The 576716-nt window shown below is 30.7% G+C and overlaps 29 protein-coding genes, 5 long non-coding RNA genes and 13 pseudogenes across 131 annotated transcripts; 23 read left to right on the top strand and 24 right to left on the bottom strand.

Annotated features, from left to right (window-relative positions):
- Nucleotides 1-7760: 7760 nt before the first annotated feature.
- LOC149891011 (zinc finger MYM-type protein 1-like) lies at nt 7761-9366 on the top strand. Its single transcript, XM_090082019.1, has 2 exons — nt 7761-7937; nt 8911-9366. Exons 1-2 carry the CDS (start codon nt 7761-7763, stop codon nt 9364-9366), a joined length of 633 nt encoding a protein of 210 aa, XP_089938145.1.
- Nucleotides 9367-13732: 4366 nt separating this feature from the next.
- Nucleotides 13733-28724, top strand: LOC145202413 (neuropilin-1-like). Of its 6 annotated transcripts, none has more exons than XR_016450730.1 (16): nt 13733-13795; nt 13892-13978; nt 14266-14294; nt 14498-14547; nt 14749-14890; nt 16761-16959; nt 17120-17271; nt 18016-18159; nt 18290-18443; nt 24792-24967; nt 25079-25201; nt 25471-25645; nt 25719-25806; nt 27535-27584; nt 27820-28284; nt 28394-28724. XR_016450730.1 is itself a non-coding variant. In XM_090081815.1 (16 exons), the coding sequence occupies exons 2-16, from the start codon at nt 13948-13950 to the stop codon at nt 28474-28476; spliced, it is 1848 nt and encodes a 615-aa protein (XP_089937941.1). In that variant the 5' UTR covers nt 13733-13795; nt 13892-13947; the 3' UTR covers nt 28477-28724. The 6 variants fall into 6 exon arrangements, 3 of the variants coding, with proteins under 3 accessions (XP_089937941.1, XP_089937943.1, XP_089937942.1); XM_090081815.1 differs by having other exon boundaries at nt 27523-27584; nt 28045-28284; XM_090081817.1 differs by lacking the exon at nt 13733-13795 and having other exon boundaries at nt 13798-13978; nt 28045-28284.
- On the bottom strand, nt 28584-42309 carry LOC145202414 (dehydrodolichyl diphosphate synthase complex subunit nus1-like). Its single transcript, XM_090081819.1, has 5 exons — nt 41756-42309; nt 40065-40199; nt 39289-39441; nt 29048-29147; nt 28584-28906 (listed from the first exon to the last, which is right to left on the bottom strand). The coding sequence occupies exons 1-5, from the start codon at nt 42120-42122 to the stop codon at nt 28816-28818; spliced, it is 846 nt and encodes a 281-aa protein (XP_089937945.1). The 5' UTR covers nt 42123-42309; the 3' UTR covers nt 28584-28815.
- On the bottom strand, nt 30649-31751 carry LOC149891010 (uncharacterized; annotated as a pseudogene). Its single transcript, XR_016450731.1, has 3 exons — nt 31515-31751; nt 31014-31321; nt 30649-30975 (listed from the first exon to the last, which is right to left on the bottom strand). The product of XR_016450731.1 is annotated as an uncharacterized LOC149891010 (transcript).
- LOC149891008 (uncharacterized) lies at nt 31717-36361 on the bottom strand (annotated as a pseudogene).
- Nucleotides 33526-36033, top strand: LOC149891009 (uncharacterized). The gene has a single exon (XM_090081818.1). It carries the CDS (start codon nt 33639-33641, stop codon nt 34758-34760), a length of 1122 nt encoding a protein of 373 aa, XP_089937944.1. The 5' UTR covers nt 33526-33638; the 3' UTR covers nt 34761-36033.
- Nucleotides 42310-42904: 595 nt separating the features above from the next.
- Nucleotides 42905-47944, bottom strand: LOC149891007 (uncharacterized). 4 transcript variants are annotated; one of them, XR_016450386.1, is made up of 3 exons: nt 47675-47920; nt 43825-44837; nt 42905-43226 (listed from the first exon to the last, which is right to left on the bottom strand). XR_016450386.1 is itself a non-coding variant. In XM_090080747.1 (3 exons), exons 1-3 carry the CDS (start codon nt 47826-47828, stop codon nt 44393-44395), a joined length of 396 nt encoding a protein of 131 aa, XP_089936873.1. In that variant the 5' UTR covers nt 47829-47944; the 3' UTR covers nt 42905-44392. The 4 variants fall into 4 exon arrangements, 3 of the variants coding, with proteins under 3 accessions (XP_089936873.1, XP_089936874.1, XP_089936872.1); XM_090080747.1 differs by having other exon boundaries at nt 42905-44418; nt 44622-44837; nt 47675-47944; XM_090080748.1 differs by having other exon boundaries at nt 44622-44837.
- An 8725-nt stretch (nt 47945-56669) lies between these two features.
- LOC145199212 (SR-related and CTD-associated factor 8-like) lies at nt 56670-97673 on the bottom strand. The gene is made up of 18 exons (XM_090083383.1): nt 97530-97673; nt 96735-96857; nt 94275-94358; nt 89603-89647; nt 82405-82473; nt 82223-82315; nt 81754-82020; nt 78729-78914; nt 78121-78420; nt 77783-77862; nt 77043-77209; nt 76177-76359; nt 75664-75764; nt 75437-75544; nt 74489-74660; nt 72983-74247; nt 72458-72569; nt 56670-57049 (listed from the first exon to the last, which is right to left on the bottom strand). The coding sequence occupies exons 2-18, from the start codon at nt 96774-96776 to the stop codon at nt 56742-56744; spliced, it is 3582 nt and encodes a 1193-aa protein (XP_089939509.1). The 5' UTR covers nt 96777-96857; nt 97530-97673; the 3' UTR covers nt 56670-56741.
- On the top strand, nt 66475-69250 carry LOC149891006 (uncharacterized; annotated as a pseudogene). Its single transcript, XR_016450496.1, has 2 exons — nt 66475-66485; nt 66768-69250. The product of XR_016450496.1 is annotated as an uncharacterized LOC149891006 (transcript).
- On the top strand, nt 83069-84390 carry LOC149891005 (uncharacterized; annotated as a pseudogene).
- LOC145187020 (uncharacterized) lies at nt 85981-86992 on the top strand (annotated as a pseudogene).
- A 2834-nt stretch (nt 97674-100507) lies between the features above and the next one.
- On the bottom strand, nt 100508-103406 carry LOC145184462 (uncharacterized; annotated as a pseudogene).
- A 2755-nt stretch (nt 103407-106161) lies between these two features.
- On the bottom strand, nt 106162-108257 carry LOC149891004 (uncharacterized). The gene is made up of 4 exons (XM_090082222.1): nt 108013-108257; nt 106945-107811; nt 106695-106814; nt 106162-106554 (listed from the first exon to the last, which is right to left on the bottom strand). The coding sequence occupies exons 1-4, from the start codon at nt 108098-108100 to the stop codon at nt 106238-106240; spliced, it is 1392 nt and encodes a 463-aa protein (XP_089938348.1). The 5' UTR covers nt 108101-108257; the 3' UTR covers nt 106162-106237.
- A 4488-nt stretch (nt 108258-112745) lies between these two features.
- On the top strand, nt 112746-122174 carry LOC149891003 (uncharacterized). Of its 4 annotated transcripts, XR_016450847.1 has the most exons (5): nt 113810-113949; nt 114569-114691; nt 115759-116169; nt 118989-119064; nt 119367-120746. It is a non-coding gene; the product is annotated as an uncharacterized LOC149891003 (long non-coding RNA). The 4 variants fall into 4 exon arrangements; XR_016450845.1 differs by lacking the exons at nt 113810-113949; nt 115759-116169; nt 119367-120746 and adding exons at nt 112746-113229; nt 121626-122174; XR_016450846.1 differs by lacking the exons at nt 113810-113949; nt 115759-116169; nt 119367-120746 and adding exons at nt 113236-113789; nt 121626-122174.
- On the bottom strand, nt 113794-122540 carry LOC145196736 (uncharacterized). 3 transcript variants are annotated; one of them, XM_090082311.1, is made up of 21 exons: nt 121612-122540; nt 121356-121442; nt 120918-121190; nt 120270-120411; nt 120056-120115; nt 119776-119881; nt 119295-119481; nt 119139-119183; nt 118882-118917; nt 118529-118576; nt 118257-118298; nt 118107-118163; nt 117949-117984; nt 117754-117810; nt 117288-117612; nt 116605-117038; nt 115558-116289; nt 114900-115458; nt 114558-114655; nt 114178-114377; nt 113794-113938 (listed from the first exon to the last, which is right to left on the bottom strand). In XM_090082311.1, exons 1-21 carry the CDS (start codon nt 122497-122499, stop codon nt 113899-113901), a joined length of 4452 nt encoding a protein of 1483 aa, XP_089938437.1. In that variant the 5' UTR covers nt 122500-122540; the 3' UTR covers nt 113794-113898. The 3 variants fall into 3 exon arrangements, with proteins under 3 accessions (XP_089938437.1, XP_089938439.1, XP_089938440.1); XM_090082313.1 differs by lacking the exons at nt 120918-121190; nt 121356-121442; nt 121612-122540 and having other exon boundaries at nt 120086-120115; nt 120270-120398; XM_090082314.1 differs by lacking the exons at nt 118529-118576; nt 120918-121190; nt 121356-121442; nt 121612-122540 and having other exon boundaries at nt 120086-120115; nt 120270-120475.
- A 16929-nt stretch (nt 122541-139469) lies between these two features.
- LOC149891002 (uncharacterized) lies at nt 139470-140286 on the bottom strand. Its single transcript, XR_016450387.1, has 2 exons — nt 139882-140286; nt 139470-139726 (listed from the first exon to the last, which is right to left on the bottom strand). It is a non-coding gene; the product is annotated as an uncharacterized LOC149891002 (long non-coding RNA).
- A 10358-nt stretch (nt 140287-150644) lies between these two features.
- LOC149891001 (uncharacterized) lies at nt 150645-153249 on the top strand. Of its 4 annotated transcripts, none has more exons than XR_016451309.1 (4): nt 150645-150842; nt 151138-151258; nt 151680-153054; nt 153154-153249. It is a non-coding gene; the product is annotated as an uncharacterized LOC149891001 (long non-coding RNA). The 4 variants fall into 4 exon arrangements; XR_016451310.1 differs by having other exon boundaries at nt 150690-150842; nt 151680-151784; XR_016451311.1 differs by having other exon boundaries at nt 150689-150842; nt 151631-153249.
- A 20256-nt stretch (nt 153250-173505) lies between these two features.
- Nucleotides 173506-178914, top strand: LOC145180457 (large ribosomal subunit protein uL24-like). Its single transcript, XM_080055355.2, has 3 exons — nt 173506-173900; nt 178067-178200; nt 178798-178914. The coding sequence occupies exons 1-2, from the start codon at nt 173592-173594 to the stop codon at nt 178196-178198; spliced, it is 441 nt and encodes a 146-aa protein (XP_079911481.2). The 5' UTR covers nt 173506-173591; the 3' UTR covers nt 178199-178200; nt 178798-178914.
- Nucleotides 178915-179828: 914 nt separating this feature from the next.
- LOC149891000 (uncharacterized) lies at nt 179829-181466 on the bottom strand (annotated as a pseudogene). The gene is made up of 3 exons (XR_016451065.1): nt 180584-181466; nt 180231-180469; nt 179829-180071 (listed from the first exon to the last, which is right to left on the bottom strand). The product of XR_016451065.1 is annotated as an uncharacterized LOC149891000 (transcript).
- Nucleotides 181467-186306: 4840 nt separating this feature from the next.
- On the bottom strand, nt 186307-187248 carry LOC149890999 (uncharacterized). Its single transcript, XM_090082018.1, has one exon. It carries the CDS (start codon nt 187246-187248, stop codon nt 186307-186309), a length of 942 nt encoding a protein of 313 aa, XP_089938144.1.
- Nucleotides 187249-188576: 1328 nt separating this feature from the next.
- Nucleotides 188577-189518, top strand: LOC145186448 (uncharacterized). Its single transcript, XM_080062558.2, has one exon. It carries the CDS (start codon nt 188577-188579, stop codon nt 189516-189518), a length of 942 nt encoding a protein of 313 aa, XP_079918684.2.
- A 52850-nt stretch (nt 189519-242368) lies between these two features.
- LOC149890990 (uncharacterized) lies at nt 242369-440996 on the bottom strand. Of its 2 annotated transcripts, none has more exons than XM_090082894.1 (3): nt 436997-440996; nt 244707-245137; nt 242369-244597 (listed from the first exon to the last, which is right to left on the bottom strand). In XM_090082894.1, exons 1-2 carry the CDS (start codon nt 438384-438386, stop codon nt 245097-245099), a joined length of 1431 nt encoding a protein of 476 aa, XP_089939020.1. In that variant the 5' UTR covers nt 438387-440996; the 3' UTR covers nt 242369-244597; nt 244707-245096. The 2 variants fall into 2 exon arrangements, with proteins under 2 accessions (XP_089939020.1, XP_089939021.1); XM_090082895.1 differs by having other exon boundaries at nt 245059-245137; nt 436997-438191.
- Nucleotides 250734-252061, bottom strand: LOC149890998 (uncharacterized; annotated as a pseudogene).
- On the top strand, nt 262225-265016 carry LOC145190514 (uncharacterized; annotated as a pseudogene). Its single transcript, XR_016450932.1, has 4 exons — nt 262225-262568; nt 262663-263872; nt 264031-264314; nt 264430-265016. The product of XR_016450932.1 is annotated as an uncharacterized LOC145190514 (transcript).
- LOC149890997 (solute carrier family 28 member 3-like) lies at nt 281791-292057 on the top strand. 2 transcript variants are annotated; one of them, XR_016450700.1, is made up of 10 exons: nt 281791-281941; nt 282137-282555; nt 282833-282974; nt 283469-283663; nt 283978-284139; nt 285020-285276; nt 287650-287818; nt 290349-290528; nt 291269-291664; nt 291797-292057. XR_016450700.1 is itself a non-coding variant. In XM_090081700.1 (10 exons), exons 1-10 carry the CDS (start codon nt 281936-281938, stop codon nt 291820-291822), a joined length of 1737 nt encoding a protein of 578 aa, XP_089937826.1. In that variant the 5' UTR covers nt 281791-281935; the 3' UTR covers nt 291823-292057. The 2 variants fall into 2 exon arrangements, 1 of the variants encoding a protein (XP_089937826.1); XM_090081700.1 differs by having other exon boundaries at nt 291484-291664.
- On the top strand, nt 300821-304658 carry LOC149890996 (uncharacterized). 4 transcript variants are annotated; one of them, XM_090082145.1, is made up of 4 exons: nt 300821-301019; nt 301185-301420; nt 301823-303367; nt 304233-304658. In XM_090082145.1, exons 3-4 carry the CDS (start codon nt 302993-302995, stop codon nt 304278-304280), a joined length of 423 nt encoding a protein of 140 aa, XP_089938271.1. In that variant the 5' UTR covers nt 300821-301019; nt 301185-301420; nt 301823-302992; the 3' UTR covers nt 304281-304658. The 4 variants fall into 4 exon arrangements, with proteins under 4 accessions (XP_089938271.1, XP_089938272.1, XP_089938270.1 ...); XM_090082146.1 differs by having other exon boundaries at nt 303771-304658; XM_090082144.1 differs by having other exon boundaries at nt 301300-301420; nt 301823-304658.
- On the top strand, nt 305341-353699 carry LOC149890992 (uncharacterized). 7 transcript variants are annotated; one of them, XM_090082138.1, is made up of 4 exons: nt 305341-305967; nt 306204-306348; nt 352865-352895; nt 353419-353699. In XM_090082138.1, exons 1-4 carry the CDS (start codon nt 305776-305778, stop codon nt 353486-353488), a joined length of 438 nt encoding a protein of 145 aa, XP_089938264.1. In that variant the 5' UTR covers nt 305341-305775; the 3' UTR covers nt 353489-353699. The 7 variants fall into 7 exon arrangements, 5 of the variants coding, with proteins under 5 accessions (XP_089938264.1, XP_089938267.1, XP_089938265.1 ...); XM_090082141.1 differs by having other exon boundaries at nt 305345-305967; nt 353390-353699; XM_090082139.1 differs by having other exon boundaries at nt 305347-305967; nt 353458-353699.
- On the top strand, nt 312145-324464 carry LOC149890995 (putative isocitrate dehydrogenase [NAD] subunit beta, mitochondrial). Of its 2 annotated transcripts, XM_090082398.1 has the most exons (13): nt 312145-312512; nt 314143-314205; nt 314310-314398; nt 316785-316826; nt 316934-317013; nt 317119-317182; nt 317303-317365; nt 320143-320212; nt 322892-323025; nt 323172-323421; nt 323500-323594; nt 324151-324211; nt 324322-324464. In XM_090082398.1, exons 1-13 carry the CDS (start codon nt 312456-312458, stop codon nt 324403-324405), a joined length of 1152 nt encoding a protein of 383 aa, XP_089938524.1. In that variant the 5' UTR covers nt 312145-312455; the 3' UTR covers nt 324406-324464. The 2 variants fall into 2 exon arrangements, with proteins under 2 accessions (XP_089938524.1, XP_089938525.1); XM_090082399.1 differs by lacking the exon at nt 316785-316826 and having other exon boundaries at nt 312357-312512.
- LOC149890994 (uncharacterized) lies at nt 341929-344040 on the bottom strand (annotated as a pseudogene).
- On the top strand, nt 346077-350128 carry LOC149890993 (myb/SANT-like DNA-binding domain-containing protein 3). Its single transcript, XM_090082136.1, has 3 exons — nt 346077-346865; nt 347173-347318; nt 347731-350128. Exons 1-3 carry the CDS (start codon nt 346723-346725, stop codon nt 348072-348074), a joined length of 633 nt encoding a protein of 210 aa, XP_089938262.1. The 5' UTR covers nt 346077-346722; the 3' UTR covers nt 348075-350128.
- On the bottom strand, nt 382163-424313 carry LOC145202148 (tyrosine-protein phosphatase non-receptor type 13-like). Of its 14 annotated transcripts, none has more exons than XM_090080781.1 (41): nt 419750-419985; nt 415785-415883; nt 409734-409810; nt 409476-409541; nt 409199-409291; nt 409013-409099; nt 408285-408807; nt 407944-408070; nt 407738-407846; nt 407592-407660; nt 406154-406237; nt 405209-405299; nt 404909-404979; nt 404362-404435; nt 404036-404222; nt 403768-403923; nt 403367-403432; nt 403143-403211; nt 402972-403048; nt 402789-402859; nt 402488-402685; nt 400818-400985; nt 400235-400665; nt 399806-399955; nt 399397-399607; nt 391922-392194; nt 390941-391821; nt 390488-390652; nt 388835-388926; nt 387829-388675; nt 387623-387713; nt 387331-387398; nt 387205-387246; nt 386789-386887; nt 386638-386696; nt 386475-386550; nt 386146-386211; nt 385967-386043; nt 385806-385878; nt 382816-382878; nt 382163-382721 (listed from the first exon to the last, which is right to left on the bottom strand). In XM_090080781.1, exons 1-41 carry the CDS (start codon nt 419880-419882, stop codon nt 382653-382655), a joined length of 6528 nt encoding a protein of 2175 aa, XP_089936907.1. In that variant the 5' UTR covers nt 419883-419985; the 3' UTR covers nt 382163-382652. The 14 variants fall into 14 exon arrangements, with proteins under 14 accessions (XP_089936907.1, XP_089936908.1, XP_089936913.1 ...); XM_090080782.1 differs by having other exon boundaries at nt 408285-408804; XM_090080787.1 differs by lacking the exons at nt 415785-415883; nt 419750-419985 and adding exons at nt 411692-411830; nt 414358-414376 and having other exon boundaries at nt 408285-408804.
- LOC149890991 (uncharacterized) lies at nt 425274-428788 on the top strand (annotated as a pseudogene). Its single transcript, XR_016451068.1, has 5 exons — nt 425274-425373; nt 425754-425986; nt 426058-426263; nt 426340-427890; nt 428115-428788. The product of XR_016451068.1 is annotated as an uncharacterized LOC149890991 (transcript).
- A 3250-nt stretch (nt 440997-444246) lies between the features above and the next one.
- On the bottom strand, nt 444247-444882 carry LOC149890989 (uncharacterized). Its single transcript, XM_090082016.1, has one exon. It carries the CDS (start codon nt 444880-444882, stop codon nt 444247-444249), a length of 636 nt encoding a protein of 211 aa, XP_089938142.1.
- A 7002-nt stretch (nt 444883-451884) lies between these two features.
- On the bottom strand, nt 451885-456844 carry LOC149890988 (uncharacterized). 6 transcript variants are annotated; one of them, XR_016451093.1, is made up of 5 exons: nt 456506-456844; nt 453968-454043; nt 453281-453464; nt 452856-453045; nt 451885-452516 (listed from the first exon to the last, which is right to left on the bottom strand). It is a non-coding gene; the product is annotated as an uncharacterized LOC149890988 (long non-coding RNA). The 6 variants fall into 6 exon arrangements; XR_016451094.1 differs by having other exon boundaries at nt 453968-454029; XR_016451089.1 differs by having other exon boundaries at nt 453973-454043; nt 456506-456842.
- A 4959-nt stretch (nt 456845-461803) lies between these two features.
- On the bottom strand, nt 461804-476144 carry LOC145180456 (adhesion G protein-coupled receptor L1-like). Of its 2 annotated transcripts, none has more exons than XM_090080922.1 (14): nt 476090-476144; nt 475174-475204; nt 466168-466370; nt 465948-466036; nt 465664-465781; nt 465007-465166; nt 464859-464925; nt 464313-464412; nt 464071-464162; nt 463417-463534; nt 463231-463272; nt 463002-463073; nt 462555-462690; nt 461804-462406 (listed from the first exon to the last, which is right to left on the bottom strand). In XM_090080922.1, the coding sequence occupies exons 3-14, from the start codon at nt 466255-466257 to the stop codon at nt 462048-462050; spliced, it is 1443 nt and encodes a 480-aa protein (XP_089937048.1). In that variant the 5' UTR covers nt 466258-466370; nt 475174-475204; nt 476090-476144; the 3' UTR covers nt 461804-462047. The 2 variants fall into 2 exon arrangements, with proteins under 2 accessions (XP_089937048.1, XP_089937047.1); XM_090080921.1 differs by lacking the exon at nt 476090-476144 and adding an exon at nt 475792-475895.
- LOC149890987 (uncharacterized) lies at nt 468092-471032 on the top strand. The gene is made up of 2 exons (XM_090080923.1): nt 468092-469021; nt 469544-471032. The coding sequence occupies exon 2, from the start codon at nt 469606-469608 to the stop codon at nt 470122-470124; it is 519 nt and encodes a 172-aa protein (XP_089937049.1). The 5' UTR covers nt 468092-469021; nt 469544-469605; the 3' UTR covers nt 470125-471032.
- A 1409-nt stretch (nt 476145-477553) lies between the features above and the next one.
- On the top strand, nt 477554-487686 carry LOC145202541 (macoilin-1-like). Its single transcript, XM_080075516.2, has 9 exons — nt 477554-477803; nt 478212-478353; nt 478845-478971; nt 484031-484160; nt 484267-484333; nt 484440-484518; nt 484879-485338; nt 485426-485611; nt 485905-487686. The coding sequence occupies exons 1-9, from the start codon at nt 477724-477726 to the stop codon at nt 486596-486598; spliced, it is 1965 nt and encodes a 654-aa protein (XP_079931642.2). The 5' UTR covers nt 477554-477723; the 3' UTR covers nt 486599-487686.
- LOC145180434 (uncharacterized) lies at nt 487409-489024 on the top strand. The gene has a single exon (XM_090080913.1). The coding sequence runs from the start codon at nt 487409-487411 to the stop codon at nt 488711-488713; it is 1305 nt and encodes a 434-aa protein (XP_089937039.1). The 3' UTR covers nt 488714-489024.
- A 145-nt stretch (nt 489025-489169) lies between these two features.
- On the top strand, nt 489170-495900 carry LOC145202299 (uncharacterized). Its single transcript, XM_090080914.1, has 5 exons — nt 489170-489368; nt 492398-492580; nt 492729-492867; nt 493860-494068; nt 495522-495900. The coding sequence occupies exons 1-5, from the start codon at nt 489225-489227 to the stop codon at nt 495660-495662; spliced, it is 816 nt and encodes a 271-aa protein (XP_089937040.1). The 5' UTR covers nt 489170-489224; the 3' UTR covers nt 495663-495900.
- Nucleotides 495901-498129: 2229 nt separating this feature from the next.
- LOC149890986 (uncharacterized) lies at nt 498130-500524 on the top strand. Its single transcript, XM_090080920.1, has 2 exons — nt 498130-498301; nt 498478-500524. The coding sequence occupies exon 2, from the start codon at nt 500011-500013 to the stop codon at nt 500368-500370; it is 360 nt and encodes a 119-aa protein (XP_089937046.1). The 5' UTR covers nt 498130-498301; nt 498478-500010; the 3' UTR covers nt 500371-500524.
- Nucleotides 500525-505407: 4883 nt separating this feature from the next.
- LOC149890985 (uncharacterized) lies at nt 505408-506349 on the bottom strand. Its single transcript, XM_090082015.1, has one exon. It carries the CDS (start codon nt 506347-506349, stop codon nt 505408-505410), a length of 942 nt encoding a protein of 313 aa, XP_089938141.1.
- A 172-nt stretch (nt 506350-506521) lies between these two features.
- On the top strand, nt 506522-509816 carry LOC149890984 (uncharacterized). Of its 5 annotated transcripts, XM_090080919.1 has the most exons (4): nt 506522-506624; nt 506727-506846; nt 507209-507364; nt 507497-509705. In XM_090080919.1, exons 3-4 carry the CDS (start codon nt 507276-507278, stop codon nt 507585-507587), a joined length of 180 nt encoding a protein of 59 aa, XP_089937045.1. In that variant the 5' UTR covers nt 506522-506624; nt 506727-506846; nt 507209-507275; the 3' UTR covers nt 507588-509705. The 5 variants fall into 5 exon arrangements, 3 of the variants coding, with proteins under 3 accessions (XP_089937045.1, XP_089937042.1, XP_089937044.1); XM_090080916.1 differs by having other exon boundaries at nt 507260-509705; XR_016450482.1 differs by lacking the exon at nt 506522-506624 and adding an exon at nt 509718-509816 and having other exon boundaries at nt 506685-506846; nt 507260-508808.
- Nucleotides 509817-512049: 2233 nt separating this feature from the next.
- LOC149890983 (uncharacterized) lies at nt 512050-512864 on the bottom strand (annotated as a pseudogene).
- A 4694-nt stretch (nt 512865-517558) lies between these two features.
- LOC149890982 (uncharacterized) lies at nt 517559-520323 on the bottom strand (annotated as a pseudogene).
- A 2761-nt stretch (nt 520324-523084) lies between these two features.
- Nucleotides 523085-524026, bottom strand: LOC149890981 (male abnormal protein mab-31-like). The gene has a single exon (XM_090082013.1). The coding sequence runs from the start codon at nt 524024-524026 to the stop codon at nt 523085-523087; it is 942 nt and encodes a 313-aa protein (XP_089938139.1).
- An 11012-nt stretch (nt 524027-535038) lies between these two features.
- Nucleotides 535039-568213, bottom strand: LOC145199581 (uncharacterized). 42 transcript variants are annotated; one of them, XR_016450472.1, is made up of 28 exons: nt 567351-568212; nt 561457-561518; nt 560769-561302; nt 560116-560157; nt 555658-556135; nt 554955-555044; nt 554217-554260; nt 553962-553996; nt 553702-553743; nt 552936-553069; nt 551743-551849; nt 551428-551544; nt 551103-551153; nt 550353-550411; nt 547841-547925; nt 547627-547682; nt 547320-547506; nt 546989-547099; nt 546538-546753; nt 546299-546382; nt 546014-546210; nt 545300-545769; nt 544321-544657; nt 537625-537698; nt 537443-537516; nt 536006-537109; nt 535506-535805; nt 535039-535348 (listed from the first exon to the last, which is right to left on the bottom strand). XR_016450472.1 is itself a non-coding variant. In XM_090080903.1 (26 exons), the coding sequence occupies exons 4-26, from the start codon at nt 561308-561310 to the stop codon at nt 535211-535213; spliced, it is 4308 nt and encodes a 1435-aa protein (XP_089937029.1). In that variant the 5' UTR covers nt 561311-561316; nt 561457-561518; nt 563906-564008; nt 567351-568208; the 3' UTR covers nt 535039-535210. The 42 variants fall into 42 exon arrangements, 9 of the variants coding, with proteins under 9 accessions (XP_089937029.1, XP_089937026.1, XP_089937027.1 ...); XR_016450474.1 differs by lacking the exons at nt 544321-544657; nt 545300-545769 and adding an exon at nt 563906-564008; XR_016450471.1 differs by lacking the exons at nt 544321-544657; nt 545300-545769.
- On the bottom strand, nt 548682-549057 carry LOC149890980 (uncharacterized). The gene is made up of 2 exons (XR_016450484.1): nt 548837-549057; nt 548682-548789 (listed from the first exon to the last, which is right to left on the bottom strand). It is a non-coding gene; the product is annotated as an uncharacterized LOC149890980 (long non-coding RNA).
- Nucleotides 568214-576716: the final 8503 nt, after the last annotated feature.

Below are 576716 nucleotides of genomic sequence, written 5' to 3'. Positions count from 1 at the left end.
TAAGGAAGAAAAGAGGTTGTTTCAAAAAAATTTAATGACAAAGTTAATTATTAATATTCTAATCAGTGTTCGTAGCTCTATTTTTATTGATAACAGAGAACATATGTTTGATAATGATGTTCAATCTAATCATTTGGTTAATTTAGTCAAAATGATTAGCTTTTATTATTGTAACGTTAGATTATACCACCAAGTAGAGAATTTTAATAAAGATTGGAAAAAACTTCGAAGTAAATTAACTAAAAGTATTTTATTTTGTGGTCAATAAATATATGAAACTATATTTTTACTGTTTATTCAAATCGAGTGTTTTTAATTGAGTAAAAAATTTAAAAAAAAACAAAGTAATAAATGTTTTTATTCTTTAAAAGAAAGTATTCAAAATATTTTTAATATTTTTATTTCAATGGAAAAAAATTTCCTAATTATTTTAAACTAAAATCCTACATAAACAAAATCCTATTTTATACTAAAACCCTACATTATTTGCGTTTTTGCCACAAAGTGACGTATATGCGCAAAAAGTTTGGCTTCAATCAATTTCAAAAAGCCGCGTCTATAGTTTTTAATGGTCTAAGGTAAAAACAAATGTTTTGAACGAAAAAAGCTCGATCAGCTTAATTGTTTTATTGTACTAATTCAAGCTTATTCGAGCTTTTGTTGAACAAATTAGTAAGCGGAAATATTCAAAATCTGTAGATGTTAGGCTATCCTCATTGTTGTCATCATCCTATTAACGTCTATATGTTGCATAAGTTCCTACCTTCACATGAAACTATTTGTTAAACAAAGACTTTTTGATGTTTGGCAAAGTGTTATATACCATTAGAAAGTCCGCGCTATGCTCTATAAGATTAAAGTAATGGTTTTGTAGAACCGTCAAATGGATTGTCAAGTCGACAAAATATCGCATTTTTGACACCTCCTTCTTATCGTCTTTAATCGAGGTCAAAAAGCTAGTGAAGATACCAGAGATATTAGTGCCGTGTATGTAAGAGGACGCTACAACTGAAAGAACTGCTCGAGATTGGTTTGCTAGGTTCAAACACGATAATTTCAATCTCAATGACCAGTCAAGATAGTCGAGGACCAACTGGGGGATCTTTTGAAAGAAGATGGCAAAAAAATTAATTGTGATTTTGCGACAATTTCAGGCTACCTTCAGTTGATGGGTTTAACTCAAAAGCTTAGTGCTTGGGTTCCGCACGATTTCACCCAAAAACAGAAGGAAAAGCGGCTTTCAATCGCTGCTCAAAATCTTGCTCGACACCAAGGAACCCATGGCCACAGGCAACGTTTCTTATACAGAATTGTCACTGGAGACGAGAAATGGTGTCTATGTAAATATGAAGCAAAGGAAAGAGTTGGTGAGTTCTGAAGAAAAGCCTAAGCCCAGGATCAAGAAAGGTCTGCACCCAAAGACAATGATTGGCGCATGATGGGATTGGGAATGTCTAATTCACTAGGAATTCACTGGGAATTCACTTGCAAAGAACATGATAGCAGAGAAGAAACTTTCTAAAGCCCAATTGCATTGAGTCAATAAGACAATTCAACAAAAGAGAGTTGATCTAGAAGGCCAGGTGATCCTCCTTCACGACAATGCTCAACCACACACCGCAAAAACTGTCAAGATGGCATTCTAAGAGCTCAGTTGGGAGATCCTTCAACATCCTCTATATTCCCTAGACATCGCCCCGACAGAATATCATCTCTTCCACTGCCTTTCAAATGAAGTGAGGGTTCTTAGCTTCTAAAATCTAGATCATCTTGAGAATTGGCTTAACAACTTCTTCGAGACTCGACCTAAGGATTTCTGACGAAATTGAATCAATTAGCTGGTGGAAAGATAGAAAGAAGTAGTGAACAATGAAGGAGAGTACATAATTGATAGAAGTGTTATTATTTTTGCTGTTAAAATTCAACCTAGCCTGAACTGAAGAATGCTCTTTCTGATGAGGCATAGATTGGCGGGATTTAAATTACGGTGCTCTAAATTCTATCATTTGTATACTGGTTTGCTCAAAAAATTGCTTTTTAATTTGCAGAAAAAAAAGTGATTTTATGCAAAATTTTTCTTAAAGTAAACAACTGCGACGTTTAGGACAGCAAGTGTTATGAAGAAAAAATAGATAAATAACAATAATAAAAATGTAAAAGATTTTTTTACTAGAAGCAGTGGTTCCGGGAGGTTGACAGACGTGAGATTACGTAAACATTGGAAGCTCGTGACAAACTTATTTAAACTTTAAGTCTCAGGGTGCTTGTTAACCAAACTTTCGTAACTTTTGCGCAGCTCAACTAAGGTTACGGGAATCGTAAGTTCATGTTGCTATTTGGTATTCACCATGTTTCGCAGCATTTCCGTAAAGTTAGGGTTGCGCATAAGTTGCGCTGAACTTACGCAAAAACTTATGAAAAAAAAAAAAAACAACCGAGTTGATTTTTTTTTTAATAAACCAAGTTTTCGTAATTACAAATCTTTATCAAAGCATATTTTTCTGAAGATGAATTCATATAACTTCTGTAACAAAAAAAGTAAAATTATTCGGTAAAGAAACGTAAACTGATAAAATAACAAGCCGTTATCAAGTTATAAAATAACTGAATTTATGAGTTATTATTGACATAAAATAAATTTGTTCATAATTAGATAAAACAAGTTACCTACACTCTTTTTTGCTTAAAAATTTAGCACATTATTAAAGGCATTTAACTACCAAAACAGTATATGCAATAATATTAAGCAATTTTGCAAACCTTACATTCAATTTCATATAAAAAAGAGGAAAATAGGGGTTCAGATTGGAGAATGGTGCTCCTTTTCAAGCCAAGAAATTTCAAAATTTAAAGTTTTGCGAATCCAGCAATTATCAATTTCTGACACAACATATTGTATTTCTGCGTTACAATCTATTCTCTGGATAAAGCAGTCGAATAATAATGATTCACTAATCAAAACTGACATTTGAATCAACATTTGGTTTCTTGAATGGAAAGATCATCATTATCCAACCAGATGAATGAAAACATATTGCCAACCATCCTGCTTGCCATAAATCTTGAATTAATCTGCTGAAACAGACTATCCAAACCAATATTAAAAATGTTCTATTCGATTCTTTCTTTTGGTTGTCATGGAAATGGGCTGTGTTTGATGTAATTATAATTAATTATGAAGTCAATTATCAATGGACCTAAGGATATAATGAAATAACATTGCTAGAAATCTTAATGTTTGTCAATCATATTCTTCAATTTCATATTATGGCTCAATTTGTTTAGGTACACAGCTGCAATCCACTGACTCCTTAAGATACCAAATCAAGCAAGAAACGATGAGCAGAACAGAAAGTGTGTTTGTATGCTCTGCCTCCAAAAATATGGCCGATTATAAAATGATAGTTTTTATAATTTTTGTTTGTTGGAGGTAATAAATATAAATTTACTATAGGGTCAAGTGCAGCAAGATCAAATTCTGCCACATCAACATTGACAACCCAAAACCTTATCAATGTACAAATTAACACTGGCCTCTCCAACAATGGGATCAAAAGATTAGTGAAAACTGTTTATCAGTCATCAGACAATATGATTGAGCTCAACTTTTATACCAATTTTCAAATGGCTGGTCAACAACTGAAGGAGTTTTTTACTTTTACAGACTTAAAAATCACAGATTCCAAAGGTTGTGACACAACCCTTGTTGTTGTTCATTGCAAAGATTTGTCTGTTCTGGTTTGTCAAGCCATTCAATCTAGAGAAACTTCAGGTGGCTACTTTGTCAAATTAAGTGTTGATGGAGGCAAAGGTTTCCTCAAGTTTTGTGTCAATGTTATTGAAAGTTCCACAGAACAAGATAAATCGAACTCACCACATCAAAAGCGACTTTTGAGTTCCAGAGCAGCAAAAGTACTAAGTGTGAAAAGACGATTTCTTGTAGCAGTCTCTGAAGATTTGCTAGAAACTCATTCTAGTATTCAAAAGCTTTGATCACTAATCAATGCAGATGCTCTGAGGTTGATTGTTGCATGTGACATGAAAGTTGCTAACATTATTTGTGGACTTTAAACACACTCAAGCATGCACCCTTGTTGTTGGTGTGATGTTGATTCAAAGAACCTTGCTTGCAGAGGCAGTTTAAGAACACTTGGCTCAGTCAAAAGAAATTTAAAGTCTTTTGAACAATCAGGTGGAGTGTTGGCTAAGGCCAAAATGTTTGGCAATCTTGTTCACAAGTCAATTATCAATGGACCTAAGGATATACTGATTCTAGACATCATTCCACCAATGGAGTTTCACCTTCTTTTGGACACAGTCAATCATCTCTTCAAAATTCTCAAAACTGTGTAGTCTGATGCTGAAAAGTGGCCAGCCATGCTTCACATTCACCAAAGCCCATATCATGGCGGACACTTTGAAGGCAGTTAATGCAGGAATTTATTAAAAAATGTTGATGTTTTAAATGTCTTACTGAAGAAACTTCCAATACCTTCTTGCTGTCATTGAAGCTTTCAAAAATTTTAATTTGGTTGTGAATTCATGCTTTGGAAATTTACTAGAAAAGAGTTTTTCTTTCAAGATTTATCAATTTAAAGCTCATATTTGGCAATCTAACTTGGAAGCATCACGCCCAAAATCCACACAGTATTCCACCACATCAAGGATTTTGTAAACATAAAACAATTGCCCTTAGGACAATTCAGTGAACAGGTTGTTAAGACAGCACATCAAGATTTTCTCCAGCATTGGTCACGATACAAAAGAGATAAAACCCACCCTGAATACAAAAGAAGGCTATTAGTTGTCTTGTAGATTTGAATAGCAAACACCTTTAGAAAATAATCAAGAATTTTCATCCATACAGCTTCATTTTAATGGATTAGTATTACTTGTTAGAAGAGAATTTAAGCTCACAAGTAACCCATCATAACGAATTATAGTCAATTTCAAAAAAAAAAATTAATACTTGTGCCAATCTTATGTCAAAGTTTAGTGCCATTTGAGAATAGTAAGCTGACCAGTGCTTTAAATGTCATGTCAAATAAGTTAAAGAGTGTGAAGATATCACAAGAAAAGAATAGAACTGAATAAATTTTAGAAATTAATTCACTATTTGTGTAAATTTATTGAACTTTACAATTTGTACATTTGATAATGATTTTAAAAACAAAGCACTAAGGAAATTCTAGGCACTTTTAGCTGATTTTATATATGAAATGGGTTTTTCAACACACAATACATGTTAACCAGTTAAAAATCACATGCAAAAGGTTTTCAACACATTTCTTTGCTTTGCTCACAAATTCTCAGGGCTAAATCCATGTGTAGAATCCCAGTAAACATTGGACGTCTGCTTAGGGCTGTCCAGAAATTATTACACAACCCAGAACATAGCCTAGTGAAGTTTTTCCCATTATCCTATCAATGCTTTATTGAAAAACATTTTTTACAGATTTATTTAAAGTCTTCTTGGGGTTGCTCAAAGCTCTTGAACATTTTAAGTAAATTTTAACAGAAAATGTACAAAAACGCTATGTTATTTTTAGTATAACTGTCGAAAAATGTTGAAATTGATCAATTTAAGTTATTGATTAATTAAGTTATGGATGCCAATTGATAAGTTGATGATTATTTAAGTTATTGTGAGTATTTTTTTTTAAATTTTACACAATTTTGACACAATTTTGACCCAAATTTGACCCAAATCAAACAAATTGTATGTCATTTTCTAAAACACAATAATGTTTCTAAAACACAATAATAGAAATAATGTTTTTGTTATAATAGTTATTTATTTTACCTGCATGCTATGATTGGGTACATACAATTTTGCATTTTTGTTTAGAAAAAATAGAAAATGTTGACTAGGAGTGGAAAAGAATTAAAAGTGACAAACCCAATTATACCGTCTTCGCCATTACCTTCGAGTGTTCCCGCAACTCCGTCATCTTCAAAACCTACCACTAGAACTAGTACAAATTTTTGGTTGATTGGTCAGCCATGTTCATCAATTACAGGAGCAAAGTTACCTACACGCAGACAGGTGATGAAGTATGTTTTATATCTGAGACATGATCCTGATAGCGTTGGTAACAGTGTTAAGAATGAAGAAATTTCTTACATCGTTGCAGACAGTGTTGCAGATTTTTGGCACATGGCTCGCATCAAAACCAAAGTAAGACAAAACTGTATGTTTGATGTTCTTGGATTATGGAATGAATGGACCAGTTTAAAAAAAAAAAAGAAGTTGTGCCACCGACCCTGGTAACAAACGAGAAAACTTCATCTCAGAGCTTGATATGCTTTTCGACATTGGTGCTCCAGATGCAATTGATGACATAAGAAAATCTAGACTTCTATCTCAGAAACACAAAGATGATGACATTGCGTTTTATCTTGATCAGAAACATGAAAGAAATTCTAGTATGAATGGCCAGGATAAAATTTTTGAAGCAAAGGCTTTACAGTTTCTGACCAGAATTGAACAGCAGCAACAACGACAAGAAAAAGAAACAGAAAGACTAGAGAAAAGAGCAGCTGCAGAGCTAGAAGGAAATGAATTTTTTGAAGAGTCGGACGATGATGCACAAGTTGGTTGTACGGAAATTGATCCGGATTTTGAGCCAGATCACATTATTGAAAAAATAGAGTTTCAAGAATTTGTTACACTTCAAGTTCCCAGAAAAATTGCAGAAAACATAATGGAGAAAATAAAGGAAAAACCACCTCAATTTGGTGCCATGCACTGGGATGGAAAGTTACTGCAGGACTCTCTTGGTGATAAGTTTGAACGTCTAGCAATTCTTCTGTCAGGTTCACCAGAATTTTCATCGGGAAAATTGCTGGGTGTGCCACAACTAGGAGATTCTAAAGGACAAACTCAAGCTGATGCCTCATATGATCTCTTAGAAGCATGGGGATTAAAAGAATCAGTTGTCGCTTTGGTATTTGATACTACAGCAAGCAACAGTGGGGTCCATAAGGGTGCAGCTAAACTTATCGAAGAACTTGTTGATAAAAAGCTATTTTATCTTGCTTGTCGTCACCATATACTTGAACTTGTAGCTAGCGCTGTTTGGAAATCACTGTTTGGTGAAATCAGAGGAACAGAAAACAAAATGTTTGCTGCCTTCAAAAAGGCATGGTCAGGTCTCGATAAGCAATCACCTATCCAGTTGCTGAAAATTGAAAATCCATGGTTGTTGGAAGTTAAAGAACGAGTAATTGAAAATTTAAAAATGCTGCTCAATAGCAAGGAATCATCTGTGTTTCCTCGGGATGACTACCGAGAGTGCGCAGAAAATAATCTTATTGTTCTGGGTGAAACACCACCTCGTGGTACCCATTTCCTCAAAACTGGAGCCATACATCAGGCTCGTTGGATGGCTTGCAACATATATGCTGGGAAGATGTTCATGTTTTCAAAAGCAATGAAATACGACAAGGAAACTGTGATTAAACTGGAACGTATAAACAGATTCTTGGCTCTTTTTTACACCTCAGCATGGATGCAAGCCAGTATTGGAGCCTATGCTCCCGTAAACGATCTAGAACTCATTCATGACATGATGGATTTCCGCAATGTAGATGGAGAAATTGCAGATGTTGTGGTAGCCAAACTAAACAACCATCGATGGTACCTCACTGAAGAAGTTGTTTCTTTTGCTTTATTTAGTCATCATCCTAAAATGAGTGACCATGTTAAGCAAGAAATAGCAAACAAATTGTAGACAATAGCAGTGCCTGAAAACTTCCGAATGGGTAAACCAATCTTCAGACAAATCAAACGCAACACAACATTGAAGAGTCTGTTAGGACCGGAGTCACATCTGTTGTTCCAGAATCTCAACATCAGAAGAGATTGGCTTGCTAAACCAGTGAATCAATGGGCAGCAGATGAAGACTTCCAAGTTGCTGAAAAGTTTGTTCGAACAGTAAAAGATTTGCAACAATAATAACAACAGATGAACAACAGAGAGCATGGCTATTGCATGGTGTGGAACAACATCGGAAGCTGTTTCCATGTTTTGACAAAAAAACACTAAACATTTGAAAGTAATAACTTGAACTTACTAACTTGAAGTGACAATTTCGACATTTTTCCTCATTTTGGACCTTAAAAACTATGAAAATATTGAATTATTTTCCAGAAATATATGTAGAACGTAAACAAACATGCACAAGTTGTGCATCATATTACTACTATATAAAAAATAACAATTTCCATAATTACTTTAATAAATTTAATTGAGTAAGACCAAGTAAGAACAAAAGTAAGATAGCGTTTTAATACATTTTCTGTTATATTTTAGTTAAAATGTTCAAGAGCTTTGAGCAACCCCTAGAAGACTTAAAATAAATCTGTAAAAAACGTTTTTCAATAAAGAATTGATAGTATAATGGGAAAAACTTCACTAGGCTATGTTCTGGGTTGTGTAATAATTTCTGGACAGCCCTAACGTCTGCTAGACGTTCTATGGACGTTCAAAACTGGTCTACTCGTCCGTGGCGTGCTTAGACGTCCAAGGACGTCCAACTATGTCTAAATTCGACTTGATCCATTGCGTTGTCGTAATTAGACATCCACGGACGTCTAATTTTATCAGATTGCACATGCGCATTAAAACCTTTTGGTTTTTATGCGCATGCGCAACCCGATGCTATATTTTTGACGTGCTAGCAACTCGTCTTAATCTACTTGATCTTTATCTAAATTATTTTAAAATGGAATCAAAAAGTTATGAAAAACGAATTAAAAAAAACCCCGAGAAAAGATGTCACAGGTTTGTAAACATCTATTTATAAGGCTCAAAGCTAGCTAGATTTATTAATGTAGCCAGATAATAAACCTTAATTTCGCATACTATGAGAAATTAAGTCATTATTTCAAAATCTACTATTAACCAGGTAATTTTGGCCGTTGGAAAATTAATTCAAGATAGCATTTTGTTAGATATACAGGAAGCAGGTATTTTTTCTTTGCAAATTGACACCACACAGGACATAACACAAAAGGATCAGTGCTCAATTGTTGTCCGATATGTAAAGGGAAATATTTATGAACGTGTAGTAGCTGTTTTAAATTGCAAATCGTCTACAGGGAAAGACATGCGCAATTTAATTAGTACTTTTATTAAAAACAGTGGATTACATATTAAAAATTGTATCGGTAATTCGACAGACGGAGCAGCAAACATGCGTGGACAGTATAATGGCTTCACCAGTTGGTTAAGTAAAGAATCGCCTGGTCAAATTCACGTTTGGTGTTATGCCCACGTATTGAATTTAGTTGTCACAGATGCTACTAGTTCGATAATTGAAGGTACTTCTCTCTTTTACTCAACTCGTGTGCCGTATTTCTAAGAGAATCTTATCAACGTATGGATGTTTGGGAAAACACCAGTGTAAAAATAAGGTATCAGAGACTTAACGTTATAGGTGAAACAAGATGGTCAGCTAAATAAACAGCACTTAAAAATTTTTTTGGGCAATATGATAACAAAGAAACCTCATTATATGTAGACTTATTGATAACTTTGAACTATTTTGTGTCTAATGTATCTTTCAATGCTCAAATTAGACACACTGCATCAACACTAATGGAGTCTATTGAAATTTAAAGTTATACTTACAGCGCATATTTATTTAAAAATTTTTCAATATATTGGACCGTTATCTAAATATTTACAAACCAGCAATTTAAATTATTTAACAGCTTATAACATGGTAACTTCCACATTAAATTCGTTAAAAAAAATTTCACGTGATTTTAGTAATGTAAAAGAAAAGTCAAATTCATTTGCTAAACATGCGAATACACTACTTGAAGAGGAATTATTTAATAATTGTGAAATAATTGTCGAACAAGATATACCAGAACAGAGATTTAGACGACGAAAGAGAATGCCCGACGAAATAACCGAAGATCATGAATTTCAAAACCCAATCGAAAAATATAAAATAACCACGTTTAACGTAATTATGGATACCACAATAAATACTATAGAAAACCGTTTTAAAAATCATGGAAAATTATATGCAGACATGGCAATATTAGACCCTAAAAATTTTACCGACAATTAATGTTCAGAAAACAGTTTAGAAGAGCTCAGTAAATTACTAGTAAAATATCGTAAAACAGCTACAGCGTCAAATTTAAGGGAGGAATTAACTGATTTAATGACAAAATGGGACGACTTTAAAATATCTATGCAAGATATAACACCGATAAATGAACTGATTCAGATTCAGAAATAATAAGTGAAGTATGCCTCAAAAACAAAAAGAGTTGCAAAAATTGTATTTATTGCTGTTTTAATTTCTTGGCTAAATATAATTTATATAGCAAGGTATACAGCAATGTTTATTTTGCAAATAAATTTATTTTAACATTATCTTCGACGCAAGTAGCTTGTGAACGTAGTTTTTCCAAATTAAAAATTATAAAAAATAGACTCAGATCTTCCTTGTCACAAGATAATTTGCAGTTTTTGATGCTTATGGCGATAGAGAAGGATATTTTGGTTAACTTAAATAATTATACAATAATAGATAAAATAAGAGAAAATGCTCCTGGTTTTAGTAAATATTTAAATGGTTAAGAATCTTTTGTTTATTTATTTTTTATTAAGCATGTATTTATATGTAATATTATGTTAAAATGTTATATTATATTGTTTTTTTTTTTGAGGCCGGTCCACTTGGGGTTTCCCGGGCCGCTCAAATTTGCCAGTCCGCTACTGTCTGTAAATAAAGGTTTATAAAGCTATGAGTCATAGCTTTTAGTCAAAAGCTAGTAATATGCTTTAAATAATTTTATAATTTTTCACTTGAATAATAGTAAATGATGTAAATAGTGTATGGTTGATAATAAATATCTTAGAATTTTGTTTTTTAAGCAAGATTCTGGACAATGCCTTTTTGCCTTGTAAAAAGGACAACTATATTTATTTTTAAGAAAGTCTCTTTTATACGTACTATTTTACAATGCACATACAACTTTTAGTTTATTTTTTTCTGTAGTTATTTCTATATATGTTATATTTCCTTGCATTTTTCTTTATATGTTTACGTATACCCTTTCACTTACCATACCATAAGTAAAAGTGTATACATATGACATGAATGTAAGTGTATTCATATGGCATATGAAGATAGTACATATGTATTATAATATGCTATTCATATGGTGAGTGAAAGGGTATACCAGGGTTACCACTCCTCAAACTTTGATTAAAGTTAATATAGGGTATACTCTATGTTCCTTCTATATTTTTATAATCAAATAGTTATGATTTTGTGTTAGTGACCGGACTACTGATTGGCGGAACATCAGAAAACATGTTTGTGCAATCTCACAATCTGTTGATGAAGATGAATGGGTTGAGGAGCACTTAAATGATAAAAACCAAGAGTTAAACAAAAATTACTCTTTAAAAAACTCACAGTTTTTTTCCTGAGCATCAATCAGAAAGTGATTCTAGTCATGACTCGTTTTCAGAAAATAGCTCTGCTGAATCTTATGATAACAATTGCTTGTCTGAGATAAAAGATTTTCCTTTAAGTAATGATAATGGTGATTATGATACTTCTACTGAATGCCAGATCTCTACTTCTACTGATATTAGTTCTGACCAATTGTTGTCTGAACACATTCGTATTTGGGCTCTGCAACACCAATGCACTCAAGCTTGTGTCAATGATTTGTGAAAGATTTTAAGATCTTCTGGAGAATATTACTACCACGGTATAAAAAAAGGTCTTGAAGATATATTAAAGAATAATATTTATGTTAATAAAGAAATTAAACTTCTGTTTAATGTAGATGGTCTTCCAATTTTCAAGTCATCTGGATACTAGTTATGGATAATAACATCCCAATTTTCTACATTCAATCCATTTACAATTGCATTGTATGGTGGGCATGAAAAGCCAAAAGTTAATTTAGTCCAATTCCAATAAATGTGTAATAAAATGAAAGAGGATGAAAAATGCTTTCCAACAACACCAAATTTATGATGCTGGCATTATTGGTTCAAAAGTTTAAGGATTTTTAGTTTGTCCGAAGTGCCTTGACATCCTATGAACTTTATATAGAGAAATAGAAAAAAAGTGAAGCAATTTTCTTTCAAATGTAAATATTTCAGAAAGTATTATGAATACATTAACAAAAGTATATACCAAAATGAGCAGTTTTAAAAGAGGAATTTATTTGTACTAGTTGCAATGAAAAATGAAATGAAATAAAGAAATTATTATCCATAAATTATGCAAATTACAAAAAAACGTTTGATGATTTTTTTTCTTCGATCTCATTATCGATAATTGGTAATCGGCCGACAATGGCAACGTAGATTTGTGCTTAAAAATTTTATATTGTTGACTAAACTGATTGTAATACAATTTTAAACTGGCATAGAAAAACGAATTTGCTAGGTGTATGGTTAAAAATTAGATATGTACGGTCAATAGATAAATTTTATTTAAAAAAACAAAATTTACCTTATTTCAAAGGGAAAAAACTCCAAAATGGCTACAGATACACAACAATAAAAATTTACTGATGCTTACAGATCCTCTTGTTGGTAAAATGAAACAAACAATGTGACTGAAAGTGGCTGATTTATCAAACAGTGCTTGAAGCACTGACGTGCCAAAAAAGCATTTTGTAAAAACGAAACAGAAAATGGATACGGATGTCGACGGTACTTCAGGATCCAATATAGCGGATTATACGAGTCACTATATTAGAGGTTTTTTGTAAAGTATAAATTGAACGCGAAACTTGTAGAATTGCAACACTGTGTTCGCTGCGAGAAAGCTCGATATAATTTAGACGATTAGAGCCGCGACATTCAAAAGGTCATAAATTAAGAACAAAAAATAACCTATGAACCTCTTTTTATGAACGTTCCTCTTTTCTTTGTGTAATTAGCAATTGTTACAAATTTGGTGGATAATCTAAAATTGGTTGTCAAGGCTCGTCTGTTTTTGTCGTCGTCTATTTTTGTCGTAGTTTTACAAATAACAGTTAGATCCCTTTTAAATGTCTTTTTTAGCAAATTGACATTTTTAAAGTAAAATAAGATTACTTTCTTGATTTGAAGAAAACCTTTTTAATAGAATGTTTTTGAGTTGAACACGTGAAATCATCGTCGGAAAAGTGTGGCATACGTTTTGTGTACAAGTTTACATTTATGGTTTCTTGTTTTTATATGCTGTTATATTGTCTTATTAAAATAGAAAAAAAACTCTTGGTGAGAGCAAAATAAATAAATAAATGAGCTTAATCAAATTTTAATCAAAGGTAAAAATTAAATGCAACATAAAACACAGTAGATATACTCTCCGGAAAGAGAAATTTTTTTAGCACAAACAATAATAAAGGAAAAAAATTTTCGTGCATTTTACATGCGATAATTGTTTTATTTGTGTCTTGTATTTTTCCTTTTTTTTGAATCAGGTAAAAAAAGTTGGATCGACCTTTGACAGTTATTGGTTTAAAACCTCGGCACGTATCGTTAGTAATTCAAAAAAAAAAAAAAAAAAAAAAAACAAGATTAATGTCGTTGTAAATATTTAGGTTTATTTAAATTTGTTCGAAAACAACGTTTCCCGCTGAAATTCTTTTTGGTTAAAAAGAAAATCTTGGCTTTTAATTGTAAACTTATGTAAAAAGGTTTATGCTAAAGAAATGTTTGTTTAAAAGTTTTTTAAAAGGGTCGGCTTCAGTTTCTCTTAAGCAAAAGGCAACTCGCATCTGCTCCTTAAAAGTTGGACTCAGAATAAATAAGTAATACAGTTTAAAAAAATATTTAAAAGTGAACTCAACTATATAATAATATCTCATCATTCGTAAATCAATATTTTTAAATATTTTTATTTGAAGGATTCTTTATTCGATTACTTAAAAATATACATTTGTTGCTGTTTACCTTGGTGACCATGCAATTTCTTCTGATGATGATCGCATTTTGTGAGTTTTCGTTCGAGTTTTAAATAAAAAAAAATCTTTTGCTAAGTTAAACATAGAATAATATTTTAAACTTGTTTTTGATTTCTTTTCACTTTCTTTTCAAATTTGATAATTTTGAACGTTAAACGTTAATTTTATTCATTTTTTGATTGATCAGTTTTTTTCCCCATTTTTTCTCTTCTACTAAAAATTAACTAAGAGTGTAAACGTTTGAATGGGAAAAAAAGTTCTCATAAAATATGACAAATAAAAATTTTTTTTTAACTTAAAAATAAATCTTTCTTTAGATAAAGCTTCAGCGATAAATGCTGACATGGTATGCTATTTTCATTTTATAAAAGTTTCAATAAAATTTTTAGTTCCTAAAGAAAAGCTCCATTTTTCTGATTTCATTCATTGGAGCCAAGAGAAATAAATAAATTCTGAATGTACAAATTATTTTTAGAATGATAATTTCTTATTTGAAATTTTAGAGTGACAATGTCTTTTAGAGTTACGGTTCTTGTTTGAAATTTTTAGAATGACAATATCTTGTTTGAAATCGAGCGATCAATATTGCGACCAATAGAGTAAAGTTTTTTTTTAAAATATTTTAGTGAAGGTAAAAATAAGCTATGAACCTGGAAAAAAGTTAAAAAATCAACACTTTAAAATGTTTCAATATTTATATAGTGATAATAGTTGCTAATAAATTTGTATACAAATAAAATGGTACATAATTAAAATGGTGCATTAAATTTGTTTGATCATCTTGGAAATTTAATTTATAGCCAACCGTTTGTATTCGAAATTAAGCTCACCAATAATCTCTCCCGTGATTTAAATGACGTGGCGTTTCAATTTCTGAAGTCGAACCGTATCAAAGTGACATACTTTAAAATTGAGCAGAAAGTATACACAATAAATGACCAGGTTTTTATGTTTCTTTGTTTTTAATTATTACGATAAATCCTCGAATAAGTGTCGCGCTTGAATAAACGCGCACCATTTGGATAAAATTGGCTTCAAAGTACACGACTCACCGAGTTCTACAACTTAACTCTTGGTAGTTTATAAAGTTTTAGATTAAAACGGATAGAGAAATGCGAAAAATAGGCCATCATTTGCGGTAGCAAGCACTTCGTTAGGATCAAAAATCGAAGAAGCACGCGGGCGCTTATTCGAAGATTCACGATAATTCTGGGAGGCTGCAAAAAAAACTTTTTTTTTTGTCGAATATTAATCAAAGCTTAACTAATTTTTTTAATATAAACATAATAACTTAAAGAAAAAATAGTAGAGTAATCTCGGATTAAGTCAATAATATTCGAAGTTCTGGACGCAAAAAAAGTGCTCACACAACACGAAGTTCACTTACCTATTAAGTTTATTAAATTTTATTAAATTCACTTGCCTATTAAGTGACTAAAAATCACTCAAAAGTAACTGCAGTACTTTTTTAAGGAATGACTTTTGAAACAACAATTTACTTTGAAACACTGGTTTTTCCCCAAATTCTGGGGTGTAATGAGACAGCATCTTCCCCCTTTTGATAAAATCTCAATGATATACAGGCGGGTTTTACTTTATGACTTAATTTAGCAAAAACAATCACTATTTTTGTCACGTTTTTATTTTTATCTTAAGCAAGTTAAGCTTATTAAACAAAAACTTTTTAAAAAAAAGATTCATTGAAAAAATTTATTTAGAAAATTTATTAAAAAAAATCCTAATTACGTTTTACAGAAGGTAGAGAACAAACAGAAAATTTTGCAGGCCAACAGTCTATCTGAACAGTCTATCTGAACTTTTGGTAATGTCACCAGCTTCCTATGACTATGATTATAAATTCTTTTTTTTTAAGATACTGATAAAGCAAAAATAATTAATAAAACCTTTTTATTGAAATATTAATATTATTAATTTAAACATTGAACAATCGATTTCATCACAAAAAGTTGAGAAGGACTTTACATTCGTAACATATTTTGACAAAAAAAACTGTTTTATAAAAATATCTTATATTAAATATTTAATATATAATCAATAAATATGTAAAACATAATGTAAAGTATTTTCTACAAATAACAAAACATTTTATACTTTACCAAAAACAAACAAAAAACCGGCTTTGTTTGTTTTTTTTAATTTAATGATTCGACTTCAACATATAACAAATAAGCCTACCCATATGTACTATGTTTATATGACGTAAAATATATGACGTACTCGCAGGAAGAAACATTTTTATTAGTTTTTAAACTCTCAAAAGTATTTAATTGTTAAATTTGCTTTACATAATAATCTATAAAAGTTTAAATCTAATTTTTGTATACGCATATTAATGTCAACAGGTGCTAGTAACATTATTGGCACCTGCATGATATTTTTGTTAGGTGCCAGACAACCCTTAACCTTCCAATACTCTATCATATCTTTAAACATTTAGTTATGCTAGACTTGCGTTGTTCTTCCGTAATACAATCTCAACTTCAGTTGTTCTATTTTTGGTAAATGATTCCTTTTAAAAAAAAGTGCAAATATAAAACAAATATATACTTATTTATTTTGGAATCTTCGTTTGTCTTACTGTATGTTTATGACCATAATTTTTTTAAAAAGAAATTTGAAAAAGTTCGTTGAGAAAGTTATAATCATTTAGATTACAAGCTCTTCAAATAGAATATAAATTGTTTAGTACTTTTTGAGGATCAACGAATTTCATAAGAATTATTTCTCGTAATACTCGTTTTCTTTCTTATCATATTTAGTAATACAACATGAAATTGAGTTTCTTTAACAGGAAAGTTACGAGTATCAGCTCGTACCACAATTGGCTGGCAAAGCCGTTCTATTGTTAATTGGAGAAGCGATCATCGCTAGTGACTATGTAACCAGCGGTTATCATGTTGAGAACGTGTTGTTCAACATCATTTGGTTTGATAATGGAACAAAAAATTATTCTGGTCACAAGATGGCTGATTTTCATTATTTTAAAACTGGTATTAAACTGGTATCTTGCATATTCTCTTATAACCGTTAAAATATTTTACATCCAAATTGTTTGTTGCAACGTGTCTTTTTTTTTTTAAGTTCGAGATTTTTATATTTCAATTTTGAATAGAACCTAAATGCTGTAGCAATTGAACATTAATTGAATAGGCTGCGATACATTATTTGATGTTGCTAACAATGAACTGCGTGCTGATCAAGTCACTGCTTCAACGTTCTATGATAACTCACCCCCTGAAAAATTTGGTCCGAACAGCGAAGGGTGGTGTGCTAAAGATCAAGATAACGAGCAATACATCGAGGTGCATTTTTTCTCATATTAACTAAAACTAAAAAAAAAAAAAAAAAAAATTATACGTATTTTTGAAATGCTTTCAGACAATTTTACAAAAACCATTTGATTTCCAGTTAAACATTTTAAAAAATTGTTGAGATGGCAATAAAAATGAATGAGCATCGTTTTGGTTGCGTGGTGTACATACTTAAATGTCGTTCGATATTTTTGGTATTTTTGGAAGTTCTTCCTTTGGTATCTATAGGAATAAACTGTGTTTTTTGACACCTGTTCCCCTTTCCTAACGTTATTTGCAAATACACAAAAAAAACTAAAAACAAAAAAACAGCTTATTTTCCATCAAAGCACTTAAAAATTTCATTATTTTTTTCTATTTTTTGCCACCATTTAGTGATCTCTCTATTTAAAATTTTTATTTTGTTCCGACGAAAAAGTTTTTTTTGAATTGAAGTATAAATTTTAACTTAATGCCCAGTGATAAACGCAGCACCCTTAAACTACTCATTTTAAAATGTAAATGATTTCCTTTACTTTACCCGAAGAAAAAAGAAAGAAAGAAGAAAAATTGAAGAGACAGAAAAGGGCGACCGTATTTTAATGGCTCACTTGTTTTGAGTGGATATAAATTTTGCTCGATTTTTTAAATTTATTTATTAGGTAAGACACTAGCATTTGTTTATTGAAAAAAGAAAAATCATAATGATAAAAATTATCATTAAAATCATGAAAGCTGACTTTGATTCCAATTTAGATATTATTCACCAGAAAAGCACGTATTGTGTCTTTATCCGCAGGACCCAGAACAGTCAAAAGAAAAGATCAAATAACGCAATTTTATGTGATGTTTTTAAATAATGGTGAATGGAAATATTACGAAGAAAACGAAGCAAGAAAGGTAAAATTAAAACAAGTTAAAATCAGTGTAGAATGTGTTTATTCATTATTGAGTTATTATTCTAATAAGCCAGATATTTTAAATATTTAAATACAAGCATGTCGTTCAAATTTTCGTTCATTGTTTTTAGAAATTCCAATATGGTGCGGGATTAATAAACAAGACACTAAATTGGTTTATAAATCCAATTGAAGGTGACGGGATCCGAGTTCAGCCAATAGACTGGATAAGTCCTATAATATGTGCAAGGTTGACTGTTATGGGATGCTATGTTAGTAACGAAGGTAATAATTTATATAAAATTTTACAAATAAGTTTATAATAATGCGAGGGCGGTGATTTGATCTTTGGGGAATGTGTTTGTTTTGTTTGGTAATGTTAAGGTGTATGGGTATTTATGATGGAACTGTTGGATTGCTCTAAGTGTTTTGTGGGTGTGCGGTTCGTGCATGGTCTTTGTAACGGCAGACTCCTCGACTTTTAACACTTTAGACCTACGTAAAACTGAACAACAAAATCTTAATGCAATCAATAACAATAATATGATTGTTTAGTCGAAATATAAATGATGTTTACTAATGGTCTTTGTCGTCTTATGTAAAAAATACTCTTAAATATCAAACAAAGCAAATAACAAAAAAGTATGTTTTTTTAATATTTACAAATACAGGTAAAAATATGCAATCAAAAGTTACTCAGAAATATTTTCTTACCACCTTTAACCAAAATGTTTATCTATCATAGAACAATTCTCACTTTTAAAATTCTATGATAGAACAATTCTCACTTTAAAATATTCTCTTTCTCTTTGAAAATATCCCTTTACTTTTTTTATTTTACCTCTTCTTTCAAAATTTCTTTTCTCACATTCCCATTCTCTTTTTAAAAATCTCCCAAAGATTCTCCTATAAATTCACCCATAAAAAAGTTTTGCTAAATTTCGTCAACCGTTCTTTTTATATACAGTATTGGACAAAACATTTGCAACCAACATCGAACAATGCTAAAAAGTGTTCCTAATTTTACATGTCTTAAAAACGAAACGAACTATACTACCACAACAAACAGTTCAAGAGTCTGGAGTCATAGCATGCCATGACATGAGCAATTAGCTGACAGGTGACAGCACACAGGCAGAATTTCGTTGACAAGTGCCAATTTGCAGCGGACAAAACAAGTGCAACTTTTTTGGTTTGTTTCATTTTCTTAAGTCTGGTCCGTGTCAACGTCACGGAAGTTTTTTAATAGTTAAAGGAAGTTTCCAGAAGTTTCCAGAAGTTTCCAGAAGCATGCAGAAGCTTCCAGAAGTTTCCAGAAGAAGCATCTGGAAGCATCCAGTAGCATCCAGAAATATCCAGAAACATTCAGAAGCATCCAGACGTATCCAGAAGCTTCCAGAAGGATCGAAAAGAAGCATCTAGAATCTTCCAGAACAGGTTCACACAGGTTCATTTTACTATATAAGAGACATGTAAATCGACATGTAATTCAGTCAGTATATGGAAGTCAATCAGTCAGTATTATCAAGACAGTTTATCGAAGTGAGTTTTATCAAAGTGTGTTATCGAAGAACATCAATACAAGAAGTGAAATACAACAAGTGTTTCATTACATCAATACAGTCCACATCCAACCAAGACGTTGTGTTCCACAGAGCATTATTGTATCATCACAAGGTAAATGTAACACGGTAAGCCTTGAGAAGCGTGATTATTTATTTTTACTATTTTTATGACTTCAAGTGCAAAAATGGCTCCCGACAGTCTTGGATTGGAACTAAGAAAGAAAGTTATAGGCGATTACGTAAGTGGAATGTCACAAAAAAGTATTTGTGATTAATATCGCGTGAAAAAATGAACCGTATCAAGACTATGTTCCAAATATCGTTCTACAGGGAAGTTGGCAGCAGATAATAAAGGTGGAAGACCGCGTTCCACCACTTCTAGAGAGGATTCTGTAATCGTCAGATCCGTCAAGAAGAATCCCTGGATATCACCAGTCGAGATACAAAAGCAATTAGAGCTGCCTGTATCGGACCGAATAATCACGATGTGCTGTTGAACCGGATTGTTTTCTCGACGCCCTGCAAATAAACCGCTGATTTCACTAAAAAACCAGAAGAAAAGACTCCCGTTTGCTACATCTCATATTGACTGGAATGTGCAGAAATGGCGAACTGTCCTGTTCAGTGATGAATCGAAGTTCAGCATCATTGGGAACGATGGCATTTGCCGTGTACGTCGACCGGCCGGAAAACGCCTCGATTTACGTTATTGCCATAAGACCGTGAAGCATGGTGGAGGCAATGTAATGGTCTGGGGGTGTTCTTCTGCTAACGGTCTAGGTCCAATACATCGAAATGATGGAATAATGGACCGTTTCATGTATAAAAATGTCCTTAAAGATGTTATGTTACCTCATGCTGAATGGAATATGCCGATAAAATGGGTTTTTCAGCAAGACAACGATCCGAAACACACTGCAAAAGTAGTCAAGCAGTGGTTTCAAGACAACCACCTATCGGTGATGGATTGGCCGCCTCAATCTCCGGATCTCAACCCTATCAAGAACCTGTGGGAGATCGTCAACCGCAGAATTAATCGTGAAGGTGTTCGTAATAAGGATCAGCTGTTTGAACAAATCCAAAAGGCCTGGGCAGCGATTCCACAAAGTATCATTGATCACCTGATCGAATCAATGCCTCGAAGATGCAAGGCTGTGATCGACAACAAAGGATTTACGACGAAAAATTTATAGCGAAATACAGCTTGGTCAACATTTTGTCGAGTTGCACTTGTTTTGTCCAGAAGGAAATCAACTTTTTTTTAATACTTTCGATTAATTTATTAATTTTCGTGTACAAATAATGAACTTTATGATGAATGAAACTTGAAGAACTTTGTCTCTAAACAGCTACATAGTTATTTCTCTAAATTGAAAAAATGCAGCACTTTTATATAAAGAAACTAATTTAGTATTATTTGGTTGCAAATGTTTTGTCCAATACTGTATGTCTGCAAATGTTTCTTAAAGATTTAAAGGGAAAAATGGAGTTGATCGCGAAGTAAGTCCCGAAAAAATATTCGATATTGGGCATCGGAAAGACTGCGTCCCATGCTACGCAGAACACATCTATGAAATATAAAAACGAATAATAGATAACAATTGTTGATCTATTTAAGTGTAATATTTTTTCCCCGCATTTCAGCTTCAATTACATAGCAGTTTTAACTTAGAACCACATTTCAAAAAACCGAATGAAACATGAAACATCAGGCTTTACTTCTCACAGAATTCACACCTAAAAAATAACAGCAGGATTGATAGCTTGATCAAAACGTTCAATTTGTGCATCGGATATTGACAAATAAACAGGATCAAACATAAAAAAATTGAATTAAAAGGAATAACATTTGTCCTGTAAGAAACTCTTAAAGTTGTCTTCAAGAGCATATTTGTTATAAGATTCTCTTTCTCTAAACAATGCAAGGGCTTCATTGACACTCACTGGATTGACACTGCACTTTTTGAAAACCGTCTGCAAACTGGCAGCTGAATTAGCAACTGATTTAAAAGTTCTGGAAAATGTTGTTGGTCAAGAGACGTCTATATGCTGTAAGCAGATGAATATTGTAAATATTTTGCATCTGGCGGTTTTAAAGAAAGTCACTTCAAAATTATTATACGTGTGCGATTTTAAAGAAAAACAAATCGAGGATTATACATGACAAACTTTATTTCTTTACAAGCTCAGTTCCTTTTGGAGAGAATAAGTTATCGTCCTACATCTAACTTTCTTAAAGAATTAAAACTAAAGAGAAAAACCTTCAAAAAATGCTTCATCAAACCATCCACTTTGAGTGTTGAAGTATGTCTTCCATAAATAAACATTTTATTTACTTTGAAAATTATATTAAAACAACCGAAGCCACAATTTAAAAAAAATTTTAGAAGAGATTCAAACATGATTAAAATTGTTTTTTTAAAAATTCGGATTTTGTCAGAAGCCCTACATAGAATGAGATTCATTTAAAAGAACACCCTACACGCGTATTTCTTTCGATATTACACGCGTACTTCTTTCGATATTACACGCGTACTTCTTTCGTAAAGTAAAGCAAGTCTTTTAAGACAAAAAAGATATAGTACTGGGAAGTGTATTGCTGAAGTGTTTAATATAGTCCTCGCTTAGGTGTTTGTACAGTTGGTATCAATATGAAAAAGTTGTATGACATATGCATTATCAAAATATTTGGTTATTTTTATGTGGACCCATTAAGCATAATGGGACCAACCCACACTTAAGTCAAACTGAAATTTAGCTTTAGAGCTTTGCCACGCACTGAAAACTGGAAAACCACTGCATATAATTAGAAGCTCCAAAAATATATTTAGAAATGACTCATTTAAAACTATATATCAATTAGACTTCTATATTACTAGGAACCCTTTTTTTAATGTTGCCCACCTATAAGTTTGCTCCAAAAAACGGCTACGCCATCGTATACAACAACGTTTCTGTGTTAGAGATCTTTTGAACTTTTGTTCAAAAATAATGCGAAATAGAGAACAAATTTTTTTTTAAAAAATTTTCTATTTGAGCAAATAAAGTTACATAAATGAAAAAAGTTACATAAATTAAAAAAGTTACATAAATTAAAAAAGTTACATAAATTAAAAAAGTTACATAAATTAAAAAAGTTACATAAATTAAAAAAGTTACATAAATTACATAAAAAATAATGAACAACAGTTAACATAATTTCTTCAATAATGTTCTATTTATTATTTTAATCATTATTTATCTATTGTAGTCATTATTTACGATTTTTTATTAAAAATTTTTCTCGTTTTTAAAAAAAAAAACAAGTTTAACGTTCAAAAAGAATTTAATCATAAAAATCCTAAAAATGAGCGCTACAATATAAATATCTGAAATATAAATATCTGAAATATAAATATCTGAAATATAAATGTCTGAAATATAAATATCTAAAATATAAATATCTGAAATATAAATATCTGAAATATAAATATCTGAAATATAAATATCTGAAATATAAATATCTGAAATATAGTTTATCATTTCGTCAAACTTGTTTTAGTCAACTTTTAGTCGCCATAGAAATTTGGGGAAAGAGGAAATCACGTATATAAATACCATTCAAAATTTGTGGGATATCCGCACAAAATGTCTAAAAATAAGAGATCATTCAACTAACAGGTAATGGGTAACAGTATTTCTCGATGTCTACCAAGCACTAAAAGACAACAGCTACCGGAACATCACTCTATAGCCCCAGAAATGTCCCTTTATAGCCCCAATGACCCTGTTGCTAGTGACCACGATGATATTTCCTATCAAAATATTTCGACTCGTCAATCTAGACATTTATTGGACCGTCATTCAAATCTGAGCCTCCAAGTTTGTTGTGGGTTTTCTTCTAAATGTTGCACACAAATTCCTCTCGTAAAGTAGCACCAGTCTATAACTGTTTTTGTGGATAGACGAGTGATTTATATCTGTATAAAATCAAAGCACCTCATAAAAAATAGCAAAATTAGAGTTTTCAGAGGCAGATGGTTTCTTTCAAAAAATGAACGACAGCACACAACTTGACTAAAATTGTCTGCATTACAGCGCCACCTCCATCCATCTTGGCTTTGACTATATTTGTTCAATAAGGATAGGTTGCAGAATGAACAATTGTTTGCCACTAATCGGTACCTAACTGCATATTGAAAAACAGAGAAATCATCATCGAACTCTGCAAATAACGATAATATTATGGTATTTTCAAAAAGATTTTCTGTTGCAGGTAAACTTATAAACAATTGTGAAACATGCCATTGGTCTAACGGTCATTTATCAAAGTAAAGTAATTAGCGTAAAAAACAAGATTAAAAAAAACAAGTTTTGGCAGGACTTATAAAGTAGAACGGGTTATATAACCATCGTTATGAAAGTAAAAAAAAAAGACGAAAGACGCTAAGTTCAAACAAAACTATTATTGAAACAAATAGTTATTTAAGCAACTTTTACTTTAAATAACAACTTTGCTTAACAACGTAAATGTATCATCAATGTAACAATTCCTTCCAAAATTTTTTCCGGATGTTAATGGTTATATTTGGATGATACTTGCGTTGTAATTGTTACTACTTTTTTTTCTTTCAACATTTACGACGCTAAAGTTAACCCTTACTAAAGATACTTTCTAAAAGTATCTAAAAGAATTTCTCTTCTCTCTAATTTGAGATAAATATTGTGGATACCATTTACCAGAACCATATATGAGAAAAAATATGAGAAAAAATATGAGAAATTCTTCTCTGTAACAAGGAAATTTGTCACTAATAAAGATCACTGCTGAAATAGAAATATAAAAAAAATATTTCTTTTGGATGGCCAATCTGGAGAAAATAAAAAGTATAAAAGAAAAAAAAAGAAAAAATCAAAAGAAACAAGAGGTAAAAAAAGACCAGTTCGAAATATATTAAAATCCCTAAACAAAAATAAATCTAACACGAGTAACTTAAGTCTGCATTTTTAATTGATATGTTAAATTGTCCTTTTTTGACGTAAAATGTAGTTTTCTCAATAAATAATTTGCAGTACCCTTAAATTACAGATAATTGTATAAATCCAATTGGCATGAAAAATGGGCTTATACCTAAATATTCGTTTTCTGATGATACTGGAAATGTAATAAATGCAAATAACGCACGTTTGGATGGGAATGTTACTGAGAAGCCTTATGGATGGCAAGGAAAGTGGCTTCAAATTGATTTGAGTTCTTTATTTAAGGTAACAAACCAAAAATGACAAGTTGTTTTGATTTTTGTAAAAGAGTTCCATTTTCTTGATTATATTTAAAGTTTTTTAAATATTCTCAAACAAAATCTGATTTTTTACAAGGTGACTCGAATAGGTATACAGTCTGGTTATGGAGAAAAAGGCGTGGTAACTAAATTCAAAATTCTTCAAAGTAACAATACAGTAGATTGGCATACTGTCAAAGATCCTCGAACGAAGAGCGAGGTATGTCAAAATTCTCATCTAAAGTAGTTTATATCTCTCCATCATAATGAACACAACAACAACAATAACCAAAACTATGATAGAAGTTACAGCAATAACCAAAAATAAAGCATTAACATCATCATAGCTAAAATCAGTTCTATAAAATTAAAAATGGTAGTTAAAGTATATGTGACAAACTCAAATGCAGCCTAAAACGAGATACTAAATCTTCTTAGAGGCCTTTAAAGTTCATTTTTTGATTTTATATCTTGAGTTATCATTAATAGGTATTTGAAAATTTGGGAAGAGAAGATAGCAAAATTAGGAAAGTTGTATCAATAAAAACACTCGCAGGAATTTTAAGTGCGCGAAGTTTTCGAATAGAAGTAGTTGAATTTGTTGGTATTAACAGCCTTCGAATGGAATTGTATGGTTGTCATATACACGCGAGAAAGGGTTTAAGTAAGCTCTTAAATATTTCCTATTTGTCTCTCTTCGATAAATTTTGTATTTGTAAAAATTTTTAAATTCGCAGGCTTGTCCAACTCATCAAATAAAAGATCTGCATTAGTGGACTCGATTTTGGGTATTGTACATATATGTCACTATGACCATCAAGAAAGGTAAGTGCATATTAAATCAAGATTGCATACATTAATGAACTAGCAATAAAGTTGATTCAAATCACTAAGTTCAGAAGTTAGTTGTAAAGACAAGTATTCGTCATATATGACAGAAATGCACACATTTGCAAAAGTCACAAGAGAGGATTAATGTTATTAAGGGTTAAAATTCTGATTTTAACATACCGTTAATTACTCTACCTTCGACAGGAGACCTTGTTCCAACTCGATTGGCCAACAGTCCCCCGTCGATACATGATGATGTAGAGAAACGTCCTGCGTGAGTCACTCTCGAAAGACGATTCTTCGCAACTAATATAAGGGATTAAAACTAATCATCTTTTTATTACGTAAATATGATTAAAGGATCAACAATTCAATAATACTTTTGTTATATTTAGTGGTGGATCTAAAGAGAAAATCATATTAAAATCGTCAAATTTTCCTTGATAAATGTACTTTTTGTTACTTTACATTTAAGTTAGCATTACAACTAAATTAAATAAAATTTTATTTATTTTGGATGCAGTTGAAAAGACTCTGGGTCTAAACGTCATCCGAAAAAATGTCACCAGACAAAACTTTGCTCTTAATATGTGGTAGAGAAAACCAATAGCGGAGCCAACAGATCAAAGGTGGAGATAGAGGAAATTATTAGGATATGTGGAGACGGGATACAATTGTTAAATACTAAATATACAATTCATAACATAAATAAATAATAAAGGACTCCCAATATAAATCGAACACCTCAATATATATATATATATATATATATATATATATATATATATATATATATATATATATATATATATATATATATATATATATATATACTCTTTACGTAAAATACTCAATATATTACTTAGCTTTTGGCCCCACCATGGTTCTAGTAAAGTCTGATACTGATGACCAGACTTTGGGGTTCAGTGAAAAAGTTTATTTCATTTAACACTTTTTGACTATTTCTTTATTGTCTCCATTTCTTGAACCTTCACTCGTTTCCTACAAATGTGTAATTTGCAAGCTCAAAAAAACTCAAAAGGAGCTTTATACCCATTATCTATAGAACCAAGAACACATGGTCGTTCAAGCAGGCCAAACTCAGCCGAATTGTCTTTTATAAATATACCTCAAGCTCAGAAGCAGTATCCTTGTTGTTCCTCTCTGGTTAAAAGTGGAAAGCTTCATGTTTATGTAAAGATTTTAAAAAAAACCTCAAATTGGTTGAGAAAAAAGTTCCAAACTCATGAGGTAACTGGCAGTGTTTCAAAACTCAACTTTGTTTTTAAAAGTTTGATAACTTTAAAACTATTTTAAAGAGTTATAACTGAAAAAAAAGATTTTTTACTAAAATAACATCATTTTCAAGCGTATTTTAATGGATAAAATTGAGGTACATTTTAAATTATCGTAATTTAAAAACCCTCTAGCAAAATTTTTAATTTTTTGGTTTTTAATACACTTAATATTAATAATACACTTTCAAATTCCGAAAGTTTTTTACTTGAAAATTTTTTGTCCATTAACAATGCCATTTTCAGGGTGTCGTTTTTACATAAAATTGTAAGATTTGTATAGTGACGATATGTAATAGAAAATTTGTTTAAAATTTGATAAGTATTAGTTTCTCGAATATTTAATTTGATACGCAGTAAGTTTTTCGAATATTTAATAACTATTAATCCACTTCTTTAAGAATATTGTTTTAAGAATTTCTTTCAGATCAACATGTTATACTAGCGAGGAGAAAGATAACTTTAATAAATGGTTCGGTGAGTACTTTATCTCTTTTATCTGAAAATAAAATTTTGCCTGATTTTTTAAGTAAAATCAAAAAAGTATTCCTCAACATGAATTAGTTATTTTTATATATATTCTCAAAGGGGAATTTTCACGTAAGTTTATTGCAATAGGTCTTTTATCAAATACGATTTTCATTATGCATTTAGTTATTTTGTGCTTAAAAATCAAACCACACCAAAAATATTTATCGCTTTGGTTGTGCAGGTGAAAGACGTTTGAAAGTTAAACGGCTGGAGTTTATTTACGAGTTTGATCAGAATAAGAGCAGAAAATCAAAATAATTGGAAGTTAGGAGCGTTCGACTTTCAAATAGCTGCCCCTCACAACCATGGCATTTATTACATATACAGAACTCCCTTTAGTAAAAATTAGTTCATCTTACAATTTGGAAACCGCATTTTGATAGGTCAACCGCATTTTGATATATAGGTCAAGCACCTGAGATTGATCGTATAATTGGTATTGATCACTCAAACAAAACATATGCCCGCACTAAAAGAAATGGTTATGCTGTAAAGTTACACAACTATAAAGATTGGAAAGTGATATCGCAGTTGGAATTAAGAAGTCAAACAATGCGATCAACAGGTGTTCTTATTCCAACGATAGTAGAAAGCACTCCTTCGGAAAATTTGCAATGGACAATCAAAGGAAACAGTAAATTAGCGGGTAAGCAAGTATTCAGTTCCAGATTCGACTTTAAACTTCATAAAATAACATCCACATTTTCATTTAGAAGTTAAACGCACATCATTACATTCTGTTTTGCAATATTTAGTTTCAGGTTATGGACTTCATATAAAAGTTCACGGTGATTCCAAATGGAAGCGCATCGCATCATGGACTTGTTGTGGTTTATAAAACTTCATTAAAATTGTATCTAACTGCAAGTGTAAGGTGATGTTCATTAAACACCAGAGCTTTAAAACGTGTATGAACTTTGAAACGCGATAAATTAAGCTCAGAGGTCAGCAGGATAAAAATAGACGTCAAACGTTTTCAATCAAGTACAAACGTATAAAATTTGTTTACAAAAAATAAGATGACAAAGCATTACGCTTCGTTTAATAAACTATTTCAAATTGAAAAAATAAATATCTAAGATAACAGAAGTTTTCCTTATTCTTTTTCAAGCAATCTTATTTTTTTTACATGCCAAATATTTTAAATGCTAATAGTATACAGCTATTAATAGTCTTTTTACTTTCCTAATCTTTGGTCACATTTGCTATACTTGACAAGACATTGAAGAAACATGTCGTATGATATATTTTTATAGGTTCGTACATGACTAAAAAAAAAAATATTCGATGTTAAAAAATCAGCTGACAATAAATCCAACATTACGTAATTAAAAAAGTTTTCGCGATCTTTTTTTTTTGTTCAACAATAACGCATCTCACTTCTAAGAAACGATTTAAAGAGAACTTACATGATTTCTGTGAGTCGAGTTTGCCAAGGCAAAAATCCCATTAACGAATAAACGGGACCAAATTGCACTGCCAAATCAGGATCTGGAATGTTTTTAATTGCTGAAATATAAATTGGAATTTTAAACACTACTGAGAGAACTCAGGAATTATCAAAAGACGATAAATAATAAGATCTCATGACAGACATCTTTTGTTTTCAGTAATTAAAAAAAAACGAACTAAATAAACGTTTTAGTAAGAAAATTTCATTTAAAAAAGTTAAAAATGCTTCATTTTAAAAACTTCTCAAAGCTGGTAGGTCAACTGAGCTTGTGAACCTTAGAAAATTGCAAAAATGTTTTTAAAAAATTTTAAAACTGAGTAATCTGAGATGATGCTTTTTCTTGGACATTTTTTGATAATATCGGTAAAAAGTCAGTAAAAAGATAATTTTGATAAAAAGTCAATAAATAAAAGCCCATAAAATGCAGTATGATGTACATATAATAAGTTTAGTTCTGAAATTTATTTTTTGATATATATTGAGCTTTGAGGAAACAAAGTGTATCGCTCAGACTCGACACTTAATGAAGGGATGGTCTCAAGTGTATTGAACAAGAGTTCAATATACGCAGTTCTCTTTCTGGTTGCCTCATAGACCAACATTTCTTTGAAATGGTCTTGAATAAGTGGTGCTATTTTTGACTGAATGCAGAATTGTTTCCTCAAGTTCGTTTTCAAGTGAATAAAGATTCTCGTCGATATTTTTGAGCTACGCATTTCTTAAATAAATCTGCATTCGTAGGGAAATGCCTAGACAGCATGTTTTGAGAGCCTATTGAAGTAGAGAATTCGAGGGGATACACAGTGGGCCAGAATGGCCAATTTTGATACAAAATTAATAACTAATTTAATATTAGTGCTACATTCACTAAAATTGGTATGAGTACCAACGTAAGGTTTGAGCTTCTTATGAAGGCGTTATTTTTTATTTAGTTGCTATGGATACCTATTTTTTTTGCATAGCAACAACCTAGTTTTTGTAGTTATAGATTTTTTATGAGTGCTATACATACTAAGTTTGCCACGAGCACCAGCGCAAGGTCTGCGCTTCTTATGAAGGTTTTATTTTTTTATTTGGTTGCTATGGATACCTATTTTGGCGTAGCATTAGCCTACTTGTGTCATATACACTAAACTTGGTAAGAGTACTAATACGAGGTATGCATTTTATATTATGATATCAAGTTTGGTTGCTATGGATACCTTATTACGCATAGCAACAAGCCTTTTATAGTGACAATCAATTTTATACAAATTTTTGACTTATTTACTGCAAATTATTAAAAAATTAGGATTTTTAATGCTATGGTGTTCCAAATAAATGTACGTGGGAACTTTTTAATTTATCTTAATTATAGAATACTGACAATTTTAATTTGCAATGCATAAATTTGAATTTTAATAATAATCAAAGCAAGAAACCAAAATTTGGCATGTAAAAATCTGTAATAAGAACATCTAAACACTGTTTTTTAACATTTGCAGGACACCTTCTGGCAAAACCTTCTTCTTAGTACTAACTATTGTTCTTAGTGAAGAAATGACTGGATCACTAGAACAAAATAATCGCTTAAATAAATCTTTATTACATTTGATACGGTCACACTTGCGTGTAAAATGCTCACGATACTTTTTAAAATCTTTATTCCGGGCCTCTATAGTTTCTTCACTTAAGAGCCCAATTGGTAATGTCATGTAATCAACAACACTGGGAGCATGAATTAACATTTTGTGAATGCTCTGCGGCATATAGTAGCATGGATAGCATTCCACGTAAAACCTAGCTGTATGTGTACAGTATTCCCTGAATAAATCTGTATCAAGCTCAAAACCACATGAAATACAAGTCAAAACAACATGGAACATTTTTATAAGTTCAAAATCGTCCTGTGATTTCAGAAAACAATTGTTCATTCATTCAAAAGTCCTGTGATTTCAGAAAACAATTGTTCATTCTGAAAAGCTCTTCTGGAGGTGTTGCCATTATTAGATGTTCCTGAGCTGCTAGCCTTAGGCCTATCAACAATCAGTCCCATCTTCTCTTGAAAAGCAAGTTGAATTTTTTTCTTTTGCATTTCAATTTGTTGCTTGTCAGCTGGTAATCTTGATGACCATTTCTTGACTGGTAATTTGTAAGCAATATGAATTAAGCATTCGAATGTTCGTATCCATGCATGTAGAATTGAAATCCCATATTGTAACCCATTTTGAGTGTACAACTTCAGTAAAACCTATAATAAATAAAAAACTGCATTTTAAACTAATAAAATATAAAAAGGTGTGCATATATATATATATATATATATATATATATATATATATATATATATATATATATATATATATATATATATATATATATATATATACATATATACACACACACATTAGGGTGTACTTGTGTACAAAATATTTTCTATATACCTTATCAATATCATTCATTTCTTTTGGACTAACACCACATAGAGAGCAGCACTGTGATGAGTCAGCTACATCTGATAATGCAGTATGGGCTTTGCCATCAATCATAGTAATTTCAATTTTATGGTCAACATCAATAGACTTACCATTAAGTAGGATATAGCTTGTTTTAGTAAGCTGTTTAATCTCATTTTCTAATGTCAATTCCTCACTACGAAGAAGATCTGCAGTTTCCTCTACAAATTTAAATCGCAAAGGCCGACAGTACAAAGTAGATGATGGTTTAGAATTTCTCCAAAAAATAATCTTTTTATCATTGACAATAGATGAGAGCTCTAAAGGCACAAAGCATGTAATAAACAGAGACTCCTCACTCTTCAGATTCCTAGTACACTCATCATTACTACATATTTGTTTATAAATACTATGCCCACTTGAGCCATCAAAACCAGCTTGTATACTAGAGTAACTCCATTACACTCATTTGCATTTAAAACACCAGTCTGTGTCTCTAAAAGCCTTGTTGTAGTGTGATCCAGTAGATCTTGAAGTGGAACACTAGCAAAATACAGGGTGTATACTTAATTTCTGACCCCCCACATGTTACAAACACAAGATTTTGAGTTGCTCTCTTAAATGCTACTTTAGCCCGAAAAATACTTTAGTATGTATTTTGGTGTAACTATACTTTCTGCACGTAAAACGCTCACTTCAGATAGGATATGACCTCAGAAAATGTTTATGGGAGCCATTTTGTCAACATACATAAAAATGATATTTTCATTCTCCTTGTCTTCCACGGCCTTTGGCATTATGACTATAGTTTTAGCACGATTTTTAAGTAAATTGTCCTTATTACTCCTTAATATGTGATCTTAGTTTGCCAATTAATAACACATTTTTTCTTTATGACGAATTGCTACTCTTCGAAACCGGGGTCAGAAATTAAGTTTACACTTTTTTAATGTTTAGCATTTTGGCTACAAGAAATAATCAGCATTATTTTTATTTGCCTTATTTATATCAGTGATACTTGGTGTCTGTTTATGATTTACATTAAGGTGGTAGACTGCTAAAAAACATTGAAAAAAGTAGTTTTTCAAAAGTTGATTAGTTAAAAACTTTAACTATTGCTGTTTTTAAAAACATACATATTATTTTACAAAAAAACATAAAAAGGCCTAAAAAAACAGTTTAAACTTAGTAGGGTGATTTTGCTTCCCCTAGCAATGCTCATAGCAACGTCAAAATAAGGCAATTTTAACTAAATTTTACAAAATCTAAGCACTCAAACCAATAGCTACTTCTTTGTTTTTTGTTTTTCTATGTTTAAATGACATGGTGTGAAAGAACAACGTTGTTGAATTGGTTTATTACTATATATTAACTCAATAAAAGTGCATACTATCAAAATGGGTTCTGCAGAAAGAAGAAATAAGTCTAAAAGCAAAAAACGTAAATGTTATAGATTACTTGCGAATAAAATTCACTTGACTTCTGAATATACTACTTCAAGTTCAAATAATACATCAAATAATACATCTCTAACAAATACTTCTTCAAGCAAATCAGCATCTGCTGAAAAGTTAAATTTACCCACTTCTGATACTCCAAGTATTAGTCAAGATAGTAATCCTGAATGTTACATTATATTTAATTCTGATGTCTTGAGTTCAATTTTAAATCTTGTTGGTTCTTGTCCAAAATGCCAATCTTTATTAAAATTGAATAATGATTTATCAAGAAAGAAAGGATTTTCACATCAACTTGTTTTGTCTTGCACTGCAAAAAAATGTCAATGGCAAAATGAGTTTTTTACCTCAAAAAAAATTGAAAAAAACAGTGATAATGAAACACAAGGCATGAAATCGTTTGACATTAATATCAGAATGTGTGTAGCTTTCAGAGAAATTGGAAAAGGTTATGCTGCAATGGAAAGTTTTTGTAACATAATAAACAGTCCACCACCAATGCAAAAAAAAACATACAATAACATTGTCTATAAATTGCATTCGTCTTATATCAAAGTTGCCCAAGATTCAATGAAGCGAGCAGCTGCACAAGCACAACGTACAAGTGAGTCTACTATTGGTGACCCTGATATAAAAAATGTTACTGTAAGTGTTGATGGAACGTGGTTTTTCCTCGCTGAACGGTGTTGTTACAGCTATTAGTAATGGGAAGTGTGTTGACACTCAAACTCTCATAAAGGATTGTAAAAGTTGCCAATATTGGCAGAGAAACAAAGATATACCGGGATACAATGACTGGGTAGAATCACATATTTGCCCAATTAATCACAAAGGTAGTGCAGGTGCAATGGAAGCTATTGGGGCATTGCAAATATTTAAACGATCAACTGTTTTTAACAAACTGCGTTATACAAAATACTGTGGTGATGGTGACAGTAAGTCTTACCAAAATATAGAAAGTAATAATGTTTACCCAGGGTATAAAATTGAAAAAAGTGAATGTGTCAGTCATGTTCAAAAAAGAGTTGGGTCTTGTTTACGCTCTCTTAAAGTATTGTACAAGGGAAAAGTTTTAAAAGATGGTAAAAGACTTACTGGAAAAGGAAGGATGACAGATAAAGTCATTAATACATTGCAAAACTATTATGGAATGAGTATACGACAAAACAAAGGGAATTTGTATGGCATGAAAAAATCCATAGCAGGACTAATTCATCACTGTTCTGAAAGCAGCAGCGATGAAGAACGCCATAAGTATTGTCCTCGTACTAGCGATTCGTGGTGTAAATATCAAAGGGACAAGATTAATCAAACTTTGACTTATAAAAACAGTATAAACATTCCAGAAGCTGTTTTTGAAATTATAAAACCTATTTTTTTACACAAAGATCTTGGTGCAAACAAGTTATTAAAAAGATGTCTTGATGGAGAAACACAGAATGCAAATGAATCGCTCAATAATGTAATTTGGACAAAATGCCCAAAAAATGTGTACGTGGGTAGGTCAACACTTGAAATTAGTGTTGCATCTGCTGTCATACAGTTTAATGATGGTAAAACTGGTATGATAGATGTTCTTCACAGTTTAGGAATTTTACCAGGACATTTTACTAAAAACGGTTTTCAAAATAGTGATGTGCTACGTGAAAAGCTTATGGACATAAAATCATCTGAAAAGTTTAAAAAACAAAGAAAAAAGCTTAGAGCAACAAGGAAGGGGTTTAATGATAAGAACAATGATGAAGAAGGAACATTATATGAAAAGGGGGGGTTTTAACCTGTTTTCAAGTGTTAATATATTTGTATTTTCAAAATATAAAGTTTTATTTGCATTTTTCTCTGTTGTAAAGTTTTTCATATTCTGGATAAGATTGCGGGAGCTGTATTTGTCCAATTGATTTGAAATTTTGTACAGATGTTCATTTTTATGAGCTTTATGTCCTGAGATAAAGAAATTTTGGATAAAAATTAAAATTAAATTTTTTGGGCTGTTTTGGGGTCAGGAATTTGGCCTAAATTTAGACGCATAGAAAAAGCTTATGGTGCATCGAAATTGAAAAAGATTCAAATTTTTTGTTTATCTCAGGACATTTATCTACTTAAAAGGTACACAACTGTAAAATTTTGAGACTTGATATATTTTACTTTTTGAGATATCTTTTCCAAGAACTTTGCACTTTTTAGGCCTAAAAACACTTAAATTTGCCCAAAAATTAGAAAGAGGAAAAAAAAAAAAATTTTTTTGTATTTTGTGTATTTATATGTATTATATGTATATGTTACTAACATGTATTATATAACATGTGTTTTTTAGCAATTTACTCTGAAAATGAGTTCTGATAATTAGTTACTTCGTCACCGAATTCAAGTTTTATGTAGTCAAGGATTAAGCATTAAAGAAATCACTAGACAGTGTAAAGTTTCTCGAAATACTGTAAGGAAGTGGGCAAGAAAACAAGAGGGTGACATCACAGATGCTCAGCGACCTGGAAAGCCTGTGAGAAATAAAGTTATTCTGATGCAAGATGGAGCAACTTGCCACACGGCAAGAGCAACAATGAATGTGATCAACAGAGACTTTCCAGCAGTGTGGACCGACTGGCCTGGCAACTCGCCCGACTTTGTCTAATTAAATTGATATGACAGTAATAAAATGGTATGTGTTGAAATACCGTATTCTTAAACCAAGATATAGGGGGTCAGAAATTAAGTATACACCCTGTAGTCAGTTACGCTAATGTTTTTAGGATAGCATCGATCTTTTGCCACACTAACATTATTATATGCTGGGTAGAGATTGCATTCCTTTTCATCAGCTTTGTTTTTCATCAGTTGATATGATGCCTTTGTCAAATTACAATCTAAAATAAGGGCCAAAGCTTCATCAGTAGACATATAAGATGGGGATATAGTATCCACTAACAATTTTTCTGCTAATTTGGCTTTTTTAGGCTCATTATTTTTCCCAAATTTGACTTTAGTTGCAAATAATAGTTGGTTAGCTTAGTATTGATCCATTTCAGCAACTTTTCTATACTTAGATCTCAAAGAGGACTCATCAAAATTTAAGGTAGGCCTACCAATAGGAGTGGTAACAATTGTTGGAGTAGCAGGTGGAACATATGCAAAAGGTATAAAGTCAGAATCCAACCAGTTTGCATATTTTTTCTCAAATGCTGCAGCTTTGCGGTTAACATCATTCCAACGAGACTTCAAGTTCTTTAAGAATGCAATTAATTTGTTTCTTATAATTTCAGAACCATCTAAGTCTAACTTGACAACTAATTGATCATAAATTGTTGGATCTTGTATAGACATATTATTGGATCTAATGCAGTTGTATATATAATGGTACTTCATTCTTATATTATTATTTATTCTAAAAATAGAATATATATATATATATATATATATATATATATATATATATATATATATATATATATATATATATATATATATATATATATATATATATATATATATATATATATATATATATATATCATAATCTAATATTATATAAGTTAAATATAGTTGGCGATTAATTTACTAACAATACCTAAGCAACCTATTTATATAGGGTTTTTGTATAATCAATAATATATAGTAATATAAAAAAAATGTTTTATTGACAGTTGTCACGGTATAAAATCATGTGTAATGTTTTAATTACATAGTCTATATCTGCAAGTATCTGCAACCAAAACTGTTTTTAACTCATTAAATATATTTTTTTCAGTGAATATCAGCCATAAAAATCCTGGCCAAACATGGCCGAAAAAATATAAGCATAGTATAAGCAAAAAAAAACGCAATTATTTCAACAATTAAACACACAATCTTCGATTGATCATAAAATGAGTCAGATACGTTCAAGAAGATAAACAAAAATGTCAATTGATAGCCAATATATGTATTAAAACTACAATTCAAATTCGTAGTAATATAAATTACCTAACATTAAATGGCAAAGCATATAAAAAAAATATTTTTCTAAACTTTTTAAGAAAAATGCTTGACCGCCTAAAATATTGTTCAGGGTGACAACTTAAAATTAAAAAATTTTAGTGAAGACGCATTTTTTGATAAACAATCCTTATGTTTTTATGTAAATCAATATGTTACGTTCATTGAATAGTAATGTTTTATACAAAAATTGAATAAAAATAATTTTGACTTTTGGCACACCATGGCCCACTGTGGGATATTGAAAACTTCATGTTCTTTAATGTCGAACAAGCATTCTGGAATGGAAAGATACGAGCTTACAAGATTGCTCTGCCTTCTCTCCAAAACGTCTCAAAATCGCACTTTATATTGCAATGCAAAGAGTTTAATTTTGTTGTTAAAGTTCAAAAATTTTCAAAAATTTTCTGGTTGAACCTTTGAATTTGAAAAAATATTGAATCACCATCATGTTCTGCAGTGAAAGATAATGAAAATCTCTTTTCCTTGACAATTGCTGATCATTTTCAACCCAATTCAATTGAAAACCTTTTTTGCGATTATCACCAAAAAGTATGAAAGTGTTTTCTCAAGCGTCCAACACTTTGCCCGAAGACAAATCAAATTGATTTAGAATGACACAAAAAAAGTCACAAAAAAGTGAGAATATCTTTCTTTAAATTGTTCAAAAAAAACTAAATCAACAGAACTAGCTTCCAAGCAAAGCAAACAACAGATTAAATGACAGGAAAGTGATGATTACATTTTTGATTTATAGGTTTCTAAAACTTTGATTAATAGATTTCTAGCATTCTAAAACATTTTCAATCACTTTTGAGCATTATTTTAAAAAATCAACATTTTCTGAAATTTACATAATTTTACCGGTAAATCGTTAAAAATATTTTACCGATTAAAAATTTCATAAGTATTTCATAAATAACTGTTTTTAAAGGAAGTTTATACAAGTTATATAGGCTTCTTCCATAAAGCATATGAAAAATGCTCCCTAACAAGCTTTTACTTATATCAGAGTAGGACAGGTTACATCAATTATTTTTAGAGGAGTTGATATTACCATTGCAAATTGTGTCAAAACTGCTGAAACATGCATTCCCCCATCACTGATATTTCTGAGTGTTGACTAAAATGTTAAATCATCATGAGACAAAAAATGCACTATCTGTCATGATTTTTTGTAAATCTAGCTTTTTGTCATATTTACAAAAAAGCATGTCAGCTATCACAAATAAATCTTCTTAATGAGAAAGTGTTTCAGGATCCTGAATTTCCTCTAGTAGAAATGATCCAGAAAAAGGTTATACAGATAAAAGGTTATAAGACACTTCTTCAACATAGAGGTTAATAACTATCTATTCAGACTCAAGTTCTCCAACTTAAGCTTGCTCTTTTCCAAAGGTTTTCCTAAGAAATCTTTATATTCAATACTAAAATCCTGAGATATTTACATATCAAATATTCATCATTTACAATAGGACATTTTTTTCCTCCTATTTTAAACAAAAAATCTTTTAAATATTTAAACCTAAATTTCCAGAAAACTTAATAAAATTGCACCCCTATTGTTTTAAATTCATTGTTTTTTCTTTGGTTATAAATGTTTTTTAGCTTTTCTAATTTTCTGTCTATTTTAATTTTCAAGTCTTAAACTAAATGAGACTTTTATCATTAAATACTTTTATACTGCATTACGAGATTACAATACCATTTAGACAGGTAAAGTAAAAATATTTTTGTGGGCATAACAGCTATTAGCTATATACATATAAAAAGCAGAGCTCATCTAATCTATATTCATCAGATGATTACTGTAAATTAGTATAAAAGTCAAAGCAAAATGGCAACTTTGAAATGAATTACAAATATAATAAACTATGCAAATAAAAAAACATTTTTTTGTTTTGTTAAAAAAATGCATACAAATTTCTTAATTATCATTCAAGTAAATTGCTGTTTCTTTTTTAAACAAAAAAATTAAAAAACTAATTGACATAAAAAAAACAGCAGAAGGAATGGTGTCAAGTCCAATTTACAGCTTTTTACATTTAGCAACAGAACTTTTAACTCAAATGAAATAAAGTATTGAACCATTTTTTAACAGAAAATTCATAGTTTTTCAATTAATCAATTTTTTTTCGGGCTCACTTTCTTGTTCAGAGAAACTTAACATTACTTAATATCTAAAAATAAAGACATCACTTCCAGGTTATACCCTATTTTGCTTGAACTTCTCACCGGCTCTTAAGCACTTTATATTTACTAAGAAAATACACATAAAAATATTTAGCAAGTAAAAAATATTACACAAAAATAAAGCTATACAGATAAATTTTTACCATTTAAGGATTTATCAATGTAGTTTAAATTTATGTCTGAAAGAGCCAATTTTCTTTCAGCATGCATCACTGCTATTGATTTTGCTGTAATAGCTATATCTGTTCTACCATCTTTTTCACAAAGGAGTTGAACGCAAAACCGTCTTGGGAAAGCTATAAAAAGTGCATAACTTTTATCTTAACACAAATATACTTCTTCTTGCCAAATAAAACTTCTCTCATGTTTTCAATTGCAGAAGTTATGTTATAATACACTAATCAAAAAAATCCATTTTTGAGTGAAATTTAATTATTTTTCCAGCATCAAATCTTCAAATATTTACTTTTAAATTTATAAATTAAGTATTAGTTTTTCAGACAAAGAAGGCAATAAGAGGCCTTTAAACATTTACTAGAATATCCTATCAATATCTTTACGCCAAATTATATTAAACATCTTAATTTTATTTCTGTTAATTTATTTCTGTTCTTGTGAAATTTTGCCAAATTTAATGTTAATTTTTAATGTTACATCAAAAATTAATACAAAAAATTTGAGTACTTTTTAATGCAGTGTTAAAGACAAACTTTCAAAACATTCAAATCAAAATGGGTATAATGTAGCCTCAAAAGTCAAATTTTTAAACTTTAATTCATGTAAGATGTGGTAAGGCATTATGGTAAATATGAGTAGGTCTACCAAAGTTTATTTGAGTATATTTTTCTCAATATGTAAAATATTTCTAGTGGCAAAAAAAAAACAACAACATATATATTAAAGAAACTTAGTTACTCACTGATTCCATTTTTATAAGTATTAGAGCTATCTTTGAGAACTATTATAAATTCTTTAGATCTTTCTTGTCCAAAAAAATCTGTAACTTTTTTATTGATAAGCTTCCCTAACTGTTTCTCACCAGCTTTGAAAATTCCTGAAAACAAAATCAAATAAACAAGAGAGATTAGAAAAGCCTCTACAGCCTAACATATTACAAATCAATAGTACTTTAAAGTACAGAAACATTGTTCTTTTTTTTTTCTTTCTTTTTTTCTTTGTCTTTTGTTAATAATAAGATAAATAATGAAGAGCATGCTATATTTTAATATCTGGCCAGAAGAGTAATGGGTATATTAGTTCATAACTACCATTTTTTAAAAAACACATTTATTTAGGAAAATATGTAAATAATTTTTTATTGAATGTAATAACCATCCCAATTTTATTGGTAATTTATGAAAATTATCAAAATAAAAATTCTCATAGAATCAAACCATTTTCAACATCTTCATAGTTGTGGAAGCGCTGTTCAGCCCATGTGCCATTAACCAGTAATTTGATGAAGCAACAACTGGTGGAGTAGCACATTTCATCAAGTGCCTTTAATGGTTCTTTGACAGGTCTTGCTACATGAGGACAAAGATTGATGTGCAGAAGATTCACCTTTCCATGAACATCAAATCATTGTAGTTTTTTTTGCTTTCAATGCACAATTCAATTAAATCAACTGTTGTTTGTAGCATTCACCAGTGATAGTTTGATCTGGTTTCAATAATTCATACAGACTGCTCTTCTGGTCCCATCAAATAGACAATAAAACCTTTCTGGATATTGCAATGGATCAGTCCAATATTTAGTTTGTTTAGAATTACCAAAAGGTGTCTACACATTTAGTGTATAATACATACTGAATGATAAAGATTTCAAACTATACTTTCATATGAAATATTTGTGAGCTGATACCACTTCCACTATGTGCAGTTAGAGAAACAATTGGACATTACATAATACATACATACATACATACATACATACATACATACATACATACATACATACATACATACATACATACATACATACATACATACATGTATATATGTATGCATGTATACATCTATTTTGCAATTTATGTACCTTATTTTTCAAGGGTATTTAACTAATTAAAATTAAAACCAAAAAACCATTTTTAAAGACAATTTAGTAAGTAAGAAAAAGCACTGTTTTGAAGTACTACATTTGGGTTTTGGATTCTATACCCTAAAAAATGTCATGCACCAATTTTTAACATTCAAGCAATATCCTGGCATACATTGAAATTATACATATTTTGCAGATCAGTAGGAAATGTGCAAGTCAGTTAAATGGTAAATTACTGAAATTTTAAAAAGGTGTTGAACCGTTTCACCTTAGTAGCCTAAACTTTCAGAGTTTACAGAAAATAAAATGTATTGACTAATAAAAAAACAAAGTAAAAATATTTATCAGATTATGGGTTACACATTTGAAAAAATCTGATAATTTAAAGCAGAGTACATTTTTTACCTATTTAACTACCTACTTAGTAGTTGTTTTTTTTACCAACGAAGTAGTTTTTTTTTTTAATCAAAAGCATAGTAATATTTATCCAAACCAAATTTCAATTATGTCATTATTAAGACAGAATTTTAACACAGATTTTTTTGATAGTAGTAAATAAAAACTGTTTACCATGTCTGTCATACAAAGTTATATAAGGAATTCCCATTGCAATAGTCCAACAAATTAAATTAGCTATGTCACAAGAGTCTGAATCAATATCTTCATTTACAACAAAACTCATATGTTGTGGAAGCTTGCTAAGATTTCCCATATCATATTGCAAGTATTCGTAAGACAGCCCACCAGATAATCGCCTTGTAGAAGCTGCATATATCCTTCTAATTTCTTCGAGAAATGTATAAACAAGAACACAATAACGGAATATGTATTGAGCTCCTATTAAAGCGTACTTGAAGACAGCTTTTGAGCAATATTTCAATATTTTTTGAGACTCACATTCATTGAACTCCTTACTTTCCCATTTTAAATGTTGCATTCTTCAACCTTACAGTCATTTACATATTAACATTTGTGAGTTTTGAGTATGTGTTAGTCATGCTAGTCCAACGTGTTGTTGGATTTTCAAAGTGGATAATTGTACGGTACTGTTGGACTAGCTTAATTTGGTAATCTAACGGTAATCAAACTAATCTCCAACTCTTTTTGTAAGTTAACTTTGTATTGGTTAACGACCGCTATTAAATTTTTGAAACCTTCGATCTATTAGTCATGGTCCAGCAAACAATCATTTTCCCGAACTTTTTTTTTTTCTAATATGTGATCTTCAAAGAACTTCTTTTTTTTTTCTAATGTGATCTTCAAAGAACTTCTTTTTTTTTTCTAATATGTGATCTTCAAAGTATTTTTGAAGTGCACAAATAGTGGACGAGTAGGTGGACAAAATGAGGAAAATTTTAGTTGTCTAACCTCTATAACTTGCTTATTTTTAGTTTCTAAATATATTAAGCGATGTTTATTGTTAGTTAATTTACGTTAAATCCGTTAGTAATGTTGATTCGGAGCATTTAAATATTGCAATTTAAAAAAGTTATCATTATATATAAGTAATTTCAGTGCTCAGGTGATTTAAGGCCAGTCCAAATTCTTATGGTAGTTCGTCCTACCTTCTACAACTCCTTTTTAAAAAAAAACTGTTTTTGAAAAATTGTTGTCTAAGCTGAATAATAATTAGCAAAAGTTGGGCTAAGTTAAAAAAAATATTATTGACAAAAATATGGTGGATGACGCATTTTGTCCTTAAACTTAAAGATGAATGTTTAAAGAAATAAGGGTTTAAATTGTTAAGCACAACGTTTCTAGTTATCTACAAGCTAAAAGACATCGATATTGAATTATATTGTTTTTTCATACTTTGATTCAGAAGGTAGGGTAGAAAATCCGACATTTAATAATTTCTTTCAACGACGTACAATGAAGTGTCGAGAACTCGGCAATACTTAGCGATTTTGATTTGAAAGGCTTTTTGATGACCGCATAAACAGAATGGTTTCTGGAGTAGGTACAAACGGCGGGGCGGAGCGGATCAGCGGGGCGGATCATTTAAACGGTACAAACGGCGGGGCGGATCATTTAAACGGTACTAAAGCGAGTTATATTTCATTAAAAAAAACAAATCAGATATAGTTTAAATTCACTAACGATATAATATTTAGAAGGAATTTGCATATTACAATTTTATTAAACGACAAAAAAAAAGTATATAAGTTTATAATATCTTATAAATTTTATGAACTCAAAAAACAACGTGATCCGCCAATTTGTATCAAGTGATCCGCCAATTTATATCAAGTGTTCCGCCAATTTATATCAAGTGATCCGCCTAATATTATGATTATTTGAATCAAACTCCTTTAATTTTAACGATTGTTTTACAAAAAAACAACGTGATCCGCCAAATTATATCAAGAGATCCGCCAAACTTTATGAAGTGATACGCCTAATATTTTGATTGCTTAAGTCTAACTCTATAAGCTTTAATGATAGTTCTACCAAAAAACAAAGTGATCCTCCAATTTATATTAAGTGATTCGCCTAACATTTTTATTGTTTAAATGAAACTCTGTAAAGTTTAATGATTGTTCTACAAAAAAAACGTGATCCGCCGATTTATATCAGGTGATCCGCCTACTGTTGTCATCGGCCAGAGTGAATGTTTATGCTTAAAAACAAAATCTTACTTGAAATTCTTTTATTCAATTGCTTATTAAACTGCTTACTCATCAAAATACTCTTCTTATCATAAAATTCTTTCTCTTCTTAAAAATCCTCTTTAATTCTCTTAAAAATTCTTTTCTCTTAAAATCCTCTTTAAATCTCTTCTTCTAACAAAAACTCCAACTTCCTAGATTCTTTCTTTTTTTTGAGCTTTTATAGTTTTTGCTTGTTTTCCAGTTGCGATATCTTTTCATTTATTTATATGGCAGGTTGATAAGTCTTCATGTTTACGTCTTTTCTCAGTTGTTGTTTTTAACTTAATTCTTTTTGCTTTATCATTTATTGATGTGAAGAGTGGACGAGTCATCTTGTATGTGTCTTTTCTGATCGTTGTTTTTAACTTTTCTTATTATCGCTTTATCATTTACGAGTCTTCGCGTTTACATCTTTTCTCAGTTGTATTTAACTTTTCTTCTAACGTTTTATCACATATTTATGTGAAGAGTTTATGAAACTCTGTAAAGTTTAATGATTGTTCTACAAAAAAAAACGTGATCCGCCGATTTATATCAGTTGATCCGCCTACTGTTGTCATCGGCCAGAGTAAATGTTTATTGCTTAAAAACAAAATGTTACTTGACAGTGTAAAAAAAACTCAAAGCAAAGTTTGGAATGAAAAAGAGAGGGGGCTACACAACATGAATTTTAATTAAATATTATTAAAAGATTTTATTTAAAGTAGGTTTTATTTAGTAGTAAACTTACGTAAAACTTTTAAAAGAAAAACAAAAACCATTATCAAAATGCAAGATATATTTACCATGAGGAACTAAAACTGCAAGGTTGTGGTTACCAATGTAATGGGTAACAACAAGATCTGTCCGACTCAGATCACAGTACACAAACTTCTGGAAATCATTTGAAATTCCTGTTGGTGTAACTGCGGCAAAACGGATCTTTGTGTAAAGTGGCAAAGCCCGAGGAATTTTACTGGACCCATTTTGCTTCCACCTATACCCATCTGCCCGCCAATCATCTAAAAAAAAGTAATAATAATAATAATATATATATATTTATATATACACACACATTTACATTGCATATACAATAAACAACCACAATATTTACATGCAACATCACTTGGCAACAAATAAGGAGAATTTAAACTTTTGCGTGAACTAAAAAGAGCATGATTTAACAACTCATCAATTGTATAGTTAGTAGGTTCCACAGTATAAAATAAAAATAGATATGGCAGGCAAAAAGGTGGATATTGCTGGAATTATTGGAATTGCTTTATACATGGAGAACAACTTCACATCATATAAATTAAGTGAAAGTAATCAGGACAACCAAAATTGTTGAGTAAAAAGAGCAAAAATATAAGCAAACAAACAAAGTTCAAAACATGCAGAGGTAATAATAAAAAATACAGCTGAGAACAAACCAAGTTTATACCAAGGTATGAATTCCTTATAAACAAAACAGAAAATTTATGGAACATATTCAGGGTGTTAGCTAGCCTAATCATTAGCCAAATGCCACCGAGTATACTGTAGAATTCCCAATGGGTTTAAAGTTTCCAAAATTCAATACCTCTTTTTTTTTTTTTTTTAGTAGTAGTAGTGGTAGTGGTAGTGGTAGTGGTAGTGGTAGTGGTAGTAGTAGTAGTAGTATAGTAGTAGTAGTAATCTTAGTTGGCCTCATTTTACGATTTGCCTAGCTCTGGCGCTACAAATTTTGCCCTCATGTTACAATATTTTGCCTGCGTAACAATATTAAGTTACACAGAATGTTCTCATCTTACGAATCTGCCCTTATGCCACAAAATGTGCATAGCATGAGAGCAAAAACTGCACTCATGTTAAGCTACATAGTAACATCAGGGCATTTGTCATAAAACTTATTTATTTTAAGATAAACGATTAAGCAAGCAAATTGGTCAATTTAAACATGGCAAAGTTTGATGTATTAGTGGAATGATTAAGATTGATATAGTAATAAATTTAGATTGATAATATAGTTAGAACAATAACATATTAATAAATAATATTCATGTTGAACATTTATGTAATAATATCTAAAATAAATTGAATAATGATATTGACAATATATTAATTAATTAAGATTGATAATAAAGTTAACTAATACCTTAATCTAACTTTATTATCAGCAATAAACACAAATTTATTGCTACCTAGGTAGTAATTAATCTGTGTTTATTGTTAAACCAACAATGTTATTGAACTTTTTGTTGACTAATCATACTAATTAATAATACCTTTGAGGTCCTCATTGATGTAAGTTCTATGTTTTTTTGGTACTATAACTAATAAAGATTTACAGAGATAAAGAATAGAATCAGGAGTAATAAAGTAGCAAGCATGGTAAAGAGATACAACCTTAGCAGATGGTTAAGATCAGAAGTAAGATTTGATCCTAGAAGTCAAAGGGTAGATGACTCATTCAGTGCATTACTGTTCATAAATATAGGAAGACTAGATTTTTGTGATAAGGATTCCCCAAAAAAAATTTAGTCTTATCTGAGTTAGAGATAATTCTCTATCAAAGAAAGAAAAAATATTATAATTTTATTTTCATTGCAAAATTATAAGTTTAATTTTATAAAAGTTTTGAAAAGTTATAACTTTGAAAATATGTCTCACCCATTTTAGGGCTAGAAGTTTGGGTTACATGAGGGCTTCGAACCGGAATTATAGATATATTCCTGTTTATCATAAAATATATTCCTGGCTAACACCTCAACATTGCCACAAGTCAACAAATGTAAACAGTTTCAAGAACAAATTAGACAAATATTTAGCATTAAAAAAATTAACTTAATGAGTTTTACTAGTAATAAAAATTTTTAATACTAATAAAAAGTATAAAAAACTTAAACAAAAATTACTTTTGGTCTTAAGTCTTCTAAGTAGTTTTTGTTTTTATTAATATATACCTATATTATCAAAAGTGAGTTGTCAAAGTGAGTTTCTAATTCACTCACTGTTAACACATAGCTATGTGTTAACAGCAAGTGAATTAGAAACTCACTTTATATACTACTACTAAATTATATTTTATATACTACTACTAAGTTATATATACTACTAATAAATTATAATTATAATTATAATAATAATACACATTTTATATACTACTACTAAATTATAATAATATTTTTAATAATATAGCAGTTACTATATTGTTATAATTTATGATTGTTTTTAGGCAAGTACAATGAAAGCACATTGGTGCTCACATTTTAAAATCATAACACAGATACTTTTAAACAGCATGTATAAAAAAGGTCATTTAAAAATCTGCAGATTATTTTCTATAGCATGTCTTACACTGACATAATATAAAATAGACACAAGCATGTAAGTTTGTTATGGAGCCATTTTACAATAATAAATAAATCTTCAAATAAATTATAATAGGAAAGACAATTTTTAGCTTCAAAAAAATGTTGCATATTAAATGACATCTTGAAAATATTCAATATAATGTTAAATGACATTTAGAAGTCCTTTCATATTTATTAATAAGATATCTTGCTTTACTATAGCATAGCCTTAAGCAAAGGATAAACTATGCCTAAGTAATGTTAGATTTTACTTTAAACATATTAAAAGAAACAAAGCTATATACAGTCTTGTAGACTACATGTAGGCTACAGTCTACATTGTAGATTGCAGGTATAACTTCTTTAAATGTGTTTAAAGTATAACTTTACTTTAGGCATCGTAATTGATTTTTACTAGCATAATCCAAAAACTATGCTATTTACTACATTATACTATTTTAGTATACAAATATATTTAAAAAATACAAATACTATACAAATGCACTGAAATATTGCTGCCTAACCTTTTTCATGATTCACTTGAATGGCATAAACTTCGCCTGCTTTAGGATTGTTGAGTGTAGTTGTTCTATCTTCATTATTGCTCTTGGCGATAAGATTTGCAATAACCTCTATTTTAAGGTGCTTTATGCAACCTATCAAAACAGGCACAGCCATTTGCTAAAAAGTCATCATAAAAATATTTAGCAATATGTTTGTTCAGGTTGAATTCGTTTGCAGAAATTTAACTATTAAAAGTGCCGTGTCACTTGAATGATCCGCTCCGCTGATCCGCCCCGCCCCGCCGTTTGTACCTACTCTGGTTTCTGTCGGTGGAAGTTATTCGTAATAAACAAAATAGAGCGTGTGGTCACCATATATACATATAAATACACATATTTATATGTATATATAGTGTTAATACAATTTATTATTTTTAATTGGTATTTAGAATTAAATAAATTTGGTTAATAAGTTTGCTCATTTGTTTTTATAATTTTTTAAAAGGTACTTATTTTTATGTCTGCATTTAGAAATAAGTTCAGTTTTTTTTATTTAGTAAATTTTCTTGATCTAAATAAGTAATAATTTCAAACTTTTTTGTTGACAAAACATACATTTTTGAGATATGTTATTATAGGTAGGCGCAGTTTTTAGGATAGACCAGTTTAATTTAAAGTTAATATTTTTTTCTTTTAGTTGCCAAATATATTTTGACAGCATAGTCTCTTTTGAGTACTTTTCATGATTTTTTTTATTTTTTAATGTAGTTGATGAAACTTCCTGGTCAAACAAATCAATTACTATTTTACAATGCTTACTGTATAACTAAAAAAAAATTATTTACAAGTATATTTTATAATTATATAGAAATGTGATTTATTTTACTATAGGAGGATGGATCCTGCTTAAATACAACACATTGAAATTTGACTGATAGCATGTTTAATTTGTATAGTAAAGATAAATAAAACTGGAGAAAATAAAGAAAAAGAAAATGTTTATTTAACAAGAATGAAAATATTGCGAGAAAGAAAAAGATCTAGATTTAAAATAAATAAATTAATAAAATCAGCAGTAGTGTTTAGTAGACTGTTGACACAACGAATTTAACCGATTTGTTTGGAAGAAATAGAAATCGATTTATTAAATTCTTTTGTAGTAAAATTATTATTATTCGAAATACATTATAAATCAATGACAACAAATGCATGGTCATTAGTTGAATTAACAAGTAATTTACATAAATTTATTAAAAGCAGCTAAATAAGTTTAAAGATTATGGCAATTGTTGAATGTTTATATACATCAAAATGAATTGGAAAAACCTTTGAGATTGGTTTTAAAAACATCCTTTGTGATATTATTGGAGTAATAGTTTATATTCTAGTAATAAAGTTTTGTTAAATAGGATATGATTTGTATTGATTATCATTATTTAATTTATAATTTTTTATTCATTTTATTTTAACAATAAACATCCAGTCAATTGATTTATTAATTTTTTGTTTGTTTAGATATTATCTAGATTATCTATCTATCTATCTATCTATATATATATATATATATGTATATATATATATATATATATATATATATATATATATATATATATATATATATATATATATATATATACACATACATATATATACTTGCTGCCAGTTTCTCTTTTTTCAGAATCGTCAAGAAGTTTTTCTATTTTCTTGTTCTTTAAGAACATTGAGCACTTTCTATTTTCTATGTTATGTTTTGAACATTGAGCACTAATTTAGTAAAATACACTAACATAATTTACATCCAACTTAAAAAATCTATTGCAAATAATAAGTATTCAAGATTTGAATAATAAATAATGTGGTTTGTTATAAATCATTATATTATATACTAATTCATAACATGTTATGAACTCATGGTATATACTTAAAAAATTAGAAAACTTTCTTGTCGGACTTTTTTAGTTACCGCTTTATTATAAGCGTTTAGAAAAATCCCGCGGGATCTGAACGGCACAATTTTACGTCACCCTCAGATAAACGAAACAAACCCGAAATTTACGGCCTTAAACTACATGAGTGAGATGAACGTTCTGTGATATTTTATTTGCATCTTTGTAGTCAAAAAAGCAAATTGCTACAAGGTTATTTTAGTGTATTAAGAGGTAAGACAAAGCATATTGTTTTATGAATTTGTCATTTTTTGTTATCTTGGTAAAGCTTTGAAAATCACGTATTAGAAAAAAAAAATTATGGGAAAATAATTGTTTGCTGGACTATAATTGATGATTGACCTGGATTGACATGTGCTTTTTAAAATGTATTTGGGCTTTAGGGTATTTAAATCGAGTTTCCATTGATTGCTTGTCCTCATAAATCCTCATTCTTATTTTATATATGCTTTAATTTAATAAATCCGTTGTTCGCGCGGAATATATATTATAATATCAACCTCCCAGTGGGCACGGCGATGTTGGTTTAACGTTTAGGCGACGTCGAGTGCGACATCGCATTAACGTTGGAAATGGAAAGTTAGATCGACGTTAATATGCGATGTTATCGCGATGTTTTACGCCGTTTTGGCGTTTATTTAACATCGCAACTCGATGTTAATTTTCGACGTCATTCTCACATTGGTGCGATGTTGACTTTACGTTGGCGACGTCGCTAACCTAAAACTAACATCGAACCGACGTAAGAATGACGTCGATGCCCACTGGGCTGTAAATAAAATGTATATACCACTAAGATAACTTTTTTATTTTAGGTTTAGTTTTATTAAACCTAGACATTCAAAATTTTTCACAAAGAAAACAATTTTGGCATTTACAAAAAAATTTTTACTGAAGATATATTCGAAATTATTTAGCCTAAAATTTCTGAATTTAAAGATGTTGATACTAAGCATGCTGTTAAGCAATTTTACCTGTATCAAGGAAAATGGAAATCTGTTGACTATACTGTCTAAAGTTTTGAAAAGAAGTTTGTAAATTGGCTTAATTAATAATTCATTTTTAGAAAAACAGATGAATAAATCTTTGTCAGAAGTACAAATAAATATGGTTAAAAACCAGTGAATTTTGATAATTCTTTTAATAAAACTAAGCTTTTGTGAATCTCATTCATCTAATAAATTGCTTTTTGCTATCAAGAAGTTTTCTAGTGTTTCAAATACAGGTAAAGTAAGGAAACAGTCAGCAAATGAAGCTCTGGCTTTAATAATTGATGCCCGTTTGACAAAATCTTCCAATCAATTGATAAGAAATGGAATCTTGGAGAAAGAATATAATACTTATCCCACTTACAATGATCCAAGGGATGCAAAGTTGAAATGTTATCCTGCAAGTATAACATTTGAGGACTATTCAGCTTCAGTTCATTTGAAAGATTTAATGATTCATAGTTTACAAAGAATCTGTGCAGTTCAAGAACCTGTGCTTAACGACTTGATTATGAAAGACAAAGCAATAACAATAATGAATCTCACGTGTAAGGCTGGATTTGATAGTCCTAATAGCCAAATCATTTATAAGGTTTAAAATGTGAAGTATTATTATTTATTACCTACTTAATCCAACTGAACTTGACTGGATTTCACAACAGCAATGAAAAATTGCCTATTTGAAGAAATTAGAAGTCATTATCTACAGTCTACTGCTGACCCTTAAGATTTGCATACAAGAAGGAGTCTTAGGAATCTTTAGTCAAAGAAAATCAGTACATTAAAAGTGAGATTGAAGGCTCGAGTATGATTGTACTAGATATTTGTGGATCTCCATGTGAAATGAAGTGCATCAATCTGACAATTATTGATAGGAAGATTCAAACTATATTATTTGGAACAATTAGCTCATCCCAATGTTATTCAGTGTGTGGTGTCTTTCCAAAAAGTATGAATAGTTTTGATATCCTCAATAAAGAATATACTCAAAGAGCGTTCAAACAAGATGTCTACAGTCTCCATGCAATGGTTTGATTTTTTGAGATGATTTCGCAAATTACATATAAAAAAGAAACAGAAAAGTGGCAAGCAAAGGAAAGGTATCTGTGACTAAGAAGAAGATTTAGACTAACTTTACTAACAAAATTGGACTTTTTTGTTGATTTTCCCAAGAGTGGTGGTTCTGGAACTACTACCATTGAGTAACAATTCAAGGCATGCTTTTGCAGAATATGAACAAACAGCTGAAATTCTTCTTAATGATCAAAAACTTATGTTCAGATTAATTAATGTATATTTTGATAACACTATCTTCAAGATATGTTTTGACACTGTTAGACTGTATGTATCACTTTTCCATGGTATTACATGGCTCAATCTGTGTATATAGTACATGAAAATGACATAATTCAGCAAAAGATATTATCCATACGACTTAAATCTGAAGAAACTCAAGAAGCAAGAAGTAAAGGCTTTAAAAGTTGTAAGCGAAAATTTCAGCCGAAAAACATTCAGATGAGCAACAGATACTGATTATACTTAAATTATTGTAATTACATTAAAGAAGAAGAGTAATTCATTTTTGTACTTGTTGAATTCTTAAAGCAGAATTCAAAAAATATCAATAAATACACGCAAAATAACGAGAAATATTTATTCTAGTTGAAAACTATCGCATTTTTAGTGACCTATTTCTACCCTCTGATTACTATATAATAGTATCTGTTTTGAGAAGCATACTGCAGTCAGTAAATGAATGCTTAAAGTCGCCGAACAAAGATTTTCCTATTCCAAGTTGCTGTCAGTGTCACACTGAATTTTTTGGCGGATTATTCGGTTTATGCTAAAAACCAGTCTTATACCAAATGGTCATGACCAAAGATTTGGAAGCCGAAGGTTCAATTACTCCAATGATAAAAACTTTAAACATACTTTAAATGAATTGCACCTTTACGAAAATGATAAACTCAGTTTTACTCTTATGAAGCAACGCTAGTTAAATTGAATGACATTATTTAGCAACAACTATTTTAAAAATTCATCTGTTATAAGTTAAACTATTAACTAGATATTTTGAGAAAAACTTTTCTCTTTAAAAAGTGTATTTGTTTTTTAAAAAAAATAATTGGTTTTTCTTGAAGATTTGTTTGAGAAATATCAAATATATCTTTAAAGGATTTTTGAAATTTCCTATTATTTTTTTCAAAAGCGGTATGAATGTATGTGTTCAGTCAAGATTTCATGTTCCAAACCTATTTCTTTCAAATCATTTAAAACGGAGATACAAATCAATTTCTAAAAGTATTGAAACAAGACTACGAGAGCCGTAAAACCAGTAATACTCATGGTTATTTGTCTTTTAAACAATCCATGACAAGGTTATTTTTTATAACTTTTTTTTTTTTTCAGAATTGAATGAATAAAATTTGGGAAATTTAAATTATTAAACTTTATTTTTAAACAATAGTGCTGTTAATTTTCAGTGAAAACATAATTTTAAAAAGGACTATTTTAAATTGTTTCTTTAGTTTTATTCGTGTGTACGTGAATTACCCAGAGTGTACGTAAATTAGCCAGAGGCCATAGCTGAACTAAAAGCTAATATTCAAGTAGAAATTCGAGCATTAACTCTAGAAATCTTTCGCAAAATGATTATCTTAGAAAAAGCTCAGAGAAGCAGCGAACAGACACCACTTACTAGACGTTGTTTTTCATGTTTAAAGCTAAATCCCCATCAATGTAGTGTAATTTATTAAAAATTTTTTTTTTTGAGGGAGGGGGGGTGAGGGGTGAGGAGGAGCTGGAGGGAGAATTTACTTATAGAATAACAAAGTTTAAAATAACAATATATGAAACCACTTTTAAAATGTTTATTTCAGGTAGTTTATTAATGAAACCCTTTTTAAAATGTTTATTTCAGGTAGTATTATATGCAGTGGATAAAATTTTTACGCGTTTAGTAACCTCATTTTATTTTTCTATGATTTTCTATGATCGCTATGATTTTCGTTTTTTAAAGGAAATTTATGAAAAAGATTTAAAGCTACTTTTCACAGATCTATTCTTACGTGAACCGAGCAAGAAATAGCGATCATTAAGTTTTCATTAGAAGTAATGAAGCACTTTTAGCTAATAAATATTAAACAGCATTTTTAGAGCACTTTTCAATGAATTCAATGCCTCAGTCCAAAAAATAGAGATTTATTTTCAAATTGAATTAAAAGGAAAATTTTACTAAAACTTTAAACAAAAAAATCTTGTTTGTGACTTGTTAACATGACGTTTTTGCCTGGAAATAATTTTGAAAATACAAAATACTTTTGCACACCATTATCAAACAAAGTATCACACACAGCTGGTATCTTTCCTTGCTTATTAAATAATTTTTAACAATTCCGCAAGTTTTAAGCTTTTAAATTAGTATTCCCAGTTAAACTGACACAAGTACCTGTTTATGCTGTGTCCGCCATTTTTATGATGGAAAACGAATTATGATAAGAAAATTTCTATTTGAGCTTGGTAGACACAAAAATAGTCAATGTTCGAACAAGTTCCATTAAGCACTTTATGAAACTTGTTCGAACCTTGACTATATTTGTCAAGGTTCGAACAAGTTCCATAAAGTGCTTAATGAAACTTGTTCGAACCTTGACTAGTTCCATAAAGTCCAACAAGAACTAGATATCATTTGGAGAACAGTAGCAACAGAAAAATATGCAGCATTATCGTTAAATTTATGTAAAAATATACATAGCTTGGAAAAAACACGTGATCCATATTTTAAATACAGGTTTTGACGGTTATTATTGTTTTCCCAATCTAGATTTATCGCTTTTTTTTTTTTTTTTTTAATTGCAAGTTTTTGATAGCATTTTTAAAGACTACAAGTTTTCGAGTAACAACCTGATGCAAAATTTGTTTAAGAAAAAGTTTTCTTGAAAATTTTTGTTAAACAAAACCTCAAACCTTTTTTTTTGAAATTGTCCGGGTAAATTCAGTTTAGAATATACAGTAGCGAGCAAAATAATAGGTGTGAATAATAAATTTCACTTAAATTAACATTTTACAGTATATTTTATAAAATGACATCTAGGAACTGATTGCTACACAAACTATGCTTATTTTATTATAACAGAGAGCAGTATATTTCCAATTTCTTACAAATTTATGAGGGGAATACCTTATTTGTATATTTAACCTACAAATTTGGTTGAGCAAAATAATAGGTGTGTGTTTATTTTAACCTGTTTGCTGCAGGATTAAAAACATTTTATTATTTTTATTTGTTGTTGATATAAAGATAAGGTCAATATTTATGCAACTTATACAAAATAATAACATCATATTTGTATTGAATTAGAATTAGATATAAAATGGGACGAGGAAAACATTGCACAGCGATAGAAAGAAAACTTATTAGAAATTTAAGAAAACAAGGAAAAACTTACAAGGAAATTTCAGTTACGATGGGATGTTCTCAAAATAAAGTTACAAATGCCTTAAAACCAGAAAAATCACGTAAGAATAAAGGAAGACCACGCAAAACGTGTCAGCGTACGGATGATCACATTACAATTATTTCAAAAAAAGACCCATTCAAGCCAGCAACAAAAAATTTAAATGAAATTAATGAAAATATTAGTGTTTGGACAGTTAGAAGAAGGCTTTTAGAAAGTAAGTTGCCAGCTCGAACTCCGAGGAAAGTACCATTACTTGGTAGAAAGAACATTATGAAAAGAAAAATTTCTGCAAAAAATCATATTGCTTGGCGGGGACCAGATATGACCAAAAAATGGCGTAATATTTTGTGGAGTGATGAAACTAAGATTAATTTATTTAATTCTGATGGAAAACAGTATGTAAGAAGACCATCAAAGCAAGAACTTTCACCTCGCTTCACTGCGAAAACAGTGAAATATAATGGTGTGGGGTTGTTTTTCCTGGTACGGTGTGAGGCCACTTTTTTGGATCAAAGATATTATGACCCAATATACATACGTAGACATACTAAATAATGTCATATTGCCATTTGCCGAAGAAAATATGCCGATAATTTGGCATTTCCAACAGGACTGCGACCCAAAACATACATCCAAAGCTGCGAAAGAGTGGTTTACGACCAATAATGTAAGTTTTAGAATGGCCACCTCAGTCACCGGATCTAAATCCTATTGAAAATTTATGGAGGCAGTTAAAACTTAAAATTTCTGGACAAAATTCAAAAAATAGAAATGAACTGTGGATGATGCTCCAGGAGGCTTGGTACAGCATTCCTGTAGAAGTTTGCAGAAAACTAGTGGATTCAATGCCGTCAAGATGCACGGAAGTATTAAAAAATAAAGGGTATGCAACAAAATATTAATAATTTGCAACCCTATTGGCTTCCATCTTCATTTTTTATTTTACACCTATTATTTTGCTCGGTGTGGAATTTATTTTTTCAAAATTAAAATATATTATATATATTTAATAACTTAATTTTTATTAATTTCTGTTTATTTATGTAATAAAATAAAAGTTCTAATAAAAATTCAAATTTTTATTTTATTTGTTATTCTCGTATTTGTTAATTTTTTGGTTCGCACCTATTATTTTGCTCGCCACTGTATACTCGTGATATAACTTTAGAAACCCCAATTCTAAGTGTTATTAAAAGAAATATGAACCAAAGTCGATCACTTCGATCGCAGACTGGGTTTCAATAACTGGGTTTAATAATAATGTGAAAAAACAACAACAGTTAAACCCATCATAAAAACATCTCACAAAGCATCCCCAAGAATCAATCAAGGATTAAAAAGAAGGCTCAAAGTTTTGTAACTTTACGCTACTTTCGCTGGATTTGCTCTAACAAAATTTTATTTAGTTTTCTTCTTTTAGAAAGTTATTCTTTTTTAAATATTGCTTTTTATTACTTAAAAAATTATAAAAATTTCAGAGCATAAGATTTTGTCTGAGGCCAATAAAACATCTTTAAGGTAAAAATAAAACGTTCGTTTTGTGTTTTTAGTCTGGCTGAAAGAAGAAAATTTTTGTTTCTAAATTGAACGTTCAAATTACCCGATATTAATAACATACACGATAAAGATCTTACTTTAATTCAATGAGAATTACACAACATTTATAAGGAGTGTCCACAAAAAATTCCTATCATTACGGAAAGCATTTAGCTATTGTCGTTTCTTCGATCGATCTTTTTTTCTCGACTAAGTCTTCACTAAAGTTTTCGCTGGTAAAACCTTCATTTTTAAAAATACTAACTATGTGTTTATCTGCAACATCCAAAATAGTTTTTCCTTCAAAAATATCATTTCCCACCTTTTGTTTGATGCGATCTTCTGTAAAGGTATCTTCTCTGGTTAAATTATTGACTTTCTGATCAACAAACACGTCTCTTTGAGGAGAAGGTGTAGATGTTTCACAAACAGCAAGCGGATCATAAAGATCATCACCATCGTTATCTAAGTTTGAAGAACACTTTTTCAACAAGACATGTAACTATTTATTTTATTTTTTGCAATTTCAGAGTTTTAATCATATCAAATAACAATAAGGAACTTAAACTGAAATAAAATTTAATCTTATATTGTTAAAAGGTGAAAATATTTCGAGACCTGAGAGTAACAGCCACAGAAAATATCCACAAATTGTAAATTCTCATGTTAAATCTCTATCTAGTCTTACTTTTACAAGGCCATTTGTCCTGAGAACTTCCGTACTCTTTCTGTAGTACAGCGTTGGCCATACTTTTTAACACGAAAACCACATTCAAATACTTACGTGAGCCAAAGAGCCGCATTGTATAATTAGCCAAGAAAATTTTTATTTAATAGTTTTGAAACTTTGAAACTTACAGGTGGTATCAACTGGTAGTGAAATAAGTGTTACATTTTTCTAAAAAAACTTTTTATAAAAAAACTTTTGTGCACTATCATCTACTGAATTGAAGAATGATGAAATAATTCCTTTAATCATTTTCCTCAAATGATCTTATTCATTTGAGGAAAATGATTAAAGGTTTATAAAGTAAGATCTCTAAAAAAAAAAAGGTAATTTTTTTAGAAAACTAAAAAAAGGCTGAGCAAGAGATATATATATATTTCTCTTTTCCCTGAATAGACAAATTCAGACTTTGTAAATATTGCACAACATCAGTCAAAAACAAAACATCTAACAAAGAATTCATATCATCAAGGACTTCAATTGTCACTTTCTTTCAATCAAAAAAGATTTAATTATTTAAATTTTAACCATTCTACAAAACTATAAAAAAATATTACTACTTAAAAGCCACCTTACAGCACAGCAAAACCACTGGTCACTGCTAAATGTTCTTGATGAATCACACAATAAACTAAAATAAACTCTTATTACTTTGGAGCACTTTTTAATAAGCTAATAAGTCTAACATGTCTGAGTATAATTGCTGGTGCACCATCTGTAGCAACAAGCTTGCTGATAGGTGCATTAGCATTAAACAGAAATATTTGAAGGGCTTCTTTTATATCAACTTCATGTATCTTTTAACTCAACCAAATCAAGTAATTCTTCTTTTACAATTTTATCTGATGTTATATATCCATAGCCACTGAGAGAAATTTCGGGCCCTGGGGAAGTTTTCTTAAGGGGCCCTCATTATGATCAATTATATACACAGGACCAATAGAAGCGTGCTCTGATTATTGAAATTTAAAAATGAAAGTTAATTAAATCTTTTAAAAGTTAAAATTATTTAAATCTTTTAAAAATTATTTTAAAAAATTATTTGTACACACACGGGGCCCCGGGAATCTTCCCCCTCCACCCCCTTCCCCACTCTTGATGGCCATGTATATATCTAACAAACCCATGTTGTAACAAAACTTGCTTCTGTAATGATAATTGATTCTTTGCTTAAAAATGAAAAATTTATTTGATTGTTATTCTTTTGAGCAATTCAATTTTATTTTTTCTATGATTTGAATTTAACGAATATTCCTTAGAAAAATTTATGTTTAGCATCAAAGTGGCATTTAAATTACTTGTCTTGTTATGAGTAAGTTCTGTATTGCAAATTAAACAAATTGATTTATTTTCTTTTTCAATAAATGCATATTTTTTTGCATAATATTCATGAAATATTCTTTTCTTGTCATCAACTTTTGTTTTCTTATTTTTGTTGCAAAGTGAATTGTTAGTATTTGCTTCATCTATTTTGAAATAATAAGTTTTGCGATAAAGTTAATACAAAGTAATAAAACTTTCAAAAAGAGCTGCAATGACAATTCCAATAGCCTCAATTTGCTGTAGGAGCCTCAACTTGGCCATATCTGCTGTAGTAGATTTTGTGACTAATCCTTAAATAATATGGCTAAATTCCAATCACAATGAGGCCCTGAATCACCTGAGTGCACATACAGCTTTGTTATTGTGGAAAGTTTTAATACTGACCAAAAGACCACATGATTTTATAAAATTTTTAAGCTTAGAGGAGATAAAAATAATGCTGGCAGGTGAAGAAAAGTTAAGAATTTATAAGCAAGATATTTTTAATCTTCAGTTCAATGTGGATTTTCAGAAGCATAAAGAATATAGATGTAGCATATGCAAAGCATTTAAGATGAACCTAAATCGATTGGCAAAGTAAAAAGAAAAAAATTGAACACGCATGCAAAACAAGGGAGAGACTTGGGGTGAAAGAGCTTTAAGACTGATTTAACCTGAATACTTGTGTCATTTACTTTGACATACAAAATTTCTTTGCACTTCCACAAACTGATGCATTAATTTTTTTCTACAAAAGTAAACTCAATGTATACCATTTAACTGCTCATTGCTCACTTAATAAACAATCTTATGAATGTGTTTTGCCTGAGACTCTAAATGGCATTTTAGATAATGACATTATCAATTGACTTGAGGTTATCCTCAAAAAGGTACTCTTGAACAATCCCGGAATAGTAAATAAAAAAAGAGAAACAAAATTATGACAACTGCAATCAAGATATTTATACAAAACCACAGATCAGTGAAAATTATTTATAGAAATTTTGAGAGCCAGGGTATAATGAAGTTCAAGAAATTGAGAATTTGCACAGCCAGTTGCAGAAGCAGATGGCTCAGGTAGAAGTCTACTGTCCAGTTGATTTTGAATATATTTTGAGCAAATGCCTGAGAAAAAAACTACTTGAACTGGTCTTGTATTAAATAACCACTTACATTCTATTAAAGATAGAACCAGTCTAGTTGGTCCAAAAAGACAAAGAAAAGTTAAAACTAAAACAAATAAAAACTGTTTAATTCAATCATAATCTATCATTGTTCAATCCTACTTTACCAAAATCATATTCCAAGCAGCAGGTAAAAAATGAAGAAAAAGTAAAGATAATTTGGTCAAAGCTGCCTTTTATGCTTAAACAGTAAGCGTCTGCGTCTCGCTATTTTTAACGACTTTACGAAATCGAAACGCTAACTGCGACGAGAATGTAAAAGTTATGATTTTATAAGTTGTCGTCTTCGTCGTAGCTGTTTTTAGTAGAATATCGTTACGAAAATTACTATGAAAACGTCACGGTATGAAAATGTATGAAAACTAGGAAAAATGTTAACGTTTTTAACACAACGCCAAAACTTTAATTTTCACGTCCGGCCTAGAACTTTAAAACGCGTGTTAGGATTAACCCTGAGCACACGCATAACCAATATTTTGTGCATAGACGTTGCAGTTGCAGTTGGTGTTTTGATTTCGTAAAGTCGGTTTTTTATTCCAGACGAGACGATCCTAAAAGCTTTGTCCCGATTAGCGATAAAAATCGAGACAATTTTCAACTTTCTTTGCACTCATATTTAAAGGAAAGGTTTTATCCAAAGTATCTATAACTTTTTTGATCTACAGTATTGTGAAAAATTTAAGAACCACCAAAAAAATAAATCATAATTTATTTTTATTTAACTGCATATACTTTTCTGGTAAAAAAGTAATATTAATAAATTTTAGAAAATAGACAAACAAAATAAAAGATGATAATAATGATAAAAACTTTTAAACAAATGAAAAAAATGTATATAAAGTTTTATAGGTAATTTTTATTTAAAAAAAAAATTGTGAAAAAGTTAAGAACCACAGAACAAAAAATGGTAATTTTTACCTAATACCGCTTAATTCTACCATGAATTTTTAAGCACTCATTTATACGATTTGGCATTGAGTCTATTAAATTCTCTAAAATATGTTTGGGAATATTTCCAAGTATTGCTGGTAAAATATTGCGCAACTCTTATAGGCTCCTTGGTGCTTTCTTGGCAATCTCTTTATCAAGCCAACTCCAAATATTTTCAATGAATTTAGATCTGAGCTATTTGGTGGCCAAGTTAGACGCTCAATACTTTTGCTTTCGAACCATTCAGAGACAATTTTAGTCCTGTGACATGGTGGATTGTCTTGCTTGAAAATGAACGGAACACTTTGCTCAAGTGCATCGATTGACGGATAACAAGTTGTTATTTAAAATATCGACGTAATAAATAGAGTTGAGTCGACCATCAAATAATTTAAACATACCGAGACCATAATATGTCATCCAGCACCATATTCCAACCAACCCGCTACCTTGTTTTTTTCTTTGAACAATACAATCGAGATTATATTTTTCTGAAGACTGCCTGCGAATCATAATATGGTTTGTTCGGTTATCAACCTCGATATTCATTTCATCACTGAACATTACTGTCCTCCATTTTTGTTTAGACCATTCTTTGACGCTTTGGCAAAATTCTTTTCGCTTTTTTATATGTCGTTTGGTAAGCCGCGGTTTTAGAACAGATTTTTTCCATAAGGTATTGTTAGCTAATAGTTTCCTACGCACAAGTGATGCCGATGCTTGACGTCCATTTGAAAGCTTCCATTCCCTTCTTAATTCATGCGACGGCATCGTTCGATTTTTCTTCGCCAACCTGATTAAAAGGCGATCATCATTGGGTGTCGTTAAATGCGATCTTCCAGAACGATGGTGATCAACGTAAGATTTTGTCACTTTAAATATTTTGATGATTGTTAGCACCGAACTATGTGATCGCTTTATTATTTTTCCAATTTCACAAGCGGATTTACCTTCCTGGCGAAAATGCACCACTTTTACACAATCTTCATAGGTAATAGCTTTTCTACTCATTTTGTCAAAACAAAAGTATTTTTTTTTTGTTTGAAATTAAATACTTTTATTGGTTTTTTGATAATGACTCAGGTCTTTGATAGAATATTTAAACAAAAAAAGTAAAAATAAATTTAAAAAGATGTTTCCGCCGCATTTAGCACAAAAAATTCTTTGTGGTTCTTAACTTTTTCACAAAAAAATATTAAAAAAATTTAACATAATTTTCAATCCTTATTTTTACAGGTTCTATTAATTAATTTTCAAAAAAAAAAAATCTTCTTTTTTCTCATGTTCTATTTAATATGTTTGAAAATAAAGACTATTTTATTATCTTTAGAATAAAAATTAATTAAATTTATTTGAAAAAAAAATTTTTTTTATTTAATGGTTCTAAACTTTTTACGATACTGTATAAAACATTTGACTTTTTTTTAAAAAGTGTAACTTCTTGCAGAGACTAAAAATAGAGCATGATGTTTAACATCTAGTACATTTATTTTTTTCTCTTTTCCTTTGCTCTCCAAGGACCACCTATTGTTTATGGGGTTTTCCAGAACCAAAATGGCCACTTTTATTGGTCATAAGATTTTCTTGAAGCCATTGGTATTCTTTTTCTATAAAAGAATCATAATTTCTACCGCATTGTTTTAGCTTTTTTCTTTACTTTTGAAATAAATCTATCTAAAGTAGCATTAATTTATGTTCTCTTTACAAGTTTATCCACTCCTAATTTATCCACTCCTAATTCACGTATTTATCCACTCCTAATTCACGTATTTATCCACTCCTAATTCACGTATATTCGGGATAAGATCTAATCTTTATTTTATCAATATATATCAGAAATATTTTTGAGTACTTTATATCATTTTTCACTTTACACTGTTTAACATTTTATGTAATAACTTCTTTGACAATTATCACCTTAAGCTTCCTATAATGTTTAAGTAAATAATATTACTTGTATATTACAGGAAATACTGAAGTTGTTAAGTAATGCTATTTCAAATATGTAGTACTTCTCGAATAATAAATCATAATTTAAAAAAAAAACATTTTAACAAATTTCTAAGTAGTATGATGACAAAAATATTTTTCTTGAAACTATATTTGATATGTTGAAATGAGTCATACAAGTAAAAAACTAAAATTCAAGAAATACAAATGTCAATGAGTCCATAAAGACCTTGTTTTCCGCCATTTCATTTGTTTTGATGTAATAAACTACTGTTTAAAAATGGCGGAAAACAGGTTTTTTATGGGTTTACTGACATTTGTATTTTTTCAATAACTCCCTATACCGCAGGTGACCGCAGCAATCCCTTTATATTCTAAAAATGAAAGTGTTAATTGAACTGAAAAAAATATATATCTCCTTGGAACTCGGTAGAACATTTTTTTTTAGCTGATATTTAAAACAAAAAATTATGTATGTATTCTATGTTATTTTAGAAAATTCTTCTGATTTGAACAATAAAAATCAGGATGCAATTTTTTTATCCAATATATTTGAAATATATAAAGTTTATCTTAAAAGTAAATATAGACTTTAATTCATATTAAAAGTTTTCCATTTTTACTAAGTAAAAATCTATCATTTTTTAGACTTCTTTAAAAATAATATTAAAGTTTAAATTCTTTCAACCATAAAACACAAAATATAAGATTTATTAAAAAACTATTTTTACTTTTTAAATAATCATTTTAATTTAATATTATTAAAATAAGTGCACTATATTTACAAAAAAGTTGTGAGGGGTTTATTTTTTTTTATTGTTTTGAGTCACTGTGCGTCATTTTCTGGCTGGCAAAACAAATTTGGTTGGCAAAAAATTTTCTTCACTGCGAAAGCGTGAGTTAGTTGATATAATTGATCTGTCTCGTAACGTTTCATAATTATCCGGGACACAATTTTTAAATTCCGAGACAATATTTATGTCCCGGTTTACAACTTTATTCCGTGGAAAACTTTTCCTTTGTCTCGTTATTTTTTTTCCGGGAAATTTCTCGTCTCGTTACGCTTGTTCCGGTTGATTTCGAGAAAACGATTCTGAGACGCAGACGCTTATTAAACAGGATTGCAATTATATACGATAGATAGTATTTTTAAAAAATAGGTAGAGAATCATTATATTTAATACATTGACAGAATTATCCATTCAGTTCTCTAACAAGAATTTTAAAAAATCATATTGGCAATATTTTTGTAAGAAGTAGACTCTATTTTTTCCACAAATTTTTAAAAATTACTTAAGTCTCAAGTTAATAAATATCTTCTATGATTTTATGAATAGATGTATTTATCTCTTTGTTAAGCTGAGTTACTAAAGGAATCAAAATTTTGATACTATACTATCAATAAACATGCTCTGAACTCACATAGCATTTCATTCATTTATAAAATGATTATAAAAATAATTATACGAAAAGTTACTGTCTTTAAATGAGCTTTTAAGAAATGTTTTAATCCCGATTGGAGTTTTTTTAAACTTGAAGTAGATTATACTTTTAAATGTGACATACATATGGCAATCTCTACTAAATATTTTGGTATTTTTACAGTTTTTTAATCCATTATCGCTGCGCTAGTTGAAATAGTATATAGTAAGAGAAAATATATCAAGCTAACATTGTTTAGTGGCCTTGAGAATATAGAATCAAGAAATATAAATCCTACTTAAATATTTAAATGATTTTCTTTAAAGGTGCTCTAAATCCTCATTAAGTATCAGAAGTTGGGGTGTTAGCAACAATTTTTGTACTTCTCGTCTGTTAGAAAAAAAGTGTTATTATTACTTGACTATTTGCAATTATTTTTAAAAGTAATTGGTAATAAAAACTATTTAAAAAAGCTTGTGGTTCACTTGCTCACCAGTTAAATTGGGATACTATAGTAACCATTTACGTCTCCTCTGTTATCTTAGATTATTAAAGTTTAAGCTACTCAGCGTAGTTAAGGTGCTTTTCAAAAAACTGCCGTCAGTCGGTTATTAGTTTGAACAATCGAGATATTTCCGGTCAATATCTGGTCTGCAATAAACCATTAGATATTTTATTGCAAAAACACGTTTATTTGCGCATAGCTATAATTTCCAGACCTGTGAAATCTCATGTTCTTGGATTCTATTTTTTAATTTAAACCTTGCTTGGTGCTGGAAATATCTTAATTATTGCAAAGACATTTAAACAATAGAAATTTCATTGAGGAAATAGAAGAAAAAGAGCTACAACTCCTAGCATCTCATTTTTTTGAGTACTTTTACTTAATAAGTGGGTAACAGTAATTTTGAGTAAAAATAACATGTTTTTTATAAAATTATCAGCTTTAAACACTTTATAAATGTTCTAGCTCTTTTGATCTATAATCATGTTCAAATTAAGGATATTTTGTAATTTCATTTACGTCAATTTGATGCAAACCGACAGAGCAAAATTGCAAAATACCTCAAATATACACTTTACAAAAACCCAAAATACTGTCACACATTCTTTTTTTTTTTTTTTTTTTTTTTTTTTTTTTTTTTTTTTTTTTTAAACACAAGCAGATATAGTTTTCATAAAAAATATTGAATTCAAATTTATTTCATCTCATTCAAAACTTAAGTTATAGGTTGTCAAAGTTAGGAATTTTGTTGGAATTCTCGGATAAAATTTTACTGACTCGCCTTAACTACGCTGAGTATGTAAGCATCTGCGTCTTGTTATTTTTTTATTCGAGACGAGACGAGACAATGATATCCGGAATGCAATTTTTAAATTCCGAAAGAAAATTTATTGCCCCGGTTTTTAAATTTATTCCGGGACAGTTTATTCGTCAATTTTTTCCGGGACATTTCTCGTCTCGTTTAAAGGTCTGCGTATCGCTGTCGGTATATTGGTATGAACCGATATTTTGATCCGACAACGATATAAAATGATAACGATATCAAACGATATGAGTTTGTCTATGAAACGATAACCAAACGATAACTTATCGTTTGAAACGATATTATCGGCTTTTTTTTATCGGTTTATCGGAATACATAAAAATAACGAGAATACCGATATTTATCGGTATAATAACTATATTTTCTACAATATTCCAATTTTTTTTTTTTTTTTTTTTAAATGCCAAATTTTAGTTCAAATATATAATAAATCTTCAAATCGAGTCAAGATGTCGTTTTGCCTATCTTTACCGGTTTTACAAGTTAATCCTTCCCAATTGTATATATTATCTAGATGTCTAACTTCACAAAAATTCTGTAAAGAAAAAGTGAAGCAACACTGTTCTCCAAATTGACCCCCTAGTTGAAAATCTCCCCACTCCTGATTTTTTTACATTTAATCAATCAAATGGATTAGTAAACACAATATATGTTGTCAAAAAAAATCTGAACTAAGTGCTAAATATATATATTTCCAAAATTAAAACGCATAATTTTTGGCTTTTTTTCTTCCAAAGTTTTAATAAAGTCAGCCATTATTGTAGTCAAAATAACTATATATATAGATTAAAGTACCTTTGATATACTCTCGAGCCAGTGTGTGTGTGTGTGTGTGTAAATATGTATATATATATATATACATATATATATATATACATATACATATACATATACATATATATATATATATATATATATATATATATATATATATATATATATATATATATATATATATATATATATATATATATATAACACACACACACATACATATTGATATTATATAATATACTTCAGGTAGAATAAAGTATTTGATAGAAAGTAATGTATTTCAGGTAAATAGGAGTACTATTAGGCGAACCTCTGATATGTATCCAGACAAATAATTAGCCAGGGTCAAATACTTTAAATGTAGCTGAAAAAATCTGTGGACTCTGCTATTTAAATCTTAGTATAGATTATTTATATTTATGATTTTATAATTTAAAAATAAGGTTAAAATAAGATCAGTTAAAACATTTTTTCTCTTTATGCTAATTTATAGTTTGATTTAATATATTTTTTATTGTTTTTACTTATTTAAAAAACTGTTATAAAATTTTTACTATTAATTTTAGAGGAGTTTCTTATGATTGTTGCAAAAGTAAAGCTGTAACCAATATAGTAGATATTAGTGAATCACTTGGAGATAAACATCCAGAACAAGTAGCATCTGGATTGTTAAAGCATAAAATGGAGAGTGAAAGCATAGTAAGTGTTGAGCAGTTCAAGATGTCTACAGGTGGAAATCTTTTCTCTGTTACAGTTGGAGTAAATGAAATTAAGTCAAAAAGAAAGAAAGTAAATCATATCATGTTCCAAAATATTATGGAGCTATCAAATGCATTAAAATTCTCTAAAAATAAAACCAAAAAATCATGTTCTACTTTACACAGGAATCTAACAAGTGCTGTAGAATCGATTATTAATGTTAAAATGACTTAACTGGAGGAAACTCTGAATATCTTTAAATGGTGGTCAAAACTTCTTAAAAGTTATTATTGTTTTCAATCCAAAAAACCATTATTCTTCCTTTGAAATATATGAAGATTCTGGTGTCAAGCAATGCTATATTCTTGCCATTGTGAAGATGGTCTTAGAGGATAATGTCAATCTCCAAAAATTATTGGCACTTCTTCAACTTGAAGAAGTAAACTTCAGTATGGCATTTAACCTAAAGTGTGCAAATAGTGTTTTTAGAACTTTCAAGTCACTCTGGTAAATATGCCTGCCTGTATTGTGAAGAAGAATGCTCCCTTGAAGCAGGGAAACTAAGAACGTTGGGCTCTATAGACTTATGTTATGATCAACATGTATATGGTGGAAAAAAAAGATTGAAAATGCAGGAATACAAAAAGGTAATAAATCCTCATTTCATTTACTTAAAAGAAGATCAAGAAACTTTTCTTGAATACATTGTTCCTCCACCTGAGCTTCACATTATGATGGGAGTTGTGGATAAACTTTGTACTTTGCTTTAATACGTTTGGCCAGCTTTTCAAAGCTGGTTGAAAACACATTACATATTAATGAGAGGGTATCATGGTGTAGGTTTAGATGGAAACAATGATAATTGATTTACGCCCCTGTTAGATATTTTGAAGAAGGATGTGACCTTAACTGCAGCAATCAATATTTTACCAATAATGAATTGCTTGCATAAGTTTTCATTAGTGAAATCAGCTGTGTTTAGAAATGGGTACAGATATTTCTGTTAAAATTCAAGATTTCAAAAGTTCATTTTCTAGTCTTCAACTATATACAAAAGATGTATTTAGCTATGACTTGACAGTTTCATGGAAAATACATATTTTAGTGTGTCACATTCTCACCTTTGTAGATTGCAATAATATTAGCTTCGGTAGCTATGAAAAGACTTGGATGAACTATAAAAGAAACAGGACAAAAAGTTATGGAGAGCTAAAATCTGCTGTGGTAAATTTTAATTTAAACAAGCATTAACTTAAATATCATTTGTGATACAAATATATTTATATTATGGTTTTTTTGTAAATGAAATAAATAAATATTAATGGGTTATTTTAATTACAATAATGGCTGACTTAATTAAAACTTTGGAAGAAAAAAAGCCAAAAATTATGCGTTTTAATTTTGGAAGTATATATATTTAGCACTTAGTTCAGATATTTTTGACAACATATATTGTGTTTACTAATGCATATGATTGATTATATGTAAAAAAATTAGGAGTGGGGAGATTTTCAACTTGGGGGTCAATTTGGAGAACAGTGTTGCTTCACTTTTTCTTTACAGAATTTTTGTGAAGTTAGACATCTAGATAATATATACAATTGGGAAGGATTAACTTGTAAAACCGGTAAAGATAGGCAAAACGACATCTTGACTCGATTTGAAGATTTATTATATATTTGAACTAAAATTTGGCATTTAAAAAAAAAAATAAATTGGAATATTGTAAAAAAATATAGTTATTATACCAATAAATATTGGTATTCTCGTTATTTTTATGTATTCCGATAAACCGATAAAAAAAGCCGATAATATCGTTTCAAACGATAAGTTATCGTTTGGTTATCGTTTCAAACGATAACTAAACCGATATTATCGTTTCATAGACAAACTCATATCGTTTGATATCGTTATCGTGTCATATCGTTTGATATCGTTATCGTGTCATATCGTTTGATATCGTTATCGTGTCATATTTTCGTTATCGGTTCAAAATAATAACGATACGCAGACCCTTAGTCTCGTTATGCTTGTTCCGGTTCATTTCGAGAAAACGATTCCGAGACGCAGACCCTTAAAGCTATAGCTTTATAATAAATAATTAAAACAACAACAACAAAAAAACACTAACAATTGGTATAATATTGCATTTTCTATTTTAATAAATAAAATACTTGTAAAAGCTTAGAATAGTATTGTTACAAGATTTTGGTATATTTATTTTCTCTTTTAAATTATAATTTAGATGATTGTGCAACAAAGATTTTTTTTTTTTGTTGTTTAAATAGTTTATTTTGTTAAAAATAATTGAGCTGCTTGTATACAGTTTCTATTGAGTAAAAATTGCATTTCCAATAATTTAGACTTGCATTCCCAATAATTTAGACCTTAAAACATTTTTTAAACATTACACATAGTTCTATTTTAACAAGCAGTTACGCATAGTGATTCCACAAATATTTTTATTTGATTTTTTGTAGGCAAGGATGTAAAGCAATTATTTTGTTGTTATCTGTAGTTCCTTAATGTATTCCTAATTATTTTTAAATTAGTAATGAAAATTCAGTTTAAATTTTATAAATACTTAAAAATATGAAAGGGTCTAAAAATCTATATATATCTGAAGTGTATAAAACTTTAAAATTTTTTGCTCTTTGACTTTTTAGTATGATCATGGTAGAACACAAAGTGATGGAGATAAAACAGGGTATTTTATTCTTTTTCTGATCACAAACCTGCGCTTTCAGAAAAAGAAACTACTTTTATTGCTTGCTTTAAAGTGCTGTGCAACTGGGAATAAGTCCATTACCAAATGAAGTAAAAAACCTTATTCAAGAATTATACAGTGTAAATGGAAAACAATTTAAATGCAGTGGACTAAGAAAAGCAGCTATAAACAATCTATTTATAACAAGAGGGAGAATATGTTAAAAGAGCAAGTTTAGAGTTGTGACAAATCAAGGTTTCTCACAGATCCAAGTAAATGTAATGTCATATGCTCTATGGGGAAGTACAAAGTGTGGCACTTGCCATGAAAATATAATTGTTTTAACAACTTGTAAGCATCAGGAAAAGTACTGGACCCATTAATTTTGTTTGTGAAGAAAAATTTCAAACCTATTCAAAAGGTACTAAATTCTCTACCTAAAATTATGTACAGAATTACCAATAAAAACCGTATGAAGACAAACAAGATGTTTTTTCTGCATGGTTTCAAGAGTTTACAAACCAGAATAAGGCTCATTATCACTTGTTTAAGATTGGCACTTATCTCATGTTTCAGTACAAGTGTTTGTAAGTCTATATCAGAAAAATAAAAATAGAGTTTCCACTGCATGTTGACCTACTATAACTATTGGATGACTCTTGTATGCAAATGTCTTAAGACTGAAAGAAACTTTATCTAAAAGCATATTTACTTGGTTCAATATTATACCAAGGAATTCTGTCAGAAATATTAGTATTTAGATCAGCAGGAATTATATTACTTATGGGACAAAACCAAGATCTGAAAAATTTGATCCCACAGTGAAGTTCTCACTATTGATATCAAGAGAACTTCACTTTCCAATAGCTCAAAAAAACAACTCCGATAATATTGTGCAGCTATCAAAAAATAATATTGTGCAGCTATCAAAAAATTTTATAAGATTGTTTAATTAGATTGAATAGATTCTATTGTAAATTACTGTGAAAAAAATTTCTGTTGGATTACATACTTAAGCAAGCTTTGTTGTATGCAATGTTCCTCAAAACTACATATAAAGTGTAGTAAAAGTCATGATGGTTATATTACTTGTGAAAGATGCTTAGTGATTATTATATAGCATTTTAACATATATATTTAATATTATATTTCACGCAAATTAAAGCTAATTTATCAACCTTTTTTGTAAACGTAAATTTTTAATTTTTCAATGTAATTGTATTTAATTTTCAGTTACATTGAAAAAAAAAAATTACTTAATTTTTTTTTTTTAATGTAACTGAATAAATTCATTAACACTTTATTTTTTAGAGTGTCATGTAAACAATCAAAAAATTTAATAAGAATTTAGAAAAAATTGATTTCAAAATGTTATTAGAAAACATAAAGACAGTATTGACAATTTGAACAGTTTGAAAAGAATGACATCTAAAGCTACACTGATTAAGAGATTCAAATCAATTGTGTGTTTAGAAAGTCAAAGTTTAATCGAATCAAATTAATTTTATTTCCAACTTTATCAAAGCAATCTGTTCATTGTAAAATTGGAAATCTTATAACAGATTATGGTATTAAAACTTCTTTTTCTTAATTGTTTGATATTACTAATTTGAAGGGTATGTGCCTAACAAGTGAAGTGAACAAGTGAAGATAAAAGACTTTATAATATGCAGATACACAAGGAAGAGCAGGTTGTCAATTTAGCAGGTTATATAAAAAAAAAATAAAAGAATGAAAATTGGTGTTCATAATGGTTAGAATATTTTCAATTTTGATGGAAAATATTTTAACCATAGTAATTTACACCAAGTAGTAATTCTGAGAAATACTACAAAAGAAATAAAATTAGCTGTTCTTGTCTTAAAAAATGGTAAAGCTGAAACTATTTTTAATGGATTAGTGGAAATTGACCTTTTTGGTTTATTGAACTGTATAAAAATGGTTATAACAAATACAACTGTTGTTAATACTGTTAAAAAAATGGTGTAGTAGTTAGACTACAAAAAAAACTTGGTGACTTTAGGTTTGATAATTCACAGTATGTTTCATGTCAACATCATGTTCTGGACAGAGTTTCAAAGTTGGTCATTGATTCTGTATATCCAAAAGAGCCTACCTCACCTGACTTACATTACTCTTTTGTTCCATTCATACTTGAAAATTTACAAAAATCTCAAAACAGCATTTGACAACAATGGTCCAAAATGACAAAATATGGTTTGGGAAACTTATTCTTAACAAAAATGATTTTGGTGATCTTGAAAAAGATTTCAAGAAAGTTGGTAACCACCAGAAAGCCCTTACTTGTCTGAGGACACATTGGACTAAAGAACCACTAATTATCGCAAACATCCAGTGAAGCAATATATATGTGCTGAAAGAGCAGTAAAAGTTGCTGAAAACTTGCCTTGATGTATAAACTCTGAGAAACTTAATTTAAAATTTATTTTGTCTAATATTAAGATTTAAAAAAATTAATTACAAACTGCAATTACAAATACAAATTTGTTTTTATGACTATCAATATTTTTGTTTTTTATTAGTGGGTGACCTTTTTGTAAATTAATGCAAATGAATATAACTTTCAGTTATTATACATAAATTTTCATTAAAAAATAATGTAGAAATAATGTAGTTAAAAAAGTCAACGCCCACAACACAACAGTGTAGGAACTTATTTTACTATATAAAATCTTCGATAGTTAAAAAAATTATCTTTGAGCTTTTAAAACACCTTGGTAGCTTTAAAAAAGGTAATTTGAAAAAGAAATAAGAAAAAAAGTAAAATGCAAAGTTCAACTAAAATATAAATTTAAGTTAAAATAAATTTGAAAAGATATATTAAACTACCTTTTTTAACTGTTTCTGAAACTTCTTGCTCATTTACAAATGTTTTACTATCAATACCTTGGTGAATAGCAAATTTATCATATTTCTTCTCAGGCAAGATATTATTGATCAGCTAAAGTAAATTTTAAATAAAAGGTTTACACCAATGAACTTGAAATTTCTAAAAATGCTTATCATAACTAGGCAGATACCTTACTTTACTCAACAAATAAGAAGTAAAGAGAATTTCAAACCCAATAATAAAGGTTAAAAATTTGTATATGAAATTTTTTTAAAATAGCAAATACTTAGCACACTATTTAAATGCAAGCAAGAAGAGAAATAATTATGAGTACTAAGAAAAATTCTTGTTACCATCAGAAATTTTATTTATCAATCAATTGAATAGATTAAATTTAAAACTTGTTAAAACTTACTGATTTGTAAAAGATATGAAAATCTTTGATTTTTAATTACCTATGATTAAATATTTAATGAATACATTAGTATCTATAAACAAGCAATTTATATAAATTTAAAGCCTACCTCAACTTGCGAGTGAAGCGACTCAAATGCCAATGGTTGTGAGTTTTCAGAGATTTCAAAGTTATTATTACAATTCTCTAACAGCCCCTTTTCTTGAATTAAGAGTTTTGAAGGTGACTTTCCACGCAATATAGTTTCGCATGGTCTGTTTAAACTGCTATCTTGAGAATGATTTCTTCTTTCTCGAGAATGATCTCTTCTTCGTACTCGATCTTCTCTCCCAAAATCATCTCTTCCACTTCGATCATGTCTGTCATTGCGATTTTCATCAATTCTGTTTTGATGATCTTCTTTACGACCTCTATCCTCCTTGCGTGCATCACGTTCATTTCTTTCATCTCTTCTTCCATTGCGATCATTTCGATCCTCTCGACAATCTTTCTCTTTTCGTTCATTTTTGTGCATGTCTTGCTCACGGTAATTACGAATAGCCTCTCGACTTCTTTGATCACGGTCATCTCTTGATCTACCTGGACTATTAGGTTTTCTTTCATTATGATCTGCTTTATCATTTTTAGAAAGGATTGTGTCATTAACAAATTGTTCTTTGAAATGCAACTGATTAATACCTTGCTCTTTCCTTGGTTCCCAAGATGCTGGACCATTAAAACTTAGGCGTTGCAAGGGTCCTTGCACAGACATTGGAGGTCCCTGCATAGATATTGGTACAACTGTATGACTGTTATTTTGATCAGAAAAATGCATGTTAAAACTATGGGGATTAGATGATTGTAGATCCTGTGGCAAACGAGGATTATTGAAACGATTTTCTTGCAAAAACCAATTATGTCTTTCAAATGTTGGTCGCTCTCCATGCAACTGAGGAGACCCAAAGCGCTCACTGGCCATTATAATATGCCGTGGTGGCTCTCCAGGTAAGACAGGAGGTCTTCCTAGAAAAGGAGGCCTGTTGCCAAATTCACAATGTGGTAATGAACCAATTGAAGACATTCCAGTTTGAAACTGAGGATGCAATTGCTTGAGAAGATCCCTGGGGTCTCGAGGCAAATCATCAGGAACTTGAAGATGTGAATTATTATTATTTAGGAGTGGTCCACTTCCTTGCATAGGAATCATGTTTGGGGGTGGAGGTCGAAAAGACATAGGCAGAATCTGATGTAATGGAGGAAACTGCCCTCTAAATCCTGGAATTCCTATTCCAGGCGGTGGTAAAGAACCAGGAGGCATAATAAAAGGATGAGGAATCAGCACATCTGAAACAGTTGATACTTCTGTTGAAGTGGCTGGAGATACATCAGAGTTACCTAAATAGAGTTGAGATTAAGCATTACAATCAGAATAATTGTGAAGGACAATAGCAGCTAAAAAATGAGACCACCTCTTCTTTTTTATAATTCATATTATAAAATATTTAAAAAAATTTTACATAGTTCTTTGAATAAATTTACAACTTATTTGATAGTTTTAACTCAATATTTAAATTATAAATTATCTAACTGCAGAATTAAAAGATAAAAAAAAAAGAAAAAAAAGTATTGTTTTTACAATTGGGGAGAGTAATTCCTCCTGGAAGTGTACTTTCATCAATGATGGAACCTTCCAATAAAGCTGGTAAATCTTGCTCTTTAACAAGTTCACACGGAATATATGCGCATCCAAAATTTTCGTCCCAAAACTTTGAGTAAAGCTGCAAGCCTTTTGCTTGACCCCATGCCATCTTTTTTTAAAAAAAGAGACAATTAACACACAAACACTTGAAGAAGATTTGATGTCAAAAAGAAGATTTGATGTTAAATCTCCTCCAATAATTATTATTAAGTTGTATGATGAAAATTACTCTATAAAATTACTTTTTAACCAATAAGTTACAAAACAATTTACTTATTTTTTAAAAAAAAAAAAAAACCCTATCTATAAAAGAAGTTTTCCTGAAAGGTTTTATACATTCACTGATGATTATCAAGGTAACTTAACTAAAGTATGTACACATTTTTTTTTACACTTCTGGTTCAAAACTATAACTTCCTTACTAGGTTATCTTTACTATGAAATTTCATTTGCTTTTATTTATCCTTTTATGTATACCGTTTTTAGCTTTGTAATATTTTTAATAAAATTTGTTAAAAATCTTGCCATTTTAAAAAAATAAAAATATTAAAAAAAAAAAGTTGAAATTAAGAGTTGAAGCATGAAAATGCATAACTACTACAATAAATTACTGTTAGTAGAGAAAGAATTAGCTATAATTATTTAATATTAGAATTACACATCCTATCTCTTGTATAATTAATAAAAAATTTTTCTATATTAATATAGCATGTTCTTTAAAATGTTGAGAGACATAACTCATAATTTTGCTGCATTATTATATCACTGCTAAATTTTGATATAAATATAAATATAAATCAAACCAAATATTTAGAGAATGATTTTAATAATTAACTTAAAATAAATGTGTACAACAAAGTGCCACAAGTATTACATAGGACTAACCTTTACATCATAACCATCAATTCTCTTGTGTTTTAAATGACGTAATGCTCGCTCAGCTTCAACCCTGGTTTTCATAGTAACAAAAGCACAACCTCGAGCTTCAATTAACTAAAAATATGAATCGGTGAAACTATTCCAGAATTTATACTTATTCATCACCAACAACCCTAAGATAATAATTTTCAAAATATTAATTAATTGCTATAAGCTCAAATATCCTGACTTACATCAATTGACTTTATTTCACCATATTGTAAAAATGTGTCATGAATAACATCTGCAGAGCAATTCTTTGGTAGGCGACCAACCCAAAGAGTAACACTAGCAACTAGATATAATTAAAAGAAAAAAACTAAACTCAAAAAACTAAGGAAGCATCTACATCAAAGTTCTAAAACATTAAAAAAAACTTTCTAAATACTTAAAAAACCCAACACTACCTCACCATTCTACTTGTGGGAATCTTTATACTATCAGGCTTTAGAACCTCTCTTTAAAGCCAGTTTATGTAAAGATTCCACCACATCCCACATATAGTGAACAGTTCATGTTAACCATATAACACCTTTTAATTTTTTCAGTGAATAATTCAATTTTTTAATATTGAAAATAATGTATATGTTACGTAGAGGGTCTAAGAGCAATTTTTAATTTTCTTTGCTTTGCTTATGCTTTAAGGATATTAAAAAAAAATAATTTATATACAATTATTTTCATGTTTGAAAGTCAAATTAAAATACCAGTTACTCTGTTTTTCATAGGTGGGGGCATAATGTTTCTTTGCTCCCTTCTTTGCTCTCCCTGAAGTCTTGAATCACTTTCTAATCTACTGTCTGTTCTGCTGCGGAGCCTAGGAGAGTCCTGATTATGTTCAGCTTGTTCAGGAAAAGGTTGCCATCTTGACGCATGCTGCTGGTTTTCAACTACATTATGCAGATTTTTAAAAAATTTAAAAACTAAACAACAAAAAAAACAAATCCCTGAGGGATCAACTAGAATTATGAAAAGAAAATACAGCTTTAAATACCTCTGAGATTAACCCTTTATGGGCCCTTGTTGCCATATGGCAACAAAAGAAAAAAGAAAATGTATCTCAAAACCTGGTCTTTAACAATTCCCCATGTAAGACCGATGCTGCCAATTGACAATTATTTTTAGGAAATAATTGATTTCAGGGGAAAAAAAAATTGAATTTTTTTTCCTAGACCCTTAAGTTTTCTGAAAATGTTAACAAATTTTTTTTAAAAAATATATATTTTAATTTGACCAATAAAAGGGTTAACTAAAGAGATAATAAGAATTACCGTTACAATACTAGAAAATCATTACTAATGAGAAAAGTAAAATCTTGACATTAAAAAAATTCATTAATAAACTAAAGAGATAATTCATGGGTATAACTTCAACATTGTGGTCATAATCTAAGGTATATGTAACTTAGCTACAAAACAACTTTATACATAAACACATTTGCAAGTAATAAAGTTTATGTTATATAATTAATATTAGGTTTAAATCAGTACTTTTAAAAGCTTTAAAGAAATAAGATAGATGACAAATAATTCATTATAAATAATGTAAAAAAAAATAACATAAAAAATATTACTCAAGTGTATCTCATCATCATTGTCTATCTGCATAGCATCGTCATCTTCTTCATAGTTAGTTTTCTGCAACTGATTTTCATATAGGTCAATTAATGGTTTTTTCTGTGGTGGACCTTCATTTACACTATACTCTTCATCTCGCAACATTAATTGTGATGTTGTGATACTAAATAATGTATTTTACATATACAACAACCAAATTTAAAAAACAAATAAAGTTCGAAAAAAAATAATTCCAATGGGGACATTTTAGCCTTTAAAAGTAACAGGTTTTTTAGAATTTTTGCTACTGCTCTTAAAATAATTTGGTTCCTAAGGATACACTTTTAATAATAATCTTAATTTTATTTCATATCTCTTTTTTTTTCCAGAGACCTTTATTACCTGATTAAGGGTATCTTATGCAATTATTAGAGACAAGTTGTAGTGAGTTCAGAGTTTTGACTTTTTAAGAAAATTAATTTGATCTTATCAGTGATTAAAAATATTAGTAATAAATTATATGTGAATAAAAGATAGTAGAAATAAAATATATTAGTAATAAAATATTTTTAACAATAAAATAATAATAGTAAGTAATAAAAGTAGTAACAAAATATTTTTAACAAAAAAATAGTTCCACATTGAATTTCAGGTGGTCAAAGATGGCAAAAAGATTGTGTTTAAATACAATATCATAACTTTTTAAGATTACAAGTAGTACAAAAATAATTATTGTGAAAGTGACATAAAGTAAAACCTTGAAGGATGCTCTTCTACATGATACTTTCTTGAATTTCCTCTTTTATTCTCATCATCTTTGTAGTCAAACATCAATGCCTATTACAGTTAATTAAATAGAAGATGCAAATAAAATACTGAAGAGCAAATAATGAGTTTCACACTATTGGCTTTATTTATTTCCTTTTAAATGTTTTTTCTGCAGAATGTAAAATTAAGTCAAGCATTTAAAACTATTCTCTTTATTGTTAAATAACTTTAGGTTTACTCCACTTTGTTGCAGCATAATTCTGTTACCTAACCACAAATTCATTGCTATAATCTGATATCAAGATAACTTACCTATAGATAAATTACCTGTTTGTTGGTTGTATTGTCTTCAACTGATTTAGGGACAATTAAGTTGTCATTATTACAATGTTGACGTGGATCCTTTTGAATAAAACCTTTTGCCGTTTGAATTAATTGCTGGAAATTTTCTAAAAATTGAGATTCTGCTGCCTGTTTGCTATTGGGTTGTACATTGTCTTCAGAACTCGCTAGTAATGCTAATGTGGCCTTATCTTTTTCAAGTTGAACAGTGAGATCATGTATGTGAGAAAGAATGCTCAATTGAGGATTCAAGGTTTGGTTAAGCAATGGATTTAGTTGTGCAACCTAAGTAAAAATGCATATCAATTTATTGCAATAAAATGATAAAGGAATAAAAACTATTTTTCAGTAGAAAATACTTAAAGTGAGCAATCAAACCAATAAATTCGAGTGAGCTATCAAAACAATACTCTGAGTGAGCTATCAAAACAATACTCTGAGCGAGTTATCAAAGCATTAATTCAAGTTTAACATGCTTAATCTTGTTACTTGACGTTGATAGTAGAAAGTTTCTTTTTATCCTTTTTCAAGTTTTTGTTGTAAATTTAAAATTACAGATTAGTATGAATTTTATGTCATAAAAAGTAAATTACTTGTTGTGAAAGGCTAAGAGCTGTAGAAAATTGTTGAGTTGTATTTCCAATATTTGACAAAGGATTTTGCTGGACTTGTGATTGCTGCAATTGAAACTGAAGATTTTGCTGTCTAGTAGCCAAAACTTGCATTTGTAGCTGTTGTTGCAATAATTCTTGATGCTTTTTCTGCTGTTCCAACTGAGCCTGGTGATTTACAATGCAAAAATAAACAAAATTAACTATATAAGCACATAAGGTATTTATATCAAATAAAAAGTAAACTTGTGTGTTTATATTCTTAGTTTTTACACACACACGCACACACACACACACACACAGATATATATATATATATATATATATATATATACAGTAGCGTCCAAAAGTAATTGGACAAACACTTTATTGGTTATATTTTTTCATCGAGTTTACATTTTTAAATGAAATTTTGCATAAGCATGTCAAATTATACTACAATTATGAAAAAGAAAACAAAAATCCTAATTTGGGAGTAATTACTCAAATTTTTAATAAAAGAATGGAAATGATTGGCTCAAAAGTAATTGGACAAACTAAATATGTCGTTTAAAAAAAAGCTCTTTCTCAACAAAGGATAAATTTTCAGCATTTTTTATGAAGATTTCTGTTAAATAATATACATAATGTTACATAGTGTTATATTCTGTTACATAATATATATAATCTGTGCATAATCCTAGTATTTCGTTGGAAAACCTTTTGCCACAACGACAGCATTACATCAACGTGGCATTGAATGAACCAAATTAAATAAAACATCAATTTGTATTTCCTCCCAAGTGCGCTTAATCAACTCAAACAAATCATGCTGATTAGATGGTTTCCGAACACTAATTTTTCTCTCAATATGTTCCCAAAGATGTTCGATTGGGTTCAGGTCCGGAGATTGTGATGGCCATTCCAAGATACAAACTCTCTTTTGAGCTAAAAATTCCATGACTAGCTTGGAGGTGTGTTTTGGATCGTTGTCGTGTTGGAAAGTCCAACCACGCAACATTTTGTCTTTTGCATGTGGCAGCATTATATCTTTGATTATTCTTTTATACATGTTTTGGTCCATAATGCCTTGAAATCGATAGATTGGACCTACTCCATCACAGCCAAAACATGACCAAACCATTATTGAACCACTACCATGCTTTACTGTAGGAACTTGGTACTTAACATCATTTCGAACACCTATTGGACGTTGAACATATTTAATACCATCAGGAACAAACATATTAAACTTTGACTCATCACTCGATAGTATTTTCAACCATTGGTTTGCTGTTCAATTTAGATGTTCTTTAGCGAATTTTAACCGTTCTCTACGATTTTTTGCAGAAACAAAAGGTTTTTTAACAGGTTGATGGCCAAAAAGGTTATTTTGTCTCAAGCGACGCCTTACTGTTGCATAAGAGCAAGAATTTTGATGTGACTGAGTAAATTCTCTATGAATTTCTTTAGCACTCTTGCGCGGATCTGCCTTTGACGATCTTACTACAACATTATCTCGGCGAAAAGTTGTTGATTTCGGGCGTCCTGACTTCGTTGAAACTTGGAAGTGACTCCGTTGTTGAAAAACTTTTAATGTATAACCAACTGTTGATCGCCGAATGTTCATATCTATTAACATTTGCCGCACAGTCTTACCATTATTAGATGTATGTACAATCAACTTTTTCAGTGCCTCGCTTAAATATTTATTATGTCCCATTGCAAATTATTGATAATTGAATGTTTTTATAAAAATCTGCCTTCAGAAAAAGAAGTTAAAATAGTCTAAATTATATCAACATTGTTAGAATTTAGTTTGTCCAATTACTTTTGAGCCAATCATTTACATTCTTTTAGCAAAATTTTGAGTAATTACTTTCAAAAGGGAATTTTTGTTTTGTTTTTCATAATTGTAGTATAATTTGACACACTTACGCGAAATTTCATTTTAAAATGTTAACTTAATGAGAAAATATTAAAAAAAAGGTGTTTGTCCAATTACTTTTGGACGCTACTGTGTATATATATATATATATATATATATATATATATATATATATATATATATATATATATATATATATATATATATGTCTGTGTGTGTGTGTGTGTGTGTGTGTGTGTGTGTGTGTGTGTGTGTGTGTGTGTGTGTGTGTGTGTGTGTGTGTGTGTGTGTGTGTGTGTGTGTGTGTGTGTGTGTGTGTGTGTGTGTGTGTGTGTGTGTGTGTGTGTGTGTGTGTTATTAAGAATATGTGTTAAAAAGTTACCAATAGCAAACCTGATTTTTATTAATTATAACTTGATTATATGGACATTTTCCAAAAAATTTAGTTTGACAGTTAAAAAATTTTATTTTATAAAAGTTAAAGAGCTTACAAACTCTAGTAGTTCAAACTGTTCAATATTCTATAAAAGTTAAAGAGCTTACAAACTCTAGTAGTTCAAACTGTTCAATATTTTAATTCCTTTGTGGAGCTTTTATAGTTGAGCTCATATTTTAGGGTTTTAACAGTTTTTATGATTTTACTATTTTTTTAATATGTTAATGCTAAACATTAATGCCATATAGCTAGCTAACTAATATTTAGTTGAGACTTATCACAATCAGCTCAAAACTGAAAAAAACTATTTAGCCAAATAAATAAACCTATACATCATTTAGCATGAAATAGTTATTCAGTACCAGATAGTAATTTAAAAAAAAAAAGGATTTAAAACATTTCAGTATTTAAATTAGCCACTAAATTTAAATTTGTGACTTTGTGATACTTTGTTGGTTTTATTTATATATTTTTTTCATATCATGGCTAATGAGCCATGGAAATGTGCTCTATTTTTTGTATTTTAAAGCAAAAATAAAATTAACATTTGTTAACATCTTGTAAAAAATATAAAATAGAAAACTTAAAAATGTTATTAAAAATTTTCAAAAGCCTTTCAAAGTTTTTTCAAAGTTTCTTTAAAAACATTTTAAAGAATCTAAAATCTTTAAGAGCAAAAGCAAAAAAAAAACAACAAACAATACCTTAAGCACTTTGATCTCATCTTCTTGAGACATCTGTACACCTGCCTTGCATACATCATTATCATCTTCAACTTCAAAAGGATCATTAAAGTGTACACTTTCATCAATGAGGGATTGATTATGAGCAGCTTTTGCATTTTTATGCCTCTGAACAGCAGCAGCTAATACTTTAGATGGTGTAGAAGCCATGTCAATAAGTGGTGATATGACCTCTGGGGAGTATATAGTATTTTTTTGCCAAAGGTTTAATACTCGTACAACTTTAGGCTAAATAACAAACAAACATATAATAGTATATTTATACTGCACTTTTTCACTATAGTTGTTCTTTTTTCCTCATATTTTGCTTTAGCTTTATCTGTTATTTACTTGTTGTTTTTATTTAGCTTTTGAATAATTCTTAATCATAGGTTAAACATGAAATTAAATTAGGTCAAAATGAAACTTTGAAAAATTAACCACAAAATACCTTATCCTCCTGAGGGCATTGAAATATGTTTTGGAACAAAAATTTAAGGTTCTTTTGAAACCGTGGACCAAATAAATCTTTATCAGGACCAAACTAAATCAAACAGATCAATTTTGTTAATCAGCCAATGATTCCTTATAAATAGGAAAGGAAGTAAGATGGTGATAAAATATGGAAAGTACCTGGTGTCTTGATTGTCGAATGATTGAATCAAGGACATAAAGTGCTGCAACTTTATATTCTGATCGACACTAAAACAAATGAAAACAAAATTGTGATAAAACTAGAAGTTAACTTTGTTAAAAAGATAACAAACTGATAAAGATGTTACAAATTATGAATTTAACTTCAATTTAGTAAGAAATCACTCATCAAAACCTCTTTTGTTAAACTTAATTTTATTAAACCATTTTTTATTAATTCTTTTTCACCTAATATTATCCAACAATTTACTGTGGGATATGAAATAAAATCTATTGTAATTGCAGAACTTTTCATTAATTGCTTTATGGCATTACAAGACACCTTCCTGAAACTTTATTTTTTCTATTAAATTTTTTTGAGATATTTTGACTCTTATTGATTTTAAAACCACTTAAAGATTTTAGTAAATTAAGGACATCATGAAAGTTTTATCATCTAATTTCAATCGATTCCTAAGATATAGCTATTTTAAGTTTGCCTCCAACCAACAAAAATCCGCCATTATTAAAAATTGTTTTGGTTCTAGTTTCTGTTATATGTGTGTTGGAAAGCTGAAAATTTTTACCCTTACATATGTTGAGCCTGCAAATCCAATGAAACAACTTGAAATATTTAAAAATGAACATATCACCTAAAATTTAAATGTTTACCACAATTTTACTGGGGCGAGACCAACCACAAAAATACTGCTGTAGCTTGATTTTTTTATTTTTTTAAAGAATTTTTCCTGAATAGTTAAGTTATAGTTATTACAAAGAATTGGAGAGTGGTCTTTTCTAAAACAGAAATAAAAACATGATCAAATCTACTTAAATTTAGGGCTTAAAACAGGTAATTTGATAAATTAAACGAGAAAAAAAAGGTGTAATTATTGTTTCTCACATTAATCACCTAACTTCACATTTATATATTGCTAAATACCTCGCTATTTGAAGGAACTAAAAAATAATTTAGGTCACAATGAATGTATTATACAGGCAGATTTTGCAGAGAACTATCAATTTTTTATGCAGGATGAAATACAAAGTTATCATTGGAATAAATAACAATGTACACTACATCCTGTTGTTATATATTTAAAGGAAATTTCTAAAACAAATATTCAGCATAAGTCAATCTATTTTTTAAATGATGACAATGATCATGATACATACATTGTGTATGAATTTCAAAAGAAAATTGTCGAGTACATTAAAGAATATTTACTTGGTATCAATAAAATTTATTATTTTTCTGATGGATGTTCTGCTCATTATAAAAACTATAAAAACTTTACAAATCTATGTAACCATAAGGAAGATTTCAAGATTACAGTTGAATGGGTGTTTTTTGCAACCAGCCATGGAAAATCCACTTGTGATGGCATAGGTGGTACTGTTAAAAGAATAACAGCAAAAGCAAGTTCGCAAAGATCATTAGAAAACCAAATATTGACAGTTGATGATATGCTTGAGTTATGCATCACCAATATAAACATAGTCATTTTTTATAAAATTACCAAAGAAACAGTTAATTCAAGGAGACAGCAACTAAAGGAGCAATTTGAAACAGGAAAAACTGTTCCAGGTACCAGAAGTTATCATCATTACATACCCATTTCCAAATTTGAAATAAGTTTTAAAAGAACAAGCGAACATCAATGTATTGACAGATTTATACTGTCAAAAGCAGTAATGTCTGATGTTGCAATTGTACTAAATCTAAATGATTTTGTTGCATGCAAGTACGATTCCTTTTGGTGGATAGGCATGGTTACAGAGATAGATATTACTACAAATGATATTCAAATTAAGTTTATACACCCTCACAGTCCTTCTCAAAACTTCATATGGCCACAGATGGATGATATCTGTTGGGTACCATTGTCAAGTTTAATTGCAGTAATCAAAGTCCCAACAACAAAATTAGGGCGAACATATAACATTGATGTGAATGATTATAACACTCTAATTAATAAATTTTAATTTTTTTGAGTTTTTAATTTTTAAATTTTGTATATTACTTGTTTCTTGAACTTCTTTCCAAGTGCTCTATTTGTTTTGGAGCCTTTTTTTTTTTAAGTTTATTTGTATTAGTTTGATAAATACGAAACTAATGTTTTATTTCTGTTTTAAGTCTGCAATCTGGTTCTTTGTAATAACTCCAACTAAACTATTTAACACAACCTCTGAAAAAAACAACTAAATTTGCGATATACATTTGCATTTATATAATCTCCCCCTTTGAAACAGTAATTTTTAGGATCAGATTCTATAAAATTACAAAGAAAACAGAAATAGCTTGTCAACAACTAAAAGAACAGTTTGATGTTACCAAAACAGTTTCAATTACAAAACTGTCAAATTACACCTTTTTTTTCTTGTTTAATTTATCAAAATACCTGTTTTTAAGCACTAAATTTAAGTAGATTTGATCATGTTTTTATTTCTGTTTTAGAAAAGACCACTCTCCAATTCTTTGTAATAACTATAACTTAACTATTCAGGAAAAATTCTTTAAAAAAAAAAAAAATCAAGCTACAGCAGCATTTTTGTGATTGGACTCGCCCCAGTAAAATTGTGGTAAATATTTAAATTTTAGGTGTTATGTTCATTTTTAAATATTTCAAGTTGTTTCATTGGATTTGTGGGCCCAAAATATGTAAAGGTAAAAATTTTCAGCTTTCCAACACACATATAACAGAAACTAGAACCAAAACCATTTTTAAAAATGGCGGATTTTTGTTGGTTGGAGGCAAACTTAAAATAGCTATATCTTAGGAACGATTGAAATTAGATGATAAAATTTTCAGGATGTTCATAATTTACTAAAATCTTTAAGTGGTTTAAAAATCAGCAAAATCTGAGACTTAGGATTGCATTTTCAAAAAAAATTGGATGTTTTCACATGGAATTACCCAAATATATGTATATATGTAAATGTATGCATGTGTATATACATATACATATATATACATATATATATACATATATATACATATATATATACATATATATATATATATATATATATATATATATATATATATATATATATATATATATATATATATATATATATATATATATATATATATATAGTAAGGGTGTGTCAATTTTTAAGGTAAAATGAACTTTTCAAATTTCAAAAAAAGAGTACTGAAAAAATATAACTTAGCCATTTTTTAAATAAAGTGATATTTTCAAAAATGAAATCATTTTAGTGCAAGCTTGGTAAATTTAGCTTCTAAATTCACATATTTTGGTTATTAACAATAATTTGTAAGCTCTCATTTTTTTCTTTGAAAAGTACTTAATACATCATAATCAGACCAAAAGGAAAGTTCCGGAAACATTTTGACATTAAAAATATCAGAAAGACCAAGGAATGCATTATCTATTAAAAGGAGCATTCTTGTAGGAAAGTGGAAAAGAACTTTAAGTATCTGAGCTTCCAACAGCTAGAGATTTGCTAAGATAAGGTAGATCATCTAGTAACTGATATATTACCCACTTTACTTGGCCAATGGTTGAAAGCAAATGCACTTTTTAAATACCATGTTGTTATTTGTGAAAATGAATCTTTATCTCTTGCCACATATTGAGCAAGTTTAAAACTCTTAGTTCTATACATTTTAGTTTAAATACAGATTAAAAATTCAAAGAATTTATTTTATTTTTCAGGATTATGTGTATAATGAAAATGTTCAAACAATTTATATAAACAGCTGCTCTTCATCATTTAAAGATGACAGTGGTCAGAAAAAAGTCCAAGTTGATAATCAAACTCAATGCAAACCTTCTCTGAATCAAACATGTTCAATTTATAATACTATGAGTATTAAAAATATTGCTAGGATGAGACACCAAACAAGTTTAAATGAAGCTGCTGAAATAGCTACAGCAGTTATGATAGATGCAAAGATTATAAGCAAGAGTGATTGTTATCTTATTATAGATCATAACAAGGTAAAAAGGGCTGAGGAAAAATTGGAAAAAGAATTAGACAATCAGTTTGAGGTAGACCTAGAAAAAAACATGTCTTTTTTGACAGGAGAGTAGATGCCACAAAAATGTATAAGGTAAATAAAAGAAATTTTCCTAGTCTGTTTAAAGAAGAACATTACTCTGTTGTGAAAGACCCTGGTTGTAATTATCTTTTTCATTTTGTTCCAGATATGACCAATAATAAAAAAAAGCTGAGGTTACTGCAGATCACTTAGATGACTGGTTAAACAGTAAAAATCAAAATCAAAATCTTATGGCTATTGGAGGAGATAGCACAAGTGTCAATGCTGGTTGGGCAGGCAAACTCATACAATGGGTAGAAAAAAAATTAAATAGAAGATTAGTCTGGATTGTTTGTGATCTACAAACTGGTGAATTAGGGTTAAGACATTTAATTGAGTGTTTAGATGGTATAATGCTTTCTCATTATAAATGGTCTGGACCACTTGGAAAAATGCTTGACACAGCAACTGAGATTGAAATCAATACCAACTTTGTTAAAATAAATTTTGCTCTTCCTTTGATTTATCTCACTCAGAAGATTGTTAAGGATTTAAGCACTGACCAAACTTACCCTTAACAGGTTAGCAATGCTGGAATTCGGACCAGTCTGTCACAGTAGATGGCTAACAACAGCTCTTCAATTTTGTAGATTTTGGGGTCTAATCAATCTTACTGGTACAAATCTAGAGAATTTTTAAATAATTGTGAATTTTATTCTTAGTTTTTATATACCTAACTATCCTATTGATCGTCCTATTGTTAAGCCAACAATTAGACGATCAGCATGGTATGCATGTTCTGAAGCAATTTTACAACTCATGCTTTGCAGCAAAAATGCAGTAGAAAGAAAAGAAGCTGTAAACAGAATGCTTAACATACCAGGAGTAGGAGATGAGGTAACTCAAGTTGTAGATAGTAGTCTTAGAGTACTATCTACAAGAAGAACACCAGAAATAAATCCTAATGCTAAACTGCTATCAGACCTTATAACATGGAATTTTAGTGTAACTGAGCTTCCACTTACCTGCATTCTTATCTCTGCCACAATCAAAGAGTTTGTGAACGATCCTATAAAAGTTCCTCACTGGACTTCTCATACACAGTCAGTTGAAAGATGTGTCAAATAGGTAACTGAAGCTGCAAGCCATGTTTACACATATGAGCAAAGGGAATCATACATATGTGCTCAGCTTGTAAGCAAAATAGAAGCAAAAAAGATATGGCAACCCTCATAAAACTGTAAAGGGAAGTAGATAAAGACTTGGATAAATGTTTAAGTAGCTGAAAAACTTCCACCTTTATTGTTTTACATATTTTTTAATTTTTTTACTCTTTTCTTACGCCTAAGCTACTCTATTAACAAATTTAAATATGACTAACATCTAAAACAACCAAAAATGTGAAATATTGAAATCAAAATATTTACTTATTGGAATTTAGTTTTGAAATTTAACTAATCATAAAACTACATTTTTTTTCACTACTCTTTTGTAATATTTGAAAAAAAAAATTTGATACACCCTGATATATATATATATATATATATATATATATATATATATATTATATATATATATATATATATATATATGTGTGTGTGTGTGTGTGTGTGTGTGTGTGTGTGTGTGTGTGTGTGTATGTGTGTGTGTGTGTGTATGTATATATGTTTATGTATATGTATATATGTACTGTGAATAACTTTTAGCCCACTAGGAATTGATTCATACAAATTTGTAATGAAATTTTGTGCCCACTCTTTTCTTAACAGAAACATTCTTCAACATTTCTGGGGTTACATTTGTTATCATATATTCTTATTCCAAATGGTATTGCATGATGTCTTAAATTTTTACATATGTTCTTCTGTCAGTTTGCCATCAATTCTGATTAAATCACCTACTCCAGATGTTGAAATACAACCCATAATAGAACAGAACCTCCCTCATGCTTGATTGTTGGATTTAGGCAATCAGGGCAATAAGCCTCTCTAAGCCTTCTTCTTACATACTGCTGTCCTCTGGTACCAAACAATTCAAGCTTTGATTCATCTGTGTATAGTACACAGTTTAACATTTCTTTCGTCTGATGATTATGCTGTGTTGCATATTTAAGTTTTTTCTTTATTTCCATAACATAAAAAATACTTTCAAACTGCAACACACCCTCTTAACCCTACTTTTAGCAAATGTTGTTGAATGCAAGATGAGGAAATGTTGGTACCAGTTGCAGCTTGAATGTCTTGGGCCAGTTCACTGGAGGTTTTTTTTCCAATTTCGCAGAGACACATTTTTTAAATACTTAGTTATACTTTGAAAGCTTTGGAAGTCTTCCACATCAAGTTTTTATAAAATTCTCTAATGGATGTCCTTGAATATTTTGTTTTTTGGACAATTAGTCCTTGATAGCCTTCTTCATGAAAGACGTTAATTTTTTTTTGTTCCAGAAAACGCTCTGTTCTTAGAAAAATGAAAAATAATATCAAGCACACAATATCTGTGAAATGTCTTCTTAAATTGTACTATCATCTTATATGAAATCTTCACAACAATTAATAAACAAAAATGAAAGAGCAAACTAAAAACAAACGAGCTGATACAAATTGGTTCAGATCAACATATAAAGAAAATCAGCATGTTAGATATCTAAATACAACAAAGTATTTAAAATTTTGATAAAGATTGCTTTTGTTTGTTAAAATAGTGTTTTGTATTATTTGAAACATTACATTGTTATATATATATATATATATATATATATATATATATATATATATATATATATATATATATATATATATATATATATATATATATATATATATATATATATATATATATATATATATATATATATATATAATTGCAGTGTGATTAGTTGTTTTACTTTTAAACTGATTTGCTCAAATAGAAAATATCTTAAAAAAGTTTGTGTTTAAAGTAATAAAATGTATTTGAAAAAAGTTCTTTGCATTATTAAACATTTTTTTAATGTGTACAAAAAAATCATTTCTTTTTATCTTGATAAAATACATGAATATGTTATCTTTATTGAAGAAATAAAATGATATTGAATTAATATAAACTATGATTGATTTCTTTTACAAACAGTTTTATGGACATGAAAGTTTGATTTGATTGCATATGAAGTTTATAATTGCATGTCAAAGCATAAAATCTAATAACTGTACCTTCTGAAGAAACTTTTCCACACTATGTACTATATGCTTGTAGTGCTAGAAAAAAATTGAACATACATTTAATTGAATGCTTCTATGACTATGAAAGTGAAATTTAATTTAAAAAATTTTTTCAACCACTTATTTAACAATTGAAGTGCTCAACATTTTAAGCTGAGTATTTTAATGATAACATAATTGGTTAAAAGGGAGAATATTTTGAGGAGTGAGATATTTTTCTTTACTTTACCAGTAGAGAAATTAAGTTCTGTATGTTTGAGCTTGGTAATTTAAAAATGATTAGATTTTTTAATCCTGCATTACTTAAGTGCCAACTTTAATTTTATAGTTTATAGCATTTCCTTTACTAAATTTAACATTTTTTTCCTACAATAGTCTCATTAAAACAAGAAAAAAGATTGCTGTGGAAAGCAATCAACAAAACAGAATTACAAACTTTTATGCCTTTAAAATTGGTCTTAAAAATCTGAAAACTACTATGATGACTTTATTGGTATAAATAGAAACAATAAATAGATATATATAAATAAACACTTATCAATATCATCCAAGTAAGCACTAGAGCTTCACTGCTCATATTACCCAGTGAGTATATGAAGTATTGGATTGTTTAGATCAATTTACCATTCTGAAAAATACACTCCTCATTAGGGTGATGCAAAATTTTTAGGTTCAAAACTTTAGTTGTCCTCAAGCTTGCCCTTGTTCTATATGTTAATAGTAATTATTTTCCAAAATTTGAATCAAATCGGATAATATTTAGGGGTTGCCATGTTTTGTCACATTTTGGAATGAGGTTAAAAAAGTAAAAAAAATTTATTTTATTAACTATTTATTATCAATTACTTATTATTATGTGGTGGATTGTGGATGTTTAATGTTAAACAAATAATAATATAGTACTGTACTACTATATAATTACACTGGGCAATAATAGATCAATCATTTTCATCATCCAACAGTCATCTTCATCAGGGTAGACTATGATACAACTGGAAATTTCTTCCAGTGAAGATCAACCAATCGAAGAAGAAACTGCTTTTGGTTTTCATCTTTCGTAACGCTTTTGTTGAGGGATGTTATAAGTGCTATGCCTCGTTCCGCGCAATTGTTACCTTCATTTGACAAACCTTTGCTTCATTTCAAGATATGTTGAATCCATTTCCCACTCTGAAGATTCTTTCATTAAAAATGATTCAGCTTTCTCTTTGCCATTCTTCAAAATTAGATAGAAAAGTTCTGTGGTGCGTTGTGTAAAGAAGGAAGACAATGTAGTGTGACAATTGAATGTAGCAGCATCAAGCCTTTTGAGAGATATCTGTTTTGGCTGTTGTTTCAAGTTGTTTGCCATATCTCTCTTGGTGTTGTTGTCAACACAAGAATCAAAGAAAGCCAGTCCTATAAGATATTCAGAAAAGTACCACAGATGGCGATGAAAAGCTTTTGCTGCATTAATTTCAATTGTACGATTTGGATATTTTTGAATTTGTTGAAGAAGCTTGGCATCATTGAATGGTGCTCATTCAGCTAACGGAGCTTCATTCCAAAACTGTCCGTATATAAATGCCACAAAGAGACTTGTCTGTTATTCCTTTCTTATCCTTTGCAGTAATAACAAATTGATCCTGAAACAAATATATCTTCGTACAATATATAGATTTTGCCATCCAACGTGCATTGTGTGTTGCACCTGGTGCCCGAAACTTTACATTCAACTCCGATGTTGCAGTTGATCCTCCAAGAAAAATAAAGCACAAATTCAAGAGTTCTAAGTAATCATCCCTGGGTTGTTGATCTTTAATTGCTTCACTATAATACACAACCATTTCTTCATGGAGTTTGAGAAAAAAAAATCAAAGTTATACAATTCTTAATTCCCTATAGTGAACACCTCCTTGTTGATTGCTGGCCATTGCTTCTGGAAATGGTTAAAAATTCCAACTTCAGGTCCTCCACTGCTTCCAAATGCAGTCATGAAAATGGTGGAAAGCATGACTTCAAAGACATGGTGTCTGCATGCTATCCATATAAGATTAGGTCAAGATTCTGCTCTATTATTGTGCAGGCACCAATGTTAAACCCAGTGTTGGATGAAGTAGTGTCAAAAACCAGTCCCTGAACAAGATCCCATGCAAGCATCAGCCTGTTACTCACCTGTACCTCGATCAATCTTTGGAACCCTCAGCAATTTTTCCACCCCACCACCAGTCACAAGGATGGCAATTCTATTAACTTTTTTTTGGCCACCAGTGATATCAGGTAAGAGCTTTCCATCCCAATGCAGATGCAGAAGTGGATCATCAGGAAAAAAATCAACCTTGTCAGCTGTAGTCAGCGCTTCACGAACAGATCGCCTTTCTCTGCGGATTGCGCTGTACGACGATGATAAATCTTTTAGAGAGTGACCAAGAGCCTGAGCAACTGTTCCAACCACAAAGAGTGCACGGTGATCAGAAATATTAACACAATCAAGAGACGATACAACATTATTTGTTAGAACTTTCATCTTCTTTTTCGTTGAACCACTTGTGCTCAGTGTGCTGGAAGCGGAAGGAGTCTGATATTCATCATCATCCGAGGAACTTGAGCTACTTTCACTCACAATGTCAACTGCTGATGAAGAAGAAATGAGTTCTGTTTTTTCTATCAGTTTCGCTTTACTTCTTTGACGCCTCAATTCCATTTTAGTTTCTTGGACTCATTTCTGTGCCTCCCTAGTTGTTAAATTCCAATCAATTCCTGCCATGCTACAACTTAATGGATCTTCTTGCTGCTGATGTAAAAATGCTTTATCTTCATTTTTCATAATTTCTGATGCATTTTTGGTTGATATATCAAAAAGTTCTTCAAGGTCAGCATGGAAAAGTCCTTTTTTCATTTGACAGCTGTCCAATTTTGATGGTCTGTGTTTTTTCAGCAGCAGATATTAATCATAAAGTTTTTTTCACTTTCTTTCTGAATTGTCAATTCTTTGAGTTGGAATTCTTCCTCTCTCCCATATAACAAGAACTGCTTCCATTGTTTTCTCTTCTATATGATGGAAGAGCAACCTCCGAAGAACATTCCCTCTTGAAGGAAGTCTGGCAGTTGACAGAGTTTGTGTAGTTTTACCAACAAGCCACACCACAGCAGAAAATCTAGTGGTTACCATGTTATTTTCTATTCAAAGTATATTGTTATATATATATATATATATATATATATATATATATATATATATATATATATATATATATATATATATATATATATATATATATATATATATATATATATAATTAAAAAACAAATTTGCAAAATTTGAGAGAATCACAAAATTTTACCAATGGTTAATTCATCTTATAAAACATGGCAACCCCTAAAATTGATTCTTTTAGTCTAATTTTTGGTACACATGATCCTAGGTGATAAAGGAGCACAAGCAACCTTGAGGAGAATGCTTTTTGGGGACCTTTTTTTTTCTATTACAATCTGAATCACCCTACTCCTCATGTATTATCATATGCTATTTTCATTTCCTCTACCTTTATTTTCTTCAAGTATTTTTCATTCAGTAAGTTAAAATATGTACAGCTATTTTACTCAAAATTTCAAACTACAATTTTTTTTTTCATGTTTTATTCAGATTTTGGGATTTACATCTCATCGACTAGTCTAATGATAATAATAAACTAGTCTAATCACGGCTAGCAAAACAACAAGGTTAGAATCTTTTCTCTTTTTTTGTAACCATGCCATTTTATAGACCTGAATTTTATAATTGGATTACCTTTATTTTGAAATTAACTAAACTCTTTGTATATCAAACTTTGTTTAGAAAACGTTGTTCAGTCATAAGTAGGGAATCACAAGGTTATTAAACAAGTATAAAATTTGAATGGAATAAAGTACAGCAGACCTAATTGTGGCATCATTTTTGGAATAATAACTTTTTACTTATTAAACTAAATGTTAGTAAATTTGCAGCAATGCTCATATTGCAATTGAATTTAGTTCACCAGAAACTATATTAAAATAATTTTAGTATTGAAACTACACAGATGAAAGTTAAAAAAACTTGGGCTGATGGAAATTTCACAAAACTAATAAAAAGAGTGAGTGCTTAACTGCTGCTGTTAACTATTATCTGGTTAAATTATTATGCAAAAAGTTTACTGTTTTGTTAGCTTAAATAGGTGACATTTAAGAAAAGTTCAGATTAAAAGAAAAGCATTTTTGAATCTAATAAACATTCAGACAATAATAAAATGTTAATTTATTGTATAGCTAACTATTATTACCTTTACTCTTGCAACTACTAAACATGTAAACTTCCAGTATTTTTTAATTATTACTTATTGCTAGCTGATTGACTTAAGTATGCAAATGACTTCAAAACACAATGAATAAAGTTCTGACCTAAGCTGTAATTCTTCTTAGAAGAAAAAAAATTCTCCTTAGAAGGACAAAACCAAAAAAAATAGACATTATATATTTTTATATTTCTGCAACAATATATTTGATTCAAAAATATATTTCCTGTCTTTTTTTCTCTTTTTATGTTTAATTAAACTTTACTATGTTATATTTAAACACTGCTATAAAGAAGTTATAAGGGCTCGAACACTAATTAAGAATAAAATAAGTAAACTGTTTTTTCAAAACATAAACAACCACAACATACCTTTAAAGCTTTAACAGCTAATCTAGTTATTGAAGCCATCTTGGCTTTTGAAACCGGAGGTTTGCTTTCACAAATTGATGAAAGCTAAAATATAAGTTCTGTTGTAAATAAAATCAATTTTAACAGAATTCTTAAAAAGATGTAGCACTTTAAAGGTGCTATCAATAATAAATAAGAGATGAAATGATCACAAATTATAGATTTTAACTAACTTAATGGAGATGGATGTTTTTCTCTCTCCAGATATTTTTGCTTATATTTTTTTAAAAAGTACTTCTTCCAAAGTAATTTTAAACTATAAAAGTTTCCTTAAATAGGTATGAAGTCATTGCAACTTTAAACAATATAGCATAAAACATTTGATGGTGATATGATACATATTATTATTATTATTATTATTATCATTATTATTATTATTATTATTATTATTATTATTATTATTATTATTATTATTATTATTGTTATTGTTATTGTTATTGTTATTGTTATTGTTATTGTTATTGTTATTGTTATTGTATTATTATTTTTATTACTATTATTATTATTATTATTATTATTATTATTATTATTATTATTATTATTATTATTATTATTGTTATTGTTATTGTTATTGTTATTGTTATTGTTATTGTTATTGTTATTGTTATTGTTATTGTTATTGTTATTGTTATTGTTATTGTTATTACTATTATTATTATTATTATTATTATTATTATTATTATTATTATTATTATTATTATTATTATTATTATTATTATTATTATTATTATTATTATTATTATTATTATTATTATTATTATTATTATTATTATTATTATTATTATTATTATTATTATTATTATTATTATTATTATTATTATTATTATTATTATTATTATTATTATTATTATTATTATTATTATTATTATTATTATTATTATTATTATTATTATTATTATTATTATTATTATTATTATTATTATTATTATTATTATTATTATTATTATTATTATTATTATTATTATTATTATTATTATTATTATTATTATTATTATTATTATTATTATTATTATTATTATTATTATTATTATTATTATTATTATTATTATTATTATTATTATTATTATTATTATTATTATTATTATTATTATTATTATTATTATTATTATTATTATTATTATTATTATTATTATTATTATTATTATTATTATTATTATTATTATTATATTTTTGATTAACTAAACTGAATAAAATGTAGTTCGATTTGGATAATTTGTTAACACCATACAAATGTACATTTGCATAATGTATATAACAGAACATGTAGAAAAATTGACAATACTAAAACTAAAACTAAATTAGAATTAAAAATAAAAATAAAATCATTTAAGGTTGAGTAGGAACTAAGGAGCTATTGCCTGTCCAAAAAAGCCATGCATTTGAAATTACAAAAACTTTTACTTTCAAAAAGTATTTCACAACTAAGATTATTTTGTTAAACTGATTGATTGTTATCTTTAACCTCCCTTATCAATCAGAGTGATACAAAGTGTTTGATGGTAATAAATTCCAATTGTTAATTTCCTAAAAATAACTCTATTTGCAAATCACATGTCTTTGTTTTCAGTTTCATTATCTGCCATTAAACTTCATTTACTTAAAACTCTGTTTTTTACCATTTTGTAATTGTAGTTAAACATTGGAATAATTAACCTGTCGGGTTCTAGTATTTGGTAAAGTACTGAATTCTTTTGAGACTGTTATACAAAAGAATTCTCAAAAGAATTCAGTTATTTATTAAATACAAGTGGGAACATATATGCACAGTCATAGTACTTTTTATAAGGTATGGTCCAACAGTACATGTACAGTTGTAGTACCAGACAGGTTAAACAGGATTTGTTTTATACTTTTACAAAAGTAAACTATGAAAATAAAAATCAAAAAAAATTTTTGTTTATTGCAAATTTAATTATTGTAAAAACATTAAGATTTATAAGTCTGTAAGTCAATCAATATGCTAGATAATCGATATTTAGCATAAATTTAATCAAGCACTTTATTATATTTAAGTAATTATTTTAGTTTCAAAAGTAAAATATTATATTACTATGTATAAAACTCTTTTGTTGTTAAGATAACAAAAATTTTATTATGCCAAACAAGATGCTATTGATTCTTTAAGCTGTTCTAAATATTATCTATTTTATAAACTACTTCAAACAAGTGTTATATAGACTTTAAAAAATAAACATTAGAGATTATCATATCTAAGTCAGTTATTACATAAAAGACAAATTACAATATTTCAAAAAGACAAAATATAGTTTGTGCTATTTTGCTATTAAGGGTATGATATGAACTGAACCATTGCATGTAGTTAATTGTTTATGAAGAAGTAAAAAAATTATTTGTCCAGTCGAGCTGTTTAGATATATAAATAATACAACACTATTGATACAATAAAAGTAGTTTGCTTACCTCATTATTAAACTGACGAACTAATTCCATATCTCCACCCATTTTTTTGTTTTGTTTTTTTTGTTTTTGTTTTTTTTGTTGTTGTTCCTTATTATGACTAACTTAATTTGTGTAAACCATTTCCTATAATAGAGAAATGTGTTTTACAAATCAACCTGAAACTACAAATTAACATAAAAGTATGTGTGTGTGTGTGTGTGTGTGTGTTTGTGTGTGTGTATATATATATATATATATATATATATATATATATATATATATATATATATATATATATATATATATATATATATATATATATATATATATATATATATAATCACCTATGTCATCATATATATATATATATATATATATATATATATATATATATATATATATATATATATATATATATATATATATATATATATATATATATATAATCACCTATGTTACCAGTAAAGAGCAGTTAAAAATAAAAATAAAATAAAAATCCACTGGAATAATGACACTTTCAAACTTTAAAACCCATATTTCTCAAATTTTGCAAAATGTGACATGTTCTTTCCCTTGCGGTCTTCACATACACACACATTATGCGTGTGTTTTGTAAGTTGTTGTCTGTTATTCGTTAATCAGTACTCTACCATGACTATTCTAACAGTTGTTTCACTTTGTACATATAGTTGAAGTAGGTTTAAAGTAAGTTTGCTTTTTTCCCTAAGCTAATTAAACTAAATAACTTTGACAGACTGTATTCTTATCATGAAGAAAATTGTATCTAATTGAAACTTCTTTTATCTAGTTGCTTACCTGCTGTTAAACAGAATTAATATTATATGTTTAACTGCCTTTTAAAGTTTAGAATTGATCAAAATACCGTGTCAAGCTTGTGCAATATAAAAACACATTCGCGCAAAGTTGCACTGTTTCATTCTTTATACGGTTGTCGATTATAATTTAACCACCTGAGTTCTGTTTAGATTTGTAGTGATGCAATTTTTCAAAATGTCGAAAACGTTTGGTTTTGTGAAAATGTAATTTATTATCCTACCAATATGTTTTTAATTATCTAATCTTACAGTTTTCCAGGATGAAGAAACATTGAATTATTTGAGTTAATGCAAATACTGCATTCAATACTTTAGAAGTAGTAATACAAGAAATTACAACTTCTTGTATTAGCAAAATAGGGGTTTCAGCTAATACTTGACAATAATAATCTATACGGCTGGGAGATTGTCAATTACTATCAATAAATAGTAGCTATTTATTGGTAGCAATTGACAATCTCCCAGCCGTATAGATTATTATTGTCAAGATATTGGATCCGCGTATTTGGTGCTCTAGGGTTATTAAAAGAGGAAAAAACTGAAGAACTTTTAAAAATGTTTTTTTGTCACTAATCTAAAAGTAAAAACATTAAGAAATTAAATGAAACCTTATTCAAAAATCATAATTTTTTTTGTAAAGTTAATTTGTATGGCCACCTATTTTTCATTCTAATCAATCAACGCCCCTGATTTCAGGGATATTGCCAATAAAATTCATTCTAGTCGATCTCTTTCTAACCTTTTTTTTTTTTTCTTTTTTTTAAATTTTACTAGAATTTCTTTCTACTATCTCTAAAACCATGTTTCATAGTAAATTATCATGAAACTTAACAATTCGAAACATGTAATAAATTTGTTAATGTTTTGCTTTAGAAAATAATTTTTTAAAGGACTTTTCCCCTTAAAATTAAAGTCTTTTTTCCATAAATAAATCAATATCTGTTAACAGCTCAAGTAAATTACTAGTGCATCTCAGCTGAGCCCCGGCACATGCGGTGTGTTGGATCTAGTTGCAGGGATGAACTGCCGTTTTACAATATGTCTAAAAGATATCTGTAAGTAGTAGAACCTATGTGCGTAATCAGAGGTTACGATAGTCATCGAACATTTTATACATGTCCGTGGTCTTTTTTACTGATCCCCACACGTGTAAGCTTAATGTAGAAAACCTCCTCTGGCAAATGTGTTTTTGAAAATCAGTTTTATGCTCAGTTTATCTAATATATAAGATAAATGAAAAAAATAATTTTTAAGTGACAAATTTCCACAACCACGCTGAACCCTGTCGAACGAGGAATTGAATATTATGACCTGCACATAACCTCTTCACCTCTGCATATAACCTACTTCCTCTGCATATTCTTTAAATATTATCACCAGTACCACGGCAGTTTCGTAATGGAACTTTATTGTGGGCATGCGCAGTAACACAATTTTTTCGGTTAGATTTTTAATAAAGCGTGCAAAACGCAAAAAAAACTTTGAAAAGCCTTGCTCAAAATTAATTAAATTATTTTTTATAGCAATGACATATTAAACTTTTTTTTAATAAATGTTTATTATTACTAGCTTTCAAGAGAGAAAAATATGGTGAATATTAGGGTTTTAGTGGGATTTTTTAAAACTTTGACTTGGAATTAGAGCACTTTCGGTTGATTTTCAAGTCTATGTTTTTATATTTTTCTGAATCAGCATGAAATCATAATCAATTATAAAAAAAAAAAAGGGGGGGGGGGTGCGAAAGTACAGTAGCGCCGAAAAATATTAAACAAAAGAATTTGTCAAACTTTTATAAGATCTTGAACTGTGCCTATTTTTTTGGTATGAAGTTTAAGGAAGTCAGTAATTCTTCATAAGTACTTTAACAAGTTTTTGAGAAGATCTAGAATGATTAAGAGAAAGAAATAAGGTGTTTAAAGAGTTTGTCAAGTTTTGAAGAACCAGTCGTTTTTTTTTTTCTACGTATTTTTAGAATTTTTTTCGTTAAAAAAAAATTCTAAAAATACGTAGAAAAAAAAAAAAACGACGTAGAAAAAAAAAAATTTTTTCCTAAAGTTTCCATTTTTTTATAGGTACTGAACAAGATGCAAAACGTAAAGAATAAAAACTAAATTAAGTTGAATTAATAAAATAAAATATTCTTTACTGTTCTAATACCCACAATTGAAATTCAAAATATAAACTATTTTTGTTTATTTTATTTGGAAATATACAATATATAATATATATAAAATTTCTTACAAAAAACATTGAAATAAAGTTGTAATGTTATATTTTGTTTATACAATTCATCTGAAAAACTTCACAAAGCTTTTCTTTTTTTAATGGTTGGTCTGATTTTCAAAACTTCTGGGGGGTTTTTTGATGTAATATTCAGAAAGAATACTTTTTAGTTGCTGTGCTCCTTTCATATGGCAAAAGGTGCTGTTTATACTATTAAATTCAGCATGCATGCTTTCTAAACCTTGCTCTCCATAAATATCAAGACCCAAGACCTTATAAAATTAATACAATCACTTTCCAACAAATACTTTTTTGGTGTAAAGGACTAATTAGGCCATGTTTTACAAAAGTAACTCATTAATTCTTCAATGGATCTTTCTAATGCCAAAAAAAGTAAATAAAAGAACATAGAAAACAAAGAAGAGAATAACTACAATAACCCTTATAAGAGTAATTTAAATGAGAGTGCTATAATACAAGACAATATATTTTTAAAAAATGTAATTTCACCTAATTCTGATAATGGATTCTTATTAATGATTTCACTTGAATTCATAAATTATAGCATGTTGCATATCTGCAGAACAAAACAACAAATTTCTCACTTGAGACCTTTGCCTCATTATGAACATCTGTATCAATAAATCCTAGATCGACAACCTTAGGTATTGAATTGCAAAGATCTGTTTAGCTAATGAATAGAGATAATTTTAGAGTACATTTACAACATTAGTATTTAAAAACCTTTATGTATTTCATAAAAACTTATGTATTTCAGATGATATTTATACAACTCATGTTTGCAGAAATATAGATGCAAAAACCTGTAACATTTTATGAATATGGTTCCTCATAAAGCATTTTCCATAATAAACTTGCCTTGGAACATTAGGACCACCTACCCTTGGTTTTCTGGAAGGAAAGGCAAAAGAGTTTGATTCAGAGTTAACTAGCTTTTGCTTTATAACATGCAATGCAGCATCTTCTACAATCCATGGTAAAGCATCATTTTCTTTTAATAAAAATACATCAGCAAGAGTTGTATCAAGTTCATTTGTAGTTTTTTTGAGTCTGCAATAACTTATCACCAATAAAATTTTCTTCATGTAATTTTTTAAGCTCTTTTTTTTTAATTTTGTATATTTTAATTTGCATTCCTTATTGCAACCTAAAAGAATGTGCTCTATCATTTGTATCACATTAACAGAATTTAAAACTGTATTTAACAGAATATGTTGTTCACAAATAAAGCATTTTGCTTCTGTTTCCAACTTTCCTTCAATCTCCTTAAACAAACACTGAACAAAACGAATGCTGACATTCCTTTAGTATTAGTGGCTTGTACATGATCTTGTTGCATAACTTGCATATAGATAATTTTAAATATGAATTTTATACAGGATCAATATCAATTGCATTTAAACACAACATTGGTTTTGGTATATTACCAATTAAGCTATTTATGATAAGCCTGGTCCATCTCTTTTGATTTTGTTCCATGACACATGGTCGAACAGGTTTTAATTTTTTAACTTTCCTCCCAGAAATTTGGGGAAACAAAAAACATTTGTCTTTGCATGGTAATGACCAGTTGATTGCTTTAATACTGGTGCTAGAACCTTTTTCAATGTTCCTCAAAATGTTATAGCATCTACACATTTTTGTGGGTGAACTTTTTTATTGTCAATACTGGTGTTTACATAAAATAAATTCTCAATTCTTTCAGAATACTTATTCACATCAACTGAGTCTTTCATTATATCTTCTCCACATATTCGACAAATAAGATTTAACTTGGTTAAATGGTCCGTGTTTACAAAATATCTAAATATAGCAGTTATGGAAGATGAACAAAAAAAGTGCGAAAAAAAACAAAAAACAACCGGTCTTTAGAATTAATTTTAAAAAAAGGACAATAAAATGAAGAAAACTAAAAAATTTACTTCTAGTTAAAGAAAATTTGTTTCGTTATAATGTAGCTGATTAAAAAACTGAACATATTAAGAAAAATATTTTACCTTTTGATTTAAAAACTTTTGTTGAAAATCTTGATTACAACAATAAAACTTATAATACAAGGTTGTATCTGTCAACTCTGAAACAAATCGCTACGTTTAGAAGAAATTTGAAATATCAAACATAAAAAAATCCAAGTTAGAATGGTTGAGCTTCAGAAGAAAGTAATGGAAGAAACTCGACATTTTTTCATGTTTTGCAGCTGATGACTGCGCATGCTCAGATTAAAGTTCCAAAAGTATCAATTTGAAACTGCCGTGGTAAATGACCTACTTCCTATGCAAATACTGGTAAGGGAAATATGATATCGGTTAACAAAAGTTAAGTGATTCTTATGTGAGTTTAAAGTTAGGAGAGATTCTTAGCCTGTTAAAAAAACCTTAACCGTTAAAAAAAAGAGTGGTAAGAAATATATAAAATAAAAAAATAAAAAGAATTAGGTATCTAGAGATTGCCTTTAAAATATCACAAATATACTTAGAGACATATGTAGCAAAGCTCGGGAAATATTTTTACTGAAAAGTCAAAAATTCACAGCATGCCAGTCAGGGGCGTGTACAGGAATTTTCTTGGGTAAGTCGCAATTTTAACCCCTCCCCATTGACAAACACATATATGAGGTAAGACGGCTTAGCAATCGCCCAATATTTTATCACACATGATGCTAACCATTATCAAGCATCATCGCTTCGCACACTATCTATTTTAGAAGAAAATGATGATAACCATAGTCAGCACCAATGCTTAACAATTACACACGACCTATTCTTATATCAAAAAAATATTACTTGTTTTATAGACAAACATCCAAATATTATATTTGGATGTTTGACTTTAAAACAAGTAATATTTTTTTCCAATCTTTCTTTCCAATGGACTAACTCCGATTAACATTTTGTTTGGAGAGTTATTTGAACTTGAGAGTTGGTCGACATTTTAAGCGAATAATTAAACTGTCTAAAATTTATGTTTAAGAAGTGTTTAATAAATACATACCAAACAGGGTGTATGTATTGAGGGAAGTCCGAATTTAATTTTTAATGTTTAAAACCCTTTCTTTCTTTTTATATTGTTCAAAATGCAAATAATTAAAAAGATACACAGCTTTGTATAAAATAATTGGGGATGTCCATTAATATATTTTAATATATGATTGTTGTTAATTATAGTCTTCTCCTCCTGATGATAAATATCAATAGAATTTGACTAAAACTTTACCCAGGGTGTAATTAGAAAGGGAAGTCCGGAATTTGTTCTCTAAGAAATAATTACTTTTATTTTTTTTTAATAAATAAAAGAAAATATTTAAAAAATGAAGTACTCTATAACTTAATAAAAAAAGGTATGTCCATTCGAGTTTCTTATTAATTTGTTTAAGTCAAAAATTAAAACAACCTCCGTTTAAGTATATAAATCTTTTTTTTTTTTAATAAACTTTAGACCGTTCTCGATTTGACAAGCACTATAATAAAATACTGAACTGTAAATCTAATTGTTAGCCCGGATTAATAACTTCTTACCATCCGTTCGAACAATTAACCTTGTATACTTTGCTTAATTATTGCTTTAGTTTGCTATAATCATTCGCTCTGTTTGCTTCTATTTACCGACGCATCATATTTATTCAGCAAAATATTGAAGTTGTGAATATATATATATATATATATATATATATATATATATATATATATATATATATATATATATATATATATATATATATACATATATATACATATTTTGGGTATGTCCAGCGACGTAGCAGACATCCCCTAGACACGCCCCGGTCAGTGAAACCCTTTATCGGACAAAGATCTTTTTAAAAAATATTTAAATAAACTTTCCTTAAAAACAAGTTTTAAGATTTGCGACTTACTTTTTTTTTTTTTTTGCAACTGGTTCTAGTTTAAAAACGTTTTAGACATCCAGCTCTACTTTTTTAAAAACAGACGCAAAAAAACTTTCTAAAAAGATTTCATTTAAAATCTTAAAACTAAAGCCAGAAACATAACTTGTTTATGGTACCATGATCGTAATTGACGTCGTCATGTTGGAAATATCCTATCTCTTTTCTATTATTATAATAGAAAAGAGATAGGATATGTCCGCATATTTAAAGCTATAAAAATGACCTGTAATTGCAGGCTTAAGTTTAAAAAAATTGATTTTAGTTAACTTTTATTGCAAACTTTAGTATTATTTAATTATTTGTTTTTAATGATTAATTTAAATTTAAATTTTTAACCACAAAAAATTTTTTGTGAAAGTTAAATTGTGCTACGAGAATTGTGCTTTGAATATAAAAAAACAGTAAGAAGAATATTTTGTTGCAAACGATTAAGTAATAGTTGTAGTTTTGAGATAACACGTAGTTTTGAGGTACCTGTAATTGTTACCGCGGTAAAACTGCAATAATTCCCGCTGTAATAATTCTCTTTTTTTGAATAACCGCTGTAACGATCTGTGCTACAGTAGCACTCTTTAAGATATAAGCTTTGATTTATTTTTTCTCGTAAAAAATTATTTTTACACGAAACAATAGGACCGAGGGATGGTTTGTCAAACCAGAGTTTATTTTAATTGATTACGCTTAAAGTAACAGTAGAGAGTAAAGTAACAGTAGAGATTATCTTTTTGATTATCTTACAAAAATCTAGCTCCCACCAAACTAAAATTCTCAAATTAGTGTTATAAGTTACAAAACCCTACAATTTCATTACGGTTTTTTCTTCCAATAAAATATATTCTTTTTAGAATACAAACTGACACACACTAAACACTGATTTTTAACATCTTCATGAAGTAAGAATAATTTTCTCAGGCGCAGTGGACTTGTAGTCTTCTTGTACTCTTATTGTTAACATGTCGCAGAACCTGATTGATTAGAAAATTACTGCTTCACAGTCAAATATATTTAAAAAAATCACGTAGGTTAGAGCGTTTTCAGAAACACCAAATGTATCTGATGAGATGTTAGTTTAGTCAACTCCGCGACCACACAAGAACACTTTATGCTGAGGTTTTAGTGATGTTTTTTAAGCTGGTTTAGGGACACTGATATTAGAAATGCCATTTTTACCTATCAACTCATGTTTTTAGTTTATAATACACCCGCTATTTATGACGAGTAAAGTGAGTCAAATTTGTTAAACTTCTCATGATCCTCAATGACAATCAAGTCACTGAGAAGTATAACAATACAATAAAAAATATACAAATAAATTAGGATAAACTTATTTATGAAACAACTTTTTCACGGAACAACTTTTTGTTTGCGGATATAGTTAGTATCTAGATAATCTCTGAAAACGCCAAAAGTAGTCTGCAAACACTTGCCTCATCGACCTTGATAAATCTCCATAAACTTAATATCTTGATGAAAGCGCTCACCATGTTAATTACATACGCTACCAAGGGTCATTTTTAAAGGAAAAATCAAAAATTTTATAGTGAAATTTACGCAGTTTTAGTCTCATAGGAGAAATCCTGGTTTGTTTCCATAGTATGTTATAAATTTTAAAGAGAAAATTTTAAACAGAAAGTTTTGTTTATAATTTTTAGAACAGAAAGTTTTGTTTAAAATTTTTAGAACAGAAAGTTTTGTTTATAATTTTTAGAATAGAAAGTTTTGTTTGTAATTTTTAGAACAGAAAGTTTTGTTTGTAATTTTATTTCCAGGATTAAGAACATTTTAGTTTTTTTATGATTCGTGTTGTTTAATTTTTCATCTGTTTTATACTGTTGTTAATATAAAATATTGCCATGTTGAAATTTCCGTTATTCTTGCGTTTAAAATACAATAATTTCAAAAATATGGACCAGGAACACACACACATACACACACACACACACACACACACACACACACACACATATATAAAAGCATGATGAATGTGACTAATGATATGCAATATATGACTAAAAATGTTTTAAAAATAATTTTCCTAATATTACAACTTATAAATAATATTTAACTTGAGAAGTTCTTAAATATCCCTTATACCATTAGATCGACGTCGAAAGCAATTGAAATATACTGAAATTGATTGGTATATTGATGTAAGGAAAGCACGAATTTACTGTTTTAAACTTTTTTTTTCATTATAAATAAATTATCAATTGCTGAAATGTAAAAACTCATCACTATAAAAAGAAAAGCGTGCGATGGTTTATTTCGTTTTATTTAAATTTGCTTAATGCTGTATTAAATTCAGCTGTTCCAACACATAAAAATGAAATTTTAATGCATCTTTTAGAAATGTTTACATTGATGTTAGCAAAAATGATAAGCATGACACGATTTAGTGCACTCTAAGCAAACACCCCCCTTATCTGCATGACTTATAAAGGATATTCGCACCGAGAATATTAAATTAGTATAAAATTTTCTTCATAAAATGCTAAGTTATAAAATACCGTAATAAATTGTTTATAACGAGATGTTTGAAGTTAGCCTGACTTTACGACAGACGGTAAATATACTCTCTCCTCTTGAGCTAGAGGAGTTGGTGCGCCTAGATTTTCAGGTACCATTTGATTATCTTCGTTGCAGTGATGCGTACGAATATGAGTGCGTAAGTTTGAACTGCTTATAAATTTCCATTTGCAAATTGTACAACTATATGGTTTGACGCCTGTATGAGTGAGCACGTGGCTTTGTAAATTGCCGCTCGTGGTAAAAGCTTTAGAACAGGCTTGACATTGGTACGGCTTTTCTCCTGTGTGAATGCGAATGTGTCTTCTTAGGTCGCTCGAAGATACAAATCCTGAAACAAAAAACAGTATGACAAACATAACATATGTTTGAGTAACACAACAAAGAACTTTAAATAGTAAGCGTTTTTGTAACCCCGGCGACTACACGATAACAGTTAAGTTGAAGGAAGGAAGAAAAAAGTTTTTTTACCTTTGTTACAATGCTGACACCTGTGAGGTTTTTGTCCAGTATGAGTAAGCACGTGCCTTTGAAGATTTGTCAATTGCGCAAAACCGCGACCGCAAACTGTACACTTGTATGGTTTTTCTCCTTTAAATGATGATGAAAACAAATTTTAAAATTATCAAAATATAAAAACATATTTGATGATGAAATAATTTTAATACATATTAAAAGAAAATTTTAAAAAACGTACAAATCGCTTTTTTAAATAGAATACCTGTATGTATTCGCATGTGTATTTTTAAATGAGCTGCTAAAACAAAAGCTTTCGGGCAGATTTCGCACTTATGTGGCTTCCTTCCTGAATGAATCAAAACGTGACGTTGATAGTTCCACGATCTTGTAAAGTTTTTATTACAAAATTCGCATTGGTAAATTTTATCACCTCCATCTTCATTCTTTGGAGATAAATCGTTTAGATTTTTAGGAGGAAAGTTTTTCATTTGCTCATTTTTCACCATTGTTGGAGAAATCGCGCTGTTAATAATATTGTCAACAACTGCATTCGAACTACTTTCGCTGCAGGCGTTTGAGGAATCTGTAGACAAGACGTCATCATTATCTATTATTTCTTGTTTAATATTTCCCAATGCAGCTGCCATCGCATTTGGTAATAACATATGCTGAGATTTTTTGGTTGCATTACTGTCTAGATCGAAAATTTCGTTGTATAAATCTCGCTTTCCTTTATCTTGCTCATTCACATACTGATCTTGTTGTTGAACAAAATTTTGATGTTGCTGCTGATGGAGAAATTGGGAAATTTGAAAAGTTTGGTCAGATTGAACTTGATGGTTTTGAAATAAGTTAGGGACATTTGTTTGTTGTTGATTCGAAAGACTAAACGGGTTGTGTGTAAAAGGAGCAGGAATTTGTGGTGCAAGATTCAAAGGTTGAGGAAGATTTAAGCCAGGTATGGCTGCACTATTTGCAAAATTATTTGGCTTTTCGTTGTAATTGCTCCATGAGTTTACATCTTGATAATGCCTTGGCCATAACGAAGGAATGTAAGTGTTACAGTAATCGGTAGACGGATAATAAAAAGGATGATAAAAGTATGGAACTTGCTGATCAAGCACCGGTTCTGAAAAAAAAAAAGAAATTCACTTTCTGTTTCGGTATTTCTGAGTAATACATTCTTTTTGGGTTGGTTATGTCTTATTTGCAATAAATACTTGTCGCATTATTTGCATAAGTGTGTGTAATTATGCATAAAAAAAAAAGTAAAAAGTATGCTTGAGAACCGAAGTTCATTATTTAAACATCTAAGAATATATAAAGCTACCTTCGACTTCAGATTTTGTCGGGGCTCCACCTTTTCTGTTGTTTTTCACTAGAAATGCTTTGGGCATGGTAGTATCTCGCTCTGACATTGGTTAACTTTCGGTATACTCCTTCAAGTGAGCAGTCTCAAATGATAGAAGGCTTGAAAACTCTCAATATGACGACTTTTTTTCAACAAAAGAAATACCTGTTTCTTTGTTCGGAAAGTAAACCTGTTTTATGTATAAAGATCAAAAACGTGGGTTAATTGCGCGTTCTATAATCTTGCTTCGTTAGAGGGATTTTCTTTTCTCACTGAAGTGACTGGATGAGCGAAGAGATATAATTCTAATAATTACTGTTAATTATTTATAATAAGTTATAATATTACGCTAAACGCATTCATTTCAAAATGAACACCTGAGTTGTTGCGCAAATTTTATGAACGTTCTTGAAAAAAATTTTTGAAGAAAAAAAACCCGCAAATAATAAATCAAAACATTCCATTAAAAATAAGTATGGTTTGTAATTATAAATCTTTTATTTGTATATAAATGTTGTATACAAAAAATTTGGTGCATAATTTAATGTAAATATATATACTTATATGTCATGTAAAATTAGTCTTGCATGAAAATTCAATCTTATGAGCCTTTAAAGGGATACTGGTTAATATTAATCGATATTGATTGATATTAAACGATATTGAATGATATTAAACGATATTGAAGGATATTGAAGGATATAAATTTTTTTTTTTTTTTTTCTTTTAACACTCTTGAAATTTTTGCGATTATTTTTACTGCGTTCCGCCGCGATAAACCTTTACGCGCCGATGCACAAGGTCACATCTTTTTGTTATTGTTGGTAACTTGCTGATTGCTTTCTAATAACAAAATGTTAAGATATGTGCAACGTTAAGTTAAACCTCTCTATTGTTACAAAAAGATCTTACCAGGGCGTAGTTTGTTACTTAGGGTCAGTGGTTACACAAAGAAGGAGAAATTTTATTTTTATTTTGAAAACAATAAGAATAATAAAGACTTTCTTGATATATATGATTTTAAAATGAACTTTCTTTTAAATGTACATTGCATTATGGTCATCATGATTGTCTTCACATCACAACATCATGATCATCTTTATCATCACGATCATAATGATCATCACTGTTATTATGTCGTCATCGTCGTTGAAATATTTAGAAACATTGAAAGGTTTAAAAAAAAAAAGGAGATTTTTAAATTTGAAAACTTAAACTTCGGAAACAAACATCGGACTAAATGTGTTTTTTTTTTTTTTTTTTTTTTTTTTTTTTTTTATTCTTAAAGCAGTTTAGTTTTTATGACCATACCTATGCTCGTACGTGAGTTTTATACTCGTACATGGAGTTTTAAGACCATACGTATGTTAGTAAGCGGAGTTTTAAAGACAATTCCTTTAACTCGCTTTTGTTTTATTCGTACGACCTTAGCGCACTAACGATCATGCGAAAATACTTTCCACAAGTTGTTTGTAAAAATCATGTAACCGCACCCGTCCATCGTTTTATCAGGTTTCGGTGGTTATTTACTCGCTAGAGTGACTTCGTCTATTTAAATTGGTCATGCGGCATTTTTCTTATCTTAACAAAAACACAGTGCAGCGAGCAAAAACACGCTGCACTTTTTCTCATTATTTAAAGTTTTAAGAAAACGTTTTCAATTTTTTTCAAATTATTCCATCAGCTTTTTTTTCTGAGCATTTTAAGAAAATGTTTTCAAATTTTTAAAACTATTTCATCAGTTTTTATTTCTGAGCTTTTTATATTTGTCTCAAGTGTTCAAATCATTTGAACATTTAACAAAAAAATTTTAAAATTTTAGCATGGTATCGACAGCTTTAAAAATTTAATTTAAAGTTTTCTGTTATAGTACAAAAAACAAAATTTTGATTTGCTGCTTAGGATAATCAAAAAGGTTTTTAAATTTATCTTCTTGAAAACGATTTTTTGTATTAAATTTGTGTAGAACTAAAATTTGATTATCGCTTAGACACAATTTCAAAAACCTAAATAAGATTAATAAAGTAGTTGGATACATTAGAGATCTATAAACTTGCAAAAAAAGTACTAATCTATACTTTATACATAGCCGGAAAATAGCCGGAAAGTTAGGGTAATATTTCTTTAAGATAATGAATTTAAGATTAAAAATTAAGAAAAAACTGGAAAAATTTTCCATTAAATGATCTTCGTAATCCTCTCAACTTACATTTTAAATTTGTCCAAGTTCAGTTAGTACCTGTACTCGAGTTCCAGATAGGAAAACATTATTTTGAGCTAAAAGTGCCAAAAACTGAGAAAGAAGGGACCTGTTTATTTTAAGGTTCTCAAAACTCTTGCAAATGCACAGTTTGTTTAATGGATTTTATAAACTTTGATTGCGCAGAAGAAAAAAAAAACTTGTCAAACAAAGTTTAACTTAACATTTAACACCAAAAAATCTACCACATCTCAATGGATTTGCTTGATACCACATCTCAATGCATTTGTTTGATACCACATCTCAATGCATTTGTTTGATACCACATCTCAATGCATTTGTTTGAGTACCACATCTCAATGCATTTGTTTGATACCACATCTCAATGCATTTGTTTGATACCACATCTCAATGCATTTGTTTGATACCACATCTCAATGCATTTGTTTGAGTACCAAGCACAAGAATTACATTTCAAACGAAAATTTAAAACGAATTCTGCTATAAAAGTTTATCTACTGATCTGCAGTTATATATATCACTTTACGCGATCTCTAATTAGCATAAGTGTTTACATGCATGGTGTAATTAACCATTTTTGCTTCATTTTATTTTCAAATAATTGAAGATAAACTCCAAAAATTTTAACATGGATAAATACACCTTCAACAATGTGCCGCAATAGTACTGATGTATGCACTAAATAATAGTTCAAATATTGTAACACAATATGAATTTCGACGACAATTTCAGGGACGAAATCCTCCTTAACCACTAACAATTTGGTGATTGATGGATCAATTTAAAGAAGCAGGGACAACGTTCAAAAACTTACGAACAGGAGGACTACGGGTAATGCGTTCAAATGTAGAGCATGTAGCCCAAAGTGTGCAAGATCCAGAAACATAAATAAGGAAAATAGCACAACAGTTAGGGAATTTTACATCGTCACTGCATCGAATCTTGCGGTCAGACCTACACTTTTTTCCGCAAAGTTGTAGTTAACTCAAGAATTGATGTTAAAAAAAACGTCTGGGACAAACCCCAAGTGGTACTAGTGGTACGGTAATCAGCGGTACTCTACATAATGGAATTTTAGATTTTCCTTCAAAATTGTCCGAAGAAGCTCATTTATAATGCCATACTAGTTTAAATAAATTTCACATGGACCACGGCCTAATCATCTCCAACAGACGGCTCTTGAATCTAACTTTGATGATATGTCAGAAGTTGTTGTAACAGCCAAATTTGCGCTAAGCTGCTTTAGTTAATTTCTTCAAGCAGAATAAAGAACTGCCGATTGTTAGTTACGAAATTTAGCTACAGCAAGGTTAAATATGCAAACAAGCATTTTTTTGTTATTAGAAAAGTTTATATTAATTTATTCCATTTAACATTGATTTATTCCATTTATACAAAGCAGTATAAATATAAACAGTTAAAGAGACTATAATGAACACTTGCTCACCGTGAGCTTACAATAGAAGACTTCGAAGAAAAAAGTCGAATATCAAAATGTTTGGTTTAAAAGAAGAATTTACGTTCACCAAAGCAATAAAGAGAATATTTTTATTAGAGTGCATGAAGCAAGTTGGGAGTTTCGTCAAAGCTTTGGGTTGTTTCAATTAAATAGTGAAAAAAAAAAAAAAAAAATTATGAATTTCTTAAATAATATACAGTTCCATCTAGGTTGCGATTAAATACTAGATACTAGATTCATTTCCCAACACGACAACGATCTCAAACATAGCTCCAAACTATACAGAGGTTATTTAGAATGAAATACAGGTGAGATGTTATGCAGAACATGATTTGTCCTCCACGAAGCCCAGATATCAACCCAATTGAGTTTCTACGGAACGAGTTGGACAGTAAGGCCCGTGACTAGTGTCCGTTATCAAAGGGTTTCATATGGGGTTCATATTAAAACATATCTTGCAAGATAGTTGGAACAATATATATCACTTGAAATCATTAATCATTTTTGAATGAGATATTTAGGATTCATTCATCTATGTATAAATTAGTTTATGAACTAGAACGTAATTAGTTTTTTAAAGTATTTAAGGAATTCTGAGATAATCTTTTTTGAGTTTTACCTTTTTTTTAAGTTCCCTAAATGTGTATAGCTGCCATTTTGGACCTAAAAGTAACTAAGTTTTTACTAGTTCACATACTAATTTATATGCAGGCTGCATGTTTAACAAAGTTCAAAAAGCAATACAAATGTAGAGATGTAAATATATGTAAATATGTAACCCAACTGTTTGTTTTAAGAAAGTGATCTTTTAAGCTTAAGAAAGTTTTTTTAGAAAGCGATTTTTTATTTTTGCAGGTCAGCGTAAAAAAAAAGCAAAAAAAAAAAAAATTTTTTTGATTTTTTTTATTAAAAATATAAGACTTCTTTCTAATTGAAATTTTTTAACCTTTTTTCTGGAAAATAAAAAAAAACTTTACAACAGGTTTTTTCTTCAAAACTTTACACCAATACATACATACATACATACATACATACATACATACATACATACATAGGAACATATATCGTTAAGCGCGACCACCTCTATATTCATTACAAACGGATCCAATTTAAAATTTTTTTTTTGTTCACTAAAAGAGTTTTAATTTCCCTAATCTTGAATTAAAATGTATAATTATACTTAAATACACTCGAATGAGGGATTTCTAAGGACTTTATTTGAAATTTGCCCGGAAGCGTTTAAACAGTGAAATCAAATATTTGTATATATCGAAAAGTTAGTATAAGCGGATCCAACTTTACACGATACTGATTCGAAAGCTTCTGTTATATTATATACTGAATACTGAGAAAACCATATCCACATCTTCATCATTGTTGTTGATTTATGCCGCGGTTTGTAGTTTTACTGCTAAGCGCGTCTGGATGCGATTAGTGGAGGTTTTTAAAAGCAAACATTTTTTTTACTTATAAAAGAAGAGAGAAAAACTGTATATAAACGGAAAGAACGAGGAAAGTGCGAAAATTATTATTTACAAATTAGTATTTCATTTTCTTGTTTAATTGACCTTAAAAAAAATTGTGACTTTAAAATATTGAAAAACATAAAAGAAACATCTTGGAGTTATAATTGATAATGCGAAATACATCACAGCATACAACTAAATTAAAACGAAATGAAGACTTGTTGCCTTCATCATAATCCGTAAGAATAAAGCTCAAAGTCGTTAAATGGGAATTACTCTACTATTATTTTTTTTTTGTTCTCTCGAGAACTTTTATACCTTTTTTTGAAAGTTTAACCCCACTTTTTCTTTCTTGTTTCTGTGTAAAACATCATTTTGCGTTGCAAACTTTGTTTCAAGTCAAAGAACTAATTCCAATAAAAAATTGGCGAGTATAATCATTTTGATTGGATTTTTAAATTTTTCAACTTTAAATAAGACTATTTTATGTTGGTCAAAAATTAATATTGATTGTCTTTCATTTTCAACAACGATCTTTCTTATCTTGCAATAAAGGGAAAAAAGACGGGAGGGGGTGTGAATATGCAGTAGCGCGTCATCAAATAGAAAGGTTAGCTAAGGATGGCGAAAGAAAAGTTTTTAAAATAAAATTTTTACAGCAATAGTAAATGTAAACGTTAAAATATATAAAAAATAAATCTAGTAAATATTTAAAAGAATTATGCTCCAGCTTCTTCATAATCTGTAATTTTACTTTTTCTAAAGGAAAAGTATGTCTTATTTTTAACATAAATATATATATATATATATATATATATATATATATATATATATATATATATATATATATATATATATATATATATATATATATATATATATATATATATATATATATATATATATATATATATATATATATATGATTATCATATAATCATTCAAATCACATATGCAGGTTATATGAATTAAATTTTGTTGAGGAAACAGAATTTTACCTAGAATTCTTTATCTTCTTAAATTCACTGTTGAACTTATCCCTAACTTTTTCTAATCCTCTCAACTTAAGATGAGGAAATTTGCTTAAAACATTCAAGAAATCGTGATGCTGGGGTCTTTTATTAGAAATAAAGTATGCTTTGAATGCTAATTTCAATTCTTTCATTTCTTCTGTTGACCACTTACTCCATGTTTTTTTCTAAATAAAATTTAGTAAATAATTTTCTTTTCTTTTTTGAAAAATGTGTGTATGTGTGTGTGTGTGTGTGTTTGTGTGTGTGCACATATATATTTTTATATTGATATATACTATAAAGAAAAATAAACAAAAATTAATATTTTAGTTTGTAATTTTCTCTGTAATTTAATATTTTGTTACCCTTTTACTAGAAACAGCATTTTCATCATCTGCAATGGCAATATCTGAATTTTCTTTCTGTTTACGTTTGATTTCTTTGGTTTGCTTTGTTCTTTCATCTGAAATAAAGTTTGCAATCACAGCTACAGATACAGGTACTGAGTTTATTTATTTTCAAAATTAGTTAATCTGGTTAAGTATTAGTGTTTGCCATATAAGATTTTAGTATAAATTCTGTGTTGTAATTCTTAAAATGATTAATGCATTGATTATAGTTTGATTTCAATGTTACTCGTTAAATCCTAGTGTAGTTATAATCTCAGTTTTTTTGTTTAAAAACTTCATTCGTTATAAATTACTAACCTTCAGTTGGTTTATCTACTGTTACAGAATTGATACCTTCAACTTCATAATCACTTTTGTCATCATCTAAAACATTGTCTATTTTTTTGTTTTTTAATTTCTTTCCCTTATCTACTGCTGTTAAAATTTTTGCCACTTTTGTCAATTCTATATGACTATCTTCTTTGCGGTACCATGCAAAATGAACATTATGAGTATGCCCCATATGGTTTGTAAGCCATGTTAGTTCAGCCTGTGACATGTCTAGGAGCTGCAGCATAGTTGCAAGGAGCTTACGAGTTCTTGTAGGTGTGATTAGTTTTGGTTGATTTAATAATGGTATCTTCTTTGTTAAAGCTTGTAAGGTGTCCCATCCCCGGTAATAAAGATCGCTTAAGCCACTTGCAAATACATATAAGTTGTCGCTCAATATGTTTGCAGCTGTGCGATATTTAACTAACAGTCTTATCGCTGAAACTGACTCATCTGTAAATAGAATTGGTACTAAAGCAGATTTGCCCTTTTTTTTCTTTCCTTCAACGTAGCATAATTTAAGGCGACATGCTAGTTTCCGCTCTACCTAGATTATCAGATTATACTAGTTTAAACCAAAATTAAATAATTTCACATCAGTTAGCCCATACAGTTTTAAAATAAAAAGTAATTTAAAAAAAACTACCTCATCTTCAATTTGGTCAATATCATTTCGACGTTTCCATCTGTCATCTTCTACTCCTTCCCAATCTGAAAGTTTTAGTTTAGAAACCTCCCCTCCTCGTCGTGCATTGAAACTCAGCAAGCGTGCAAGTGTGAGTTTTTGTAAATATCTATATTTTTTAACAACAAATTTTTCACAAATTTTTTCTATTTCATTGACTAGAAAGGATCTAAAGATAACAACATCATCTTCAAGAGGAAGTTTCTCAGGTGCTTTAGCCTTTTTACACTCATAGGTTGCCCTTGCATTATTTGCAAGTATGAGCCACTCTGATTCATATAGTTCTAAAAAATTTCTACACTTTTCTGTCCTGATGCTATTATTTTCTTTTAGCGACACAGCACGGACAATTAAAACTAGGTTGTGAAGTGAAAAACCAAACTTGCAAAAAGTATTAGGATTGTCAATATCTCTTGGGCCTCTGTACCCTGTTAAAAATTTTGCTGAACTTACTATTTTGTCAAAGTTTTCACTCAACACCATATCTTCAGCTCTAGCATTGGAATTATTTGATTGTTTTCTAAATTCAATCAAAAGTTTTGCCAAGCAACGAAGGGAACCTCGAATATCATGGTATCTGTTTTTTTCTTTCTTTTGAAGCTCAACAGCACCATATAAAAGTAAATTTGTGTCATTCCTTATAATAAGGTGTAATTCATCACGTTTCATAGATGACAGAAGGTTTTCATGGACCTAACAATAAAACAAGTTTCTATAATGACTTGACCACAATCAGTGTTAGGAACATTTTTTTTTTCTATAGAGGTTTGTGAAAGTTATTTAATATTGAAACATTTTGCTTATTCATTCTGAATGAAATAAGCAAAAATAATAAAATATTGTGTCAAATTTCTATATTGGTATTTAATATTTGGTGTGAGATTTTTTTAAAAATGTAATAACTTTGCAATAAGCAATAAAAGAAATAAAATTGCAGAAATTTCAAAAAAATTTTTATCATTAAAAGAAAACCTAATATTTATTAATGCTAGTGACTAATAGGTTTACCTCTTGAAATTGCCCTTCACTAGATGTAGTACTTAACAGAACTCGCCCTGCTTTCAGAGAGTTTTTAATTTTGTTATATGTCCCTCCCAAGTAGCACGTTTTTACATGCTTACTTATACTTGCTGGCTTCATAAAGAGAAAACAATGAGGGCATGGAATGTGATTTGACAAGTCTTCAGATATTCTTTTTCGAGCAACAATGATGTTACTCGAATGGTTTTTCAGAGCTTTGATGTTAGCATTGTAATCTCCTTTTCTCATTATGCCTGATAATAGGTTTCTCCTTTCTTTACTTTTGGTGGGGTATTGAAGAAATTCTTTGACTTCTGTTTCATCTTGATGTTTTCTTTTTAAGTGACGAGGTAGCATCCAGTGCAATTTTTCACAAAACAGACAGTAATGTTGGCGATGCCCACCTGATTCCCTTTTCTTACCTGTAATATATAAATAGATTTACTTCTGACTAGAAATAAATTACCAATCATGGTATTTGAATAATAGCGAGTGCATTTTATGTGTAAAAATAGTATATAATTGAATTTTTTAGTATAAGTAATGAAGCAGTATATATTTATATTTTAATTATTTAAAAAATTTTAATATTAATTGTTTTTAGTATTTTATTTAATGTTTTTATACATTTGCTGAATTTGATACATACTACTTCAATGATGTTTTCTTACCTGAATCATCAATAACTTTATTATTCTCTGCACCATTATCTAATTCACTTTCAAGTAAATCCTCCTCAACATTCGGTAATCCAATAGTTTCACTTTTTTTATGTTCTAGTTCATCAGTTGTATCGTTATCTGATTTGTGTTGATCAAAAGATATATTATCAGGCAATACTAGCCCTAAACGTTTTTTGTTTTCGTTTAAAGTTTTTTCTATTACAAAATCAATAGTATTCAAATCTAAATCATCATCATTTTCTTTTTCTTCAACATTTTCACTTTCATCATCATCATTTTCACTTTCATCGTTGAAGCTTGAACCGCATATCTCCTGAACAAAGTAAAGTTATTTTGTGTAAAGAAAAATATTTGTTGGATATTGGTTAGATCTACAAACCAGTTATGATTGTAGACTCTTAAAAGTATAGCACATGCAAACATTCCCACAGAAAGTTGTTTTTGTGACAAATACCTCTTCATCTTCTTCATTGCAAGAAAAAGGCTCAAAATCTTCATCATCATCATCATCCTAAACAGGGATAAATGAGATCTCTTAGTAACTTGTTGAAATATTCTCAAAACATTGTACACTTAAAAAAATTAGACACTTATATTGGAAAGAGAGCTAGAGCACTCTAACTATAGAAAGTTTTAAAATAATCTGTACCTCTTCTGATATCTCTGATGATAAATCTGTTATGATCTGTGAAAAGGTTATTACATCTTTAAAGTGGAATAAAAGCACTAATAAATATTTAAAACAGAATAAAAAGTAATTTTTACAGTTTTTACCTACAAAAAAACTAGAATAATAATAGTATTTACTTCAGATGTTTTTTCAAAACCACTGTCATTAGCATGATCATCATCCCCATCCATGATCTATTTAAAATATAAGTTTATATTGGTAAAATTTTGACAATAATTTAATGTTATGATTTTTTCAAATTTAGAATTCTTGAATGTAAGACTTACTTCATTTCTGATTTCATCTTCCTCAGGCAAAGGGCTTTTATTCTAAAGTAATATATGTATAAGTGAGGATGCATGTAATTTTTGTTAACTTTTTTTTTAAGTATTTTTGGTTATTATATTTAAGAAAAGACTAATAAAATAAACAAGTATTTTTAAACAATGTGTGATTTTAGCCAGTTTAATTATGGAAGTAGCTTCCCTTTGTTGTAACTGAAAAGTCATTCACATTTTATGTATAAAATAAATTTTAAAAGAAAAACTATTAAATTTACATTGCTTTCATCTTCATTTTCAAAATCAAAAAGGTTTGTTGAATCAATCTAAAAAAATAATGATTTTTTAGAGTTCAAAGTGAATTCTTTGAATGAAGTATCAAAAAACTGCATTAAACTTTAGTTTTATTCAAATGCAGATTGAAGATAATCTTAAAGATATCTTATTTAAAAGATTTTGAGTTTTTGCTGATTTAGATTGAAAGTAAAATATTTTATGACATCACAATATTTTCAGTAAAAAAGAGTTAGTTTTAATTCCTCATAAATTGTAGATTTTCATTAAAACTTTATTTACATTCAATTATTAGAAGTCATTAAATTAATGATTACTTGTGAACTAAAAAATCAACCTCTTTTTTTTCCCTTCCATTGTCTTCAGAGATTTTCTAGAATTGAAATCAAAATTTTTTTACAATTTGGAATAATACTATTAGCGAATCATTTATTTATTTATTAGGTAAATTAAATACTTTAAAAGAGCTATGAAATATTCATATTGGATGATGTAAAGAAAAAAAAAGAAGTCATGCTAGGTAACTAATTTGCTTTATATAAAATATCAACCAACTAAGTTTCTATGTAATGATAAATAAACAAATAACTGAACCTTTTTTAAAACTGTTTCAATGTCCAGGGGTATTTTGTATTCTTTCTAAAAATAATTATAACTCATCAAATCTTAATCAGCTTTATCCAAATGTTTTGCTGTGTGTGCTTCCCAGTCAGAGAAAAAAGCTATCTATTTTTTAAGTATCAAATATACCTTTCCTCTCCACCATAATCCTGTGACTCCATAGTTGTATCTGAGCTCTTTCCCTTTTTCTATATTATGCAGAGCCTGAAGGCACAAATGAGGAACACCGTTAATTTCAATTATCTTCATTGCACAGTTTGGTGTTGACGAATCGTTTATTAGTTTCCCTAATCGGTTGTTAAATGTAGCATCGATGCTATGAATAATAATTAAAATTTTTAGATGTTAACAAAAGAGTTCTAAAAACACACTAATAAATTATTAGATGAAATTATTAGTGTGTTTTTACAACTCCAGATGAACTTATCAGAAATAAGCACTTGAAATTATCCCCTCATAAACTCTGTTGTGAGTTTATGAGTGAATAATTTCTAGTTCTTGTTTCAATTACTTTTTAGTGAGTTTCTAAACAGTTAAACAATTTTTTGTTAACTTTTCATTATGCATGTTTCACTAAAAGTTTTTTTTTTTAAATATGTGAACTAATTACCAGAGTTCTTTTCCTTGGTACTTAAAAAAATACAAGTAAGAGCCTTCTTTTTCTTCATCATACTTTTCCTCTCTGTTACAACCTTCTTCTTTTTCTGTCAGATCACCTATTTTATTAGAATTATTTGAATAATGTAAAAGTTATAAAATCATTATTTTAAATTAAACAATTCATTAGAAAACTAATTTATTTTTTATTTAAAAAATGTTATTTAAAAAATATTTAAAAGAATTATTGAACTAAATATATCCAAATCTGTTGAAAATATTTTTAAATTCACCATCATATTCCACAATAAATTCTCCTTTACTGATAGGCACAGTTGTGAAAACTCCCCATCCTATGAAGGAAAACACAAGAAAATAAGATTAGCAATAACAAATTGTTTTTTTATTAGATTTATTTGAGTTTGATGTTTTAAGCAAGTTTTAAAATATTGTGAAATTTGAATGTTTTCTTTTGAAAGAAAAATTGTAAAGTATTAAGAGAATTACCAATATCATTGTTAATAAACAATTTTGTCAAATTTGGTTTGTCTGATTTTTTGGCAATCCAAATCTTAGCTTCCTCCTCAAAAGATATCCCTCTTTGAACATTAGAGCGCGTTCGTTTCTCAGCTGTTGCACTCAGTTTAATCTATAAAGATTTTGATAAAAATTGCAATAAAAATTTTTTTAAGTTGATTATTGTCAGATAAATAGTTTGGTAAAAGTATGTGAGTAAAAAGAAAAATTTCACAACAAATGTAAAGAAAAACTATTAGTATATACCTTGTTGTTCAAATTTAACCTTAAAACCTGGGCATTCTCTTGATTTTCTGTGTTATTGGGATAACATTGTCCCATAACCAGACTTTCAAGGAGAAGGCCCTGGGAATTAGGTTCATTTAACCATTGTGAGTTTTCTTTAAACCCTATACTATTTTCTTCAGGTTGGGTTTCTTTGATTTTACAAGAAAACTTATTAACTGTGAAGTCCATAAATTCAATATTCTAGCAAGATATAAGCAATATACCATTAAAAACTGTATAAAATGTGAAAACTTTACAAATCATAAATAAATAAAAATGCAAATTTGATAGTTTAATAATTTTAAAAAGTTTAAGAAAATTTAAAAAGCTGTTAGTTTTTTTTTTCTTTACCTTCTTGAGCTCACTACATGATTGCAAACTAGTCCCTAGAACATTGTCCTTGTTAAAGTTATCAATTAAATTATCTTTAAAAAAAACACTTTCAAGGAGCTTGTCCTGGGAACTAGTTGCTAGGTCAAGTTTCTTATTATGTGTTTCTGATTCTTCAAATGAGGTTATTTTGTTTTTCTCAGCCTCTTCACTTGTAAAAGAATTCTTGCAATTTAATGCCATCTTGGATACTCCATCATTGGATACTCCATCATACATTAACAATTCTTGGTTCTAATAAGAACGAAATTTTTAAAAAGGTTTTTTGGAGTCTCACTATTGTCTTAGTAAATAGTTACACGTTTTTCAAATGTATGACAGTAATTCAAAATTTTGAAAACACAAAATTGTTTTTAGTAATAAGAAAAGTTTTGAAATTTTGGATTTAACTTATTTTACCTGAGAATTTGGTTGCAGTTTTTCAATTTCCAATATCACAGCTTCCTTTTGCTTGGATGACAAGGTGTTCTCCATGGATTCAATAAACTGCAAATAAAATATTGCTTAGGAGTTAAAACCGAAAAAATTTGTACAAAAAAACTTTTTTTTTAACTTTATTAAGAATAAATTTAAAAAATGTATTTTCATTTTATTCGGAATGAATTTACTTTTACGGACATATGTTACGTTAATAATTAGTATATTGTTCAGTTACCCTTTCTAATTCAGGTCGTTCCGATGGTTCTCCGCTCCATGCAGAATGAATAAATGAAATTATAATTGTTGCATCTATTGAGTTTGTTTGGTAGAGATTTTTTACATCATCCAATATTGGTCTGATGCCTTTGCATAAAGCTTCAGTTAGTAAGTGATCCTTTAAAGATGGAAGTACGTTTTGCCAAGGTGAAGACAGATCTGATAAAATTTCGTAAGCAGAAATAGCCCAAGAAAATATATCGGTTTTCTTCGATGGAGTTTTTACGTAACCAGAACAGATTTCTGGTGCAGTATACGATAAAGTCATTCCTTTTGTCGGAAAAGAAGTTGCGGTTGCAGTTATAGTTTCTTTTAGGAGCAACATTCCATCAAAATCAGCTACCTTAACTGATATTTCATTTAAACTTCCGGATACAAGTAAGTTGCTCGGTTTAAAGTCACGATGGACAACTCCATTGTTGTGTAAATAAATCAATCCTTTGGTGGCTTGGAATATATAGTTTAATCTCTCTTTAAAGTTGAAATAAGTATTGTCATTAAATATTGATAAAAGTGATGACAGGTTGTGTACTTTGTCCCCGTCGACATTAACGCGGCAATATTCAAAGAGTAGCGCTGACGGTTTTGTACTAAAACCGCAGAACTTTACTACGTTATCATTTTCCAGTTTTCTTAATACATGAGCGATATCCATGATCTTTTTTTTCGAAACTTGCCTCTTAAACGCTTTCACAGCAACTGTATTTTTTCTTAAATTGTGAATGTATACGATTGCGGATGCGCCTTCGCCTACTATCATTGATGGATTTAATGGCAAATCGTATACATTAAGATGAGCTATTTCTTCTTCCAGTTTTTTTATTGACAAGGGTAAAAATGATGCCATGTTTAGCTGTAAATTAAAGTAAAGTGATATTATAAGTTCTAAAAAATCTTAAATTTTTTTAAAATCTCGAAAATATGTTCAGAAACTATTATCGTTTAGTAAATATGGTTATTTTTAAAAACGAGTTTCGTACAGAAATTATTAATACATAATAAATTAAAATATCTAAAAACTCCTCAACTCTATCTTTTTACTATTTTTACGAATCTGTATAAAATGAATGTGGGCAACTATTTATTTATGCTCTATGACGATTTATTTTATTTTGTAAAGTTCGTTTTAAAAAACCACCGCTAAAATGACATGTTTCTGCTTCTTTATTGGTTCGCCCAAAAATAACTAAATCAAGAATACGGTTGTGATTAAGTCGATAATTACTTCGATGAGTGGCAAAGCCAAAAAGCATAATTATCAAATTTCGCTAAAACTTCACTCGTTGTTAACTAACTTAAAAATAACAAAACTGTACTGTAATGAATTCGTGAAATATATTAAGAACTGTAATATTTGTAACAAAATGAGCTTACAGAAATTCTAAAGTTTCCTTATTTTTGTGAAACATCTTTCAATTAATGCCTGTAATCAATAATGGTATAATATCTTACCTGGGTAATATTTTCGTCTTTGATTTAAAAATAAGGGAGATTCAATTTCATAGGGTTACAAACCGATTAAAGAAGAAAAAAAAATTTTTTTTTTTTATATATATTCTTGTTTTTCGTTTTGAAACGGTTTTAAAACGCTTAGTATGTCACGTTTCGAATTTTCTAATCTTAAGAATAAAATAGCTTGCATTGCGTTTTTAAACCCGTTTGCAACGCGTTGGAAACCCATTTTATATAATTCGTAAATTTAGATTATAACAATAATGATAAATAGATAATATATTATAATAATAAAATAGATAATATATAATAGTAAGATAGCAACGATAAAGATGGCAATAAATCGTAATTAAGATAATAACGGATAATTTGGATAAAACAAAATAAAAATTCTTATAAAGAATAATGTTACAATACTCAGTTCACAGCAAATAATGATTTACTAATAAAATACAAGAATATCATTAGAAATAAATTAATCACAATATAAAATTAGAGTTTCACAAAATTTATATTGTAACAGTTAAATCAGAATTTTTATTTTAAAAATTTTTAGGTAAAATAAATAATATATTCACAAAGAAAAATATATAGAGGTTAAAGAATGATATTAACCAGAACTATTCAGAAAGAAATGGTGATGTCCCTTAAAAACAGATTTTTGGACTTACGGATAAAACCTGTTGTTAGGACGTTCTGGAGGGTATTTCAAAAAATATAGTTATAAGTGACTGACCTTAGGTTATCTCGACACGTTGTCATATTATTAAAACAGTTCTGAAAAAAGGTTGGAAGGATATCGTGTATTTGTTTCCAGATAAATGGACAATTTAAAAACTGAATTAAGTTAAAAAGGGAAAAACTTAGGATGTCATTACGAAAATTATTGTGCATAAATTCGTACTGCCCTATTTTGAAATGCAACGGTTTTAGAAAAGCATGCGGTTTTAGAATTTCCCAAACTTGACAAACATATTGTAAATGGGATGAGTGTTATATGAATTGTAACGTTTTATATTTAACTTTAAGTCGATCTTATGCTAACATTCCGTTGGCTTAATTTGAGAATAAGATCATTTAAGTGTGTTTTGAATGAAAATTTCTCACCTATCACAACACCGAGTTATATCACTAGATAAAGTTTTTTAAGCCATTTATTCTAAAGTTCATGTTTTTAGGAGAAATAAAATATAGTTTTTGTAATAAAGTTGGTATGTTACATTTTAAATATTAAATTTCCGTAAAAAAAGATCAGTAATACAGTTAGTTAATCTTTGGTATTAAGAGAAAAAAATCCTATAAAGAACAGCTAGTATAGGCCAAGGACGGGCACACATGAGAGCTCCATTCCTTTTTTTCATGTTACAATTAGTCGCACCATAATTACAGTTAATTGCATCAAGTCACTCATATTTAAGAAAATATAGTTAAGAAAAAGAAACTACAAAATAGTTGTTTTAAAAATGTTACTATAAAATTTAGAAAATTGTATTTGATAAAAAATATAACATTTATTTGCTGATGGTGCCCAGCAGTGTAAATGCGCGCGGACTTTTTATTTTATTTAAATATTTTTTTGTTTTAACCTAAATTAAAATAACAAAATATCTAGCAGCCAGAAGAGGATCCACATATCCCCATCGTTAGTATCGGCGAAAGATAATAAACAATCAAAATCAGTCCTAAAAATGAAAAAATTAGTAAAATTCAGTATACGTATTTTCTCCTTTTTTTCTAGTTTATTCTCTGTTATCAAAAAACATGAAAAAATGAACAATTGTAAATTAAAAACAAAATATCATCAAGTTAGCGCAAAATTCAAAAATCGAGTTTTCATGTTTTTCTATGGCCGATGATATTGACACCCTAGACATAAATTCCAAAATGGAGTTAATTTTCTTGGGATAGAGGGGGAAATTATCCTGGAGAAAATTAACCCTCTTTGGACATTGAGGCCAGGAATTAATTCATTCCTCAAAAATAGGGGATGATTGTCCAGGGGATAATGATATAAATTCCTCGATTTACGGAGGAGAAGCAACAAAAAAACATTTAAAATAAAAAAATTCATCACAAAATTTGCACAATTTTCAAATTCAATACAGAGTAAAAGAGATCTCTAAATATATAAGTATCGATTTTATATAAATTATGCAGGCATTAGGTGACTTCTGCATTGGAACTTTTAATGAAGTAACATTTTGTGGGAATAAACTCGCAAGCAAAAAAAAAAGTTGTTTTTTTAAGAGCCTGTTTATAACTACATATGAACAAAAAGTAGTTACAAAGTTTGATCATAACTGAGTAAAACCATCATAAATTTGTTTCTAGATTTAAGAAACTTAAAGAAAATAGAAATTTGTGACTTAAAAACAAAGAACTTTCAGCTAATTCTAAATCTTTTATTGTCCCGAGTTTTGCTTGCAGTAAGATTGAACAATATCTTACTTAAGAAAGTTTTACATAATATGATTACTCCATTTCTTTTAAACTTATTTCACTTAAAAAGTGAAATAAGTTTAAAATCACAAGGTTACACACCACTAGATTGTAAAGAAAACTTTATACAATAAAGTTACACGTTGTTTTTTTTTTAATAAGAAATCAAGCAAATGGGCTAGTACTAGCAAGTTTCTTATTTTAAGGGTACTTTTTTTCAATTCTATTGCTAAAAGTTTTATAAGAGTTTCTTAAGGGTTTCAAAACTTTTTCTTTTTTCTTTAATTTCGAATTTTTCGATTGCGAGTAAAAATTAATTACTTATTGAATTGTTGTTCTCCATTGTAGATAATATTTGTTTTAATTTCGTGTTATGTTGATATTTGGGTGAAAAATTATGAAAATTCCTCTTAACAAAATAAAGTTATTATCGAAAAGTAACTCAGTACTAATAAGTTTCTTAAGATTTTTGGATTTCTAGTACTAGTTTCTTATAAACATGTTTCTTATAAAAAAAACGTGTAAACTAAGTAAATTAATGCAGCTGTAACTAATAAAATGCGCTTTCTACTTTACTTTAAATTTAAAAAGACTTAGAAAACTTGTAGATATTTTCAGTTTGAAATTTAGTTGATAATAAGTTGGGGATTTATGGACTCTACTTATATATTGTCTACTTTTAACAACTCTCGATTAACTTTATCAATATATATTTCGTGTTAATATGAATGTTACAAAAACACATTTTAGACAAAACTATTTTCTCTCCAATAAAAGGTTTGGTGTGACAAAACACGTTTGGTGTTTCATTTATCAATCAACCAGTTTCATATCTAAAAAAATTTATTTTTCTGTGATACTTATGAATTGCTCAAAAATATATTTTTTACTTTAACAGTGGAATGTTTTCACTGCGAGCCGTTGTGAAACGGATTTGAAACGCGTTGCAAACCAGTTTCAAGCGATTAGCAAATATTATTACGTTTTTAAATTTAGCAAAATTCGAAATTCGATTGAGCGTTTCAAAACCGTTTCAAAACCGTTTCAAAACGAAAAATAGGAATATAAAAGTTATTTTCGCTCAAACTTTTTTAAATCAACTTTACCAAGTATTTCATTTACTATCCCGACTGAAATGAATAACGAATTTAAACAATTTTCTTTGAAAATGACTTAGGAATAATTATGTTACGAACATGAATCATTTCACATCAAAACGACTAAACTTTTATAATAAAGAAACTATATGTCACACTATTTTTAATATTGGTACTAGTCGCTCAAACATTTGAGTTAGAACTACTCAAAAAATTTCTCTCAACTCCCAATACCTTCGGAAATATCTTTTGTCAAAGATTAAACTTCTTTAGGATCATTCTTAAAATTGGTATCATGGACTCTCAATATTGTTAATAAAATGGGTTCTATTGAAAAACAAATACTCTAAGAATGTAAGTAAAGGTTTTGTGATACAAGGAAATCCTTAAAAATCTTTTCAAATGAAATTCTCTGCAAAGTTACCAAGAATAATGCATTCATTATTCTCAAGCGCGTTCTTTAAATCTTTCAAATAACTTGCATGACTTTTGGCTATGTAGAAATGAGAAGTTAATCCATAGATAGCTGTTATGAGACTTTTATATTCATCTTTTTTATTTAATTTATTTTTCCATCATTCTAAATTGTAGGATATGGGAAGGCGGAGGGGGATGTTACCACCTTCAAAATGCAGTGTTATTATTTTTTTAAATGAATATAGTCATTTAAGTGAGATGAAAGGTTAGTTGCTATATCAGTTGCCATCCACTCACTGATTAGTCTTTTTATGAGTAAGTGTGTGGCAACTGCTTTAAGTTAGTTAATTGGGCTTCTACACAGTTCTCTAATTCCTTAATACCTGTGCCTATTTAAAATATCAGATAGAAAAAGTTAAAAGATTTTTTTAAAATAATATTCATGAACAACTACAAAATTTTTATAAAAGGGCGGATGCATAACGTAACAGTTGAAAAAATTAAAAATGCAAAGGAGTTTTCTCAATGGGGGAAGGGAAGTTCCCCATCCATATCACTCTCATTTTGACCTAATGCAAATGTTTTTTGTAAAAATACATCTCGAATAGGAAAGTGCTCCATCTTCCCATGGACTACTTTAAAATTTGATTAGTGGTGATAAGTACAGATGCACACTCAATATGTCCCCCCAGTATCAAAGTTAACTAGCCACTTAGAACTAAGGTCCCAAAAGTAATATCCTAAGAATAGCAGTGATCAGCTGAAAAATTATTTCTTTTCAAGTGTTTCTTTTAATGAATATTTTCTGATTCTTTTTACAAAAAAATAGCTAAAACCATTTTCTTGACAAACTTTGATTCTTTACGACAATCTTTTCATCTTACTTTCTTTTTATGACTAAATAAGGAGAAGCGTGTTTTATTAAGGATGGAAAATGGGATGGAAAGTAAATAACATTTCACTTTAATTGTTCATAAACAGAATGTCCATACATTGCAGTAGTACAGCACATTTAAAAAAAGTACTAAAACATGAAAATACTTGAGCAGTGATATGGGACGTATTGATGATTCTTCGCTTCAGCATGTATTGATGAAGCAAGTTTTTAATGTCTGAAACGTTTCAATACTTAAAAAATACCTTAAGTGCATGTTACATGCATGGAAAAATTTAAAGATAGCATGGGTGCCTATTCGGAAAAATGGTGTTTGTTGCATTATTTATTAATGCAACGAACTGTTTGTAGAAGCTTCTTGTTTTATAGGATGCGTTTCTCGCAACAGCTTCTTGTTTTTAAAGTATGCGATTTTTGTAACTTTTTCCCTTAATAAATATTCACTTCTTGATTTAAAGCAAACTGTTTTACTTGTATTACTTTAGTTAACTATTTGAGATTAAAAAGTAGTTAAACAGTAGTAAACATTTTTATCAAGATGTATTGAACGTCATTATCAGGTATAATACACTGAGAGCAAGGTGGGAGACTATACTTGGAGGATAATACTTGAAAGACCATACAATTACAGGGAAAATAAAAAAAAAAACATAAATTTCTGAACTTTTTTACATATATTTATTTTTTTTACAACAATTGATTGTGTTAAATAGTACTCTTGTAAAAAAAACTTCAAGTTTATAATCAAGAAATAAAAGTTTCAGTATTACATTCTTTGGAGGGTATAAAAAAAACTTGGGTGTGAACTTTCTTTTTTAAGTTTGTAATGTGGAAGAAATAACAATCAGATATGCTAAACTTTGACTCAAAATTCCTGTTGACCAGCGTAATAGGCAATTTAGAACTGTCAAGTAGGTCAATTTACTTTAAATAGTTAGGAAAACTTTAAAAACTTAAGAAGCAGGACATATCGAAAACCGAAAGTCAATAAGTGACAATACCTGTAATCTTCAAAAATGGTTAACTTATTTGTAGACTTTTTGAGTCGTGTGCTCAATACTTTCTACATAACAGTTCTGCGATTGACTAGTAAACATTTTTAGAAATTAAGCTGCGATTTCACAGCTTAAAACTTTAGTCGTGAACAGTTAGGTACAGAGTGACAAGGCACAAAATGTTTACTATATCAGAGCTTAATCACACGGATAGGCACAGTCCTGAAGAAACCTTAGCGATTCTGGGTTTTTTAATACTTCAATGTCTTTTTTAGAATTTTCACCAAAACTCAATGATTTAACAATAGTATTTTATTTGAAATAGTTGAAGTCCACTTGGGCGGTTTTCAACAGCTTTCCAAAACGCCCAAGCTTTGACAAGGAATATTTACGGAATATATACAATTTTCAACAGTTTTCCAAAACGCCCAAGTTTTGAAAAGGAATATTTTAGGAAATGTGTAAAGTTGCGAGCTGAAAGTTAAACCCAATTTAATTAGGAAAAAAATAATCTGATACAGGGTCGATTTTAAAAATATTAAACCACTTGCTGTTTCGTAATTAAAGAAAACAAAATTATTAGGCACAATTTTTTTGAAGCAGGGTATAGAGAATAGGGGGTTTACCACGGCGATCTTTACTTTAGGCCTAGGCACCGTGCAAACAATATCTGATTAAATTCGTTTTAAAACTCTTATACGCAGCTATATAATTTCGATATTTTGGATTATTTTCACGTATTAAACGTACACTTTAAAATTATAAGATGAGATTACAATGGCATTAACTTGCTACATAAGTTTTATTGCTATGTAAATTTTATAGTTCGAATCTTCGAATTTGGCCACACCGCAAAAATTACATGCAACTTGATGTGGTTTCTATTTTTTCAAGATTTTGGATTATATATAACGCTATATAAAACAATTGAAGTAGTACTTCAAAAAAATGTATTTAAATAATATACAATATAAACTAATGATTTTTTAAAAAAAGCTACGAACAATTAGCAAACAACTGAGAGATTTTTTTCTTTTACATTTGTATTAAACTTGTATGTGGAAACCACCGTAAGAAACAAATTCACGTGAAGTTTCGAGTTTGTCATTTGATTTTTACATTTTTTCAATTTTTCAAACAAAAAAATTTTGGCTTGAAAAATTACTAGATTTAAAAATCAAAAAACCTAGATTTCATTTTTTAAAAAACAAAAACTTAAAAAAAATAATTTGCATTAACTTTAAGAGAGAGAGACAGAGAGAGAGAGAGAGAAACTTACCTTATTACAGCTTTACTTCACAGATTTTTTTGTTTGTTTAGATTAATTTCACAGTTGACGAAAACTAGTGAAAATGTAGCTGCAAGCAGTTTGCTTGATGAGTATATAAAAGATTACCCAGAAAAAATAAAAGATGAGATTTTAAGGGAAAGCTGCAAAAGCAGCTTCAAGACATGTACTTGCACTGGCATTGCTAAATATATTTTTTACAAATGAAGAAATGTCACAGACTTGTTATAACAAAAAAAGTGCTGCATTTAAACCTTTAGACGACAATAAAATTAATCAACTCAAAGAGGTTGTTTTCATCATCAAACCGCCAATTGAAAATGAAAATAAAACAAAACTTTGGAAAGAAATTTTTCAAAAAATCATAACTAAGTGCAGGTTTGTTCGGTTTAAGAACGCAACAGCCTGCACTTAGTTTGGTGTATTTTTAATTTTATTTAAATATTTTACATTTAAAGAAATCTTTCTTTCCGAAGTTCTGTAAACCTTTTTGAATTAATTCTAGTATTTCGTCTTAGTTTTTAAATGCAGCAGACTGTTAATAAACACTTAATTAAATAAAGACAAGTCTTTGAATTGTCTTCATTTAAAAAAGTATATTTTGCAATGCCTAATGATTTATTTATTTACTTTAATAAAATGTTGCATAAACTTAGTTTCTTTCTCTTTTTTGAATCCCAATACTTCGGGAATATGCAGGAAACTTATTTAGTAGATTTAAATAAACGTTCAATAAATGTCGGCAAGTCATTAGGATACAACTTATTTTGCTTAAACATTACAATTTTAATGTAAAAGTAACTAGACGATTACTTTTTAAATATTAAAAAAAAATTCATCTTTACCCTACCGTTCTTTTACTTGGTGATAAGAACTAAGAAACATAAAACTTGTTATTAAATATTCAAATACAGAAAAAACAAAAAATGATCGTTAGGTTCCAAATGTTCTTCGCTATCCCAACGTTTTAGAAGTAATGTAAGTAATTGCAACTTAAAACAGAAAATGTGATTTTGTTTTATTAACTTGAACATTTATAAAAGCATTATTAATATTGAAAAGGAGCAACAAAACTACGTATTCATTAAGCTTGCGATAATGTTACAGTTATATGGCAATGGTGTCATAAACAAATTACAGACCAAAAGTCAAGTCAGTAAAAAATTTATACCAATATATTATAGCTAGCATTTCGCACAGCATAAAACTGATAACGTTTTGCACCGTAAGGAGATTTTCAAAATAAAATCTTTCAGAGATTTTCTAAATTTTTTTTTATGATGGCTAAATGGTATAAATTTTTATATTGAACGTTTCTAAGTTTCTTAAAATTGAATAGTACGATGTTGAATTACAGGAGTTCGGCCACGAGAAAAGAAATGGTACACTATATTCGATGCTTATTTTATTAGCTTAAAAAAACAACTACCATATCAATAAAAGTGCGTCACATTTGTCTGATTTACGATATAAAAGTGCCTCACATTTGTCTGATTAGTTGTTCACTTACTTCTGTGAGCAAATTACGAGGAAAATTTTTCTTAAATTATAAAGATTTAAACTATAGAATATTAGAAATTAACAAAAATTTCGTGCTTGATTAACATACTTCAACCGTCTTGAGTTTCTTTGGAACAAACTCGCATGGTTTACCATTTAAGCTTTTACGTTGCGTAATGACGTAACTTACACAGCTGCAACTTCTGTAATTAAAGTAAGTTGTAAATCTGGAGTAAATCTATCAAAATACAAATCAGAATTGAAAAAAAACTATAACAAGATAAAAAAGAAAAATTAGAGAAAAAAAAAAAAAAAAAAAAAACCCGGATCCGGATAAGACAAATTTCCGAACAACATAATGTAAGTAAAATAGCTGTGTAAACAGTTAACCGGATCCACCCTCAGCAGTTGTTATATCATCATTAAAATGCGTTATTTGCATTTTAAAAGGTATAAGTTTATACGGATCCACTTCTGGATGCGCTTAAATTTTTGGACGCGCTTAGCTGCTGTGTAAGTATAAAATGGTTGCGCTTATCGTAAAATGTGAATCCATACATACATACATACATACATACATACATACATACATACATACATACATACATACATACATACATACATACATACATACATACATACATACATAGGGGAGAACCTTAATGAATGGGACAATTATTGAATGGGACAAAACCAAATTTGCATAGAAGCATCTACGGTTGGCTATCCAGACTTCTGTGGTGAGAAGTGTTTGACACAACCATTCAACAGACCAAATCTTTATTTCTATTATGGTCTAAACATAATGGCATTGGATGTTATTGTGTTTTGAAGAACAATAAGTAATTTTTAACAATTTTCTGTGTCTGATTTTGCAGCGATTACTAAAGTTATGGAAAATGAAACTCCATTTTTAAACACCCAAATGTCTCTACTTTTTAAATTTGTAAAACATTTGCGGTTAGGTATTACTGTTTTTAGCCTGTCCTGTCATTTGTGAATATAGTGGGAAGCCTATTGAATGGGACAAAGTATTGATTATTGAATGGGACTTTTCCAAACGGCCTGATGTGAAAAAAGCAGAAAAATATATTTCGGCAACTTAGTTATGGTCACACATAATTTTATTTTTAAATACGTTTTGATTTGATGTTAGAATATGGTTCTAAACAAGTGTGACCAATGCTTTAGCTAAAATTCAATATTATGTTCAGAGTTGAGAGAACTAAATCTCTATTAAAATCTTTTCTTTAGTATTCTTTAAAGTTGAGTCGATCAATAGTTTATTAAATGAAATTAATTTTAAATATTTAATTAGATATGTTGATGTATGATATTTATAATATGTATAAATATGTATAAATGTTTAATTAGATATGTTGTTGATAACAGAGTATTAAAAAGATAGCGAATATTAGATATGCGTGTTGCTAAAGTGGCGGTAAATACCGCCGCACTAAACTTCAAAATTTGCTACAGTAGCGGTAAAATTTATGACGTAAAATACCGCCACCTAAAGTTGATGTTTTGCTAAAGTGGCGGTAAAATCTAAGTAAAAATTTACCGCCAACTAAAGTTGATATTTTACTAGTGGTAAATACCACCAGTAATTTATTTATTTTGCTAACAGAACCGTTATACTGAACTTAAAATATTGAGTGTCAGTAAAATCCAAGTATAAAAATGACGGAAATAAAAATCATAATTCAATTTAATCTATTTATAAAATTTTTTGACTTAATGAAATGTAAGATAACAAAAGTTGATTTTAATTCTTTGTTAAATTAAACTTTAAAATTTTAAAAATATATTTAATAAATATCTGCGATATCTAGATCGCATATAGGTGACCAACGTGAGTCGTCCAGTCATGTAGACCTGGGACATGTGATAATAAGAACATATTGTAGATCAGGGGTGGCCATAACTTTTTTGATAAGGGCCAAAGTTAGCTTTTCAACTGTTAAATGGGGCTGAAGATTTTTGATAATATAGTTTTTTTAAAATATTTTACTTAAAAATATTGATTTGCAAAGGAATAACACTTAAACACACATATTTACTAGCTAACAACATATGCTGGTCACAAGGCTGTGAGGTATAACACAAATTATAGTTTATTGGTAATCACGAACCTGCCTTTTTATTCACAATATTTTTAATGTCGATAGGCAGCTGACTGGTTGCGATTCTTAATGTATTCTGCAAGTTGGTATCTGTCAGTACAGATCTTGTTTTGGATTTTGCAAATTTCATACGAGAAAAAACACTTTCACACAAATAAGTGCTACCAAACAAGACATCCATCATTTTTGCATAGTTGACTCAGTTGGTGTACTTATTCTGGTTAAAATGTTTGTAAAATAACAATAAATTTTGTTTATTATATGCTTCTCTCAAAACATCGCTGCATTGAAGATCAATTACTCCATTTGGAATTTTTCTGGTACAGTTTCAATATCAGCAGAGAATGGCTCTGTGAACAATTGGATTTTGTCTGCATGATTCTTAACATCTGCAAACATTTTTGAAAATCTCGTTTTCAATTCAGCAATACAGATAACATATATTGCTGTGTTTCTAGGATTCAGCTCACCTAAAGTTGGAAAATGACTGAAATTTCCAGTTCTTAACTGCTGCTCCCACAAAGTTAATTTCAACTGAAAAGCTAGAATAAGGTTGAACATTTTTCCAATTAATTGATCTTTTCCTTGGAGTTCTTTGTTAAGTATATTGTAATGTTGGGTCATGTCTACTAGAAATGCATATTTTTCAATAAACTCTATTTCTTCTAGCTCTGGTGGATAATCTTTGTTGATAATTTTGAAAAAATCCAACATATTTTGTCTCAAATCATAAGTTCTTTTCAGCATATTACCTCTAGAAAGCCATCTCACCTTAGTATAATAAAGCAGAACACCATATTCAGAGTCATTTTCAGTAAGAAAAGCCTCAAATTGCCTACTTTGTAATGCACCGGACTTAATGCTGTTTATTGCTTTAACTACTACAGACATTACATTTTCCACATCCATAGTCTTTGCTGTTAAATTTTGCTGATGAATAATACAATGCAGCTTAATTAATGACACATTGTTTTCTGCCATTTCATTTTCCAGTCTGGAAACAAACCCATTATTTTTCCAATCATTGAGCTGTCACCATCTGATGTAATTGAAATTAATCTGTTGTAATTCAAGTTGAACTTTTTAAAAACTTTCTTCATGGCAAGAAAAATGTCTTCTCCTGTTGTTTTGCCTTGCATAGGACAGATGTCAAGTAGCTCTTCAGTAATAAGAAAATCATTATCAATATCACGAATAAAAATAGCTAATTGAGCAGTTAGTGATATATCAGTTGATTCATCTATAGCTATTGAATAATACTGAAATGCTTTTATTTTTTCAGCCAATGACACTCAAATCATCAGCAATATCACATGTTCTTCTTGTAATTGTTTGTCTTGAGAGGGAGATATTATTTAAAATTTTCATTTTTTCAGGACAAATGTTTTTGAACACAATTTCAAGAGATTCCTTAATTATTTCCCCACTGAATGGTTTACAATTTTTAGCTAAAAGAAGACTCACTTCATAACTTGCAATAGCAGCATTTTCTGTTTCAGTGTTGCCCCTTTTTAACAAATCTTGTTGTTCAAATAACTTATTTTTCAATTTAATTGATTTTTCTTTCCGCACCTCGTTGACAAACTGATTACAAGCTTTTGAATGTTTTGTATCATAGTGCCTCCTTAAATTATATTCTTTGCACACTGCAACCGATTCATTACATATTAAACATACTAGCACTGAATTACATTCAACAAAAAAGTATTTAGTTTGTCATTCATCATTAAATAAACGACATTCCTCGTCGATTTTTCGTTGTTTTGATTTTGAAGATGCCATTTACAATTAAAAAACGCAAATCGATGGCTCCGCGCAAAATCGGACTATCTGCAATCTCCGCGGAAAACAAATTTGGCATATTTGCCAATCTCCGCCAAAAACAAAATTGGCATATCTGCAATCTCCGCGTAAAACAAAATTGGACTATCTGCATTTTTGCCAGATACATTTTTGGACTATCTGCGTTTTTCGGGTGCATAAATTTTTGGTGGTGTTTCTTTAAATATTTGAAGTTTTTTTATAAAATTTTACAATTTTTTAAATAGCGATTATTTAAACATTTATTAATAGCGACAAAACCTTGATCATAACTTGATTAAGTTTGTGAGTAATCAAGTAGTTTTAGTTAAGATAAATATGATAAAAATAACTTATGTTATTGTTAATAATAATATAGCATATGTAACAAAACATTGTTATGTTACATACTAATTGCTAAATTCATCATACATACTTTGTCAATTTTATTTAGCCTTGTTGTTGTGACTAATAAGTTTAGATCAAATTAAATTCTTGTTATGTTATGTTGCAATGTTGCTAAGTGGTCTTTATACACAAGATCTGCATATAAATATATACAGGATGTCTGCGAAATCAGGGAAATGCCAGGGAATTCGGATATCTTCAAAAAAATCAGGGGATTATCAGAGAAATTAGGTTAAATTTTAAAAAAATCAGGAAAGATGAGTCTTTATCAAACTTATATAACTTAAATAAGTTGTATATAGTTCACGTAATCTAAAAGTTTATTTGGCAGATAGTTTTATGAACTTCTCTTGATATATTTAATGTGGGTTGTATTATTGTTTATATTTTTGCAGTTGAAGAGCATTTTTTTAAACGAGAAATAGGTAAATATCAGGGAAAAGCTAGGGAAATCCAACTTATAATATTGGCAGACACCCTGTGTATATATATATATATATATACACATATCACAATAATTTTGTGTATATATAAATATATGTATGTATATATATATATATATATATATATATATATATATATATATATATATATATATATATATATATATATATATATATATATATATATATATATACTATACGTGTATATATAAATATATGTATGTATATATATATGTATATATATATATACATACATATATTTATATATTCACATATATATACACACACGCATTTATAAATATGTATATATACATATATATATATATATATATATTGTAACCTTGATCGCAACTAACAAAATTATTGTTATTAAGCTATTTTTGTTCATTAAGCAATCAAACTATGTGGAGTTTTCTTTGTTGTCTACTTAAAACCATTCTTTTTTGGAGATGCCACTTAACTGAACACAAACTAGTTAAAAACTCATGCCTGAGTATTAAACATTATGGTTTCCACCTTTTCTTAAACTTGGTTTATCAATAATTAGGATCAAAATCAAACTGAACCTAAGGTTCAGTTGGATTTGAGCTCTAAACCATTAAACATTGGTTTAATCAGATGTCACCTCAACTGCAGTGATGATCAAACAATTTTGGTCAAATTATATTTGATAATTTTTACATATCCAAGACTTTGGGATGTAATGATATATAAAAAAGGGTTGTAATTTTTTTACTATGATAGTAATAACTATGATACAATCAAAAATAGCTGTATTTTTTCTATAAAAGAATAATTACAAAATAACAAAAAACTGCTGTTTTAAATAAACATATCCTTAACTTGCACATTGATCTGAATATCAGGCTTTTATTACTTTTACAGTATACCCAATATAATAAATTATCACAATTGTAATAGACAATATTAATTACTTGAATTTAAATTATAGTCACATTTAGGTAACTTTTAACTTTAGAAATTATAATTTAACATACAAACACAACTTATCTAAAAACATCTATAATTTTGTAGTCCTAACATATTTTTAAGATCTAACACATTTTATTTGACGATAGCAATAATACACTTGAATTAATTAATTTTGTAAGCTAAACAAACCAACAGTGCTGGGCAAAATAATTTTTAAAAGTATTTGAAATAAAAATAAAATAGTCTACCTAAAAAGTATTTGAAATGAAAATAAAAATAAAATACAAGGAAAGTATTTCAAATAAAAATACATTATAAAACTATTTTAAATACAAAATACAAAATACTGGAATTGTAGCGACTCGAATCGTACATCACAACTTTATTGACATAATTTAACCTTTAAATCAATATTTATTGGCCTTTAAAAGTAACAGTTTTTCGAGTGTTGCATCACTAAGACAGTTCCTTCGTGGCGTCTGAATTTGTCCAGCGGTGCTAAATAACCGCTCAACAGGGGCGGATGAAGGTAAGGTCGTATTGTACCTCACAAATACGTGTTTTATAACTTCATATTTTGCCAAGATTTTAAAGTCCGTACCAGAGTCGCTTAAGTACGATAAACATTCGTTGTTGACTGTTGTTTGTTCTGCAATGTTAATTTCGCTAAACGAGAAAAAATCATCACTCATGCCAATGCCACTAGCTGATTGAGTACCTGGAAGTGGGTCAGGGTCAGAAATAGTATTAGCTCTGTCCAACAACTGTTGTTGCTGAGACTTAGCTGCACGAACGAAGAGATCACGACAGAAATCTTTTTTATCACCCGGAACCCATCTCATTTTGAAGTAGGGATGCGATACTGCTGCAACTATCCTGCTGGCATTATGTTCAGAAAATGACAGATGAACCTCAAGTCTTGTTTTCAAGCTTGTAAGCATAGATTCTGCAAATTTCTTAGCATGCTTCAGTGATTTCTGCTGCAGGTCCTGCAACTTCTGCTGTACAGTGTGCAGCGTCGGAAATACATCGCCAAAGTACACATTGTCACTTTGTAACCTGTCAATGGCAACAGCAATAGGAGCCATTATCATTACATACTCTTCTAGACATTCTAACTCCTTCTTTTTGAACTTTGGCAACTTCAAAACGTCGCATATTTCTCCAAGCTTATCTTGCAACTGGAGAATGCATTTCAATGCATCATGCCGGGAGTTCCATCGTGTAGGGACTGGTATCAGTATTGCCCTTGCGATAATTTTTTTCACAGCATCCGATGCCTTGGAACTTCTATGAAGCAAATTCCAAATGCTGGTACACTTGGCCAATGCAGCTCGATAAAGACGTTTGAAATTAGCATCAGAATCACATGCTTTATCTGCATCAGTAGTTGATGTGAGGCTGAGAGAGTGACTATTGCAAGCTTCATGGTGAGGCAGAACAACTTCAGTATCATCATCCGTGTCTTCGCTAACTGGTAAATTTAGGACTGCAGTCATGTCTGCTTTTTCAACATCATTGTCGGAATTTTCTGCTTCATCATCATCACCAGTTCCTGTTTCCTGAATTTGTTCTTCAGCAGTTGCGGAGATCCCTGAACCAGATGCAGTACTGCTAGTATCTACAAAATATTCTCGGAAGGCTTTGCTGAAGTTAGAGGCATTATCTGTTACTGTTGCTGTAATTTTTTCCACGTGTAACCCATAATCATTATGAATTTTTGAGATCATTGCAGCCACTGAGTCGTAAGTATGACTTCCAAAAAAACATTGACAGGAAAGAGCAACAGATATGCGTGATACTGAGCATTCAGTACTAATATCAATATAGTGAGCTGTCATTCCTAAGTAGCTCTTTTGGTTCACTGACCAAATGTCAGCTGTTGTACAAACAAATGGTACTTTACTGAAGACTGTTCTTTTATCATCACGCATTTTTTGCAAACGGGCGTTTAATCGCTTGCCTAATGTTTTGCGATACTGACATTGCGATTGAGTCCGTGGATCAAATTTTAAAACGCCGGCTTTTCCACTGTGATCAAGGGGCGCATTTCCTTCACAACGTAGTCAGCAATAAGCTTGTCAACTTCATCCTGTGAAATGGATGTTTGATTTCGAGGCATAATATGTATTTGTTTCAACTTCTTAGAAGCAGGACCAGATTCGACAGAAGGTCCACCTCCAACTCCAGATTCCATCTCAGCTACCGAGCGCTTACGCTGTTTTGCAACTTAAACCTTGTGCTGCTTGTATTCCTCGATTCGCTTTTTGCCATGAGCATTCTGCAACAACAACAACAACAGTCAATCAACCGAGATTATTGCATTTATTTGTGTTATGTTATAGCATTAGCGTTTGTCTGTGTTGCTTTATGTGTTTATCGTTTTTACTGTTTAGTGCGCAATATAATATAGTGTTTTTGTAGTTATATACATACCTGAAGATGTTGAGTAAAATTAGAAGTTGCTTTCAGTGAACCACTGTAGGTTTTTTTGCCAACACATAACATACACTGTGCAATAGTTTTAACATCCCCTGTAGTTTTACTTTTAGATATAATTTTGAAAAATTTTCCATCAAGTATGGCAGGGACGGCTTGTTCACTCTCAGCATTTTCATTTTCTACAATTTCAGTCGTTTCCCTCTCTTCCGCCATTTTGAATTTTTGGTAGATTGGTTCCCTCTAATATAGTAATTAAATAACAAATTACCATTACCAAGGGTGGTCCGAGGCAGCTCAATCCAGCCAAAGAACTTTTTGTAGTTGCGTCATTGTGTAATTCATTGTGCACAATGAATATGTAGTTCAATGACTATATATGGCTCTTTGTGCATAATTCATTGCGCACAATGAATTAAGAAATGATATTTAAATTGTAAAAGCGAATGAACATCAGGATGAAATACATAACATATAGAATGTAGTCGTCTTAATATTACACTTATGGAAACCAAGTTTTTAATTAATTTGCTGTTGGTGGAAAAGTATTTTGTATTTTGTGTTTTAAACAAAATAAAAAATAGCCTTGAAAAGTATTTGAAATAAAATTGAAAATACTAATGAATAAAAGCATTTCAAATAAAAATAAAAATAATACAAAAGTATTTTAAATAGTATTTTAAATACTTTCATTTAAAATACTTTTTAAAATACTCAATACTGCAAACCAACTTGTTATTTTCACATTTAACCAAAATATGACTGACTGCTATATGCTATATATAGTATACCTATATAATATAGATAACACAGTAACACTACTTTCTTTTTTTTCTGTTGAAAATAGACAAACTTGAAAAACACCAAACAATGTTTCGAATAAGCCTCGTAAAACTGTAAAACGTTTTCTTAATCCAGCAGCATTTTAATTTCAAATTAAATTTGAATACATAAAATTGGTTTTGCGATCAGCTACACTTTGATCAATTCATGATGTGTATACGCTTACTAAGTTCAGACTTGAGATTAAAGTAGATGCAGACTGTTCTTATTTTAGCTGCTAAAATGATGTTCTAAAAATATTGTAAATTTTTCATTTGCATTAACATACCATATGCCATAACTATTTAAAATAATTACTTCTAAACAAAATCAAATGTGGCAAGTGAAACTTTGTGTTAAAACTTAAACAGATTTATATCTCAGGAATAGATGGAAAATAATGCAATTACTGTCTTCTTATTAACAACTTATTTCATGAGATCTGCCATTTGTAGTGAAATCACATTTTGACAAGGCGCATAATTTCATGCAATAAAAACTTTGAACGCCCGGAGAATGCAGATAGTTCAAAAATAAAGCTGGCGGAAAATGCAGATAGTCCAATTTTGTTTTACGCGGAGATTGCAGATAGTCCGATTTTGCGCGGAGCCATCGAAATGGTAATTGCCAGAAGTGCCGGAAATTAATCCTGCGATTAATTGCCGGCAGGATTTTTTAAATATATTTTTAATTATTTAAAGCGATTGTTTTTTTTACAAATTTATTAGTTTATAAATTTAAATATTATATAATTTATTAATATTATATGTTTATAGTTTTTTTTATTATCTTTACAATTAACTGACGGGCCGGATAAAAGGTTGCTGAGGGCCGGAGTTGGCCCGCGGGCCTTATTGTGGCCACCCCTGTTGTAGATGATGTCCCCAGCTAGCACACATACGTAAATAAAACGTTAAAACAATGTTGCGAGTTTACGTTGGCAAAATGTCGGTTGCCAACGTTGTTTTTATATCATTTTGGTTACATAAGTGACGTCGCCAACAACAACAAACCAACGTTGGTGCAACGTTGAATTTTTGTTGGCGAAGTGTAATATTTTACGTTGGTGCAATGTTATATTTTACGTTGATTCAACGTTATATTTTATGTTAACACAACGTTTTATCAACATAAAAAAAAAGGGCCAAATTTTGTCTTTTAAATAGATTCTTAATTCTTAAATAGATACTTATAAAACATTTGTAGAACTTAAAGACCTTCGAACAATGGCAAATTTTCTAACAAGAATACAAAAAGAACCCAGAATTTAACATGGTAAAGATTCTATTATTCAAAAGAAGAATACAAATTAAATATCACTCCTCTCATAAAATTCATCGTTTTGATGTTCATCATGGATTATTTTCCTTTGTTTATTTATGTTTCCCCCCTTCCTACCGCCATCACGATCGCATGGATACCTTAACCATTGTTTTATAATGTCTTCAATGTCAGTATTAGTCGATTTTATGGCTTTGTTGAGGTGCACAGCAGTTTAAAGTAAAGAAAATACACAATAAAGACGCACAATTAAGTTCTACAAAAAATGTGTGTATATATATATATATATATATATATATATATATATATATATATATATATATATATATATATATATATATATGTAATGAATAATTGTATAACTTTTATAGCTTCTGTAATTTACAAGCTCTTAATCCTGTCCTGGAAACTCAAATTCAACTAAAAACAATATTACAATCATAATTAAAACTAATATGGTTTTAACTAAAGACAATATTAAAATCTTTGTCAGTAGTCTCACTTTTCAACAACTCATTGACTTAGGAGGGTAAAATAATCAAACTTGCTCTATCTGCATTGCGTCTGTAAAATGAATCGGCAATAAACAAAAAAAAAAAGGGTTGGTTAACATGAATACTAATCGAGTGTTGCCCGCAAAAAATAGGCTTGACTTTGAACTAACAGTTGAGTGAGAAAAATCAACCTTTTTGGTTTTTATTCTTGGTGAGTAAGAAAGGTAGATTTAGCTCACTTCAGGTTTAATCTCGAACTAGCAAATACGGAGGCTTCCAATTGGCTAAAGTATTGTAAAATGAACTTGTTAATATGCTAATGCATATGGTAATACTAAATTAGGTAAAAAAATATGGTAATACTAGATTAGGAGCCCATTTGCAAAACGCCTCAAATCTGAGTAAACTGACTTTGAGAAACTAACGAAAAACTGACTTTCATATAGTTGCGCACCAACTGAAATCGATATTTTCTCTATCTATTTTCTAGGACTAAGAGTCTTTTAATAGGTCTAATAGATTTCAATATATGTAATGTGGAAATGGAAATAACTCCAATTGAATTGATGTGGAAATGGAAATTTAAAATACTTTTATTCATAGTTTTGTGTTATGCAGATGGGCTCCTCAAATGTATTTATCAATTGAAAGAACTAATTAAAATTAAGTAACAATAGTACATTAAATTTATTATGGAGAAGTAATCAAAAAAGAAAAATTAGCAAATTTGTAAAGAGTTCATAATTACCCAATTATCATTAAAATTTAGCATGATTTTGTTGTCTTGAATAGCCAAACTGAATCAGATTTAAACACAACTGTAATCGCTTTGAAGTAACTAATGATCAAAACTTCCATTCCAAATTTCAGAATGACATGTCAAGGGATAAAAAATTAATAGACAATTAATGTTGATTAGCTTTTAGCTCCCTGACATGTATACTGTATGATAACTCGTTAAACAATGCTTTATTAGCATCACATGATCTTTCCAGCAATATCTAAATTTATAAAACATACATTAAAATATTAAATAAAAAACTTTTTAAATATTAAAATAACTTTTTATTAATTTTTGCAGTGAGAAAATTATATACATTACATTTAGATTAAAATACTGGTTCAGCTTAAAGAAATTTTAAAAACAACGTACAAAGTATCTCTTTAGAACTTGTTCTTTTACAGTGAAATGCATCACAGCTGATAAATAATTTAAAACATAAAATTACAAAAACTTGTATTACTGATGTGGCAATGACAGCGAGTTGTTAGCATCAGATTAATAGCTGGTCACAGACTAGCAACTCTATTGCTTTAAAATATTAGTATTATGTGCTATGTAAAGAAAACAATAGAAACAAGTTAGTATTTTAACCACTGATATCTATATTAATGCTATACTTTATATAAAATATTTTACAAATACTATATAAATATATGTAACTAAGTCTCTCTCTATAGATATATGCTAAACATATAAATATATATTAACATATAAACAGAAAAATTTCATTTTTATAACAACAGTTTATGTAACAACAATATGCTGAGAAGTATTCAATCTATTAAGCACATTGTTTGCACATAAACTGCATGTTGCTCAAACGCTAAGAAGTTATGCTCAATAATAATCAGTAGGCACCCCATAAAAGGGGTCATTGTTGAATAGGATATCAAGAAATACATAACATAATAAAAAGGGTCCCATTAACCATACACAATAACCATAACATGCACCTGTATGTACTACAATCAAATTACTTTTTTTTAAATAGGTAAGTTTCATATTGTGGGGCATCATAGAAATAGTATAATACCTCTAAAGAAGGGTAAAAAAGTTAAATGGTTAAAACCTGTTTTAAAATGTTACCAGAAAATAAAGCTGTTCATGCCTTTTTGTATTGAATTAAATTTCACTGTCTGTTAGCTAATGGTTAATTATGGAAGGTTTCAAATACTGAAATTTACTAAATTAAAACCATATTTTAACAGTAGCAACTAAAACAAAATAATGGTTGATGTAAAAAAAGAGAATTTAATAAAAAGTACACACAACATATATTGAAATTATTATATCATTGAAGTCTTTTCACAAAAACAAACTTTGTAACATAAGCTCTTAACATAACTAGATAAAATAAAAGATGAAACAATTATAAATGAGATTAAAAAAAGATTAAGAATAATATTTAAAAAAACATCTTACTTATTAGCTCTTTTTAGCATGAAAAACTACCATTATGAACATTTTGAATACAAATCTTCATAAGGGTAAATCTTCTTTGTTTTGATGTTTTTACACTCTGATCTAAATAAAAAAGTTATATAACATTTTCCACCTACCATACAACTTGTTAAATGTTTATTTAAGCAAACTAAAAAATAATCTTGTTCTTAAACATGTTTTAAGATAAACATTTTACCTTGATTCTTATCTATCGTCATTGAATATGCTAATCAACAAAGTTTTAGTACAAAAGGTTAACTGGACTCTCTTAGAGCCTACTAAATTTGAGAAAGATATAACTGTTTACAAAAAGAAACAAACTCTTAAAACCTTTGCATTAATGTCATTGCTTTAAAGAGCACAAACCTTTATTAGAGTGCCATTAAATAGCCAAGCTTTAAGATCTAAATTTGGTGGCCTCAGTTGATGCATGTACAATTCCTTGAATGTTCCCCTTAATAATCAGAGTTTATATATATGAGAATAAATATTTAACTATAAATACATTACAGAGTTATTAGTCTAGAGACATTAAATTTTGCATGCTATTAGAATTTTTTTGTTGGAATTCAAGGAAAATTTGTTTGTTATACATAACTAGAGCATAAAAACCATTTTGTTGATGAAATTTCACTTAAGAATGACCCTTTTAAAGTTTTCCTAGTAGTATTAAATAATCTTCATTAATAAAAATATTAGTACCTTTAAGCTTTGATGCATTATCTGTGATCATTTTTTCCTCCTTGTTGTCACACAGTTGGAAAACAATTGTTTAATTATTGTTTAAAACTGCAGCCATGTGTGCTTGTTCAATTTTGATTACGCTTAATTACGCTCCTTTTTCTTTGAATTTTTCCTATACTTTTTTGTTTCTTCTCGCAGTTAAAGCAAACTTTGGATCATTATTGTCTGTAGAAATTTTAAAACAGGTTTTACCTGTTTACTTAGCTGTTTTTACTCTTCTTTATAGAGGATGTTATACTACTTTAATGACACCACAATATAAACTTTACCTATTTAAAACAAAAAATTTGACTGTAATATGTACAGGTGCATGTATGGTTATTGTGCATGGTTAATGGAACCCTTTTATTACATTATCATTTATTTCTAGATACCCTAATCAACAATGACTCGTTTTATGGAGACGGGGCCTACTGCTAAGTTTTAATTCTAGCCAGCCAAGTGGTGTTACTATAACCCAAATAACAAAATTAATTATCCATCAATAGTATTAGTTAACTAACTACATTCTTAATCAGTATCATGGCGGCAATATCATCGGGAAACACGTAGAAATATTGCATACCAAATTTAGTTAGTCACAGTAAAATAACAAAATTATTTTCTAAAGATTCGTCAACAGTACCCCACTTCGCCTTACATAAAATGTGACACACTCACTTTCTTGTTATATGACGAAACTGTCACATTATTCCTTTGGCGCAAAGGATGCCAATGATCTTTTGAAAATTGGGTAATGAATGCTTGAGCTTCAGTTGCTGTTTGAAACGATTGGCCTTTATATGAGTCCATTTTTTAAAAAAGGTTGAGTTGAGTTTCACTGAGCCTTGTCTCGTTTAAAGTCGCTTGCCTCATCTTAGAAAATTACCGCCACTCTAGCAAATTTCCCAGCTTAAGGTGGCGGTATATACCGCCGCACAGTGGAAAATAAAGGTGTGTTTCGGACCAAAAATCGATAACTTTTTTGTTACTAAAAATAGAGATTTGAAATTTTGCACAAATGTAAAGTAGTATATGACGCTTCTTGTGAAATACTCTTTATAAGAATTTTTTGTAATACAATATTAAAAATAAATAAATAAAAATCAAAAACTTCAAAATTGGCAGTTAGTTAATTTACACTTTAACACAATGCTTTACAAATATATGAAAATACCTTAAAATTATTAAAAACTACGAAAAATACATAAAGTGCTTACCTACTAATTATAGAAATATTTAAGACAGTTTCTTAATAACAATTTTTAAATAGTTGTTTTTATGAAATAATGTATAGGTATATTAAGGTGGTACCAGGGTAAAGGTAACTTTTTAACAAGAAATTGAAAACTATTAATAGACTTTAGCTCTTTTCTATTAATGAACAAAAAAAATATATAAAACAGTAGCCAAATAAAAATTTTTTAGTGATAACGTCATTAATTATGCGCATAATTAGTGTTATTTTACCCCCAAACCTTCTTATTCTTTCATCTAATATAACTAACTCAAAAAGAGTCAAAACTGCTTGAAAATTTGAACATGAATTCTTTAATGTATTTAGAATGTTGTCTATGAAACAGAATTTTTTAAAACATTTTTAATTTTACCAGGTTGACATTCGAACTTTAAGATATAAAATTAAGTGAAGTTTGAGACAAAAGCATGATAAAAATGAGTTTTAAATAAAAAATAACAAAAATTTGCTTCATAGACAACATTCGTAATATGTTCATCTTTAAATCTGCAAAATTTCAGCCCATTATCTATTTTCTATGAAAAGTTATTTTTTCTGAAAAATTGAGATTTAGCGAAATAAAAAGCGTTTCTAAGGTCGTTGTTATGAAGCAAGAACCAAACTGCTCTTTAAAAAAAGGCCAAATTTGATTAAAATTAAGAAGATTTTTGACTTTTTGCAAAACGCATATTGAAATAGGTAGATTTAAGAATTCAAAACATTAATTTTGGTATTTTTCAAAATTTTATCAAAAATAGCCGTTTTTTACCCTGGTACCACCTTAAAGGTACTATATCATAACTACATAGGGACTTTCAGTTCCTGAAATCAGTTCGTTGACTTTCAAAAGCTGCAGAGTATCTTCATCAAGTTCTTGCACATTTCACGCAAAGAGTTTATTTGGCTCTTTACTTCATCTACAATGGCTTTAGTTTTCTTGGAAGTCTCTTTGCAAAATTCAATGCATATAGGTCGACAAAAACGAACATATGAAGGTGCCGGATTTTGCCAAACAACTGCGCCAGTTACTTTATCAATTAGTTTGATAGGCACCAAAGAACTAGTAAACAAATTTGCATAAGAAATAAGTTCAGATTCCTCTGGAAGTTTCTGCTTGTAACGGCTTTGGCCAGAGGAACCATCACAGCCCCATTTACTATATGAAAGTAAATGCTTGAATTCAATACTGTACAGAGAATCTATGGTCAAAATTCTAGCTACAGTGTGATCCAATAAATCTTGCAGTTCCAGAATTCTCGCATGTGTGTTTGTAATTTCTATTGCAGAAGATGGTGGATAGCAGGTCTGTTTTATTTCTTGAATTTTACAATATGGTGGGAATATGGAACAGTTTCGTTCATTTGTCACCTTCCTCATATACAAATATTGTGCTTTTGTTAAATCTAAATCAATAAACACGCTGAGTGCTTCTTCATCAGTTAGCATATTTTTCTGGCTTGCGTTTTCCATAAAACTCGATGTTAATTTTTTTTTGTCTTTATCAGCAATCCTTAATGATTCCACAAGTTTTGCTTCTGCTTCTTCTCCTATTAAATGCAACGCCTGAAGATATGTATTAAAGATATGCTCCATCGTTTATTAAAAGACGGAATAATGTGCCTTTAAATACCACTAATGATGAAACACAAGTTGTCCTCAGAAAGTTGATAATTTTCTTTTAAAATTGTTGACAGTGCCTCAACTGTCATTCCTCCATCAATATAGGAAAGCAATAATTTACATTTCAAACACTTAAAAGTTGTCATTTTAACAAGTCACAAAAGTAACTTAAGTAATATTCAATAGTCAAACGAGTCGGTTTAATTTCCACTGTGAGTTTCTTATACTGATATAAATGTTTCAACTCTTTATATATTGGCAGTGTACATTCACCACAAAATGAGTGCAAAAATAAAAGAATGCCATGGTATCAATAAAAAATTGATAATAAATTAAAAAACATATACCAAGCTATTGTTATAAATGAACAAAATTTGAAACCACGATAAAAAACGCGGTTTTCTGTTTTTTTACTTTTATAACTCTTTTCTCGATAATTTCGGAAACCGCACGTTTCTGCAACTCATTCTTATACATGTTTTTAATAAACACCTAGGCTACAATACTACATTAAATGTAAAGCGTGGGGAAGCGTGGGTAACTACCAAAAGTCTCAGTGAACTTGAAGAATATTATTTTTTTTTTCATTTATTTTATTGTTCAAATAATTACTCCTAAACTGAACCATATAAGTAAAAATGTATAATTTTCTTAAAATCTCCATAACATGAGCCTTTCAAAAATGTATAATACTTTATACTTATTCCTAGAAAGTTTTATAGAAAATTCACTTTTAAAGTGATGAAGCGAACAGGTTTGAAATGAACATCCGCAAAAGTAATAAACAATAGGGCTTCAAATCTTTTATTTTTACATAAAATTTTGTGAAATTCCTGCATTATAGTAATGATTGACTATTAAACTATTAAATAAAATTGAAATATAATGACAGTAGCGACATTAGTAAAAAACATTTATGATATGCTGTTGCTCTACAATTTTCCACTGTGCGCCGCAATAGATTTACTCATTAGATATATATATATTATATATATTATATATATATATACATATATATATATATATATATATATATATATATATATATATATATATATATATATATATATATATATATATATATACACACTTACTTATAATTCCTGCTTTGTAGTTATTTATTGTATTTATATGCATTTATGTATATCTACTCACACACACACATATGTATGTATATCATATACTATATGTATGTATATGTATTATACATATACATACTTATATATGTGTGTGTATATCTGTGTGTATTTTAATTATATATTTAATGTTTGTATTTAAATATTTGCATATTGCATATATTTGGTTTTTGGGCCTGCTTGGATTCAGTGTTTTACTTGTCAATGGTGGATATGTGGTAATCATAATATAATTCCTACAGAAATGCTTAATGTTTAACCAGTGCTCGAAGTGGGAAAAAAAAGGTAGCGGGATGGTTTTTAATATTTTCTAATCACCATCCCACCTATCCTAAAATTATAGATTTCGTATTTTGTGTAGATTAAATAAAGGAATTATAAATCCCTAGAGTATCCCTATAGTAAAAAACCTATATTAAAAAAACAACTTGAGGTCCGTTATATTCTTAAGAGACTGTCACCGTAAAATATTGAGTTGAGTTTCACATCAAACGTCATTAAGCAATCAAAAAACAATGATATATTTAAACATTTTATTTTTAAACAAGTCTTATTTTTTTGTATTTACCAATTTTTAAATAATTGAAAAAAAATACCATCACATTGAGGAAAGGATTAGCAAGTTTCAATACTCGAAAAATCTGTCACTTCTTTATTTATTTCAGTGTCATTTTCCAAATTACTTTTAGAACTATCACTGCTTAACTTTCTTTTCCTTCCGCTTGCTAGCCATTTACCCATATTTAAAATAAGTAAATTTTTTTTAAATCATAACATTTAATGTTGAGTAAATCTACTGTGTACTATATTTTATTTCACCAAAAAAAACTCTAATGATACTTTATCGAAAAAAAAAAACCAATGTCGCTTTTTGTTGCTTGGTAACTTTTTATTTAAAATACAAAAGAAAAGACACAATGTTTTATAATTATCGATTTAGTTTTTGAAATTTCTACCGCAAATTTTTAAATAAGAGCTGAGACTTTAGTTCATTTAAATTCTTTAAAATTGTTTTTACAAGTTTATTTATAGGAGGAAAATAAAATAAAATTTCCATTAATTTATTATGTACCGGGATGGCATCCCACCCCAAAATATGCATAAAAAAAAGAGTTGGGATGGTCTTCAAAATTTAAAAAGGTAACGGGATGGCATCCCGCCCCATCCCGCCTCACTTCGAGCACTGTGTTTAACGTTTAACGTTTAATGTTTAATGTTCAACGTCGTTTCGTCATTAGTTCCTAGGCTTTGAATTAGTTACTAGGCTTTGGTAGAGCGCGTTCTTCAAATGCACGCGGCCATTGGAGAAAGATCTTTTGAGCGAGTTAAAACTTTTTTCCTTTTGGAATTTAATTATTAGTTTAGATATATTACATAAAGAATCATCTTAATCAATTATATATCATATTATAATTGAAGTAAGTATATGAAATAGTTATATATACATTTTTATCAGTAAAGTAGAAAGGATTAAAACTTTTATTAGATAAAGTAGAAAGGACTTAAAGTAGAAAGGATTTTAATTTTTTAAATCGTTTAGATTTTGTTTGTTTTAGTTTTTCTTTTAGCAGTTTTATTTTTATTATTTTATATATTAGAAGGAAAATAGGGGTATGGATGTTATTTAAAGTTATACTATTGCTGTTTCCATAAAATTGTTATTTTTACTTTGAAATTTCTGTGATGCTATCAACTATTTTTGTTCTTTTTTAGAAAATTAAGAAAAAAAAAATTAAAATTTTGTGCCAACACTGACAATGCATGTGACATGTTATTGTATGTAAAGGTTAAATGTTGTTATGAAGATTACAGTTCTTATGAGAAAAAAAAGAAGGTAAAGTGAATTGTTTGTAAATATATATTTTGTATCTTTTTAAATTTTCTTGCATCATTTTTAGAATTTTTGTTTGCACACGTTTATTGTTTGCATATATGCTTTTTTGATATGTATGTGTATTTGGTAATAAGTGCTTTATAGTTGTTTTATCAATGTGTTTTTATAATAATGTAAAGTGTTTTTTTACTGTTTGTGTATGTGTTAATATGTGTTACATAATTGTTTTAAAAATGTGTTTAAATATGTATATAAGGTATTTATTTATTTTAGTATTAGTATATATTTAACCTTATATACATATTTAAACACATTTATTGTGCTTATAGTTTGTACATATGTTTATATTATGTTCTTTCTGTGTTTTTAAAGTGCTGTGACTTGGTAAACATCTACCTGAAAATCAATTAATGTATTTTAGAGAAGGAGCAGAACATATGGCTTTAGATCGTGCAGCTTAGCGTGATATGCACCTAATGGCATGGTTTAAGTTAAATACTGAAAATGAAAGAGCATATTGCTATTCGTATGTAGACATTCCTTATCACTTTATATTTGATGATAAACATTGTAAATGGAAGGTTAGATAAAGGGGTGGTAATAAGGTGATAGTAAGAATGTATAAAGTTAATCCAACTGGAGAATAGTTTTTTCTTAGACTGTTACTTTTGCAAGCAAAAGGAGCAACATCTTGGGAGGATGTGCATACTGTTAATGGTATTGTCCTTAAAACGTTTTGTGTAGCATGTGATTTGAAAGGTCTGTTGCAAGATGATACTGAATGGCAGAATACTCTTTCTGAGGCGGTTTTAAGACATGCCAAAGAAAATTAGACAGTTGTTTTCAATTATTTTGACTTTTTGTGAACCTGACAATCCTTTACATCTCTGGAATACATACAAATTTTTTATGATGGAAGATTTCATTCACCACTCAGTCCCACTTCTAATAGCTGAACAAGCTACTCTTCATCAAATTGAAAAGATTATTAATCAAATGTGTTATATAAAACTATATTTGTTTATAGCTGTATATATGTTTAAATTATGTTGTTTCCATGTTTTCAAAGTGGTGTGATTTGGCATTATGTTGAGCAAGATTGATAACCTTGCCAGCCAAGCGATGTACTTATAGCAGAGTTGTGACTTGGCAGCATTTAGTGCCAGGCGGAGTTACTGCTTTGGAGCTAGGTTGTGTTGTGTAGCCTTTTTTAATTATTCTCAAAACACATAATAATGTCTCTTAATGTTTAGCGTAATGTGTATGAGAGTATGCAACCTTGATCTTTAAATCCAGGGTGTTTTCATGTCCTAAATTTGAAGTAATTGAATAACTAATATTGAACATAAAAACAAATATACTTTTATGTATTTATATGTTTAGTAAAAAGATAAATATAGTTAACTTTAAATTGGTTTTCTAATTTTGCCTTTCATATTTTAATTTGGTTTGTTATCTTCACTGGATTTTAGGATCAAGGATGTATATATTCTATTGTTATGTGTTATTGTTGTGATGTTTTGTGTTGGTATTCATTTTTAATAGACACCTTCATGTTGGTGACTATTGTAAAAAATGAATAATAGGTTGTTTCATTATTGGAACTTACTGCTTTTATTTATTTACTGAAAGCCAAGACAACATTTTAAAAATGCAATTTATATCTTAAATTGGTTTTTTTTTTATATACATATATAGTATTGTTAATCCTTTTGTACTTCAAAACAGATTTTATTGTTACATTTTCGATAAATGTTTATATTAACTGCCATGTCAAAATGGGTTACTATAAATAGGTACATCGATTTTCAGTTTTTATGCGGTGTTTTATTTTTGTTTTTTTTTTGTTGTTGTTGTAATTACAGTATCATAATTCCATTTTTATTTTTCTTTAGGATTTACGATTGACGCATTTATACGATTTATAAAAAGAAACCTGATTACCTTTTATTGTAAATTTTGGTCAGTTAAAATGATATAAATGTATGCAATTAGTTCAATTTTTTTTAAAGTTTTCTCTATTTTAAGCCTAATAATTTGCTGTATGTAATTTGGTGGTTAATATTGTAGTTTAGCGCATTTTTCAAATATCGAGTTACTTAAATTTTATAAGGTTTTTAACTAATTAATTAGCTTAGTTTGCATTTGCAACACTTTTGAGGAAAGAAAAAATTCTTATATATGTTAAATTCTTATAAATATTAAAAAGAAAAAATTCTTATACACATAAATCATTGTTTTACATTTCGGTATTCTGGTAAAAGGTCTTCATCAAAAACTTGACTACTCTTAATAAAAATATTCTCCTGACCACCATTAAGGTAAAACGGCAAAAACGGGGAAGGGAGGTCCTTTATTAGTGTCAAAATATTGAAGAGAACTTAACGTTTTAAAGACAGTTTCCTTTTTTAAAGAAACATGTATCAAGGGGATACCAAAAAGTTAATAATTCATGTATAATTAACGTTCGCTTTATATTAATCTTATAAATTAAAGTTCATGTTATAAAAAATATCACAAGAATTTAGCTTCACTTTTTCGTCAATTTAAAGCATTATGAAGTGTTATTATTTTGAGTCAGTAACTAAAAACGTATTGCGTTGAACTTAGTAATATCGAGGAAAATGGTTCTGCCTAACACTGATATGACCTATGTCAATGGTAAATTACTCAATATTAAATAATTGGTAAATTATTTTACCTCCGCATACTTTTTATTTTAACTTTACAGATGGTTTAATTTTTTAAATTTGAAGGCGTTTTTCTAAAAGGGTATTAGTTATGGTTTCGCAACTTTAAATAGTGGAATACAGCCACTATAAATTAACAGACCGACCATAACCCGTTTTACGGGTTGCTTATTGCTAGTTGTAATAATAACAGCAAGAAGCGTTATTATGAATGCGAACTATGTGAATTTGACTGTTAATATCTTCTACACTTTCTTTGATCTATTGGTTTTTATTTCATGTACTTTGCAACAAACAATAATTGTTGATTTTTGTATTTTGGTTAAACATAAATAAAATGAATTTTTTAGATATCTAATAAGATACTTTGTTATTGAGTTTTTTGAAAGTAAACTAGATACTTTATATGGTATAAAGTTGTTTATTTATTTCTAATTTATAATTTAGCATAGGGATGCTGTGTCATTACTGGGTATTATATCCAAGCATTTAAACAACGCTTTTTGTTTTACTAAAAACAATTATTCGTGTTTTTAATTTATTTTTAATATACATATTTTTTAATAAAATTATTTTAGATTTGTCAATATTTGCAGACATTCTGCTATATTTATAGCTTTTTCGGGTTCCCTAATTGTAGAAACTACTCTTACTGCTTGACTGCCTTGAAACTTACTTAAGACCTCTCTTCTTTTATTAATTTTTTAGATTTGTCCCATTCAATAATTTTTTTTGTCCCATTCAATGAGTAGTTCTTAATGAATGGGACAAATGCCATGGTCCAATAAAACTCTCTTTTTACCAATACCCATATGCGGAATCAATTTCTTTGTTTTTGTTTATCATAGTACGAGAGTTAATAGTTATCAAACTATTTTCAAAGTAATTTTTTAACAAATTTATCAACCTCAAAAAATGCATTTGACGAAAACTGTCCCATTCATTAAGGTTCTCCCCTACATACATTCATACATACATACATACATACATACATACATACATACATACATACATACATACATACATACATACATACATACATACATACATACATACATACATACATACATACATACATACATACAACAATGGTGTCATCATAAAAATAAATTCACTTAGACCATGCGACTAATTATTAAAATACGTTTATAAAACTTACGGGAAACTTTTACGATTCAAATACACGCGGTACACAGTCGGTTAATGGTTGGCAAGAAATGCCAACTATAGCCAATACTGGCCCGTCAGTTGGACCAACTAAAGCGTGTTTACTGGGTAGACCGGGATGGCTCGATTACAACCGATTGCAAGTGTTTGGAAAATCTCTTTCAACCTGAATACAAAATACTCAAAAGGTCCTTCGAAAAAAAATTACCTAAAGAAATCATCCTCGAACTTTTCAACATTCAAAACAAAATTGAAGAGTTAAACTCCAGTCCTGAATGCATCATTGAAGAAATTTCTAAAAATTGGAAAGGAAAAACAGACATTGATGTCAATTCTTTGAAACTGAAGAAGACGTTCCTGAACCCGAATCCTTAGACTCTACCAAAAACAATTTAATGATCTTTGACGACTTGCAACTCACCAAGCAAAACAAATGCGAAAAATATTACATCCGAGGAAGACACTCAAACGTGGACTACTTTTATCTCGCTCAAAACTATTTCATGCTCCCTAGACAAACCATCAGAGAAAATGCTAATTTTATTTGTCTCTTTCCTCAAGACCAAAAAACGTCGATCACCTCTACATAAACCATGCTGCTGTTGACATGAATAAAGAAGAATTTAAAATGTTCTGCAAGTACTGCTGGTCTCAACCTCATGGGTTTGCTGTCATTGATTTGTTTTCTAAAAAGAACTAGGGAAAATACCGAAGCGGGTTTAGCGATTTTTATTTTCCAAACGTATAAAAAACATGTCCGGATTTTATTTCATTGTTAAATCTAAAAAAGAAGCTTCTACCGGAGACAGTAGCGTTATTAGAACCTATTTTGACGTTCCTATCGAACTTGGAACCGAAAAAAAGTATGAAATGGCCTTAGTTGGGCTCGAGCGTATCGCAGCTATCCTAACATCACCTCGAAAAATAACGTCTTCAGATATAGCCCTAACCTAGGATCAACCAGTTACACCATCTACATCGAAGAAGGCGCTTACAAAATTAACGAAATCAACGATTACTTGCAAAAAGAAATAAAAAAGCAAACTGGAACTTTATACAGAGCAGATGGAGTCATTCTTGGAACAAGTGATACTACTTCAAGGTCTACTCTCACTTTTTGAAAATCTGGAACAAACACTCATTATTGGGTCGACTTTAACGTAAACAACAGGTTAGCCTCACTTCTCGGTTTTGATAAAAAAGAATACACTTATGTTGAGAAAAAAGAAGATCCTGTTGACCCTAATAAAGTCACCAGCGTTATTGACTACTACGAATCTGAAAGCATTGTAAGAATTGAAGAACCGTCATTAGAGTTACCAACGATATTATAGGTTCATCCTATTAAGATGGAAAATCAACCAATGATATTTATTCCTTCTACCCTGATGCTCCTACTGGATACAAAGTTAGTGAAAAACTTTTTCATCTCATCTATCTACCCATTGTTGTTAGCAAAATTTCAAAAATGGAAACGCAACTTACTGATCAACATGGAGATTTAATCGACTTTAAAGGAGAAGACATCATTATTTGATTTCATGTTAGAAAACGAATTTCTTCTGTGCTGCAAGATTTATATATAGTGCTGTTGATCGATAAAAAATTTTTTTCTTTTCTTTAAAAAATGAGCAATTATCAAAACATCAAACTCAGCATCTCACAGGGACAAGCTGATAAAATTAAAAAAGCAATGCATGATAAAACTGATGCTAGCATTAAACTCACTCATCAAGACTTAAATGGTGAGCATGTTCTCGCTGTCACAAACTCGCAATTGAACAAAATTAAAAAAGTATACAGCAATTGATAAGGTGTCACTCTTAAACTTAGCAAAAGACAAATTGTATACAACTCTAAAGTGGAAGGAGGTTTCATTGGAGCTCTTTTACCTTTATTAGGAATGATTGGATGCACTCTCGCCACACGAGTTGTTCCTGCTCTTGCTACTGGGCTGCTTGCAGGTGTTGGATCTTCTGCAGGTTCAGCTATGGTTGATAAAATCACAGGACGAGGAATTGTTTACATGAGCAAAAATGGAAAAGAAGTAAAACTCGCTGCTGCAGGTTCTGGTTTATACTTAAGACCTTGGACTAAAAACAAACCCATTTACGGAGATGGGCTCTTTATTAAAAAAGGAAAAGGTTATGAACCCATTGGCTCTGGTTTGCTGCTTGGACCTAATTCACCCTTCTCAAGCATCCCCTTCTTAGGAGCTATTCTATAAACTTCTTTTAAAACGTTTTGAAATGTTTTTAAAGAAAATAGATTTTTATTACTCCAATTTTTCCAGTAGACATAAACATAAGCGGATTATCCTTCTCCACAAAAACGTCCAACACGTCAGAAAATAAAACAATCTTTGATATTCGATACAATTGTTCCAACTTATACACGCTATGAACTTTCATCTCATCTAACAAATCCTCTACTCCAAATTTAAAACTCTTTGAAAAAATAGTGTTCATCAAAAAAATAAACAACCCTTTATCTCTTGTTACGCTAAATTCAGAAGAAGGCTTAATCATCCTACACATGTCGCTAAACCTCGAAACTGAAATTCTTCTTTTAGACTCTCATACGAAAAATAATCAAGAAAAAACACATTTTGAACATTCTCTGTTGCCACCTTAATGCTGTAATCGAAATTATCTTCAGACTTTACATCAATAATCAAACTTCCAGGGTTGAAAATCGAAAAAGTCACTCTTACTCTTCATCGTTTTAAATGTCTTACTAATATAGCTCTCAATACCAATATACAAAGGCTCGTCAAAATTAAACACGTACTCGTCAAACTGGTCTGCTAAAAGATTAATTTCAAACATTAAATTAATGATTGTTTTTGATTTTAAATGAATCCCTTTCTTACTAATGTTTAAGCTCACCATCTTCATATTATAAAACAAAAGATCAAACATGGCTTTCAAGTCACCTGCATACTTTGTTCTCGCAATAAACATTTTTTTTTTTTAATATTTAAATTGATTTTATTTAACTCAATTTTTCTAATTTCAAAAACTTGCATGGACTTTTACTCCAACTTTTTAATTATTATTTAATTTTTATTTAATTATTGAAAAAGGTATAATTTACTTAGAGAGTTTTTAACTAAATTATTACAAAAATGTTTATTTATTTTTAACTTACCACGACTTTTTTACGCCGTGGCGCAGAACCCGCATTTCTCTACTACTATCAGACGTTAATTTAAAATTTGAATCAAAAGTTAAAGTTGAAGAAAGGATGACGAGTATTAATGTGACGTTAAATTCAGAATGTTTACTTTGTTGCTCTCTTGTAACCATCTCATCGCTTAAATCTAATACCTTCTATATATTGAGAGAATTATTAAGGAATTGGAAAAAAAAACTTATATATATTGAGAGAATTGTGAAGGAATTTGTAACTTCCTTAATTCTTTCAATATGTAGACATTTTTTTAGTAAATATGCCAGAAAAGGTTCAATTATAGCCAATGTAGGATGTGTATTAATCCCTAAATCGAGCTGTTTTTAGTCTGCAAAGAAAAACAATTTTGATGCACAGTATTCTTACCAAGGAGGTTTGATAAACAGGAAACGGCATCACGTGACTCTTGTGAAGCCAGTTTTGAAATTTGGCCGCCATCTTGGTTAACCCAAAACAATTTTTACGGAACCTAGAATTTTACTTCAAACTTTATTAAACCAAATCAAAGTATTGCAATGACTGCAATTAAATTATTGAATAATTGGTCAGTTTATGTTTGGCAACTTATACTATCATGCAAAGAATTATTTGCTAACTGATAGTCTTCTTCAGTTCATTCCAATAACGTTCGGAATACTGAAATAGACATTCAGATAGCTATATTTCAGCATTCTACTAGCAGATACTGTATTTCAGATAGTATGAAAGATTCTTGTGAAAATAAAATTAAATGTTTGTGAGTTTAAACAAATATACTTACATGTATACAAAATAATAAGCTATAACTTAAGTGTATAAATATAAATCGTAATGTATATATACATATTTATATATTCATTAAGTTATAACGTTTTACTTTATTTAATTTTATATATGATTTTTACTGATCAATAATAAACTGATAAATATTGTTAGGCAGATATAAATTGACGTGCCATCCAAGGTGTTCTAAGCTTGTTACTTAATTGTGAGCATGCGCACGTCTTATTTTTGAAGTTACGGGAAAAAAATGCCGAAGTGAATTTCTTGCAAATAACTAAAAGTCGTTGATTTATTTTGTCACTAAACCTATACTTATTTCTCATTAAAAAACTTTCACTATACATTTTTGAAATCTTACATCCTAGAATGTTTATAGTAAAACATAAGAATAAGATCGTTTGTAAACAATTCTGTAAATATTACTAAAACATCTATAATCCACCAATCTTGCATGCAATATGCAAAAGTTTCATCGTCTCCAATACATGGACAGAGCTGAAAAAGCTACTCATGATGTGGGTTTGAGAATAAAGGACATTTTGCTTCACTTTCTTGCTAACCTATAGTAATTGATATAATACAATGACTGCAAAACGAGTGCTGAGAATCATTGTTCATGAATGTTTTGACGCATTATTCTCCCACAAAATAAGTATTTAATGCAATATGTAGATTTAGCTGAAGATTCAATTCATAAACTTATTCTTTGTCTAAAGGTTAGGGCAAGAATTCAAGAAACTAGTTTATATTTAGTTGTATCCATCTTTTAAAAGTTCCTGGTCTTCCAACATTGGGACTTGGTTTTTAAACAACCTTTACCAAAAATACACTTACACTCTTTTGTCGGACATTTTAACCAAGTTTTAGGTTTATTTCTCATAGTTGTATGACATTTTAAGCACATTTTTGGTGGGTGAACCTCTAAACAATCTTCATCTGTATTTGTTTTAAAAATATCAAACATTCTTTCAGTCTTACTGGCAGTTGTTAAAGAGTCTTTTCCTGTCAAATTTCCACTAATTCTGCAAACTCTCAATAATTTTTGTTGATGTTTTCCAGCCATCTATTAAACAAAATTTTGAAATGCTCTTAACTAAATATTGAAATTTCATTTCATAAAAAATGACAGGTTATAGAAATCAATATTTTTGGAGAGACAACCAATAATGCTTTCATTAAAAACTAACCCAAACGTCATAAAATTTTTGCTTCGTTCATAATAGAAATGTATATAAAGTGTTTTTTTAAACAATATTACACTTTTCCGTTCCAATTAGTGTAGTAGATGTTAAAACAAAAAAAACAAGTTGTGCATTCTTAAAAATCTATTGTTTTAAACAGTAGAAATTCAATTCTCTTAAAGTCTGTCGGATTCGTCGAAAATTTTTGGGCTCGCCCAACCAGTCATATCAACTTGCTTTTACTTATTAAAAATAACAGCAATAGAACCCAGTTTTAAGCTTAACTTAATATAGCAAGGCATTCTTAATATTTTAAGAAATAACGCGGATGATGAAAAGAAATTGAGATCATTTACTTGAATACTTTAGTACATGCAGCGGCGGCGTTAGGGTAGGGCCTGGTTGGGCGATGGTTCAGGGCGCCAAATATAAAGGGGCGAAATTTAGCCTTTTTTTGTATGGGGTTCAATTGAGCTAGGGGCGCCGTAGAAATCTCGCCCAGGGCGCTGGTAGTGCTAAAACCGGTGTCATGTTAATATTTTACTCCGTTGAAATTTTACTGCGCAGTAAATTTTTAACGCTATAATTTTACTGCGCAGTAAAATTTTAACGTTAAAAATTTACTGCGCAGTAAATTTTTAACGTTAAAAATTTACTGCGCTCGTTATTTTTTTACTGTCATCAAGAAAAGAAGAGATGTTAAAGTTTTTGGGAGGGGCGGGTAAAAATATACATGTTTTATAAAACTAAGGGTACTTCAATTTTTCTTTTAATGAAACTTTTATTATTTAATGCATACATTAAATGATAGTTTACTTTCCAGGCTAGATTTTGATTCACTTTTTTATGTAAAGTTATGCATTTTCCCTTATTCTTAGCATTAGAAGATTTTACATTTAGGAACATATCAAATAAGTTTACCAATAACTGAAGGCCATAAATTATTGACGTATATATCTGACGAATGGGTTCAGATATACTTCCAATAGGACTGTATATACTTCTAAAATAACATGAAAAACAAGTGGAACCAACTACATTTTATTTCAGTATAAATTTTTCTCACTTTAAAGTCTTTAGTGACAAAACAATATATAAATGATTATTGTTTTTATTTTCTAAAAGAATAGTATGAGATGTTAGTTGATCAAGTTTAGTGGAAGCTGGATATTTTAGCCATGTTAGTTTTTTTCCTGTGAATGACCACACCGCTATATCAATTCCAATAAGATTTGCAGTGACAAGAATCTCTACATCTGTAGCCCATATACCATCTGCGGCCATGTCACTTTTGGCGAGATAACTTTCCACGTCATCACCTAAATATCCTGATAAGAGACTGGAGCAGGGTTCTGTTGTCATGTGTTTCACAACCAGATCGCGAACACATACATGTTGACATTCAGAACCTGACAGCAAAAACGAAATTGCTCGAAAAAAACAATTTCCATCAGCTTTGAATGCATGCATTTTCAAAGGTACACCATTTTCTTTTCCATCAATGAGATCTGGCATAACAAGTATTTTGAAAGCAAGTTTTTCAGCAATTTTCTGGCGAATATCTTTGGAGGGATGTTTCATTAGGTTGAGGTGGCGTTGAAATTTATCTTTATCACCACATTCTGAAGATAATTCAGACATTTTTGAATTACTTTCCTTTTCAATAAATGGTTTAAGATGATGTAGAGAATATTTTTTTCGCAATGTGTTATCCCCTTTACTGTTCCTTAATAAGCATGTAGAATTTGATAAAATATCAAGAATCTCATACGGACCCAGCCACGAGAAAGTCATTTTTGCACCTTTACTATCATCTCTTTTAAGATTTCTTAAAAGTACTTTCTGACCAACACAATACTTTGGTGCTGTTGCATGCTTTCTGTCATAGTCAATTTTTTGTTTCTTTTGTGAACAAACAATATTTTTCATGGCTTTTTCTTCAATTCCTCTTTTCATTTCTATAGCTTTTTGTAAAACCTCTTTATCATATACAGGATTATATTCATCATCATTGAGTCTATCTATGTATTTTACGTTGATTGGAAGGCAGGGTTGTCGGTTATACATAAGGAAAAATGGTGAGTACCCCATTGAATCATGCACTTTAACACGTAGAGCAAAAAGGATTCCATCTAAAACTGACACCCAATTTTGAACATTTTCATTTAAGACCTTAATGATTGCTTTCTTAATTGTTTGGTTCTGTCTCTCTACAAGGCCATTGGCTTGTGGATGGTATGCCGAGGTAACATGCTGCTGAGTACCTGTCATGTCATGTAATGCAATTGATACAGAGTTTACAAACTCCCGACCTTGGTCATTGATTTGTATTTTAAAACAACCATGTCTGCATATAACCTTATAGAGAAAGGATGCTACTGATACTGCTGTTTTGTTTCTTAGAGGTTCGGCTTCAGTCCATTTAGAAAAATAATCAATAAGAACAATCACAAATTTGAATCCATTCGATTCAAGTAATTGAATTAAATCCACACCAACTTGCTTCATTACTTGTTGTTCCACTTTAACAGGTTTTAAAGCAGGAGATACTTTAAGATTTCTGTTGGAGGTTTTCTGGCATCGCTCACATTGATTTATATGCTTTGTGATATCCTCCACTATTGAATGCCAAAAAAATCTTGAAGATATTTGCTTTCTAACAGCATTAATACCAAGGTGACCGGGATATGCAACAGCTTTCTCTGAAGTTCCAAGACCCTCATGAACTTCTTTAACTATGTTTAGTTGCTCTTCTCGATCTATTACCACAATCAACTTCAAGAAACAAAAGTTTGTTTTTAGACATTTAAATAAAAACAATAATTAGAACTAAAAAATGTTTTAAATGTTAAAATACTTTTTGAAATTTTGAATTAGTCAAAAAGTTTTTCTTACCATGCAAATATTTTTTTTGCAATACATCAATTTGTTGTCTATAATTGCAAAGTTTTTACATTACCTTTTAAAGTTTGCCTTTTTTCCTCTCTCATTTACACCTTCAGGAAACTTTTTGTCATTCAAGTATTTCCTGATATCATGAAAGTTAATATTTTTGTACATCTTGAAAACGCCAAAAAAATAAACGCCAGAAACTGTATATTAAAAAAGTCAGTAAAAAAATAACGATAGCAGTAAAATTCCAATGCTGAAAGTTTACTGCGCAGTAAAATTTTTACGTTGGAATTTTGCTGCGCAGTAAAATTTTAATGGCAGTAAATTAAAAACGCTACACCGATGCACAGTGACTCAAAATAGCAAAAAAATGGCACTAAACCCCTCACAACTTTTCTATAAATCAAGTGCCCTTTTTTAAATACTATTAAATTGCAATAATTTTTTATTTCAAAAGTATAAATAATTGCTTCATAAAACTTTTATTTCGTATTTTATAGTTAAAAGAAGTAAAAAAAATTGATATTATTTTCAAAGAAAACTGAAAAATGTGAGATTTTTATTTAACTAAAATAGAGTATTTTTAATTTAAATAAAAGTGTATATTTATTTTGAAGATAATCTTTTGGCTCTATATATTTCAAATTTACTCAAAAGAAAAAAAAAGTCTGATTTTTTTGTTTAAATTTAAAGACTTTTCTAATAAAAAGGTCGCAAGTAATTGTATTTTTTTGGTTTATATATCAGCTAAAAAAATGTTCCACCGAGTTCCAAAAATATATACATTTTTTCTAGTTAATTTACATTTCTACTTTTAAATTATAAAGGGATTACTGCGGTCTCCTGCGGTATAGGAAGTTATTAAAGAAATACAAATGCTGATAAACACTTAAAAACCTTGTTTTCCGCCATTTTTGAAAGTATTTATTATTTGATAAGTACAACATGTTTGAAAAAGCTTAACTGAACAACTTTAGTAGTTCCTGTAATATAAAGTTAACTTAGTAATATAGTGTTATTACAGGATGTAGTAATGTGACAATTGTTAAAGCCAGTTTATGATCATTATATTTATCCTACCTTGCACAATATTTTCGTGGAAAAATTGAAATGCTATCCTGAGAATATACATTTTTCTGAAATTTCTGCAAAGTGTACTCTTCAAAGCATGTTAGATCACACTGTGAGTAGAAAAACTAAAATGATTGGTATGCCTAATTGTGGTCAAGGTAACGAAATATTTGGAGTTTTATATGGAAAGATTGGTTTTGATGGAGCATCAAGCCAAAGTATTTATAAACAGAAATATTTTAAGACAAGCATCACAAGTATAGAACTTAAGAGTGAAGAAAATCTTTTTAGTACAGCTTTTGTGCCTTTATTGTTCAAAGTAGAAGATAGCGAAATTTGGAAAAATGGAAATTTTATCCAGAGAAAAAGAATCAGATCTAAAAAATCAAATAAATACCTCAAACACGTTTTGCAAAGTTTTTGATATTGCAGGAAGAAAGGTGACCTTTAATATCAGCTGTAGAGTTGATCTTACAATATTTGATAATAAAGTAGTTAACGCACTTACAGAGAAAAAATCCACTCAATCCTGAAATATTTGCAATGTTAAACCCAACGAAATGAACAATATTGATTTATTAAAAGCAAAAACTGAGAATGAGTCAGATACAAAAAGAATAGTATTAGATATGCTGGCATTAATAATTTCTTGATCTGCATGCTGAGACTTGTGGAAAATTTAAGTCTACTAGATGTTATGTATTAGTCTATCACCTACTAAAAAGAATAAGTAAATTGAATCTGACAAAAAAAAAAAAAAAAAAAGAAACAAAGAATTGCTTGACAATTGAATTAAAGGTTAAATTTTACAATTGGCATAAGTTTGTTACATGGCCTACTTAAATACACGGCCTTCTTTCCTGCTTAAATAGGAAAAAAATAGAAGGCCAGTTTTAAAAACGTATATTCTGTTGGATGGACAAACTTTTCTTAACATATTTTAATTATTGCGCTATAAATTTTAAATAAGTATATCCGGCAGAGGATAAAAACTTCAGCGTTTTCTAAATCTTCACCTCAACTAAACCTCATATACTTGATTATAGCTTCTTTTTATAAATAGATAGTAATTATGGTTAATAAATGCTGTGTTGTTGGTTGTACCTCCAATTATCTAGGTGGTGAAGCAGTTCCAGTTTTTAGTTTTCCAAAAGATGATGATTTAAGAAAGTTATGGATTAGATTTGTAAATAAAAATTTCTGGACTGTCACAAAATCATCTGTGATCTGTTTAAAACACTTTGAGAAAAAATTAGTACATAAAGGAGCATCAGAAAAACGATTTCGTTTGCTTTATAACCTAAAGCCTGTCCCTAAAATATACCCTGCTAACATAGCAACTGCTTCTCTTCCAGTTATATCTGGACCAAGAAAATTACCAGCTAAAAGAATATTTCAAGAAAATGAATATCGGAAATTTTTATCAAAGGATATTATTAAAGATGTTGATTCCCTTTCAGCTGCTGATTCACCAGCAGCATATTTATTTTCAAAATTTGATGATTGTGTTGTGTTCCATAGAATTATTCAAAATGAACTACACATACCTGAAGTTGCTGAGTCTATTCATATCGACAAAAATTTACATGTCCAACTTTTTTATAAAAATCTTCCAGTTTCCTTACCATCATGGTTCAGAGTAACCCACCAATATATGTTAAAAAGAAGGAGTATGCTAGAAAATCTCAATTCACATTTTAGCACAGAAAAAGAAAAGTTGTCTTCTATTCTTGAAGAACTCAAAAGTCACCAAATAAAAAAAAACGAATTTATTCTTCAAATGTTCTTCATTTTGCATTGATATTGCGGTACATTTCACTGCAAATTTATCATTTACTGCTGAAGGAATTCCCACTCCCATCTATATCACTTTTAGGCAAGCTTAAATCAGGTGAAATAGATTCTATGAAAGTTTTGAAGTTGCTACATGAAAATGGGTGCTTATCGAAAGATCTTATAGTAATTTTTTATGAAATGTATTTGTAACAATGTGCTGAATATTCTGGTGGCAATGTTATTGAGATTAGTGAGGAAAATGAATGTTACAGAAGCATTGTCTCTTTCATGGTAGTTGGTTTGAAAGAAAATATCTCCTGTGTTGTCAAAGCAATTCCAATTGTAAAATTGAACAGTGACTGGTTAAAGTCTGAAATTCTTAACCTGATTTAATTTTTAATAAAAAATAATTTTAATGTTCGAGGTGTTGTTTGTGACAATCATGCTTCAAATGTTTCTTCTTTACAAATTTACTTGATACACATGGTGAAAAAAAAGTTTGTTTATTAATGTACTATCACAAGAAGTTTACTTATTCTTTGACACAGTGCATCTGATTAAAAATATTCGAAACAACTTACTTAATAAAAAAATATTAATTTTTCCAGAATTTAACTTTTCAGCTTTCAAAGATGAAATTCATGTTCAATCAGGAGAAATATCATGGAAAATATTTCATGATTTATTAGAAAAGGACAGTCTGTTGGATGCAAGTTTAAAAGCACCAAATATAAATAATAAAGTTGTCCATCCTAGAAAATTGAAGCAAAATGTCAGTGTTGCCTTAGCTATCTTACATGAAACTACAGCAGCAGCAATAATTTCATATTTTCCTGACCATTTAGATATTGCATCGTTCCTAACTCTATTCAATAAATGATGGACAATTACAAATTCAAAAAATCAGTTTTCTAATAATTGTCTTGGTAATGCTGCTATTATAAATGATAAAAAAACCTGAGTTTTTTCAAGCTTTTGCTGACTGGTTAAACAAATGGAAAAACACAAAAATCCCAAATTTTGAGAAATATACATTATCTCCTCAAACATCATCAGCACTGCAAAGAACTTTATTATGTCATGCTTCATTAATTGAAGATCTGCTGGAAGATAAGTAAACATTTATATTGACTGCTTGTTTTCAAAGTGATCCTTTAGAAAGAAGATATGGACAATACCGTCAAATGAGCAGTGGCAGATTCCTTGTCAGTTTGAAAGATGTCATTTATAGTAAGAGTATAATCCAAATAAAAAGTTTGACAAAAGTTATTGACATTTTTGAAAATGTTGTCAATGCTGATAAAGATATAGAACATGTTAGATCCTTGATGGAGCAGATTAAAGAAAGAGATTTTGATTGTGTGACTTTATCGGATGATTCTCGTGAAGTTGCCAGTTATATTGCTGGTTTTATTGCCAAAAAATTGATTAAGAAGTTTGGAGTATGTTGCAAATTGCTTTGTACTCAAAATTGTCAACAGGAGTTAAATGATTATAATTATTTAAATATATTATCCAGAGGTGGGCTAACAACTCCATCAGTACTGCTTTTAGAATATGTCTGTGACAGTTTTGCTATGCTAGATCACATTTTTGATGTTATTTATCAGTCTCAAATGCAACACCGTAAAGCAGCAAAGTTGGTTCTTAGCAGTAGAGAAGGGTATCAACCATTTTTATGTTCAAACCATCAAAGTCATAGAAAAGAAATTATACACACTGTTATTTCAAACATTTATTTTAATAACACCAGAAAGATAGGATTCGATTGTTGCAGATAACATTGTTGCATTTAAAAAAAGACAGAGAGAAAAATGAAAATATTTTGTTTCACTTTTAATTAGTTTGTGTTAGAGTTTTTTTATATTTTTGAAGCTTATTTTTGAGAATTTGTGTATTTTTATTTCTTGCACAGAACTTGACAGTCCCAAAATTTCTATTGCCAAATATAAGCCATATCTTTCTCAAATCATTGTAGTTTGGAAAACAAAAAACTGGGACTACTTTACAACAGAAATAATTAGAGGTGCAACCATAATTAAAAGCATTTATTGACCATAATTATTATCTTATATTAAAAAGAAGCCACAATTAAGTATTCAAAGTTTATTAAATTTTAGCAGTTTTGATTTAGCTAGCTAACGTAAAATTTTTTATCCTGTGCCAGATATACTTACTAAACATTTATAGCGCAATAATTAAAATTAATTTGAGAAAGTTTGTCCATCCGGCCGATCATACGATTTTTAAACTGGCCTTCTATTTTTTTTCGATTTAAGCAGTAAAGAAGGCCGTGTATTTAAGTTAAGGCCATGGTTTTAAATTAAGGCCATGGTTTGTTATGTATCTAAATACTTTTGCATACAATGTAATTAATTTAAAAAAAAGTTAAACATATTCTAGAAGAGATATAGGCCTAACCCCTACACTATTCACTACAAATCTGTTATTTCACTTTAAGAGTGCTTTAAGCCTGATAAATTTTGAAAGTATCACACACAACTTCTTTTTAATGATAGTAAATGGATAACACAATGCAAATCATATTTCAGTTTAAGCTAACAACCTAATATCAACTTTATAAAAAGCCTAGTTTGAGTTGCTTTAACATTAAATATAAATCTTGCAGTCATTTGATGATAAATCAATCAATTGAATCAACCAATTGAATTGATGATAAATCAACCAACTGATTTTACACTCTTGATACTTTCATCTGTTACATTTTTTTGTGTAATAACATACTCAAACACGCTTTTTCTGGATAAACATTTAAGATATTTAAAATTGGCGGCGCTACTCAACTTTCTCTCCCCCCCCCCCTAATTTTATGATCGATTCTGATAGAGAATTTTATGCTGATTAAAAATCGTATAAAAACATGGGTCTCAAAATTTAAAATTAAAAATTTATTTTTTATTATGTCTGTCATACAAAAACGAATGTTTTAATATAATTATGCTGTTTCTTTATTTATCAACATGTCATAGCTCTTCAAAAACCAACAAACAAGCGCAATTGCCCTACTGCCTAAGATCTTCCTTATCAAAAACGGCTATTTTCATAGGGAAAGTCGAGTAGCGCCAAATTGGCACCATGTTTTTTTATTGAAATATAAATAAAAACTCGTTTGAAAAATTGTTTGCTGTCATTTCAACATTTAAGGCAAATAACCTTTAAATAATTAGTTCTTTTATTGAAAAATTATGCATACCTCAAAAATATCATTTTTTATTAAGGTAAATATTAAGGCAAATATTGAGGCAAATACTTCAAAAAAAAGTCCATATGTGATCCGATTCGTTTTTGCAGATTTTAAATTCGATAAATAAACCGAAATATTAGTCCAATCCTATCTTGCAAATATAATCCGAAAAACAATGGATTTGTTTCATTTTTATGTAATTTCATTTTTTTTTCTTTTCAGATGCCGCAGCTGTTTAATATAAATGGGAAATCTTCAAGAAGGTGGAGGAAAACAAAGCAAAATGCAATGCCTGTGGCAAACAAACTTGGTCATTGAAATCACCACAAGTCCTTTAAGGTACCATTTGAAAAGAGTCCATTTGAATTTATATAAACAATTAGAAAGGAAACACATTTTTGATGAGATTGCTTCTAAAGACTCAGATTTTGAACAAACACGAGAAAGAGGAAAGAAGAGGAGATGCTCACAGACAGATACACCAGCATCTCCACAGATTAGATCAAGAAGAACTTGTGGCACTTCCAACACTCAGCCCGGCAAGGAAGAAAATAGACTATCAAACCGGAATGGAAAGTTACTGACATCAATCATAAAAGAACTGTTGTTGGCATTACTAGATGGGTGACAGTGGAAAGTCAACCATTTTCTATAGTAGAAACTGAGGCATTCACCCGGTTGATAAAAATTTCAATAAACGGTTAATTCAGATAATAAAACAAAGATGTCTACAAAATACATATACTCTTTTTTAAATTCATCAAGTAACAAGTAAAAACATTTTAAATATAGACAAATCTTGATGGAGTGGGCTTCACATCCGATGTATGGACCACTGATCACACCAATTTGTTTTTCATGAGCCTCACACTCCACTTTATACATTCAAAGTTTCAGTTAAAGCGCTTCTTAGTAAAAATGTCCTACTTCCCCGAACAAAATACTGGGGAAAATATTGCCTAGAAGGTCATTTAATCTATCAACAAAATTGAAATTGATTTTGGACTCAAGACCTGAATAACAGTCGACTTTGCAGCTAATGTCCAAGCAGGTGTTAGAAAATCAATTGGTGCACAAAGTGCAATTTGGTGTATCAACCACTGTCTAAATCTAGCTTTCAGTGGTGCTGTTGATAATAAAAGATATTCGAAGTGGTCAATTCTAAGCTAAAAAACAAATTAGTAGGTCATTTCAACCAGTCCTTTTAGAAAACTATGACTTTAGTTGATGCTCCCAAAGTCTTGGATAACTCCAGAACGAAGTTAGTGTAGAGATGCCCCATAAGATGGAACTCCTACCTCCATTAAATGGAGTCCTTGGTGGATTATTTTCCAACAATCCATTCTTTAAAGAAACCGAACCCCACTGTTTCTGGAGGTTGTAATTTGACAGATCTTTTAACAACAGAAGATAAAGTGGAATTTATTCAATCTGCTATCCGACTTCTGAAAGGCTTCTCAGTATTCTCCGAGAAATACAACAGCGAAAAGAATGTTAGTACCTGTACTGTTATTAATTGCCTACACAACATCAGAGGAAGATTAGCAAGAGAGATGATCAAGCCAAAAATGAAGTCATCAGAGCTTGTTCACTACTTCAATGAAGAGCAAGATAAAAGGGGAACTGATAAATATTGAATTCTCCAATATTCATTTTTTGGATCCTAACAGCAATGGCTTTGCAGTAAAAAAAGCTGTCGAAGAACTGTCAGAAAAAGAAAGTTTAGATGTTCAAAGCACTCCTTCCCCCTCAATGTTAGATTATAAGGATGATGAAAACTTTGATTTTACTGAACAGCTGAGGAAAAGCTAAGCTAGAGGTGAAATAAGCACCAAGAAAATTGTTTAAGCTGAAGTTAAGGGGTATTTTAATACAAAAACAGTTGCAGAAAATACAAATGTACAGTAATTCTGGAAACAAAACAAGTATATTTACCAAATAATGTTACAGCTGGATACCAACTGCATCATCAACATCTGAAAGAGTTTTCTCATTAACAGGAATACGACTCTAGGAGAATCAATCTTTCAATCTCGAAGTTTGAGATGGTGGATATATAAAAGAAAACACTAAACAACTCAGCAAATTTCAAGACATTGTGTGGCCAGGAAATGAATTTGGAAAATGATAAACTTTAGTGTGAATATTTGGTAAATATAAATAGTTGGTAAATATTTAGTGTGATTTTGACAATTTTTTTTTTTTTATTTCTTAACATGCAAATCATTTCATTTCATTGAATATTTGAATATTAGAAAGAAATAAAATTAAATACTTTTTTAAAAGCATTCCTTATTCTTAATCAGCATAAATCCGAAAAAATAATATCGGTCCGGATTCCAATCCGGAAAATAAAATTTCAAGTTATCAAATTATAATCCAAAAAAATGTTAACGAACTATTTTCCGATACATTATTTCCGGATCAAATCAATCCGTAAATAATTTGAACCAATCTTCAATTTCTACCAGCCCTCATTGAATTTTTAAAAACAAATTCCAAATTTGCATCTGTGTCCGCCCCCGCAAAATGCTAAAATCTGCTTTCACTTCTGCTTGTGTTATAACAATTCCGTTACACCACATTTTAAAAAATTTCAATCTTTAAAACCAAATAAAAGATCCAAAATAAATTACACAATAAAAACCTTAAAAAAGGTAGCGCTGCAAAACATAAAAATATCTGAAATTCAGTTTATCATTTCACCAAAGTTGTTTTCGCCAACTTTAGTGACTTTTTTTGAAGTAAGTTTTTTGACTACCATCATAACAATTACATCAAAAAAAATTATTTCAGAACCATTGTCGATAATTAACTATATGATCAAAATTTTAATAAGGAAGGTCAGGCAGTCCGTCAAAGGTGAATGGACTTTCTTCAAAAAGCCACGGTTTGAGAAGTTAAAGTAACACTAAAGAGTTTAGCTGCGAAAATTGCAGCAAAATGAAAGGAAAACCTAATGCAATTTCAGAACATCATCCAAACGTCACCGTACAGTATTTTCTTAAATATCGAGTTCCAATTTGCGAATTGTATCTCTAGCACTAGAAAATGGATTCTTTTTAACGAACCTAATAATTTTAAAATCAGTATAAGAATTACTTTTCTTTGATCGTCCGCCTAAATGCTCAGTTTCAACAGTTTCTTTGGTTTTGTATTTATTAAATAATAGCCTTATAACCGCTCTTGACATTTTATACTTTTTAAACTGTTTTTTATGCTTTTTTCATACTATTGTCTTTCATCTACACTTTTACTCTAAGTTTCTACAACATTTTTAGTGTTTTATGTAACATAAAAATTAGTCATAAAACTATGAAGCCTTCCTTAATTAAAATCCAGATTCGAAACGAACATTTTTTGATCAAAATGCAGTGCTGCTCCACAATTTAACGGTGTAAAGTTCCCTTCCTTTTGAAATGTTACTACTTTTATACTTTTTTGTATTCATACAAAAAAAAAAAAAAACAGTTAAAAGAGAATCATACAAGTGAGAACAATACAAGAATATATTTCACATTTATTAGTATATCTAAGATAGATTTTTAAGTTTTGAGGTTGGACACGGGGTGTACAGTGCGCAGTATTTTAACCTTTTTAGTTTCGGAGGATAGATAAATAAATCTCCCACCTTAATTTTCCAGAAGTCAAAGATGGCAACTGTTTTCCTTGAACCCTTTTCAAAGTCTTGTTATAACTTACCTACAACATTCTCAGCACCTTAATTTATGTCTTATTACAAAACTTAAAATTGCCAATAAATGGAGTTAATATTTAAGCATTAACGTTTGGTTTTTCGGTTTAAATTTGCTTTAATTGAATTAAATCGGTTTTAACCGTCTGGTAAATAATCAAACTTTCACCATTTATTCAATAACCGGATAATCGGGTACCCACCTACTGTGTAGTGAAAAAACAGTTGTAATGTACAAAACTTATTGTTAAAGTGAAAAACTATTTTTCTTTTCTTATAACAAGTTCTAATAAATTAAAAAATTCTACCTTAGAAACTGAAATGGATACCCGGGTACCTGGTTACTGACCAGAAGGTCAATTGAATAACAACTCTCAACAATGTCTGGAAGGAGTGAAACAAAACATCATAAGGCCTGTGAGGTGTCACTTTTTTTTTTCTGAAAACCGGTAACTTTTACATCTAATAATGCAAATCCTTTTAAATTAGATTTATTTTAAATAACTTATACAGAAATTTTTATTTTATTCGTTATTATTCGTTAAAAAACGGAAAACCAAACGCCGATGCTTATTAAAATCTCAAAAGTATGTACGAATATGTGTAGATTCCAGTCTTCTGCCGGCCGTACATTTCGTGATGTCTTACAATCATTTCTTTTTAAACTTCGTGCCAGAGACTAAGCTGTGGCCTAAACAACGAAATGAAGAAAAATAGTCAGGTATCTTCGTCAAGACGTAAATGCCGAAAGGCTCACTTTTCTGCTCCAAGCAGTGTGCGACGAAAGCTTATGAGTGCTCCTCTCTCCAAAGATCTTAGAACTAAATATGCAGTTCGTTCACTGCCAGTAAGAAAAGACGACGAAGTTATTGTTACACGTGGGCCATTTAAAAGTGCTCAAGCAGGAAAAGTTATTAGTGTTTACAGAAAAAAGTGGGTTCTTCATATTGAAAGAGTTCAAAGAGAAAAGGCTAATGGAGCAACAGTTAGTGTTGGCATACATCCAAGCAAGGTAATTATGATTTAAATTCTATCTAGATTATTATTATGACTGTAAGTTTTGTTACTAAAACAACAATAATCTTGAAACATATAGCTATAGTTTACTAGTTATTCTGGATAGACTTAAACTGATGCCCACCAAACTCCAATTCCATCAACACTAATTCTTAATTTTTTACTTAATTCAATACAAATTGCAATAAAAGCATCTTTATACTGTCACTATTAATTGTACCTAAGCAAAGAAGGAGATTAATATAAGAAAGATGTATTCATGGTTTGTACTGTACCTGGAAAACCTGGAAAATTAGCCAATTTTGGCTAAAGTCATGGAAAATCAGGGAATTTTTTTTTTTTCTTCAGATAGTCAGGGAAACGTCAGGGAATTGTTCAATTAGCAAAGGTACAGCTACAATTAGTGATAACAAACGACTAACCCAAAGTAGTCTCTGTTATAGACATATCGTCAGCTCGGAATACAAGTGTCGTATACGACACTGTGTTTAAACTGAGAATTTTGCATTTAAAGTTTAAAGTACAAAATCTCTTTATGTAAATTTAACTACAAGTTGAAATTTAACAAAGTTGACTAAAATCAATATAAGTTTTTGTTTAAATTGTCAAAAAAACAAACAAAAAAAACTTCCCCTGTAATTTTGAGCACGATTTTTCAAATACGACAAATGTATTTCAAAATCAGAACATTTGGTCAGAATACAATTGTCATAAATGCAATTAATTTGATAGTAGGTGAATTAAGGTTAAATTTACTTATGTTGTAACTAACAATGACTTATAGCATTAATATAATTTTAGTTTGATTGTCTCTCGCATTTTTTTTCTTTAATTCATTCCCGGTAACCAATTTATCGGCATTATATTCAGAAATATACAGTTTTCAATCTTCAAGCTTATATAAAAATTAATAAGCTTCTTATACAAATATACTTATTGACAAATTGAGTATGATGTAAGGTTTCACTTACTCAATTTATGAATAACTAAATATTCACAATTTTTTCTTTTTTTACATTAAGCAATTTTTATTAACATTATTTATTTTTGAATAATTGAAAATAAAATAACTAATTTATCACACATATCTTTTAATTTGTCTGTGAAAAATGATATAAGTAAGTTAAACCTTAAATATAAAAAACAACCATTTTTCATTATTGTACCTTTTTTTTTATAATAAAGAAATAAATATATAGAATGTTTATTAAAACATTTTATAAAGTGATATATTTAATTGTTCAGGCTTTGTGACTTAAAAAGAGTATTACAAAATTCAAGATCATCAGCAACAAAATATTTTACTATTGACTCAAGGTCATTAATTTTTTTATCTGAGAGCAAAAACGTGTTGAATCATTTTTTAATGGAGGAAATTCTTTCAGAACTTTAACTTTCTGCTTATTTTTTCTCTGAGGGGTACCTTCTACCAATCTTTCTTCAATTAACTGACCAAAGAACGATTTTTTGAATTTAATATGAAAAGGTAGATGTTTTTCATGACACATTAGTTTTACCTTTGCAAAAGGCACTTTATGGAAATATAAAGACTTTGAAGCAAGTTTGAAGTTTTTGAAGTCATCTTTGTACATTTGTATGACTTTCAATTCTACTCCAGAAGTTTTTTCAATAGATGACAGTAACTTGAATAAAGTAGGAGGGCTGTAAATCTATTGTATTGGAAAGTATTTATCAAACTGCTTATTAAAAATAGAAAAATTGTTGTTATTAAAATAGTAACTTAGAGTATTATTAAAAAACAATGCATAAATACAGTTGATGTAAAAATAAATAAAAGGTAATAATGAAAGAAATTTCAAGAGCTTATTTAGAATGTAAAAATAATGATCTCTTTAAAATTATTTGAACACAAGACGTATTGTAATGAAATCTTTGTACACAAGTATTTTATATTTGCTTTTCATTGCTAGGAGAAACTATAGTAGAAGAAAAAGATGAATAAGTAGGACTTTCCACTACATATCCAGGAGTTTCTTCCTCCATTTGTTGGTTTAGCTCCAATACTATTGGTATTGGATTATCAGCATCAGAAGCCATAAAATACTCCAAATTTGTTATGAAATATTCCATATTCGTTACTTATCTTTACAAACAAACAATATATTTATAAATACTGTTTAGTTCTTTTAATTACAAGTAATAATTTTTATTTACTGAAATTTCGATTCAATTCAAAGAAAAAAAAAAACAATTCAATATTAAAAAACAAATGGGGTGTATCACTTTTTATTTACAAAAAAACACATGTTAAAAGTAAACAAATGAACGGATTATACGTAGTTAAATCTAGAGTCACGTGAGCAAATAGAACGCTACTATTGGTCTACGCTAAGTACAACAAATGTACCTCGAGCGTCTCGTATAAAAAGTTCATTTACGACAAATGATCTACTGAACTAAAAATTTAATTGAGCTATCGAAAAAAATTTAATTGAGCTATCTGATAATTTTTTTTAAAATAAGTCCACAAAAAATAGATAGTTCGCTTATGTAAGTCATTTTTTTCAGAAATGTTGAATATGACACTTGTATTCCGAGCTGACGATATATTGCACAAGATGTTGAAAGATATTTCAGTTTATTTTTGTGTTAGTGAAAGATGACTTATAAAATATTTTATGTGCATAATATTTAGGTTTTCTTGAAGATTATCTGAAACTAAATTTTGTGTGCATAATATTTAGATTTTTCTTGAAGATCATCTGAAACTTCTTAGTGTTCATTCTTAGTCATCCTTAATAATAAGATCCATACTAATATGTATAATAAAATCCATACTAACATCCAAATTAATTAATAGCTAAGTTTTATAAGTTTTGTCATTCAAAGCATGTATAATTTTAGCATTTCATTACAGTAGTAATTTTAAACATTTTATAAAAACCATTGCAAATTTTGAAAATGGTCAGGGAAATTCATTTGATTTTTCAAAAAGTCAGGGAATTTTATATAAACATTTGGCTACAAACCCTGTGTATTGTTTATGGTTTTCATAATCATCTTAAGCATGTTTGTCTTGAAAAGTTTGCATAATTTGCAGGAACATTTTAATTTCAGAAGAAAGTGGGTAGCCACGCTAAAATGATGTTATAAATATCATTTTTAAGTATAAATATCCCTAGAAAAACATTTTGAATTACACTTAACTCATAAGTATGTTGCATTTTAGTCCAGTAAAGGTATATTTAAAAATAACTGTTATTAACAATGTTATTTGTGTAACCAATACCTTAGTAAGTTGTTACAAATCTAGACCATTGCTTTAAATGTTGCTAAGAAAGTCACTGAAGAATAATGCATATAAATATATAGTAAAAGAGTATTTTAATAATAGTTGTAAAGCAAACCCTTTTCAGTAATAAATATGTTTTGAAATTTTACTTCAGTTCAGTTTAAAAAAGTTTAAATCTTTCAGTTAGTTATTGGGAATACCACTGATTAAAATAATTCAATCTAAAGTTAGTTAACTTATTCTAAAAATGTTACATAGCCACACCATAGCACTTCATACCAAAAACTGCAAATGTACTTTCCACAAAACTTTTTTCTTAACTTCCATCTAAAATGATGCATACCTGTCAGAGGATAGCAGCAAGTTTAATAAGTAACATTCTTGTATGTGCACAAGATTAGTTTTCAGTTATTTTATAAAAACAGGTTAACACTAAAAGTCAGATGAAGAGCTACTGCATCTTGGCTCTGTTTATATATTAAGTAAAAAAACTTGGGTTGGCCACAGACATGCATTTAACTAAAAGTTTTGTTTAGAGTAACTCCTGGTTACTCTAAACAAAACTTTCAGTTGGTGCATTTTGATATTTTTTACAGAATCATTTTCAGTCATTGATCAAAGGATTCAAAACATAGAATATTAAAATCTTCTTCCTTTAATAAAAGATAAATTTTTATTCGGATGTGTGTACTGAAATGCAATCTTTATAGATAAGAATACTTGTTAAAAAGTATCTTTCAAATTAAGTTTAAAAAACATGGAAGTGTTTAGCCCAAACATTGTATATACTTTAGTTAACTGTCTTTCTGATTCATCTCTTATTTTTAAAGTATTTTGGTAGTTAAATATTTTACAAAAAAAAAAGCTGGTTTGGTTTAAAAATGTTACTATAAGTTTTATTCTGTTAGGTCGAATTAGTTCGCCTTAAAATTGATCATGATCGTAAGAAAATTCTTGACAGAAAAAATCGAACTAAACTTCAAGAAAAAGCCAAAGGCAAGCACAAAGAAGAAGATGTTGTTATGGCTGCTTCAGAATAAAAGTAAGAAATCAGAATAGTTTTTTCTATGTATTAGTTTTTTTTTATATAGTTTTAATGTATGGTCTTCAAGTTTGTCTTCCATTTTAATTCTCATTTAAACAAAATTGTATTCAAATCCTCTTTTATCTGCTAATAGCTATCATGATGAATAGCCATTGCAGGGTGTTTACTAAACTGGGAATCAAAAGTCATGCAAGCATTTTTAGGTCAGGAAAAAACCAGGGTATTTATTTGAAATTATAACAAGAGAAAGGTTAAAGAATTTTTTGAAAGGCAAACATATTTTTTGAATATATGGAGAAAAAGATAGACATAAGGAAGATATTATTATGATTTACTTGTGATTATCTTATCCATGTTTGTCTATCTAAAAATTTTGCAAAAAATGCAGATTGTTTTAATTTCAGGGGAAAGTGAGTGGCCACCCTGAATTGATATATTATAAGTGATATTTGTTCAATCTTCTAATGTGCAATAAATTCACTTTAGTTAAAACTTAAAATAGAATAACATTTGTATTGAAAATTTCAAATCTTTGTGAATTTCTCCATTTGTAGATAATACTGCATTATTTTAAACTGGCTTTTTTTTTTTTAGTGTCCTAAAGATAAAGACAAGCTTTTATCATTCCAGACTGGCATTTTTGAAAGAAATAAATCTTCGAATTTTCCAATTATTATCGTTTAAGGTTTAAGAAATTATATTTAAAACCTATCTGCATATTTATATCAATTGCGCTGTTTGAATAAAATGCGTTAGTTAAAATAACCTTTTCTGCTGATTCACTCTAATTCTGATATTCACTCGGTTTCTTTTATTCTGAAGTCTTTCGTCTTAAGCGTAACTTGTAGAAGATGGCAACGGGACGGGTTTAGAAAGATATTCTCCATGCATGCCTGATCCACCCTAAATTGATTTAAATCTTTTGATCTAAAATAATTCGGCATTTAAATTCCCGTATCGTCTTAATTTTTTCAAAAAATAGTTTTTTAAGACATACGGTCCCTCAACGAAATTTCCAGTATCTTGAAAGAGCAAAAATAGTCTAGTCAAATTAGGGTCCAACCTCGACAAAATTTGGATAAAGATGAATTTGGAATCATTCGAAGCGTAATTTTATCTACTTTAACATATCCAAAATCCATATTGGGCAAAAAAAGTTATGATTATTTTAGCTCACCTCACTTTATTTAAATTTATTGAAAATACAAAAAAAAACCCGTCATGTCTACTGTCAATAAGTTGTAATAACTTATTATAAAGTTGCTTAGTCTTTATGAAATTTTGCGCAGATATAGCCTAATGTGTAAAAGTTTAAAAAAATTAAATGTACTTCAGAAATCTTTTAAATGCTGATGTCAGCAGTTTTTTTACAATATTTTTTACATAGGCTAATACTTATAGTATATTAAAATACCTTTACTTAAAAATTTATTAGATATATAGTTGATATTGAGACTGAAATAAAAAAAAAAACTTGTTTATTAGTATAACTATTTAAAAAAACAAGCATTTTTGAAATATTTTCTTTCATAATAAATATATTTTTAACTACTTTTGATTAACTTTTCATTTATGGTTTAAATATAAGTGCTTTTCACACTCGACTAATATAATTAGAAATAATATCAAAAGTCAAACATTTTTTCAAAAATGTTTCCATCTTCACTACTTTCATATTCATTTTCGCTGTCATCGATATTGACGTAATTTTTTGGTGCATTTGTGCACTACAATCCTTGGAATTGTCCGCAGGCTGTCATGCAATTTATTCCATGACGTCGACATTGGCATTTTTTTCCACATAGTGTTTTAGTATTAGTGCCGCAGTTACATCTTATGATATTAAGAATGTGAGTTGGTGCAGGATCCTGAATAAAAAAATACTTAAGTTGAAAAGTTAATTAAAACTATTTTTGGGAGCTGGTTTAAACTTAGATTGTTTATTGAAAAATAAGTATTTTCAAGAAATCCGTTTTGAAAGTAAAATCGGCATTTGTGGTTTATTTTTGCTGCTCCAGTATACGTACCTTGTCTGTCTTTATAGGTACTAAAACGTCATTTTCCCTTCTCCATCCCCACTTTGTTTCATCTATATTGACTCCCAACCATTGCTGAATTTGTGAATACACTCGAAACGGATGGTACTTGATCGCGTTTTCAGTTGGTGGTAGTCATTCTGGCTGAATTCTTTTTTTGGAAGTTGCCTCCATTCTCATATATTTTTGTTTCCTAAGTTGTGCTAGCGAGACTTGTTTATTTTTTTCACCTATAGTAATAGCTGAGCTAAATTAAACCTCTGCAAAACAATATGGACGTATAATTATAAAATAAACAATATTATAAATCAATAAAAAAAAAATATGCTCATTGTCTTGCGTACCATACATGTTCAAAACCACTTGTATTCCAAAATTCGCTACCTGATCTTGAGTTGCAAAGGGATCTTGGAATACTGTACATAAAGATTGAGCGAATTCACTATTCGATTCAATAAACTTCAGTACAGCTATCTTTCCTTGACCAAAACGCGCAGAGGTAGTATCACATCCACTCCATGCATGGCACGGTCGTTCAGAAGCGACAAGCTATTTTACGCAAGCGCAGTAGTAACTTTAAAAAAGTCAAATTTAATAACGGCTACGGTCCGTAGCAACCATAGATATATAAAACACTGGATACGGCATAGCCGTATCTGGCCTTATAAAAAAATTGAAGCCGAGCTTTTTTTGAAAATGTGACGTAGAGTGAGGCAAAATGTTCTTACGCGAATTCGTAAACAGTTTAAAGATGCATGTAAAAAGATATAGCATTTTACTTTTGTAAATAGGTTTAATAAAAGTAATTATGTAATAATAAATTTAGATAAAATTTATCTAATTAGATTATATAATCTTTGTCAATAAGTTATTTGGCTCAAGACTTGAGGCTATTAAGAATTTATCAGTATAGCGTGAGTCAAGAGACCTAAGGAATCGATAATAAACGGTTAACCTACAGTGAAGTTATACTGGCAAACAAAATATACAGTCTAAATGTTGAAATTATGTTCTTGTTGAATATTAATTTGGCTTTCAAAATATGGTATTTTCAAAAGACTTAAAACAACTATATATATACATCTATATGTGTGTACATTATATTCACTATAATATATACCTATATTTATGTATATTATACATGTTTAGTTTATTGTATATTGACAAAGACTTTAATCTGTTGGATTAAGGTAATTTTTTTACAATAAAAGGAAAAGAACTGGTAATATTAAGGACTGAAAATAGTTAATATGTATGTACCAGTTTGTGTGTGTGATATATATATATATATATATATATATATATATATATATATATATATATATATATATATATATATATATATATATATATATATATATATATATATATATATATATATATATATATATATTCAGAAATAATTTACATTATTTGCAAATGTTTTGTAATGTATTAATAGCAGGAACATAAACACTTTTTTATTGATTTTTAAACAACACTAGTTTGGTCAGTTTATTTCGAACTCGTACTCCTTGTATATAACTTGTTGCACAGGATGAGACATGGTATAAACGCACATCTAAATAAGCATCAATAATCAAATTGATCAATTTAACCAAATGATTATCTTCAAATGGAAGTTCCTGGATGTGTTTTATCAGTCCTTGAAAAATTACTTTTGAAATTAGTTGACGACGGATATTTAATTTTAAATATGGAATAGATTTTGTAAAAAGTTGTAATTCTTTGATTTTCGATATGTCTGGAATGCTATGTCTTAAAAATTTTTCAACAATAGTACAAATTACAATGACATCTTTTGATGGATGAACAAGACCACCTCTACTTTTCTGTTCAACAAGTAAACATTGTGAATTATCATCAGTTAGAGAGGCAGTACAGGCCTTACATTTAATAGATCTTTTTAATTTTTTACAAACAAACCCACTTATGTATTTCACCACTTCTTCAGAATATTCAGACAACTGTGGTGGTTCCATAATATTTACTTGTGTAATATCATTAGCTATAAAAACAGTTGGATCATCATCATTGAATTTACATTCCTGATGATTCACAATTCCTCCTGTTACAGAAAGTATTTGTGTTGCATCCTGAGCTAAACAATTCCCAGTTTTTATGTTTTTTAATGAGTGGTGTATCAGCAAACGTCGGTATGTTGCCATAAATTGCTTTGCAGATGGATTATTGTTAAAACCACCTTGACTTCTAACAGCACTGAAGAACATTTCAATGTGGTCTTGACTCAGTTTATATGTCAACAAGAATTTGAACTGACTCTCTGAAGATAAAATCAAGTATTTGCTAAGTTGAATAACTGATTGAAGGCTAAACATAAATCCAATAAAACCAGTTTTGCAATTTGTTTTACAAATTAATTTACCAGCACTGTCTGTCAAACTGGACAAGTACTGACATACAAAATTGACAAAATTTGCATAGTCTTCCAAATTTCTTGAAGAGATAGGAGCTTTATAATTTTTACCAAGAAAATTTCGACTGTTTAGTAAATCAAAACTTTTGTCTATAAACTGAATAAAATTGATGGTTGGCCCACAACCTTGAAATTCTTTTAATTTTAATTTATTTTCAAAAAAATCAAGAGCATCTGCAACACTTTGACTTAAGGTTTGTGCTGCCAACTTCACCTTCATCTTTTGTTGTTTCCATTCTATATGATGTTTTTTCAGTTTATTAGCAGCATGAATTCCTTCTTTTGAATGAAGGTCGTACAACCGTTCAATGAATGCATAATTGATAACTCCATTATTACTGTCTTTTAGCAATTTCTTTTCACCAAAGTAATTTCTAACCAATTTTAACATATGGCAGGCATCAAGAATTAAAAATACTGGTTCTGCACTTACTGGATGTTGGAAGTATGGTTTCAGATTTCTTACATCACTAAAGTCAGCACCAAGAATCTTCATCATAGATAAATTTGCAGCTGTGCCATCAAAAGTTAAAGAAATAACTTGAACTCCAGTTTCGTGAACTTTAATGAGACATTCAGAAATAATATTTGCTTTTTCTTTTGAATTAAGTCCATCTGTTAAAAAATAGGCTACTGGGATCTTCCAATGTCCATTAACAGCAACTAACAGTAAAACAAAAGCTTCCTTAGCAACACCAACACTGTCATCATTAAATTCTGTTCCATAATCAATAAAACCATATGATTTATGTCCATCCCAATCAATTTGCTTTCGAATTGACATTTCATCCATCATCAAACTGCATATAATTTTTTTATTGGATTCATCATTTTTTGACTTTAAAATTTGGAATGCTTCATGAGTAAAGCCTGGTTGTCCATTAACACTTCTATACCACCGTCTCAGAGTATCTGGATGAGGAAGACAAGTATCAAAGAATTGTCTAACATAATCATATGCTTTTGCTGAATAAAAATGTAATGTTAATGCAAAAGTTTGCAATGATGGAGGATATTTTAAGTTCGTTTTGGATTTCAGTTTTCTTTGAATTAAATCTTTAATACCAGGATTAAGACTACTTAAAGTTGCTGTGGGTTCATCACTAACTGTAATTGAATTGCGTGAAGAAACTATTTACGGCGGATTTGATTGACGTAGTTTATTTGATATGTTGTAAATATAGTTTAAGCGGTTTATTTTATGAGCATATTTGAGGTTCTTTGTATAGTATAAATTGAAGGAAAACTTTTTGTAAGGGGAATTTTAAGGAGAAGAGAAAATGTAGAACTGAAACGTTGTGTTCGCTGCGAGAAAACAACAATCTAACCGGGCACATGATGGAGCCATCTTCGAATAATTAGAACATCTTTGAAAAATACGATGGTATATCCGATCCCGCAATTTAGTCGCAGCGAACAAAAGTTGTTGCAGAGAAGCAACGCGTTGAGTTGACAGTGCTCTTTCCAGTTTTGTTGCGAAGTAATACTTAGTCTTCGATTGTTTGTGAGTAGAAGATAAGAAGGATGTGAAGAGAATCGAAGATGTCTATTTATCGAGTTTTTCCTTTGGATGCCTACGTGGCATGAGTTGTGTACGAAGCAGAAGATGAGAGATGAGGAACAAATGGATGTCTCTTTTGCTGATCTAAAACGTTTCTCGTGTTTGGCAGAGTAGCCTGACGAGAGGGTGCGACTGGCGTTGTAGTTGGATTGCCAGAAGCAGTATTTGAGATTTGGATCCGCAAAAGAAACAATTGTTGTGATGTTCCGCAAAGCAAGAGTTGCTTTGAATTAAATGTGATCCCGAAGGATCAAGGAGGAGTGTAATTGAATTGCGTGAAGAAACTATTTACGGCGGATTTGATTGACGTAGTTTATTTGATATGTTGTAAATATAGTTTAAGCGGTTTATTTTATGAGCATATTTGAGGTTCTTTGTATAGTATAAATTGAAGGAAAACTTTTTGTAAGGGGAATTTTAAGGAGAAGAGAAAATGTAGAACTGAAACGTTGTGTTCGCTGCGAGAAAACAACACTAACCAAACATTTACCTTATAATTCATTGATCACATTTTGAAGTTTTGCAATTTTTTTGTTGAGTCTGCGCTTTTGTTGCATTACACATCTGATACGTTTTTTCTGTAACTTATATGCATCTAAGACAAAAGACAACTTCTTTTTGACAGTTTGCAGATTGTCTGAATCAAATTTGATGCAATCTCCTAAACACAATATTTTATCAGTACTAATCATCTTTTCCTTAAAGGTATTTTCCATATTTATCTCAATTTTTTCTTCTTTATTCAGTTTTTTTTTAATTCTTTCAGTGGGTGCTTTCTGAACATTATCTGCAGCTGGTTTTAAATGTTCTGGAAAATCAAAAATTGTTGGTACTGCATCAAATTTAAGATATTTTCTCAAGCAGAAACCAGATGTTTTGCTTATATCAAAACAATCTTTAGAAAAATGATCTGAGCAAATATAACTTGCTGAAGAGGGAAAAAATTCTTTCTTTTTGTTGCAAGAACCCATGCTGCTCTTTTTTCTGTATTTACAGGAAATCTATTTAAGAATGCATAGCTAAGATTCATTATACATACTGTGCCTGTCTTTTAAAATCTACATAAAATTATATTGAATCTTTATAAGTAAAATGTTTAAAATGTATATGAACTACTTTCGGCGCTACTCGACTTTCTCCCCCCCCCCTATTTTTATGATTGATTCTGATAGAGAATTTTATGCTGATTAAGAATCGTATAAAAACATGGGTCTCAAAATCAATGGAAAGTGCTCTAACCTGAAGTTGAAAGTACAAAAATATACGACAAATCTCTAATATTCGCCATCTTGAAAAAACTAATTCTACGGTTGGTTTTATTTTCAAAAGCAAAAAATGCCAGCCCGGTTTTTACAACAAAAAAAAATTTTTTTAGGTTTAATATGAACGGCTAAGTTCCCTCGAGTATACACTTTTTTTTTTTTTTTTTAAATAAGAAAGTAGTACTTAAATCTTAAGAAACTATTAGTATTTAGTTACTTTTCGATAAGAAACTTATTTTATTAAGGTTTGAGGAACATCTCCTAATTTGTGTTCTGTTCAGGGACAAACCTTAGGATTATATGACAGTGATGGAATTCAAGCTATTTTAGCTGACAATAAAACGTGATAACATGTTTTCAAAGTTCATTTTATTTACTTTTTCTCACTTTCGATAATTAAGCAACTTTTACTACTTTTTAGTATTAGAGTTGAAAAAATGTACTCTTAAAATAAGAAACTTTATAGTACAAGCTCATTTGCTTCGTTTCTTATGTGTAATCGGACAGAAAAACTAGCTATAAAGCGTGTTACTCTTGCGAAACATGATTCCTTTTTATGAATTTTAAATTTATAAGAGATTTTATGACAATTCTCAGATAATATTAAATCTTTAATAATAAAGAAAGAGTAATTGAAAAGACAAACTTCCTTCGAATAATAAAAATAGAATTCCTTATGTTCTTTGCAAAAATGTTTTTAGTGAATGTAAGTGGCTATGAAAATAGCCGTTTTTTTGATTTACCCAGTCCTCGGCATGAATTATAATGCTGGTAACGTTTAATGCACACAGTAAGCTTTCGAGGAAGTCAAACAGGATACGCTGCCACAACCTGATCCCAAAAATGAAAAAACCGATGTTCGGGGAATCTCTGCATCCACATAAATTCAGACAAATAGTCAGCTATCATTTCACGGTTAGTTGGTCCCATCATTGATTTGATTTTTGCTTTCGCTCGACACCACATAGCTTCTACATGATTTGTTGTCACGCCAGTCAGAGGTTCTACAAAGTTTCGAGTGTGGTTGACAGTGCCATGTAAATATGCAGGAGCTTGCAAATCATTATAAGCTGCCCACATATCACTCCAGACAATAGAGCCAGGAAGTATCCATTGATTTATGATTGGAATCAATGTTGCAGAGTCGCGATTTTGGACGGGAATTAAAAAGCCTTTTTTAGTAGCAGGTTCATATCCGCCAAATATCCACTGCTGTGGGATTACTCTACCAACGTGATACTTCCTTCGACAGAAAACAGATTCATCTATTTCAACAATGCACCCTGGACCACCTATTGGATCAGGGTTCTTGATGAAATATGAGACACAAATATCTCTGCAAAATTGATTCCAATCAACAATGGTGTCATCGCTTCCTATGTTAAGCTCTTGCCTTATATCGCTAATTGATAATCCCCGACTCTTACCTGCACTTCTACCCCAAACGTAAGTTAATCCTAATATTTGCCAAAGTTGTAGGTGGGATTTCTCAAAAAAGCTGCCTTTTCTTATGCTGAAGGTTCTTTTGCACCGCTTAACTTGACATCTCCAAATGAACTGATCGATTGATCCATTCTTCACTTGCTGTGTGCAGGCCACGTTACATACACTACAACGCATACTTTCGGCGAGTAAACCATAAGTTCTGCACCAGTGGATTGTAGCTTCAATGTTGTATTTGAATTTTGCTCCTATTTCTGTTAAGGAAAGAGAGTCAAATTCGTTTATTGTTGGTCTTCGAAGGGCCATGATATTAAGATAAATAAACTTACTAGACAGTTAGTACTGAAACATTCCTTTTTATATGACAGTTACAATGAAAATAATTTTTCACGGGGGGTTAACTTAAAGTATTAGAAAAAAAATCAACAGTTTGAAATATGTACATTTTTAATGCAAAAAGTTTAGTAATGCTAAATTTATTTTAGTATATAACCAATAAAAGATTTTTCAACTTATTTGATAAAAATTTTAAAAGATATTCTAGACAACAAAGTAATGATCCCAGCTAAACCAAATTTGCGTGATAAATTTAAATGTCAACGAATTCTCAAAACGTTCCATAATTAGAAGTTTTTGTTATGAATATAAAAACCAGGTTGTTAGTACTTTTAAAAGATAACTTTTAAAACAAAAAAAATCATTTTTCAAGATGGCGAATATTAGAGATTTGTCGTATATTTTTGTACTTTCAACTTCAGATTAGAGAACTTTCCATTGATTTTGAGACCCATGTTTTTATACGATTCTTAATCAGCATAAAATTCTCTATCAGAATCAATCATAAAAATAGGGGGGGGGGGGAGAAAGTCGAGTAGCGCCCTACTTTCTTACCTATGAAAACTTCTTGAGACCCCTTTAGCAGATCTAGCTGTACATCCAAAAGCACTGCACGAGTTAACCATTTTAAAACTAATACAAAATCATGAAATATAAAGTACATAAACATATATGTATATTATAGATAAATATATTATACATAAATGTAGATGTATAATTTTGTAGGCGCTACTCGACTTTCTCCCCCCCCCCCCTATTTTTATGATTGATTCTGATAGAGAATTTTATGCTGATTAAGAATCGTATAAAAACATGGGTCTCAAAATCAATGGAAAGTTCTCTAATCTGAAGTTGAAAGTACAAAAATATACGACAAATCTCTAATATTCGCCATCTTGAAAAATGATTTTTTTTGTTTTAAAAGTTATCTTTTAAAAGTACTAACAACCTGGTTTTTATATTCATAACAAAAACTTCTAATTATGGAACGTTTTGAGAATTCGTTGACATTTAAATTTATCACGCAAATTTGGTTTAGCTGGGATCATTACTTTGTTGTCTAGAATATCTTTTAAAATTTTTATCAAATAAGTTGAAAAATCTTTTATTGGTTATATACTAAAATAAATTTAGCATTACTAAACTTTTTGCATTAAAAATGTACATATTTCAAACTGTTGATTTTTTTTCTAATACTTTAAGTTAACCCCCCGTGAAAAATTATTTTCATTGTAACTGTCATATAAAAAGGAATGTTTCAGTACTAACTGTCTAGTAAGTTTATTTATCTTAATATCATGGCCCTTCGAAGACCAACAATAAACGAATTTGACTCTCTTTCCTTAACAGAAATAGGAGCAAAATTCAAATACAACATTGAAGCTACAATCCACTGGTGCAGAACTTATGGTTTACTCGCCGAAAGTATGCGTTGTAGTGTATGTAACGTGGCCTGCACACAGCAAGTGAAGAATGGATCAATCGATCAGTTCATTTGGAGATGTCAAGTTAAGCGGTGCAAAAGAACCTTCAGCATAAGAAAAGGCAGCTTTTTTGAGAAATCCCACCTACAACTTTGGCAAATATTAGGATTAACTTACGTTTGGGGTAGAAGTGCAGGTAAGAGTCGGGGATTATCAATTAGCGATATAAGGCAAGAGCTTAACATAGGAAGCGATGACACCATTGTTGATTGGAATCAATTTTGCAGAGATATTTGTGTCTCATATTTCATCAAGAACCCTGATCCAATAGGTGGTCCAGGGTGCATTGTTGAAATAGATGAATCTGTTTTCTGTCGAAGGAAGTATCACGTTGGTAGAGTAATCCCACAGCAGTGGATATTTGGCGGATATGAACCTGCTACTAAAAAAGGCTTTTTAATTCCCGTCCAAAATCGCGACTCTGCAACATTGATTCCAATCATAAATCAATGGATACTTCCTGGCTCTATTGTCTGGAGTGATATGTGGGCAGCTTATAATGATTTGCAAGCTCCTGCATATTTACATGGCACTGTCAACCACACTCGAAACTTTGTAGAACCTCTGACTGGCGTGACAACAAATCATGTAGAAGCTATGTGGTGTCGAGCGAAAGCAAAAATCAAATCAATGATGGGACCAACTAACCGTGAAATGATAGCTGACTATTTGTCTGAATTTATGTGGATGCAGAGATTCCCCGAACATCGGTTTTTTCATTTTTGGGATCAGGTTGTGGCAGCGTATCCTGTTTGACTTCCTCGAAAGCTTACTGTGTGCATTAAACGTTACCAGCATTATAATTCATGCCGAGGACTGGGTAAATCAAAAAAACGGCTATTTTCATAGCCACTTACATTCACTAAAAACATTTTTGCAAAGAACATAAGGAATTCTATTTTTATTATTCGAAGGAAGTTTGTCTTTTCAATTACTCTTTCTTTATTATTAAAGATTTAATATTATCTGAGAATTGTCATAAAATCTCTTATAAATTTAAAATTCATAAAAAGGAATCATGTTTCGCAAGAGTAACACGCTTTATAGCTAGTTTTTCTGTCCGATTACACATAAGAAACGAAGCAAATGAGCTTGTACTATAAAGTTTCTTATTTTAAGAGTACATTTTTTCAACTCTAATACTAAAAAGTAGTAAAAGTTGCTTAATTATCGAAAGTGAGAAAAAGTAAAACTACTATAAAAAGCGGGTTCTGGCTCATTTCCATTTTCTATAGAAAAAATGTCATATCAGGTTCTGGCTCATTGGCATTTTTGCGCAGACTCATTGACATTTTTGTGTATTTTCATAATGAGATGACATTATGAAAAAAGGATGTGAATGACATAATTTATTCTTTGTAGTGGTTCAAGTATGGAAAAAGATGTTTATATTTTTCTCTTCGCGTTTCTCTAATTCTTTGTGCATGTTGTTTTTGTCGTTGTTCTTCAAATCCATGTTTTAGTAAGAGTTTAGTATTGGTATGAATGGGTAAGGTATTTAATTTTTTAATTTTATTAATATAATTTTCATCAATTCTTTTTTTGTGATTATCATCGTGGAATTGTATGGCCATTCTGTGTAATTCTGGGTCAAAAGTGTTTATTTCCTGTAGTTCGCTGTAAAGGAATTCCTCAAATTCTTCTTGTTCTGTAATACTCATTTTTATAACAAGAAAAAATTTATTTAAGTCATTTTAAAAAAAGTTTTTTTTCACTGTATAATTTACAAAATTAAATTTAAAAAAGGGATGCTTGAGAATGGAGAGTTTGGTCCGAGAAGCAAACCAGCTCCGATAGATTCATATCCTCTTCCGCTTTTAACGTAAACTCCGTCTTTGAATGATCCTCCTTTAGGCCAGGGTGTTAAAAATAATCCGTTTCCTCTGTGCGTTCCCATTTTCATTCCATTTCCATTCTTTTTCAAATAAACGATACCTCTTCCTGCAATTTTATCAACCATAGCAGAACCTGCAGAAGATCCTACACCTGCTAACAATCCGGTAGCAAGAGCTGGAACTACTCTTGTTGCAAGTGTACTACCCAACATACCCAATAAAGGTAGAAGAGCTCCAATAAATCCTCCTTTCACATTTGCGTTATGTTCCAATTGGGTTTTGCTCATTTTAATGGTGACTCCAACTCCTCGATGGAGAGCGTCCAAAAGTTTTCGATGTTGATTTTGTGTTACAAGTAAAACGTCGTTTCCGTTAAAATCATCTTTTGAAATACGGATGCTCACAGGTTTACCTGCTATCATTGATTTTTTTATTTTTTCAATCTGTCCCTGAGACACATTTAATTTAACACTAACATATTTGCTCATTTTTAAATGTGAGAAAAAATATTTATTTCACTTCTCGAATGTGATAACGGATCGTAATCTCCTCTCCACGAAAATCAACCAAATTTCCATTTTGATCAACAACGCGAGTGATCATTGTAGAAATTTCTGGGACTTTGATAGGGAGGTAAGTCAAATGAGTTGGTCTTTCGATGATTTTAAAACCAGGACCAACAGCTGGATAAAAAGAGTAGATGCAATTGAGTTGGGATCCGTTGACGTAAGCAGACCCGATGACGTTGTTGAGGATTCTGATCGTGTTGATGCTTGAAATTCTAACAATATCGTCAGACTCATATTCGGAATTAGGATCCAATTGTCTTTTTGTAAATCCTAAAACTGAGGCGATGCTGTTTTCCACATTCAAATCCATCAAATAATTCATTCCAAGTGTGATGGTTGATTTTAAAGTGTTTAAATTGGATCCGATTTTTATGTTATCGGGAGAGTAGCTGATTTTATTTGCTGTGACGTAGCTAGCGCTTTGAGACGCATAATTTTTTATTGTGTTTGAGACGACCTTTTGTAAATAATTGTTGATGTCTTTAATGTCGTAGCTCCCGTCTGGAATGGTGACATTTTCCCAATGGGTTCCGTTGTTCATGCTATACCGGAAAGAATTGTTTTTGCTGATGATGTTTGGAAAGCTGTTGTACGTCTCAAGCCCTAGAAAAGCCATTTCATAAGTTTTTCCTTTGTCAAAAACGATTTTGTCTAAAAATTCTGTTATGATTACGTTGGAATTTCCGTCCACGTCGATGGTTATGCCTGACATTTTTTTATTATGCAACATTTTTTAAATCCGTTTGCGGATCAATGGAATTTCACTTGTGAAATTTTAAATCCTTCGGATTCAGACATATTTAAATGGCTTCTTTTGGAAAATAAAAAGTGTCAAATCCGCTTCGATATTTTCCATTGTCCTTTTTTGAAGACAAATCAATCACCGCAAATCCGTGAGGTTCAGACCAACAATGCCTACAAAACTTTTCAAACTCTTTTTTTTCCATATCACTCGAAACGTGGTCTTGATAAATGTGGTTAATGTTTTTTAAGTCTTGAGGAAAGAGACAGATAAAATTGGTGTTTTCTCTGATCGTTTGTCTTGGGAGCATGAAATAATTTTGAGCGAGGTAAAAGCAGTCGACGTTAGAGTGTCTTCCTCGGATGTAATATTTTTCACATTTGTTTTGTTTGGTAAGTTGCAAATCGTCAAAGATCATTAAATTGTTTTTGGATGAATCAAGATCTTCAGGATTAGGCACATCGTCAGCCGTTTCAAAAAATTCACACTCCATACCCTCGGTTTCGGAAAAATTTTTTGAAAGATCGTTGATAACACATTCAGGGTCTAGTTTCAATTTTTCAATTTCGGTTTGCACCTTGAACAAGTCGAGAATTATTTTTTTTGGTAATTTTTTTTCGAACGAACTTTTTAGTATTTTGTACTCGGGTTGGAAAAGAGATTTTCCAAAAACTTGCAAATGGTTATAATCCAACCATCCAGGTCTGAACAATAAATTGAGAAGCAACGTTGTTTTTCCACATCCGGATTTTCCAACGATGATTCCTCGAATGCTTCTCGGTAAAAGCTTGTTGTTGTTTCTTTTGATTTTTCCAATATTCCATGACAAATCAGACACTTCCATTTTTAGTTTAAAAATATTTTTTTTAAATAAAATGTACTGTGTTAAATGTAAAAGGAAAACAGAAACGAATCATTTGAGAAACGAAATCACAAAAAACAACCGGCATATGGTTAAAGGGGCTTGCAACGTTTGCGGAACAACCAAATGTAAGTTTGTTTCTTCGCATGCGCTCAAAGGATCATCTTCGCATACGGCAAAAGGAGGAGACTTGGTGGAAACGATTAACAATTTTTCAAAAAAAATAAAGCTTCCATGGGCAAAATTTCCAGGAGAAATGCACATTCCAGGAATGAATTTTGCAGGACCTGGCACAAACTTGGACAAAAGACTTACATCCACAGACATGTATCAAGAGTGGAGCAAACCGGTAGATCGAGTGGACAATGCAGCATACCATCATGATTTAGCTTATAAATATTTAAACGACATTCAAAGCAGAAATTTAGCAGATCAAATGATGCTTGAAGAAATGAACTCTATACAAAATCCCACTCAGAGAGAAATAAACGAAAGAAAACTGATCACTCCCATCATCAAAGCCAAAGCTAAATTCGGATTAGGTGTATCTGCAAAAAAAAAAGCACCGGAGAACCTGAAATGGACGGATCAACTTGCAAACGAGCTTCATAAACCAGTCATTCATCATTTTAAAAGAAGAAAAGTGTTTGTGAACGGCATGGATGAAATATGGGCTGCAGATTTGGTTGACATGCAATCGTTTTCAAAATTCAACAACGGGGTAAAATATTTGCTCATGATGATCGACGTGTTTTCAAAGTATGGATGGATCGTTCCGTTAAAGAGTAAAACTGGAGTTGATGTAGCTAACGCTCTAAGCAAAATATTTGAGGAGAGAAGGTGTACAAAGATGTGGGTGGACAAAGGTAAAGAGTTTTATAACAAGCATGTACAAGCGTTGGGAGTGCAATTGTATTCCACTGAAAACGAGGAAAAAAGTTCTGTTGTTGAACGATGGAACAGAACGATGAAAGAGAGAATGTTTAAATATTTTTCAGCCAACAACACTCATAAATACATTGACGTATTAGATGAAATGGTGAAAAATTACAACCACACCAAACACTCTTCTATCAAAATGACTCCAGTGGAAGCTAGCGATAAAAAGAATAAATATAGGGTTTGGATGAACCTGAATGGAAAGACGCAAACAGAAAGAGCAGAACCAAAATTTTCAATGGGTGATCAAGTGAGGATTGTAAAAAAGAAGTCTCATTTTGAAAAGGGGTATACACCGAGATGGACTGAAGAGGTTTTTACCGTGTTAAATGTTCAGCATACGAATCCACCCACGTATAAAATCGCTGATGCTAACGGTGAAGAAATTAAAGGTACATTTTATGAACAAGAAATGCAAAAGACCAATCAAGACATATTTAGAATTGAAAAAGTCATTCGAAAGCAAAAGAACAGATCTTTAGTCAAATGGTTGGGATATCCAGACTCGTTCAACTCATGGGTAGATAATAATGAATTGTTAAGTTTGCAAAAATAGACGCGTCGTTTTGTATGGCAAGAAAAAAAATTTTTGAGTTAAATAAAAATCTTGTATATAGAAAAGAAATGAATTTTATTACAATGGAAAATTTTGATGAGAGCAAATTATCAGTTGGAGAAATTTACGCAGCAACAAAACCAGTAGTCTATCAAAAAGTGCCAGTAAAATATTCTTATCCAACTGGAGATGGTCCTCTTGTATTACGAACACCTACATTATTTTCGTATGGTGTGTGTGAAAATAAAGATCCGGTAACACAAAAATTGACTGGATATTCCATGTCCTTTGTTTGCTTTGATGCTAAAAAGGGTAAAACTGAAGAAGAAGCAAAGTTTATTAGCACAATGGAAAAGATTACTTTGTTTATTAGAGGTGAAGTAGATAAATTGTCATCCAAACTTAAAAAAGGAGGAAGAAGAAAGCAAATTAATTCAGACGAATTGAGTATTTTAAAATATAAAGCTAACCATGCTGATGCAGCGCCAGTGTTTTATGCTAAAATGTATATAACTAAAGGATCTAAAAATGAAGACGAAATATTCATTACTTCTACATTTCATAGAAAGAAAACAGCTCTTGATATAAAAAATGGAGTCAAAGGAGAACATCATAATAAAAATTTGGTCTTATCTTCTGGACATGATTTTATCAACCAAAGATGTTATGCTATTGGAGGACTTAGAATTGAGGGGGTGTATATTGGTCCTTCGATTGTGTCTATTCAAGTTAAACTGTCCGAAGCCATCATCGTAAAAAATGCGTCTTTACCTCATAGCATCATGATGTGTGAAAACTTGGATTTGGGAGAAATGGATTCTGACGAGGAAATGTAAAAGCACAAAAAACTGAAAATAAAACGACTTAAAACATTTTATTTTCATATTAAAAAATGCATGCCCCACACAAGTTGCTTAAAAACAGCGCCTCAGCAGAGATTTACAATTTTAATTTCCAACTGAGTCATTTAGAGGATAGAATCAAAGAGTTGGAACGAAAAAATATGAAAAACATTATTGTAACAAAGAAAAAGTTGGATTATCCCACCTATTTCAACACCTACAGACAGCACGAGATTTTTGCTCAACAAGACATTAAATTTCCTCCTGTATCTCACAAGCAGATATCGTTGTCTGTAGGTTTACAATTAGACAAAGGAATTGCTGTCATCACTTTGATGGATAAAATAAGCAACCAATTGAATTATTTCAAAAACGATGCTATTTTTTCCGAGTCTGTGGATGACATAGTTATGACCATACACAATTATAACAACCAGGAAGTCATAGTTAAAAAAGGTGAAAAGCTTTGTAAAATAAACTACATCGATTCGAATTAAAAAAAATGTGTCTTTGTTAAAAAGATGGAGATAATCAAAAACACTGAAAAAATTTATCCAGTTCTTCCAACGGCACCATCAGATGGAGGGCATATTTACCGGCTTCAAAAAATAAGCGAGATCCAAAAAGAAATAGAGGATGAAAAAGTGAAACGAATGGCTTTGAGTAAAAAATACCATCGAGCGGCAAAAATAATTCGTTTCACCGACGACGGATTACAAACGGTATGCATTGGTTTAGGGGTTACAGGGATTGCACTTTTATCAACCGTTGTTGCCACTCCAGTTTCGATTGCGTGTGAAGGGATTGCTGTTGTATTGGGAGCTTTATCCATTTTCGGAAATCATCAGAACAAAAAAATGTTGCTAAAGGCTGAAAAGCACGAAAAATTGAAAGTTCTTTCCGAGTCAAAATTGAATACGATTAGTGACCACATTTCAAAATCTCTTATGGATGGATTTGTGAGTGATTCCGAGTACGAACTCATTCTCAGCGAGCTTCAAAAATTCAAAGCCATGAGTGAAGAAATCCGAACCAAGACAAAAAGCGTCATTGACGAATTGACTAAAGAGTCGTTGATCCAAAAAGGAAGAGAAGACGCGATAAAAGCATTCAACAACTTGTTTCAGAAATCGTAGATTTCCATGGGATTCAAAGAATCTAAGAAAAACTAAAGAATCAAAAAAGAAATAGTAAACGCAATCGAGTTTTTGTTTTAAGTTTTTTTCTCCGTATTCTAAAAATGTCTTTTTTTAGAATACAAGATCCTGAAAAGCGAGATGAGATTTTGAGAGAATATAGAGCTAATAGAGAAAAGCTTTATAATGAGAGTCTCAACACCAACATTTCAGATGCAAATTATCAGACTGATTTGAGCAAGTTTTTTAAACCTCTGATTGAGAGCAATGAAAATATAAAAAACGAACTAAAAAGCATCGCATACAAAGAGGTTGAAAACACTCCACTGGCTTTGACTTATCCAGAAAGCGAGTCGTCTTTTGAAAGTCTAAAAAGCGATGATAAAACTTTTGTAAAAACTTTTGGAAAAATGAATGTTGGAAATACTGCTTTGAAATATTTATACACTTACGCAACAGTTAAAAATAGTGCAGACAAAGTGTTTGGAATTCACTCAAAAAAAGAAGAACCCGGAAAAATGTTTATTGGAGACAAAGAAATTTTTATCGATAATAACGACGTTATTATCGACGGAGAAAAGTATGAGGGGACAATAGGTCTTTGGGAATTGATCACAAAATCTGTACCTGATATAAAAAATGTAACAGACGAGGACATGAAAAATTATGAAAAAATACTCGTTGAAACGCATGCAATGGAGAAGGAAGGGAGACCAACCATACCAAAAGCTTCGGGAGGTCATAAGTGGAAAACGATTGTTTCACCCATTTGGAAAAAAAATTACACACTAACGAGTGGAAGAAAAGGTCGAGGAGTGATCATTCTTCCGAGCGATCCGAATGTGCTTATGCAAAGGCTTAACTTGAGCATCGCTGCAGGACATGCTGGAAATATAGCATCGAGAAACGAAGCCGTTGCCATTTGTGACGAGCTTTTGAGACAGGGGGAAATTAACAAAGAGGAATACAGAGCGATTCAAAAATACATCGAGTCGTGAGAACGGATTTAAGAAATCGTAGATTTCAATGAATCCAAAGGATTTAAAAAAATATTTTCTCATTTTAAAAAATGCTCATTGTGAACAACAGAAGATATTTTAAAAAGAACGTCGTTGGAGGTGGAGGAATCATGGACGCGATTAAAAATTTTTTGAGGAGAATGGCAGCCACAAATGCTTCACGATCGTCTCTTCATTTATTGAGAAAAGCAGCAGCAAGCGAAATTGGAAGAGAAGCAATCACAGCCGCCAAATCAGCTGGAAAAGAATTAGCCTCTTCAGCCATATCCACTGCTAAAGACGTTGCCATCGACAAAGGAAAAAAAGCGCTTGAAAAAGTTTACGCCAAGACAGGTACGGCGAATCCAAACCAAATACTCACCACGATTGTAAACGAAGCGGCAAAGACTGATCCGTATATTAATCCAATGGAAGAGCTGCATAAAAAAATGTTTGGTTCTTCCATTCAAGTGAAAAAGAAAATGACGAAAAAGAATGCGGCTAGAATCCAAGATCTCGTTAAAATGGGGAGCGGGCTTTTGATTGCTTGATTATTTTAACAAATCAAAAATGACATAAATTTTTTTTTCTCATTTTAAAAATGATAAACACCGATAGATTAAGAGTTGATGAAATGCCAGAGTATGACACTGGAATTGAAAAAGTTGATTTTTTCGAGTACCACCCAACAAACCTCGATTTAAATTCTTCAGCAGAGATCATTTTTGAAATTGATTGTCAATCTGTGCAAACAGTTCCGTCTGAGGCTTACATCCTCGTTGAAGGGGTTCTCAAAAAAGCGGATGGGACTGCATACACAGCAGCAGACAACATTGCTCTGATAAACAACGCCATCATGTATTTGTTCAGCGATGTCACCTATGATTTAGGAGGACAACAAGTGGAAAGGGTTATGTATCCAGGTCAAGGAACAACCATGCTTGGATTGTTGAAATACCCTTTTGGTTTTCAGCTTGCAGATGGTTTGAAGCAAATGTGGTATAAAGACACTTCAAACGCCACCGGAAATTCAGGGTTTGTTGTAAGGCGAGACCACTTGTTTGCAGACACGACATCCATTGGTGCGTTTTCGTTCAAGATACCATTAAAACACATTTTTGGTTTTTGCGAAACTTACGACAAAGTTGTCTATGGATTCAGACACAAAATTACCTTTTCAAAAAAAGAATACGACGACGCCATTTACAGAGCCGAGACTGTTGCCGCAGGAATGATCGACCTTAAAAAATTCAGACTTTTTATGCCTAGAATTGAGTTGGATGTTTCGAAGAAATCCGAATTCTTGAAATTAATGGCGAGTAAAATTCGCGTCCCAGTAGCTTATAAGTCAAACAGAGTCGAAAGACAGGTTATTCCTGCTGGTCTAACAGAATTCACTTGGACCTTAGGAAGAATCACAGACAAAAGCGTTCCGAGATATATCGTGCTTGGACTTCAGACAAACAAGAATTCCAGTCAAATTATAAATCCAGCCATTTTCAACCATTGTGATGTCAGCAATTTTTTCGTAACCGTCAATGGAATAAAATATCCAAATTACAATTACGATTTGAATTTTGGAGAAAAGAAAATTACCATGGCTCATTCTGATGCGTTCTCTTTTGACGATAAATATTATGGTACAAACGAACTTGTTTGTCAATCTGGTTTGTCTCTGCTTGAATATAAAAATTTGTATCCGTTATTTTTTGTAGACATTAGCAAGCAAAAAGAAAGAGTTGTTTCTGAAACGGCAGAATTGGTGGTCAACCTCAAATTTCGAACAGCAGTAGCAGAAAACACCGTTATTTTTGCAGTGATCATTTCAGACAGATTGATCAAATTCGATTCCGACGGAACCAACATGAACGTTGTTTATTAGGTTTGAAAGTTCGTCATGAGATTCTTAACAAAAATGATTTAAATAAATTTTTTTCTTTTTAAAAATAAAACATGAGATATACAAAAAATTATCTGAAAAATTTGCTTATGGAAAATGGAATCACATTAACCTCAAACAAATTGTTGCCTTTGATGATGATTGCGATTGATAATAATCTAATAAGTAAAGATTCGCTTTTGAAAGGTGTAAAAGAACACAGGTCAGTGGGTCGACCAAAAAAAGAAATAAAAATGAAAAATGAGAAAACGGAAAAAAAACCGATCGATCCAAAATATGAGAGGCTTGCTTCAATTCGAAATAAACCTGTGTCTGTGAAAACAACCAATATGGAAACCGGGGAAGTGGTTGAATACAAATCCCTTTACAAAGCAATGAAAAAGACAGGACATGGATGGAGATATTTAGAACGTCGAAATGGAAAAGTGGAAGATGGAATAAAGATTGAAATTTTAAATTCGGAAAAGCTTGAAAGAAAAAGTCCGTGAGAAATGTAAAAAATTTTTCAATTCTTTTTTTAAGAGAATTGAAAAGAAATAAAAATATTAGAAAAATGATTTTGGGTTAAATAAATTTCTTGCTATAATAAAAATGGAAAACAAAACGTTGAAAGAATTAAAAGAAATTGCTAAAAGGCAAAAAATAAGAGGGTATTCTAAAATGAGAAAGGGGGAACTTATAATGGCTTTGCAGCCTCCTAGAGTTGTCTCTGCTCCTGCTTCTTTTCGTAGGCGAACGACTGAGGCAAGACCTTTGCCTGTTAATGCTACCGTGGTGAGGTTTGTTAGACCAGCTGTAAAAGTTTCAATAAAGCCAACAAAAGTAAGGATTGTTCCTTCTGCAGTGATAAAACCTCCTATTGCTCCGAAACCAGCAATCATTCCACCAAGACCTGTGGTAAAACCTCCTATTGCTCCAAAACCAATTCATTTGCAAAAACACATCCTTGATGAACCGGTTTTAGATTTAACACCTGTCATAACACCAAAACCAGTCATTCCACCGAGACCTTCATTTTTTTCAAGTCTGAAGGCAGCTGCAAAAAGTGTGGCGTCGTATGTTAAAACTAAGTTTGATGATGTTAAAGATTGGATAGAACCCTACGTTCCTGAAGTAGTCAAGGAGAAGGTAAACGAATCAGCGGAACAAATCGATAAAAAGATACAGTCTATCAAATCACTTGTATTAAAAACAGTGTATAAACAACCCTTGCCAAAGCCTTATAAAATAAAATTCAAGTTGACTGAACACGCGTTGGGTAGTACTGTTAGGTTATATTCTTACGAGCCTTCTTCTCAATATCAAGACATTGCATCCTTTTTTAATTTGGTAAGAGAGTCTGCCATTCAAACCATGGAAGGAGAAAGGAATACAAAAGTAAGAATTATTTTAACGTGCGAAATGAAATCTGTAAGCATCATGACTGGTGAAGAAGTGACTCGGGAAGCAAGCTTTTCATCCAGCTCGGAAATTATTCGAGCAGCTACAGATGTAAGAGAACTCATGGGTGAGATGGAAGAAAAAGTCTTGGAAAGTAGTGTCAAATACAATGCTTTAGGTTCTAATAGCATCCTATCTAAGATTTTAAGAATGGATATAAACTTTATCGATTACACACCTCTCAGCGGTGGATCCTACATTGAGCTGACTGACGATCTAAAAGATAAAAAGGCAATCATCAACATGAAAAACAACGACAATCAATGCTTTAAATGGTCAGTTAGCAGAGCGTTGAATCTGAAAAATAAAAACAACGAAAGAATTGATGAAGACTTGATTGAAAAGTCAAAAGAGCTGAATTGGGAAGGAATGGAGTTTCCTGTGATTTACCATAATATTAGCAAGTTTGAAAAAAATAATCCAGACATTAGCATCAACGTTTTTGAGTATGAAAATAAAAAACCCAACCCTTTGAAAGTATCTGACTTTCTCGATCGAAAGCATAATGTTGATTTGCTGTATATTAAAAACGAAGACACAGAACATTACTGTCTCATTAATAGTTTCAGTCGATTTGCCGGCTCCTCAGCATCAAAAGGTAAAAGAAAACAACATTTTTGCAGAAGGTGTCTTCAATGTTATGATCAAGAAGAAAAGCTTCAAAAACATCGAGAAGATTGTTATAAAAACGCGCCAATGAGAATTGAACTTCCTAAAAAGGGTGCAACTCTTCAGTTTAAAGGCATCGGAAAGTCAATGAGGGTTCCATTTATCGTATATGCTGACTTTGAAAGCTTTATCAAGCCGATAGGCTCGTGCGCTCCCAACTCAAACCAGTCTTACACAAAAAAGTTTCAAAGACACATTCCAAGTTCCTTTTCCTATTACATCAAATGTTTTGATGAAACCGTTTATGATGCTGAACCATCCATTTCCGAATCGTCAAACGAGAACCAAGACGTGGCTCAATTTTTTGTCGAAAGTTTGGAAAAAGAAATAAAAGAAATTTTCGGAAAAATCGAGAAAAAAAAGATGGTTTTGACAAAAGAGGACGAAAATAATTTCAAATCCGCAACAGTTTGCCACATTTGCAATAAAAATCTCAAAGACGACAAAGTACGCGATCACTGTCATTTTACTGGAAAATATCGAGGAGCGGCTCACGATGATTGCAATAAAAAATTTCAAGTTCCAAAATTCATCCCGGTCGTTTTTCATAATTTGTCTGGTTACGACACTCATTTGTTTATCAAAAAATTAGGTGGAAAGATCACTTGTATACCCAACAATGAAGAAAAATATATCAGCTTCTCGAAAAAAATCAAAGTGGGAGAGTACATTGGAAAAGATGGAAAACCAAAAAACAAAAAAATTGAATTGAGGTTCATCGACAGCTTTAAATTCCTTTCCTCCAGTTTGGATACTTTGTCTAAAAATTTAAAGCCAGAGCAGTTTAAAAGCCTTGCATTACATTTTGAAGGTGAAAAATTTAATTTGCTTTGTAAAAAAGGCGTGTACCCTTACGATTGGGTGGACGGATTCGATAAATTTCAAGAAACGCAATTACCACCAAAAGAAGCGTTTTTCTCAAAACTTAGACACGAGGGGATAAGCGACGAAGAATACGCGCATGCGCAAAAGGTTTGGAATACGTTTCAATGCAAAACGTTCAGAGATTATCACGATTTGTACAACGTGTCGGATGTGCTGATACTGGCAGATGTCTTTGAAACTTTTAGAGACACTTGTATGAAACATTACAGTCTTGATCCTGCTTGGTATTACACCTCCCCTGGTTTGGCTTGGGATGCTATGCTAAAGAAAACTGAAGTTGTAATAGAGCTTATAACCGATATTGATATGCTCAACATGATTCGAAAAGGAATACGCGGTGGAATCTGCATGATCTCCAATCGACATGGAACTGCTAACAACAAATACATGAGTGATGATTATAAACCTTCAGAACCTTCGAAATTCCTTCAATATTTAGACGCCAATAATCTTTATGGATATGCTATGAGCAAACCTCTTCCAGTTAGAGGATTTAGATGGATGACTGAGGATGAACTTTTAAATTGGAAATCCATGCCTTGCATTCTCGAAGTTGATTTAGATTATCCTGAAAGTCTTCACGATTTACACAATGATTACCCTTTAGCTCCTGAAAGAATGCTTGTTGGAAAAGTGGAAAAGTTAGTTCCCAATTTAAACAACAAAGAAAAATATGTCATTCACCATGAAAACCTAAAACTCTATGAACGAATGGGGTTGATCACTACAAAAATTCATCGAGGTATCACCTTTGAAGAAGAACCTTTCATGAAAAAGTACATTGATCTCAACACCGATAAGAGAAAAGAAGCTACAAACGAATCTGATAAAGAATTTTTCAAACTCATGAACAACTCTGTCTTTGGGAAAACCATGGAGAATATTCTAAAACGCGTTGATGTTAGACTCATTACCACGAGAAAAGAAGCTATAAAATTATCTAAAAAAATTAAATATAAACGAAACACCATTTTTGATGAAAACTTAATCGCGGTTCACATGGAAAAGACATTTGTTTTTTACGACAAACCTGTTTTCTTGGGAATGAGCATCCTAGACATCAGCAAAACCCTCATGTATGAACATCACTACGACTACATGAAACCTAAATACGGGGATAAGCTGAAATTACTCATGACTGATACTGATTCGCTCTTTTATGAAATAGAAACGGAAGACTTTTACAAAGACATTGCTGATGACGTTGAAAGCAAGTTTGACACGAGCGACTTTCCTAAAGATCATCCTGCCATTCAAAACTTTGGATTTGACGTTGGGTTTAAAAATAAAAAGGTTATCGGCAAGTTTAAGGATGAAACAGGTGGTAAGCAAATTAAAGAGTTTGTTGGGCTTCGTCCTAAGCTCTACTCTTATGAGGTCTTTAATGAAGAAAAAGAACACAAAAAATGCAAAGGAATTCAGAAATGTGTTGTTGAAAAGCACATCACTCATCAAGATTATAAAGAATGCTTAATGACTAAAGAAGAACAGCTCAGAAAAATGAACGTCTTACGATCTCATCATCACAATATTTTCACTGAAGAAATCAACAAAGTCGCACTCAGCGCTAACGATGACAAAAGAGTCATTTTGGAAGATGGAATACACACGTTGGCTTATGGTCACTACAAATTAAAAAAATCGACAGAGACAGAGGAAGAACACGGTGTAGAGGAAGAACCAGAACCAAAGACAGAGGCAAAAAGGTTGATCGCAGAGTGCAGAAAGATAATCGAGGAAAACAAAGAAATTTCAGGTAAGTCAAAAAGGTTGATCGAAGAGTGCAGAGGGATAATCGCGGATACAAAAAGGTAAGTGATAAAGACGAGTAACAAAAATGAAAGATTTAAAAAAATAACAAAATAAAAAAATGAGAAACAAAAAAATAAATGTGGAGGGAATTGTTTTACCAAACGAGGCTTTATCCACTATTCAGTTGATGGAAGCAGCAAAAAAACTAAAAATAAAAAACTTTAGAGGAGTTTTTGTCAGAGACGCGTTGCCAAAAAAGCCAAGAAAAAAAGAATGTGGAATTGTTAACATAGGGGATTCGAGCACAGATGGGTTTCATTGGGTGTGTTGGTTCAAAGACGGTGATAAAAAATTCAGCTTTGACTCTTACGCTCAGCCACCTCTCGTCGAGCTCGTTGACTATTTGAAAAGTCCTGTCTTTTACAACAGTGAAAGGGTACAATTTGGAAACACGTCTTATTGTGGACACTTGTGTCTTTACGTCTTGAAAAAATGCGAAGAGGGAGACAGCTTTCAAGACGTTGTCAACACCCTTTGGTGATTTTTAAAAGTTTTACTCATTTAAAAAATTTTTACCCCATTAAAAAATGATTGACAAATTCAACAGAAGCGAATTCAGTGCTTATTTTGATAATCTTGCATCAGACTCAGCCAGCAACGTTTATATTAAAACGGACGGATCGAGCACCATCACTGCAGATTTGGATTACAACTCTCATAAAATCATCAACCTGGGTGAACCCACCAACGCACACGATGCCGCTACGAAAAATTACGTAGACAATCACGTGACAGGTGGTACTGGAACTGTAGTGGGAACTGCAGATTTGGATTTAAATTTTCACAAAGCCATCAATTTGAACGAACCGACCAATCTTCATGACGCTGCCACTAAAAATTATGTCGATGTGAGTTCGAGTCTATGTGTTAAAACAGATGGATCCAGCACGATCACAGGGATCATCGACATGAACTCACACAAGTTGATCAACGTTTCCGACCCCACCGCTTTAAAAGACGCAGCGACAAAAGGGTATGTAGACACCAAAGTCTCTTACAACACTATTTCATACACCGACATTAACATGACGTTGCACAAATTAACTAATTTAGCTGAACCTACATCAGCTTCAGATTCGGCTACGAAAAATTACGTAGACACGCATGCTTCAGGTGGAACAACTGTAGGTGTAGCAGATTTGGATTTGAATTCACACAAATTGATCAACGTGACTGATCCAACCAACTCACAGGATGGATCAACAAAGAATTATGTAGACTTGTTGTTGCAAAAATCGAGTTTGACCAGTGTCGTTCCAGGATCCAGTTTTACCAGTTTAGGGTTTAAGTCTCAGACGGTTGCGGCGCTAACCACTTCTCCTGTGTTTGCGTTTTCTGGAAAATCCGGAGTGCTGAGAAGATTGTGGTTGGCTTTATACAGCTCCTCTGGTACGAATATTCCAAGTCAAGTTTTTATTCGAATCTTTACTGACGGAGAAATCAATGTAGGGAATTATGCAGAAACAACGGAAGGAATTGGAGTGGATCAAACAGGACTTGCCACTGATTTGCTTTTTTCACCATTGGGAGGAGCTTTTTACGCCAATTCTTTGCAGGGATGCAACATGTTTAACACCACTTCCTTGGGAGGATATTTCACATTGGACATGCCTTTCAGAAACGACGTCTCCATTCAACTCGTCAACAGAAATGCTACTGCCATCACGTATTGGATTCAACCGTTCATTTCCACACTTGCTTCTATTCCTGCAACCATCCCTCTTTACAAGCTGTACTGCAGAACGTTTCGATATTTGAATACCACTTACGGCAGTGAATACGTTTTGATGAACACCAACGGAAAAGGAAATGGTGTGTCGTTGAAATACATAAAGATGCACATCATTGGCGCCTCTGGAAACTGGTGGGAATCTAGAGTCAGAATGTACGATGGGAATTTACCACCAGGTAACGGCGCTGTTCTCACTCCTTGGACACCGTACAACACCAACAATTACACGTATTTTCCAGGATATGACGGTGACAGCACATGCTTCTTTTCCTCTTCTGGATTAGAAGATTTTTATTTGTCCTCATGGAACGGCTCAAATTTAACTTCCTTCAACAACAAATCGACTGGACTTTTGTATCAATCCACATCCTCCATCGGTTCCACCACCACCATCTCTTTTTACAGAAATTTTGGAGAAGCAGATTCTATGCCTACTGTCGCAGCTGGTAGAAGACTCGTTGTCACGCTCAACTCTGGTGATGCTCAAGTTGGTCAATCCGGAAGCTTTTACCTTCTTCTAGGACAAGTCTATTATTACGCTTAAAAAATCATCATGATTTCCCATGAATCCTTTGGATCTAATGTACAGATGAAAAAAAATTGAAAATGACTTAAATAAATTCTTTCTTGTTATAAAATAATGAATTCTCGACGAGAAACAATAATTGCAAGATCCCGTGTAACTGAAGATTTACGTTATTTTTTTTATTACGATGAAATGATAGAACGAGAAAATTATGAAACGAGAGCAAACAGAATACGCGATGAGAGAGAAAGAAACCAAGAACATGATATTATTGAACGACGTCGAAGAATTGAAAGACCTCCGTCTGAAATAATTATAACAGAACCCACTGAACCTGGTGGAAAAATTAAAGTTAAACTTATTATAAGAAGACCCTCTGTACTTGAAATTACATTAGAAGAAAAATTAACTCTTAAAAAACAAAAACGATATGAAATAATTGAAAGAGGACCAACAGTAATACTTAATGGACGTAGACAATAGTTTGAAGAACTACTACAAAGAATAAATTATGTCATTCACATCCTTTTTTCATAATGTCATCTCATTATGAAAATACACAAAAATGTCAATGAGTCTGCGCAAAAATGCCAATGAGCCAGAACCTGATATGACATTTTTTCTATAGAAAATGGAAATGAGCCAGAACCCGCTTTTTATAGTAGTAGTAAATAAAATGAACTTTGAAAACATGTTATCACGTTTTATTGTCAGCTAAAATAGCTTGAATTCCATCACTGTCATATAATCCTAAGGTTTGTCCCTGAACAGAACACAAATTAGGAGATGTTCCTCAAACCTTAATAAAATAAGTTTCTTATCGAAAAGTAACTAAATACTAATAGTTTCTTAAGATTTAAGTACTACTTTCTTATTTAAAAAAAAAAAAAAAAAAGTGTATACTCGAGGGAACTTAGCCGTTCATATTAAACCTAAAAAAATTTTTTTTTGTTGTAAAAACCGGGCTGGCATTTTTTGCTTTTGAAAATAAAACCAACCGTAGAATTAGTTTTTTCAAGATGGCGAATATTAGAGATTTGTCGTATATTTTTGTACTTTCAACTTCAGATTAGAGCACTTTCCATTGATTTTGAGACCCATGTTTTTATACGATTCTTAATCAGCATAAAATTCTCTATCAGAATCAATCATAAAAATAGGGGGGGGGGGGGGGGGGAGAAAGTCGAGTAGCGCCAATTTTGTATTCATTGTTAGTCTTCTAAAAACTCCATATAAATTTTACATCATACAACCATATGAAAGATATTGTGTTAATTCACAGCATAACATTTTAATAATATTATACGCTTTTTTAACAACATTTTTCTGCCTCACTCTACGTCATCATGGTAAACTTTTTTCGGCTTCAATTATTTCTGTCTATGCCGTATCCAGTGTTTTATATATCTATGGTAGCAACGAACTTTTTTATTTAGTTGACTGATTATTTATATATGTTTCCATATAAACCAACATTTTAAACCAAAGCCTATTGACAAGATTTTGGCATTGCGACTTCTATTTCATAGCCCTCAAACTTTTAATGTCTTACGAACAATATTCTGTTTACCAAGTAAAACTTGTTTACAACTGTTTTTGTCTCGTGTATTTGCAGATCTTCAAACAGGGTTTTCTCCTCAACTATTTTCTCTTTTAAAGTTACGGGCTGAGGCAATCAAACCATATGATCGTAATGTCAGTCTTGTTATGGATGAGATGTCTTTAAAGCAGCATTTAGAATATGATAGAAATTCTGACAGTTTATGGAATGAGAAATGGAAAACTTTTATATCAGGCTCTTGTTATTATGGTTAGGAGCTTGTCAAACAAATGGAAACAACGAATAGCTTTTTTTTATAATAATTCAACAGTATCAACAGCTGACTTGGCTTTTTTACTACGTGATACCATTACCAAAGTTCAAGAAACTGGTTTACACATTAGATGTATAGTTTGTGATCAAGGAGCTACTAATATAGCTGCCTTACGTTTGCTTTAGTTTTCCAAAAATTCACCATACTTTCTAAATCCTTCTCTATTGATAGAAAAATTCATGTTATTTTTGATCCTCCACATTTAATAAAAAGCATTAGAAACAATTTACAGAGATATAACATTGATATTAATGGTGAAATTATTTCTTGGCAACACATCCAGTCTCTATACAATTTAGACAAAATAACTTCTGTGCGTCTAGTACCAAAACTAACAGACAGGCACTTAGACCCTGGGCCTCTTTTATCTATGAAGGTAAAACTTGCAACTCAAGTTTTCAGTTATCAGATTATATTGCTGTTCTAATACAAATTTACTGCATTATATTGCTGTTCTAATACAAATTTACTGCCTTTGAGTGTCATACCAACAGCAAGATTTGTTGAACGTATGGATACTTTATTTGACATATTGAATTCATATAAGTTGTATGCTGACAAACCAGCTCGTTGAGCTCTAACTTTAAAAGAAGATAGTATTTCTTAACTGGAAGAGTTAAAGTATTGGATTGAGAAATGGAATTTTTGTGGTGTTAAAAATCAAGCAAGTATATCATGTCACTGGGGTTTAAGTGCCACAATAAATAGTGTGCTAACCTTAACTAGAGAGCTGTTTTCTGAAGGTTTTGAGTTTGTTTGTACTTCTCGATTCAATCAGGATTGCATTGAGAATTTTTTTTCCATTATTCGAAGCAAAGATGGATGGAATGACCGTCCTAATGTACGACAATTTCAGGCTGCCTACCGAAATGCCTTACTTCTTTTATCTGTGGAGAAAAGCAAATCCAATAGCAACTGTATAAAGGAGACAGATTTTGCCACAGCTTTCAATCTAGATGAATTTATGAAGTGTTGAAATCAAAAAATCACAGATTGTGGGATTTATAAAGTAGAAAGACCTAAGGAAATCTCTTATTTTCTATCAGGATCAGTTTATAGGTTTACTGGAGAAATTTCAATGAAACCAATCAAATGAGCTCTTTTGTGGCTTGTTCAAAAAGTTAAGTTGTGTGATAAGTGTGAAGATACACTCTTTCTCAGTTCAACTGACAATCCATCATCTTTTATGTCACTAGTTTGTGAAATGAAAACAACTTTTATGAAATTCATAAACAAATATCTTGAAAGAAAGGAACTGGCCATGATTCTCATCAATAAAGTTAAAGAATCCTGTCACTTTCAGTTTTTGTATGATCTGCATGAAGAACATGCACATAATTTAGAAAAAAACATTGTTCGGCATTTTGTTATTACAAGAATTTTTTATTTCATAAAATTTTTGAACAGGGATTTAAACCCAACTAATAAGTCAAATTCAAAAAAACTTGCACGTATTGTTCATAATTGATATACATGTTAATATTTTTTCAATATATTTCTATGTAATTAAATGTATATTAAAAAGTTTGTTTTACGAATGTATGTTATACAAAAAATAATTTTAAAAATTTTAAACTTGTTCTCTTTTCCCCATCATTTCATTCTTACTGAAACATCTTAAACTACAATAAATTTAAATATCTAACAACAGAGTTATTCTATAGAAAATTTAAATATCTAACAACAGAGTTAATCCATAAAAAAAAAACAATTTTTGCAAGTTGCGGAAAAGGTCCGGCAGAACATCCCAGAATGCAATTTTCGTCAATTAACAGGAGTTTCGCTAAGTGGATAGGCTTTGTTTTAAACTCTTTCTAAAACTGAAATCATAATAAGCATATCTCAGTTGCATAAGAAAATGATTCAAATAAAATAAAGATTATATCAAAAAGTTTCAAGTTGCGCTTTTCTAAGTAAATTAACATTTTTGAATATGCTGATTTGTTTACACTTTTAAAATCACATAATCTAATTTTCTGAGCGTAGAAATTAAATTATTATTTTTTTAAAATTCAGATGGGTTTTTATAGTATTTAACACTTTTATCAGATCTTAGCACTCAATTTTTTAAAAAGACCGTACTGTTTGACAAAAACTTAAATTTTTTGCTGAAAAAGGTAATTTAGGTCATTGTTCTTCAAAAAAAGCAAAGTCGAGCTAGTTCATATAAATTATAGTTGTTTTTTTTTCTTAAAATCGAAGCTACCAAATGTCCAAAACTACTTCACAAGAGGGGGTAGTTTAGGACAATGTTGGGGCAGTTTAGGAAATGTAATAAGAAGAAAAGAAATGTTTCTTAAAATCTAATTTTTTCGTTTAGCAGTAATTATTAACTTTAACAGAATCAACAGAATTATTAGGAGTAACATAATTATGAAGATCTCAAACCATTAATGAGTTTTTTTGTATATTCAAATAAGCAAAAATGAAAATGCTATTCAATCACATATCACTCTTATTAATAAAAAGAATTAATAAAAAAAAACAAAGAGTGTGAATATAAAATGGATGTAGATAAACATGAAATTTTTCTTTTTGTTCGAATTGAGAGAATTCATAACATTCAACCAAGTTTAAATGTAGAAAAATCAAATTTGAATATTATACCAGAACCTCTTAAAATGCTTCCTGCATTGTTTGACATAGGAAGTTTAGCTAAGACTTCTGCAATTGGCCCCAACCACTTATTTTGTATATCAGGAAAGTAAAATATTAAATCCTACTTTTTTATTCAACAAATTAACAACCAAAATGTTTCCATTTATTTCTTCAATTCTGCAAACAAAAGCTAACGTTGCATTGTTATCTGTTGAAGCACATTGGACTAAACAAGAAGAGAAAGCTTTTTGTGTCTTATCATAAATCCTTTCATCAATTGAATGCCAGCAATTTTATTTTAGCTCCTTAGTTCAGGACATTTTTTCAAAGTATTACTATATTCATATGCTAAAATTCTAGCTTGGTAATAAGTTAAACCATAATTTATTTTTGATGATTTCAACATATAATTTTCTAATTAGCTTCTTCTGCATTAGTAAATACTTGATTCACAGAATATTTGGTTGAAAAGCTATCACTTTTCGATTTCCGATTATTTCTGAGCATTTTTGTTCTGTAAGCTAACGTACTTTTAGAGAACCCAAATACACCTGCAGCTTCTCTTAAATTGTTTTATCAAAAACATGTTTAACTGCATTTTTTAAATTTTCCTCGTTTATAAATCTTTTACATTTCTTTTTATAACTGCGCACCATTTTTAAACTTAGCATAATTTTATTTGAAGATAAGTTTGTTATGGTCCGCGCAACACGTCCTTATGTGCCCCGTGAAAATTGTCCAATGCTGCCTCAACCCTGATCTCAGGAAACATTCCACAACTTTTTTGTGAAGAATTTGTTTTATCGTTGAATTTTTTATTTATGTCGCAGAACATATCCCTTTCACTAAAAATGCAAAAAATAATTCCTTGGGTAGAGTAAATTTCTTTGTAAATCCCTACACTTAAGAATTAAAAAAATTAGAAAAAATATCAAAAACCACAAAACATTTGTAGAAAAGCTACCTGACTGCCTTTGTGAAAGAAATCCTATGACGCTTACGTGTGAAAGTATTTTCAGTCGACGAATATATTTAACTTTGTTGAAGAGTTAGTATTTTTTGGATTATTCGCATTGTCCTAAACTACCCCTGTCCTAAACTGCCCTCCTCTCCCCTAGATTTAGAATTTACATAAAAGTTCGTGCGCTTTTCCTAAATGATATAATTATGATATTTAAAAGTTATAATATGCAATATTATAACTTTTAAATATCATAATTATATCATTTAGGAAAAAAAAAATTTATATATCCCTTTTAAATATCCCTTAAGGCCTCTAACGCATGTATATGAATTCATTGTTGCAAAGTAAACGTCTAATTACTCTCTAGTGGTTATTTAGATGAGATTTACAACGATTTCAAACAATTACATTTATACCTTCGCAATCTTTTTGTTACATACAGTGGGTGCAAAAAGTATCCGACACAAAGGAAAAACTTTATTTAATTAAAGCCTATTAAACAAAATAACATAAACAAACACTATTCTAATGTAATTTTACATGGGAAATACAAATATCATATCAAAACAACAATATCATTAAATGTTGACTTGATAATTGCAATTTTGTAAAAGCTAAGGTTAAAAAAGTATCCAACACATCTTAAAAAAAGAATTTGATTCGCCAATAATTTGTCATCCGTTATGTTAAAGGGAATATTCTAGAAAAAGAAAACGTTGGAACATTCTAGAATGCAAATGAACGTCATAGAATCTTTCTAACTGCAGTCATTCATTACCTGACATCTTCATTGGAAGGTGGCCTAAATTTTACGCTCTTTAACAAAGCCTAAAACTGCAGAATTGTCTGAATCAACTAGAAAATCAATTACTCAGCTGCACAGATATGGTTTGGGATGTAGAAAAATTTCATCTGTGTTAAATATCCCAACTTCGACAGTTGGTGATACTGTTCGGAGGTAGTAATCCTTACATCTTTCAACTAGTCTGCCTCGTTCAGGGCGTCCTACCAAAATGTCTGTCCGTACAGCTAGGAATTTAGCTCGAAAAGTACAGAATAATCCTCGGTTGACTCGCTCTGAACTGCAAAAGGACTTGCAATCATCTGGGACAAATATTTGCAAGAATACAATTTGGACAGTTCTTCGAAAGAGAGGATTCCACTCTCGGTCACCAAGAAAAAACCCTCTCTTGGAAGAATTTCACGTAAAGAAACGCAGAACTTTGCTGAAGAACACTTGAGTAAACCTTCAAGCTTTTGGGATAAAATATTATGGTCAGATGAGACTAAAATAGAGTTATTTTGTCGGAACTGTCTGTCGTGTTTGGAGAAGAACTCTGCGTTTCACCCGAAGAATACCATCCCAACAGTGAAGTTTGGAGGTGACTGCATAATTTTTTGGGGTTGTATCTCTTCTGCACGCCCTGGGGAATTGGAAATCGTAGAAGGAAGGATGAACTCCGAAATGTATCGAGGAATTCTTGAGAGATGTCTCGTGAAGTCTGCCGAAAAATTGAACCATCCTTGAGGTTGGATATTTCTACAAGACAATGACCCTAAACACACGACTAGGGCAACTCGTGCATGGTTTCATGAGAGGGAAATTGACTTATTGGAATGGACAAGCCAATCACCTGACCTCAATCCAATTGAAAATCTGTTGCGGGAATTGAAATTGAGGGTACAGAAGAGAGATCCAAGAAATCTTATCCAATTGAAAGAAATATGCAAGGAAGAGTGGGCTAAAATTCCTATTAGCATATGTGCTAATCTTGTGAACAAGCATTCCAATTCCTTAGAAGCAGTTTTAGCTGCTAAAGGTCACATGACGAAGCATTGAGTAAATTTTTTACGATGTGTTGGATACTTTTTGAACCTTAACTTTTACAAAATTGCAATTATAAAGTCAACATTTAGGGTGGAATGCAAGAACCGAACTTAAATCAAGTTCGACTCGAAATCTCAAGTTCGACTTTGTCAAGTCAGATTTGAAAATTTGTCTTGAGCGAATGCGTAAACGAGACTTGAAAATTTCAAGTTCGTGCTTGAGAAAGTCGAACTTGAAAAATAATCAAGGCGTTAAATTCAGGGCGTTTATCAGAAAATGCACTTAGCAACCAATAGCGGCAATGCATTTTTTTAACGGAAAAAACCTTTTGCTGAAACAAATGCGCATAATGAAATTTGTGTAATATACGATCAATATATAAATTATATGACAATATAAATTACAATTTAGCTACAGGTAATAATTTAGTTAATTATGACACTTTTACAATTTTAAAGCTGTAAAAAGGAAAATATAACAAATAAATGTGTTATTAAAAGCGTGGAACAATAGGGTATATGGTCATGAATATTTTTTGATGAAATTTGGCAGGGACATAGAAAATAGATCTATACAGTTGCCTGTAAAATTTTAAATATGTACCAATATGCCTTCAATATTAATGCACCTCCGGAACAGAAACGAAATTTTAAAACAGAATGAAAATCACTGGTAACTGTAAAAAAAACAAGCAGAATTTATAACAAAAAGTAACAGTAACAATACCAGAAACAGTTTTATAAAGTGTAACAGTCACAGTAACGCTAAAAGAGGTGGAAATGGAACCTCCACTGGGTCGAAAAATACGGTATGTGGTCATGAATATTTTTTAATGAAATTTGACAGGCACATGGAAAATAGGAACACAATTTAAAATATCAATAAAATAAACTGAAAAATTTATTACACGTAAAAAAAACCCATAATTTATTCAACATAAAACATTCTACTTTTTTAATAAAGTCTAAGCTGATATAAAATTCTAAAAAAAAAGACAAATAAATACATCATTACCACACCGACTTCGAGCACGCTGTGAAAAAAAAGGTCACAGTTTTTGTCTTTAAAATCGGTGCCGTAAAAACCCAGATACACACGTACCTACTCAAGTCAGACTTGAAAACCTCTAAAAATAGACCGTTTTCAAGTCTGACTTAAAACCAGGGGCCAATGCTATAAACAATTCGAATTTTTTTTCGAGAAAAAAAATCTTTCGTAAAAACTAGGGTTGTTCGCCGCAAACAAAAACTTACGAAAATTTCGCATTTTTATCTTCCGTATTTCAAGTTGCTTTTGCGAAAGTTGTTCTTGCGCAAATTCACCTTCCGTAATGCGTTATACGAAAAAAATAAATAATAATTATTCCGTAATAACTCTTTACGAAAAGAAACTTGCGAAACAAATCATTTCGAAAGAATACTTGCGAAACAGTTCCTTACGAAAGGAGCATTTCGGAATGTGCGCTTACGGAATAGACTCGAAAGAATTCATTAAACTGTTATACACAAAAATATTATTATTTATTATTTAAGTAATGTTGTTAAATAATTCTTTAATGGTTTTTACATATATATCTGTGTGTGTGTGTGTGTGTGTGTGTGTGTGTGTGTGTGTGTGTATATATATATATATATATATATATATATATATATATATATATATATATATATATATATATATATATATATATATATATATATATATATATACACACAACTCTCGTAAAAACGCAATTTTTCACGTACGAAAAAAAGTTCGTAATCTCGAAGAATTTATCGCTGTTTGTATTTTTTTCGGCCATTGCTATAAAGCATAAAACGAAACTCTTTCGCACCGCAACTTACGAAACGGTTCTTAACAGAAAAACACTTACGAAACGCGGCTAATTTTAAATATTTAATTACCTTTTATGAATCAAATACGTATAATTAACTAGGTAACTAAAACACTAATTATTTTAATATATTTAATATATTTAATTATAGAATATAACGGGGCCTAACTCAACTAAAATTTAAAAATTTTAGCTGCGTTAGGCCCCCTTATATTCTGTTTCAGCACCCCCACCCCGTCCTAACTTTCTTAATGTTTCTAGGTCACTGTATGTATATATATGTATATATATTACATACAGTGAAGAAGAAGAAGAAGAAGAAGAAGAAGAAGAAGAAGAAGAAGAAGAAGAAGAAGAAGAAGAAGAAGAAGAAGAAGAAGAAGAAGAAGAAGAAGAAGAAGAAGAAGAAGAAGAAGAAGAAGAAGAAGAAGAAGAAGAAGAAGAAGAAGAAGAAGAAGAAGAAGAAGAAGAAGAAGAAGAAGAAGAAGAAGAAGAAGAAGAAGAAGAAGAAGAAGAAGAAGAAGAAGAAGAAGAAGAAGAAGAAGAAGAAGAAGAAGAAGAAGAAGAAGAAGAAGAAGAAGAAGAAGAAGAAGAAGAAGAAGAAGAAGAAGAAGAAGAAGAAGAAGAAGAAGAAGAAGAAGAAGAAGAAGAAGAAGAAGAAGAAGAAGAAGAAGAAGAAGAAGAAGAAGAAGAAGAAGAAGAAGAAGAAGAAGAAGAAGAAGAAGAAGAAGAAGAAGAAGAAGAAGAAGAAGAAGAAGAAGAAGAAGAAGAAGAAGAAGAAGAAGAAGAAGAAGAAGAAGAAGAAGAAGAAGAAGAAGAAGAAGAAGAAGAAGAAGAAGTATTCCATATCACATATGGGATATTTCTCACAAGGTTTATTATTGACAGAGCCAATCCTTTAGAAGTTTACAATGATATAGAATTTAAAAGGTGCTACAGATTTTCCAAAGAAACTTTTTTAGTATTAGTTAATGACATTATTAACAATAATGTTATCAATCGAGGGTGCCTACTTTCATCTGTACAACAACTGGCTATTGCATTTTGCTTTTATGCTACTGGTTCATTCCAAGTGAGTAGATATTCAAGAAATGGTATTAGACAATAGTACCTTTTTATTGTATTGTATTCTTATTGTGGATTTTTTATTATGTTTTTAAATAACACTATTTTATATCAACAAATTAAATAATTATATAGTCAAGTAGCAATAAATAAAGTACTTTACATTTAAGTTTGTATGATCTACTCTAATTAAGTAAACTCTTTTAGAGAGTAATAGGAGATTTGGAGGAGCTGAAAGTTAATCAGTCAACTGTTTGTCGAGTAGTTAAAAACATTTCAATTCCAATTGCCAACAAAAGATATCAGTACATAAAGTTTCCGACAGAAGCTGATTCTTTGATAATTCAGCAAAGGTGATTATAAGTTTTCATGGATATTTGCATTTTGCTATTTCATACAAACTTTAAAATTTTCTTTGATAACAAAAATATTTATATTTGTCAACCATTGTTTAGATTTTACCAAATTCAAAGATTCCCAGGATGTATAGGAGCAATTGATGGAACACATATTCCTATAATAAACCCTGGTGGAGAAAACCCAGAAATATATCGAAACAGAAAGGGATTTTTTTATTTGAATTGCCAGGTCATTGCAGGTCCTTCAAAAGAAATTTTATCTGCTTGTGTTCAATGGCCTGGAAGTGTTCATGATTCATGAGTTTTTGCCAACTCAGCTATTAAAGAAGTTTTAGAAGCTCGCCAACATTTTCATGTTATAGGTGATTCTGGCTATCCTTGTAAACAATATTTGATGATACCTTTTTCTAACCCAAAAAATGAAAGTGAAATCCAATACAATTACAGTTTGAGAAGTACATGCATGGCAGTTGAATGTTGTTTTGGCATATTAAAAAAACGATTTCCTTGTCTTAACATTCCCTTACGAACAAAACTACAAAATTCCATAGCCATAATAATATCTTGTTTTTTGCTTCACAACATTGCCCTTCTAGAAAATGATCATTGGGAAGACAATGAAATACAAAATAGCAATCAAGAAGATGGCACTGAAGCATTCACAAGAGTTTTTTTTTGAGAAACAAAAAGAAATCAAATTGTGGAGCAATTTTTTAAAAAAAATCTTTTTTGTGTATCTGATTATAGATAAAAGTCTTATGACAAAAACAATATTTGCAAAATGTTTATACTGCATATTATTTTAAAAAAAAATACATTTTACATTTCAAATTAGTATTATATATATAAAAAAAAAAAACAATTTCACTAATTTATTAATTCTTTTGTGTTTTTTTTGAATACTTATAACTGTGACAATTTTTTTTGGTAAATCTCCATTTTAATTTCATGTTCTTTTGTTTGTATTGTTGCTTTTGCTGGAGTGAGTTTATTTTTATGCTAGCTATTTCTATTTGTTTTTGCATTAGTTCTTTATCAAGATCATAAATTTCATTATATTGCTTTTTTTCATTTTTTTTAGTAAGAGATATCTTTTTTAATGTTGAACATTGTTCTTTTTCATGTGTTAATGAACCAGATGATATCAATGATTCAGTAAAAGTTTTCTTTTCTGTTTCTATGAGTGGCCCAATAATATCAGAATTTCTGTCTCCATATGTGATCTCCATTGACTTGTTCGGAATACCTATATATATAAATGATATATATATTTAAATGATGTATATATGTGTATATATATGTATATATATGTGTGTGTATATATATATATATATATATATATATATATATATATATATATATATATATATTTATATATATATATAAAGTTTTATTTATAAAGTATATATATATATATATATATATATATATATATATATATATATATATATATATATATATATATATTTATATAAAGTTTTAGCATTGAAAAAACCATGTTTGTTTAAAATAATTAGTTTTGTCAGTATTTGTAAAAAGCTTTAATTTTCATTAAAATATAGGAAAAAAGATAAATAAAATTACATTGCGGTGTAGCATCATCCCCGAAAGGTTTCAAAATAGGATTCAATGACTTTGGTGGTAATATATGCAGAACGCTTTCAGTTTCTTGTGACGGAACAGGAGTTTGACTTGGACCTCCGCCAGTTTTGATTAGCTCTTTTTAGGTACGTGCGTATCCAATGATATATATTAACTAGATATCTAACTTCATAAAAATTCCGTTAGAAAATGTGAAGCAAGTTTTTGACGGTTGTTAAGCCGGTAGCCGCAGCAAAGATGAAAAATTTCTGGCGATGTTGATTAACTTTAAACATTGGACATATTAATATTTAACATATTTACAAACTGTTATTTAAACACAGCTACTTAAAAGCGTTAGTAGATAAAGAAAGTTAGAAGTTATTATATAATACAAAGATATTACATTTTTACTTCGCAAATACAGATATATGTTGGCAAAAAATATGTTTTTGACTTTTACAACTGTAACTTAAAAGTACCCTGTTGAAGATCTTTGAGTTATTGTTATAAAAGTACACATATTCCATTATGAAAGAAATCAAAAGTGTTGCTGATATAAATAGGTATATATTTTTAATGTAGGTTTTCAATAAAAAAATTTTAACTAGTTAAAAAAACTGTAACTTACAGTTTACAGTTACAATTAAGGAATTTTCAGTAATCATATATTTTTTTAAAGAAGTAATTTTCTTTTTTGGCATAAATAGCATACAAATAATATTAAATATTACTATTGTTATTTTTCATAAACCTTTGAACAAAACAAGCTTATTGGACTGTTGACGTAATCCAATCTTTCCTTTATGCAATTTATTCCTAGTGTACAACTGACCATATGAGTAAAGACGCAATGTTAAATATTTCTCTATAATTTTTTTTAAAAGCTGTGAAGAATGCATGTCTTCAGTCAAAATCTCATGTTCTAAATCATGCATATTTAGTTCAGTAAACAGTGAGTCATTTGCAAGTTTTTGATTTATGAAGTGAACTAGAATGGTTTTAAGATTTTTTCTAGAAGATATTTTCAAATTATGAGGGTCTGTCCCACACACCAAAACTTTAAAAACATGCTCACATTTTTCGACAATCTTTAAAACACTACAGGATGGAAAGATTAAACCACCTCGATTTTTAAAAGTTATAAAGCTTTTCCATGATGAACTGCAAAATAAAGAATAATCGTGATCAGTGGACAAAGTCTTCTGAGAAATTAAACTATTGGCACAAGTCAGACATGTAATTTTACTATAAAGTTTTCTAACAATAAACCCTGCAATATATCCAAGTATAGCTTCTTTATAAATTGAAGTAGAGACTGATGAAAGACAACCAGCAAGGTCTTTAAAATAGTTAGAATCCTCACTAGATATTGTATTATATTCAACAAGAGGAGATCTCCTTTTACTCTACTTTAATAAAAAGATTGAGCCAGAAGATCTTTGGTCAAAAGTAAGGCAGTTGCTAAATTTTGATCCTATGATAGAGTTTCTTAATAAAATTCTTTTCAAAGCAGATTTTAACTGGCGTGCATCTGGATTGTTATTGAAACCATTTTTGCCGCAAATACAAGCAAATAATAATTCAACATGATCTTGTGACATTTTATATGTTAAAATAAATTTAAAAGGATTCTCATGTCTAGATAAAAGGTTAAGGGATAAATCTCTAACACTTGTGGCTGCTACAATGAAACCAAGTACAAATGTCTTTCTTCTGTGTTTAATTAAAGGAATTTTAGATAGGTCTGATAAGTTAACTAGGTAATTTACAGATTTTTCTATGGTTTCAACCCATTTTGGAGCTTCATTCAAAAACAAAGGTTTCTTTGATCCTTTTTCAAAAAGGTTTTTAGAGTTTAACAAGTCGAATAATTTGTCTAAAGTTCTAATAAAATTAATTGTGCCTTGGGCATCAATAAAAGATGGATGACCTGAAACCATCAAAAACTCTATAGCATCAGCAACTGAACCACTTAGCGTTTGAGCTGCAATTTTAACATTCATTTTATGTCTGTGAAAGTCAATGTGGTAATTGCCAAGTTTATTTGCAAACTTAAATCCTTCTTCTTCTTGCAGTTTATGCAATGCTTTAATATGATCCCACTTAATATATCGATTTTGTTCATCAACAATGATACCGATACTACACAAAGTGTTTCGAGCTAATTTAAGCATATGACAAGGATCAGGGATATAATATATAGGATGATCATATTCAGGATGGGGAAAACTACTATGTATCTCTATAATTTTACTTCCAAATGAACACCCAAGATTCTTCATAGCATTAAAGTTGGAAATAAGTCCATCACATGTTATACTCCAAACATTCAGGTTATGAGTAGCGCATAAATCTAAAGCATTTTTAATTAAGCAACTTAAATCTGTTGAGGAAATTTTATCACACAATATGTAGCCTATAGGACATTTCCAATGGCCTTTCAATCCGACAACCATAAAAACAAGTGCTTCTGTTGCTAATTTATCTTGGTCATATGCTAGAATATTTTTTCCAAAACTAGCAAAACCTTCATATGATCCAGTAACATTATCATACCGCAGAGCAGCCCTGATATGCATAGAATCAAATATTAATGCGCATTCTTTGTATGATGAGTCCTCAAAGGTCTTATTTTGTAAAAATTTGAAAACAACTCCAAAAAACCCAGGCGAACAATCTACAGAAGATGTCCAGTTTGAAAGTGAGCTTACGGCAGGTAATGAGAATGTAGATTTAACAAATTCATATGCTCTTGGGGAATAAAAGTGCAATGTTAAGGCAAATTTTTTAACTTCTTCAGAGTATCTATACCCCCTTTTTTTTTTGCCTCTATTTTTTAATTCAGATTTCAAAAGTTCTCTAGTCAACCCAGAGAAGTTGTTCTCAAGTAATTCTGCAACATCAATGGAAATAATTTTTTTCTTCTCTAATTTTTGAATAACTTTGCTAATTGAAGCAATTTTGTTATCTTTTCGTTTAAGCTTTTGTTTTAATATTTTAATCTTTTTTTTAAGTAATAGTTTTTTTGGAGAATTTTGTTCAAGTATTTTTTTTTTAATAGTATTTGTAATTTCAGGGTTAGGGTCAGGCTCTGTTACCTCTTTATTCGAGATAGAACAATATGTTTTTTTAATGTGTGATGTATCATCATTATATAGCTGATTTTGCTTGTTATTTTTGTTCAATAATAAATGGAAGTCAAATACTGAAGGCACAATATTTTTTTTCAGATTTTTTTTCAGAACACGTTTCCCATTCTCTTGGCACTCAAAATCTTCTAACCTAAAATATTTACTGCAGATTCCACTATATTTACTAGGTGTAATTTGTAAACATTTAGCTGCCGTTGCCCATTTTTTACAAAGAATTTCATCATTTAAAGGGAATCTGTGAAAAGAAATTAAACTACTTTTATCAAATCTGCTTTTACAGTTGTAGACTGAGCAATTATTAACCATATTTATTATTCTAAATAAAAAAAGAGTATTATTTTTAAAAATATATCTTTTTTGTTTTATAAATTCATACACACACGCACACACATTATCCCAAACTTTATCATACAAAATATCATTTGAATATATATATATATATATATATATATATATATATATATATATATATATATATATATATATATAATATATATATAAATATATATATATATATTTATATATATATATATATATATATATATATATATATATATATATATATATATATATATATATATATATATACGTATATATATATATGTATGTATGCATATATATATATATATATATATATATATATATATATATATATATATATATATATATATATATATATATATATATTCACATTATATTATATATGATATAATCTGGAACAACTCTAAATAAATTTTATGTCTCGGCATTCATATATAAATATTTAAAATAAATATACTTCTGATATTTTCCGAAGGTTCAAAATCTTTTTCCTTTAACCTAAAATTACCAGCTTAGCAGTTGTTTTTTATAATAGAAAATTAAAAGTAACTGACGTTACTTTTAACCTACATTTATAAAATTATCCAATACTAAAGCATTTCACAAAATCATTCCAATTTGACTAACTTTTTAAACATTTTCTAATTTAACTGACACAAATATTTTTTTGTTTTGTTTTATTTTTGCTATTCGTTTTTCCGTAAAAAATCTGTTAACCAATCAGATGCTGGTGGCAAAACGAGTTATTATCCAATCATATGCTGGTGGCAAAAAAAATTTGCTTCACTTTTTTTCGGAAGTTAGACATCTAGTTAATATATATCATTGTGCGTATCTGGGTTTTTTTTACGGCACCGATTTTAAAGACAAAAACTGTGACCTTTTTTTTCACAGCGTGCTCGAAGTCGGTGTGGTAATGATGTATTTATTTGTCTTTTTTTTTAGAATTTTATATCAGCTTAGACTTTATTAAAAAAGTAGAATGTTTTATGTTGAATAAATTATGGGTTTTTTTTACGTGTAATAAATTTTTCAGTTTTTTTTATTGCTATTTAAAATTGTGTTCCTGTTTTGGCACTGCATTGATATTGAAGGCATGTTGGTACATATTTGAAATTTTCCAGTCAACTGTATAGATCTATTTTCCATGTGCCTGTCAAATTTCATTAAAAAATATTCATGACCACATACCCTATTGTATATATATATAGCATAATATAGATATAGATACGCATAATTTAGCATAAATTAAAACTTCACTCGGAACACAGAATTTAAGTTTTTACATGAAGCATTCAAGTGTGACGATTGTGATTATTGTCATTCATAATTATCTAACGATGACAAATATCAAAAGTTCGTGGTTGTGCCTGCTGTGCGTCTATGCGGTTCTGCCCCAGAGGACAGTTTTTAGAAAGAATGCAATTTCATAGGTTGCTCATTAAGTTATGTCGATGTAAATAACGGTTTTTACTTGATGAAATAATGCTGATAACAAGTATGTTTAACACTAAAATCAAATATTGCTTAATCCTCAAAAAAAAGGTTTGGAGAAATATAATCTAAATATAATATTTTTATCAAAACAGACATTATTATGTACAACTTCCCAGAAACGCAACAGGCGTTCTTTTTGACATAATCGAAATGAAGGAAACTGATTTACCGACGCATGGTATGCTTTTTGCCATATTAGATAACATTTTTCAAAGGGAAATATTGAGAAACAGTTATGACTCTATATAATGTTTTGCCCCCACTTCCCCTACACAAAATATATTATTTGAAAAGAAAAATTAGTGCATTTTGAGCATGCTATGCTGGTATTAAAGTAAAAAATGATGATGTCAGTATTTTAAAAATTAATTTTTATAATTTTATAATTTGTAAACTTTAAACTATATTTTTACAAAATATTATATGAATCGCGTCATTTTTCGCTAAATTATCACAACTTATTGACAGCAAGTCGTACGGGTTTAGTTTTTTTAAAAAAAAAATCTACAAAGTGAGGTCAACAATAATATTTATAATTTTTTTGCCCAAAATGAATTTTCGTGGATTTTGGATATGAATGATACCAAATTCATTTATATCCAAATTTTGTCCAGGTTAGCCCTTTTTTAGACTTATTTTGACTAGGCTAAAAGTTCAAGGTTTGACCGTCTTCTAATTTTACGCTAATAATTAAAAATGTTAAAATAGTTGTCTATAAAGCCAAAAAGTAACTCATACCTAAATAGCTATAAAAATTTGTGCCCGAATTTTTTCTGAAAAATTTATTAAATGGCATAAAACACCTACTTTAAATTGTAAATTTTTCTCATAAAATTTACAAATTAACTTTAAATCTAGGGATATTTACTGTTCTATATAATTTTAAAATAGCATGCAATTCTCAGTGGTGTAGAAATGCTATAACCATCACAAATGGTTTTTAAACTATTAAAAATTGAGGGACCTACAACACCTATACCTATAAGTTCAAAATAAATGTCTTTAAGGAAATCCTACAACGACATCAGAATTGAAATTCGTTCCTAAAAACAAAACTTGTTTTGGTACTACTCTCCCGTTAGTGAATAAATACAAAGTTGTTCTTCTCTTTGTTTCTATTAAAACAACGGAGACTTTTTTAGAAACGAACTGTCGAGAAGAAGTTTGTTCGCAAACAAAGGAAAACTAAATTTATCTTTTTTTATTAATGGATTATCATCAGCGGTACTAATATCCGGACAACGTCTCTTATGATAACCCATATTTAGCCTCAGCCTCGAGGTAAATTTTTGATGGTCTTACTTTAATCTCAAAAGCGCTGGTGTTGGTTATGAAAATTTCCATTTGTAATCCCAAATCTACATAATTATAATTGTATTTATCTGAACAAGGAAAACCATTATTTTTTCTGTCTTAGTTAAACGAAAGGAGCCACTTGATGTTTTATTTTTATGTTCATTACTTGTAATAGACTAAAAATAAAACTTCAAGCGGTTGGACACAGGGTACACAGTGTGCAGGAAAACAAAATAGTACAACGCCATTTTCTTTTGCATACTCTTACTCTGCCAAGTTTTTATGAATTTTAAGTCTATTAGGTGTGCGCGAAACTTGAAATTTCGAGTTCGAGTTTATTTATTACTAGAACTCAAATATTTAGTTAATCGAATATATTTCGATTTTCGAACCTTAGTTCGATATTTAGAAAATTGCTGTAAAATGCTATTAAAATATTATTAAAATACTTTAAAAGAGCCTGCCATCCTATTGTTTTTCTGTAGACATATTGTCTTTTCGCGCACTGGATTCCTATATATCTCTTTGTTTGATATATTTAGCTGTTGATTTTCATATGCGATCATTGGAGAATAAACCGTTTGCGGTTGTCACATACGGGCGAAGCAATATTAGAATCTCTAGAGAAGTCAATTGAAGATTGATGGTTACCTAGAACAGTAGTAATATATGTTCTTCGAGACAATCGTAGTAACATGAGAGCAGCCGTGAACATGTGCCAAAACTTTATGGAATTACCTTGCCTTGCTTATATGCTTCAATTATCAGTTAACTATACAGTATCCAAAATTGAAGACATGAATAATATGATAACGAAAGGTAAAAAAATCATCTCACACTAACATCATAATATTCAATCATCTCAATTGTTGTATGCACAACAAAGACAATTAAAAAGAGATGTACGTGGGCTTTTAATGAGTGTATGAAAGCGTTGGAATCTCAACTATTACATGATTTAACACCTTATAGAAGAGAAAGTGCCTTTATCAGCCAAAATCGCATTAACTAGCAAGGTGGAGAATCTCACTGAGAGTTATGTAATGATTTTAGCTCTTTTTGAACAGGCTAGAAAAGAGCTATGTGATGAAAGCTGCCCAACGTTATCCATGAAAATACCAGCTCAGCATGGATTACACAAGAAATTACAATTTTTCATCAGTGACATTGCAAATAGAAGCTCTAGAACTTTACTGGTGCGAAAACTTGCAGAGTCTTTAGAACAAAAATAATCGTTTGATCCGAAATGATCGTTTTATTAACAAAAAAAAAATATCAAGAAAGTCCCAGATGGCATCAGATTAGTCCAGAAGTCTAAGTATCCTGCACAGGTGATGGCTTTATGACAATTTTCTCTTCAGAATTAAGCATTGGCATTACCACACTGGCGATAAAAATGCGTAAAAATGCGTAAATCTGCGTAAATTTGCGTAAAATGCATAAAAATGCGTAATTACCGCGGTAATTTTGCGTAAGTTCATCTTTTTGATGAAGTACAAGTGTATCCAAGTAACTTCTAGCCAGACCAGCTAGCAAAGGTAACTCATATTTATTTTGCTTCCACCATTCCAAAGCATCCACATTCCTTTCAGGTAAGGCTATTGTCTGATACTTTTCACATTTAAGCATCAAGGTTGGCTTGAGCTTTGATTGACTTGCCTGTGAAGTCCCAGGATGCTGCGCTGAAACCTGCCTCCTGTCTTTCAAAAACTCAAAGTCCACTGGATCCATAGCTTTGTCAAGGTCTGATATTTCTTGCGAAGTATGATCATCAGCCAATGATTCATAGAACTAGATAGTGGTTGGATGATTGTCAACTAATTTCTTGAAGGCAGCTTCCCTCCCTTCCTTACTGTTTGTTACATTTTTGAGTTTATATCCTCTATAATATCGGTATAGAAGTGAACCCACTTTATAATATTTGACTCCAAAAAACCAGCAAACTGAATTCTTCAGAAGCCTTGGTTAAAGTAATTAGTCCAGAAATCATTTTTCCCTACACCAAAGCACCTTTCAGAAAATCTTCTGGGAGAGGAAGAGAGCTGGGTAAAAGTACCATATTAACTAATACTCGAGAAAAGACAGTAATTGAGCACAAAAATATTGATATGGGTATAAAAAGTGAATTGGAAGATAAAATTTTAGAGGACGACAGTAATTTTTTAAGCAGGCTGTAAAGTTTATTTCTGAAGTTATTAAAAAAGTCTATTATTTGCAGAGTTGGTATGGTTAAGCAATAAGAAAGCAAAAAAGTTAAATGTCAAGACAACTCAAAAGATTTTTTGTCTAAAAAGAATAGTGGTATGTAAATATTTGTGTTTATATTGGCGTCATGTTTATATATGTTTATATTTATTTAGCTTTGGTATCAATCAAATTTATATGAATAATATTTTAATACCTTAATCAGAATTTTATAGAGAGCATATCAGAGATGATTTTTCCTCTTCAAACATCCTGCATAAACTTAAAATAAAATAAATTTTTTTTACGCATCCTATTTTAATTATAATGTATATTATAAAAGTTAGTAATTAAAAAAAGTTATTAATTATAAAGATATTCAATTATAACGATTATTAATTATAAAAATCATTAATTATAAAGATCTTTAATTATAAAGATATTCAAATTAACAATGACTTACGATATGTATTCTGTTTTGGAGAAAAGAGAATACCTATTACAAGTCATTTTTAATTTTGATGGGAAATAAAAATAACAACAACAATACAATACCCAAACAAGCTCTCTACTAAAATGATGCAGTGTTTATATTGGTAATAAATACGTTTACATACTATCAACATTTATATGCTATCAACTTCTTTAATGGTGATTTTTTCGCTTTCAAGTAAAGCCATAAAAAATCCACTAAAAATATCATTATGTTATTTTGACTTTTTTTTCAAATTTCGTTGATTCGAGTCAACGGAGGCTTGTGTGACAAAAAGGCAAATCATCTTCTATGCTGTTTAAACTGTTCAATGGGTCTTAATTCTTTTTTTTTTTTAGTACTTTGCATACGATTCTTTTAAACTTTAGGTCCAATATAGTTAGAATTTTATACATTTAATTTATTGGAAAATGCTGCTGCATTTTATTAATTAAATGTGCCTTAATGCCTTTTTTGATCATTATCTATACCAATGTATAAAGAGCATTCTTTGTCTGAAAAGAATGCTCTATATACATTGGTAATAGATAATGAAAGATGTTTTAGTAAAAAAAAATCACATGGTGTGAACTAGAAAGATGTCATTAGACACCTTCAAAAATGTCTCGTTTCATCAAACAATTTGCTCTAAAGTATCTTAATCCCTTGATCACAAAATTATATGTATGTATGTATGTATGTATGTATGTATGTATGTATGTATGTATGTATGTATGTATGTATGTATGTATGTATGTATGTATGTATGTATGTATGTATGTATGTATGTATGTATGTATGTATGTATGTATGTATGTATGTATGTATGTATGTATGTATGTATGTATGTATGTATGTATGTATGTATGTATGTATGTATGTATGTATGTATGTATGTATGTATGTATGTATGTATGTATGTATGTATGTATGTATGTATGTATGTATGTATGTATGTATGTATGTACATCATTGCTTGCGTTGATAGAGCTAACGATTTTCCATGCTCTAAGATTTTCTAATCAGATTTAAAATTTCCTCAGCTATAGTAAATTAAAAATCTTAAAGTACACTGTGTCAAAAAAGTTTTCATCCACCTGTCCTGTTCATTTTTCAGACGCGATAACTTTTTATTGAACAAAGATATAAGTAGGCCTGTAAATCGAGCCGAACGAGCCAAGCTTGCCATGGCTCGGCTTGGCTCGTTTACATGTTAAGAGTGTTCAGGCTCGGCTCGAGCTCGTTTTGAACATGAGATTCTTTGTTCGAGCTCGGCTCGTTAAGCATTAGTATTGTTTGGGCTCAGCTCGTTTTACATTTTGCTTGAGCTCGACTGGTTTAAAACTTGAAATAATTATTGTAACCTGTTAGTTTAAAGCTCGTTTAGTAAAAAAAATTGTTCGTTAAAGGCTCGTCTGTAAATAATGCAAGTCTAAATCAACAAACGACATAAACAATCCTACAGTCTATTAAACATGCAAATAAACAACATAATGAAATAAGATCCCACAAATCTAATAGTTCAAAATAAAAGTTAAGTCTAATAGTTCAATGTTCAAACTTAATGTTCAAAGTTCAAACATAATGTAAACTCTCACAAACATAATAATTCCTATTAAACACTGCACTCTAATAGTTCAAATTACATTTTCACAAATATAAGTATTGCTCTCATTGCATTGGATGAAACAAGATAAAAAGCCTTCCTCTAATTCTCTTGAAGTTGAACCTCAAAAGTGCGCTGAAAATCGGAAATTTTACAACAAACTTGCATGAGAATGAATCTAGATAATTAAATATAAAAAATAATTGGAATTTGAAAGGAGATATCGTGCTACATAAAAACATAATTAGAACCTTATTTGTTTACTTTTTCATATAGTAGAATTAAGAACCGTTGGAATAACAACATTCAAATTTCCTTCTTCAAGATCAACCTACAAAATTAGTTGATATTAAAACTTGAATTAAAAAAGATATCATAAAAATGACTAAGAGAATAACATTACCTTTTCTCTTGACTATCATTTTTCAACCAACTTGCACAACAAACCAAAGCTTCCACTGTTTCAGGTGATAATGAACTTCTCAATGAATAAAGGACTCGACCTCCTGCGCTAAATGCAGATTCTGAAGCAACTGATGTTTGGAATTGAAAGTATTTCTCGTGCCATCATTGACAGGATTGGTTTATTAATGCTATGCACCTTCCACCAACCTAGTACATCAAAAGTAAAGTGGGTTGACGGTTCACATTTGAAACGCTTTTCCTCAAGATAAAGTTCCAACTTAGTCTTTTCAGCTACTGAATTTGTGTCGCAAAACTGCTCAAAGTCAATAACTTGCTGCAACTACTACAGAAAGCGTGTTCTGGCGCATTGATACTTTTCCCATACTTAAGGATGCACAAATTGATGTGTGTTCAAAGACATGGATATGAAGCATGTTAAGAATTAATAAAACTTCTTGCCGTCTTTTTAATTCAGAAATGTATATTTTTCTTACCTTTTTATTCAATTTTCTTACCTTGTTTTGTAGTGGCCAATGGCGAAGGTGTGAATTCCGTCATCTAAGATAATTCTTTTGTCGTCGTTAGCGCTGAGTGCGACTTTGTTAATTTCTTCAGTGTAGATATCGTGAAGATGAGATCGGAAAACGTTCATGGTTGCATGTTTTTCATTTCCACTCATTAAGCAGTCGTAGAAATCTTTGTGATTGATCTTATTTTTAACCACGTTCTTTTTCATCCCTTTGCATTTTTTATGTTCTTCTTTAGAGATCTTGTAAGAGTAAAGCTTAGGTCGAAGGCCGACAAATTGTATGATTTGCTTGCCACCGACTTCGTCTTTGAACATGCCGATGGTTTTGTTATTTAAGCCTACTTCAAACCTAGCGTTTTCAATAGCAGGATGGTTATTAGGAAAGTTGCTTGTGTCAAACATGTTTTTAAGATCGTTAGCAATGTTTTTGAAAAAATCTTCCGTTTGAATTTCATAAAAGAGCGAGTCAGTGTCAGTCATGAGCAGCTTGGCTTTATCGTCGTATTTAGGTTTAATGTATCCGTAATGGAACTCAAACATTAAAATTTTGCTGATGTCGAGGATGCTCATCCCTAAGTAAACAGGTTTATCGTAAAGGCATTTTGTTTTTTCCATGTGAACCGCGATTAAGTTTTCATCAAAAATGGTGTTTCGTTTATAGCGAGGAACTTTGGACAATTTTAAGGCTTCTTTTTTTGTGGTGATCAGTCTGACATCAACGCTTTAGGATATTTTCCATGGTTTTTCCAAAGACGGAGTTGTTCATGAGTTTGAAAAATTCTTTATCAGATTCGTTTTGAGCGTCTTTTCTCTCATTGGTGTTGAGATCGATGTATTCTTTCATGAAAGGTTCTTCTCTAAAGGTGATTCCTTGATGAATTTTGGTGATGACCAAGCCTAATCGTTCATAGAGTTTAAGGTTTTCATGATGAACGACGTATTTTACTTTATTGTTTAAATTAGGAACGAGTTTGTCTACTTTTCCAATGGTTAATCTTTCAGGAGCCAAAGGGTAATCGTTGTGTTTGTCGTGAAGGTGATCAGGGTAATCTAAATCGACTTCAAGAATGCATGGCATACGACGCCAATTTTGAAGATCAGTCATCCATTTGAATCCTCCAACGGGAAGAGGTTTGCTCATAGCCCATCCGTACAAATTGTTGGCGTCTAAATACTGGAGGAATTTTGAGGGCTGTGAAGGGTCATAGTCTTGCATGTATTTGTTATTGGCATTTCCAAGTCGGTTCGAGATCATGCTAATCCCACCGCGTATTCCTTTTCGGATCATGTTGAGCATGTCAATATCGGTTAACAATTCCAATTTAATTTTAGTTTTCTTTAACATGGCATCCCAAGCTAATCCAGGAGAGGTGTAATACCAGGCGGGATCAAGACCGTAACATTTCATGCACACGTCTCTAAAATTTTCAAAGGCATCAGCTAGAATCAGCAAATCAGACTTGTTGTATAGCTTGTGGTAATCTTTAAACGTTTTGCATCCAAATTCTTTATAAACGTTTTGCGCATGCGCGTAGTCTTCCTCTTTTGCTGGCTCATCGTCCAGTTTTGAATAAAAGGCTTCTTTGGACGGCAATTGCGTTTTGGAAAACTTTTTAACCGAGTCGACCCATTCATAAGGGTAAATGCCTTTTTTTCTTATCAAGTTGAACTGTTTCTCTTCAGGAAAATATTTTCTAACGTTTTTGCATTGGTCGTCGTTTAGATTTTTAGCCAGTTTTTCTAATTTGTCAGGCATGAACCTGGTGGTGTCAATAAACCTTATTTCTTTCCAAACTCCTTGAAGTTTACCTTTCTTATTAATAAAGTCTCTCACTTTGATTTTTTTTGAGAAGCTGATGTAATTTTCTTCGTTGTTGGGTATGCAATTGAGCTTTCCTCCTAATCTCTTGATGAATAAATGACAGTCATAACCAGACAAGTTATGAAAGGTAACGGGAATAAATTTTGGAATTTTATAATCCAAGTTGCATTTGTTATGAGCAGCACCACGGTTCTTTCCAGTCAAATGACAGTGGTCCCATACTTTGTCACCGTTAAGATCTTTATTGCAAATGTGGCATTTTGTTGCAGCTTTAAACTTCTTCTTGTCCTCATCAGTCCCTGGTTTCTTTTCCTTCCATTGTTCTTGTAGTAAATCGCTATCGCTCCAAATCTTTTTAAGGTTTTCTTCAAGCATAGTGATAAACTTTTTAGCCACGTCATCATCATCGCTTTCAGCTGTGTACGTTTTAAGCTTTCCCTTGTAAATGGTTTCGTCGAAGCATTTGATATAATAGACGATGGAACATGCTTTTGGTATTGTTTGGTGTACGACTCTTTATTATTATATTCAGTGTTGTCATCGATGGGTTTGATGAAACTTTCAAAGTCGGCGTAGACCATAAACGGATGTCTCATGGTCTTATTAAAGTTTTTAAACTCAAGGATTGTTCCTTCTTTAGGAAGATCGATTCTCATTGGAGCGTTATCATAGCAGTCTTCTCGATGAATTTGGAGCTTTTCTTCTTGGTCGAAACCTTGCATGCACCTTCTGCAAAAATGTAGTTTTCTTTTACCTTTTGATGCTGAAGAACCGGCAAACCGACTGAAATTTTTAATGAGACAATAATGGTTGTTTTCTTCGTTTGAAATATACAACAAATCAACACAGTGCTTTCAATCCATAAAATCAGATACTCGCAAAGGTTGAGGTGCTTTTTCTTCATACTCATAGACGTTGATGCTTATGGTTGGATTATTCACTTCAAACTTGTCGATTTTATGGTAATCAACAGGAAATTTTATTCCATTCCAATCGATCTCTTCTGATTTTATAATCAAGTCATCATCAATTCTTTCGTTGTCTCTATTTTTCAGATTCAACGCTCTGGTGACGCACCACTTGAAACATTCATTGTCGTTGTTTTCCATGTTGATGATTGCCTTTTTGTTTTTCAACTTGGGAGGTAGCTCCATGTAGGAAGAACCGCTGAGAGGTCTGTAGTCGATAAAATTTATATCCATTTTTAAAATTTTAGACATGAAGGCATTGGATCCCAACTTGTTGTATTTGACACTATTTTCCAAGATTTTTTCTTCCATTTGTCTTATCAACTCTCTTACGTCTGTAGCTGCTAGAATAATTTCCGAGTTGGATGAAAAGCTAGCCGTTCGAGTAACTTCCTCACCAGTCAAGATGCTTACAGATTTCATTTCACAGGTTAAAATAATCCTTACCTTTGTGTTCCTTTCTCCTTCCATGGTTTGAATGGCAGACTCTCTCACCCTATTAAAAAAGGATTCAAGGTCTTGGTATTGTGAAGACGGAGTGTAAGAAAATTGTCTAACAGAGCGCTCTGCTGAATGCTCAGTCATATTAAACTTTATTGTAAAAGGTCTTGGAGCATCAAATACAACACCTTTGAGAGACTTGATCGTTTTTTCCACTCCGCTTTTTACGCTGCTTACTGTTTTCTTCACCGTAGTTGGAACGTAGGGATCAATGGCAGTGAGCACTTGGTTAAAATCGTTGGAGACAAATGTCACAATTCTTGAAAGCCATCTTGGTGCAGGAACAGGTTTTGGAGCAATGACGTTTGTTGAATCAACAACAGGTGTGTCAAGGATAGATGGTTCAGTTCTTGTCACTCGATTTTGCAATAGAGCAGGCCCGAATGAAATCAAGTCATTGGAAACTGGACGAGGCAACGGTCTTGCCTCAGTCGTCCGTCTACGAGCTACATGTTGAGGAGCAGGACCATACCCAATGATGGGCTTTGTATTTTGTAGATTCTCCGAATCATTGGAAAATCTATGATTTTGTATAGCTTTAATGAGCTCGGCTTTTCTCATTTCTGAGATGCCTTTGACACCTCGGTCATTAGCCATCTCTTTTAACGCTTTCATATTTAGTTTGTCCATTTTATATAGGAGAAAAAAAATCTTTAACCCATTTCAATTTCTGCCGTGATCAAAAATTTTAATTCAGCAAATTAAAATTTCATTGCGACTTAATCACTTTTATTTGATAACCATGTTTATTGTCAAAGTATTTCCAGTAGTGACCCGTTTCTTTTCTTAATTGGTAATGAGACTTGTATTCAGTCACCTCACCTGTCTCCACATGGGTAATTTTATAAGTGAAGGGATGGTTTCTAATTTCAACAAGCCTTGCCCATTTAGGATCGACAGGCTTTTTCTCCTTTTTTTCATGCTTTCTTGGCCTTCCCACAGGTTTTCTTTCTTTCACCTTTTTCATAAATTCTTCTTTATCGAGCAAATTGTTTTCATACGCGATCAGTGTCAAAGCCAACAAATTGTTTGATGTTTTGTTAACACCATTTTCCCTCAACAACTCTTTCAATTCCTTTTTTTTGTAATGCATTTTTATTACTGAAAGATTTTATTCTTCTTAATTCAATTTTTTTCGATTCTTTGAAAAGAATTACCATTGACATGGACAGTTAGAATTGCAAAACATATGTTCGCAATCTATATATGAAGATCTACGTTTTGGAGTATCTTTCTTAACAACAGGTGGTTCTTCAGATGATGCTTTCAAAACAACAAGTGGTTCTTCAACATATTCAATAATTAGCTTGTCGCCCAATTCATCAAATACAATTGTTTCGTCAATAACCTCCATCTTTTTTAAATGCTGTAAATTATTTTACTCGAATTCAATTTTTTTTCAATTCTTTAAAAAGAATCAAAAAAGGATCTTAAAAAGGATAATTGGCAAAAATTTCGCTTATTGAGTCGTATACATGCGCTTGACCCATTTCATCAAATCTAATTGTATACTTTCTTCCCCACTCGTCATGTGCAGTAAATTCGCATCCAGCAGCATGATTTTCTTTGTCTTCATCAAACAGATGTGCACGACCCATTTCATCAAATTCAATCACATACTTTCTTTCCATCTTTTTTAATCGTTGTCATTGATATTAATCGAGTTCAATTTTTTAGGATCTTTTAGATCCATGGAAATCTGCGATTTTTAGATTCTTTAAAAAGAATCAAAAAAAGGATCTCAAAAAGGGTGATTTTAAGGTCTTAGTTCATCCATTTCGAATAATAAAGTGGTGAAGTCGATTTGATTTTTCATCTCTTCTAGACGCTCAAAGTCACTCGTCAGCAGTTCCTCTTCACCAAAGAGTTGGATCATTCGGTAATGTTCTCCATCAAGGGCATGGACTATATCTCCTTCATAAACCTCATCATTAAACATTTCACTTTGTTTACCTAAGATATATTTTAGTTCATAAATATCGTGTTCAAAAAGCCTTTTAATTTTGCATATGTCTTTTTTACTCAAATGACTTTTCCCGATTTCCATAAGCAGCTGATTTCGGAGAGGGCTGAGGTCTTGAATCATTTCATGAATTGGCATGTAGTTCTTTTCAAACGCATCTTTCATCAACGGTCTTTTCAGTTTATTAAAAACTTTAAGTTCAAGCTTGTAAATTTTTTTAAGCATTTTTCCAGACTGTCTTAGCATGTCAATTGTGCTTTGCATTTTATCCATCTTTTTTAATCGCTGTCAATGATTTTACTCGAATTCAATTTTTTTTTCAGCAAATTTTTCACTTGAAAAAGATCTTAAAAAATCGCAGATTTTCCATGGTTTCAAAGAAACTAAGCAGCAGGAGCGCAATCAGATTCTTCCCACTCTTCTGCAATTAACTTTCTTTCCAGCAATCTTCCCATTTCTTCTGCCTCATCATCTGACGAATCATCTTCTTCAAACATCTTTTTTTAATCGCTGCAAATCTCGAGTTCAATTTTCAATTCTTCAAAAAGAATTAAAAATCACTTGTGATTTCCAATGATCATGAAATGATCTTAAAAATCTCAACAAACGTTTTAGGAATACTGACTTTCATACTCAAGAAAATCTTTTAATAGGTGTTTTTCTTTAACAGTGCTAATCACAATACCTTAGTGATTCAGAAGTGTCTTCATATAGTCATTTATACGCAGAGATATTCTCATAATGCGATTCGAATCTTCAGTTGACCTGTCCTTAATTAATTCTTTTAAATGAAGTTGGTCCGACTTTGGAAGCTTTCGAACGCTTCTTTGAAATTTACAAAAAACCGGATTTGAAGAGTTTTCATCAAGAGCTGTTAAAATTTCTTCTTTTGTAAAGCGATTCTCAACAACAACACATTTGCTTTGATTATTACCCATCTTTTTTAATCGCTGTCAATGATCTTACTCGAATTCAATTTTTTTCAGCAAATGGAAAATATTCGTATTTTTGAAGCATCGTGTCCATTTTCAGTTTTGCCGACATTTTTTTCTTTTCTTCCCAATCGCAGTCCAATTCAAGAATGCATTTGTCGATCGCTCTCAGCTTTTCTTGCTTGTTCAAATGAACCCACTCTCTGTTGCGCTCTTTGATTTTTTTCTCCATCCTCGAAAAACCATCCTCTTTTTCTTCCCACAACATTGCGTAAAGCTCGTCTCTTTTTTCGTCGCTGTACATTTCAGGAATTTTGAACGGGACATCCTTGAACGCAAGAGCCTCGAGCTGTCTTTTCTTTTTTGCATCAGGCTCTCTTTGGCTACACTCCAGAAAAAACGGGTGAAACGTCATTTTATTTAATGATCTCAATCTTAATTCCTTTTTCATCTATTTTTCCGTTTCGCTTCTCAAAATAATTGTTGCCGTGTCCAGTCTTTTTCATCGCTTTGTAAAGAGAGCAATATTCAATCACTTCTCCCGTTTCAGCATGAGTTATTTTTACAGTCACGGGATTCTTTCGGATCGAACGGAGCCTTTCATATTTGGAATCTATTGGCTTGACATCCTCCACCATCGCATTTTTGTCGATCAGATGGTTCTCCAGCGCAATCATCGCCAAACCCATTTTGCTTTTCGACGTTTTGGAAATGCCTTTTTCGATAAGTAAATTTTTCAAATCCTTTTTCGTATACATCCTTTTATTAAGGAATTATTTTTAGTAAATGACGTTCATTTTGTTGCCATCGGATTTGATGGTGAGCAGTTTGTCTGAAATGACAATCGCAAAGGCTTGAGTGTCTGCAGGAACGTTGGCGTTAAAGATGGCCTTAATTTGCACGTCCAACACGGTTGATTTTAACCTCTCAGCCTGCTTGCTCACGTCAAAACAGAAAAGAGGACAAATGTACCTGTAATTTTGAGATGTCAAATTGGGTTGAGCGAGTATTTCGGGTGCTCCAAAAATCTTGTGGAAAATCTTGCACGAGTCCCTGTAGATCCTTGAAAATTTGTTGTTGTTAAAGTCAACATCGTAATCCACAGCAGGATACCTTTCGCTGTTTAAGGTCACATACATGTTTTTCAAATTGCAGTGGTCAAAAACGGATGGATTTAAATCTTGACTACCGTCTTTATTGGTTTGGAATCCAACAATGATGTATCTCGGTCGTTCGCTAGCCGATCTTGCGCTCAGCCTCCAACTGAACGTATTAGACACTGGACTTTTTTCTAACTTTTTTCTTAATCTTTCTCTTCTCTCTTTTGCGATATCCTCCTCTTCTTTTTTACATTCATGAAAATACTCTTTCATTTCTGCTATTTGCAAAAGCTTATCACAGGTTCTTAAGATCCTTTGGATCTGTGGAAAATTCTCTGAATTTTTTAAGATCGCTTCGATTTTTAGATTCTTTGAATCCGTGGAAATTCTATGAATTTTTAGATCCTCAGACATTTTCATTTGTGCAGAAATTTATTTAGATCCATTTTGCATAATATTTTTTCATGGTTCAACTTAGGCGTAATAATAGGCTTGTCCGAGAAGAAGGTAAAAGCTTCCGGATTGTCCGACTTGCGCGTCGCCAGAGTTGAGCGTGACGACGAGTCTTCTACCGGCTGCGACACTGGGCATGGAGTCTGCTTCTCCGAAATTTCTGTAAAAGGAAATGGTGGTAGTGGACACGATGGAAGCATTGGATTGGTACAACAGCCCAGTCGATTTGTTGTTAAACGAGGTGATGTTTGATCCGTTCCACGACGACAAGTAAAAATCTTCTAATCCAGACGAGGAAAAGAAGCATATGCTGTGTCCGTCGTATCCAGGAAAGTAGGTGTAATTGTTGGTGTTGTAAGGAGTCCAAGGAGTGAGAACGGTCCCGTTTCCAGGAGGCAAATTCCCATCATACATTCTGACTCTGGATTCCCACCAGTTTCCAGAAGAGCCGATGATGTGAACTCTGATGTATTTGAGAAAGACTCCGTTTCCTTTTCCGTTGGTGTTCATCAAAACATATTCGCTGCCATACGTCGTGTTTAAATATCGAAACGATTTGCAGTACAGCTTGAAAAGAGGGATGGAGGCAGGAATGGAAGCAAGAGTGGAAATGAACGGTTGAATCCAATACGTGATGGCTGAGGCATTTTTGTTGACCAGTTGAATGGAGACGTCGTTTCTGAAAGGCATGTCCAACGTGAAATATCCTCCCAAAGAATTGGAGTTAAAAGCGTTGCATCCTTGCAAAGAGTTGACGTAAAACGATCCTCCGAGAGGGGAAAAAAGCAAATCAGTGGCAAGACCGGTAGCGTCCACTCCGATTCCGTCAGTCACTTCTATATAGTTCCCCACATTGATTTCTCCGTCTGTAAAGATTCGAATAAAAACTTGACCAGGAACATTTGTGCCAGAGGCGCTGTATAAAGCCAGCCACAGCCTTCTCAACACTCCAGATTTTCCGGAAAACGCAAACACAGGAGAATTGGTTAACACAGCGACCGTTTGAGACTTAAACCCCAAACTGGTAAAACTGGATCCTGGGACGACACTGGTCAAACTCGATTTTTGCAACAACAAGTCGACGTAACTTTTTGTCGTCCCATCTTGCGCGTTTGAAGGATCGAGCACATTGATCAGTTTGTGAGAATTCAAATCCAAGTCCGCGGTTCCCACAGTAGTTCCACCGGCGTGCGTGTCTACGTAATTTTTGGTGGCTGAATCTGAGGATAAAGTGGGCACGGCTAAATTGGTCAATTTGTGTGATGTCATGTTGACGACTGTGTACAAAATATTGTTGTATGCCACTTTTGTGTCCACATACGCTTTTGTCGCAGCATCGTGAGAAGTGGTCGGATCTTTCACATTGAGTAATTTGTGGTTGTTTAAATCCATGTCAGCGGTGATGGTGCTCGTTCCATCTGTTTTAACGCACATGCTTGAGCTGACGTCGACGTAATTTTTTGTGGCGGCGTCGTGAAGATTGGTCGGCTCGTTCAAGTTGATCGCTTTGTGAAAATTTAAATCCAAGTTCGCGGTTCCCACAGTAGTTCCTCCACCATGCGTGTCCACATAATTTTTGGTGGCAGCATCGTGCGAAGTGGTTGGTTCTGCCAGGTTTATGATTTTGTGAGAGTTAAAATCCAAATCTGCAATGATGGTGCTGTTTCCATCTGTCCTGACATACAGTTCGCTTGAAAGAGAGGTTGAATAAGGGTTGTATAAATAACGACCCAATTCTGATCTACCAAATTTGTCAATCATTTTTATATGTCTCGGATTTTATTTTTGGCTTCAGATCCAAAGGATCACCACAAGGTGTTAATAATGCTTTGAAAGTCAAGGCCTTCATCCCATTTTTTCAAGATGTTAAGACACAAGTGACCGCAATAAGAGGTATGACCAAACTGCACTTTTTCGCTGTTGTAATAAACAGGACTCTTCAGATAGTCAACCAGTTCAACAAGAGGAGGTTGAGCATATGAGTCAAAGCTATATTTTTTATCGCCGTCTTTGTACCAGCACACCCAATGAAATCCTCCAGTGCTTGAATCACCAGTGTTTGCAATGCCACATTCTTTTCTTCTCGGTTTTTTCGGCAATATGTCTCTTTCAAAAACACCTCGAAAGTTTTTTAATTTTAACTGTTTGGCAGCTTTTTCCAATTGAAAGTTGGTCAAAGCCTCATTTGGCAATTTTATTCCTTCGACGTTGATCATTTTTAAATTCGTGCAAAATTTAAAAATTTCCAGTGATCCAAAAGATCTTAAAAATTAGAAGCGTCGGCTCCGTTTTGCAACAGCAGTTTGACCACTTCATCATGGTTGCGATTAGATACCATGTCTAGCGGTGTTACTCGATGATCATTTTGCGCGTTCACATCAGCCCCGTGTTGCAACAACAATTTAACCACTTCAATGTGACCATTTAAACATGCCAAATGCAGCGACGTGCATTTTTCGAAAGTTTGCGCGTTCACATCGGCCCCGTTTTCCAACAACAATTTGGAGACTGCAAGATGACCTTTTTGAGCTGCTATGGTCAGTGGTTTCCACTTGCTGTTGCACTTTGTGTTAACGTCGGCTCCGTTTTGCAACAGCAATTTGACGACGGCAAGATGACCTTCGCGAGATGCAAAGTGTAACGGAGTCCATTTTTTGTCATCGAGCGCGTTCACATCGGCACCGTTTTCAATTAAAACTTTTACAGCCCCGGCACTACCGTTTTTAGATGCCAAATGAAGAGGCGTGCGTCGATTTTTGTCTCGCGCGTTGACGTCGGCTCCGTTTTGCAGGAGGAATTGGACAATTTCGACACAACCGTTTTGATTCTCCATCATTTTATATGAAAAAAGAATTTCTTTAAATCATTTTATTTTTCTTCATCAGACTCCATTTCACCTAAATCCAAATCACCCATAATGCTTTGAACCAAAACAGGAGCATTTTTAGTGATGAAGACTTCTGGAAGCTTGACTTGAATCGACTCTACCTGTGATCCAATGAAAACGCCTTCAATTTTTAAAGACGCAATGGCAAAACACCTTTGACGAATATACTCCAATGGATCTGCCTTTACCATCTTTTTGTTCTCCCTTTTACTAAACAAGGAAGTGATGTTCTTTTCTTTTCTATACAGCTCTCCGAAAAAAATGGAAGATGAACTTTCTGACTTTTTCTTAAAAATGGATAAATCCTCAGCCATTATTTTTTTTGTTCTTCCTCCTTTTTTCAACAAGGCTGTCTTAAGAATGACTTGCTCGCGAAGAAATTTTGTTAATTTTTCAGTCACCTCCATAAACTTTTCTTCTTCTGAACTCTTTTTATCGTCATGAGCAACAAAAGACATAGAATATCCCGTCAGCTCTTTTGTCTTTGGATCAAAACTCTCAAACACACCCAAAGAATACAAAATGGGGGTTCGTAAAATAAGTGGACCCTTTCCATTGTCATACTCGTAATACAAAGGAATCTTTTGATACTGAATAGGTCTTGTGGCTGCGTAAATCTCCCCAACTATTAATTTACTCTCGTCAAAATTCTCAATCGTCACGAAATTCTACTTTTTTAATGGAAAAGAAATTTTTTTAGATCCTTTTTGGATCCGACACTTTGACTTGCTTCTTGACTTTATTTATTTTTCTTCGAGCATATTCAAACATATCCTCCAACCGCATGCCACTTTTTTCAAAACGAATCCCTCCACACTTTATTTTCAACTCAAGTTCTTCACATCGACGAATAATGGTAAAATCTAAATCATTTTCAAAGCTGTAAATCTTGTAATGGTACTTTTCTTCATAAGGCGAATAATAATACGACTCCTCGTAATCCTCCGTCTTAAGGTACTCTTCTATAAAGGGCTCAAACAAAACCATCATCTTGCTCATTTTTTAATGGGCCTGAAATTTTTTTTCGGTAAGGAAATGACCAATGTCGCTCGAAAGCAAACTGATCAATTCTTTATTGTTTACCCACGAATTAAACGAGTCTGGATATCCCAACCATTTCACCAATGATCTGCTCTTGGTTTTGCGAACGATTTTTTCAATCCTGAATATATTCTGATGCGTCTTTTGCATCTCCTGCTCATAAAAAGTGCCTTGAATTTCTTCACCGTTAGCATCAGCGATTTTATACGTGGGAGGATCCGTATACTGAACTTTTGACACGTTAAAAACCTCCTCAGTCCATCTCGGTGTATACCCCTTTTCAAAATGAGACTTCTTTTTTGTAATCCGCACTTTGTCACCCATAGAAAATTTCGGTTTTGCTCTTTCTCTCTGTTTACCATTCAGGTTCATCCAGACCTTATTTTAATCTTTTCATCACTGGCTTCCGCTGGAGTCATTTTAATGGAAGAGTGCCTTGTGGAGTTGTAATTTTTCACCATCTTATCTAATACGTCAATATATTTATTGGTATTGTTGGCTGAAAAATATTTAAACATTCTCTCTTTCATCGTTCTGTTCCATCGCTCAACGACACAGCTTTTTTCCTCGTTTGCAGTGGAATACAATTGTACATCCAACGCTTTCACATGCTTGTTGTAAAATTCTTTTCCTTTATCCACCCACAATTTGACGCATTTTCTTTTTTCAAAAATCTTTTTTAGCGCTTCAGCTACTTCAAAGCCTGTTTTGCTTTTTAACAGAACGATCCATCCATACTTTGAAAACACATCAATCACCATGAGCAAATATTTTACGCCGTTGTTGAATTTTGAAAACGATTGCATGTCCACCAAATCTGCAGCCCATATCTCATCCATGTCGTTCACAATCACCCTTCTTCTTTTAAAATGACGAATAACCGGTTTATGAAGCTCCTCTGCAAGCTGATCCGTCCATTTCAGAGGCATTTTTTTTTTAGATTTTTCAGATCTTACACCCAATCCAAATTTAGCTTTGGCTTTAATCACCGGCGTAAAAAGCTTTCTCCCGTTAATCTCTCTTTGAGTGAGGTTTGGAATGGAGTTCATCTCCTCAAGCATCATTTGATCTGCCACATTCCTGTTTTGTCGGTCATTGAAATATTTATAAGCCAAATCATGGTGATACGCTGCATTGTCCACTCTGTCTACTGGCTTGCTCCAATCTTGATACATGTCCGTAGAAGTCAACCCCTTATCCAGGTTTGTGCCAGGCCCTGCAAAGTTCATCCCAGGAATGTGCATTTCCCCTGGAAATTTTGCCCATGGAAGCTTGATTTTGTTAGACAGCTTATTGATTGATTCCACCAAATCACCTCCTTTTGTTTCTTTAGCAATAAACTTACATTTGGTCGTTCCGCAAGAGTCACAAGTTCCTTTCAACATAGGTCTGTTGTTTTTTGTCATCTCCTTTTTCAAGTGAATGGTTTCAGTTTTCCTTTTGCATTTAACGCAGTACATTTTAAATACAAGAAAAATATTTTTTTAACTGTAAAAAATGGAAGTCATTGATTTGTCATGGAATATCGGAAAAACCAAAAGATACAACAACAAGCTTTTGCCAAAAAGCATTCGAGGAATCATCGTCGGAAAGTCCGGTTGCGGAAAAACAACCTTGCTGCTCAATTTACTGCTTAGACCTGGATGGCTGGATTATAACCACTTGCAAGTCTTTGGCAAATCCCTTTTCCAACCCGAATACAAAATACTCAAAAAAGCCTTTGAGAAGAAACTACCAAAAGAACTCATTCTCCAATTATTCAACATTCAAAGCCAAATTGAAAAGCTAAACTCCAGTCCTGAAGCCGTCATTGAAGAAATATCCAAGGAATGGAACGGAGAAACAGACATGGAATGCCAATTTTTCGAAAATGAAGAAGACGTGCCTGAACCGAATTCCTTAGACTCAACCAAAAACAATTTGATGATCTTTGACGACTTGCAACTCACCAAACAAAACAAATGCGAAAAATATTACATTCGAGGAAGACACTCCAAGGTGGACTGCTTTTACCTCGCTCAAAATTATTTCCTGCTCCCCAGACAAACCATCCGAGAAAATGCCAACTTTATTTGCCTCTTTCCTCAAGACGATAAAAACATCAACCACATTTATCAAGATCACGTTTCAAGCGACATGAAAAAAGAAGAATTTAAAAAGTTTTGCAAGTACTGCTGGTCTCAGCCCCATGGATTTGCCGTCATTGATCTATCCTCCAAAAAAGACCATGGAAAATACAGAAACGAGTTGGACGATTTTTATTTTCCAAACGTATAAAAAACATGTCTGGATTCTATTTGCTTACCAAATCTAAAAAAGATCTTCCCACCGTATCAAACAGCTCCATCAAAACATACTTTGAAAGAACTATCGAGCTGGATTTAAACAAGCAGTATGAAATGGCACTTGTAGGACTCGAAACCTATCGAAGCTACCCCAACATCACCTCTAAAAGTAACGTTTTTAGATACAGTCCAAACGCTGGATCGAACAGTTACACCATCTACATTCAAGAAGGATCCTACGAAATTAACCAGCTCAACGATTACCTTCAAAATGAAATGCAAAAACAAACAGGAAACTTGTATAGAGTAGACGGAGTCGTCATTACAGCAAAAGAGTCTTCGCTAAAAGCCGTATTGACTTTTGGAAAGCCTACAGCAACGACAAGATACTGGGTTGATTTTAACGTTAATAACAGCATAGGCTCTCTCCTCGGATTCGACAAAAACGAATACACCTACGTTGAAAAAAAGGAAGACCCTGTTGACCCTAATAAAGTCACAAGCGTCATCAGCACTTACGAGTCTGAAAACATCGTAAGAATTGAAGAAACTGCAGTGATCCGAGTCACTAACGACATTATCGCCTCGTCTTATTTAGACGGAAAATCAACAAACGACATTTACTCCTTTTACCCACAAGTTGAACCCGGAACCAAAATTGTTGAAAAACCTTTTCACCTCATCTACCTTCCCATCGTTGTCAGCAAAATTTCAAGAATGGAAACACAAATCGTTGATCAAGATGATCATTTGATCGATTTTAGAGGAGAAGACATCATTGTCAGATACCACATAAGAGAAAGAATCTCATCCACTCTACACGATCTTTTCTCCGGAAGCGCTTTCAGTCGATAACACGAAAAAAAATTTTCCTTTTCTATTAAAAATGTATCAAAAGATCAGTCTCAACATTTCGAAAGGACAAGCTGACAAAATTAAAAAAGCGTTACATGATAAAACTGCAACCAGCATAAAACTCACTCATCAAGACTTAAACGGTGAACATGTTCTTGCTGTCACTCAAACCCAACTCAACAAAATTGCAAAAGCATATAAAGCTGGAAAAGGTGTCACCCTCAAACTCAGCAAAAAACAACTCATGCACAACGCAAAAGTAGAAGGCCGATTCATCGGTGCCCTTTTACCTTTACTAGGGATGATCGGAAGCACCATCGCTACAAAAGTCGTTCCTGCTCTTGCCACTGGACTACTCTCTGGTGTTGGAACCTCTGCCGGTTCTGCCATGGTAGACAAAATCGCTGGACGCGGTATCGTTTACTTAAGAAAAGACGGAAAAGGACTAAAAATATCCAGATTAGGATCCGGCATATACCTAAACCATTGGGATGGAAACACTCAAGGCGATGGGCTCTACATTAAAAATTTGAAGAACTTCCAGGATTCTAAAGAATCTAAAAATAAAAAAGCATACGATCGTAATGGCTCTGGAGAAGAAGAACAATTCTCCGGCCTTGGTTTACTTCTCGGTCCCAATTCACCCTTCAATAGCATACCCATTTTAGGCTCCATTTTGTAAAAGATTTTCCACGGTTTCGAAGAAACTAAGCGGTTTCAAAGAAAATACACTTTTATCATTCCTATTTCTCCTTCAGACGAAATCATTAACGTCTCTCCCACATACACATCCAACACGCTCGAAAAAGAAACGATTTTTGAAACCCGATACAACTGATCAGACTTACGCACCAGATCCAATTTCTTATCATCACTCTCTTCTCTAAACTTAAAACTCACTAAAAACACCGCTTGTCTCCATTGAAAATATCAACACACCTTTCTCTAAACACACTCTAAATTCCGATGTCGGCTTTACCATCTTACACATTTCGCTAAACCTACTAGCCGAAACTCTTCTCTTTGAACAAAAAGAATAGCGCTCACTCAAACTCACGTTTTGAACGCTTTCCGTCGCCACCTTAATATTATACGCAAACTGGTCTAAAGTTCTCACGGCAATTTCTAAACTTCCCGCACTCAAAATCGACAAAGTCAACTCGCTTCCATTTTTCACCGTTTTAAACACCTTGCTCACATAACTCTCAACACCTACATGCAACGATTCCTCAAATTCAAACACGTACTCATCAAAACGATCCGCAAAAAGATCCACTTCAAACATTAAATTTATCGTTGTTTTTGTTCTCACACTTATCCCTTCTTTACTTATTCGCAAACACACCATCCTCATATTTTTGAACAAAAGATCAAACAACGCTTTCACTTCACCTACATTCTTTGTTCGCGCTATAAACATTTTTTTAAGAAGATATTATTTTTAAATCATTGCACATGTTAAGAAAATTGAATAAAAAGGTAAGAAAAATATACATTTCTGAATTAAAAAGACGGCAAGAAGTTTTATTAATTCTTAACATGCTTCATATCCATGTCTCAGAACACACATCAATTTGTGCATCCTTAAGTATGGGAAAAGTATCAATGCGCCAGAACCCGCTTTCTGTAGTAGTGCTGCAAATTTGAGGAAAATTGTTTTTTATCCTTAATGGTTGTATCTTTTGATCCCGTTGTCTCACTTTCACTAACATACGTTTGGTACAACTCTTTGAGCACTTCCATAACCTTCTTGAGATGATCTTGACTATCTACAACATTATACAGTTGAGGAAAAATGAACTTCAAAAACTCCATTTTGTAACGAGGATCCAAGACAGAAGTAATTGACATCGACATGTTGCAATCACTCTAATATTTGTCAAATTTAATAGACATAGTTGCTGCCATTTTCCTCATGTACTCATCATCACTTGCAAGATGTGTGTTCAACATGTGTTTCACACTCCAAACTTGAATAAGATATAAATTTGCTGTTGGATATTAGGTTCTTGAAAATAGCTTAGATGTTGTATTAAACACCGAAAAAAACTTGCATATTTTTTCAGCTTTAATCCAATCAGAAGGCATCCATTCGTAGGTAGCATCCCTTGCAGCATATTCTTTCAAAACAAGTTTAAATGGCAGAATATGCATCGTATAAGTGGAGTTCCAACGTGTTGCGACAGTCGCAACCCCTTGTTCGTTGGAACATCCATTTGCTTTGCAATTTGTCCAAATTTATATAAACAAGCAGGAGATTTCTTTAAATACTTCACTGTTTCTCTAATACTTTCAATAGCAAAAGCAATCTCTTTTATCCCATCTTGCACCAAAAGATTTAATATATGTGCAACACAACGAACATGAAATATATGAGATTTGAAATGGAGCTTATTTCGTGAAATTAAATTGTTTTTCAAGCAAGTAGCAGCTACATCATTTGAACTTGCATTGTCAACAGTTATTGATTGAACCTTTTCTTCTATTTCCCATTATTCCATACATTTGGCAATACAATCAGCAATAAGAACTCCAGTATGAGGGGGCTCTAATTCACAAAAGTTTAGGATAAAACTTTTTAATATCCAATCTTTATCAACAAATTGAATAGTGACACAAATATACCCAACTGTTTGATTTGAAGTCCAGTTATCTGAAGTTAAACACACCCTACTAACATTTTTCAACATGTTCTTTAACTTGTCCTTTTCAGTTTGATACACCTTGACACAATCAGATTTGAGGGTAACTCTTGACACCTTTTGGTACTTGTAATTCAAAGTCTTTGCAAAGATGTTAAACCACTTGCGTTCAATCATATTAAAGGGATATTTGTGTGCAATAAATATCTTAGCTTGTATCTCTCGAATTTTTTTTTGATCATAATTTAAAGAGAGTTCTTTAAGATTAACATCCAATCCAGTATTACCTTCTGGCAGAAAAGGTAATACCTTATTCTTCCCTCTAGTCCTCAGTGGTATGCATAAGCCTATGTGTCTTTTTAGTTGTGTTGTAGCTCCAGATTTTTGTTTTTGCCAAGACTGAAGACATCCTTTTCTCTCACCTTATAAGTTATTGTACCATTCTCATCAGTTTCAGACACCTCTTCAAAAGATTTCCAAACATCAGAAGTTTTTTTCATCTTTCTTCCATTAACAGTACTACTTGTATTCTCATCTTCCACGTCAATTAAATTGTTACCATATTCACTGATATTTTCACCATTCAAATCCTCAACATTATCTCCAGTTTGAACATTATCAACAACATCCATAATATTGAGCTTTTATCTACATTAATGAAAAATATGAAGTTAATTTCAATAAACTAAACATATAATGGAAGAACAGTAAAAAATATAAATAGCTAGCATCTATAACAAAAGAAAGGAGAGGTACCTGTTTCTGTTTGAACTTTCAATAGACAGTAGAAAAATCGTGAATAGTAAACTTCTGCAATACGAAGAATTCACTTTGAAAAACTTCGAAAAATTTTTCGAACCTCGAATTTCGCAGTTTAAAGATATGGACTTAAAGGCGAAAAATAGGGTCGAACCCGGACAAAAATGGTATAAATCTGAAACTTTGCACAGAGGAAGTAGACAGTCTCTGGATGAGCGTAAAAAAAAGCCCCGTTGATTGCGCTACGGGAACATCCCTTTTGGGGCAATTTGGGGTACAAAAAAGGGGCAATTTTGACAGCACCAAAATATCATAAACTTTATATCGTTGGATCGAAAATTTTATGCTGATCAATATTTATATAAGAACTATTACTTGAAAACAATTATTTTTTAAAAAGTGTAAAATCGTTAAAATGTTATATTTTTTGTTTTCAAAACATTATATAACTTTTGTCTGTGCGCAATTTTAAATGGAAAAAAATTAGTAAATAATATATTCTTTTAAAATAACTTTAAGACTTGAATGCAAATTTATTTAAAATTAGATGTCCGATATCTTACTTTTCTCAAAACAAATCATCAAATAAATTTCTCTCGTTTTCAATTTCATCACTTGAATCTTCTTCAATTTCAAAATCCTAAAAATGCAAAATATTTGTATTCCAAAAAAGAACAAAAATATTTAAAGAAGATTATGTGTATATTTAAAAAATAAAATTTACCGTTTTATTACTGCAGTCTTGCCCATGACAGCCACCGCAGTCATGCATTTTAATCCGTTTTTCCTGCAAGAACACATATTAGTTCCGCACATATTTCTTGACGAAGTTTTACAATCGCAGCGAATCACTTTTAATATATTGGGTGGTGCCACATCTTTGTCTGTTGGTATTGGAAGAAGACAACCATTATCTAACTTCCATCCCCATTCTTTAGGATCCAAGTTGAAAGATTCATCTAGCATTTTCCATTCAACAACTTGTAGGTGAACTCTAAGACCATGGAAATAAGCAGCACGGTCTGTGGGTGGTAACATTTCTGGCTTAATAATTCCTTCACAAACCACTGGTTTATATTTTAAATACCTAAGAAAAATACTATGAAAATATGACACTTAAAATCTAAATGAGTGACTTAAATCCACAAAATTATAACTAAACCTTCAAATACCAACCGCATTTTCCTTAACGAAGATTCTGCATTTCCACCATTCTCCAACTTCTTTTTTTGTTGCCCAGTAATCCAAAATAGTTTCAGATACTGATTGTATATTATTGGATTTTTGCAGTAATTTTAAAAAACTAGGTTTTCCTTTTCCCAGTATTGAAGATGTCGAGTCACATCCTGACCATGCGTGAACAAATAACAGATGTTCTTTAAAATCCGTTACTCGAGATTGAGCGTCTTTAATACTCCAGAGTTTTTTTTTTCTTTCTTGATAAAAAAAAATCTCATTTAATTCATCTTTCCAATGATACATTAGCATAACTGCTATATCAGTATCATCAGCAACAACAATGCATGGTGAAATTTCCTTTTCAACTTCCAACGATTTAGAGACAATTTTCGTGTCAGCATCCCCTTTGCAAATATATACTTCATATCCATCTCGTTTAAGGTAATCTGACAAAAGTAAAATTAATTGTGCCTTGTTGTGTGAATTCGATAGAAAACGCTCTTGTGAGTACGGAACCTGATTATTTTCTCTTATAACAAGATTTTGGGAAGAACCTTTGCATTTTCTTCTGATGTGTTCATTAGATTTAATTGAAGATTTTTTATCATAACCATCAAATATAGTATAAGTGGTGGCATAATTTTTTCTTATATAGCTGATGTAGGTCTCAACAATTTCTACAAACCTCATACCTTTGTTCCAAAGAACTCTGTGGAGTAAGGAACCTCCATCAAGGACATATTTGCACCAACTGACATTTGTACTTGCTTTAATTTCGTCGTCAGGAAGAATCACTTTGTACAAAGATGATTTGTTTGCTTTCAGCATTAGGTTACTTTTAAATAATGATTGTGGGAGATGAGTAAGCTCATAATCAAAATATAGTTCAACGTCATCCTCTCTTTCTGCAATTGCTGCAAGTCTATTAAAAAGGAGTGTTGGATCGACACAACAATCAGTTTGTTTGTCTAGTTTTACGCTATTGGTCAAAACATCTAAAGAAAAAAATGTATTTTTCTTTTTAAACTTTGCTTCATTGAACTTAAGGCCGTTGAGAAATGTTTGTAGACGAACACCTATGCTCTCAGCCTCGTCACAATTGACAAGATCTTCACTATTGACTGACACAAGACCCATAGATAATGAATATAGATTTCTATCAACAGTATTGAATGGATTTCTTACAGAAAACCAGTCATAAAACAACTCACAATGTTCATAATCACATACTAATCTTTTAATACACATTTCTTTATTGCTTTCCGTAACTCCGATGTCAAATCCAGATAATTTATGCATTGCTTCATGAACACTTGCAGAATAACAGATGCTCATTGTCCATAGGTTGCGTACATTTTCATCAAATCCTCTACCTCTAGTTAAACCACCATTGCATTTTTGTAATAGAACAGACCCTGATGCAAGACTGCATCAGGGTCTGTTCTATTACAAAAATGCAATGGTGGTTTAACTAGAGATTAGTTTAACAAATAAGTTTAGCATTTTTGAGATTGTTTGAAGATGCAAGTACCAGTTACAAATTCTCTCTGCAACTAAAAATTCCTTTATGATCCTAATATAATATATGTACAAGATCCAAAGTTTTTGCAGTGCGTGATTCATATGTCTTCTTTTCCGTATAGGTTAATATGGCATATTCAATATTTTTGAAAGCATCTGTATTACCAAGTCTGATTAACTCTTCCTCATTCATACCATTTTGCATTGCGATTTTATAAGTGCATTCAAGTCCGGATATATCTAGTTTTGATTCGTCAACTAAAATATCTATAATATGACTCATCAATGCACTCTGGACCAACATGTGACCTCTTAAAGCTCTTGCAACAGCTCTTCCTTTAAGCATATGTTTTACTGTATCTTCAGAGTAAACTTGTTCTAAAACTTCTTCCAGGCCAGTCCCTGCCATTAGTTTTCCAATGCTTCCGAGAAAGCTCATCATTGTGTTAAACCCTCCGAGTCGACATACTTTATTGAGGTTCTGATCTTTTACAACACCAAACGCTTTCTGCCATAATGGCTGATCAAACGTAATGCAGGGAGTAACTATTTTATATTTATTGGCTTCATCAATAATGAACAATAGTGTAGAATATATGCATGTTTCATCTGAAGAACTTAAGTCAATAATAGGTAAAAATTTTATGGATGCTTTTTCATAAACTGTTTTTGATTGTGATGTAGTATGCATCATATAACCTGACCAGTTTGGGCGAGGATTATTTCTTGAACTAAAAAACCATGCTACATGCCAAAGATCAAGATTCATTTCGGGCGCACGGAATACTTCAGATCCAATATCTTTTATTGGTTTAAAACTTACATTTAATAAATCCTGATAGCTTGATCCGTGATAAGGCGTTATTTTTAAAGACATATCAGATAAATTTTTAATAGACTTGTGTTTCAAACGTGTTATGCTTTCATAATTGCATTTAGAAGACGAACATATTGATATTAAACCCATTCCGTGAAACTTTCCCGTTCCGGTCAATGTTCGAATGTTGTGATCTACATTATCAGCGACCCAATGTAGGAATTTCGGCTCTTGTTCTTGCGCGGCATTTACTCTACTAACTGCAGCAGATAACTTGAACAACTTAACTTCATCGGAGGAAATTGAAAATCCAAACTTTTAAAGGTGATCCACAAGCCATTTTGTTCCAAAAGATTTATCGATATCTACTCCAATTCCAAATGGAATTGGTGCTATCTTGGTCGCGAAGCTTGAGCAATGCATTGTCCTAAACTAATTTGTCGAAGCTTAACTGAAATTAAATGGCTTAGAAATAGCTGTAAACTCTTTGGAACCCATTTGAGTCCATATTCAATATCACCCATATCCTTTAGTGACGGATATACAGATTTATCGACATTCATTTCTCTGATTTCGCTTTTAATTATACTTGCAGCAGCAGAAATAATATCATTTTTAGTGTGATCTTTCTTCTTTTAAAATTTTGATATAACAAAAGAAGCCATATCTCTGAAACAAACTAAATTAGATTGAGCAGAGAGTTCTCCAAAAAAAATATGATCACGATAATGTTCAAGTAATTTTCGTTTTAAAGATTTCTTCGAGTAACACGGATAACCATTACTAAGTTCTTTCATTTTAATGTGCACATCTGAAAGAGTATAAAGTTCGCAGTCAGTTTCTTCTTCTAACCAGAAACAGAGTTTCTCAAAATTTTCAAACATAATGAGATCTAATGGGCGTCCACGTTGGTTGTCGCTTTTAGTTTTAAGCCTGAAGTTGTTCATACACGAAATATGATAAATAGCTTTTTCCGCTACAAGATCATAACAAGATATCAAACGAGAATGTACAGCATTTCCCCAATCATCCTCTCGATTCAATGAACGTTCAATCATTTTTTTAATCAATGGTATCGTCTCAACTTTAGAAATCAGGGAATGTTTGTGATCTACCTTTTTAGTACAAAGAAAACATTTTGATTTCCAATCAAATGCCTCTTCAAATGAGGATCGTAGTTTCTTTCTTGGAACAGATAATGATTGATCTTTACGACTATCCACAAACTTTCTTCTGCAGCTATGATGGATTAGTACTGTTGTACTATTATGCGTGTTCTGTCGGAACTCGTCTCTAAGAAAACTAAAAATATGCTAAAATCTTTCTCAAATTATAGCTACGTTACAATTGAGTTTAGAATTAAAACTTAACCTAATTTTATGTTGTTTGAGTAATAAAATTGAAAAAAACAAAACAAAACATTGTTGATGTCAACTTTACTTGACCTCCCCCTCCCCAGTGTCACAATTGTCAAAAAAGTTCAGACCCAATTCCTCCCTATTTTGTTGACGTAAATAATGGGCAGCCCCTAATTTGAAATGATTCGAAAAATTAATGAACTATTAATTTAACTTAATTAGTTTAAGAAACTGCGCGAAAAATCTTTTTTATAAGATTGTATATTTAAACAAATTTTAACCTGCATAGTTCATTCATACTCCGTTCTTCGCTTAATCGAATCAATGTTTTGAGACCTTTTCCATATACTTTGACATAACTTTCTTTGTCAAACCCAAGCTTGCACAATACACAAACAGCATTCTTTTTTTTTTCAAGTGTAAAAACTTTTACTACACATAACGTTTAACTTGCAAGTTTTACTTTTCCATATAATAGTTTCAATATAATAAGATGCAACCTTTTTTCGGAGTAAAACTTAATTATCCACTCATACAAAATGTTTCATTGAAAACTTTTGTTATGAAAACAAAAGAAATGATTAAGTTTTTCCCAGTAAAAATTTTCTTTTGAAAACAAAAAATCGAATGAAGTTTTGCGCGGCATTCACTTTTAACACTTTTCAAATGTAAATAACTTAAAAAATAATTGTTTTCAAGTCATAGTTCTTATATAAATACTGATCAGCATAAAATTCTCGATTCAACGATATATAATTAATCATATTTTGGTGTTGTCAAAATTAGCCTACTTTTTGCCCCAAATGGGATGTTCCCGTAGCGCAATCAACGGGGCTTTTTTTTACGCTCATCCAGAGACTGTCTACTTCCTCTGTGCAAAGTTTCAGCTTTATACTATTTTTGTCCGGGTCAACTCGCAATTCTCTCCTACTACAAAATGGTCCTTATAATTGCGTATACAATCAAAGTATATCGAAGTAATGAAATTCGAATTTCAAATTTTCAAAGTTCAATTTTTCTTCAAAGTTTTTTTAATTAAAAGTTTGCTAATTTTTGCTTATCGCAAATTATCTTTTTAAACTGTTTGACGCTCTCCAACTTGTAGTTCTATTAATTATATTAAAAGTTTTATAATCAACATTTTTATTCACAAAGAGGAAGAGAAATGAATTAACTTTTATAATAACAGACAGAGTTGTTATCTGTCCAATATGTCCAAGACAAATTTTCTGCCGACATAAAATATGTACGAATTTTATGTCTAAAACATTTTCTGCCGACATAAAATATGTCAGAAACATTTTTCTGTCTTTTAACTGGATGTTGATGTAAATCAGTTAATTAGAGAAATGATTAAGTTAATGATGAATCGTAACTTGCCTTTCGCCTCAGCTGATGAAATCGGACAATTGTCTTTAGTGAAAAATGCACTCAAAGAATTCAAAATTGTTATAAATCGTCATAGCATGAAACGCTACATTCAACTTGCGTGTGAAAATATTTTTTCGCTCATAAGAGAAGAAACTGAAAATGTTCTTGTCTCGTTGATGTTTGATAGTGCGTCGCGATATGGAAGAAACGTGTTTGGAGTTAGCTGTAGATATGTGAAGGACGGGCAAATAGCTGACAGAACCTTAGGCATACTTACTCAAGAAGGTCGACAGTTTGGCGAAATTTTAGCTGCTCAGTTAGAAAATGTAATTGGAAAAATAGGAAATTGTGCTAATGATATCTACGCAACTTGCACAGATCAAGGAAAGAACATGACGAAGGCTTCAAAAATTCTTCAAAATGCACAAGTTCAAATGAAAGTGATCCTTGAAATTTATGATGACGAATTTATAGATTTCGAAGACGAGGAAATTGATATTGGCGCTTTAGAGAATGAAGAAGGAAATAATAGTGAAGCCCACACTGTTTGTGTTGAAAAATCAGTTGGATCATTCTGTTCAGTCATGTTTTGTGGCGCACATGTGTGTCAGCTAGCTGCTAAGGACGTAACATCAATGTTTGAAGATGCATTAAATAACATCAGAAAAGTTGCTGTCGAATCCAAAAAAGTAGCATATATTCAATCATTTAAAAATCTAAAAAAACCTCGTGTAGACATTGAACCACGCTGGGATTCCACGTTTTTGATGATAGAAGATTTCCATACCAATGCAGAAGCATATCAAAGGCTAAGACACGACCAATTAAAATTAAATGATGCTTCATGGAGTTTAACAGATGAATATTTCAATGCATTTTTACCAATACATTCGGCTATGATGGATTTTCAATCCGCAAAATTATCAATTAGTGAATTCTACGTTCGATGGATTCAAATGAAAATAGAAATTGAGGACGTTCCAGCAGGTAATTTGGGATTAAAAATGCTACTGACCAACGCAATCAATACACGAGAACAAGTTTTTTTTAAATGTGAAGCATTTATTGCTGCTTTAGTTCTGGATCCTAGATTTTGCTTTACATCGGGTCATCAACTGTTTAATACAGAAATGTTGAATAGAGGAATTATACAGCTAATCAAAATCCATCAAAAACTTTGTACTCAACGAGAACAATCAAGTTCTTCATCAACAGAAGAATCCATGCAATTAAATGCGTCATATTCCTCAAATACTTCTGAAGTGATGATTCCGATGAACTCAGAAGAAATTGATGCTGAAAAAGTACACCGTTTCATTGAATATACTGGAGGAGGAACCAGACAAGGTGTTGCTAATGCAGCTTTAGAATCAGATCAAGATATTCGTCAATTAATTTTAAAACGGACTCTTAATGAACCACGAGTGTCATTAGACGTTGAATTCAGCATTCTTGCGTACTGGAAGAAAAACCAGAAAACGAAATGGAATCGGCTCTATGAAATCTCGCAAGTAGTTTATGGTGCAGCGTTCTCCAGCGTAAAAGTTGAACGTGATTTCTCTAGATTCGCTTTGTTTATAGCCATCTTCGTACTCGCATTTCAAATGAATTCTTAGACTCTATTATGGTGGTAAAAAATAATCTAGATTTAATTGATAAAATAAAATTTGTTTAAAAAGCTGAACATTTCACATTTTCTATTAGTCAATTTTTTATGGCGCCCCAGTGCAAGAATCGAGTTCTGAAAACCTTTTTAGAGTCGAAACATAAAAAAAATAATTTTTATAACGTAATAAAATTCTTTTAGCTTTTGAGTTAGCAAAGTATTTGACAGAATTCTAGCACAAAAAGTCAAAGTTAATTTTGAGAATAGAATTATGATTAAAACGGCCGTGATATAAAATGCTACAACTGAATAGCATTTGGATCAAAAGGCTCCAGCATCAAGAGTTTTTTTAATGCGGCTAGGAAAATCGTTTTAATGTCTCAAACGTGGAAGCGAGCATTCCAAGTCGTCATATTTTAGTCGTTTTAATTGACAATTAAATTCAGTGTTGCCAACATTTTTTACATGTGAAATGCCAAAAGCGTGAATGTAAAATGCCATAATAATGCCCTTTTTCATATCGCGGCTGTTTCAAAATGATTCCGTCACTTTATTTTGAACAAATTTCATCAATGAAATCAACTAGTTAATCTTCGGATCGGAAGTCAAAAGGTGTTTTTTATTATCCTTAAAAATTCTTGAGGGGCAAAAATTAATTTCAACTTTTTTTCCAAAATAAATACTTTTTCAAGAACTTAAATTTTTCTGTGTCAAAATGCCAAAATAAAGGTAGAAGGCCATAAAATACCATTGGATAAAAAAAAAAATGCCAATTTTCCAAAGTTTAGCAACCTATAATGCCATGTGGTTTGATTGAGGAGAGCAGACATAAATATTTGATTCTAAGGCATTTAATTGCCAGTTAATTTGTTTGAGTTGTATCATTTACAATCTGAAAAGGGATATTTTCTCTTTAAAAAACGTGTAAGAGAAAAAAAAATTTTAACAACCAAACATTATCATTGATATTTGTTTTGTTTGAAATAATTTTCGTTTAAGATCACTACTCTTCAAAAAACGATTCTGACGGTTCGGTTAAATTAAAAGATAAATTTTGGCCAGAGATTTTCTTACGGCTAAAAATTGCATTCTAACTGCTGCTTGAAATTGTCGGTTGTCCTATGGTTACTCTATTTTAGCCTGAAACGCCGCGCTGGTGAAAAATGAAATTTTTAATAAGGTTTGCTTCGACCATAAATTATTCGACCTATCCTGGAACGGAATTAAATATTCTGACAAAGAGTTATTTTTTATTTTTATTATGTTTTAGACGATTAGATCGTCGAATTTATGCTGTAAATGGTTCGACCCTTTAAAAGTTCTACTTTTCTTTCTACTTAACATAATTTCTAATGTGGCACAAGACGCCATATAATAAAAACCACATTCAGTAATAAAAACTAAGTTTGAGACTAAGTTTTTACATTCTAATAAGGGGAAAATCGAAACTTTTGTTTTACTCGTCAAATTAATCTGAAATGAGCAATAAAGTTGTACGATTTTTTCTTCTAAAATAAGAAACAGCAAATGTCTCAGACATGAAATTATGTCAAAATATGTGGATAGAAAATATTTCTGACATAATTTATGTCGGCAGAAAATGTCTCAGATATAAAGTTATGTCAAAATATGTGGACAGAAAAATGTTTCTGACATAATTTATGTCGGCAGAAAATGTCTCAGATATAAAGTTATGTCAAAATATGTGGACAGAAAAATGTTTCTGACATAATTTATGTCGACAGAAAATGTCTCAGACATAAAATTATGTCAAAGTAAGTGGACAGAAAAATGTTTCTGACATATTTTATGTCGGCAGATAATATCTCAGACATAAAGTTATGTCAAAGTAAGTTGGCAGAATAATATTTCTGACATATTTTATGTCGGCAGAAAATGTTTTAGACATAAAATTATGTCAAAGTTGGTAGGCAGAAAAATATTTCGGACATATTTTATGTCGATGTAAAATATGTCTGAAAATATGTCGACAGATCTGCCAGACATATTATGCCGTAACAACTCTGATAACAGAAAGCAAGAAAAAATGTTATCGATGGCTCCGCGCAAAATCGAACTATCTGCAATCTCCGCCAAAAACAAAATTGGCATATCTGCAATCTCCGCGTAAAACAAAATTGGACTATCTGCATTTTCCGCCAGCTTTATTTTTGTACTATCTGCATTCTCCGGGCGTTCAAAGTTTTTATTGCATGAAATCATGCGCCTTGTCAAATGTGATTTCACTACAAATGGCAGATCTCATGAAATAAGTTGTTAATAAGAAGACAGTAATTGCATTATTTTCCATCTATTCCTGAGATATTCCTGAGATAGTTGTGTTTGTATGTTAAATTATAATTTCTAAAGTTAAAAGTTACCTAAATGTGACTATAATTTAAATTCAAGTAATTAATATTGTCTATTACAATTGTGATAATTTATTATATTGGGTATACTGTAAAAGTAATAAAAGCCTGATATTCAGATCAATGTGCAAGTTAAGGATATGTTTATTTAAAACAGCAGTTTTTTGTTATTTTGTAATTATTCTTTTATAGAAAAAATACAGCTATTTTTGATTGTATCATAGTTATTACTATCATAGTAAAAAAATTACAACCCTTTTTTATATATCATTACATCCCAAAGTCTTGGATATGTAAAAATTATCAAATATAATTTGACCAAAATTGTTTGATCATCACTGCAGTTGAGGTGACATCTGATTAAACCAATGTTTAATGGTTTAGAGCTCAAATCCAACTGAACCTTAGGTTCAGTTTGATTTTGATCCTAATTATTGATAAACCAAGTTTAAGAAAAGGTGGAAACCATAATGTTTAATACTCAGGCATGAGTTTTTAACTAGTTTGTGTTCAGTTAAGTGGCATCTCCAAAAAAGAATGGTTTTAAGTAGACAACAAAGAAAACTCCACATAGTTTGATTGCTTAATGAACAAAAATAGCTTAATAACAATAATTTTGTTAGTTACGATCAAGGTTACAATATATATATATATATATGTGTGTGTGTGTGTATATACGTGTATATATAAATATATGTATACATATATATATATATATATATATATATATATATATATATATATATATATATATATATATATATATATATATATATATATATTTATATATATATATATATATTTATATATATATATATATATGTATATATAAATATATGTATGTATATATATATATATACATATATATACATACATATATTTATATATACACGTATAGTATATATATATACATACATATATTTATATATACACAAAATTATTGTGATATGTGTATATATATATATATATATATATATATATATATATATATATATATATACACACACAGGGTGTCTGCCAATATTATAAGTTGGATTTCCCTAGCTTTTCCCTGATATTTACCTATTTCTCGTTTAGAAAAATGCTCTTCAACTGCAAAAATATAAACAATAATACAACCCACATTAAATATATCAAGAGAAGTTCATAAAACTATCTGCCAAATAAACTTTTAGATTACGTGAACTATATACAACTTATTTAAGTTATATAAGTTTGATAAAGACTCATCTTTCCTGATTTTTTTAAAATTTAACCTAATTTCTCTGATAATCCCCTGATTTTTTTTGAAGATATCCGAATTCCCTGGCATTTCCCTGATTTCGCAGACATCCTGTATATATTTATATGCAGATCTTGTGTATAAAGACCACTTAGCAACATTGCAACATAACATAACAAGAATTTAATTTGATCTAAACTTATTAGTCACAACAACAAGGCTAAATAAAATTGACAAAGTATGTATGATGAATTTAGCAATTAGTATGTAACATAACAATGTTTTGTTACATATGCTATATTATTATTACCAATAACATAAGTTATTTTTATCATATTTATCTTAACTAAAACTACTTGATTACTCACAAACTTAATCAAGTTATGATCAAGGTTTTGTCGCTATTAATAAATGTTTAAATAATCGCTATTTAAAAAATTGTAAAATTTTATAAAAAAACTTCAAATATTTAAAGAAACACCACCAAAAATTTATGCACCCGAAAAACGCAGATAGTCCAAAAATGTATCTGGCAAAAATGCAGATAGTCCAATTTTGTTTTACGCGGAGATTGCAGATATGCCAATTTTGTTTTTGGCGGAGATTGCAGATATGCCAAATTTGTTTTCCGCGGAGATTGCAGATAGTCCGATTTTGCGCGGAGCCATCGTTATAATGCATTTAATCGTTTTGATATAACGCGAATTGTATATTAAAGTAAGAAAGTTAGTAGTTCGAAGTAGTAACCAGACTAGTCTATGGATAGACTTACAACACAGACATAGACAATTCTGTATGTTGTAATGGACACAACAAATGTTTAATTTTTTGTCCTTGTTGTGTCTATCAAATTTTTGATGGTGTCCTAAGATTGCTCAGTTAAAAAATAATTTTCACTTCATAAGTCTACAAAGCATAACTTTTTGTCTATTTGGTGTCTATGATTTTGTCTAAATTTACTTGATTTCATAAAACCAGAAATATTGATTTTTGCCAATAAAATCTAAATTACCCAAAAAATCCCTTAGAAACAAAAAAGAAAATATACGATACATTATATTTGAATTTTATTTCATGGTAAAAATGACTTTTATGGTGACAAATTTAAAGTGGTGACAAATTTTAGGACGGAATTTTTAAAATAATTTTATTGAAGGTGATAAAGATTTTAGTGACTAAGGAAAATTTTTTAAATGATAAACTTACCTTCAACTTTTTTGAAGTAATCCCAAACTGGAGAGGGCATTTTAAAAATAAATTTTCACGCACATTCACTGAGAATTGAAAAACAACTGAACTGAGTAATTAATGAACTTCAATTGAGCACAAAATAGTCCATTTTGAGGTTTTTAAATAGACATTAACTTTTTAATCAACAGCACACGCTGGACAAAAAATTAAAAAATGAACTTCTGTTAGAAAAATTGTATTTTTAATTTTGTGCTCGTTTTCAGTTTTTGAAACGATGCTGCAGTGAAAATTTAATTACTCGTTATAAGTCCAAATTATATATGAAATAGATCTTCTATACCTCATTAAAAAATCGAGATTGTTCATTTAGTGTCCGTTTTTAAAATGATTGTCTAGAAAGACAAACATTTTTTATAGACAATTTATTTTTGATAGTTGTAATTAAAATTGTTGCAATTAGTGCTTTGTCGAAGTCTATTTTTGTCCTTTTATAATAAGGCCATTAGAGATTGTCTGGTTGCTAGTTCGAAGTAATGAAATTCGAATTTTAAAATTTCGAAGTTTATATTTTCAAAGTTAAAAAAAAGTCTGTTGAGCACTAATTTATAGTTCTAGATTTAGTAAATACAAGTTTTTAACAAAAACAATAATTCACGACTTTACCTGATTAAATAGCAGAGTAAATAAACAAACATTCAATATATTATCACGAAACATTTAGTTGTGCAACTTGAAAAAACACCTCTCTACAAGTTAAAAAACGGCTCCTTCAACAAAATCATTGTGAAAAGAGTTTGAAAAAAAAGTTTTCTATATTTACTTTTCTGTTTTGCATAATTTGTACACTCTTAAATCCATTAAGAATGGTATAAACATATTGGGTCTGTTGGCAAATGACAATAGTCAATAGCAGCCTCACGTAATTAAATTGTTTATATTAATCAATTATTTAGTGTAATAAGAGTTATATGGGTCATATCTCATATGGTTACACTAACACTATATTTTTATTATATACTAATATATATAATATCACAATTTTATTTATTACATAAATATTATTATAATATATATATATATATACATATATATATTTATATTAGGGTGGTTCAAAAATAGGTCATGTCAAAAATTTGAAAAGAGCCCTAGCTTATGATCTGCCTTGACCCCAAAATAGTGCTTATAATTTTTTCCAAAAATTTTTTTGATTATTGGAAAGGTTGGCCACAGAGGACAAAAGGGTCAATTTTTGCCCCGTTTTAAGGAAAACTTTACCCCGCCTGTGGGACCCTTAAACTTCAACCATTAAAAAAAAAAAAAACTATCCAATAACATGGTAATGAGTTATACAACTTATGTTCAAGGGGTTCTTTTCAAAAATAAACATTCAAAGAATTTCATTTTTTCAGCAAAAAGCGGGTTTTTAGTGGGTATTTTCAAAATATCTTACATTTCAATTTTTTTGTATAATTTAATATTTGAAAACATAACTTTTTGCTGAACAATTATTGTTTTGAATAAAGAATAAAAAAGATTTTAAATAAAATAAAAAATAAATATTTCATTTTAAAAATTAAAATATAATCTTATTATTTCATCTAACATACTTATATGTAAACATTTAATTTTAGACTAACATAAAATATTAATAATTTATATGATGCCACCCAAAAAGAAAATTGAAAGAGTTGATGATACTTTTTTAGTGGGAAAAATAAATTGTACTATTCCTAACAACAAATTTGCTACTACACAAGAAATTCTTCAATACTACAACTTTCTGAGAAAATCTAAACCTGAAGTTAAACTGAGTTTTATTGTAGGATGTCCAAACAAAAGTGGATCATTCTCACCAAATTGTCCTACCAGTCAGTTACATTGCTGCATAATATCTAAACTTGTAGTTCCATGGACACGTGGTGGATTTGAAGTAATTACAACTCAGAAGCTAAGGTAATGATAGACCAAACTGTATAACTTTATCAAAACACTAAAATATATTTTTAAGTTTTTATAAGCATTTAATGATAATAATTTCATTTTATAGGATCAAGGTCACAAAAATGGTGCAAGGCTGGATGAAGCTGAAAAGCCTAAGCAAAAGAAACAACGCTGCTGAAGTTAAAAAAAGAAAGAACTTTAAAGAAAATATGAAAAAGGTTTTCTGGATCGGAGAAAACCCACTAAATATGATTGAAAAAATAAGAAAAGATAGGTTGAGAAACCAAAATGACAAAGAGGAAGACATAGCTTTTCTTAAAGATCAATTAGAGGAAAGGAAAGGAAAGTTAGGGGGATTGGATAAGAGATTTCAATATTCATTAAAAAGAAAGTATAAATCTAAATGTAGTTATAATAAATTAAACAATGTATCAGATACTGATTCTGAAAATTCATTAAGTTCTTTTAATACCAATAAAAGCAATTCAAGTGATAGTGAATTTGAAATTGAGTCATATATTGATCCTACAAATTCTGTCAACCTACCAAAGGATATCTTGCACCGTACTGCTCACACAGCAGTTGGAGAGGGTTTAACTCCACATCAACATACAGCAATTCTTAGCAGTATTATTGTCAATTCTGGAGGATGCATGTCTGAGTTTGTATGCTCTAAATCTTCATCATACAGAGCAGCAGAGAATGCTGTGGTAATGGGTGCAAATGAAATCAGAGACCATATAAAAAGCATTTCTAAATCTTCAAATTCTCTGATAACAATTCATTTTGATGGAAAAATTGTGAAAGAACTTAGTGAAGGAAAACAGTTTTCAAAAGATAGGTTAGCTGTTCTTTCTAGGATTAAAGGACAAACCGAGTTAGTTGGAATTCCAGTAATTGACTCAGGTTCTGGAGAACACCAAAAAGAAGCTATAGAAGAACTTATTTCTAACTTTGGATTAGAGGATAAAGTTCAGTGTCTTTGCTTTGATACCACTAGCACCAACACAGGTAAAGCAAAAGGAGCTTGTAGCAGGATCATTGTGCACTTACAGCGCCCTATGTTATTAACTGCATGTCAACACCATATTTTTGAGCGTCATGTTACCCATTTTTGGGAGCTTTATCCAAGTAGTCATACTCCAGGACCAGAAAATAATTTATTTAAACTTCTTAAGAACAATTGGAATGATCTAGATACTGAAAATCAAGATTTAAAAAGATTATCAACTCCTGTTGATTCCTGGATTAATGAACAAAGGCTGAGTGCTATTCAATTTTGCAGATATATAATTAGCACTAAAGTTTTTAAGAAGGTGAGTAATAATAGCTTTATAAATTAATTTAAAATCTAATTATCTCTTCTTATTTCCAAAAAATAGTATAGTAAAGTAGTACTTCACATATAATTTTCCAGTTTTACAAATTTGTAGTAATTTAAGTTATTATAACTTAGGAAAAAAAATTTGTTTAGGATGGAAAGTTTCGTAAAGATTATCAAGAAGAGGCTGAACTTACATTGATGGTACTGTCACAAACTGACAGGTTTAAACTTCACAATCCTGGAGCTGTTCATCATGCCAGATTCATGGGTAAAAGTTTATTTTACCTAAAACTGTTTCTACTTATGGAAAAAATCCCTGAAATGAAATCAATGAAGAGAGCAAGGATGAAATCACTAAAATGACAAAGTTTCTTTCCATTTTTTACACTGAATGGTTTCTTAGAGTGGAGCTAAGTTCAGCTGCTCCAATGCAGGTACACGGTCTGAATAATTGTTTTAAAATAAAGATATAATTTTGAAAAATACAAAAAGCAGGTATATTATTTATTTTTAAATTAAACATTGAAAAATCTAACCCTTAACTATTAGGATATGAAAGCATACTGGCAGATGAAAAGGTTTGAGGAATTAAATAAAGCTGGAGCTCAAGCTGTTTCTGAATCCATTATGCGACATACTTGGTACCTTGACCCATATTTAGTCATTATAGCAATTGCAGATCAGAAATGTAAAGAACATAGCAACATGGCTAAGAGACTATTTGGTCTAAAACGACCCTCTATAGAGGAGTATTTCTTAGAAAGACAGGTGTTGGATAAAGACATTCTGAAGAACTTAAACTTTTCACAGGATGAGCCTCCCAGTTTAGTTCCACTAGTTACAGAGAAGTCCTGGCTTATATTTGACATGCTTGGTCATGGAAAAGCTGAGGTTCAATGGATGAAGCTTCCTGCAGATATTGGATTTTAAATGATTTCTATCAAGAATTTGAAACAGCCATCATGAATCTTGATGTTGTGAATGATTGTTCAGAAAGAACAGTCAAATTAGTTCAACAACTTGTTAATAAAGCACATTCAGAAGAGATATTTCTTTTTACTCATGTGTACAAGCGAAATTGAAATAGTAGAAAAAAGTTGGATCATGCCAAAGCTGCACTCAATAGTATTATTTAATATCTACTTTTTGATCCATTTTATTTTTGAAACACTTGTAAATGTTTGGTTTTTGTTTTGTATTGGTAAAGTTTTTTTTTTATTGTATTCAAACAAATACTTATTTTTTTTAAAAAAATATTTTATGTTTGTTATGTTTCTTAACAGATCCAAAGAAAAGTTCGATTTCAGTAAAGCTTTTATTTTTGATTCAAGAATACCAATACAAATACAATAATATCACAAACTTAATATTTATAGTAAAATAGAAAGTTCCTAGAAAGATACAGAACATTCTGGAACGTTATTATATATCTAGAGGGTTCTATGGAAGATTCTCGAATGTTCTGTTGTATCTAGAAAGTTCTAGAATGGACCGTTACATCTCCTCGCCAGCTTGGTTTTACGGAGAGCAAGCGTTTTGATTATTCTTTGATAGGCATCTACTAGATCGTCTTGTTTCGACTTGTTTTTTTTTTTTTTTTTTTTTTTTTTTTTATTTTGACCAGTCGGCTCACACGACAACAAATCGGGCTGTACTATTATTGACTCCTCCACCTCCCCGGAGTTGTAGCGATGCCTGAGTTGTTCAATATGACGATGCCAGACTAGACCATCAGGCTCTGTCTTCACTATGACAGATCGAGGACCGCATACTTCAGTGACAATAGCCGTAATCCATTTTGAGTTGTAATCATTACTTGAGCTAAAATATCTGGCATAAACCAAGTCTCCCACTGAATATTTTACAACTTTGGAAGAGTCCATAGATTGCTTTGATTGTTGTAAATGAACAGGGGATGGCAAAAGCAGATCGATTTGCGCCCGAATTTGTCTGCCATTGAGTAATTCGCTAGGGGACGATCCATTTGCTAAAGGAGTTCGGCGGTAGACCATGAGAAATTCCTGAAGAGCATTCTTAGGAGGTAGGTTTGATTTCTTCATGGCTTTTTTGAAAGTTTGAACTAGTCTTTCGGCAGCACCATTTGTGGCGGGGTGATATGGAGCACCTTTGAGCAGGACAATACCTCGACTATTACACCATTCTAGAAATTCCTGAGAAGTGAATGAGGAATAGTTATCGGTAACTAGAGCATGTGGATAACCGAAGTGTGCAAAATCTTCTTCCAGTAAATCAATGGTAGATTTGGCACTAATAGAAGACGTAGGATGAATACATGGATATTTAGATAGAGCATCAATCATGATAAGCCAATTAGTACCCATGAAATTGATTGCATGATCAAGATGTAGACGACTCCAAGGGCGTTCTGGTAGCATCCATGGATGGACTGCTGGTTTTGATGGAAGGTTCTGATTTTCCGCACAGGTAGTACACTGGTGTGCTAGATTAGTGATAGCTGAATCAATGCCTGGCCAATATACGGCAGATCGTGCGAGTTGTTTCATTCGTTGAATGCCGAAATGACCTAGGTGCAGTATCTTCAAGACTTGATCTTGAAGAGTTTTGGGGACGACAACACGTTGACCATAGAACAAGCGTTTGCCTGAAACTGAGAGAGCTTCGGAAAGTTTTTGGAATTCCCGTATCTCGTCATTATTGTCGGATTCGACCCAACCATCTCGAACATTGCGAATAACTGCAGCGATGACAGGATCTTTGCTCGACTCGCGGACCAAGATATTCGGATCATGCATATTGATTTGACGACTAACGGTTTTCACCGCACAAATCATTAAATTTTCTTCACTACTTTCCTCCCCATCGAAAATGCGATCATGGTCAACCGGTAATCGACTGAGCGCGTCAGCGTTGCCGTGTTCAGCTGTCTTACGAAACTCGATTTCATAATTGTATTGGCTAAGAATTAAAGCCCATCGAGCCAGTCTATTTGCTGCCATAGCTGGAGTAGCCTTTGTTGGACCAAATAGAGCCAGTAGTGGTTTATGATCAGTGACGATGGTAAAACGACGACCAAAAAGAAATTGATGAAACTTTTTTAAGCCAAAAATTATTGCCAATGCTTCTTTGTGAATTTGACTGTAGCGACGTTGACAATCAGTCAAAATCTTCGATACATTTGCAATTGGACGTTCATAGCCATCTGCTAATCGATGAAACAATATGGCACCAATACCAACTTCTGAAGCGTCTGTTGCCATTCCTAACGGTTTCGAAGGATCGAAGTGAGTAAGAACTGAATCAGATGATAACAACTGTTTCACAGCTTCAAAAGCTGACTGTTGTTCGGATGTCCTCTGCCATGGCAAATCTTTCTTAATTAGACGATAGAGCGGGTCTAATGTCATAGACAAATTTGGAGGAAGAAATTTGCCGTAAAACTGTACTTGACCAAGAAAAGATCGCAGCGTATTAACGTCCTTAGGAACTGGCATAGCCAAAACAGCATCAACTTTGTTACCTTTAGCAATACCTTCCAAAGATAACATATGATCAAGATATTCGATCGAAGAACTAGCGAAAATACATTTTTCTAGACGACAGCGTAGTCCGTTTTTGCTTAGTCGTTGTAGAAGACCACGCAAGTTGGAAATGTGATCGGCTGCGTTGTTGCCACTGACGAGAATATCATCGAGATAGACAGCTACACCAGGTAGATCACTTGTTAATTTATCCATTGTCTCTTGAAAGTACCCCGGTGCTGAAGTGATTCCAAATGGAAGACGTAGCTGAAGAAGTACACCAGTATGTGTACTGAGAGCCAGTCGTCTCTGAGAAATTGGACCCAAACGAATTTGATTATAAGCGTCAGCCAGGTCAATTTTTGTGTATCTATAACCGCCACGCAGTTTACGCAACAGGTCTTCTGGCAACGGCATTGGGTAGCGATGAGGTTCTAGCTGAGTATTAATGGAGACTGAATAGTCGCCACAAATTCGAATCTTTCGTTTTGCTTGTCCCGAAGCGCGGTCTTTTGAATAGGAACCACAGGTGTACCTTCGTCGTTGAATTGAGTACGTTTCCAAACACCATGCTTGATACCAGCTTCGTAAGCGTCAACCAGATCTTCTTGAATAGCGAAAGGTACAGGTCTTGGACGGCAGAAGATAGGCTTGTAGTCAGGCTTGAATTTTATTTCAAGTTCAAAGTCTTTCAAACAACCCAATTCTGGTTTAAACAGGTCTGGAAACTCAGAACATAGAATTCTGAACCTTTGTTGGAGATCTGTGTCAGGTTTGAGATGCTCAAAGACCTTAGCAACAGTACTCTTGGATGATTTCTTAATCTTTTCATCAACTGAAAGATCAAGTAGTCGAATACCCGATCGGCCAATAAGATTTAGTCCAGGAACAGAAGTTACGTGGAACCAGATCTTGCAACAGGTTGTTGGAGCTTTAACTGATAATTCAACTTTCCCTAGTATCGGAAGTTGATGCTTGCTTGCTGACTCGAATTGTAAATGTGGTTTACCCAAACTTTGCCATAAAGTATGGGTGATGAAATTGGCCGGAGCTCCAGTATCGAGCTCGAATCTTATCGAATGTCTATTGATTTGGAGATTTTTTGTAATTTCATCATCAACGTTGATTTGGTTGACTTGGCGAAGTGCTTTAGTCTGTCCATAAATGAATATAGGCTTGACCGTCTTTCGGGATTCAGCTTTTTTCTTGAAACAAACTGCTTCAATGTGACCATTTTTACCACAAAAATTACATTCGGCGTCCTTGAAACGGCAATTTTTGCGTTCATGGGTCGATTTGCCACAACTTCTACAAGCGGTTGACTCAGTCTGAGATTTGTTTTGTCGAGGAGCTGAGGATTTGGATTCCGATTTATGTTGCCCCAACTTATTGATTGGGAGAGACATCGGAGACTTTGAGGGACCAACGGCAGTTTCCTTGGCTACCTTGGCGGCCTCCTCGGTTTCGGTTGCTATTTCTACCACCTTGGCGAAAGTTAGATCTTCATTTTTGCACTTGAAAAGAGCTTTGAGCACTGCTTCATTTTTAATAGAGCAGATAAAATGTGTTCGAAGAGCTTCATCCAGTGGATTTGTGATGTTAGCAAAGTCGCATGTTGCAGCCAATTGTCGAATTCGAGCAACCAGTTGTGGAATAGATTCACCTTGATTTCGACCAATGCTTGACCAAAATTTGAATCTTTCACGAACAAGGAATTTGGTTGGATTGTATTGTTCTTTCATGAATTGAGCAATTTGATCATACGAAAGATGGTTGACTGTCAAAGGAGTCTCTTGTTGGCTTGCAAGATTGCACAACTGTTTGTAGATGACTGGAGTTTGACAACTGAGAAAATAAGCAGCTTTGTTATTTCTTGTTATACCCCGAGCTTTAGCGAATGTTTCGAATCTTTCCTGATAGTCGACCCATAATTCAGCTGTTGAATCAAAAGCAGCAAAATCTTGAGTGACCTTTGATTCATTGGCTTCAAGCAGTTTGACAATGGCGTCTTGTTGCTCTTTGATTTGTCGCTGTTGTTCGGCTAGTTGTCGTTGACTAGCTTCCTGCAGCTTCTGCATTTCTGCCAATATCGCTACCAGAGTAGCACCGTGTTTTTCTTCCATGAGTAGTTTTTAGAAAATAGAGAGATCTTCGTCGCCAAAAATCTGTTATGTTTCTTAACAGATCCAAAGAAAAGTTCGATTTCAGTAAAGCTTTTATTTTTGATTCAAGAATACCAATACAAATACAATAATATCACAAACTTAATATTTATAGTAAAATAGAAAGTTCCTAGAAAGATACAGAACATTCTGGAACGTTATTATATATCTAGAGGGTTCTATGGAAGATTCTCGAATGTTCTGTTGTATCTAGAAAGTTCTAGAATGGACCGTAACAATGTTTTGATGATTTTCAATTTTTTATCATTCTTCTGAAAGTTACTTAAAAAAATATTTATGAAAAGAGCCCCTTAAACATAAGTTGTATAACTCATTACCATGTTATTGGATAATTTTTTTTTTAAATTGGTTAAAATTTAAGGGTCCCACAAGCGGGGTAAAGTTTTTCTTAAAACGTGGCAAAAATTGGCCCTTTTGCCCTTTTGCCCTTTGTGGGAACCTTTCCGATGATCAAAAAAATTTTTGTAAAAAATTTTAAGTACTACTTTGGGGTCAAGGCAGATCATAAGCTAGGGCTCTTTTGAACCACCCTAATATATATATATATATATATATATATATTCGAGCTTTAATCGAGCCTATATGAACGAGCCTACTCAGGTGATTTAAGGCCAGTCCAAATTCTTATGGTAGTTCGTCCTACTCAGGTGATTTAAGGCCAGCCCAAATTCTTATGGTAGTTCGTCCTACCTTCTACAACTCCTTTTTAAAAAAAACTGTTTTTGAAAAATTGTTGTCCAAGCTGAATAATAATTAGCAAAAGTTGGGCTAAGTTGAAAAAAATATTATTGACAAAAATATGGTGGATGACGCATATTGTCCTTAAACTTAAAGATGAATGTTTCAAAAAATAAGGGTTTAAATTGTTAAGCACAACTTTTCTAGTTATCTACAAACTAAAAGACTTCGATATTGAATTATATTGTTTTTTCATACTTTGATTCAGAAGGTAGGGTAGAAAATCCGACATTTAATAATTTCTTTCAACGACGTACAATGAAGTGTCGAGAACTCGGTAATACTTAGCGATTTTGTTTTGAAAGGCTTTTTGATGACCGCATAAACAGAATGGTTTCTATCGGTGGAAGTTATTCGTAATAAACAAAACAGAGCGTGCGATCACCATATATACATATAAATACACATATTTATATGTATATATAGTGTTAATACAATTTATTATTTTTAATTGGTATTTAGAATTAAATAAATTTGGTTAATAAGTTTGCTCATTTGTTTTTATAATTTTTTAAAAGGTACTTATTTTTATGTCTGCATTTAGAAATAAGTTCAGTTTTTTTTATTTAGTAAATTTTCTTGATCTAAATAAGTAATAATTTCAAACTTTTTTGTTGACAAAACATACATTTTTGAGATATGTTATTATAGGTAGGCGCAGTTTTTAGGATAGACCAGTTTAATTTAAAGTTAATATTTTTTTCTTTTAGTTGCCAAATATATTTTGACAGCATAGTCTCTTTTGAGTACTTTTCATGATTTTTTTTATTTTTTAATGTAGTTGATGAAACTTCCTGGTCAAACAAATCAATTACTATTTTACAATGCTTACTGTATAACTAAAAAAAAATTATTTACAAGTATATTTTATAATTATATAGAAATGTGATTTATTTTACTATAGGAGGATGGATCCTGCTTAAATACAACACATTGAAATTTGACTGATAGCATGTTTAATTTGTATAGTAAAGATAAATAAAACTGGAGAAAATAAAGAAAAAGAAAATGTTTATTTAACAAGAATGAAAATATTGCGAGAAAGAAAAAGATCTAGATTTAAAATAAATAAATTAATAAAATCAGCAGTAGTGTTTAGTAGACTGTTGACACAACGAATTTAACCGATTTGTTTGGAAGAAATAGAAATCGATTTATTAAATTCTTTTGTAGTAAAATTATTATTATTCGAAATACATTATAAATCAATGACAACAAATGCATGGTCATTAGTTGAATTAACAAGTAATTTACATAAATTTATTAAAAGCAGCTAAATAAGTTTAAAGATTATGGCAATTGTGGAATGTTTGTATACATCAAAATGAATTGGAAAAACCTTTGAGATTGGTTTTAAAAACATCTTTTGTGATATTATTGGAGTAATAGTTTATATTCTAGTAATAAAGTTTTGTTAAATAGGATATGATTTGTATTGATTATCATTATTTAATTTATAATTTTTTATTCATTTTATTTTAACAATAATCATCCAGTCAATTGATTTGTTAATTTTTTGTTTGTTTAAATATTATCTAGATTATCTAGATATTGTTTAGATATTTTATATATATATATATATATATATATATATATATATATATATATATATATATATATATATATATATATATATATATATATATATACACATATATACATATATATATACTTGCTGCCAGTTTCTCTTTTTTCAGAATCGTCAAGAAGTTTTTCTATTTTCTTGTTCTTTAAGAACATTGAGCACTTTCTATTTTCTATGTTATGTTTTGAACATTGAGCATTAATTTAGTAAAATACACTAACATAATTTACATCCAACTTAAAAAATCTATTGCAAATAATAAGTATTCAAGATTTGAATAATAAATGATGTGGTTTGTTATAAATCATTATATTATATACTAATTCATAACATGTTATGAACTCATGGTATATACTTAAAAAATTAGAAAACTTTCTTGTCGGACTTTTTTAGTTACCGCTTTATTATAAGCGTTCAGAAAAATCCCGCGGGATTTGAACGGCACAATTTTACGTCACCCTCAGATAAACGAAACAAACCCGAAATTTACGGAGACTGGCCTTAAACTACATGACGATGGCTCCGTGCAAAATTGGACTATCTGCAATCTCCGCGGAAAACAAATTTGGCATATCTGCAATCTCCGCCAAAAACAAAATTGGCATATCTGCAATCTCCGCGTAAAACAAAATTGGACTATCTGCATTTTTGCCAGATACATTTTTGGACTATCTGCGTTTTTCGGGTGCATAAATTTTTGGTGGTGTTTTCTTTAAATATTTGAAGTTTTTTTATAAAATTTTACAATTTTTTAAATAGCGATTATTTAAACATTTATTAATAGCGACAAAACCTTGATCATAACTTGATTAAGTTTGTGAGTAATCAAGTAGTTTTAGTTAAGATAAATATGATAAAAATAACTTATGTTATTGGTAATAATAATATAGCATATGTAACAAAACATTGTTGTGTTACATACTAATTGCTAAATTCATCATACATACTTTGTCAATTTTATTTAGCCTTGTTGTTGTGACTAATAAGTTTAGATCAAATTAAATTCTTGTTATGTTATGTTGCAATGTTGCTAAGTGGTCTTTATACACAAGATCTGCATATAAATATATACAGGATGTCTGCGAAATCAGGGAAATGCTAGGGAATTCGGATATCTTCAAAAAAAATCAGGGGATTATCAGAGAAATTAGGTTAAATTTTAAAAAAATCAGGAAAGATGAGTCTTTATCAAACTTATATAACTTAAATAAGTTGTATATAGTTCACGTAATCTAAAAGTTTATTTGGCAGATAGTTTTATGAACTTCTCTTGATATATTTAATGTGGGTTGTATTATTGTTTATATTTTTGCAGTTGAAGAGCATTTTTCTAAACGAGAAATAGGTAAATATCAGGGAAAAGCTAGGGAAATCCAACTTATAATATTGGCAGACACCCTGTGTGTGTGTATATATATATATATATATATATATATATATACACATATCACAATAATTTTGTGTATATATAAATATATGTATGTATATATATATACTATACGTGTATATATAAATATATGTATGTATATATATGTATATATATATATATACATACATATATTTATATATACATATATATATATATATATATATATATATATATATATATATATATATATATATATATATATATATATATATATATATATATATATATATATATATATATATATATATATGTATACATATATTTATATATACACGTATATACACACACACACACATATATATATATATATATTGTAACCTTGATCGTAACTAACAAAATTATTGTTATTAAGCTATTTTTGTTCATTAAGCAATCAAACTATGTGGAGTTTTCTTTGTTGTCTACTTAAAACCATTCTTTTTTGGAGATGCCACTTAACTGAACACAAACTAGTTAAAAACTCATGCCTGAGTATTAAACATTATGGTTTCCACCTTTTCTTAAACTTGGTTTATCAATAATTAGGATCAAAATCAAACTGAACCTAAGGTTCAGTTGGATTTGAGCTCTAAACCATTAAACATTGGTTTAATCAGATGTCACCTCAACTGCAGTGATGATCAAACAATTTTGGTCAAATTATATTTGATAATTTTTACATATCCAAGACTTTGGGATGTAATGATATATAAAAAAGGGTTGTAATTTTTTTACTATGATAGTAATAACTATGATACAATCAAAAATAGCTGTATTTTTTCTATAAAAGAATAATTACAAAATAACAAAAAACTGCTGTTTTAAATAAACATATCCTTAACTTGCACATTGATCTGAATATCAGGCTTTTATTACTTTTACAGTATACCCAATATAATAAATTATCACAATTGTAATAGACAATATTAATTACTTGAATTTAAATTATAGTCACATTTAGGTAACTTTTAACTTTAGAAATTATAATTTAACATACAAACACAACTTATCTAAAAACATCTATAATTTTGTAGTCCTAACATATTTTTAAGATCTAACACATTTTATTTGACGATAGCAATAATACACTTGAATTAATTAATTTTGTAAGCTAAACAAACCAACTTGTTATTTTCACATTTAACCAAAACATGACTGACTGCTATATGTTATATAGTATACCTATATAATATAGATAACACAGTAACACTACTTTTTTTTTTTTCTGTTGAAAATAGACAAACTTGAAAAACACCAAACAATGTTTCGAATAAGCCTCGTAAAACTGTAAAACGTTTTCTTAATCCAGCAGCATTTTAATTTCAAATTAAATTTGAATACATAAAATTGGTTTTGCGATCAGCTACACTTTGATCAATTCATGATGTGTATACGCTTACTAAGTTCAGACTTGAGATTAAAGTAGATGCAGACTGTTCTTATTTTAGCTGCTAAAATGATGTTCTAAAAATATTGTAAATTTTTCATTTGCATTAACATACCATATGCCATAACTATTTAAAATAATTACTTCTAAACAAAATCAAATGTGGCAAGTGAAACTTTGTGTTAAAACTTAAACAGATTTATATCTCAGGAATAGATGGAAAATAATGCAATTACTGTCTTCTTATTAACAACTTATTTCATGAGATCTGCCATTTGTAGTGAAATCACATTTGACAAGGCGCATGATTTCATGCAATAAAAACTTTGAACGCCCGGAGAATGCAGATAGTACAAAAATAAAGCTGGCGGAAAATGCAGATAGTCCAATTTTGTTTTACGCGGAGATTGCAGATATGCCAATTTTGTTTTTGGCGGAGATTGCAGATAGTCCGATTTTGCGCGGAGCCATCGATGAGTAAGCTAGTCGTTAAAAAAGTTTAAAAAAAGTTCTACACATGCGTTACGCATGCGCAGAACTTTTTGTTAACTTTTTTAACGACTAGCTAACTTTTTTAACGCAACACCGGTGTTAAAATTGGTCACTTTTTGGAGTTTTAAAAAATCATCAGTCCTTAAACACTTAGAGAAACATAAAAAGAACATTTAAATGGACAAAAAATTTTGCAACTAGCTCCCTGTTATTGTGCAAAAGTCATTTAAAGCCATTTTTTAGTGGGTTATTATCGTCATCTGAGGATGATGACACTTATTCAACTCTTGTCCTTTTCTCGTTATTCTTGGTGTTATTGTTATTCTTTGATGTGGTAGGAGTTGTGTTACTCACCAGATCTTGCGGTGTTATCGCTTTGCTAGGTGTGATCTTTTTTCCTCTGGTGTGATTTGTTTTCCCATCCTGTCCACTGTTTCACTAATAGACCTGATAAAGCTTCATTGAATACTTCCTTAACAGTATTACCGGTACCTCCTTCAATATCTTTGTTAGCCTGTAGCAAACGCTTCATGACCATTTCTTTATCGAAGGGAAATATTCCACTAGCCTTGAAGTCTGATCTCAAATTTTCGCTTTTCAATTGACGTTGCAGTAGAGCAAGAAGACAAAGGGACTAATTTTTTGGTATTGATTCTTTGAAGCGCGAAAACAGCAACGTCCAGCGGTTGAAGCAAATGGGAAACGTATATTCCGAACTGTCGACTAGCCTTTCTCACGCTCATTCTTCCAGTAAAACATTCTTTCATAGCATTGGAAAACGTTTCTTGACTGTATGAAGTTGCATATGCTCTTGAACCACGCTTTCGATTATATTTCCTCGGCATTTTTACCTGCTAAGAATTCAAAAGGTGCAATAAATGTATCAGAAGTGTCAAAAAATGCCAAAATAAACTCAATTTAGTCTACGAAGTAACTGTGCTATATTCACAAAAACTGTTGATATAGGGTAAGGTTGCCAATATTGTACCCCCTAAGACAAAACTAAAAAATGAAGGTAATCTACTGAGTGAAAACATGGATTTTCAATAGGATTTCATAATTTAGGGATTGTTTGTAGTAAAGATGTTAAACTCAAAATTTAAAAAGCATTAAGTCTCGAAGAATCAAATTTAAAAAAATAGCGCTAAGAGTAGAGTTGTTAACCGCAATATTTCGTACAATTCCGGAAAAATAGAATTCTTTCGGAAGGATATTCATAATCAGGAATTTTTTTTTTTCGTACCGAATTTTACGAAACAAAAAAAACCGCCGATGTTCATTTCGCAAATGCTACTTACGAAATGTCGCCTTTCGCAAGTTGAATCGCGAAATAAAACTATTTTGCTACATACGAAAGTAGCGCTTGCGGAAGTCGCACTTGCGGAACGAGCTCTTTCGCTAAACGACGTTTTGAAGTCAATAATAAATTTTTGTTGGCCAAACGGATATAATTGTAAAAAATAAAATTTTTATATACCAAAATGTTTATAATAAAATTTTATTTTCAGTATTGCAACAAATGAACATTTTAAGGTTTTATTTTTTGAAATAATGATAAAAAACCAAATTTCTTTCGAAACGAAACTCTTTCGCACCGCAACTTACGAAACGGTTCTTAACAGAAAAACACTTACGAAACGCGGCTAATTTTAAATTTTTAATTACCTTTTATGAATCAAATACGTATAATTAACTAGGTAACTAAAACACTAATTATTATAATATATTTAATATATTTAATTATAGAATATAACGGGGCCTAACTCAACTAAAATTTAAAAATTTTAGCTGCGTTAGGCCCCCTTATATTCTGTTTCAGCACCCCCACCCCGTCCTAACTTTCTTAATCTTTCTAGGTCACTGTATGTATATATATATGTATATATATTGTGTGTATACACACACACACACACACACACACACATACACACACACACACACATATATATATATATATATATATATATATATATATATATATATATATATATATATATATATATATATATATATATATATATATATACACAGATATATATGTAAAAACTATTGAAGAATTATTTAACAACATTAATTAAATAATAAATAATAATATTTTTGTGTATAACAGTTTAATGAATTCTTTCGAGTCTATTCCGTAAGCGCACATTCCGAAATGCTCCTTCCGTAAGGAACTGTTTCGCAAGTATTCTTTCGAAATGATTTGTTTCGCAAGTTTCTTTTCGTAAAGACTCATTACGGAATAATTATTATTTATTTTTTTCGTATAACGCATTACGGAAGGTGAATTTGCGCAAGAACAACTTTCGCAAAAGCAACTTGAAATACGGAAGATAAAAATGCGAAATTTTCGTAAGTTTTTGTTTGCGGCGAACAACCCTAGCTAAGAGTACAATTAAGGAAACTAGATCCTTAATTGTACCATTGCTATCCAATATTGTACCACTTTCTTGATTTCAATTACTTTACAGCTTTGCAAATATTTTATGATTTTAGATTTAAGGGATTTAAAGAACTGATTAAAAGGAATGGTTTTTATAGAATCAGCAATTGGAAATATTCTGATATAACATAACATCTAACTGCCCATAATATAATGAAATGAAGTTTTTTATTTAACAAACTCTATGCAACTTGAATTTTTTTTCTTCTGGAAAATGCCGAAAACAGGTATCACTACATATGGCACAATTTTTATTTAAATTGTATGTTTACCAATATGTTAGCTAATATTAGAATAGAGGAGGATGGTAGGTGTTACAGAAAGTTATACTAAATAATGTAAAACAATATATAATATATCTGTTTAAAAAACAACCACACTAAATATTGTAAAAAAAAATAAATAAAAACATTATTTTTGGCAAAAGTTTCAGATATATTGTATCTGTTTTTGATTAACACCTGCACAGCCATAATGACACCAGCCTTGATATATTGGTAAAACTGAACTAGAGAGTGCATCATTTTAAGGACTGCTTGTCAATACAAGAGTACTACTAAAATTTTTATTTTTTTTGTTTAAGTGGTGAAGTTCGTATTGTAAGTATGGATATTTCTGTAATTGAAATCTCAAAAGGGTTTTGTTAAACTTTACACGCGTTTTTTTTAGCGGTCAGAATGGTTGCGTCGGTACAATTTAGGACATGCCTTGAGGTACAATTTACGCAACTAATCTGACATTCAGTTAATTAAAAAATTTGACAACTTCTGCTTCTTTTAGTGAAATACGCTTAGCCATAAAAACATAAAATAAGAAATCTTCAATAACAAACCAACAAGAGCTTATTCTGGGCTTAATTAAGTTGGATGACAAAAAAAAACAGTTGACTACTTAATTTCATTCAGCAAAGATAAAAGATAAGTTAAAAAATTTTTTGTGGGTTGTAAAAATAACGAGTTATGTTAAAAGTCCAATATAGGCATCGGTACAATATTAGCAACCTTACCCAATGATATATATTAACTAGATGTCTAACTTCCGAAAAAAAGTGAAGCAAATTTTTTTTGCCACCAGCATATGATTGGATAATAACTTGTTTTGCCACCAGCATCTGATTGGTTAACAGATATTACGGAAAAACGAATAGCAAAAATAAAACAAAACATCGCTAGAAATTTTTCTTCTTTGCTGAGGCTACCGGTTTTACAACCTCCAAAAATTTGCTTCACATTTTCTTACGGAATTTATGTGAAGTTAGACATCTAGTTAATATATATCATTGACCTTACCCTACCAAAATTGTTGATATAATAGTCGATATATATTGTTGGTATCTCTAATAAATTAAAACATGTTATCTTTGTTAAATTTTAGGAATTTAAAAAAAAATCAACAAAGTTACCACGGCGACCAAAGTTACCCCGGTTGACGGTACCATTTTGAATACTTTTTTAACGGGCAAACTTTTTTAATGCCGCAAGACGTTAAAAAAGTTTTAATGATTTTGCGCATGCGCAGATTTCACATTAAATAAACTTTTTTAACGACTAAACTTTTTTAACGACTAGTTATTTTTAATATATCATTGGGTAAATGAGACAGTGTTTTTAACGCAACACTGTCTCATTTACCCAATGATATATTAAAAATAACTAGATGTCTAACTTCCGCGTATTTTTTTAAGCAAAAATCGGCCATTATGAGGGGGGCAAATTTAACAAATCAAAAGCTTCGTATTTGTTTTGTTTTGATAAATAGCGTAAAGATTTTGCCCCCCATAATGGCCTATTTTTGCTTCACTTTTTCTTATACCGATTTACGGCAGTTAGACATCTAGTTATTTTTAATATATCATTGCATTTACCATTCGAGCCGAACATGAACGAGTTCTTGTCGAGCCGATCACCGAGCCGTTCACGAACACAAGCCAGGATTTACAGCCCTAGATATAAGCACAATTTCAACTAAATGATATCAGTTAAACATTCAAGAAATATTGTAAAAAAAGATTTTACAAAATAAAGAATAGAAAATTAAATATCGCATTTTAAACTACACAATGCCTGTTTTTTGCGCCGAAAAAATTTTCAACCACCCTGAACTTCAACCTCAATTTGTTATGTAATCAGTATTAAAGTAACGTTTTTTAAATATAAATTAGGTTTAGTAAGATTTTTGTATTATTTTTTGCTTTATATGAATTTGTTTTATTTTTAGTTTTTTTTAGAATAATTATTAAAAATGAGAGTTGCAGAGGAAGTTCGATCACTTATTGTTAGACTATGGAAGGAGGGAAAATCACAGCGAAATTTAGGAGAAATAGTAAAGAAACCACGTTCAACTGCGCAGTCCATTATCAAGAAATACCAAACCACCAAAAAATTGCTGATTAGCCACGTACAGGACGTCCAAATAAGATTCAAGTATTGCATTGACGAGCTATTCTGAGAAGAGTCATCCAGAATCCTAAAATAAGTGCTCCAATACTTGCTGGAATGCTGCAAAATGATTGCAACTTAAAAGTGGATCCTGAAACTATAAAAATAAGCTTAAGAAGAGCTGGATACAATGGTAGAGTACCATTGAAAAAGCCCTACATCAGCAAAGTAAATAAAGCCAAACAACTACACTTTGCAAAGCTTTTTATTAATGAACAACAAACATTCTGGGAATCTGTCCTTTTCACCGATGAGTCAAAATTTAATGTGTTTTCATCAGATGGAAGAATTAAAGTTTGGAGAAAATCAAATGAAGCATTTAAAAAACAAAACTTGTGTCCAGCGGTGATGCATGGTGGAGGAAGTGTTTTAGTGTGGGGGTGTATGAGTGCTTCAGGTGTAGGAAACTTGGTTCAAACTTAGATCAAAATGTGTATTTAAACATTCTAAAAAAAAATCTGGAAGAAAGTGCCGACAAATTGGGACTTACTAAGTCATTTATTTTTCAGCAAGATAACTATCCAAAACATTCAGCCAAACGTGTCAAGGAATTGCTTATATTTAAAGTAGCTAAGTATCGTCATACACCCCCACAATCTCCAGATTTAAATCCTATCGAACATCTGTGGGATGAATTGGATAGAAGAATTAGGTAACATGGTGTGAGGAATCGGCAACAACTCCAATCAGTAATTATGAAAGAGTGGGGCTCAATCACTCCAGAAATTACCCAAAAATTAGTTGATACTATGAAAAACAGGCTGCATGAGGTTGTAAAAGCTCGTGGTGGAAACACAAGATATTAAAACACTAGAATATTGAGTTTGCATAACAATTTTATTTGATTTTTGTAAAGTGGATGAAAACTTTTTTGGCGCAAAAAACAAGCATTGTGTAGTTTAAAATGTGATATTTAATTTTCTATTCTTTATTTTGTAAAATCTTTTTTTACAATATTTCTTGAATGGTTAACTGATATCATTTAGTTGAAATTTTGCTTATATCTTTGTTCAATAAAAAGTTATCGCGTCTGAAAAATGAACAATACAGGTGGATGAAAACTTTTTTGACACAGTGTATGTATAAAACAGTAAGTATTTCTGAAATCATCGATTAAATGTTGAGAAAGGAATTCGGCACTTATGTTCTGTTGAAGACTTAAATTATGTTACTAACTTAAAAGCTCTATAAAGGGAAAGATATTTATGGGAATAGGTTTTGAAAAGCTACCGCTGCATTAAGGTTTAAATTTTTGCATTAAATTTGGGTATTTTCTTTTTTAAGTAAGTTTTACTACTAATTTACCGGCTACAAGCTGTAAATTTTTCTCTTGGAACTTCTTTCTCCCAGAAATAAATAAAGGTATTCAAAATGAACCTTTCAGAAAAAAAAAAAAAAAAAAATTATACCAAACATATTATACCCGAAAACTTTTAGTTCAAACAAGTAATCAGTTCTTTTACAACTTATCTAAACTCGATTTTAACACTGTTAAAGAAGTTAGTATTTTATTTGTTATTACTGTCATTAACTGAAAAACTAAATGATTTTTCAGAATAAAAGTTATTACAAAATTCCCTACGGATTAATCAGTGAAGACCAAGAAAAAATTATTTTATTAAAGTAAAAAAAGAAGCTTTTTTTAAATTTTTTTCTTCTGTTCAGAACGTTGTTTAATAAAAAAAAATTCAGTGAATCAACAAACAAACATAATAAAAAGATAAACAAAAACTATTAAAATGAGGTGTGACTCTTGCGTTAAAACAGCTTGATTTACACTCTACAAATACTCATACTTGACTTTCGAAAGCTTTAATTTTGTTCAAGAGATTTATTAAATTTCTTTATTTCAATAAGCGTCTTTGAGCTTCAAAAGACATAATGAACGTGAGTTTTATGTTTTTCTGTAATTAACATAATAAAATGTTTAATAATACACACGTTGTTTTAAGTTGAAATTAAAAAAGGAAACAAATTTTTCTTACTTGAAGTAAAAGAAACTTAAGTTACCACAGTTTGAAAATACAAATGTACAAAAAGGGTGCTAATATAATCAGATGCTTTTTGACTTTCTTTATTTAGACTTCTACCGTTGACTTTGAGTTACAAAAAATAAGTCAGAACCCAAACGACGACAATTCTGAAATGACGAGATCCAATGAAACTGATACTATTAACCAAAGAGTTTTAAAATCCCCATTAGCACCTGTAAACAATTTTTTTAATTTTCTTGAACACAAAGCTCTGCAATTTTGTAACAAGCGTATGAATTTGATTAAAAAAACGATGACAGCCCTGTTTTTAATTGGATTTATCATCTACTTTATAATTGCGGTAAAAAAAAATCCAAAAGGAACTTCGGACCTAATTTATGTTGGTACTTTTGTTTTTTTTTGTATTTCTTACTGGCTTTTGAAAAAATATTTTGGAAACAGAATTTGGTACGGTATTTTGAAGCCCTTACGTGATGCAACTCTACCGAGATGGAAATACATTAAATGGTGAGAATTTTAAATAAGTACCAGAAACTAGCTCGATTTAAAATCGGATGCGACTTTCGAATTTTACATTTAATCTTGAATATCAAAAAAAAAGTTTAATTCCGTTAAAATCAATTAATTAATCAAAAATGAAATTAAAAAATTACGAGCTCTTACTTCAGCAATCAATTTTTTGATTAATATTTTTTGCTGATGTTGTTTGCAAAAGTCTGCAAAAAAATCACTTTAAGCTATAAATATGATTTTTTAGTTAAAAGCTTATATTTGCAACCAATAGGATAACCATATTTGGATTTTTGGGCTTTGTTATATTTTGGATATCTTGGGATACTGCTAGAAAACCGGAGAAGCTCATTTCATTAGCTGGTCTACTTGTCTACGTGCTGATTGGATTTTTTTTCTCAAAGGACAGAAATCAAGTGAGTTTATTTTGTTTAGCTTAGCGACATTATAACTAAAAAATAATTTTAACGATATTCTGTACAATCACGAAAAGTTCTAGAGGTTAAAGACAATTCAAATTCCGTTTAAAAACAAAGTTAACAAAATGTTTTCAAAGGACTTAAGCCCAAAGCCCATTTTTAAATGTGAAACTACATTTTTTTAGTTTCTAGGCTAACAATAGGTAAAAAACAAATAACAGAAAAAAAGAAAAAAATTAAAACTTTTTTTTCAATTTTTCCAGCATAAATATGGAAATTTGGTAAAAAGTATTTCAAAAACTTGGTTTATGTTTCCTTCAGTAATAAAAGTGTAACAAACCCATCTCCGGTTATCTCATCTTTAAAATATTTATGATCAAATTTCTTAAAGCGCTTTTGAACCACTTATGACCTATAAAAACTGAACTAGATAGTGACTATAACAATTGCCTATAACATTTTCTTCTTATTATTTATTTTATTTTTTTTAGATAAAATGGCGTCCTGTTCTGTGGGGATTATCTTTGCAATTTGTATTTGCTTTAATGATTTTACGTACAAAAGTCGGATTTGCTTTTTTTAAATGGCTGGGGGATAGAGTTTCTATTTTCCTTGACTTTTCAAAAGCAGGTTCTGAATTCTTGTTTTCAAAAGATAATATGGAAGAACATTACTTTGTATTTATGGTAAAAAATTTTCAAATTTTAAAAGAATGCAGCAGATATATAAATCTGCATGTCATTTTACATAAATGTATACATACACATATATATGTATATGCGTATATATATGTGTATGTATTTATACATACATACATACATACATACATACATACATACATACATACATACATACATACATACATACATACATACATACATACATACATACATGCATACATACATACATGCATACATACATACATATACTTATACACACACACACACATATACATACACAATTTTTAGATTTTATCAATAGTAATCGCATATTTTTTTAGGTTTTGCCAATGGTAGTTTATTTTTCCTCTGTAACTTACCTTCTTTACTATCTTGGTTGGATTCAAATTGTTATTAAAAAAATTGCCTGGATTTTGCAAATTTCAATGGGAACTTCTCCAGCTGAGTCTGTAAATGCAGCTGGTAATATATTTCTTGGACAGGTATTATAACTTCAACTCACAGTGTCTTTAAAAAGAGAAAAAGGTGGCCAAAACCATTTTTTTAGTTAATATTTACATTCGATAGATCAGAATAGGGTTTCAAGAAATTCAATTTTCAGTTTATAAAACTTTTTCACCTAGCAGCCAATATTTTTGGACCAGTTTAAAGCTTAATGTATGATAAATATCAAAAAAGATTTTTTTGCTAGTAAATAACTTCAAATTTGATTTCTTCTCTACAGTTCTTTTAAGTATCTTTTTTTTCCCCAGCTAAAAAACTCTTCTCTTAACATGTCCTGGCCTGAAACTCTTTCATGTATAAATGTTATGGAAAAAAAACAATCTTTTTTTAAAGTTCGATTTTTAGCCACTATTGTTCCTTTCTAAAGCAATTGTGCAATTTAGCAAATATTCTTATACACAATAGTTATCTTAAAAAAGAGGGTTTTTTAAATACTTTATTTCATTGAAAAATAAAGACAAAAATCTGGCCCAATTTTAGCATGCAGCTATATATGTTATTGACATTCTATTTCTTGAGAGCAAGAATGTACAAAAGTTCAAAAATTGCCACAATGGAATTGTTATTCTCCAACCTGGTTAAATCATACTTACACATATAAGTTTGACCAAAGTAACAGTCACTGTTTAAAATATATTATTTAATAAACTAATTATTATTAATGAATTATAAAATAATTTAAGGTAATTTTTTTTTTGTAACTATCATTAATTATTATATTCAATTTGCAGCTCTTAAAATTTTAGCTCTGTAAAGCAAAAAACAATTTTTAAGAAGAAAAACGTATGGTTCTAATACTTAGAACAATCTTGCTCTGAAAGGATAATCTTTAAAACTTATTTCATATATGCTTTTTAGACAGAAGCTCCGCTATTAATTAGACCTTTTCTTGCAAATATGACTGAATCAGAGCTGCATTGTGTTATGACTGGAGGTTTTGCAACCATAGCTGGTAGTGTACTTGGTGCTTACATAGCATTTGGAATTTCTGCATCCCACTTGTTATCAGCATCAGTAATGAGTGCACCTGCTGCCTTATCTATGGCAAAGCTCATGTATCCAGAAGTGGAGGAAAGTCAATGGAAAAATGTTGATGATATTAAAATTGAAAAAACGTTAGTTTAAATTTCTTTTTGCAAATTTGTTTATTAAAAGATTAATTTATTTTTAAAATCTAATTATACCTGTTGCTATTATTATCATTAATTAAATTAAAAATCAAAGTATTTTTACTTATTTCTACAAAAAGAACTAAATACAACTTCCTGTATGAGAAGCTGTAGACCACTATTTAGTCTAAAGCAGGTTAAATTTGACAAAATCTTAATGAACCAGAATTCTTAAAGAAACAAGCAGTCAGAAGATAAAAGTAGGGTCAGAAGTCTTTAAGTTTAGTAACCATTCATGAGTTACAAGACTTACTGATCTTTTTTAAGCTTGTTATAATGGTTTTATTGTTCATCTTTTGTGTACCTTTTTTTCCCATAAACTCCTTTTAAACTTCCCCAGAATTAATGTTTTAAACAATTAAATATTGAGATTCTTATTCTACAGTGCTTCCAGAAAGTATTACCGCACTCATATTTTTTTTACCTAAGTGAACTTCAAATGAGTGTTATTCAAAAACAATAAAAGGCTGATTGATAATTTTTTTTTAACATGTTCATAAAATAAAGCAGAATTACTAATTGTCAAATATAAAAAAGATATTTCTTTATTATTATCTTGAATTTAATCAGAACACAATAAGAGTGATAAAATCAATATTAAAAAAGTGTGCAAAAGTATTAGCGCACTTACAGTTTTTCAAAGATTCTTAGAAAGTTTAATATTTTATGTGACCACCTTTGTTTTTAAAGCATGCCAAGACTCTACGCGGCATAGAATCTATAAGTTTTCTGATTAATTCTTGTTGCACGGTGTTCCACAACTCTTGCATTTTCGTTTTGAGCTGCGCCAAGTTAGTGGGATTGTTTTTTTGTAATTTGCAGTCCATCCAACTCCAAAGACTCTCAATAGGATTTAAATCAGGTGAGCGAGCGGGCCAAGGCATTAGGTTCAACCGTTTTTCTTCCAAGTACTGCTTTATTGAGTGTGCTGTGTGACAAGGAGCGCTATCTTGCTGAAATTGGCAGGTGGAGTAAGCCTTGAAAACATCCATTGATGGCTTCAAATAATCTTCTAATATCTCTCCATATGAATGTTGATTAAGGCGATCAGTGTAAAGATGCGCCAGTCCATTGCAAGATCAAGCAATGCAGCCCCAAATGCCAATTGAACCTCCTCCTCCTTGAACTCTTGACATGATAAAACGAGGATTATATTTTTCGTTTTTTTATCTCCTCACGACAACCCTTTTCTTGCAATTAAGAAGTTCAAAATTTGACTCGTCCGAGAAAATTACTTTTCTCCATTGCTCTACAGCCCATGCAGATCTCTCCTTGCACCATCTCCTCCGCTTGAGACGGTCTTTGATACTTAATAGTGGCTTCTTTGTTGCAAGGTATGAATTGAGATGTTTTTTCTTCATAAGCTTGATAATTGTTGATCGGCTAATTTGATGTGCACCCAACGCTGTATTCAGGTCTGAGGCGATTTCGGCTATGCTCATGTTTGGGTTGCGTCTAGCAAGCATAATTGCTTTATTTTCGTCCCTTTCTAATATTTTTTTAGAATGACAAGAGCGTCTTTTGTCTTTGACTGTTCCAAACTCATAGTTTTTGAGAATTGTTTTAACGCTGCATTCACTGATTTCAAGTTGACATCCGATTTCTCGATTGCTGAGACCACTTTTGTTCAGGCCAACAACTTGCCACTTTGTTTCAATTGATATGCTCCTTAATCCCATATTTTTGTTATTGCAATTTTAAAGTTTTAACTAACTGTATTTCAAATGATATTTCTGCCATTTCAATTTATTCTTCATATATTTTTTATTGACTATTATTAATCAGCAGAGAGTTTTTAACAAAAATTAACCAAAAAAGTTTTTCTTAAAGGAATTAAACGAGTGTGCAAATACATTTTAAATGAGTGCGCTAATACTTTTGCACACATAATTTCAGACATTTTTCCGAGAAGTCATTAAACTTCTAATTAACTCATTAAAAAAACAAGCAGGTTGACAATATTTGACATTAAAATTAAATTTAATTGGTTTTACCTTTCATTTAATAAAAAAAAGGTCAAAATTAAAATTACTTTACAATTTATATTGATTTGAAGTTGTCTATAATAAAAAAGTTACAAGTGCGCTAATACTTTCTGGAAACACTGTATGTTCCTGTAGTTATAACTGCATTTAACTCAAGATACTTTTTTCATATCTTGTGCTACTATTTTTGGCTTCATAGTCTTCTGAGAACTTGAAATATTCAAACAAAATGGTTTTATCTGTTTTCATTTGTGATTCTAAAATTCCACTTTTCTTTTAAAAACATTATTTTTGTTTTAGCTAGATTGTGCTTTTTTTTTTTTTTTTTTTTTAGAGAAGAGTATAATATGTTTGAAGCAGTTGCCAATGGAGCATCTATGAGTATTTCTTTAGTTGCAAACATCGCTGTAATGCTTATTGCATTTTTATCTTTACTTCGTTTTGCAAATGCTATCTTGGGTTGGCTCGGAACAAATGTCAATGTAGATAACTTCTCGTTTGAGGTATATAATATACATTTGGACAGCAAAAGAATTCAGTTTCACTTTTAACATAGAATGAACAATCTCTGAAGTAAGGTTTTCTAAATAGATCCTAAACTTAATATAATTAGCTGCATAATCAACTTTTACAAAAATGAAACATGATTAATGTTTTCTGAAAATGTATTTATAAAAGAAAGAAAACTTAACTGTGCAAAAATTGAGATTAGTAAAAAAATAAAAGTTCAAGTTTAAATTCAAACTTCATGGCACTTGAAATAAAAATTAATTTAATATTAATTATGAGTTTAGCATTTGGTTGGATAACTTTTCCAATAAGTAAATTCTTGACATCAGTATAATGCATCAAAGTTGATCAGGAAATCAAGTTACATTTTTCCCTAAACATCCTTAATCATTTTAAAGAAATCCAAAAGAAACTATTGATTTACGATTTTACATTTTAGCAAATCCATCAATCTTTCCATCAAAGGTGGCTGGGTATAAAGGATATTAAGATTGGGAATCCTAAAAGTATGAAAGGTTTTTATTGGAGGACTAATGCACTTTTTATTAGAGGACTAGTGCACTTTTACACCTCCTTTTTTATTGTAGATTATAAAAGAATGGTGCTTGAAATAAAAAATTAAAAATCCATTTTGTTTTTGATCAATGGATAGTATTCTATTTTAAAACTGAAGAAAAATAAAGATTTACCAAAGTGCTATGTAATACATTTTCTCTACACCATTAGTTTTGTTATTATAAGTAGGTATAAGCAAGGTATTTTTCCTATTGAGATGAGAACAAGATGAGACAAATTTTAATCTTAATTTTGAAGTTGTTGATTCTGAGGAAGTTCGTTAAAGTTCTCTACATTTAATTTTTTGACAAGTTGAAAATCTCTTGTTTTGTTAAAAATAGTTAATTTCCTCAAATGAACACCTTTCAAAAAATGACACTCACAGCATTGTTGTTGTTTGACTTTATAAAAGCTTTTATGTGATTGTGAATGAGAGACAATGAACTGATAAATACTTGGTTCTGTTACCTAAATTCAGTTATTTAGTGGATTTAAGATAAGGACAGTAAGTATCAGGGTTTTTTCATTAATAATAAAAAATAAGGAATAAAGTACTAATTTCTACATCAGTCTTTTTAAATAAGTGAAATTTTCTGAAGTTTATTAAAAAAAAACTTTTCATGTGCTAAAATCAGCAAAATGTTTATGGCATTACAAGTTTAAGTTCTATAACTTTTTAATTTAAATAAGAGTCTATATTTACTTTTAAGATAATCTTATGTAAATAAGATATCTTAAAAGTAAAAACTTACTTAAATTAAAAAGTCCCCATTTTATTCAAATAAAAATTTCTAATTTTTCAGATTTCTTTGAAAATTATGTTAAATTTTTTAACTTCTTTTATAAAATTTAAAAAATTTTAATGAAAACATTGTTTTTATTTTTTGTATAAAAAATTATTATAATTTAATCATACTAAAAGAAAGATTAGAAGAGGCATTATATAGCATCTGTCCAAGGTGCCTACATATGGAGTATTATAGGTTTCCCAGAGACACATGGATTCATTTTTTAACTAACTTCTTAATATTGTATTACCATCTGACTGCAAATAAACTATTTATAATATTAACTTTTTTACATATAATTTATAATTGCAACGTTCATTAGTACCTTTAAATAAACATAAATGCAAATGCATAATTTTCCATAATCCAGCAAAGACCGCATAAACCCATTATTACAAATTCACTTGTTAATCACTTTCTAATTGGATAAAGGAAGATGAATTAAATTTGTTTAACGCTCAATTTACTTCTAAGGGAAAGGTTGAAGACAACCAAGATATAGGAGATGATGTCAAGTAATCGCAAATTTAGTTTCTATCAAATCATTCAAACTGTAAAAAATGATTGAAATATATAATTCACTAAGCTTCATTGTGCAAAAAAAAAAAAAGTCTCTAAAATAATGCTAGTGAAAAAAAAGATTTATCCGTTAAAGTTTAACAACATAAATTTTATAGAAGCAGATTTTATGATATATATCTTTTAAAATAATTACTATGGTTATTTATTTATAAAAGAGCCGAAGAAAAAAATTTTTTTTCTTTCACAGATTACTGTACCTGCTGGTAAAAACATTTCATTACTTAAACTAAGCAAATCCTATACATTTTACAATGTAAATAATCTGGGCTTAGAAGCCATCCTAAAATATTGGTGTGGTTTGTCCTTTTTGCAAATGTGCGGATTATTTCTGTTTTTAAAACACCAACACATTCACGATCTTTTGATTAAATTTACAAAATAAAATCAACTTTTCATATATGTTTAGAAAAACACATTTTCATCGATCTCCTCCAAATTGAAAAATCTGAAAAAATGCTCCTTAATTACTTTAAAACGAAATTAAATTACTTTTCAATTGTTCCCATACTTACACAGCGGTTTTAATCCTCCAGAACTATTTGAATTTTTTTTTTTGAATTTACATTTTGATAAACATTGTAAGTTTATTTTCTTTTAGTTGATCTGCTCATACATTTTCATGCCATTTGCATACATTATGGGTGTCAGTTGGAACGATTCTTTCGAAGTAGCAAAGTTATTGGGCATCAAAACATTTTTAAACGAATTTATTGCGTATCGAGACCTGTCGACTTTAAAAGCAAACAGAATTTCAAATACTGGAGAAATAACGATATCTGTGAGTTGCTTTTAACTTTTTTAATTGCCGAAATAAAACGCAGCAAACTTAAGTTGGAAAAACATTTGTCTACTTTCAAATATTTTAAAAAGGGAAGCTTGTGCTAGACGAAACTAATTTATTTAAACCTACACAGCGTAGTTTTTTTTGTTTTTTTGTTTTAATCATCAAGGAAAATAATGTCCATCAATTGGTATCTTGCTAAAAGTTCTATATCATAAAATCAAAAAATTTAAAATACAAATCTTTAAAAAACAAAATTTAGCATGACCTATTCATTCCTTTTTTGGCTGCTAAGATGGAATAAGTTTTTCAAAATATAAAAGTTTTGATTTTTTAAGTTTTTATTTCCTCAGTTGGTATCTACAAAAAGTTTATAATTTATAAAATTAAATAATGTATAAAAATAAATATCCAATGTAAATTTTTACGAAAGGAAAAATACAATTTAAAGTCAGTTTTACTGTAAATTAACTCTAATTCATAGAAAAAGCTAAGACAGATATCTACTTGCAAATTTTTAAAAATTTGTCTCTTAGTATGACTTAAATTATCACTTTTAAAACGACTTTCACAACAATTTTTACAACTTTTAAAACGACTTTTGCAACAATTTTTACAACTTTTAAAACGACTTTTTAAACAACTTTTTAAACATCATTTTTAAGTTGTTAATTTTAGTATTGGCGACAGACCGATCTTGAACTTTATCCGATTTTCATATTGTTTTATTTTTACAGGAAAGAAAGACAAATCAGCTTCACTTAAACTAAAGTATAAGATGCAGTCTTAAGCGTTGTTCCAACTTATAGAGCGTTCCGTCACGTGCAACCTTTCCCTATAGATAAGCAAAAAAATAAGCCCAATAGAAACTAGATTACATTCATAGAGAACTTTCAGCTATCTTCTAAAAACAGTTTTTGCACCCATTTTACAGTTTTTAATTCTTTTGCAGCAACGTTCTGAAGTAATCGCTACCTATGCGCTGTGTGGTTTTGCTAATTTTGGCTCTATGGGGGTTCAAATAGGTGGTTTAAGTGCTCTTGCACCCAATAAAAAGCAATCTATAGCTAAAGTGGTATTTAGGGCACTCGTTTCTGGAACATTAGCATGCTTCATGACAGCTTGTATTGCAGGTTAGTATCGTACTCTAAATTAAAATCTTAATTTATTTAAATTGAAAAAGTATAAATATATATCTTTATAGGCATCTAAATTAAAATCTTAATTTATTTAAATTGAAAAAGTATAAATATATATCTTTATAGGCATGTTGTACGATGATGAGAAATAAGATGCATCAAACATGTTGAAATATGAAGTTAACATCTACCTCATGGATAACTTTAACAGTTACAACGTCAATAATCCAAAAATTTTGGTAAAAAAAAGTCATGAATTCTGAATTTAAACTTTTTAAATAAAGAGTTGCATAGATTTATAATAGCTTTTGAAAGATTACAATTATATTTTCATCGAAAAAAAAACGAATAAAGTATGATGATACTTTGTTCAGTGCAGAGAACAAAGGCTAGTCCTATTAACTTAAATATCGCTTTTGATAAGAAGAGAGCATATTCAAGTGCGCTGAAAAATATTTAAAAGTGTGGTTGTACCCCAATAGAAAACAATCTTATAGATCAACGCTTGCCTATATAGACACACAGTGGCTTGCAACATTTCATACTCTTATGTATTTTTTAGAAAAACTAATAATTTATAATTACTATGAGACTTTAGCATTAGATATAAGAAGCAAAATAATATAGTAGAAGATTTTTATCTATGTTTGTGAATAGGCTTATTATTACAATTTTTATATTTAGATGTGCTAAAGTTTCCGGTCAAATAATATTTAATTACGTTGACGTTCAAAGGCGCATAAAACAAAACAGCGATGAATGTTTACATTTAGGTCATAGATACGCATTCATACAAAAAATACTTCATAGCATCGACAGGTAAATCAACCATGAGCGATATTAATACAAAATACCCTTTTGGATGTGGTTTAAAAGATCCTAACATTAGAATAAAACCGTATTATTAAAGTTGCACGTGGTATTAATTACTTAATACCACATCGTTGTGCGGCTGTTATAGTTGCAGAGGGTATGGCTAAAATTATTAACATAAATTTAGTCAATTAAAGAACATATGGGCCAATCACTTTTCTTGAAGTTAAAAGTGGCCGGAGGCATTTCATTCACAAACAAAAATAAGATTCTTCTTTCTATAAATACATTCAAAAGCGAAAAAAAAAAATTCTTTTGCTATATTATTTTGTTTCCTATACTAACATCTCATAATGATTTTTAATTGTTTTTTTTTTTAATTTTTTATTGTCTTTTTTTAAAATAAGTTAGATTACGAAATGATACTAACAGGAAACCTTTGCACACCACTGTATGTTTGTTAGGAATAAAATTATTCTATGGGAAAAGTTTTAAAACCAAATCTAAGTACCTTGGTCAGACCTAACAAAGTCCTATGCTTTAAGAAAGTCTTAATTTAAGAAATGACAAATTTTCGAATATATAAAAGAAACATTTTTTTTATGTATACGAAATTAGGACTTTCTTAAAGCATAGGACTTTGTTAGGTCACACCACTGTAAGATGGATTAAAATGTAATTATCTGCATATTAGAATGATAGTTTTGTTTTCGTCTCTTGATATATTATTGAAAAAAGTAGAAGGCACGATTGTTCTTAGTAGCAAAACATTTTCATTATTCTCTCAAAGTGTCATGGAGGATTCACAAACAAGACGATTTTAAAAGCCTTGTCCCAATTTGCGATAAAAATCAAGACAATTTTCAACTTTCAGTGGAAATCCGGGATGATATCGAGAAGAGATAAGATGTCCCGGACAAAAAAGGAGCTTTACAACTTCCCGGAATTTACATCTTTTTAACGGGACATAAAGAAACATACCAATTAATCGTTAACGTGAAGTTTAATGAATTTTTTCAGAAATTTTTTGAACTGTTTCAATATTCGAGCGATCTCGCGCAGAATTCAGTATGCGAGAGGTCGCGCGTTCGCGCCCAGGAGAAGTAACGTCAATTTTTCTGTGTAGTTGTTTTTACTCATGATCTCCTCATCTGTTCAACATCAGCCTCATCAAGGAAAACTACATCATCTGAGTCTTCAAAGATACAACAAGTCAAACGTACTCATGAGTTTACTCTGTGGATGAAGTGCTTGAGAGCCTCCTTTCCTGCTTCTCTCGGGCAGCGGACATCATCCTTTGAAACATTTTTGCTTCATTTTAACTAATTTTTGGTGTACAATTGAATGGTCAAATGAACAAGTTCAGAGAGCAGAAGGTTGTGTGTTCACGCCCCGGCAGACTACTACTTTGCTGAGACAAATGACTCTCCTCTGCGGTAAGCTGCAGTTGGTGTTGGAACGACAGATCTTCTTCAATTCTCTCTGCTGGGGTGTAAACTTTGGTTTTGGTTTATCAGCATAATAATTTAAGACTTATCCACTTAGTATTCTGCTGGAGGGCTCGGCCATTACAATGGTCTTTGCTACTTTATCGTGATTTAACTATGCCAAAACTTAACAAGGCAAATAAAAATTGAAATTAAAATTATTTTATTTGCAATGTTATTGGCAATGAGGAGTAAATAAAAGTCTTTAAGGGGGATACACCCCCAAAAAATGACTTCTTATGCAATGAAAACATAGATAAAATTCGCAACTAAAAATCTTATTTGAGTTCTTGTTAGATTTAAAGAGCTTCTTGTTAGATTTATAAAACTATTAGTAAGAAAAATTAGTTTTCAAGTTTAGTTTCAGCTCAATTTTTATCGCAAGAGAAATAAATTTTTTAAAAGTTTTTTAACATGGTAAAAGTAGATAGAGTTAAAGCAAGAACAAAACGAGCAGTAAAAAGAAAAAGGATTTTTAATGGAAAGGTGTTACGTGGCAGTGAAATTTTAAATAATTTAATTCACCTTTTAAATGATAATATTGAATCTTTTGTTGATAAACAAAAAGACATCTTCAAAACGTCGACTTCTTCTTTTCGCGAGCTTCAACCTATTTTGAATTTAACATTACAAAAGAATGCTTATGTCCAAAACAAAGATGTGATAGGTTATAGAATAATTGACTGTTCTATTTTGTCAGATGCTGTATCGGTTTTAAGTTGCCCCACTTGCTTTCAAACAACTTTAGCAATAACTGAAAACATTAGCAAAAAGCGAGGACTTGCATGTGAACTTTCAATTTTTTGTTCAAAATGTAAATATCAAAATAACTTTTATACTTCTAAATTATTAAATTAAAAAGGAATCTTTGATATAAACACACGTACAATATACACAATGAGAACTCTTCGAATAGGATATTCTGGAATTCAAAAATTTATGACCCTTATGAACATGCCAAAACCAATGGCGTCGAAAAACTATGATAAACTTGTTTTGAAAATAGCTAATATTACAGAGGACGTTGCACAGGAAACAATGACTGATGCTGTAGCTGAATTAAGACAAAATTGTCAAAATGAAGATGAGATTTTAGATATTGGTGTATCGTGTGATGGGACATGGCAGTGTAGGGGATTTTCCTCATTAAATGGTGTGGTTGCTGCACTCTCATTAGACAGTGGAAAAGTTATAGATGTTGAGGTAATGAGTCATTTTTGCAGAGGGTGCTCTTTAAATCAAAACCTTGCTAAGAGAAATCCTACTGCTTATGCCAAGTGGAAAAATTTACATATTTGTAAAATGAACTTCATTGGTTCTGCAAGTGGAGTGGAATGCAAAGGAGCCAGTCGCATTTTCCACCGATCAATTCAAAAACATAAACTAAAATATGTTAACTTTTTGGGTGATGGAGATAGTAAAAGCTACAATATAGTCAAAGATGTTTATCCTGACACTCAAGTAACTAAATTGGAATGTGTTAGGCACTATCAGAAGCGTGTTGGAACCCGACTTTGAAAATTGAAAAAAAAAGTGAGAGGACTAGGTGGTCGTGGAAGATTGACAGATGCAACAATTGATCGATTGCAAAATTTTTTTGGTATAGCAATTAGACAAAATACTGGTGATATAGTTGCCATGAAATCATCAGCACTTGCAACTCTTTTTCATGTGGCATCGTCGAAAGATAACAACTGGCACTACCCACATTGTCCAACGGGTGTAAGTAGCTGGTGTAAATTCAACAGAGACAAAGTAAATAAAACCAATACCTACAAGCCAGGCCCTGGCCTTCCTTTAGAGGTTGCATACAAGATCAGACCTGTTTTTGAGGACCTCACTAAAGATGATGAGCTTAAAAAATGTCTTCATGGCAAAACGCTAAATGCGAATGAGTCCTTTAATGGAAAAATTTGAAATTGTATACCAAAAACAAAATTTGTCACCATTACAGTGCTAAAGTTTAGTGTCTACGACGCTGTAGCTAATTTTAATATTGGGATGAAATCGTCAATCCTAATTTATAAAAAACTTAACATGATTCCTGGCTATTATACAATAAACGGTTCAAACGCTATAAACAAAATCCACCTTAAACAGTCAATCTATCGAGGAAAGCCAAATAATAAATTGCGTCGTCAAAAATTAAGGGCTAAAAAATTAAAGAAAAGTGATAAAACCTTAGAAAATGAAGGCAAATTATATGAAAAAGGAGGTTTTTAATTTGAATTAGAGTCTTATATGTAATATTTAGTATGTTTGGAGATTTTTTATTTAATAATTTTACATTTTTAGCGTTTTCTCAGTTTGAGGTTTTTCAATATGCCGGCCAATGTTGCAAGAGTACCGCTTAAGCTTTTTGTCTCAAATTTTCAGCATACCTTCCTTTTAATAAGCCCTGTGTTTTAAATGGAACAGAATTTTGATATCTCAAGAAAAAAACCAGAATAGCTGTTTTACCTTTTAAAAAATTGCCCTTTTTTATAATACCATTTTTGTCGGACATGTACTCAGACCCAGATTTTTTTTTTCCAAATCTGTTCCATTTAAAACACTCAAGCACCTATTCTAAATGCAATACTAAAGTTTCACTTTGCCTTTCTTAATAGTTTTTGCTGAATCTTGGCCGGTGCAAATCATATTTTCTGCTTATTTTAGGGGTTTTTTGGGGTATATGCAACAATCGTTGACCAAAAAAAAAAAAAAAATGTAAATTTTTTGTTTTCATTATATTGTATGTTAGATTACTTAAAAAGTTTTCTTCTATTGTCTATATTTAAATTTGGGGGATAATCCCCCTTAATAACAAATTTGTCAAACAATTCATTTAGTTGTGTCACTAGTTGAAGGTATATCAGTTGGAGCAGTGGATGGTCCAGAGACAGGAGCTGGAGTAGAAGTCCTTGAACTAAATTTGCTTCCAGTTGGAGTCAAGTATCTAGTGATGAGTGGCGCAACACCTGGTACATGAGATTTTGTAACAGTAGTGTTTACTTTAGAGTAGACTTTAGAGAAGGCCGAACTTGCTGGTGACATCAGCTGACTTGGTAGACTTAGATTTACCTGAATTTCGACCACATAATCAGATTCAACAACATTGGATTGATCACTCTCTAGAGACAACAAATCTGGAAGAAAGTTTAAAAAACAAATTTAATTTTTTCAAAATTAAATTTTGCTTAGTTTTTTAAACTAAGCAAAATTTAATTTTGAAAAAAATTTCAAAATTTAAAGTTAAAACAATAAACTACCCAATAAACACGCTTTAGTTGGTGCAACTGACGGGCCAGTATTGGCTATAGTTGGCTAACTGTTGGCATTTCTTGCCAACCATTATCCGACTTTGTACCGCGTGTTTTGAATCGTTAAAGTTTCCCGTAAGTTTTATAAACGTATCTTAATATAATTAGCACAGAAACGTTTAATGCAGGGATGGCCAAAACGTGGCTCGCGAGCCGCATGCGGCTCTTGGAATGTCAATGCGGCTCGCGAACCGCATGCGGCTCTTGGAATTTCATTTCGACTCTTTTCGTTTTAACTTTAATTAATCGCAACACTTATTTTTTTGAAATGGATAAAGTAAAATACTAACAATAATCCACTTCGCTACAACAGGAAGAAAAGAAAAATTGATGACGAGAAAAGAATATTTAATGAAGATTGGACAGAAAAATTTGCATTTATTGAAAAAGAAAATAAACCGATATGTTTAATTTGTAATAAAGAACTTGCTCACAACAAGTCAGGGAATTTTAAACGCCACTATGAAACTAAACATATAAATTTTTCCAAGGAATATCCTTTAAATTCAGATTACAGGAAAAATAAAATTGAATTACTCAAAACAATAATTAACAATCAAATGAATGCTTCATCTTTCAGTAAAGAATCAACTATTTCTACAGAAGCAAGTTTTGTTATAGCATGGAACATTGCAAGAGTTAAACATTCTTACTCTGATGGAGAATTTGTAAAGCAAAATATTTCAGATGTCCTCTTAGTTTTAGATCCTAAAAATAGCAAAATCCAAAGGTTAATTTCACAGATTCCTATTTCTCGACATTCAATTGAAAGAAGAATATCTGAGATAAGTGCTGATATTAAGCAGCAATTGTTGAATGACTTAAAAAACTGTGAAGCATTTAGTTTAGCTCTGGATGAATCAACAGATGTTCAAGATAAATCTCAAATGGCAGTATTTGTTAGGTATGTAACATCAGATGTAATTGTGAAAGAAGAATTACTAGATTTGGTTGAGCTAAAAGATACAACTCGTGGAGTTGATCTAAAGGAAGCTCTTGAAACAGTTCTACTTAAAGCCAATGCACCTATCAACAAACTTGTTAGTGTTGCTACAGATGGTGCACCAGCAATGGTTGGCAAACATGTTGGACTTATTGGTTTATTAAAAAGTGATCCTAAGTATCCAGAGTTCATTCCAGTTCATTGTTTGATTCATTGAGAACATTTAGTAGCAAAACATTTTAATTTTTCAATCGTTCTAAAGTCAGTGACAAAAATTGTAAATTACATTCGATCAAATGCTAAAAATCATAGACAGTTTTAAAACTTTATTGATGAATTGGATCTTGCTGACAAACCAAATGACCTATCATTTTACTGTGCTGTACGGTGGCTTTCAAGTAGTGATGCTTTATATAAGTTCGTAGAATTATTAGAACCAATTAAATCTTTTTTGATTGAAAAGAAAAAGACTTTTGAAATTCTTGATGATATGAACTTTTTGCAAGATCTTTTGTTTTTGACTGATATAATGCAACATTTACAAAGTCTGAATTTATCTCTTCAGGGAAAAGAAAAAATTATATCTGATCTTGCTCAGACTATTTTTCAAAAAAAAATTACCCTTTTTCAGAGAGATCTTACTTTAAAAACCTTTAACCATTTTCCTCAAATGAAGAAGATAATTATTTCTAATCCTTCAATTCAGTATGATGACCATAAGATTGAATCATACAGGGAAAAATTACAGAATTTACTAGAAGGCTTTCAAAAAATGTTTATAGATTTGCATGCACTTAAATCATCTTTAGGATTTATAATAAATCCTTTTTTAATTGATATTATTGGTGATGGTCGTCCAATTCCATCAAACATAGTTGAAGAAGTATCTCAATTTGAAACAGAACTATTAGATCTCCAAGAAGATAAAAATCTTCTGATGCTGCATAAAACACTAACTTTATTGGAATTTTGGAAGATAGTGCCTGAGGTTAAGTATCCCCTACTGAAAAAGATTAGCATAAAATTTATTTCAATTTTTGGTTCAACATACACATATGAATCTTTATTTTCCACTATGAAATTTGTCAAATCAAAGTATTGTGCAAATCTAACCACTGAGCATTTGTCAGAATAACTTAAAACAGCAACTACAAGCTTGAAGCCAGATTTTAAGAGACTTACCAGTAAAGTTCAGAATCTTAGTGCCTGATTGGAAAATTCATAACTTTGTAATTTTGTTACTTTTTTAAAAACTTATGACGTGAATATGCTTCTTAAAACAATTCTATAACTAGTTTTTCTTGTGTGAGAGTAAAAGGGAATCAGATTTTTATTTAACTTGATTGAAATGAGTTTTTCGAAACACTCAAGATAATTTGAAATTCTAAACAAGCTTACATTTAAAGTAAAGTTTTTGACTTTGAAAAATTTTTTTTTTAATTTAGACATAAAAACTAGTTGTAAACATAAAATTTGTACACAAAAAGTTTTTTAGAAAAAGTTCTTTAGAAAGATTTATTTCTTTTCATAAAAATTTAAGTTTAACTTTATGGAGGATTTTACAGCACTTATTTTGCCACCAGTTTCTAATTTTTTTTGTAAGGCAAAATACCTTTAAAAAAAGAATGCAGAAAAATTTTCTTAACGAATTATTTAATGCGGCTCTTCGGTTCACGTAAGTATTTGAATGCGGCTCTCGTGCCAAAAAGTCTGGCCATCCTTGGTTTAATAGAGAGCTTACGATATGAAAACTGCAACGGCAACGGAGACGACAAAGGTCTGGATCGAGCGGTTGCGACTAGCAGTTGCGGTATTCATATAAAATTAGTTACGAATTTCTGCTTCAAAAAAAAAGAAAACATCTTGAAATAAACAAAAAAAAAATTAAAAATGGCTCCTTTAAGAAATGTTAGAAATAGTTTATTGCTTGCATTAGAATCAAATATCATAGACGACGAGGAATTTTTACTACTGTACAAATTTAATTCGTCTAAGAATCCAGATTTACCGTTTTGGAGTTATAAGCAATTTTGTTTAGAAATCATGTCTGATGATGAATGCAAAAGTGAATTTAGATTTCTACGTAGTGATATATATTGCTTACTCAATGTACTTCAACTACCTCAAGAGTTTGTATGTTATAATGGGTTAAAAGTTACTCCGGTAGAAGCACTGTGTATTTTTTTAAAACGATTCTCCTACCCATGTAGACTACTCGATATGATACTTGATATATATATATATATATATATACATATATATATATATATATATATATATATATATATATATATATATATATATATATATATATATATATATATATATATATATATATATATATATACATTTATACTTATGTATATATCTTAAATTTGTATCAGAAATTAAATAATTACTTTGTTACACTTTTGAAGCAAGTACTACTTTGATCTATTTTTAAGCCGTTTTCAGAGAACACGAATTTCAGCGTTTTGACGTTGCGTAAAAAGTTTTAAAACGGCATTTCAGGGAATCCCATCCATTGCGCATGCCTAGTGTCAAATATTTGTCATAAATTGTAGAAGTTGCCGTTGCAGTTTTCTTATCGTAAGCTCTCTAATGTTTAATGCTCAACGTCGTTTCGTCATTAGTTACTAGGCTTTGAAAAAGCGCGTTCTCTAAATGCACGCGGCCATTGGAGAAAGATCTCTTAAGCGAGTTGAAACTTTTTTCCTGTTGGAGTTTAATTATTAGTTTAGATATATTACATGAAGAATCATATTAAGAGAAATGATAATCGTTAAGATCATATTATAATTGAAGTAAGTATATAAAATAGTTATATATACCTTTTTATTAGCTAAAGTAGAAAGGATTTAAATTTTTATCAGAAAAAGTAGAAAGGATTTTAATCTTTTAAATCGTTTGTATTTTGTTTGTTTTAGCTTTTCTTTCAGCATTTTTATTTTTGTTATTTTAATTTTTAGAAAGAAAATAGGGGTATGGATGTTATTTAAAGTTACACTAATGCTACTTCCTTAAAATGGTTATTACTACTTTGAAATTTCTGTGATGCTTTTAATTATTTTTGTTCTTTTTTAGAAAATTTAGAAAAATAAATTAAAATTTTGTGCCAACACTGACATGGCATGTCACATGTTATTGTATGTAAAGGTTAAATTTTGTTATGAGGATTACAGTTCTTATGAAAAAAAAAAAGAAGGTAAAGAGTATTGTTTGTAAATATATATTTTGTTTACTTTGAATCTTTTTAAATTTTATGGCGTTATTTTTAAAATTTTTGTTTGCACACGTTTATTGTTTGCATATATGCTTTTTTGATATGTATGTATATGTTGAAATAAGTGCCTTTTAGTTGTTCTATCAATGTGTTTTTACAACAATGTAAAGTGTTTTTTTATTGTTTGTGTATGTGTTAATATGTGTTATATAATTGTTTTAAAATTGTGTTGAAATATGTATATAAGGTATATATTTAATCTTATATACACATTTAAACACATTGTGTTTATAGTTGGTACATGTTTATATTATGTTGTTTCTGTGTTTTCAAAGTGCTGTGACTTGGTAAACATCTACCTTAAAATCAATTATTGTATTTTAGAGCAGAACAAATGGCTTAAGATTGTGCAGCTCAACGTGATGCACACCTAACGGCATGGTTTAAGTTAAATGCTGAAAATGAAAGAGCACATTGCTATTCTTATGTAGACATTCCTTATCACTTTATATTTGATGATAAACATTGTAAATGGAAGGTTAGACAAAGGGGTGGTAATAAGGTGATAGTAAGAATGGATAAAGTTAATCTAACTGGAGAATTGTTTTTTCTTAAACTGTTACTTTTGCAAGCAAAAGGAGCAATATCTTGGGAGGATGTGTGTGCTGTTAATGGTGTTGTCCTTGAAACGTTTTGTGAAGCATGTGTTTTGAAAGAATTGTTGTAAGATGACACTGAATGGCAGAATACTCTTTCTGAGGCGGTTTTAACACGTACGCCAAAGCAAAGTAGACAGTTGTTTTCAATTATTTTGACCTTTTGTGAATCTGACAATCCTTTACATCTCTGGAATACATGCAAAGCTTTTATGATGGAAGATTTCATTCACCGCTCAATCCCACTTCTAATAGCTGAACAAGCTACTCTTCATCAAATTGAAAAGATTATTAATCAAAGTGCTAAAATGCAGACTGATTACAATCTGCCTGTTATTGATGAGTTTATTAGCTTAAATCTAGAAAATTTTGATGAAAATGTTCAACAACTGAAATAGTAGAATTGTGTACAAACACAACCAGCTGAAATAGTAGAATTGTGTGTAAAATGTTCTTTGCATTGGCAATGGGTGCAGAAGTTTGCATTAACTGAAAATACGAGAGTACAAGATGGGGAAGGTGAATTTTCCCAATGGCTACTAAAACTTGGGAATGGAACAATACCTGTCAAAGAGGAGGATCCTTTTAAAGGATGCATTAAAATACCAAATCAGTGCATTATTAGAGAAAATGAATCGATTGTTGAAAGGATTTTTGGAGTTGCTGATCGAAATGATTTTTCTCAACGCGTGATTTTAACACCAACTAATGTTGATTCATTATTAATGAAGAAGTGCTTGAATGTCTGCCGGGTGAGGTCAAAATATATTTAAGTGCCGATCAAATTGATACTGATGACCTTAATGAAAGAAATAATTTTCCTGTTGAGTTTTTGAACAGCTTAACTCCTTCAGGTATTCTACCTCATTGTTAAAAATTGAAATTTGGTTGTGTAATTATGCTACTTAGAAATTTAAATCTCAAAGCTGGGTTATGCTATGGCACTCAAATGAACGTTTGTGCTCTTCAAAATAATTATATTGATGCAGAGGTTTTGACAGGTGTTTCTGGTGGTAAATGGGTTTTTGTTCCTGGAATTCAGTTGGCTCCATCAGATTCTAATTTACCTTTTGTTCTGAAATGTCGTCAGTTTCCTGTCAGATTGGCTTATTCAATGACAATTAATAAAAGTCAAGGTCAAACATTTGATAGAGTTGGGGTATATCTTAAAAAACCGTGTTTCTCTCATGGTCAACTATATTTTGCATGTTCAAGAACTAAAGCATTTAATAGTTTGTTTTTCAAAATTGATAAGCATCTCATTCAACGTATGGTAGGTGAAAAGTGCTACACAAATAATGTTATACTTTTTTTATTACTTTAATATTTTTTTCATAGTTTTTGATAAATATACCTGTCATTTAACCCTATAACGCCTGAATTTAAAATTTTTGAAAAAAAATAGCTTTTGGTTTTATTTTTTTACTTTCTTATTTATCAATATGTAACAACCAAAATATATTTAAAAAAATATATAATTTGCATTTTTTTTTAAATGTAACTTAATTGTCACATTCCTCCATAAAAACTTTAGATTTTCGGTACTAAATACGTTTGAATGAAACGTTACGAAAACTTCGTGCTCGGCGTTATAGGGTTAATATGTTTATATGTGTTATATGAAACCATATTTGTTTATAGCTGTATATATGTTTATTGTTTCCATGTCTTCAAAGTGGTGTGAGTTGGCATTATATTGAGCAAGATTGATAACTTTGCCAGCCAAGTGGTGTACTTATAGCAGAGGTGTGACTTGGCAGTATTTAGTGTCAGGCGGTGTTACTGCTTTAGAGCTAGGTTGTGTTGTCTAGCCTTTTTTTAATTATTCTGGAAACACAATGTTGTTAATGTTTTGCGTAATGTGTATGGGAGAGTATGCAACCTTAATCTTTAAATCTAGGGTGTTTTAATGTCCTAAATTTGAAGTAATTGAATAACTAATATTGAACATAAAAACAAATATACTTTAATATAGTTATATGTTTAGTAAAAAGATAAATATATAGTTAACTTTAAATTGGTTTTCTAACTTTGCCTTTCATATTTTAATTTGGTTTGTTATTTTCGCTGGATTTTAGGATCAAGAGTGTAAATATTCTATTGTTATGTGTTATTGTTGTGATGTTTTGTGTTGATAGATTGCTTGGCTTACCTTCACGTTGGTGACGATTGTTAAAAATGAATAATAGGCAGTTTCATTATTGGAACTTACAGCTTTTATCTATTTACAAAAAGCCAAGACAACATTATGCTGAAAATGCAGTTTATATCTTAATTTTTTTTTTTTTTTCTTTTTAAATTTATTTTAGTATTGTTAATCCTTTGCACTTCGAAATAGATTTTATAGTTACATTTTCGATAAATGTTTATATTAACTGCCATGTCAAAATAGGTTACTATAAATAGGTAAATCGATTTTCAGTTTTTATGTGTTTTTTTTTGTTTTTTTTTGCTTTAAGATTTACGATTGACGCATTTATACGATTTATAAAAAGAAAACCTGATTACCTTTTATTGTAAATTTTTGTCAGTTAAAATGATATAAATATATTCAATTAGTTCAATTTTTTCTTATTTTCTCTATTTTATGCCTAATAATATTTGTTGTACGGGATCTTTTTAAACGGGGGGTGAATATTGTAGTTTTGCGCATTTGTCAAATATCGAGTTACTTAAATTTTATAAGGTGTTTAATTAATTAGCTAAACTTTGAGGAAAGAAAAAATGCTTATATATGTTAAATTCTTAAATCATTCTTTCATATTTTATTATTCTGGTAAAAGGTCTTCATCAAAAACTTGATTACTCTTCATAAAAATAGATCTATTCTCCTGACCACCATCAAGGCAAAAACGGGGAAGGGAGGTCCTTTATTAGTGTAAGAGAATTAAATTTCGAGTAACAAAAGGTATTTTTAGTAAATGGTAGCAAATTACCGTTTATTTAAAACTGTTGAAACAAAGAGGCCATTTATAAAGATGGTCAGATTAGTGCCATAAATAGTAATGGTCAAATGTTCAGTTAATTTTAATTTATTTAGTTGTGTGCATTTAACGTTTTAAAGACAATTTCCTTTTATAAAGAAACATGTATCAAGGGGATACCAAAAAATTAATAGTTAATGTATAATTAACGTTCGCTTAATATTACTCTTAATTAAAGTTCATGTTATAAAAATAACTAAAATTTAGCTTTTTTCGTCAATTTAAAGCATGATGAAGTGCTATTATTTTCTGTCAGTAACTAAAAACGTATTGTTTTGAACTTAGTAATGTTGAGGAAAATGGTTCTGCCTTACACTGATATGACATATGTCAGTTTTAAATTTCTCAAATAATGTTAAATAATTTGTAAATTATTTTACCTCCATACTTTTTATTTTAATTTTACAGATGGTTTAATTTTTTAAATTTGAAGGCGTTTTTCTAAAAGGGTATTAGTAATGGTTTCGCAACTTTAAATTGTGGAAAACAGCCACCATAAATTAACAGACCGACCATAACCCGTATTACGGGTTGCTTTTTGCTAGTTTTAATAATTAGTCGCATGGTCTAAGTAAATATTTGAGTTCCATAACACCTTCATCTGTGTATGTCTTCAATTTAATAACTAGATTGTGTTTTTGAAACCAGTTTTCCAATAAGATTCAAATGCAATGAAATATTATTTAATTATTTATGTATGTTTATAGAGAAGTTGGCAGCTTTGGAGTTAAGATTAACAGAACTGGAGCAAAAAAATAATTTTTTAGAAGTTGAAAGTTTTTTGGATAATGATGACATTGTTGTTCCCCCTGGCCTTCCAATGGAAAGTAAGGAAGTTTTGGAGAGGCTTAACCTTATGCTACAGATGAAATCTGAGATGGCTCTCTATGTAATTTGAAATTATTTTTAATATTATGTTTCTAGCAGTCTACAGGTTGCGTTTAAACTAGTAACTATTATTTTATAAGATCAAAGATAAGTTTTTTTATAAGTCTTATAATTGTAATTTATCAAAGGTAATTTAATAATACCTTAGTTATATTATACCGCATTACATTTTCATTTACCTTTGAAAAAATAATTTAAATAAAAAAAGTTGTAATATATAGCATTATTTGTTTTTAGGTCGAATATCTGTGTTCTATTGGCAGTAAAGTTGAGCATCCAAAATACATACGATGTGTGTTGGGAGCCATGTTTTCCAAAAATTTTAGCGTTTTATGTAATCTAAACGGATCTTCAAGTAAGATGATAGCTACTGGAGTGGGCAAGATTAAGTTGCGATGTTATCATTTTGTGTTTAAGTGCTTACTATGTAAGTATTACTAGTTATGTAAATTTTTAGTCTATTAAAGTCAACCATATTTTTATATTTACAAAAATATGTTTACAACACTAAGAAAGAATACAATATGTTAGTACTTATGACAATTACCAGTGTTGTCATTAGTTGTGAATTTGTAAGATATTATGTTCTCCCTTGGTGACTTGAACTTATCAATGTCGTATTTTATTGTTAACTAGAGACATTAATTGCCAATGTAAACCATGATTTATTAGTATTCAACTATATGATTCTTAAAGAGCATATAGAAGTTTGTCTTGAACCGATAAGCTAATTGCTCTCGGTTATCATATGCACATATTTTTAAAACTGCTAACCAGTTAATGTAATTCTTAATTTGCAAAGTATACGTATAAGAGCTTAAAAATAACTTAAAAATAATTTATATTTAAACAAAAAATAAATTGAGTTTTTAAATTTATTTTCATTTTATTCTTTTAGCAACAGTAAGAATTCAGTATCTTAATTCCAAGGATAAAGATATTTACCCGATCGTTTCAAGATGGTTTCAGGGCGCAATTGATCAAGGAGATGGGCGAATAAATAGACAGATGAAAAGCAAGTTTATAAAAAATCAGTTGCAGTTAATCAATGAAAAGAATATTTAGTTATTATTTTCTTTTGCAAATTTATAAAAGCTTATTTATCTTAATTTTATTTATAATTCTAATTTTTTTAAATTATAATTAATAATTATCTAATAAATCGCCACGTTTTTAAATACTTGTGTTTTAAAATATTGTTTTTAATTAAAGCTGCCAATATTAGTTTCAAACCTTTAATAATATTAACTACAATAATAGAATATTTTTAGTTCTTTATTTGTAAATATTTTTCTTTAATGGTCTGGAAATAAAAGTGTAATGATAAAAAATTTGTTCTTTTTTTTGTATTCAACTAAGTTATCTATAAATAATACAATATTTTGTGTGGACAGTAGTACTGTTTGGTAAAATCTGATATACAAACAATCACTATTAGATAGAAAATTAAATATTAAAAAGCAAAGTTATACTTTGTTATTAAGCAATATTCAAAACATGATTTATAACTTTTGCACTTTCAATTTAAGCACAAAAGTGAATTTAAAAAATCGCGAAAAAAAATCATATAGTTGGGCCGGTAATGGTACCAACTGTTAGCCGACTGTTTTATTACTGTTGGGCCGTTAATGGCAAACAATTGTTTAAAAACAGTTGGCTAAGTGTTGGTAAAAGCGTTACGTTTTTTTCACGGTACCAACTAAATAGCCGACTGTTGGCCCAACTGTAGCTAATAGTTGGTTATTAGGATCGGGCCAACTACTTACCAACTGTTCGATGTTTACTGGGTAGTAACAGAAAATATTTATGTTTAGCGTATCATATAATATCAAGCCCTTTACAAAACAAAACTTCATAGCATTTTTTTTCACAAGTCTAAACTAGTTCCTTTTTTTTTAGGAAGTTCAATGAAAACTTATCAAAAATCGTTACGTGTGCATAAACCTGTTGACAAGTATATTGAATGCTCTGTAGGGCCAGGGTTTTATCTTCTATTTTTTAAAGAAGACAATCAATATGAAACATCAAACTCAATTCATAACTGCAACAAGAGTTTGTTGTTATCAATGATCTAATTGAGACATTTTTTCTATTTGAGACATATTTTTGACTTTAAGTAGTGTTTCTTTTAGTAGTTACAAAAACTTCTTGTGGATAACAGGTGGATACGATAAATATCTATTAAAAATTTTTATTTTTGATACAATTATTAACTGTTTTTGGATAACTGTAAATAAAATTTTCCTTTTTTTAAAATTAGTTTAATTGAAAAAGTTCAGAATTCAAACATGAATTTTTATTTTAAACATTTTTGTTTTTTAATAGCATTTACATTTTTTGATTTAAATAATATTAAATAAAGAAAAGATAACAAAAAGCTATTCAAAACTTCATAATTCCAAAATAAGGTTAAATAAGTTCTTTTATTATAAAATATATTTTATTACAATTATATCAAGTTACAATAATATTTTTAAATATTTCATTATAAATACAAGTATAAATACGAATAATAGACGAAGACAGTTGACAAGTTAAAAGATTTTCATACCTACAGTGATGTAGCAAGTTATTCGTTGGTCATGACCATTGTTCATTTTACTTTTTTAAAAGATAGGTAAACAATCTAACACTTTTTTTTTGTAATTTGTTAAAACTGGTTTTCAAATAACTGTCTACTGCAATTTTCACTTACATAAAATTTTTTAAAAAAAACAACCCTAACAATGTAATTATGTAATGTTTAAAACCCAAATAAAATGTGTTTGTGTGTGTGTGTGTGTGTATATATATATATATATATATATAAATATATATATATATATATATATACACACACACTTATATTTTTAATTTTTGTAGCTATCGAGAAATGATAATGAAACCTTTTCATCATTCTAAAATTATGGTTAGTTAAAAATGCATTTTTATTGGAAAATATATGTTATTAAGTTGTTGAATTACGTTAATATTTTTATAAATTTTGTTATAGATACAGTTATAGATACATAAAAGATCAAATCTTATGGGTGCAGTTATTCCACTGGCACCTGCGAAATTACCAAAAGAAATGACCATCGCTATTTATTGTATTTTTCTAAACGTTCTAGTTAAACAACCTAACACTTTATTATTTGTTATTTTTATTATTGTTTTATAAATAAGCGTCCTCGTTGTTTAGGCGAGTAGTTAAATTAGATTTGTAGGGTTATTTTTTCAAGAATTATCTATGTTTAAATAGAATTTGAAAAATAATTATTTTTACATTTTTACTTAAACACACATATTTCTTGAAAAATAACCCTGCTAATATAAATATGAAATCTTTAAAACTCAAATAATTCAATAAAACCTTAAATAAAAATATGAAATTAACTAAAAAAACTATTAATTAATCTATTAACTAAAACTATAGTTTTAGTTCATTGTTTAGTTAATAGTTATTTTAGTTAATTTCATATTAGGATTAGCAAGTTTTAGTAGGAAACTTAGTAGGATTAGCTGGTTTTAGTATACTAAAACTTTCTAATTCTACTAAGTTTCCTGCTAAAACTTGCTAATCCTACTTAGTTCCAAGTAAGTACTTACTAAGTTTTAGTAGGAAACTTATTAAGAACTTAACAGGATTAGCCGGTTTTTTTTTCTCGGGAAGTCAGGTAGAAGACGGGAGACAAGCGATGTGCTGTGTTACTCGTGTCAAGAGTATGGACACATCGAAAATGTGTCCAAAAAACGGAATGAGGGAGAAGACGTCTGCGCCAGTTCTCTCCCTAAACAATCAGTAATGGCGTTACCTACCATACTCTTGGATATAAACGGTGTATTTCAGGATGTGTTAATTGACTCAGGATGTACCTGCTGCATCATTTATAAAAAATGTGCGACAAAAATAACAAAGCGTGGTAACTGTAAATGGACAATAACAGCAGTGCGAAGGTGTTTGCCAAACTCGAATCACCGTGCCAAATGGAAATACAGTGTGTGTGGAAGCACTTTTGGTCGACTTCAAACGACTCGGTTTTTGTTTCATAATGGGTATGAATGGAATAGTGGCACTTGGTGGAGTATCAATTTCTGCAACGCGAGATATTTGTTTTATGAAAAAAAAAAAAAGAATCATGTTTACTTGGTCTAAAAAGCGATATGTCAAAAGATGTTCGCAAGACGAAAAGATCTGGAAGAAAAATCATCATACATTGATGAAATTCTTGTAAATGAAGACATCGTATCAGTTTGCAGTGTACTTGACCTTTTGGAAATGTAAGGACTACATTGTAAGCCGACGGTTCGTGTATCCGAAGAAGCAAGAGTTCTGGGGTTACAAGTTGGAATTGAAAATAAGAAGTTATTTTGGAAGAGAGACAACGATTTTGGTGAAGTTTCAAGTTCACTAATTTCAAAATCTTCTCTTTATGTGGAAAAATGACAGGGAATCTTCCAGTTTGTGGTTGGTTGCGTAGCTTCGTCAAATAGCTTCGTCATTTGTTAAAAGAACGGCAAACGCCCTAATGAAAACATGGGATGAGAAGATACAATGCAATTTTGTTGAAAAAATGGTGAACAATATGGTAAAAAGAACATTTAACAACGATCCTGCTAAAGGAGTTTGGAATGTTTATGGCAACGAGGCAACAGTGTGGGTGGACGCTAGTTCACTAGCGCTAGATGTGAGTGTCAAAGTTGATGGCAATATAATCGAAGACGCTTTTTGGTTAAGAAAAGATGATGTAACACATATAAACATGTCGGAACTCGATGCAGTAATCTAAGGGTCTGTGTATCGTTTCATCTCCATATCGTTATCATACCGGTATGATATCGGAATAAAAAAAAATGTCATCGGAATGATTACGGCGTAATACCGTCATAAAAATTTTAACCGGTATTGCAGTTAGTTTAAATCTCGGTATATATTGGAACTCTCGTCATTCCGATGATTTTTTTTCCACCCGATATTATATCAGAATGATAATGATATGGAAATGTAACGATACGCAGACCCTTACAGTAATCAAGGGACTAAATATGTGTCTCAATTGGAAGATGAATATCTTGCATGTTTGCACTGATTCGAAAGCAGTATTACATTGGGTCACCTATGCACTGACTGGAAAATCCAAATTGAAGACAAAAGCTTCAAACGAAATGCTGATTAGAAGACGGCTTCAGACAATTACGAATATTGTGGACGAAAACAAACTTAGAGTGGATATCAAATTAGTACCCTTAGAGTCTAACTTAGCCGATGTGCTTACTCGAGTGCCTGGTAGTTGGTTAAAAATGATCGATAAGCCCAATTAACTTGCTACATGTGGTTGAAAAATGTGTAGCCCGCCAATTAATTGATCCAAGTCCGATAAAGTGGCCGAGAGGGAAGATCGAAGTAAAAGGGACGTGGCAACGGATTGGTATGGGTATAACTCATTATGAGGGGCAACACTTTCTTACCCTGATTGACTGTGGGCCTTCACGATATACAATATGATGCCATCTTAAAGACCAAACTAGTGTATGTGTCATTCAGGAATTAGACGCAATCTTTTTTGAACGAGGTGGTCCAAACAAAATTCTGACAGATAATGATACAGCATTTCGAAGCACATTGTTTTCACAGTTTATGATCAAATGGAACGTTAAACTTCGCTTCAAGTGCGCTTACGTACCTTCAGGGAATGGAATTGCAGAACGATGCCATCGAACAGTAAAAAGAACGGTGAAGAGAGTTCCGTGCAGCATACCCGAGGCAGTTTAAGGTATAACGTCAGTCCTAAATATTATTGTAAGTCTTCTACAGCACCCGCATATAAATTATACCAATACGAAATTAGAGTTAGAGGAATTGACGAAGATAAAAACGCCCATGATCCCTCTAAGAAGATCACCAACAAGTTTAAACTCGGCAATAAAGTATGGGTAAAGCCCCATGATAACCGATGCGACTCTCAATACAAGATTGGAAGAATTACAGGAATCATTTCGGAGGAAACGGTAGAAGTGGACAATGTGTGCCGACACATACTCGGCCTAAGACTCGTCAGAGTTGATAAAGAATCGAATGAGAATCTAGTGGGAGTGTAATTATAGCGTTACTTGAGAATAATTGTGTGCGTAAAAAGATATCTGTGAATGCCAAGGAAATTAATTTGTATATAAACTGTGTTGAATTTTATATAGATACATCGGCGTTTTCGCATAACTATAAACGTTCTTTTTTATGAGAAACTACACATAGGAAGCAACAATACTTAGTATATCCAACCTGAAGTAAGAAAATAGCCACTTTCAGGTCACTGCAGATTGATAATTGGTGTTGATTGTAGTTAAGATGCAGAAGTTCTTTTGATGAATGATTTTAAAAGAAAGGTTTTTCATCCACTTACTATACTTAACCTCCATCCATAAATGCGTGCGCAATCACAAATAAAACATTAAAGTAAGCGAAGTGAATCACAAAAAGTCGTTTGCCAGAAGCACCTAAAAGGCTAATTAATGGCTAATCTATCGTTCATTCGAAGAAATGTTTTGAAAACAAACCTTTTTTGCAAGGTATAAAAAAGCTATTTATCCGTAATTCAGTTGTTTATTGGTTTTCTAAAAAAAAAAAAAAATGTTAAAATAAGCTCAAATCATTTGATATATATTTCTTACGTTTAAATTGATGTTCACAAGTTTGCACTATTACTTCTCTAAAATGTTAATCTACTAAAGTAAAGTTTGAATTATTATTTGGACATTGTTTTCTATATTTAAAATCCTATTTTTCGATAAACTTTACAAATTAATAAATTATTACAAACTCTAAAAAATAGTTCTTTTAAAGTCTATAAAAATAATTTTAGTATTGTAGATGAGTTATCAGTGAGTCAGTGAGTTATTTGATGATCAAGAGTTGTAATTCTAACTATTATTTTGAAGATACCTTTCATAACTGTTATTGTGAACAACTTAAAAGTAGCTTATCTGCATGTTTTCTTGATATACCACCCTCCAGTTTTTCGGTCAAAAAAATGACTAAGTTTAAGATCCATATTTCTAAGTAGATCAGTAGGCTAGACAAAGCTGACCAGGAATCAAATTTTTATTATTGCACATGCAAATTTTTTGCAGAAAAACAATCAAAACAAAACATCACATTTAGGTTGTAACTTGAATATGATGTTTTGTATTGTTAACCTATAATAGTTAAATTGGATGCAAAAGTATAGAAAATTTAAAGAAAACATTTTAAATGAAGTTATTATTTCTAAATTATGATAGTAAATTCAAACAGAGAAAATTATCTGTAAAGCATTGTTATTTTTATAAACATCAAGTCACAAATTAAAGAGAGTGATAATTATTCCTAACTTTTTTAATTTTGGTTATTGTGTGTGTAAGTGTTTGTGTATAAAGTTTTCCAAATTCAATAAATAGTTTTTATGCATAATTCTTTAATTTATAATTTCAGTTTCTAAATATTTTTTTTTATTTTGCCAAAAAGCAAAAAAGATTTTACAAAAACTCTAAAGAAAACATTTTGTTACTTTGTTCATGTTTTAATTTGCCTTTTTGATTCTTATTTAGTTAGTTAATAAATTAAAATTCCAAATTGGGAATTGTCTAATTAAACATAAGAGATCTGAACTGAAGATTTCCTATTATAGAAGTTTGAGCTTTTTTCATTCTTCTTTACTAATGGAAAAACTAAACACTGATGCTTACTTTTCTTCATTGTCATTCATGTAAAAGAAACACAATTTTTAATATCTTTTTAAAATTTTTTTTTTAATGCACAAATATCTTTTTGCAACCAAATATCTTTCTCAAAAATAAGAATTCTAAGTACCATTTTAAATTACTTTTTTTTTACGTTTGCCAGTCTCAAGTGTCTGATGAGAAAAAAAGTAAACCACAGTCATGAAAAAATAACTGTGACATTTTTTAATCTAATCATAGATAGAAAAAGCAACAAAATCAAATTTAGAGATTTGGAAGACATTAAAACACTATCTCTACGATTTGTCTGAAATAAAACTAGGCTGTTTTAATTCTAGTACAATATTTGTGGTTATAATAGTATTATATTTTGCTCTTTACCCAACAGAAAAACTGTTTTGTTTATTTATGAAAATCAAATCATTTTGATGAAATTTGGCAACAATAAATTTTAAATAAAGATTTCTTTTGGCATACATAGCATCACACTGCTCAAGTGTCAAATGTATCTGCAGCAGGAAGTATACGCTCTTTTGATGATCCAGTGAGTTTTGTTTTGAATGCTTGCTTTTGAAGACATTTTTTTGCTAGTTTAACTCAAGCTCTTTTGTTTTTATCAAAATATTTTTGAATATGATATTTTTTGAGATTGAAGGAGCTGAACGAAAGACTGTTACTCTTATACCAGGTGATGGTGTTGGACCTGAAATAACTGCAGCTGTAAAGCATGTTTTTAGGTATTCTGGTAGATTTGTGTTGTAATATTATGTAAAGAATATGTACATATTTTGTACATAATATTGCCCTTCCCCCCTCTTTGATGAGGAGGGGGTAAAGGAATATACAAAATATGTTTTTTTAAATGATTTTATTTTGTTATATTCACTTTTATGATATATTGTATAATAAGGATTATAAATTACCAGTTTTGCACCTTTGATATAAAATGGTAAGAATCAAGTGTTTAAATAATGTAATGTTTGAATTTTTTTTCAAAATAAATTAACTTTATTTTACAGAATCATTGATTATTTCTTCATATTTCTTTACAATTATATTAAATAATTACTTTAAACAATTAATAGTTAAAATAGAATCAAAAACAAAAACTTTTAAATAATGTGTTGAATTTAAAAAACATACTCATAATAAAATTTTAAACTAAACTTTTCATATCAAACAAATTTTCATTCAAAAGGGCATTGAATTTAACCACTATCCCTACGCGTACCCATATTTTACTGATAATTATCTTTTGATTATAATTAAAAAAACCATTACACTTAGTTTCTTCTTTCAATAAGGTTTTTCAAAACAAAAAGATTTAATTATTATTATTAATTTAATTTTTCAATAATTTAATCTAATTACTTAATATTATTTAAATTTAAAAACTGTTTTTTGATGCACTCTTGTCATATTGACAGTTCGTGATCAAGTTACATACAAGTTCAAAATAACACAAGTTATGCAACCTATATTATTTAATTGTAAATTAATAAAATTCATTCTTTGTCAAATTTACAAAATAAGACTTTTTTTTATTTGCTGTAAAAATTTATATATTTTTAAAATAAGATATATAGATAGCAAACCTTGCCTATTTAGGTATAAAAAGATAATTAGGAATGGTCACTTTAGATCGTGATCAAAATTGTGATTGATTTTCAAAGGTCTAAGACTACCTTTGAAGTTTTCCAATGTTGTATGGTATGGTTACTACATATGTATACAGCAATACTGACTTCATTTTTAAAGAAATATTTGCTTAGATCTCCTTCAGGTGTTATTCAGTACCAAACAATATATTTAAGTTGGTAAAATATTTGCGCTAAAGATTTTGAGGTTTAACAACAATAGTCAATCTAAAGCTTCTTGATGCAAGTTTAGAAACAAATAGGTTTTGTATTATTTCTGATAATTCTACTTTTATTATCTTATCAGTGAAAGAATAAGAAACATATGTTAATAAATATAATATATAGAAGAAGTAATTAAAAGAAAGTTACACTTTGTAATAATTACTCTTGTACTAAAGTGTTTTCTATTTGGTTAAAGTTTTGTTTCTCTGTAGAACAAAAGTAAGATGCATTATATAAAAAATTTAACACATAGTTACAGCAACTAGGCAAATAGTTGTACTTAATTGCTTAATCCATTTGTTTTACTCTGCCCATATATGTTCGTTATAAAAATTTTCTGTTTATCACACTTCAATTTTGCCAACTAAATTTATGGTGTTTTTAAACAAAAGTTAGATTAGTATAATAAAATGGAATCTTGTGGATTTGGAAAAGCTTTAGATGATCACTGTTATCAAAGTGGCTTTTGCACTGAAACAAGGTTTAATAGATTTTAGTAAATTAGAAAAATATTTGACACAATATCTATATTTGGAAATCTAGCTTGCTTAAGACCATGTCAAATGAAGACATTTAGGCTATCACTATGTCATCCTCACAAGCGTGTTTAAATGAAAGTATTTATACTAAAGATGTTGTGATGTTTTTAAGAGACAGAAAAAGGAAGGTTAAATTTATTTTGGGAATCTTGCGTATCTTTCATTATTGTTCTTTTTTTCTCTGATTTCTAATAGTTTCTACATCTTTATTCATTGATAAAGTTGAATCTTTAGCAAAATCCATAGCTGGTGGAATTACCTCTTTCCTCTGGATTGTTAACAATACTTTCCAAGCAGCTTAGATTTCATCAATTTTCATTAGTTTTAAATTTTTAAAAAGAGGTACTCACTAATCATTCAATTTTCCAAGACACAAGAAAAATGTCTAGCTGAATCTCAATTTTTTTTGAAAATGACCCAACCTAATGTATGTATGCATGTAAAATGTTAAATTGATAATAGTTTTATTTATACAAATACTTTATTTAAATAGACGGGTTTGGATAAGCTTTTTGACATTATTAATAGGCTTCAGGTTTTGTAAAAGGTAGATGCTTTTACAACACTACTAATGTTTAGAATATTTTCTCCACTTTCATGGCATGCTGTAAATTTTTCTAGTTACATATTATATGCATAAATGTGTAAACTTGCATGAATTTATTGTCTTAGTTGTTTTGTCTTTCAAATGAAATTCTATTAAGGAACTTTTTTTAAATTAGTTCCATTGGAGTACCAGTAGATTGGGATATTGTTTATGCAAGGTAAATGGTTAGTTATATATGAAAGCATTTTAATTGATTCCCCATATATTGTTAAAGATTGTATTTTGTTTGTTTTATATTGGATTTTTTATATTCTTTAAATTAAGTGATATAGGATCCTATGGAGAAGAAACAGCATTAAAAAGTGTCATTGATTCAGTGAGAAGAACAGGAGTAGGACTTAAGGGTATGTTGATTAGGAATTTGAGTGGATTAAACTTATAATTTAAACATTAAAAAATTGTTGCTTTCATTATATACACTTTTTTAATTTAGTTTATTTACTTTGTAGGTATTTTAGCAACTCCCACTAGTATCGGAGTACAACGTCATTTGTCATTAAATCAGCAATTAAAGTAATATAACAAATGTTATTTTATTTATATTTATAAATCAATAAGTCTACTTTTAGAGAAAAAAACAACAACCCTTTTTATGCTAAATAAGTAAATTTTTTTTTTAAAAAAAAACTTCAGGTTAAAGCTAGACCTTTTTGCAAATGTTGTTCATTGTAAATCAATGGCAGGTTTACCAACAAGGTTAGATATTTATTTTGTAATTTTTGCTTGAAAAATCATATATATATTTTTTTGCCCAATGTGGACCCAAATTAAAATTTTACCATTTAGCTAGCCACATGCTCTAAAAATACTAAAACTATTTTTATATAGTACTAAGAAAAAATGTTAACTTTAATTTGTATTTTAGAAATCAACGCTTTTAATTAAGCTTTAAAATCTACATTTCCTAATGTAGACATCCCAACTTCCTAAAGTAGGCTCTGAATTCATGTAATGTAGAAATTAACATTCTTAAATTGGACACCTAATGAGCATTTGATAGCAATTTTATGATAGAAAATTTATGCGCCACTGCAAATTACAGGTCATACAGGGTGCAGCAGCGATTCGCAAACTTTTTAGAACATTTTTCAAAATGAGTTTTTAAAGTACTAAAAAATTGTTTTCATGGAATATTAATAAGAGAAAAGTTGAAGATAAATACTTTTCTCACCTTAACATTCAATTAGGTTTCCTTTTTTTTGATTACTGCCTCAAGTCTAGGGCAGAAGGACTGGCAGGTGTTTATTATACAGTCCCTTGACAATGATTTGAGAAAACATTAACTGTTGACAAAGGCTTTTTAGCTGATTCAGAAGTTTCTTTGATCGCTCCAATTGTAAAGTTTTTAGTCTTTCTGTCAAAAGTTGACATGAAGGTTGGGCCATACTGACTTTTCCAAGTGTTTTTAGAATTCTTCTGACTGTCCACTCATCAATATTGAACAATTTTGCCGTCTTTCTAATGGATACAATAGAATTCTTTTCAACATGCCTTTTAAGCTATTCTGTAATCTTTCTATAAAGTTTTTTGTTCACTGGAGATAGCATTTTGGCTCTCTCATCACTGTCAGGTTTTTTCACTTTGTAAAATGTAGTTTTAGACACTCCAGAAACACTAATCACTTCACGTACAGTGTAAACCCGCGTGAATCAAATTTAAAGCTTCGGTTCTTTTGGCTTCCATTGTAAAACTTTTAACTAAAATGTTCTAAGATGGTCATTGAACAAAACCAAATCCACTGAATTCATTTGAACAAAACCAAAACATTGTCATTGAACAAAACCAAAACCAATCAACAAAATCAAATTGTGGAAGTATTTTATTTACATCACAAAACCTAGCCAAAAATTAGTTTGCGAATCGCTGCCGCACCGTGTATGTTAATCAGCAATAAAGTTTTTTATTGCAGAATAAATTGTAAATTCATTTTAACAGTGGAAAAAAAAAAAGATTAAAAATCAAGAGCAAATTTTAAAGATTTTTTCATTAATTTTTCAGATGTTGAGCTCTCACTGTTAAAATTTATAGTTGCTTTATGTTATCCTAAATTCTAAAATGAGCTAATATTTTAGAGTTTTCTTTTGTAAATCTTTTTGCAGCTTTTACTTTGTTCAACTTACACTTTTAGCTATTGGTTTCAGGCCTTGTATTGCTAGATAAATTTCACATTTCATAAAAGAATGAGACTGGTTTTTGGCGGTACATTCTAAATTTTCAAAAAAATCAAACTAAATGGAAAATTAAAATAATCTGTTGAATGAAAGAAAACCTTTTTAAAATCAAAAATAAGTTTTAAAACTAAAATTACATTTGTTTTTTAATAGAGAGGAAGCAATCAATAAGATATATAAATGTCTATTGACAGGATTTGTTTTAGAATCTCAAACCAATTCAGTATATTATTATTATTATTATTATTATTATTATTATTATTATTATTATTATTATTATTATTATTATTATTATTATTATTATTATTATTATTATTATTATTGTTATTGTTATTATTATTGTTATTATTATTATTGTTATTATTATTATTATTATTATTACTATTATTATTATTATTATTATTGTTGTTATTATTATTATTATTATTATTATTATTATTATTATTATTATTATTATTATTATTATTATTGTTATTATTATTATTATTATTATTATTATTATTATTATTATTATTATTATTATTATTATTATTATTATTATTATTATTTTATTATTATTATTATCATTATTATTACCATTATTATTATCATTATTATTATTATTAATATTATTATTATTATTATTATTATTATTATTATTATTATTATTATTATTATTATTATTATTATTATTATTATTGTTATTATTATTATTGTTATTATTATTATTATTATTATTATTATTATTATTATTATTATTATTATTATTATTATTATTATTATTATTATTATTATTATTATTACTATTATTTTATTATTATTATTATTATCATTATTATTACCATTATTATTATCATTATTATTATTATTAACATTATTATTATTATTATCATTATTATTATTATTACTATTATCATTTTGAAAGTTTTGCTATTTACATAAAACTTTCATTTAATATATTGCTGTCAGTTATTTGTTTATTTGTTAGATAAAAAGATGTTTTATTTGTAACTGAAATAATTACTTATTAGTAAAAGGTTTAGTAAAATTCTTTTTAATGTTTAAAAGTTTTAGCCTTATAAATTTTTAATAAATTTATAATTAAGTTGAAGTTTCAAATTTCTATATTAAGTTCCTTTTTCTATTGCTTAACACAGTGATCAGGTTCTTTTAAAGTAATTTTTTCTGTTATATAGAAGCCCACTACAATTCACAATGGTGTTATTACTTTATGTAATGGTGTTTCTTTCACAATTTTTCTTTCAGAATGGTGTTGATATTTCTTGCAATTTTACTCTTTTTAATAGCAGTATTTTTACTTAGACATAAAAATGTAGATATTGTTATCATACGTGAACAGACTGAAGGAGAGTATACTAGCTTAGAACATGAGGTGCGTGTATATTAAGTCTTAAGTAAAACATTTCTTTTAAATAATTATATTAAATGGCTTCCCTTTTTAATACAATTATTGTGTTGGTGCATAACTACTGCAGCTTTTTCTCAACAAATTTTATTCAACAGAAATGATAAAAATATTTAACAAAGACATGTTTAAATGATTATTTCTGGGGGTAGTCACCATTCACTTCAAGAACTGCTTCCCATTTGCTTGGCAATTGATAGATTCCATGGGTGAAGAAGTCACAATTCTTGGAGGTGAACCACAATTTAATATCAGCCACTTGTCACCCAAATCGTCATATATTTTGTTCCTTTGCCAATTTTTCAACAAGTGATCGATGTTGTAGTCTGTAGGAGATTCAGTCTGTAAATATGGCAGGCATGGGAGCAGATCTCATCCTTTATTGGCATACAATGATACAATGTTCAATATGAGGAAAGGCGTTATTGTAGTGGAAGATGATATAGTTCTTTTTTTGTGGTCATTTCGCCTTGATTGTAGCGTAAAGGTGATCAAGTTGAGCTAGATAGATGTCATTGTTAATGTTGAACTTCCTCTTTCCATTTCTTATCAGGTATTCTCTATTGTGGTCATTCATCCCCATCATTAAACCAATAAAAAATGCCATTCGATATGATTTCCCAGTGGATGATTCTGCTCTTTCCCATCAGACACATTACATAGCCTTCTTACAGTGAACGTCTTGGAATTTCTTAGGGCGAAATGCCTCACTATATGCAAACCTTCTTTCTTTGATGTTTTTGAGACAACAGGTGATCATTAAGTGATCAACATTGAAGTCTTCAACCAGCGTTCTTGTTTTCAAGTTTTCATCTTCTTAGATTGCTGCCAGAAGTACCTGATGGTCAAAATCCGATGGCCAACCTCTTCCTTCTTCATTTGCAAGGTTTGTGTAGCCCATTTTGAACCTCTTGAATCATCTTTCAATTTGACTTTTGCTGATTGTTCCCTTGCCAAAAGGTTTATTGAGATTGTGAAATGTTTATGCCGCCTTCCAACTTTTCTCAAATTGTTAGAGCATAATATGGTGAATATGAAGATATGATCTTCAGCGTGCATTTTTGTTACTGAAAGAGAGAAGATTATTTTTACAATAAAATAATAAACAAAACTCCAATTTTTTCAAGAATAAAATGGCGCAAAGAAAAGCTGGAATAATTATGCACTAACCCATTACTTTGCTAAATAATTTATTGAAATCAGCCAATTAAAGTTGATTATAATTGAACCTGTCAGTTCGTCTGTTAATTTAAACTTTTCAAGATCAAATCTGATATTTTTTTTTTTTTTTTGATTGATTTTCACTTTGCTAGGATATGCAGGAGTATTAGTTGATGGTAAGGGCGGCCTAGATGATCTGGATATTTTTGTTTGTATAATCTGTGTATAATTTTCACATAGAGATTTTCATCTAAATAATAAGATGATGCATCTTTATTATAATAGTGCACATATTTAACAGGAAATGACTTGATATGCTCTCATACTTTAGTTAATGTATCAACAGGCAATGCATTGCACCGTGATCTCTTAGATTCACCTCTGTGATTTATGGACCAATCATTTCTTTTTAAGAAAACACATAGACATCTAACTTGTTTCATAGAAATTCCATGCATACTGCAAAAAACCTTCTTGCAAAATTTCTTTCTAACACCATTTATCTTAATGTAATATAAAGGTAAATTCTTTTTTTTAGGTTTTAAGATCTAGGATGTTTTCTCTGTATATCTTTCTTTTCAGTTAATGACTGTGAGTAAGCAAATAAATTTTACAAAATTTATTTGCTTGTCTAAGGCATTTTTGCTATCAAATTTGTTAACAAACTGTGTAATACTTTTCATAACATCTTTAGATATAAGCTCCATACATTTTAAATTACATCTTGAGGTAATAATATAAGAGTTATACTATTACTTCAAGGTAATGATTTACTACCAATTATTGGTGGTAAAAAATCATGAGTAAATCAACAAAATAATAACCTGCAAGAAGCTCCTGTATGTCTTGGTACCACATCATTCCCTTTGTGGTTTTTAAGAGCTTCAGCAATTTTAGCTTTTTTTAATATAGTATATTTTCTTATTTTTCACTGTTAGTTACACCAGAAGCTTGCAGTTCTCCATTTTCATAACTGATAAAGTGATATCACATCTGACAGCATGTGAAAAGGGCATGACTCATGTAAAAAGGGCAAGTCAATGACTGGTGCTTTTTTCAAACAGACTTTAATTTTCAAACAGACTTTAATTTTCATTTGCCTTAAAAGTTGACTTGTGGTATATGATGATGTACCTTTTTCAAATGAAATTTGTAAAACACTTCAATAAGTAAAATGGCTCAAAAAAGTGAAATTCAAAAAAAGTGTGACTTGTGCCCTTTTCGAAATGACAGGTTCAATTGTACTTAAAAAATTATTATCAGCAATAGTTGCTATTTTTTTTAATGCTTACAGAAACTTTATTATTCCCAAGTTTTCTTTTTTAATCCTTTTTTTTTTTTAGGTAATATTATTGACATCTTTGTAATAGTTTATAATCTCTTTATGCCTATAGAAATCAATTGTAATCAATATAATTACTAACAGATAGTAGTTTGTTATTTCATATATATTTCCTCTTTCAAAGTTTTTTATCCACCTTTTAGAGTGTGCCTGGAGTAGTTGAAATGATAAAAGTGATTACACGAGCAAAATCAGAACGAGTTGCAAAGTTTGCATTTGATTATGCCATGAAGCATAAAAGAAAGAAAGTCGTTTGCGTACATAAAGCCAATATCATGTATGTAATTATTTGTCAAATAACTGTTGTCTTTCAAATTATAACTTTGTAAATAATATTTTTTTATATTCATAAAAATATGAAAAACATTTTTTGTTGGTTGTTTTTTGTTTTTGATTTCACACTTAAAATATTTTATCTTGCAGGAAACTTGGTGATGGTTTGTTTTTTGAATCGTGCAAACAAATATCCAAAATGTATCCAAAAATACAGTTTGATGGTATGATTATAGATAACGCTTGTATGCAACTTGTTTCAAAGCCACAACAGTTTGATGTGATGGTAATGCCAAACTTATATGGCTCAATTGTTAATAACGTTGGAGCTGGACTTGTTGGTGGAGCAGGAGTAGTATGCGGAAAAAGTTTTGGTCGAGAATTTGCCATGTTTGAACCAGTAATTTTATGTTTTTTAAAGTTATTTTTAAAAGTGTTTTTGCTCTGTATTTTACTTTAAAAATAAAGCTTCTCTTAGGGTGCGCGACACACTTATGCTCAGAGGGCAGGACTTAATGTAGCTAATCCAACAGCAATGTTGTTTGCAGCTTGTGATATGCTGGAACATATACAGTAAATGTCTTACTTGAATATCATTTGTATAATCAGGAAGTTTTGAAAATTGAGCAAGCATTTATTAGCTTCGTACAAACTGTGCAAAGAGATTGAACCCTCTTTGCATTGTGTTTATTGCGCAGATAATGTAAGAAACTTAACTGCGTAAATTTATTTTAGAAACTTAAAGAAACTGTTTCTTGAATAAAAATAAAGAAATTTTATTTATGGAAAAACATTAAAATTAAAAAGTCAATATTGCTTTAATTTGTTCTTAAACTAAATTTTTTTAAAATAGCTAAAACTAAATAATTAAGAAATAAATATCTAAGGCAAATTAAACAATACAAGCGATTCTACAAATTTTTAACTTAATAAAATTGAAAAATACTTTAAAAGATATTTTTATAAAGAACGAAAAAAGTTTTGTAAATATAAAATTTACAAAAATTTTCCGCTCTTTTTTAAAACTTCCTCGGTTTAATAAATTTAATTGTGTTAAGATAATTATCATGAAATGAATGGAAAAAAAAAACGTTCGTGGATCATGTTTAAAATATTTGACAACATTCAGTTTTAGAAAGCATGCTCGAATTATCCGTGATGCTGTTTTTAAAACCATAAATGAAAGAAAGGTATTTTATATTTTTGTTAAAACGGCATTGCATATAGAGTTTTAGTTGTTGTTGTAAAGCGATGTATTTTTGAAATCTAGTATTATCTAGTAAAATTTTTAATAATCTAGTACTTAACAATGGATATGGGAGGAAGTTGTAGCACGGCTGTATTCACCAATCGTATTATACAAAATGTTGCACATGATGTATAAATCATATTCAAATATATTTATTGTATATTATTGTTCATTAAAAAAAAATTTTCTGTTAATTTAGTTTTTTTTTTCATTGAGTCGATAATATTAATGCATAAAAACTTGTTTTTGATAAATTAAAATTGACTTTTTGCATCTTTATCATGGTTCCGTTTATAAAGATTTCTTGCGTCATAATTCCGCTTAAAAACACTGCTCCCAGATAGGGGGTTTAGGTTGAAGGTGAAGGTACCTGGATTTTTTCTTCACAGAACTATCAGGTGGATATAGTAGATTAACGCTAAACAAAAATTAAAATCGTAGCCGTTCCTAAATTAAGAATTGGATGATTTTTTTTTTTTAATAGTGATAATATTTTTACCGTCATAACCTTGTTGTCTACGGTGCTACAGATAGCTTAAATAGACCCTATGGAGTAGAAGTAATCTTACAATTTAAAATTACAATGATAATGTATAAATATAGGATCGGCGGAACAGGCGGAGCTTAGGGGTCTTCAGCCCCCTCACTTTTAAAAAACCTTGGGAGCTTTGGTATTTAAAGTTCCTCCTCCCCCACCCTTTAACTTTTAAGTCTGTTATTTCAAAATGTTATATCTTGATAGAAGCAAATGACGCCAAATGTAAAAAAAGATGATAAATCAACAAGAAACCACTGCAAAATTAATATTATTTTTAAATAATTCCAATTATATGTTAACAGTTGTGTTACCATTTAACAACATTTTAACCTGTAGGGTTAAGATTTTATTGAAGCGATTAAAATTATTTTAATGAAAGTTTAATAAAAATAATTTTATCACCATCCCCCTGTATTATTTCGTTCCACCACCCCTGTATAAATGTATTATTTTTGTAAAATTTTGGAATCAAATTTTGATATTAAATTTAAAATGCTAAGAAAAAAATTTTTTTTTAATGAATTTAAATCCAAACAATAGATAAAAATATTTTTAATAGTTTAAAAATATACTATTATATTTGTTTCATCAAAAATTTTCATATCTTTAACACAAATTTAAAAAAAAGAGACTAAAAGACGTTAGTAGTAGGGAAATGCCGATTCTGGCTTATTTTCATTTTTTGTAAATATCTTTTATGTGAGCATGGGTTCTGGCTCATTTTTATTTCGAGCATAATGTAACCATGAATATTTTTTTTGCCTGTTACTTTTTTTGCGTGTCACTTTTTTTGGCTGAGGGTACTCACCTTTTTTCAGAAGAACTTCCAATAATTGATCAAGTTAAGTTTGTTTTTGTGGGCGTAGGTGTTGATTCCATTTTCTAAAATCACTCTTTTATCGTCGTCGGAGCTGAGTGCGACTTTTTTGATTTCTTCAGTGTAAATTTCATGTAAATGGGATCGGATGACGTTCATTTTCCTGAGCTGCTCATTTTTACTTTTCAGTTTTTGTAATCATCGTGTGTGATGTATTTTTGGACAACATTTTTCTTGACCCCTTTGCATCTTTTGTGTTCTTTTTCGTGGAGACCGACAAATTCTTCAATTTGTTTTCCTGCGGTTTCGTCTTTAAAAATGTCAATGACCTTTTTATTGGTACCTGCTTTGAAACCGACGCTTTGAATGGCAGGATGATTTTTATCAAATTCGCTCGTGTCAAATTTGTTTTCCACATCATCAGCAATGTCTATGTAAAAATCGTCCGTTTTGATTTCATAAATCAACGAGTCGGTGTCGGTCATCAACAACTTTGCTTCATCGGAGTATTTGTTCCTGATGTAATCGTAGTGGAATTCAAACATTAAAGTTTTGCTCAAATCCAAGATGCACATTCCTAAATAAATGGGTTTGTTGTAAATGAGCTTTGTTTTTTTCATGTGCACGGCGATTAATTTTTCATCGAAAATGGTGCGACTTTCGTAATTGGGCTTGGAGGCTAATTTCTCAGCTTCTTCCCTTTTCGTCACCAGTCTCACGTCCACATGATTTTTAATGTTTTCCATGGTTTTTCCAAACACTGAATTATTCATTAGTTTGAAAAAGTCCTTTTCAAAGTCGTTGGTGGCTTGAGTTTTTAAATGGATCTTGAGATCGATGTATTTTTTCAGCCAATCTCTTTCCTCAAATTTGATTCCTCTGTGCACTTTTGAAATTTTAAACCCCAATCGCTCGTACAATTTGAGGTTTTCATAATGAACGACATAATTCTTTTTGTCGTTCAAGTTTGGAACAAGCTTGTCCACTTTGTTTATGGTCATTCTTTCAGGCGCCAGCGGGTAATCGTTGTGCTCGTTATGAAGACTTTTAAGGTTATCCAAATCGACTTCTAATATGCACGGCATTGATTTCCAATGGGAGAGCTCGTCTTTGCTCATCCATTCAAATCCGTGAGTGGGAAGAGGTTTGCTCATGGCCCATCCGTACAAATTGTTGGCGTCCAAGTACTGGATGAATGGCGACTTTTTGCTTGGATCAAACGAATTTCCCATGTATTTATTGTTTGAAGTTCCAAATCGGTTCGATATCATGCTGATTTCTCCTCTGATTCCTTTCTTGATCATCAGCAGCATGTCGTAATTGCTCATAAGCTCCAAATTGATTTTTGTTATTTTAAGCGCGGCGTCCCATGCTAATCCGGGAGACGTGCAATACCAAGCAGGGTCGAGCTTGTAATTTTTCATGCAGACGTCTCTAAAATTTTTAAAGACATCCGCCAGCATCAGCACGTCAGAGACGTTGTACAAATCGTGGTAATCTCTGAACGTTTCGCAGTGAAATTCATCCCAAACCGTTTTGGCGTGTGAATAATTTTCATCGCTTATTCCATCGTCGTTGAGTTTGGAGAAGAACGACTCTTTGGGAGGCAATTGTGTTTAAGAAAACTTTTCGATCGAGTCCATCTAATCGTAAGGGTAAACGCCTTTTCTGAGCAACAGATCAAACTGCTTGCCGGAAAAATATTTGGCAATGTTTTTGAATTGGTATTTGGTTAGATTTTTGGATAAACTGTCCAAACTGGAGGCCATGAATCTGAAACTGTCAATAAATCTTAATTCTTGTTTTACTTCTTTGAGATTTCCCTCTTTTTCATACTCTCCCACTTTGATTTCTTTTGAAAAGCTGACACACGTTTGCAGAGTTGAAATTCTTTTTATCCTCTTTGGTCATGACCATATTTTTTTAAAACTTAATCTTGTTGCAAATCTCTGTAATGTCTTTTTCGAGCATCTGCACAAATAATGGCGACGTCGTCCGTTTCGCTTGATGCCGTAAACGTCACCGGCCTTCCTTCATAAATGGTTTCGTCGAAGCATTTGATGAAGTAGCAAAATGAGCTCGGAGTGTGCTTTTGGTACTGCTTGGTGTAATACTGACTTGGATCGCACTTATCAAGATCGCACGTGCTGATCGGAGTGATGAAACTTTCAAAGTCAGCATAAACCACAAACGGAACTCTCATCGATCTTCCTTTGTTGGTAAATTGCATGAACGACATTTTTTTAAGGAAGTTCGATTCTAACAGAGCTGTGATCTTGACAGTAAGTCAAATGCTTGGAAAGCGCCTCCTCGCTGTTCATCCCTTGCAAGTAATTTCTGCAATAATATGTTTTGTGCTGATGTGAGGAGGTTTGCGATGATAACAATCGACTCTTTAATCAAGCAATAATGGTTCGTCTTATCGTTTGAAATGAGCAGCAATTCGATAAGATGCTTTCGATCCAAACATTTTGATATCCTCAAAGGATAAGGGGATTTTTCTCATCCAAAGACATTGACGCTAATGTCTGGATTGTTTTTTTCAAACTTTTTGATTTGAGGGAGTGTGACTGGAAATTCAATTCCTTTCCAATTCAACTCTTTTGACTTTTCTTTGAGCTCTTTATCGATTCTCTCACAGTTTTTTCTTTTATGTTCAGCGCCCTGGTGATGCACCATTTAAAGCATTTATTGTCATCAGTGTTTTTCATGTTGATGATTGCCTTTTTGCTCGCCAGAAACGGGTCGAGATCGATATGTTACGAAGCGCTGAGGGGATTGTAATTAATCATGTAATCAATGTCTATTTTCAAAATGGCAGACACTTTCCAATTCGATCACTCATTGCTTTATTTGACCATGTTTTTTAGGATTTCTTCTTTCGCTCCGTCATACAATTCTCCCAAATCCGTAGCCTCCAGCACAATTCCATATTTGGATGGAAAGGGGACAGTGCAAATTGTTTCCTCTCCAGTGGCAATGCTCACACGCGTCATCTCGCACGTCAAAACAAGGTTCACTTTTTTATTTCTGTTTTTGCTCATGACTTTCACCACTCCATATTTTGCAGAGTCTAAAAAGGCGGAGGCGTCATGATGATTTCCTTCGACTTGATGCGAAAATTGCTTGGTGACATGTCTCAGCGCATGATTGGTCAATGTAAAAAGAATGGGAGGTTTGTTGAATACAATCGATTTGAGAGACTTTATTCTTTTTTCGACTCCGTCTCTTACATCGTTCACTGTTTTCTTCACAGCCTCTGGAACGTATGGATCAATCGATTTAAGCACATGGTTGAAACTGTTGACGACATCATTTCTTACAGCCGTCGTCAACCTTGAAAATAAACCAGGAGCCAACACAGGCGACGAATCTGGAACAGGCTCGTCAAGGATGTGACGTGATGACGCTGTAACAGGAGCGATTACAGGATTTTGCAAGTGAACCGGTTTTGGCATGAGAGCTGGTTTCCACATGAGAGGTCTTGGACGGTTTCGGAGCAATGACAGGTTTCACAACGACAAGTCTAGGAGCAGGCACCGGTCTTTGAACAATCGGACGCGGAGCAGGCACCGGTCTCACAACAACTGGTCTCGGAGCAGGAATCGGTCTCAGAGCTTTCACGAGCTCGTCCTTTCGCATCTTGGAATAATTTTTCAATCTTTGGCTATTTCTCGCAATTCTTTCACCGTTTTGTTTTCCATTTTTATTAGTGAAAGAAATTTATTTAAGTCAAATCATTTTTAAATTTTCAAAAAGAGAATTTAAAAAATCATCATTTCGTCATTTTCAGAATTTTCGACTTTATATCCATTATCCACCTTTCCATCTCGATTTTCAAAGTATTGCTAGCTGCGTCCCGTCGCTTTTCTCGTTTTTTAAGCGGATTTGTACACGATCACCTCGCCCGTTTCAACATGAGTCAGTCTCAAACTCAAAGGATTATTTCTGATAAATTTTAATCTTTCATACTTGGGATCGATTTCTATTTTTTTCTTTTTTTTTTCATATATTCTCGGTCTTCCCGCAGGTCTCACTTCCTTCATATTTTCCAAAAGCGCATCTTTACTGATCAGATTGTTTTCAATCGCAATCATCATCAACGGAATTAAATTTTTTGACGTTTTGGAAACGCCGTTTTCTATCAGTAATTTTTTCAAAAATTACTGATAGAAAACAGCGCCATCTCTTCCACTTCCTTGTAACAGGCTCTTTATTTTCATCATTTTCTGACTCTTCCGACTCTTCTCCTGGCTCTTCCTCAAACTCTTCATTTTCACGATTTTTCTGTAATTTCTTGATATATTGAAGATTGAAGAAATCCCAAAGGTTAAAGACTTCATTTTGGATTTTTAATTCTTCAGAATTTTTTGTCAAAATTATCCCGCACAAAATCGAACATGTCTCGCATGGTATTCAGTTCATCAAGTGGCATGTTTTGGAGCATTTTTTTAAAGGCGTTCTGATATTCCTTTGGAAGTTTTTTGACGTTGTGCAGGAATTCAAGCAAATTTTTCGAGTTGGTCGGAGCAGGAACCGGCTTGGGAGCTGGCTCAGGAGTCTCGTCAATGGCTTTTAAAAGATCGTCTTTTGCATTTTGGAATAATTCTTTCACCGTTTTGTTTTCCTTTTTTTTTTTTGGGAAGAATTTATTTAACTCAATTCAATTTTTTTAAATTCTCCATTGAAAAGAATTTAAAAATTCAGATTATTCGAATCCCTGAAATTCCGAGTTTTTAAGCAGCAGCAGGAACCAACACAGGATACTCTTCTTCCAGCTTATCCACCTGCTCATGTACCTGCTCAGGAACCAGCACAGGAGACGAATCTGGAACAGGCTCGTTGAGGATATGTCGTGCCTGTCTCGGCTCGACAAATTTTGAACATTTAGCCGAGATTTTAAAAAGCATTCTCCTGATATTTTGGACGTTCGAGATGAGAATCTTTCAGCCATTGAATATATTTTTTCCCTGCATACCTCAATCTTTATCAAATCAGCAGGACTAAAGCCTCGTTCAAACCCGTATCTGTTCATTATTCAAAAAGAGAATATTTCAAAAAACAAATCAAACAATTCAACAGGTCTTAAACCCTCTTGTCTCGATATGTTTTCAATCAGCAATTAAACGTAAAATAAAGAAACACGTTCATTTTCCATCTTTTTAATTTGGGTAGAAATTTATTTAACTCAAATTCAATTTTTTAAAATTCTCCCGTGATTTTCACAATTTCGCAGTTTTCATACACGACGTCGATCGAGTGGAGCAAATTTGCGATTTTCAGTTTTCCTGCGATCCTTTTTTTCTCCTCAAAATCGCAGTCCAAATGAAGCACGTACCTGTCGATTGCTCTCAAATTTTCTTTTTTATTCAGGTTGTTCCAATCTCTGATGTGCTCTTTGATCTCTTTTTTCATTCGCGAAAATTCAGTCTCACCGCTCCACACGAGCTTGTAAAGCTTGTCTTTTTCCTCCTCGCTGAACAGGCTCGGGATTTGAAAATCTCCGTTTTCGGTGACGTAAACAGAATCACGAAACACGCCCCCTTTTCCAAACGCAAGAATTTCGAGATACTTTCTCTTGACTCCATCGGTCTCTTTCACGTTGCACTCCAGAAAAAACGGATAAAAGCGATTTATTTTTTTTCTTCTTGTCGAAATATTTTAATTCGCTTGCGAATCCGTGAAAAATCACAGATTTTTTAAATGGGTTTTTTCGGTCTTCCCACAGGTCTCTCTTCCTTCACATCTTCCATCAATTCGCTTTTGTCGATCAGATTATTTTCAACCGCAAGCATCATCAGCGACATTTTACTTTTCGACGTTTTGGAAATGCCGTTTTCTTTTAGCATCTTTTTCGAATCCTTTTTCGTATATCTCATTTTTAATATGTAAATAATTATTTTAAATTAAATGAAACTCATGTGGGTCCAAAGAACCTAATAAACAATCTTCATTCTGTTTCCGTCTGATTTAATCCTGAGCAATTTGTCAAAGATGACAACGGCAAAAGCTTGGGTGTCTGCAGGAACGTTTGCATTAAATGTGGCTTTAATTTGCATGTCCAGAACTGTAGATTTTAACCTCTCGGCCTGCTTGCTCACATCAAAAACAAAAAGTGGACAAACGTGTCTGTAATTTAACGCTGTCAAGTTTGGCTGAGCGATAATCTCGCTGATTCCATAAAGCTTGTTGTCAAACTTGCATGCATCTTTGTAAGCTCTTGAGAATTTGATGTTTGTGAAGGACAAGTCGTAATCGACAGCAGGGTACCTTTTGCTACTTAAAGTGACGTACATGTTTTTCAAATCGCTGTGATTAAATAGGAAAGGGTTTAGATTTTAGCCTCCATCTTTACCGGTTTGGAATCCAAGAATGATGTACCTCGGTCTTTCACTGGCAGATCTGGCGCTCAACCTCCAACTGAATGCATTCGATACAAGCACAACGGATGTGTCACACTTTCTGGATTAGATCGATAATGGCACATCCACTTTCGATTCAATGATTTTGTAAAGATTGTTGCTCGACGAAACAGAGGGTGTGACATGAGGCATAAACAAGGACAGTTTGCTACGATCCACTTTTCCTTCGGCTGCATCAGCGTGTTTAAAAATCGCATCACTGTCGCTCTTTCTCGCAAGAGTAATCGTGTGTTTAAATCCGTAAAGCACTTTATCGTAATCTTCGCAAAATCCAAAAATGTGCTTTAACGAAATGCAGAATGAAAATGTTCCTTTAACAGTAGGCTGCTTAATGATGTAGTCTTGTCTTTGACTAATTCGGTGTTGCCGGTAAGATCTGCATTAGCTGATGTGTCTCTTTGCCACAGCTGATTCATTCCTTCTGATACTTGATCCACTGGATATTTGAGAAAACCAAGCATGGTGGTGGCTTGACCTGGATTGTATATTGTTTCCACTTCTTGATTCGACAATTGGTAGGAAATCTGGCTGAACAAGTGTATGATGCAATTGTTTGCAAGAGTAACGACGTCTGTAGGACGTTCCATCCGCTTTTAAAAGTCTTCCTTCAACCAAAAGGTACGCTTCAGATGGAAGCGTGAACAAGTCTTACTGCTCAATGTTGATTCTTATTTCTCTAGGAGTATTTATATTGGTACTGACTGGCTCGTACTCGTGAAATTCAAATTTCTCAATTTCTTCATCAACAATGATTTCTTCTGTAAATTTAAAACATCGGAACTTGCCATTTTTTATATGCAAAAGAAAAAAAAATTCGAAGAGAATCCGCGGATCTAAAAATTTTATACGGGGATCATGCCATTTTCATTCCATTTCCCATTTTTATAAGGTCTTGTATTTTGATGACGTTTTTATTTGATAATTTCCCTCCAAGCGAATAATATTCATCCGTGGGCGGTTTTGACGCTGTTGTCGCAAGTTTGTTGTTAACCATTCCTGAAATGATGTCTTTGCTTTTCTGAGTGAGGTCCTTCGTGTCTTTCGGATTCGGCGTTCCAGTCTTGGCGTAAAATTTATCTATGGTCCTTTTACCCTTGTCAATGGCCACGTCTTTGGTGGTGGATATGGCGGAAGAAGCCAGCTCTTTTCCTGCAGATTTCGTTGCCATGATCGCTTTTCTTCCCAGCTCGCTTTTTGAGATTTTGTTGGCTATAGAGGATGCTGCTTTAGAGGCGCGCGATGTGGCTGCTCTTTTTAAGAAATTATTTAACGTGTCGATTATTCCGCTTCCTCCAACAACGTGTTTCTTAACATATCTATTTCTGTAAACAATCATTTTTTATAAGTAAAAATTTTTTTCCTATTTTGTATCAATGTAACTCATCACCGATTTATACTCGTCTTTATTAATGACATTTTGCCTCAGCAGTTCGTCGCATATGGTCACAGCCTCATTTCTCGACCCTGTATTTCCAGCATGCCAAGCAGCCACGCTCAAGTTAAGCCTTTGCACGAGCGCATTGGGATGGTTGGAAGTATGATTACTCCAGACCCTTTTTTTTGCCTTTCGATTCACTCGTTAATTTATCCCAAATAGGCTTTTTATCATTTTTCGGTATTTTTCGATCTTTTAGGCTTTTGGCTTGTTCGGATTTGCATCAGATTCCATGGCTCTACTTTCAACAAGAATTTTTGAGTAATCTTGAAAATCTTCCTCTGTAAAGTCGTTTCTGTTAGGAGGAGTAGATTTTGTCATAAGCTCCCAAAGACCTTTTGTTCCTTCGTACCTTTCTCTGCCAACACTAATATCATTTTCATCCACAGACATCCCCATTTTTCCAATATACATTTCAACATCTTTTTTGCTCACTTCGAAATTTCTTTTCACATTTTTGTATTTATGGCGCGCATTGTACATGCTTAAATAGTAAAATGAAATATCGCCAAATTCATCTTTTAGACTTAATTCATGTGCACCTAAATTCATGGTGGACTCGAGATCTTCATTGCGTGTATTGGCAACTTTGTCAGCCATGCTTTTTATCATCTTTTCATTGCTTTCAATGAGAGGGTTGTAAAGCTTGCTCAAACCAGTCTGAAAATTGTCATCTGAAGTATTATCATTGAGACTGTCCTGATAAATCCTTTTTCTGCTCTCAATCACTTCTCCCACAAGCTCATCCCTCTTGTTCGGGTCTTGTATTTTAAAAAAAGACATTTTTTATAATGCTGGAAAAAAAATACAAACTCAATCTCATCGTGATATCCGTTTTAAAATATTAGTTTTTTAAAGATATTTTTTTGAATATGTTGTTAAGTTCATTTATCGCATCCTCTCTTCCTTTATTGATCAAATACTCTTTTGTGATTTCATCCATGATGCTTTTTGTTTTTGTCCTTATTTCATCCATCAAGGATTTAAATTTTTGAAGCTCTGAAAAAATCAGCTCGTACTCGCTGTTGCTTATTTTTCCATCCATTAAAGCTTTTGAAATGAGGTTGCTTATGGTGTTCAATTTAGACTCTGCAAGAACTTTCACCTTCTCGTGCTTCTCCGCCTTTAATGCCAGTTTTTTGTTCACTTGACCTCCGACAACAGACAAAAACCCCACTCCAATGGCAACACCCCCGCACGCAATCGCCGCTGGAGTGGCAATAATGGTGGTTAAAAGTCCTATTCCCACAGTCCCAAGAGCGATGCACAATACCTGCATCGAGTTATCCACATTCGAGATGATTCTGAAAGCGCGATGGTACTTTTTGCTGAGCGTCATTCTCTTTGTCTATTCGTTTTCAATCTCTTTTTGTATCTCGCTTATTTTTTGAAGACGGCAATTGTGCCCTTCATCCGCTGGAGCCGTTGGAAGAGTCGGATACAGCCCTCCGGAGTGTTTTTCATAATTGACGTTGCATTTATATTCCATTTTACTAAGCAAAAAATAAATTTTAAAAAAATTTATTTTTTAAACAAAATTCACAAAGCATAAACTTTCTCCTTTTTTAATCATCACGTCTGACTTGCTGTTGTTGTGAATTTCCATGATGACATTATCCACAGACTCTGAAATCACCATATTTTGATTGAAATAATCCAGTTTTGATTTCATACTCTCCCTCAAATTCACCAAGGCTATTCCGCTTTCAAATTTAATTCCAAACATAAAAGTTATTTTCTGATGAGCAAGACTATTTAGTTTAATGTCGCTTTGTGCAAATATTTCGTATCTGCAACCCACTTTCTTTGGAGAGTGATCTAAATGGTTATTGAAAAATAGGGTGCATTTATTCCATCCTTTGTGCATTTATTCCATTTTTCTCACACGCTGCGATTCCATCTTTTTTATTTAAAAAAATGTTTATTTTTTCTTGCATTTTTTCTAGCAATATATTCTTGATCTTCTTTTTGTTTTTCGAGAATTGATTTATAAATTTCTCTTTCTTTCCATCTCAGTTGTTTTAAAATTCTTCCTTCTCGTGTGTGGAAGATATCGTTGTCAAATTCTTCAATGTATCTCATTTTTTTAATATGGGAAGAAATTTATTTATATCATTTTGCAAAATATTTAAATCACCTAGGCGTAGAAGTAAACCTGTCCGAGTAGAAGATAAAAGCTCCCAGATTGTCCGACTTTCGCGTCACCGGAGTTGAGCGTGACAACGAGCCTTCTGCCAGTGGAAACGCTGGGCATGGAGTCCGCTTCTGCAAAAATTCTGTAAAAGGAGATGGTGGTGGTGGAGCCGATGGAAGAACCGGATTGGTACAGCAGTCCAGTCGATTTGTTGTTGAACGAGGTTATGTTTGATCCGTTCCATAAGGACAAGTAAAAATTTTCCAATCCAGACGAGGAGAAGATGCACTTGCTGTCGCCGTCATATCCAGGGAAGTAAGTGAAATTGTTTGTGTTATATGACGTCCAAGGGCTGAGCACACTGCCATTGCCAGGAGGTAAATTTCCGTCGTACATTCTAACTCTGGATTCCCACCAGTTTCCAGAGGCGCCGATGACATGCACCTTGAAGTATTTAAGAAAAATTTCCTTTTCCTGCGGAGTTGAGAAGCACATATTCGTTTCCGTAAGTGGTGTTGAAATACCTGAACGTCCTCGAGTACAATTTAACGGAGGAGATGAGAGGAGGGATGGTGGTGAATGTGGTAATGAAGGGCTGAATCCAGTAGGTGATTGCCGAAGCATTCTTGCTGAACAGTTGTATTTCCAAACTTGTTCTGAACGGCATGTCGAGCGTGAGATACCCTCCCAACGAAGTGGCGCTGAAAACGTTGCATCCTTGCAAAGAGTTAGCGTAAAATGGTCCTCCGAGAGGGGAGAAGAGCAAGTCGCAAGCAAGGGCTTCAATGTCCGGTCCAACAGCGTCAGTAGTTTCTGAATAATTTCCAACACAAATTTCTCCATCTGCATATATTCTGATAAAAACATTTCCAGGAACGTTTGTGCCAGTTCCATTCAAAGCTAGCCATAACGTTCTTAGAACTCCAGGACCGTCAGAGAAAGTGAAAACTGTAGTTGCGCTGGTTAATCCTCCTGCGATGATTTGTGACTTTTTTCCTAAGGATGAAAGGCTTGAGTTTGGAACGAGTCCTAAAAAGTTGAACTTTTGTGACGAAATATCCACGTAGCTTTTCGTCGCTCCATCTTGCAAGTTTGAAGGATCAACCACATTGATCAACTTGTGTGAATTCAAATCCAAATCCGCAGTTCCCACTGAAGTTCCACCTGACGCATGAGTGTCCACATAATTTTTTGTGGCAGAGTCTGAGGATGAAGTGGGCTCGGCAAGATTGGTGAGTTTGTGTGACGTCATGTTAATGTCTGAGTAAATGATGCTTGTGTACGCCACTCGAGTGTCCACGTAAATTTTTGTGGTGGCGTCGTTTAGAGTGGTTGGCTCAGAGACGTTGAGCAATTTGTGGGAATTTAAATCCAAGTCTCCCGTGATCGTGCTTGTTCCGTCAGTTTTGATGCGCATGCTCGAGCTTACGTCCACATAATTTTTCGTACCTGTGTCATGAAGTTCGTCAGTTCGTTCAGATTGATCGCTTTGTAGAAATTTAAATCCAGGTCTGCAGTTACCGTGCCAGTTCCGCCTGGCGAATGAGTGTCCACATAATTTTTTGTGGCAGCGTCATACGAGTTGGTCGGCTCTGTCATGTTGATGATTTTGAGAGAGTTGAAATCAATGTCTGAGGTGATGGTGCTATTTCCATTTGTTCTGACATATAGATCACTTGATAAAGTGGTTTAAATAGGATTATATAAACACCTTCCCGATTCTGTCCTGCCAAATTTGTCAATCATTTTTATATGTGCCCGATTTTATTTTTTAAAATTCGCTTGTGAATTCCTGGAAAATTCTTCGAATTTATTAAAGATTCTTTGAATTACCAAAGGGTGTTGACGACGTTTTGGTCATTTCCTTCATCCAATTTTTTCAAGACGTAAAGACACAAATGACCGCAATAAGACGTGTCTCCAAACTGAATTCTTTCAGTGTTGTAAAAGACTGGACTTTTCAAAATCATTTGGATTCCCGAAAAATTCTTCGAATTTTTTAAATATTCAACGAGCTCGACGAGAGGAGGTTGGGCGTAAGAGTCAAAGCTGTATTTTTTGACATTGATTCCTTTGACATTGATTATTTTTAAATTCGTGTAAGAATTTTAAAAATTTTACATGTTTATATCATCATCAGATTCCATTTCTTTCAAATCCAAATCGTCTCCTATGATGCTTTGAAAAGAGGGTGCAATTTTTGTGATTGCGACTTCTGAAAGTTTGACTTGGATGGATTTAATCTGCGCGCCGATAAAAACTCTTTCAATTTTTAGAGAGGCGATGGCAAAGCACTTTTTTCGAATGTAATCCAGAGGATTTATTTTAATGAGCATTTTATTTTCCTTGACGCACTTTTCTCTATTGTTTTTTGTCTTCTTTTTATAAAACAAAGAAGTGACTTCAATATTTTTTCCATTTTTCTTTGTGAACAACTTTCCGAAAAATAAGGGTGCACTGTTTGTTTTTGTTTTAAAGATGGACAAGTCATCTGTGATCATTTTTTTTGTTCTTCCTCCTTTTTTTAACAAAGGAGTCATTTTGATGACTTGTTCGCGAAGAAATTTTGATATTTTTTCATTCACCTCGATGAATTTTCTTTCTTCTTCGCTTATTCCATTTTTTTTTCATTAAAACCGAGAAAGGACATGGAATATCCAGTCAGTTCATTCGTTTCCAAACTGTGACTTTCAAACACACCCAGCGAAAACAAAACAGGAGTCCTCAAAACAACAGGACCTTTTCCAGAAGAATATTCATAATACAGCAGAATCTTCTGATATTGAATTGGTTTTGTTGCTGAATAAATTTCCCCAACCGATAATTTGCTTTCGTCAAAATTTTCAATGGTGATAAAATTCATCTTTTTATAAATGAAACAAAATTTTTTAAATCATTTTTTGTGTATAATTCTTCATATATTTTTTCCACCATTTTACTTTTAAATTCTTCATATATTCAATTTTGCTTTTTGAAACAGCCGACGACGTGCCTGAACCGGAAGATCTTGACGCCACGAAAAACAATCTGATGACCTTTGACAACTTGCAATTGACCAAGCAAAACAAGTGCGAAAAATATTACACCAGAGGAAAGCATTCCAACGTCGACTGCTTCTATTTGGCTCAAAATTATCTCATGTTCTCCAGACAAACCATCAGAGAAAATGCCATCTTTGTTTGTTTGTTCCCACAGGATGACAAAAATGTGGATCATATTTATCGAGACCACGTTTCCAGCAACATGAAAAAAGAAGAGTTTAAAATGTTTTCCAGGCATTGCTGGTCTGAGCCTCATGGATTTGCAGTGATTGATTTGTCCTCAAAAAAGAACTATGGAAAATATCGAAGCGGATTTGACGATTTTTTTTTTCCAAGTGTATAAAAATATATCGGGATTTTATTTCATTGTAAAAGCGAAGAAAGAAACTCCAACAATAGGAAACAGTTCAATCAAAACATACTTTGAAAAGCCAATCGAGTTTGATTTTAACAAAAAGTATGAAATGGCGTTAGTGGGGCTTGAGGCTTATCACAGTTACACAAACATCAATTATAAAAATAATGTTTTTAGGTACAGTCCAAACGCTGGTACAAGTAGTTACACCATTTACATTGAAGAAGGAGCTTATGAAATAAATCAGATTAACGATTATCTTCAAAATGAAATGAAAAAGCAAGTTGGAAATTTGTACAGAGCAGACGGAGTGGTTATTGGAGCAAACGAGTCTACATTGAAATCCACATTGACATTTGGAAAGCCAGGAGCAACAACGAGATATTGGGTGGATTTTAACGTGAATAGCAGTTTGGCGTCACTCCTTGGATTTCACAAAAAGGAATATACCTACGTGGAGAAAAAAGAAGATTCGGCAAATCCTGATAAAGTGACGAGTTATATCGACTACTACGAGTCTGAGAGTATTGTGAGAATTGAAGACTTGGTAGTAATCAGAGTGACGAACGACATTATCGGTTCGTCTTATTCAGATGGAAAAACTACAAACAAAAAAATCGTCGAAAAGCCTTTCCACTTAATATACTTACCCATCGTGGTGAGCAAAATTTCAAAAATGGAGACGCAAATTGTGGGTCAAAATGGACATTTAATCGACTTTAGTGGGGAAGATATCATCGTGAGATATCACGTCAGAGAAAGAATATCCTCAGTGTTGTACGACCTTTACACGAGCAGTGCTGTCAATCGGTAAATTTCGCATGTGAAATTCGCGTGAAAAAAAATTTCTTTTGTTAAATAAATAAGCAATTATCAAAAGATTAGATTGAATATTTCACAGGGTCAAGCAGATAAAATAAAAAAAGTGATTCAAGAAGAGAGCGACGTCAGTATAAGGCTGTCTCACCAAGATCTGGATGGCAATCACGTTATAGCAGTGACAAAGTCTCAATTGAATAAAATTACAAAAACGTACAATAACGGCACAGGTGTCACACTTAAGCTGAGCCAAAGAAAGTTGGCGCACAACTCGAAAATAGAAGGAGGATTTATTGGAGCTCTTTTGCCTTTATTAGGAATGCTTGGAAGTACACTCGCAACAAGAGTCGTCCCAGCTCTGGCAACAGGACTGCTGGCAAGAGTCGGTTCGTCTGCCGGTTCTGCCATGGTTGATAAAATTGCAGGAAGAGGCGTTGTTTATTTAAACAAGAATGGAAGAGGAATGAAATTGACTGTGCAGGATCTGGTTTATTTTTAAGGCCTTGGGTGAAAAACACATCTGTCAATGGAGATGGACTGTTCATAAGTAGCGGAAAAGGATATGAATCCGTTGGATCCGGTTCATTGCTTGGACCCAATTCACCCTTTTCCAGCATTCCGTTTTTAAATTTAAATCTTTAAGTCTGAAAGACCCACAGATCCGAAGGATCTAAATGATCCACATAAATTTTTTGAAAACATTCCAACGTTTTCAAAGAAAATACGCTTTCAGCATTCCAATTTCTCCGGGTGATGAAACTATCAACGGTTTGTCCTTTTCAACAAACACGTCAATCATGCTTGAAAAAGAAACGATTTTTGAAATTCAAAACAGCTGTTCAATGCCAATATGCAACGGCTCTTCAAACCCGAACACGTATTCGTCAAACTGATGAGCAAAAAGATCAACTTCAAACATGAGATTTATGGTGGCTTTTGTCTTTAAATGAATTCCCTTCTTGTCAATGGTAAAACTCACCGTTTTGATGTTATTGAGCAAAAGTTCAAACAGCGCTTTCAATTCACCTGCATGCTTTGTTCTTACAAGAAATATTTTTTTAAAAAAAAAAAAAATTCTTTTATGTCGTTTAATGAACGCGTCATCACGCCCACGGACATTACAAAAACAAATTTAACTTGATCAATTATTGGAAGTTCTTCTGAAAAAAAGGTAAGTACCCTCAACCAAAAAAAGTGACACGCAAAAAATATTCATGGTTGCATTATGGTCGAATTGAAAATGAGCAAGAACCCATGCTCACACAAAAAAATACCAAAAATGATAAATGAGCCAGAGTCGGCATTTCCCTACTACTGACGTTTATGAGGATATCATATTAGTTTATTTACATCCAAGTTTTTCATCTTAACCAACTTAAACGTTATACTCTGATTGAGCTCTCATGTCTCAGCCATTCTTCTCAGTTTTATTCCATGATAAGGATTACTTTGAGAGACACTAAACCTCTTGATAGTCTTATTAATATTCTTGTAATGTGTTAATACACACATGGTACTTCAGAGGCGCTACAGTTATCATCTCATCTAATGATATTAGAGCTTTTTGACAATTAGGTCCATCTAGTCCTCCACCATTGTAGCCATGCTGAGTAACAGTTTTTTTTCTAAGAACTTAGTTAAGATCTTATCTGAAAATAGTACTCTGGACACCTGTGTGATAATATGCTCATATAAATGCAGCTCTGGTGGAGGTATAACACCCAATACCAGGCTATCGGGGCTCTCATCAAAAAGACATGGGTTTTGACATTAAAGAAGCTCTGCATCAACTTCTGTGGTGTCCCTGCATCAACAAATCGTTGATGCTGATGGGATAAACTACCAAAAGTTCTTAGTTCTCCTAATTTGTCCTTTGCTCCAATACAATAACTACAGGTATCTTTTCCACCATGGGCAGACAATCCTAGCATGATATTGATCAGCTTAAGGTCTGATGCAAGGAAGTATTTCCATTCATACAGTTTGAGAAGGTGGACAGTTTGGGCTAAATTGTAGCTGCTTTCTTCAACATGTCGGACTATTGCCAATATAATAACTTTGTTTACACCCAAGTCCTTTTGGTTCCTTAATTGATCTTCAAGTTTTTCTGATTAAAAAAATACTTATAACAACTTTAATTGACCCTTGGCCGCTGTCAATACCAATCCTCACAATTGATTTTTGGAGAATAATATCTCTTTGTTTGCATATTTCATCAACAAGCATAGGTATCAGGGGCGTGTACAGGAATTTTCTTGGGTAAGTCGCAATTTTAACCCCTCCCCAAAAATGTTAAGTTTTAGCATCCCCCCTTCCTCATTGACAAACACATATATGAGGTAAGACGGCTTAGCAATCGCCCAATATTTTATCACACATGATGCTAACCATTATCAAGCATCATCGCTTCGCACACTATCTATTTTAGAAGAAAATGATGATAACCATAGTCAGCACCAACGCTTAACAATTACACACGACCTATTCTTATATCAAAAAAATATTACTTGTTTTATAGACAAACATCCAAATATTATATTTGGATGTTTGACTTTAAAACAAGTAATATTTTTTTCCAATCTTTCTTTCCAATGGACTAACTCCGATTAACATTTTGTTTGGAGAGTTATTTGAACTTGAGAGTTGGTCGACATTTTAAGCGAATAATTAAACTGTCTAAAATTTATGTTTAAGAAGTGTTTAATAAATACATACCAAACAGGGTGTATGTATTGAGGGAAGTCCGAATTTAATTTTTAATGTTTAAAACCCTTTCTTTCTTTTTATATTGTTCAAAATGCAAATAATTAAAAAGATACACAGCTTTGTATAAAATAATTGGGGATGTCCATTAATATATTTTAATATATGATTGTTGTTAATTACAGTCTTCTCCTCCTGATGATAAATATCAATAGAATTTGACTAAAACTTTACTCAGGGTGTAATTAGAAAGGGAAGTCCGGAATTTGTTCTCTAAGAAATAATTACTTTTATTTTTTTTTTAATAAATAAAAGAAAATATTTAAAAAATGAAGTACTCTATAACTTAATAAAAAAAGGTATGTCCATTCGAGTTTCTTATTAATTTGTTTAAGTCAAAAATTAAAACAACCTCCGTTTAAGTATATAAATCTTTTTTTTTTTTAATAAACTTTAGACCGTTCTCGATTTGACAAGCACTATAATAAAATACTGAACTGTAAATCTAATTGTTAGCCCGGATTAATAACTTCTTACCATCCGTTCGAACAATTAACCTTGTATACTTTGCTTAATTATTGCTTTAGTTTGCTATAATCATTCGCTCTGTTTGCTTCTATTTACCGACGCATCATATTTATTCAGCAAAATATTGAAGTTGTGAATATATATATATATATATATATATATATATATATATATATATATATATATATATATATATATATATATATATATATATATATATATATATATATATATATATATATATATATATATATATTTTGGGAATGTCCAGCGACGTAGCAGACATCCTTTTTAACCACTGTATGGTTACCTTGCTATAATGTCAACTGCTGAGCGCAATAAAACTGATTTAGTAAATGGGACTTTCTATCACACCAATCTCCACATTGGTTTCAAATCCTGATCGACCAACATCGTTTCTTATTTCAGTCAACATAATTTTAATAAGACATTCAGGCAGATTGTGTTTTTTTTAATATTAAATACTGTCTAAACTAATCTTTTTTGGAGAGATACTTTTTCCAAGGTGTGTATGTGATGTTCCAAATGTTGATAGTTTAACCTTACCCTGTTTTTCATCCCCAATAATTGTTTTTAGAATTTGGGTCAATGTACTCCTTTAAGTTCATCTCAATGTTACTTCTAGTGTCCCTTGCCAGACTACAGATTGGGCATTGACATAATTCAGATACCACTTGTATTCTGCCAAGCATTGAAATAGTAACTCTTCCTCTTTTCCAGGAGATTTCTGCACTTTTAACATTTTTCCCTTTCTGTAAAAAATATTTTTATCTTGCATTTAAGAAATTAAAAAATATTTTTACAAAAAGTGACAAATTAAAAATGACAAAAAAAGATAAATATACTCTTTCTTATATATTGCAGTCTTGCACTTCGGACAAACTCCAGTAGGAAAGGAGTTCACATTAACATCAAAACCACTATCTATATGGTTCCTTACTAGATTTTTTAAAGCAATTTGAGCTGTACTTTGGGATATACATTGTTTGTTCTTGTCGCAACATCCAAAACAGACTATACTTTTGCACTCCTGATGATTTTTTTTCCGATTCATTTTTTTTTTTTTTTTTCAGTATTAATTTTTTCCTGCTAAAGTACATGAAATTCTTTACAAACACATTTTAAATTTTAATATACATATGTTTACATATATAACATATATAATTCTAAAAAATGAATGTATTCTCATTATATTTTGAAATTTATTAGGCTATCTGTAGTGCCAAAGACAACAAAATTTCGGTACATAACTACTTATTATTAAAAAAAACAACAAAAAAACGTAAAGTTTCAATTTAGGAGCGGATACAATTTTAATTTTTGGCTAGGGTTATTTGAGTATAACTTTCTAATATTTCTGCCAAAAAAAATCACAGGTACCTTCACCTTTAACCTAAACCCTCTATGTGGGAGCATTGAAAAATTAAAATGCAGAAACAAAAGATACTGGGTCTGGGAAAAAGTTCGTAGCGTATTTTTAGTTAAATTCAGCTGGTTTTTTTACAATTTAAAAAAAAGTTTATTTAAATCAAATATTTCCCATTATTATCGATAACATTTCGCCATTTTTCGGTTAGAAGCCAAGTTACCACCGGTGAAGAACCTCTGTAAACCTTCATCAAAGAAGTCGGGTGTTATCATGATGAAATGAAACACCTTTCCTGTTATTCAATTCGGCCCGTTTTCTTTCAATTGCCTGGCGTTATCTCTTTAGTTGTCCACAACAGACTTGATAATCAATCGTCTGATCTATTGGAAGTAGATCATAGTGGACGATTCCCTTCCAATCCCACCACACATTCAGCATCACCTTGTTAGACTGTTCAACATCCTTTATCTACGATCTTCTACGCTTTTGATTGTCGTACGTGGTCCATTTTTCATCACGTTTATGACACGTTTTAGTAATGTCTTGATTTCATTACGTTTCAGTAGCGTGAAATAAATCGTAAAAAAAACGTAAATTATCATCGCAGATGATAACTTGGTCTGTCATGTTTTTTTCAAGCTCAACTCATGAGGAATCCATATCTTCTTTTTATAGCCAGCTTTACGTAAATGGTTTTTAACGGTTTGCTGGTCACTGCCTAGCTCCATACTAGTATTGACACTGATATGCCTATCTTGCTGGACTTTTTCGAGAATTCGATCAGCTTTTTTACTGATTAGGCAACTAGAGTGAGTCATCTTTCACATTAAAAATACCTGAACGAAAGTGAGTATACCTTTTCCGAGAGTAGATTTTGATAAAGTACCTTCACCGTACACAGCACAAACTTTTTAACCTTTGCAGCATACTTCCCTTTGTCGTAACGATATTGCAAAATATAGCGCAATTTATTTTTTTTCTCCATTTTCAAACGCAAACAACTTTCCAACTGCTGCACAGATTTTGATGTTTAGACGCAAAGTAGCGCCTTAAACTTTTTACTAGATAAAGATCCATTTGACAAGTTCAGAAATGATAACGCTGATGTAGGAGATCCTTAGCTTTGATTAGTTCTTTGGATAGTTCTTTGACTAGTTTTTTGACTAGTTCTTTGACTAGTCTTGATCCTTAGCTTTGATAGTTGAAGAGGAACCTTAACAAATTATTTACCCCACCTACTCTGGAAAATGTAAAATATAAAATATATTTGATTCATTTATGTGTCTACCCTTAAACTTGATAAGTACTTCACATGTCTTAGAGATCCTACTAGACTTTGTAAATTACAATTATAACTGTCAATTACAATTATAACAGTATTTTAATTGGAATTAAATACATTTTGATGAAGTAATTATAAGTGTATTTTGTAAGTTACAATTACAAGTAGTTGAAATAGTAATAGAATTTTGTGCAATTGTAATTGCAATTGCTATTTTGTAATTGATTTTTACAATTACACGCTGTTTTTTACTTATTGTCATTTGTTGTCCAGCCTTCGTAAGGTGGCCTTTGTAAGATGGCCGTTGACTGAGCCTGATTTAGGGTGGAATGCAAGAACCGAACTTGAGTCAAGTTCGACTTGAAATCTCAAGTTCGACTTTGTCAAGTCAGACTTGAAAAATTGACTTGAGCGAATGCGTAAACGAGACTTGAAAATTTCAAGTTCGTGCTTGAGAAAGTCGAACTTGAAAAATAGCCGAGGCGTTGAATTCTGGGCGCTTATCGGAATATGCACTTCGCAACCAATAGGGGCAATGGATTTTTTGTACGGGAAAAACCTTTTACTGAAACAAATTCGTTTAATGATATTTGTATAATATACGATCAATATATAAATTATATGACAATATAAATTACAATTTAACTACAGGTATTAGTTTAGTTAATCATGACACTTTTACAACTTTAAAGCAGTGAAAAGGAAAAGATAACAAATAAATGTGTTATTATAGTCTGTTTTTTTGTTTACTGCCTATTCTGTTTCCTTTTATCAAAATGAAAATTTTGTCGTAAATATTTATGATCGGAATTGCTCATCATATAAAAGAACAAAAATTTCAAAATGCATATCCACTATAGACTTTTTGCTTACTTTGTAAATATTTGTAAAATGAATTCTAAAAGACGAATTTTCAGTCAGCAAGAAAAATCACTTTTGATCAATATAATCAAAGACTACAAAGACATCGAAGAAAAGAAAACGGATAATGTCTCCCTTAAAAAAAAAATCTTTGTGGGAAGAAATAACGCAATTATTCAACAGCCAAGACATCGGAGTTAAAAGAGATCAAAAAGAACTAAAGAAATGCTGGATGAACTTAAAGCAAAAAGCAAAACAATTTGTTGATTTGTAAGTACCAAATAAAGAAAAAAAAAACAAAGATTATTTTTATAGGCAAGCACCCAGTAAACATAAGACATGTTTTAGACATCTAAAAGAAGTCTTGTGTACATTTAGCAAACGTTATTTATATCGAAAAATGTTATTAAAATATGAATTGTGGGACAATGATTTTCTTGTCCAAACTGTATGGTTACCAGTAAAGTTTATACAGTGCTGGACTTCTCTCTGTCAGACTTTTACAACATGTTTTCTTGTCGATATTACTTTAAAGTTAATAATATGGGGTTTTTCTAACCAATTCTTTGGATTTTAGTGAAAGAAAAGAGCTAAACAAAACTGGCGGAGGTCCTAGTCAAACTCCTGTTCCGTCACAGGAAATTGAAAGCGTTCTGCAGATATTACCACCAAAATCATTGAATCCTATTTTGACACCATTTGGGGATGATGCTATACTGCAATGTAATTTTATTTTATTTTTTAATTTTATTTCTTTTTAATACTATATATTTATTTATTTTTTTAATTTCATATTTTATTTTTCAATTTTATCTTTTTTCTTAAATTTTAATGAAAATTAAGGTTTTTTACAAATACTGACAAAACTAATTATTTTAAACAAACTTGGTTTTCTCAAAGCTAAAACTATATATATATATATATATATATATATATATATATATATATATATATATATATATATATATATATATATATATATATATATATATATATATATATATATATATATATATATATATGTATATATATACACACACACACACACACACACATATATAGACATATACATATATATATATATATATATATGCACACATTTTTCATCATTTAAATATATTATTTATTTATATAGGTATTCTGAACGAGTCAATGGAGATCACATATGGAGACAGGACTTCTGATACTATTGGGCCAATCATAGAAACAGAAAAGAAAACTTTTACTGAGCCTTTGATTGCATCTGGTTCATTAACACATGAAAAAGAACAATGCTCAACATTAAAAAAGATATCTCTCTCTAAAAAAATCGAAAAAAAGCAATATAATGAAATTCATGAACTTGATAAAGAACTAATGCAAAAACAAATAGAAATAGCTAACATAAAAATAAACTTACTCCAGCAAAAGCAACAATACAAACTAAAAGAACATGAAATTAAAATGGAAATTTACCAAAAAAAATTGTCACAGTTATAAGTATTAAAAAAAACACAACAGAATTATTCTAATTGAGGAAAATTATTTTCAAACGACATCAGATCTAGTGTTTTTTATTTTATGTTTTAAATTATTATTTTATTTCTTAGTGAAATTGTTTTTTGATATATAGTACTAATTTGAAATGTATTTTTTTTTTTTTGAAATAATATGCAAATATAACTTTTATCTATAATCAGACACACAAAAAAGATTTTTTAAAAAAATTGGTCCACAATTTGATTTCTTTTTGCTTCTCCATAAATATCTCTTGTAAATGCTTCAGCGCCATCTTCTTCATTGCTATTTTGTATTTCATTGTCTTCCCAATGATCATTTTCTAGAAGGGCAATGTTGTGAAGCACAAAACAGGATACAATTATGGCTATGGAATTTTGTAATTTAGTTCGTAAGGGAATGCTAAGACAAGGAAATCGTTTTTTTAATATACCAAAACAACATTCAACTGCCATAGGTGTACTTCTCAAACTGTAATTGTATTGGATTTCATTTTCATTTTTTGGGTTTGAAAAAGGTGTCATTAAATATTGTTTACAAGGATAGCCAGAATCACCTATAACATGAACATGTTGGCGAGCTTCTAAAACTTCTTTAATAGCTGAGTTGGAAAAAACTCGTGAATCATGAACACTTCCAGGCCATTGAACACAAGCAGATAAAATTTCTTTTGAAGGACCTGCAATGACCTGGCAATTCAAAGAAAAAAACCCCTTTCTGTTTCGATATATTTCTGGGTTTTCTCCACCAGGGTTTATTATAGGAATATGTGTTCCATCAATTGCTCCTATACATCCTGGGAATCTTTGAATTTGGTAAAATCTAAACAATGGTTGACAAATATAAATATTTTCGTTATCAAAGAAAATTTTAAAGTTTGTATGAAATAGCAAAATGCAAATATCCATGAAAACTTATAATCACCTTTGCTGAATTATCAAAGAATCAGCTTCTGTCGGAAACTTTATGTACTGATATCTTTTGTTGGCAATTGGAATTGAAATGTTTTTAACTACTCGACAAACAGTTGACTGATTAACTTTCAGCTCCTCCAAATCTCCTATTACTCTCTAAAAGAGTGTACTTAATTAGATCAAATCATACAAATTTAAATGTGAAGTACTTTATTTATTGTTACTTGAGTATATGATTACTTTATTTGTTGTTATAAAATGGTGTTATTTAAAAACATAATACAAAATCTACAATAAGAATACAATAAGAATACAATACAATAAAAAGGTACCATTGTCTAATACCATTTCTTGAATATCTACTCACTTGGAATGAACCAGTAGCATAAAACCGAAATGCAATAGCCAGTTGTTGTACAGATGAAAGAGGGCACCCTCGATTGCTAACATTGTTGTTAATAATGTCATTAGCCAATATTAAAAAGGTTTCTTTGGAAAATCTGTAGCGCCTTTTAAATTCTATATCATTATAAACTTCTAAAGGATTGGCTCTGTCAATAATAAACCTTGGAATGAGATTTGGCATATTTCTTCTTCTTCTTCTTCTTCTTCTAAAATTCAGCTCATACCGATTCATTTTTGAACGTTTTAAAACAATTTTTTTTTTAATACTTCATATTATAACTACTTCTTCTCGTGAATTCTCTTTTACTCCTTTTACATGTATCACTTCTTTGTATAACTGCAACTGTTTATTACTAAATGGAATTTACTTTTATACTGTATCACAAAAACGTGCCTTAATCAACAGCTTTTATAATGGTAGGAAGTTCGACATTTCAAAAAGCTAATAAACATTTCTAATGGCATCAAAATATGACATGTTGGATCATTACATACGAGTTACAGGATGTTTTAAAAGACACACGTTTTCACAATGTTGGTATTCAGTTTTCTGTAATGAATTCATTGACAAATATACTTTCACAATGTAACCTTCTAAATTAATTACGTCAATATGCCCAAGTAACTACTTTTGCTTGTTAAAGACTCATTTTCATACTTGCAAAGGTTGTAATAAGTTATATAGTAATAGTAAAGTTTTGTTACGCATCAGCAAAATGATAATGGCGGTCTGTTTTTTTTTTCAAGTTTGGTTTCAAGATTGGTCTGGAGCAGACTTGAAAAAATGACTTGAAAATTCAAAAATTCTCGTTTTTCAAGTCTGACTTCAGTTCAAGTTCGCTTCTTGCATTCCGTTCAAGTCAGACTTGAGATTTGAAGTCTGACTTGAAATTTCAAGTCGGGTTCTTGCATTCGGAAGGAATTTTTGCTCTCTCAAGTCTGGTTTGAAGTCAGACTTGAAAACGGTCTATTTTTAGCGGTTTTCAAGTCTGACTTGAGTTGAAGTTCGCTTTGTGCATTCGCTCAAGTCGCGCTTAAGGTTTGAAGTTCGACTTCAAATTTGAAGTTCGGTTCTTGCATTCCACCCTTAATTATTTAAGAGCTTGGTTTTCTGTTTTCTTTTTTCATGAAACCAGCTCAGCAAAATATTCAGTTTCCTGTTGGCATCGTTGTTTATAAATTTCTGTGTACTTTTTAAGAATGTAAGATTAAGAATTGAGATTAATATGAAAATGAAAAACGCTGGCGTCATTTGGGAGTATTTTGATAAGCCAGAGAAGTCTGCAAATATTCTTTTTTTTGACTCATGTGGCAGTGTATTTCCTTGTTTGTTTGTTTGTTTGTATGTATGTATGTATGTATGTATGTATGTATGTATGTATGTATGTATGTATGTATGTATGTATGTATGTATGTATGTATGTATGTATGTATGTATGTATGTATGTATGTATGTATGTATGTATGTATGTATGTATACATATATACAGGGTGTCTGCCAGATCAGGGGAAATCAGGGAAATCAGATATCTGCAAAAAATCTAGGAAATTAGGTTGAATTTTAGAAAAATCAGGGAGAAATCAGGGAAAATGGCTCTTCATCAAACTTACATAACTTAAATAAGTTGTATATAGTACATGTAATATAAAAGTTTATTTGGCAAATAGTGTTATAAACTTTTCTTGCATCAAGCCAATCTTGAATCTTCACATGCAAAAATGTAAACAATAATACAACCCATTTTGAATGTATCAATACTTGATACATTTAATATGGGTTGTATTATTGCTTACATTAAATGTATCAATACTTGATACATTTATTGTGGGTTGTATTATTGTTTACATTTTTGCAGTTGAAGAGCATTTTTCTAAACGACTCTGGTCAATTTTTGTGAAATTGAATTTGGGTAACTTTAAATTAAATCAAGGAAAACAGGTAGAAGATCAGGAAAATATGAGGAAAAAGTCAGGGAAATCCACCTTAAAATATTGGCAGACATCCTGTATATAACATGCATACGTAAAAGTTGTTATATTCTAATATATATGTTATAGTAAAATAATTTATATGTATGTATTTTGTATATATTGCATAAATATATGCCATACATACAATATTGACATAATATATGCAGTATATAAATAAATGGTATATGCAATTGGATATACAATATGGCATATACATTTCATGTTAAGCATATATGACATTTATATTATATTATATATATATATATATGTGTGTGTGTATATGTGTGTATATATATGCATATTCATATAATGCATATAATTATAGCATTTTATTAAAAGGGACATCAACTTCTAAAAACTATGAGAAAACTGTTCAAAATTTTGGGGATCAGGAAAGAAAGGTTTTGGATAAACTGTTTGTTTGTTGTTTTTTTTTGTTTTACTACTTGTTATACATTGTATATGTGTTACGCATACATACATTGATTATGATGCTGACCTGTATTGACAAAAGAAAACTATTTATATTTTTTGTAAAAAAAAAATTGTGTTTTAATTAATGTCATAAATGGATGAAGGCTTTAAAAAAATACATATTTCATGTTACAAAAATACACATTTCTACTTTGTTATGCAGATAAAGGTTTTAAATAAAGCTCTTTCCTGTGACCTTAATAACACAACACAAAAATGTGCTAGAATACCATTTTTACAGCAATCAATTTACCTAAAGGGATAAATAACATGAATATTTAAAACTTTAACTCCAAATATTTGAGTTCCATAACACGTTCATCCATGTATGTCTTCAATTTAATAACTAGATTGTGTTTTTGAAACCAGTTTTCCAATAAGATTCAAATGCAATGAAATATTATTTAATAATTTAAGTATGTTTATAGAGATGTTAGCAGCTTTGGAGTTAAGATTAACAGAACTGGAGCAAAAAAATAAGTTTTTAGAAGTTGAAAGTTTTTTGGATAATGAAGACATTGTTGTTCCCCCTGGCCTTCCAATGGAAAGTAAGGAAGTTTTGGAGAGGATTAACCTTATGCTACAGATGAAATCTGAGCTGGCTCTCTATGTAATTTGAAATTATTTTCTATATTATAATGTTTGTAGCAGTCTACAGGTTGAGTTTAAACTAGTAATTATTATTTTATAAGATCAAAGATAAGTTTTTTTATAAGTCTTATAATTGTAATTTATCAAAGGTAATTTAATAATACCTTAGTTATATTATACCGCATTACATTTTCATTTACCTTTAAAAAAATAATTTAAATAAAAAAAGTTGTAATCTGTAGCATTATTTGCTTTTAGTTAGAATATCTGCGTTCTATTAGCGGTAAAGTTGAACGTCCAGAATACATATGACATGTGTTGGGTGCCATGTTTTCTAAAAATTTTAGCATTTTATGTAATCTAAATGGATCTTCAAGTAAGATGGTAGCTACTGGAATGGGCAAGATTAAGTTGCAATGTTATCATTTTGTGTTAAAGTGCTTACTATGTAAGTATTACTAGTTATGTAAATTTTTAGTCTATTAAAGTCAACTGTATTATTATATTTACAAAAATATGTTTACAACACTAAGAAAGAATACAATATGTTAGTACTTATGACAATTACCAGTGTTGTCATTAGTTGTGAATTTGTAAGATATTATGTTCTCCCTTGGTGACTTGAACTTATCAATGTCGTATTTTATTCTTAACTAGAGATGTTAATTGCCAATGTAAACTATGATTTATTAGTATTCAACTATATGATTCTTAAAGAGCATATAGAAGTTTTTCTTGAACCTATAAGCTAATTGCTCTCGGTTATCATATGCACATATTTTTATCTCGGTTATCATATGCACATATTTGCCAACCAGTTAATGTAATTCTCGATTTGCAAAGTATATGTATAAGAACTTAAAAATAACTTAAAAATAATTTGTATTTAAACAAAAAGTAAATTGAGTTTTTAAATTTATTTTCATTTTATTCTTTTAGCAGCAGTAAGAATTCAGTATCTTAATTCCAAGGATAAAGATATTTACCCGATTGTTTCAAGTTGGTTACAGGGCGCAATTGATCAAGGAGATGGGCGAATAAATAGACAGACGAAAACCAAGGTTATAAAAAATCAGTTGCAGTTAATCAATGAAAAGAATATTTAGTTATTATTTTCTTTTGCAAATTTATAAAAGCTTATTTATCTTAATTTTATTTATAATTCTAATTTTTCTTAATTATTATTGATAATTATCTAATAAATCGCCACGTTTTTAAATACTAGCGTTTTAAAATATTGTTTTTAATTAAAGCTGCCAATATTAATTTCAAACCTTTAACAATATTAACTACAATAATAGAATATTTTTAGTTTTTTATTTGTAAATATATTTTTTTAATGATCTGGAAATAAAAGTGTAATGATAAAAAATTTGTTCATTTTGTGTATTCAACTAAGTTATCTATAAATATAATACAATATTTTGTGTGGACAGTTGTACTGTTTGACTGGTAAAATCTGATATACAAACAATCACTATTAAATAGAAAATTAAATATTAAAAAGCAAAGTTATACTTTGTTATTAAGCAATATTCAAAACATGATTTATAACTTTTGCACTTTCAATTTAAGCGCAAAAGCGAATTTAAAAAATCGCGAAAAAAAATCATATAGTTGGGCCGGTAATGGTACCAACTGTTAGCCAACTGTTTTATTATTGTTGGGCCGTTAATGGCAACCAATTATTTAAAAACAGTTGGCTAAGTGTTGGTAAAAGCGTTACGTTTTTTTCACGGTACCAACTAAATAGCCGACTGTTGGCCCAACTGTAGCTAATAGTTGGTTATTAGGATCGGGCCAACTACTTACCAACTGTTCGATGTTTACTGGGTAAGCAATAAATTGAGAAGCAACGTTGTTTTTCCGCATCCAGACTTTCCAACGATGATACCTCGAATGCTTCTCGGGAAAAGCTTGTTGTTGTTTCTTTTAGTTTTACCAATATTCCATGATAGATCAATCACTTCCATTTTATATATATAAAAAATTTTCTTTATGTATTTAAAATGTATTGCGTCAAGTGTAAAAGAGAAACTGAAACCATTCACATGAGAAACGAGAAGACAAAAAATAATCGAAATATGTTAAAAGGGACTTGCGATTCTTGCGGAACGACCAAATGCAAGTTTGTTTCTGCAACAAAAGGAGGTGATTTGGTAGAGATGGATTGATGGATTTGGTAAAGATGGAACCCAACCCCACTCAAAAAGAAATCAACGAAAAAAAGCTCATTACTCCTGTGATTAAAGCAAAAGCTAAATTTGGATTGGGTGTTAGTAAAAAAAAAAATTCCCGCGACGAACCTGAAATGGACAAATCAGCTTGCAGAGGAGCTTCATAAACCGGTCATTCGTCATTTTAAAAAAAGAAGGGTGATTGTGAATGACGTCGATGAAATATTGGCTGCAGATTTGGTAGACATGCAATCGTTTTCAAAATTCAACGACGGCGTAAAATATTTGCTCATGGTGATTGACGTGTTTTCAAAGTATGGATGGATTTTTCCATTAAAAAGCAAAACGGTTCTTGATGTAGCTGAAGCGTTAAAAAAATATTTGAAAAAAGAAAGTGTTCCAAATTGTGCGTGGACAAAGGAAAAGAATTTTACAACAAGCATGTGAAAGCGCTGGGTGTGCAATTGTATTCTACTGAAAACGAGGAAAAAAGTTGTGTCGTTGAGAGGTGGAATAGAACGATGAATGAAAAAATGTTTAAATACTTTTCAGCCAACAACACTAATAAATACATTGACGTTTTAGATGAAATGGTGAAAAATTACAACAGTACAAAGCACTCTTCTATAAAAATGACACCAGTTGAAGTCAGCGAAGAAAAGAGCAAGGTTTGGATGAATTTGTATGGAAAGGCGCAAACTGAAAGAAAAGATCCAAACTTTTCCATAGGTGACAAAGTGGGGATTACTAAAAAGAAGTCTCATTTTGAAAAGGGGTATACGCTGAGATGGACTGAAGAGGTTTTTACCGTGTCAAAAGTTCAGTATACAGATCCTCCTACGTATAAAATCACCGACGCTAATGGTGAAGAAATTCAAGGTACTTTTTACGAACAGGAAATGCAAAAGACCCATCAAGACATATTTAGAATTGAAAAAATCATACGCAAAACAAAGAGCAAATCACTGGTTAAATGGTTAGGATATCCAGACTCGTTTAACTCGTGGGTGGATAATAAAAAATTGTTTCGAGTCTCTGAAAAAAAATAAATTTTCCATCCCATTAAAAAATGAGTAAGATGATGGTTTTGTTTTAGCCGTTTATCTTAAGACGGAAGATTATGAAGAGGTGTATTCTTGTTCTCCTTATGAGGATAGGTATCATTACAAGATATATAGTTTTGAAAACGATTTGGACTTTACCATTATTTGTAAAAAGGTAGAGTTTGAGTTGAGAATAACGTGTGAAAGGATTCGTTTTGAAAAAAGTGGCATGGTGAATGAGGATATATTCGAGTATGAAAAATAATAAAGTCAAGGAGCAGAATAAAAAGTTTGAAGAATTTTCCACGGATTAAAAAATGAGTTAAGTAATTTTCTTTTCTTTATGAAAAGATGAATTATATAACTGTCGAGAATTTTGATGAGAGTAAATTATCAGTGGGTGAGATATATTCAGCAACAAGTCCAATTCAGTTTCAAAAGGTTCTGTTGTATTATGAGTACCCTTCAGGCAAAGGTCCAGTTGTATTGCGCACTCCTGTTTTACATTCTCTTGGAGTATTTAAGAGTTTGAATTTAGAGACTAAGAATCTGAAAGGTTATTCCATGTCTTTTTTAAGCGAGGAGGGGAGTAAATTTGCAGAGGTGACTAAAAAAATATCAAAATACCTTCGCGAACAAGTAAAAGAGTTGAGTCCTTTGTTGAAGAAAGGTGGAAGATCGAAGAAGATAGTAACAGAAGACTTGTCTATTTTAAAAACAAAGCCTGGCAGTTCTCCTATTCTTTTTGGTAAATTGTATACGAAGAAAAAAGGGTCAGACGTAGAAATAAGTTCAATGTTTTATTTGCCGCTATTTAGACGTCGCTACAAAAAATTACGTGGACACGCATTCGTCGGGAGGAACTTGCACAGTGATTGGAGCTGCAGACTTGGATTTAAATTTTCACAAAGCGATTAATTTGAATGAACCGACAAATCTTCATGACGCCGCCACAAAAAATTACGTCGACGTCAGTTCGAGCATACGAATTAAAACGGACGGGTCAAGCACGATCACTGGGGACTTGGATTTAAGTTCTCACAAATTGATCAATGTGACAGATCCAACCACTTCTCACGACGCTGCCACAAAAGGGTATGTGGACACTCGAGTGGCATACGCTAATATCTTTTACACAGACATTAACATGACAGCGCACAAATTGACCAATTTGACTGAGCCCACTTCAGCTTCAGATTCAGCCACAAAAAATTATGTGGACATGCATTCAGGAGGAACTACAGTAGGCACCGCGGACTTGGATTTGAATTCCCATAAATTGATTAATGTGCTTGATCCTTCAAACTTGCAAGACGGGGCGACAAAAAGTTACGCGGACGTTTTGTCACAAAAATCCAACTTTTTAGGACTTGTTTCCAATTTAAGCTTTTCATCCTTGGGGTTAAAATCGCAAACGGTGACAGGATCGACCACCGCACCAGTCTTTAGCTACGTTGACGGTCCTGGAGTTCTGAGAAGATTATGGCTGGCTCTTAGTGGAACCGGAACAAACGTCCCTGGACAAGTCTTTCTTCGAATATTAGCAGACGGAGATATGAGAGTTGGGAATTATGCAGTAACCACGGAAGGAATAGGAGTGGACAACACTGCCCTTGCTGGTGACTTGCTCTTTTCCCCTCTCGGCGGACCAGCTTACGCCAACTCTTTGCAAGGATGCAACGCTTTAAGCACCACTTCGTTGGGAGGATACTTTACCGTTGACTTGCCGTTTACATCAAGCTTGACCATTCCATTGGTTAATAATAATGCTGCAGTCTTTCACTTACTGGATTCAACCGCTCATTTCCACATTCACCTCCATCCCTCCTCTTCTCTCCTCTGTTAAATTGTACTGCAAGACGTTCAGATATCTCAACACCACTTACGGAAACGAATATGTTTTGCTGAACACCAATGGAAAAGGAAATGGCGTTTTTCTGAAATACATCAGGATGCATGTCATTGGAGCTTCTGGAAACTGGTGGGAGTCTAGAGTCAGAATGTAAGATGGAAATTTACCTCCAGGCAACGGCACTGTTCTCAGCCCCTGGACACCTTACAGTGCAAACAATTACAACACTTTCCCTGGGTACGACGGCGACAGCAAATGCATCTTTTCCTCATCTGGACTGGAAGATTTTTATTTGTCTTCGTGGAATGGGATAAACTTAACCTCGTATAACAACAAATCGTCAGGGCTGTTGTACCAATCCACATCTTCCATCAGCTCCACCACCATTTCCTTTTATAGAAATTTTGCAGAGGCAGATTCCATGCCCAGCGTCGCAGCTGGCAGAAGACTCGTCGTCACGCTCAACTCCGGTGATGCACAAGTCGGTCAATCCGGAAGCTTTAACCTTCTTCTCGGACAAGCGTATTATTATGCTTAACTTTTGCTTAAGCAAAAGTGGTTCTGATAATAAAATGGACAGAAAAATTAGAATCTTGCGAGAGAAAAACGGGAAACTTAAAAGTTTTAAAATGGTGGATCCTGTTCAGTATTTAAGAAGTAAAGGAAGAGGATGGCGCGAGATAGAAATTTACAAATCCATCATCGAAACAAAAAAAGAACAAGACGAAAGAAAAAAAGAACAAGAAAAATTTCATGCAAGATTTAAACACCTTTACAAAAATTAAAATTTTTCATTACGCGTTATCACGTTATGAAAATCACACGAAAAATGAATTTTTTAAAATAAAAAAAAAGATGCAGTGTGTTCGAAGAGTTCATTATGATAGAAAGAAGGAGTGGAAAAAATGCGTTATTGTTTTTGACAATTATTTAAAGCGCCCTCCGTTAAAAGTAGGTGAGAGATATGAGATATTTGCTCAAAAAGATATTCATTTGCTTCGACGGTCTAAGCAAATGATTCTGTTCATATTTGGTATTGAGAAAGGGATAGGGTTGGTGAGCTTGAGACATGGTCTTAATGTAAAGTTGAATTATTTTAATCACAGTATGATGATTTCAGAGCCGGTGGATCTGATCTTTATGGAAATTTACAACAGAAGCGATAAGGATGTGATTATTAAAAAAGGCGAAAGTTTGTGTTTAGTAAATTTTCTTTAAAAAATTATTTTTTTTGTCTTAATAAAAAATGGATTACAAAAGTTATAAAGAAATATATCCGACTCTTGGAAGAAAGTCACGCTTATCGTCTTCAGAAAATAAGCGAGATTCAGAAAGAGATAATGAGAGAAAAAAGAGAATTCAATTAAGTAAAAAGTACCATCGCGCTTTTAGAATTATATCCAATGTGGACAATTCAATGCAAGTGTTATGCATAGCGCTTGGAACGGTTGGAATTAGTCTTTTGTCAACCATTATTGCCAGTCCAGCGGCGATTGCTTGTGAAGGTGTGGCTATTGGAGTAGGTTTTTTATCCATTGTTGGAGGTCAAGTGAATAAAAAGTTGGCGTTAAAAGCGGAAAAGCATGAAAAGATAAAAGTGTTGGCAGAGTAGGGTTGTTCGCCGCAAACAAAAACTTACGAAAATTTCGCATTTTTATCTTCCGTATTATATATAAGGAAAAGCGGGTTCTGGCGCATTGACCCATTCCCATACTTAAGGATGCATAAAAAAATGGCGAACACTTCATATCATGACAAAACCAATACAGTAGTCTTTAAAAATCAAGAAGAAGTATAAAAATAATCATGTTATTTGTATACCAGTTCTTCAAGATGTTAATTCCTTGTTTTGTAGTGACCGATGGCAAGGGTGTGAATTCCGTCATCTAAGATAATTCTTTTGTCGTCGTTAGCGCTGAGTGCGACTTTGTTAATTTCTTCAGTGTAAACGTCGTGAAGATGAGATCTGAAAACGTTCATGGTTGCAAGTTGTTCATTTCCGTTCATTAAGCAGTCACCACAAGGTATTGATAACTTCTTGAAAGTCAAGACCTTCATTCAATTTTTTCAAGACGTAAAGACACAAATGGCCGCAATAAGAAGTGTTACCAAATTGTACTCTTTCACTGTTATAATAAACTGGACTTTTCAAGTAGTCGACCAGCTCAACAAGAGGAGGCTGAGCGTAAGAATCAAAACTATACTTTTTGTCACCGTCTTTAAACCAACACACCCAATGAAACCCACCAGTGCTTGAATCTCCTGTGTTGACAATTCCACATTCTTTTTTCATTGTCTTTTTTGATAAATCATCCCTCACAAAAACACCTCGAAAGTTTTTCAATTTTAACTGTTTAGCAGCCTTTATCAATTGAAAGTTAGTTAAAGCTTCATTAGGTAAAACAATTCCTTCTACGTCAATCCATTGAAAGTCGATCATTTTTTTAATTTCTTAAAAAGTTTATCCGAATTTTTTAACAAGCGATTTTCATAGAATAGCACCTAAAAAGGGTATGCTATTAAAGGGTGAGTTAGGTCCGAGTAATAAACCAGCTCCAACAGATTGATAACCTTTCCCAGTTTTAATGAAGAGTCCATCACCGTGAACATTTTTAGTCCATGGGGTGATAAACAATCCTTCTCCACCTAAAGTTTTTATCTTCATTCCATTTCCATTCTTTTTCAAGTAAACGATTCCTCTTCCGGCAATTTTATCAACCATAGCAGAGCCAGCAGAAGATCCTACACCTGCTAACAATCCTGTGGCGAGAGCAGGAACAACCTTTGTGGCAAGTGTACTACCTAACATGCCTAATAACGGTAAAAGAGCTCCGATGAATCCGCCTTCAATGGTTGAGTTGTATGCAATTTGTCTTTTGCTCAATTTAAGAGTGACTCCTTTACCAGCTTCATAAGCTTTTCTAATTTTGTTCAATTGCGAATTAGTGATAGCGAGAACATGTTTACCGTTCAAGTCTTGATGAGAAAGCTTAATGCTAGTATCGGTTTTATCATGCATGGCTTTTTTAATTTTATCAGATTGACTCTGCGAGATGTTAATTTTGATGTTTTGATAATTGCTCATTTTTATGTATTAAAAAATTATTTATTTCACTTCTCGAATATGATATCGTATTGTAATATCCTCTCCACGAAAATCAACCAAATCTCCATTCTGATCAATGATGCGAGTAACCATTGTTGAAATTTCAAACAGTTTAACAGGAAGATAAATCAAATGCATTGGTCTCTCGATGATTTTATAGCCAGGACTAACATTTGGATAAAAGGAGTAAATGCAATTTAATTGGGTTCCATTAATATAGGATGATCCGATAACGTTGTTAACGATTCTGATGGTGTTAATGCTTGAAATTCTAACGATATGATCCGACTCGTATTCGGAATTGGAATTTAATTTTCTTTTAGTAAACCCTAAAACTGAAGAGATGCTATTCTCCACGTTAAAGTCAATCAAATAATTCAAACCAAGTTTAATGGTTGATTTTAAAGTATTAAGATTGATTCCAATTTGAAGGTTGTTTGGAGAGTAATTAATTTTATTTGCAATAATATAACTTCCACGTTGAGCTGTTTTTATTGTGTTTAAAATAGACTTTTGCAAATACTCATTGATGTCTTTAATGTCATAGCTTCCTGATGGAATGATAATGTTTTCCCAATGAGCTCCATTGTTCATGCTGTATTTGAAAGAATTGTTTTTACTGCTTACATTTGGAATGCTGTTGTAAGTCTCAAGACCGAGAAAAGCCATTTCATAACTTTTTCCTTCGTCAAAAACGATTTTATCCAAAAAATCAGTGGTGATAACACTTGATTTTCCATCTACATCGATTATTATACCTGTCATTTTTTTAAATAAGAATTATTTTTTAAATTGTTTTAGAAAAATAAAAAATTGTCAAACCCACTTCGGTACTTTCCCTCGTTCTTTTTAGAAGAGAGATCAATGACGGCAAATCCGTGAGGTTCATTCCAGCCATGATTGCAAAAGGCTTTAAATTCTTCTATTTTCATATCGCAGGAAACTTGATCTTGATAAATGTGATTAACGCTTTTTTAGTCTTGTTTAAAGAGACAAATAAAGTTAGCATTTTCTCTGATGGTATGTCTTGGAATCTCGAAATAGTTTTGAGCGAGGTAAAAGCAGTCAACGTTGGAGTGTCTTCCTCGGATGTAATATTTTTCGCACTTGTTTTGATTGGTCAATTGCAAATCGTCAAAGATCATCAAATTGTTTTTGGTCGAGTCTAAGGATTCAGGTTCAGGCACATCATCAGCCGTTTCAAAGAATTGACACTCCATATCATCATTGTCGGAATATTTTTTTGAAATTTCCTCAATAACATCTTCAGGGTTTAAATTCAATTTTTCCATTTCGTCTTGTACATCATCCGTTAACAAATCAACAATATCCTTTTTAGGAAGTTTATTTTCGAAGGATCTTTTGAGTATTTTGTATTCAGGTTGAAAAAGGGATTTTCCAAAGACATACAATCGGTTGTAATCTAGCCATCCCGGTCTGAGAAGTAGATTGAGCAGCAAAGTTGTTTTTCCATATCCAGACTTTCCAACGATGATTCCTCGAATGCTTCTCGGTAAAAGCTTGCTGTTGTTTCTTTTGGTTTTCCCAATTTTACACGACAATTTCATCACTTCCATTTTTTATATTTAAAAAGTTTTTGTATATGTTAAAATGTACTGCGTTAAGTGTAGAAGAGAGACTGAAACCATTCACTTGAAAAACGAGATCACAAAAAACAACAGACCTATGTTGAAAGGGACTTGCAACTCTTGTGGGATAACAAAATGCAAGTTTGTTTCTTCGCATACGCCCAAAGGATCATCTTCGCATGCGATCAATGGAGGAGACTTGGTGGAATCGATCAACAATTTTTAAAAAAAAATAAAGCTTCCATGGGCAAAGTTTCCAGGAGAAATGCACATTCCAGGGATGAATTTTGCAGGGCCTGGAACCAATTTGGACAAAAGACTCACTTCCACAGACATGTATCAAGATTGGAGCAAACCGGTAGACAGAGTGGACAATGCAGCGTATCACCATGATTTGGCATATAAATATTTAAACGACGTTCAAAGCAGAAATTTGGCTGATCAAATGATGCTTGAAGAAATGAATTCGATTCCCAATCCCACTCAAAAAGAAATAAGCGAGCGAAAACTGATCACTCCCATCATCAAAGCCAAAGCTAAATTTGGATTGGGTGTAAGTGATTTGAAATGGACAGACCAGCTTGCAGAGGAGCTTCATAAACCAGTGATTCATCATTTTAAAAGAAGAAGGGTGATTGTAAACGACATTGATGAAATATGGGCCGCAGATTTGGTGGACATGCAATCGTTTTCAAAATTCAACAAGGGCGTAAAATATTTGCTCATGGTGATTGACGTGTTTTCAAAGTATGGATGGATCGTTCCGTTAAAAAGCAAAACGGGTCTTGAAGTGGCAGAATCGTTGAAAAAGATTTTTGGTGAAAGAAAATGCGTCAAATTGTGGGTAGATAAAGGAAAAGAGTTTTACAACAAGCACGTGAGAGCGTTGGGTGTGCAATTATACTCCACTGAAAACGAAGAAAAAAGTTCTGTTGTCGAGCGATGGAACAGAACGATGAAAGAGAGAATGTTTAAATATTTTTCAGCCAACAATACCAATAAATATATTGACGTATTAGATGAGATGGTGAAAAATTACAACAACACAAAGCACTCTTCTATCAGAATGACACCAGTTGAAGCTAGCGATGAAAAGAATAAAGGTAGGGTATGGTGGAATCTGTATGGAAAGGATCAAACATTACCAGCAAAACCAAAATTTTCCATAGGTGATCAAGTGAGGATCGTAAAAAAGAAGTCTCATTTTGAAAAAGGGTATACGCCGAGATGGACTGAAGAGGTTTTTACCGTGTCAAATGTTCAGCATACGAATCCACCCACGTATAAAATCGCTGACGTCAACGGTGAAGAAATTCAAGGCACTTTTTACGAGCAGGAGATGCAAAAGACGCAACAAGACGTATTCAGAATTGAAAAAATCATTCGCAAAACCAAGAGCAAGTCGTTAGTCAAATGGCTGGGATATACAGACTCGTTCAACTCATGGGTGGATAATAATGAATTGTTAAGTTTGCAAAAATGATCTAAAAAATTTATTTTTAATATGTAAAATGCATGCTCCTCACAAGTTTTTTAGAAATGTTGCCTCAGCAGAAGTCCACAGTTTGGATTTGCAATTAAAAATTTTGGAAGAGAGAGTTAGAGAGTTGGAGGAAAGAAGACCAAACAACATTATTGTGTCTACGAAAACGTTAGATCATCCACCTTATTTCAACGTTAACGAACAATATGAGATTTTTGCTCAGAAAGACATTAAATTTGCTGCTCTCTCACATACAATGATAGCTTTATCCATTGGGTTGAATTTGGAGAAAGGTGTTGCAGTGATAACATTAATGAATAAAATTACTGATCAATTGAATTATAGAAAAAACGAAGTTATTATTTCAGAGTCTGTAGATGATGTTATTATGGACGTGAATAGTAACAGCAAACAGGACGTGATTGTTAAAAAAGGAGAAAAATTTTGTAAGATTAATTACATTGATTTAAAATAGTTTTTTCTTAATAAAAAAATGGAAATATTGAATGAAAAACTTTATCCAGTTCTTCCATCAGCTCCTGCAGATGAAGGAGGGCATGTTTATAGGCTTCAGAAAATAAGCGAGATACAAAAAGAGATAGAGAGTGAAAAAGCAAAGCGAGTTCATCTAAGCAAAAAGTACCATCGTGTGTTTAGGATCATTTCGAATGTGGACAATGTAATGCAAGCCTTATGCATTGCTTTAGGTGCGACTGGAATTGGGCTTTTGTCAACCATTATTGCTAGTCCTGCGGCGATTGCGTGTGAAGGTGTGGCTATTGGCATGGGTTTTTTATCCATTGTCGGAGGGCAAGTCAACAAAAAACTAGCATTAAAAGCGGAGAAGCATGAAAAGATCAAAGTGTTGGCTGAGTCGAAATTGAATACGATTAGTGAGCACATTTCCAAAGCGTTGATGGACGGGAAAATAAACGATTCAGAGTTTCAATTGATTCTTGATGAGCTTCAAAAATTTAAATCCTTGATGGAGGAAATACGAACCAAAACCAAAAAGGGAATAGATGAAGTTACTAAAGAAAACTTGATTCAAAAAGGAAGAGAAGATGCGATTCAAACGTTCAATAACCTTTTTAAGAAAGGATCAACGTAGTCGTAAAACCAATTTATGTTTTTTTTCCACGTATTTTAAGAAAGGATCAACGTAGTCGTAAAACCAATTTATGTTTTTTTCCACGTATTTTAAAAAGATGTTTTTTTTTAAAATACAAGACATGAATAAAAGGGATGAAATTGTGAAAGAAATTAATGACAGAAGAAACGGCAACATTTCAGATGCTAATCTTCAGACTGATTTGAGCAAGCTTTACAAGCCTCTGATTGAAAGCAATGAAAAGATGATTAAAAGCCTGTCAGTCGATCAAAAAAAGAAAAGACCTTTCGAAGTGAACAAAGTTGGAGATAAAATGTACATTGGAAAAATGGAGGTTGAAATAGATGGAAATGATATCATTGTCGGTGAAGAAAAGTATAATGGAACAAAAGGTCTTTGGGAACTGATGACTGAATTAACAATACCAAAGAGCTATACCGATGAAGATTTGCAAAACTATGAAAAAATTTTAATGGATAGTGATGCTATAAGATCTGATTCACAACCGCATAAACCGAAATCATCAAGAAGACCAAAGTATCAGCAACTTATTGCTCCTATTTGGGAAAAAATGATGCGTATTGAAAAAGGTAAAAAAGGTCGTGGTGTCATTATTCTTCCAGGCGATCCTAATGCGTTGGTGGAAAAGCTTGAATTGAGTATTGCTGCTTGGCATGCTGGGAATACAGGATCAAGAAATGTGGCTGTTGCTATTTGCGATGAGCTGTTGAGACAAGGGGAGATTAATAAAGAGGAATATAAATCGTTAATGAGGACTATTGATAAAATTATTTAAAAAGATTGTTTTATTTTAAAAAAATGCTCATTGTGAACAAAAGAAGATATGTGAAAAAGAACGTTGTTGGTGGAGGTGGTCTTGTAGACATGATTAAAAATTTCATAAAAAGAGCAGCTGCGTCAAGTGTTACAAAAGTAACAGTGAATTTGCTTAAAAATGCTGCTACAAGCAAAATTGGACAAGAAGCGATTACAGCTGCAAAATCTGCTGGGACAGAGTTAGCCCTTTCAGCCATCTCCGCTGCTAAAGATGTGGCTATTGACAAAGGTAAAAAGACCATTGAGAAATTAAAGACTGGTTCATCTATTCAAAGTAAGAAAATGTCTAAAAAGAACGCGATTCGAATTCAAGACCTGGTGAAAATGGGACAGGGTATGAAAATAGCATGAAGATAGCATTCTGTTGCGATGGCTTGTTATAAACTTGCGATGGCTTGCAATGAGAGACATTTAATTGAATTAAATAATTTTTTTATTATATAAAAAATGATAAGTACTGAGCGATTAAGAGTTACTGAGAACCCAGAGTATGATATTGGTATTGAAAAAGTTGATTTTTTTGAGTATCTTCCAACCAATCTCGATTTAAATTCTTCAGGCACGATTACTTTTGAGATTGACTGTCAATCGATTCAAACAGTACCATCAGAGGCTTACATTCTTATTGAAGGAGTGTTGAAAAAGAGCGATGGAACCTTTTACGATGCTAAAGACAACATTGCACTGGTGAACAACGCTTTGTTGTATTTGTTTAATGATGTGACTTATGACTTGTCGGGAGAGCAAGTGGAACGAGTGATGTATCCAGGTCCAGCCACTACCATACTTGGATTGATGAAATATCCTTATGGATTTCAGTTTGCTGATGGATTAAAGCAAATGTGGTATATGGATACGTCAAATCTTGTTGGAAATTCAGGATTCAATGTTAGACGAGACCACTTGTTTGCAGACACTACATCCGTTGGAGCTTTTTCGTTTAAAATTCCGTTGAAGCACATTTTTGGATTTTGCGAAACCTATGACAAAGTTGTTTATGGGTTTAGACATACCATCACCTTTACAAAGAAAGAATGTGATGATGCGATTTACAGAGCGGAGAGCGTTAGTGCAGGAATGATCAACCTTAAAAAATTCAGACTTTATATGCCTCGCGTTGAATTAGATATTTCGAAAAAGACTGATTTCATGAATTTAATAGCTCAAAAAATTCCCATTCAAGTGGCTTATAAATTAAACAAATGTGAAAGACAGCTTATTCCAGCCGGTCAAACAGAATTTACCTGGTCGCTTGGAAGAGTTACTGACAAAAGCATTCCAAGATTTATCTTGTTCGGACTTCAGACAAACAGAAATTCCAGTCAAACAGTTAATCCATCACTATTCGACCATTGTGATGTTAGCAATTTTTACGTGACTGTTAATGGAATAAAGTATCCAAATTACAATTACGACTTGAATTTTGGAGAAAAGAGAGTGGTCATGGCTTATTCAGATGCGTTCTCTTTTGATGAAAAATATTACGGCACAAATGAACTTGTTTGTCAATCTGGGTTAAGCTTGCTTGAATATATAAAATTATATCCGTTGTTCTTTGTGGATATCAGCAAGCAAAAAGAAAGAGTGGCGTCGGAAACAGCTGAATTAGTGGTAAACCTTAAATTTCGAACTTCAACTATTGCAAATACCGTTATTTTTGCAGTGGTTATTTCTGACAAACTGCTTAAATTTGTTTCAGATGGAACCAACATGACTGCTGTTTATTAAGTTTATTAAGATGTCTTTTCAGGAAAAATTGAATTGACTTAAAAAAAATCTTGGTATAATAAAATGAGATATACAACATCGTATTTGAAAAATTTGTTGGATGAAAACGGCGTTAGTAAAACAGCAGATGATTTAATAACGTTGATGATGCTTGCGGTTGAAAATAATTTGATTAGTAAAGATGAGATTTTAGAAAGAGCAAAAGAAAAAAAAGTAAAGCCTCCTCCAAAAGAAAAAAAACCTGTTGATCCAAAATGGGAATGGCTTAGTTTAGTTAAGAAAAAACCCATCACTGTGAGAATAACCAACATTGAAACGGGTGAGGTGACTGAATACAAGTCTCTTTACAAAGCGATGGCAGGGACTGGACGTGGATGGAGATATTTAGAGCGTCGAGATGGAAAGGTTGATAATGGAATCAAGATTGAATTTTTAAATTCTGAAAAGCTTGAAAAACGTAAAAAGCAGCAAAATTGATTTTTTAACTTTTAACATGTTAAAAAATTGACTTAAATAAAATTCTTGGCATAAATAAAAAGATGGAAAGCATGCAAAAGGATGATCTTTTAAATGCCCTTGATGATAGCTTTGAGTCAACTTCTGATACGGCTAAATCAAAAAGTTTTCTTAAATTTCTAAAAAACGTAAGAAAACTTCCAAAGGAACATCGAATCATTTTCAAAGAAATGGTTGAAGTAGCACCTTTTGAAGAAGTGATCAGAAATATAAAAGAAGACATTGATCTGCGTAATAAATTCCTGATCGGAACAAATTGGAAACTAAATGCTAGCGGACGTAATAATTGTCGTAAAATCACTGAACATATTAGAGAGATTAAAAATATGTATTCACGTCTTTCCAAATAATTTTTTAATTCTTTTCGCGAGGAATTAAAAAAACGGTAAAAACTTTTCGAAGAAGAAAATATGCTGAAAGTGTGCCAAGATTTAAAAAAAATTGAATTGACTTAAAGAAAGTCTTAGTATAATAAAAATGAGTATCTATTCTTCAAAACCAGAATTAATTGCTAAAGAGCGAAAACTTTAATGCATCGAAAAAAATTTTCTTTCCATTAATAAAATGGGTGATAAAACTGATGCTAAAAAGCAAAAAGCAAAAACTTTCGCCAAAGAGCGAAAAATTGAAAGTGACATAAAGAAAAATCTTTCCGTAATAAAAATGGAAAGTAAAACTGTGAAAGATCGAAAAGTATCAATGGCATCATTAAGAAGGGATGCTAAAGAAAGAGCGATAAAAGGATATACCAGAATGACTAGGGAAGAGCTTGTTGAGGCAATAAAAAACACAAGACCTATCATTGGGTATGGTCCTGCTCCTCGTAGACGAACGACTGAGGCAAGATCGTTGCCTGTTAATGAAAGACCTACCGTGGTTAGGTTTGTTCGACCAGCTGTAAAAGTTTCTGTAAAACCGACAAAAGTAAGGTTTGTTCAACCACCTGTAAAAGTTTCTGTAAAACCGACAAAAGTTTCAATAAAGCCGACAAAAGTAAGGTTTGCTGTTGGTTCTGAAAGACCTGTGCCTGCCCCAAGACCTGTGCCTGCCCCAAGACCAAGGTCTGACGACTTGATTTCATTCGAACCTTCTGCTCTCTTGCAAAATAGGATGATAAGAGATGAACCCTCTATTCTTAACACACCGGTTATCGATTCAACAAACGTTATTACACCTAGACCGGTTCCTGCTCCAAGACCTTTATTTTCAAGTCTGACGGCAGTTTCAAAAAGTGTGGCGTCCTATGTTAAAACTAAGTTTAATGATATTAAAGAATGGATAGAACCTTACGTTCCTGAAGTAGTCAAGAAGAATGTAAACGAATCAGTGAAACAAATCGATGAAAAGATAGAGTCTATCAAATCACTTGTATTAAAAACAGTGTATAAACCTCTCGCGCCAAAACCTTTTACAGTAAAGTTTAATATGACTAAGCATTCAGCAGAGCGCTCCACCAGACTGTTTTTATACGAGCCGTCTTCTCGATACCAAGACATTGTTCCTTTTTTAAACTTGGTAAGGGAGTCTGCTATTCAAACCATGGAAGGAGAAAGAAACACAAAGGTAAGAATTGTTTTAGTCTGTGAAATGACTCGCGTAAGCATCTTAACAGGTGAGGAAACTACTCAGACGGCTAACTTTTCATCTAATGCGCAAAGATTATTGGAGGGTGATGATGTGAGAGCGCTCATGACTGAAATGGAAGAAAAAATCTTGGAACGTAGCGCTAATTACAACAAGATGGGATCCAATTGCGTCTTGTGCAAGATTTTGAGGATGGATATAAGCTTTGTTGATTATGAACCTTTCAAGGGCTCTTCCTACATGGAGCTGCCTCTCAAGTTGAAAAATAAAAAAGCCATCATCAACATGAAAAACGATGACGATCAATGTTTCAAGTGGTGCGTCACCAGAGCTCTTAACATGAAAAATAGAGACAACGAAAGAATTGACAATGAGTTGATTGAACAATCGAAAAAGCTCAATTGGGAAGGAATGGAATTTCCTGTAAAGACCACTCAAATCAAAAAGTTTGAAGTGAATAATCCTGACATCAGCGTGAACGTCTTTCACTATGAAATGAATAAGCCTCAACCTATGCAAATATCCAAATTTCATGATCGAAAACACTGTGTTGATTTGTTGTATATTTCAAACAAAGACAACAGCCATTACTGTCTCATTAACAATTTCAGTCGGTTTGCCGGCTCCTCAACAACAAAAGGAAAAAGAAAACTTCATTTTTGCAGAAATTGCATGCATGGTTATGACCAAGAAGAAAAGCTTCAAATTCACAAAGGATACTGTTATGAGAACGCTCCAATGAGAATTGATCTTCCTAAAGAAGGGTCAACCCTTGAGTTTAAAAACTACAACAACACCATGAGAGTTCCGTACTGTGTCTATGCCGACTTTGAAAGTTTCATCAAGCCTATCGATGACAACACTGAATATAATAATAAAGAATCGTACACCAAAAAATATCAAAAGCATGTTCCAAGCTCGTTCAGCTATTATATCATAGGACCTGATGGTTTAAAAATTAAATCTGTCGAGTACACAGCAAAAAGCGATAAGGATGACGTGGCTCAAAAATTTGTTACCAGGCTTGAAGCTGACTTTATAAAGATTTGCTGTGATAGTTATTCACTTAAACAACAATGGAAGAATAGACCAATAAAGACGGATGAGGATAAGAATAAGTTTGAAACTGCAACTCAATGCCACATTTGCAAAAAGGATCTTAACGGTGATAAAGTGTGGGATCACTGTCATTTGACCGGAAAGTACCGCGGTGCTGCTCATGATGCTTGCAATAAAAAATATCGAATTCCAAAATTTATTCCTGTTGTCTTTCATAATTTGTCTGCCTATGACAGCCATTTGTTCATCAAGAGATTAGGCGGAAAAAACGGAAAACTCAATTGCATACCCAACAGCGAAGAAAAATACATCAGCTTCTCAAAAAGCATCAAAGTGAGAGATTCGATTGATAAGAAAGGTAATCCGAAAAAAGTGTATAGAGATTTAAGGTTCGTTGACAGCTATAGGTTCATGCAAAGCTCGTTAGCAGATTTGACTAGCAACCTTGTTAAAGATTTGTGTGAGGAGTGCTCTAAATTAGACCCTAAGACATGCAAAAAGGACTGCCTTGATAAGAAAGGTAAAAAATGCAAGTGCAAAGACAATTGTAAAGACTGCGCTCATAGAAGATTTAAAAAAGGAGACATCATGTGCAAACATCTCAATTCATTCTACAGCGGAGAACAAAGAAATTTGCTGCTAAGAAAAGGCGTTTACCCTTACGAATGGGTGGACTCGATTGAAAAGTTTTCCGAAACGCAATTGCCATCCAAAGAAGCTTTTTATTCTAGACTAGATGATAAACACATCAGCGATGAAGACTACGCGCATGCACAAAACGTTTGGAAAGTATTTGGATGTGAAACCTTTAAAGATTACCACGAGCTATACAACGAGTCTGACGTGTTGAATCTTGCCGATGACTTTGAAAATTTTAGAGACACTTGCATGGAATATTACGGTCTCGACCCTCTTTGGTATTACACCTCTCCTGGTTTGGCTTGGGACGCTATGTTAAAGGAAACTAAAATTGAGCTGGACTTGATCACCGATATTGACATGCTCAACATGATCCAAAAAGGAATACGCGGTGGAATCTGCATGATCTCGAATCGACTTGGAAATGCCAACAACAAATACATGCCAGACTATGATCCTTCACAACCATCGAAATTCATCCAGTATTTAGACGCCAACAATCTTTATGGATGGGCCATGAGCAAACCTCTCCCTGTTAGAGGATTCAGATGGATGAATGATCTTCAAAATTGGCGTAGCATGCCATGCATACTTGAAGTTGACTTGAGCTATCCTGAAAGTCTTCACGATTTACACAACGACTACCCTTTGGCTCCTGAAAGATTAACCATTGGAAAAGTACCCAAGCTCGTTCCAAATTTAAACAATAAAGAAAAATACGTAGTCCACCATGAAAGCCTAAAACTCTATGAACGATTGGGTTTAGTCATCACTAAAATTCATCGAGGAATCACCTTTGAAGAAGAAGCTTTCATGAAACCATACATCGATGGCAACACCACTAAAAGAACAAAAGCTAAAAACGAGTTTGAAAAAGAATTCTTTAAACTCATGAACAACTCCGTCTTTGGAAAAACCATGGAAAACATTCTAAAGCACGTTGATATTAAACTGGTTACCACAAGAAAAGAAGTCTTAAAATTATCCAAAAATCCTCGTTATGATCGGTACAACATTTTTGATGAAAACCTCACTGCCATTCACATGAAGAAAACACAAGTCACTTACGATAAACCAGTTTACTTAAGAATGAGCATCCTCGACATCAGCAAGACTCTCATGTTTGAACACCATTACGACTACATCAAGCCTAAATATGGTGATCGAGCAAAACTTCTCATGACCGACACTGACTCGCTCATTTACGAAATACAAACGGAAGATTTCTATGAAGACATTGCTAACGATGTACTTGAAAAATTTGACACGAGCGAATTCCCAAAAAACCATCCTGCCATTGAAAACGTTGGATTCAAAGTAGGCTTAAATAAAAAGGTTATCGGCAAGTTCAAAGATGAGACCGGTGGTAAACAAATCACACAGTTTGTCGGGCTTCGACCTAAGCTCTACTCTTATTACATCCCTGAAGAAAAAGAAGATGAAGATAAAGAGCAAAAAAAATGCAAAGGGGTCAAAAAGAACGTTGTCAAAAATAAGATTACTCATCAAGACTACTATGACTGCTTGCAGGGTAAACAAGAAAAGCTTGCAACCATGAACGTTTTCAGATCTCATCTTCACAATATCTACACCGAAGAAATTAACAAAGTCGCACTCAGCGCTAACGACGACAAAAGAATTATCTTAGATGACGGAATTCACACCCTTGCCATCGGTCACTACAAAACAAGGAATTAACATCTTGAAGAACTGGTATACAAATAACATGATTATTTTTATACTTCTTCTTGATTTTTAAAGACGACTGTATTGGTTTTGTCATGATATGAAGTGTTCGCCATTTTTTTATGCATCCTTAAGTATGGGAATGGGTCAATGCGCCAGAACCCGCTTTTCCTTATATATCGTATTTCAAGTTGCTTTTGCGAAAGTTGTTCTTGCGCAAATTCACCTTCCGTAATGCGTTATACGAAAAAAATAAATAATAATTATTCCGTAATGAGTCTTTACGAAAAGAAACTTGCGAAACAAATCATTTCGAAAGAATACTTGCGAAACAGTTCCTTACGGAAGGAGCATTTCGGAATGTGAGCTTACGGAATAGACTCGAAAGAATTCATTAAACTGTTATACACAAAAATATTATTATTTATTATTTAATTAATGTTGTTAAATAATTCTTCAATAATTTTTACATATATATCTGTGTATATATATATATATATATATATATATATATATATATATATATATATATATATATATATATATATATATATGTGTGTGTGTGTATGTGTGTGTGTGTGTGTGTGTGTGTGTGTGTGTGTGTATACACACAATATATATACATATATATATACATACAGTGACCTAGAAAGATTAAGAAAGTTAGGACGGGGTGGGGGTGCTGAAACAGAATATAAGGGGGCCTAACGCAGCTAAAATTTTTAAATTTTAGTTGAGTTAGGCCCCGTTATATTCTATAATTAAATATATTAAATATATTATAATAATTAGTGTTTTAGTTACCTAGTTAATTATACGTATTTGATTCATAAAAGGTAATTAAAAATTTAAAATTAGCCGCGTTTCGTAAGTGTTTTTCTGTTAAGAACCGTTTCGTAAGTTGCGGTGCGAAAGAGTTTCGTTTCGAAAGAAATTTGGTTTTTTATCATTATTTCAAAAAATAAAACCTTAAAATGTTCATTTGTTGCAATACTGAAAATAAAATTTTATTATAAACATTTTGGTATATAAAAATTTTATTTTTTACAATTATATCCGTTTGGCCAACAAAAATTTATTATTGACTTCAAAACGTCGTTTAGCGAAAGAGCTCGTTCCGCAAGTGCGACTTCCGCAAGCGCTACTTTCGTATGTAGCAAAATAGTTTTATTTCGCGATTCAACTTGCGAAAGGCGACATTTCGTAAGTAGCATTTGCGAAATGAACATCGGCGGTTTTTTTTGTTTCGTAAAATTCGGTACGAAAAAAAAAAATTCCTGATTATGAATATCCTTCCGAAAGAATTCTATTTTTCCGGAATTGTACGAAATATTGCGGTTAACAACTCTATGGCAGAGTCAAAATTGAACACGATCAGCGACCATATTTCGAAAGCGTTGGTGGATGGAAAAATAAGCGATTCTAAGTTTTAGTTGATTTTGGAAGAGCTTCAAAAGTTTAAAGAGATAGTGGAGGAGATAAGATCAAAAGCTAAAAAGGGAATAGAAGAGTTGACGAAAGAGTCTTTGATCCAAAAAGGGCGAGAAGACGCAATTCAAACGTTCAACAACTTCTTTAAGAAATAAATTTTTTTTCTGTGTATTTTAAAAAATGACCTTTTATAAAATACAAGACCCAAATAAACGGGATGAAATTGTGAAAGAGGTGTTGGCGAGAAGAAATAAAATTTATCAAGACAGTGTGAATGAAAACATGATGGATTCTCAATTCCAGAAGGATGTGAGCAAGCTGTTTAAACCGATCATCGAGAGCAATAAAAAGATGATCCATAGAATTGAGCAAGATAGCATCAAGTCTAAGCAAGATAGCATCAAGTCTGAGTTTAAACCTAAGGTTAAATCTGAGGTTAAATCTTTTTTAGACTCAACAAGAATGGAAGAGTCGTCTATTCTTCCTGAGAGCGATACGTTTTTGAGGAGTTTGTTTGATCTGGACACAAGAGCAAAATTTAAAAGAAGTTTTAAGAACAAGTTTGAATTGAGTAAAAACGATGGTCAATATATGATTGGAAAAATGGGTGTTTTGTTTGATGGAAATGACATGATTATTGGAGGTGAAAGGTATAAAGGAACAAGAGGTCTTTGGGAGTTGATGACCAATCCAAACATTTCAAAGAATTTCGACGTAACTGAAGAAGTGGCTGCGTCGAGCGCATCGAGAGCAGCGTCGACTTTGGCTAATAAAATGGCGAAAAGCGAATTGGGACGAGAAGCGATTATGGCTGCCAAGTCTGCTGGAAAAGAGCTAGCTTCTTCTGCGATTACTACTGCTAAAGATGTCGCTATTGACAAGGGAAAGAAAGTTCTTGAAAAGGTGTACCTCAAGACTGGAACTCCAAAGCTATCTCAAAAAAGCAAAGACATTATTTCAGAGCTGGCTAAAGCTCCAGCTCATGTTCCAGCCTCTGTTCCAAGTCGAACAGGATTTGTGGACGAGTATTCCATGATGGGCAGATCTTTAAGTCGTAAAAACCTAAGTCGTAAAAACGCAGTTCGAATCCAAGACCTGGTTAAAATGGGGGATGGTCTGAAAATCGCATGATTTTCAGAGTCTGAAAAATGAATTTTTCAGAGGCGCGCGTTCGGAACTTTCGGAGCTTTCGGAACTTTCGGAACTCTTAAAAAATTTTTTTTTCTTTTATATAAAAAATGACAAACTCCGAGATTTTAAATTTTACAGAAGAAGTCATGATTGATGAAGGAATCGAGAGATTCGAGTTTCACGAGTATGAGCCTGTGAGCACCAATTGAAACAACACTGGAGAGATAAGAATTAATATTGAACAGCAAGATTTGTTCACGCTTCCCTCTGAGTCTTATCTTTTAGTAGAAGGAAGACTGACAAAAGCAGACGGGACTTCCTATGCAGACGCAGATGTGGTTACTTTTGCAAACAACGGCATCGTGCATCTGTTTAGCCAAATTTCTTACTATTTGTCGAATCAAGAGGTAGAAACCATCTATAACCCTGGTCAATCCACCACTATGTTTGGCTGTCTTAAATATCCGGTCGAGTTTCAAATATCTAAAGGAATGAATCAACTGTGGCAGCGAGACACGAACGTGGATCTTGTCAACAACTCTGGATTTATCAACAGACATGCTTACATCATCAAGCAGCCCGTCAATAGAGGAACCTTTTCGTTTTGCATTCCTTTTAAGCACATTTTTGGTTTTTGCGACGATTACGACAAAGTTCTTTATGGTTTTAAGCATACCGTTACCCTTGTGAGAAAGAGCGACACGGATGCGATTTTTAAAGCCAATGCTACAGTCGCGGGAAAAGTCGATTTAACAAAATTGTCTTTGTTCATGCCTCATGCCACTCCCTCTCTTTTGGAGAGCAACAATTTGTATAAAATAATCGAGTCTAAAGTGGACGTTCCACTCTCGTTCAAGTCTAGACAGTGCGACACCATTTATGTTCCCGTGGCAAACACATTCAGTTGGAGATTGAGCGCAAGATCTGCTAGCGAAAGACCGAGATATGTCGTGATTGGATTCCAAACCAACAGAGACCCAAATCCATCCGTCTTTGATCACTGTGACATTAAAAACATGTATGTGACCTTAAACAGTGAAAGGTATCCTGCTGTGGACTACGACTTGGACTTTAAAAACAACTAATTCTCAAGGGCTTACAGAGACGCATGCAAGTTTGACAACAAGATTTTTGGAGTAAGCGAAATTGTCGCCCAGCCGAATATAACAGCGCTGAACTACAGACACATTTGCCCTATTTTAGTTTTTGACGTGAGTAAGCAGGCTGAGAGGTTAAAATCAACCGTGTTGGACGTGCAAATTAAAGCCACCTTTAATGCAAACGTTCCTGCTGGGACTCAAGCCTTTGCCGTGGTGATCTCTGACAAGATGCTCAGGATTAAATCTGAAGGGAAAAAGATGAACGTTGTTTATTGATTTTTCGAAATAATTTTTAAGCGTTAAAAAAATGAGGTACACGAAAAAAGATTTGAAAAAGCTGCTGAGAGAGAACGGCATTACTCAAACTTCAAAAACCAAAATGGCTTTGTTGATGCTGGCGTTGGAAAACCATCTGATTGACAAGAGCGAGTGGATGAAAGACGTGATGGAAGAAAGACCGGTAGGACGACCTGAAAAATTGAATTCGAGTTAAGAAAATATTTCCAAATGAAAAAAGATGGGAGAAAGAATAAGACAGTTGGAAGAAAGATTGAGAGAGTTGAAAGAAAGATATATATTAAATAAAGAAAGATTGAGAAAGTTGGATGAAGAAAATTCGAGAGAGTTGGATGAATTTAATAGATTGTATGACGAATCGAAAAGATTACATGAAGAAAGATTGAGAGAGTTGGAAAAAATTAAGTCTGAAAATGATATTATTTCAGAAGAGTGGGAAGAACTTCAAAAATTCATTTCAGCTCGTTGGATGGGAAGATTTTGCGCTCCTGCTGCTTAAACATTTTTTAATTCTTTTTGAAGAATTGAAAAATTGATTTTGACTTAAGAAAATTTTTTTATTAAAAAGATGGAAAACGTGCGAGTGGATGATCTTTTGAATGCTCTTGATGAAAGATTTGAGTCAACTTCTGAGGCAGCTAAATCGAAAAGTTTGCTCAAATTTCTAAAAAACGTTAGAAAACTTCCGAAGGAACATCGAATAATTTTTAAAGAAATGGTTGAAGTAGCTCCATTTGAAGAAGTGATAAGACATATAAAAGAAGACATTAATCTGCGTAATAAATTCCTAATCGGAACGAATTGGAAATTAAATTCTAGTGGTCGTAATAATTGTCGTAAAATCACTGAACATATTAGAGAGATTAAAAATATGTATTCACGTCTTTCCAAATAATCCTTTTTAATTCTTTTCGAAGAATTGAAAAATTGATTTTGATTTAAGAAAAATTTTTTATACTATTAAAAATGAATAAAATGAATGTTAAAGAGTTGCGTAAATCCGCTAAAGAATGCGATATCAAAGGTTACTCAAAAATGAGAAAAGCCGACCTTATTGGAGCTATAGAGTCTCATAATGAAATACCTACAGTGGTTAGGTTTGTTTGACCTCCAGTTAAAGTTTCTGTAAAACCTGCAAAAGTGCGGTTTGTTGTTGGACCTGATACTAAGCCGGTTCCAGCGCCAAGACCTGGACTGGTTTCAAGAATGACTACAGCTGCGAGAGATGTGGTTGTGGACAGCTTTAGCAACCTTCTTGCATCAATTGGTCCATATGTTCCAGAATCGGTGAAAAAGACAGTAAGAGATGTGAGAGACTCTATCCTATCAACTCCTGTCGTTGAGAAGCCGGTTCCAGCACCAAGACCTGGGTTATTTTCAAAATTTACAGAAGCAGTGAAAAATTCGGTTCAAAGACCGGTTCCAGCTCCTCGTCCAATTGTTAAAAAACCGGTTCCTGCTCCTCGAATCAAGTTTGAGTTGACTGATTTAGCTCTAAATTATGTCACCAAGCGATTTTCTTACATTCCTTCTATCCTATATCAAGACCCTGCCGCCTTTTTAAATTTGGTGAAAAGAGCTGCGATCAAAGTTCAAGAGAAAAACACAAGAACGAACCTTGTTTTAACCTGTGATCTGATACAAGTCAACATTGCTACTGGATTGGAAAAAATTCGCACTTTTTCCTTCCCGTCCAAATATGAAGTTATTCTCGAATCAACAGATACTGGAGAGAGCTTTGAGACGTGGAAAGAAAGAATTCTTGAAAACATCCTCAATTATAACAAAGAGGGGTCTAATTGGAAAGTGTCTAAAATTTTAAAAATAGATGTTAACATGATTGATTACGAACCTCTCAGCGGTTCTTCCTACATTGAGCAGCCTAATGAGCTGAAAAACAAAAAGGCGATTATTAATATGAAAAACATCGACAATAAATGCTTTATGTGGTGTGTTACTCAAGCGCTAAATATGAAAGACGATCATAATGGAAGGATTAACGAAGACTTAATTCTAAAATCTAAAGAGTTGAAATGGGAAGGAATGGAATTTCCAGTACCTCTTAATCAAATCGAAAAGTTTGAGAAAAATAATCCAAGCATTAGCATCAACGTCTTTGGATATGATGAAAAAAAAAACCGCACCCTTTACGTATATCCAAATCTTTGAACAGAAAGTATGTTGATTTGCTGCTCATTTCAAACGATGAGACGAACCATAATTGTCTTATTAAAAGTCGATTGTTAGCCTCTTCTACATCAAAAGGTAAAAGAAAACAACATTATTGCAGAAATTGCTTGCAAGGTTTTAACTCTGAAGAAAAACTCCAAAATCATTGGACTTACTGTCAAGAACACAGCTCGGTTCGAATTGAACTTCCTGAAAAAGGAACAACCGTTCAGTTTAAAAACTACAACATGTCAATGAAAGTTCCGTTTGTGGTGTATGCTGACTTTGAAAGTTTCATCAAACCCATCGACGACAACACTAAATATAATGAGTCGTACACCAAAAAATATCAAAAGCACGTTCCAAGCTCCTTCTGCTATTACATCAAATGCTTTGACGAAACCATTTATAAAGGAAAACCTGTCACGTATACAGCAGAAAGCGATGATGATGACGTAGCTCAAATGTTCATAGACTTGCTCGAAAAAGGCCTTAAAAAGATTTTCAACAAGATTGATTTTAAAAAAAAGGTGGTTATGACTGATAAGGATGAAAAGAATTTTAAAGATGCAACACAATGTCACATTTGCAGTAAAAATCTTGACGGCGATAAAGTGTGTGATCACTGCCATTTTACTGGAAAGTATCGAGGAGCTTCGCATAACGCTTGCAATAAAAAATATCAAATTCCAAAATTCACACCCATCATTTTCCATAATTTGTCCGGTTACGACAGCCATTTGTTCATCAAAAAATTAGGTGGGAAATTAAAATGCATACCCAACAACGATGAGAAATACATCAGCTTCTCAAAAGTAATCAAAGTAAGAGAATTTTTTAATAAGAAAGGCAAACTTCAGGAAGTATGGAAAGAATTGAGGTTAATTGATAGCTTCAGATTCATGGCTGGTAGTTTAGACAGTTTGACTAAAAATCTAACCAACGACCAATGTAAAAACGTTGCTAAATATTACTCTGGAAAACAGTTTAATTTATTGCGAAGAAAAGGCGCTTACCCTTACGAATGGGTAGACTCGATTGAAAAGTTTTCCGAAACGCAATTGCCTCCTATCGAAGCATTCCATTCCAAACTGAACGACGCTAAAATAGAAATTGAAGACTATGCGCATGCTCAAAACGTTTATAATGAATTTGGATGTGAAACGTTTATAGATTACCATGAGCTGTACAACGTCTCTGATGTACTGATGCTTGCAGATGTCTTTGAAAATTTCATAGAGGTGTATCGTACCTATTACGGTCTTGACCCTCCTTGGTATTACACCTCCCCAGGTTTGGCTTGGGATGCAATGTTAAAAATAACTGGAGTTAAATTAGAAGCTCTAATTGACCCTGACATGCTTTGCATGATTCAAAGAGGAATACGCGATGGAATCAGCATGATTTCAAACCGACATGGAACTGCCAATAACAAATACAAGGGTGACTCCTATGATCCTTCAAAACCATCGAAATTTATCCAATACCAGGACGCTAACAATTTGTATGGATGGGCAATGAGTAAGCCTCTTCCCGTTGGAGGATTTAGATGGATGGCTGAAGACGAACTTTTAAAATTGGAAATCCATGCCTTGCATTCTTGAAGTCGACTTGGACTACCCTGATCACCTTCACGACGATCACAACGATTACCCTTTGGCTCCTGAAAGATTAAAAGTAGGCAAAGTAGAAAAACTCGTTCCGAATTTAAACCTTAAAAAGAATTACGTCATACATCATGAAAACATGAAACTGTATAAAGGATTTGGATTGAATATTACAAAAATTCATCGAGGTATCACCTTTAAAGAAGAACCTTTTATGAAAATTTACATTGACCTCAATACCCAATTAAGAGCAAAAGCTAAAAACGACTTTGAAAAACAATTCTTTAAACTCATGAACAACTCTTTGGAAAAACTATGAAGAATATTGAAAATCATGTAGACGTCAGACTCGTCACTACAGAAAAAGAAGCCTTAAAATTATCTAAAAGACCTCATTTCGAAAGCCGTACCATTTTTGATGAAAACTTGATCGCGGTTCACATGAAGAAAACAAAGTTGGTTTACAACAAGCCTGTTAACTTGGGAATGTGCATCCTGGACATAAGCAAAACTCTCATGTTTGAACACCACTACGACTACATCAGACCGAAATATAACGATCGAGCTAAGTTGTTAATGACTGATACTGACTCGCTCATTTATGAAATCGAAACTGAAGATTATTATGAGGACACTGCTGGTGAGGTTGAAAGCAGGTTTGACACGAGTGATTTCGACAAAAATCACTCGTCTTCACGACATTTACACAGAGGAGATTAACAAAGTTGCTCTCAGCGCTGAAGATGACAAAAGAATCATTTTGGAAGATGGTATTCACACGTTGGCTATTGGACATTACAAAAAAAGACCTTGTCCTGATAAGCCTTATTTTAACTTGATCGATTATGATAAGTTTTTCGGTCCCGATAATTGATATATTAGCTTATGATATTTGCAAGCTATTAATAAAAATGAATATCACTTCGTTAAATGAAAAAATTTTAAAGCAGTTCGACATTGATGCTGCAAAAGACATAAAGAACTTTAAAAAAAGTACGAATTGAAAAAGCCTTCTTTTTTCTAAAAACCATTTATCTTGTTCAAAGGTACGAGGACATTCTAAGGATAAAACTTCCCTTTGAAGAAATTGATAAATTTAAAGATGAAAAAGAAGACATTCAAAGGCAATACATTCAAATGGCAATAAAACTTATCAATTCTAAAAAGTGGACTCATTAAAATTAAGCAAAAGCCAATCTACTTGTATAAATGCAAATACTGCTCCAATGAAGATCTTAACAGGTTTGAATTAGATGAGTGTGGAATAAAGTTTTGCATTATATGTTCTTGTCAGCAAGATACTCTAGCCACTAAAATAGAGTACTATCACTCCTATATAAATAAACTAAGTTCGTCAAGAATTGTTCATTTCCAAGAATGCATCAAATAGTACAATGGAAAACAAAAATGCAAAGTTCAAGAAGAGGTTTTTGAGAAACTTAAAAGCAAATTTCAAGCTTTAAACCTTTTCGTCGACTCTAATAAAAAAAAGCATCAACGCAGAACCCGCATTTCTCTACTACTTCTGATTTATCAAAAGAGCAACTCTAAGACAAGTACAATCACTAAGTTACTTCAAAAAGTTTATTCAATACGTTTCAGCAATCCACATAGGACTGAAAAAAACTATCAACGAAATTTTGAAATCAATTATCGTAAATTTAAGTTTACTAAATAAAATAAGTAAAACTTCATTAGTAATTTTACATAAAAATAAATTAAACATTCAAACAAACTTAAATATAGATTTTTATATACAAAGTTTTTTTTTATCTTTTAAATTAGATTAATTTTATGGAGTCTCAGAGAATGTATAAAATATTACAATTAATTAAAAACTATTTAACATGAAAATACTCAAAAAGTGATGACAAAATATTTTCCATTTCTAAGATTCATGGTTCGATGTTGACGACAGTTTTTTACTTGTAACGACTCAATGAGTCGAGAAGGTGATGAGAGAACAGAAGTCGAGAAGAGAGTCGAGAAGATGATGAGCCACCTTGATGCAAAACAGTTTTTTACTTGTAACGACTCAATGAGTTGAGAAGCAGGTCATTTTACTTGTAACGATTCAATGAGTCGAGAAGTAGATGATGAGCCACCTTGATGCAGAACATGTAATCCTCCTTAAATTTATTTGAACATTTAAAAAGATGAAAATTTATTTGAACATTTTAAAAGATGAAAATCAAACTTTTTAATGTTTTTTTTTTTTCGTACCTTTTTTTGAAGGACAAACAAACGTTGCTCTTTTAAACTTTTTGCTATCAATGATAAATCAAACTAAAAAAATAATTTTGTTATTAATGATAAATCAAACAAAAAAAAAATTCCATAAATTACTTTGCTGTATGTGAGCAATTAATTGTTATTCTTAGAACTGTCACAAACTCACCGAAACTCATGTCCAGACATATAGGAAAATGACACATAAAATTGACAAAAAAAAAAAAAAAAAAGAAAAAAAAAGGAACTGTATATAAGTTATTAACAAATAATATAAGCTTTTTTTTCATTTTAAAAAAATGACCCTTTATGGTAATGTTTGTTGAATTGCGAATCATGGGGAAAATCAAGGACCGCCGGTTGCGCATACATATTGAAGACATTCGTAAATATCCCTAAAATTCTATTACAGCTTTACTCTGTAAGTAAAGGGTTACTCAAAAAATATACACAATATGACACTAACAATTTAGAACAGCTTAAATCAATTCAACAACTTTTAGCTGATTTACGTAAACTTCACAAAATTTAATTATAGATTCAAGTTGACTGCCTCACCCGTTTGTCGCAGCTGCTCTGGATCAATTTTTGATCAGATCTTCACCAATTATAACTTCAGGACATTTAGATTGGTCTTAGCTGACTTCACATTCCAAAGGATTCAGGTCTAGCGATAACAAGGGCCATATTTTAGTCCAAACAGAGGTTTTACACTTTTCAAAAAATCGATAGTTTTGTAGGCTGTGTGCTGACGCCGAAACTTGCTGAAAATTCAGAGACAACCTTAAAACTTTTCCTTCGCGAAGAGGATCAAGTTTTCCTTGATCAATATGATGTAGATGTTTTGACTTTCAAATGTTCTGGTAAAAACTTTTCAAATGTTCTTTCTTAGATAGTTTAGCATCTCTGGCAAGTCCTGAAATAGTTCTATTAATTGTTCCGTTATTTGGCATCAGTTGCTACAGAAACTTGCAGTCAACAGAGCCCCCCTTCTTGGTCCTCACAGATTTCTTCCGCAGACCGGATCCACACTTTTATAAGTCTTTGTGAGCCTTGTAAATGTTAGCTCGACTCAGACTTGTCACTTACAATCTTAGCTTTTTTTCACTTCAGAAAATAAAGAACTTTCCATAATCTTTTTATCGTCTGAAGGTGAAAAAAGTTGAACTAACATTTATTAGGTTCACAAACTTTCCACAAGCTTTTCTGCTCTAACTTCTCGCTCAATGTCTTACTTTTTCACATAAAAATAATTTTACATAAGCTACTTAAGTTTGTATTTTAGACTGACGGGAAAGTTGATTTGTTTATAACTTATGGACACTCCTGTAGATGCTCAAACTTATTTTTCTTCAATATAAAAGTGGCAATTGGTATTTATTATTATATATTTATTCAAGATATAATAGCTATCAAAGATTTGAAGACGTTTGAGTAATGTTTGTTGGAGATTTGTAGTCATTGCTAAAATACCAAAGTTAATTGATTGTCACAAAAATTATTCAAATCAAAGTGCATTTATATCTATGTATATATTATATTTATTTACAATATATATCTATATTCTTACGCTATGAGAAAAATGTCAAAAAATAATTCAAAGGATTCAAATAGAAGGTAAATTTTAATAAAGAATATAAACAAATTCTATACAACTTGCATAATATAAACATATTTGCAATTTTGACTTTTTTCTTTGTCTCCTTTTAAATGTTTTTAAGTTATCATTGGAAAGGAAATCTTTTGATAGTTTTTGATTGTATTAAAAAAACATTGAAAAGTATTTCTGTTGAAAACATAATACACAACTTTCATGATTTTCACAAACAAACTTGCTTTTTGGTGCATATTTATGTAACATGTATGTTGATGACAGGAGTTTATAAAAACGAAATTTCAATCTCAATTAAATCGAAAATGACAAATACACTATAACCAAATTTTGCAAACTGTTTAGATGGAACAAATAGTCCACCACGTGATAAGAGAGATAGATAAGAGTTATTTTTAAGATCACAGCCTGCAGCTTTCTAATATGCTTTGCAGCTTTCACATTTAGACTATTTTGATAATTTTTTTTGCAACATAGCCTGCTATAGTTATTGCAACTTCTTGACTATTATAATCAGGAGAACTTTCCATAATTTCCTCGCTTCGATTATTAAACAGTTCATCGAGTTAAGGAAAGATGAATATCTGGTAGTAGATTTTTTTCTCAAAAGTTTATATGCTCTTTAATTAAGGAGCGACATGAAAAACTTCTTTCTGAAATTAAAACTTACAAGAAATCTGCCCCCACTCGTTTGCCTGTATTGTGAGAAACGTCTCTCAATTGGGTTACTTTGCAAACGAGCTGTCATTTAATAATCATATCCATCATTCAGGAGCTCCTCAACAAGCACTGCTTGAGTATGTAGATACAAATGCTGATGTAGTTTGATTTTTGAGGGTGAATGCAGATGAAAGAGACCACTAGTTGATCCAACCAGCCAGAGCTTGTTAAAATGTCATTTTCTTGCCTCCTATTACAATAATTTGCCAATAATATTAGATGAAAATGTTTGTTTAGAATTAGCAATTGCTAATGGTATACAATTGTCCAAACTTGGTGGACAATTATCCACCAAGTGTTAAAAATAGTTAAAAAATTAGAAACATCTTTTCGATTTAGATAATAGGAGAGAGTTTCATTACATAGTTTTTCCATTGAAACCATATGAATATATAGATGAAAATAAAACACTTAGTGGGTGTTTTTCAAACAATGTGCCAAATAACCTTATGAAAGTTATTTTAGAACAGAATAAGGAGTCTGCATAAAAACCAGGTTCCTAGAACTTTGCTTTGTCTTAATTAAGACATGCTTTGATTAAAAAATTATTTTTTTGTCAATTTTTTGTGTCATGTAATCTATAACTATTAATAACTATGAAATATATATTAAAACTGATTTTCATATTAAATATATATAGAGATTTTATTACTTTAACATCACGCTCTAAAGCATTCCAAACGCAGTCCATTATAACGAATGTCGCGCTACGACTAGTCCCAGTACTTAAAAAAATGTATTTACTTCAAGTTCAATAAGACAGCAACATAATTCAATAATAAGATAAAATGAAAAGTGTATATAATAAAATACCTGCAATGAACTAGAGTAATCAAAGAGTTACGATATGTTTGTATGAATTTCATAAATCCCAAGTAATCCACCATTTTCTAGAGGTACACCCATAAAAATTTAACACAGTTCTAGTATAAATTCATTAAAACCCAATAAAAAAATTCACATTTATAAATAAAATGCTTAAAAAGACGAACCACTGGTACATCGTTTTCAGGCCACTGTTTATAAGCAGCTTGCGTTACAAAGAGTGATTTATCCATCTGAACAATAATTTTAAAAAATAACCTATTTAAACGAAAAATACTAATAAAAAAAACACTAAGAATAAAATAATTAATACTAACAAAACACAAATGAAATATTTGTGTTTAGTTAATATTAATTTTTTTATTGTTAGCGTTATAGATATTTGTAATGAAAGCAAAAATCAAAAAAGCGTCAGAAAATTACCATTCCAATATATGAAACAGTTTCAAAAGAAAAAAGGGTAAAGTAAACCTCAGCTTAATATGTAACAATGTACTTTGATATTCTTAAGTTGTATTTGTCTATACTTATAAACCACATAATCCTCTTCATGCAGCAAGATTATTTCGAACCTAAAATAAAGATTTTTATAACCAACGTAAGCCTCAAAGCAATCTGGGGGAAACAACAACAATTAGTAAAATCTTTGTGAAACCAACTTTTCAAGCACCCTCATGGGTGAACTGGTTGACTTTGGCCAATAACATGGGAACTTGATCTGCGTTAAAAAAAAGCAGTAAAAATTTCTATTATTTACTAAAACAAAAAAACTTAATATCAAAAAATATTTCAAAAAAACAAAACACATACATTGTCAGAAGTAAATTCATCATTAAGCATAACAACCAATTCAACTTTGTTCTCCCATATACACCTCCAAAAATCTTTTACTGTGTTCTCTAAAGGTGCCTATCAAAAAAAATTATAGAAGAAAAAAATCAATATTTGATATACAATAAAAACGTTTTCATAATATTTTTCAATGGGAATAACCTGCCTAAAAAATTCATAATACAAAATAACAAGAGAATTTTAAAGCAGCAACCATATGAAAACCACAATCGAAAAAACAATTAGACTTAGATTTTATAGTTTTGAGAAAAATTGATCTTAGAGGATGGATTACTTAAAAGTTTAATAACTATCGAGTCTGACTGTTATACTAGGTTAAGTGCAGCCCTATCTAATAGAAGATTAGAAAAATACTAAATTGAAAAAAAAATTACCTGCGTAATAATGTAGCGCATTATATCCCCTCCAATTGAGATCTTAAAGAAAATGAAGATTAACATTCTAAACTGATAACTATTTCTATTTCTGATAAACTTCACTATCAAAAACATAATTAACACCTTGATGTGTGATGCATTTATATAATCTGACTCTTCGCTTCCAAGAAGTTCAACACGATTTTGATCATCTATACATTCATGTAAATAAATTCAAAAGGTTCATGTAAACTCATACAAATATATAAATTATATGTACATATATATAATTCATAAATAGATTTGTTCATAATTCTTCATTAAAATAAAAATCATAACAATAATAAATATAGAAACTATTGCTAAGTGAGAAAATATAGTTGAAAGATAAAAGGATTGTATTTTCTAAAAATAAACAATTAAAATACAGTCATACAAGGAACAATAGTCTTAAAGCGGTTTTTGACTCTATTGATAGCACGATTTCCAATTGCACAAGTTCCATTTGATTTCATTTGTCGTATGCTCTGGTGTAAAAAGAATCATAAAATGTTAAATGCTTATGTTCCTTCACAAACAAAAAACTATAAAAAAAAAAGAGAGAGAGAGAAAAAAGTGATAATTGTTTACATTTCAACTTACTAAGAATTCCATATCAATTGCATCCATCTTGCATTCCATAAGATTGACCAATTTTTCCAATCTTTCTTTAGTGTAATAGTTGAAAAGTTTTCGTTCAATATAAAAATCATATTCACTAACAATTTCATCATCAACAGTTTTCTTCAAAGGATTGAAATGTGGAGTGCTGTTAGGGAAGAATCGAGTTTCATGTTTAAATAATGGAATGCCACTCTTCTGAAGAATTGAAGAATTTACCAAAATACTCTCATGTTTATTTTCTATTACAGTGCCATCTTCAGGATAAGACCATTCAGAAGATTTGGAAGATGGCTTTATCACGCCTTCTTTATCCATATTCAAGATAACATCATAATTGTTATCATTCTCTTCCCACCCTACTTCAACTGGGAGGTTTTCCATTAAAAATTGATTATTTACTTTTAAATTAAGACTTGACTGATTTTGAGATGCTTCTTCAAATACAATGTTGCTTTCCTCCAAATTTTTAAAATAACTCTCAATGTGTGTTATATCAGATGAAAAATGATCCTTAACTTTATGTAAATTTGATTTATCAGAGTTTGAAGAAATGTTTGTGTTAAAGTTCAATTTTTTATGGCAGTCCTCTACTGAATCAAGCAACTGCAAAGAGCTATTAAATGTCAACTCTTTTGATTCTGTAACAGAAACTTCCTTAAAAAGTTCTAGAGAACAATCAGTTACTTTTCTCTGCAGATTTATTTGGTTAGACTTTTCTACTTTAGGAGCATTGCTTAATATTAAAGGTTCTACTGCTAATTGGCTAGAACATATATTCACTGCAGGTAAATTTGAGTATCTAGGTGCAGACAAGCATGTAGGAGGCCTAGGCAAAAAAAAAAAAAAATGCTTTCAAATAGCTATTTACCAAAAAAAATTTTCATGTAGAAATATGTTATAAATTTTCATTTTAATGAAAAATATTATACTTGCATTAAAAAAAAACAAAATTAGTCCATAGATGAATTCTTTTTTTGAAACATACCTAAAACACTCCAGAGTAACAGTACCAGCTAAGGAACGAAAAATAGATACCACTTCTTTTACACTTACTTGTTCAACATTTTTTCCATTAATCTGAAGAAAACCATTTTCAGATATAAATTACAACCAATTCATAATTAACTGAGCCCCACAAAAGGAAATCTTGTTAAAACTGAAAAATTTTGGACTTAATATGAAATGAAAAGAGAGAATGATTCCTATGAAAGAATTTTTAAAAAGTTTTTAATATGTGTAGTTGTATATTATTATAGAATATGTTTACTAGACATAAAGAAATCCAAAACAAATATACAGGGTATCTTAATTTGAACAATCTGATAAAAAGTGACTGAATGAGATGGGACTAAATGAAACCGTATTCATAAGACATGTACCAGAAAAATCTGCGCTGACATTATAAAGGATATTTAACTATTGTATTTCGATATTGAATGTTATATATATATATATATATTATAAAAGTACAAATTTTAATATGATTAAATTTCACTTAAGATAGTTTGTAAAGTTTTGTACGTGAGAACTCACGCACTTTGCATTTTACACTCGACATCAGCTTTTGTACAGTCTTCGGCTGGACTTTCTTGGTAGCTCTAATCCATTTATTTTTGAAGTCTTTAATGCTTTTGGCGCCTTTTACATTGAACCTTAGTTTTCTTTTGACAAGAGCCCAATATCTTTCGATAGGACGTATTTTGAAACCATTTTAGTGGGTTGCAATGTTTTCCAATGAAATCTACTTTATGTTCTCTAAACCAGTTTAAAGTTGTCCCAGAGTAGTGACATGATGCTTAATCAGGCCAAAATGACGGGTTACCCGTGCATGTTCTTAAAAACAGCAAAAGACGTTTCTTGAGGCATTCTTTTATGTATATTTTGGTGTTAATTGTTCCCGTAGTCAAAAAACAAGAGCTTCTTTTACCACATTCACAAATTGCTTGCCAAACTAAGAGTTTTTTAGCGAATTTTTGCATTCCAATGCATTTATAATTGGAATTCAGTTTCTTGCAATTAATTGCTGAATAAGGCACTTTTCACTTTATTACCAAGATCTCGTCCAACAAAACATTTTTTTCTTTCACTTCCTGATTTTCTTTTGATTGTACCAGTGTCCTTAAATCGTTTCACAAAGTTTTGCACTGTTCTCAAAGCAATCTGCTGCTCTTTAGAAATTATTTTGTTTGATACACCAGTATTCAATGAGAAAATGCAAAATTTTTTCTCGCTTCTAATCTTGATTTGATGACATTTCAATTAAAACTAATTGTTTTAATAACAGAGTTGTTTAAACTTTGAATAACATTAATACAATGACATTTTAAAATAACTAGCTATTTAAAATGATGCATGGTTTCCGAAAACACCACATCAGAACACACACAGATTTTTTCTGCTACATGTCTTATTATGTAGTGACTGACTTATTGTGATTATGTTAACAATAAAAAATTCAACACATGATTTTTCCATGGCAAGCAGCATCAGATTTTGAAAACCACTACTAAATTTGGCAAAAAAAACAGAAAAAGAAAATAATAACCCTTGAATAAGTGCTTTGTAAAGAATGGAGAGTTTTTAAATCATTACAAATGTGAAAATTAAAAAGAATGCTTAAAACCTCAAGTGTACTTACACTCAATAATCTATCACCAATTTGCAATCTTCCGCATTCCTCTGCAACACTTCCTTTAACTATCTTTTTGATGAAAATAAATGACTCATTATCAATGTTTTCACTTCCTAGTGTAAGTCCTAAGCCAGATTCACTTTTCTCTAACTGAACTAAAATAACTTCACCCTGAAATATTATTTAAAAAACTTTTGTGCATAAATATGTAAAATGACATAGTTAGTCACATTATTACACCTAACTTACGTTTTTAAATACAAATGATAATTTTCTTAAAAGTTAAACTGATCATTTAAACAGCAATTTGTTTTATTATACTATTATACAATCTTACAAATAATAATTTTTATCTTATCTCATAAATAAAAATTTTTTAAATTATCACAATTTCATGAAATTACATAAAAAGCAATATCACTGTATTTGATTCAGATTTAAAACTTTAAAAAGACAAACCACTGATGATATTCCTTCGGATCGTTTTGTGGAAGTGCTTTCTGTAGATGATTCTCTTTTCCACCTCTCTAAATGTTTCAGCATGGGGGAACCAGGTAATGGTACAACAGACACTGCAGGAGAGGTATGAATTGAAGATTGGTTTTCTAGCTTTGCTGGCTTCAATAAGTTAAATGATCCCATTGAGAAAGAGACTGAATCGTTGATATCATTCATATGCTTAGACAATGGCTGATAAGATAAATGTTTGTTCTCAGGACGATGTCTAGGATAACCATTTACTGCTTCAGAGTCAATAAAATGTTTATTAACACAAAATGTTTGATTCATAGGTTGATAATCTTGTTTTTTAAAATTAATACCAACATCACTTTTACTATTAGTATTTTCAATAAGTCTTTCACTTTTTTCTAAAAGTAACACAACATCATAAGGTTGCTTTTTTTGTGTACCAAAATTTACATTCTCCTGATTTGTAACACATGGAACAAACATATTATGGTCATTAACCTTGTAATCATTTTTTTTAGATTTGTTCAACTTTAAAGGCTTATTTTCAATTATCGATGGACTGCTTGTTAGAAATGGAGAATTAGAATAGCTTGAGAAACTTGCACTTTGAACTGGTTCTTGTAGAACCTCTTCTAATCCAGCATTATGAAGATTAAGCTCAATATTACAAGTTTTATTAGGCTTAGATAAAATTTTGAAGGTATTTGCAGTTACCTCAGAATAAGATAAACTTTCTAATGGTTCGTCTGTATCACTGCCCATGCCTGAGGAATAAGTACAATTATTGAATGATTCAGTGCCACTACACTCAATATTTTGAAGTAGCTCCTTAGCAATATTTTTTACTTTTACAGAGCACTGTCTTCCAACTAAAAAATAACAATAGAATGAGATTAACATGCCATACTTTGACAATTAGTAAAGGTGTTAAAGAAATAAATATTAATAAGGAAGTAAAAAAAAACTAACAAAAAACATCTTTTTCTTTAACATTTTCCAAAAGATTATCTGCAGAAACTGATTTATTATCATCAAATAGAATATTAGGTATTTCATTTTCTGGAAGTCTCTTAGCAACAAGTCGAACATTTCTTGGAGCATTTCTGATGACAGATAAAGCTTCTTGATGAGTCATACCCTCAACTATCTGATCATTAACAATAAGTATAACATCTCCAATACGAAACATCCCACTCATCTCTATTGGCTGTTGAGAATACATTTTTTTAATCATCAACATTCCTGGATCATAAGGTCAGAGATTAAAAAGTGCATATCAGGAACAAAATATTATATCACAATATGCTCAATGATTATTATATCACAATATCGCTCACTGATTATTATTTCACAATATCGCTCACTGATTTATGCTCACTAAATATTATGCTCACTGATTAAACAATCCAACAAAAAAGTTTTTGAAATGGTGTGACAGATAATCCAACTAATTTGAAAAGTACATCTAGTTTTTGCTAACACTTCACAACTTCTGTTTAAGAACATTTTGAAAAAAATTTAAATTATTGGCTTAGTGAAATGATTTTCCTCATTATTAATGAATAAAATTTCTGAATATCTAAATGTCTGCATAGGAACAAAAGCCTGATGGTTCTCCTTGCACCATGTCATTGGATTTTTTCCAAACATGGTTTTTTAAACTTAGCACCAAGTAATAAATGGTCTTAGCAAGTCTATAAAAGTCTTATCAAGTATAATAATTTTTACTCAAAGTAGGCATTGTTTTTGGATTCAGCACCCCCAAAACTGTTAAAAAAAAAAATTCAAATATTTTGCACAAAAATTTTGTCATGTATTATTGCTTCATTATCTTAATAAGTTGATGAAAAATAAGGTAAATTAAAAAAGATAAACTATTACAACATTTAAAAGAAAAACTAACCGCTATCTTACTTATCAAATAATACAACACATGTATGTTTAATAGTCATAATTGGAACTTATATGTAAAGTTGAGAAATTTGAATAAATATTTCATATACTATGAGTGAACTATATTTAAATAACTACTTCTATTTACAAAAAGAAAATACTAATAAAGTATATAATATAGAGCATTTTCAAAACTTCTTGACACTCTCTGCAAAAAAGGTATACTATTTACCATGCCATGTATCAGTAATTTGTCACTTTTCCTTTGTTTCAAGAAAACCTTATAAAAATCAGTGCAAGGTAGCAAACCATTGCAGCAGAAACTATTAGTACTGAAAGTTTGGTTCAGTAAATCTGTAACCAAAACCATGACTGAAATTTAAATAAAACTGAAACCAAAACTGAAACTGAAACAGGCCGCAACTTGAAAAACAAATGAATGCTAAGATAACAAAATAATTAATTTGCATATACAGTGTCCCATAAGTCACTACAAAAACTAAACCTATGTAACATGCAAAAATATATATCTTCATTATTATTTGTTAGGGTTTTTATATAAACTACTAAACTGTGTGTAACAGTGTGCCATCAATTGAAACCAGGGAGCTTATTTAAACTTTTTTTTTTGCGTAAGTTTGGTGTAAGTTCAAAACTGTAAAAAAAGTATGCGTCTTACTAAGAATTACGATCATAGTTCATATTTTTTTTTTTTTTTAAATTACAAAAACGTGGTTTATTAAAAAAAAAAATAAACTCAGCTGTTTTTTTTAGTGCTGTTACGACTTTGAAATTATTCGACTGTCGACTAAATCGATTAATGTATTTTACAAAGTCGACTAAAACCGACTAATACATTTTTAAAATCGACTAAGTCGACTAAAAGTCGATTTAGTCGAAATATTTGAATAAAAAATTTTATTGTAATCATATACTTTAATGTTGCTTGACAATTTATTTTTTAGACACAATGAAAAAACTAGAACTTTAAGAGAGTAAACAAATAAACTAGGTGTATGATACTGTTATAATAGCACATGCTGTTGCTGTATCAAGAGCGTTTTCTTTTTTCAATTTTAATTCATCTAATCTATAAGATGAATTAAAATCGAATAAACATACAAAATAAAATGGAAATTACTATCACAAAGTAAAAAAATAAAAACACTGATGGGCATTTTATATCATTTTTCACAACAATTAAAGCGAATAATTAACAAAAAAATTTATTAATTAAAAACAGATCGGGGCAGATGAGGCGGTTAAACTTTTTTGGGTGTGGCAGATTTGCAAAACGTTTTCGCATCCTTAATTGAATACCATAACACATTACTTAACATTTTGTATTAAAAGCATCAACTGGTTACAATAATGAGAAAAAGGAAACATTAATGAAGTGGTGCTACATACTGTGAGCCAAGAGTTAAGTTTATGTGATACAGCAAATTAGGTTCAATGGTCAGATATTTAATTCAGTTAAAGTATTGGTAATTGGGGTCGAGGAATTCAAATCTGCATTTACTTGGTCTCTAGGAGTGGTCATTACCGCACAGGTGTTAATTTCAGGGTGGGTCATTGGATATCTTGACAGTTTTATAATAAAAATGGGACATTTTGTATGTTTAAATATAGGTAAATGCCTCCTTGCTCCAGATCTGTAGGGGAACTAGGCAGGTGAGGAACAAGGACTCTTTTAGTGCTATGCTGGCTAGCTCAACATCCTCTGATACAATCTGTTTATTATCTGTTTTTAATCACTTTAAAAACAAATTGTAACTATATTATATTTGATTTACCTCCTTCATTAACTTTCATCTTCTCCACTGTCTACAGCTCTTCCAACAACCAGTACCAATTGTCCATAAAAAAACTTCTCCCTCTTCCTACCAGATTTGGTCCAACGACGATTGAACCACTTCAGCCAAACCTTGGCAACCTCTTGCCCAGGTCCAATTCCTCCAATATCCTGGTTTTGAGGGGTTTTGCTCACCCCTAGCCCACTGTTGCATGGCTCAATTTTTATAAATAATTTATATTTACAAGATAAACTACTTATAAAGACTTCCTTTACTCATTGGTCAACATCATAACAATATTAAAGATTGATAAAATTAAATTAAGTGAAAAAATAGAAATAAGGATGTTAGGATGATTAACCGACTAAATCGACTTTTAGTCGATTAGTAGGAAACTCATAGTCGATTAAATCGACTATTCGATTTTTCAAAGTCGACTAATTTCGACTTTCGACTAGTCGACTTTTAGTCGATTTAATCGAAGTCGATAACAACACTAGTTTTTTTGCTTAAGTTAATACCAAATAGTTAAATGAACCAACGGTTTCTGTTACCTTAGTTCAGCTGCATAAGTTATGAAAGTTTGGTGAATACGCACCCAAATGATTATGCAAAATGAAAGGAATTGTAGGGAATTAAAAAACCAGTTGGATAATCTAGATAAAGCTCTGTGGACAGATGAGGAGTATTTCCATCTAGATGGAACTGTTTACATAAAGAACGCTTTTATTTGGAGTGACATGAATCTTCACAGTTGTGCCAAAGAGTCACTTAATTTACAAAAGTTTTGGATGTGGGTGGGTTTTTCCAGTAAAATTATTGCTCCACCATTTTTCATGGAAACCCAGACTATTTACTGTGACAGCTATCTATGTTGCAGCACCATGTGGTCTAAATTTGAAAGTGTGCATCAGCACTATACCAATAAGATGGTTCTCTATTTGCACATAAAGAAAAATATGCCATTAATTCAAAAAAGATCTTTAGAATTGATTGAGTTATTAGCCATTTTTTCCTGCAGTTCTGACTATTACGTTAACCAGATTTATTGCCTTGTAATTTCTGGTACTAAGGAAATCCAAAACAGTTGGTGTAAGTGCCTGCAGCACCTTTAACACTTGAAATTTTAGACACTCAATTATCAGACGCTGCCCAGCTACTAATTACTGATTATATTAGACCAGTTCTTCTCTATTTATTGATCGCCTTCAATTAATACTGGAAAGGGATGGTGGTTATATTGAACAACATTCACAAACCCCATTCCTATGACATTTATCTATCATTCAAATTTGTTTGATAAAATAAATATTTGGAAAAATAAAATAGATTTGTTTTTGTAGCCATTTAGAGGACACATAGTAATTAAACAATCAGTATGTAACATATATAAAAAAAAGTAGAACATGTAACACTTTAATTTAAAGTTCACTTAAAGAATAATAAGTTGAATCAATTATGCAACATGGTTCTAATTAAAATTACTACAACTATAATAATTAAATAAAACACAATTTAATTAGAAAATCATCCCACACTAAATTAAAAGCAAGTAATCTAAACTTGAAAAAAAAAATCTCCTAATCAAAATTTTAGTTCAATAGTTTGAACTGAAATTTTGGCTGAAACAAAACAAGTGGAATGTTGCAGAAACAAAAATTTGCATTCAATTTTGGGCAAAACTGATACCAAAGTTGAAAGTTTTCATTCACTGGTGCAAGGTCAGGGGAGTATATGGATTTAGCACAACAATAAATCCATTTATTTGTGAATTAGGTATATATTGAAGAGACAATAAATAATAATACCACAATACAGAAGAAGATATAAATTTAACCACTTTATCCTGTAGGGTAGACCAAAACTAAAGATGCAACAGCAGTAAGTTGTAATAGATCTGTTACAGGGCAGAGTTTTTAGTTAATATTACTAAATAATTTATTCATATGCATTTTCAAAGCTACACTGCCCTCCAAAACTAAGGGAACTCTAAAATAAAATACAATTTTAAGAAACAACTTTTAAAACAGTTGTAAAACAATTTTAACTTAAAGATATACTCTTTCTAATTTATATTAGATACACTTGCTAATAAATGAGGTATTTATTTTTGTTTTTTACTCATTTACCTAGAATCTTTTAAATGTTTTTTGTATTAATACAAAATAGTATAAAAATATTAACAATTCAAAACAAAAGAAATCTTTATCTTAACACTGTTAAACTTAAGAACAACACTACACTTTAATCATAAATCGTTCATTTCAAATCTGAGTTTTAATTAAGAAAGACAATAGTTTCATAATTAGTTTTTTATATTACATAAAACACTACAAATCTTGTTTAGTAGAAACTTACTGTAAAACTATAGCTAAAAGACATTAGAATGGCACATAAATATATTAGTATTTTTAAACAAAAAAAAATCATTAATAATTATAATGCTGGAACTATGTAAATTGAGTTGTAAATGTCAAAAACAGTTATAAAATGATTATTTAATAAATGTAAAACCAAAGAAACTGTTGAACTGAGCATTTAAAGTTTGAAAAAGGCTCACAGAAATTGGACAGTAGAACAGTGGAAACGAGTATTTTGGTCAGATGAGTTGAAGTTTAACGTGAAAGGTTCAGATGGTAAATAAAATGCGAGTTGGAAAATGATTACAGCCAAGGTACACTATTGGAAGGTTTGATGGTTCAGGGGTGCTTTTCAAAATTTTCTGGATTGGGACAATTCTATTGCATAGAATGTATAATAGACAAATACATATAAACGATTTTCTAATAGAGATTGGTTAATGTTGAAAACCTGTTGCAGCAATCTTGTTTTAGCAACACCTGTGAAATTAGGTTTTTGTCAGTGATGGCAAGTTAAACAATTGAGCATCTCCAAATGATAAAACTATTATCAAAATGGGTATTCATTAGTATAAGTAAATTGGTCCTGGTCAGGATATGGGTCTGCAACTGTACAAGATCCAACTTATCCAGGAACTCAAATAAACAACGCTGTTTGTTTGCTGACTGGAACATGGAGGGTTTAGAAGAGGATGCCAATTTTGACTGAAAATTCATCAACGATGCATATATTTGGATGAATGAATATGTTAACAAGTAAAATTGCTGTATAAAAGACAACACCAACCCACATGAGATTCACCAATTAGCAATCCATCCGCAAAAAGTTACTGTTTAGTGCAAATTTATGGCCAGCAGAATAATTGATCTGTACTTTTTTGAAATGAGATCTTTTTAGCTATGAATTTCTTTTGGCCTAAATTATAAAATATGGACATGGACAACATGTAGTTTCAGCACTACATTTATATGTGCTGTACAGTAAATGCTATGATGGACATTCTGCATGATCAATTTGAAGGTATTGTCATTGCTTGCAGAGACGACATGAATTAGCCACAAAGATTGTGCTATTTCTTGTGGGTTTTTCTGAAGTTGCAGATCTGCCAATAAGCCACAATTAACTAATTGTGGTTTATTGGCAGATCTGCAACTTCAGAAAAAAAGAAGATGAAAATATGACTTTGCAGATATTTCAAGACAATGAGCTCAAACACAAATCAAAAGGTTAAAGCATGGTTTGATACAAAAAAACTATTGTGCAACCTTCTGATGTGAATTCAATGAGAGTTTATGGAAACAACTTAAATTTAAAGTACTTTTTATAGGTAGGTTTATAAATGCATAGTCTATACATTATCTAAATCAACATGTTGTATTGAAATCTATAGGGACTATAGATTTCAATACAACATATTGATTTGTTTTTTTTAACAAATTTCATCTCTAAAATAACCTGAAATTCTAAAGACATTTTTTATACATAGGAAAAGCTTATGGATTATCATATTTGCACATAGATTTAGCTTAAGTAGATCTTAAACATGCATAACATACATGTTACTACAAATACATGTAATAGCCTTAATTTATAGTAAAATCCCTTAGAGTTTTGTTTTTATTCCCTCTGGAATACTAAAACTTCTGATAAATGTCTATAGGAACAGTGTAATCTAGGCTGTTATTGGAACATAAAAGAACCATTCAAGAAGATGTATCTCAAATAACAAAAGCAAAAAAGAAAAAAAAAAGTTAATATGTTCCAACTTTTAGCTTTCATTATCTTGCCCAATACAGTATTATTTACAGATATTTCTCTTATCATGGTTTTGAACTAACACAGTTAACTTGTAAAAGCAACTGGTTTTATTCTTGGAAATATAGGTTTTTTATTTTAAAAACTTTTTAAATGTAACTGATATTTACAATATTGATGAGACAGGCATGATAAGTGCTCATAGTTGTTTAATATACAAATGATGGCTCTGCTTTTGTTTGCCTATCATGGAACAAAACTAACTTATGTACCAAATTTTTATTACTGTTGCAAAGTTATTTTTAAATAATTCCAGCCAACTTTAATTTTTTTTAAAATGGAATTTTTTCCAACTACCCCTAGTCTCCAAAGTAGGACATTTTTTTATGCTTTTGAAAACCAAAGAAATCAAAATTTTATGAAAACTTTTTAAGAAATAAATATAAACAATAATCTAATCTATTTAGGCATCTCTCACTATCAAGTTTCAGAAAACTGTAATTTTTTCTTACATTAAACTATTTCAAGTAAACCTTTATAAAGTAAAAGTAATATATTTATATGTTCTATTAATTAAACAATTATGCTACTAGTGCAATTTTGCAGAAAAAATCAAATTACATAAATTTTTTTACTTACCTTTAAAAACAGGATCACTATTTTTTCCACCAACCAAACTAAACCCTAAACCATTGGCATTTTTTTTAACTTCAACTTCAAAGACATAATCTTTTGATGAAACAGATTCTTTTGAGTTCAATGGGTCAGATATTGGATCAAGAGATAAAACAATACCACGATCAATAACTATTGTAGTTTGTGCAGGGGAATGTTTCAATATTTCAACAGCCTGTTTATGTTAAAGTAATTTATCATTTACAAGAAAATAATTTGAGTTTTTAGTCAATTAATTATTATATTTAATTTTCTTGTATATTTAAATCAAAAATACAAAATATATTTTAAAGTGATAACAGAGCTGCTAATATTAACCTTGGAAGTTGTTTGATTATAATTATGTAATAGTATTATTTCAATTATAAAACACCTTAATATGAGACACATTCTCCAATGAAATACCATTAACACTAAGAATGCGATCCCCTTCTCTTATTTTTCCTGTTGAATGAGCTGCACTGCCAAATAACAAAGATTTAACAAAGATACCACCCAATGGTAAAGTTGAGTCCACACCTCCCTAATCAAAATCAACAAGAAATTTATTACAAGTTACAAAACATTTAACACACCAATTTACATTCTTTTTAAAACTAAGTTGTTTGTTTGTGTTTAAATAGCATTGCAAAAACATGTTAGAAAAACCTTTTTAAAAACGCTAAAAACAATTTTTTTGTTAATACTTAAAGTTAATTCACCAAAATGCAATTTAGATATTCTTCTTTTTTTTTTCTCTCTCTCTTTATTATAACTTTTAAAAAAATCTAGATATACATTTTAAAAATATATTTAGACTCACTACAATACTGATACCAAATGTTCCATTTGCTTTTTCCAATTCTACTTCAACTTCCTCTATAGTTTCTTTTGTTAAACTCTCACTGTGAACTAAAGTCTCTTTTTCTTCTCTATTAACAGAGATGTTAAGCTGGTTTTCAATCTCTCCATTTTCAATCTTATCTATCTTTCCAATGTTATTCAAATCAATAAAACCTGAAGTTCTTTTTAAACCATTGTAGTTTTCATCTTTTTTATACACAGATTCAGTACAATCCGAATATATGCTTCCTTCAGCTGATGAAACATATGCCTCATTGTAAAACTGGTTTTGCAGGACAACCTTTTCAGACAATTGTTGGTCAATAGGGCAACTTTTATGAGAAAAATCTTTATGCAGTAAAGTTGAAAGTAATTGAACTGGAGAATCTGTTTTTATTTTAGTAGTGGGTACTATAAAATTATATTCATTAAAGGTTCAATGATAAGCTTTTAAAAAATAAAAGGAAGGTTGATTAGTCAAATTAAAGTTAATTTATAATTTAAACCTTTTGATGAATGAGCTATTTGGGAAAAAATTAAAAAGGGTAAAGATATCTTCATACCATCAATTGCACGTTCACTGTATGTGCTCTGAAGATCCTCATCAATAAAATTAATCCCTAGAAATTTGAGCTTCATGCTGTCAAATTTTTCACTTGCTGGTACCCATTCAGTCTCTTTGTGCCTTTTAAGATGTGAAATTTGAAACCTTGATAGCAATTTACTATTACCTGAAAACAATAACATAGAGCATTAGTTATGTCATTGTTGAACACTATATACTGTTAAAAACTTTGTAGCTTCAATATATGTCTAACAATGTTTTACAATTTTATAATTCTACCTATTACGCTGCAAATTTAATCCTCTACAATATACTATAGTCTTTATTTTTTCAGCACTTAATCAAATATGTCTAAAAGCTTGAATAATCAAGAGGCACTCTGAAAATGTATGTTTTTTAGGTTTGCATCCTAAAGAGGACAAAATGTTTATTATTAATCACTTTCGCATGGAAAATGTCCCAAAATCGACCATGTACGATATACAAAGATGAGAGGAAAACAATACAGGACTAGAATGAAAAGTCAGAAGTGGTCAGACTGCAAGAAAAATTTCTAAGAAACATAAAACGTATAGAAATTAATTAATAAGAAGAATGGTATTTCACAGTGTAGTTTAGCCAAAAGATTCATTTTTTCCCAGCAGTATATATCCAAAATTATCAACAAAAATCAGAAAAATCAGTGTTTTTTTAAAAAAACACAGATTTTTCTGGCAATTCAGAATATTATACTTTTGATCCCAATGAGGTCAAGTTCAAAAGATAAAGCAAATATTAGCAAAAGTTATTTTTTACTTTCATAGATTGCTTGCTTTTTTGCAGCATTCACTTTCTCTTGTTTTTCAATTACCATGCATGCAATTGAATATGTGCAGAGAGATAAAAATCCTGCTAATGTACCAAAATTGCATCTGATGGTGGATATTCAGACTAAAATTAAAGGATTGTTGTATGCAGATAATTGGAAAGTTTAAAATCTCTGCACACTAAGAAATGGAATCACGTATTGCATGAAAAAAACTAACTAAAATCACGCTTGGGGCAGGTACTTTCACAAGAGCTGACTGTGTTCATATTGTAAAATACAAGCTTTTTGTTATTATGCTTTTTAAATTAATAAAATTGATAACCCTGTCAAAAAGGTATACATTTTCAAAGTTTGTGTGGATTTTTAGTTGACACATATTTAAAAATATAGACTTAAATTATTTATTTTATTTGCTAACTATATTAAACAAATACATAAAAAAGTGATATGTAACTCAACTAGTAATAAATTAACAATCAGGATAAAACAAGAAGATGATAATTTAAGTAAGATAAATTTTAGTAATCTCTCTTATTTCAGTAAACTCTCAAAGAGAGAGAAAAAAAACAAAAACAAGAATTTCTATAAACTACAAATGCTTTGACATTTCATTATTTTTCTGAATTAAAAACTCAATATTAGGTTCAGACTACTGCATAGCATCAATACCTTTATCAGGCTAGCTGTATACAAATGTAGCCCGTGAGCAGAAATAATCTTATCACCTTCAGGAAGATAAAATACTGAATTTAAACTGAGTTTAAGCCTTAAAGTTTCAATCATTCAACTATTTCAAACTCTTTTCAGTTTCAAATTTAAAACATACTGTAAGTAAAAGAAAAAAATTTACTAATTTCAACCTTCTTCCAAAGAACAACTCTGGTCACACACACTGTCTGGTTTTAAGTGTTTGATAAAAACTTCCTTTGCAGACATTTGAGAATCTTGCCTACTAAAACTTGTTAAACCAAGTGACTCTTTAGGTTTTTTATTAATCTGCACAACTTTGATTGGACCACTATGGGGAAGCATATTGAAAGATGATGATTGCACAGTATCTGAAATAGATAAAGTAATTTTTCTAAATAAAATAATTTAGAAATAGAATAATACAGAACATAACTATAAATTAGAATGTAATTTTTGCTTAAACCTTTTTACCTAGGCCAGTTATTTGATTAAAAGCATGAAACCGGTGAAATGATTGGCATATTTGAAAGAGATATTTTGACCTAAAATGTTTTTAAAAAAAATAATTATGAATCATATTTAAAGAGTTTCTGAACACAATGTAGTATGATAAAAACAAATGTAAATCTTAGACTGATATCAAGTAAGATATACCTTCTATAATGACTAGAGTAAAATTTCATTTTAGGATTTGCATTGGGATTTTTTGGTTTAACCACAAACTTTTTTTTCTTAATAAGAAAGTTTACAAATATTAACATTCTTTTATCACTAACATAGAAATGAACTATAAATAAAACTTTATATTTGTTTTCTTAAATTTACCTCAAAATTGAACTCCTTTATAAGATCCCAAGATTGTCTGTGAACAGCAGCTCGCAAATTACCCTTGGGCTGAGAAAAAAAAAACAATTAAATGGTTAAATGAAAAAGCAAGGTTCAAGAATCTAAAAAAAACTGGAATAGTAAGTTTTTAAGTAACAGAAAAATTGTATAGACAGTAAACAACTGACACCATTTGTTAAATTTTTCAACCATAAATACTTTACCTCCAATACAATGAGACCTTTAACACAAATCCCAAACCACACATAATCATTTTTTACTTTCTTTGACTAAACATTAATATCAAGAGCAAACAAAAGATATATTATAAACAAGTAAATTATATATCATTAAATTAAAACTTTGAATTGTTTACTGTAAAATCAAAAATGCATTATTAAAAGATTTTATTTAAATCAACATTGAATTTTTAACTATAAACATTAATTTAAAATACTATTAATACTATCTGTAAAATAATATGCACTATTCATTATTTAAATAATTTAGGATTTAAAAAATTGCATTCAGTAATACAGTTAAAAAAATTATTTCTTGATATCCAATATTAGCACTTAAGTGATCAATAAAATTTGGTATTTATCATTTCTTATAAATTTCTAACCCGCGAGACTTGGTAAAAGAGTACACCATACTCTTGCAACTCTTTTGCTTCTTTTAAATATTCTAACTCAGCTGCTTCTTTGGAATAGCCAAAATTTGATTTGTGCATTGACAAAAGAAAGAGCCATATTTCTGCCTTGTTTATGCGACTTAATACCTACAAATAAAACACTATATTGATATGTATTTTACATATAAAATATGTTAAAAACTTTTATATGCAATAAAAATACTAAATGACTCTAAAATAAGTGTATAAAATTTATTACCCTTTTTGGCAAATAGTGTTCAATTTGAAAGTACTTTGACAAACTATAATTTGGTTCAAAATTTCCATATTCTGCTTGAAGAGCATGACCAGTCAAAATGAAAAGAGTTTCATCTGAGCAGTGTGTGTAACCACTTAAGATGTCTTGTCGAACTTGTAAATAGTAGAGATGGCGAGTGATACTTTGTCTAGTTAAATGTTTAATGTATTTATTAGTAGTTTATTAGACAATTCATTTAGTATTTTTAAATAAATTATTAGTATTTATATAAGCATAAATAAAAAATCTACGTTAAAAAAAATAACAATTTGTAATTTAAATCTTACTTCAAAATAGAAGGATTGGATACAAAGAACTTGACTTTAAAATATAATACAAATTCTAACTTCTTAGTTGACTTCTAAAATTAATCATATCAACACTAAAACAGAGGAATAAATTATAAATAAACCTCAACTTATGTAGATTCAGTACTTAAAATAATTAATCTTTCATTTGGGTCAAATACTTAATGTGATAACGCTTTACAATAATTTGAAGAAAAGAAATATTTGATATTAGGAATTAATTTTTTTAAAAACTGTACTTTTCTTTTATACTGCTTTAATTTAATTGCAAACTTTATTTGATCCTCAAAAATAAGTTCAATTTTTTTGATGAATGGAAAATATATACAGTAAGAATTCTTAATGTTCTAGCTAACTTTTTTTATCATTTGTGTTTTCTATTTGTTTTAACAAATATTATTTAGCCATATAAAAAAATGACACACTGTTCATACATCTTTCCACATTTGGGGTCATTTATTTCTGGATGTTATTTTAAGTGTTAAGTTTTAGGATTATTAGCACAACACAACCAATTAACTGTTACCTCATCTTTCCACCCAGTAGGAGCATACTTTAATAGCTTTGAATCAAGATCAAGGAAAACATAATCTTCATCTACAAATAATTATTAATACAATAGCTTATTTTTGATTTGTCATTTGTTGTCCTATCAGGAAACTTTTTTTAATATAAAGTGAAAATGCTATGACATTTAAAATAAAATCACCTTGAAGTCAAATAAACGATTAAGTATAAGGAAAATATTAGAATAATAAAGATTATTTAATCTAGAAAGTTAATTATAAAATAAAAATTCTTTTGAAATTTATTTTAAATATTTTACCTTGTAGTTGTGTTAATCCAAAGTAAATTGTTTCCTTAATTTGAAAGTGATATGATATCTGGTCAAACAACTCTTTAGCTTTAGATTCCACCTAAAGTTTCAAGTTAAAAGAGTAACAAACTAAAATTGTTCAAAAACAAACACATAATATTAAATATAAGATGTAAATTATGGAATAAACTAATAAATAAAATAATAATATTAAATATAAGATGTAAAATATGGAATAAACTAATAAATAAAATACTAATATTAAATATAAGATGTAAAATATGGAATAAACTCAACTTTTGTGAAGACTTATCAAACATAGGGATTAGCTATTAACACCAGCAACATTCAACCAATGAATGTAGAGATTGATAGAGAATGCAATAAGATTCCTAAGGAAATTATTTGCTACATTTGCTTCATATTATTAGCAATTTTTGGATGGAAAATGGGCATCAATTTGAACTGGCTAAAAAATTCTACAACTGTTTTCTTTAATTTGTACTTTAAATTTGATGTGCATATTATGTAATAAGTGCATGTTTAGGTTGTGGTGTTGAGCATTTTCCTGATTTAATGTAACTACTAACATTAAATATGGAGTGCTGATCAAAAATTTAGCACACATGGAAAAATTTAGCACACATGGAAAAATTTTTCTTAACTTATTTTTCAGGTGGTACAATTAAAGTGGCTTTTAAAAATTTAAGGTCTGCCAATTTTTTTGATGGCTATTTATCTCTTAATTAATTTTTAAAATAATTTAAATGCTAAAACTTTTTTAATTTCTGAGTTAATCAATTAGCTTTCTAACTTAATATAACACTTATCAGTCCTATTTATCCTTTCTAGGTAATTTAATGATAAATTAAAGCAAACCTATTAATTACTTCATATTAAAATTTTTTGAGGGCACCCTAGTGTATTTCAATAAATAAATGAAAAGATCTTTACTTGAACTGTAGTTTGAACTTTTTGGCAATTTGGAAGTATAATGCTAATGTGTCGAGTTCCTTTTGATAAAGGACCAAGTCGAGGCTAAATTAAAAAATTAAATTACAATAAAATTAATCATTAAACAGTGACAATCTTTCTGTACAATCAATTAGGTGTATTTAGTGGGGTATTTACAAAATTGTAAGGACTAGTCCTTACAATTTTGGTCATTTGAAACAGTTGGCTAATATTTAGGGGCAACTGAACTGTAGATTTGAACAAAAACGTAATTTTTTTTAACCAAAAATGACCTGTTTTGAGCCTTTAGAAGATCATTTGTGACATGCGCTGCTTTTATTCTTTAATCAAAAGAAATCAATGCCATATGCATTGAAAGATAGAGATTTGGAAAGATTGGTAATGATTAAAAACCTTCTCCAAAGGTATAAAAGAAAATCTTTTTTACATGGAAAAAAAGTTGATGAAAAATGGATCTATTTTGACAATCCGATGCCAATAAGATCTTAGTGTGACCCTGGTCAAGTGCCAACATCTACACCAAAGCGAAATATCCATGGTAAGAAAGTTATGCTTTGCATCTGGTGGGACCAAAGTGGTGTGGTGTATTATAAACTGCTAAAACCTGGAGAAACTATAACAGACATACACTAACAACAACTATTGATCGCATTGAATCAAGTTCTTAAAGAAAAACAACCAGATTATGCCAAAAGACAAGATAAAGTAATTTTTCAGCACGATAATGCTTGTCTACATGTTGCAAAATGTGTAAAAGAAATGCTTGAAGAATTTTGATGGGATGTTTTACCCCACCTGTCATATTCACCAGACATTGATCAATCAAATTATCATTTTTTTTGGTCAATACAGCATTCACTTGGAGAGCATTTTAATTACTTTGATGAAGTCAAAATTTAGCTTGAATGCTAGATAGCTAAAAAATCAGAAATACTTTTTTACAATGGAATTTGTTACCAAGAAGATGAGAGAGAATTGTTGCAAATGATGGAAATTATTTTGATTAAATACATTTTTTATTATTTAGAAACAAACATATTTTTTATGATAATAAAAAAACCCTCAACACTAAGTAACCTCCTAATAACTGGTGAACGTTTTTGAAGCTCACAAAAGAATTGGTGACTGATCTTGATTAAATGGTGGTGGCAAAATATCTCCTGGAAAAATTTGTGTGACAGAAAAAAAACTTTGTTTCACACACATAAAAAACTGGCTCTGTATTTTTGCTTTACAAATTCTCAGTTTACTCTTAAAATTGCAGCTAACTATAATTTAAAACAGTGTTCTGTAAGCTGAAAACTATTACTGTGTCAATTATTTGTTTTTAATATGAGAGAACTAAAATATGCTAAAGTAAAACTTAAACCACATACTAACAACATTCTTAAGGAAACATTTAAGTAATATTACTTACAGGAGAAATATCAATAAATGCTATGTCAGGATTAGCAGCAACTTGAACAAACTCAGGTCCCAAATTTAACTTGAATGGAAGAAACTTTTATAAAAAACTTCAAGAACAAATATGCAACACAACAGGTACTCTAAAAATTAACTTACCAGGCCTATACACTGTAAGTTATGCAAGTCATTAGTTTGAGTTGAATGGTGCAGCATTGTTTTGATACCATTATCAGAATTTAGCGATATTGAACCAAAGCTACTACTTCTAATATTTAAATGAAAAAAACTAAATTTTAGTTGCTTGTTTGATTGAAATTTTTATTCCATCATGCAGATCAAAGTATTTAAAGTTAAAAAATCACCTATTAATTGAGCAATTAGTCATATATTTCATTTGCTCACTATCCAACATGTAAGCACCTCTCAGTAGTGAGTTCTGTGATGAACTTGCACAATTGTTAAGAGATTTTCCTTCACTTTTGTGAAAACCTAAATGTATATTTTCCTAGCAGTTTTGAACAACTAGAAAGCATTCAGAGGAAAAAAATCCTAATGCAAAAAACCTTACACACAATTCTTTGTAAAGCAGCATAGTCTATTTTTCGCTTGTCATTTGTACACTTAGCAAGATCTTTTTTTAAGCAACATCTTTAGAAAAACCATAGAATTTATAATCTAACATTTGATTTTAAAAATAACTCACTATAAAGATTTTTTTTAATTGATGATCCTTGTTTCAATTCTCTGCTTAATCCATTTAACATAGGCATACTTGAAAAGCTTTTGCACAAAGACTTGTGCTTATCAATAGATTCATCACTGCATCCAGAATTTGTTAAACATGACAACTTCTCACTAAGATCAAGTAACACTTTGAAATCTGGCGCTGAAAAACTTGGTGACCATGCTGTTTTAGGGGACAATTTTGATATGCTTTGATCAAACTTTTTGTCTTCTTTCATAATGTCAATTGATATTGCTTGAGTGCTTGCATTGACTTTTAAAGGATGGTGTAATGGAACTAAGCTTTCCACAGACTTTATCTGATAACATTTTTTAAATTCAAAGCTTCTATCTTCAATAATATTTTTGGAAAACAAATAAGCCTCAATTTCTTCTAATTCTTTCTTCTTATTTTGGGGCCCTGGATCGAAGGGATGTTCTCTGTACTCTTCTTGTAAGGTATTTGGATTAGGTAGAACTAATGGTGTCTCTTCTGGAAGCTGCTGGCAAATAGAGTAATGATAAATGATAATAACATATTTTAAAAAAACAACATTGTTAGGACAAATAATAGTATGACTTGATTTTAAAAGCTTAAAAATGATCTGATGATTTATTTACATACTAAAAATTTATGTCTAGAAAGAAAATTTAAACACTGATGATGATTTGAATAAATGCATAAATGACTAAATATTTTTTAAATACCTCTAGTCCATATGGTCCAACGATTTCTTCTGCCAAACTTTGTATACATCTTTGTGATGTTATCATATTAACATGCTGCTTACAAATCTAATTTAATCAAATATTTATCTACACATATTGTAATCTAAAAATCTAAATGATCACAAAAATATTGGGAAAAAATGTTATAAAGACATTTTCTTATACCTGTATAATGGTAGGTATTGTCACTCGATGTCGGGAAGTATCTTCTACCATTTGACATATCAGTGACTCAATCTCAAAACTCAATGCAAACTCCTATTAGTAGATACACAAATTTATACACACAAGAATTTATACACACAAAAAGTTACACACACAAAAACAAAATTTATACATAAAAAAAAGAAAATGAGCTAAAAGAATCTCTTCGTAAATTTCCTTGAAAAATCTTAAATTTCCCAATTATAATTGCAACTAACCAAGAAAATAATTTACTTACAGTGGTAGAAGGGGCTTCATTCTCAGCAGAAGTCAAAATAGACATTCCCAATGAGTAAACTAACATCTGAAAAATTTTTATTTGAATTTTTGTTTGTAATTTTTTTTTTTTTATTTTCAAATTTTATTAAATAGGAGAGTCATCAATCATAAGTCACATATAAATCATACACTATTAGATAGAAAGTCCACAAAAATTTCACAATTCAAAGGATGGATGGAAGAAATATATTTGAAAGTTTATTTAAAACCAATTAACCTTTTCAATTTCATTATTAGCTATGCTCTTCTTTTTTGTAGAATACTCAGGGGCAAGGAAAAACCGTTCAATTCTTCCTAAAAAAAAAAAGTAAAAGCATTAGCATTTTTTAATTGATAGTTTCTTTTTCAGTTGTCAAATTTTTTTATTCTAACTAGGTAGGGTTAAATAAAATTAAAATTTGTATTATACTCTCTAGGTAAAAGCAGACAAAGTAAAAAGACTTCTTAATTTCAATTAGCCAACCTTGGGTAACATACTGAAAGTGCGATCATTTTATCACGCTCGCATATTAAAAAGTTTTTTTTACATTCACAGTTTACATTTGAATGTTGTATTTAGTTAAAAATTCTTAAATGAGTTAAATGTTTTATAAACTAAATTGTTACTTAAAGCATTAAAAACAGAGCTCAAAATATATAGGATTGTCAGATATCCTCCATTAGTTTGTAAAAAGTATAAGTTTATTTTAAATTCAAAAAAGTACAATAAGGAAAAGATAACAAGCAATGGCTAAACTAAATAGTAAAAAAAACCTGCCACTAGCAAATCAAATGACAAAGCTTATAATTTGTTTTTAAACGAAACAACCTAAAAGCTTTATGCAGTTCAATAATGTGTTTCATATAGGACTGTGGAGTCAAATGACAGAAGTCCCAACTTCACCCTTTTCTGCACATTCTTACTCCGACTCCAACACTTCTTTACGTAAGAATCTATGGTATATAGTACTTAACAATAATTTCTAAAATGATATCTGTTTGTAGCACATGCAATAGTAGAAATGGATATTTCTTAAACTTTCTTACACCATAACTTGTAGCTAGATACCACTGTAGTTTTTTAGAATTAGGCATACTTGGGTATCCTATAGAAAGTTAGTAACCAAATCTGTATTTGTAGATAAAAATCATAATAAAATAAATACACCATGAGCTATAGTTATTATCACATGCCATTATCAATTTTTATCTTTTAAATGTTCATGAGCAAATGTTAATAATCAAACCAGCTTGTGGTGATCACAGAAAACAGAATGAAAACTTAAATCAAATGATACACTAACCTGTAGGCTGCAGCTTATAGCCTAGCAATATTAGCTACTTGTTATCTGGTTTTGGTACCAGTAATAGCCTTTGGTAATATATAAATGTTAAATCACACTCACAGAATAAATAAGTTAATAAAGTATTTTCACATATTTTGTTATCATTTCATTTCTTAAGATCAAATATTTATTATTTTTCTTTCATTACAAAATACAAGCTTTGAACAACTATGAAAAATTAAGGGTAACAAAAATGTTAAAAATTTTGTACCAACCATACTACAATAATATTAGTATAGTAATACTACTATAACAGTCTAGTAGCTGTCAAGCTGATAAGATAAGCTGACAAACTTGCTTTCATTTTGACTTTAAATTGTTTTAATGAAATATCAAACACTATGCAAGATCATATAGCTCAGAGTTGGTACATTTTTAATGACTTTGACTCTGATTCTAGAAGTCCCCAAAAACCCTCGGACTTTGACTCATACTCCACAACTACCGCAGCCCAGGTTTAATTCATCTATATTCAGTCAATCCATAATCATCAAAATAAAACAAAATTTGAAATTTTTATACTTTAGAAACAGTTAATCTTTATATCATTTATAAATTATTTACAGAGTAAAAAAAAAATTCAGTAAAAATTTGAGCCTAAAGAGCAAGTTTGGGCTCAAGGAATTCAAAAATGACATCTTTAGGACCCTACAATTAAAAGGAAAGGGCTGTTTTGAATACCAATTTTTTGAGCTAAAATGAAAGCTTGTTTTATAATGGCAGTGACAACTTGCATAATTTGTGTTCATAACTATTGTAAAAAAAATTATATTTTGAGATAAATATATAAATAAAAACATCTTTATGGAAAAACTGTGAATTCTATAAGAAAAATAACATTAAAAAATACCATAGCTAGATGTCTAAAATGCTTATAGGCTAGAAACAGTAGCTAGAAATCAATCTTTGACAGCTCCTTATATCTAGTGTTAGACCAGCAGTTTCATGATCAGAGAGGTCTTCTCATGTGAACTAGGTCAGTTGACTTTCTGATAAAATGAAAACCAAAACAAATAGTAAAGTTTAAGTCAGGAATTCAAACAAGGCATAAAAACTAGTATCAAACTAGGTACCTTTTTCCATTAAAAAGAAAAATTCCATTAAAAAAAAATTTAATACCTATATATTTTAATTTTATTTTTAATAAAATTAGCCTTTTTCCTCAAGAAATAATTTTAAAATGACTTTTCCTTAAGAAATAATTTTAAAAGCAAGGATTTTAAAATGCAATCAAAACACAGAAAGTGAAACTGAAAACATTTTTTTAAATTATATTAAAAAAAAAATATTTAAAAGCAAAACACAAAGTTAAACTTATTTTCTTAATTCCTTTAAGTTCAAATTCTTCTTATCTATTCCAAAATGATATTAAAAAATTTGTTTGATAGCATGGTAACAATTTTAACTTTTTCACAGTCATTGTAAAACTTTATCTTTGTTTTGCTGCAAAAAAGCAAAACGTTCCATGCTTTAGCTGAAAATATAAAATTCCAGTAAATCTATGAGTCATGTATTTTAAAGGGTTTGCCAAATGAAAAACTAAAAGATATTTTGTATTTAACCTTAAGAAAAAAAACTTTTTGTTATAGCTTAACCTTTTTACATGAATATTAATATTCACACTAAAGTATTTGTTTTTGATGGTTTCTGACAAAGTTGTTGAATCAGCAAGTAAAATGTTGATTAAATTAAAAATTGGAATTTTACAGTGATATTATTGCCTGTAACTACTCTTTTTATATGAACAATACTCCTATAAAGTTTTGACTAAACTAAAGCTCTATAGCTTTGGTTAAATTAGAACTAAGATTCTTTATGTAAACCATATTCTAAAATAAATTTGAAGAAAATAATAACAAAATGAAAAATACTGATAGCAGTTAAGACATTTAAATAAGGTTTGAGGAAATAGCCAGTAATGAAGTTGATAAAGGAACATTAATTTCATTTTAGCAATAACTAGCTAAATGATTGACAAGTGTTAACATAAATGAAAAAAAGAAATTGATTCTACTGGAAACTGGGTCAGGCAAAACCTTTTTTACCATAAAATGAGGTGACTTAACACAGAGTTTTTAGTTTTATTGAGTATCTACAATGTTACTAATAATTATATGTTCTAATTTGGTTTACTATCTATTTGGATTACTATGATAGTAAACCAAATTAGAATGTGTGATGGTAAACATGGAGAAAAACATTATTTTATTACCCTTATTTTCTTATCATTTAAAAGCTGTATAAAGCCACCCCATGGGATGGATAACATTACACAGTTGTTATATTTTTAAAACACATAGATATAACTAAATATAGTAGAAAATCAGTTGAAACATTTTTGAGTTATGTTTTAAGTATATATGTTATGTATGTATGTATGTATGTATGTATGTATGTATGTATGTATGTATGTATGTATGTATGTATGTATGTATGTATGTATGTATGTATGTATGTATGTATGTATGTATGTATGTATGTATGTATGTATGTATGTATAATCATTTATTAAAAATAAACATGTTAAGAATAAATATGTTTAAAAAATTCTATATTTTTTTCTATTACTTTTACTTTTCCTTGTTTATTTTACCAAATCAAGTGTTTTGATTCAGATGAAGTTCCAGGAGCACCTTCACTTTTTCATGGTAGCAATCTGCACAAAGATTTTCAAGAACAGTTTCATTAACTCTCTATTTTATAATTTCATGCCGTTGATTGCAATTATAAATCTTTTGAGAACATGATTTTGATCCAACAGGTAGATCCCAGTTACTTTAAAACCTGATTTTAGACTATCAGTCATGAAAACAATTGTTTTAAAAGTGTTGCAATTGAACTTTTTGGTAAAGCTGTTTGGTGCTAGTTTTACTGCTAGTTTTGCTGCTTCCAACTCGAAATCTTTTTTATTTTATTTCCAATAGTGGAAAGAAACAAACAATGGTTGTGTAAGGTTGTTTGATGGCAAGAATACAAAACAAATATCATATGGTCTTCATATCACACGGCCTTTAGCCTTGTAATATGAAGTCCATATGATATTTGTTTTGTATTCATGTTCATGGTATCTTTATTTGGATGTGATAGACAACAAATATTTAAATAATACAATACATATATTTAAAATACAAAATCATTTTACAATATATAAATTTCAATATATCAAAAATATTTGAACTGTATTTAATTAGGAAAAATAAGTCAACCCATTTATGCTGTTTTTTTACATTTTCTTAAGAAACTAACTTTGAAAGATATTATCAATAACATTTCTCTATCAAACATTTAAAAATTATTCTTTCAACATTAGAGTCATTATGAAGTTTGACAATAAATAAATATATCCTTTTTCTTAGACTTTAAATCAATTCTTAAAATTATGTCAAAATCTTGAAACCAACATATTCATAATTGTTTTTACTAAGAAATCAAAAATATACTTTTCTTGATAAATACGAAATAATGACAAGTAAAATATATAAAAAATATCAACAAACTTTTATACAAGTCTCACACCTCAATAGTTTTGCTAGCAAACCTATTCACACGTTCTATTTGCTCACGTGACTTTAGATTTAACTACGTATATTCCGTTCATTTGTTTACTTTTAACATGTGTTTTTTGTAAATAAAAACTAATACATCCCATTTGTTTTTTAATATTGAATTGTTTTTTTTTTCTTTGAATTGAATCGAAATGTTCAGTAAATAAAAATTATTACTCGTAATTAAAAGAACTAAACAGTATTTATAAATGAATAATGTTGCTACTTTTTATTATATTTCTTTGTTAAAATTTTAACTGTGTTTTTTAAACTTGCGATCAGTTTTATTTGTTTTACTTCATGTTTTTAAAAATTTAATTTTTGTTATTAGCATATGATTGGAAATTTATTTTTCCTATTTTTTTAAATATCTGCTTTAGTATTATTTATATTTGAACAATCATAGATAAAAGAGAAAAGAAATATTCGGTACAAAGAATTATTGTGATCTTTTTATTCGCTATGATAATTAAACGGCAGCATATTGCTGATGCATGACCTTTTTTTAACATTACCTTCTGTATTGTATCTTGTGTGTGTATTTTATATAAATTTTGTTTGTGTGATGCTTTAAACTATGACTCTTCAACTGTTAAATTATGTTTAGAATTGAGTAAAACTCAACTCTGAACATTTGTGGCATTTTTAAAGACTTTATGGGAATGGCAACTGAAAAACTGAACTTTCATGCAGTTGATTGTTATTGCAACCCATAATTATTGAAATTGACTTGTTGAGACTCTTTAATTAACATTAACATTAAAGGGAGCAAATAGGAAAATAATCATCTGCTTGGTAACAAAAAGATGAAATCCAGGATCTATTTATTATTACTCATTGATATTGAAAATATCAAGGCAATTGCAATATCCCTAATGGAGGCATACCCAGTATACCATACTAACAGCTTATTTTTTTAGGACCCTGACTAGTGTAGAAATAAAAAGAATCATTTAAATAGAAGCAGCAATTTTAATATGTTTTCATATATGATAAAGATGAACTCAGTACCACATATCAATACAATTACAGATCAAAAATCTGTATTCCATCCTTTGAAAAATATGGCATAACAAATATTTTAAACAAAAGTTTAAAACAAAAACATCTTGTTTTAAACTTTTGTTTAAAAGAAACTAGAAAGTGTTTACTCTTGTTACTTAGTGTCATTATACACACATAATTATAGTACATCATTATAAACTGTGGTTATCAATTTGCTTATAACTTATTGTATTAGAAAATGTCTTTTAAGTAAATCATAAAATGCTAAGTAAACTGTGTAGATGTTTTATTTCTTACTTTATTTAATTAAAAGCTTAAATATTTATGAATAAAATTCTTGTAAATATTTTAAAAAAGCATTTAAACTACTATGTTAAAATATTTTCTGCTTACCTTCTTCTGCAACACCAAATATTACTCTGCCATTTAGGCATAATATGATTGTATCTGGGGATAGAGTTGTAGCAAGATGCAATAGCCTCTCTTTCTCTACTAAAAAAAATGTTTTAGGTGATATTAAATAAAAAAATTTTGAAAAAGGATGGCTGACAGTCAATATTAATGTGCTACGCTCTTATCTAACTTTTTAGGTTTTCTTCAACTATTTGCTAAGTAGACTTCAAATATTATTTACCTGCAAATGATGAAATAAAAGCTACTCAGACAGAAATAGATTACATCAAAGAAATGAAATGGAAGACTTTTAATTAATTCAAAAAAAAATCTTTTAAGGTCTGGACCTTAACTATGATCAACAATAAAGAAAATTGGTCACATAATGTATGCAGTTGTCCAGATTTCTTTAAGAAATTCATGTGCAAACATACTGTTGGTTTTGCAATTCAAATGAAGTATTGTAAACTCCCACTGGCAGCAAAAGACATTCCTATTAAAAGAAAACGTGGGAGACCAAAAAAAGCTACTAAAGCATTACTAAGAGACTGATCACATTTCGATATTGTTAAATATTTGGAGATCGAATATTTTTCAAAAGTGTATAAATAAAGTACTAACCAAACTTCTATTTTTACTGACCGATTTTAATTCTTATATTGACCAATTAAATTTTTATACTGACTAATTTTCTTTTTTTACTGACCAATTTTAATTTTTATACTGTCCAATTTTAATTTTAATACTGACAAAACTAAAGTGAAATACTGACCATTTGTTTAAAATACTGACCCAAAACTATATATATACTGACCAAAAAATACTGAACATTTATTTCAAAAAATACTGACTGATTCATCATAAATACTGACCAAAAAATTTGTACTGTTTTTTTAATCTTAGCTGATTATATTTTTAAACAGATATGTTTAATACTAATTAAAAGTTATTTATCATCTGTTTACAGTCCATCTCTAGTCTGTTATGAGAGCAGTCAAATATTGGATCAGAAAATTTTAAAAATTTAGTAATTGACCAGGGTGGTCAATTACTTAGTAATTCCTTTATCTTAACTCATCATAATATGCATGTTTCATGTTTTTACAACAAAACTACACTGTTTTTTGTATTCTTAACATAATAGGTAAGGTTTATCTGTAAGATTTATTTCAGAAGTTGACACATCACTGTTCTAGTATTTGACCACCTGGTCATCTATCTAATAGATGACCAGGTGGTCAAATACTAGAACAGTGATATGTCAGCTTCTAATCCATTTTTTTTTGGTATTGTTTCAGATTCATTATGCCTACCATAAAAGGCCAATTATAATAATTACTCAGAGAAGGCAATGAAGGAAGCCATCCAAAATGTAAGAACTAATAATACACCAGTCTGGACAGCAACTAAAAATTATGGTGTACCAAGAATTATTCTAAAATATAAGTGGAAGGCAAGTTACCCAGTGGAAGGAAAGTTATCCTAAGCTATAAGGAGGAAACAGTTATTGCTAACTGTAAAACAGCTTCAAGATAGTGTACAATGGTAATGACTGACCTTAGGAGATACATTCCCTTTGCTGACAATCACCCTGAGAGGACATGGATCCAAGGATTTTTAAGAAGAAATAGCAATATATTTAAATGTATAAGCCAGAACTGAACAGTTTATATTAGTGTGGTTCACAGAAGTTGAAGAGTATTTAAAAAAAAAAGATATTTTACAAGTTCTGATGGACCTCTCATGACTTTTTAGTTCATTTTAGTTCTTGTTTGCAACGAGACTACCTTTTTTCTTAACCCAAAAGGAACTAAAGTTCTGGCAGGAAAAGGAGATAAGACAATATATCAACAAGTTAATTCAGATGACAAGGAGTGTCTCACAGTACTAATTAATGGCCATGTCAATGGCAGTGTTGTAACTCCATTGGTGATCTGCAAATATGAGCACCTGCCTCCGGAAATAACACTAAATTTTCCTTCCAGTTAGGCACTTGGAAAAAGTGATTCTGGTTGGATGCAGACAGAACTTTTTTTGGAATTCTTGGCAAACTTTTTTCACCCTTGGCTTAAAGCAAGTAATATAATGCTTCCTGTTATTTTATTTGTTGATGGACATGTTTCCCATTTAAGCTTGTAGTCAAGTCAGTTCTGCAACAAAATGGGATTATTTTGGTGGCTTTATATGCTAATGCTACACACATTCTATAGCCTGTGGATGTTACAGTGTTTCGCACATCAAGAAAATTGGAAGCAACATGTTTATGAGTGGCACAGCAATCATTTAGATGACCCCATCTTGAAGGAAAAAGATTTTGCTAAACTGTTGAAAGAAGTAGTGGATAAACATGATAACCATTCCGTATTGGCCCATGGTTTCTGCAAGTGTGGACTCTATCCCTGGGATCCAACTATACTTAGGGTTGCAAGACATAAATATGAAATTACTGTGTAGATTGCTATGTAGAATGACAACTTACATTCACGTTTGAAATATGTTAAGCAAGGATTCCAATTCTTGAATGATAGTATAGGAAGAAAAAGAATTGGAATTATTTGAGCAATCTACAGCTGATTGGGAAGAGGATTCTTCTGACAGATAAATTTTCCTGTTGTGGAAGAAAACTGAGTTAGAACTCTCAAGGTTTAACACTAAATCTAAACAAACGGCTTTGAATGAAAGCACCCCCTTTGAAAGACATTGTGAAGACATTGTAGGACTATTGAATGTATTGTCTACCATTGTTAAAGGCAATAAAGATACTGCCATCACAGGACCATCAGATGTACTGTCTCCCATAGTTGAAGGCAATCAAGATACCGTAATTGCAGGACAGTCAAACATATCATCTTCATTTTTTAAATATATCTTCTGTCTCCCTGTTGGCAAGAAAAAGCTACAGAAGACAAAGCCAAAAGAAAGAATACCTGCTATAGTATCTGGGGAACTTAGCCAACTGTATTTCCAAAAGAAAATCAACAAGAAGAATGAAATGGAAAGACTGAAACAAGAAAGAGCAGCTGAAAGGAAAAGAGAGAAGAGAGAAAGGAAAGAAAGAAGAGAAAATGAAAGACAAAGAGAGGAAAAAAAAGGAAAAGAAAATTAAGCAAAAAATTAAGAAACAGAGACAGTATGAAGAGTCTGATACAGACTCATCTATTTCCATTCCTGAGCTTAGTCATGGTGTCTTCACCATCTGAATGACATAAAGATTCTTCAGATGAAGATATAATTACTCTGAAAAAATGACTTTGTAATTGTAGAGAATGAAGAGCGCCATTTTCCAGGGAAAATAGTGCAAGTTGTAGCTGATGGCTATGAGATAACCACAATGGTTAAGAGTAGCATTTCTTCTTACCAGCAGCCAGATAAGGAAGATAAGTTTGTATATATAAGGGAACAAATATAAAAGAAAATCTGCCATCTAAACTAACATTCACAACATGTGCCATACCTTATACCAAAAATGAATGCTTATTCATCATTTCATTTGTAATAAAATGTTGTATCACTTCAAAAATATTCAATAATGTCTTTGGAATGTTATACTCGCCAAAATACAATAAAAATATTATTACTGCTTTCATTTTTCTCTCATTAAACATATGGTCAACTACTAAAGCAAAGGACAATCAAATACTGAAAAAAAATTTTTAGACGGTCAATTACTAACATAAAACCATGTTTAAAAAAAATAGCGACCAAAACATGAAAAGATAGTACTTTGTAAAATATTGCTTAACAGTGTGCTAGAAGATAGTATGATAAGTTGTGGGAACTATTAAGACTATATACAATTTCTATTTCTTGTAATTTTTATGAGTTTTTAATCGTGGTGAGGAAACAAGTCAGAATGAAAAGAATGGAAAAACATCAGAACATAAAAATTTGAGGACAGAAAAAATAAAAATTTATTTACATTTTAAACAAACCTGAAAATTTATTGGTTCAATAAATGAGCTAACCTTTTAACAAAACTTTTTGTAGAGCTAAACTTCCTTGTAGTAATAAACACCAAAGTTCAAATTCCATTAATGGTTCAGCTCTCACTTCAAGAACCTCATTTAATGTTGATTGGTCAAAAGCAAGACAAGGCATGATTATCAACCCTTTATCATTTTTGTGCAGTAGAGAATGCTGTGATTTTATTGTGTTTTTTTACTATACAAATATATATCTTTTTTTCTTACATTTTTTATCTTCCCTATTTATCATACTTTGTATATCTCATATTAACATGTCATAATAACCATAAATAATTAGTTTTTTTAAAATAAATTAGAGTACAAAATTTTACTGGCTGGAAATTGTTGCAAACCACTCTATATGTGTTTGAGTATGTGTGTATGTATGTATGTATGTATGTATGTATGTATGTATGCATGTATGTATGTATGTATGTATGTATGTATGTATGTATGTATGTATGTATGTATGTATGTATGTATGTATGTATGTATGTATGTATGTATGTATGTATGTATGTATGTATGTGTGTATGTATATATATATATATATATATATATATATATATATATATATATATATATATATATATATATATATATATATATATATATATATATATACTAACGCACATGTAGAGTGGCTTGCAACAATTTCCAGACTATGATAAAGACTCTTTTGCAAAATGTGAAAAAGAATGTTATATATATATAACATCTTTTTTCACATTTTGCAAGAGTCTTTTTATCATAGTCTAGAAATTAATATTGAACTGAAGAAGGAACTGCAATTGTTCCTCCCCATTAGTTAATTTTTTGTTAAACTCTTAAATGCTTGCTCAGTTCCATGACTCATGGCTCACAACTCCTTTATGATGTATAAAACCTCCTAAAATGATTGATTTTCTCTCCATTCAGGTTCCTTGTCAAAGAACATTTGAGAAAGTTCAAGCAACTTAAAAAGTTACTTGGTATTGATAGTATCAAACTGCTCCAGACTCAATAGATTCAGAAACATAGTTGATTTAACTTTTGGTTGCTTTGGTTGATGATCTGGAGTTGGGTCATCCATGGCCAGTAACATTAATCTCTTAATATCAACAAAGTGTCTGTTGAGATGAAGAATGATCTATGGAGATGAAGATGGAATAAAAAAAAAAAAAAAAAAAGTCCAATCAGCTCCTTAGAAATGCGCCATAGATGAAGTCCAAACTTTTTGCTTGTTGCTCTAAAAATTGCTTCATGTGAGTTCAATCATGAGTCTGAAGTTATTTAGATGTGCTTCAACTGTAATTAGGGCACTAATCTAGGCCCTGAAATGGCCCCTTCATTCACATTGCCCCCCCCCCTCTCAACCCCTTAAAAGAATAAATATCAGATAATTCTAGAAACTTACAATAGTCCTCTTATGGTTGCTTAACTTCTAAATAGACTTGAGCAAACTGAATGATGTCATCTCCAGAGTTGTTCACACCAAGAGTTCCTCTGATTCATCTGCTGGTTGAAAATACTTGCAATCACTTAACTTCCCGTGCTCCTGAAATTGTTTAGAGTGCAAAACTTAAGGAAGAGCAGATCCAACACTTGTTACCTCAAATGCAGCACCACTTATAATTATATGATGACTACAACTCAAAAATAGTAAATCACTACAAAGCATTTGCTGAAGGATACTGCAAGCACCTGGAAAAGAGCCAGTGTTAGATGCTGTAGTGTCAAAGCACAGTGCTATAAATCAATTAATAATACTTCCAAGCCTCCAATGATGGCAGTAGCTTGGGCCATGCCAGTGGTTGATACAAGCTTAGGAAAACCAGGTAGCTACTCCAATACAATACCAGATACTGGAACTGAAAGACGATCATGTATTGTGGAAGTTAAATCTGCCAAAATTTGCCATGTCAATGTTTTGTTAAAGGTACAACAACATTGAACTCAGATTTTAGTTGGAGTGCTATAACAGTACAATGGGCAGCTCTGATCAAATCAGTAACAGCATGCCCAAGTCTGGACCCAACTTCATTTAAAATGAAGGTGGAATTCCTTGATGAGAGGTTTGTTCAACTGAGAATAGACAATAGTCTAGACAAAATGTTCAATGCGCTTTTGAGGTAGGAGAACCAGTGGAAGCATTTAAGAGATGATAGTGAGGAATCAGATTTGAGCTCAGCCTTATTATTTGATACTGAATATCTGGTTGCAATTCTTTAAGGTGAGTTTGAACGAAATCCGCAGTTCTTATCAAAACTAACATCCTATTTGCCATTTCTTTTTCTCCATCACCATTCCAAAAGACAAGGATTTCAACACCATTCCAAAAGACAAGTATCACACAAATTGTTGAACTGTTCCAAAAATTTATCTTACTTTGCTTTGTGACCTTTAGTCTGTCAAGTTTTATGTTTCTGCAGAGCAATCCACTCAATGAACAACTTCTCCAACTTCTGGATAGAATTCAGCTCAGCGCAAACCAGAACTTTGGCCTTATTCCATATTGAAATTGTCTGAACACATTGTCAACTAGCATTTCTAACAGTCTTTGTCTCAACCTTTTGAAGATAAAAAAAGTATCCAAGGGCCTGACAGTAAAACAGCAACTTAACTCTAGAAATTTCCTATTCAATCAAGCCAAACTAATTAATATTCTGTTTTCTGCATGTTTCCTTGATATTATTTAAAAGTAATTCTTCTGAGTGAAAAAAAGTTAATTAAAAAATGATCAATTACAATCAATATTAGGTTTTAATACAGAAGTATTGTGTATTAGAACATACAGCACTACTTTAAATCTTTGACTTATGAGGGCCATCTCTAAATTTTATTCAAGTTATTTTTTCATGAACTTAAAATTATGACAGGGTGAGGGATTAAAATTTCATTTAAAAGAGACACCCTTATATATATATATATATATATATATATATATATATATATATATATATATATATATATATATATATATATATATATATATATATATATATATATATATATATATATATATATATATATATATATATATATACAATACTAAGTGCCATGTTTAATTAATCAATTAGTGAGAGATCTATGGCTCCATTCTCTGTTGCTTCACTGAACTTCTTCTGGTGATCTTTAGTTACATGAAACAGGAGCTGTTTTTATTCTTTATTTCTTATTATTGTGTAAGAATTTTTTGAATTGTAAAGATGTATTAGGGAAACTTCGTGCTTAGTAAGGTCATTCACAACTTTAACAGAGTTTATTATTGTATTGTTTCCATTCACTAGGCTCAATTTGCAAAAAGTCTCTGTTTCAAGAACTTCTGGAATTTGTTTCAAAGGTCATAGATCTTTCGTTGTATTTACATGCAAGCACCATTAATCGTTTCTTTCCCACTTGAATGCCATCATTCAAAAAAATCAAATCCAGCTAATACTTTGGACCAAATCCTCTGCAATATTCTTTTGAAACACCTATGTTTGTGTATGCTGATAAAGAACAGAGAAAGGTCTGGTTATTTCTTGAAGCTGATATAGATGCTGGACTTGAAGCTGATATAGATGCTGGAAATTTTTTTTAGATGATTCCAAATCTGTTCACAATATGATGGACCACAACACTCTCATGAGCTAGTTGATGCTGGAAGAAGTGATTTATAGCTCATACCATCTAGCAAACATAATAGATTGTACCTAAGTATTAAAAACATATTCCATGTGGAGGTATGCTGTCTAAGATATATAAATAATAATCCATTTCAGCAGTTTGCAGTAACTATCACATGGTTGAAATTTTAGATGAGCAATTGGAAACTCAATTACTTTGGTTTTCCATGGAAAAATCAGTTCCGTCATTTCCTCGTCCTCCAAAGCAGTACCAAAAAAAAATCATTGATATGGAGCCAGAAATCTTTGAAGTGATCAAAAAGCTCCATGTTTGACAGCATTATCTCTGATACAGAATGGCAGTATGTTAAATTTAATAGTTCCCCCCTTAACCCCAATACCCATTTTCCTTTGCTAACAAAGTGCAGACTCCACCTTTTGTCCCTGTGTTTGATGCTGTAGTATCAAAGCAGAGGCCACAATGTATGTTTGTATGTATGTATGTATATATGTATGTATGTATGTATGTATGTATGTATGTATGTATGTATGTATGTATGTATGTATGTATGTATGTATGTATGTATGTATGTATGTATGTATGTATGTATGTATGTATGTATGTGTATGTATGTATGTATGTATGTATGTATGTGTATGTATGTATGTATGTATGTATGTACCTTATGTTGGTTCTACCTAACAAGAAAATTTTTTTACTTTATAATAATTTTATCTTATTATTTTCATTTACACGTTTACACTTAATTTTGAATTTTTCCAAGGATAATAATTTGACCAATCAAAACTTATGAAAAACGAAAACAAAAATGATAAAAAATGAGCCAATAATAATTCGGTCTTTTCTAATTTTTAACACTTCTAACATTGAAAAACAAATTTCTTAATTTCCTACCAACAATTACTTTATAACCATATTTTGATGAGCAACCCCTCTTTACATGATTTTCTTTTCAGTGAAGATCAGGGGGTCAATTTATAAAACAAATACGTACTTATTTACGCGAACTTTCTAGTACTTCAACAAAAAAATTTAAATTGACGTACAATTGCTCAAGTGATTTAAGGCCGGTCTAAATTTTTATGGTAGTTCGTCCTACCTTCTATAACTTCTTTTTAAAAAAAACTGTTTTTGAAAATTTGTTGTCTAAGCTTAATAATACTTAGCCAAAGTTAGGCTAAGGTTGAAAAAAATTATTGACAAAAATATGGTGGATGACGCATATTGTCCTTAAACTGAAAGATGAATGTTTCAAAAAATAAGGGTTTAATTTGTTAAGCACAACTTTTCTAGTTATCAACAAGCTAAAAGACATCGACATTGAGTTATATTGTTTTTTCATACTTTGATTCAGAAGGTAGGGTAGAAAACCCGACGTTTAATCAGGGCCGCCGAGAGCCTTCAAGCCGCCCGGGACAAAACCTTTTTTGGCGCCCTTATAGATTTCGCTATATATATATACTTAGCATAGAAGCAAAAAAGTACATTATGCCTTTATAGCTATATTAACTTTATTTCATTTTTTGCTAACTAACCGCAGCATAAGCAATTCCTAACTTAAATAAAATTTTTGAGCTTTTTCGAGGCAAAATTATAAATAACTTCATCATATGACAATTATTTCGCGAGATCATTTTCAATAGACAACATCATAAGATTTGAAAGTCGCTGTTGTGCCATGGTGGCTCTGAAATGGTTTTTATAATCTTAAGTTTACTAAAAGATCTTTCACCCTCTGCAACGGATATTGGCATTGTGTGAAAAATGATTAATTTCGAAAATATTCGTAAATTGCTTTGAAAATTATATATATATATATATATATATATATATATATATATATATATATATATATATATATATATATATATATATATATATATATATATATATATATATATATATATATATATATCAGGGACAACTAAAATAACGGGACGCGAAACTTCAAATCGATGCTAAAACAACGACAGGGCCGATCGTAAATGGCGATGCTAGCTTGATTTAACAAAGAAGTTATGAAAAACTTACATTAATCTAATTATATTCACAATTTAGATTACATTAAAGTGATATAAATTTATGTTACACATATAATGTATATATTTTTTTATCAATATCGTGTAATTAAAATATAAATTAATGCAATAGAAATATGGGAGATATTTACAACCTTTTTCAAAAAAAATCTTTTTTTTTTTTGAAAAAGGTTGTAAATATCTCCCCTATTTTTATTGAAAAATTTGGAGGTTTTTTGATTTTAAAGGAGTAAAATTAAAAAATTGCATTAAGTAGTTTGAAATTTAAGTAATTTATTTTAAGTTATGAATCTATTAAATGTTACAAAATGCTATGCTGTATTTATAATAAATAGTAATGGTGTTACTATTATTAGTTATAATCATGCCAAGAAAATGTTCAATAGTTAATTGTACCACAAATTATTTAACATCAACTTCAGAAGAAAAGCTTCATGTTTACATGTTTCCAAGTGACACACAAAAGTTACAATATTGGTTGTCATCTATTCCAAATGCATTTGAAACAGTAACTTCAAATATGGGTGTGTGTGAAAAACACTGGCCACCAGGCTGCAAAATGCATAAGCCTCCTCGATCAAAGTTTGAGGTAAGCATCCTTAAAGTTGTTTTTATTGATATATTTTACAATGACTGATTTTATTAATATCTTTTTTTTAGGTTCCTATTGATCCCCCACCTATTTTTCCTGGATGCACATCTTCAATGGTGCGCCAAACAGTCTCAATACAACCAAGATCTAGAAATATAAATAAAATTTCTTTAACATCACAAAATGCAATACCTGATGAAATGGATTATTTCAATCAAATTGATTTAATTAGATTTTATGATGTTGAAATAATGCTGTCTGAAATAAAAGAAAGGTAATATTAATGATTTTTTCCTTGTTTTATGATATTTGTTTGTTTTGATTTAAAGTTTACTTGTTATCTGTTTTAGATATCCTCAATACTTTGCATTCATTGAAAATTCAAAAGTCATATTGTTTGATGTTTCTCGATCATGTCTGCCTGAAACAATATTTTCTGTTGAAATTAATTGTCATGCACGTCAAGTTAATACTTATTGTAGACATACAAAAGTTAACTGCTATGACCTGCTCAACTTTTCACATTGTCTTACTCAATGGTCACAGCTGGAAGCTATTGTCAAAAGAGTTTGTACCTCTAGTCCTGAAATAAAAGATGAGGTATTAAGTTTGATTAGTCAAAATAAAAATACATACAGTGACTCTTCTGAAGAAATTTCTTTCCTCATTGAACAACTACACCTCACCACTTATTCTCCAAATGGACATCGCTTTTCTACTTTATGTATACGTTGTGCACTTGAACTTTATTTGTCCTCCAGATGTTGTTATCGACATTTAAGAAATCTGCTTTGTTTTCCCAGTCCAAAGACTCTCATTTCAAAATAAGGAAGAGTTGGAGAAGTTGGAAATGAAAAAGAGTGGAATAATACAATCAAAGTTGTTTTTGAAAATTTTAATAGTTCTGAAAAGCGTTGCTGCCTTCTCTTTGATGAGATGTATATTAAACCAAGTGTTAGTTTCAGAGGAGGACACCTCATTGGATATAGTGAGGACAATCCAACTAAAATTGCAAAAACATTATTAGTTTTTATGATTAAACCTATGTTTGGTAAACCTTCTTTTGTTTGTAGAATTGTACCAATATTCAAACTGTCAGTACACTTTCTTCATGATTTGATCATAAACATAAATAAACAAATAATTGATGCAGGAGGAAAATTATTGTGTCTCTTATCAGATAACCATCCCACAAATCGACAGGTTTACCAAAGTTTTGTTGTTAATAAGAGTTTTCCATGGCAAGGTATTATAGAAAAAGAAAAACCAGTTATTATGCTACACGACCCAGTTCACTTGTTTAAAAGTATAAGAAATAATTGGTTTACGTAAAAAACACAAACAATTAGTTTAAAAATTAATAATCAACCTCTCTCTGGTATTTGATCTCACATTGTTCAATTATATAACAGACAGAAATTGTGTGTTGCCAAAACTACAACACTTTCACGCAAGTCAGTGTACCCTAGTTTGATTGATAGACAAAATGTTGCAAACATGGTTGCTGTATTTAATGAAAAAACCATTGCAGCATTAAGATTAGCTAATTTTGAGAACACTGCCTGTTTTTTGGCACCAATTGTTTCATTATGGAACATGCTAAATGTAAAGAGAAAAGGTTTTGATGTTTTACTTAATGATACCAATAGGTCTCCTTTCCAGACACTTGATGACCTTAGATTTAAAGAAATTTTAGCATTTGCTGATGCAACTTCTAAGATGTCAGAGGGAAAGGGATTTAAGCGTCATAATACTTTTACACCAGAAACAAAACATGCTTTAGTTAACACCCTACAAGGATTGGTAGAATTAATAAAAAAACTGCTTTCAGAAGATCACCAATATGTTCTTCCTGGTATTTTTCAAACAGATCGTCTTGAAGGTGAATTTGGCATCTACAGGTAAAGTTATTTTTGTGTTACTTATAGTTAAGAAAAAATTTTAGATTTAAAATCTAAAAAACAAATATTTCTCTCATTTATTTATTTGAAAGTATTCATTTTTAACATACATAAGTTTAACAATACGTTTTTATTTGACAATTGCTGTTTTAACTATAGTTTAATACTAGGTTCAACTAAATTTATTTGGCATATCTTTTTTTAAATTTTTTGCTTATCTGTAGACAACTAAGCGGTGGAAATTATTTTATCTCAGCAGAACAAGTATTGAACAGTTTGCACCTTCAGCGGTTAAAATTATTCAGCAAACTTGTTTCTTTGGATGAAACTGACATTCATTGCTCACCCATACATTCAGACTGTTGCACAATGGATCTAATGGAAGAGGATATAATTTATTTAGATGAATGTTTAATTAATGCAGACAATGAATCTGTTAATGATCAGGAGAGAGCTGCAATTTTTTATATGGCTGGTTATGTACAGCACAAGGTCGATCCACAGCGTGTAGTTGATACAACACAGTCAGCTAGTTCTGAATTTACAGATTATGTTTCAGTGGTAAATTGCGTTATCCTGGTGATACTCTTTTCCAGTTTATTTGTTTTTGTTATTTACTGTTTAACAGTGTTCCAAAGCATGAAAAACGTTTTCAATGTGTTGTACTTAAAGAAATTATTTTTATTTTTGCATTCAACATTACCATTTGATTTAGACACAGACAGTATAGATATTACAATAGTAACTAACTGTTTCTTGAAAAGTGTTACGACCCTTGATGATACATCTGATATTATTTCATTAAACATAGAGGACAGAAAAAGAAAGAAACTTAATACTTAATGGTCTGATCTTTTACTTTTTGTTGGTGATCTTATTAATAAAGTTTTAAAATGTATTAATGGTGTTACATTTATTTGATTTAAAATTTATTTATAATATATTTATTATGATATGAATAAAGTATGATAATGATTAGTTAATACATTAACAGTGTCTTGATTATTTACAGCTAATTTACAGAAAATTTACAGTTTCTTTGTAAAAAGTTGTTTTATTTTTAACACTTCATCAACACAATTTAATTTTTGTTTGAAAATAGTGATAAATGATTGAGCCATAACTTTTTTTTTTTATATTTCTATTGATAATTATGTTATTGTTTAACAATAAAAGTGTTTCGCTTTTTTTTTTCATTTTAGTTTCTTTATGTAAAAGTGCTGCATTTTTTCAATTTAGAGAAATAACTATGTAGCTGTTTAGAGATAAAGTTCTTCAAGTTTTATTCATCACAAAGTTCATTATTTGTACACGAAAATTAATAAATTAATCAAAAGTATTAAAAAAAGTTGATTTCCTTCTGGACAAAACAAGTGCATCTCAACAAAATGTTGATCAAGCTGTATTTCGCTATCAATATTTCGTGGCGAATTCTTTGTTGTGGATCACAGCGTTGCATCTTCGAGGCATAGATTCGATCAGGTGATCAATGAAACTTTATGGAATCGCTGCCCAGGCCTTTTGGATTTGTTCAAGCAGTTGATCCTTATTACGAACACCTTCACGATTAATTCTGCGGTTGACGATCTCCCACAGGTTCTCGATAGGGTTGAGATCGGGAGATTGAGGCGGCCAATCATTCATCGATAGGTGGTTGTCTTGAAACCACTGCTTGACTACTTTTGCAGTGTGTTTCGGATCGTTGTCTTGCTGAAAAACCCATTTTATTGGCATATTGCATTCAGCATGAGGTAACATAACATCTTTCAGGATATTTTTATCCATGAAACGGTCCATTATTCCATCGTTTCGATGTATTGGACCTAGACCGTTAGCAGAAACCCCCCCTCCCAGGCCATTACATTGCCTCCACCATGCTTCACGGTCTTATGGCAGTAACGTAAATCGAGGCGTTTTCCGGCCGGTCGACGTACACGGCAAATGCCATCGCTCCCAATGATGTTGAACTTCGATTCATCACTGAACAGGACAGTTCGCCATTTTTGCACATTCCAGTCAATATGAGATGTAGCAAACAGGAGTCTTTTCTTCTGGTTTTTTAGTGAAATCAGCGGTTTCTTTACAGGGTGTCGAGAAAACAATCCGGCTTCAACAGCACGTCGTCTGATTGTTCGGTCCGATACAGGTAGCTCTAATTGCTTTTGTATCTCGACTGATGATATCCAGGGATCCTTCTTGACGGATCTGACGATCATAGAATCCTCTCTAGAAGTGGTGGAACGCGGTCTGCCACCTTTGTTATCTGCTGCCAACTTCCCCGTAGAACGATATTTGGAACATAGTCTTGATACGGTCCATTTTTTCACGCGATATTTATCACAAATACTTTTTTGTGACATTCCACTTACGTAATCGCCAATAATTTTCTTTCTTAGTTCCAATCCAAGACTGTCGGGAGCCATTTTTGCACTTGAAGTCATAAAAATATTTCTGGATGCTTCCAGATGCTTCTTCTGGAAGCTTCTGCATGCTTCTGGAAACTTCTGGAAACTTCTGGATACTTCCTTTAATTATTAAAAAATATCCGTGACGTTGACACGGACCAGACTTAAGAAAATGAAACAAACCAAAAAAGTTGCACTTGTTTTGTCCGCTGCAAAATGGCACTTGTCAACGAAATTCTGCCTGTGTGCTGTCACCTGTCAGCTGATTGCTCATGTCATGACATGCTATGACTCCAGACTCCTGAACTGTTTGCTGTTGTAGTATATTTCGTTTCGTTTTTTAAGACAAGTAAAATTAGGAACACTTTTTAGCATTGTTCGATGTTGGTTGCAAATGTTTTATATATTCAATACTGTATGTATATATATATATATATATATATATATATACCATTTCATTAGCTTTTGCCTCATTTTGCAAAATGTTTTTATTGTGAGTGTTTATAATGGATTTTATATTTGGCAAGAATAACTAATTTTGATTGTGTTTATTAAATATTTTACGAAGCCTGTGGTTAACTGGGAAGTGGAGGTCAATGAGGTTCAAAAAACATTTACCTATTTTTGTAACAACATTTTCACTGAAAGGAGGATTATACCAAATTATCTTACGTTTATGGTTGCCGTTTGTTGATTTTATACTTGGATGGTACGCAAGTTCGCAATTGTAACCCGATTTTTTCAAGGCTTCTTGATAAGGATGAATACTTTCTTTAAAAATCGCTTCACTTGACGATGCTGCTGATAATCTTAATTCAATAGTTTTTGGAATACTTTTTATTACACTCAGTCGATGATTAGAACTATTATTTATATAATTCAGTATATTATCTGGTTTGCGATATGGTTGAAAAGAACTATCGTTAAGATTTAGTGTTAGATCGAGATAGTTGACTATTTTCAAATTACATTTAATAGAGATAAGAAGATTATTATTTTTAAAAATTTGTACAAAATGTACAATTTTTACAAAAATTTGTACAAAATGTACTATTTTCTTTATTCTCTCCATTTCCTGACCACTTTTGTTCCTAAACATAGCTAATCCATCATCTCGATATACACCGAAATTGCTTTTATCATAAAACTGCGAGATTTGATGCAAAATAAAAATCACTAATTCGCAAATCTCCGCGCCATCATAGGCCCCCATGGTGACGTCAAATAATCCTCCTATTTTCTTAATCCAAGCAGTTTCATTTCTAAATAATGATTTCCTTGCATGGTGTATAAATCTCTTTTGTTCGCTATTTATTGTTAGATGTTGCTCTGCAAAAGTTATTGCGTATTTTTGTAGGTTTTCATTAATTGATGGATAAAAATCATTAATATCACTACTAGGAATTGGGAGTTCTGGGACAAAATCATTTTTTTCTTCCTCGCAGTAAAAGTTTTCTGGGAAAAACATTTTTTCGAATAAATTGAGTATAATTTTTTTCATAACGTGAGAACGCGTAATGAAAAATTTTAATTTTTGTAAAGGTGTTTAAATCTTCCTGCACGAAAAACTTCTTTTTCTTTCGTCTTGTTCTTTTTTTGTCTCGACGATTGGTTTGTAAATCTCCCGCCATTTGACTCCTTCATTTTTTAAAATTTGAATGGGATCTTGAGGCAGTATTTTAAAACTTCGAATTTTTTCGTTTTCATCTCGTAACACTTTAATTCTCGGAGTTTCAATGGAATTTATTTTTGGTGTGCCAAGAATTTCTTTAAGTCAAAGTTTTCACAAAATTAAATTTAAAAATGGGACCCTTGAGAATGGGGAGTTTGGTCCGAGAAGCAATACAGAGCCGATAGATTCGTATCCTTTTCCGCTTTTTACATAAAATCCATCTCTGACTGAGCTTCCTTTCACCCACGGCGTTAAAAACAGTCCGTTACCTCTGTGACTTCCCATTTTAAATACGTTTCCATTTCTTTTGACGTAAACGACACCTCTTCCTGAAATTTTGTCGACCACAGTGGACCCAAGCGAAGAGGCAGCTCCAGTAAACAGACCAGTGGCAACCATGGGAGCAGCTCGCGCTGCAAGCATGCCCAATAAAGGCAAAAGAGCTCCAATAAATCCTCCTTTCACTTTTGAGTTGTACTCTACCTGAGTTTTGTTCATTTTAATGGTCACTCCTACTCCTCGACGGAGAGCGTCCACAATTTTTTGATGTTGACTCTCCGTTACAAGCAAAACGTCATTTCCGTTAAAATCTTCTTTTGAAATCCTGATGCTCACTGGCTTGCCTTCCATCATTGATTTTTTTATTTTGTCGACCTGTCCCTGAGACACATTTACTTTGACACTGATATATCTGCTCATTTTTTTTAACGTTGGAAAAATATTTATTTCACTTCTCGAATGTGATATCGTATCGTGATGTCTTCCCCTCGAAAGTCGATTAAATTTCCATTTTGATCGATGATGCGAGTGATCATCGTGGAAATTTCGTTCAATTTGACAGGGAGATAAACCAAATGGGTGGGTCTCTCGATGATTTTAAAACCTGGACCCACATCTAGGTAAAAGGAGTAAATGCAATTTAATTGGGAACCATTGATGTATGCCGACCCGATGACGTTGTTGACGATTCTGATCGTGTTGACGCTCGAAATTCTGACAATGTCGTCGGACTCGTATTCAGATTTGGAGTCCAACTGTCTTTTTGTGAATCCCAAAACTAACGCGATGCTATTTTCCACGTTCAAGTCCATCAAATAATTCAAACCAAGTTTAATGGTTGATTTTAAAGTGTTGGAATTAGATCCGATTTTGATGTTTTCAGAGAGTAACTGATTTTATTTGCAGTGACGTAACTTGCACTTTGAGACGCGTAACTTTTTATTGTGTTTGAGACGGACTTTTGAAAGTAATTGTTAATGTCGATGATGTCGTAACTTCCTTCTGGAATGGCTATGTTTTCCCAATTGGCTCCGTTGTTCATGCTGTACCTGAAAGAATTGTTTTTGCTGGTGATGTTTGGAAAGCTGTTGTATGTTTCTAGACCGAGAAAAGCCATTTCGTAACTTTTCCCTTTTTCAAAAACGAGTTTGTCCAAAAAATTTGTTATGATTACGTTAGAATTTCCATCCACGTCAATGATTATGCCTGACATTTTTAATACGCGTCATTTTTTTTAAAATAGTCTCTTTTGGAAAATAAAAATCATCAAATCCGCTTCGATATTTTCCATCGTACTTTTTTGATGACAAATCAATCACCGCAAATCCGTGAGGCTCAGACCAGCAATGTCTGCAAAACTTTTTAAACTCTTCTTTTTTCATGTCGCTCGAAACGTGGTCTCGATAAATGTTGTCTACATTTTTTTAATCTTGAGGAAACAGACAAATAAAATTGGTGTTTTCTCTGATGGTTTGTCTGGGGAGCATAAAATATTTTTGAGCCAGGTCAGCCACGTGGTCGGCTGTTTCGAAAAACTGGCACTCCATATTCTCTTTGTTATTATAATTTTTTGAAAAGTCATTAATGACACATTTAGGATTTAAATTCAATTTTTCGATTTCACTTTGTACCTTGAACAAATCGAGAATAGCTTCTTTTGGCAACTTACTCTCGAACGAACTTTTCAGTATTTTGTACTCGGGCTGGAAAAGAGATTTTCAAAAAACTTGTAAATGGTTGTAATCTAACCATCCAGGTCTTAACAGCAAATTCAGAAGCAAAGTTTTTTTTCCACAACCTGACTTTCCGACGATGATTCCTCGAATGCTCCTCGGCAGAAGCTTGTTGTTTCTTTTGCTCTTTCCAATATTCCATGACAAATCAGTAACTTCCATTTTTATTTAAAATATTTTTTTTTTAAATAAAAAAAATGTACTGCGTCAAATGTAAAAGGAAAACAGAAACGATCCATTTGAGAAACGAAGTCTCAAAAAACAACAGAATTATGATCAAAGGAACTTGTGACGTTTGCGGAACAACAAAAAGCAAGTTTGTTCCTTCGCATGAATCATTTTTGGAAGTGTCTGAGCCTTTTGAATTGAAAGTGTTGAATGTCTCTTGAAAAAAATTGCTTGCCCAACGAGTGCCAATTACTTTTTGGTCAAGATTCATTTTATGTGCTAAAATAGATAAGTTTAAGAAGAAGTTTCTTTGTGACTGGCATACCAACATTGGCCATGTCAATTAGCCAATTTTTAATTTTAACCTATATGTTTTTATCAAAAATTGTTGGAAGCCCTACTTGACTCTTTGCTCGACCTTGTGGTCGTTGAACAAGGGTTGTCTTAGGTATTTTATAAAATTTAGATGCTGCATATATTGTCATAGTCTTCTTTTTTTATTTTATCCAATGCTTCATCCATATCTTGTTGTGAATATGGTTTTTAAGATCTTTTTGGGCCTAAAACAAAAAATTAAATCATTTTTGTAAAGCTAGGACTTTCTTTTGTATACGGTAAAAAAGAGGAAAAAACAGTCACATCAACTTTTTCGTAAAAATATTAGTTTTTACGTGTAAATCGATCGTTTTTACATGCAAATTCCAAAATTACCACGTTCATGAGCCATTATTGATCAAAATAGTTTTTTAACAACAAAATTTTTACAATAAAAAAACCTAAATCTTCACCATACAGCTATTCACGTAAGTTTAAACGATTGCAGAATTTTTATCAAGTATGTTTGGTTTTTGTTTAATAAAGAAAAACTGTAAAATGATATCGACTTAATTTTTTTTATTTATTAAAGAAAAAGTAATTAGCTTTAAAATGAATATGAACATAATATAAAAATTTTAATATTTAGTTAGAAAAAAGCTATTACAAAAAATCTTATAGGAAAAGTAAGAAGCACAAAAGTTTAAACGAATTGCAACATTCGAACGAAAAATGAAAAAAAAAGCCAAATTAATATTTGAAGTGTCCTCCTTTGTTTTTATAGCAAAGATAAACTCGCTTATGCATTGATTCAACTAATTTCATGCACATCACGCGAGGTACCTTCAGCCAGTACTCATTCAAAAGTTGCTTTAAATGCTGAGTTGACTGAATTTCATGGTATGTCAGTTGATTGTCGATCCAAGACCAAATATTTTCGATTGGGTTGAGATCTGGTGATCTAGGGCACCAGGGCATCACATTGAACTTTTTTTTCAAAAAATATTCTTTGATTGAGTGTGCTGTATGAGCTGAAGCCCCGTCTTGTTGAAAGATGAATTGCTTGCTTCTGCCATACAAGTGTCTGATTGATGGAACTAAACACGTTTCCAATGTGTTCTTGTAGGTGCATTGATTAGTTCGGCCTTCATACAGCCCACAGAAGCCTATACCTTTGTGAGAAAAACATCCCCAGATGCCAACCGAACCTCCACCGCCTTGTCGACGATGTTGCAAAAACCTGTCTGAATATTTCTCAGTTGCAAATCTTTTGACATAGATTCTTCCCTTGCGGTTTACAACTTGAAAGTTAGCTTCATCACTCCAAATAACTTTTGCCCACTGTTCTACAGACCAGTCCAGCCTTTCTTTGGACCACACTCGTCGTTCACGTTTATCCGTGATTGAAAGAATAGGTTTTTTAGCCGCTATGTACGTTCCAATACCTTTGTCCGACAATGTTCGTCTCACGAGCTCTCTGCTAACTTTTGCATTATTTTTTGACTCATTGAAGGTTTGTGCTAGCTTTTTGTAGCTGAGTCTGGGGTTTTCTCTGCTCATTCTGAATATACCATTTTTGTCACGGTTGCTGAGTTTAGATGGTCTTCCAGTACGCGGCATGTCGGAGACGTCCTTGGTAAGTTCCCAGGTTTTGATGGCTTTTCTAACGCAATATTCAGAAATGTGAAGTATTTTGCTTATTTGAACGTTTGTGTGATTTTTTGTCCGCGCCATACCAATAACTTGCCATTTGATGTCATTAGAAACTGATTTTCGACCCATTTGCACGCAATTGAAATTAATTTGAAATTCATAATATTTTAAGTTGATTTTGAATGAATTAAAAGCTGCCTGATGATGTTGTGATGAATTTTTTGATTGAAAAACAACTCAATTATTTGCTAATTAATTGATAAATTCGCTGCGAAAAAAAGTTTCGCAGCGGATTTATCAATTAATTAGCAAATAATTGATCCTAAATAAAATCGTTTAAACTTTTGTGAAACCTCTTAATTTGTATCAGCTACCTTTTAATGAAATTTCTGAGTAAACGGTAATGAGTCAAAACCTACTTTTTCTTATTCTATTAACAACTAACCTATTTACCAAATTGGAAAAATAATTATTTTGATATCTATTTCCGTTAGATTTTTATTCAAGAAAAACCGAAGATTAGATTTGAAAATTCTGCAATCGTTTAAACTTTCGTGAATAGCTGTACAATTTTTGACGCAATGTTCAAAATGGCATTAACTTATATTGAATATTTACATCTCAGTAGAACAAATACTCTGATAGGCCGAATTCTCGACAGTAGTATGAAAATGCGGGTTCTAGCGCATCGATACCTTTATATATTGGGGGGTACGCTGGTTCTAGCTCATTGGTAGGTTTCCCATAGTTAAGGGTGATAGCTTTGATGTGATCATGTCGGGTTCTAGCGCATTGATACCGTTTTTTAAAATTCTTATCAGAAGAACTATTAAAATCTATATTTGACGTCTTTTTCTTACCTTTTTATTCAATTTTCTTACCGTCCCTTGTTTTGTAGTGTCCAATAGCCAAGGTTCTGTGAGTGCTATCATTCAATAGGATCCTCTTATCGTCGTTAGCACTGAGTGCGACTTTGTTGATTTCTTCGGTGTTATTTTCATGAAGATGAGATCGGATAACGTTCATGATTGCAAGTTTTTCTTTCTTATCCATTAAGCAGTTGTAGTAATGTTGATGTTTGATGTGATTTTTAACCACGTTCTTTTGGACTCCTTTGCATTTTTTGTGTTCTTCATTTTCTTTAGGGATGTAGTAAGAGTATAGCTTGGGTCGAAGTCCAACAAACTCTTTAATTTGTTTACCAGAAGCCTCATCTTTGAACTTGCCAATAACCTTTTTATTTTCACCTACTTTGAATCCAACGTTTTGAATAGCGGGATGGTCTTTTGGAAATTCGCTCGTGTCAAATTTTTCAAGTACATCATTGGCAATGTCTTTGTAAAAATCTTCCGTTTCGATTTCGTAAAAGAGCGAGTCAGTGTCGGTCATGAGCAGCTTGGCTTTATTGTCGTATTTAGGCTTCATGTAGTCATATTGGTGTTCAAACATTAAAATTTTGCTGATGTCGAGGATGCACATTCCTAAAAAAACAGGTTTGTTGTAAACCAACTTTTTTCTCTTCATGTGAACCGCGATTAATTTTTCATCAAAAATGGTGAAGCTTTCGAATTGAGGTTTTTTGGATAATTTTAAGGCTTCTTTTTTTGTGGTGACAAGTCTAACGTCAACATGATTTTCGATGTTTTCCATGGTTTTTCCAAAGACGGAGTTGTTCATGAGTTTGAAAAATTCCTTATCAGATTCGAAGGGTGTTTCTGTTCTTTTTTCGGTGTTGAAACTGATGTATGGTTTCATCCAAGGTTCTTCTCTAAAGGTGAAGCCTCGATGAATTTTGGTGATGACTAATCCCATTTGTTCATAGAGTTTTAGGTTTTCATTATGGACGACGTATTTTACTTTATTGTTTAAATTGGGAACCAGTTTTTCTACTTTTCCAATGGTTAATCTTTCAGGAGCCAAAGGGTAATCATTGTGTAAATGGTGAAGGTGATCGGGGTAATCTAAATCGACTTCGAGAATGCATGGCATGCGACGCCAATTTTTAAGCTCTTCATCAGTCATCCATCTGAATCCTCCAACGGGAAGAGGTTTGCTCATGGCCCATCCGTATAAATTTTTGGCGTCTAAATACTGGAGGAATTTAGATGGTTGTGAAGGGTCATAGTCTTGCATGTATTTGTTATTGGGAGTTCCATATCGGTTTGAGATCATGCTGATACCACCGCGTATTCCTTTTTGAGTCATGCGAAGCATATCAGGATCGCTAAAAAGTTCTATTTTAGCTTCAGTCTTTTTATAACAGGCCTCCATAGCGAGCCCAGGGCAGGTGAAATACCAGGTGGGATCTTGTTCGTAATGTTTTATGCATACGTCTCTAAAATTTTCAATAACATCAGTTTGAATGAGCACGTCTGAGATGTTGTACAGCTCGTGGTAATCTTTAAAGGTTTTGCATCCAAATACGTTCCAAACGTTTTGCGCATGCGCATATTCTTCTTCTTTTATTTTAGTTCCATTGAGTTTGGAGTTGAATGCTTCGATAGGAGGCAATTGCGTATCGGAAAACTTTTCAGTGGAGTCTACCCAGTCATAAGGGTAAATGCCTTTTTTTCTTATCAAGTTGAACTGTTTATCTTCAGGATAATATTTTCTAACGTTTATGCATCGGTTAGATTTTTAGTTAGTTTGTCTAAACCGAAGGGTAAGAATCTGTAGCTGTCAAGAAACCTCATTTCTTTCTTTACTTTTTTTGGTTTTCCAGTTTCCTCATCAATATATTCTCTCACTTTGATTTTTTTTGAGAAGCTGATGTATTTTTCTTCATTGTTGGGTATGCAATTGAGCTCTCCGCCTAATTTCTTGATGAACAAATGGCTATCGTAACCGGATAAATTGTGTAAAAAAATGGGTATGAAACTTGGGATTTGATAATCTATGTTGCATTTGTTGTGAGCAGCTCCACGGTACTTTCCAGTCAAATGACAGTGATCCCACACTTTGTCACCGTTAAGATCATTTTTGCAAATGTGACATTTGGTTGCAGCTTCAAACTTCTTCTTATCCTCATCAGTCTCTATTCTCTTATTCTTCCATTGTTTTTGTAGTGAATCGCTAACGTTCCAAATCTTTGTAAGGTCTGCTTCAAGCATGGTGATAAACTTTTGAGCCACGTCATCCTCTTCGCTTTCTGCTGTGTACATGACTGGTTTTCCTTTATAAATGGTTTCGTCGAAGCATTTGATGAAGTAGCTGAACGAGCTTGGAACATGCTTTTGATATTGTTTGGTGTATGACTGTTTTGAGTCAGGGGTGCAAGTGTTGACAGGTTTGGTGAAACATTCAAAGTCGGCATTGACCACAAACGGAACTCTCATGGACATGTTGTAGTTTTTAAACTGAACGGTTGTTCCTTCTTTAGGAAGTTCAATTCGAACTGAGATGTGTTTATAGCAGTCTTCTTGATGTTTTTGAAGCTTTTCTTCTTGGTCATAAGCTTGCATACAATTTCTGCAAAAATGTAGTTTTCTTTTTTCTTTTGTTACTGAAGAACCAACCAATCTACCTAAGTTTTTAATGAGACAGTAATGGTTAGTGTCTTTGTTTGAAATGAGCAGCAAATCAATATTATGCTTTCGATCTAAAATTTTGGATATTCGTAAAGGATGGATTATTTTTTCTTCGTACCCAAAGACGTTGATGCTAATATCTGGATTATTCGCTTCAAACTTGTTGATACCTTGAGTAAGAGAGACTGGAAATTCCATTCCATTCCAATTGAGCTCTTCTGATTTTAGAATCAAGTCTTCATCAATTCTTTCGTTGTCTCTATTTTTCAGATTCAGCGCCCTAGTGACACTCCACATAAAGCATTTATTGTCATTGTTTTTCATGTTGATGATCGCCTTTTTACTTTTTAAGATAGGAGATAGCTCCATGTAGAAAGAACCGCTGAAAGGTATCCAATCGATCATGTTAACTTCTACTTTTAAAATTTTGTTAACTCTCCAATTGGATCCTTCCTTGTTGTAGTTGGACATGTTTTCAAGAATTCTTTCTTTCCATGTTTTAAAGCTTTCTCCTTTGTCTGTTGATTCGAGAAAACTTCATATATAGACGGGAAGACCACAGTGCGAAGATTTTCTTCTCCAGTAGCAATATTTACACGTGCCATTTCGCAGATTAAAACAAGGTTCGTTTTTGTGTTTTTTTTAATGACTTTGATGACAGCCTCTTTGACCATGTTTAAAAAGGCTTCAGGGTTTTCATATCGAACAGAGGGGGTGTAAGTAAATTGCTCAGTAACGTGTTTTAGCGCATGATTAGTCAATACAAACTTAACAGGAGCACCAAATACGACGTCTTTGAGAGACTTGATTGTTTCTTCCACTCCATTTCTAACGCTGCTCACTGCATTTTTCACTGCAGTTGGAACGTATGGATCAACGAGAGCATTTATTTTGTTGAAACCGTTGTAGACAGTCGTTGCAATTCTTGAAAGCCATCTTGGCGCAGGAACAGGTTTGGGTGCAATGACGTTTGTTGAATTGATAACAGGTGTGTCAAGGATGGATGCGATATCTCTTGTCACTCGATTTTGCAAGCGAGCAGACCCGAACGAAATCAAGTCATTGGAAACGGGGCGAGGAGCAGGAACAGGTGCAATAACCGGACTTGGAGCAATCAGACTAGGAAGCGGACTTGCCTCAGTCGTGCGTCTACGAGGACCATACCCAATGATGGGTTTCGTATTTTTTATAGCTTCAATGAGCTCAGCTTTTCTTAGTCTTGAGATGCCTTTGAGTTCTAAGCCTCTAGCCATCTCTCTTAACTCTTTCACATTCATTTTATCCATTTTATAAAGAGAAAAAAAATCTTTAACCCATTTCAATTTTTGCCGTGATCAAAAAAATTTTAATTTTCAGCAAATTAAAATCTCGTTACGACTTAATCACTTCTATTTGATAACCGTGTTTATTGTCAAAGTATCTCCAGTAGTGACCCGTTTCTTTTCTTAATTGGTAATGAGACTTGTATTCAGTCACTTCCCCCGTTTTAACATGGGTAATTTTATAAGTGAAGGGATGGTTTCTAATTTCAACAAGTCTTTGCCATTTAGGATCGACAGGCTTTTTTTCCTTTATAGGCAATCTCGGTCTTCCAACAGGTTTTCTTTCTTTCACCTTTTCCATTAATTCGTCTTTATTGAGCAAATTGTTTTCAAACGCGATCAGTGTCAAAGCCAACAAATTGTTTGCTGTTTTGTTAACACCATTTTCCCTCAGCAACTCTTTCAAAGCCTTTTTTGTGTAATGCATTTTTATTACTGAAAGATTTTATTTGTCTTAATTCAATTTTTTTCAATTCTTCAAAAAGAATTAAAAATCACTTGTGGTTTCCAAGGATCTTAAAGATCTTAAAAAAGGATCTTATAAATATTTATTCCAGTTTTCAAAAAATTCCTTTCTACATTTACCTTCCAAATACATTATTTCAGTACACAATTTGACTCTCTCTAGTTCCATATCACTTATTTTGCCATGCAGCATTTTTATTTCTTCTTTCACCTTTTTTATTTTCATCGAGAGCTCTCTACCTCTTTCTAAAATTATTTTTTTCTCAGCTTTCATCTCTTCACTTATTGGAGTTTTTCTTTTCTCTTTTATCTCTTTTATTTTTTGAGCCACCTTTTTTTTCTCTTTGGGCGAACTTGCTTTTTTCTTCAACTCAGACAATTCAAGATCTTCCAAAATCTCTTTTTTTTCTTCATCCCACGTTTTGATTTTGTACGGTAATTTTATTTTTCTTTCCGCCGTCACCTTTCTTTTTAGAACCAGTTTTGTTTTCTCACTTTCTAACGCGTATATCTCCTCTCTAGTAGACTCTTTTTTTTCTTCCAACTCGTTTATTCTTTCTTCTAGTTCATTAATAGCCATCTTTTTTAATCGTCGTAAATTATCTTACTCGAATTCAATTTTTTAATTCTTCAAAAATAACATTTACATTTTTCATTGCAGTACATGACAGAGCTTCGGCTGTTGTGAGCTTTTACATTGGGATGCATTTGACACCAACGACCTAATTGTCAAGCGTAACCAATTTGTTGACCGATTGTACCATTGAACCGAAGAAGTTGAAATTGAGTGTTTAAAAAAGTAACCACTCGATCTGATTCCCACTGCTCAAAGTCTTGAGGTATAGTTTTTACCAAATCTTCCATCTTTATTTTAGATGAAATTTTTTTTAAGCCAATTCATTTTTCAATTCTTCAAAAAGAATTAAAAAATCACTTGTGATTTCCAGTGATTCAAAGAATCTAAAAAAGCAATTACCATCTACTATACGATCTTCGAGAACTTAAAAATTTGGCAAGATAATCAACCTTATCATGCCTTTCGGCATCAATAAATAGTTGTACAATCGTGTCAAGAACTTCAAAAGAACAATCTTTACAGCATTTTAAAATATGGTTTCTAGCTTCCAAAGAAAGTCCTCGCACCCTTCTTTGAATTTTTCGAACTATGGGATCTGGAGACAGCTCAGACTCGATGTCGAGAACGACTAAAAGATCAAACTTTTTCTCAATGACAAATTTACTTTGCATGTTACCCATCTTTTTTAGTCGTCGTAATTTATTTTACTCGAATTCAATTTTTTCTATTTTTCAGCAAAAGGAAAATATTCGAATTTTTGGAGCATCGTGTCCATTTTCATTTTTGCAGACATTTTTTTCTTTTCTTCCCAATCGCAGTCCAATTCAAGAACGCGTTTGTCAATCGCTCTCAGCTTTTCTCGCTTTTTCAAATGGACCCACTCTCTGTTGTGCTCTTTGATTTTTTTCTCCATCCTCGAAAAGTCATCCTCTTTTTCTTCCCACAACATCGCGTAAAGCTCGTCTCTTTTTTCATCGCTGTACATTTCAGGAATTTTGAACGAGCCACTCTCATCCTTGAACGCAAGAGCCTCAAGCTGTCTTTTCTTTTTCACATCAGGCTCTCTTTGGCTACACTCTAGAAAAAACGGGTGAAACGTCATTTTATTTAATAATCTCTATTTTAAATCCATTTTCATCCATTTTGCCGTTTCGCTTCTCAAAATAATTGTTGCCATGTCCCGTCACTTTCATCGCTTTGTAAAGAGAGCCGTATTCAATCACTTCTCCTGTTTCAGCGTGCGTCATTTTTACAGTCACGGGATTATTTCGGATCGAACGGAGCCTTTCGTATTTGGAGTCTATCGGTTTGACGTCCTCCATCATCGCATTTTTATCGATCAGATAGTTCTCCAGCGCAATTATCGCCAAACCCATTTTACTTTTAGGCGTTTTGGAAACGCCATTTTCGATAAGTAAATTTTTCAAATCCTTTTTCGTAAAATTCATCCTTTTATTAAGGACCCATTTATTTTTCTTAAAAATTCGAAGAATTTCCACGGATCCAAAGGATCTAAAAATCACTTGTGATTTCCACGGATCCAAAGGATTTGAGACACCTAATACACAACGTTCATTTTGTTTCCGTCGGATTTGATTCTGAGCAGCTTGTCAGAGATCACCACGGCAAAGGCTTGAGTGTCTGCAGGAACGTTTGCGTTAAAGGTGGCTTTAATTTGCACGTCCAACACGATTGATTTTAACCTCTCAGCCTGCTTACTCACGTCAAAAACTAAAATAGGGCAAATGTGTCTGTAGTTCAGCGCTGTTATATTCGGCTGGGCGACAATTTCGCTTACTCCAAAAATCTTGTTGTCAAACTTGCATGCGTCTCTGTAAGCCCTAGAAAATTTGTTGTTTGTAAAGGCCAAGTCGTAATCCACAGCAGGATACCTTTCGCTGTTTAAGGTCACATACATGTTTTTCAAATCGCAGTGGTTGAATACGGAAGGGTTTAGATCTTGACTGCCGTCTTTATTGGTCTGAAATCCAACAATGATGTACCTTGGTCTTTCACTGGCTGACCTAGCACTTAACCTCCAACTGAACGTATTGGACACTGGCACGGCAATGGTGTCGCACTGTCTGGATCTAAACGACAATGGAACGTCCACTTTAAACTCGATGAGTTTGTAAAGACGGTTGTTTGCCATAACAGAGGGAGTGACATGAGGCATAAACAAAGACAGTTTGCTCAAGGTTACTTTTCCTGCGGCTGTTGCTTCGCTCTTAAAAATCGCATCAACGTCCCTCTTTCTTACAAGGGTTATTGCTTGAATCCGTAAAGAACTTTCTTACAAGGGTGTGCTTGAATCCGTAAAGAACTTTTTCGTAATCTTCACATAAACCAAAAATGTGCTTCAAAGGAATGCAGAATGAAAAGGTGCCTTTATCAGCAGGCTGCTTAATGATGAAATCCTGTCTTGCGGTAAAACCGCTATTGTTTGCAAGATCGGCAAGGGCAGTGCTGTCTCTATTCCACAGCTGATTCATTCCTTCCGACACTTGGAACTCTACAGGATATTTCAGGTAACCAAGCATAGTAGTGGCTTGACCTGGACTGTATATGGTCTCAATCTCTTGATTCGACAACTGATAAGAAATCTGACTGAACAGGTGCATGATGCCGTTGTTAACAAGAGTAACCACATCCGCATCCGCATAGGAAGTACCGTCTGCTTTTGTCATTCTTCCTTCCACCAAAAGGTAAGCATCACAGGGACGCGTGAACAAATCTTGCTGCTCAATGTTGATTCTTATCTCACCGGACGTGTTTAAATTGGTGCTAACCGGTTCATATTCGTGAAATTCATATCTCTCAATATCTTCATCGATGATGATTTCTTCTGTAATGTCTAAAACATCTGAATTTGCCATTTTTCTATACCAAAGAAAAAAATTTTTCAGATCCCTTAGATCCGTGGAAATCACAAGTGATTTTTATGCGATCTTCAGGCCTCTTCCCATTTTTACCAGGTCTTGGATTCGGATGGCGTTTTTCATGGACAGAGACCCTCCAAGAGAGGAATAATCGCCGCTAACCTTTGGAGCTGATGGCCCAATCATTCCGGAAATAATGTCTTTGCTTTTTTGAGTAAGAGCAACTTTTGGAGCATTTTTAGGATTTGGAGTTCCAGTCTTGCCATACACCTTTTCTAGCGCCTTTTTGCCTTGGTCAATAGCCACATCTTTCGCTGTCGCAATCGCCGAAGAAGTCAACTCTTTTCCTGCAGATTTTGCAGCTGTAATCGCCTCTCTTCCCAACTCGCTTTTTGCAATCTTGCCAGCCAAATTAGACGCTGCTCTCGACGCGCCCGATGCTGCTGCTCTTTTTAAAAAATTACGCAACGTGTCCATGATTCCACTTCCTCCAACAACGTGTTTCTTAACATATCTGTTTCTGTAAATGATCATTTTTAAATACGCGAAAAAAATTATTTTACCTCGATGACCTTCATCATTGATTTGTACTGGTTTTTATTAATCACTTTTTGTCTCAACAGCTCATCACAAATGCTCACAGCTTCATTTCTCGATCCCGTATTCCCAGCACGACAAGCAGCCAAGCTCAATTCAAGCTTTTCCACCAACGCATTCGGATCGCTCGGAAGAATGATCACTCCTAAACCTTTCTTTTTCTTATCATAAACTTTTTTCATGCGATCCTTGTAATTATTATATTCTTCAACACTCATCGTATCTTTTCTTTCTTCAATAAGTGCTAAACCTTTACTGTACTCCTTTTTTAACTGCTCCTTCCTCTTTTCTTTTTCAGCAAGCTTTTGATCAAGCATTTGAAGATCGTAACTAGTAGGAGCTGAAACAGGATCTTCTCTACCCTTGTGAGATTTCAGCTCATTTTCAATAGGGATGATGAATTGATTGTATTTTTCAATCTCTGAAGCTCTGGGTTTGTTATACCTCGCATCCGACTTTAAAGCCTCACTCTCTACTAAAATTTTCGAGTAATTAGCCACATCTTCTGCTGTCACATTCTTTGAAACGTTTGGATTGGTCATGAGATCCCAAAGACCTTTGGTTCCTTCATACTTTTCACCTCCAACAATAATATCGTTGCCTTCAAACATCACTCCCATTTTTCCAATCGTATATTGACCATCGCTTTTGCTCAATTCAAACTTGTTCTTAAAGCTTCTTTTAAATTTTGCTCTTGTGTCCAGATCAAACAAACTTTTTATAAATTGGTCGTCCTCAGGAAAAATAGATCCTGTTGATTCTAAATACTGCTCTGGTTTAACCTCGTTTTTAACCTCGTTTTTAACCTCGGATTTTATCTTTTTGAGCGTCTTTTCGTTGCTTTGAATAAGAGGCTTAAACAGCTTTCCCACATCCGTCCGAAAATTTGCATCTAAAATGTTGTCGTTGATGCTGTTCTGATAAATTCTCTTTCTTCTGTCATTAATCTCTCTCACAATTTCATCTCTTTTATTCGGGTCTTGTATTTTAAAAAAAGACATGGTTTTTAAAATACAATAGAAATTATTTTCCAGATCCCTTTTTATAAAAATTGTTGAACGCTTGAATCGCGTCATCTCGACCTTTTTGGATAAGTGTCTCTTTAGCCAATTCATCTATTCCGTTTTTAGTTTTGGTTCGTATTTCCTCCGTCAACGCTTTAAACTTTTGAAACTCACCAAGAATCAATTGAAACTCTGAATCGCTTATTTTATTATCCATCAACGCTTTGGAAATGTGCTCGCTGATCGTGTTCAATTTTGACTCTGCCAACACTTTTATCTTTTCGTGCTTTTCCGCTTTCAAAGCCATTCTTTTATTCACTTGAACTCCGACAATCGATAAAAAACCCATTCCAATAGCCACACCTTTACACGCAATCGCTGCTGGACTTGCAATAATGGTTGACAAAAGCCCTATTCCAGTCGCACCCAATGCTATGCACAATCCCTGCATCGTATTGTCCACATTCGAAATGATCCTGAAAACGCGATGGTACTTTTTGCTGAGATAAATTCTCTTTTTCCTCTCGTTGTCAATCTCTTTTTGGATTTCGCTTATTTTTTGAAGACGGTAAATGTGTCCTCCATCATCCACTGGAGCCGTTGGAAGAGTGGGGTATATTCCTTTATAACTGTTATAATCCATTTTTTTATTAAGGAGAAATAAAAAATTTTCTTCCCTCGCCTCCATGGCTTCAAAGGATCTAAAAGAAATTTACAATGCAAAGACTCTCTCCCTTTTTAATCACGACGTCTTTGTCGCTTCTGTTATAAATTTCCATGAAGACGTTCTCTACAGACTCTGAAAAAAGCAAAAAGTGTCTGAAATAATTCAGCTTTAAATTTAGCTCATGTCTCAAATTCACCAAAGCAATACCTTTTTCCACTTTAATCCCGAACATAAAAACAATCGTCTGTTTGGTTGAACGGCTCAACTTAATGTCTCTTTGAGCAAATACTTCACATCTGGAACGACGACAAAGCCGTCTAGGAGGATGATCCAAATGATCGTTAAAATAAACGGTGCCTTTCAACTTATTCTCGTCAATACAAATGATTCTTCTCATCTTTTTAACAGTAAAGGAAACTTTTTTCTTAATCTTTCTCTCCATTCTTCGTCTTCTTTTTTACTTTCAAGAAAATACCGATATTTCTCTTTAGTTTCTGCTATTTGCAAAAGTTTATCACAGATTCTTAAAGCCTCAGACATTTTCATTTGTGCTGAAATTTATTTATTTTATTTTGCATAATATTTTTTCATGGTTCAGCTAAACTTATGTCTGTAAATTCTTTGAATTTTTAAGCATAATAATAGGCTTGTCCGAGAAGAAGGTTAAAGCTTCCGGATTGACCGACTTGTGCGTCTCCAGAGTTGAGCGTGACGACGAGTCTTCTTCCGGCTGCAACGCTGGGCATGGAATTTGCATTTGCAAAATTTCTGTAAAAGGAAATGGTTGTAGTGGACCCAATTGAAGCATTGGATTGGTACAGTAGCCCCGTCGATGTGTTGTTAAACGAGGATACGTTTGATCCGTTCCACGAAGACAAGTAAAAATCTTCCAATCCAGGCGATGAAAAGATGCATTTGCTGTTACCGTCATATCCAGAAAAAGTAGTATAATTGTTTGTATTATAAGGTGTCCAAGGACTGAGAACGGTTCCGTTTCCAGGAGGTAAATTGCCGTCGTACATTCTGACTCTCGATTCCCACCAGCTTCCAGAAGCGCCGATGATGTGCATTATAATGTATAGAAAAACTCCATTTTCTTTTCCATTTGTGTCAAGTTTCGCGGACATATCCGTTGTTTCATCGGCCATCAAACTATAGAATTGTGATTCCCTTATACTTTCGCATAGCTTACGAAGCGTTGCATGAGCAAATTCTTGTAAGATTTCGTTTTCAATTTCAGCCGAGAGCCACTTTTGCTTTTCAGGACGATTCAACCATTTCTTCAGTTCCAAATAATCGTCTGCTCGTAGTTTGAGTAGCATGCGAAAGTTTGAATTATTTTCAACCTTTCCACGAATGGCAAGACCTTTCGTTCCCTAATACATTAAGAAGAAACATTTAGTTATCCAGTAAATAAATTTAATGATTGATAGTTTATCTTAAATTTTTCTTAAACGAAATTGAGGAATTACCAAATAAAGAAGTGTTGTAAATATTTTTGATAAAGCCGTACGATTATCCATCATTTCTTTATTTTGATGATGATTAAGCTGTTGGATAACGGTCGATTCCAGTGTTGCTGAGGCGATCATACTAACAGACGCCCTATGGAGTTCAGATCGCTCGAGAGAACCAAAAATTTGCAACGCTTTCTTCCAATTAGAAAATCTGTTTAAAATAAAAGCTTCGTACGAATCTTTTTCTCTTGAACTACGAGGTAAAGGCATTTTTATTTGGGTAAATGATTAATATAAATAATACTGGTAAATAATTAATATAAATAATACCGATCTCAAACTCCCTTGAGACTCATCACAAGCGTGGAACTTCTGAAATTCGAAAAATAAAATAAACTTTTCAAAGCTTAAACTTTTAAAAATCACCATAGGTATTTGCGGAAATATTACAATCGTTTATAAATTGTTATATTTGATAATGTTTATGTAAATTATGGTTTTTGTTTTTTAAATATTTTTGAAAACTTGGTGAATTTTCCCGGGTGGGGCAAAGCCCCAGCGACAAATTTCCGGATGGGGCTCGAGCCCCCGAGCCCCGGCGCGTTCTACGCCTATGTTGTGGATGATTTCATTGAGATAGATCTTGAAGAGTTAGCGGACTTGTTATCATAGGATTTTGAATTGGAGCTCATACCACCAGCAATTCCTGCAGAGAAGCTGATTGCAGAAGAAGAAACCAAAATGCTGAAAAAAACAGAAGAACGCTTAATAACTAAATTTACCTGTCCGAAATGTCACAATAAATATCTTAGGGAATCGAATTTTAAAAAGCATAAAAAGAAAAGTTACATTGGCACTAAAGGTGTGTTTATACTCACATGTTGTGTAACTTAACGTCTAAACTGGTGCTAATTTATATTTGTAAATACTCCCAGAATATGAAAATATTGTAATAATTCTTAAATAATTCTTAATTTTGATATTAGAAATTATTCAAAACTCTAAATTGTTGTAATGTACTATTGAACTTCCATATAGAAGAATGCAAGTTGTCTTTATTACATTTATTACATATACTGGTGTAAGAAAATGTACACAGTTAAAAAATGGCTAGTTAAAGGTAATGGATAATTAACTTTCGTTTCTCTTTAACCTGGATTCCATTACAGACAAGTTAGTATGGTAGATGGTACTAAAATCACAACAGACTTCTGAACATATTAATGAACAATCTTTATGTCTAATAACTTTAAAGTTTTCAACTGTATTGCCTTCTTTTATTTCAATTATTCCGACATCCTCATTTTATGTGCTTCGGAATTTTTTTAAATCAGAAAATTTATTTCTGATTAGAAAATAAGATAGTGAAAGTCATAATAACATTTACAAATGTTTATGCATGAAATTTTGGAGAATATGATATTAGCAGATTGAAGATTTAGTAGATATGGATGATATTTGTTAATATTTTTTGATAGTGGCGCTTCACGGTTTAAAAAATTAGTCTCCACATGCTATTTGATTGGCGATAACTATTGATTTTAACTATTACAAAATAATTTTTGTTATTTTCATTGTAACAGTGAAAACCATGCTTTGATGCAAATGCTTTTAACTGTTGATGAATACTTATCACATGTATTTTTTTTTTTTTTTTGTTTCAACTCTTGTGAGTGTGTTACATACATAACAGGTTTCTGTGTGTTTACAAAAAAGTGAAGAATATATCATTCCTCTTAGCTTCGAAGCTTTTTTTTGATTTTAAATCTAACCTGCATAAGACCATACAACATGATTTGCATAAATATTCAGGATGAACTTTTTGATTGTCTCTTATCCAGCTTATAAAAACTAAGAGTTGCTTGTTTAAAGATAACAACATGTTTTAACTGATAGTGACTATCCTGTTTTATTATGCTGCCACACTTTCTACATAAATTTTTTAAATATTCCTCATGAAGACTCATTATTTATCCAGTAATGAGATAATAAATAGGAATATAAGATTACTTCTTTTGATATATCTAGAAAAGGTTAAAAATAAGGTTGTACATCACTTGTAGAAGGCTCAAGAATATGCAACGAAATGTATGGTCTTATTATTTTTATTACCATATGTTGTTACTATTAGTAACAACAACAATAATAAAAATAATAAGATCATTATAAGTTAAAGTAGCTTTACATGACTGACTGTTTAAAAATGCTTTATCAAAAATGCTAATTAAAAATACATACTTAATATTTCTTTCCAATTTCTGAAATCAATAGTGAACTTTAAGATGCTTTTAGTTATAATACCTTTAGACAAAATGCGATTTAGATATCGAAAATAAGAAAATTTATAACTAGGACGTTAGCGAAAAAAAAAAATCACTAATTCAAGAAAAAAAAAAACAAAGCAAATCAGTTCCACATTTCCGACAAAAATAAAAAATACTCTCTGATTTGAGCCTTAAAGTGGGAAACATATTCTGAGAGTGGGGTGAAAAAAACTCTGAAAATCTCTTATTCGGCCTTTAAACTATATCATAGCAATTTCAACTTAACAAAGAAAATTTGTTTCACTTTGCTCTATCCATTCTAGTAAACCATACATAGCCTTTTTGCAAAAGCATAGTTTTAGACGTCAAAGTTTAAACACAGTTAAACTTTTATTAAGGAAAGTTCATAGCTCAAATCAACCTTTTTCAGGTTTGTGAGCTATTCTTGATTAATTTTTTTGTCTTTTATAACCATAAGCTTCAGTAAATGCATATTTATAATGGGTTTACTGAGGGATGCTTAGTGAAACAAATTTGACGTGTAGAAGTCGGAATATCTGTATCATGAATTTAGAAAATTGACGGTAATACGCATAGTTTTTGGCTAATTGGGGGCACCTCTGATCTATAACGATGCGTTGAACGTCCATCTATTAATACGTCCTTGGTTTGGCAAGCAATTTGTGAATGTGGTGAAGGAAGCACTTGTTTTGTGACTACGGGAACAATTAACACCAAAATATACATAAAAGAATACCCCAGTAAACATCGAACAGTTGGTAAGTAGTTGGCCCGATCCTAATAACCAACTATTAGCTACAGTTGGGCCAACAGTCGGCTATTTAGTTGGTACCGTGAAAAAAACGTAACGCTTTTACCAACACTTAGCCAACTGTTTTTAAACAATTGTTTGCCATTAACGGCCCAACAGTAATAAAACAGTTGGCTAACAGTTGGTACCATTACCGGCCCAACTATATGATTTTTTTTTCGCGATTTCTTAAATTCACTTTTGCGCTTAAATTGAAAGTGCAAAAGTTATAAATCATGTTTTGAATATTGCTTAATAACAAAGTATAACTTTGCTTTTTCATATTTAATTTTCTATCTAATAGTGATTGTTTGTATATCAGACTTTACCAAACAGTATTACTGTCGACACAAAATATTGTATTATTTATTGATAACTTAGTTGAATACAAAAAAAAGAACAAATTTTTTACACTTTTATTTCCAGACCGTTAAAGAAAAATATTTACAAATAAAGAACTAAAAATATTCTATTATTGTAGTTAATATTATTAAAGGTTTGAAACTAATATTGGCAACTTTAATTAAAAATAATATTGTAAAACGCTAATATTTAAAAACCTGGCGATTTATTAGATAATTATTAATAATAATTAAGAAAAATTAGATTTATAAATAAAATCAAGAAAAATAAGCTTTTATAAATTTTCAAAAGAAAATAATAACTAAATATTCTTTTCATTGATTAACTGCAACTGATTTTTTATAACCTTGCTTTTCGTCTGTCTATTTATTCGCCCATCTCCTTGATCATTTGCGCCCTGAAACCATCTTGAAACCATCGGGTAAATATCTTTATCCTTGGAATTAAGATACTGAATTCTTACTGCTGCTAAAAGAATAAAATGAAAATAAATTTAAAAACTCAATTTATTTTTTGTTTAAATATAAATTATTTTTAAGTTATTTTTAAGCTCTTATATGTATACTTTGCAAATCAAGAATTACATTAACTGGTTAGCAGTTTTAAAAATATGTGCATATGATAATAAGTTCAAGTCACCAAGGGAGAATATAATATCTTACAAATTTACAACTAATGACAACACTGGTAATTGTCATAAGTACTAACATATTATATTCTTTCTTAGTGTTGTAAACATATTTTTGTAAATATAAAAATACAGTTGACTTTAATAGACTAAAAATTTACATAACTAGTAATACTTACATAGTAAGCACTTTAACACAAAATGATAACATCGCAACTTAACCTTGCCCATTCCAGTAGCTATCATCTTACTTGAAGATCCGTTTAGATTACATAAAACGCTAAAATTTTTGGAAAACATGGCTCCCAACACACATCATATGTATTTTGGACGTTCAACTTTACCGCCAATAGAACGCAGATATTCGACCTAAAAACAAATAATGCTACATATTACAACTTTTTTATTTAAACTATTTTTTCAAAGGTAAATGAAAATGTAATGCGGTATAATATAACTAAGGTATTATTAAATTACCTTTGATAAATTACAATTATAAGACTTATAAAAAAACTTATCTTTGATCTTATAAAATAATAGTTACTAGTTTAAACGCAACCTGAAGACTGCTAGAAACATTATAATACAAAAAATAATTTCAAACTTTATAGAGAGCCATCTCAGATTTCATCTGTATCATAAGGTTAAGCCTCTCCAAATCTTCCTTACTTTCCATTGGAAGGCCAGGGGAACAACAATATCTTCATTATCCAAAAAACTTTGAACTTCTAAAAACTTATTTTTTTGCTCCAGTTCTGTTAATCTTAACTCCAAAGCTGCTAACTTCTCTATAAACATACATAAATAATTAAATAATATTTGATTGCATTTGAATCTTATTGGAAAACTGGTTTCAAAAACACAATCTAGTTTTTAAATTGAAGACATACATGGATAAAGGTGTTATGGAACTCAAATATTTGGAGTTAAAATTTTAAACATTTATGTTATTTATCCCTGTAGGTGAATTGATTGCTGTAAAAATGGTATTCTAGCACATTTTTGTGCTGTGTTATTAAGGCCATGGAAAAGAGCGTTATTTAAAACCTTTATCTGCATAAAAAAGTAGAAATGTGTATTTTTGTAACATGAAATATGTATTTTTTTAAAGCCTTCATCCATTTATGACTTATATTAAAACAAATTAATTTTTTTTACAAAAAATATAAATAGTTTTCCTTTGTCAATATGTCAGCATCATAATCAATGTATGTATGCGTAACACATATACAATGTATAACAAGTAGTAAAACAAAAACAAAAACAAAAAAACAAATAGTTTATCCAAAACCTTACTTTCCTGATCCCCAAAATTTTGAACAGTTTTCTCATAGTTTTCAGAAGTCGAAGTCCCTTTTAATAAAATGCTATAATTATATGCATTATATGAATATATATATATATATATATATATATATATATATATATATATATATATATATATATATATATATATATAATAATAATAATAATAATATAATATAATATAAATGTTATATATGCTTAATATGAAATGTATATGTCATATTGTATATACAATTGCATATACCATTTATTTATATACTGCACATATTATGTCAATATTGTATATGGCATATATTATATGCAATATATACAAAATACATAGGGATGTCTGCCAATATTTTTAGGTGGATTTCTCTGACTTTTCCCTGATACTTTCTTGATCTTCTACCTGTTTTCCTTGATTTAATTTAAAGTTACCCAAATTCAACTTCACAAAAATTGACCTAGATTCGTTTAGAAAAATGCTCTTCAACTGCAAAAATGTAAACAATAATACAACCCACACTAAATGTATCAAGTATTGATACATTTAATATGGGTTGTATAATTGTTTACATTTTTGCAAGTGAAGATTCAAGATTCGCTTGATGCAAGTGAAGTTCATAAAACTATCTGCCAAATAAACTTTTATATTACATGTACTATGTACAACTTATTTAAGTTATGTAAGTTTGATGAAGAGCCATTTTCCCTGATTTCTCCCTGATTTTTTTAAAATTCAACCTAATTTCCTTGATTATCCTAGATTTTTTGCAGATATCTGATTTCCCTGACTTTTCCCTGAATTCCCCTGATCTGGCAGACACTCTGTGTGTGTGTGTGTGTGTGTGTATATATATATATATATATATATATATATATATATATATATATATATATATATATATATATATATATATATATATATATATATATATATATATATATATATATATATATATATAGATAGATAGATAGATAGATAGATACATACATACAAACATACATATACATACAGAAATACACACATAAACATACTAACGGGTGATGACAAAAAAATGAGACTGCGTTCAATTTAAATTTGCATGTACTAATACCATTAGCTGTATATATATTTTGCATGTATTTTAGTGCAAATTTATTCTAGTTTTAAATAAAAAAAAAAGTAATTAAAATTTAACGATTTAAAATGAAAATAAACAAATCTAAGCAAGAGCTTCACCGTGAACGTGTGTATGGATTTTACATGGACAATAAGCAAAATGGTAAATATTACACTTATTGTCATTTTAAAGCAGAAAAAATACCAAAAGCAACCATATACCGTATAATTGAACGCGCAGAAAATGGAATCGGAACTCAAAGAGTTAAAGGAAGTGGTCGAGTCGCAAAAAAAATGACGAAAAAGAACATTACTAAGCTGAAGACCATGTTTGACCACAAGGATGGCGTCTCACAAAGACAAGCAGCTAGAAAATTTGTGTGCGATCAGTCTTTTATATGCAAAACATTGAAGAAACACACAGATATTAAATGCAAAAAAAAAACAAAGATTCCATTAAGAACAGAGTCACAAAAACGTAAAATAAGAACCAGATGCAGTCGATTATACGAAAAATATAAAAATCACGATTGGATAATTGATGATGAATCTTATTTCACTTTGAAGCATAGCACCATTAACGGAAGCCAAAATTTCTACTCAAGTAACACTGCTTTGACACCGCCAAGCGTAAAATATGATCCAGTTAAAAAATATGAACAAAAAGTGTTGGTCTGGATTTGCGTTTCGGCTAAAGGTATTTCTATACCTTTTTTTGTACCTTCTAAGCAATCAATCAAGCAAGAATTATACCTGACCGAGTGCATCAAAAAAAAACTTGTTCCTTTCATCAAAGCAAATCATCTAGACGACAATTACATATTCTGGCCTGACCTAGCAACATCACATTACGCAAAAACTGTAGTGCAGTATTTCAGACAAAATAACATCAATTTTGTTGAAAAGGAAGACAACCCTCCCAACGTACCTGAATGCAGGCCTATTGAGGACTTTTGGTCTCAATTGAAAGGAGAAGTATACAAGAACACCTGGCAAGCAGAAACTATTGATCAACTTTGCAATAGAATAAAGTATTGTTTGAATAAGATTGACTTTACTGCCATACAACGCCTTATGGGATCGGTAAAAGGTCGAATCTATAATATTCGTAGAAATGGAGTAATAGAAGATAATTAAATATATGTTTTGAAAGCTCGAAAAATTCTCTACTTAATGCCTTTTTTATTTTAAAAAAATCATTTAAAATAAAGGAGTTATGGCCTTTTAAACGCAGTCTCATTTTTTTGTCATCACCCGTTACTATACACGCACATATACATTTTAGCTGTATTTAAACTTTTGATAATAGTTAAAATAGAGCTAAAATATCTTATACAAATACAACAATGGTGTCATCATAAAAATAAATTAAAAACTCAACCAATGTCAAAAATTATATCTGAATGTGTTACTAATGGATAAATGTAAAATATTTCTACTTACCAGCGTAACGGTTATATTAAGAGGTGTACGAGAGTTTGAGTTTAAAAGTTTAATTAAAGGGTAGAAAAAGCGTTTGAAAGAAAAAAAAATGATAAAAAGCTTCAAACTAAACTAACTCTATTGAATAGTTTTAATCATTGAATGAATCTATTTGAATAATTTTGATAATTAGTCGCATGGTCTAAGTGAATATATTTATAATATACATTTACAAACTTACGGGAAACTTACGATTCAAAAACACGCGGTATACAGTCGGTTAATGGTTGGCAAGAAATGCCAACAGTTAGCCAACTGTAGCCAATACTGGCCCGTCAGTTGGACCAACTAAAGCGTGTTTACTGGGACCTCAAGAAACGTCTTTTGCTGTTTTTAAGAACACGCACGGGTAACCCGTCATTTTAGCCCGATTTAGCATCATGTCACTACTCTGGAACAACTTTAAACTGGCTTAGAGAACATAAAGTAGATTTCATTGGAAAACACTGCAACCCACCAAATTGTTCCGAATTACGTCCTATCGAAAGATATTGGGCTATTGTCAAAAGAAAACTAAGGTTCAATGTAAAAGACGCCAAAAGCATTAAAGACTTCAAAAATAAATGGATTAGAGCTACCAAGAAAGTCCAACCGAAGACTGTGCAAGAGCTGATGTCGAGTGTAAAATGCAAAGTGCGTGAGTTCTCACGTACAAAACTTTACAAACTTTCTTAAATGAAATTTAATCATATTAAAATTTGTACTTTCATAATATATATATATATATATATGTATAACATTCATTATCGAAATACAATAGTTAAATATCCTTTATAATGTCAGCGCAGATTTTTTCTGGTACATGTCTTATGTCATCCCAGTAAGCATACAACGTTGAAACAACGTTGAATAAACGTTGATCAACGTTGATCAACGTTGATCAACGTTATTTCAACGTTGTTTCAACGTTGTTACAACGTTGTGTGCTTGCTGGGATATAATAACTTGCTAACTTCTCTAATGTAATGAAATTTTTAGTTGATTTTGATATTTTTTAGGAATCTGATGAAAATGTTTCTCCAGAACAAAAGCTTGTAAAGTTCTTGAAAATTTAAATAAAACTGTTAGTTATGACAAATTCAGTTGATAACTTTTCAGCAGAGCAAGCCAAAAAACAAGAGCTTTACTTAAAGGATTTAAACTAATTATTTTCAATATCTTAGAATTATATGCAACATATTGCTTTACTAATAATAGTATACAGATTATGTTTAAGATTTAGTTATTATATTTAGTTTTAGTTATTACATTTAATTTTTTTTTGTTTAAGGAAAAGAACATCGTCCATACCCCAACAGCTGTTAGCAGCTGTTGGGGTATGGACGTTTAGTGCACATTTCAGTTGAAAAGAGCAGATAATTCAAAGCTTACACATGCTCAAAGTTCATTGAAATGCTGCAAAAAACAAAGCTTTTACCCTAATTATGTAAGAGCTACAAATGTACAAATTTACAAACGAGCTACGATATATTTGATGCTTTTTCTAATAAAAGTCAGTCAACCTAAATGGTCTTAAAAATTCAATAGAACTAAGATCTGCACTTTGTAATGGCTATTCCAATACAATAAACCTTTAATTGGAACAATCTTTAAAAAGATTTAACAACAGTGAAAATTAGGACTATATGCTGCTGATAGATCCACCCAAGTGGTATTTTGTGTTTAACTGGATAACCTATTGTAAGTTACTAAATATTGTATTGTATTTAAAGACTACTGAAGAAGACCTAAAGTTGTCCATTTTTTCTATATTTGAGAAAAATCAAGTTTTTTCTTTAAAGACATCAGTAGTCTTTAATGTTAAATATTTTTAAATGCCTCGATAAAGCCTGATAATGGCGGTTTTTTGCTTGTATAAGAAGCCGTACCTGCCCCTTCAGTAGTAAAGCTATTTGTAACAGTTAATCAATAATAAAGAAAGGAATTACAAAATTTTTCTGAACTGTAGATCCATGAGGGTCTTAATTTATGCACCATTGCTGGTAATGAACCGTCGAAAATATGGTATTAAATTGGCGATACAATTTTTTGGTACAGAAAATTTAAAGTAGTATATAATCGATCCAAAAATAAATTATACTGGCGAAAACGCAAGAAAAAGCTACCTTGAAGAATTTTGTGTAATAATAGAAAAAATTAAAGAAGCAATTGATATATTGCTGTAAAAGCCATCAATCAGCTGGGACTCGATCTAAAACGGAAATATTTAAGCAATTAAACTGAAAACAGTTTTATGTTGTATAATTTTATATTGCTTGCTGAACATTAACCTATTCTGCATCCACTTTTTGAGTATTTTGAACTGACAGCACTAGATAAAAGAGCATTTTTTTTTTTTTTTTTTGTAATTTTTGTGTTCACTTAAATTTATCACTAAATCTATCCTTTTATTAAGTAGTTTTTTTATGTGTATTATTCTATCTCATCTATAATACTTTCGATTTTTAAAGTTTTCAATTCAATTTTCTCATTTTAAACTAATTTGGATGTATTATCGTCTAATCTTCTACAAGGAATATGCTGTATATATTGATTTTGTTTCTTATATATAATATATATATAATATATACACACAATAATGTATATATAATATATACACACAAAAAAAACAAGCATTTATGTACATTGTTAACATTTTTAATTTAATAATAGTTTTATTAATTATTATTATTATCGTTAATTTATTTTAAATGTTATTAATTTTTCAATTAAAATTAATTAAAATATTTGTTTTGGTTACTAATATTTAATCTATATCTGAGAATATGAGTTCAAATTATTTGCTATCGGATTAGATCCGTAAGATCTTAAAAAATCTTGGTAAATATCTTTAGAATATTACAAAACCTTAAGATCTTGTAATATTCAAAGGATGTTTTTTGTGCTAATTAGTACGCATTTCGTACGCATGCACACTTAATCTTAAGATCTTCCACCTCTTACAAATCTAACTAAGAAATCATACTATAACTTATGAATTTTATTAAGATCTTCCATCTCTTACAAATCTAACTAAGAAATCGTAAGAAAACTTATAAATCTTAATGAGGTTTAACTAGTTTTCTTGCACGTCTTGCAAGACTTACTAATCTTACTAGGAATCTTTTGAGAAATCTTATTAAGATTTGCAAGATTCGTCGCTCTGGGTATGTTACAAAACATGTCTCCATGCAATTTAAGTTGATCTATATTTACATTAGAAAAGACTTTGTATTCAATAACGACAATTGGGAGTCAGAGGTAAACCTTGATGCTCAGCCGCCTAGATCAAAATAATGCTCTAAACTCGATGGCTCTTTTATATATGCTCTAGATTCGATATTATTCTATATTTAACATTCAATATTCTTATATCTCTGCTCTAGATTCGATGGCTCTTATTATTAAAATCCCGAAACATTACTAGCACCATTAAAGCATTGCCCTCTTAAATCATTTAAGGGTAAATCTAATATGGTTAAGGTATCACGAACCACTTTGAAAATGGTTTTACAATCAGTTCCATAAAAACCTAAAAAATAATTAACTTGAAATGTCTCACGGTCGACCGATCGAACACACAATTAAATCTGTTCCTTTACAGATATGTCTGAAGTCTTGTCAAGCATTATTGAAAAATATTTAACTTTCTCAATTTCGGCAATAATAACTCTGATTATTTTGGATGGTATAATTTGAAGCAATTCGTTTATTATTTCATGCAAAATCCATTTATATTTCTCTCTCTGTAACCAAGAACTCAATTGCGAATCATCTGTAGCTCTAACTTTTGAAAACTGACTCAAATTTTGAGTCATCTGTATGACCTCGAATGGCTAGTCCTTGTCTTGCGAGTCCTTGTCTTGCGAGTAAAACAACAGTGGAAATAATTTTATCAAGAGCTTCTCTTTATTCTTTCATAAATTTTTGGTGCGAGGATGAAATTTGTGAAGATATATATTTATACCTTTATCTTCGCATGATTCTTTGGCAATATTTTATCAATGATTTGCTGATTTTTCATGCATATTAAATCTTTCAATGGCTTTTTGCATATTAAATCTTTCTGTGGTAAACTTTGAATAAACGCTAAATTTAGGTAATAAACAGAACAAAAACGTTTTTCGGCCAGAAGAATCCGTCAACGAGAAATCTTTGAAGGAATTCAAAAACATTTATGACAGATTTTATGAAAACTTGTATTGATACTTAAAAAGGCTGTCAAAATGTGCAATTCACACTTGCTGGTGCTTCTACCAGCTACAGCATTAAAATGATAATACGAATAGATACTCTCGCCCCCGTGCATAAATTTCCGGGGGGGGGGGAGGCCACTGGCCCTGTTGCCCCCGTGGACTCGGCGCTTAGCAGTAATGTCGATGTTTGGTTGTCCCTCAAGAACTCGAATCAAGGAAATTTCCGTTGCTCACTTTTGAAAAGAATAAGAAATAGCAGATCCAAATATTTCCGAGTATTTACAAGGGAATTTTTTAAAAATATTTTGTTTCCTTTCTTTTTTTTTTTTTTTTTAAAAACGCTGTCTATATAAGATTTTAAAGTGAAGATGTTTCATTAAAAACAATTTTAAAAAAAATTTACAAATCTTAAAACAACTTTACTTTTTTGCAAGACTAACACATTTCAACAATTTATAATTAAGAGGTACTAATAGTATTATCTTATTCTGATTTTGTCACCAAGTTAATAATACTCTAAACCTAGTAATGATATAATATCCCTCTTATTACATTAATGTCGAAAATGTGTAATAAATATTTTAACTAATTGTAGGTTGTAGGATCGAACCTGCAGTCATTAGGATGCTTAAAAAGAATGGTTATAAAATCTTCCCCTTTTTAGGCACCTTAAAGACTGGGTTGGAAAGCAAATAAACTGCTATGCATTAAATGTTAGTTCTTCATTTTAATAATTATTCAGAATAAAATAACGCATAGCTTTTATCTGCCTCTGTATTCACTGCTTTAGTCAACAGCAGAAGATTTTTCTGTTTTTTCTCTACTAGTCTTCTGTTTTTTCTTTACTACATTTAGTAGTCTTTAACACATTTGCTCGAATCCAGTGCAAATTGGTTCTTGTCTCAATAGTAATTTATGGTAAAGCATTTTCTGTCAGTAACTACTGGCAGAGACGAAGCTATATGAAAATGAACAGAAATTGTTTTTTTAATGAACAAAAATGATTTGCATTTAAAATCTTTTAAACTTTACTTACATTACAAAAAAAATTCGATTATTCGAGAAAAAAAAGAGTCTTAAAGAATTATTCAATGATTTTTATTCTAAGAATCAGCTTCTTAATAGTAGTATTTTTAAATTAAACCAAGGAGTAAAACAATTTCTTAAACAAAAACACATTCATATGAATTATTGTCTGAAATCTTGAATCGTTTCAAACGTTTTTTTGTTAACCACTAGTGCCATACGCATTTTCTTCAACTTACTTTATTCTTAACTTAATTGAAATTCAGTTCATAATTAGCGATTTATTTTTGCATCAAGTTATTTCAGCTGCGAGGCACTTCACTGCATTTATGAAAGTTTTCAGTTGTTGTTAATTCCATTTCTTTGTACTTAAAGCCCTGGTTCTCCAGATTGATATCTTTATCAATATGAGGAAAAAACATCGCATTTAATTGCGATACACAGGACTTGCTATAATATTCCCTTGGATTGTTGTCTTCGTCATTGATACCTCGTACGTTGCCATCAATTTGTAGATATGAAATTTCAGAGTTAGAACTTTCCTCAATCCTATTAAATTTTTGTTCATCAATAAAAGATGATTTCCTAGCAGATAAAGTAGGCGAATCAGACTCTCCAGAAGTTATTAAATATGGTTCAAATGGTTGAAGATGAACAAACTCTATGGATAAAAAGATAATTATTCGCATAGAAACATTTTCATTTCTATTTTCGAAAATGTTTAGTTAAATTAATTAAAAAGTCACATTTATTTAAAAAATGAAGTCCGGATTTCCAAATCTTCAACACATTTATAAAAATAATCTTACTTGATGTTCTTTTACCAACTTTTTTGATATTAAAGATGGTAAATGGAGATTCAAAGACGGGGGAATTTTCGTTTGATGATTTTAAAGGTGTTTTAGAATTAAATCTGAAACGCGAATTGGGTTGTTCCTTGAATACCTATGAAAATTATTTTTACATTTTCTATTTGGCATTAGACAAATAATAAAATAAATGATTAAATTCCCTTTAACTTTAAGCAACTTTTATGACTATCATCATGACAACTATTACCATTACCATTACCATTACCACTACCATAGCCATTAGTATTACTATTAACAATGCTATTACTAGTATTATTATTATTACTAGTCTTATAATTATTGGTAGATACAGCAGCATTATGATTATTAATAGATACATCATGAGCTAAAGAGTTCAATAAAAAAGATAACAAAAAGTTCAAAACTTTAAAAACCATAGTGCACCGTTGTTGTGTTGCATAAAAATTTAGCTTTTAGATCTCTTGAGAATACTTGCTTCACAAATGCAATACGAACCTAAAGATTGAAAAGTAGGTATGAATTAAAAAAGTAATTAGATGCAAATATATAAGTGCTTATATTGTTAATGCACATTATTTACATTAACATTAACATTAAGGATATATTTGTTTCAAATGCTTTATACGAACATAAATAACTTATATATGCTTACTTGGTTATCCAAAATAATGTGAAATAGAAATAACACTAGTCCCTGGTAGAAAAAAAAATTAATTTGATCAAAGTCATTAATTTAGAAATTTTAAACAATAGGAAAATATTATATGTAACATAATATTTTCCTCTTTTTTAAAGTTTAATTCAGAGCTCTTGAAAAAAAAACTTTTTAATAACCCACCATGATTCCATTGATAATTGAGCTGAATTCAAGTATACTCATTTTCTCTGCATTTAAAAATAAAATATATGAGATACCAAGAAGTGGATATATTGCTAGCGCTGATCGCACTGTTGTTCTAAAACATTTTCAAATATATTTAAACAGCTAAAAATTTTGCTGCCTTTCTTTTAAAGATGTATAGAAACTTTTTATTGAAACTTTTTATAGATTCTTTTCATAGAAATAATTTCAAAAAGAAATTTTTTAAGTAAAGGCTGTGGTGAACAGTCAGCCAAAAGGTATCTTACGTCAATTAAGAAAATAAATACAAACTATACTTAAAACCTTTTGGCATTCTGTTGCATTAAAACATAAAGTGTCAAATTTTAGTTCATGTATCAATACCAATGTTTTGAATATTTTAGCACTGCATTTCTTTCTAAGCACTCAACTCAAAGAAATTCTTAAATTGTAAGACATTTTGCCCCATTTCATGTTAGTTTACTCAACATTTGATTTGCTCCTTAAATTCTTTTAGTGCTCAGCAACTAATGCAGTGCTAAAGTATTTAAAAAACAGGTATCATACATACATTAAAAAAATTAAAATATTTTTGGTTTTAATACCACAGAATGTACTATAGCACTATTTCATCAAAAACTTATAAATTACCCAAACTTCTTGAGGTTACTGTCTGGACGTATTCTGTTGAAAACACTTCTGATAACAATGAACAGGATGAATATGAAACAAATGGTATTTGCCTTTAAAAGTAAAATATCTGATAAAAGATTAAATGTTTTAAACAAAAGGGAAAAATAAATCGGAAAGCAAGGAAAGATTGTGCCAATTCAATTATGAGGTTCTTTAGTTTGTCTCAAAACTCTAAATAAAAAAAAATCACAGATTCTTACTACAAGAATGACTGCCACTGGTCCTTTATAAATCCAAGAATAGTATTTACTAGTTCCATCATTCCTGCTGCTGTATATCTTATCAGGAAGTATACCACAGCTAATAAAAACAAGTATTACAAATTTAATAATAATGAAAATACCATTTTTAAAGTTATTGTTAAAAAGAAACATTTTATTAGTAGGTTAAAAACATCAAAATAGCAATAAGGTTGGGAATGATATTCAAGAATCTGAATCCCTGAGGAAAACCCTGACAGCAAATGAAAGAATTGTATTCAGATTAGCTTTTTTCCACCACACAAAAAAGTATTAAAAATAAACAATTTATTATCATATATTGAATTAACTATACCAGTAATTATTTTTGCTCCATAAGGAGATAAACCTCAGGCAGTTTAAAGCTATGAAATGAACTAACTTTTCCTTGTAGACCTACTTATTCCACCATATTATACAGTGAAGCCTTTTTTCCTTGATTTGGTTACCCATTTATATAATAATTTTTCATAAAAGTTCTAAATAACACAAATTTAAAAAACTTACAATTCTACACTATTTATCTGCTCAAAGAAAATACATATCAATATCCCATGAATTAATGCTGGTAAACCTAAAGGCATGTATCAAAACACAAGTATAAAGATTACTAAAAAAAGTTACAGTATTAAAAATACAGAGGTAAAACGTTTACCCCATCCAATTGAAAAATAGAGGATCCTTGCTCTTGTACCAGACATGGTATCAAATACAGAAAATAATTTGATGCAGATGTTGATTCCTTCATTTAACATCCATGTGAATGCTGCTGTATTTATATAATAGCAGAAGGAGGAAAAACATGTGCAAAGCCACTAAAAAAAACAGATTTTACACATATTTGTATTAAAAAATAGCTTATATAATTGATAGATTCTTGAGAGAAGTTCATGAAAAAATATTAGGAGTAGAACCATCAGTCTTGTGAATAGTCCACCGCCTTTTAATGATTTTTAATTCACAAGGTGCCTTTTTAGTCAACTAGATTTTTTTTTCACAAAAAATTTTTTATATGCTAACTATTTTTCATTTGACAATATGAATCTAGAAATCTCTTGCTTTTTAATATTGATTTCCTGTTTAATGTTTTTAGAAGAAATGTCATTTTGATCTTATTGTTGGTATTTTTTAAATTTTCTATTTTTTTCCAATCTGTGAAAATTCTGAACAGGTCTAAGGAACATGTGTTGCACGAATATATGAATAATTTTTTTTAAGATAAAAATAAAAGTATATAAAAGTGGATTGCATAAAAACTAAAGAAAAAAAAAGATATAAAGCTATAAAAATGAAAAAAATATTAACAACCTACTCTGACTTCTTTGACTTTATAAAGGATATCATCATGGTAGAGAAAAAATAAGAAATTGGATAGCAGATTTGTCAACAGCAGGTTTTTATGAATGAAAAATTTAGTGGATGAAGGAAGCCTTGAAAAAATTAGCAGAAAAGCATCACAACAACAAAGTAATGAAAAACATTTAATATTTGTAAATTTATTGATAAGTATATTTTAAAATTTTAAATAAATCTATTGACTTAGATCAAGACATTTTTAAAAATAAACAAGGAAGATACAAATTTAAAATTGCTCACTCAAGTGCAAGCAGCAGAACAAAACCAATTCCAGAAAATATTTGTGACAGTCCTCGCAGTATGAACTCTTGGTAAATGATCTTTTGCACCTTTAGGTTAGAAAATGTAATTAAATATAAATGAAATTTGAACTCATTTTAGAATTTGTAAAAGTTAAAAAGAATTGTAGATTAAAACATCTCAATTTTTTTTAAATGATTTTTTTTTTTACAAAACTTACTTGATTTGGATGTTTTAATTGAATTTTTGGTGAAGCATTGAAATATATCACATTTTTCCAAACTTCAGTAGTATTGTTTGAATTAAACATTAAAGTTGACTTTATAAATTCTTTCCCATTGTTAGTTGCATTAATATTTCCATCTATAATGACTGAATTAGTAGGTGTGGTTGATACACTTCTATGGATTCTTATATGGGTTGCTATGAAAACAAATAGCTATGAAGAAAATAATATAATCAAGCTAATACCCAAATAGAAAGTTTTCACATAATACTGTTTTATGAAATATTTAGCATAAGACTACTATTTCAAAAGAACTTTGGTTTTATAATGTGTGTATTAAGATTTCTCACTCAACTTTGATGAAGTTTTGTGATCATACCAAGCAATTTCCCAAAAAAAAGATTTTAGTCAAAAGATTTTGATAATTACAAAGATAAAAAACGTATATAAACCCTTAAAGTAAATTCCCATCATGATTGGTTTATCTTATTTTTGAAGGTCTTGGATACCAGAAACAAGGTTAAGTTTGCACCTCAGACAAATAATCTCTCACAGTTCATGATTTTTGGATTGGTCACTTCAAATGGTAAGAAAATGATACCAGTATTTAAGTTAGAAAATTGGTGCCCAAGACTACATTGAAAGAGTTCTGAGGCCTCACATCTTTCTTTGGCTTTGAGCCAATTCTCCTGAACATGCAAGTTTTAATGCAAGATGGAGCTTCATATCACAAAACCAATGTTACCTAGTAGTGGCTTGCTGATCACCGGAAATTCTTCTCGAAAAGTGTCTGACCACCTAGCTCTCCTGACCTTAATTCTTAGAACTTCAGTATGTGGGTTAAACTTTAAGCACAAACTTGCAAGCAACAGTACCCTAACACTGAACAACTCATCAGCACAGTATCTCAAGTCTGGACTGGGCTAACAAACAAATACATCAAGAAATCTGCTCAAAGTTCCGATCTCTGATTAATGCAGTGATCACAGCTGAAAGCAGTTTTAAACATCATCACCCAAACCTTATTGTTTTTTTTATTTAATGAAATGTTTTTTCCTTTATCTTTTGTCGACTGTGTATCTTTGGGCTTTATTTAAGTACCTCATAAGTAACTATGAATGGGAAGTCACTAGGGAAAGGAAAAACCATTTTCCAGAAGCTGCAAAAAATTTTAGAAACTGAAAATCAAAAATGTAATTTACAAAACCAGTTTTTAGATATAGATCTTTTGTTCAAAATTTGTTTGGTTATTTGGCAATTCTAATTATTAATGTATTTGCATGAGAAAACATATGAAAACATTCATTTTGCTTGCACTTGAACTTTAACAGTAAGTTAGTACAATTTGTGATCTAAAAAGGTGAAACGAATTTTTCACAAAAAGCAATGTCTTTTTCTGAAGTCCACAAGGACAACACACCAGTTTAGAAGTACTTTTTGCATTCAAAATAATATTAATTGGCCAAGTGCAAGCCGTACGACAAAGAAACTAAGTGCAAAGGAGGAAGCATAAGCTCCATAAAGAACCAACTGAGGATGAAACGTACCAACACTCCTGCTACTGTTATTACTCCTGAGAGGAAACTTGAAATTATCAAGCTCATTGACTTATTTTTTAAGATAAAGGCTCCTGTTGATATTTTTTTGGTTGAGCTTATTTCATGTGATGGTTGAAAAAACAGAAAAGGGCATTCATGTTTTCTCAGCAAGTCAACATTTTGAACAGTTCTTGAGGACAAGGATATAAATTGCCCAAATATGCTATATTGATTAAGGTTCTGCTGATAAAACATGAAGATATCAAAAAAAAGATACCGGTATGAAAGAATGAGAAAATTTGCAAAGAAGTTTTGTGTGGATTGAAGATTATCCGGGCCATGGAACCAAGTATGAAATTATATTATCTATTATTATAATTATATTATCAGATGCTGCAGTCTTAATACAACGAGCAAAAGTAATTGCTGAAAACCAGAATCTAAAGCTTAAACTACTTTTCCTGATTCTTCTCAGAAAAGCTGCTTATTCATGAAGCTTTAACCGCGAAAGAAAAAAGATGTAATAGAAGTCGAGCGTGCGTTAGCAGCATTTTCTGTAGATGATTACACAAATGATATATGAAGAGTCCAGGGGAAAAAACGGCATAGTCACATTTTTGGTTTTTCTTAGTTATTGCCCCTGCCCTATGCATAGGCTTGTATAGTTTGTACTGAACTACATTTCAAGCGAAAAAAGTGGAAACGTCCATATGATAATTAAAAAAGAAAAAATCCTATACAATGGAAAAAGCGGCATGGTCCAATGTTTACAGGGGAAAAAACGGCAGTGTCACTATTGTCATGTGATATTTTTAGTCACATGATCAGACCGTCCAATGAGGGGTCGATCTTATGTAAACAGCATTTTAAATATGGGGATTGCGAAGAGCACTGTGAATTAACAAATAGGCCCAAGAGAAGGAAAATTGCAGGGAGAATAAACGAAATACTAAAAAAACAAAAACTTTCGTCTCATACAACAGGACCTGACTGAAAATGAACACAATACAAATGTTTTGAAGTAACAGCAGATGAAAGAGCTCTTTTATTAGACTCTTTCAATGAATTATCGAGCAAAGAATACCAAGACTCTTTTCTGGCTGGCCTAATTGCAGTCTATAATGTAACAAGAAGGAGATCACGGAAAAATGAAATTATCTTAAAAGACTTAAATGATAACAGCTACAAGTACAAAGTATTTAAGAATATTGATGATGAGGTTACCCAGGTGTGCTTCAAAGCTTTTTTTTCCATCTTCGTCATCAAGAAAGACAGGGTGGAGACAATAAAACGGAGTTTATCAACTACAGGTAGGCCTAGCATAGGGATTATACTATATAGAATAAGATCTAGTGTTTTTACATATAATTTAATTAATAAAAGCTATCCTTACATTATGTTTCATATTGCGCAAACATTATTAGGCCTCTACTTTTGATTAGACTAGTCTAGTGCTCTAATATATAATATAGGCCTACTAGACTAAAAGACTATAGGCCTATCTAACCCTTAAAATCTTGATTAGTTTTAAAATTATAAAAAAAAATTAGAAAGGCCTTGGCTTTGATTTTAGTCTAAACAAAAGGGACTAGTCTCTATTATAATTATATTAACAATAATATTATTATTGACATAATATTTCCCTAAGCCTAAGCTTTTAGTGTAGATTTAAATAAAAGGGACTAATCTATATAAAATGGTAAATAAATTGAAACAGTTTCTCAGTTATTTATCAAGCATGCTATTTTAAGATTATAATCTTTAATTTAGTTTTTGATGAACAGAAATTATTTAACATATTTTCTTATTGTTTTTCATCTTTTCATCTTTAGGTGAGCCACCAAAGGACAGAAGAGGTCAGCATACTAATAGACCTCATAAGCTGACAGATGAAATGGTTCAGGAGATAAGAGATAATATTTCATCTTTTAGGGGTAAGCAGTCTCACTACTTGCAAGATAAAACAAGATGCCTATATTTATCTGAGGGTTTAAACATTAACAAAATGTTTAACATGTTTCAAATTATCTATCCAGATTGCAAGATTTCTTACGAGACATACAGGACAATATTTAACAATGATTTTAACATTGCTTTTGGATATCCTTGTACAGACACTTGTTCAAAGTGTGATGAGCTTAAAATTAGAATAGATCTCATTGCTAAAGATAATTTAATGAACCCTGATTTTCAAGCAAAGTTTAAAGAGTTGGAAACTGAAAGGGACTTGCATCTAAGAAAAGCAGAAACTATTTATCGAAGAAAAAGAGAATCTAAGATAAAAGCAATTGATGATTCAACATTTAAAGCAATAGCAATCGACTATCAAAGAATGTCCCTAATAACTCAACCAATGATTTTTATTACAGAAGAAAACTTAAATTTCTATCTTTTAACATCCATGTGCTATTGAGCAAAAATGTTTATCTATGGCTATGATGAAACTGTAGCCAAAAAGAGGGCAGAGGAGGTGACATCTATGTTATATGAGTGTTTTATTCATCACCTAAGTCAAGATGTCAGGGAATTAGAGCTATTTTGTTGTTCTTGTGCAGGCCAAGATAAAAATTATACAGTCTTTCGGTTTCTGGATTATCTAGTTCAGCATAAGATTTGACTCAATAAAGATTTTCTTTCCTGAAAGAGGGCATTCTTACATGGTGAGTGATAAAGACATGGGTCTCATTAACACCAAATCACAGGTCAATATACCTTCTGATTGGATTGATATTTTTAAAGCTTCTTGCAAGAATCCAGCTCCTTTCAATGTTTTGGAGCTCAGGCAAGACATGGTGAAAAGTATGACACAATTTTTAAACCTTTCTATAAGGCTGGATGTCCTGTTCCAACTAGATGTCTTAGAGAAGTGTTTTTTTTCTAAAAATGATCCAGGAACAATGAATCACAGAGACTCTTAGAATGGTGCCTTTTTAAAAAGCACCATTACTTCAAGTATGAAAGGACAAAGCAAAAATGCTCCATGTGAACCTTTAAACCTATACTCTGAGAAACTGTGCATATCAATGGCTAAATTTAAAGATCTGCAGGTTCTTAAAAAGTTCACTAAAAGACCTGACTACTTTGACTCCTTACCACATGATAACAATAAAAATGAAGTTAATGGACAAGAGGAGTTCGACTATTTTGACTAAATAAAAATTAATGTTATGAAACAGTTCTGTTGAAATAAAGTAACATTCTTTTATCATCCTTATAAATCCTTGTTACTTTGTAAAGTCCTTGTTTATAGAATGTTAATTTGTGTGTATGAATGAATGTGAGTTTCTTAGTTCAAAATGAGTAATATAATATTTTTTTAAATTGACCTTTTAATTTTTATGATCTAAAAGTAAAAGTCTATTTGGTAAGAAGGCTTTCACCCTGTCCCTGATATTCAAAATATTTAAAACAATTCAATAATTATTGGATTCAGCTACCAAAAAAAAGATTGTATTATTCCAAAAAACTACAAAGATGATTTTAGTATTGTGCATTGCATTTAAACAGTCAGAACCGTTATTGTAAAGACATTTTGAAGAATAATTTTGAAATAAAAAGATTTTAAGGAACTCTCAGATATTCTAAAATAAAAATATATATGTTAAATTAATGTTAATTATAAGTTTTTAGATAGTTGGTGCCTAAAATTTAAATAAAAAACAAGGATGAAACTTACATAGTAAATTACAGTGGAAAAAACGGTAATGTCCAATTGCACCTAGCTCCAGGTATGAAGCGACAAAATTTTAAATATTTAAGCCAGAACCATTTTAACTTCATAATTGCTTTAGGAAATGGACATTTTTGAGAACTGGTGAAAAAAAATTAAGTGTTTGATTGAAAGTAATGTTGTGAATGGTTTTAAACTTTAAAAATCGAATATCTCAAAACTACAAAAATGTGACTATGCCGTTTTTTCCCCTGGACTCTTCATATATTAACAAGATATCTAACTCGCGCTTCCGCAGTGAAGCAATTTTTTTTCCAGCCTGAAATGACGCAATGATAAATCAAATCAAAACATAAATGAATTATTTTCAGTTTAAATAGAAAGTATGTTTAAAAGTTAGAAAAATTGCAATGATTTTTTGAAATGTTTCAGTACTGGATAATTTTATAAAAGTAAGTTAAAAGTACCACCAGTTTCTTTTAATTTGCAATTATAAAAAATAACTGCTAAACTGGTAATTTCAGTTTAAAGGAAATTGTGAAGGTTACCTTTGGAATGTATCAGAAATAAATATTTTTTAAATATTTGGGCATAAATTTTATTCTAAAATTAGAATTGTGATAATAGCTGATCGTTATGAAACTTTATTATTACGTTTATAAAATTCTTGTCATTAAAGTTAATTGATGTAAGTTATGAGTCAAGTCATACGCTATTTTTATAGTTGTCGTATTTACATTTTATGACTTGACTAATAACTTAGTCAAGTCGTACGCTATTTTTGTACATAATTACGCCCTCGAGAATTTTTTTGTTTCTGTATAAAAGTTGTAAAAGAATTGAATAAAAAACAGTAGAAAATAAAAGTAAACAAAGTTGTTGTATTTACAAGCTATTTCGGCCAAATTCATAATGGCAATTCGTTAATGGCTGTTGAGCAGGAAAATAAAGGAAAGGTACGACCTGTTCTGGACTTTCGCGAATTGAATCAGTACGTTAATTCGCATAATGCCACAAGTGATGCATGTGATGAAAAAGTTAGAAAATGGAGAACTCTTGGTGACAAATTTGCAACACTCGATCTTAGATGCGCGTATATGCAAGTACACATCGATCCGAGTTTGTGGGAGCATCAGAGGGTAATCTACAAAGAAGAAAAATACTATCTTACACGTCTTGGTTTTGGGTTAAATTCTGCTCCAAAAATAATGTCTTCAATCTTAGGCAGCGTGTTGAATCTAGATGCAGATATTAGTGAAGCAACTGACCACTACATTGACGATATAATTGTTAATTTGGAAAAAGCATCAGTTGAAAAGGTCGTAAATCATTTGGCGCGTTATGGATTGGTAACCAAAGAGCCAGAGCAATGTGATACTGCACGAGTATTGGGTTTGCAACTATTTAGAAATGAAAAAAATACTAAAGAACTAGCTGGGGTAAGTATTGCTGAGGAAATTCGTAATTGTCACTCAAAGCATCATTTTGGCGTTAATCGGACAATGTTTACAGTGCAACGAAGACTTCCGCACGTATTAAGAAAAGACGTTGAAGAATGTGTTCGCAATTGTTGACAATGTAATTCAATTGATCCAGCACCAGTAAAATGGGAAAATGGAGTGCTAGATGTACCAGACACATGGTATAGAATTGCTTGTGATGTGACTCACTATAAAGGGTCGCCATATTTAACAATGATTGACTGTGGACCAAGTCGGTTTGCAGTTTGGAGAAAGTTGCCGTGCGAAGATACCAAAAGTGTAGTAAATCAATTGGAATCCGTATTTAGGGAGCATGGCCCACCGCAAGAACTGTTGATGGATAATGGAGCGGTGTTTAAATCCAAAGAATTTTCAAACATATGTGAAAAATGGTGTGTAAAAAGGAAGTATAGATGCGCATATAGACCTTCAGGGAATGGGATAGTGGAGCGTAACCACCGCACAGTAAAACGAACAGCTGCGAGGGCACAAATATGTCCGTTACTAGCGGTATTTTGGTACAATGCAACACCAACGGTGGGAACAAATGAGAAATCTGCACCTGCTTCTCAGAAAAATATGTACGTCTGGCGTCTACCAATTCAAGAGGAGAAAAACACTGAAACTCAGGAAAGATCACAACGAGTTATGGAAACTTATGGAATTGGAGAAAAAGTTTACGTTCGCCCTGCTGATGCAAAGTGCACTTCAGTTTGGAAAATTGGTACTGTAACTGACATACTCACAAACACAAATATTGAAATTGATGGTGTACCAAGACATGTGCGAGATGTGAGAATAGCTCCTGCCTCAAATGTTTCAAACGCTTCAAGAGAAACTATTATCAGTGAAAAGATCGACAGCGATGAAAGTGATTTTGAAGATTTAGACATTTTTGCTGCACAAGAGGAAGAAACCGAAGAAACAGTTGTTGACGATGAGGAGGAAGCTGGTGGCAGAGAAATCGTCGAAAATTTATTACCAGCGATTAGACGATCAACCAGAGAAAGGACAAAGCCGACATATTTAAATGACTATGTTACTTAAGAACTTTAGTTCTTGGGGTGATGTGATAATAGCTGATCGTTATGAAACTTTATTATTACGTTTATAAAATTCTTGTCATTAAAGTTAATTGATGTAAGTTATGAGTCAAGTCATACGCTATTTTTATAGTTGTCGTATTTACATTTTATGACTTGACTAATAACTTAGTCAAGTCGTACGCTATTTTTGTACATAATTACGCCCTCGAGAATTTTTTGTTTCTGTATAAAAGTTGTAAAAGAATTGAATAAAAAACAGTAGAAAATAAAAGTAAACAAAGTTATTGTATTTACAAGAATAACAAATAATATGGTTATTTCCTGTTCGGCGTTCGACTGTAAAACAAGATTTATTAAAGCTAGTTTGATTTCTTTTTATATATCTTTATTTCTTTTTAAAAATTTTCTTTAAATGATCAAAATCTTTGTAAAAAATGGGTAATGGTGACTGAACGTTTACAATTTACAGCTAGTAAATATAGTCGAATCTGCAGTAAACATTTTAAATTGGAAGGTTTTAAGTGCAAAAAGAATGCGAAACAGGTGTTGAAAAAAAAATATTGTGCTTTTAATATTTGACGTATTGTTGAATTGTAAGAAAAATAACAAGTGGAAACAACTATACAATGATGTAACAGATACTAAAAAAGCAATGTGTTCTTTCTTGAATAAAAAGATAAAAGAAGTTACTAATGCTGTAAACAAAAAGTTACTTAAACAAAATTCTCCACAAAAAAATTTACTCAAAAAAGATTTTTTTGAGTAAATTTTTTTTTGGAGAATTATGACAACTTTTCTGGTCTGACTTTAGAACTTTTGAAATCTGAGTTAAAAAGAGATAGAAAAAAGAAGCATTATAGATTCTCTGAAGAGGTTAAGAAATTTGCTTTAACACTTCACTTTTATTCACCAAGAGCATATGAATTTGTTAAATCTACTTTCTTATTACCTGCAGCTCACTTTCAATTTGGTCAAAAATAAAGCAGTTGCTAAATTTTGATCCTATGATAGAGTTTCTTAACAAAATTGTTTGCATAATTTGGACCGCAAAAGTAAACGCAATACTTTTGCAGTCCAAATTATGCAAACAAAATGGCTTCGAGATATTTTAAGTCCAAAAAAGAAGTTAAAGTAAAAAAAGATACTAAAGTAAAAAAAAAGGAACCAAAAAGTAAAAAAACAAAATGCGGGGATAAAGTTCTTTAGCTATCAGAAGTTCATGCTTCAATTGTTGGTTCATGAAAAAAAAAAATTTTTGTACTTACAAATGGCAATCCATAAGGTAAGGATTCGCACCTAAGTAAATTAATAAAAATAATACAAAAAAAAAAAAAAAGAAAAGTTAAATAACATCTTCAAAATTCATAATTCTGATTTTTCATTATGAAGAATAAAAAAAGTGATGAAAAGAATCATCCACGTACTTGCTCAATTGCAACTGTTGTTGCAATTGAGCAAGTATGTGGATGAAATGCAAATAGTTAAATATAAGTTCTTGTCAAAATGAAAGAGTTTGAGGCCTAATCAGTAAAAATAATGAGAAGAAAACAAGAATTTTCATAGTATTTTTACTGACTATAAGAAACAATATATCAAAGTTTTTCATTATATCCAAGCTTTATTTCCTTAAAATTAAAGTTAAAGTAAATTAAATAGTTATAGACAAATATAAAAGCATTAAAGGGCATGACAGTATTATTACAACTTTAGCCTGAAAGTCATTTTAACTAACGTAAAACATGTTCGGAAGTTTTTAAATTCGAATTTTAATGTTAATTTTAGCTATTACTTTATTAGTTAACTATAAGGAACTTTTTAAAATTTATCATAATTACAACACGAATCAGGATTTCAATGAAAATATAATTCTTTCAACTTCATACCTCCATATATTAAAATTTTTTTGTGAAGTTTAAAAAATACCATAAAAGTTTAAAATACGCCTCACTAACTTGTGTGTGTGCAATAACTTTGAGTTTATTAACTTATTATTTATTCACCTGAACCCTTATTAATCCAACTCGATTACCATGTGCATACGAGTTTATCGTTTATTGTGTTTATAACAGATTGTTACATCAGTTGCTATTTGAAAATGTGTTGAAAAATAGATAGTAGAAAATAATGTTGATAACGTTTAAGTCAAAATAAAAATAGCGCAATGTGAACAAACAAAATTACTTCTACTTGATAATCGATTTTTCGAGGTGAGAATTTTCACTTCATTTTCAGTTGCAGCCACTAAATTAATGAATATACTATTTAGGGAGATATTACTTTGGCCCATCGGTAAAGGGATGGTACAAAACTTTTATTGTCAGAAAAAATTAAATTGTCGGTGCACATTGTTGATAAAAAATATAATACCGTTTAACAATAAATATTATAACAGTATTTATTAGTAAAATAAATAATATATTATTGTTTTGTTGTAAATGAAAATTTTTGATGAAAAAGTAAATTGTTGGTAAAAAATATGTAATGTATAATCGGATTTATACCAGCTCTGTGTCACAAGACTTGAAAACAGTTATACACCAATTTTGGAAAAACTAGATATTCTTAAAACCCTTTACCCCTTGACTCATCGTACAAACACGTTTAAGATGATTCTTTCTTCGAGCAACAAGCGATTCATGACCCTCAATTTTGAAATGCAGAACGTTGAACAATTCCTTACACTGTACCGTCTATCAAAAACATAATTTTCCGCAGTTTCAAAACCCTTAAGAGAATTTCGGATAGCCTAAGTATCCACTACGCTAAATTAGACTTTGATAACTATATCATATACTCTGATAACTATATAATTTAACATCGCAGGTGTGCAATGCTAAATTAGACTCAAACATTGTTAGATTCAGAAAAGGACTTTCTAAATAACACCACCGAACTTGACGAATTGATGAAAAAATAGGTATAATGCAAAGACGTATTCGTATTAAATTTGTTATCTTTAGTAGAAATTATCGGTATATATTTTTGCAGCAGTCCTGCGTTCCAGAAGCATATTCTATGTTTCTGGAGAAAGGGATGGGGGTGGGGGTGGGGTGGAGGAGCTTTTACTTAAAAGTTGTTCTGATAAACTGAAAGCTTTTTTGATAATCTATGTTTTTTTCCAACTATTTATTAAAAAAATTTCCAAATATTTATTAAAAAAAACAAACAAACAAACTTACTTTTCAGCGTACCATGTGATTTTTCTTACCCCAGAGCTGAGTTTTAAATGGAAATACTCAGAAAAAGTATACCGATAGTTATTTTGGAAGCATTTAGAAAAATAAATTCATTCATGGAATAATTTTTAATCAATCGTTCTTAAAGCTCCAAGAATATTTACTCCAAGTAGTGTTATGTAACTGCATTAATAGCAACATTAGGAGAAGTATAAGAACGATTTATTAGGAAAATTATTACCAAAAAGTTATAACTAAAAAAAAATTATTGCAATCAAAATTTTGCAAATTATATTTTAAAAGTAAATGAAAATAAACTCAATAAATGTTTTTAATTTGCTAACTAATATAGATCGCAAAACCTACTTACAACAAAAACTAATAAAAATAACAGAAATAAAATGAAAAATGCCTTGACAATCAAGTGAACACTACCAGCTTTAAGGCGAGCTACATCTGTAACGCATGCGCCAAATGAAACGTTTGGTAAATCGAAGCAAGAGATGTTTAAAATATATATTTAAAAAATTAATCTAGGAATAACTAGACCCAAAATTCGAATAATAATAGATACACTCTAAAACTATTGCTTTTTAATTAGTTACTAATACAAAAAATCTATTTTAAATATTTAGAAACATGAAAAGAAGGACAATTGATGCTTCCAAATTGCGAAGACCTGTTAAGCGTTCACGTATAACAGACTCCGTATATAGCAGGTGAGTTAATTTATTTTTATATTATATCTTTGTTTATTTCACAGTATGAAAAGCCTAATTAGACTATTCAAAAGCATCATATATTATTTTTGAATGAAAAGGCATGTTTCTAGATAAAGAGTATAGAGTAACCTATTCAAACTGCTCTAGTCAGGATCATAAAAGATATTTGATCTTATTTTTCATTTTGTTAAGATGCCTATTAATTAATTTTATTTGTTAAACAAATGCATTGAAAAATGATACTTATTAGTTTTTTTTATAATATGCCATGGCATAGGTTTTTTAAATTAAATAATTTAACTGTGTTTAAGTGTGATTGCTTTTTTTAAAAAAATGTTTTCAGAATCAAATTAGGATATTGGTAAGATGAGTTTCACAACTTTTTTTTGTTATTTTTTTTCATAGCTGGTTATTATACTTACGGTCATTTATCATATGGCTCATTGTTATTACTATGGATTTTACATTGGAATTTCGCTTTGAGTTTTTATGGCCATTCTGGCTACTTGTTAAGAGTTCATTTGATTCTTTTAAGTACCAAGGATTAGTAAGTAGTTTTTTTAAAATTAAAAAAGATCTTTTAAAAAAGAATCAGTTTGATTCCATGTTAATGAAAAGTTTTATTTCATTTCCTTTTATAAAAATCTCTAAAAATAAAAACGAAAGGGGGGGGGGAGGGAAATAATGAGAATATTGTGAACACCAGTTATTTATAATTATAATCAGACATCTAATTACTCCTAAAAACATAGCACAATAACCAAACATGTACCAATGTGCCCCTATAATTAATTTATGTTAAAACCAATTATGGTGTGATTTTATTTTTACTCATCTGTGTTAGGTTTATATATTTCAACTTCTGGTAAGAAAATGTTTCAAAAATTGAACATTAGTAAATAAACTCTTTATTTCTATTACAAAATGCTAATAATAAATCTTGGAATTTTTGAACCAGTTTATATTTTATATATCAAGGTTTTTATATAGAATCAGTAATATGTGTAAACTTAATTTCACTGTTTTTTTCACATTTAGGGTTTGACTATACTGTTCCTAGTAATAACACTGTTTTCAGACATAGTCTGTTTTCTACTTTTGCCAACTCACTGGCTATTTTTTGTTGCTAGCACATATGTTTGGGTTCAGTTTGTTTGTAGCACAGGTAGGAAATTTTTTTTTACTAAAAAGTTTTTTTGTATAATTAGATATTACTTACACTAAATTGATTTTGAGGTTTTAAAGACTGTCCAGAATGATAATGGCTCATGAGATTTTTGAAATATGTTGAGAATTACTTAATTGGTTTTGTTAATTTTTTTGTTTTGAAGCAAATTTGTCTCTTTTTCAAATAATATAAATGTAGTTTAAAAAAAGTTGGTGGCAAACAAAGAATTGGATAAGTGGCTAAAAAATCATGTTCCAATAACTCTCTAGAAAAAATTATAAAGTTCAAAGGAAAACTGTTAGTCATATTAAATCATGGAGTGAAAGTTGTGAATTGGAAAAAAAGTTAAGAAACCAAGAAAAGGGGCTGTCAAGTTTAAAACTTGATCAAAAAATAATCAAGAAATTTGGATCATATTGATCCAAAGTATTCTTTTCAGGATATCGAAAAAATAGCTGATGTTCCCAATCAATAATCCAAGAAGTAAAAAAAAAGATATGGCTGCAAGGCATTTAGGAAGCAGAAATTCCAGAAGCAAGGCCAAAAATATATATTCAAAAACTGATACAAGAAAAGCTTTAATGAAATCAAACTCGACTGTTTGACTCTCTCCCAGGCTAGTGGTTTTATACAATCATTAAAGGAACAAAACCTGACTTTTTTCTGAAAACAAAACCAAAACATTCGGCAATAAAATTATAGTTTGGCAAGTCATCTGTTTGTGTGATTTCAGAACTCAGCCATTTTCAATCACCATTGAAAACATGAACTCTGAAATTTTTATAAATGTTTAAAAAAATGACTCATACCCATGGTCCAAAAGCATAATGATCCACCCATCTTCTGGACTGAACTTATATCTTAAACTTACTTAAAAAGTGTAATCAACTTTGTCGCAAAAACATGAATTTAGCCCATGTGTCACAACTTTGTCCAATTGAAAAATTTTGGGCAAGCCATAAAATGTGAGCTTTGTTAGAAGGGCAAAATTGCAAAAGATCTCAATCAATTTTGCCAAGTTTGGGATGTGGCATCATGAAGTTTTACAAAAACTGTTGTCCAAAAGCTCAACCAAGCTATCTGCACTACATTGAGAAAATATTATGATCAGCTCAAAGATGTTTTCTAAAAGTTTTCTTGTATTTAGAGATAAATTTGCATTAAGTTAAGTTTTCAAAATCAATTAAGTTGTTCTTGAAATAATTAAAAATTTCATGGGTTGTTATCATTCTGAGCAGACTTAAAGTTGGTTTGTATGGCAGTTAAGTGATTTCAAATACAGCAACTCATTAAACCTTAATGTGTCAGACTGTTGCACCTCTGGATACATATTGAATCTCTGATAAAAATTCTGAACTTTGAATAGATCTTAATTGTCCATAGCATGTATAATTTCAAAATTTGTTTTTGGTATAAATAAAATACTGTTATAAAATATAATATTTGGAGTACAAATAAGTTTTGAGGGTTTTTTTTTTTTTTTGTAACTTTGAAACTTTATTTAGAAAATTTAGTATAATATATTTTCTTCAAAATATTGTTCAATATTAGCTATAAATTTTTCACCTGAAAGATAGGGAAAATTTATAGCTAATATTGAACAATATTTTTCATACATTGAAAAATTTCTCATCTTTTTTGGGGCTCTTAGAATTGACTTGGCTCTTAGAATTGAATTTTTGACTTCTTAATGTAAAGTGAAATGCTGCTTGGCCAGGCCATTAGCCATCAACCAAAACAAGTGGTGTTTGGAAGGAACAATATCTGATCAATATGGCAGGTGGGGTAGAACATCCTATTGAAGTGCCTCTAAAGTTTCTTAGATAACTTGTTGTTGTGCTGAAAATCACTTTGTTATATCTTTTGGCATGCTGGAGGTGTTTGAGCTTAAATGTTCAGGTCAGTGGCATCAATTGTTATTGGTAACATTCCCCAGTTATAATTTCATTATGCTGGAGTAACTCATAGTAAATCACTCCAAGCTGATACACAGTATTAGCTTCAATATCAGCTTCATAAATTTTTTTTTGCAGTTGAAGTTGATGGCTGTGCTCACCCCATAGTTTTCTGTGTATTTCGTTGTTGTAGTGAATCCACTTCTTGTCCCCTATGTTTAAATGCAAAAAAAACCTTTCTTGTATTGCCTTGAAGGAGTGGTTTGCATATGGAAAAATAATGCCCTAATATTAAAAATTAAATAATGCCTCCAATTCATTTTCAAGCTTCACTGGCTTTTCATGGTCTTTGTCACTGCTTTTGAAGTTGCCACTTTTCAAATGCTGAGACCAGTATTTTTTGTTGATGGAACAAGTTCCTCATGCTTAAACAGCAATCAATGTCCATTAGCTGCACTTTTCTTCAAATTAAAAAAAAAAAGCTGCGCTTTCAACAAACTGTGTACAGAGTTTGATATGGTTAGAGCACAAAGAAAATGTTATCTTTTTTAAATTCCTCAAAACTTATTGCACCCCCAATATGTATGTTTCTTTTTTTAACATTTATAAAAATTTTTTATGAACTTAAAAAGTAGATAAATGAGTTTATTGACAGACTAAGCAGAGAGTTAATTAATTTAAGGTTAGCTGTTACAAAAAATTTTTTACAAAAGTTTCACATACTATGAAGTTAAGAAATTAAATGTGTAAATTAAACCCTGGATAAACAAATATCATGCTCATTTCTTAAAAAGCAGGATTTGGATCCAAAGAACATTTTTTAGGTTCTTAAACATTTTTTAAGCCTTTGCATAGAAAACAAATAACATTTTGCTTTTCAAAGTAAACTTTTAGTCTTAGTAAGCTTATCTTTGTCTGTATTCTGCATATGACTAAAAATAGACACTTTATAAAAGAGCTTAACTGAAGTCTATAACCTTTTATAATCAATGTGATTAATATTTAGATGTTAGGCATAGCAAATGCATGCATAATGCAATCATTTACTTTGTATAACATTTAAATGAGAAAAAAATCTATTTGTAAAGATATTGGTTTTACTTTTAAAATACTTGTTAAATGATACAAGGGTCCAGATAGGGTTAGCACTACTTCTTTTTGAAATTACTGAGACATGAGGGGAGAGAGGTTGAGGCATGCAATACTTAGCAGTTCAGTTAAAAAAAAATTGTATTTAACTGAAATTTACTAACGGGTCATTCCATATGAAATCATCCAGACCAAAAAGAGCACTGTCAAGACTCCATTGTCTCAGGAAATGCCTCGTTTATCCAATTTTGTTCAAAATTATTGACTTGTAAATTCATGGTTTTTGGAGGTAAAATGAAGGCTGTGGCCCAAAATCCCGAATAAAAAGTTTAATTGTATATCATTATTTTATCTTAGGTCTACTAAAAAAAATTAGATTCATCAATTGTCTCTCTAATACTTGATCAAAATTTGCGTTTTTAAATTGTGTCTTTATAGAAAAATTTTAATTTTGTAACGAAAGCAAATGAAATGTTTTTTAAAACATTTATTTGAATAAAACATCAAATAGTGTTACTTATTGACTAGTTTAGGACGTTTATAGTCATAGGCCAAGGGAGCGCCAGCAGGCCTCTGACCAGTTCTCCCCCCCCCCCCCCCATCTCCCTGGATTTTTTTTTTTTTTTTTTTTAATGCATTAAATGATAAAATAATAAATAATTATTAAAATTCAATTTAAAAGCATTTTTTTTTTTTTTTTTAGTTAAAGTTTAAGAAGCAATTTTTTTTCATTATTTACCTCTTATTTTAAAGTAAGCACTGAAAACTAAGATCTTTTCACGATTTTAAAAATCATAAATTTTAAAACCAAAAATATTAAAATGTTTTTTAAAACATTTTAACAATCAATATCTTTATAGTATTACTTAGTAGATTAATACTAATATAGTCATTGACATAATAAGGTGGACAGTAGGATTTATCTATAAACGCTTCTCAGCCTTCCATCCAAGGATTTGAAAAAAAGAAAGACAAATTCTAAATCCAAAATAGGTAAATAAAATTACAACAAAATTAATTTAAATGTATTTTTTTTTTTTTTTTGTAACCAACTGTTTATATTCTCTAAATCTAAATCAGATATGTTGTACAACCTGATATTGTTGTGGCTGTAGAAAGTAGACATATAACTTCAGAATTGAGCACCCAACACTCGTCATTTCTCATTGGCCAAAGAAGTTTTTACCTGGTCCATGTGGATGCATGAATCTGACTTTTATATCAAGCTTTCGCAAGTAAAAATCTATTGGGGTACCAAATTTTAGGAAATTTCCCCAAGTCATTATAAAGATACTATATGTCAAAGTTGCTTTGTAGTCGCTTTAGAAAATCACTAAAATGCTGAGTCAGCATTATTTTAACTGACAATATCTCTGGAACCCATGTGTATTTTTAACTAAAATTTTTGCAGTTATTATTTTTTTAATATGGACTGCAAGTGAGGTAAAAATGAACAAATTCTGATACGTAAGGGTGTCAAAAATTTTTTTTTTTGGATGATTTCATATGGAATTACCCTAACAATAGAGCTGTTCACAGTCAACAAAAAACCCCAAACAGAAATATGAGCAGCTGCTTTATAACCCTAAGGTTATTGTTTGGACCATGATGTCTGCCAAACAAATAACAGAGCTATACTGTGAGATAATTTCAAATTTTTTAATCTCATATTTGCAACAGTTTTGTGACTTCAATGCAAGAACATGGTTTAAATGAGATGGCGCCAATTGTCACATATCAAATGATTACATTAAAGCTACAAAGAATTTATTCCCCCAAAAAGCTGATTTTGTTAAGAGATGATGTTAACAGGCCGCCATGTAGTCATGATATGAGTCCTTCAGACTATTTTTATGGAAATTTCTTAAGGAGAGGGTATACAAAGAAAAGCCTAGGATAATAACTTAATTAGAATAGAATATCACAGCAGAACTTTCTTTAAAATTTGTTATTTTTAACTTGTATTACTTTTAAACTACACCCAACCTTTCTGAACACTTGGTATCATGTTTCATTCAAAAGGTTTTTTTTTTTTTTGTTAAATAGTTACTTACATAGAATTATTGCTTTAGACCGTGGTCCATGCATTACAACAGTTTGTCTTTGGTTACTATTTGTTTATGTAGAAGCATCTGTCAGATTGCAAGAGATAAAATCTGTTCCTTTTAACTTAGATCTTTGTCGTCCATTTGCAGCTCACTGGTGAAGTTGTTATTCTAATTTCTATGATTTACTTTTAATGTTTACTACTTTAATAAAAGTTTTGCAGATGTGTATACTGAAAGCTATTTATGATTATTTTCTTTAGTATTGGTTATCCAGTGGTTAGCCTGGGGTATGGATTTAAAAGTTATTTAGGATATAGGATTAAACATGTAAGTCATTTACAATTATAAATGTTGCTTAAATTATTTTTGTTAGTATCATAATAACTCAGCCTTAATATTAGCAAGTTGACTATAGGTTGATAGTTATTTTCAGTATCAACAGTGTGAGGTTGCAAAGCAAAACAAATTTTACCATCAATTAGTATCAGATGCTTTGCCTGCAGATATACAAGGTATTTGTTGTTGTTTAATGTTTGTCTTGAATTTATATTTTTTTGTTGTAAAAGAGGTGTTTTTGTTTCTCTCTCTTTCTGCTCTGTATATAGTTTTGTATTGTTTACTGAAATAGTTAATAATCTTATTACAGAAGGTTTATGAGTTAATGAATAAGCATTTAGGTTAAATTTTTATAATTGGCTTCAATTGCTTTTTTGCTATTATTAGAAATGTTCTTCACAATGTTAACATACATGTTCGTATATCTTTTGCAGAGAAACAGCAAATGAAACTTTTTCATTTGCTGTTTTTTCATCTCCGTTTTTGAAATTATCTCTGTATTTCAAAATTTACACCTACTATTGGAACTCTTTCAGATGAGATCTTGTTAAAAAAGCCTATGATGTTAACAAATGGTAATATAAATAAAGTAGACATGGATACTGTCTTAAGTACTGATACAAAGAAGCGCAATTTAAAGCAAAATAATGTTGATGAGAGGCAAAACAATTCATCCCTTTTACTCAATGAGCTTGAAGTTATTCCTCAAGTTAAAGAATTAAATAAAAAAAATAGTGACATGTTTACAGAAACAACTAGTTTTCGTCCACCTATTAAGACTGTAAATAAAGCTTGCAATGGAAATTCCAATGGACTGGAAATAAAGCGTTGTAAATTTAAAAAGTTTACTGATAGTGACAATGACGTGGAATGTTCAGACAGTGAGCAGTCATCATTCAGTGGAGATCAAAATCAGGACAGTTCTCCAAAAACTATCAAGGTCTTAAAATCTGATGTATCGCATAACAAGCTTTATAAAGATGAACAAGCTTTAAGGTATGAAAATTGTATAATCTTAGTAATATTTTATCTTTTAAAATGTTATTATATTTTTATATATTTCCTTTAACAAAATCATATTAGGCGCAAAGCAGAAGCTCAAGTGTTACAGCTGGAGTGTGAGCTGAAAAAGTTGCGCAATGAAATGCATTCCACACGTCAATCAGAAGTTCAATCACGTACCCAAGTCAATGTAGTACTTAGTACAGAACGATATTTGACTTCTGAGCTTGATCAACTTAGTTCCGATAATGGTGTTTTGCAGCAAAAGTGAGTATAGTTATTCATAGTCCCAACAGGTTGCTTTAAAAAATTTTGCTTATACTTCCATGAATTTATCATGACTAAAAAAACTACTTTCATTCAGATTTTTTAAATTGTAATTAAGTATAGAATAAGTTGAATGCATGCAAGTTTAATTTCTTCTCTAAAGTTGTATTAGAAAGCAGCTGATTAGGGTATATTGATTAAACCTGCATTTGTTTTTAAATAGATAATAAAAGTTATCTTTTATCTTTGCTGTTAACTTTCCAGTTTTTTTGTTGTTTTTTTTTTATATTTAGAATAAACAGTTTAAATAATTTGAAGTCTCAAGAAAAAATGCTAATTAGTTCTCTTGAGAAGAGATTAAAATCTGAAAAAGAAAGCAGGATAAATGCAGAGAATCAGCTTCTTGAAATGAAGAGAAAGAAAAATGAAGTTGTAAATAGAGTTGAAAATCATGATAGTTGCTTATCTAAACGTCAGGAACTTGAAAACGAAATCAATAAGTTACAGGCTAAACTTAATGAAGCAACAAATTCAATTTCAGACTTAAAAAAAGAAAGTTATATATTGAAGCAGAAAAATCCAGATGCAGATTGGGATAAAATGAAGAAGGATTTAGAGTTTCTTACTGGAGCATTAAATATAATGAAAGGAAAAAATATTCATTTAGAAAATAGTTTAAGTTCTGAAACACGTTTAAAGTTAGATCTCTTCTCAGCCCTAGGTGATACTCGAAGGCAACTAGAACTAGTACACAGTCAGTTGAATATCAAAAGCGCTGAAGTTGAAGCTTTGAAAGCTAAGATAGCTGAAGTTATGGCAGTTATGCCCTCTCAATATCATTCTTTGTTGAATGGGTTTGTTTCAAATAATTCGAATGCATTTATTTCTCAAACAAATGCTATTGAAACAGTTGTGACTTCAGCTGGATATGATTCTCCTAAGCAAAAATGGTTGAACATGAATGGTACATCAAAAGTTGCTCACTAGAGTTTAATTAAGAAGTTTTGTTAAACTTAATGTATGACTTCCAATTAAATGTTTTCAAAGCCTAACTTTGATTTTGTTTATTGTGCTTTCTATTTAGTTTTAGCCTACATTTGCTTACTGAAGTACTCATGAGAATCACTTTGTAAATTTTTTCCTAGATAAGAAAATTTTGATCCATACTTTTATCTTACTTCTGTAAAGGAATTCTTGGTAAAATGTAGAACCTGCATAAATATGAATTATATTTTAGGCTGCATAGTTCTTTTTGAAAAGAATATATCAGATGTATTTTTCTTGTTAAACAAGATTATTGGGTTATAAACATTTTTCTTTGGTATACTTTGAAGATTCTTTTCCTGCCAATATAAATTACAAATATTCATTGCAATATGCAACTTTAAATGTTTTAATGCATTTTTATTTGCTTGTATTTATTTTCTGAAAGAAAATAAATTGAATAAAGAGTTTGAAAGCAATAAGAATCACTAAAGTGTTTAAAGGTATATTATTCTTTTTTCTTTTAGATTATTACAATCAGATAATCAAAAGATCAATCTTCATGTTTTACATTTTAATCTGATTTTAGCCTTTCTATTTAATCTTTGTGTTTGTTTCCTTAAATACTTACTTTTATACAAAAGTTTAAAAATCAATATGGTAATAAGAAGTAACTATTTTAAAATTTTTAAATTTACTGAAGTAAATAGTGTTTTGGTATCAATTTCTGGATTAAGTAAAGCAAAAGCATAATAAAGTATTACTATTGTTTAGTGAGTGAACCATCATATATTTGAAGTAAGTTTTCTAGTAATGCATGCAGAACACTGGGCAAAGTTAAGTGATGGTAAAACTATTCCTGTTTGTTTGAGTTTATCTTGTAGTTATGGTGACCTACCTGGCACTTCATATAAAGTTAATCTTAAAAATCCTGATTGCCCTGATGTTAAATTTTGCATGAAACTCTTGCAAAAGGGTTGTAATTTTCATGAAATGACTAGAAGTATTTTTATTAAAAACCCTAAAGAGGATTTAAAAGCATTTTTATTTCATCAAATCACATTGTATTTACCTACTAAAGAAAAAACAAAGGAGAAGTTAATAAAAGAAACAAAGTATTTTGAGTTTAAAAAAAATCAAATTGCAATGAGAATGACAGAAACTTTCTATTTATCAGATGAAAAGGGTATAGCTCTACTACATATAAAAGGTTGGAAAGTCAGATGCTGCTACTTGAATACAGACAACAAGGAAGTTTCTCACAGAACAATAAACTACACTTACTCTAATTCTGTTGCCAGATTATCTGACAATGTGCTTTGGCTTCTGTCTTGGGTTGATGATGCAAAGATATCCTTCATGCATATTCTGATTGATAAAGAAGTCAAACCAGTTTCTGGTTATTACCATTTAAGTCTTGTTCCTTGGATCATAAAAACACCAAAAAAGAGCACTGAGACTCTCTTAGTGTCTATATCAACTTCTAAATTGATTCTTTTTGCCAATCAATGTACAAACTATATTTATATTAATAATGAAAAGTCCTCATGTGCTCACAAAGAAATTCCACATCATTATGGTCCAGTTGGAAGGTTTTATCTAGTTTGTGATAGCATGTTTGTTGCTAAAGAGAAAATTGAAAATGGTGTTCCAAAAGTATATATTATAAAAGTTTGGGGAAAAAAATTTACAGAGAATGTGATTGATTTGTCACAAGAATTAATAGAGCATAATGAGTATGCTCCATGCTCTTTTGAAATGGCAGTAAATAAAGCATGTATGTTGCTTCTTTTAACTGCCACTGAAGGTTACATAGTTTGTATTGATTTACGCATTGGGAAAATTTTTCAGATTCTTTCGTATGTAAATTGTTTTTGGTCGCATAATCTAAGTATAAAATTTTCATGGAAAGATGATGAAATCTGGCTGATAGGTGAACAAACTAATGCAGCCTGTCAAGACTATATATACATAAAGTTTAAAGTATGGCGAGGTTTATCACTTGTCAGTTTGACATTGAATATGATTTCTAGGTGTTTGCAAAGCACCTCTCAGAAACAGATAATTCCTCAACACTTTCAGCATTTGCTTACTGGAGAAGAATCCCTTAAGTTATGATAATATAATCTTAAGTATTTTTAAAATTTTTTTATTAACACTTACATGTAGAAAATTAGGAAGAAAAAAAAGATAATAGATGCAAACATTTTACTTTCTGTATAAAGAAACTGTTTCTGTGATTATATTTGATTTTCTTTTTGTTTAGAATAATTATTTTTCAGAATATTAAATTTATTGATTTTCAACTGAATCAATGGTGTTATTCGTGTGAGTAATAAATATTTGATATAGCTATGAACTTTTATTTATTTTTTCATGCTTTACTTTGAGTTCTTTGTTAAATAAATTTTCCTATAAACTTCAAAAAATAATGTTATCATTTAGAATTCTTTCAGATTTGTTGTTTTTAATTTATCAATTATGCTGCTTCATTCATGATGTACCTTTTTTTCCATGCTTTTAATGTTTAACTAAAATTGTAACTTAAACTAAAGTTTAGCTAAAGTTTTTAAATTTGATTTAATTTATGAAGTTTGTCTGCTTTTACTTGGTTAAGAATATTTAAATCATGGATAATAAAGTTATAGGGTTTATTGGTGCTGGAAATATGGCATTCGCTATAGCAAATGGTTTTATCTCCAGTGGATTTTTTTCATCAAAGAATATTATTGTTAGTGCTCGTACTAGAACAAGGCTAGATACTGTCTGGAAGGTAATTATTTATGGGCCATTTTTTTCTTATATGCTAATCTATTTTTATGTAAGTTATATTTTTGTTTAGTGTAAGTTTGTTATAAAACATCAATTTTTATTCAGGTTTTTGTTGTGAATGTATTTGACAAATATTTTCTGAGGTATCATTGTAATTGTACTTTTTGTATATTTTAAAGGAGGACAAGTGTTGTTGACTTTTGACATTTGTTAACTAATTTTTTTCGTTTGATATTAAAATTTTTATTGTTTGATATGTTATATTTCTATTGTTTGATATCATGTTATTTTTATTGTTTGATATTTTTTTATTAATTTTTTTTGTTTGATATTGTATTATTTTTATTATTTGATAGTATGGTACATTTTTATTGTTTGATATTATATTTTAGTTTTATTGTTTGATGTTATGCTGTGTTTTTATTGTATGATGCTATGCTACATTTTATTATTTTACATTTTTAACAGTTTATTAGCTATTATTTACAGTTTATTAACTCTTTTTTTAAAATTATCCATGATATGAAATTTTTTCAAGAACAAAACTGAGAATAAAAAGGTTTTATAGTACTTAGTTAATGTAGGCACCATTAGCTGTAATCATAGCTTCAACATGGTGGCTATGGTCCTGGAATGTCCTGGATTTTTACAAGTGTCCTGAAATGTCCTGAAATGTCCTGGAAAATTTTTTTTTTTTCAAAAATGTCCTGAAATTTTTATTTCTAAATCAAGTTAAAAAATTATTGATAATATTAAGTAATATAAAATTTTTTATGCAAAAAAAAAAAAAAAATTATATAAATGGTTTGGATTTAATTTTAAATAAGAGAGAATTATCTATGATTTATTGTTTTATACATATATAATATTCTATTCTATAATTCAATCAATAAGAATAAATTTAATGTAAAGATAATTGATAATATTCATTTAATAGGATATAAAATATCCTGGAAAACGCAACAAAATGTCCTGGAATGTCCTGGAATTTAACTTTTAAAATTTTGTTGCCACCATGTTCAACCTTGACATATGGCTCTGCTTAATGATGGCTGCCTTGAAGGCACTAATGTTAGCTCTCAATCTATGTCCACACTAAGAGATCAAAGGTGAAGAGGGTGACCAGATGTGTTTTAGATAAAAACCTTTTGAGATATAGAACTTTGTTTTTGTCATCTTCCCTGAGATCCTCTCAGGGAAGATGACAAATACCCAAGGGAGGACATGAGTTTATAAAACATGGTCCAGATACTCTTTAGCATCCATCCTCAAACTTGTCCTCAAGAAATGAGTCCGAAAACCATAACATGTGTAGTATGCTTAGACTTTTGGACTAATCTGATGACATTAGGAACTTCCTTGACCTTCACCTTGGTGTTGAAATAGTCAGTTTGGTTGTTGCAAGCTAGATCAACAGAGAAATATTTTTGTCTGACAACAACAAAATTTTTTTTTTTTTTTTTTTTTTCCAACGTATAAAGAAGCTTTTTGGAATGAACTGGCCTGAGAGCCTTCAAGTAGCTAGAAGAAGAAACCTTTTGATTCTGATCAATGACCTTGTACAAATGTTTTTTTTGACAACCCTTTTGTTTGACATGTCTTACTATCACAATTAGTTTGTCTTATTTTCTGTTCTTATTATTTGAGAAATTTAGAACCTATCCTAATTTTTCTTCTTAAAATGAAAACTATAAAAAAATCTATTTCACATTTGTGGCTAAATTTTAATATTAAACAATTTAATTTTGATACATACTGAAGAATTACTTTTTTAGTTGTATTTATTCTACCTCACAATAAATCACATTTTTTTTACAACAAGCCCTACAAAAACCAAAGTTGTTAGTGTGGGTTTGTCTTATAAAATCACTGAAAAATTATGTTTTGGCTCATTTATTATCTGGATTGAATTTTACCAGATCACTAGAACTTAAATTACACTCAAGACATGTATATTATCTTAGATTCTACTTGACTCATGACTTGTTTGTTCTTCTGTACTTATCGCCTCTTTCCTTTACCCCACATCCTCCCCATCCTTCATCCCTAGATAAGCTCCCCTACATTTCATGTGACCTTACTCTTTAAGGTGGCTCTCTAATCCATGATATCTGCAGCTCAATTTTGTGGTTCTAAGATCATTACTGAGTTATTTTAGATTAGTTTAAACATCCTTGAATTGAAGATCATAGACATGTACTAGCTGTAGATTATAGAACACAGTTTTCTACTCAAAGTGAATGGTGATTTATTTCTAAGACCTAGAAAGACTACTCTGAATTCAACTGCTTGATATCATGGGAATCAACTGTTTATGAGCCAATAATACCATCTTTACAATATTCACAATTAGGCAGTCTCTATAAAAATCAGGACTTCCTCAAATCAGAAAAACCAAATGGTTTTATATATAATGTTCCTCACTTTGTAAGAGATCTGAGATATTTTATTTTTGGTCAAAAGTCTCTAAAATTTTCAGAGTTGCAGTCATGATCAGTTAATACTCTACAGCAAATGGCTTTATAAATGTAATAATTTACTAAAAATGCAAGCCATGTACCACATAGTCATAGAATAATTTTTTTAGACAACTTATTGAAAGCAAGTTGAAGTTTTTTTGTAGTAAGGTAACCATATCCAAGTGATAATACAAACATTCAATGGGAGTGTATTTATTATACTCAAAATGCGTGTATTTCTTTACATACTGATTTAGAAGAATTATGATCTTGTTTAAAGTTAATAATTTTTGATATTTTCTATACAAATCAATATAGTCATGTAAGCATTGTTGGTGCTATTGAATGTAAAAATTTTGTTAGATTCAACACAGATAAAAAATTTCAGCTATACATTTTCAAGTAGATGCATAAAACATAAGTACTTTTTGTCTTCCAATTATTGCATTCTAGTGAAAGGTATTTTAGAACAGTAAGCCCTTATGTTTGTTCATCCAAATTTAGAAGAGTTTTGATTCCTCAAAGAGCCACTTGCTTTTAATTGCTTTATTTTTATATACTTTCTACTTAGGAGTTAGGCAGTGCAACCACAACAGACAACATTGAAGTAGTGAGAAAAGCAGATATTGTTATTTTCGCAGTGAAGCCATTTGTGCTGTTTGGTGTTTTGGATCAAATAAAGGTTGCTGAATGTCTTACTGACAAACTTTTTATATCAATAGCCACTGGTGTTACTCTTGAAGCTATACAAACAGTAAGTAATAAAGAGAAACTTTAAAACTTGCAGAACTGATAGAGTTCTTAGCAGCTACTCTATGTTTGATATTCAACACATACATGGTGTACGTTGTTTGGTAAATCAAGCAAAAATGAGAAATAATACCCTAGTCTTTTTTTTTAAGAGACTAGAAGGTTGTAAAGTGATTCGAACAATGCCCAATACCCCTTGTCTTGTTCAATGTGGTGTTGTTCTTTATGTATGTGGATCTCTTTGTACCCAGGAAGATAGTGAGCTTGTGAAAAAGTTTTTTCAATGTACAGGTTGGTTTTTTTTTAACATATAAAATATTTTTATATTCTTCTCTCTGTGTTGAAACATAGGTGTATACTATGCTTACAAAAAGAAATGTGCCTAAAGATTTTTTTAATAAAAAATAGAGGATTTTTTTGCTTATAGTTTATTCAAAGGCCTAATTTTTATAGATAAGTCCTACTTGAAAATTTTATACTAAAAAATAGTTTGCTACAAATTTTTATTAAACAAAGTAAAAAAATATAGCAATAAAATGTTTTAACAAACCAAAATAGGGAAAACAACAAAAACAGCAAAACTAGTATTATTTAAAATTGCCTCCATGTGTTTTTTACCCAACTATGGTATCTATTTTGCTTTGATTTTAATAAACTGCTGCAATATTGGATTGAAACTTGTTTCAGGCAATGCATTGAATTTTTTCTAATTCCAACTTTAAATATTTTATTTAATTGGGTTTTAAATGGTTTCAGCTTTGTATAATTTTTATATGATTAAAAAATGAATTTTTTATATAATTTTTGTGTAATTCAGTTTAAATTTTTTCACAAGATTCTAGTGTTTCCTGTTTATTCCTTTAAAACTGTTTTTATTTAAAGAAATTTATCATATGTATTTTACCTGTTATTCTACCTAGTTGATTTTATAACTGCATTTTGACCTGTTTCTTATTATCTAATTTTCAAATCTTAAGATCTCATAAAGCTTAGTGTGACAAGTTAATTTTTATATTAAATTTACTAGTCATACTAAGTTGTGTTAAACAAAATGTTAATTGTTAAAGTATTCATCTCTAAAAATTGGTTTAAAGAAAGGATGAAACAGAAATCAATTTAAAATTCCATTGCAAAGTATCTTAAAAAAGTTAGTATATTATGTGGAGTTTTTAAAACTCAAGTTCTTAATAATTATTATTTAGTAAAGTTATAAAAGTCTTACATCTGTTCCAGAAAATGTTTTTTTTGGTATGCAAAAAATTTTTTATTAAAATTTATTTTAGGCATAGTTGAAGAAGTTGATGAAAATCATATTGATGCTATGACCTCAATAATGGGTTGTAGCATTGCGTGGTACTATATGATTGTTGAAGCAATGTCAGATGGAGGCGTAATGAATGGTGTACCTAGAGCTGTTGCATATAAATTAGCTGCAAAGTCCATGGAGGGTGCTGCTAGAATGTTGCTGGACACTGGGAAACACCCTGGTGAAGTAAGTAAATTGAAGAGTTCCTTCAATTCACAAAAAATGATAACTTCATTTTAGATTGTGCAATCAAAGTTTTGTTTGCTGAAGGAGTTTCAGAATTTATAGGTTTCCCAAAAGATTTTTAAAGCTCAAAATAAGATTTTCAAAAATTTTAGTCCAGAACAACCTAAAATATTTTGGCTCATGGTATATGTAGAAAACATTCTAATATTTTCTTACTCAACACTGGATTTTTGACACTTGTGTTTATTGTGTTGACAATTTTGTTTAGCTTTAAATCAGATCTGTAACAATCAATAAATACTGCCTTGGCTAGGCATAATGATAATTATTGAACATCTGTAGAAGTTGACTAAGGAATTTTGAATTACCTTTTTTTACTATTGTTAGGATGGTGATTTATATGCGCGGAGATTTTGTTTAGTCTTTGGGGGATGTGTTTGTTTTGGTTACGTTAGGGTGTTTGGGTGTTGGATCGTCCTTCGTGTTTTATGGGTGGGTGTGGCCCGTGTATGGTTTGTGTATGATTTGTGTTTGGTTTTTGTAGCGGTAAACGCTTCGACTTCTAAGTGTTTACCGCTACAAAAACTTAACAAAATGAGCTTAACAAATAAATCTTAATGCAGTTATGAAATATAATAACTATTCAGTTGAAATATCAATGAAACGATAATGATACTTACTAGAGATTCTTCTCATTTCACTTGATAAATACTCTCAAATATTAAATTAAAGTATGTTCTTGAAATATTTACAAATCCTTTTAACATACATACGTAATAATTACAATTTTGTTTTAAAAATAGTACACACTATTGATCTGATCAACCATTTTAATTAGTCATTGTAATATTTCTTCAAAAAAAAAAAGCAAATGCGGATAGAAAAAATTAAAAAAACCTTTAATTTGATAAAGTCTACCCTCTCTGATTTGGAGCAAGTTTGTAAAACCTCGAAATTAAAAAATAAATGCTTTTCAGTCAATTCTAGAACGTAAATACCATGAAGCATATAGGCTTACTATAAATTCACTTAAGAATTACATTTTTAATTTGAGTTCAATGCTCTGATGAACTCAAGTTGGTAAGAAATGAACTGCAAGTTAAAGTAGTATATTATCTTTGGTAAAAGCGTAGCACGATAAACTGCACCAATTATTCTAAGTTTGACTGCAATCAAACCAAACTTGGTTAGTTTTGATTGATGTTATTATTAGTTACTTTTATAACAAAATAAAAATTCTTTCCTTTTGATTTAAAAAAGTAGGTTTCATAACATTGTGCGACGTTTCCTCTAAATTTAAAATATGTTTAAAATTGAAATGTATTAAAAATAAGTCTCAGTTCGTTACCGGTGTTTTTCTGTTAAATTTCTACGTGTGCATATTAGATTTTGTTAGCTTCTTGGTTTAATTATTTTGGCAATACTTTGATCATGTTATGCTTTTGTTTTATAGTTAAAAGATGCGGTGACTTCAGCAGGAGGATCTACTATACGCGGAGTTAATGAGCTTGAAGCTTCAGGAGTACGTGGCGCCTTTATGAGAGCTGTAACAGGTGCAACTCAAAGAAACATTGAGTTAAGTAAGCTGAAGTAACAGCAAACGATTAAAGTAACATATCAAACGATATCTAGCTGTAGAAAGGCTCAGTTTTTAACACTTTAAAGCTTCTACTTCTATACATAGATATGAGATAGTACTCGTATCGATCTGCTTAGTTTACTGCATGTACTCAGCGGCTTCTAGTTTGTTAATGTGTTATACTTTTTTTCATTTATATATACTTACATTTGTTTGATAAAATGTTTAAAGAAAAGACTAAAGTAAGGCTAAATAAGAGTACTAGTCGTTATAAAATAAGTGCTTCCTTTGGACGGTTTTTGCTTGATGGTGAAGCTCGCTCTAGAAGAAGGGTTATTTCTTCAGTATATCAGTAATTTTGAAATGTTAAGTTGTGGCAGAACGTCATAAAGGTGACCAAATATCAAAATTCCAGATTTTATTTCAAGGGAAGAACATAAATCATGAAACAGTTTATGGAATAGTCCACGATAGAGGTTCCAATAGAAGCAATTCTATTTTCTGGCTTTGAAAGTGTAATTTCTCAAATCATCTTTTCTTAAGTCCATGCTTTTGGATTAAGTTTTTATAGCGAATTTACAACACGAAAAAGCTCAACTTGGAATTTCAGAGTAATTCCAAAGCATGATAAAATTTTTTTACAGATGTTTAAATGATTTCAAACTCAAAAGATGAAGAAACCGATAATTTGCTATGAAAGATCGAAAAGACCGAATAGATCACCTGTACAACGTTTGGTAGCTCACCCGATTTGCTGCAACCTTTATTTCAAATATAGAAATTTTTAATTGATAATGAGTAGTACTTACACATTACCGAATGAAATCCCCAATTAATATTATACCAATCAGCTATCTTGAAATTTATGCTACTATAGGGGATTTTGTTAACCTCTGTCTTAACTACGCCTCAGATCTGATTAGTTAGGGGGGCACAAGTCAGGTTACTAATGGAATGCGATATTCTAAGTAACCCTGACTTGAGTCATTTTGCCCTTATGGGCGGGTGGTGTATTCTGTTTTAAAACAACCATTTTCTTTTCCCTTAAAGTCCATCCAGGTTTTAACAATATTCTTCAAAATTTCGATGTAGCTGTTACCAACACCCAAGACCATTACAAAAGCGGGAAACATGCAAGAAAATTGGTATATCCTCTGACCTTTTACATATCCAGCAATCGTTACTTCTGTTCATTTTCTATTCCCAGACAAAATTCTTCTTGTCAGAGGAACCTTATTAAGACGTGTTTTGTATTTGAGGTTGTTTATAACTGCGGTGGCTTTCACCTCACGTCTCTCCTTTATAGTGTCTGTCAGGAGCTGACATCTCATGGCATAGGACTTCATTGCCTGGTCTGACTACTTTGGAGATTAGGGTGACACAAAATGTGTAAAAAACCGCAGTACATTTTCTGGTTCTATCAAACTTAGAGACTCTACAAAAAAAATTTCAGATTCCTAAGTGATCAGGAAGAGCTACATGTAAATTTGAAAATTTTACGTTCCAAGCATTTTTTATTTCTTCACTTTATTTTATTATCTTCAGATCATTCAGAAAGTTTTAAAAACATGTGTCAAAAACTTTAGATGTTTCTAAAACATTTGTGGTTATTTACAACTAATTTTAAAAAAAGTTTAGTTGCAGCATAAATTGTGTGGTTTGCAATTTAATCACTTGGCAACTTTTAATTTATTAATTACCTTGCTCTAAACTTTGATCTATATACTATTTACATATCCGTACAAAATGTTGAAAATCAAAGAGAGAAAAACAAAAGAAATTACCTATAACGCTTGTAGGTCTGTTTACTTGCTTAACTCGCCTTTAAGCTATTTACCTGCAAACCAACTTCCTTCGAATCGAAGTGTTCTTCGATATTACTTGTTCCTAACTTCAGCTAGAGATAAGCGTTTCAAATCTATTAAAACAAACTTTTCATGTTCTCGAGCAAGAGAGGATGTTATATGCAAAGGGAAAGACGAGTTTTGTAACTCAAATACCGAAAAATACTGTTTACTCCGACAAATTGTAAATATTTGGAAGTCTGGAGGTTTCAGAAATTGTTTGATTTCTGACAAATGAATTTTACAATATGATAGAGGAATTGTTTTACACCAGTGCGAAAGACTTTGAGATGAAGTTGAGACACGATGAATCAATGCCTCGTGATATTTCTGCTATAAAAGAAGATTTGGCCTTTTTAGATGATCAAAGGTTGTTTTTTTTTCTAAACTTTAAAGATTTCACCAACTGAGATCAATTGAAAAAAAACATGTACTTATTTTTCCTAAACGTAAAGATTAATTTTTTGGAGAAATTTGGTTTTTTTATTTAAATTTATCTTATGCTAAGTGTTTTAACTTTTTGCACAGAACTAACAGAAATATGATCATACCTTCTAAAAGTGACAACGAGCTTGAAGCAAGGTTTCAGAGAATGATCGATAGATGCAAGAGAAAAGAAGAATACAAAGATCGAGTACAGAAGAACAACGATTCAATAACTCGTGATTCAATAACTCGTGATAACAAAGAGGAAATTGGTGAAAAAAGGCAATTGAACCATCAATTTTTTTTCTAACAATGATATAGATTTCAATTTAGCAGATAAGGAACCTACAGAACCTAAAAAAGCAAGAGCTGAACCACAATTAGGTAATATCAAAGTATACTTTGCTTAACACTTAAAAATATTCGTTTCAAATTCTGATTAAATCAAAAGGGTATAAGAGAATATAAACAATTTTTTCTAATAAAACACGGGCATTTGTTTTTATTTCAGTTTTTGAAGTAAATGTATAACTGAGTTAAAAATCCTTATATTAATTTAGATGCTGGAAGTGTAATTGTTGAGTCGGAAGTTTTTGTCCCAAATAAAAATGTTAACTTTCACGAAGCAAGCTCAAAAAGTAGGCATCAGTTTAGAGCAGCATACTTCAGAGTAGAAAAGGAGGGAAAGCATAATAGTATCGAAAATTAACTGATCGAAAAAATGATTAATATCGAAAAATAACTGATCGAAACCCATTTTAATGATTAAGAAAGAAAATTTGATTTTCAGATTAATATCAAAAAGTTTTTATATCGAAATTCACAAATGCGGAACTATATCGAAAACAATAAAAACGGAATAAGATCGAAAACTTATTTTAATGACTATCATCGAAAATGTGATTTTCAGATTAATATCGAAAAGTTTTTATATCGAAATTCACAAATGTGGAACAATATCAAAAACAATAAAAACGGAATAAGATCGAAAACTCATTTTAATGATTAACATTGAAAATGTGATTTTCCGAATAATAAATGAACAGTGTAATTGGCACGCACAATAAACAGTAGTAGGAAAATGAGAGTTCTCGCGCATTGATACTTTTTTCTATAGTTAAGCGTGCTAAGTTTTTGATTCGTGCTAATTTTTGATATTCGTGTTACCTTTTAGAGAGTTGAAAGTTCTGACGCATTGATGTACATTTCCGTCTTATTTTAAGGCAAAGACTAAATTTTTCAATAATTAGAAGAATTGATTTAAATAAAATAATTTTTAAGATAAAAAAAAAAAGTTTCTTGCGAGGGCAAAGTATGCAAGCGAGTTGAAAGCTTTATTTGATCTTTTATTTTATAATATGAAGATGGTGAGTTTGAATATCAGTAAAAAAGGGATTCATTTAAAAGCAAAGACGACTATTAATCTAATATTTGAAGTTGATCTTTTAGCTGATCAGTTTAAAGAGTACGTGTTTAATTTTGAGGAGCCATTGTATATCGGCATTGAGAGTTACATTAGCAAGGCTTTTAAAACAATGAAAGGTAAGAGCATGGTGACTTTATCGATTTTTAGTCCAGGAAGTTTGACAGAGAATGTTCAAAATGTGTTTTTTCTTGATTATTTTTCGTATAAGAGTCTGAAAGAAGAATTTCAGTTTCAAGGTTTAGCGACATGTGTAGGATGATTAAGCCTACTTCTGAATTTAGCGTTACAAGGGAAAAAGGGTTGTTTATTTTTTCAATGGACACTCAAGATATTTTTTCAGAGAGTTTTAAATTTGGAGTAGATGAGATGAAAGTTCACAGCGTGTATCGTTTAGAGCAGTTGTATCGAATTTCAAAGATTGTTTTACTTTCGAGCGTGTTGGATGTTTTTGTGGAGAAGGATAATCCGCTTATGTTTTTGTCTACTGGTAAAATTGGAGTAGTAAAAGTGTATTTTCTTTAAAAACATTAAAAACGTTTTAAAAGAAGTTTATAACATTGCTCCCAAGAATGGAATGCTTGAGAAGGGTGAATTAGGTCCAAGCAGCAAACCAGAGCCAATAGGTTCATATCCTTTTCCTTTTTTAATAAAGAGCCCATCTCCGTAAATGGCTTTGCTTTTAGTCCAAGGTCTTAAGTATAAACCAGAACCGGCAGCAGCGAGTTTTACTCCTTTTCCATTTTTGCTCATGTATACAATTCCTCGTCCTGCGATTTTGTCAACCATAGCTGAACCTACAGAAGATCCAACACCTGCAAGCAGTCCAGTGGCAAGAGCTGGAACGACCCTTGTGGCGATGGTGCTTCCAATCATTCCTAATAAGGGGAGTAATGCACCGATAAATCCTCCTTCTACTTTAGAGTTGTATGCAATTTATCTTTTGCTGAGTTTAAGTGTGACTCCTTTTCAATTGCTGTATGCTTTTTTAACTTTGTTGAGTTTAGACGTTGTGACAGCGAGAACATGATCTCCATTTAAGTCTTGATGAGTGAGTTTAATGCTAGCATCAGTTTTATATTGAACGGCTTTTTTAATTTTATCAGCTTGACCCTGTGAGATGTTAATTTTGATATTTTGATAACTGTTCATTTTTTTTTAAAAGAAAAGAAAAAAATTTCACATGTAAAATTTATCGATCGACAGCGCTGCTTGTATATAGATCTTGCAATACAGAAGATATTCGTTCTCTGACATAAAATCAAATAATGATGTCTTCTCCTCTAAAGTCGATTAAATCTCCATGTTGATCAATAAGTTGCGTTTCCATTCTTGATATTTTGTTTACGACAATGGGCAAGTAGATGAGATGAAAAGGTTTTTCACTGATTTTGTATCCAGAAGGAGCGTCAGGGTAAAAAGAGTAAATATCGTTTGTCGTTTTTCCATCTAAATAGGAAGAGCCGATAATGTCGTTGGTGACTCTAATGACTGCAAGTTCTTCAATTCTTACAATGCTTTAGATTCGTAGAAGCCAATAGCGCTAGTGACTTTATCAGGGTCAACAGGATCTTCTTTTTTCTCAACGTAACTGTATTCTTTTTTATCAATCCAAGAAGTGAGGCTATGCTGTTATTAACGTTAAAGTCGACCGAATATTGAGTGTTCGTTCCAGGTTTTCCAAAAGTAAGAGTGGACCTTGAAGTAGTATCACTTGTTCCAAGAATGACTCCGTCTGCTCTGTATTAAGTCCCAACTTGTTTTTTCATTTCTTTTTGCAAGTAATCGTTGATTTCATTGATTTCGTAAGCTCCTTCTTCGATGTAAATGGTGTAACTGGTTGATCCTAAATTAGTGCTATATCTGAAAACGATATTTTTTGAGGTGATGTTGGGGTAGCTGCGATAAGTCTCAAGCCCGACTAAGGCCATTTCGTATTTTTTGTCAATGCCAAGATCGATAGGTACGTCAAAGTAGGTTCTGATGACGCTGCTATCTACCGTTGAAGTTTCTTTTTTCGATTTAACGATAAAATAAAATCCGGACATGTTTTTTATACGTTTGGAAAATAAAAATCGTTAAACCCGCTTCGGTATTTCCCCTGGTTATTTTTAGAAGACAAATCAATGACAGCGAACCAATGAGGTTGAGACCAGCAGTACTTGCAGAACATTTTAAATTCTTCCTTATACATGTCTACAGCAGCATGGTCTCTGTAAATGTGATCGACGTTTTAAGCGTCTTGAGGAAGGAGACAAATTAAATTAGCATTTTCTCTGATGGTTTGTCTAGGGAGCATGAAATAGTTTTGAGCGAGATAAAAGCAGTCCACGTTAGAGTGTCTTCCTTAGATGTATTATTTTTCACACTTGTTTTGTTTGGTCAATTGCAAATCATCAATGATCATTAAATTGTTTTTGGTAGAGTCTAAGGATTCAGGTTCAGGAACGTCTTCTTCAGTTTCAAAGAATTGACATTCTATATCTGTTTTTCCTTCCCAATTTTCAGAAATTTCTTCAATGACACAGGACTGACAATTTCTTCAGGACTGGAGTTTAATTCTTCAATTTTATTTTGAATGTTGAAAAGTTCGAGGATGATTTCTATAGGAAGTTTTTTTTCGAAGGACCTTTTGAGTAGTTTGTATTCAGGTTGAAAAAGAGATTTTCCAAATACTTGCAATCGGTTGTAATCGAGCCATCCCGGTCTAAGCAATAAATTGAGAAGCAACGTTGTTTTTCCGCATCCAGACTTTCCAACGATGATACCTCTAATGCTTCTCGGGAAAAGCTTGTTGTTGTTTCTTTTCGTTTTACCGATGTTCCACGATAAGTCAGTAATTTCCATTTTTATATATAAAAAAATTTCTTTATGTATTTAAAATGTATTGCGTCAAGTGTAAAAGAGAAACAGAAACCATTCACATGAGAAACGAGATGACAAAAAATAATCGAAATATGTTAAAAGGTACTTGCGACTCTTGCGGAACGACAAAATGCAAGTTTGTTCCATCGACAACGAAAGGAGGTGATTTGGTGGAATCGTTGAATAAACTGTCGAGTAAAATCAAACTTCCATGGGCCAAGTTTCCAGGAGAAATGCATATTCCCGGGATGAACTTTGCAGATCCAGGAACAAATTTAGATAAGAGACTGACTTCAACGGATATGTATAAGGAGTGGAGCAAGCCGGTGGATAGAGTGGACAATGCAGCATACCATCACGATTTGGCTTATAAATATTTTAGTGACAGGCAATATAGGAATTTAGCAGATCAAATGATGCTTGAGGAGATGGATTCTATACCCAACCCCACTCAAAAAGAAGTCAACGAAAGAAATTTGATTACTCCTGTGATTAAAGCAAAAGCTAAATTCGGATTGGGTGTTGGCAATAAAAAAAAAAAAATTCCCGAGAGTCGTCAGAAATGGACGGATCAACTTGCAGAGGAACTTCACAAACCAGTGATTCATCATTTCAAAAGAAGAAGGGTGATTGTGAATGACATTGATGAATTATGGGCTGCAGATTTAGTCGACATGAAATCGTTTTCAACAACGGCGTAAAATACTTGCTCATGGTGATTGATGTGTTTTCAAAGTATGGGTGGATTGTTCCTTTAAAAAGAAAAACGGGTCTTGATGTAGCTGAAGCGTTGAGTAAAATCTTTGAAGAAAGAAGGTGCTCTAAAGCGTGGGTGGATAAAGGAAAAGAATTTTATAACAAGCATGTGAAAGCGCTGGGTGTGCAATTGTAATCCACTGAAAACGAAGAAAAAAGTTACGTCATAGAACGATGGAATAAAACGATGAAAGAAAAAATGTTTAAATACTTTTCAGTCATCAACACCAATAAATACATTGACGTTTTAGATGAAATGGTGAGTAGCTACAACAACACAAAGCACTCTTCCATTAAAGTAACTCCTGCTGAAGCCAGCGAAGAAAAGAATAAAAATAAGGTTTGGATGAACCTGTATGGAAAGGCGCAAACAGAAAGAAAACAACCAAAATTTTCCATAGGCGACAAAGTGAGGATTACTAAAAAGAAGTCTAATTTTGAAAAAGGGTACACGCCGAGATGGGCTGAGGAGGTTTTCACAGTGTTAAAAGTTCAGTACACAAATCCGCCTACGTATAAAATCTTCGACGCTTATGGTGAAGAAATTCAAGGCACTTTTTACGAGCAAGAAATGCAAAAGACCCATCAAGACATATACAGAATTTAAAAAATCATTCGAAAAACAAAGAGCAAATTACTGGTTAAATGGCAAGGATATCCAGACTCGTTTAACTCATGGGTGGATAATAAAGAATTGATACGTTTGAAAAAATGAGTTAAAGGATTTGGTTTCTTGTATAAAAAAGATGAATTTCATTACCGTTGAGAATTTTGATGAGAGTAAATTATCGGTGGGGAGATATATTCGACAATAAATCCAATTCAGTTTCAAAAGATTCTATTGTATTATGAGTATCCTTCAGGCAAAGGTCCAGTTGTTTTGCGCACTCCTGTTTTGCTTTCTCTTGGAGTGTTTAGGAGTTTGAATTTGGAGATTAAGGAGCTAAAAGTAATTCAGTAATTGGTCAGCTTTACGTGAATTAAAACTTCAGCAGTTTTCCTTATATTTTTATTCACGTAAAGGTAAGCAATTTACTCAGTAATTGCTCAATTTTACGTGAACAAAAACTTAAGAAGGGGTTAACTTAAAGTATTAGAAAAAAAATCAACAGTTTGAAATATGTACATTTTTAATGCAAAAAGTTTAGTAATGCTAAATTTATTTTAGTATATAACCAATAAAAGATTTTTCAACTTATTTGATAAAAATTTTAAAAGATATTCTAGACAACAAAGTAATGATCCCAGCTAAACCAAATTTGCGTGATAAATTTAAATGTCAACGAATTCTCAAAACGTTCCATAATTAGAAGTTTTTGTTATGAATATAAAAACCAGGTTGTTAGTACTTTTAAAAGATAACTTTTAAAACAAAAAAAATCATTTTTCAAGATGGCGAATATTAGAGATTTGTCGTATATTTTTGTACTTTCAACTTCAGATTAGAGCACTTTCCATTGATTTTGAGACCCATGTTTTTATACGATTCTTAATCAGCATAAAATTCTCTATCAGAATCAATCATAAAAATAGGGGGGGGGGGGGAGAAAGTCGAGTAGCGCCGCACTTTCCATTGATTTTGAGACCCATGTTTTTATACGATTCTTAATCAGCATAAAATTCTCTATCAGAATCAATCATAAAAATAGGGGGGGGGGGGGAGAAAGTCGAGTAGCGCCAAATAGTTATATATACATTTTTATTAGATAAAGTAGAAAGGATTTAAATTTTAATTAGATAAAGTAGAAAGGATTTCAATTTTTATTAGATAAAGTATAAAGGATTACAATTTTTATTAGATAAAGTAGAAAGGATTTTAATTTTTTAAATCGTTTATATTTTGTTTGTTTTAGTTTTTCTTTTTGCAGTTTTGTTTTTATTATCTTATATTTTAGTAGGAAAATAGGGGTATGTATGTTATTTAAAGTTATACTAATGCTATTTCCATAAAATGGTTATTACTACATTGAAATTTCTGTGATGCTATTAACTATTTTTGTTCTTTTGGCGCTAATTTACTTTTCTACCCCCCTATTTTTATTTTTGATTATGATAGAGAATTTTATCCTGATTAAGAATCGTATAAAAACATACACCTGAAAACCAAAGGAAAGTTCTCTAATTTGATGTTGAAGTGTCAAAAAAATATACCAAAAACGCTAATATTCGCCATCTTTTTTTACAAAACTACTAAGTTAATAATTCATGCAGTAAACATGAAATTATTTATTAAAAAAACTTTATAGCCCGGTTTTATTTCGCTGAAACATTTTATAGAGAAATTTGTTATGTATTTTCTTTTTAAGTATTTTTTTCTTGAAAAAACTTCGAATTTCAATAACTTTTTTTCTTATTTTCAGATTATATAGATTTTTTTAAAAATATATTAATGATTTTAGATAAACAAATGTTTATCTAAAATATACAAAATATACATAAATATTATTCAAACGGGATATTCATCTACAACTTGGTTCCAAAAGTGAAAATAAGAATGTTCTTTAAAACGTTGCGCCCACATAAATTCTGACAAATAATCGGGAATCATTTCTCGATTTGTGGGCCCAAACATAGCTTTAAATTTGGCTTTGCTTCTTTGCCACATTGCCTCAACCCTGTTTGTTGTAACACTTGTTGCGGGATCAACAAAATGTAAAGTATGGTTTACTGTACCATGTTGAAAGCCTTGCGCTGCTAAACCTCGGTATGCTGCCCACATATCGCTCCATATTTCAGTTCCAGGACGAATCCATTGTATGATGATGGGTAGTAAGGTTGCAGCATCGCGGTGCGCTACAGGAATGAGTAACCCTTCTTTAGTCGCTATATCGTACGCACCAAAAATCCATTGATCTTCCACAATTCTACCTCGGTTGTATTTCCTTCTTGAAAAAAGTGATTCATCTATTTCCACTATTGAACCTGGTCCTCCTAATTGCACACGGTTATTAAGGAAATAAGTAACGGCAATGTCTCTACAAAATTGATTCCAATCAACAACAGTTTTATTGCTACCAATTTCTAAATCCTTTTGAATGTCTTCTACTGAAAGGCCACGACTTTTTCCGGCGCTACGAGTCCAAATATAAGTAATACCTATTACTTGCCAAAGTTTCAGTTGAGATCTTTCAAAAAAACTCCCAACACGAATACTTATTTTCTTTTTGCATTGTTTTTGCATGCATCTCCAAATCTTTCCATCGACATTATCACTATTTTGTTCGTTGCACTGGATGTTACATCGAGGACAGACCATATTGATAGCAAGTAAACCAAACTCCCTGCACCAACGGATACACTCGTTATTATTGTTTTTAAACCTGCGACCAATTTCCGGTAAATTAAGGCTATCAAATTCAATAATAGTCGGTCGTCTAGCATTCGCCATTTTAATTTTAAAACAGAAATAAAGAAACATTTCTTATAGAGAGAGTCTTTTATAATTACATTTTGTTTTTTGCAAATTTTTTGCATCGGAATTTTCATGAATACTTTCTGAATTTTCATGAGAATTTTAATTACTTTTAAACTACAGAAACCAGGCGGCGTAATTAAATAGTGAAATTTTAAAGTGTTGTAAAAAAAGATGGCGAATATTAGCGTTTTTGGTATATTTTTTTGACACTTCAACATCAAATTAGAGAACTTTCCTTTGGTTTTCAGGTGTATGTTTTTATACGATTCTTAATCAGGATAAAATTCTCTATCATAATCAAAAATAAAAATAGGGGGGTAGAAAAGTAAATTAGCGCCGTTCTTTTTTAGAAAATTTAGAAAAGTAAATTAAACTTTTGTGCCAACACTGACATGGCATGTCACATGTTATTGTATGAAAAGGTTAAATTTTGTTATGAGGATTACAGTTCTTATGAAGAAAAAAAATAGGTAAAGAGTATTGTTTGTAAATATATATTTTGTATCTTTTTAAATTTTCTCGCATCATTTTTAAAATTTTTGTTTGCACACTTTTATTGTTTGCATATATGCTTTTTTGATATGTATGTGTATGTGGTAATAAGTGCTTTATAGTTGTTTTATCAATGTGTTTTTATAATAATGTTTTTATAATAATGTAAAGTGTTTTTTTACTGTTTGTGTATGTGTTAATATGTGTTATATAATTGTTTTAAAAATGTGTTTAAATATGTATATAAGGAATATATTTAACCTTATATACATATTTAAGCACATTTATTGTGTTTATAGTTGGTACATATGTTTATATTATGTTGTTTCTGTGTTTTCAGAGTGCTGTGACTTGGTAAACATCTACCTGAAAATCAATTTGTGTATTTTAGAGAAGGAGCAGAACAAATGGCTTTAGATCGTGCAGCTAAACATGATAGGCACCTAACGGCATGGTTTAAGTTAAATACTGAAAATGAAAGAGCACATTGCTATTCGTATGTAGACATTCCTTTTCACTTTATATTTAATGATAAACATTGTAAATGGAAGGTTAGACAAAGGGGTGGTAATAAGGTGATAGTAAGAATGTATAAAGTTAATCCAACTGGAGAATTGTTTTTTCTTAGACTGTTACTTTTGCAAGCAAAAGGAGCAACATCTTGGGAGGATGTGCATACTGTTAATGGTATTGTCCTTGAAACGTTTCGTGAAGCTTGAGTTTTGAAAGGTCTGTTGCAAGATGACACTGAATGGCAGAATATTCTTTCTGAGGCGGTTTTAACACGTATGCCAAAGCAAATTAGACAGTTGTTTTCAATTATTTTGACCTTTTGTGAATCTGACAATCCTTTACATCTCTGGAATACATACAAATTTTTTATGATAGAAAGTTTCATTTACCACTCAGTCCCACTTCTAATAGCTGAACAAGCTACTCTTCATCAAACTGAAAAGATTATTAATCAGTGGTAAAATGCTGACTGATTACAATCTGCCTGTTATTGATGAGTTTATTGGCTTAAATCTAGAAAATTTTGATGAAAATGTTCAACAACCGATATAGTAGAATTGTGTATAAACACAACCAACTGAAATAGTAGAATTGTGTATAAAATGTTCTTTGCTTTGGCAATGGGTGCAGAAGTTTGCATTAACTGAAAATATGAGAGTACAAGATGGGGAAGGTGAATATTCCCAATTGCTTCTAAAACTTGGGAATGGAACAATACCTGTCAAAGAGGAGGATCCTTTTAAAGGATGCATTAAAATACCAAATCAGTGCATTATTAGAGAAAATGAATCAGTTGTTGAAAAGATTTTTGGAGATGCTGATCAAAATGATTAGTCTAAACGCGTGATTTTAACACCAACTAATGTTGATTCATTATCAATGAAGAAGTGCTTGAATGTCTGCCGGGTGAGGTCAAAATTTATTTAAGTGCTGATCAAATTGATACTGATGACCTTAATGAAAGAGATAATTTTCCTGTTGAGTTTTTGAACAGCTTAACTCCTTCAGGTATGCCAGCTCATTGTTTAAAATTGAAAATTGGTTGTGTAATTATGCTACTTAGAAATTTAGATCTCAAAGCTGGGTTATGTAATGGTACTCGAATGAAAGTTTGTGCTCTTCAAAATAATTATATTGATGCAGAGGTTTTGACAGGTGTTTCTGGTGGTAAATGGGTTTTTGTTCCTTGAATTCAGTTGGCTCCATCAGATTCTAATTTACCTTTTGTTCTGAAACAGCGTCAGTTTCCTGTCAGATTGGCTTATTCAATGACAATTAATAAAAGTCAAGGTCAAACATCTGATAGAGTTGGGGTATATCTCAAAAAACCGTGTTTCTCTCATGGTCAACTATATGTTGCATGTTCAAGAACTAGGGCATTTAATAGTTTGTTTTTCAAAATTGATAAACATCTCATTCAAGATATGGTAGGTGAAAAGTGTTACACAAATAATGTTATATTTTTTTTATTACTTTAATATTTTTTTCATAGTTTTTGATAAATATACCTGTCATTTAATATGTTTATATGTGTTATATGAAACCATATTTGTTTACAGCTGTATATATGTTTAAATTATGTTGTCTCCATGTTTTCAAAGTGGTTTGAGTTGGCATTATATTGAGCAAGATTGATAACCTTGCCAGCCAAGCGGTGTACTTATAGCAGAGGTGTGACTTGGCAGCATTTAGTGTCAGGCGGTTTTACTGCTTTAGAGCTAGGTTGTGTTGTCTCGCCTTTTTTAATTATTCTGGAAACACAATAATGTCTGTTAATGTTTAGCGTAATGTGTATGGGAGAGTATGCAACCTTGATCTTTAAATCTAGGGTGTTTTCATGTCCTAAATTTGAAGTAATTGAATAACTAATATTGAATATAAAAACAAATATACTTTTATGTAGTTATATGTTTAGTAAAAAGATAAATATATAGTTAACTTTAAATTGGTTTTCTACTTTTGCCTTTCATATTTTAATTTGGTTTGTTATTTTCACTGGATTTTAGGATCAAGGGTGTAAATATTCTATTGTTATGTGTTATTGTTGTGATGTTTTGTGTTGATAAACTGCTTGGCTTATCTTCACGTTGGTGTCTATTGTTAAAAATGAATAATAGGTAGTTTCATTATTGGAAATTACTGCTTTTATTTATTTACTAAAAGCCAAGACAACATTATGCTAAAAATTTGTATCTTAATTTCCTTTTTTTACTTCGAAACAGATTTTATAGTTACATTTTCGATAAATGTTTATATTAACTGCCACGTCAAAATAGGTTACTATAAATAGGTAAATCGATTTTCATTTTTTATGTGGTTTTTTTTTTTTCTTTAAGATTTACGATTGACGCATTTATACGATTTATAAAAAGAAAACCTGATTACCTTTTATTGTAAATTTTTGTCAGTTAAAATGATATAAATAGATGCAATTAGTTCAAGTTTTTTTTAATTTTCTCTATTTTATGCCTAATAATATTTGTTGTACGTAACCTAGGGGATCTTTTTAAACGGGGGGTGAATATTGTAGTTTAGCGCATTTGTCAAATATCGAGTTACTTAAATTTTATAAGGTATTTAACTAATTAATTAGCTTAATTTTGAGGAAAGAAAAAATTCTTATATTTGTTAAATTTTTAAATCATTGTTTCACATTTTATTATTCTGGTGAAAGGTCTTCATCAAAAACTTGATTACTCTTAATAAAAATAGCTCTATTCTCCTGACCACCATTAAGGCAAAAACGGGGTAGGGAGGTCCTTTATTAGTGTCAAAATATTTAAGATTATTAAATTTCGAGTAACAAAAGGAATTTTTAGTAAATGGTAGCAAATTACCGTTTATTAAAAACTGAAACAAAGAGGCCATATATAAAAATGGTCAGATTAGTGCCACAAATAGTGATGGTCAAATGTTCAGTTATTTTTAATTAATTTATTTAGTTGTGTGCATTTAACGTTTTAAAGACAATTTCCTTTTTTAAAGAAACATGTATCAAGGGGATACCAAAAAATTAATAATTCATGTATAATTAACGTTCGCTTTATATTACTCATTAATTAAAGTTCATGTTATAAAAAATATAACAAAAATTTAGCTTTTTTCGTCAATTTAAAGCATGATGAAGTGTTATTATTTTCTGTCAGTAACTAAAAACGTATTGTTTTGAACTTAGTGATGTCGAGGAAAATAGTTCTGCCCTACACTGATATGACATATGTCAGTTTTAAATTTCTTAAATAATGCTAAATAATTGGTAAATTATTTTACCTCCGCATACTTTTTATTTTAATTTTACAGATGGTTTAATTTTTTAAATTTGAAGGCGTTTTTCTAAAAGGGTATTAGTAATGGTTTCGCAACTTTAAAATGTGGAAAGCAGCCACCATAAATTAACAGACCGACCATAACCCGTATTACGGGTTGCTTTTTGCTAGTAATAATAATAATAATAATAATACTATTAATAATAAAAACAATAATAATAATAACAATTATTATTACTATTATTATTACTATTGTTATTAATATTATTATTATTGTTATAGGGAGTTTAGGCAATTTTTATAGCCAAAGTAAGTCTTTTTTATTTAAGATGCATCGGATTCCTTAATATATTTTATTTTCAAAATGATTTCAACCACTTCTGTAGCTTATTTAATTCCAAAGATATTCGTGTTTTAATATTTTCAATTCATATACATTTTATGAATTATTTCCTTAAAGTCTCTCGTTAAACTTTTGGCACCGAAAAAAAAACTTTTTTATCTTTTTTTTTCCTTGCGTAAAAAGTTGCGTTAACAATAAAATTTTATTAGAAATTTATCGTAAATCCAAATTATTTGAACAAGTCATAAATATAAATTTTTTCAGGTTAACAAACACGTACTATTAAATGTTTAACTAACTATAGAATATGCTTTATATATATATATATATATATATATATATATATATATATATATATATATATATATATATATATATATATATATATATATATATAACCTTACACTGTTATAGGTCGAAACAACATTTTTTTACAAAGGTTTCACCTTATGTATTGTCATCAAACAATTTTATACAAAATTTGCCTTGGCTATTCCGTTCATAAATTAGACAAAATTGTCAAATTTACTTAACGAAGTGCACCAACGAGAAGGTAAGCCATAGGACTTTGCACTCCATCAGTGAGTTGTCATGTTGCTTAAAGTTAGCCCTCCATTTCTGGATTCTTTCCTTTACTTGATAGACAGTTCATGTAAAAGTAATAGTAACTCAGCCTAAGGTTAACCCTCCATTTCTGGATACTTTCCTTTGCTTGATAGGCAGTTTATGTAAAAGTAATAGTAATTTTGCATAAGCTTTTTTTTTTTGTTATTTTAATTTTTAATTTTTTTTTAATTTTAGTATTTATAATATGCAGTATAATGTGCAGCTAAGCATATAGGTAAAATTATTGATATATAATATAAAAATATCTTTAAATTAAACAATATTGGTACATATAAATATATCAGATATGATTCATACCACTTATAAAGATAAAAACAACTGTACTCAAATGCAGTAAAACCAAATAACTTAATAATAGAAGAAACAAGATAAATTTATACTATAACATAATTATAAATTTATATTAAATAAAATTACCTCACAATCCTAGCTTCAGAGAATAAGATCACCTTTTTCAAAATCAATTAATAAAGGAAATGACCATACTTCATCAGGTTCGTTATCATACTTAACAAAGTATGTAGTTCGTCTACCCTTTAATTGATTAATTTGTACCACTTGCGCACGTTCCCAAGATGCTTCAAGAGAATCATCTTCTCTAACACGATGTTGTATAAAAAAACCTACAAAATCAGATGGATTGTTAATAAACGTTGATAAGGAATGTTTTTTTTTGTTGCTCTATTAATTTGTTCAGTCTTGCATCCTGGATTTTTTCCATTAATTCTTTTTTTTTTGCTTTTAAAAGCTGCATCACGTATTATACTAGGGTTTAAATTATTACTTATATTACTTAAAGATTGTTTATTTGGTGTTAAATTTGCTCGAATGACAATAAGAAGATTTTGATATAATTCATCGGAAGACAAGTTTATTCTTTTGCTATCTTCTATCGTTGTTTTACAAGAAAGTTTTTTGTCACATTGGACACCTAAGATTACGCGATAAAAATTTAGTTGAGAAAGGAGCACTTTAGCCTTTAATGGCTCTTCTATATTGCGAACTGTTTCCTCTGCTTCCTCTAATGATATCCATGCCCTTACATTTAAATTTATTAAATCATTACAAGCTGCAACTTTTTTTTGTTGTTGTTTAATTTCTTCTCTATTTTTTTCTTCTTGCTTTGCTAGAAGGTGCATAGTTTTATCTTTTTTAAGAGCTTCTTTTCTTTCATCGTATTTGTTTTTCATTATTGTTACTTTAGTTCTTGAATATTCAAGTAATTGTTTTCTTTCTTCATCTGTTTTATTATTACATATATATATATATATATATATATATATATTGTATATAAAATATATATATTTAAAACTTAAAAATTAGGTAAATTGAATAAAAAGTAAATTGTCAGTTATAAATAAGACTTACTAATAAACTAATTAGTTAGCAACAGCAACATCAACAACAAAAAGTAAACCTGCTTTTAGAATACTGTAAGTAAAAATTTGTAATAAAATCTCAGCTCTTAAAAAATATTATTCAACATGTGCAAATATTGTTAGACAAGTTAGATAGACACGGCAAATTTACCTTATCGCACACAAAAATATTTAAAGACGGGGGAAATTTAAAAAATCTCCACTTAAAAAACAAAAAACCCATCCTAATAGACTATCAAAAAAAAAAAAAAAAACTGATTGGCATAATAAATAAATAGTTGCAGAAACTATTTTTATGTAGGGACGAAAGAATTAGCTTAATTTACTTGTATATAAATAAAACTGAAACATTTAAAATTAAATATCTTTATCAATTCTAAAGCAAAACGACGTCCCCAAAAAATTATTGTAGTGCAACCTTTTCTAAAAAAAATAACATCTATATATACGTATATACTATTTATTTTCATGGGTGGGTTTTTATTCTTCTACACCTACATAAAATCATTTGTTGCGTTATTTGGACGAAGTTTTTCAAAAACGTACGATATATTTTTTTTCCGCGACAAAGTAAGACAAAGCGCATCTTAGTTGTAACTTTATTTTCTCTTATAACTGGTCTATGAGATAAATAATGAACAAGTCCGACCTTCGATTTATGACTTAAAACTTGCACTATTGTTACGTTTAATATCGGGTCCGCCAAATAACTTTTTTTTTTTTGAAAATGCTATAAAAAAAAATTACTGAATATTTTCTCAAATGTCTTTTTTTATTTGAAAGTACAATCCTTACGGTTAATAATGGAAAATAATTTCATTCAAATGGCTGCCTCGGCTGGCCATGCAGTAGCCTACACGATCGGTCCAATTTTTAAGCACATTATCAATTGTGTGCAGCTGTATTTCACCAATGGCTTCACGAATATTGTCCTTTAAAGCGTCAATTGTCTCTGGCTTGTCGGCGTAACACTTATCTTTGAGGGCACCCCACAAATAAAAGTCCAACGGTGTCAAATCGCAGCTCCGAGGTGGCCAAACGACATCAGCTCTGCGGCTGATAATGCGATCTTCAAAAACAGGGCGCAAAACATCGAGTGTAGCTTCGGCTGTGTGGCACGTAGCGCCGTCCTGTTGAAACCAAATGTTGCCAATATCCTCCTCTTCAATTTTTTTGAACAAAAATTCCGTCAACATGGCCCGATAACGATCGCCATTGACTGTAACGGCCACTCCTTGCTCATTTTCGAAGAAAAATGGCCCAATTATGCCTCTGGACCAAAATCCGTACCAAACAGTGACTCGTTTTGGGTACATCGGCTTTTCAATGTATGCGTGCGGGTTTTCTGTGCCCCAAATGCGACAATTTTGCTTGTTTACATACCCGCCAAGATCAAAATGAGCTTCATCTGAAAAGATGATTTTTTGGCAAAATTGGCATCTTCTGTAAGTCGATCGCAGGCCCACTTAGCGAAGCGAAAACGCATTGGATGGTCAGTTGGCTTCAACTCCTAAACCAATTGGACTTTGTATGGCGTCATACCAAGGTCTTTATGCAAAACTCGTCTCAATGATGTCTCCGAAATGTTCAGTTGTTGAGAACGACGGTGAATTGATGTTGATGGCGCTTCACGCACACTTTCTGCCACAGCAGCAATATTCTCGGGTATACACACTGTTTTTGGCTTTTCACGCTTTGGTTTATCGATGAGGATGCCAGTTTCTTTCACTTTTTTCACAAGATAACAAACATACGGAGCTGACGGTGCTTCTCTTCTTCCAAAATCCGTACGCAATTTTCGCACACATTCTGCAACATTACCATGATATTCAAAGTAATGTCGCAATATTTCCCAGCGTTGTTCAAGCGTATACACAACCATATTCGTTCAGCGAAAGGATAAAACTAGTTATCTGTCAAATCAGACATGAGCTAAGTGTTACCATTCACGAAATAAGCACTAGTTGAAAAAAAAAAGTTAGATGGCGGAACTGTTAGTTGTTCTTTTATAAAATCATTATATGAATCAAATAACTTTGCATCATTAAAAAATTTTTTTTTTAAATGATTTGAATCTTTTTAAACATAAATTATAATTATCGCATAACAAAGGATGATTCTTCTTAAAGGGTAGTTCTACAGTATACCTATTGTTTTCAAATTTAATGCTTTTGCGAAAATGTTCGACAACTAGATTGTCGCGAATATTATCTTCACTTTTATTCCAAATAGTTGAAAACTTATCTTTTTAAAACGTTTTATAGTTAAGTATTTTTGCTTCGACTTTCAAAACGTGTGAAGACAGAACAGAACAATCTACTTTATTATTATTCTTAACCGTGATAGGACCACTGACTAAGTAACCTACCTTAGACTTTATTGCAGTTGGGCCATCAAATCCTCTTACAATCTTATTTTCAATTATTGACCAATAGTAATCGGCACCTATTAAAATATCAACTTATAAATGTTCATTATCTCTATGATGGTCTGCTAACTTTAAGTATTTTAAATGATTATAATTTTTACACACGGTTTCTATATATATAACTTTAACCCTATCTAAAATTTCGTTTGTATTATTATTTCCGAAAGATTTGATATTAATTTCTTTAGAATCTATTGTTTTTAAATTTAATTTTTTTGAAAATGAAGGCGTAATGTAACTTAATTGGGAACAGTTATCAAAGAGAAGACGGCAATAGTTAAATCGGGAATTATTATTTTTGACTTTCACCCAGGCTGTCTGGAGTAAAACACGTTGAGTTTGGTTTGGTTGGTTTGAGTTAATTTAGGTTGAACACCATGTACATCATCTTCACCATTGTCCTCAAAGTTAATGTCATCTGGAATTTCTAATCCTAAGGAAATTCAAAAGTTTTCCAGTAAAGTGCAAGTAAAATTTATTTTGCAGCAAGTTGTTGGGGTGTACTGAAGTGTTCCATCACTTTTGTGCAAACACTTCCAATGGTTTTTGAGATGTCCGATGGTTCACTCCATATCACTACATACCTGATGGTGAACTTTATTAAAATATATTTCCTCTCATGTAGTTGGCTGATTAAATGGTGTAATCATGACTGGTGACAAACCATTTCCTGAGTCTGCAAAAAGGAAACTTGAATTTGGATCATATTCTATTGTCTGTTTTAATGCAAATTTAGAAAAGATAAAGACATCATGGCACAATCCAGGATACTTTGCAACAACATCTCTAAACTTTCAATCAGAATTAATGACAACCTGACAGTTCAAAGCAGGATATCCTTTTCTAAAAAAATAGAAGTTAAAAACCTTTAAAATGTTTAAAAATCCTGAGAGCAGCAAAAACCTTTTTAAGAAATGTTAACATCATGATAGAACAACTGTTCACCTTTGGCCAAACATTGTTTTTTTACATGATCTTTTATCATAGACTATATAACCTTATATTATGATATTATTTTAAGTTTAGCACTTACGTTAAATAATTTGATGTTTTCAAACTTCGAAGAACTATGATGTGCTATCTAAAATATTTTAAAAAATTTGATTTTTGTAATAAACATGTCGCACTTTGTGAAATTGAAGTATTGTCTCTTCATAAATTAAATAATTTTTTTATATGTAATAAACAACAAGGTTTTCCCTTGGATTTTTGCTACCTCAAGGTTTGCTAGGTATTTCAGGTTGAGTGAAAACCCTGTATACAGGCTTGGTCGGGAAAGGCGTGCGATAGCACTCTGATCTTGACCACGCATACAATATTTAATTGCGACAATTTGCTCACGGCTTCATAGATGTTTTGAGAACATTCAAGTATGTTTCCATGTTTGTCCGCATAGCAAAAAGTTTTAAAAATACACGCAAAAAAAATAACTTTAATCTTTACTAATTAAATGATTTTATATTGGCGAATGCTTTAAAAAGATTCGCTAATATAAATTTGTTTTATTTTAATACGTTGACTTATTGTTGGAGCCACACACACAGTTGTTTAAAAGATTTAATAAAATGGCAGCGTATAAACTTTTTAATAACATATTTTGATCTATATTATTAAAAAGATTTATATATACAGCATATGATATATACATATATTAGCTTAAACGCTGCCTTTTTATTAAATTCAACTTATTTATGTAATCGTATATCAAAAATATGACAATCAAAGATATCATATATATATATATTGTTATATATGTTATGTATGTATATATATATATATATATATATATATATATATATATATATATATATATATATATATATATATATATATATATATATATACAGTAGACAATATTGTTTCGTCCTTCAGGGCTCTTTAGTAATGTACATAAATATAAAATTATGTAAGATAAACATTTTATAATAAATTGTTTATCCGTCCGATTCATATATATATATATATATATATATATATATATATATATATATATATATATATATATATATATATATATATATATATATATATATATATATATATACAGTAGACAATATTGTTTCGTCCTTCAGGGCTCTTTAGTAATGTACATAAATATAAAATTATGTAAGATAAACATTTTATAATAAATTGTTTATCCGTCCGATTCAGATATAGAACTTATATCTTCACTGGTGCAGCTTTCTTCGCTATTATAATCAGTGGCAATGCTAGCATTAGCTGAATCAAGGCAAAAAACTCTTCGCTTATCTAAGAAAATATCCACAGCGCGACTTAAAATATCATCGCGTTCTTGTTGAGTGAAATTCGTGTCATTCCCTCCTATGATTATAGAGTCTTCCATTATTGAGTGGTTCATCTTTAAACGCCTATCAGTCAAAATACTGAAAACGCGTTCGACAGCTGAATTAGAACCAGCAATACACATCAGAAGTTCAACTAAAAGACTCAAGTTTGGAAACATAATTTTATGATTAAGAAAAATATTCTGCCATATTTGCAATGGTGTACTGCGCATTTATTACTAGTTTTGCAGCTCTCCATTCCAAAAGAACCATTTTAAAATCCATTCCTAATTTTTCTAGAGGGTAAAAAAATTCGTTTAGTAATAAAGATATGCTGGCATCACCATACGTGCTGTCTGCTGTCCATACTTGCGGATCTAACCAATCCATTGATTCGAATATGGGATTTAACAGCGAACTAAATCTATCGTTTATCAATGGCAGAATGATTTCAATTGCTAATTTTCTTACTTTAATGGCAGAATGAATACATTCAAAGTTAAGATTAGCCATATTGTTGAGTTCAATCTCAACAAACTCTGGGTTTGATTTTTTCAATTCGTTACCTTCTTTGAAATACAAAGAAACAAGATTGGTTGAACCATCTTTTTCATTGATTATAAACTTGAGCAAATATGAATCAATAATATTATCAATATCTTCATTGCTTAATTCCGCTAGCTTGCCTTTGTTTTATCCACCGCAGGTTTTTACTCATTCACCATTAACATTTGTTTTTCAAAAACCAATGATAATGGTGATAACTTTTCTAAGATGTCCAAATAACTACAAACTGCGCATTTTAGTTTTCCAGAATTGCGAAATAAATTAAATATGGAAATGTAAAAGCGTTCACACTCTTTATACTGGGAAATATCTTTCACAGCATCTTTTATTGCTAATTCTAAACGATGGTTTACGCAGTGAATTTTTATCAGCCACATTCTATCTTTTTTTAATTGTGTTAACACGCCATTATAAATTCCAAAATTAACGCAAGCTCCGTCGGCTGTAGCGCTTACAAGTTTGTATTTGTAAGCTGAAGCAGTTAAAGGAACACTACCGGTTTCAATAAAAAATGCTATCAATAGCCTTTTTAATGGTATTGGCACCCATACCACCCAAACTGTTCATATCAAGTAAAGAAACTACAAAGCAGGCAGGGGTCCCCTCGCGTTCAACGCGCACAAAAATCAACTCATTTTCATCCTTTGTTTTTCTAGCCTGAGAACCATCGGGAAGAATGGAGAAAAAGTTTGCTTCAGTGACAATTTTAGCAACTTTTTCTTTAATAGCACTGGCAATGCATGAGATATATTCACGTGCTAAAAATTAAATTAAAAAACAATAAAAATATTTTTCAAATTAAAAAATCAAATGGATATTAATATTAATATGTGATATTAATAATATGAAAATATATCATCTTATATAAGATGCTATATCATTATATAAAAGATATATTAAGCCGGCGCACAGTGGAAAATTGTAGAGCAATAGCATATCATAAATGTTTTTTACTTATGTCGCTACTGTCATTATATTTCAATTTTATTTAATAGTTTAATAGTCAATCATTACTATAATGCAGGAATTTCACATAATTTTATGTAAAAATAAAAGATTTGAAGCCCTATTGTTTATTACTTTTGCGGATGTTCATTTCAAACCTGTTTGCTTCATCACTTTAAAAGTTAATTTTCTATAAAACTTTCTAGGAATAAGTATAAAGTATTATACATTTTTGAAAAGCTCATGTTATGGAGATTTTAAGAAAAGTATACATTTTTACTTATATGGTTCAGTTTAGGAGTAATTATTTGAACAATTAAATAAATGAAAAAAAAAAATATTCTTCAAGTTCACTGAGACTTTTGGTAGTTACCCACGCTTCCCCACGCTTTACATTTAATATAGTATTGTAGCCTAGGTGTTTATTAAAAACATGTGTAAGAATGAGTTGCAGAAACGTGCGGTTTCCGAAATTATCGAGAAAAGAGTGATAAAAGTAAAAAAAACAGAAAACCGCTTTTTATCGTGGTTTCAAATTTTGTTCATTTATAACAATAGCTTGGTGTATGTTTTTTAACTTATTATCAATTTTTTATTGATACCATGGCATTCTTGTATTTTTGCACTCATTTTATGGTGAATGTACAGTGCCAATATATAAAGAGTTGAAACATTTATATCAGTATAACAAATTCACAGTGGAAATTAAACCGACACGTTTGACTATTGAATATTACGTAGGTTACTTTAGTGACTTGTTAAAATGACAACTTTTAAGTGTTCCAAATGTAAATTATTGCTTTCCTATATTGATGGAGGAAGGACAGTTGAGGCACTGTCAACAAGTTTAAAAGAAAATTATCAACTTTCTGAGGACAACTTGTGTTTCATAATCAGTGATATTCAAAGGTACATTATTCCGTCGTTTAATAAACGATGGATACAGGCGTCACGGAAAAAGAAAGCTTTTTTTTATCTAAGAACAGTGATTGGAGGATTCTGAATATTGTGTATCTTTACCTAACTCAGAAGAGGCAATTACCGACTCCACGCCATCTACTTCTTTAGAAAAACGTTGAAGAAAAAAAAGAAAAAATTCCATGTTACTTAAGGAATTTGGATTTGAGCATATCTTTAATACATATCTTCAGCCGTTGCGTTTAATAGGAGAAGAAGCAGAAGCGAAATTTTTGGAATCATTAAGGATTGCTGATAAAGACAAAAAAAAATTAATATCGAGTTTTATGGAAAACGCAAGCCAGAAAAATATGCTAACGGATGAAGAAGCACTCAGCGTGTTTATTGATTATATTTAATAAAAGCACAATATTTTTACAAGAGGAAGGTGACAAATGAACGAAACTGTTCCATATTCCCACCATATTATAAAGTTCAAGAAATTAAACAGATCTGCTATCTACCATCTTCTGTAATAGAAATTACGAACTGGCGCAGTTGTTTGGCAAAATCCGGCACCTTCATCTGTTCGTTTTTGTCAACCTATATGCATAGAAAATAAAAATGGTAAAAGTGTACAAGTAAAACATGAACTTTTTCTAACAATCATATATGGAAAAGTGGCTCAGGCATTAACAGATAGGCCTTCTGGGTTTACATTTACAATATGTGGAGCTATTCCACGGCAAATGAACGATTTGACCAAAGTGGCTTCTAGGCCTGAAAATGAAAATTCTTATCAATACCGATTGTCTACATTACATGCCTGGATTCGTTGTATGGAAATGATATTAAATATTTCTTACAACCTTTCTTACCAAACATGAGCAGCCAGAAGTGAAGAAAAGAAACGGCTAAAGCAAGAGAAGAAGATCTTGGTGCAGAAACGTTTTCGTGAGGAGCTAGGGTTAATCATTGACAAACCAAGACAAGTAAATGGTAATACCAATGACGGTAATACTGCTAGAAGACTTTTTTACAATGCAAGCTGCTCTGCTGAAATCACTAGATGAAAATTTGATTAAGCGATTTTACATAATTCTGCAAGCTCTCTCCTCAGGTGTTATGATAAATGCTGAAAGTTTTGGTATTTATGCTGTAGAAACTGCCAGAATCTATGTGACCAATTATGGATGGTACTCTATGCCATCTTCAGTACACAAAATCTTACTTCATAGAGAAAATATCATAAAGCATTTTGCAGTACTTCCTATTGGTCAACTTTCAGAAGATGCGCAAGAATCCCGTAATAAGGATTATAAATAATTTCGCCTTCACCATGCCAGAAAATGTTCTCGATCAGTAACAAATGAGGATGTATTTCATACTCATCTGTACACTTCCGATCCGTACATCACCAGCATTAGAAAACCGTATAACAAAAATGTGCAAGAACTTGATAAAGTTACTCTGCAGCTTTTGAAAGTCAACGATCTGATTTCAGGAACTGAAACTCCCTATGTAGTTATGATATAGTTCCTTTAATATACCTACACATTATTTCATAAAAACAACTATTTAAAAATTGTTATTAAGAAACTGTTTTAAATATTTCTATAATTAGTAGGTAAGCATTGTATGTATTTTTTGTCGTTTCTAATAATTTTAAGGTATTTTCATACATTTGTAAAGTATTATGTTAAGTATAAAAAAAATAAATGTCAATTTTGAAGTTTTTGATTTTTATTTATTTATTTTTAACTTTTTATTACAAAAAATTCTTATAAAAAGTATTTTATTAGAAGAGTCATATACTACTTTAAATTTGTGCAAAATTTCAAATCTCTATTTTTAGTTACAAAAAAGTTATCGATTTTTGGTCCTAAACAGACCTTTTTTTTCCACTGTGCGGCGCTAGTGCACTTTCGCACCCCCCCCCCCTTTTTTTATTGCAGATTATGATAGAAAATTTCATGCTGATTCAGAAAAATATAAAAACATGGACCTGAAAATCAACGGAAAGTGCTCTAATTCGAAGTCAAAGTTGTAAAAAATCCCACTAAAAGCCAATGATATATTATATATACTAGATGTCTAACTTGCGGGATTTTATTGGACAAAAAGTGAAGCCGCTTTTTTTGTTTACAAATTGAATCCGCCATTTGTAATAAGGGCAAAAACTATATCCGCCATTTGTAATAAGGGCAAAAACATCCGACGTGCGAAAAAATCCGACGTGCGAAATAAAAGTTAAAAATGCACGTTTTTGCCCGAATTAGAAATGGCTCCCACGGCTTCACATTTCGGATCGAAGTTAGACATCTAGTATATATAATATATCATTGCTAAAAACCTTAATATTCGCCATTTTGAGAATAACAAGTTAATGATCTTTTAGCTTACAAAAGCAATACGTTAAAAGCATGGTTTTTACGTTAAGAAAGTCGTTAAAGTATTTTTATCTTGCGCAATTTTTTGTGGCTATGAAAATAGCCGTTTTTTGATTTGTTAGAGAATAAACTATAATGCAAGTAATGTACTTTTGGGTGCTAGTACACTTTCGCACCCCCCTTTTTTTATTGCAGATTATGAAAGATCGTTGTTTAAAATAAAGAAAATTGGTATCCATTTTGTTTTTTCACCAGCCCAAAGTGTTCTAACTTTGACTTGAAAAATAAAAAAGCCCTACCAAAACGCTTATATTCGCCATATTCTTAACATGTTTAGTTTTAATTCCATAATACAAAAACCACTTCCATTAATAGCCTGGCTTTTATTACTTAAAATTAAAACTTTCCTGTAACAAATGCAGTTTTTAAACACACAACTATTACAAAAGCAGCCACTTTTAATAAAACGTTTTTATAATTTTGTAACTGCTAATTTTTCATTTTTATAAACCGATTTAAAATAGTTTTCTAGTATGTTAAAATAAGGTTGACAAAGACAACGTTTGTTAGCGGAGGTTAGACAGGATAGCTTGAAACAACTTCACTCCAAAAATGAAAGAAACGGTGTTCACTGAAACGTTGCGCCCACATAAATTCTGCCAAGTAGTCTGGAATCATCTCACGGTTGGTAGGTCCCATTATTGCTTTAATTTTCGCTTTTGCTCTACACCACATCGCTTCAATATGATTTGTTGTTACACCTGTTTGAATGTCAACAAAATTAACACTGTGGTTAACTGTGCCATGTAGGTATGCGGGCGATGGTAAGTTTTTGTATGCAGTCCACATGTCACTCCATACTATTGAACCTGGAAGGATCCATTGATATATAATTGGCATTAAAGCTGCTTCGTCACGATTTGCTACGGGAATTAAAAAACCTTTCTTTGTTCCCGGCTCATAACCACCGAATATCCATTGCTGTGGTACTAAGCGCCCGACTTCATATTTTCTTTTTGAGAACAGAGATTCATCAATCTCAACAACACGCCCTGGTCCTCCTATTGGTTCCGGATGGTTAATAAAATAGGAAACACAGACGTCTCGGCAAAATTGGTTCCAATCAACAGCTGAATGTTGACTGCCAATGTTCAATTCATGTTTTATATCCTCATAAGATAATCCTCGGCTCGACCCGGCGCTTCTACACCATATGTACGTTATGCCAATAATTTGCCATAATTCCAAATGAGATTTTTCCAAAAAACTCCCTTTCCTTATACTGAAAGTTCTTTTGCAGCGTTTCACTGTACATCTCCAAATAACATGATCCACAGCCCGTGAGTAATTTTGCTGTGTGCAAGGTTTGGCACATAAAGGACAATGCATTGTTTCTGCAATCAAACCAAACTCTCTGCACCAACGAATGGTAGCGTCCAAATTGTTTGCAAATCTTAATCCAATTTGGATCAGGGAAATAGAATCAAACTCAATCATTGAGGGGGTTCGAAGAGCCATGAAGTTTAGAAGGAGCTAATGTTAATTGAAGTACTTTAAAGAGATTTTTTACTGATTTATTTTGACAGATCTTATATGCAAGATTTTAGAAGTAATTGTTGTAATTAGCGTAAAAAAATTGCATCATTGTGCATGCGGCATATTCATTGTACACAATGAATTCGAAATTCATTGTGCACAATTAATTTCGAAATCTTCCAATAATTTCATTACGTTATAACCTTTTCGTTAAAATACTTTTAAATAATAATACTAAGGCTGATGGAAATCAGCTCTTCTTATTATGCAATGTGACGGTTGTTAATTATCGTCAAAAATGAAAGCGATTTGAAAGAGATTTTAAAAAATAGCGAATATTAGGGTTTTTAGTGGGATTTTACAACTTTGACTTCGAATTAGAGCACTTTCCGTTGATTTTCAGGTCCATGTTTTTATATTTTTCTGAATCAGCATGAAATTTTCTATCATAATCTGCAATAAAAAAAAGGGGGGGGGGTGCGAAAGTGCACTAGCGCCTAATTTACTTATGTTAAGAACCCTAATACTATATCAATCTGACAATAGAATATATGCATCATAAAAATATAACGCCATTCTTATTATTTAGTGATTTTTAAGTTACGCCAAAGTTAGGGCAGCTCATAGCAAACGTAACTTTTCTTGCGTAAATTGAGCTGAGCAAATTTCTAAAAAGTTTAGTGAATACCATTTCAGTTTGGTGAATACCGATAATTAAGGGTTGTGTTGCGTTAAAAAAGTTAGTCGTTAAAAAAAGTTATTGAATGTGAAATCTGAGCATGCGCAAAATCATTAAAACTTTTTTAACGCCTTACGGCGTTAAAAAAGTTTGCCCGTTAAAAAAGTATTCAAAATGGTACCGTCAACCGGGGTAACTTTGGTCGCCGGGGTGACTTTGTTGACCGGGGTCAATAGTTGATTTTTTTTTAAATTCATAAAATTTAACAAAGATAACATGTTTTAATTTTGTTAGAGATACCAACAATATATATCGGCTATTATATCAACAATTTTGGTATATCAACAGTTTTTGTGAATGTAGCACAGTTACTTCGTAGACTACGTTGAGTTTATTTTGGCATTTTTTGACACGTCTGATACATTTATTGAACCGTTTGAATTCTTAGCCGGTGAAAATGTTGAGGAAATATAAGCAAAAGCGTGGTTCAAGAGCATATGCAACTTCATACAGTCAAGAAACGTTGTCCAATGCTATAAAAGAATGTTTAACTGGAAGAATAAGCGTGAGAAAGGCTAGTCGACAGTTCGGAATATACGCTTCCCATTTGCTTCAACCGCCGGACGTTGCTGTTTTCCGTCCGCTAAAAATAGAAACGTGCATCAAAGAATCAATACCAAAAAATCAGTTCCTCGGTCTTCTTGCTCTACTGCAACGTCAATTGAAAAGCGATAATTTGAGATCTGACTTCAAGGCTAGTGGAATATTTCCCTTCGATAAAGAAATGGTCATGAAGCGTTTGCCACAGGTTAACAAAGACATTGGAGGAGGTACCGGTAGTACTGTTAAGGAAGTATTCAATGAAGATATAGAAGGTCTATTAGTGAAACATTGTGGACAGGATGGGAAAACAAATCGCACCAGAGGGAAAAAGATCACACCTGGCAAAGCGATAACACCGCAAGATGTGGTGAATAACACAACTCCTACCACATCAAAGAATAACAATAACACCAAGAATAACAGTAACACCAAGAATAACAAGAAAAGGGCAAGAGTTATACAAGTGTCATCATCCTCAGGTGACGATAATGACCTACTAGAAAATGACTTTTAATGACTTTTGCACAATAACAGGGAATTAGTTTCAAAATTTTTTGTCCATTAAAATGTTCTTTTCATGTTTCTCTAAGTGTTTAACTGATGATTTTTTAAAACTCCAAAAAGTGACCAATGTTACCCCATAGCAGGGGTATTATTGATCAAACATGATAAAAACCTGGGGTAACATTGGTCACTTTTCGGCGTTTAAAAATAAATATTTGTAATAAAAAAATTAAAAAAACAAATATAGAGGCCTATAGCCAAGACCTATAATGTTATTACCACAAGAGAAAACTGTAAAAAATTAATAAGATTCAGAGATGTTTAAGAAAAACTGCCAAAACTGACCAAAGTTACCCTGGCTAACGATACTCTTTAATTTGCACAACCCTCAAATCCACAACAGAATATGCTTTGATATTTTGATTAAGGCATTGCAAAAGCTCTTAAAGAGAGTTTCAATTATTTTTTCCAAATTTTTTTTCCCTATAACTTTCTAATTCTACAATGTTATACAATTTTCATGACATTTTCTTTTTCATTTGACCTCCTCATAGTATCAAAGCTTTTAAACTCCTAAATAAATTATATTTCATGAAAAAAATAGAACATAGATACTCACTTCTAAAAGAATTATACTATACTAATTATAGTAATATATACAAAATCAAATATTTTTAAATTCTCATATTATAGTTCAGAAATATTAAAATTTCACCATGAGCTCCTGTTAAGCTATATCTCTTTGCAGTATATACATTTCCACCTATACTAAAAAGTCTTTCACTCTCCACAGAAGACGGTGGGCAGCTTAAATACTTTAAAGCAAGCTTTGCTAATAGTCGCAATTTGGTTTTCTGTGATTTCCACCACAACAAAAGATTGCTTTCTTTGTCAATAAGGTCTTCATTTGAGTAGTGTTGAATTTTGTTTAATAAAGTTTCATTTGAAATTAAAGTTTGTGATTGACCGATTTATTTAGAATTAAATCCTACAAGTTCTTTGAAGCAATTATCAAAACCCATTTGTACTATATCTTTCTATTCATTTAGTACTGTACCATTATTTTCATATTCTGAGTCAATATTTTCAATGTCACAAGCTGCAGGCCGATCATTTTCAGTAACTTTGATGTTTTTTATATTTTCATGGATTTTAATAAGCTGAATGGTTATGTTCTCAGTACTTTTTTTAGCAGCTGAAAAGGTGTTTTCATTTTTGAACATTTTAAATTTGAATCTGGGATCAAGAAATATTGACAAGATGATGTTATAGTTATCAGTATATTGTTTGAAACTATTCTCCATTGAATTAGTTGTCATCAATTAAAGCTTTATTAATGAAATGTTTCAATAACTGTATCTGAGACAATAGAATTTCTTTCACTCAAGCGAACTCTTGTTTTGTGGAAATCTTTTAGCAAAACACAAAACTGTCCAATAATCATCCATTTGTTTGCATTTAATAAAGGAAGCTTACCATTTTCAAGTGCATATATGGTTAGAGTTTTCCTTTGTTCATAAATTAGTTCTAACATATGACAGGTACTATTCCACCTTGTTGGAACATTTTGAATAAGTTTGTGCTTAGGAACATTGTTTGCTTCTTGAAGAGCTTTAAGTTTAGAGCAGGCTTGAGGAGAATGGCTAAAATGCCCAACAATTGAATGCCAGTTTACAATGACATTCTTGACAACTGTTTGTTCAAAAATACACTCATTAATTACTAGTTGCAGTGTGTGTAAAAACAAGCCATACTATCATATGGGCTATCTTTAATAGCCTTAACAATATTTGTACCATTATCTCTAGCTATTAAACGAATTTTTGAAGGTGATATTTTAAATTCAGTCATAGTATCTTCAATCAATTCAGCAATATTTGCTGCTGTATGCCTCTCAGGAAAAGGAGCTACTCTAAGTACAACAGTTTTCTGATTAAATGTATTGTCTAAACAGTGACCTGTCAGGCTAATGAAGCTTTCATTTGAACTACTGGTCCATATATCAGTAGTAAAGCTTATAAATTCAGCAACTGAGTAAACATGGACAGCCATTTTTAACATAAAGTATAAAATAATTTCATCAACTGAGTAAACATGGACAGCCATTTTTAATATAAAGTATACATTAATTTTTATTTTTTTACATACCCTAATGAAACAATGCAACTTTTTTAACGTCTAATTTCATTCCCTAACGAACACTCCTTTGACCGTACTGCGCATGCGCAAAACTATTTGTTAACTTTTTTAACGACTAACTTTTTTAACGCATCAGTTGAACTTACGCAAAAACCACTGATCTCAAAATATAACTGGATAGCGTATACCAAAAAATTTTTTTGAAGCCAGTTTTGGCCTCCCAAGATGGCGGCGGAATTAAGGAATGGTGATATGAAAATTAAAAAACTGATGATAATCAAGTTTTATATCTTAAGCTCAAATATTGATAAATATGTAATCTTCTAATAAAAATCTAGTTTTTTTGTTTAACATAAGATTTTTTTCATAAAAATAACGGAATATTACATATTTACATAAATTTCAAATATAAATATTTTTTTATTTAACAAAACATATTCTTACAAAAAGTTGCTCTATATTAACTTTCTGTTTTTCGTTTTTTAGAATAAATATAATAAAATAAAAATTCTCAATAAAACTAAGTACAAATTTTAATTTTAATTTGCTTAAATTAAGTTTGTTTAATAAAAGTAAAGAAAAAGTATTAGTTTGCTTATGCAGAAATCTCAAGTTTCAAATAGTCAGCATTTGTTATATAATTTATGTACCTTTTAGTTCTTAACTACCCAATGCTGTGTGCTAGAAGGTTAATAACACAACAGCATGGTAGGCAGCTAATTTTATTTTTAAGATAAAATGTTTTTTAGGCATTAGTTCATCTGATAGGCACTAAAAAAATTATAAATGCTGCATGAACTATTAGCTGAGCTCTGTGATTACACACAACTCAGAGGTTCCTTCTAGAGTTATTATATACATACATATATATATATATATATATATATATATATATATATATATATATATATATATATATATATATATATATATATATATATATATATATATATATATATATATATATATACTACTGTGATCAAAAAGTAAGGTGAATTTTTAATTTAAACTTCCCACCTTATTCGAATCGTCCAATCTTTTTTATTTTTAAGTTGGTAGGAATGTCATTAACATTTGCGCCAAATTACATGTCAAACTCATAATTATTTTTTTTTTGTTTACGCTTGTTTCTGAAGTATTAAAAGTGCATTCGGCGATTTTCACGATGTCTAATTTTGTTGAGCAAAGAAGTGCTATTAAATTTTGTTTGCGGAATGATATTTCTGCTGCTGAAACGTATCGAATGTTGCAAAAGGCCTTCGGTGAAGAGACTATGTCTCAAAAAAATGTTTACAAGTGGTACAAAGACTTCAAAGAAGGCCGAGAACGTGTTGATGACTTGGAACGCTCCGGAAGACCATCGACTTCGATTGATGATCGCCACATCAACAAAATCAAAGAATTGGTGCTTGCAAATCGTCGGTTAACCATTCGAGACCTTGTTGACATGGTTGGAATATCATTTGGGTCGGTGCAAGCAATTTTGAAGGATCATTTGGGCCTCAGAAGACTCAAATCACGTTTGGTGCCGAAATTTCTCAATTTCTTTGAAAAAGAGCGTCGCGTTAAAACGTGTGAAGCATTGCTTTCTGACTATCAAGACGTCTACAAACAAATTATTACTGGCGATAAGACTTGGGTCTACGCATACGACCCTGAAACAACCGACCAATCGAGTGAATACCATGAAAAAGGCGAGCCGAGACCGAAGCAACCACGTCAAAGTCGCTCAAAAATCAAGGTCATGTTGACTGTTTTCTTTAATTTTTGTGGTGTCATGCACTACGAATTCCTTCCAACTGCCCAAACTGTCAACAAGGAATATTATTTTAGCGTTATGCGACGTTGGCAAAAGTGCATTGGGGCTGGGGGAGATTATTTTGAGGGGGACGATACAGATTTGGAAGAATAAATAAAGATTTTTCATTTTATAAAAAAATTCACCTTACTTTTTGATCACAGTAGTATATATATATATATATATATCATATCATATCATATCATAAAAATATTTTTGATTGGTTTTTGAATAGGATAAGTTTTGTTAATTGCTTCCTAAGCTTTTTTCCAGTTATTTTGGCAGTTTGTTTTTTACCCAGGTGATAAAGATATATTTTTGCATAGTTTTTTGAAATAAGTTTAATCAGTGCAAATAAATGGTTATCAGTTAAAGCTGAGTCAAACATGAGAAGTTTGTTCATTAAATATTTTTGAGCAATCAACTGATCTCAAAACAGCACTAGAAATGCCATTTTGAATTCCTATTTCATTTGGAAGGTGGCCATTTATTGAAGCAAGCAACCTTTGGAAACATCTTTCAGTTTCTTTGCATATGATAGCAACACTTTTAGTTGGTTTAATTAAACCTCTCCTTTGAATTTTAAAAAACTGGTTTGTTTGAAATGATAAGAAAGTACTAATGCATTCCAACATTTAATGCAGATAGTTTATTGTAAATTTACGTATCAAAAATTTTTTGATAAGATACATAATGTTGATAATGTTTGATAACATACAAAATATATGTCGTCAAAACATTCCCTTAATGATTTGTTTTGAATAACAAGTTAAAAACAATTGACTCAATTATTGAGAGCTGAAATATTACAAAGAATAATATATAAGTAGAATAACATATATTAGAAAATAATATTTTGTACTTAATATTTTTATTAAATACTATATCCATTAATTACATATATGTATTAAACAATCCTAGAAGGAACCCCTGAGTTGTGTGTACTCACAGCGCTCAGCTAATAGTTCATGCAGCATGTACATATCTGGTATCTTGCTACAAAAATTGAAAATATAAAATTTGTCAAAATTGTAAGTAGACACCACTGCCGCTTACCATACAGTCATGTTATCAACCTTCTAACACACTGCATTGGGTAACTAAGAACTAAAAGGTACATAGATTATGCATAAATATTATTTAATCGTAAAGTATATCGAATATTTTGTACCTTAGTATCAAAATAATTACTTTAATCATCTGATTTTTTTTTGAAAATCATTTCATTTCGTTAAAGTCGTTAAAACTTTATTTCATAGTCTAGTTTTTCTTTCAAAACTCTATTTATTTTCTTTAATATTTCTGTAAAAAGCCTTATAAAATGTACATAGATCACCGCTAAGAGCTCCGATCGCCGCCATCTTGGGAGGCCAATTTTGGCTTCAATTTTTGTTGAAAAAGGTTATTGAATACGCTATCCAGTTATATTTTGAGATCAGTGGCAAAAACTTACGAATGATTTTTTGAAGCGCAGCTGCGCAAGTTTGGTGAATACGACTTTTACAGTTTTGATCTTACGCCAAACTTACACCAAACTTACGCCAAACTTACGCAAAAAAAAAGTTTGGTGAATAAGCACCCAGACTTCTAAGTATTCTTCACGACTTTATATTCTTTCCGTATTCTCCGTGGGCTCCATGTTGTTTAATGTAAGAGTCGTATTGTAAAACGAGTTCAATTAATATATTATAAGAGTAATGTTATACAAATATGCGATAAATACAAAGAAGAGCTTGTATATCACAGCTAGTGGTAGAAGAGTTGCCCGAATACTTTGTTGTTACTTCAAGAGAGCGAGGTTTTGAAGATCACGCTATTTATACATATTAACCAGGGGGGCATTAATTGTTTTATAACGATTAGATTACCGCGACACATACATGTTCCACATAACTGTTTTATGACGAATTGATTACCGCAACACATGTAACGTTTGCAGCGAACATTAAACGAACCTAAATGAATGTTAGGACAACGTTTCTTGAACGTTAATTGTTAGCTGGGTCGTGATCTGCCATGACCAGGTCGTCTAGCGTGATCGTTTGTAGACAAACCTTTGTAGACAAACCTTTGTAGACAAACCTTTGTAGACAAACCTTTGTAGACAAACCTTTGTAGAACTCTACCGACTGTTATATGAGACAGTACAAATTTTCTACCTAGTTCGTGATTTGTTAATCCTTCATTGGACATAGTAACAATTGCAACACATTCATCACGACTTATATTTCGTCTAGAGCGCTGCATTGCGAACAGATGTGTTACTCAAATGACAGTTATCTTTTCTACTGTTAAATTTAAAACCAATACATACTTTTCTTTTAGAAGAGAGGTTTTATTACAGCAAAACATGCTATTTATGAAAAGTTGCTACAATTTCGAAATTAAATAAGGGAAACGGAGTAAAACTTACAAAAGGCATAACAATAAACACCATTATCATCTTTGTAATTGATAAATTGGGAAACATAATATTTTTCAAATAAGTCAGAATTCATAAGTAGTGCGTTAACTTTTCGGTTAAGTGTATTAAAAAATGTAGCGCGCTCATTATTATTTACACACGCATTGGAATACACGGTTATCATGGATCATGATAATGCTAAACTAGCTGACCCAAAAACGCCACTTATATGGGGTGTAGCGCACACACCAAGGTCCCCTGTGATGCAGATTTTGAAATCTTTTTGTTTTATCACCGGAAAATAATTTCATTTGAATGTTCAAATTGAATGAAATATCGACTTCATAGTGCGCCAATAAAAACACCTGTAGAGTGAAAACTAACTCTATATAATTTGATAAAAATTGGTGCCAATGTAGTCTATAGCCACACCAAACTCTAGATAAAGTTTCAGTCGGATTGTTAAAATTGGTAAATGTTTTATAAAAATAATTGCATAGGCACAAAAAGAGAGAACCACTATAAAAAATTTTCTAAAAATGCAATAATTTTTGAAGAGAGAAATGTTATGAAGGAAAGAAAAGTCCTTTGAAGAGCAGTAACAATCGACGATCATCATAAGTAAAACATTTTTTTAAAGTGGGTTAATTAGAGTTCATGCTATCAAAAGACAAAGACTTAGGAATAACTCATAAAGACCAAGACCTCGGTCTTTTGAATACTTTATTAGACTTTACGGCCAAGATGTTAGTGTTTGCAAAAAATATACTCCTTTTTCAAGCCATAATACAAGAGGTCATAATCCCAGACGCAGATACTTAAATTTAGACCTTTCTATTGCAAAAAGAAATAACCTGTATGTCGAACAATGTAATGAAGAGCAAATTGTACCAGTAAAGGAAAAGTTTTATTACCATATATTTTCGACAAAGTTTAACTTACATTTTAAGCAACCTTCAAAAGATACTTAAGCAAAATGTGACTATTTGGTAATAAAAAAACAATCTATGAAAGATGAAGAAAAAAATGCAGCTGAAGTTGAATATGACGATTACTTGCGAAATGCAGAAATTGCCCGTAATAGTATGGGTAATGATCGATTAAGAGCTTCAGATGACTGGTATCATATAATACAAAATTGTAAGAGAAAGAACCCTTTCAGAGTTGTCGAAATGAATCTACAAGAATTTCTTTCCACAAAACCATTGGAAGAAGCTGTTAACAACAGAAAAAAATCAACAAGTGGGCTAACAGTTAATTGGCTTAATATGAGATGGATAAAATTGGAAAGGTCAAACCCAAGCAGCATTAAGTTCAAACATAATTTTGACATGGAGATCAAGATTTACATTTAAATAACTCGGAAGAAGATCATGTTTGTTATGATGAATAAACATAAAATCTACGACAATAAATGTTATTTTATTATTTTTACATAAACTTTTTATCTTTTTCAGATGAGATGCTGTCATTATTTCAATAAATACTTACGTTTTTATTTACACATCCTGTACATATCTTGTTTTTTTGCAGAGCTTACACCTCGAAAAAAGACTTAATTTTTTTAATTACATTAATAAACCAAAAACTTTAAAAACTAATGTATCTAAAAACATTAATTTTCTCAATTTTTGTGTTTTGGACTTAACCGCATTGGCTTCTGAGCAGCTCATATAAGTATAAAAAATAGGCTGTACATAATAGTAGCAGTATTGACTTTTTCAATGTTATGTTGTAAATAATTTATTTTATTACGACAAAATGATATAAGTGCAATCAAACAATAGTAAAAAATTAGAAGAAAAAACAAAGTCCTAACCAAACTATCCCCTGACCCTCAACCTTCCACAAAACCCTAGAACCTACACCTCCCTAACCCATCTGTAACCTTAAAAAACAACACTTTTATAGACCAGACTCACAATACAAAAAGTTCCCACTTAACTAAACTTACACTGACCAAAAATATTTCTCAAGTTGTTTTCTAACTGTTCTGTGATTATTTGAGAGACAATAATAAATGACGGGTCAAAGCCTGATCAGTTTATACATATTTGGGAGGCCCACGAGAAACTTAATTTCCAGCTGAGATACCTACAGATCTAGCTTAATTTAAATGTGTTTACAGAACCTGCCATTGTAACATTTTGTGACTCACATTCAGTGCAACGCTGCTGAAAAATGCTGAACGGGACTTTTGCCCCATAACCTAGATAAAACATCAATTCATGACACAGATATAAATAAAAACGCCATTCATCCAGTTGGAATATTTTCAAAGGAAGCTCTTAATGTGAGAGGATTTCGGGAACTTAATGCTAGAGAATGTTCAGACGAAAAAACAGATTTGTTTGGTTATTTATTTATTTATTTTTTTAACATCCGTTTCTTTCATCGTTATTTAAATTAATACCGAACTTTCAACGAACTTTCAAAAAGCATGAGAAAGAAGTTAACTATTGACCGCGGCAGTCTCCATAGATACAATAGATTAATAATACATTATTAATTTATTGGTATCCATCTGAAAGTGGTTATTAAGTTTAAGTAATATGCGCACAATGTCTAAATTAACGTCGTTAGACATTTTACACGATTTACACATTTGTAATACTTTAACACTTAAAACACTTTTGAAATTAATGAAGAAAAGGCTTAAAAAGCAAAAATACGTTAGTTTTCCATGTAAATAAAATTATATGAACATTAAAAATTATATAGCAAATAAATCATTTTGTCTTATAGGCACTTAAACGTGTGCGCTCGGCAATTTAATATATTTTTGTGTACGATTCCAAGCAAGTAAACTTTGCGCAAAATGAATCTCTACCTTTCGCTTCTCGCATAATGTTAAATACCCAAGAATCAACAAACATAATTCTAAAACATTTGACAGCCGAATATTTTTTACAAAGAGCAGGAACTGATCTAAACGCCTGTAGCCAGTGTATCTTATCTGAAGCACAAAACGACAGATTAGTCTGCACAAGATAAGAAACTCCTACAAATTCACGCAAAAAAGATTAACAATTGTTATATTCAAACGCATTCCTTATAGGATTCGTTAACAAATGATATCACTTTATGAGCAACGTCTTCATCGTAAAGCAATGTTCCTTCTTCCTTAAGTTTTTCCACAAACATGTTGCAGAGGCACGTGACAGTGTCAGAGAATTTCTTAAGATAAAAGAAATAGATTCATCTTTTTATATTAACTGGATTTGATATAATGGATAAATGTAGATCTAATTATTGCCATTTCTCTTTTAGTTGTCAATATTAAAAAAAAGGCAAGAATATCAAGAGAAACATCGCAAGAAATTAATTAACATACCTCGCGTTTAATAAGATTAGCATTCATTAACAATGCACATTGTTTGAATATATCTGCACGTATTATCACAGCCTCGTTAGCTTCTTTCGGTTCTACATCAGACGCTCTGGGATCATACCGTGGAGTAGGACAAATAGTCATTTTCATGTTCGGTTTGCCATCTTCTATGAAAGATACTTTTTCCGATGTTGGCATGGCTACAAATCTTTTTTGTCTATTCGCAATCGCTATATTTGCATTATTTTCCCGCTGTTGGCTTTCGAACCATCGACGTATGCTGAGAATAGAAACTTCAACATACTAAACAAACAATCGGAAGTTTCACTACAATAATTTTTCGAACTTGCGCCTTGAAGAATACAATACTCAATTTAAAAAAGTGCTTCTTACTTATCCTAAACGTTTCGTGTCTAAAACCGAGGAACTTCAATGAATTTTATACCATAAAGAAAAAAAGAGGGGAAAAAAAAATTATACGAGGGCAGAATGGTTATACTGACCTTATCGCAGTCTTTATTATCTAATTTTGGTTTGAAGTCATTAAGGACCTTCAAAAGAATTTTCTTGCACTCCGTTTGAGATTCGTTATGATTAAGTAAGTCTTGTTTTTCAGAAGGTACACAGACTAGTTTAAAAGAACCTTTAAGCATACTGTCTACTGATTGAAAAGAAATGTTGAAAAGATTTTCAAAATGATACTTAATAAACAGAAACATTTCTCCGGGAAAAAAGTCCGGGCTTATTTCTAAACATAAAGAATCCGTAGAGCTTATTTTATAAACTCCTACTTTTAAACATTTGTCAAAAATTTCTTGAGCTAGAGTTTGCTCTTGATTATTCATAAGATATTCTAGGTAAGCTCTTGTTGTAGCAGAATATACCGGTAAGTTGAGGGCTTGTACATGAGTGTAGATTTCTTCTGCAAAAGAAAACATTTTTAGAAAGGATCCGGCGCAGATTTTGTTTAAAACCTTTTCCACTATTGGTCGCGGTAGACGATAAGATGATTCATTTAACTCTTTATAAAAAGACCAAGATAACTCTAAGCGATTTTCATGAAATAAGCATTTAAATATAGAATGAGCAGTTTCATATATTTCATTTAATTCTGTACCCGAGACAGTAATCTTATTAACGAGCACATTTCGTTTGAACAAATTTAAGGCACTTTCAACTACATCACATTTAAAACAAACTGAACAACACATCACCAATATATCACACGCACTCATATCTTTCGAAGTGTTAAGCTGAGGACCAAATGCTTTGCCGCATTCGATGTAAGGTATGTTTTTCTCGTCAAGATATGCAAGCACATGATATGCTTCTGGAAATTTTGAAAGACTAAACAAGGAATTTATTAATCGAACACCAACTTGACCAATTGTTTTTAACACAGCTTCTGAATCATCACATAAATAGCCATCACTTGAGATATTCAAAATTATGTTAACAATGCTTTGAAAAGATTCATTTTGATCCTCACATGATGATATTCCAAGGAAAATGGCATTAACAACCGATTGACTGTTAGACTTTCCAAGCTTCAGAATTTCAGCATATATAGATTCCAATGAACCATTTTTGTAATCATTACATGCGCACTAAAAATAATAAACGTTTTTGTAGCATAGCATTAAAATTAAAAACCAGTTAAAAATTTGTCAACTTTTATAACTAGTCTTTGCTATAATAATTACTAAAATGTTTATCAGATCTTTAAATTATTTTATTAAACATAAAAAATCTATATATATAAAAAAAACAACAGAACTTTCATTTGAGGAAAAAGCTATTGTTGTATTGCATTTATCATAGGAAAAAACTAGGTATTATTCTTAATGTTGGTAGGATATTTGAAGACTTTTTTCTGACAATTCATTTGATTACACAAAATTTATGCAGTAGATTAAACTCAGAAGGTTCAAAGATTATACTATTAATTTTGGTATCAAATGCTTTTCATCATTTACAATAGGATCATCACTTTCATCACCAGGTTCAAGATCATCTAAAAAAAATTTTTTTGCACTTGACAAAATTCCTTAACAACAAAAATATCAATAAAATATAAAAGTAAAAATAGCATTTTAAAAAAATTGAAAAAAAGTTTAAATACCGGTAAAGATGTTTGGGCTAAAAGTTAACTGTTCTTTTAATGGACCGTTTGCTCTTGGTGTACTGTTTGATGATCTATAATAAAAATAAATTCTTAGGGTGAAAAACAAAACAATATATATACATACATATATATATATATTTTTTAGGGTACCTTAACCCCTCTCCCCCTGCCCCCTTAGATAAAGTCTGAATTCAGTGTTTTTCATGGCTGCGGTTATCTTTTGCGAGTAATTTAAGCCTGATTTTAGCTCAAATATCAAATACTAAGTAACGGCTTAAGTCCATTTTCTGTTTTTTAATACGTATGATTTTAATTCAAATATTAAATAATTAGTACTGGCTTAAGTCCATTTTCTATTTTTTATATATGTTAGAGAGGTTGTCTGAATTTACATTCAAACAATAGATAAAACACATTAATAATCTTTTTAGGAAAGATATTAATGATAAACTATTAAATAAGTCTATAACTATCCTTATAAGTGTTATAATTGCACTTTTAATAATAGTTTGAAATTAAAATTTGTTCAATGAGAATTTTATTCCAAAGACGTGTAATTCAATGACAACAATTAACTGTCAACAATTAACTATCTGTGTGTGCCATATATTAAAATCTTATAATATTGAGAACGTTTGTAGTTAGTTATAAACTAAATTGTTACAGTTCAATTAATAATTTATATAGAGAAATGTCAAAGAAGAATACTAGAACCAAACACAGAATCTTCTTGGTAGAAGATACTATTGAAGTTCTACCATCCTCTTAAATACAAACAGGAGAACCAGTTTTGCAACTTTATCATTGGAACTTAATTAAAGCAAGGAAAGATATATATATATATATATTAGGGCTGTCCAAAAAAAATTTTTTTTTCAGATTTGATTGCATAGTTATTTATTTTGTGCCATTTGACATAGTAATTAACTGTGCAAAAAATCTTTCCAATCAGATAATGTTTAGGGGTTGCTCAATGACCATAAAGTTTTACGAAAAATGTGAAAAACATGGAAAAAGTAACAAAGTTCCACAAATTTCTAAAACCCGGTTAATTAGATTTTTCAGATTTGATCAGTTTTAATTATCTCTAAATATTAAATTCTGAATACAAATTACAATCCACATCCACTTTAGACTGGTTTATTAGCAGAGAAATTAATGAAATAAAATACTGCAATACGACTAAAGTTCTGCGGTTTTTGTTATATCAGAATTTTTCCAAAATAAAACACTAGGATTTTTGACTCTTTGTCATTGATTAAAATACGAATTATAAACAAAAAAACATATGAGCAATTAACATTTAATTATGGTAATGTTATAGTTCGTGCAATGTTAATGCTAGCGAGGACTATAACTCTTCAGAGTACACTTTCTGGCATCTGGCACTCGCTTTCTGTGATCCTCAACCACCTGAATTAACCTCTGCATTTCAGATTCATTCCTTGTAATCGATTCATTAAACATCGACATTAAAGCCACAGATCGTTCGGCAGCATCATTTACTACTTTCAATGAATATACTAAATTTTTTCCTTCTTGGTATTCTGGGGAATCATTCCAGGTAGCTGGATCGTTGTTGAACAGAAAATCAATATCAACCTTCATTGACCGCAACGCACTTGCTGAAACTGATGTCACCAGCATGTCCAGAGATTTCTTCTCTAGACTTTCAATGTTCTTTAATTTGATCAACCTTTCAGACCAGTTCTCACCGTGAAATTTCATGTTGGAAATCATTTTTCGCTTCTCTTCCGTTTGAAGTTTGTTTGAAAACAAAGCTAGTGGGACCAATTCTGGTGAAAGGTACCACAAATGGTTTTCAAAGTTCTTGACTGCTGCTTCGGAAATCGTTTTATTCACAACTGCAAACTGCTTAAGTTGCTGAAACAGAAACAAGTCATTAACTGGAGCATCGCTGGCATTTGTGCATGATATCCAAGATTTTACATAAACCAGACTAGCAAATAAGCAAAATTCACAGAGATTTTTTTCCTCTTTTGTGGTCAACTTGAACTCTTCACGAAATAAATAAATCTTAAAACAATAAATAACCTTGGCCATCCAGCAAGCCATGTGATAAGCACCAGGGATCTTGAAATGATAATTTTTCTCTTCTTGATCAGGCAGTTTTCCAAGTATTAACAGACAGAGATCCATGATTTCTTTGTAGTCATCCCTTGGCATTTTAACATGCAGGTTTTCTTTGAGGAATGCAATCACTTCATTTTGTAGTTCTTGCACCAGGGGTATTTTCATTCGAATGTCATCCAGAGGTTTAAAATTTCCTTGATTAACTTTGGGCCAATATTGCTGAAATCTCTGGAAAAGAGGTATGTTGGGACCAGATGATGGTCCAAATAGTGATCCAAACACTCCTGCTACTATGATCTCATGAACATGGTGTCTGCAAGCGAAATATAACAAATTTCTACCTATGTTTCTCTAGAACTACACATGCACCATTTTTGGAGCCAGTGTTAGAGGCTGTAGTATCAAAACTCATTCCAATAACATCACCAATTATGTCCCAGAAATTAAGCAGATGAATAACTGCTTTTGCTTGGGCTTCTCCAGTTCCAGCTGATAGTTTTGCTATTCCAAGTATTTTGTCAACATTGTGACCTGTCACACCTACAGATAGCCGGTCAACATTTGCTTTAGGGGCTGCAGAATTTGTACGATCTATCATCAGTTTGCCATCCCAGTGGACGATTAATGGTGGTTTGTCCAAATCGCAGAATTCAGTTCGAACAGTGGCTTCAATATTTGATCAATGATAGGTTCGTTTTCTACGGACTGTAGAACGTGACAATGATCCATCATCGAAGTTCTGTCCACCAGCCCTTGCAATTGCTGCTGCTAGTATAGTAAATTTTGTGTCAGATAGATTAATTCTGTCTAATGTTGATGAAACATCAGGCGAGTCAAGAATTGTATCTAAGATACATTGTCGTTTTGGAGTACTTGCTAAACTTGATTCAGCTGACCCTGAAGAACTTGCTTTACTGACTTGTTGTCTGTAATAAACAGGGATTTCTATCTCAAAATCTCTATCAACCATTTGTCATTATCAACAGCATCGTTATCGTTGTCATCACTATAACTTTCGTCATGTAAAGGTTCAATAACAGGAACTATTGCACTCGCACCAGATTGTCTTTGCTCTTCTTTTAGCTTTCGTTCTCTCTCTGCTTGTTTCCTTGCTTCATTTCTTTCTTCTAATTTTGAAAGTTCTTTGTCCTCTCCAAACATCACCATTTTTCTCTGACATCTCTGATCCAATAAAAATTCTTTATCTTCTTCAATTCTGATCATGGTTTCAGCATCCTTGTGGGCAATGTCAAAAAGTAGGCCAATGGTGTCTGTAAATGATTTCTCTCTCGATTTCTGAGAATCTGACAATCTGGATTTATTTTTTTTTATTAATTTAAATTCCTGGACTAAAGTTTTCAACTTTAAGACTACATTCGGATGAAATGCTGTCGGAATACGGGCTTTATTCCAAATAATAATCAGTTCATCAACAGTTGTTTTAAGACTTTCAGGCACTGACTTTTTGGTTGAATTAAGATGATAAAAAAATGTTTTTAAAACATCAGATGTTAAGGGAAGAACTTTATCTGGAAGATTTGGCTCTGGTTGTCCAATTAAAAAGATTTTGGTTTGAAGTCGTGTAGAGATAGCAACATGAGATGATGCTGCCATTTCAATGATAACTGAAATATTATGAGAAAATCAAAACTCAATACCATATTATACAAACTTATCATTCAGTTGTTGGTTTATGCAGCTGCAGCAATATATTATAATAATTATTACTAAAGAAATTAAATAAATATTTTCAAATTAGAAATTATTATTATCTGCACTTAATAACAAACAATACACTACCAGACTACCATGCTGGTTTTCTGTAATAGGTTACTAAGGTTAGGTACTATCAAAATATTAATACATTTGTTGTCAAACTGAAATTCCAAATAAAAATAATATTTATACTTGTAAACCTTTTTATTCTGTTTGAACAAATTCTAAATTGAGTTAAATAATAGTATTAAAATTATGAATACAAATTTTAACAAAATGATATAAACACAGTTGTTTTAAACACTAGCAGACATTTTTTAGTCTGGTGCCCTGATGACAGTTAATCTGCTGCACTTTAATTAATCTATATAGCACGCAATCAGACAATATTTCAGTGGAAAAAATCTAACTAACCAGGTTCTAGAAATTTTTGGAACTTTGGAACTTTTTACACGTTTTTGACGTTTTTCGTAAAACTTTATGGTCATTGAGCACCCCCTAAACATTATCTGATTGGAAAGATTTTTTCCACAGTCAATTACTATGTCAAATGGCACAAAATAAACAACTATGCATTCAAATCCGAGAAAAATTTTTTTTTCCTGTGTTCACATGAACAGCCCTAATATATATATATATATATATATATATATATATATATATATATATATATATATATATATATATATATATATATATATATATATATATATATATATATATATATATATATATATATATATATATACATACATACTCTTAACTGCAAAATTAACACACTACTAACACATTCCGATTTATTTTGATTTTCTTCAATATTATATATTTTGAACAACATATTAAGAAAGAACAGAAATATTTTGATGATAATATAAAATTGATTTTGAGGATGGTAAAAAAAAAAAAAGGTTTGTTTAACAAAATAAAGTAAAATGATTATTATTGCTATGCACACAAATACAGCTTTACTTGAAATATTTTTGACTTATCTATAACTAGTGCTACCACCTCTTAATGTTAATACAGCCTGACATCACCGTGGCATACTTTCAATTAGAGGTCTAATCATTTCTTGAGAGATATCTTCCCACAGGCAGATAAGACAACGTCACAGCTTGTCCAAGATGTTAAGTCGTTGATGTTGGCTTCTAACACGGAGTCCCATTATTTCCAACAGATGCTCTATTGAATTCATATCTGGACTACAGGCTGGCCACTCCAAAACTTCAATATTAACATTATTTAAGTATTCAGTAACAATGTGCCGTATGTGGTCTAGCATCATCCTGCATAAGATGGAATCCATCTCCAATGTACAATGTAAAAGATATCACAAAAGGTTTTAAAATGGCTGCTATGTATCATTGAGAAGTCAGACATCCACCATCAACAATAAAAAGCTCTGTGCGAGCTGTTAAAGATAATCTGCCTCATACTATCAACGAGCTGCCTCTATATAAAGTGGTTTCTCGAATGTTACAAGCAAAATATTGTATATAATATATCTAGTGTTTATAATATATTGTATATAATATAATGAAAATTTTGTATATAGTATACTAAAATATAATATACTTTCATTTACACACACACACACGCAATTAACCGCAAAATTAACGCACCACTTATAAATTCTGAGTTATTTGAAAAATATTATGCATTTTCCCAACTTATCAATTACAAAGATGATAATAGTGTTTATTGTTATGCCTTTTGTAAGTTTTATTCCGATTCCCTTATTTAATTTTGAATTTGTAGCAGCTTTTCAGAAAAAATAGCATGCTGTGTTGTAATTAAACCTCACTTCTAAAAGAAAAGTATGTTTTGGTTTTAAATTTAACAGTAGAAAGCTTTAACAGTAGAAAAGATAACTGTTAACAGTAGAAAAGATAACTGTTGCTAGATGACCTAGTCAGACCATGAAATAAAGAGAGAGAGGCAGTATATCTAAATATTGTATTATACTGCTTTTTTGATAATGCTATCTCATAATTTGCTAACAGACTTTGCTTTGCAATGATATGGCCATTTAAAATAAATAATGACATAAAATGATTGCTGAAGTGTGAGTTTGTAGTTTTTTATATATTACAGCAGTCTAAGAACAAGCACAAATAACATATGCTAGCACAACAAGAGAGTAATAGATTCAACTTTAGTGTATCTTTTTTGTTGAAATATAACGAATAACTATATTTTGTAAAAATAATATCTAACTAAAAAATCATAAAGAATGTTTTTTGACAGAGATATCAAACAACATCTTCATTTCTTTTTTTTTTGAAAACTTGCCTTTGTTTTACAGCTGTTTCAGTGCTTATATTTATTTTTAGCCAGCTTATACCTTCTTTCTTCTAGTGCAAGCATCTTATTCCTACTTATTAAAATCTGAATTTTCTCAATCCAAAATTTACATAAATTTGTTTCATAAAAATTTTATATACAAATATATATATATATATATATTTGTATATAAAATTTTATATACAAATATATATAAATATATATTTATATATATATATATATATAAATATATATTTATATATATATATATAAATATATATTTATATATATATATATATATAAATATATATATATATATATATATAAATATATATATATATATATTTATATATATATATATATAAATAAATATATATATATATATTTATATATATATATATAAATATATATATATATATATATATATATATATATATATATATATATATATATATATATATATATATATATATATATATATATATATATATATATATATATATATACAGTATCGGACAAAAACATTGGCAACCAACATCGAACAATGCTAAAAAGTGTTCCTAATTTTACATGTCTTAAAAATGAAACGAACTATACTACCACAGCAAACAGTTCAGGAGACTGGAGTCATAGCATGCCATGACATGAGTAATCAGCTGACAGGTGACAGCACACAGGCAGAATTTCGTTGACAAGTGCCATTTTGCAGCGGACAAAACAAGTGCAACTTTTTTGGTTTGCTTCATTTTCTTAAGTCTGGTCCATGTCAACATCACGGAAGTTTTTTAATAATTAAAGGAAGTATCCAGAAGTTTCCAGAAGTTTCCAGAAGCATGCAGAAGTTTCCAGAAGAAGCATCTGGAAGCATCCAGTAGCATCCAGAAATATTTTTATGACTTCAAGTGCAAAAATGGCTCCCGACAGTCTTGGATTGGAACTAAGAAAGAAAATTATTGGCGATTACGTAAGTGGAATGTCACAAAAAAGTATTTGTGATAAATATCGCGTGAAAAAATGGACCGTATCAAGACTATGTTCCAAATATCGTTCTACGGGGAAGTTGGCAGCAGATAACAAAGGTGGAAGACCGCGTTCCACCACTTCTAGAGAGGATTCTACGATCGTCAGATCCGTCAAGAAGGATCCCTGGATATCATCAGTCGAGATACAAAAGCAATTAGAGCTACCTGTGTTGGACCGAATAATCAGACGATGTGCTGTTGAAGCCAGATTGTTTTCTCGACGCCCTGCAAAGAAACCGCTGATTTCACTAAAAAACCAGAAAAAAAGACTCCTGTTTGCTACATCTCATATTGACTGGAATGTGCAGAAATGACGAACTGTCCCGTTCAGTGATGAATCGAAGTTCAACATCATTGGGAGCGATGGCATTTGCCGTGTACGTCGACCGGCCGAAAAACGCCTCGATTTACTTTACTGCCATAAGACCGTGAAGCATGGTGGAGAAATGTAATGGCCTGGGGGTGTTTTTCTGCTTACAGTCTAGGTCCAATACATCGAAATGATGGAATAATGAACTGTTTCATGTATAAAAATATCCTGAAAGATGTTATGTTACCTCATGCTGAATGCAGTATGCCAATAAAATGGGTTTTTCAACACACTGCAAAAGTAGTCAAGCAGTGGTTTCAAGACAACCACCTATTGGTGATGGATTGGCCGCCTCGATCTCCAGATCCCAACCCTATCGAGAACCTGTGGGAGATCGTCAACCGCAGAATTAATCATGAAGGTGTTCGTATTAAGGATCAACTGCTTGAACAAATCCAAAAGGCCTGGGCAGCAATTCCACAAAGTTTCATTGATCACCTGATCGAATCTATGCCTCGAAGATGCAAGGCTGTGATCGACAACAAAGGATTCGCCACGAATTATTGATAGCGAAATACAGCTTGGTCAACATTTTGTCGAGTTGCACTTGTTTTGTCCAGAAGGAAATCAACTTTTTTTAATACTTTTGATTAATTTATTAATTTTCGTGTACAAATAATTAACTTTGTGATGAATAAAACTTGAAGAACTTTGTCTCTAAACAGTTACATAGTTATTTCTCTAAATTGAAAAAATGCAGCACTTTTATATAAAAACTAAATTAGCATTATTTGGTTGCAAATGTTTTGTCTAATACTGTGTGTGTGTGTATATATATATATATATATATATATATATATATATATATATATATATATATATATATATATATATATATATATATATATATATATATATATAATCAAATTAAAATATAGATACTTTAAAAATCAGTAATAACCTCATTGATGCTATTGGGTTATTCAGTGTTTTGGAGCACTTATTGCACCTACTAAAATAATCAGCTGGACGTGGATACATTTTTCTTGTCAAAGTATAGATTTCAATTGAAGCATCTGGATTTGAAGTCCACTCTTCGAGGTAAAAAATTACTTTCCTTAGGACTTTTTGCGAAAGTATAACTGAGAATTGGAAACACTAAAAGCAAAGAAGTATGATCACCTGCAATTTTATTTGTTTAGACTTTCACAATAAAAAACAGAATTTCTTCAAAACTTCAAGATACCTTTTTTACAAGTTCTAGTATATCAGAAAACTTTCTAACAGATATCAACCCATCTAGTACACTTGAGATTTTTTGCTCTTCAGGCTATTTTGAAAACAAATTTTTAAAAACTATATTTTTATTTTTAATAATAAAATAATTTAAATCTGAAAAAAACAAAACAAAACAAAACAGCAAACACAATAAAAACTGTTTTAGACAAGATAAACTATTAAAACTAATGAGGGTAAACCTAATACCTGGTATGATGATGCAAGTAAAAGCATCACTATTTTGAAAGTAAAAGCTTTGCTTCCACCATCATATTTATTAAGAATACTAGCAAGTGACTCTGCAAACCATCCAGGTGCTCTGAAGTCTTGAAAAATATTCATTTGCTCAAATTCTTCAACTCTCTTCACAAATGAGTCATACTGACAAGCAACACAAAGTGAGTTTAGCAGGTATATACCGCACTAAGACACAAAATCATTTAATCAATGATCAAGAAAATAAAAAAGAAAATTTTCTCAATATAGTAAAAACATTTTTTGCAGCTTGTGTTTGAATAGGAATTTAAAGTATAAGAAAACTGCTATTTGAAGTAATGCAATCTATGCAGTTTGTTAGCAGTTAAAAAGAAAAAAAATTGTATGCACTGAGACCTGAAACATGGTGAAGCATGTTGAAAAAAGATGAAGAGTTAATTACCTCTGGGGTTAGTTTTATATCTTTTCTTTTCATGATACCATATAGCTGCTCTGCAACTTGTAAAAACTTGGAACCTTTTTGGCAGCATTCTATTACTAGACTGTTCCATGACTTAATAAAATATTTAAAAAAAAGTTCATCCTGAAACTTGAGTTTCTTAAATTACTAAAGTACATTAATTTACCATTACCAGCAACAAGAAAATATAGGAAAATTTATTTCATGGAATTTTTACTAAAATTACTGTTATTACAAATACTGCTCTTGGTGTTGTTATTGTTTTGTTTTTTTTATCGTTATTATTATTAAATTATTTTTTTAAAAATTGTACCGTTGAACACTGAACAGCTAGAGAAGATGGTAGACGATTTAGCAATCCAATACTGTTTTCAGCATCACTGAAATCATGAATAGACATTAAGATCTTCTCTACTGTTACTATTGGTAGAATACTTAAATTTGGCAACACTTTGATTAAGTCAACAACATTTTTTAAAGACTCAGTTGAGGAGTATAACCTAAAATAAGTACAAAAAATGTTTCTAGTAATTCATGACTTAAAGAAAGAACAATCTAGCATGTATTTTGAAAAAAAAAAGAAAATTAATTTCAAAAAATTACACAAGGCCACTAGTTACTTTAAAAACTTTGTTAGTGTTGGTTCTGATAGATTCAAAGTTCCATTTATCAACTTCTAAATAGATAAAAATCATTATTTAAAAAGAAAGAATTTAAAAAAGAATCTTATATCATAAAAATGATTTAAAAGAATAACTTAAATTTTAAGATCCAAGCAGTAATTTTTAAAATTAAGATATAATTATTTAATATAAGTTTCTGTAAATATCGAACCTTTTGACATATAGACAGATCTTCTTGTTTCAGCCTTGATTCAACAATACTAGAATCAACAACATTGAGAACTCTGTCTATAATCCTGAAAAAAACCATTCAGAAAGTTAAAATTTTTAAATAGATTTAGATGATGTCAGATTAGTAGTTAAAGTCCAATTGTTTGTCATTTTGATTATCAATAAAATAGCCTTTTTATACTTCTTCACTAGTGTAGCCACACTGATTATTTACACTACTGCTCATATTAGTTTGAACACTTAAATGAATTTATAAAACATTAACACTTTTATTGAACCAAAAACAAAGTATGTTTTGTTATATTGCTGAGACAGTTAAACACATTGAAAACAAAAGTAATTCTAACAACATGTCAAATTTATTAAAAATTCTGTTATTCCAAGAAACTTCTTTATGCACTAAGGACAGCTAACACATTTCTAGATTCCATTCCATTGGTTTTTTGAGAACTATGTTTGGGATATTAGTGAGTTGTTCTTATAGAATATTTCACAAATATACTGTGTAGATTATCCAAAAACAGCTCAATAGAATCTAGTAAGAGCTTTGATTTCACTATGCTATTATTTATAGTGCATTATTTTTCTGCATACTTTTCAAATAACTTACACATAGCAATTCTTTATGATTCAGGTGATTGTCATACATTGATATAGTTTTAAATTTAATAATATCATACTTTCTTGAAACATTTTATAATAACAGTATTTCTGTATAATGCCTTAAATTTGCTGAAAGTTTCCTGCTACCTTACTACAATAACAGCTTTGAATCAATGCATTAACCTACTAATAGATGATTGACTTCACATTTCTAATTCTTTTGTTATTTTGGCTGTTATCAGTGTTCTATTTTGCTTACTAGGCAATTTTAAATGCTCATTTTATGCATGAGACAAAAGCTCATTATCTTCATGAACAATCTGGACCTGCTTATCAACCAGCTGTGCATTGATATAACTTTCTGCATTCTGGCACATTGAATAAAGTTCCTAATAGAAAGCAATGACAGCTCAACTTTTTACTTAAAATAATTGTTCAAAAATATGTTTATTTTTCTCAGAATAAACCATAAAGATACAAAAGATGTTAAAAGTCTTAATTCCTGGAAGAATTTATCTGTAGTGGATTGTAAACATCATGTAGAATTTAACATAATAACATTATCTACACAAAAAACAATAGTATTACTAAGAATAATTTATGAAATTTTACCTAGTATCCAAACTAATATGAGTGGTAGCGTATATCACCAGAGTTTATTGCTTTGACTGAAATATTCACCAAAGTTTTTTTTATTATTTATAAAGCAATTTAATTTGATAAAAAAGAAAAAAAAAATTTCTACATTTCTAAAGATTGCTATAATATCTCAATAAGGGAGACTGTCTCTGATTATAATGCAGGGCAGTTGACATGTGTTAGATAATTCACAAAGCTAAAGATCAATTATTATCTGATTATTTATAATTTTGATTAATCACAAGTTAGTAATTAATCAAAAATACTTTTTTGCTGTTTTTTTAACTTAATGGATAGAGACAAAAATTAGGGTTTTTTTTGCCGCTTTTTAAAATCATGTGTATTTCTTTAATATTTCTGATTAAATAAAAATGTCTGTTATAACATTACAATCAAAATAATACAGAAACAAAACATGTTAATAAAAAAGGGTGTAAGTATGATTGACTGCTGATTGTTCGACAACTAATAAATAATAATTGGTCCTGCTCAGTAGAAGTTATCATCTAATCCTAACAAATACTTACCTAAAATATATTAAGAAAACTTTGTTTTGAACAGAATAAACAAACATTTTATAGAACCTTTAGACTTGAAAGTCTATAGATTCTATAAAATATAATATGCAGCATTAAATGTAAAGATAATGATTGCTCTGAGATAAAACTCCCATCAACAGAAACCAACAAGTTTGAGTAATTTACTTCAGAATCAAATTCAGTAGAAAATAAAAGGTCAAAATCTACTTCAGGGTTTTTAACTTCCCCTGAGTCTATAAAACTAGACTAGGATTGACAAAATCCTTTAATATTACAACAAGACATTATCAAAAAATAGCTACAATTGAGTAACAGATTCCATTTGAGCATTATGTCAGCTCTTTAAGAAGTGTTACTAATATTTTGAAATTCCCAACAGAGGCTAAAAACAGACATTTGAAGCAATATAGGGAGTATCAAACTCAAAAATATTTTGAAATTAAAAGTTTTCCTAGTTTTAGGTTTATTTTTTCTACAAAGATGTGATGTGCAAAGGAGTGAAAAAAAGAATGTGGGATACAGTTGTGCAGCCAGCCTAAAGCAAACATTAAAGCTCGAATGTAAAAACTACTAAAAACCTCATTAAGTTTTTTTAAACTCCATTTTAGATTTTTGTCTGACTGTACCACTGGCTTAATAATACATTTAACTATTATTTAAAGTATGGGATTATACCAATACTTTGAATTGAGAAAGATGTAAAATCACTACAGTTATTCTTGTCCAATTGTTTATCCTGTCTTCCATTTTTCCAGTGTATGACATTTTCACTAAATATCAAGGAAATAACTTCCAATAAATGAATTTATGTTTCAAATTTAAACAAAATATTTAAAACTATTCCTATTATCATTAAATATGATAATTAAGTTGTTGTAACATTAAAAAAAAGCAACTAATAATTTAATCCATTTTAAAATTTAAAACAAACTGTATTTAAATTTTTAGTCTTTAGTTAAAAAAGTTACATTTAATTGTCACTATCGCGATTCTGAGATTTACACCATAAAAGACACCCACACCAATATTAATAAGTCTTTCAACTTTGATTTATGGTTTCAATAAAAAAATTTAGCAATATCAGTTTCTCTTTTTTCTAGTTACATATATTAGATTTCCTGAGTGTATATCATAACATTACATTTTAGCCCTTAGTATGATTAAAAAATAACCTAGAAAACGGTGTAATATTTAATTACTTGTGTTTCAGACTAAATTATGTATTTTCTGTCTGTGTTAATGAGAAAATGGCTAACTAGTAACTAGTAAGCATAAAATTTTGAAAAGGTCAAAATTACAGGCACAATTGTTAAAACTGTTGTAACTATCCTTAGTCCTCTGTACTTGTAGATAATAAATTTAGTAGGATAAAGGCGCCTATTTTTAAAATAGAAATATTTGACAACAATTCAAATTGCTTAACTTGAAGAAAATAATGATATAAATTTATTTACAACTTACTGGTCAGAGTTCAGGACTGCAGTTTTAAAAGAGTCCCAATGATCAAATAAGCTAAAAAAATACTCAAACAAAATAATTTCTTTAATTTTATTTAATAATTTTCAAACTTTATTTGCCAATTATAATGTCATCCAAATTTTTTTTTGTAACTTTTTATGGAACAAGCATTTATCTTTTAAAACTTGTTTATTTTATGTTATGGTGTAAAAGGTATTTTTTTAAATGAAAAATTACCTTTAACACCATAACTTAAAAAAAAAAGAAAGAAAGAAATTTATGGATACATCTTTGTAGACATTAAGGAACAGCAGAAAAAAATGAATACCTTCCAGATGTTTCAATGCAAGCAACAAACACTTCTTCCCACTTTTTTTTTATATCATTATCAATAGAATGGCTTTCATTTACCATAGATAGAAACTCTTTCAATAGTTCAAATGCTCTAATTATCAAAAAGTGAAAGAACTTGGAAAATCTACAGAACTTTAAAACTTAATTATACTTTAATGTTTATTCTATTTAATTAAATTCTTAAAATCAACAAAATATGTCAATAATTTTTAAAATTGCTGTTAATAATCTAAATGTAAAATATTTCTATGGAAGAATTTTAACATGAAAAAAAAAAAAAAAAAATCACCGTTTAAAATTTCCAGATTCAGCTTGTATTTTTGCACAATAATACAAATCAAAGTCCTTCAGTTTAGTGAAAGAACGACGTTTTACTTCTATTATGTCATAAGCATTCTAAACCAATAAAAAACAAAATTAAACAATCCTTAACATAGATCTCCTGCAAAACAGTTTCTAGCTCTTTTTTTAACTATCAGAAAATAAAGGTGTGATACAGTTTTTGTTTATATCAATATCTGTGGATAATTCTATATGAAAGGAGAATTTCAATTTAAGACATAATTTTTTTTTTAAACTTACACCACTGATCCATCCCACTGAAACTAAGGAAGATCTAATAACAAAACTTAATCACTTGCAATTACAAATATGTCATTTTAAAATTTAGCACTTTTTACTCTTGTTTGGGCTTCAAAATGTTATATCTTTAATTAGACTTTTAATCAAAAAACATTTTTAAGTGTGCAGAACTCAAAAATGAAATCAGAAATTAAAGATTTCAAACTTTTCCAGTAAAAGCAAAAGAACTGTCTATGGCAGAATATATTCTTGGTGTTTTAGATTTTTACAATGTAACAAATTAATACTATATAGCAAAGTAATGCTCCACTAATTCCCAGAAAACTTGGAAGGATAAATCATTAAATTCAAATTTCATAAATGTTGATTAATATAGGAACAACTAATTTTAACCATTAAGTGAACAAAAATGATTGAAGAAGAAAATTTACATAGAGTATATTTATATTTAAATTGAACACCCTGAGAAATATTTTAATGACTTTAGGAGTGTACTTTTAACTATTGTTTTTTTCTTAAATTAGGGTCATCTATTGTAAACTGATATAACTTAAATTATTTTTTTTGACTTCATTTTTGCATTCTGAACATTTAAAAATGTTGATTTTTCAAAGTTTCAATTCAATTTTTCAAGTCTGTATAAAGACAAACTTTTTAAGGAGGTTTTTGTAAGAAAACATTAGCTCCTTACCTTACAAATGAATGTTGTAAAACTAATAAACCTGATATCATCTTAATGAACTACCTAGCTAGGTTACCAAGCATGATACTATAACAAATTCTTTGACAAATCAACTTAATCTACTATAGACATTTTTGACTTTTAAAAAAACTTATTTGCTTCAATGTACAAGAATTAATACTCTATTTTCAAGTGCATAAAACCAATTTAATTCTTACATTAGCATTGCTGTTAGTTTTTTCTAGGTCATTTAAAGTGATAAGGGTAGCTTCTATACCAGTCTGGAAAGCCTCCCGTGCTGCATTTGATAAATTCATTAATTCTAGTTCTTTAATCACTTTTATGCGTTGTCCTAAAAAAAAAATTTTAACTTGATAAACCCAATCAGGAAATTGAATAATGGTAAATTTTTTATGATATTGAATAGTATTAAAAGATAAAAATACTGGTACATATAAAACAATATTTAAAAAACAATATTTAAAAAACAATATTCTTTATCTACTTTATTCAATTCTTTCTTATATATTTTTTCTCAATACTTTCTTAAACTTTTTTTTTTATCAACTATTTCTTAATTTAGAGATAAGTGAAGCTGAAATTTAAAAGCAGTCCATTCTGAGAAATTAAAAAAAAATTATACAAAGCCATTTGTAAACATGTACTAAAGGTTATCAGGAAAGAACCAAAATGTTTTTTAAAAAGGTACTTTTATGGAATTAGACATACACAATTTTTTTCTAAAAAAATTAACACTACTTTTTACATTTTACATTTGTTATGAAAAATGCAAAATTTTAACATTTTTTTTTTTAAATAACTGTTACATTAAATTTGCATAATACTGAAATACTAGTATTAATTTTCTGTCTAGTATTGAGTTCCCTAAGCCAAACAAAATTAACCTAATAAATGATAAACATTTTGGTTTAAAGACAATAGAAATAATTTAACAAGACATGAAATAATAAAATTTGTATATACCAATGGGTGATTCACTCTTTCTGTCCAGAATTTTCAATTTCTCTAAATATAGCAAAACAATAATATTCAATAACAAATTGTTGTAAGAACATCTTCCAGTAGAATTTGCTTTGATTGCTTAAAGTATTTACTTTATAAAGAGATTTTTGTGATTTTAAATGTGTAAGCAATAAATACAGTTCTGCATGGTAATAATATATAAGGTATTAAAAAAAAAACGGATTTCTTTTTTATTTTTCATTCTGCTAGCAATTACTTACCTTTTAGGTCTGTTGGTCCAAGGCTCTTCTTTAATCTAATTACAAAAAAAAAAAATTTTTTTATTTTTATGGATATAAAGTTATAAAATATGTAAAGGGTTGGCAAGTAATTGGAAAAGTGAACTTAACTATTACATCAAAATTATATAAATTGTCTTAATATAAAATCATGATACAAGTTAAGACTCATTACTTTATGTGATAGAGCTAAATAGATAAAGGAAAAAATCCAAAAACGAAAAACACTATAAACACCTCTCATCATTGTTTCCACCATTTTCTACATTCTTAAATACACCCTAAAATTTAAAAAATTTAGTCAACTGTTCGTTTTAGTGAAAAGAGCACATTAAGAGTGTTTATCACTAAAAAGACACTAAAAAGATGTAGCTGAATAAGGAAGCTAAATAAACCTTCTAAAATCAAAGTTACATATTTTGTAAGACAGGAAAAGTATACCAATAACTATAGACAAGCCCTATTAAAGATAAAATCACAAAGAAAAAGAAAAATTAAGCATTTTTTAGCATAGCACAGCTATGCTAAACTTACAGCTGTTCTAATTTATTTTACCTAGCATACTTTTTTTTTCTCAGTTATCATAGTAATCAAAACTATTCAATCAAAGTAAACACAATTTGCTTTTGAGAATGTAAAGTAAACATTTTGTGAATAATATTTCAAACTTTCTTAATGATTTGTCTTATATTCTATATATATAAGACTTAAACCAATTAAATTCAACAGACTCAAACATTAAAAAAAAAAACGAAACTTCAATTTTAAATACAAATAAAAAGTATCTATATTTGTACAAAAATTTAAAAGCCATTCTGTTGTTTCTATTGTATCTACAGTTTTGCTGAATGTTGCTATATTATCATCAAAATAATTACAAAAAGCATTTAACATGAAAAATGATAAACATCTGAGTTATTGAAACCTAAAAGATTCAAATGGAAAAAATTACTAAAAAAAAAAAAAAGAAAAAACCTGGTGCATAAACCGGCAGTTTTGTCTTGAACATTTTCCTTTATTCCAAAAATCATAGCAATACCCAAGAGGTGCGTCAGCAACCCTTGCCTACAATATCATATGATTATATGGTATATGGTACCTGAGAAGTTATTTAGTCAAAGGAAAGAATTTAACATCATTAGTAAAAACAAATAAAAATAACAAGATAAGTTTCTTGTGTTAAGTTTTACACTACATTATCATTTATACTATTTATTGCTTTCAAATATGTTTAAGAATCAGGCAATTTGTTTACTTTAAAATTCATGGGAAATTACATCTAAACTCAATATTATACATCTCTCATTCTTGTAAGTAACTTTCATAAGCTTATTTTACAGCTTTGATAAATCAATCTTTCAAAGAAGCCTAAATTTAATTAAGATTTTGCACAGGGGTTTGAATTAAGAAATTCAAACTTCATTCATTTTAAATAAAATGAAATGTTTACAACTAATTTCAATAACTACTTTAAACTTCATCAAATAATCTTAAAACAGAAACTTATTGTTTTATATAATTAACTAAAATGGATTTAATGTAAAGCATTTTTGTGAAAAAAATATAGATTAATTCATTGATTTAATTATGAGTTGTGATTTAATAAAATAGACAAATAATTGTAGCAACAAAGCCATCTTTTAAACTATTACTTTAAATTCAAAAAACTTAGACATACATTAGTAGAATGACCATAAGGCTTTTCTCCTTTTTTTCGATAGTTGTCTTGAAAAGATTGCTGCTTGAAGTGTTTTAACTTATTTTGGTTTATATCAAGCTGAGTTGGCACACTAAACATGTGTTGAGATTGCTCATTAAGGATTGAATCAGCTTTTTCCTTTGGGCTTAAAAGCAACTCTTTTTTTTCTTTAAAAGAATCTGCTGGTTGATTCTTGGAAGGATCAATTTGTTGAACTTTAACAGTACCCATTTGTTGAATAATATTATCTACAGGTACAATATTGTCTTTAATTTCAGGAAAATCAAACTTTTTCAACTGCTTATTCTTATTTTGAATAATCATGTTTAAACTTGCACGCTTTTGATATTGCAGTCTTGGTTTTTCTTCAACTATTTTGTCAATAGAGTTTCTAATATTGCTAATTTTCTGTTTTGGATGCCAACCATTTATGTCAATTTCTTCATTTGTTTGTGGCCTAAAAAATGCATATATTTAAACTAAGCAATCACATTTTTTTCATTAATGAGGAATAGTAACAAATTAAGTACAAACTTCTTTGTCAATTGTTTAACCCTTTAGGTACATTTGATGAGTGAGAATCATCATCAATATGAATAACCAATGTTACAGATGACAAGTCTGACTGGTCATCAGAATTTAACACATACATGGTGTTTTTCTTGTATTAATATGCATGCGCATATATTGCCCCAATTCACTAACACTATTGGTGCCCACATAACAATTAACTAGCGAAAATAAATTTGTTTCAAAATGTTTACATTTTCATTTTTATTTCATGTATATTACCCAAAAATGATGGAAATAAAACATAAAGTTTATGATAGCAATAAGGATGTAGAACTTATTAGTGATTACAGTGAGTTGAGAAACAAATGTGATAATGATAGTAGTAGTGTCAAATTACCAGTCATAAATGTACAAGACTGTTACCAAAAGTGATGATGAACCTTCCAATGAAGAAATCCAAGAAGATTAGATTTAGGAGAAAAGAAAATTTACCTGATATAAAACAATTTTCTGAAGTGGAATCAATCAAACATGTCTACAGAAATTGCACAACAATCCTATGGCTTTGAAAGTGTTACAAAAGGTTCTTACTGAAGATTTGGAGTATTACAGTAGAAGAAACAAATAGATAAGCCAGACAAATAACACAACTTTTGGTGTCTTAGACATCTCACCTTTTTTAGAGAAATTAGGGGACAAAGATTTCAAAAATGACATCAGTTTTTTTCTATTAGATCATATCATGGAAATAAGGTATATATAATTTGATGCCATATGCATGTATTACAATGCTATTAAGTATGTCTAATTATAACACAAAAAATGTCAGTTACACACACACAAGAAATCTTTGTTTCATCGTTAATATGACGGAACTTCAAAGGTATTATCCACCAAATTTAGCCACTCATGTTGCTGAAACCATGCCTTTCAGATTTCCTGTGATGAAATGTTTGTGGACATTCACAATGTATAATCTAACAGTAGTCTGCCATCATATGTGTACCCCATCATCCAAAGTACCTTTCTTCCATCACCCTTGGTGAAATCTCTCACTCTGCTCATCGCTAACATCACCAAGGCAAGTTGGAAACCAATCCAAGTGACTATGGAAATAATGGACTTTAATGGTCATACTGCAACCAAGAGCAGAAAAAGACAGAAGTATATTCATCATGAGTTCCACATAGTTAGTTCCACATGATTTATGGTTCCCAAGGGAATTACTGACAACCAAACTAAATGAGGATCAAGCTGCTGTCTAGCTTACCTCTATGGAATCCTCAAATCATTGATCCTTCAGGAGTTTTCTGATTTGCAGTTCATCAAGTGTAACTGCTTTCAGCCTCTTCATGGTCAGCAATGAAAACATTTTACATATGTACCTGAAACAGGCACCATCTTTACTCAATGCTTTAACGAACTGTTTCATCAAATCCAGTTTAATGTGCAGTGGTAGTCTTTTCTTGGTCAACCAATGGCTTTGCAATAATATTTTTTGGCCCCTTGCCATGGTTTCTTTTGGCAGTCACTATCTTCTTATCCAGTGCTGCTGTTTATTTCAACTGTCCAAAAAACATATATGAGAGTTTAGTATATCCTTAAAGCTGTATTTTATACTGTCTATAATAATGTTCTTTGCACATCTTACACACAATATGAGATGCCCAAATTAACACTGGTCCCCTAATTTAACTGTAAAATAAACTAAATACGCTTTTGTAACTAAGTCTTTATTCAGATTCTGGCAGAATGTGTATTAACAAAAGATGAAATTTTTGCATTTTCATGATGTTGCTATATAAAAAACTTAACTTCAAACTTTCAATATATCACAACACTTAAATTACAATAGAACAAATTTTTCATAAATAAATTCAACAAATAATGCATGTAATTCAGAAAAAATATACTGGTAAACTATGGTCTGTTAATATAAAGCAATGATAGAACCGTTAGATCAGAAAAACTTGAATATCTCAAAAACTAGACTGATAGCAATAAATTAATGGTATCATTGATATCTGATTTAAAAATATAACTAGAATCTGTTAAAAAATTTCAGGCACCAGAGAAAAATTTTTTTTGTTCCCCAGCGTAATAGAAAAGAAAATATTGCTAACAGAAGAAATTGAATTTTTATGTTTCTTGTAACTTCAGAAAAAATTAAAGCATATATTGCATTATGCATTAGAATGTCATCATTAAAAAAATCCAAATTACATTTGTATTGGTCAAAAAGAAATGTTATAAATACCCCAGTGTTTGCAAACACTATACCACATGATAGGCTTTTTGATATTTCAAGATTTTTACACTTTGTAGACAATTAAAACTTGAATAAAGGTGACAGAACTAGGAAGATTAGAGGTTAAGTGGATTATTTAAACAATAGATTTACTTATCTTTCTGTCCCAGAGAGTAATGTATCAATTGATGAGTCTCTGATGAAGTTCAAAGGCTGATTGAATTATGTTTAGTTCAACCCTTTTAAATAAGAATGGTTTGGCATAAAGTTTAATAAACTCTGTGAATCATCTTCAGGTTATTACATTTGTTTCAAAATTTATGTTAGTAAGGATAAAGTGCAAGTAACAGATTCACCTACTTCTGACAGTGTTGTCATGGAAGTGGCACAACCAATTCTAAACAAAGGTTACACCTTGTATTTGGACAGTTGGTGTACATCACCAGTTATATGTAAATTTATTACAACAAAACAGGAATGTAGTTGGAACTGTTCAAAAGAACAGAAAATATATGCCAAAAGAGCTTGGTTTGATAAAACTAAAAAAAGGAGAAATGAAGGTGCTATCATCTTGTAGGTTTTTGGCACTAAAATGGAAAGTTAAAAAAGTTGCTTACATGCTTACTACAAAATATTCAAAATTTAAATTAGTAGATACAGGGAACCAAAAAAAGAAAAAAAATAATTTTGAAAATATCATTAAACTATCATGCATTGTAGAGTACAATACCAGAATGGGTGGAGCTGATAAGCGCAATCAAATGCTAGTGTGCCTCCCTGTTATGAGAAAATTTCTAAAAGGATATAAGAAAATGGCCTTATATCTGTTGGACATGGCAGTTTTCAATATAACATTCTCCTTATAAAAATCAATTCCTTAATTAGAACAGAGATTGTGCCTTATTTTATAGCAACTGCTGACCAATTATTGGTGCAAGTGTCTTTGCTGAATTATAACCATTGTGGGCATCCCTGAACTAGCGATACTCAACTTTGTTTACAGGCAAACAACTGCAGATTTTTTCTGGAGAATATTTCTCCAACCAGCTCAAAGCAGCATCCTACAAAAAGATGCTACATGGCAATGTAAATGATCTGAAGTACCTTCACATCTACCAAGCTGTGTTAAAAAGTTTCACACTGTTCAAAATTATTTATCTTAATCAATCTTGTATATATTTACTTGTTTTCTGAATAAAATTATATTTTGGTTATGTTTACAAAATATATGTTTTCACCATGATATTACACTAAAATTAAAAACGTTAAAAAAAGTTCAAACAAATCAGGACTCAAGGGCTTAAGATAAATCAAAGTTTATTATCACTTTATATACATTCAAAACACTATAAAAGGTGTGACAAATTTATATTTATAAATTTGCTATTAAAAAAATGATGTGATTCAACAGCAGTTTTGTATAACATCTTATTGGGTTGAAACAAAGTAATAGAAGGTATGTAAGATATTTAAAATTTTTATGGAATCATATGACACTCTGTTTAGATTATTTCAAATTTGATTTATTTCAAATAACCAATATAGAAGTTTGCACTTTATTTTTTATTATTCATTTTTAATAGGAAAAACAAAAACAAACAAACAAAAAAAAACACTAATTAAACAAACAATTGCATGAATTAGGATATTATGATTATTTTTTAAAATATAAACACCTTTTAATTCCAGTCTTCTGTACTTTTTTGGAGCTTAAAGAACTAGTATAAAGAAAGAAACAGATATCACTCTCTTACCAAACAAAACTATTGTTAGATAAATCAAATATACTCTTTAATTTTTACAAAAATTAATTTATTGTTTTTTATCAATAGAAAAAATCTTCCTTGAGGTTAAAAAACAATTAATGCTTTTTGAAAAAAACTTTATGATCATAATACTTTTCATAATATATATTGGCACCAAAATCATATTTGAATTTTATTTTTTACAAGTTTAAAAATGTTTTTAAACAGATTTGGTCTTTTGATTATATAAAAATTCTCAAAACAGTTTTTAAAAAAAGTTTATGTATTTTTAAAAATATGTTAATCATTCAAAAAGTAAAAAATATAAAATGCTGCACATAACACTGACTTGTTTTTTATTCTATACCACTTCTATAATTGTTTAAATGGTTCTAAACAAAAACTTAATCATTACTTGTACTATCAAACATTTAAATAATTTTAAACAAAAGTGTTATCAAAGCATTTTGAACTAGATTTTTTTAATATTTAATTTGAGAGTTTTCTTAAAACTTTTGTCAATATTTTTGGGAATATTTTAATGTGTAAAAAAAGTTCATTTTTATATAACTAAAAAAACATACTTGCTGTTAATTGGTATTTTGTTCCCATTTAATTCTTTTAAATCATCATTTAAATCTTCTCTATCTTCCTCCCCAAAGATTGAAAGTGTTTCATAGTCTACATTTTTATGTGTCGAATTAGGTTCTGACAGTTGATCTTCATCTTCTTTTAAAATTTGTTCTTCATTGATACTAAATGCTAGTGATGACTCAATATCCTCATCCTCATTTAACAACTGGTCTTCAGATAAATGTACTAGAGGATTTTCAACTTTAGCAAATAGGTTTTGTCCAATATCTTCACCATAACTTGATGATTTATTTATATTTGAATTTACTTCAGATAAATTGTGTTTTTTTTCAAATCCAGAAGTAGAAATAGTTTCAGCAGTAGAATTAGGAAACTCACAAACAGCTGTTGATGTAGATATTAATCGATGTGTTGATATCCTCCTGTTATTTAGAGTATCACGCAGATCAAACACCTCTTTTTGATTAATAGGGATTTTATTACGACTTGGTGCAAGTTTCTCAATACTCACTTGACAAGGAATACTAGACATTTAAAGCTATTTAATTTTAAATTATATTCATATCTTTTCAGCAAAGTATGCTGAAAAGATATGACTATAAATAATGCAATTAATTATAATGTACTATCTAAGAAACAAAAACAAACAAATAAAAAGATAATAATAATGATACTCACACATTAAACTTATTCGAATTAGGGTTTTTAGAGTATTCAACTGGTTGAAACATGACTCTAACCTCAAATTAAAATAATAAATGATTGCAAGCAATAATAGTCATTAAATAATACATAAATACAGTTTTTTAAAAATTAATTTTTAAAGAAACAGCTGTCATTTATGTTAACAAGAAAATTAAAAAACTTTTATTTAAACGACAGGTATTAAAAAAAAGAATCATTTCATGTGAAATCATCCACACAATTTTAAAAATGTGACCCTTAAAAATAGATTTTTTCATTTTTCAAACTATTATTTTTGTTAATATATTTGCAATAGATATTCAGCAAAATCATAAGTAGGTGGCCATGTAAACCTTTATGCCTACCCAGCAAAATATCTGCAAGCTACAAGTTTGAATGGTACTATAAAATCAGTAACCAGCTGTTAGTGATTAGTCTAAAAACTCTACAATTAATTATATTAAAACTTTGGAACAGTAACTTTGCTTGTTCTGTTGCAAGAAATCACTGTCTTTTATAATGGTGGTAGGATCTTGTAACAGGTATAGTTTTAGTTGCTACAAATCTTTCTATGAGAATGGTTCTGATTGGCTGTGACACATTTTAAGGTAAAAAATCAAAGTTTATTCCTACAATGTTTTCAGTGAAAAAATGCATCAAAAGATACGGGGTGACAAGAAAGATGGAGCTATTATATCTGACATGTAGAGGAAATTGATAGGGGATAAATTGCAGCTTTGCTTGACATGCTTCTTGGTAGTGGGCATTCTGCTATTGCTTTGAATTTTTCAGGATCAAGCTGTAAATGTTTCTTACTAATTATATTGCCAAGAAACTTAACTTGAGTTACCCAAAGCTTTATTTTATTTAAGCTGAACTTGATGTTTCTTTCTCTAGCACAATAAAGTAACAATTGAAATGTCTATCATGCTCTAATTTTTTTTAGCTGCAATCGCTAGGTTGACATGTATTACAAGAATATTTGAATGTCACCAAAATTTAATTCAATTATTTCATAGAGAGTTTGGCACACATGATATGCTAATTAGCATATGGTTGAATTTGTAATGGTGATAGGGGGTGTTTGGGATGCATTATTTGCAACCTTGATATGGTAGTTTCCATCAACTCAACCTAGACCAGCAAACACATCTCAATATTGCTTCACTATGGCCAATCTAACTATTGCTATACTAATATTTAAAATTTCAGACAAAGAAATAGTTTAACTGCAGTAAGATGAACAACAAAAAATTAGCATTTAATTGAATTATTACATTTCTTAACAGTCATGTTGCAAATCCCTTGCACAGGAGTGAAATTACTGCTATAGGATCTCCTTGGGGAAAGATATTAATACTAGTATAGATAAACAACAATATGCCAAAAAGGTTTAGCAGATTTAAAAAATCATGCACTAAAAGAAAAAAAAGAAGCTGAAGGCCATCTGAAGATTTACTATGATAAATCAAGTAAATACAAAGATTCATACTTGCTGTCTATCTTTAACCCTAATAGCCTTATCAGACATCCATTATTCTCAAACATGTTTAGCCTTGATTAATTCAGGTTTATGAGTCATGGGATCATTATTTTTAACATATTTGATAAAAGTTTTGTAACAACTGCTGTTACTTAAACAAGAATTGCACTTGGTTTTTACAAAACTGTCTTTAAAATTATCATTAATTATTTAGCAGATGTAATCAGTAAGAATACTTAGTACAATATATGTTTTGTAAATATTAACACAATTTTCAATTGAAAGTTTAAAGCTCAGTTAAGGAAGATTGAGAAAGTCTAAGATAGTTCTTTTTTTTTTTTTTTGTTTAATAGAATATTTAGCAAAATAAATAACAAATAAATTGATGTCTCTCATTTTTTAAAGACTCTTGCCGTTATCGCCTAAGACATTTTACTTTTATCTGATATTTAGGCCAGTAATTCATGACTTTATGAGCCCTTACCAAAAGCTTTTATTTTTTCATGTGAGAGAAAGTTCTTATGACCTCTTTTACAGATCAAACTGATTTTATGTTACTGAAATAAAAACTATTGTTAATTACAGGATGCTTGGTTCTGGTAAGACTCTTACAAACAATTTTGTTATATATTACAGTGATTTTTATTTATATAAAAACTTTCGAAAAATCAATATTTATAATTATTGAAGAACACTAGAAATGTTATTTCAAAATAGGAATTAAAAATTTATACTCTATAAGGGTACAAGATTAGTGCAAACACTTTCAATTATGTAAGCGTACAAGCAAGTTTTTAACTAATGGTTACAAGTAATTTCTATATTTTCATTAGATTACTTCAGTAAGAGAACCTTTAAAGGTAACTCAAGGATCCCTTTTTTCATTTATATAGACGGTATAGTGAAAATACCATTATATATTATTGCAGGACAAAAAAAGAGAACTTGCAACATACTTACTAAAAAAAACTTCACTTTCAAGCATAATTTAAAAAGGTAAATTGGTTGTTTCTTCCCTTTTTCTTTCTAGCACATTGTAAATCTTTATATTAAGGTAAGTTAGCTAATAAAAAATAACAGAAAAAAAAAAAAAAGCTAAAGCATGTTACGAACAATTCATGTTACAATGAACAATTATAAAATATATAAAATGAACAGTACTTTTTTAATGACTGAAACCTGTTTTATAACAATAAACAACAAAAATTAAAAGTTATACATACAATTGTGTGTGTGTGTGTGTGTTTATGTGTTTATATATATATATATATATATATATGTATGTATGTATGTATGTATGTATGTATGTATGTATGTATGTATGTATGTATGTATGTATGTATGTATGTATGTATGTATGTATGTATGTATGTATGTATGTATGTATGTATGTATGTATGTATGTATGTATGTATGTATGTATGTATGTATGTATGTATGTATGTATGTATGTATGTATGTATGTATGTATGTATGTATGTATGTATGTATGTATGTATGTATGTATGTATGTATGTATGTATGTATGTATGTATGTATGTATGTATGTATGTATGTATGTATGTATGTATGTATGTATGTATGTATGTATGTATGTATGTATGTATGTATGTATGTATGTATGTATGTATGTATGTATGTATGTATGTATGTATGTATGTATGTATGTATGTATGTATGTATGTATGTATGTATGTATGTATGTATGTATGTATGTATGTATGTATGTATGTATATGTATATATATTTATATATATAGTTAAATGAGTTGGCATGATTTATTCGTTTGCGACACGCGGAAAGTTTAACCCTTTTACTGCCATATGGCAATCACGAACTTTTAATAAGAATTGGTAAAAGAAAAAACTTTTTTTTTATCCTTTGAAACCTCACATCAAGTTCGCTCTCAGTTGTTTTGAAAAATGGAATTTTTCTGATCACGCAACTGTTAAAAACAATTAAAATTTGCTCACGCCTTGAGTGACACATCCTCATTAAAAATGTTGTGTCCCTATTAAAGATAATATTTAGTAAATTTAGTTTATTGTTGTGGCTTTTTTTTGTTTTAGTTAGTTTAGCTGTTTTAGTGTATATATATATATATATATATATATATTCCAAAGTGTTTTGGTAGGGAGTTTAGGCAATTTTTATAGCCAATGTAAATCTTTTTTATTTAAGATGCATCGGATTCCTTAATATATTTTATTTTCAAAATGGTTTCAACCACTTCTGTAGCTTATTTAGTTCCAAAGATATTCGTGTTTTAATATTTTCAATTCATATACATTTTATGAAATATTTCCTTAAAGTCTCTCGTTAAACTTTTGGCACCGAAAAAAAAATTTTTTAACTTTTTTTTTTCTTGCGTAAAATGTTGCGTTAACAATAAAATTTTATTAGACATTAAATCGTAAATCCAAATTATTTGAACAATTCATAAATATAATTTTTTTCAGGTTAAGGAACATGTACTATTAAATGGTCAACTAACTATAGAATATGCTTTAAAATTGTTTAACACAAACTAAATTTTTAAATTTTTTTATTTACAATACGTTAAGCGTAACAAAATAATAAGCGTAACAAAACTTTGAGGAGAATTATAAATTTAAATTTTTAGTCATAAGATAAAAAATGTTCAAAACTTTCGGACAATTTTTATCTTATGATTAAAAAATCTTTTGAAGTTATAGCTGTTGCTATTAGACATATTTATATAAAGGTGGGAATTAAATGCTTTGGATTTTTTTCCTATGTCTATTTTTTTTTTTGGATAAATGTGGCTGTATATCTAGCCATGTTTAATATGGATACGCAGAACAGGTCTACATATCTAGTCTTGTTTAGCATAAAATTTTGCCGTTTTAGACAAGATATCAAAGATCAGCAATTCATACCAAGACTTCACCAACTTAACTTACTGCAGTTCACAACATCCATATAATCAACATTAGGAAGTTATATTTAAAATGTTTTCACTCTTTAAAAGTTACATAGTTAATTATTTAGCTCTATATCGTCATTTCCTTTGGATTTTCTCAAAATGTTCATTTGAAGTCAAATGGCAACTAAATTTGTTTTTAATTATTACCATTAAAAAAAAAATGTTTTTTTTTTCATTTTTGCAAAAAAATTAAATAAAAAATTTTATCGTGTGTTTATTTCGGTGTTCAGTAAAGGGTTAAGAGGTCAGCCAATTAAAAACATTGTACAGTTTAAAAGTAGAGCATTGTATTATTTATTTTCCAAATATGTACATAAAGCATAGTCTATAGAAATATATTTCTATAGACTATGCATAAAGTTATCGGGAAATAACCCAGCCAACATTGACAGACGGGTACCGTATGGTTTTTAACTGGGCTTACGGGAACGGGATTTAGAAGGGTTTGTGTTCTGGTTACCAGACGGGTCCCGTACGGTTGAAAAATTTAGCAAAAATAGTGATATGGGCCGCATGTGGTGATTATAAGGGCTAAGAAAACTGGGATTTTTACGGGTTTCCCATTAGGGACCCATCTGGTGAAAATAATATGCGGAAAAATCTATGCAATCAGACCGTTTTCGCCATTTGCAACTTACCTTGTGCAAAAAAAGTTTTTACAATATAACGTATAAATTAAAGTTATAATCGCTTTCTCAATTCATGTTTTTTATGAAACTCTATATAAAAAGTTGTTATAACTATTTTTATTTTTTATATATAAATTTTTCTCTTTTTCTTTCTTTAGTAAAAAGTTGAAAATTTTACAATGTTTTACATGCAATTTGAACAATAAATACTTTAAAGAATTCATTAATATTTACGTTTATGAAAATTAACGCCACAAGGAAATGCATATTGTGAGGGCGGTGGATTTTTAATTATTTTTATTGTTATATTATGTTTTCTTCTTTTGCAGTAAAGGCGAAGGGGAATGGGAAGGGGAATGGGAAGGGGAAGGGGAAGTTTGGGTTTAGTGTTATTGTTGGATTAGGTATATGGAGGTTGGGAGCTAGGTTGATGGTCTGGGGAGTATTTGGTTAGGAAAGGGCTAGGTTTGGGTTGTGAGAAGGTATATGGAGGTTGGAAACAAGGTTGGGGGGTTTTATTAAATGTTTTCTATGTTCGGGCCCTCAGGTAATATATTACGGCGCGGCTATGGTAAGGTGCGCGGTTAGAGCATCATACTTTTTTTAATAACAATATTTAACGCATATAGTAATAACAATAATATTAATAATCGAAATGCAAACAAAAATACTTACTACTGGTTCTTCTTCTCTTACTTACTTTTCTTAACAAATATTCTCAAATATTCTCATCAATATATATATTCTCTTAATATTAACTCATGCAAATATCAATAAATCAATACAGATACTAACACTTATTTAAAGTTACTCAAATATCTTTTCTTACCAATTCTTCTTTTAAAATCTTCATAAATTCTTCTCATAAAATTCTCTTTGAATCTTTAAAATCCTTTTCTCATAAATTCCTCTTTTAAATTTCTTAAAATCTTCTTTTTAAATCTCTTTAAACTCTTTTCTCTTTAAATCTCTTAAAATCTCTTTTAAAACTCTTTTCTTATAAAATCTTCTTTTAAAACTCCTTTAAAACTCTTTTCTCATAAAATCTTCTTTTCAATCTCTTTTAAATCTCTTTCCCTTCCCTCTTCTTTTCTTTTTAGCTTTTTATAGTTTTTGGTTGTTTATCGTTTTGCAACTTATTCATCATTTATTTATATGACAGGCTGAATAAGTTTTCCGCGTGTACGTCTTTTCTTGGTTGTTGTTATTTTTTTTACTTTCTCTTTTCGCTATATCGTTTATTCATATGACAAATTCAATAAGTCTCCGTGTGTACGTCTTTTCTTGGTTGTTGTTATTTTTTACTTTCTCTTTTCGCTATATCGTTTATTCATATGACAAATTCAATAAGTCTCTGTGTGTACGTCTTTTCTTGGTTGTTGTTATTTTTATTCATATGACAAATTCAATGAGTCTCCGTGCGTACGTCTTTTCTTGGTTGACTCACTCTTTTCTTCGTTCCAATGTTAAAATTGAAAACATTATCATTTTCCCTCCTCACATAGCTCCATTCTTCGAAAAAAATCGTCCCTTGATTTTTGATACAAGGATAGTTCAATTGTAAGTGATATACGTATAGTGTTTATCGTGTCTAGCTTTTCGAGATTTGAGGTTGGCCTTGTCTTCTATTCAAGTAGGTTTCGAGATTTGAGCAAACTTGATTCGTGTTTTTTTTTTTTTTGTTTTTTTTTTTTTTTTTTTTTTTTTGTTTTAAACCGTTTAAATATATTCTTAAATACTGCAATAATATAATGTCGTGCAAATGCTTTCAATTTCATATACTTCAATTTAATATACTTCAATTACATATACTTCCAATAAAATTTCTTAATGATACAACAGTTAAATAAAAATCTTGAAAATGTAATGTGAAAAAAAAATGGAAAAGAAAATAAACAAATCGTCTCAAAAATAAAATGGCTTAGGCACTGAGTAGCAAGGGCTAAAACCTGAAAAAGTGCCTTGAGAAAAGTTAAGTTTAAAAAGGTGAAATGCAAAACCCAATTAACTAATTTAAACTTCGATGCTGCATTTCACACAAAATACTGTTCGTCCTCGTCATTGTCATTTGTTTGTTTTGTCTATAGTTAAATACCCTAGCCGTAAAAGTTCTTGTTTTAAAATGTAAACCTCAGTTAACGGACAGTGAACGAATTTTTGTTGTAATTCTTTGTGTTGCTTACAGGTGTATTTTGTGGGTATAGAGTATAGATGGCAAATGTTACTAACTTTTTGAATGGGTAATTTAAAAGTATCGTACTGTAGATGTATTTGTTCTAAATCAAAACACTTTAAACCTAATTGTTGACATAGATTCTTTTCCAAGTATCCCCCCTTGTAATAGATGGTAGAGTACCCAGTAAACATCGAACAGTTGGTAAGTAGTTGGCCCGATCCTAATAACCAACTATTAGCTACAGTTGGGCCAACAGTCGGCTATTTAGTTGGTACCGTGAAAAAAACGTAACGCTTTTACCAACACTTAGCCAACTGTTTTTAAACAATTGTTTGCCATTAACGGCCCAACAGTAATAAAACAGTTGGCTAACAGTTGGTACCATTACCGGCCCAACTATATGATTTTTTTTTCGCGATTTCTTAAATTCACTTTTGCGCTTAAATTGAAAGTGCAAAAGTTATAAATCATGTTTTGAATATTGCTTAATAACAAAGTATAACTTTGCTTTTTCATATTTAATTTTCTATCTAATAGTGATTGTTTGTATATCAGACTTTACCAAACAGTATTACTGTCGACACAAAATATTGTATTATTTATTGATAACTTAGTTGAATACAAAAAAAAGAACAAATTTTTTACACTTTTATTTCCAGACCGTTAAAGAAAAATATTTACAAATAAAGAACTAAAAATATTCTATTATTGTAGTTAATATTATTAAAGGTTTGAAACTAATATTGGCAACTTTAATTAAAAATAATATTGTAAAACGCTAATATTTAAAAACCTGGCGATTTATTAGATAATTATTAATAATAATTAAGAAAAATTAGATTTATAAATAAAATCAAGAAAAATAAGCTTTTATAAATTTTCAAAAGAAAATAATAACTAAATATTCTTTTCATTGATTAACTGCAACTGATTTTTTATAACCTTGCTTTTCGTCTGTCTATTTATTCGCCCATCTCCTTGATCATTTGCGCCCTGAAACCATCTTGAAACCATCGGGTAAATATCTTTATCCTTGGAATTAAGATACTGAATTCTTACTGCTGCTAAAAGAATAAAATGAAAATAAATTTAAAAACTCAATTTATTTTTTGTTTAAATATAAATTATTTTTAAGTTATTTTTAAGCTCTTATATGTATACTTTGCAAATCAAGAATTACATTAACTGGTTAGCAGTTTTAAAAATATGTGCATATGATAATAAGTTCAAGTCACCAAGGGAGAATATAATATCTTACAAATTTACAACTAATGACAACACTGGTAATTGTCATAAGTACTAACATATTATATTCTTTCTTAGTGTTGTAAACATATTTTTGTAAATATAAAAATACAGTTGACTTTAATAGACTAAAAATTTACATAACTAGTAATACTTACATAGTAAGCACTTTAACACAAAATGATAACATCGCAACTTAACCTTGCCCATTCCAGTAGCTATCATCTTACTTGAAGATCCGTTTAGATTACATAAAACGCTAAAATTTTTGGAAAACATGGCTCCCAACACACATCATATGTATTTTGGACGTTCAACTTTACCGCCAATAGAACGCAGATATTCGACCTAAAAACAAATAATGCTACATATTACAACTTTTTTATTTAAACTATTTTTTCAAAGGTAAATGAAAATGTAATGCGGTATAATATAACTAAGGTATTATTAAATTACCTTTGATAAATTACAATTATAAGACTTATAAAAAAACTTATCTTTGATCTTATAAAATAATAGTTACTAGTTTAAACGCAACCTGAAGACTGCTAGAAACATTATAATACAAAAAATAATTTCAAACTTTATAGAGAGCCATCTCAGATTTCATCTGTATCATAAGGTTAAGCCTCTCCAAATCTTCCTTACTTTCCATTGGAAGGCCAGGGGAACAACAATATCTTCATTATCCAAAAAACTTTGAACTTCTAAAAACTTATTTTTTTGCTCCAGTTCTGTTAATCTTAACTCCAAAGCTGCTAACTTCTCTATAAACATACATAAATAATTAAATAATATTTGATTGCATTTGAATCTTATTGGAAAACTGGTTTCAAAAACACAATCTAGTTTTTAAATTGAAGACATACATGGATAAAGGTGTTATGGAACTCAAATATTTGGAGTTAAAATTTTAAACATTTATGTTATTTATCCCTGTAGGTGAATTGATTGCTGTAAAAATGGTATTCTAGCACATTTTTGTGCTGTGTTATTAAGGCCATGGAAAAGAGCGTTATTTAAAACCTTTATCTGCATAAAAAAGTAGAAATGTGTATTTTTGTAACATGAAATATGTATTTTTTTAAAGCCTTCATCCATTTATGACTTATATTAAAACAAATTAATTTTTTTTACAAAAAATATAAATAGTTTTCCTTTGTCAATATGTCAGCATCATAATCAATGTATGTATGCGTAACACATATACAATGTATAACAAGTAGTAAAACAAAAACAAAAACAAAAAAACAAATAGTTTATCCAAAACCTTACTTTCCTGATCCCCAAAATTTTGAACAGTTTTCTCATAGTTTTCAGAAGTCGAAGTCCCTTTTAATAAAATGCTATAATTATATGCATTATATGAATATATATATATATATATATATATATATATATATATATATATATATATATATATATATATATATATATAATAATAATAATAATAATATAATATAATATAAATGTTATATATGCTTAATATGAAATGTATATGTCATATTGTATATACAATTGCATATACCATTTATTTATATACTGCACATATTATGTCAATATTGTATATGGCATATATTATATGCAATATATACAAAATACATAGGGATGTCTGCCAATATTTTTAGGTGGATTTCTCTGACTTTTCCCTGATACTTTCTTGATCTTCTACCTGTTTTCCTTGATTTAATTTAAAGTTACCCAAATTCAACTTCACAAAAATTGACCTAGATTCGTTTAGAAAAATGCTCTTCAACTGCAAAAATGTAAACAATAATACAACCCACACTAAATGTATCAAGTATTGATACATTTAATATGGGTTGTATAATTGTTTACATTTTTGCAAGTGAAGATTCAAGATTCGCTTGATGCAAGTGAAGTTCATAAAACTATCTGCCAAATAAACTTTTATATTACATGTACTATGTACAACTTATTTAAGTTATGTAAGTTTGATGAAGAGCCATTTTCCCTGATTTCTCCCTGATTTTTTTAAAATTCAACCTAATTTCCTTGATTATCCTAGATTTTTTGCAGATATCTGATTTCCCTGACTTTTCCCTGAATTCCCCTGATCTGGCAGACACTCTGTGTGTGTGTGTGTGTGTATATATATATATATATATATATATATATATATATATATATATATATATATATATATATATATATATATATATATATATATATATATATATATATATAGATAGATACATACATACATACAAACATACATATACATACAGAAATACACACATAAACATACTACTATACACGCACATATACATTTTAGCTGTATTTAAACTTTTGATAATAGTTAAAATAGAGCTAAAATATCTTATACAAATACAACAATGGTGTCATCATAAAAATAAATTAAAAACTCAACCAATGTCAAAAATTATATCTGAATGTGTTACTAATGGATAAATGTAAAATATTTCTACTTACCAGCGTAACGGTTATATTAAGAGGTGTACGAGAGTTTGAGTTTAAAAGTTTAATTAAAGGGTAGAAAAAGCGTTTGAAAGAAAAAAAAATGATAAAAAGCTTCAAACTAAACTAACTCTATTGAATAGTTTTAATCATTGAATGAATCTATTTGAATAATTTTGATAATTAGTCGCATGGTCTAAGTGAATATATTTATAATATACATTTACAAACTTACGGGAAACTTACGATTCAAAAACACGCGGTATACAGTCGGTTAATGGTTGGCAAGAAATGCCAACAGTTAGCCAACTGTAGCCAATACTGGCCCGTCAGTTGGACCAACTAAAGCGTGTTTACTGGGTATTCTCCAACAAGGTTAAAAAGGTAACTCGGTGCGTCGCTACAAGTGAGGAATGTTTGTTGCTCCGTTGTAGGTTGTGGAACATAAGTGAGGCCATGAATGTTGTTGAAACAAAATTTATATGATTTCTTGTCCTTATTCGAGAGTTTATGAAAATCTTCACAAGGAGCAAAATGTTTAGAAAAAAAAGTATCATTTCTTATGTGCATTATTCCTATTTCCCTGATACAACCGTGATTATTGACACGTATTGCCTCTACGTCAATTAAAAACGAATTCTTTTCCCTAGCTTTTTTTCGCATTTTCTTGGCGTGTGCTACTAATGGTTCTTCTTCGGCCATTTTTCCTTTTTTTTTGTGGTCTCTACAAAGAAAGTTTTCTAAAAATAATGATAAAATTAATAATAAGACATCACTGGCAAACGAGCAGGGTCGTGATTTAAGCCTGAGCATCCATAATGGGACACCTGTTACTCGTATACTTTTATTATTCATCTTTCGATAATGGTGGATTAATTGTCATCCAACATTTTGCGTGTGTGAAAAGCTTAATTGATTCATGTGCGTTTTCATCCATGATTGTTTTTTGTTTATGTTCGTTTGGTATATAACCCAAAACTAGGTGTTGTGGAAATCCAAGTTGTTTTTGGAGTTCCTGATGTATTTCAAAAAACATTGTTATCATTTTGGTGGAGTTGTGATTTGCGTGTAAATGAATATATAATTTCGTGTTGAATATCATATGTCCTCCAGTAGGAATAGTCATCAAGTTCTGTTTAGTAGTGTCTTTGTAAATTATAGGTACCATAAAGTGATAGGTAACGAAGCTAGATATGAGTGTAACAATCAGTAGTACCATTAATGCCATGGTAATTTTGACCTTAGTATTGTTCAGTGTAAAACATAATAGACTTATATAGTTTTTGTGAGGTACAGGTTTACAAATTTCCGGATCGTTCATGATATTAAGTTTTTGTGAGAAGCAGGTTAAAATTGATTCTTCTAAGTTTATTTTCAATTTCATTTCTATCAACGTGGGTAATCCCAGAATTATGTCGTGTGGGATGTTGGGGGCTATAAACACGGTGGTTAAAAATGTTTTCTCTGCAATTTGAATTTTAATCTCGTCTTCTCCAATTATGGGTATTTTATGATTAGACGCTGATATAAAACAAATTCCTTTGTTATCTGTAGATGTTAAAGATTCATGCTTGTTTGTGATTTTTAAATAAAGATCTTTGTTGATAATGGTTGTTACTGATCCCGTGTCAATCAATGCCTTAACTTGCAATTGCGTCGCATCATTATGTATTAAGATGATTGCTTGTAGTGCTTCACTGCGGCTCCCATCTCTCAAATTTATTTTTGAAATGGAAAGTAGGTTTGTTTCAGGTGTATTGATCATTTCGTCACCTTCTTTGTTATCCTCTTGGTGTATCATGGGTGTTGGTTTAATAGGTTTGATTTGATTTTTTTGTTTTGTTTCGGATATGTTTGGTAGGACGGGGGTAGCTGGGTTATTTTTGGTTTTTATCCGTAGAAACTTTATTATGGATTCTTTATTTAAGTATATAAGTGATATAATTATGAACAATATTAGTACCCATTTTATAGTTCCTCCTATTCCTCCTAATATGCCATGGAAAACATTTCCAATTCCTGTAGAAGTATCTTTTATTGCTGTACCAGAGGCGTGTATGATGTTGGAAGCTGCCGTGCCAAAACTACTGACTACCTTTTCGTCTAAGTTTCCAACTCCGTTTAATACGCCGTTTAAAGCAGAACCAACTGCCTTTATGATGGTACTTCCTCCTTTAGCTAGAGATTCAATGGTTGCTCCTAAAGCTCTTCCAATGCCAAGTAAAACGTTACCATCACCATGATCTGTTTGAAGTTGTTTTACTTCTTGCATTGCGTCGTGAACGTAAGTGAAAATATTTAGCATAGTATATGGTTCTAGGTAATGTGGTGCAGGTGATAGAAGACGTTTATCAAATCCTCTAATTTCTTTTAACTTTATCGTCGCGGTTTCTTTCAGTAGGGTTTCTTGTATTGTAAAAGCTGAAACGTTCCCTTCGGATGTGATCATATAATATTGGCTGTTGTGATCTCTCAAATAAGTTATAGAAGGTCGGTTTTTACACAAGGTAATAGAACTTGTTCTAACTACTTGCCGATCAAATATTTTAAGGAATCGAGTTGTGTTGTCGTTTGGTATAGAAACAGGAAAGTCGTGATAGCAAGTGTCATTGACTTTCCGGTTTAAGTGTATTCTGTAATTAGATATCTTCTTACACTGTTCTAACTGTAAGGCGTCACCTACAGTATGCACCAGTACACCGGCATCGGGGTGTATCCATTTTGAAGCAGTATTTGGAAACGTCGAGATCATCCAGTGTTGTAGTTTTGTCATTTCTTGTTGGATAAAACAAAGTCTCTCCCATTCTTGAATCATTGTTTGCTTTTGATAAATCATAGTTTGAATAATATGGGCCTCTAAGAGTGGTGCTACAACCGTGTCAGAAACGGTCCTGGCATATTCTTTGATTGCTTCAGTTAGTGGATGAAACATGTTAGGGTGGGTTTTAGCGTTTCTTAACACCAGACCATTGTCCAATTGTATAGTTTCTTCATCAATTCCCATCGTTTGTTGCACCGCTCCGCCAGCTTGTAAGCTGGGAATCAGAAAATATTCTCCAGATCGTTGAATCTGATGTGTTCCTAAAGATTGCATTTCATCATATTCATGATTTGGGTTCCTCCATACAATAACTTTCTTAGATTGGTTCATATCACAAATTCCAGCATCATAGAGTTGGTTAATCTTAGAAGGGCATTCCCTGTCTGTAAGGTGTTGTTCAATAATACTAGCGTTGCCAATTAACTGTGCTTTGAACTGTTGTACCTCATACAGTTGTTTTATTGTTGTTGTTTTTCGAAATATATTGCAGTCATAATTTTCTAACACATAACTTTTCCATAATCCTTCTTCGATTTTGTATATCTTAGGTTGCTTTACATCTAATATTTCTGAACTTATTGGGGTTTTCTTGTTGGGTGAAACAATTTGTTCAAATACGTGTTTTACGTTCTCTTCTTTAGTTGATTCTCTCTTTCGTGTTAATTGAGTATTAAGTATTTGATTCCAAACCATTGCCAGACATTCTTCGATTGGAACTTTTATTTCTTTTTCTTGACGTGATCTTTTACTAGAGAGAAATATGTTTCGGTGATCACAGGTCAGGGTAATCTCAAAATGTGAACAGAGATAAATAGGAAACTTTGATAATTTCGGGGAATAGCGTAAAACCTCGGCTGAATAAGTTTTTACTTGGTATTCTTCTTGATTCATTTTGTGCTTACAGTTCCTTATAGTAGGATAATCGTAAATTCCGAATGTGGTGGTTGTAGTACAATCATAAATAGGTCCAAGGTCAATTGCTCTTACATTTAGGATGAAAATGGGTAAGAAAAAGAATATTTGCATCAACAATGCCAGTAAGTTGTAACTTCTTACTCCTTTAGAATGTTGGGCAAATGTCTTGATCATAGGATTAAGCGGTAAGTCCAATGAACTGTGTGATGTGTGATTTCGAAGGTAAGTTTTCACTAAGTCTGGGTGGAGATTCTTTTCGGGTTCCCAAGTGTTTTCTGTTTCTTCGTATTCTTTCCATTTAATGAGAAATTCTCTCTTTCCTTTACGCGTTCTGTGGTTTCTTATCGCTTCAACGATGAAGATGTCACTATCATCAGTTACACCGCGGTCAATTTTCAATGGTGTTTCATTTGTTGAGAGGGTCTTGTTTTGTTTTTCTTTCTTGGAAGAGGTTTTTGGGGTTGTTGAGCTACTTGTTATTTTCCCATAAATTTTGTCATCCTGTCGGTTGACCTTAAGCTCAGAAGTTCTTGCTTTTTCGACCTCTGTGGGCTGATAATCTTGGCTTCGGTTTTGATTGAGAATACTATCTGAAGCAT

The sequence above is a fragment of the Hydra viridissima genome, unplaced genomic scaffold (genome assembly GCF_058129835.1).
Source record: "Hydra viridissima isolate aposymbiotic clone 2 unplaced genomic scaffold, HvirCarnegie_v1 scaffold_3, whole genome shotgun sequence".
NCBI classification, from domain to species: Eukaryota; Metazoa; Cnidaria; class Hydrozoa; order Anthoathecata; family Hydridae; genus Hydra; species Hydra viridissima.
This window is presented reverse-complemented; position numbering and strand designations above follow the sequence as displayed.

What these genes read in the sequence shown, in the direction of transcription:
- LOC149891011 (XM_090082019.1), top strand. Translation starts at nt 7,761, where the DNA reads ATGGGTAAACCAATCTTCAGACAAATCAAACGCAACACAACATTGAAG. An exon ending in CTGAAAAGTTTGTTCGAACA is followed by an intron (nt 7,938 to 8,910) that starts GTAAAAGATTTG and finishes ACTATTAACCAG; the next exon opens with GTAATTTTGGCCGTTGGAAA.
- LOC145202413 (XM_090081815.1), top strand. Translation starts at nt 13,948, where the DNA reads ATGCAATTTCTTCTGATGATGATCGCATTTT. An exon ending in CAGCGATAAATGCTGACATG is followed by an intron (nt 14,295 to 14,497) that starts GTATGCTATTTT and finishes TGAAATTTTTAG; the next exon opens with AATGACAATATCTTGTTTGA. An exon ending in ACACGCGAGAAAGGGTTTAA is followed by an intron (nt 25,646 to 25,718) that starts GTAAGCTCTTAA and finishes TTAAATTCGCAG; the next exon opens with GCTTGTCCAACTCATCAAAT.
- LOC149891009 (XM_090081818.1), top strand. Translation starts at nt 33,639, where the DNA reads ATGGAACGTGGTTTTTCCTCGCTGAACGGTGTTGTTACAGCTATTAGT.
- LOC145202414 (XM_090081819.1), bottom strand. Translation starts at nt 42,122, where the DNA reads ATGCAACATTTAAAATGGGAAAGTAAGGAGTTCAATGAATGTGAGTCT. An exon ending in AACTTTGTATGACAGACATG is followed by an intron (nt 40,200 to 41,755) that starts GTAAACAGTTTT and finishes TTTTGTTTTCAG; the next exon opens with GAATTTTCAAAGCTGGTGAG. An exon ending in TACTTATAAAAATGGAATCA is followed by an intron (nt 39,442 to 40,064) that starts GTGAGTAACTAA and finishes CACTTTTTATAG; the next exon opens with CTTTCCCAAGACGGTTTTGC.
- LOC149891007 (XM_090080746.1), bottom strand. Translation starts at nt 47,828, where the DNA reads ATGGCTGTGCCTGTTTTGATAGGTTGCATAAAGCACCTTAAAATAGAG. An exon ending in TCAAGTGAATCATGAAAAAG is followed by an intron (nt 44,838 to 47,674) that starts GTTAGGCAGCAA and finishes ACTTTTTTTTAG; the next exon opens with ATGATTGGCGGGCAGATGGG.
- LOC145199212 (XM_090083383.1), bottom strand. Translation starts at nt 96,776, where the DNA reads ATGGGTGGAGATATGGAATTAGTTCGTCAGTTTAATAATGAG. An exon ending in TTCGACAATCAAGACACCAG is followed by an intron (nt 82,316 to 82,404) that starts GTACTTTCCATA and finishes TGTTTGATTTAG; the next exon opens with TTTGGTCCTGATAAAGATTT. An exon ending in TTCAGAAACAGTTAAAAAAG is followed by an intron (nt 57,050 to 72,457) that starts GTAGTTTAATAT and finishes CTTCAAACTTAG; the next exon opens with ATAACGATGGTGATGATCTT.
- LOC149891004 (XM_090082222.1), bottom strand. Translation starts at nt 108,100, where the DNA reads ATGTCAGAGCGAGATACTACCATGCCCAAAGCATTTCTAGTGAAAAAC. An exon ending in ACACATGCGAATACATACAG is followed by an intron (nt 106,815 to 106,944) that starts GTATTCTATTTA and finishes CATCATTTAAAG; the next exon opens with GAGAAAAACCATACAAGTGT. An exon ending in GTGTCAGCATTGTAACAAAG is followed by an intron (nt 106,555 to 106,694) that starts GTAAAAAAACTT and finishes TTTTTGTTTCAG; the next exon opens with GATTTGTATCTTCGAGCGAC.
- LOC145196736 (XM_090082311.1), bottom strand. Translation starts at nt 122,499, where the DNA reads ATGGCATCATTTTTACCCTTGTCAATAAAAAAACTGGAAGAAGAAATA. An exon ending in GTTTTGAAAAAACATCTGAA is followed by an intron (nt 117,985 to 118,106) that starts GTAAATACTATT and finishes ACCTTTTCACAG; the next exon opens with ATCATAACAGATTTATCATC. An exon ending in TTGACCAAATTGAAGATGAG is followed by an intron (nt 115,459 to 115,557) that starts GTAGTTTTTTTT and finishes CTGATAATCTAG; the next exon opens with GTAGAGCGGAAACTAGCATG.
- LOC145180457 (XM_080055355.2), top strand. Translation starts at nt 173,592, where the DNA reads ATGAAGAAAAATAGTCAGGTATCTTCGTCAAGACGTAAATGCCGAAAG. An exon ending in TTGGCATACATCCAAGCAAG is followed by an intron (nt 173,901 to 178,066) that starts GTAATTATGATT and finishes TTATTCTGTTAG; the next exon opens with GTCGAATTAGTTCGCCTTAA.
- LOC149890999 (XM_090082018.1), bottom strand. Translation starts at nt 187,248, where the DNA reads ATGGCCCTTCGAAGACCAACAATAAACGAATTTGACTCTCTTTCCTTA.
- LOC145186448 (XM_080062558.2), top strand. Translation starts at nt 188,577, where the DNA reads ATGGCCCTTCGAAGACCAACAATAAACGAATTTGACTCTCTTTCCTTA.
- LOC149890997 (XM_090081700.1), top strand. An exon ending in GTAATATATTTCTTGGACAG is followed by an intron (nt 284,140 to 285,019) that starts GTATTATAACTT and finishes TATGCTTTTTAG; the next exon opens with ACAGAAGCTCCGCTATTAAT. An exon ending in CATGACAGCTTGTATTGCAG is followed by an intron (nt 291,665 to 291,796) that starts GTTAGTATCGTA and finishes ATATCTTTATAG; the next exon opens with GCATGTTGTACGATGATGAG.
- LOC149890996 (XM_090082144.1), top strand. Translation starts at nt 302,993, where the DNA reads ATGCTACTTAGAAATTTAAATCTCAAAGCTGGGTTATGCTATGGCACT.
- LOC149890992 (XM_090082137.1), top strand. Translation starts at nt 305,776, where the DNA reads ATGTTTATAGAGAAGTTGGCAGCTTTGGAGTTAAGATTAACAGAACTG. An exon ending in AATCTGAGATGGCTCTCTAT is followed by an intron (nt 305,968 to 306,203) that starts GTAATTTGAAAT and finishes ATTTGTTTTTAG; the next exon opens with GTCGAATATCTGTGTTCTAT. An exon ending in TGTGTTTAAGTGCTTACTAT is followed by an intron (nt 306,394 to 306,864) that starts GTAAGTATTACT and finishes TTATTCTTTTAG; the next exon opens with CAACAGTAAGAATTCAGTAT.
- LOC149890995 (XM_090082398.1), top strand. Translation starts at nt 312,456, where the DNA reads ATGGCTAATCTATCGTTCATTCGAAGAAATGTTTTGAAAACAAACCTT. An exon ending in AAACAAACCTTTTTTGCAAG is followed by an intron (nt 312,513 to 314,142) that starts GTATAAAAAAGC and finishes TGGCATACATAG; the next exon opens with CATCACACTGCTCAAGTGTC. An exon ending in GCTGTAAAGCATGTTTTTAG is followed by an intron (nt 314,399 to 316,784) that starts GTATTCTGGTAG and finishes TTTTTAAATTAG; the next exon opens with TTCCATTGGAGTACCAGTAG.
- LOC149890993 (XM_090082136.1), top strand. Translation starts at nt 346,723, where the DNA reads ATGTCTCCCTTAAAAAAAAAATCTTTGTGGGAAGAAATAACGCAATTA. An exon ending in GCAAAACAATTTGTTGATTT is followed by an intron (nt 346,866 to 347,172) that starts GTAAGTACCAAA and finishes TTTGGATTTTAG; the next exon opens with TGAAAGAAAAGAGCTAAACA. An exon ending in GGATGATGCTATACTGCAAT is followed by an intron (nt 347,319 to 347,730) that starts GTAATTTTATTT and finishes TTATTTATATAG; the next exon opens with GTATTCTGAACGAGTCAATG.
- LOC145202148 (XM_090080781.1), bottom strand. Translation starts at nt 419,882, where the DNA reads ATGCCTTGTCTTGCTTTTGACCAATCAACATTAAATGAGGTTCTTGAA. An exon ending in CAATACCTACCATTATACAG is followed by an intron (nt 409,100 to 409,198) that starts GTATAAGAAAAT and finishes TGATTAAATTAG; the next exon opens with ATTTGTAAGCAGCATGTTAA. An exon ending in TGTTTGTCCTTCAAAAAAAG is followed by an intron (nt 382,722 to 382,815) that starts GTACGAAAAAAA and finishes AATAAATTTAAG; the next exon opens with GAGGATTACATGTTCTGCAT.
- LOC149890990 (XM_090082894.1), bottom strand. Translation starts at nt 438,386, where the DNA reads ATGGAGGCCTGTTATAAAAAGACTGAAGCTAAAATAGAACTTTTTAGC. An exon ending in ACACTACAAAACAAGGGACG is followed by an intron (nt 245,138 to 436,996) that starts GTAAGAAAATTG and finishes TTTTATTTTTAG; the next exon opens with ATTCTTTAGAATCCTGGAAG.
- LOC149890989 (XM_090082016.1), bottom strand. Translation starts at nt 444,882, where the DNA reads ATGGCAAATTCAGATGTTTTAGACATTACAGAAGAAATCATCATCGAT.
- LOC149890987 (XM_090080923.1), top strand. Translation starts at nt 469,606, where the DNA reads ATGGTTCAGGAGATAAGAGATAATATTTCATCTTTTAGGGGTAAGCAG.
- LOC145180456 (XM_090080921.1), bottom strand. An exon ending in CTATTTTTCAATTGGATGGG is followed by an intron (nt 464,926 to 465,006) that starts GTAAACGTTTTA and finishes ACATGCCTTTAG; the next exon opens with GTTTACCAGCATTAATTCAT. An exon ending in ACATTATTTTGGATAACCAA is followed by an intron (nt 463,074 to 463,230) that starts GTAAGCATATAT and finishes TTCAATCTTTAG; the next exon opens with GTTCGTATTGCATTTGTGAA.
- LOC145202541 (XM_080075516.2), top strand. Translation starts at nt 477,724, where the DNA reads ATGAAAAGAAGGACAATTGATGCTTCCAAATTGCGAAGACCTGTTAAG. An exon ending in TCAGTTTGTTTGTAGCACAG is followed by an intron (nt 478,972 to 484,030) that starts GTAGGAAATTTT and finishes TTATTGCTTTAG; the next exon opens with ACCGTGGTCCATGCATTACA. An exon ending in CGTCCATTTGCAGCTCACTG is followed by an intron (nt 484,161 to 484,266) that starts GTGAAGTTGTTA and finishes TATTTTCTTTAG; the next exon opens with TATTGGTTATCCAGTGGTTA.
- LOC145180434 (XM_090080913.1), top strand. Translation starts at nt 487,409, where the DNA reads ATGCATGCAGAACACTGGGCAAAGTTAAGTGATGGTAAAACTATTCCT.
- LOC145202299 (XM_090080914.1), top strand. Translation starts at nt 489,225, where the DNA reads ATGGATAATAAAGTTATAGGGTTTATTGGTGCTGGAAATATGGCATTC. An exon ending in AAAGTTTTTTCAATGTACAG is followed by an intron (nt 492,868 to 493,859) that starts GTTGGTTTTTTT and finishes AATTTATTTTAG; the next exon opens with GCATAGTTGAAGAAGTTGAT. An exon ending in CTGGGAAACACCCTGGTGAA is followed by an intron (nt 494,069 to 495,521) that starts GTAAGTAAATTG and finishes TTTGTTTTATAG; the next exon opens with TTAAAAGATGCGGTGACTTC.
- LOC149890986 (XM_090080920.1), top strand. Translation starts at nt 500,011, where the DNA reads ATGGCTTTGCTTTTAGTCCAAGGTCTTAAGTATAAACCAGAACCGGCA.
- LOC149890985 (XM_090082015.1), bottom strand. Translation starts at nt 506,349, where the DNA reads ATGGCGAATGCTAGACGACCGACTATTATTGAATTTGATAGCCTTAAT.
- LOC149890984 (XM_090080916.1), top strand. Translation starts at nt 506,791, where the DNA reads ATGAAAAGGTTAAATTTTGTTATGAGGATTACAGTTCTTATGAAGAAA. An exon ending in CTTATGAAGAAAAAAAATAG is followed by an intron (nt 506,847 to 507,259) that starts GTAAAGAGTATT and finishes TGTGTATTTTAG; the next exon opens with AGAAGGAGCAGAACAAATGG.
- LOC149890981 (XM_090082013.1), bottom strand. Translation starts at nt 524,026, where the DNA reads ATGGCTCTTCGAACCCCCTCAATGATTGAGTTTGATTCTATTTCCCTG.
- LOC145199581 (XM_090080899.1), bottom strand. Translation starts at nt 567,374, where the DNA reads ATGAAGATTTTAAAAGAAGAATTG. An exon ending in CTTATGGTCATTCTACTAAT is followed by an intron (nt 555,045 to 555,657) that starts GTATGTCTAAGT and finishes ATGATATTGTAG; the next exon opens with GCAAGGGTTGCTGACGCACC. An exon ending in GGTGGAAACAATGATGAGAG is followed by an intron (nt 553,997 to 554,216) that starts GTGTTTATAGTG and finishes TTTTGTAATTAG; the next exon opens with ATTAAAGAAGAGCCTTGGAC.